Source organism: Kogia breviceps, chromosome 1, assembly GCF_026419965.1.
Source record: "Kogia breviceps isolate mKogBre1 chromosome 1, mKogBre1 haplotype 1, whole genome shotgun sequence".
Classification (NCBI taxonomy): Eukaryota; Metazoa; Chordata; class Mammalia; order Artiodactyla; family Physeteridae; genus Kogia; species Kogia breviceps.
The window spans coordinates 171,648,053-172,217,551 of record NC_081310.1 but is presented as its reverse complement, the minus strand read 5'-3'; the positions used below and the strand labels follow the sequence as shown (position 1 = coordinate 172,217,551).

The 569,499-nt window shown below is 48.6% G+C and overlaps 12 protein-coding genes, 1 long non-coding RNA gene and 1 other non-coding gene across 28 annotated transcripts; 5 read left to right on the top strand and 9 right to left on the bottom strand.

Annotated features, from left to right (window-relative positions):
- Positions 1-39,185: 39,185 nt before the first annotated feature.
- Positions 39,186-48,155, bottom strand: AIRIM (AFG2 interacting ribosome maturation factor). Of its 3 annotated transcripts, XR_010836151.1 has the most exons (6): positions 47,848-48,155; positions 47,396-47,670; positions 45,314-45,493; positions 42,899-43,017; positions 42,230-42,725; positions 39,186-39,832 (listed from the first exon to the last, which is right to left on the bottom strand). XR_010836151.1 is itself a non-coding variant. In XM_059081644.2 (5 exons), exons 2-5 carry the CDS (start codon positions 47,668-47,670, stop codon positions 42,688-42,690), a joined length of 612 nt encoding a protein of 203 aa, XP_058937627.1. In that variant the 5' UTR covers positions 47,848-48,155; the 3' UTR covers positions 39,186-42,687. The 3 variants fall into 3 exon arrangements, 2 of the variants coding, with proteins under 2 accessions (XP_058937627.1, XP_066867314.1); XM_059081644.2 differs by having other exon boundaries at positions 39,186-42,725; XM_067011213.1 differs by lacking the exon at positions 42,230-42,725 and having other exon boundaries at positions 39,186-39,449.
- A 142-nt stretch (positions 48,156-48,297) lies between these two features.
- Positions 48,298-63,660, top strand: CDCA8 (cell division cycle associated 8). The gene is made up of 11 exons (XM_059081486.2): positions 48,298-48,394; positions 48,555-48,667; positions 48,810-48,938; positions 50,789-50,829; positions 53,179-53,251; positions 55,269-55,351; positions 57,989-58,053; positions 58,925-59,020; positions 60,141-60,267; positions 61,017-61,103; positions 62,327-63,660. The coding sequence occupies exons 2-11, from the start codon at positions 48,571-48,573 to the stop codon at positions 62,369-62,371; spliced, it is 843 nt and encodes a 280-aa protein (XP_058937469.1). The 5' UTR covers positions 48,298-48,394; positions 48,555-48,570; the 3' UTR covers positions 62,372-63,660.
- Positions 63,661-65,639: 1,979 nt separating this feature from the next.
- Positions 65,640-107,756, bottom strand: EPHA10 (EPH receptor A10). 2 transcript variants are annotated; one of them, XM_059081203.2, is made up of 17 exons: positions 107,579-107,756; positions 105,273-105,337; positions 103,902-104,580; positions 98,970-99,125; positions 98,101-98,451; positions 82,572-82,705; positions 80,003-80,174; positions 75,915-76,023; positions 72,344-72,405; positions 72,071-72,196; positions 70,810-70,995; positions 70,287-70,348; positions 69,845-70,048; positions 69,435-69,584; positions 69,025-69,218; positions 68,225-68,380; positions 65,640-68,077 (listed from the first exon to the last, which is right to left on the bottom strand). In XM_059081203.2, the coding sequence occupies exons 1-17, from the start codon at positions 107,682-107,684 to the stop codon at positions 67,963-67,965; spliced, it is 3,027 nt and encodes a 1,008-aa protein (XP_058937186.1). In that variant the 5' UTR covers positions 107,685-107,756; the 3' UTR covers positions 65,640-67,962. The 2 variants fall into 2 exon arrangements, with proteins under 2 accessions (XP_058937186.1, XP_066867311.1); XM_067011210.1 differs by having other exon boundaries at positions 80,003-80,081.
- Positions 107,757-131,123: 23,367 nt separating this feature from the next.
- MANEAL (mannosidase endo-alpha like) lies at positions 131,124-136,937 on the top strand. Of its 2 annotated transcripts, none has more exons than XM_059081433.2 (4): positions 131,124-131,713; positions 132,910-133,019; positions 134,164-134,240; positions 135,354-136,937. In XM_059081433.2, the coding sequence occupies exons 1-4, from the start codon at positions 131,164-131,166 to the stop codon at positions 135,988-135,990; spliced, it is 1,374 nt and encodes a 457-aa protein (XP_058937416.1). In that variant the 5' UTR covers positions 131,124-131,163; the 3' UTR covers positions 135,991-136,937. The 2 variants fall into 2 exon arrangements, with proteins under 2 accessions (XP_058937416.1, XP_066867297.1); XM_067011196.1 differs by having other exon boundaries at positions 135,631-135,731.
- Positions 133,183-141,559, bottom strand: YRDC (yrdC N6-threonylcarbamoyltransferase domain containing). 4 transcript variants are annotated; one of them, XR_010836145.1, is made up of 5 exons: positions 141,159-141,559; positions 140,498-140,612; positions 140,257-140,376; positions 138,914-139,130; positions 133,183-135,722 (listed from the first exon to the last, which is right to left on the bottom strand). XR_010836145.1 is itself a non-coding variant. In XM_067011202.1 (5 exons), the coding sequence occupies exons 1-5, from the start codon at positions 141,548-141,550 to the stop codon at positions 135,677-135,679; spliced, it is 816 nt and encodes a 271-aa protein (XP_066867303.1). In that variant the 5' UTR covers positions 141,551-141,559; the 3' UTR covers positions 133,183-135,676. The 4 variants fall into 4 exon arrangements, 2 of the variants coding, with proteins under 2 accessions (XP_066867303.1, XP_058937481.1); XM_067011202.1 differs by having other exon boundaries at positions 138,914-139,056; XM_059081498.2 differs by lacking the exon at positions 133,183-135,722 and adding an exon at positions 138,214-138,609 and having other exon boundaries at positions 138,914-139,056.
- On the top strand, positions 141,391-142,828 carry C1H1orf122 (chromosome 1 C1orf122 homolog). Of its 3 annotated transcripts, none has more exons than XM_059081687.2 (3): positions 141,391-141,599; positions 141,902-142,103; positions 142,352-142,828. In XM_059081687.2, the coding sequence occupies exons 2-3, from the start codon at positions 142,056-142,058 to the stop codon at positions 142,445-142,447; spliced, it is 144 nt and encodes a 47-aa protein (XP_058937670.1). In that variant the 5' UTR covers positions 141,391-141,599; positions 141,902-142,055; the 3' UTR covers positions 142,448-142,828. The 3 variants fall into 3 exon arrangements, with proteins under 3 accessions (XP_058937670.1, XP_058937661.1, XP_058937652.1); XM_059081678.2 differs by lacking the exon at positions 141,391-141,599 and adding an exon at positions 141,606-141,676; XM_059081669.2 differs by lacking the exon at positions 141,391-141,599 and adding an exon at positions 141,669-141,810.
- Positions 142,829-147,149: 4,321 nt separating this feature from the next.
- On the bottom strand, positions 147,150-185,508 carry MTF1 (metal regulatory transcription factor 1). Of its 3 annotated transcripts, none has more exons than XM_059081372.2 (11): positions 185,393-185,508; positions 183,177-183,635; positions 168,378-168,616; positions 167,437-167,568; positions 164,573-164,646; positions 163,986-164,122; positions 160,815-160,892; positions 155,097-155,196; positions 153,772-154,367; positions 150,034-150,097; positions 147,150-148,718 (listed from the first exon to the last, which is right to left on the bottom strand). In XM_059081372.2, exons 2-11 carry the CDS (start codon positions 183,582-183,584, stop codon positions 148,288-148,290), a joined length of 2,259 nt encoding a protein of 752 aa, XP_058937355.1. In that variant the 5' UTR covers positions 183,585-183,635; positions 185,393-185,508; the 3' UTR covers positions 147,150-148,287. The 3 variants fall into 3 exon arrangements, with proteins under 3 accessions (XP_058937355.1, XP_058937364.1, XP_066867294.1); XM_059081381.2 differs by having other exon boundaries at positions 148,102-148,718; positions 150,034-150,094; XM_067011193.1 differs by lacking the exon at positions 147,150-148,718 and adding an exon at positions 149,460-149,571.
- Positions 185,509-186,835: 1,327 nt separating this feature from the next.
- Positions 186,836-232,015, bottom strand: INPP5B (inositol polyphosphate-5-phosphatase B). Its single transcript, XM_067011176.1, is given in 25 exon segments — positions 186,836-187,688; positions 187,934-188,045; positions 189,299-189,426; positions 189,799-189,883; positions 191,654-191,767; positions 193,500-193,735; positions 194,805-194,967; positions 195,872-195,982; positions 197,794-197,929; positions 198,740-198,849; positions 201,384-201,495; positions 203,019-203,206; positions 204,102-204,218; positions 204,552-204,666; positions 205,475-205,576; positions 207,421-207,588; positions 208,984-209,080; positions 223,422-223,602; positions 223,605-223,810; positions 228,199-228,309; positions 229,613-229,642; positions 229,762-229,859; positions 230,718-230,812; positions 231,200-231,267; positions 231,977-232,015. Coding segments are annotated over 24 exon segments (2,988 nt in total). The 5' UTR covers positions 231,257-231,267; positions 231,977-232,015; the 3' UTR covers positions 186,836-187,572.
- TRNAE-UUC (transfer RNA glutamic acid (anticodon UUC)) lies at positions 192,477-192,549 on the bottom strand. The gene has a single exon. It is a non-coding gene; the product is annotated as a tRNA-Glu (tRNA).
- A 9,314-nt stretch (positions 232,016-241,329) lies between the features above and the next one.
- SF3A3 (splicing factor 3a subunit 3) lies at positions 241,330-264,075 on the bottom strand. Its single transcript, XM_059081424.2, has 17 exons — positions 263,830-264,075; positions 263,501-263,548; positions 262,148-262,200; positions 261,937-262,042; positions 258,048-258,120; positions 257,580-257,671; positions 256,442-256,524; positions 255,057-255,195; positions 253,711-253,779; positions 252,826-252,893; positions 252,561-252,668; positions 251,116-251,185; positions 248,909-249,073; positions 248,704-248,814; positions 247,469-247,559; positions 242,578-242,633; positions 241,330-241,639 (listed from the first exon to the last, which is right to left on the bottom strand). Exons 1-17 carry the CDS (start codon positions 263,923-263,925, stop codon positions 241,562-241,564), a joined length of 1,506 nt encoding a protein of 501 aa, XP_058937407.1. The 5' UTR covers positions 263,926-264,075; the 3' UTR covers positions 241,330-241,561.
- Positions 264,076-267,800: 3,725 nt separating this feature from the next.
- On the bottom strand, positions 267,801-281,408 carry FHL3 (four and a half LIM domains 3). 4 transcript variants are annotated; one of them, XM_067011154.1, is made up of 7 exons: positions 275,327-275,409; positions 272,662-272,749; positions 270,317-270,490; positions 270,054-270,228; positions 269,014-269,183; positions 268,706-268,892; positions 267,801-268,579 (listed from the first exon to the last, which is right to left on the bottom strand). In XM_067011154.1, the coding sequence occupies exons 3-7, from the start codon at positions 270,470-270,472 to the stop codon at positions 268,425-268,427; spliced, it is 843 nt and encodes a 280-aa protein (XP_066867255.1). In that variant the 5' UTR covers positions 270,473-270,490; positions 272,662-272,749; positions 275,327-275,409; the 3' UTR covers positions 267,801-268,424. The 4 variants fall into 4 exon arrangements, with proteins under 4 accessions (XP_066867255.1, XP_066867250.1, XP_058937446.1 ...); XM_067011149.1 differs by lacking the exons at positions 272,662-272,749; positions 275,327-275,409 and adding an exon at positions 280,951-281,408; XM_059081463.2 differs by lacking the exon at positions 272,662-272,749 and having other exon boundaries at positions 275,327-275,485.
- On the top strand, positions 281,065-292,719 carry UTP11 (UTP11 small subunit processome component). Its single transcript, XM_059081548.2, has 8 exons — positions 281,065-281,281; positions 285,756-285,817; positions 287,046-287,148; positions 287,654-287,767; positions 288,268-288,361; positions 288,458-288,588; positions 290,547-290,657; positions 291,389-292,719. The coding sequence occupies exons 1-8, from the start codon at positions 281,219-281,221 to the stop codon at positions 291,470-291,472; spliced, it is 762 nt and encodes a 253-aa protein (XP_058937531.1). The 5' UTR covers positions 281,065-281,218; the 3' UTR covers positions 291,473-292,719.
- Positions 292,720-309,548: 16,829 nt separating this feature from the next.
- POU3F1 (POU class 3 homeobox 1) lies at positions 309,549-312,345 on the bottom strand. Its single transcript, XM_059081444.2, has one exon. It carries the CDS (start codon positions 312,343-312,345, stop codon positions 311,002-311,004), a length of 1,344 nt encoding a protein of 447 aa, XP_058937427.1. The 3' UTR covers positions 309,549-311,001.
- Positions 312,346-312,890: 545 nt separating this feature from the next.
- LOC131766908 (uncharacterized) lies at positions 312,891-474,637 on the top strand. The gene is made up of 3 exons (XR_010836457.1): positions 312,891-313,228; positions 362,601-362,826; positions 474,482-474,637. It is a non-coding gene; the product is annotated as an uncharacterized lncRNA (long non-coding RNA).
- The last annotated feature ends 94,862 nt before the right edge of the window (positions 474,638-569,499 follow it).

Here is a 569,499-nt window from a genome sequence, read left to right as displayed (position 1 = left end):
CTGACAGCACTGAAGAAGGGGAGATGGGCTTTGGGGTAAGCAACAAACAGTGCTTGTGATCACACTGTGACTCAAAGAAAAGATGACTTTGTTATTGTCAATTTATTGCAGACTCCCCTGCAAACCTTAGACTCTGTGACCCCATTGTCCTCTGAGATCTGTCCTCTGCCTCTCTTTCATGGAGGCAATATAGGATAGTGGTCAAGTGCACCGACACTGGAATTAGGCTTGTCTGAGTTAGAAGTCCATCTCTACCACCAACTAGTTCAATGTCCTTGGACCAGTCACTTCACCTCCCTGAGCCTCAGTGTCCTCATCTGTAAAATCAGTATAGCAACACTACCTGCTCCACCACAGTTCTTATGGGTCTAACATAAGGAAATGCATTTAAAGAGCTCACCACAGTGCTAGGAATCTTAGTGAGTATTTAGTACATGCTGGTTTTTTATAATTAGCTATAATTTTGTCCTGTCATTCATAAATATTAACTGCTGTTGTATCCCAGGCATTGGGCTGGGAATGGAGGATAGAGAAATGGATATAAGGGAATTCCCTGGTGGCTCAGTGACTAGGACTCAGCGCTTTCACCGCAATCCTGTAAGCCACATGGTACAGAAAAAAAAAAGAGAGAGAGAGAGAGAGAAATGGATATCATACTGTCCTCCTAAGGCACTCCTGGTCTAGTTGGGGAGATAGATTTATGAAACAAGGTAGATGAGGAAGAGTGAGGGCACAAAGAAAGGGGCAATCGTGGCTCCTTGAGGGCGTCAGAGAAGATTCTCCGAAGAGGAGATGTTTGCTTGAAAGACTTGGCATTTTCTAGGCACGTGAGATGAAAAAAGCATTCCAGGCAGAGGGAATGGTGTGTGCAAAGGCCCAGAGGCCTGATGCATCTTGGTGCCCTTAGAGGTATAAGTTCATCCTGCTTTGTGGGGATTTAGGATGAGAGAAGTGGGAAGGAGGGCAGAAGGTGAGATCCTTCCAGAAGGGCCTCGAGGACCAGGCTAAAGAACAGGGACTTTACCCTGAGGGGAGTGGGGTTTATGAAGTGGATAAGAGGCAGGATGGAGTTGCGCTTTAGAAGGAGTACCTGGCAGCTCCTGTGAAGTCTGGCTTTGAAGGGGAGAGTCTGGAGGGGGTGAGGAGCCCCAGGGAGGGAGGATAAGGGGGAAATTTCCTGCTCTTTCCCTTTCCTCTCTCATTCTCCCTTCCCGAGGGCTGGTGTGTCCTCTGGAAGCCTGCTCCCACCATAAACCCACCGTCCCAGAGTCTCTGCCTCGTAGGGAGCTTGGGCTCCCCTAACACACCTCTGGGATGCCGCAGCCCTCACCCCATCAGACTTCCGCTCGCCCACCCTTCGTGGCCCTCCCTGCACTATCCTGGGAAATTCCTGCTCTTTTCCATTCCTGTTGTTCTGCATCACCCCTCTCCTCACCGGGGTTACCTGCCCTCCAGCGACTCCTTTGGTTACCCAGGACGCTGATGTCTGTCTCAAGGTCCTCTTCTCCATCGCAGGCACAAGCATCATCTCGGGGACCTCACGCTCCATGTCAATGCCATGTGCAACACCTCCCGGACCTCCCAGACAGTGTCAATGGTCCACTTCAGCCTCCTGCTCACATGGCCACTCCCTCCTCTTAGCCTCACCCAAACTGCTCCATCCCTCAGATCCCAGACTCCCCTCACAGGCCCCCACCATACCCTCCTCCTCCCTCCCCTCCTAATTCAGATTCTTGACGTTTTGACTACTGGATAATGATTTCTGCCCTGGCCTCACCTCAACATCTCAACTGCCCTGCAAACCCTCAGCCCCTTCCCACTGAGCTCTGCAGAAGACTCCCCCAGCTACCTGCCAGCCTCCACTGGGCACTCTGCCACTAGAGTCCCCCACCCCCTCTCAAGCCACCCAGGCCCACCCTCATCAAGACAGCTAAGACAGCCAAGAGTGACCCCTTCAGTGTCCTGCCCCTAAAACTAAACTCCGTGACCCAGAACCTCTTTCTCTGCAGATTTCCCCCTTCTTGGTAAACAGCAGTGAACCTGACAAACAGGAAACTGGGAGTTGTGTTTCATTCTTCTCCATCTCTCATCTCCCACATGCACTCCATTGGCATATTCTGTTGGTTCTACCTCCAGACCATTTCCCAAACCCACCTACTGCTTACCTCACAGCTACCCCTCTATGCCATCTATGCGGCTTACCTGGTCCATTGTAAGCGTCCCTGACGGCTTCCCCTCTATCCCCGCTCCCTCCCCAGCACAGGCTTCACAAGTAGCCACAATAAACTTTAAAAATTATAAAGCAGATCCCATCACTTACTTCCCTGCTTAAACCTTCTAGTGATTTTCCATCACACTTAGAATAAAATCCAAACACCATCCCTTATAAGGCCACATCCCTCCGGCTTCATCTATTGTCCCTCTCTCGGCTTCAGCCTTACCGAGCTTCTTTCAGCTTGTTGATCACTCCAAACTCTTTCTCATCTCAGGGCCTTTGCACCGGTCCCCTGCCGGCTCATCCTTCCCACAGACCTTCACGTGGGCAGCTTCTTTTCTTCCTTCCAATCTCGGCTTAAACATCATTTTGTTTGAAAGGCCTTTCCTGACCTCTCCATCCAAGTAGTTCCAGTAACATTCTCTATCACAGCATCCTTTCTGTTCCATTGGATGTTGCATTTTTAAAAATTTATTTTTTAAATTAATTAATTCATTTTTAAACTACAAATTTAAAACAATTTTTATTGGAGTATAGTTGGTTTAAAATGTCGTGTTAGTTTCTGCTGTACAGCAAAGTGAATCAGTTCTACATATACGTATATCCAGTCTCTTTTAGATTCATCACAGGGTATTGAGAAGAGCTCCCTGTGCTATACAGTAAGTCTTTATTGGTTATCTATTTTAAATATAAAAGTGTGTTTATGTCAATCCCAATCTCCCAAGTTACTTCTCCCCCCCTACCCCCCAGCAACCATAAGTTTGTTTTCTTCTTCTGCGACTCTATTTCTGTTTTGTAAATAAGTTCACTTGTACCACTATTTTAGATTCCACATATAAGTGATATCATACGATATTTGTCTTTCTCTGTCTGACTTACTTCACTATGACAATCTCTAGTGGGCATTGCATTTTGTAATCATTCACTTGCTGGCTTCCCTGTGGGACTCGAGTTCCCATTGCTTGCATGTGAAGAGCGCGTCTTCCTTTCATAGTCCTCACTCTCCCTGCGTGGTCCGTTGCTAAGGTCACCAGCAACCTCCTAATTGCCACATTCTGTAACTCCTTTGTCTTCCTTTTCTATCTCTCTGCAACTTTTTTATTTCTTTTGGCCACACCCCGTGGCGTGAGGGATCTTAGTTCCCGGGGATCGAACCTACGCCCCCTGCAGTGGGATCTCAGAGTCCCAAGCACTGAACCGTCAGGGAAGACCCTCTCTGCAACTCTTGATACCCCTCCTTCTTGGGAGGCTTCTCTCCACAGTCGTGGCTCCTGTTCTCTGTCCTTTGCCAACCTCTTCTCCCAGCCCTTAAGGGTTTTTCTTGGCCCTCTGTGCTATCTTTGACCAGGAACTAACATAGATAAAAAACACAATATCTGATAGTAAGAAAAGTAAGTGTGATAGTTAATTTTGTGTGTCTACTTGGGCAAGCCATGGTGCAAACCTTATTCTAGATGTTTCTGTGAAGGTATTTGTAAGATGAGATGAACATTTAAGACTTTGAGGAAAGCAGATTACCCTCCATAATGTGGGTGGGTCTTGTCCGATCAGTTGAAGGCCTTAATAGAATAAAAACTGACATCCACTGAGCAAGAAGGAATTCTGTCAGCAGATGGCCTTTGGACTTGAACTGCAACACCAGCTCTTCCTTGGGTTTCCACCTTCAGCCTATCCTGCAGATTTTGGACTTGCTAAGCATCCACAATTGTGTGAGCCAATTCCTTATACTACACACACACACACACACACACACACACACACACACACACACACACACACATTGGTTCTCCTTCTTTGGAGAACTCCATTTTCCGAGTCCCTTGACACTTCTAAACCTGTTTCTCCCACAGTCTTTCCCATACCAGTAAATCCAACTGCTGAAGGTAAAACCCAGAGGCATTCTGGATTGCCGTCTCCTTACTCCCCACCTCTGATCCATCAGCAAGCTGTTGCACTTCCGCCTCCAGAGGGTGTCTGAACCCATTTACTGGGTTCCACCTCCTCTCCCATCACCCTGGTCCAGGCACTGTCATTGTCTGCCTGGTGATGCTGGTCTCCTGGCTTCCCTTTTGTCCCCACAACCCACAGCAGCCAGGGTGATCTTTTTTTTTTTTTTTTTTTTTTTTTTTTTTTTTTTTTTTTTTTGCGGTATGCGGGCCTCTCACTGTTGTGGCCTCTCCCGTTGTGGAGCACAGGCTCCGGACGCGCAGGTTCAGAGGCCATGGCTCACGGGCCCAGCCGCTCTGCGGCATGTGGGATCTTCCCGGACCGGGGCACGAACCCGCGTCCCCTGCATCGGCAGGCGGGCTCTCAGCCACTGCGCCACCAGGGAAGCCCCAGGGTGATCTTTTTAAAAATGTAAATCAAATCATAGCACTTGTATGAGTTTCCTATTGCTGCTGTAACAAATTACCACAACCTCCGTGGCTTAAAATAACACAAATTTATTATCTTACTCTTCGAGAGGTCAGAAGCCCAATTTAGGGCTGCATTACCCCTGGAGGCTCTGGGGAAGACTCTGTTTCCTTGCCTTTTCCACCTTCTAAAGGCCACCCACATTCCGTGGCTCGTGGCCCCTTCCTTGCATCACTTTGACTTCTGGCACTGTCATCACGTTTTGTTCTCTGACTCTGAGCCTCCTGCCTCCCTTTTATAAGGATCCCTGTGATTATACCGGGCCCACCTGGATGATTTAAGATAATCTCTCCATCTCGAGAGCCTTAACTTAGTCAAGCTGTGAAATCCCTTTTTCCAGGTCAGGTAACACATTCACAGGTTTTGGGGATGCGTGTAGGAATCTCTGGGGGGGCTGTCTACCATGGCACTCTCAAATCTTCCCACTGCACTTAGAATTAAGGCCAAACATTTCCCCTGATTCACAAAACCCTTGGTGGCCTGCCCCTGCTCTCCGACTCTGCCCATGGTGACCTCTTGCTGTCCCCTGAGAGCCCCAAACTCAGTCCTGCTGGAGAGTCTTTTTCTTGCTTTTCCCTCTGCGTTGAATGTTCTTTTCCCAGGTCCTTACATGGCCTGCCCTTATTGTCATTTACATCTCAGCTCAAGTGTCACCTCCTCAGAGAGGATTTTTCCAGCCTAAAGTAGCTCTAACAGGCCGTTCTGTATTATTTTCTTCATAGCACTTTATTTCTGCCTGGTGTTTTCTTGTTTATTATTTGTTTGTTTGGTGTCTGTCTCTGCCATGGGAATACGGGTATCTTCAAAGCCAGGCTCTTTTCTCTCCGGTATCCCCAGCACTGGAACTCAACTAGTATTTGTGGAATGCATCAGTGAGCCTCAATTTCCTCATCTTTCCAATGGGTATGAGAATACCTTCTGTCTTATCAGGTTACTTTGAGGAGTAAATGAGATAATAATAGCTACCATTTTTGTTGTTGCCAGTAATGAGCCACGCACTACACTAGGCCCTTTACACTTAAGACAGAATGTTCATGTGTCAATTCAATGTCATTTGGTGGCAAAGAACAGAAACCCTCTTAAGCCAACTTAAGGAAAATGAGGTTTACCAGAATGCTGCAACTGATAATCTGGTGAGTGTCCAAGGAGAGGAATCAAAATGCAGGAGAGACGGGCTGCCCCCTGGGAACTGCAAAGGTGACAGTCATCGCTCTCCATCTGTCCCTCTATGGGGTCACATGGTCCCTTATCACCACTTCTGTCTGGGCAGCTGTGCCTTCTCTCTGAAGACCAGCTTCTACAAGGCCACTTCTGTCCCAACCCGGCCTCAGCTCTCTGTGACCTAACAGCGTGGCTGCCCAGGGTCTACTTCTGTCTCCCAGGGTCCCAGCCCATTCCAGGGAGAGAGCGTTCACATGGCTGCCTGGGCACGTGCCTTCAGGAGGGATTGTGGGGAATTCCCTGGCGGTCCAGTGGTTAGGACCCGGCACTTTCACTGCCGGGACCCGGGTGCAATCCCTGTTCAGGGAACTAAGATCCCGTAAGCAGCGAGGCATGGCCAAAAAAAAATTTCCTGCCAGGAGGGATTGTGGATAGAGGACAATTCCAAAGAAAGGGGTGTGACTGGGCAGACACTCCAAAACACAGCTGCCATAAAACAGAGTACTTAGCACATTCTGGCACGTAGTACATCCTCAACAACCCCTCTCCCTTCTCCAACTGCCCTGCCATCCTCCTAGTCCAGAGCCCTCTGTCTCCTTCATATATCCATCTCCAGCTTGGTCCTCCTATCTTCACACCTGTCAATACTTCAAGCTGCCGGCTGTCTCTCCAAATTCAACCTAGAAAAAGTCAGATTACTCCTTCCCTAGAAACGAGCCCAGCTCCCTAGTCCTCCTATCTCTGACCCAGCTGACCTCTTCCGGGCAGCCCAGCCCCAAATCCCCTCGCCTCCGGTCACCCGTCTCAGGGCTTCGGAAGAAGTCCGTGCCTTCCTAGCCTCTCCCCAGGCCCCGCGGTTAGTCACCTCTCCATCTCTCGTCTCCAGCGCCAGAGAGTTAGTGAGTGTTTGTTCTCCCACAGCGTGGCAGGGCAAAGTGGCTGAGCGCAGTGCTTTGGAGTCAGGCTCAACCTGGGTTCAAATCTCAGCTCCGCCTGTTAATTTTGTGACCTTGGCAAGTCTCTCGAACTTGACAAGTTCTGTTCCCTCATGTGTAAAATGACGGTAATTATAGCTCCCCGCTTACAGGGTTGTTGGGGGAACTGATGAGATGCAGGTAAAGCAGGCATATAGGTATTTTCTCAATGACGGATTGATTGATTAAGATCAGCAATGTGCTAGGAAAACACAGATAAGTAGGAAATGATCCCTGGCTTTAAGAAACCTGAGGTTTCTTGACCGGTCTGCATTACTCACTCTAATAGCTTCTGGACTCCCTGCGTGACAAGGTCCTTCTGGCAATATGTCAGCTGTGAATTATATTATATAACATTAATTATGTATAACTAGTTCCCAGTTATAGGAGCCATCATGATTATTTAGAAAGCAGAGGCGTAGACTCATCCTTAATCCCCTCACTGTGGTAGAACTCATTCCTTCCAGGGATGCTGTTTTGCAGCAATTATGTCACTTGTCACATACCATCAATTGTCATTTTGAAAATATTGGGCTATGTCACTAAAGATCCTTCGAAGTACCATTTTGAGTGGCTTCTATACGTGATGTGGTCACTATAACAACATATATTTGCCACTCTTCCATTGTTAGACACTTGGGTGGGGAAATTCCGCATGATAAACAATGCGCAACGGATGTCACGTGTCCATAGGCTCTGCTACTGACGGGGCAGTCGTTTGAGGCCTGGCGTCATATACCTGTTGGCTTGCTTAGCGCTCAACAATGCTGTGGGCTGGATATGATCATCCTCATTGCACAGACAAGGAAACAGGGCGTGGCCACTCAGGCAGCTCCCCTCAGGTGCCACTAATGACACACCCAGGTTTGCATCCACGTCTCTGTGAACCGTCACCTGGCTCAACCATGTCAATCAGCGCCGCGGACACGACTTCTAACTGCACCGCTGGTACGCGTGCTTGGAAGGCTCCTTGTCCACACCTCCAACCCACTTCCCAGCACACAGAACGGTGCCTGGTGCGTCATATGTGTCTGAGAAATATTGAATGATGGGCTTCCCTGGTGGCACAGTGGTTAAGAATCCTCCTGCCAATGCAGGGGACACGGGTTCGAGCCCTGGTCCGGGAAGATCCCACATGCCGCGAAGCAACTAAGCCCGTGAGCCACAACTACTGAGCCCGTGTGCCACAACTACTGAAGCCCACGCGCCTAGAGCCCGTGCTCCACAACAAGAGAAGCCATGCACCGCAATGAAGAGTAGCCCCCGCTTGCAGCAACTAGAGAAAGCCCTTGCGCAGCAACGAAGACCCGACACAGCCAAAAATAAATAAGTAAAACAAATAAATTTTAAAAAAATAATAGTAATAAAAAATATAGAATGATGAATCGAAAAGGTGGCTGTGTCTGAGGTTGTTCTCATTAGGATTTTACCTCCACTGGGTATTCTCTTTAAAGAAAAAAAAATACTTTGCTAATTTGATAGGCAGAAGTGTTATCATTGCTTTAATTTGCCTTTCTTTGATGACTGATAAGATGGAATATATTTTACATACGTCTGCCACTAAACATTAATTTCTCTCTTGTGAATTAAAAAAAATTTTTTATTGAGATATAGTTGAGGGCTTCCCTGGTGGCGCAGTGGTTGAGAATCCGCCTGCCGATGCAGGGGACGCGGGTTCATGCCCCGGTCCGGGAAGATCCCACATGCCGCGGAGCGGCTGGGCCCGTGAGCCATGGCCGCTGAGCCTGCGCGTCCGGAGCCTGCGCTTCCGGAGCCTGCGCTCCGCAATGGGAGAGGCCACAGCAGTGAGAGGCCCGCGTACCACAAAAAAAAAAAAAAAAAAAAAAAAGCACTTAGAGATATAATTGATCTGCATTATTACATTCTCTCCTGTGAATTTTGTATCCATATCATGTGCCCATTAATCTATGGAAGTCTTTGTGGGGTCTTTTCCCCTTAAGTTGTATACGATTGTTAGATGGCAAGAATATTCATTATTTGCTTGTCAGATTCATTGCAGCTATTTTCCCCAGCCTGTCCTTTGCCCCTTACCTCAGATGACATTTTTTTTCCCACGGGGCTCCTGGGTTTGCATCGATTCTCTTGGTTAGATCATGAGTCCCCAAGAGTAGGCAGCGACTTTCCCAAATCTCTCAGCTCCTTGTCAGGGCCCTGAGCACAAAGCAGGTTTCTAATGAATCATTCTTCAGGGTCGCACAACATTCAGTGTGCTTTGCAGACACTCGCTTCCTTTGATCAAAGGCGTCCCCACAGGGAAGGTATTCCTATTTACATATTTCTGATGAGGACATTGAGGCACAGAGAGGCTAAGTGCCCTACATGAGTGTGTGTGTGTGTGTGTGTGTGTTGCATGGGGTGAGGGGAGGGAATGAAATAAAGAAGCAGTTGGGGCTGAGACTGGATGGTGGAAGGCCTTGAATGCCAAACCAGGGTCAGACTTTATTTTGTAGAGTAAAGGATACTCAGATTCTCCACTCATGTCCCTGCCCATCCCTGAAAACAAGGGCCAGCACTGCCCAGGCTGCAGGGCCCACGATTGGTGGCAGAGCTGGAAGGACGTCAGGAAGCACCTGGCCACCAGCTCTCCTGTACCTCACGGAGGAGGGGACAAGGCCCAGCGAGGGGAGCTGAATTGCCCAAGGTCAGTCTGCCACTTAGAGATTAGAAGCCAGGTGTCCAGATTCCCAGCTGAAGAGCCCATCTTCTACCACCCGGCCCCTCCAGGCAAAACCAGAGTGTCTAGAAGGAGATTGGGCTGAAGCTCTCATTCATTCATTCACTCATGTCATGTATTCAGTTAGTATTTGTGAGGTGCTTACTATATGTCAAGTTCTAAACTAAAACAAAACAAAACTAGTAAGCAATGAGAGATAAGACAGACTTGGCCCGTCTCCTTGAGGGCAGACCAGAGGAGGAGAGGAACAAGTCATGCAGCAATTACATTTCAGAGGAAAGGTGCACCCTTTGGGATGAATTAGAGGCAGTGTGACTCCCAAGCAGAGGTGGACAAGCCATAACAATTCCTGGAGAGGGCTTCCCTGGTGGCACAGTGGTTGAGAATCCGCCTGCTCATGCAGGGGACACGGGTTCGTGCCCCGGTCCGGGAGGATCCCACATGCCGTGGAGCGGCTGGGCCTGTGAGCCATGGCCGCTGAGCCTGCGCGTCCGGAGCCTGTGCTCCGCAACGGGAGGGGCCACGACAGTGAAAGGCAAAAGGCCCATGTACCACAAAAAAAAAAAAAAAAAAATTCCTGGAGAAAGTGACTCTCAGCTGGGACCAGAGAACACAAGTTGGTTAGGCCAAGAGCAGGAGGGAAAATTTCGTATTGAGAGCAAGAGCTCGTGGGAAGTGGCAGAGGCTGAAGGTAAGTCATCGTCAGAGACCCAGAGGAAGTAGGACGTGGACGAGTGTGCACTGTGAGGTTGGCGTAGTGAGAGATGATGCTCCATAAGTCCCTGCAGGACTTACACAGAGCAAGCTGGACAGCCAGCGAGGTTCAGGTGCTCCGGTCCCTGGTCTCTGTGGGGAGGGGATGGGCAATGGAGAGCCCTCACTCAGCCTGCAGAGTAAACCTTCAGTTCAGTCTGGCCCAAGCAAGCTCAGGGGAAAGGAGGGTATTGGTGGAAGGAGAGGGTGGATGGGGCAGGTAGAGGGGTCAGGCAGGGGCTCATATGATGAGATTGGATCTGTTCATTGTGATGTGTGTGTCTGTGGATCTGCGTGCTCATCGGGTGTGTGTGTGTGTGTGTGTGCGCGTGTGCGTGTTTCTGTGTGCATAGGAGTCCATGTCAGTGCATGTGTCCAGGCACTTTTGCACACATGAACCCATCTGTGTTTGTCTTTGTGGGAATCCGTGGTTAGGGGTGTGTACTCGCATCAGTGTATGTGTGTGTGTGTCTCTGTACATATGTGTGTGTGGTCTCACTTGACCCTGGCTCCGATATACCCCTCCTTTTCGGGGCTGGAAGGAGGAGGGTGGGGATTTGCTAACCCCCAGCCCAAGCATTACTCCCTGCCCCCTGGCTCCCTGAGATTGTGTCCATATCCCACCACCCGCTCCACGATGCACTCCCACCCAGGCGGCACCTGGCCAAGTGCTGACTTCCTCCAGCTTCTCTGTCAGCCTTCCCAGGACCCCATTTTGTCTGTGAAGAGTTGGACCCTGAGGTAGGGCAGGCCAGGGTCTCTGAGGCAGAAGCAGTTCAGGTTCACATGCATACACATGCACACCCAACACACACATGCACGGAAGTGTGTGCACACATGTGCACACCATGCACAACTGAAAATATGCACACGCAATCACATCCTCTGGGCACTGGTCCAAGAGAGAAAGGAGAAGCCAGGTAGATCCAGTGTGCCCCAGAGAGGCCTGGGTGCCCTGTCCTGTGTCTTGCATCTTGCATCCTGTGTCCAGTCCATATTCAGTGGGTGTCCAGGTACACTGATGCTGAGGCTGGTGGAGGGGCAGGTTTCTGAGTGCAGAGCAAACATGGGAGTCCTCACAGGTACCCTGAGGCACCAGAACACACAAGAACGTCTATGTATGTTTATGAGACTGTAGGGGCAATGCGCCCCATGCCGGGGCACCTAGGCATACGGAGTAACTGTGGTCATCTGGGCCTGCTCATGAGTGAAGTGGACAGAGCAAGGGCTTTGACAGCCCAACAGGCCAGTTCTTCTATTTACCTGGCTGTGTGACCTTGGGCAAGTCACTTACCCTCTCTGAGCCTCCAGTAAAGACAATGTAACATGGAGATAATGACTGCACCTCCCTCATAGAGTTATGAGAGAATGAGAGGCACAAACTCGTTCATTCAGTGTATATTTATTGAGTGCCTACCACTTACCAGACACTGTGCTAGACACCAGGGTTATAACACTGAACAAAACAGAAAAATCTCTGCCCTCATGGAATTACATTCTGGTACATGCAGACTAACATGCGCATTGCTCTGGGGCAAGGCCTGGCACACAGTAGGTACTCAATAAATATTTATTTCTTACGCTCTCCTCCCACCTGATGTTATTTCCCGGGTGAGGAGCATGGCAGGAGCCCCTCTACTGGCCCACTCTCCTCCCTCTGCAGTTTTTGACTCCAGCTCAAGTACCTGCAGAAGCCTTCTTCAAGGGTAGGAACAGGGTGGACGCACAGATGCAAACCCTGCAGATGTGCAATAGTTAAAAGCATAGCAGTAGCATGTGCTGCCCTTGGCCTTGGGATGGGGAGGGGAAGGAGGGCTATGTCCTGGCTGCCCACCTTGTGGCTGGGAGGAGAGATCCATTTCAGAGGGCACTGGGCAGCTCCAAGCACCACCAGCACCACCTGCCACCCGGCAGCACCCCTCCTTCCCCGAGGGCCTATGGTCCTTCAGATTCGGGGGACTGACAAGAAAACTGGGAGGGCCAGGGAAGGCTCTTTGGGAGAGATGCTTCCCTTCCTCATCCAGGCAGACCCCCTCCTACTGAAGTGGAGGCCCAAATGGGAGTGTCTGCTGAAAGAAGTTCCCAAGGGTCTTGGGAACCAGTCTGCGGGACAGGTCACCTGGCTTCAGGATGGAGTCTGTAAGCTCTCACTGAGCACCTACTGAGGGCCAGGCCCTTTGGTGGCCATGATCTCAATGGGTCCTCACCACAAAGCCTATCATTTGCCCATTTTGCAGGGGAGCAAAGCAAAGCTTGGGGAAGTTAAATGCTTTGTCCCCAATCGCAGAGCAAGTCAGTGGCTGAGAGGATCTGAACTCGGGTCTGTTCTGATCCCAAGAACAGAGGAGAGAAGAAGGAGGTGGCCCTAAAGCTTGGGCAGGGAAGGGAGGGGAGCTGGGGGGCCCCTGGCAGCTGGGCTGTGACTCAGACCCCCCAACACACACATGTGCTGAGCTGGCTGCTCTGAGCTCATCGGGGTCTAACAAGGAAAACCCCTCCTCCCACCTGCTTTGGGGTCTGTGTTGAAGGAGCAAAAGGGCTGTGACTCACAGACAGCTGGAGGGCCAGCTTGGGGGAAGTGGAGCGAGGCAGGGTGGGCCTTGGAGACCCCCTCTGCTTGCTCTCTGGCGGTCAGAGCTCCTCTGCCCCCACAGCAGTCCACCGCCAGGCCCACCCTACCTGGGGCTCAGGGGAGCTGATGGAGGGATGGGCTAAGCCTGCCTGGAGCACCCCAGGCCGGAGCGGCCCTGGGCTGGTCAGGCTGAGCTGTGATGGAAGCCACCTGTGGTTGGCGGGAACAGGGGTAGATGGGAGGGCAGAGAGAGAGAGGGGCTCTTGTTTCCAAGTTCATGGCCCAGGCCTGGGGGCTGGGGTTGGTGAACAGGAGGTGCCAATCAGCGGACCATCTGGACAGAGAAGTCATCACTCTGACCTTTCATCTTACTGATCTGTGCCCCCCTCCCAGCCTCCCTTTTCCCTGGAGCTGCTTGAGAGTTACTCCAGAGGTGGGGTGACCAGGTGAGCACTGCCAGGCATTAGAGAGGCGTGTATCACCGCCCTGCCCTCCCCGCTCCGGGCCCCCAGAGTTGGGTGGGGCCGTCCTCCCTTCCCCCCCTTCAATAGTGCTCCCAGCCTGCCTAGGAGCGGGAGAGGTGACTTCCTCCTTCAGCCCCAAGCCGGATGTCCAGCCCTAGGCCCTAGGAACCCAGACCACCCCTCCCCGGCTGATCCCCAGCCCCTCCCCCAGGCATTCCGTGTGTAGCTGGGTGTGAGTGTGTGAATCAGCTGAGAAGGGAGTGCAAGTGTGCGCCGCGGTGGTGGCGGGGGTGCGTGTGAATGTGTCGGGAAGTGTGGGTGTGTTAAGGATCGTGTATGGGAAGGTTTTGCTTCTGAGTGCACATGCCTTTGTTTACGCCTGCACGTGTGTGTGTGTGTGTGTGTGTGTGTGTGTGTGTGTGTGTGTGTGTGTTGGCCTGGGTTGCTGAGCACGCAGCCATGTCCGGCTGTATACATTTGGGGGGGCAGGTGTCAAGAATTGCAGGACCTCGAGGTTCTCAGGGACCCTAGAGATCTTTCAGTCCCACCCCGTGCCCGTGTATTCAGCATAGGAGCAAATGTGTGTGGGGGGGTGCACGTGTGCGTAGGGGAAGGTGGAAGCAGCAGCGACAACGATGATCTGCGTTCTAGCCCCGGGGACACCAGCTCGCTGCCAGGCATCAGGCCAGGTGCTCACGTGCAAGATCTGAACCAGCAATGATAGCCCCCTGAGGTAAGGAAGGAGACGACATCCTTCTGTAAACAAGGGAACTGAGGCTCAGAGGACGGGCACGGTCCCTGGGCTCAGAGGGTCAGCGTCTAGACCGGAAGCCAAGACTTGATCCGGGCCACCCCTCCACCCCATCGGGGGGGTGTGAGGCTCACCCACAACCTGTCAGGTGTTCAGATAGTGGAGGACCTGAGGGGGGGAGCTACGAGGGGACAGGTGCAGGGGGCGCGTGGGCATGAGCGTGCATGCTGGGGTGTGTGTGTCAACCGGGTGTGCTGGGTGTGAGCACATCTGGGGAAGCTGAGCAAGCAGGAGCATGTGGAGTGAAAGTAAGTGGGATGTGAGTGTGGCGAGGGTGCGGGGGTGGATGGTGAGTGTCTCCGGGAGGGAGGGGGGTGTGTACCAGTCCATGTGCATTTGAGTGAGGGTGTGTGAAACACATAGAGTTTTCCTTTTTGCTTTTTAGTCTCTGACTTCAACCAGGAACAGATGTGTGAGCAGGCTAACGAATTGGAAACATCTGAAACAACTGTCCAAGCTGAAGTATAATAAATAGGGCTTTCATCACATTCCCTGGAAGGGGGTCGCTGGGGACCAGCTCCAGGGAGCATTTGGGGGGGGGTTGGGGGTTGAGAGTGGCTTGAAGATGGGTGGGTGGAAGAACAGACAGACCAGCCTCCCTTACCCTGCCCCGGGAAGACGGAAAGAGAGAACTGCGCCTGGCCCCTCCTAGCAGCCACAGGCCTCAGTTTTCCTATCTGTGTAGTGGGCTTGGTGTTTGTTCTGGGGTCGGAGACCTGGCACCCTAAGGAATAAGCATTTTTAATTTGGAAACAGGCGGACAGTTGGCCAGACGTGGGGCTGAGGGCCATCAGCCAGGCATGAGCAACCGTCAGACATGCTGGTACCCTGGCCCCCTGGCCTTGAGCTCCTTGGGCTTGGACTCTGTGTTCCCCCACAATGCACACAAGGCCTCCTCCTGGACTTCAGCTTTCCAAAGGGAGACACACTGTCGTTCCTGTGCCCAGATGTGTCACTTTGAAGCATCTGATAAGAAAATTACAGCTGGGCCGGAGGAGGCAGACAGGGGCTTGGAGAGGGGTACTGGCCATGGGGTGTCCTGGCAGGCCTCCCCCTCCCCCCTCATGATGGCTTCATCCCAGGCCCACATCTGCCACAGCTGCAGACACACGGTCCTGAGCACTGCCCAGGGAATAGAGGCCCAGAGGCCTCATTCTGACAGGAGCCAGATGCAGCCCCCAGGAATTCCAGGAAAGGAGAGGTGGGAAGGGGTGGACCGTCTGAGCTGGGGTCTCCAGCCTAGGCCATCGAGAGGCTGAGTATGGGACCAGGCTCAGGATGGACGATGGTGGCCCAGAAATTTGGGCTCCAGGCATTTTGATCTCAGATCCCAGGGGCTGCAGCTCAAAGGAAAGGGCCTTGGGGGCCTGTCCCCAGCCTGCCAGGTCATGCCTGGGTCTTTGTTCAGGGCTCCTCTGCAGTAGCAGCAAAGAAACATTCCCATGACCCTCCAAAGCCAGCTGAGAGATAGACTATCCTGAGTCTACCACTGAGTCACCGCTAGCTGTGTGCGCTTGCCAACAATGCAAGGGCCTCAGTGTCTCTCTGTGAAATGGGATACGTTAGCCCCCATCTCACAGGTTGCTACAGAGATTCCGTGGGATGAAGTGTGAGTGTCCACTGCAGGAGCTAGAAAAAGATCAGTGCCCGGTCAACAAATAACGACTGAAGACTTATCCTGGGCCAGGCTCTGGCTAAACCCTGGAGCCCATAACAGTGATCTAGACATCCTGCCTCCAGGCCTTTGCACACGCTGTTCCCTCTGCCTGGAACACTCTGCTTCTGGCTCTTTACCTGACTATTCCGACTCACTCTCCAGGTCCTACCTTGAACATCCCTGCCTTAGGAGGCCCCTCTCCAGCCCTCTGCCCAGGTTGGAACCCCATGACTCGTGCTCCCCTAAAATCCCGCCTTCACCCATTACAACAGCCATCACGCATTACTGTGACTACTGGATCAAGGATGACACCCCATCCCATACTCCGGCCCCCAAGGCTTTGAGCTTTGTGTCCACCTTACTCACTCCTGTGTCCCCAGCCTTCCGTGTCTGGTGTGCATCTGTACATTTTTTTTTTTTTTTTTTTTTTTTTTTTTTGTGGTACGTGGGCCTCTCACCGCTGCGGCCTCTCCCGCTGCGGAGCGCAGGCCCCGGACGCACAGGCCCAGCGGCCACGGCTCACGAGCCCAGCCGCTCAGCGGCACGTGGGATCCTCCCGGACCGGGGCACGAACCCGCATCCCCCGCATCGGCAGGCGGACTCCCAACCACTGCGCCACCAGGGAAGCCCTGTACATTTTTTAAGCTAGCATTTACACGGCACTTACTTACTCTGTGTCAGGTGATGTTCTGTGAGCTTTACGTATATAATAACTCATTTGATCTTAACAATCCTGAGGAGGGTGCTATTATTATCCATCTTTTAGAGAAGAGAATGAATGGCCCCAGGTTACACAGCTAGTAACAAATGACTGACTGACCGAATGAATGAATGAATGAATGAACGACATAAAATAAGATCACCCTCTAGTGAGGGAGGCAGGTAATTGTTTACAATACAGAGAGATACTTTGCAGTCCGGGAGCCGTGGGAGCCCAGAGGGAGGCTCTAACCCAGGAACGAATCGAGGTGGGGGAGTAATTAAAGGAGTCCTGCCAGGACACCCCATGGCCGGTATCCCTCTCCAATTAAAGGAGCCCGGGTGACTTGGAGCTCAGGTCTTGGGCCCCAGTAGAAGCGAGTCTTATTCAAGACCACTTTCAAGGTGCTCGCTCTGGACCCTCTGGCCCCGGACAAGTGTGGCCTCTCTTCCTTTACACAACCCTGGTCCCTTGCCTCCCTGCTCCCTCAGGGCCCAGGACCCTGCCTCTCCCCTTCAAGCCATGCTGCCCAGACTGGGGGGCCTACACCAGCCATCCTGCTGAGGCTTGCTGATCTGCCCTTGCGTTGGTCCCCACCCCACCTTTTCCCTGTCTGCTGACAACATCACGGGAACAGGGGCCTGGGCCACTTGCTCCTCCTCCTTTTGTCTAAGTAACCAAATAAGCCCAATATTCTCAGCTTGGATGGGACAAGGTGTCCTCCCTAATCCAAACCAGTGCTTCTCTTTGACAAGGCCCCCTGTGAATCCTCCTCCCCACCCACCTCCCCCCAGAGCCCCTTCCTTTTGAGAGCCAGCCCCGCACTCTAGCACCTGAGGTTTTCAGTCACCGGAGGTGATTTCCAAAGGACCAGAATAACAGGGTCCATCTGACAAAATTCAGATGTCGTGAGAACTCCTTGACCTTGGAGCCTGGACTGAGGGCTGGGTCTCTCTGTGGGTGCCACTGCAGCCGCTGGGCAGAGCTGGCGAGGGCCTGCCAGCAGGGGGCTGGGCAAGTGCATTTTCAAAGTCCCTCCCTGCGCGCTGGAACCCTGGGGCTCCTCGCATGTGATCCTGCCCTGAGAAGGAGGACACTCCTGCGTGCGTCAGCAGCGGATGTCAGTGTGTGTATCTGCCGGTGTGCCTATTGACGTGCGTGTGCCTAAGCGTACGTTCCAGAAGTGTGCTTGAGTGTGTAAGTGACTCTCAGCGCCTACATGGAGTGGCTGCGTGTGTGTCCGTGTGTGTTAGCACACGGCATTGTTTGCGTGTCGGGAAGTGCAGACATCTGTGCGTCTGGGGGGGGAGTGCATCTGTGAGGGCAGGTGTGCGCGTGCACATGTCAGGAACTGGGAGCGAGGGTCTCGTGTGGGTCTCCGTGTGCCTCTGTGGCTGTGACAGGTATGTGTGTGCCCTGGGAAGTGACGGGAGCTCCGGCACCTTAACAGTCACACCCTGCCCCATTCGGGTCACAGAGAAGATTTCAGAACGTTCCAGAAGGAGGCATCCGGGCCGCCTCGCAGTCACCCCAACAGACCCGCTGGGTGGGGAGGAAACCGGAGCCTTCGGAGCCTTCGTTACACAGCTTCTCCACTGTGAACCCAGCACTTCGGAAGGGCGCGGGGTGCGTGTCCTCCTGCTGGGTGTGGGGAAAGGTTGAGGAGGGGGCCCGGATCCTGGAAGACTGTCCTGAGGGGCCCAGCCCTGCCCTCGGGGAGCCCTAATCAGAGGTGAGGTAACTAGAGGAGCCTAGAGCTGATGCCTCTTCCAGCCCCCGATGGGTGCAGGGGAAGGCAGTGTGGCCTAGTTCGAAAGGACTTCTCTCGGGAAGCCCGTCCCCTGCCCCTCTGGGCTGGCGCTAGGTGAGGGCACGGGCACAGCTGTGTCCACCGTGCTGAGAGTCCCCTCCCATCCCCCGGGAGGTGGGAGAGGTCTGACTGCTCTTATCACACGAGATGCACCCTTACTCCCCCAACCCTTCGCAATTAGACGGTGAGGTTTGCAAACCCAGCACCAGCCTGATGAGAAGCACATTGCCTCCCAGAAGAAGCTGGGAAGACAGGCGAGGGCAGCTCAGCACGCTGCCGCCCTAGGGAGGGCCTCGGAGCTGAGCTGGAGGGAAGAAGGCCAGGCAGCCCTTCAGCCCACCCCCTCCAGCCCTCCCCTCCCCCTGCAGTATGGTCCCCAGGTCTTTGCCTTCCCTCCTGGGGGGTCATTTGGGAGCCAGATGTAGAGCTCCAGCCTCTGCAAGGGAGGGGAGCAGGGGGAGAGAGAGACCGGGCTTCGGAATCAAACAGATGTAGACACTGGCATTTGGGCTTCACCACTTGCACTCAAACTGTGTGATCCTGGGCAAGTTTCCAAACCTCTCTGGGCCTTTGCACCAACACTCAGGGGTTGCTGAAGACTAAAGTAGATTGTGAATGCCACACCTGTGAAGCAGTGCCCGACACAGTAGCCGGACGGTGCTCTATGCTTGGAGACTCTGCAGAGACGGAGAGGAGAGAGGAGACGTGGGGTGGGGGTGGGGTGGATTTGTAGCTAAGTGCAGCAGGCCCTGTGGGTGGAGGTAAGTGCTGGGTGCTGAGAACGAGGGGCTGGTGGGAATTCCAGCTCTGCCCCTGATGCTCTCTTGGGGACCGAGTGCAGGTCCTGGACAGCGAAGTAGCTGCTGCAGGGCTGGGGCCAACTGCACAGGCTCACACGGTACCAGCTCCACACTTACTGCGTGTGATCACAGACAAGCCAGTCTCTCCTCCAAGCTGTGGTTTTCTTCTCCCTAAAGCAGACAGGATAGTAGAATGACCTACCCCGGGGTGGTGATGTGAGAAGCAAATTACTACAAAGGGCTCCCAACTCTGACTGCCTTGGTAAGCCTGCAAGGAAATTTCTCTCTCTCTCTCCTTAATCTATTTAAAATTATCTGATATTGACTGATCTAATCACTTTACACACAGTATCATATTTAACTCTTTTTCTAAGAAATTTTATCTATCTATTTATTTATTTTGGGCTGCGTTGGGTCTGCATTGCTGCACGCAGGCTTTCTCTAGTTGCGGTTAGTGGGGTATACTCTCTGTCGCGATGGCGAGCTTCTCATTGCGGTGGCTTCTCTTGTTGCGGAGCACGGGCTCTAGGCACACGGGCTTCAGTAGTTGTGGCACGTGGGCTCAGCAGTGGTGGCACACGGGCTGTGTGGGATCTTCCTGGACCAGGGCTCAAACCCGTGTCCCCTACATTGGTAGGCAGATTCTTAACAACTGCGTCACCAGGGAAGTCCCATATTTAACTCTTAAAATACCCTTTGAACAACCCGTGTCCATCAAATGGTGAATGGATGGACAACATGGGGTACACCCATAAACGGAAGACTACACAGCAGTAAAAGGGGGTAAAGGCGTGCTACCTGCTACAACACAGATGCATCTCAAAACACGATACTAAGTGAGAGAAGTCAGACGCCCAAACCACACACTATATGATTCCATTTATAGGAAATGTCCAGAAAAGGCAAATCAGTAGAAATAGAAAATAGATTAGTAGGTGCTTGGAGTTCAGAGTGACTTACACGGGCATGAGGGATATTTTGGGGGTGACAGAAATGCTCTAACACTGGACTGTTGCACAACTCCATACATTTACTAAAGATCATTGAACTGTACACTTGAAGTGCTGGGTTTTACAAGGGGGATTTTATAACAAGATTTTTTTTAAACCTATGAGATAGACATTACTAGCCCTTTGCCCTTAAAAAAATTCATAGTAAATTTCTGGAATTCAGTGCCAGGGCTGTTTGCTCCCAAAGCCTTTCATTTGGGAGAGAAAAGAAAAAACAAACAACCTGAGATGGATGATCTCTGACTCCAGTTTCCTTTCCACTCAGGAACCAAGAACTGGCTCAGAGAAGTGAGGAGAGGAACAAGGAAGGGGAATTGGACCTGAGAACAGTTAAGCCGTGGGTGAGGCGTTCTGACACTCCCAGTCCTGTCCCGTGGGCCGTGCCTGGGCACTTCCCCAGGCACCACTGAGTTCTCTCTGCCATTGTTCCCCCGGCCCATACATACACACAGAACATATAATATATACAAGGCCATGTTTTGAGCAACCAGTAAGCTCCAGGCTTTGCACTCAGTATTGTACAGATATTATTTCTATGTGACAAGGTGATGCTACAAAATAAGAATTATTATTTCCATTTTGCAGATGAGGTAAGTGAGGCCCAAGGAGCTGTGACTTGAAATGCCGCCAAAAGTTCCCAAACCTCCTTTCTCCCTCCTACACCAAGTGGCCTCGGATCTCTCCATCTATTTCTTGCGGGCTCTAGAAGTCTCTATGTGAACCTCCTTCTGTCTCTGTCTTCCCAGCTCCCTCTTCGATCAGTCTGTCTTTTCTTTGTCTCTCTTTGCTTGCCTCTGTCTCTCAGTCTCTCTGTCTCTGTGTGTGTGTGTCTCTGTCCCTGGCTCATTTATTTTTTAATAACCACAATAATGAGAAAAGCTCCTTTCCGACCCTCCTGGGGAGGGAGACAAAAGGAGGGGAGCCTGGGGAAGAGGGGGAGGGATAACCTCCCCTCTTGCTCCTGAGAAATTTAATAAAGGGCCTGAGAAAGTGCTGGGCTCCAGGGCCGGCCAGTACCCTGGGAAAGGGGGCAGCCCCTCCCCCACCACAGACAGGGCTCTGCACAGGCCTGGGGTCAGGGGAGGGAATGTCTCCATGCTGGGCCCCCCTTCTCCAGCTCCCAGGCTTTATCTCTCCCCTCCCTGCTGGTGGGAGCAGTTCCCCCAGCTAATCCGCCCCTGAATATGGTCCATACCAGACTCCCTCCCCTTGACCCAGACCTGCCAGCTTTCCCAGGAGAGCTGCTCAGAGGGGAGAATCACTCAGGAATTGCAGCCTCTGGGCTCGCGGGAGGTCAGGCGGTCCAGCCTCCTGCCTTCTGCCGTGTCCAGGCCAGCTCCTCACGAGGCCATGCCCAGCCCCCCACCAATGTCTGGCAAGAGGGGGCTGGGCCTGCTCACCCCCATCCTGGCCTGCATGGAACCTGATGCCAAAGTATTCAGCTGGCCCTGAGACCCTCCCCAAAGGCCCCAGCCCCTGGCCAGAGAGCCCAGGATCCCGGGAGGGAGAAGACTCAGCCCTTCCCCCTCTCCCTTGAGGACCAGTGTCAGCCTAGACAAGAGACAGCGGGTCATAGGCGTCCCTCAGCCGGTGTCCCCAGCCTCACCTCGCCCTCCAAGGCTGACTTGGAGAGGGGATTAGCAGCTCAGAGGTGGAAGAGTGCCCTCGTCTGATCTCCTGCAACTTTGGGGGGAACCAAGGTGGGGAGAGTGGCTGGTTGATGGGTGAGAAGGGACTTCTCACTTCTGATAGTCAGGGAAAGGAAGGCCAGGTCCTGCTGCGCAGCTGACACAGACCCACAGCGAGGGGCGGAGCAGCGGCTTGGTAAGATGTCCCAACTCATCAGATAATGTTGAGTCCAAGTTCAGTAGTGCAGCTCCCCACCCACGAATGTGCTCCAGGGCCCTGTCTGCCCAGGGAGGCTGTGGGCCCTCAGGCTGCAGGGTGTAGTCATCTCGCTGCTCCCAGGTGTCTGCACAGCCCTTCCCAGGCCCGGAAGCCACACTCTGGCAGAGCTGACAGCATCTCTCACCTGGTCAGGAGCCGGAAGGAGGGGCTGGGGAGCTGGGGCCTGGGGCCTGGGGCCTGGGGTCTGGGACTGAATCTGGGACTGGATATTCACCAGGCCTGGTGCTGTGTTGCAGGGCTAGGGGGAAAGTAACAATAGCAGCTTATTCCTCTGAGGGCTTGCAAAGTGCAAAGTGTTGATGCATTATCTCACTAGAGCTTCATAGCAATGTGCTATTTGCACTTTAAAGATGAGTGAATTAGAGGTACAGAGAAGTTGGGGCCCTTGTCTAAGGCTACATAGCCCATTAAGAAGAGAGTCACAGGGCTTCCCTGGTGGCGCAGTGGTTAAGAATCTGGCTGCCAGGGCTTCCCTGGTGGTGCAGTGCTTGAGAATCCGCCTGCCGATGCAGGGGACACGGGTTCGTACCCCGGTCTGGGAAGATCCCACATGCCGCGGAGCGGCTGGGCCCGTGAGCCATGGCTGCTGAGTCTGTGCATCCGGAGCCTGTGCTCCGCAATGGGAGAGGCCACAACAGTGAGAGGCCCGCGTACCACCAAAAAAAAAAAAAAAAAAAAGAATCTGCCTGCCAATGAAGAGGACACGGGTTTGAGCCCTGGTGCGGGAAGATCCCACACAGCCCGTGCGCCACAACTACTGAGCTCACACGCCACAACTACTGAAGCCCGTGCTCCTAGAGCCCATGCTCTGCAGCAAGAGAAGCCACCACAATGAGAAGCCCGTGCACCACAACGAAGAGTAGCCCTCGCTCGCTGCAACTAGAGAAAGCCCGCGCACAGCAACGAAGACCCAATGCAGCCAAAAATAAATAAATTTATTTTAAAAAAGAAAAAGAAGAGAGTCACAATTCAGGCTTGACACTGAATGGCACTGGATGGAGCATGGCTGACTCCAGGGCCTGGGCAACACTGCTTACCCAGGGGTCACGAGATACCCTTTCTGTCTCAAGAAGCTCACAGACAAGAGAGAAGTAAAGTGGGGCTGGGGTGCTGGGAGGGGTAAGGAGGGGCACTAGGGTGGGAGCCAAGGGACAATGGATTTCAGAGATGGCTTGAGCCGGGACTTAGTCCTATTTCATTAGAAACTGGAAGGCAGAGCAGTGACCTCACAGGCACTGCCGACAGATGCCAGCTGCCGACAGGCTCTGCCCAGACTAACAGAGCTGCCTGGTGCCCGGGGGCAGCCAGAAAGAGCCCACACTCCTGCGCACCTGGGCCGAAGGGCTGGCCTTGCCTTTCCTGGGCCCACTTGCCTGGGGCCACAGGCAGAGGAAGGGAAAAAGGGGCCAAGAGATAGAATGAAGAGACAAACACATCCCCAGCGCCCAGCCTGACTCTGCTCTGTGCCAGGGCCTGCCCGGAGCATTGTGCGGGTGTTAGATGAGGCCACTGGGCAGCTCCCTGCCTGACCTCGAGAAGCTGACGATCTGGCATCCTAGCATCTTCTCAGAGAGCTATGGCTATGGGAAGTAGAGTGTGGTAGGCATAGAAGGGAAGGCCGATGAGCCAATGCCAGAGAGGCTGAGCGGCCAAAGTCCCCTTTTCGGCTATAGGGAAGGCCTGGCTGCTTCCCTTTCTAAATCTTTCGGAGCAAAGGTCAGAAAAGTAAAATATTTCCCAAATATCCTACCCCACTGGCAAAGCACTTTGTGCCTTTTAAGACCTTCCCTGGTTCTCTCAGATTATTTTGGTCCTCCAATCCTTCAAGCCAGGGATTATAAACTCCATTAAAAAAAAAAAAAGAATCTGAGGCCCAGAGAGGTAAAGAGCTTTGCCTGAAGATGCACAGCCTGTGAGGAGAAGTGTGCAAAAGCTACATCTCCCAGATCCTTGTCTGGTGTGTTTGGGGTGGGGGGCTGGTATATGCTGAGCTTGGCAAAACTCCAGGGGGAGCTGAGCTGGTTCTGAACCCACCTCTCCCCAGGGGCTGGCTGCAGGTGGATGGGCACAGCTCCCACCTGGAGTTTAGCACCAGGCCCATAGAGGCTGATGGGCAAGCGAGGCTCTTCAGGACACGTGTTTCCACTTTCACTGGAGTTGGGAACTAATAGCAGAAAAACCTGTGAAGCTGCTAATGGGATAATAGAGAAAGTATTTATTTATTTTTCGAAGGAGGCCTGAGAGGATCTGGAGCGGGCTCAGTGTGAGGCCATGGAGGCGGGAGGTCAGCCTGCTGTGAACAGGGATTAAGCAGACACTGTGGAATGAGGGGGTTTCCGGAAAGGAGGCTGGAGACAGGGTCTGGTCGGGTGTCTCAAAGTCACTCCCCCTGGAGGGGGCAAGGCTGGTCTGAGGACTGAAGTCTCTTCTTGGTAGGGGTGTTCGTGCTCCGAGCTTTCCTCCACACCTGCCATCCCCACCCAACGTGTCGGCCCCGGGAGGCCATCAAATCGATCTCCTGCCTCTAGGCAGTGTGTCCTCAGCCCCTCGAGGGCAAAGCCCGGGGACCCGTCTCCCTCCGTGGCTGGTTCAGGAGGGTGGCAGTTCTTATTACTCCTTCAGCTGGAGCTGGGACCATCTGCAGGAAGCTAGTTCTATTTCATGATCAAGGTACAACGAGCCTGGCCTCCCCCATCCTGCTGCTGAACTCCTTGTCAACAATTTTCCAGCTGATAGCACTGCCCTTGGACCTCCCAGTCCTAACCCACTTAGGACCCCCATTGAAGTTGAGGGCAACAAGTCTCTTAGAGGTCATGAGGTCCTGTGACTTTCGGCCGTGGGTTTGGGGGAGGCTGAGCAGGTGGCGGGGGGGGGGGGTCCCAGACCCTTCCCCGACTCCAACCAGAGCAGCTCTGCTTTTCTTTGTTTTAAACATCGACATTCCAACTCAGATTTTTCGCCAAAATACTGAAGTGTCTGTTACTGCAAAAAACAAAAAGCATGTAAATATCCTTGTCCTCGCCCACTCTGTGCAGGGAAATAACTCAGGGCTCAGAGAGAAGAGACTTGTCCAAGGTCACAAAAAGCAAGCCACCCACCTCCTGGCCCTGAGCTGTCCCTCCATCCTCTGCCGGAGTAACCCCCGTGACTTTGGGAAAACCAGAGACAGATGGAAAACAGCTCTTTAGGGCTCGAGAAGGCAGGAAGGAGTGTGTGGGCTGGTGTTTCCCAGGCGCTTCTGAGTACTTTGCCTCATCCCTCCAGGCCGCAGGAGGCCTGCGCGGCAGAGGAAACAGTGAACACCGGGGTGAGGGCAGAGAGGACGCAGTGGCCCATCTGTAGTCTAGCTGGGGGGCTTTGGGGTTGACCCAGACTGAGGATGGGGCCCTGCCTTCTTGTAGTCAGAGGCGCCTGCTGGGTGGCAAGATGTCCTGGTCCGGGCCAGGCTGAGTTTCTCCTTTCAACCTCAGCCCAGTCTGGGAAGGCTGAGTTTCTGGAGGCTCCCACTCAGACTCTGCCTGGTAGGCATTCCAGGATTCCTGACGCCCCACACCGGGCACCCAGCTGGTGAGAGCTCACCCCTCTGGGTGGCCAGTGCCTCTCCACCAGGAAAGCTCTTAAGACTCTGGTCAGAGGCAGGCCTGAGTCGCCAAGCCCCACTCACCACAGCTACATTCTGTTTCCTCGGGGACACGTGCTTGACGTTTGTCAGCCCCATTGCCAACCCACCCCCACCCCTAGTCACTTTCCTGTTCTGGTCCCTCCGGCAGTCTTTTCCTTGGGGGAGCAGGGAGAGACATTCAGGGAGGATGCCCGTCTGCCTCTGTGCTACCTGGCTCTGGGACAGCAGGCTTAAGTTATTCCTGGAGATCTAGGCAGACATTGGGAAGAACATCCTGACCAACAGGGGCTTAGCAGCTGGAATGGGAGCCAGAGGAAGACAGTGAAATCGTTGGCCCTGGACACATTCCACAGGGGCTGGGCATGGGGTGAGGTCCGAGGGGCTGTCCAAGGTGGAGGTAGGTTACCTCTTAGAGGCCCCAGTCCTACACCTGACCACAGGCCCAAAGTCCATGCCTCACCCCTTTCTTTGACAAATATCTGTCGAGTATCTATTCCATGCCAGGCCTCCACTAGGTTCTGCAGAAGAGCAGAAAACAAGAGACAAGGTGCCTGCTCATCCAAGTCATGGATAAAGTATTGGCAACTTCAAGATACGCATTGTTAGTGACAGACAAAGAATCAGGAGCTAAGGACAGGCCACCTGACCTTAGCTGAGGATTCTCAGCTAAGACTAGAAAAAGAGGGAAGGCATAAACAGAGGAAGATCCTAGAAAGATGTCACCCAGGACCTGAGCCCCATGGAGATACCCCAGAAGCTCGGCTGCGGTGGTGTCAAGGAACCTCTTTCCTTTCACTGGTGATTTTTTTTTTTTTTTTTGCGGTACGTGGGCCTCTCACCGTTGTGGCCTCTCCCGTTGTGGAGCACAGGCTCCGGACGCACAGGCTCCGTGGCCATGGCTCACGGGCCCAGCCGCTCCGCGGCATGTGGGTTCTTCCCGGACCGGGGCACGAACCCGTGTCCCCTGCATTGGCAGGCGGACTCTCAACCACTGCGCCACCAGGGAAGCCCTGACTGGTGATTTTTTTAAAAATGGATAGCCCAGAGAAGAGAAAAATAAAATCACCAGCTCACACGAATGACAGTAATCCGGATAGGCGTTCCTATCAACGCTACATTTTTAGCCCAGTGCTTGGCACACAGTAGTACCTCAATAAACATTCGTGAAATGAACATTTGGTCTGTCTGGAACTCAGCCCTCCCACTTGTCCTCTTTCTCCTCCCAAACTGCAACTTGTCTCAACTCGGAACCCCACCAAGGAGAGGATTAACCTCCAAAGCTTCCCAAGTAATACATTGACTAAGCCTTTCTCCTATAACTGTGACCTACAAAGGAGTAAAAACAATGACGACTAATGTGTATCAAGTGCTTATCACGTGCCAGGCACCCTTCTAATCACTTTGCACGTGTTACCTCATTCAGTCCTCACAACTGTCTCATGAGATGGGCTCTCTCATGGTCTCATTTTACACATGAGGAAATCGAATCCCAGAGAAGTTATGTAGGCCACCCAAGGTCACACAGCTAGTACATAGGTGGAAAGAAACACTTTCTGTGTATCTACAGGGTGTCAGGCATAGTGGGGCCTTTATTCTTAGGATAGTTAAGAGAAGTAGGTATCATCCTGTTTCGACAAATGAGAAAACCAAAGCTCAGAGAGTTAACTAACTCACCCAACCTGGACTCTACTCCTCTGGAATTTGACTCCCAATGCAGTGCTCTCTCTCCCCTGCACCCCATCAGTTTCCTGAGGTCTTTCCTGAACTGGGCAGCAAACAGCTGCCTCTGGCGAGCTACGGGGAAGAAGCGGCTCCAGGAGGAGAGCTGGCCCAGTGACTCGCCAATAGGATTTATGTCCTGTCCAGGGTGGACATTTTGGCTGCTGAATGAAAGACTGAGCAGAGCTCAAAGATGGAACTTATTCCCATTAAACGATTGCAAATGTCAGGCAGCACGGCCTCGGAGCTCCTTGCGCACGCACCCAGGCGGCTGGAGGCCAGGCTGCCCATAACAAGCATGCCCGCTGACCTCACGGTTACTCCTGATGCAACTGGAGCCCACTAGGAGACAGCGGGTTCCGACAAGACCCTGAGCAACGTGCTGTCCGGGGGACACTGGGGCCCCTCCTGCCTGAGAGATGGCACTGGGACAGAGGGTGTTGTTCTAATTGATTGAATGAGATCTGCTCCAGTGCAGATGGATGCAGAAATTACCTGCAGATGTGACTGTGCACAACCATTTTAACTGTCTGGGCTGTCACGCAGGCTCAGGGAGCCAGGGCCTCTTAGAGCAGGATTCATTTCATGCAGCCCCCTGCCTCTGGGCAGGGCAGACTGGTGCCAGCCTGAGCTGATGAGTGATGGCTACCTCTTTAGGGCTTCCCAGCCGTCAGTGCTTCTCAGTCCTGGGTTGTCCAGAGGCCCAGCTGGCAGGATGGGACTCCCAGGGGTCCTGGCCAATGGCCTCATGGAAAGCTTCTGCAGGGGCACAGGGAAGCCAGGTGCCAATTGTCCTCTGTGCAGGCTCCTGAGATTCCTCTTCCATGGGCTCTGCAGAGCCCACCTCCCTGGGTCTTTGAATCCCTATGCATTTCTGGGTTGTATAATACTGGGTAACGCATTTTTTAAAAAAATCTATATTACTATAGCAGTGGTTCCCACACTGATGACACAAGATCCAGGAGAATACTGACTCATTCATTCACTTCAGCAACCACGAGCCTCCAAACTCTGTTCCTTGCTGGGACGTAGCAGAGGATCAGCCCTGGCCCCTGTCCTGGAGAAGCAACCAATCCAGGGAAAGGAGATGTATGTAGAAATAGCCGGTTATCACAAAGTGGGATGGGCTATTCTACTGGAGTACAGGGGACTATGGGGACTTAGATGAGGGAGGTGACTCAGCGTGGGTGGTCAAGGCCAACTTTACAAAGGAGGTGACATTTCAACTGAGCCCTGAAAGGTGAATAGAATTCCCCCAGCCCCGAAGATGGATAAAGGGAGTAGGGTTTCCCTGGCAGGAGAACCCCCATGGGGTTCCTCTGCATGGGGGCAGAGGAGACCTGAGGAGTGCTGGGAGATGAAGTGGGGTTGGTGGGCCAACGAGGGGCCTTGAACACCACGCTGAAGAGTTTGGGTCTTGGGACTTCCCTGACGGTCCAGTGGTTAAGACTCTGTGCTTCCAATGCAGGGGATGTAGGTTCGATCCCTGCTCGGGGAACTAAGATCCCACATGCCACGTGGCGTGGCCAAAAGAAAAATTAAATTTAAAAAAAAAAGAGTTTGGGGGACTTCCCTGGTGGCGCAGTGGTTAAGAATCCGCCTGCCAATGCAGGGGACACGGGTTCAAGCCCTGGTCCGGGAAGATGCCGCGGAACAACAAAGCCCATGCAACACAACTACTGAGCCTGTGCTCTAGAGCCCGTGAGCCACAACGACTGAGCCCGCGTGCCACCACTACTGAAGCCCACGCGCCTAGAGCCCATGCTCTGCAACAAATGAAGCCACCACAATGAGAAGCCCACGCACCGCAATGAAGAGTAGCCCCTGCTCGCCGCAACTAGAGAAAGCCCACGTGCATCAACGAAGATCCGACGCAGCAAAAAAATTAATTAATTAATTTTTTTAAAAAAAGAGTTTGGGTCTCTACCTAGACACCCTGGGAATCTTTGAAAGACTTCAGGAGTAAGAGGATACATGGTTAGATTTACGTATAGTCTAGAACAATCCTCTTGGCAGGGGGTGGACTGGAAGGACAGACTGGAGGCTGAGGCCAGCAGTAGTCCTGACACTGAGACAGGAGGGGAAAGGACAGACTCCTGAGAGGCGTGGACAGTGCCACCATCTTGGGGACTGATATGCTGGAGCTGGGGCAGGGGTACGGGGACCAAAAGGCAGAAGAGAGGGAGGTATCAAGGCTGACGAGCCTGGAGGGATGGTGGGAGGAAGGTGGCCATGGAGCGGAGGAAGAGGACCAGCAAAGCACTGCTGCCCAGTGGGGTCCGGTTCAGGGAACCAGGATTTCCACCTTGTGATCCTGACTGCTTTCAGAAGGGTTCTGAGAGCTTCTCTGCTCTTTCCTCACATTAAGTCAGCATGTTAATCCCCACTCCTCTTCTATGCATTTCCTCTCAATATGGTGAAAATAATTGGGAAACATCTGGGGAAAAGTACGAGGAGCTCTTTGAGGGGAATCACTGCTTAAAGGCAGTCTGTCTGGTGTTTTCTGAGCCCTCTGGATCCACTCTGGGTGAGGGGCAGAGAAGTCTCAAGCCCAGCCTTGCTGCTGAGCCCAGAAGCTTCCTCACCCAGCATCCTTAGTGGTGGTCCAAACCTTCCCCTCCCTCTCCAAGCCTCCATCTGCCTGATGGCCGCTTCTACAGACCACCTTGCCTGCTACCTGCCACTCAGATGACCCTCCCTCCACTATCTACCTTCCACCCAAACTCACTGTAGCTGTTTCTGTTCTCCCATCCCCCGGCCCTGAGCCAGCCTCTCCCCCAGTTCCGGGACTTTGCGCCATCAACCATCCCCTCAGCTTACATAAAATTTCCTATCTCCTCCATCCTAAAAGAGCCCCTCTGCACCTCCTTCAAGCTATTTTCTTCCTCTCCCTCCTGGGAGTCTTTCCGCACACATCACTTCCAGGTCCTCATCTCTTTTCACCCCTCAACCCACTGCAAACTAGGATTCCTGCAACCCAAGAAACTCTTCTTACAGAGGTCACAGCCATCCTCATCCAACATGACCCCTCTGCACTCTTACCAGTACAGACCTTCCTTCATTCTTGAAACGGTCTCCTTCTTTGGCTTCTGGCCTCCAGGACCTTCTGGTCCTCCCCCCGACCCGCTCTGACATCAACCTGTGCCACGCCCTGCAGGTTGGGGTTCCCCAGCAAAGTTCCTCCTTTCTGCACACAGTCTTCCAAAGCTTGATCACTGCAGCCCTGACTCCTCCAGTGACATCCAAACCCACCTCTCCAGAAGCCAGCTGGACATCCCCCACCCCTGACACCTCTCACATTCTGTCCTCCACCACTCACCCTAAAACTTGTCCAGTTCCTGTGTCCCCTGCCTTGACGAATGGCCAGCAAGCTGGAGCCATCCTCCTCCATTCTACATTTGATTTATCACCAGGTCCCGGTGACTCCATCTTCCAGTTATCTCTGGAATCGACTTCTCTCCATCTGCACGGCTGTCATCCTGGTTCAATCTTTTATTTCACACCTGGACAGCCTCCCAGTCCTCCTCCGCCTGTAGCAGTCCTCCCTCGAGTCCTGCAGGCCTGGTCTCTACCTTCCCCTCTGACCTCATCTGCCACCAACCCCTTTCTCTCTTCACTCTAGGCTCCTTGCCTTCCTACTCTTTCCTGGACACACCAAGCTGGTTCCCATACCTCAGGACCCTCTGGAAGCCTTTTCCCCTGGATTAGCAGTCTTCAAACTTTTTGGTCTCATGACTCTTACATTCCTAAATATTGAGGACCCCAGAGAGCTTCTGCTGGTGTTCATATGGCTTGTATCTATCAACATTTGCCAAAATAGACATTAAATCTGAGAATGCTTTAAAGCACTGGAACACACAAGCACACGCCTCGTTAGCTGTCAGAGCGAGGATGTCATTACACACCACAGGGCACCTGAAAAATTCCCTGTACACTTGTAAGAGAAAGAGAATAGAAGAGGCAAACAGTGTCTTAGTACAGTTAGCTCTCCATATCCACGGTTCTGCATCTGCAAACTCAACCAACCAAGGATCAAAAATATCTGGGAAAAAAATGCCAGAAGTCCCAAAAAGCAAAACTTGAATTTGCCATGCTGGCAACTATTTACATAGCATTTACGTTGTATTAGGTATTATAAGTAATCTAGAGATGATTTAAAGTGTACATACGTGAGGATGTGCGTAGGTTATATGCAAATACTATGCCGTTTTATATAAGGGACTTGAGGACCTGTGGATTCTGGTATCCTCAAGGGTTCCGGAAACAATCCTCCACGGATACCAAGGGACCACTATGTTATAAAACGTTTCCACCTTGAAGATCCCCTGAAAGGGCCTCGGAGTCCCCAGACGACACTTTGTGAACTGCAGCCGCAGCTAATACCCATCTCTTTCACTGCATTACTGCTCCATGTCCCTTATAGCATTTATTACCATCTGCAATTACCCACTTTCGTGCTTGCTTATTTTGTCTCCCCACTAGAATACAGGCCCCGTGAGGGTAGAGGCCCAGACTCTTGCTCACCTTGGAGCCTAGCAGAGTGTGTGACACATGGTGACATTCAAAAGCAAGGTTCTTCAGTGAATGAGTGGTATCAATGCAGTTGTTCTCTACCTTTGCTGCAAATTAAAGTCACAGGGAGGCGGTGCTTTTGTAAAAAAATTAATTAATTTATTTATTTTTGGCTGTGTTGGGTCTTTGTTTCTGTGCGAGGGCTCTCTCCAGTTGCGGCGAGCGGGGGCCACTCTTCATCGCGCTGGCCCCTCACTGTCGCGGTCTCTCCCATTGCGGAGCACGGGCTCTAGAGCGCAGGCTCGGTAGTTGTGGCGCACGGGCTTAGTTGCTCCGCGGCATGTGGGATCTTCCCAGACCTGAGCACAAACCCGTGTCCCCTGCATTGGCAGGTGGACTCTTAACCACTGCGCCACCAGGGGAGCCCCGGGGGTGCTTTTAAAATGCCTGCATCCCAGCCAATCAAACCAGAATCTGGGGGTGGACACAGGCATTGGTGCTTTACAAAGCTCCCCCAGTGACTCCCATTGCAGCCAAGAATAAGAACCACTGGTCTCAATCCTTCAGTCCTCACCAAGGGAGAGACTGTTTATTCCTTGCTTGTTCAGAGTTACACAGGGTCTAAATGATGGCCGCTCCACATCTTGCCTGTCTCCTGCTGGGCCAGGCAGCCAGAGCGTGGGGGACTGAATAGAGGATGCTACTAGGCTGGGGCCCTCAGCCAGAAAGTAGTGCCCTCCTCAGACCCCGGGCCTTGGATCAGCGTGCTGGGGTCCGTGGCTCGCACAGGTGGTGCTGGTTATTCTCACAAACTGGTCTATGAGGCTGGATCACTGGGTGCACTTTCCGCCACGCAGTGGTGTGGAATTTTGGTGCTTGGGCGACCCGTGGAGCATGATGGAGATTTCAGTGGATGGAGACAGACATGAGGCAGGTCCCAGATTTCCCTGGGGAGCGGGGTGCCTCACATCTGCCAGCCTTGCCTCTGAAGAGTTGCCAAGCGGAGCCAGGAAATGACACACCTTATGCTCCTAGCTGAGCCAGGCTTCCCTCGCTGAGTGGTCCCCAGAAGCTCTGCCTGTGATGGGGGGTGGGTCGCAGGCCTTGCTGGGAACCACTGCTGCGGGTAGAGTCAGCCACCATCCCACCCGCCCTGCACTATGCAGCCACACTCCTCTCCTGGGCTCACTTCCTCTCCTCCACTGCACAGGGGAGGGAACCAAGGCACAGAGAAGTCTTGCTGACTGGCTAAGGACACTGGCCAGGGCTGTCTTAGATGGCTATGTAGTAGATAGGAACGCTGGAGTTCCTCAAGGATTAAATCCCAGATCAGCTATGTGATCTTGGAGAGTCAAGTCACCTGAGCCTCCTAAATCAGACTCATCTGTAAAACCGGGGGAATAAATCTACCTCACAGGACGGTTGTAATGGATCTAAAAGCACTAGACATAAGCCTGAAGCAGAGAAACTGCTCAGTAAATAGTGACTTTGGTATAATTCTTTTTTTTTTTTTTTTTTTTTTTTTTTTTTTCCGGTACGCGGGCCTCTCACTGTTGTGGCCTCTCCCGTTGCGGAGCATAGGCTCCGGACGCGCAGGCTCAGCGGCCATGGCTCACGGGCCCAGCCGCTCCGCGGCATGTGGGATCTTCCTGGACCAGGGCACGAACCCGTGTCCCCTGCATCGGCAGGAGGACTCTCAACCCCTGCGCCACCAGGGAAGCCCACTTTGGTATAATTCTTATCGGACTCCCAAATCCCTCTTCTTCCATCACACCCTGCTGCTTCTCAGAGGAACATTACTTCTATTTGTATATGATTTGAAGCTCTTTTACATTTATTAGTCCATTTAATTCTTGCCGCAGGATTCTTGTGAAGTTGAAACTTTTGTTTACTATCCCCCTTTGTTTTTGCTCTTTTGATGGAGACACTGGGGTCCAGAGAGGTCGGGTCACCTGCTCAGGTCCCACAGGGGCGAGTGGCGGATGTCCTGATTCCCTGTCCAGAACCTTCTCCACCGCACGGCAGCAGCTGCCACAGGGGCCTGTGGCCGACCCCGGCCCCAGGGAGAGATTCCACACTGGGTTCCCTGGGGAGGAAAGAGGCGGGGAAGCCTGAGGTGGGAGGGGGTGCAGGGAAGAGGGCGGAGCTCTGTCCTTGATGTGGTAGCCAGGCCCAGTCAGGGCTGTTGCCAGAGTCCCGGGGTTTGGCTGGGACAGCAACCATCATAAGGCAACCACCATTTCCGCTGGTGTGGCAATGCCGGGTGGATCTGGGAACCCAAGCCAGGCAGGGTTGGGGAAGGGAGGAAGTTTTGCCTTGCCTGGCCTGTGGCTCTTTGTCATTGGGGTGGGGGGTCCGCTCCTGCCTTGTTTCACTTCTGTCACCAGCCCAGCTCTCAGACACAGGTAGCCAGGGACCATACCCTCAGCCCAGCTGATACCTGACAAAGGAGGAAAGGCCTCAGCTTTAAGTCCTCCAGAGGGTGGAGGAGGGGAGCGTAATACAGTTACTAAGAACCTACTGTGCGCTGGGCCTTATCCTCTGTGCTTTGAATAAATGAGCTCACTTAATTTTCCTAACAGTCCGGTGAGTCAGGTATTATCCTCATTTCACAGGAAGAGAGGTAAAGCCAAGGCCCCACAGTCCTAGGTGGTACAGCCAGGATTCTGCCAAAGTTCGTGATCTTTCCAGGACGCCATGGCTTTAGAGGAGGCCACGGCCACCGGTGGCAGGTCAGCCCTGCCTGGGACCAGCCGCCCGACCCCGCACAACCCCACCAGGTGGGGCAAGTCCACCTTCTGCGAGCCGGGCAGCTGCAAAATCTCTGCAGCATTTCTGCCACTCGGTTCAGTCCCCAGAGGTGCTGAGCACCTTGCTGGGCCAGGAGGGGTGTAAAAGGATGGACACAAAACATGAAGTGATAGAGATACGAGGAACATGCTGGAAAAGGAAGGGTTGCTGTGAGTAGGGGAATAAGAGAAGACATCATGGAGTAGATGGTGTCCCAGCTGGGCTTGGAGAAAGGTGGGTTCCCCCTCCCGTGCAGGGAACTGTGTCTTGCCTTTGGGGCGGGGATGGGGATTAGCAGCTGTTTTTTTCTTTTTTTTCTTTTTCTTTTTTTTTTTTTTAACGGTACTCGGGCCTCTCACTGTTGTGGCCTCTCCCGTTGTGGAGCACAGGCTCCGGACGTGCAGGCGCAGCGGCCACGGCTCACGGGCCCAGCCGCTCAGCGGCACGTGGGATCCTCCCGGACCGGGGCACGAACCCGTGTCCCCTGCATCGGCAGGCGGATTCTCAAGCACTGCGCCACCAGGGAAGCCCTGGCAGCCAGATTCTTAACCACTGAGCCACCAGGGAAGCTCAGCGGGTGTTTTTTTTCTAGCAGAGGCTTCAGTCCCTCCATCAGAGCAGGCAGCTTCCTCCTAGCAGAGTGCATTAACCCGACGTCTTTTCTGGAAGGTGAAGGTGATGAAGGGCCAGGAGCAGGTGACGACACTCAATGAGTTAGGATTGGAAGAGGCCTCTTCAAGGGCTTTTCGAGATGCTGTCGCGTGATAGGAAGTGGCTGAAACCGGAAGACTGGATAACGGGAGCCCTGGGGAGGGGGGCAAGGCCAGATTCCTCACGGACAGGCAAGGAACCTGCTCTCCACAGTCTCGGACTTGGACTTGGGAGGAGGGAGAGCATCTGTCCATAGACCTGGGGCAGCTCCTTGCAGCAGGACCAGGGGCAAGTGGGGCAGGGCTGGCAACGTACTTCGCAGGGCCCCCCCCGTGCAAAATGAAAATCCAGGCTTTTGTTCAAAAACTATGAAGAATTTCAAGAGGGTGACAGCAGAGCCTTAGGCCGAGCTGGGGGACCCTTATAAGCATGGGTCACATGCCCAGGAAGCTGCCCTGAAGTGGGGTCTAGGGAAAGTGAGCAAGAGATGAGGCCACATGAAGGGCAGCCCCAGGGGTCTTCTTCGGGCCTAGTGGTCGCCTGACCAAAACCAAGAGACCCTGTAAACAGAGAGGTGAATGATTCTCACAGCACAGCCTTGGGCCACATGGCATTTCCTAGACAGACAACCTGCTCTGCTGAGGCGTTTGTCGCTTTCCCGAGGAACCAGTCCGCCTCTGCCGGTGGGCATCCTCAGAGAGGCCAGGTCTTGCCTTATTTGGAGGAGGGAGGGCATTTAAATTTCCTCCCTGTGTTAGGGGAGCTCTCGAAATGCTGGGAAAAGATGTCATGCTTGGAGACCATCTGGGGAAAAGGCCTCTGGAGCTGCTCCTTTAATTTACAGAACTGACAACTGAGGATTAGGGTCTTTGGCAAGTACAAAGGGTGATGGCCCAGAAAAGAAGCGAAGTATTAACGGCGGACTCAGTTGGCACTGTCCTTCAGTCCCTGGCCCTGGGGTCCGTGTGGCTGGGAAGCCTGATCTCTGTTTCCAGCAGTGGGACCAAAACTAGCTTTCAGGGCAACATAAGCCAGACGTAATTTTTAGCACAGACATAACTTTCTAGTTCCTTTTTCCTACCCCTCATTTTTCAGTTGTCTTTAAAGAGGCCGCAGAGAGCTGAAAAACAAATCCAAGTTTAAAGAGACAAGTGCAGAAATGCAAACTGGGCAAGGGGACAGAGCCGCCAGCTGGACAAAATGTGCCTGGAAACCAGCATCCTCTGCTTGGCAGGTGCCGGGGATTTATGGTTGAGTTTTGCAGACGTTTCATCGCGTTATGAGCCAGCTCAGGAGACCCTCATAAAACTCTGCTTATGTGAAAGAACAAACGAGCTGATAAAAGTCAGCTGCTGCCTATAAACGCACTGAGGGGATTGCAACTGAGTAGTGGATTTATTAGTCTGGGCTTTCTGTGCAAATTAAGAACTACTGCGCACGTCTGAACCGGGAAGATGATGCTCCCTGCTCACATGATGGCAAACGGGCCGGGCTGACCCCCCGCCCCCATCTCTCAGTCCGTTAGAGACCGGAGGGAAGATTCTGGCTGAATTTAAGTTGCTGGAGACCTACTCTTACATTCCCTTTTCTTGCCTCTCACAAACGACCAAAGAAAGGATCCACCTCTCTCCATCCACTGCATCACCAGCACATCTTTATGACAGCACATCTCACAATGGGCTCACATATCTGCCGGACCTAGTAACTGTGTACTTCCCCGTATTTATCTCTGTATCACCGGCAATTCGTTCTGTGCCGGGCACACAGGGAGGCCTCTCCGAATGAATGAATATGGAGGTGACAGACTGTCAGGTGCCGTGTACATAAGTTACTACTACCCCGCTCCAAACAGCACAGAGGGGTTGGGGGAACACAGCTGAGGCATCCGTTGGAATTGAGGACCAGCTAGGTGCTGGGAAGCCACAAAAAGGGAAGAAGAGGTGCAATGAGAAAGTTATTAAGTCTGGTTTCTTCCCCAGAGAAGCACAATCTTTGTGGCTATCCTACCCAGCTCTCTCTCTCTCTCTCTCTCTGCTGCTTTTTCTCAGGATTAAGGCTATTTCTTCAAGAATGACCCTGCAAGAGAATGGGGGGGGGTACTTGATAAGGATACAGCTACCTCGCCCCTGCCCACACATACTGGATCAGAATCTCTGGGGCTGGGACCCTCATATGCTGTACCAGGTACCAGTCTCAGAAAAAGTGACTTTCCTTTGCACTCGGTAGAAACCAAGAAGGAGCCTTCCAGGAATGATGGGGAGGGAGAGTGCCTGGAAGGACTGGCTTTCTCCTCCCAGTCCCTGGCATAAAGGGCACAGTGTAAGACTCTGGCAGACGGCCCCAGGACGCACTCCAACCCTCCTGGCTATGGGATCAGAAAGGAGGGTAACTGGCAAGGTTGTAGCGCCCTGAGCCTTGGACGCCTCATGTGCCCCTGCCAAGCCAGACGGGGGCAGCGCTGCAATCACCGCTGCATTTGGAGGACTCACGTCCCAGGCACGGCTGGATATGCGGGAAACCAACTCGCCACAGCTGAGGAGGTGTGAGGGAGCTTCTGCCTTCTGTGGCAGAGAGGAAACAGTGGTGTAAGGAGAAGACCCCTTTCACCAGAACCAAGAAAACTCTGGTACGAATCCCAGCAATGCCACTGATAAGCTGTGGCCATGTAGAAAACTGTTTCTCAAAGCATACTTATTTCACGGCTTAAGGGTTGAGGAACTGTTAAAGGGCACAGCCCAGAGCTATGCACTCAGTAGGTGGCTAGTCAATCTCAAGTGAATTTCAGCCCCTTCAATGTTTATAAATTTACCAAAAGCCCTCACATATCTCCTCCCACTTCAGCCTTACAACTCTGTAAGGACAAACGTCATTATTTCATGGCACAGATGAAGAAGCTGAAACTTAGAGGAGGGAAAATGACTCGCCCAAGATCACCTGTCTAGTAAGGGGCTGACCTGAGACTTGGACCCAGGTCTGGGTCACTTGAATTCAGCAAGGTTTCCCCAGAGTTGGTTATCAACACACTAGCTCCTTCCCCATATCCCTGAACCTGCTCCTCCAAATGTGCGCTCTCCCCACCTTCTCACAGGGAGAAAGAATTACAAACAACCCAATGCCTGAACAAGCTGGAGATGGTCCCCGGCCCCCATCATCCTGATTAACGTCAGAGAGACCACACAGCCTGGACTCTCCCTAGGCAGGGAGAACTCCTTTTCTTCAGAGCCTAGGATCCCACTGGCTTTGAAAACCCCCTACTCTGCCTGAGAGAAGAATCCTGAGGTCCACTCTAAATGTGGATGGGGTAGAGACAGGAAAGAAACACAAATTCTTCATCCCGTCCCGAGAGATTGTCTCACGGACAGGGAAGAGGGTTCTGAGCACCAAGAGTCTATTTCCCCACCCGAGGGAAACAGAGGAAAGAACTCACATTTAATATCTCAACCCATGAGCCAGTGGCATGCTTAAAGGAGAGCCAGAAGGATTCCCACTATGATGATTCTCCCTAAATTAGTTTATAAATTTAATGCGATTCCAGTAAAAATACCAACAGAATTCTTTTTTTTTATTGGGGGTGAGTGGGTGGGGTGGTATTAACTAACGGAAAATTCCAAGGTAAAAACATGAGCAGGGGTAGGAGTGAGAGGGAGGGCTACCAAAACCTAGCAAGCGTCAAGACTTTGGAAACAACCTAAATGGCCATCAGTAAGGGGCCAAATAAATTATGTTATACCCACACAACAGAAAACTATGCAACTGTTTTTAGAAAAAATTAAGGAAGCTCTTTACATATTCATATAGAATGATCTCTAAGATACAGTAGGTGGAAAAAATGAGGTGCAAAACTGGATATACAACATGCTACTATTTGTATGAAGTTATGGAGAATACAAAGATATTTGCTTGTTGCATTAGTCATCTATCATTGTGTAACAAATTACCCCAAAACTTAATGACTTAAGACAAACATTTATTATCTGTTTCCATGGGTCAGGAATCCAGGCCCAGCTGAGCTGGGTTGCCTTTGGCTTAGGTCCTCATGAGGTTGTAGTCAAGCTGTTAGCTGGGGCTGTGGTGTCATCTGAAGGCTCAGCTCGGGGAGAGGGTCTGCTCCCAAGTTCACTCGGGGTTGCTGGCAGGCATCAGGCTCTCGCATGAGCTCTCCACAGGGCTGCCTCACAGATGACTTCCCCAGGAGAGCAAGGGACAGCACCTGCCATGGAAGCCAGTCTTTCCTCATAACCTAGTTCCAGAAATGACCACCACTACCACTGTCTTCTATTCATCAGAAGCGAATCTGTAAGGTCAGCCCACACTGAAGGGGAGGGGAGTACACAAGGACATGGATCATTGGGATCTATGGGGCTATCTTGGAGGGTACGCACCCCTGCACTCATAGAGACAGAGTATTTTTGGAAGGACACACTGGAAACATTTAACATTGGCTGCCTCCAGGGAGGGGGCCTGAGTAACGGGGAACTTTTCACTGAATATGCACTTGCACTTGCACCCTATGAATTCTGTACAACGTGAAGGTATTACTTACTCAAAAAATAAACCAAATTATTGTAAATTTTAAAAGGACAATTAGAGGGACTCCCCTGGTGGTCCAGTGGTAAAGAATCCGCCTTCCACTGCAGGGGACGCAGGTTCAATCCCTGGTTGGGGAACCTACATGCCGTGGGGCACCTAAGCCTGCATGCTGCAACTACTGAGCTCGTGCACCTCAACGAGAGCCCGTGAGCCACAAACTACGGAGCCCACGTGCTCTGGAACCCAGGCACAACTAGACAGAGAAGCCCGTGCCCTGCAACGAAGAGCCCAAGCCACAACGAAAAGATCCCGCACACCTCAACGAAGACCCCCAGTGCTGCAACTAAGACCCAACGCAACCAAAACAATAAGAAAATAAATAAATAAAAGGGACAATTAGGCTAGCAATTTAACAGCAGAAGAAAAAACCTAAGAAGGAAAAATTATACTTAAATAATACAGAGTTATTACTCAGCACCTTAAACATATTTGTGTCTATTCAGTCATGATTACTTGCTTCAATGAGAGAGGTTTTAAAAACTCATTATTACACACACACCCCCACACACAAACGAGCAACTCCATTTGCAAAATACATACTCTTGATCATGGCATTCACAAATTCATTCCAGTTCACCTTTACAGACCCATTTCCTGCCACTCTTCCGTCCCCCTGTGAACTCCAGTGACTTGCTATAGTCAACTGTTAATGCTTCCAGTTCTAAGCGGTACAAGCCACAAGCACGAAGCCCGCACACTTCCAGGAGGTATCAGCTTCCATTCTTTCTCAAATACTGCCTTTGCTTACACTGTCCCTGTGCGTGGAGCACCCTGCGCTCCTTCCTGAGCCTCAAGGCCTGACTCAGATGTCACAGTCACCACGAAGTAGTCCCACAAGCAGCTGGCTGTCACCTCTGTTCTCTCATGGAATTCTGTTTTGATCTCAAATACAGCATTATTATATTACAGTTTAAATTTCTTCACTTAAAAAGTCTGGTCCTTAGATCATCAGCATCACCTGGGACCTCATTAGAAATGCAGAGTCCAGGGCCCCACTCCAGGACCTACAGAATGTAAATCTAAATTTTAACAAGATACCAGTGATTTATATACATTTTCAAGCTTGAGAAACACTGGTTTAAACCTTTCCCTGGTTGAACTATAAATCTGTTTAGGGCTCTCCTTCACCTCTGTACCCACAGCACATCATAAGACCTGATACCCAAATGTCTTAAGTGTTATTTACAATTATTATATATGTGATAGAATAGATTTTTTTAAAGCCCTGGAAGAAAAAAAAATTCCTGGAAGAATATACGACACATTATTAAAAACGATTATGTATCTGGTAGGTGGACAGTGTGCATTTTTCACTTTCTGTCATACTTCAATTTCTCACAGCCAGAATGTATTATCCTTACAGGTAGAAAAACATGATGACTTAAAAAAATACATGTAAGATATAACATTATGATACATTCATAAAATGGTATATAATTGTGTCGAGCTATATTCACGGATATGAAAAACTGGCCAAACTACATTAAGATTTTTTTTAAAGATAATTTAAACAAGTGTTTATCAATGACACCGTAATTGTTTTGTTAAAAACCTGGTGAATATGGACACTAAAAAGATACTCAACAAAATATCTCTGGTGGAGCTTGTTTTATACTTTTCTGCATTTTAAATGTTTTCTACAATTTTTCTACTGTTTTTTAAAAAGCATGTATCACTTTTGTAATACGAAAAAAGTCATTTTCACTTTGAAAAATATCTATACTCTTTATTAAGCCTCTTTACGCCTCTTTACATCCAATGACCCAGATTTTTACACCAGCCCAGGAATTTGACAGGTCTGGAAGTACCACGACCATTTCACTGATGAAGGCACTGGGCCTCAGAAACCCAACCCTGAACACCTGACTGTGAGCTGGTGTTCTCCCATCCATGCACCTACCCCCAGATCAGAGAACTGTAGCAAGTCAGTCACCAGCTTTGGTTTAAAAAAACCAAAAACCAAAAAACTGTTATTTTAGGAGTCCCACTATCCCCAGTTACTTACTCTCAGATAGTAAGAGCAACAAGGGAACCCTTCCAAACACAAAGCATTCAGAATAATTCATGCTGCACCACCTCCCCCTGGTGGTAGGCGCTGGAAACTGAAATTGTTTTGATGATAAGGAGCTATTGCAATTCGAAAACAGTAACTGTTTTCCACCAACATCACCTCTACTTCTTTATTTTTAAAAAATATCTATTTATTTATTTGGCTGTGTCAGGTCTTAGTGCGGCACATGGGATCTTTCGCTGCAGCACGCAGGCTCCTCTCTAGTTGTGGCACGCAGGCTTAGCTGCCCCTCGGCATGCGGGATCTGAGTTCCCCGACCAGGGTTCAAACCTGTGCCCCCTGCATTGGAAGGTGGATTCGTAAGCACTGGACCACCAGGGAAGTCCCACCCCTTACTTCTTTAAATCATCAAAGCCACGTTCTTTCATCAAGGAGTTGGGTACTGACACAAATACACGAAACCAGGACCTGGTGTCAACAAGGCTCAGAGGTTTGGAGGACACTGGGGGCAGCGGCACTCTCCACCCCTGTCCTTTCCTTCCTCACCACTCTGTGACTGTTGCTTCTGCCCCCAGTGTTCTTCTGCACAGCCTTTCCTGCATCCTCTCTGTCTCTGTCCACTCCCCTGAGCCTTAGAAAAGGGCAAGGTGTGACCATGTGCCCTCATCCGTGACCTGGCATGAAGAAGAGCCAACAGCAGAAACATCCAGCACAATCCTCAGGCTCTAGGCACTGACATTTCCAATAAGTCCAGTTGCCACGCTGACATTTCTTTAGAAATATCAGAGCGCAGCAATGTCGGTCTTCAACTGCGTCCCCCTAGTCTCCCGATAAACACACGGCTTCTTCACTCTTCCAGGAAGAAGGAAACATTCAACAGGATATCTGGAACAGGAGGAGAGAGAACACATGGCATACCACCTCTCCAGAAAACACAAAACATCAGATTTGTAAAAGCTACAAAGGCACCGTGAGGGAATCTCTACATGCTTTCAAAGGGGTGAGCCACAGAAAGAAAGGAGGGGAGGAGACACGAAGGACTAAATGAAAACCAGTACCTCGTACAAGGTCTGGGTGCTCCTCTTCCGAAATTCGGTCCCAGGCTTTGGGCAAAGCTTGGATGTTTCCCAAGTCTCCCCACTGGATTGAGGACAGAAGGTACTTCCTCTTCAGGTACCTTCCTGGGAGTTAAGGAAGGTGCTCAAAAAGAAAATGAAATATGCTGAAGAAGAAAAATACCCTGGAGAGAGCTCCTGGGAGCTAGAGAAGTGAAAGCGCGGCTACTGCTACATTTACCAGGTGGGCAGGACTCGCCTCTGCTACGCATCTTACCGAGCCCTTCTTTACACACATGGCTCTGGGCTACAGGGAAAAGGACAGAAACACTGTCCCTGTAATCTGGGATCTCACCGTGGTGAGAAAAAAACAGAAACTGAAAAGACTCTAAATGACAGGAAAGATAAAACTCAGTGGAAGCTAAGAGGATGACTTCATCCCCTTTAGAGGAACAGGAGGAAGATTCCAGCTGGTAGGAAGAGCTTAAGCCAAGGCACAGAAGTGGGGAATAAACAGATATAATAGATATTTTTTATTTTAAAATATTTTTTATTTTTATTTTTATTTTTTTTATTTATTTTTTTTATTTTTTTATTTTTTTTTTTTTTTTGCGGTATGCGGGCCTCTCACTGTTGTGGCCTCTCCCGTTGCGGAGCACAGGCTCCGGACGCGCAGGCCTAGCGGCCATGGCTCACGGGCTCCGCGGAACGTGGGATCTTCCCGGACCAGGGCACGAACCCGTGTCTCCTGCATCGGCAGGCGGATTCTCAACCACTGCGCCACCAGGGAAGCCCAATATTTTTTATTTTTAAATAGATATTTTTTAAAAATAAAGAAGTAGAGGTGATGTTGGTGGAATGGAATGGATTCAGGGACAGGACATTTCCTGTGCAGTGCAGCAGGCATGGAACGATGTGCAGAGTAGCAGGAAAGGTGCCTGAGAGGGCAGGTGGAGCCAGAACACAAAGACCAGCATGGGGGTTCTCATCCTCAGAGCACCAGAAGCTACTGAAAACTCCTACACAAGCAACAGGATCAGAACGAGACTTCCGGGAGATAGGTCTGCGGAGTGTGGCCACTACCCGGGGGTGGCTTAGAGGGAAAGAAGCCAGGGTCAGAGAAACCTGTCTAGAGACTGCATGTGACTAAGGGTCCAAGTGAGAAACAATGGTAGAGGCGGTGGGGATAGAGAAGGAAACTACAAGAAGCACCAAGGAAACAGAATGGAAGGACGTAACAGCTGAGTGCAAACATTCTTACAACGGCACTTGGCACACCATAAGCGCTCAGTGAGGGTGGCCCCAGCTAATGCTCACGCTGCTGTTGCCACCACTGTGGCCGATGCTGCTACGCTGCAAGCATAAAACAGCAGGAAGGGGGGGGGAAATGCTGCTTAAGTTTCCAGACTAAGTGATCAGACAGGTTTGATGCTACAACTTAAGGAAACAGGAGCTGAACGGGAGGGCTGGACGGAGGATTTCAATTCTCCATTTCAGCTTGCAGTTCCATGAGATCCCAGTGGGAGGCATCTGCAGGAAACTGAAAATCAAAACTAGAGGCAAGAATAAAGGTTGGCTTGGGAGTGATTCAGATGAAGGTAGAAACTCCAGCCAGAGGGCAGATGTGACTATCAGGCAAGAATTGAGAGGAAAAAGGTGAGAGAACTCCAACTAACAGGTCTTTTTGCTTCCACCCAAGTCCTTCCTCAGAACATAGCTGGGTGATACTGCTGAAAACATAGGTCTGACCAGGTTACTCCTCTACTCAAAACCTTCTATAGCTTTCCATCTCACTCAGAGTAAAAGCCAAAATCCTTTCAAAGACCTTGGAGGCCCTACCAGGCCTAGCCCTGCCTCTCTGACCACATCTCCTGTTAGACCACCCCCCTTTCACTCGGCTCAAGCCCCACTGGCCGCCTTGCTACTTCCTGAATATACCAGGCTTGCTGTCACCTCAGGGCCTTTACACTTGCTGTTTCTTCTACCTGGAACACTCTTCCCCCAAATACCCCCATGGTTCTCTCCCTCACTCTCTTCAGGTCTTTTCTCAAATACCATTTTCTCAGTGAGGCCTGCCCAGACCACCCTATTTAAAAACCACAAGCCCACCCTCACCCCTCGCTTTCCTCATTCCCTGCTCTATTTTTCCCCAAGGCACTTATCACCATCTGACATTCTATATATTTTCCTTTTTTTTAATGCCTATCTTCTAGCACCTAGAGCAACGCCTGGCAGGGAGCAGTTACTCAATAAGTGATTTAAGGAATGACTGTACAAAGGAATGCAGAAAGAATCCAAGTTCAAGAACCAAAGAGAACTGACCCATACTATATATTCTGGAGCAATCTTGTGAAAACTGAAATTAAAAAGACTTCCTGGAACAGCTCTGGAGCCACCTGAAATGTGTGCAAAGGATACAAACTTCGATAATGTCTCTCGATATCCTGTAACCACTCCAACATTTCAGCCACAGAGGGGCTCGCAGCTGAAGCCTGCAGGACAGCATCGAGGCTGATCATGTCTGCATGCTGCTCGTAGATCTGAAGCACGTGTTCCACGTGGCTGCTGACTACATCACGCACCTTGAGGAGGGCTGCTCTGGGGGAAGAGTCTGGTGTTAGGCAGTATCATGAGAAAGGCCTAAGGCCAGGTTCCTTAACCTCAGCACTAAGGACATTTTGGACCAGATGATTCTTCGTGGTGGAGGGCTGCCCTGTGCACTGCAGGATGTTCAGAAGCGTCCCTGACCTCTACCTATTAGACGACAAGAACAAACCACGCCTCCACCGTTGCCAAGTTGTGACAATCAATAACGTCTCCAGATATTTACTGCCACACATCCCAGTGGGAAAAACTGCCTCCAAATGAGATCCACTGGTCTACGGAGACTGATGATGGTGCCTTGGAGGCAGGGGTGGCTCAAGAATTAAGAACTGACTTAAAGATGGAGAGGCTGAAGTTACATGGCTCTCAAAGCTGTGTGATGATATTATTCCCAGCTGCCAAAGAAAATGAAGACCAAGCGGCCCTTCTGGGGCTGCCATACAGGAGAGCAAATGCTCACACACAGTCCAATGCAATGTACGTGAAAGGAATAAGCAAGAAGAAACTGAGGCAACAAACCAGTAGTGTTTTCATTCTACCTCGTGCCCCATTCTAGTGAATTCTTGAACAGGTAAGATTTGGGCTCTTGACACACCCAGACTACTGTGCATCTTAGGAAAGTTACTTATTCTCAATCACGAATAAAAACAGTCTCTTTTGTTCACTGTGCATCCTAAGTACCTAAAACATCGAGACCGGCAGACAGAACAACAAACAATTGTCCAATGAATGAAAAGGATTGTTGTGAAGAGTAAATGCAACAATGCATACTAAGTGCTTCGCAAAGTGCCGAGCTTTGGTAAATTTTGTTATTATTCCATTGGTGACTCCAAGGGGCCCAGCCACCAAGATGAAGGCTACAACTTCCCAAAGGGCAAGGCAGTCCCTAGCCTAGAATTGCAGCTTTCAAAAATGTTTGACTGTGACTCACAATGTAAAAATAGACTTAAAATTAACAGCCCGATACTCACACACAAACATGTAATCAATTGAAATAAAAGTTCACTATCTTAGAATGTACTGTGACCTAATTTAATTGATTGTCTTGTCTCTCCCTTTTACTCAGCTTAGGAACTAAGTCTACTTCATTGTTGTATTCCTAGCACTTGTGTTTGGCATCCCATAGGTGCTTAATAAATGTTTTTTGTATAAATGAATGCAAAGAAGGCCCCATCTTTAACAGTTTCCTATTAGTCTATAGCACAGACTCAACACACTAGAACCTTCTTTTATCCTGGTCAAGGAAAGGCCATACATGCCCTGTCTCTTCTCTATCCTCAATTACCTGTAGCTCTAAGGTAGAGGGTCTAACATTAGGCATAGTAAGAGCTTAGAGACGTGCTACTCCTGGCACGCAGACACCAATGAACAGCAGAACAAGTGGCCCTGGTGTCAGGCATACTTGGGTTAGAATCCCAGTTTTACTATTTACTAACTGCACAACCATAGGCAATCTGCTTGAGCCTCAGTTTCCTCACCTGAAAAATTAATTAAGTGAGGTTAAGTCAAAGAGGTGTTGAAAAGCTTTTATGAGATAACGTATGTAAAACCCTTAGCTGTGGCACCTAATAAGTTTACAGTATAGCTCCTCACTGCTTTTTACCTAAGAAAGACTACAGAGGAGGGCCAATAAGCGTTCCCCATTGCTCTTCTGTTCTGCTTTGATAACTTTTACTAAGTCCACCACTGTCACGCCTAGTCTGACAAGGGAAGTGCCAGAAAATGGCTTCTTGACAGAGATCCCATTGCAACAAACGGAAAGGAGGTAAAGTTGACATATCCCTAAATACCACGCTCTCAAGTAAGAAGAAAAACACCCTTCCGACTGATCCTAGCTTATTAAACACCCAGTTTTAAAATCTTTCCGCCAAGGACGAGCGCCACTGAGCCTCTTACAGCCTCTCCCCTAGCCTGTCCAGGAGAGTGTCACCAGCCGCCAGCTGCTTGCGCCTCAGCCGCTCCTGTAAGTCTGGGAAGGCCCGAAGTGACGGCACATCCTCAAATCGCAGGTTCTGTGCGGCCTGCAGCTGCTCTGCCAGGTTGCTGAGGGAGGCCAGGAGGGGCGGGCAGTCCCTGAGAGCGCTTTGCCACAGGCCCTGCTGCTCCTCCACCACGGGAAAGCACTTCCTCAGGGCCTCCTGCACCGCGAGCAAAGGTTGGTCTTGAGACATCTTCCGTTGGGGGAAGGAAAAAAAAACCACAAAAAAAGCATTAGGGTTCCAAGTCGATAGGGGAAGGACCGGGTCATGGGTGGGAGTTATTTCCGTTCGCAGGTGAGAACAGGGTTTCCTCAGGTAGGGCCGTCTATCCCTCCCAACAGGAGTTTCTAGCGCGAGGCGTTGCCTTACCTTTAGAGGGGCTCTCGGAAGGCAGGACCCTTGTTTCCCACCTCGGCAAGCGTTTCCTGACTATCCCTCGGAGGAGTTTCGTCCGGGTTCGGGCAGTTTCCTGTTTCAGACTGCGGGTTCCTCGGGCCTATCCGTGCGTCCGGAGCCAGAAGCTTGTCTGCTCTCCTTGAGGCTGCGGGTCGCTTTCCCTAAACCAGCGGGAAAACTTAAAGCTAAAGCAATCAAAGTTTAAGGACCTTCCAAGGGCCCCAGCCTGCCTCCGAGTCTCCCTACGCATGCCCCCAACGCGGCTACCGAGTCGCGAAAATATGCCGTCAGACCGCAATGCCTTCTGGGTACTGTAGTCCTACATGTGGGCTGGCTGTCCGATCGCGAAGCTTCCCTTGTGATTGGTTATTGTGGGACCTTCCTAAGACGGCGGCTTCTCACTGGTCAGCCTGTGGCAGTTTGAATTTGGTGGCGGCGGTCGCACGTCCGGTTAGACCCGGAGCCGCTCCCTCTCAGCTGAAGCAGCCAGGTTTTTCTCAGCCCGTTTCGGGACCCACAGGTGGGTGCCTCGCAAGTCTTTTATGCCCAGGCCCCGAAGGGCAGGGGTCCCTCTCCAAAGCCGCTGGGGTTCCCTTCGCCCTCTCCCTCACCCTTGCGTCCCCTTGTCCCTCCCCGTCTCCGCCGCTGACGCCTTGTGGCTCGGCCCCCTCTCCCCGCAGCCTCCATCGAAGCGCTATGGCTCCGGCTAGGAAGGGCGGCAGTCGGGTGGCCAAGACCAACTCGGTACGGAGCCGAAAGCTCGCCTCTTTTCTTAAGGACTTCGACCGTGAAGGTAAGGGGCGGAGCCCGGGTGGTCGCTAGCACCTGGGGCAGTCGCGGGGTGCTGCTGGCGGATTAGGGCGCTGGCAACACGGATTCCAGGCCGCACTCGCCCGCCGGGTGACCCGTGTCCCGTCCGCTCTTCTCTCTCGCAGTGCAAATACGATCCAAGCAAATTCAGTCAGACAAGAAGAACCTCCTCAAGGAGATGGATAACTTGTACAACATCGAGATCCTGCGACTCCCCAAGGCGCTGCGCGAGATGAACTGGCTCGACTACTTCGGTAAGCGCTGCTAGTCTTTCCCCACGCCTCGGCCTGGAGCCCTTCTGTGGTTACCTTGGCAACCTTGGTCTTCTTAGTGAGGTCTTCCAAGATCACTGTAGGAAACTGCAGCCCTACTCCTTCCTCCCATTCCCTGTCTCACCTCCCGGCTTTATTTTTCTCCTTAGCTCTTACCCTCATCTACCTCTGCAGGCAGGCAAACGTTTTCTCTAAAGGACCAGATAATAAATATTTTAGGCTTTGTAGACCAGAGGGTTCTCCGTCGAAACTACTCAACTTTGCTATTATAGTTCCAAAACAGCTGTAATGAATGGACATAGCTGTTTTACAATAAAAACTTACTTATGGACACACTGAAATGTACTTGACATAGATTTCATGTGTCATGAAATACTCTTTGGGGAGGGGGGCGGGGGGTATATTTTATCCAACCGTTTGAAAATGAATGAGTGAATAGCTTGGTTTGTTACCAGACCTCATTTGGAAGGATAATCCCAAGCAGCTCTTCCTGCAGCTGAGGGAAAATGCCAATTTAAAAATGGGCATATCAAATTGTGAAGTGCCAGGACTCAAGAGTTTTTCTGGCCAGAGAAAAATCCCAGCCTGTTCCCCACCCCCGTGTTAAATGTCCAAGGAAATACAAGAGGCTGTCCTTTTGCTGGGTTACACTTACTTTTACTATTTTCCTTATTATTAATTACCCAGTATGTAGCCTCCTTCCTGGATAGAAATGCATGTTCTGCTCACATAGTAGACTTCAGTGATGCTTTTGACTTCCCCTTTTATTTATTAACCTACTTGTGCATTTCTGCAAATATTCATTGAGCATGTGTTAGGCACAGTGCTAGGTGCTGAAGATGCATTGGGAAATAAAACAGGCATTGTCCTTGCCTCCAGGAACTTACACGTTAGTAGAGAAGGATCATTTTTAAAATTTGGACATGATTATGTATTTAAAATTATGAGTACTACAAAAGAGAATAGAGTAGTGGTGAGTGAGCACATTTATATAGTGCTTTCTATGGCAGACAGGCACTGTACCAAGTGTTTTCCATATATTAACTAATTTCATCCTCATCACAACCATATTAATTGTTACTATTATCCCTGTTTTATAGACAACAAGATTAAAGCACAGAGATTGTTTACTTTGCTTAGTCTCATAAGCTAGTTAGTGACAGAGTCTACTTGAACCTAGGCATTCTGGTTCCAAAGCCTGAGTTCTTAACTATTATAGGGGACACTACCAGTTTTTCTAGCCAGAGAACCTAACCTATGTTTTTGTTCTACATCTAAATCTGCAAAGACCTCTTCATTCAGTACACATTTACTCCATACCTACTGTGTGACATATTTTTGCCAGAAGCTATGGGTATTATCTCTGTCCTCAAAGAGTTCAGTTCAAGGCAGGGGTGGGCACTTCTACAGCTTTGAGTAGTTGTTGGATATGATGATAGTGAGCAGCTAACTCAGCACATTGCGGTGATCTGAGAGGGGAAAAGAAGCAGAGTTTGGGTTTGAGCTGAGTTTTGAAGTATGAATTAGAAATTTGTTGGGTGCAGAGGATTGTTTCGGGCAGAGGAAATAAGTACCAGGGCACTGAGTCATGAGAGACAGTGGCACATTTGGGAAATAACAGGCACTTTGGTGTGGTGGAACCTAGAATAAGCCATGAGGGGAACTGTCAAGCTTGGAGAAAGATTAAACTAGGTTGTAAAGGCTCCTGAGTGTTGGATCAAGGGCTTAATCTGGTCCAGTGTAAGAAAAGTAAGTGGTCATATTAGGGAGAATGGTTTGTTATTTAAATTATTAAAATTTGATAGTAACTAAACAAAACGTTCTTTTCAAAGCCTTTGGAGGAAACAAGCGGGCTTTGGAGGAAGCAGCAACAGTAAGTGACTTCTCCTATTTTTGAACTGTTGGTTAGTTTTAAGTTTAGTCTGTTCACAAAATTCAACCAGTGGGTGCTGACTGTGGAAGAGGTTCCAGAGGGGACATTATCTGTGTCGACAAAACAATTATAGTTGTCAAGTGCTGAGTACATGAAGCCCAGATAATTTCAAGGTTTATAAAGAGAGGTAGTTCTTTTTTTGACAGGTTCATTGCAGCTCTTTGCCCGGACCTTTGCAGGGCAAGTAGAAAGCCTAAAGTCCAAGTTCCTTTTTTTTTTTTTTTTTTTTTTGCTGTATGCGGGCCTCTCACTATTGTGGCCTCTCCCGTTGCGGAGCACAGGCTCCGGACGCGCAGGCCCAGCGGCCATGGCTCACGGGCTTAGTTGCTCCGCGGCATGTGGGATCTTCCCGGACCAGGGCACGAACCCGTGTCTCCTGCATCGGCAGGCGGATTCTCAACCACTGCGCCACCAGGGAAGCCCAAGTCCAAGTTCCTTTAAGCCCCTGCATCATTACACGGTGACCTGGCCTGCTAGATGAGGCAGAAGAATAAAGAGTTTAGATCTGCACTGTCTGTTACAGTAGCCACCAGCTACGTGTAGCTCTTTAAATTAATTAAAATTAATAAAATATTCAGTTCCTCAGACACACTAGCCACATTTCAAATGTTTAGTAGCCACTTTCCATTCCATCATCCGTTTCAGACAGCACTCATCTGTTTAGCAGAGCACTGTGTCTTGCTAAGCCCTGACAGCTTCAGAATCCTTGTCTGAGTACTCCGTGTAGTCTGCTGACCCAGAGATGAAACCTGTGTCATTCCTAGTCTGCAACGACTATTCTGATATTTACACATGCCCTGCAAGAAAAGGCCTGTGAATCGGGCCTGCTTTTGCCTATTCCCATACATATAGTTACCACTGGGAACAAATTTAATTAGAATGGCGACTGGAAGCCTTTTTGAAGGCCGCAGGGGCATAGTAAAAAAACTTTTGGCCCTCTAGACTTTAAAAAATAAAAAAAAAATTTTAAGGTAACTATGTGAGGTGCTGAATGTGTTAATTAACTTGATTGTGGTAATCATTTCACAATGTGTATGTATCACAAATCCTCATGTTGTACACTTTAAATATGTTAGAATTTTATTTGTCAATTATACCTCAATAAAGCTGGAGGGAAAAAATGAGAAGGCTGACATAGCATCAAGTGTGGTAGAGAATATGGGTCATTAGGAACTTGTTTGCTCCTGGCATGTAAACAAGTACAATCACTTTGGAAAACAATTTTGCATAATATTAAGGCTGAACACTTGTGTACCCTACAAGCGTGTAATGCCCCATCCCTAAGTATATAGCCAAGAGAAAACTTGGACAGGTGTGCATCAGACACATGTATAAGACAGTTCAAAGTAAGTGTTTGTAATAGCAAAATATTGTTGAGAGGAGATTGGACAAATCCATCGTGATAGATATTATATAGCAATGAAAACAAATTAACTACAACCACAAATAGTGATCAAAAACAAAAGCAAACAAAATATTGTTTAAGCACATACACATTTGTGGAGAAACACACACACACACTTTATTTCAAGCAAATGGAATGACGATAGTGGTTATCTCTAAGGAATGACAGAATTAGGAGACTGGTCACCTTTTGAGGAGAGGCAAGGAAATAGAACAGGGAAAAATACATAGCTAGAAGCAAGTAATGGGCAATATTTTAGGCCTTCGGTTGTATGGTGGGTTTATGGAAGTTCGATATTTTGTATTATAACTAACAACAATCTTTTGTATGTATCAAAGAATATGGGGCTTCCCTGGTGGCACAGTGGTTGAGAATCCGCCTGCCGATGCAGGGGACACGGGTTTGTGCCCCGGTCTGGGAAGATCCCACATGCCGCGGAGCGGCTGGGCCCGTGAGCCATGACCACTGAGCCTGCGCGTCCAGAGCCTGTGCTCCGCAACAGGAGAGGCCACAGCAGTGAGAGGCCCGCGTACCGCAAAAAAATAAACAAAAAACAACAAAGAATATGTTTTGGGGTTTTTTGTTTTTAATATTTGTTTATTTGATTGCGTGGGGTCTTAGTTGCGGCAGGCATCTCCTTAGTTGCAGCTCGTGGGCTTCTTAGTTGTGGCATGCGAACTCTTAGTTGTGGCATGTATGTGGAATCTAGTTCCCTGACCAGGGATTGAACGTGGGCCCCCTGCATCGGGAGCACGGAGTCCTATCCACTGCGCCACCAGGGAAGCCCCAAGAATATGTTTTTTAATTAATGTTTTTAATCTTAAAATATTGTTCCTCATATTTGATGGAATATACCTGTTGTTTTCTGGCTGTGTTCATCACAGGCTGACCTGGATATCACAGAAATAAACAAACTAACAGCAGAAGCTGTTCAGACACCCCTGAAATCTGCCAAAAGTGAGTACTTTTCAACACCCCTTGTTGAACTGAGAGAATGAAGGCCTAGTGTGGTTGGCGGGCTGCTTGGGGAGACCTCATTGGAGGAAACTCTTCCCTCTAATGCCTGGTCCTCAGTCTTGCAAATCCAAAAATTTGATTCTGGCCTCTGCATTCAGTTAATGATATGCAGGACTGATAACTAGCCGAACTCTTTAGACCAATGTGTGAGCTAAAGTGAAAGTGGAAGAAGAAAAACAAAAGCTGTGCTGGAAACCAAACAGTGTTGCCTGCTTGCTTCCCTGAGTTAGAGAGGTGAGCAAGGTTTGGAGAGATGCTACAAGACACGGTAGTGCCAGCCAAGACTCTCCTTGATGTGATCAGAAGGGTTCAAAGAGAATTGTGAAAGGACCAACTGTCTCAGCGTGTCATTCCATGTTACTCAGTTCACTGACCCATCCGTGGAAAATTCTCTCACATACACCTCCAACACTGAGAAACACTATCTAAAAGGGTAAGATTGGAGGAAGCTGGGTTGTAATTCGTGAGCATAGACTCAGGCCAGGGTGAGTTCTGTTATGGACGTGATGTCACTGTCATTAAGCTCCAGTAGCTCAATGCATCCAACTCCAGTGAGGATGGACCTGACCCAAGACCTGGAGTTTGGGGCTGCCCACCAAACAGGCACCTTCTCCACTGGGCCAGGCCAGAAACACCGTCCAGTTCTTGTTCCAGCTTGCCTTCCATCAGAGTTGTCCTGTAGCATGAAGACAGCATGATGGGATTTTCACTTTCCTAGTGTCATATTACAGGCCTGCCCTCCCCAACCCCGCCCCCCGAGGTTGTGACGTAATTGGACTTGGGTGTTGCTAGAGTTAGTTCCTTAGCTGCAAATCTGCAATCTGTTAGGTCGCTTTGGGTTATTTCTACATTTAGGTAATGTCCAATTTCTCTTCTGAATTCCACATTTTTTTTTTTCTTATTTGGTGTGTGGGGTGTGGGGGGCTGGTCTTCGGATTTCACCACTGGGAACTGAACACACTGGGACCCATGTCAGACAATAGTAGAAATTGGTTTTGTGTCCTCTCGACCACTGAACTTCAACTACATTGTAAGCTATTTTTTTTTAAAGGTAAATGTACTTAGATTCTTACTTGTGTCAGGGAGAAAAAAAAGCTTAAAAGTCATTAAGTCTGATCTCTCCTCCCATAATTAAATTTCTCTATGGAATCCCTGCTTGGGATTTTCTAGCCCATGGTGGTACGTATTTAACAATGATACTACCTTTCATCGATAGACAGCTGTAATGGTTAGAACGTTTTTTTCTAATTTTGAACCTGACTTTCCTGTGGTATCTACATATTGATACTGGTTCTGCTCTTTGAGGTCCCATAGAGCTGTCCTCCATATGACAACCCCTTAAATATTAAAAATTGGTATTATTTCCTCTGTTATCATCCATCTTAAACATCCCTCATATCCCTTTTCCTTCTAATAATTTATTATTTATAAATAGTATTTTATCATAATAAATAGTAATACTTATAATGTGTTCAGTACCGTCCAAGGGACTTTACATTCATTCGTCCCACAAATATTTAATAAGCACTTATAGAGTAGGCACAATTCTAGGGTTTGGGATGAATAACAAAGACTGTGTTTTTGTGGAGCACACATTCCAGGTCTCATCACTTCCCGGTGAAGTGGCTCCTCCCTTTTACAGATGATCACCATGAAAGCCATGTGACCTAGTCAGAGGCAAGGCCAGGCCTCAAGCTCTAGGCTCTCTGACTCCAAGGTCTGCACTCTTATTCAGAATGCTGGGCTGCCATACAAAGCATTATATGGAGTTTCTTAACCACTCTTGAGACCCTCTTTTTTGCCTAAACCCTCTTTTTTTTTTTTAAAGTCATCTTTATATTGGATCTATTTCTTGATTACAGCCTAAGATTGCATAAGTTTTATTTCCTATAAGAAATGTGAATGCATAAAAGTTTGTTCCCATGAGAAATATCACTCTGTTAAAACTTTCTTATAGCACGAAAGGTAATACAATTGGATGACATGATAATGGAAGAAGAAGAGGAAGAAAATAAAAATAAGAATCCTCACACTGCAAGAGTAAGTAGGCACTCAGATTCAGGGCTGGATCCTGTCAGGAGAAAAAGGAAATACTTAAAATACAGTATGCTCCCCCAGCACCCTTAGGCACAGCCTTTAAAATGAGTGAGTTTTCACTAGCTGGAGAAGAAAGGGAAGGGAATTCGAGGAAGAGGTATGAAAGTGTGCCCTTTAAGGAACAGGAAGCAGTTTGGTATGGCTGGGGTGTAAACTGTGAGGGTGATCTGGGGAGAGCAGGGACCAGTAAATGAATGGCCTTGTGCGCCAAACTTGGAAGTTGCAGTTTCATGCGGTAGGTCTTGGTAAATGACATGACCAGATAGGTATTTCAGAATAGGATTTGGGATAAATGGGAGAGAGGAAAAACTAGAGACAAGGGAACCAGTCAGGAGACTACTGTAATTCTTTTTTTTTTTTTTTAATTTTTTTTAAAATTGAAGTTTAGTTGATTTACAATGTAGTGCCAATCTCTGCTGTACAGCAAAGTGACTCAGTTATACACAGAGACATTCTTTTTAATATATTTTCCATTACAGTTTATCACAGGATATTAAGTATAGTTCCCTGTGCTGTACAGTAGGACCTTGTTGTTTATCCATCCTGTATGTAATAGTTTACATATACTAATCCCAAACTCCCAGTCCTTCCCTCCCTCATCCCCCTCCCTGTTGGCAACCACAAGTCTGATCTCTATGTTGAGTCTGTTTCTGTTTTGTAGATAGTTTCATTTGTGCCATATTTTAGATTACACATATAAGTGATATCATATGGTATTTGTCTTTCTCTTTCTGACTCTTACTTCACTAAGTATGATAATCTCTAGTTGCATCCATGTTGCTGCAAATGGCATTATTTTATTCTTTTTTATGGCTGAGTAGTATTCCATTGTATATATGTACTGCATCTTCTTTATCCATTTCTCTGTTGACGGACATTTAGTTTGCTTCCATTTCTTGGCTATTGTGAATAGTGCTGCTATGACCATAGGGGTACATGTATCTTTTTGAATTACAGTTTTGTCCGGGTATATGCCCAGGAGTGGGATTGCTGGATCATATGGTAATTTTATCTTTAGTTTTCTGAGGAACCTCCACACTCTTTTCCATAGTTGCTGTACCAGCTTACATTCCCACCAATGGTGCAAGAGGGTTCCCTTTTCTCCGTACTCTCTCCAGCATTTGTTATTTGTAGACTTTTTAATGATGGCCGTTCTGACCGGTGTGAGGTGGATTTCATTTGCATTTCTCTAATAATTAATGATGTTGAGCGTCTTTTCATGTGCCTACTGGCCCATCTGTATGTTGTCCTTCGAGAGATGTCTATTAAGGTCTTTTGCCCGTTTTTCGATTGGGTTGTTTTTTTGTTGTTGAGTTGTATGAGCTGTTTATATATTTTGGAGATTAAGTCCTTGTCTGTCGCATCATTTGCAAATATAGTCTCCCATTCCGTAGGTTTTTTTCCTTTTTTTTTTAATGGTTTCCTTTGCTGTGCAAAAGCTTGTAAGTTTGATTAGGTCCCATTTGTTTATTTTTGTTTTTACTTCTATTGCCTTGGGAGACTGACCTAAGAAAACATTGGTACAATTTATATCAGAGAATGTTTTGCCTTTGCTCTCTTCTAGGACTTTTATGGTGCCATGTCTTATGTTTAAGTCTTTAAGCCACTTTGAGTTTATTTTTGGGCATGGTGTGAGGGTGTGTTCTAACCTCATTGATTTACATGCAGAGGCTGCTGTAATTCTTGAACTGAGGCACCGACCCTGTAAAAAGAGAAGGGATGGTACTGAGATAAGTTTTATAATGGAGAGTAGGCAAGATTGGTGGAGGGAAAGAGGGACCAGAGACGACTAGGTGGTTTCTAGTTTAGGGAACCGCCACCTGGTAGAATGTGGGGCACGGGAGGAGGAGGAGTGCTGGGTTAGGACCAAGGGGAGCAGTTCCTGTGTCAGTTGTTTGGCCTGCTGAGTGGTTAATACTTCTCCAGGACATCTAGCCCTGACAGAAATCTCAGCCTAGAGCTCAGGCAGAAGGAAGAGATTGAGAGACACTGACTCCCAGATCTTTAGGTGGTTGTCCCAGCGAGGGAGTCGATGAGGTTGTACAGGGAGAACGTGGAGGGGAGGCTGAGGATGGACCCTAGGAGGGAAGGTAGAAAGAGGAGCTCGTGAGGCAGCCTGCAGAGGGCCAGCCAGAGAAGTGGGGAGGTGGGTAGATCTTAGAAACAAGGGAGGATTGTCAGCAGGTAAAGAGTGATTCCTGTCAGGTACCTCCGAGGACTCAGCAAGGGTGAGGACTGCTGAGGGTTCCTTGGATTGGGCACCTGGGTGCCCTTAGTGACCGTCACAGCAGCACTTTGTGAGGGGGTGGGAGTGGGGTGGGGAGACCAACCAGGCTGCACTCAGTCCAGAAGACACTTACCTTTACTCTAGGTCAAAGGCCTCTATTTTGAAGACTCGGGCAGTATAGATTCCTAGTTGATCAATTATGTTCAGAATTATTTAAGTCACTGTGAATTCTGTGAGATAGACCTTCTGATGTTCGGCATTAGTTTTCTTTTCCAGAGCTGGTACCCCTCTCCCTTACCTTTCCCCTTTGCGGGGCTTTTTGTAACCTCAGTTTCATTTGCCTGTGACTTCAGGTTAAAAGGTGTCCTCCATCCAAGAAGAGAACCCAATCCATACAAGGAAAAGGCAAAAGTAAAAGGTAACAGGTTTTCCAGATTTAGATGTGTTTTGGTTTTATTGGAGAACCACATTCATCATGGCAGAAGTAGGTGGTAAAAGGGCTTTTGTGACTTGTGTTCAAGTTGAGCTTCACATCATCGAATCCTCCAGTATCCGAGCTGGAGGGGCCTCTAGAAACCATCTGACCCAACACCTTCTCTGGTTCTTCTGCCCACGTTCTCTATCTTCCCCCACTTTTTTTTTTTTAATGCAAACAAGGAGATTAAGACCCAGAAAACAGAGTAAGCACTGCATATTTTGTTCAGTTGCCTGACAGTCCATGTGTACAGCTACCCACAGTCGGTCACAAAGTGGCTGTCACCTACCTGTAGTTAGTTTCTTGAAAGATTCCTCCTGTTCCTGCTAAGTAATGAGTCACCGTAGACTTGAAGTGTTTATGCTGGGAGTGGGGGGCGGGAGCTGCCTCTTAACAGGCTCAGGAAAGTAGTCACCGGGGCGTGTGTCTGTGAAGCGGTGGCGAGCTGTCTGGCAGGAGGACAGGAGCTCCAGCAAGGGGCCTGCAGGGTGCTGAGGGCTGTGTCTCCTTCCCCTCATTCGTTAGCTTGATTGAGAAGTCAGATTTTGGAGGCAGCCTGCCTGGGTTCGGAGTTCTGGCTCTGCCCTAATTGGCTGTATGATCTTGGGCAAGTTATTTAACTCAATATGCCTGAGTTTCTGCATCCGGAAATGAGGATCATGGTGCTTCTTGGAGGGTGGTTAAGAAGGCTGCACAAGCTAACGTGTGTAACGTGCCCAGGATAGGCTCTGACATGATCAGTGTTACCTGCCTCTGTGGCTGCCGTCCCTGGACCTAAGAGTTGGCGCTCCTCATGGTCATGTCTCACCTGTAGGTCAAGCCATTGTGCCACTGTTACCCCAGCTATGGGCCGACTGGAGTTGTCTATGGTGAAACCAACTCCGGGCCCGACACCCAGGTTTGACTCAAGGTGAGTATTGACAGCAGCACTTGGATTTTTGTGGGAGCCCAACATTTGATGTTTGCCAGAAAAGAGGGTGTTTAAGAAAATACTGGGAAGCCCTCATAGAGGAGGGTAACTGCCTGGGTTTCCTAATGTTTGCCTCTCCCCTGAGTGCAGGTTTGTGTGTTTTTAGTGACAAAATGATTCTTTATCTGTCCCTGATGACTAGAAGGCCTCTAGTGACTGTTTTGGTCTTTTCTGATTCTGATCAAGTTTATTTTAAGTTGGTAGGTACTCTCCCATACTCTTGGTAGGAGTGAAAATAGACACCACCTTTTGGGAGACCAGTATTAACAAGGATGTTCTTACAGCATAAATTAATCCCTTCCATAGTGCTGGTCAACTAGATAGGACATGGTGTATAGCCATTGAAAAATAAGTACATCTGCATGTGCTGATGGGGAAGAGCTTCATGATCACAAGCATCTCCAAAGCAGGTGGCAGAGCAGCGTGTCCTAGATGACCCCATTTGATAGAAAGTTTCTGGAAGGATGCATAAGGAACTGAGAGTGGTTATCTGGAGTGGGGAGAGTGAGGAAGACGTACCTTCTACTTCTAATTCTCACTCTTCCTTAACTGCTTATTGTTTTTTGGTTTTTTTTTTTACATGAGTATATAGCAAAAGACATTTAGGGAAAAATAGATGGCAGCATTTTAAAGGTCTTGAGAAAGTCACTTTGGGAATTAATATAATGATGTAATCTCTGAATCATCCAACTTTGACCCTGGAAAAGTCCTCCTGATGGAAGCACTTAGCCACTCTTGGAAATATATTAACCGCAGTTTATTTCTGACTTTGTGGATGGATGGATGGATGGATGACTGGTATCCATATGGAGCTTTGGACCTAAAATTCACATGGATAAGAATTGACTTTCGCTAGATGTATGTTTGATAATTACAACCTCCTTCCTCCAGCTGTGTTTAGTCAATACTGCTTTTTAACCCTAAATTTAGAATGCGCCTTCTTAGAAATGTGTGATTTGAAAACTGCAGCTTGAGGCCAGATGGGGTTTGGAAGGACTTGTAGCGCCTGGTGTCATGCAGTCCGCCAAGCCATCTTTACAGAGATTTTCCCACTTTTTAGGGTCTTCAAGACCCCAGGCCTGCGTACTCCAGCAGCCAGAGAGCGGATTTACAATGTCTCTGTAAATGGCAGTCCTCTTGCTGACAGCAAAGAGATATTCCTCACTGTGCCAGTGGGAGGCGGAGAGGTAAGTGCTCCCCAGGGCAATCAGGCCATGGCGTGCTGCTTACTCAGCATTTCTTTCTCTTGTCCATCACCCACGTCTCTCCCAAAAGCCAAAGTCCCTTTGGTTGCATGGCTTCTGATATCCACATTTCTGTAGGACTCAGAACCATTTCCTCTCCCAGGTTAGAGCTCCAGACTGGGAAGATCCTTGCCCAGCTCTGGGTTTCATTTGTTCATCCACTAACATTTGCCCATCTGTCTTGTAGCAGGTTCAAGATGCAGAAGGCATTCCTGCCCTTTAGAAGCAGTTCAGTAGTCAGGCTAGGCTCCCAATTAACTATAACATGATGTGTGCAGTAAGGGAGATAGTAAAGGGCGTGCAGAGGAGGGCACTATCGGGGTGCGTGCGTGCTTAGTCTGGAAAGGGGAGCTTGAGCTGTGTCTTCCACTTTGCGTAGCTTCGTGGGGTCTGAGCCAGGCAGAGCAAGTTGCTGACCTCGGCTCCTGGGACGGAGGGGAAGGTTTATCTCAGATGAGGTCTGCACGGCGTTCCTAAGCTAACGTGCACCCCTTATACTCAGCTGATCCAGCTATTGGCCCAGTGATAAACACCGACGTCACTGTCTCTTTCGGATTAACTCCCCTCCTGCCTGCCTTGCCATCCCCCTCCACAAGTGCGGGACATCAAGGGACCCCGGAGCACACTGGGCTGCTGGGTGGAGGTTCCTGCCCTGAGGGACTTGCCACTTTAACCCTCTCCCCTCCACACAGAGCATGCGGTTATTGGCCAGTGACTTGCAGAGGATTGATATCGCACAGCTGGATCCAGAGGCCTTGGGAAACATTAAGAAGCTCTCTGTAAGTCTCGGGTTCCTCTCCACACACAGGAGGCCTCCAGTAGCCTTCTGGGTTTAGCTGTACTTAGGATTGCCTTTTGGGTCTGGCCTGCTGCTTTACACTTACAACTGTGTGGCCTCTTTTTCCCCAAGGGATTTTGACTGTTATCCTGCTTACTGAGCAGCAATTCTGTCCCTAAATTGATGCTGAGTTTTGGCCCAACCAGAGTGCCTGCCACAGAAGTTCCACAAGAGAATCAAATCCTGCCTCATTCAGGCAGTTGGTGCCTGTATGTTAGGGCACAATTGACCCCCCAGGAACTGAAACTTCCTCACAACAGTTCGGGAACAGGGTGAGGAGCTTGCTACCAGGAATCCCGCAGAATCAAAGAAAGCGCTGAACAGGCAGGCCCTCTGAGTGGTGGGACCAGCAGTGCCAGGAGTTGATGGGGCTCCGCTCTGGTGCACCAGCTCCTTTAGCAACTCTTTGGGGCCCGTGCCCTCACCTCTCTTGCACCTCGTCCTCCCCCCGTTCAGCGGGGAACCTCCCCCATGAGGCTCTTGGTTCTGCTCTCCCTTACCTGAGTCTATGTGTGGCTCTGGGTAGCCACACTCCCAGCTCTGACTCTATTGCCCCATTGCCCAACGCGGACAGTCCAGTCCTCATTTAAATTTTCAAGAGGAAGAATTGACTTAGCTCAGCTTTGGTCAGACGGGCCTCCCTGGTCCCGTCAGCTTTGATTTTTGGCTGGTGGTTGGGAACACCTAGTGCAAATGTGGCTGCTGTAGGTCCCCCCTTCTGGGGGGAGGTCTGTGAAGGGTACATCCAAGTAAGGGGATGGGGCGGAGCTGCTTTCCCAAACATGTCGTACAGAGCGGAGGCCAGTGTTGAGATCAGGCACATACCCAGCCCCCCGGATCTGGTGACATCCATCATCTAGCTGGACCTACAGCATTGCTGTTCCCAAATTATACTTTCACTGTCTCATTTGAGATGGTATTTTGCTCCTTTGTTCAGATGAGAAATGGAGATTCAGAAAGGTTAGTTTGGTCTGCGTTGGTGGTATAGAGGTGAGCATAGCTGCCTTTCAGAAAGGTTAGTTTGTTCATGTTACCAACAGAGGATGGAGGGCTGATATTCACTCAGACCAGCCCGGCCCCAAAGCCAGTGCTTCCTGAGTAGACTATGTGCTAAGCCTGCCCAGCTTCATCCTCTCTAAGTGGCCTCTTTCCTTTTCCTTTCAGAGCCGTCTTGCTCAAATCTGCAGCAGCATACGGACTCACAAATGAGGCTGCTTATTCCAAGAAGCCAGATTTGACAGGATGGACCTTCAGTGGGTACTTCTGGGACCCTGAAGACACCTCTTCCCTTCGGCTTATTGTCTGAGTGTGAAGTTCCAGAGCAGGGAGAAGCGTTCCTCTTGGAGAATTCAGGAAACATTGCTATTGGCACCTCCCAGCCCAGATGACAGACACCGCCTCTGTGTCCATACAGTCCAAACCTCCTGCCATTCTCCCAGCTGAATTCTCCTACCTGCTCTCAGAGATGCCGCCTCTGCCTGCTGTAGCTCCACGTCCTCTTCTCCCCGCCCTAACTCCAGCCGAGGCTGCACAGGGGAGCCTCATGTTCTCGGGAAGACTGCCAACTCACCCTCACCGGAGAGCCCGCTCCAGCTGGCGTTTCCGCCTGTGCGTGCTTGAAGCTGGGAGCGAGGCTCGGAGACGTGAGCTCTGTGAGAGGGCGGCTCCAGGAATCTGGGAGGGACTGTGCAGATGGGGCCAGGACCTGTCATGGCAGTGACCACAGGAGGAAACATCTCCCCTTCTGCACCCTTCCCCTCCCTCCTGTGGTGGGTACTGACAGGGCTCTGCAGTCTTAACACCTGCCATGCCCAGTAGTTTTGTTTCAAGCTGACTTGTAGACTAGTATTTTGTATTATCCCTGTTTACCAAAGACCAAAACTTGGTTTGTGGGCAATTTCCATGTCTTGCTCCTCTACCTCTCTGGTTAGTCCAGTTAGTGGGTATCTGGATAAGGGAACTGTAGGGTTTAGGTTAATCTGGGGTTTTTACATGACTGGCCGCAGAGGAACTCTAAGCTCTCCGTGGGCCTGTGGTCCCCAGCAGGTCTGTAGACTTTGCAGAGAGCACTTCTGTCTTCTGAGGTTCATGGGGGAGTGGGCGTAGCTTGCCTGGTGGCCTCATTCCTCACGTTTGGCCTCTGCCCTGGCGTGGGCTGTCACGTGGGCACTGAGATCCCTGCACTCCAGCCAGCACCTCTGCCCCAAAGAATCATTAGATGTGGTCTGAGAACGTGGGAGCTGAGAGTCCTCACCCCAAGCCTGAGAGCACAGTGTTCTGGGTGTGGCTCTTTGTTGTACTTTGTATTATTTTCCTACATGACCATTCTAGTAATCCAGTCCTGTTCAAGATGCGTTCAAGTTGTTTTATTCTCCCTTTCCTGAGACTTTTGTACATACTGTTTTCCTGAGTCATGGTATCTGTAAGCTGATACATTCTAATCAGAGCTACTGAAAGGTACCTGTTTTCAATAAATTGTGGATTTGTTTTTAATTGATATTCTGCCTGCCTGTCATCTCCAAGCTGTGCTACCTGGACCAGAGACAGTTTTGGAGCCGAAGCTATTGGAGTGGGGGTCTGCAAGCAGCTACTTTCCTCAGAAGATGTGAAAACCTTTACTTCGGGCAGAACCTCTCTGATACCTGAAGAGGGGGCCCTCTCCCCAAGATCCAGGTCACGGGTAACCTAGCCCAAGAAGCTTTCCCCCAACACCTTCCTTCCATGAGCTAGAAATTTACATCATGGGGTCACAGTATCTAGGGTATCTATAGTTCACTTGTGTAGCAAGTCTCGTTGGCCAGGGACAAAGCAGGGGCCCAGGTGATTCAGTGATTGTGCTTCTCACTTCCCAAGCTCCAGGCTCTGGCAGATCTGCCTTCCTGGAATTCTCTCTTCGCCGAAATGATCGACGTGGGGCTCATGGCAGAAGAGAAGACAGACTGGGGTCACGGTTCAGCAGGTCATCAGTGTTGACAGTTTAGGGGGAAGGCCCTTCAGTCAGTGACAGCATTTAGAGTAGAGGTTACTCATTTCAAGCGATTAAGTCACCAAAGCTGAGGCTTCTACCTTTTCCTTCATCATCTGGTACACTGTTGTTAAGTAGAGCCTGACATCAAGAAAACACTTAGGATCCAACATTCTTTACTCAAAGCCACCCTCACGGGCTTCTCCGGTGGCGCAGTGGTTGGGAGTCTGCCTGCCGATGCAGGGGACACAGGTTCGTGCCCCGGTCCGGGAAAATCCCACATGCCGCGGAGCGGCTGGGCCCGTGAGCCATGGCCACTGAGCCTGCGCGTCCGGAGCCTGTGCTCCGCAGCGGGAGAGGCCACAACAGTGAGAGGCCCACGTACCGTAAAAAAAAAAAAAAGCCACCCTCACCCTAGTTTGGCTCTAACTGCACTACTGCCTAGACCCAATTGCAGGGAATGTGTAGTATGTAACAGGTCCCTAATGCCAGCCATATGACAAAGACGGAGCAGTCCTTCATTCCATATAAGAGTTGGCCTGGAGATGGTAATGAGCTCCCCATCCCAGGATTTAAGGCATGGGCTGAACTATCACAGGGCTGGGGTGCAGCAAAGAAAATTCAAACCTTACCACCAGCCCACAGACCAAAAAGGGCCGCAAACGCTTTTCACTGTTTGGATTTTGTCTTTTCAAATTAATTGCTAACAATTTAAACATTGTGAGATTTCACAAAAATAGTCACTAGCCACCAAAAAGTATCTAGCAACACGGGCCACGGTCAACAGGAGCTGTGTAGCACTTTTCCTTGGCCCTCAGAGACCTCTTCCCATTCAAAGGAATTCTTAACCTCATCCCTGTGGGCACTTTGTAGCCTCTGCTGTGTGTATAAAGTGAATAAAAGCAGAGCTGCTCTGAGTTGAAGGGAGGATGAGGCCTGGAGTCTTCCCCCTCACCAGGGGAGTTTCAATCAAAGAACCCTAGAGTTCCAATGAACAGTAGTTTCATTCTTTGCCCTACAGCCCCCCCGATCGTTCCAATAGCCCTACTTGGGACGTCCTGTTGAAAGAAGTCCAAATGTGTTGCCTTATGAACAGTTAGGTTCAATTAGTCATGTGAAGAGCTAGTTCTTGTGGAGGCTGTGCTAGGACATCACCTAAGCATCATTTATTCACAGTGTCAGACACACATTGCAGCCTGGTCCAAAACCGAGCTCGTCATTTCCCACATCGCTGCTCAACCTGCTTGCCCCCTCCCCTTACGTGGTCCACGTGGTCCATCTCCGGGAACGGCACCACCACGGAGTGTTGCCCCCTCGGGGAAGCCACCCAGTGCTCGCCCCTAGGGTAAACCCTGATCACACTGTCCTGTCATCTATTTCGTGAAGGTGTCTCTTGCCCAGAGATCTCAGACACACACTTTGGAGACCCCTGTGGTGGGGCAGGGGGCCGTGAAACCCTCCCACACAAGTTACTTAACAGTTAAGCAACTGTCACGGACAGAGGCACCATATACCACAGACAAGTTTTTAATTACTTTGTCCTGCATATAGAACCCAAGAACTATAAAAACACCTCCAGAATTAGTCAAAGGAACCACTTCCCCCCCACCAACCAGCCCCTTCCCTCCCTGGATGGGCTCAGATATGGGTGCTGGGGGGTTGCAGGCCACCTCTCTCTATCCAGTGAATAAGGTCCATATAAAAATAGATCTGTAGAGGGCTCCCAGGGAGCCATCAGCCTGCATCTTGCCGGCACCTGTGCAGGGCTGAGGCCTGGGACCCATCAGGATGCTGGGACCTCACTCCGCAGTGGAAGGGAGGTCTACCCTGGACACCGAAGTCCTGCCAACACAGCCAGGGGACTCTGCAGAACAGCGGGGGGAGGGGGAGGGGACTCTGACCTTCAGGGCATGACTGATGTAGCTGGAGATGGGAATGAGGCTCCCTCCACAGGATGCTGGTATGTCCTTTCCAGACTTCCCTCGGGGCAGAGCCTGGAAGGCACCGGCAAGGGACCCTCCAGCTCTGTCAAAGGTAGAAGCAATATCTCCGCCTCCTCTAGCACCCCCGCAGGACACTGAGCTGAGGCAGGTGTTCAGGAGATGCACAGCGGGGGTGGGGGCGGAATGAGGCCAAAGGCACTGCTGAGAGGCACCGTCCCCCACCACGGAGCACTCCCCAAAGACGTGCTGCATCTCCCACCCTCCAGGCTCCTTCTCATGCTGGCCCCTCTGCTTGGACTCCTCCTGTCCTAGGCCCTCCATCTTGGCCTGCGGAAAACTCCACCAACCCTAAGGAAAGAGTCCTCCCCCCGCGGCTCCAAGGCCCTGTTCAATGGATGCATCAGACTCTCAGCCAAGGAACCTTTCCAGACACCCCTCCATATACACACATCAGGAGTGTCCGGTCCACAGGCCCCAAGGTCTCCCGTGGGGGATGTGTAGTAGTAGTTCTTGGAGCCTGAGTTCACCTCCCCGCCTTGTCTGGGCCCTCCAAGGGCCGGCTGTGTCTCCTTCACCCCTTCCTGTAGCCCTCGTCTCCTTCCCACCCCATCCCACACGACCCACACGCAGTCAAACCCACAGCAGGCATAGGTCAGGGGTGACCCTATCCAGACCCAGTTGCCTTCCTTCTGTGCCACGAAGGCTCTGGCCTCACGATCACCCCCGCCTCTGGGAAGCCTTCCTGCATAAGGAACTCTGGACTCGGCTCAGTGCAACTACTTCTGCCAAGGCCCCACAGAAGAGGGGCCAGAGGGAGGAGGTACTCCACGGGAGGCTGGGTGCAGGGGCTGGAGCCTGCAAGAGGGGGTCACCTCAGAGTACCCCTGGGCTGCCTCAGGAAAGAGTGTTGGTGACACAGGGCGGGACCAAGGACTCTCTCCAGAGCCAACCTCGGCTCTGGATCAGGAGTTGGGCACATGGGTTCCACCCCAGCTCCGGCCCCGACTCCTCACTAGGTCTTGTTTTCCCCACCTGTACGGTAAGGGTTGGACCAGCCTGTTAGAGAGAGGAGCTCCGTCTCTGAGAGTCACGTCTTCATCACCCCCCAAGGCTGGGGAGCAAAGCTCTTGGGGCCCTGGGGAGAAAACTTCTCTCCTCATGCTCTTCCCAGACGTCCTGGCCGGTGAGTTTTATAAAAGGAAAGCAAAGGGGGTGGGGGGCACCTAGTGGGGCTTCAGGGGAACACCGGGACCCTCACCCTCACTCTGAATGGTCAGCCCAAGGGTGGGGGAAGCAGAAATCAGCTCCTAAGTCCGGGGCCCTCGGGGTCCAGCCCCTGAGCTCAGCACCACCTTTGCCTGCCTGGGCCTCAGGACCAGTGTCCAGACAGGGCCCAGCTGGAATACAGGGAGCTGAGGCCCCATGGCCCATCAGGACTGGCGGCCAGGCAGCTGTGGTCACTAACAGGAGCCCGTCCATCAGGGACCTGTACTGCCTGCTGACCAATGGTCTGTGGGAAAGTGGGGTACCCTTTGGGGTGGGCCCCAGACCCCAGAGGGTATGGAAGACAGAAGGGCATGAATCGGGCCATTTAAAGCTATGTCTTCCTCCCTGCCCCATGCCCGCCTTGGTCTCTGAGACCCTGCATTTCCTCCCACTGTTATCTCAGGGATCCTCCCCAGGATTTGAATCTTTTTTCCAGGGGGACTGAGTCAGCCAAGGTGCTCAGACTGGGGGAAATGGGGGAAGAAGGCAGGAAAATGGGGGAAACCGGGGCTCCACACAAGCTCTGGGAGCTCACTTCCGCACGGGTGGAGTGCAGCTGGCGGGGGTCCTGGGCAAGGCTGGGGGCTGGAGCCCCCCGTGGTCCTGGCCTGGAAGAGTGGGGCCGCTCACACCTGCACCCCCCGGCCCTGCAGCTGGAGCACCCGGGCCCGTAGGGCACTGATCCCACCGAGGAGGTCCTCCTGGTGTTCCACCGATGAGATGCCCAGGCTCACCAGGTCCCTACGAAGAAGGGCGGGTCAGACCCAGCTGGCTCTCCCCCACCTTCTGCTGTCTCTCCCCCCGCCCGCCCGGCCAGGGAACCGGAATCAGGACCGGCTGGGCCTCCCATGTTGGCAGGGGCAGGGCCCCCAGGCCCCTTAGACTCACTGGGCAGTCATGGCGGCCACAGCCTCCAGGCTCCCATAGCCGGCGGCAGCGAAGCTGTCCTTGTAGCGGCCCAGGTCCAGGGCCTCCAGCCACGCGCCCACGGAGCCAAAGGAGGGGAAGGTGGAGAAGGCACGGTCCGCCAGGGGCGTGGGAGGCCTGGGGAGCAGAGGAACAGGGGTCAGTCGACAGCAGGGACCTGGGGCCCAGGCCCGGTCACTCTCCTGAGGAGAGGCCGTCTGAGAACGGACGGGAGAAGGGGAAGATGGCCGAGCCCTACGACAGGCCTGGCTCACACAGGGTTCTAGGTATTCTCAGAGCAGGCGAGGGTTCACGATGCTCAGGCTGGAGGAGACTGAGCTGCACAGGAGCCAGGTAAAGGCACCGGGAGTATCTGGAACAGTCTTGGGTAGGATGCACCTCGCAGAGTTTGGGAAGTGACTGGTATTGGGGACAACTAACACTAATTTCACTTATTTATTGGAACTACAGATATGTCAGGACCATTACCACATTTATGTATGTGGTCACTGTACCTGGGATACGTGGGGCAAAACCCAGGACAAGCAGAAGTGACTAAGATGAAACGTTATAGATCCACCTGAGGCAGGTGGGAGCATTAGATCTATCCGGGGTGCCTGCGTGAGTAGTCGTACCTGGACTGGTGGGGGAGGACAGGTGGGGCAGCTGTGCTTGTACATGGTGGCGGGGGGGCATTCGTGGACAGGTGAGAGTTCTGCTACGTCTGGTATGGTTGGAGATACACGGGAATGCACCGGGGACAAGCGAGGTGACAGCGGTACCTGGCACAGGTAGCGTCGGCACACTTCGGGGGTTCCGGATCCTGCACCATCTTGCTCAGGAGGCCATGGAGCTGGCAGAACCTGGGCCGCTCACCTGGGTCCTTTTGCCAGCAGTCAAGCATCAGTCGGTGCAGGGGGGCGGGGCAGTGCCTGGGGGGTGGCAGCCGGAAGCCATCCTCCACGGCTTTGATCACCTAGGCCATGGGGGCGGCGGGCAGACAGGAGGTTTTAGGTCCCCCAATCCACACACTCACCCCATCCCGAGCAAGGCTCAAGTGGTGACCAGGCAGGACTGGAAGCAAGCAGACAGTGAAGAGGGGCCTGGGGCTAACAGGTCAAGGGTCAATGGGCAGAGGTCAGGGGGCAACAGGGTCAGAAGGCAAGGAGCAGAAGCCACGGGTGTCACTCACGTCGTGGCCAGACATGTCCCAGTAGGGCCGCTCCCCAAAGGCCATCACCTCCCACATGACGACGCCGAAGCTCCAAACATCGCTGGCGGAGCTGAAGTGGCCAAACTGAAGCGTCTCGGGGGCGGCCCACAGTGCTGGGCTCCGGCCGCTCTGCAGGCAGGCGGGCAGGTCAGGGGCAGAAGGGGACCAGGTCACAGCCAGCGTTCCCCACCTGCAGAGCCACAGATCCAGCCCCACCTGCCGTCTCCCCGGCTGCTCATCTAGGGAAGGCCCACAGGCTGGCCGCAGGCGAGGCCCACGCTGGCACGGACAACTGGATGGAGGGTCAGGAGTGACCCTGACACAGCCCGAAAGGGGGATGTGGGGAGATGGGGGCTCCGGGGCAGTTTGCCGAGGGAAGGGCTCCTCACCATGGTGGTGTAGACAGCCTCTGCTCGGTCCCGAGGTCCCCGCCCAAAGCCGGAGATCTTGCAGATGAGGTCGCTGCTGACCAGCACCCGGCGGGCCGCCAGGCCCCGGTGGACGTAGCCCATTTCCGACAGATACTTCATGGCCGACGCCAGGCCGGGCAGCAGCCCCATCAGTTGTACAGCCACCAGCTGGCCCTCATGCCGCTGTGAGAGAGGAGGAGAGCGAGGCCAGGCTGCACTCTCGCTTCCCCTGTTGCTGGGTGACCCCAGGGAAGTCAACTGGCCCTCTCTGGCCTTCAGTTTGCCATGTGACCTGCCAGGTCTGCCTGGCCAGTTGGCATCTTTATAGGGAACGAGGCCAACCCCAAGTCCCACCAAAGGGAAAAGTGAGGGACCAAGAATATCATGGTCATCAGTACCCCTCAGGGCCCGGGCCACTCACCCTGAGGAAGCCGTCCAGGGCCCCATGGCTCATGTACTCAGTGACGATCATCAAGGTGCTTCCTGTACCCAGGGAGGGGAACACACGCTAGGGTGCCTGCTGCCCTCTGGGAGCACATGTGCTCCCCCACCTGGGCCCCAGACCCCGCCAAGATGGCCAGAACCAAGGCCAAGCTCCCTGAGTCTTGCCACCCTCCTGCCCAGCCCAGGACCCTCTGTGCGGAAGAACAAAAGAAGTGTCATCTGAGGGGAACAAAGGCCAAGGTGAGGATCTGCACCAAGTTAGCTGAGGGCGATCACTGAAGGTCCAAGTGATCCAACCCCACCGAGTGTCACCACACGCCCAAAGATCACGCAGGGTCCGAGAGGCCACCCAGAGTCAGCGAAGGAGAGCTGAGCCCTTCCCTCCATGGTGGGCAGCATCAGGGCTCCCTCTCATGACTGAGCAGAGGGCCTGGGGGCACGGCACACCTCCCCCTCCCAGCCCACCATCTCCTCCCACACTGGTGGAGCGCGGGCCCTACCTCGGGTGACGACGCCCTCCAGCCGCACCACATGGCTGTGGTCGAACTGGCCCAAGGTGAGGGCCTCGGCCAGGAAGCTGAGCCTCTGCAAGTCGGAGCAGCCCTCCCTCAGCGTGTGCACGGCCACGGGGAGCTCCTGGCGGCCCGGAAGCTGCAGGCAGCCAAAGCACAGCTCCCCAAACCGCCCTGGGGGGAAAGAGCACCTCAGACTCCCCCACCAAGGCCGCCCCCTCGGCCAACCTGGGCAGGGCGAGCCGAGGAGAAAGCAGCTTCTGGATCCTGGGCCGTTTCCGGCCTGGGACTCGGGTCTCCTGATTTCAAATCCTGGTAAACTGAGTACCAGCCGTGTGACGTGGGCTTCTGCTCTTTCCCTCTTTTGGCCCCAGTGTTCTCCTCTGTGAAATGGGGAGTCCTCCCTGCCTGCTTCGGCGGGAAATTCCAAAGCCTCAAAGAGAGGACACCGCACATGCCAGCACGTCAGAGGCCCAGGGTGACCCAGGAAGGGTAACGATGACATCTACTCCGCCACGCTGCCCCTTTCTGGTCTCTACCCAGCGAGTCTGCTGACAGTGCCAGGAAGAGTGTCAGGCTCCTGGTGAAAGCACTGCCTTAGTGCAGGGGCTGAGGGTTTGCAGACAGGAAAAATGGAAGCGAGGGGACTGACCGTTAGAGAGCACGCACCCACTGGGAACCCGGCCCTGGGCTGAGTGCTGGAAAGCCCCCACATCAGCTCTGTCTGAGGCAAATATCGTGCCCATTTAACAGATGAGAAACTGAGGCTCAAAGCAGAAGAGGGATGTACCCCTGGTCACACAGCTGGTCAGTGGTAGAAGCAGGACTAGAACTCAGGTATGCCTGGTCCCCAAGCTTGCAGAGGCCCCTCCCCATCGTCCCTTGAAGGCCTGGGACCAAACTTCTGCCAGTGGCAGTCTGCAGAGCCAGCTCTGAAAGGGCCTGAATGGAGAGAATTCTGACCTTGGGGACAGGCAAAGGGTAGGAAGGCATGGTCACAGACTCCTCTGCCACCTCCTTCCCTGGATCCTGGTGGACGGAGGTCCAGCTTGCTGTGGAGGGGGCGCTTCCTGGACAGGGTGGGGACTGGGTAGAGGCGGGGCCTCCAGAAATGAGGGCGGGACTTGGGTGTGGAGGCGGGCTTACAGGATAGAGGCAGGTGGGGTGAAGGAGGGGCTTCTAGAGAGGGCTGGGAGGGGGTGGAGGCGGGGCTTCCCAACGAACAAGTCTTCCGGGGTGCCTAGCTTGCCTGTTCCAAGGCTCCTCTCCAGCGTGACGCTTTTCGCATCCAGCTCCTTGGCAAACAGATGAACAGCCAGCAGCAGGTCCCCACAGCTCTGGGGATCCACGAATGTGCGGCGCGTTGGGACTTTGACTGGGAACGCAGGGAAAGAGAGGGAGGTGAGACAAGGGGCTTCCACGACTGGAGGAGTGGGGGTTATGCAATGGCAGCAAGGAAGAGGGTTGAGGGGTAAGGTAGGGTGGTGCCCGCCCCGCCCCGCATCAGGCCCAGAAAACTCACAGTGGAAATACAGCTCCTCCTCATCATGGGCGTCCCGACCTCCTTTGCCGTAGCTGCAGGTCCTGGGGCAGGGGGTTGTGGGTCGGGGGGTCCGTAGTCATTCTTTGAGCCAGGCTGTCCCAGCCCTTCCCATCTCACCAGTACCCAGGGCGGTACCTCTCTGTCCCTCCAAAAGGATAAGGTCTGTGCCCCAGGGGAGGTGCCTTCTTGTCCTGCTGGTCTGAAAGCTTCTCCCCACATCACACATAGAACCCTAGCCCCAGACCTAACCCCTCACCCGCCTCTGCACTCCTAGTTATTTTCACTTTGAGACACAGTGTATTCTTGCAACTCCAGAGGCACCCAAATCCATGCCCTGACTTCAAGCCCAAGCTGCTCCCCTGCCTACAGCTGAACAAAACAGGCAGACCTCGTGTCCAGGGGCAGCTTTCAGTCTAGTCAAGAAAACAAACATTGAGAAGGAACCACAAGCCCACTCACAGGTCCAAGCAGAGAAGGGTGGTGCGCCGTGAGGAACACCTAACAGATGGATCTGACGTGGCCGGGGCCGTCAAGGATGTCTTCCTGAGACAGAGGCAGCCATGGACCAAAGGGCTGCATCGTGATGAACAAAGCCACAGGCTGGCATCTGGGGCCCCCTGAGGCAGGGCCTTGCAGGCCCAGATAAAGACTTTGGTTTTACTCTGGGGGCAGAGGAGAGGCCCCAGAACCCCCTGGGGGGTTTTGAGCCAAGGTTCAACTTGCATTTTAGGAAGATCATCCCCAGCTGCTGCTGTGTCCCCACAGGAGATGGCAGTGGCTCAGGCTATGTGGTGACCATGGACTCGGAGAAAAGAGGACTCAAGTCACATTTAGGTGACAGGGCCACAGGGCTTGGAGACGGCTGGAAGGCAGAAAGGGAGAGGGGGAAGGTTGGAACAACTCGGGTTCCAGCTTGCCCAGCAGGGTGTGGGGTGAACCAGTTACTGAGATGGGGAGTTCTCACTTAGACATTTGAGTTTGCAGGGCCTCTGGTAAAAGCAGGGACGATCAATGAGCAGGAAGTTAGCTATGCGTGTGTCTGGAGTCTGGCAGAGAAGTGTGCTCTGGAGGTACAAGTTCTGGAGCTGGGGGCGTTGCCCAGGGAGAGGAGGGAGCCTGAGAAATGGGAAGGGAATAAGTCTGAGGACCCCCACCATTTAAAAACTGGGTAGAGGAGAAGGATGCCATGGAGGAGATCATGAAAGAACCACCAGAGAAACTGGAGGGAAACAGAAGGGAGATCGGGGGCGGGGGTGGGGGGAGGTGGCGGGCGATATCACAGGAAGCAAGGAAAGAAAAAGTGGGGCAGAGGAGTGAGGTCACGTGAAGGCTCGAGGAGGAGGGGTTAGGGGAGACTGGAGAGAGATGACCACGTTTCGCTACCAGTGGGAAAGAGGAGGCTGTCCTGTAGTACGGAGTGGTCACGATGGCGGTGGCCAGCATGGGCTCTGGAATCTGACGCGGGGCTCCCTAGGTGGTCCACTCTCTCTCTGTGGGACCGGGTGGCTGGGTTTTCTCTTTAATAAAATCAGGATAAAGACATCCATGCCTGATCACACTGGTGCCAAGAGCTTACTATGCACTAAATAAATGTTAGGATTCCTGAGATGGTAGGAAGTGTAGTCACAGGTAGAAGATCCTGGCCGGGAGAATGGCACCTCCTCTGGAGCAAAAGGAGTGGGAGGATGGATGCAGAGATAGGCAGGTGTGTAGGCTTGGGGGCGAGAAGTTGAGGGGTTAAGGATGCTGTGAAAGAGCAGGTGCAGCAGACACAGCCAAGGCAGCGAGCTGCAAGGACGGGGAGTCTGCAGGGCAAAAGCGGAACTGGTGTCAGTATTTGGGGTGATGGCCAGGTCCACGTCAGGAGATGGGAGAGGGCAGCTGAGATGGAACAGGAGAGAAGGTCCGCAGAAACAAGGGAGTCAAAGAACCCAGAGGCCAAGGGGTGGGGCAGGTCCTCCAATGGCTACTGAAGTCATCCAGCACGGGCACAGGACTTCCATGAATGAGGGGAACACCTGGGAGAGGTAACGAGGGATGAAGGGGGGGCAAGGTTGAGTGGCTGGAGGAGTGGCGGCAGAGAACATGAGAAGCTCCCCCTGGGTGACGCAAGAGGGACTGGGGAGGGAAAGCGGAGGTAAGGAGCCCACTGCGCAGAGTGGATAACGCAGAGACTCTGAGAGGAGGAGACGGCTGAGGGAGGTGATACTGTCTGCAAAGCTGGGACACACGTGCTGGAGATGTGTGCCTCTCTGCCCATCAGCCCTAGACCAGGCAGATTCTCATTTTGGTGCCGTTTGATTCTGAGCAGGTTTTGAAATCCACCCCTGGCTTACTCTGCCTGCTCTAGTGCATCTGTCGCCGAGGAGCTGCTGGGCAGCTGGCCCTGTCCTGTAGAGTATGCCTGAAGAGGCCCTCCTTGCTCACCTCTCTCCCCTTTCCTCCTTCAGCCTCCCAGAGACCCTGAGCTCACAGCCAGGACAAGATGCTCTCAGCTCCTGTCCATTCCCGCTTTTCCAACAGGTCTCATATAAGGACCTTTAAGCTCTGTGAGGAAGGGGATTCTACTCTTGTCCTGCCTTCCTGACTCACCTGGTCCGGGCAGAGCTGGCTCCCAGACTCTCTCCTCCTCAGTCACTTTCTGCACCTTATTCAAGACCAAGCAAACAGTCCCCTCGGGGCCAAGTGAAAGCTCACGGTCCCTCCAGCCCCCAGGCAGTTCCAGGATGCTGACGTGTGGCCCCCCGGGCCAGCCCATTTCTCTCCTTTGCTCCCCCCACTCCAGCCTGTCACATGCAGACTTTCCAGCCCCTCCAGTCTGCTGACCTCAGCCCCAGCCTGGAACCGACCCGGGGTGCCTCTGCATGTGGCAGATTGTGGCCCTGGGGAGAAGGGCAATATATATGCCATGAGATTTCTACTGCATGCCAAAGGGCCGAAATCTTCCCTAAGCCAGACCCAAGCTCCACACCTTTGCCCCTCCTCCCGTCCCCTTTCTCTGCCCACTCTCCCAGCTTCCTTCTGCTGGGGGTTGGGGGTTTCTGGCTTATGAGTTCCCCTCCCTGTTCTCCCTGCGTGTGTGTGTGTGTGTGTGTGTGTGTGTGCGCGCGCGCACACACACAGAGTTTCTGACTTTCTTCCTTTTGCCTGTGTTGAAGGGCCTCCAGATCCCTTGGGGGCAGGGGCTGGGGGCCTCTGAGAACCTCAGGAGGATCCTAATCACACCGGAGCAGCTGGAGCTTGATCCCATCCTCAGCGATGCCTTCTGACATTTAATGAGTTAAGGAGCTAAATCCCCTTCATCCCAGAGCAGCTGAGCTAGCTGCCGTGCTGGCTGCCACGCTGTCGACTGCAGGAGCAGGGGGTCGGGACGGTGGAGGGAGTGCCAGGACCACACCAGCCACGCCTGTATCTACACAGCGGTGTGCTCGCCCGTGCACATCCGCACAGGTGCAAATGCAGATACAGACACTGGTGCCTGTGAGCACATGTGAATGTGCACAGGGACATGGCCCATCAGGCACCATCCAGGCTGGGACCAGCCACCTACCTCCTCCAAATGGCCAGCACGCTCATCACAGAGCCCAGGACGAGGAGGGCTGAGATGGTCACAATGGTGACGACGACTGCGGGGCTCTGGTCCTTGGACCCCGAGGCAGCTGGGAGGGAAACCACGAGGTTGAGAGAGGCAGAGGACCAGGCTCCCGGGGAAGCTCCAGGACAGACTCCTGTCCTCACCCCACAGCACCTCCGCACTCGGCCCGGCCTCCCGGCGGCAAGGGACCAAGGCAGCCCCACCAGCCACAGTGGCACCTGGAGCTTCCTCCTTTCCCAGCGCAAGGCACTTCCACTGCAGCCCAGCTCTGAGAGAGAGGAGCAGGCATCCAGACAGGCAGGCCCTGGACTCCCGTTTTGCCTTTCTGAGGCACAATGAAGGTAGCACTGCAGGGGGATGGCCTCTCATCCACGCTCCCCAGCCCCAATCCAGAACTGTCACCAGCAATAATGATGAGTTAACATTTAACGCGCACTTGCTCCATTCAAGACTAAGTGATCCAAGCCAGTAGCGTGTTCCTGTTTCCTTCCATTTTATAGCTGAGGAAACTGACACTGAGAAAAGTTGTGTAATTTGCCCAAGGTCACACAGCTAACAAACAGTGAACCTAAGATTCGAACCTGATTCCTAAAGCCTTTGCTTTGAACTGTTTCCCCAGGGGAAGAGCCAGGCTCTCAGCCCCATCCATCCATCCATCCAACCATCCATCCATCCGACATGTGTGCCAGGCTGGCACTAGTTCTGGGGAGATAGCAAAGGATGAGCCCAAATCCCTGCTCTGGAGGGGTGTACCGACCAGTGCGGGAGACAGAAATGAAAAATCTTAACTGTAGAACGAAAAAAAGAAAGAGAGACATGAGCAGAGCTGAGCAGAGGCATAATAATTTCTTCCTAAAGCCAGTGAGGAAGGTTTGCAGAAAAGGCGTCATCTGCACCGGACCTGGAAGACTGAAAGGGTTGTTGATGATGCTTCGATGCACCTGCTGGGTCTGGAAAAAAGCAAGTCATCCCATGTGGCTGGGAAACAGACTGCCTGGAGGCAGAGAAGCAGATGCAAGATATGAAGGTATGAAGCTGGAGTGTGGGAGGGTGAAGGCGACTGGGGGAGGAGACAGAACCGGAAGGTCCCTGAACGCTAGGCCAGGAGTATGAGCCAGGATATCCTGAGGGTGATGGGACGGGACGGGAGCAATAGACAGAGTTCCTGCCCGCAGGGAGAGGAATGAGGGGACCTGCTGGGCCGGGAGCGGGGAGAGAGGGGAGGTGCTTGAGAGAGGTGACAGTTTGGGGTAACTGTCGAGAACGGGGAAAATGCTGCGCAGCCCTGAAGACTAAACTGAGATTAAAAAATGCAACTCTGCAGGCAGCCTCGGCGAGGGACAGAGGAAGACAGCCAAGCCTGGGGACTAGCGGGGCAGGTGCAGCACGATGTCCGGGGAATGAGGGCCGGCAGAGGTGGGGGGCGTTTCTGCCGGGAGAATCTGCGCTCACTGGGGAGAGATGATTGTGGGGACAGGAGGGGCTGAGAGCCTGGGAGATGAGGTCAGATCCCAAGAGCTGCTATTAGGATGTCACAGAGCAAGTGAGGAAGAGGGATAGAAGAGGAAGGGAGAGTTAGAGGCCAACAAGGTCAGGGTCAAAGAGAAGATTTCAGAGCCCACATTTTCAGAGATGGGGAACTGGGTCCAGGGTCCAGCTGGTGGCAGCAGCCGGTGGAGTTGCCAAGGACTATTTGAAATGAAGTATCCATGTGGACGCGGAAACTGAGGATGGAGATAAAAGTGGCTGTGGTCCGCAGCCTCTGAGACGGCCCTCCTGGATTCTCCACCTCCTGGTGTTCCTTCTCCTTGAGTGTGGGCTGAACATAGTCACTTGCTTCTCATGAACAGAATACGACAAAAGTGATGGGATGTCACCTCCATGATTAGGTTACAAGAGACTGGCTTCTGTCTCAGGTGCTCTCTCTCTCTCTCTCTCTCTCTCTCTCTCTCTCTCTCTCTCTCTCTCTCTCTCTCTCTCTCTCTCTCTCTCTCTCGCAGTCTCTGGAAGAATCTAGTTGCTGGTTTATAAATAGCCCTTGGAGAAGCCCAGGAGGCATGCGCCTGCCTCCTGCAAACAGCTAGCAAGAGCCCGAGCAGGGGGGCAGACACCCCCTCCCCACTCCACCCCAGGTAAGCCTGGCTGGCGATGACCGCAGCCCCAGAGGACACCTTGATTGCAGCCTGTGGGAGACCTGAGACAGGTGGCACCCGGCTAAGCCTTGCCCATATTCCTGACCCAAGGAAACCATGAGGTAATTAATGCCTGTTGTTTTTGGCCGCTGAGTTTTGGGGTAATTTGCTACACAGCAACGGATAACTAATACAGCGGTGAAGCATGGTCCTTCCTCGTGATCCTGATTTGGGGTCACAGCTCACTGGAAAAAGTACTCCGCAGATTGGGGAACCACTCCCCATAGCCAGGGCCACAGCAGAGGAGGCTGGCCGGAAGCTGCGCAGTGTATCTACCAACTGAGAAGCACCAAACTAAGGGAAGTCATCAGCCCTCTTCAGCTACTGGCTCCCAGCTCCTGCCCTCCGCCACACCCACTCCAGCCAAGCCCGCGAGCCTTTGTTCTGATGGCTTCCTCTATCCAAAATGCCTTCCCTGCCCACTTCCACACACTCAGACGTTCCCCAGCCTTCAAGACACAGCTCTAATCTCTTGCCAGCACCTGGCCGAGGTCTGGCAGAGACAGGCATTCGAGCAAGAAGTGCTGTTTCCTTTCCCAGAACTCAAACTCCCTCAACATTTTATCTCCACCTCCCTTTGGGCTCAGAACTCTTTCTATCTTGGATTAGACTCATGTAGCAGGTTGGAAAGAATTATTATCTTGACAGCTGGTGCCAGGATGCCTCTTAGGGGGAACTGCCTTTGTCCGGGAAAATACTTTCGTGAGCTGCTCGGGGTAGATAGAGGTGAGATCCTGCGGGCTGGGTTAGCAGCAGGAGAACAACAAAAGAGAGCGCTAAATGCTCTGCACGCATCAGGAGCGGGAACTGGGGGTGGGTGGGGAGAAGAGGAACCAGGGGAGGGAAGCCAAGGGAGGAGGGGCTAGCGCCATACCATGCCGAAGAGCTGGAGCTGCTTCAGGATTGGGAATATCTGATGTTCAACTTTTGTTGTGCTTTGTTTTGATAAGAGCTTTATTGAGAAATTATTCTCATACCATACAATTCACCCATTGAGAGTGTACAATTCTCCTGGTGCTTTTTTGTTTGTTTTTGGCCGCACTACGCAGCTCATGAGGTCTTAGTTCCCTGACCAGGGATTGAACCCGGGCCCTGGCAATGAAAGTGCCGAATCCTAACCACTTCTCCTGGTGCTTTGTTTTGTTTACCGCTGCAGGTGCCAATCGCTTCACGTGCCCCAACCCTCAGGGAAGGTTGGATGCTAGGATGATAGATGTCAGGGCCTGGCAGTCCAGAGGGTGAGCTGGGCCTCACCCCCTCTGCTTTCACACTGTGAGGCCTAGTGGGAAGACAGACGGGGCCCACGTTGGAGTCTGTATCATGGCAGAGACAAAGCAGCAGGATGGGAACAAGAATTTAGCGGTCCAGGGCAAGAAGTGACCAGGAGACAAAAATTTCTCCCAAGAAAAGAGAAGAATCTTGGAGAGGGCACAGGATGTTTCCACAAGACATGGGAGGTCCCGACAGGCAGGGAGACACCAGCTGAGACCTGGCTTATAGCTGTTCATGGGCCCCTCCCCTGTGAGTTCCTCCAGGACAGGTACCCAATCTAAGCCACTAGTTGCTGGATTCCAAATTCATGCTTTTCTTTTTTTGGCCACACTGAGCAGCACATGGGATCTTAGTTCCCCGACCAGTTCCACCGTGCCCCCTGCAGTAGAATCGCAAAGTCTTAACCACTGAACCGCCAGGGAAGTGCAACCAAATTCGTCCATTAATTAGGTTGTGACTGAACTGTTCTGCAGGTTCCCTTAATTGCACAGATAACCCCCCCCCACACACACACACCCCCGTTTGCCTCCCTGCTGCAGCCCCGGGCTGGGTTTTCTCTTCACTTGACACATCACTTACCCTCCCCCGGGGTCTGCACTTCAATGCTGGGGTTGAAGCTCTGGGTCTCCCAGGAGGGCCCCGGGGAAGCCGCCCGGATCTGAAAGACGTAGCGGGTAGCTGGCTTGAGGTTGGTGACGGTGACCGCAGGCTCCCCTGTCTTCACCGTGGAGTACGTCTGCTCACTCTGACCCTGGGGAGGGACCGAGAAGTGAGGCCCAGACCCAGGGCTGGCCCCACGCTCCTGGGGGAGTGTCAGGGGAGAGAAGTAGGAGCAGCCTGGCCTGGTGGAATAACTCCACTTGTCTTGAGGAGATCCCACAGCTTTCTTCCACAGGATCACCAGCCCCTTTCTCCACCGCGAGCTCCCACCCATACTCGGTGGTACTTGTAGCTGAGAACAGCCCCACCTCCAAGTAAGAGAAACATTAGAGAAGATGCCGGCCTTCATAGGGATGCTAGGGTGAAGGGCATCAGGGCCTGGCAGTCCAGAGGGTGAGCTGCACCTGACCCCTCAGAGGAAAGAAGACGACAATGAGGCCTGACGCCTGCTCGGCCCTTGTCGGATCACACAGCTTTTCCTGCCCCTTGGCATCGAACTTTCACCATGTCCTGCAAGGCATGGATTCACAGATAAGGAATCGGGCTCAGAGGGGTAGAGAGGCTCTCCCACAGCCCCTGGCAATGGTCCACTCACTGCCGCTGCTGGGCTAGACCCTATAGGAGCCAACTTCCTGCAGTCCTCACAGCAGCATTCCTGTCTCCTTTAACAGGTGAGGCTCACATCAAAGAAGGGTTGGGGTGACACCTTCTCGATTCCTTCAGGTCCCGTGCTCTGTGCTCTACATCATCCTGCCCCCAAGACATCTGATAATGGTACCTGCTGGACATGCTACCATTATTTTGTCTCTGCCCACGCCCCCTTATTAGAGCCCCTGCCACACTCACAGCCCCCAGAGGTACACTTCCCCTATACCTGTGGCCCCAGTTCTAGGGCCATGGTATTCAGGAATCAGGGAGGACTCTGACCCGAGCTGGGCCAATCAGAATCTCCCTTCTGGGCATTTGAACCAACCACTGAAAGACAGTGCAGTGACTGCATGACCTATGAGACAGGACAGGCTCAGGGCGGGGAGGGGGAAAGGGGCGAGGCTGCCAGCCTCGGCAGCTGCCAGGTGCCAGCAGCAAGGCCCCTGCAGAGGAGGTGGAGCTGGTGCACAGAGAGGAGTCGGCATGAGGAGCTCGTGACACCAGCCACACTTCTGGTCATTGGGCTCCATGAGACGTTCCTTTCAAACACAGCCCCTTTTGTACTGGCTCCTCTTTTCAAGGGTTTTTGTTCCCAGCAACTTCAGACTCCTAAGGGCCTGGAAGCATCTACGCAGCTCAGTGCTGGGACTGTATCTATGCTGTGACCCCCAAGTGTCAGTTCAATGAGCCCTTTGTAAACAACCGCTGCGTGCCTAGCTCCTTCCCAGTGACCTGCGCTGTGGTCTCCTAGACATTAGGGATCCCCAGAGCTCCTCCCTGACTTCTCTTCTCACTCAGGCCCCCCTCCCTCGGTCATCCCTTCTGGTCCCTTGGCTTCAGCTACTATCTCTATGCTGAAAGCCCCCAACTTTCTCTTTCTCTCTCTGTCTTTCTCCCTCTCTCTCAACTCACAGCTCTCCAGACTTCTCCTATTCAAAAACTTTGACCGATTCAGCAAAGAACTCCCTGGAGTCACTGAGGAGGGAGTGAAGTCCTGACACACGTAGTGCTAAGTTGAAAGCAAGGTTTCGCTTTAATGAAAACAATTGGCACCAAGGTGAGAAACAGTTTAACTGCAGATTACATGTCAAATGCAAACAGTTTGAATTTAAATTCATAAGTTTATTAACTTATGCGGAAAAGAGACAGTGGATCTGGATGTAACTCCACTTGTCAAGCCATGGTTGAGATACAACCATAGATGACAACAGATACAAGAGGTCAGCAAAAATCAGCAAGAAGTATCCTGTGGGAACCAACTGGCGATACGGAGTTTACAATAAGGAGTGCTGTATATTTTCTATTCTTATTTGTAAATGATGGTTACACACTCCTCACATCAGCAAAATTATACTAATAATGCGTACATTCATTGTTCTGCAGAGCTGGCTGCTAAACGTTTACCAACGCGGGGGGTCCCCGTGACCTAGCGATGTGCTCCCACCGTGGGACCTTTCTGTAAAATTTGAAACAATGTATTTCTGCATTCTTTTTCTTAAAAGGATTGCAAATTGTATCTACATGATTCGCCACACAAAATCTGGATCAGCCCCCAGAGAAGGCTTTTTGTCAACTCTAAACACTAGGCAGAAGTGGTGAAAATGGACATGATGACCAGTGATGAACGGAGATGTGGGGAAAGAGGGAGAGCAGTGGGGTCCATGGTGAGGACAGGACAGGAAGAAACCCCGGCTGGGGGGGGCCTGTGGAAATGTTTAGAAAGAAAGTAAGAAGGACTTCTGCTGGGAGGTGCTTATGAAGAAAAAAGGAAGCCAGCGGGTGAGGGGGGCAGATCACAGCCAGGAATGCAGCCCCAGGTCCCTCCCAGACCCCGACTCACCTTCTCATAGTATCTAATCTCATACTCCGTGCCGTTGGCCCCAGGAGCTCCAGCGGGGATGGGCTCCCGCCATGACAGGGACACGCTCTGGGGCTCCACTCGGTCCCTGCGGATCTCATCCTCCTCCCATGGTGCTGAAAGTAAGTAATGCAAGGGTCTGGACCCAGATCTGACTGTGGAGCAGGGACAGGGGCTGGAAAGTCTGGACAAGCGGGGATTAGGGGCGGGGATACTGGAGCCACAGAAGCATATGACCAAAGGGGCTGTAGGGCACAGGATGCTCCTGAGGCGCGGGGCTTGAGGGATAGCGTCTTTGAGGGACTAGAGGGAAGGGAGGCCCCTCTCACCCCACAGCTCTCTGCTTCCCTGGCTCCTAGGCGGAAAGCATCAAGCCACGTGCTGCTTGCCCACACCCTCTACTCCAGCATCCCTCATGGTGGCTGGTTCTAATCCCCCAGGCTCTTTCTACACTCTCTGCGGTTTGGAGACATTAGAGAGCACAGAAGGCAGGAAGACAAGCTACTTAACTTCTAATAGTCTGGCCAAGAGGTAATATACTCAACAAACTAGGAATAGAAGGAAACTACCTCAACATAATAAAGGCCATATATGAAAAGCCCACAACTAACATCATACTCAATGGTGAAAAACTGAAAGTTTTCCCTTGAAGATCAGGAATAAGACAAGGATGCCCACGCTTGCCACTTCTATTCAACACAGTACTGAGAGTGCTAGACAGATCAATCAGGCAAGAAAAAGAAATAAAAGGCATCCAGATTGGAAAGGAGGAAGTAAAATGATCTCTCTCCCCAGATGACATAATCTTCTATGTAGAAAACCCCAGGGCTTCCCTGGTGGCACAGTGGTTAAGAATCCACCTGCCAATGCAGGGGACATGGGTTCGGGCCCTGGTCTGGGAAGACCCCACATGCTGTGGAGCAGCTGGGCCCGTGCACCACAGCTGCTGAGCCTGCGCTCTGGGACCCATGAACCACAACGACTGAGCCCGCGTGCCACAACTACTGAAGCCTGTGCACCTAGAGCCCGTGCTCCACAGCAGGAGAGGCCACCACAATGAGAAGCCTGTGCACCGCAACGAAGAGTGGCCCCCGCTCGCCGCAACTAGAGAGAGCCTGTGCGCAGCAACGAAGACCCAACGCAGCCAAAAATAAATTTAAAAAATAAATAAAAGATAAATTTAAAAAATTTTTTTTAATTAAAAAAAAAGAAAACCCCAAAGATTCCACAGAAAACACTGTTAGAACAAATAAACAAATACATCAAAGTTGCTGGATACAAAATCAAATCACAAAATCATTTGCATTTCTACATACTAACAATGAGCAATATGAAATGAAATTAAGTAAACAATCCCACTTACAATAGCATCAAAAAAGATAAAATATTTAGGAATAAACTTAACCAGAAAAGCAAAAGACTTGCACACTGAAAACTACAAGACACTGCTGAAAGAAACTGAAGAAGACACAAATAAACAGAAAGACATCCATATTTATTGGCACTTCCCTGGTGGTCCAGTGGTTAAGAATCTTCCTTCCAATGCAGGGGACGTGGGTTTGATCCCTGTTCGGGGAAGTAAGATCACAAATGCCATGGGGCAACTAAGCCTGCACGCCACAACTACTGAGCCCACACGCCACAACTACAGAGCTCACGTGCTCTGAAGTGCACGTGCCACAACTACAGAGCCTGCACGTCACAACTAGAAAGAAGCCCATGTGCCACAACTAGAGAGGAGCCGGCACACCACAATGAAGAGCCCACGTACTGCAACAAAAGATCCCACGTGCCACAGCTAAGACCCAACACAGCCATAAATAAATAAATAAATAAAATCTGTGTTTAAAAAAAAAAAGACATCCATATTTATGGAGTGTAGACTTAATACTGTCAAAATGTCCATACTGCTGAAAGTGACCTAAAAAAATTCAGTACAATTCCTATCAAAATCCCAATAGCATTTTTTGCAAAAATAAAAAAAAATCTAAAATTCATATGGAATCTCAAAGGACCATGAACAGTCAAAATAATCTTGAGAAAGAGAAGCAAACCTGGAAGCCTCATACTTTTTTACTTCAAAATGTTACAAACTGGGCTTCCCTGGTGGTGCAGTGGTTGAGAGTCTGCCTGCCAATGCAGGGAACATGGGTTCGTGCCCCGGTCTGGGAGGATCCCACATGCCACGGAACGGCTGGGCCCGTGAGCCATGGCTGCTGAGCCTGCGTGTCCAGAGCCTGTGCTCCACAACAGGAGAGGCCACAACAGTGAGAGGCCCATGTACCGCAAAATAAAATAAAATAAAGTAAAATTTATAAACCTACAGTAAACAAAACAGTATGGTACTTGGCATAAAAACAGAACTATAGACCAATGGAACAGAACAGACAGCCCAAAAGTAAACCCTCACATATATGGTCAAATGCTCCTCTACAAGGATGTCAGGGCCACACAATGGGAAAAGGAAAGTATCTTCAACAAATGATGCTGGAGAATTTGATTTTTGTTTTGTTTTGTTTTTTGGCCATACTGTGCAGCATGTGGATCTTAGTTCCCCAACCAGGGATTGAACCCACACCCCCTGCATTGGAAGCACAGAGTCTTAACCACTGGACCACCAGGGAAGTCCCCAGTGCTGGGGAATTTGAATATCCACAGGCAAAAGGATGAATTTGGGCCCTTACCTTCACCACATACAAAAATTAACTCAAAATGAATTAAAGGCCTAAATGTAAGACCTGAAACTATAAAACTCCTAGAAGAAAATATAGAGGAAAATCTTCATGATATTGGATTTGGCAATGATTTCTTGAATATGACACCAAAAGCACAGGCAACAAAAGTGAAAACAGACAAATGGCACTACATCAAACTAAAAACATCTGTACAGTAAAGGAAACAATCAACCGAGTGAAAAAGCAATCTATGGAATGGGGGAATATATTTACTGACCACATATCTGATAAGGGGTTAATATCCAGGATATAAAAAGAACTCCTACAACTCAACAAAACCCCACAAATAACCCAATGGGCAGAGGACTTGAATAAACACTTCTCCAAAGAAGATGTGCAAATGGGCAATAAGCACATGAAAAGATACTCAATATCATTAATCATCAGGGAAATGGAAGTCAAAACCACAATGAGATATCACCTCATACCTGTTAGGATCAAAAACAAACAAACAACAACAGCAGCAAACAAAACAAAACAAACAAACAGAAAATAACAAGTGTTGATGAGGCTATGGAGAAATTGGAATCCTGTGCACTGTTGGTGGGAATGTAAATTGGTGCAGCCACTATGGAAAACAGTATGGAGGTTCCTTAAAAAAATAAAAATAGGATGCAACTAGAGATTATCATACTAAGTGAAGTCAGAAAGAGAAAGACAAATACCATATGATATCATTTAATATGTGGAATCTAAAATATAACACAAATGAATCTATCTATGAAAAATAAACAGAATCAAGGACATAGAGAACAGACTGGTGGTTGCCAAGGGGGAGGGGGCTGGAGGAGGGGTGGCATGGGAGATTGGGTTTAGCGGATGTAAGCTTTTATACATAGAATGGATAAAAAACAAGGTCCTACTGAATAGCACAGAGAACTATATTCAGTATTCTATGATAAACTATAATGGAAAAAATATTTTTAAATGTATATACGCATATAAATGAATCACTTTGTACAGCAGAAATTAACACAACATTGTAAATCAACTATACGTCAATAAAAAAATGACAAAAAATACAATAAAATAAAAATAGAACTACCATGTGATGTAGCAATCCCTCTTCTGAGTATATAGCCAAGGAAATGAAATCACAATTTTGAAGAAATTTCTGCACTTCCATGTTCACTGCAGCATTATTCACAATAGCCAAGATATGGAAACAACATAAGTGTCTGTTGACAGATGAATGGATAAAGACAAGAAAATTATACATGTATATATTTAATGATATGCTATTCAGCGATTTAAAAAAAGATATCCTGCCATTAGCAAAAACACAGATGAACCTTGAGGGCATTATGCTAAGTGAAATAAGTCAGAGAGAGACAAATACTGGATGATCTCACTTATATGTAGAATCTAAAAATGCCAAACTCGGGACTTCCCTGGTGGCGCAGTGGTTAAGAATCCGCCTGCCAATGCAGGGGACGCGGGTTCGAGCCCTGGTCCAGGAAGATCCCACATGCCACAGAGCAACTAAGCCCGTGCGCCACAACTACTGAGCCTGTACTCTACAGCCCATGAGCCACAACTACTGAAGCCCACGTGCCACAACTACTGAAGCCCGCGCACCTAAAGACCATGCTCCACAACAAGAGAAGCCACCACAATGAGAAGCCCATGCACCACAACGAAGAGTAGCCCCCACTCGCCGCAACTAGAGAAAGCCCGCGTGCAGCAACGAAGACCCAATGCAGACATAAATAAATACATAATTTTTTAAAAAAATGCCAAACTCATAGAAACAGAGAGTAGATTGGTTTTTGACAAGAGCTAGGGGGTGGGAGAAATGGGGAGATGTTGGTCAAAGGTACGAACTTCCAATTATAAGATGAATTACATCGGGGGATCTAATGTATGGCATGGTGTAGTGAAAACTGCTAAGAGAGATCTTGAATGTTTTCACCAGACTCATAAAACATACTTATGTGAGGTGATGGATGTGTTAACTAACCTTCCCATGGCAATCATTTCACAATACACACACACACCAAATCATCACATTGTACACCTTAGACTTACACAAATGTGTAATTCAATTATATCTCAATAAAGCTGGGGGAAAGAATAATGTGATGCAGACATACAATGGAATACTATTCAGCCTAAAAAAAGGAAATCCCATCACATGCAACAACATGGATGAACTTTGAGGACATTATGCTGAGTGAAATAAGCCAGTCACGAAAAGACAGATTCTGCATGATTCCACTTCTATGAAGTATCTAAAGTAATCAAACTCTTAGAAAGTAGAATGGTGGTTGCCAGGGTCTGGGGGGAGGGGGAAAGAGGAGTTGTTGCTCAAGGGGTATAGAGTTTGCATTTTGCAAGATGAAAAAGTTCTAGAGGTCTGTTGTACAATAATTGCATATAGTTAACACTACTGTACTGTACACTGAAAAAATGGTTAATTTGGTAAATTTCATGTTATATGGTTTTTACCACACAAAAAGTATTGATGCCCAGGTCATAAACTCAAAGCAATTAAATCATAATTTCCGTGGGGTGGGACTCAGGCATTAGCATCTTTTTTAAAAGCTTCTCAATGATTCCAGTGTGCAGAAAGATTTGAGAACCTTGTCTAGATAATGTTGGGGGGACAGACAGTAGCAAACAAAAAGAAACAAACAAAAGTGTAATCATGCCAGAATAAGGTACCACCAGGTTACTGGGAGGAAAGATCATGACTTCACTTTAAGTGTGTTGAGCAGAGGGGTTCCCAAGAGAAGATGCCAGAAAGGCAGCTGGATAAGTGGTTCCAAGGCTCCCAAAAGATATCTGGGAGGGTGATAGAGATCCGAGAGCCATCAGGAGGTGATTCGATGACACTGCCCAGGGCAATGCACAGAGAGAGAGAAGGCAAAGCTTTCAGGAAACAAGCCCAAGAAAAGGCAGGCAAAGGAAGAGGAGCTTGGAAAGGAGAAGCCAGAGAGGTAGGAGGAAAAACCAGGAGCAAAGGAGGCTACAGAAGCCCAGGGAAGAGAACATTTAGGAAGATTCCTTCCTGACTCTTCCAGTTATTAGCTATTGGGCCACAAGCAAGAGCCTCAGTTTCCTTATATGTAGATTGGAAACAATAATGACCTCCTTAGGCCTGCTGTGAGAATTTTATGAATTAATGCATATGAGAGCTTAGCACAAGAACAAGGCACAGAACAAGCATTCAATACCAAGTTTACCAGCAAGAGGAGCCGCTGGTTGGCAGTGCCATATGCTGAGCAGAGACGGGGCAAGATGATTCAAAGTGCTCACCGGCTTTAACAATGTGGAGGTTCCTGGTGACTTCGGGGGATAGAGGGGAAGTGGACAGCAGGTGGCAATGGGCCGAGGAAGTGGAGAGAAGGGCATATGGAGCTCAGTCTTAGAAAAGTGTATAAACATGGCTTCCAGTTTTAAATGGTAACCATCTTAGCAGGCTCCACCTCCAGTCTCTCCCAAATTCTAATTAAAACCCAAAGATACAGAAAGAGTTGAAAACACAGAATGTCACTGTAAACTAATCTTGACATCTGATTGCCAGAATGGGGTGATGGGGCGTAGAGTGGCATATTTCCACCTACGATAAAGCCAGTGGTACTGGACTGAAAAATACAATTGTAGTGCACCCCAGGCTAGGCTGCTCACAGAGTGACATTGCCTCCCATCCTAAAAATAACTTGGAAGATCCTTTATCCTTCCTCCCACTGTCTGACCCTTAAAAAAAAAAAAAGAAAAAAAAAGCAAGGTCTTTGTCAACTGGACAACAAACGCACAGCCATCACTCTACTGCGTAGTTGCTTTGGAGGAAGTGTTCTTCCCTATCCCCAGAGAGTGCCTCTCAGCCTAGATACACTTGGAGATGGCAGCTCCCAGAAAAGACGTGGGCACAAAAGGAAGAAGAGTGATGAAACATCCTGGGAAGGGGCACAATCCCTTGTAGATACAGATGGAGGGCAGAGATAGGAAAGAGCCAGGAATGTCATTTTTTAAAACTACATTTGTTGAAAGTTATCAGATGGCCAGGATATAGAGGTAGGGGAAGGTTGCATTTCAGCCCCGCAGAGCTATGTTAGATGAAAGCCTGATAAATCCTGACAATGGAGCTAAAAACTGAGCCCAAGCGCCTGCCCCTCCCACTGTAGATTGGTAATGAGATCAGTCAGCACCAAAGTGGGGCTGAGAGTACAGCAGACGACACTACTGGAAACCTATTCAACGGCCACGTCCCCCTTCCCTGCTGACTGAGCCCAGTTTTTGATTCAGGGTCTACTGTCTGCCCTGAGATGACTCAGGTTAATTCCGATTGCTCTAAAACGTCTGTGTGCACTCATTCCCTTTGCCAATAAGTGGGTTAGGGTTGGGTTCATAATCCAGTTCTGGCCAACAAAAGGAGAAATCACCTAAGGCGAGGAGGGATTATGGGAAAGGTTCCTGGCTTTTAGAAAGATACCGACATTTTCTCTGTCTACATCTTTATTCCTGCCCTACAACTGAGGACAGGGGGTGGGAGGGCAAAGCTGGAGCAAAGTGAGAATAGCATCGACATATATACACTACCGAATGTAAAATAGCTGGTTGGTGGGAAGCAGCGACATAGCACAAGGAGATGGACTCAGTGCTTTGCAATGACCTAGAGGGGTGGGATAGGGAGGATGGGAGGGAGGCTCAAGAGGGAGGGGATATGGGGACATGTACATGCATATGGCTGATTTGCTTTGTTGTGCAACAGACATTAACACAGTATTGTGAAGCAATTATACTCCAATAAAGATCTATTAAGAAAAAAGAAATAAAGGAATAGAGTCACAACTAAAAAAAAAAATAAATAAAGATACCAACAAGGAAGAAACAGTTCTTTTTCTGCCCCGGATGGTAAGGATATGATGATGTCTGGAGCAGCTGCATCCAACTTGCCACCATAAGGGAGCCAGCCTATGTTATAAGGATGGCAGAGTGGAGAGAAAGAAAGAACCTGGGTCCTTGAGGGCACTGTTGAGCTGCTGAATTAACCAAGCACTAATTCCCCTCTTCTTAGGTAAGCTAATAAGTCATTTGAGTCAAATGTCATTTGCACTGAGATGTATTGTTACTTGCAGCTGAAAGCCTCACAAACCGGTAAAAAGGACAATTCATATATCTTGTTTTGGTTTTTGTTTTTTTCTGGCCAACATCAGCTATTTCCTTGTTCGAGAACAAGTAAACAGAAAACACTAAGAAATTGGGCATATGAAAAAATATTTCTGAATAAGCAAAAAAAAGTATTACTCTAAAGACTCAGGAGGGGACTTCCCTGGTGGTGCAGTGGTTAAGAATCTGCCTGCCAATGCAGGGGACACAGGTTCAAGCCCTGGTCTGGGAAGATCCCACATGCTACAGAGCAACTAAGCTCATGCACCACAACTACTGAGCCTGTGCTCTAGAGCCCAAGAGCCACAACTACTGAGCTTGCACGCCACAACTGCTGAAGCCCGCACTCCTAGATCCTATACTCTGCAGCAAAGAGAAGCCACCACAATGAGAAGCCCACGCACCGCAATGAAGTGTAGCCCCCGCTCGCCATATCTGGAGAAAGCCCACACACAGCAACGAAGACCCAAAGCAGCCAAAAATAAATAAATAATTTTTTTAAAAAAATGAAGACTCAGGAGGAGCAGATCTTTAAGAGCGATTAATATGACAGTTAGAAGAACAAGTAAGGAGACTGTTTGGCATCTTGAAGAAGATGAAAGAAAACACAGCCTCCTGAAATAGGAGCAGAAGGCCACGAAGAGAAAACAGATGGAGAAGAAAAAGAAACAGGATGAGATGAGATAAAAGTGGAGAAAGTGAGAAAGTTGTGTAGGGAAACTAAAAATGCATTAGCAAAATCAAAATATTTAAAAGTCATTACAAATATAAGGAATTTAACAAAATTACAAGCAGAATGGGAAAGTTAAACCTCTTAGTCCTTGGAACATCGAGTAGACAATAAGAAGGAAATAGAAGAATTGAATAATATAGTACTGAATAAATATGGAGATGGAGGCGGAGAGAGAGAACACTGCAGTATAAAAATAATACGCATTGCTTCAAGGTAGCCATAGAATAGTTAAAATGTTTACCATACCTTAGCCCTCAAAGAAAACCACAATAGTTACTTTAAAAAGTAAACATTGGGGACTTCCCTGGTGGCGCAATGGTTAAGAATTCGCCTGCCAATGCAGGGGACACGGGTTCGAGTCCTGGTCCGGGAAGATCCCACACGCCATGGAGCAACTAAGCCCGTGCACCACAACTAATAAGCCTGCGCTCTAGAGCCCACGAGCCACAACTACTGAGCCCGTGAGCCACAACTACTGAGCCTGTGTGCCACAGCTATTGAAGCCTGCAGGCCTAGAGCCCGTGCTCCGCAACAGGAGAATCCACTGCAATGAGAAGGCCGCGCACTGCAACAAAGAGTAGCCCCTGCTCGCCGCAACTAGAGAAAGCCCATGCACAGTAACAAAGACCCAACGCAGCCAAAAATAAATTTAAAAATAAATAAATAAAATAAAATAATTTTAGTCGAAACTACAATACTAGAAGAAAACACAGGCGTAAGTCTTCATGACCTTGATTTAGGCAATGGTTTCTTAGATATGAAACCAAAAGCACAAGCAACTAAAGAAAAATAGATAAACTGGACTTGATCAAAATTTAAAACTCTGAGTTTCAAAGGACACTACTGAGAAAGTGAAAGACAGGTGGCTGCCAGAGGTGGAGGGTGAGAGGTGGACAAAATGGGTGAAGGTTAATCTTTAGAGAAATGCAACTCAAAACTACAATGAGGTATCACCTCACACCAGTCAGAATGGCCATCATCAAAAAATCTACAAACAATAAGTGCTGGAGAGGGTGTGGCAAAAAGGGAACCCTCTTGCACTGTTGGTGGGAATGTAAATTGATACAGCCACTATGGAGAACAATATGGAGGTTCCTTAAAAACCTAGAAATAGAACTACCATATGACCCAGCAATCCCACTATGGGGCATATACCCTGAGAAAACCATAATTCAAAAAGAGTCATGTACCACAATGTTCATTGCAGCTCTATTTACAATAACCAGGACAAGGAAGCAACCTAAGTGTCCATCCACAGATGAATGGATAAAGAAGATGTGGCACATATATACAATGGAATATTACTCAGCCATAAAAAGAAACAAAATTGAGTTATTTGTAGTGATGTGGATGGACCTAGAGACTGTCATACAGAGTGAAGTAAGTCAGAAAGAGAAAAACAAATACCGTATGCTAACACATACATATGGAATCTAAAAAAAAAAATGGTCTGAAGAACCTAGGGGCAGGACAGGAATAAAGATGCAGATGTAGAGAAAGGACTTGAGGACACGGGGAGGGGGAAGGGTAAGCTGGGACGAAGTGAGAGAGCGGCATGGACATATATACGCTACCAAATGTAAAATAGATAGCTAGTGGGAAGCAGCCGCAAGGCACAGAGATCAGCTCGGTGTTTTGTGTCCACCTAGAGGGGTGGGATAAGGAGGGTGGGAGGGAGATGCAAGAGGGAGGAGATATGGGGAATGTATGTATATGTATAGCTGATTCACTTTGTTATACAGCAGCAACTAACACAACATTGTAAAGCAATTATACTTCAATAAAGAAGCTAAAAAAATTTTTTTAATGGGTGAAGGTGGTCAAAAGGTATAAACTTCCTGTTATAAAATAAATAAGTCCTGGAGATGTAATGTACAGCGTGGTGACTATAGTTAATAATACTATATTGTATATTTGAAAATTGCTGGGACTTCCCTGATGGTCCAGTGGTTAGGACTCCACATATTTACTGCCAAAGTCCCGGGTTCAATCCCTGGTCAGGTAACTAAGATCCTGCAAACTGTGCAGTGTAGCCAAAAAAAAAAAAAAAAATTGCTAAGAGAGTAGATCTTAAGAGTTCTTCTAACTATGTGTGGCTGTGGATGATCTAGACTTATCGTGTGATCATTTTACAATGTATACAAATATCATATCATTAAGTTGTATACCTGAAATTAATATCATGTTATATGTCAATTACATCTCCGTTGGGAAAAAAAGTGAGTAGCAACCCACAGAGAAGAAAATATTAGCAAACCATGTATCATAATGGTCATTATGTGTTGAACTGTGTCCCCCAAAAAAGATATTTTGAGGTCCTAACCCCCATACCTCTAGAATGTGACTTTATTTGGAAATATGGTCTTCACAGAGATAATCAAGTCAACATGAAATCATTTGGGTGGGCCCTAATCCAATGTGACTGGTGTTCTTCTCAATGGGGGGAAATTTAGACACAGAGAGGGACTCTCACAGAGAGAAGATGATGTGGAGACACACAGGGAAAAGAGGGCCATGTGACTGGAGTGATGCATCTACAAACCACGGAAGGCCAAAGACTGCCAGCAAACACCAGAGGCTAGAAGGAAGGAAGGATTCTCCCTTAGAGCAGAGAAAGCACGGCCCAGCTGACACCTTGCTTTCAAACTTCTAGCTTCCAGAAGTGTGAGACAAGAAATTTCTTTTGTTTTAAGCCATTCAATTTTTGGTACATTGTTATAGCAGCCCTAGGAAAGTAATACAAAGGTATACAGAACATATAGATTGGACAAAAAACCTCTTATAACTCAATGACAAAAAGAAAACCCAGCACATGAAAAGAGGTTCAAAATCATTAGTTGTTACGGAAATGTAAACTGAAACTGCAATGAGATACCAATTCATATCCACTAGGATGGCCAAAATCAGCAAGACAAACAAGTGTTGGTGAGGAGGTGGAGAAACTGGAAGCTTTGTACATTTGCTGGTGGAAATGTAAAAACGTACAGTTGCTTTGGAAGACAGTCTGGCAATTCCCCAAAAAGTTCAGCAGCTCCTCAAAAAGATAAAAAAGTTTCCATATGTATTGGTCAGCTCAGGCTGCCATAACAAGATACTGTAGACTGGGTGGCTTAAACAACAAAAATGTATTTTCTCACAGTTCTAAAGGCTAGAAATCCCAGACGATGCTTGCAGATTCATATTTGTATTCTAGTGAGGGCTCTCTTCCTGACTTGCAGACAGCCACCTTCTTGCTGTGTCCTCACCTGTCTTTCCCTCTGTGTATGTACAAAGAGAGCAAATGAGCTCTGGTGTCTGTTCCTCTTCTCATAAGGACACTAGTCCTTGGGATTAGGGCCTTGCCCTTATGATCTCATTAACCTTAATTATTTCCTTAAAGGCCCTGTCTCCAAATACAGTCACACTGGGGGTTAAGGCTTCAACATATGAATCTGGGAGAGACAGTTCAGTCTATGACATCATATGACCGATTCCACTCCTAAGTATATACCCAAGAGGACTGAAAACCGATGTTTCCACAAAAACTTGTACATGAATGTTCATAGCAGCATTACTCTAATAGCCAAAAAGCAGAAACAGTCCAAAGTCCATAAACTGATGAATGAATACACAAAACTGTGGTATATCCATACAATGGAACGTCAGTCAGCCATAAAAAGGAATGGCATACTGATACATACTACAACATGGACAAACCTTGAAAACATTATGCTAAGTGGAAAAGCCAGACATAAAAGTCCACATACTGTATAATTCCATGTATATAAAATGCCCAGAATAGGCAAATCCATAGAAACAGAAAGTAGATTAGTAGTTAATAGGAGCTGGAGGGGGTGGGAGGAATGGGGAGTGACTGTTGATGGGTTTCTTTTGGGGACAATGAAAATGTTCCAGAATTAGAGAGTTTGTGATAGCTGCTAGGAAAAATGACTGAATTGTACACTTTAAAAGGTAAGTGAAATTTTATGGTATGTGAATTATATCTACAAAGAAAATGACAATATGAACAATATGATATATTATGTATAAAAACATACTGGATGTGACCAAAGCTCTTCTCAGAGGAAATTGCATAGGCTTAAAATATTAAAACTATAATATAAAAACTAAGCACTGGGACTTCGCTGGTGGTCCAGCGGTTAAGACTCCATGCTCCCAATGCAGGGTCCGATCCCTGGTCAGGAAACTAGATCCCACATGCATGCCACAACTAAAGATCCCGCATGCTGCAAGTAAAAGCCCATATGCTGCAGTGAAGATCCTGCCTGCAGCAACAAAGATCCCACGTGCTGCAACTAAGACCTGACACAGGCAAATAAATAAAGAAATATTTTTTAAAAAACAAAAATCTAAGCACTGAACTCACCTAGAAAAAGACTTCAGGAAATCAGGAGGATGGTATTAATAAAGATAAAATCATAAAATAAGTGACAAAAGTAAAGAGCAGTGGAATTGATAAATTCAAGAGCTGGTTATTTGTCATAACCAATAAAATAAACTTCTGACCAGAATAATTTTAAAAAAGAAATCACAGGACACAACATGAAGAAAGAGAAAGTAGAGTTAACTCCAGATACTATGGAAAGTTTTTAAATAAGCGTTTCTGGGCTAATAAATTAGAAAAAGATCATCAAAAGATTTTCTATGAAAGTACAGATTAACAAAACTGATTCAAGAAGAAGTTATAGAAAATATTGGGAACATCAGCAAGATACAGTTTCCCAGGCAGTTCTGCATGCCTTCAGAGAATGATAATTATGCTATTTAAACTGTTCCAGAACAGAGAAAAAGAAGAGATTATTCCTGATGCCTTTTTCAAAGCCAGCCCAAAATGTTAAAACTTGACAAGAACACAATAATTTTTTAAAAACTACTCTCTCTTATAAATGTAGATGGAAAAAACATTAAAATATAAGCAAATTAATTCAGCAAATATTAAAAGAATAATACACTCATCTGCAGTAGAGTATAATCTAGGAAGGCAAAAAGAACTCACATTGAAAAAAATCCATTAATAGAATTCATCGTATCGAAAGGTCGAAGACAAAAAAACGTGGTCATCATGAAAGATGCTCAAGAAGCATTTTGTAAAATTAACATCCATTGCTGATTTTTCTAAAAAGTTCCGTAAAAAGTGAAAGCGTTATATGGCCAAGGGGCTAAAAGCAGGGCTTTGGTATTAGACAGACCTGAGTTCAAAGATGGGTCTCGACTATTAGCTGGCTGACTTTGGATAATTCACTTGGCCTCTCAGACTTCAGTTTCATCGTCTGAAAGATGATTATCATTCGATTTAAATGAATTAAGGTAGAAAATCATATTGCACAGTGCCAAACACAGAGCAGCACTCAATCAGTGAAAGCTTAGTATTTTTATTAACAAAATGAAAACAGAAGAGTATTTCCTTAACATGATTTTAAAATCTATCTATATCAAAACAGGATGGTTATCAGGAAATACCAGATAAAAATTTGTGCTACGTGTATTATACAAAAGGGGCTTTATAGTAGATAGTTCTAGGTATGGATATAGAAATAGAAAAAAAATGTGGAAGGATATACTCCAAGATATTAGTAGTTGTATATCTCTGGATAATATGATTGTGGGTGCTCTTTTTCTTTTTCTATTCTGAATTTTTAAAAATGTAAATGCAATAGCAAATGTTAAATCATTATAGAGACAGTAAAAACAAAAACAAAAACAAAAAACCCTGTTGTTCCAGAAAATCAGGCAAGTTGGGAAATCTCTCCCAAAAGGCAGAGGAAATGGATTAAGAGCTGAAAATGATAAAGGAAGTGACAAGATTTGAGAATCAGAAAATGGACGTACAACTCAAGGTTTAGAAGGAGTCTTAAGAGAGAGATCAGAGTTATCAGAAGTTCTAGTCAAAGTAATAACTGGAAATAAAAACTGAAAAAAAAATTTTCCAGGAATAAAAAAAGGTATGCAGATCCAAAGTTTTACTATGTTCTAGCCAAACTCAATGAAAAGAGGTCAATGTTGGTTAAATTTTACTTTCACCAGTAGGCTAAAGAATTATACAAACATCCACGTGTGTACACATTCCTATTCAAGTCACCTACAAAACAATGAAGATTACCCTGGCCTCAGACTATTCTGCAATACAACTGCCATCAGACGGGGAAGCAGAGTCACAAACGATCATATCTTCTCAGATACGAAAAGACCATACCACTCACTCACTTATCTTTCTTGCAAAGGATACTTGAAGGATTCCTTGAAGCTGTACCCCAGCTGAGTGAGACAAATCAAAAGTAAATGTCAAGAATGAGGAAGGTGTAGTACAAAAGGATTGTAGGTCTTCATTTATTCACCACAATTCCAGACTCCGAAATGTGACTGTTTTGTGCTGACCAGTGAATTCTATCGCCCCTTACAGTCTGACTCTCCGTGCTTCCTTGCTCTTTTCCAGGACCAGAAAAGAGGGTGAAATGCAGCAAAACCCTTGCAGAGGCCGAGGGACGAAGTCAGAGGGATACACACAAGGGTCCCTCTTATTAAGACAGGAAAGAAGGAGGTATGATTCTGGTTCCCACTGAAATTTTTGAGAAGGGAGGGCAAAAGACTGAGGAACCTTCCACCTCTTTTGCCGGGAAACAAGAGGCAAGGCAACTGCAGAGCTGGATGTGGGACACAGGCTTTCCGCGAGGTCAGGAGAAGGAGGAGCACGCACTGGCTCCCGCAGAATCACTAACACTCATAACCTCTCTGGCCCAGGGGCACAGAGTCACCTGCATCCTCAATCTCTCCTCCGTGGACTTCGGGAAGGGGCCTGACCTCGATGGGGGTCGCCAGGGTCGGGGATTTTTGTTTAAGACCAGCGATCGCAGTTTATCCGGGGTGGCTGCGGGCTGTGGGGATGCTCGCGGTGGGCTGGACGGGCGGGCGCGCGAGGTGCGGAAGGCCTTACCCCCGGGGCCGGTGGAGACGGTGACCTGCGCGTAGGTGGCTCCCGCGGCGGCCTCCGGGCCCGACACTCCGTTGAGCGCGGCTACGCGCACGGTGTAGCGCGCGCCGGGCCGCAGGTGCAGCAGTGTGGCGGCGCGCTCCCGCAGCCCCGCCTGGCGCGGCACGAAGGCCACGCGCGGCCCGCACGGCTCGCACGCGCCCGCCGGGCCCTCGCGGCCGCAGCGCAGGCACAGCAGCGAGTAGGTGACGTCCGAGCGCCCGCCAGAGTCGGCCGGAGGCAGCCAGCGCAGCCGCAGCGCCAGCGGCGAGCGGCTCAAGCTGTACTGCAAGTCCCGCGGCGCCGACGGCGGCCCTGGGGGCACAGAGGCGGGCGCCGTCAGGGGCGGGGGGAGGAAGGGCGGCATGGGGGCGGGGCCAGTGAGGGGGAGGGACGGGGGCGTGGAGCAGTGAGGGGTGGGATGTGGGAGTGGGGCGCAGTCAGTGATAGGGTGGGAGGACGTCAGTGAGGGGATGAGGTTGGGGATCTGGAGACCCAGCAGAGTGTGAGGGGCGGGAGTCCCCCGCCTGGCTGGAGAGTTGGGAGAGGTGAGGGCGGGGATGATTGTAGGCGGCGCACACGGTGGTCCCCCAACAAGCCTAACCTCATCCCTCCGTCTGGACTGTCTCGGTTGTCCTGCTTCTTCCAACCCCGGGCCCCAGCCCCCATCACCGCCCCAGGCTCCCCTCCCTCCACTCTGCCATCTGGGTCGCTGGCCCCCACGTGCGCCCTGGCGCCCCCGAGTGTGGAACCCCTGCCCTCACAACGCCTCGATTACGCCCTTATGGACCGCCCCACCCACCATCCGGAAGGCATTCAGGAGTGGGACTCACGAGTGCAGGACGCCGAGGGCGGGTCGCTGGGCGAGCGCGCGTAGCTGTCCTGGCACACGCAGAACGTGGACGCGTTTTCCAAGGCCCGGCTGTGCTCCGGGCACGGCGAGCAGAGGGGCCGCCGCGGGGACACCTTGTAAAACCCTGGGGGACAGGCTGCGGGGAGGAACTGCGTGAGGAGGGGGCTCCGCCACAGCTTCTGGCTCCCCCCGCTTTCCTGACTGCCCCCACTGTGGTGGACCTTATCTCCTCGAACTGTGATGGGGAAGTGGGGGGCGGGGGTCTCAGCTACTCCAGCACCGCCCCGGGGGTGGCAGCTCGTGACTGAATAACGCAGTACTACTTAACCCTTAGTAAGCGCTTAACGTGCAAACACTGCAGTGTTTCTCTTTTAGTAATTCATACCTGTGAGGTATGTGCTTTATCCTCGTTTTTTAAATGAGGGAGCTAAGGCTCAGAGAGGTTAAGTAGCTTGCCCAATGTCCCACAACTAGTAAATGGAGGGATTCCAGCCAAAGCCGACCGGTTTGAGAGATCACACCACACTGCCCTAACGCCCACTGGAAGAAAAGGAGCCAAACTTTCCGGTTTTGATGTGAGGACAGAAGGGAGAGGCCTCGAAGGGGTGTTCCACAGTTACCCAAGGACAGACACCCACACACTCCCAGTTACAGAGACAAAAACTCTGACGCACACAAACACACACACACTTGTCAGAGCTTCCTCCCACCTCCACTATTTGGGGGTTAATGCATCATAAATACTCTACTGACGCACTTGGTTCCCGTTTGAAAGTGGAGCCAGCCAGGTGGAGAGAGGAGAGGGACAGTGAAAGTTCCCTGGTTCTAGCCTTGGCACCTCCTCAGTTAACTTTGCTTCTCTCACCTCCCCCAGAAGTCAATGGTTAAGAGCAAAGGCTTTTATATCTAAACAACCTGGGTTTGCAGCTGAGAAGCACCACTTATTTGCGGTGTGGCCTTGGGCAAGTTGGTGACCTCTCTGAGCCTTGTATAGAATACCTACCTCAAAAAGGTGCTTGGAAGATTGAGGTAAAACATGCAAACTGCTTAGCCCAGTACAGACAACAGTTACACAATAATGGTAGTAATCACTCTTCCTCCAACTCAGGCCTGAAGTGGAAACAGCTAAACACCCACTTTAAAAAACTCTCCACCAGCTGGGCCAGGGAGGGAAGCAATGGCTCCTGGAACCCCTCTCAGAGCTTGGGGGGTCCTCACCTGGTTCCCTGCCCCCGCCAGGACTTCTCTATCCCTCTCCTCCGGTTTAGCTGCTGGTGGAAGGCTGGCTGCTCTCCAGCCCCAAGAAGACATAATACAGCAGAAGGGATGCAGACTAGCACTTGGGAAGAACTTTCAGCCTGTCTGGGAGGAGAGGGCAGAGGGCTGAGCGTTCCCATTATCTGAAAGGCTTAGGTTTGAGGGGGTGGGCGTCCATGTTGCCTAGAGTCCTGGGCTTTGGGCAGCTTTGGGCAGGGTCTCCAAAGCCCAGGAGGCTTTGGAAGTCTGCCTTCAGAATGAAGCATAGGGCTAGCTAACATCGTGGTCTAGTGGGCAACAGCCACCCGGGCTGGGACTCAGGAGACCTGGGTTCCAGTGTTAGCTCTGCCACTTCCTGTGCCTCTCTGGCCTTGAGAAACCATCAGTCAAATGAGAATAATAAGCATGGCCTGCCCACCTCCATTGTGAAATAAGAGAGGGATCTGTTTGTGGGGGCGGGGTGGTGGTGGTGGTGGTGGTCCTCACCACAGGAAGGAAAGAATGTGGGAGGCTCCTTTTCTCTGTGTGTATGTGTGTGTCTGGGGTCCCAGAGATGGGTGATCCCATGAGAGACAGCATTGCTTATTCTACTTGGAGAGGCTCTGCTTAAAAGAGGTTGTATTGAGGGGCAGACTCAGGAAGTGACTCCTGACTCCAGGCCCCTGCCTCCTTCGGAGTCAGAATTTCAGGAGTCGTCTAGTTCAACTCCCACTGGCTCACCCTCCAGCAGCTTTCCTAGCAGTAGCCACAGTCTTTGCTCAGATACTTGGTAATGGTGAGCCCACCTCCTTCTGAGCCCGCCTCTGCTGAACAATGCTGGCAGTTAGAAAGTGCTTCCTTTATGTTGAGTCCAAAGCAGCCTCCCTGCCTGTAACCCCCCTCATGCCACCTCATTGCAGGGGCTTGATGTGCCCTGTAGAGCTTAGCATGTCTGCTTGGGTCCCTATGCTCCAGGGCAGTCCTACAGAGATTTGAAGACATGAGTCATACACTCTGATTTTTCCCCCAAGGGAAACCCCACGTCATTCAGTAATTCCTGAATTACTGGTGGCTGGGAGAGAAGGAACAAGAGTCATGGTCACTAAAAAGAGAAGCCTCCACATCCATCTGCCTTTAGAGAGGGCTCTATAATAGCTGCAGAGGGCACTTGTAGGGTCTTTCCTTTCTAAATACAAATCTGATCGTTTCCTTCCCTTCTTGAAACCCTCCCACAGCTCCCCAATGCCAGCCACCCCACCCATCCATATTGAACTCTTCCTTTCACACCTCTGGATCTTGTCCTGTAATCTTACACCCTTTCTCTTCTGGTGAGCTCCTATGTTCCTCCAAATCCTCGTTCAAAATAACACCTCCGTGGTGAAGCTTTCCCTGGCATCCTCCCCACCTCCATATACTCCCCCAAGGCAGAGTTGATGCCATTACAAATGGCCATTGTCTGGTCTCAGCCAAAGTCAGAAGTGGGATTGGGTTCCTGGGTGTGTGTGTGTCTGTCTGTCTGTCTGTCTGTCTCCCTCTCATTGCCCAGAGTGTGTATCCAAACCCCCTCCTCCAACACCTGATCCAGTCATTCAACAATATTTTAGCATCGAATATGAGCCAGGTGCTGTTCTAGGCTCTGAAGCTACAGCAGTGAATAAGGCAGACCAGGATTCTACTGTACACTGGTACAGATGCCCTTCTCCTACCTCACAGCAGGAAGAGAGGCCATCAGTTGGTAATTCCCTTCTCTACTAGCTCTTCCCGGGGACGGTACAGGGAGTGGAGCCATAAAAGCAGTCCATTTAGGGTGCGGGCAGTAGGGCACTGTCTGTAGAGTATTTAAGAACAATGAAACTGACTGCAGCGTGGTCTGCTTTTTGTTAGCAGCATGTGTCAGCAATTCTGATCCACATCGGTAATAAAATACTCCTTCCCTCGAGGCCTACTGCTCCCACCACCCCCAACTTGGTACCCCACTGGCTCCTCCCTCATGTGTAAACAAGGCTCACATCTACAGTAAAAATTCTCTCTCCACCGTATGTCCTCCTCAAGACACCATGGCCTCTCCTCCCTTTCAAACCCAGCCTCCAGAGAGTGTCTACGATCCCTGACTCTAGCTCCTCAGCTACCTTCGTCCTTCAAGCCACTGCAGCGGGTTGCTCTCTCCATCACTCAGCTGACACCTGCTCTCACCAGGGCCACCAGGCAGACACTGGCCAATCCTCACCTTATCTGACTGCTCACCAACACTGCAGGCCATTCGTTCCTGGGTACCTCCATCGCCCTTGGCTGCCATGAGATCACACTCTCCTCCAGCCTCTGATCACTGCCTTGCAGTCGTTTTTATGGCCTCCATTTCTTCCACTTCACCTCATATAGTGCTGTTCTGTGAGAGTTCATCATTGGCTTCATACCCCACACATTCTCCCTGGTCTGTCTCAACCACACCTGTAGCTTCAAGTAGCATCTATCTCTCTGTTGCTGAGCTCCAGACCCACTTTCTAGCTACCTCCACTTGAATGCACCATGGACACCGTCAATTTGATATGTCCATCCACGCCCTGTGTTCTCTACCCCAGTCCGTTCAGTCCTCCAGATGCAGATAGGAGAGGGAAGGAGAGATCTGTTCTTGGTGCCCCACAGACCAGAGAGTCCAAAAGAACCCCCAACATGGAGGCTCTGCCCCAGGGGGTGCAGTGATTCTAGTTCAGAGAGTTGGGTGGGATCTTAGTAGTCATCTAGTGCAACCTCCCAATCTCTCTCTCCACCTCAAGAATCCCCCTGCCTGGGCTTCCCTGGTGGCGCAGTGGTTACGAGTCTGTCTGCCAGTGCTGAGGACACGAGTTTGAGCCCTGGTCTGGGAAGATCCCACATGCCGCGGAGCAACTAGGCCCGTGCACCACGATTGCTGGGCCTACGCTCTGGAGCCCATGAGCCACAACTACTGAAGCCCGCGAGCCTGGAGCCCGTGCTCCGCAGCGGGAGAGGCCACCGCAGTGAGAGGCCCGCGCACCACAACGAAGAGTAGCCCCTGCTCACTGCAACTAAAGAAAGCCCGAGCGCAGCAACAAAGACCAAATGCAGCCAAAAATAAATTAATTAATTAATTCATTAATTTAAAGAAAAAAAAAGAATCCCCCTGCCAGCCTCTGACTTGCATATTGTCGGTGACAGGGAGCTCACTCCCTATAATGCAACCAACTCCACTAGCCCCTAGCTAATAGAGCTGGCTTACTGTAACACAGGGGAGGCACCATGGTGTAGTAGAAAGAACTTGAGAGTTGGGCAAATCTGGATTCAAATCCCAGTTTCCCACTTTCTAACTGCAAGTGAGGTGTTAATCTCTCTGAGCCTCTGTTTCCTCATCTGCAAAATAGGGACAATGATGACTTTATTGCTGTGAATAAATGAGAAGGCCTGTGTGAGGTGCTTATCATGGTGCCTCAAATACAGGTCCCTGATGCCCCGTTACATGGAGTCAAATTCACCTCCCATTAACTTCACTCACCGATTCTGGCTGGACCCACTGGAAGCACCGCAAAATGTCTGGACTCCCGGCTCCGCATCCCGTGGCTTCCGCACTCCCCACCCTGCCTCTTTCATCTAGGACACTCTCTCTCCCAACTGCCACCTGCGCGCTACACTCCCACACCACACCCCCCAGTGCGCTGGATACCTTCACAGATGTCACCACGTTCCTGGAATCCCGCACTGCAGCTGCAGCGGCCCACGGGCACCAGCCACTCGCCATCGGCGCCGCAGTGCATGCGCGGGGGGCTGCCGGGCTCCCCTTCTGAGTGCGCCACGCACGTTCCGGTCACCTCCACCAGCGTGGAGAAGGCGCTCTCGGCTGCGGTGGCTGGGAACGCCGCCAGACCCCGCACTGTAGCGCGGCACTGCTTGTAGTAGACGCGCACAGAGACCAGCGCCACGCATGCGCCCACGTCCTGGAAGGCCAGGTGGAAACCCCGCCGGCTGAGCGGACCGATCTCTCGCACCTCTGTGTTCAGCTTCATCTTGCGCTCGCCCAGGTCGCCCTGCGTGAAGCTCTCGTCCGCCGCGATCGTGTCGATCTTGCGGGGCCGGCTGCCGCCTGGGTGGGGATGCCCACGGCCCAGATCGGCCTCGGTTTCCAGATAGTAGACGTTGAAAGTCTCCTTGCAGGTGCCGGCGGCTCCAGGGATGCTGCTGCAGTCGCGCAGTGTGAACTGCAGCTCCACGAAGATGCGCTGCCCGCGCCCGCGGCTGATCCAGCCAGTCTGTAACCAGTTGTCCTGGTTGGGCTCCAGCACGTTGCACACCTGGTAGGTGCGGATGGGACGGTCATGCTCGTCCACGCCGCTGATCTCCTCCCACTGGGGAGGAGAACAAAGATGTGGGCAGCTCAGAGCCAAGGCGCCCCCAAGAGGTCGAGCCCTGGCGGTGACTCGGGCTGAAACCCCCTTTCCCCATCATTTTGCATTCTCTTCTCCCCTCCTTCTCTATACACAACCCTGAAATTATAAGACGCAGAGCTGGCAGAAACGTTGGAGACAACTGAGTCCAACTAACGGGGACACTGAGGCTCCAGAGAACGGTGACTTGAGTGGATATACACATCAGGTTAGTAGCAGAACTAGGAAAGGAGTCTCCTGGCTCTCCACCAGTGCCTTTCCGCAACACCAAACTGCTGTCACACTGCCACATCTCCCCACCACTACCGCAAGTTTCCAAGCCTCTTTTAGGATTCCAAATCTTGCTTGTTTTGTCAATCTATCAATCAACAGCACTGTTTGCTGGATCTATTGGGTGCAAGGCACCGTCCAGCATTGGCTCCATCCAGATGCCACGTTTCTGTTCCTAGACACAGTCAGTTCTCTTCTTGCTTTTTTTGTCTGACTGAAGACTCAACGTTTTCTAATAGGCCACTCTGGCTTGAAGCCAGGGCTGCTGGAGACCACATGCTCTGAGGACCATTTTGATCTGATGTAACCATGGGGAGATAAAGGGACTGAATCCTGGACCACCAGAGGCTCCTTGGGACAGGGAAGGAAAGGTTTACACTTACCCCATTACTTGGCAGTGCAGTCCAGCCCAGCTCAGCCTGGGAGGCTTTGGAATCCAGGAGGATAACTAGAAAGAGGGGAGAACAGAAGTGTCAGAAAGCCAGAAGTTCAGGAGTATGAGATTCTTTGGTGAGTTCACTTTAAATTTGCTAACGGAGGGAATTTCCTGGCTGTCCAGTGGTTAGGACTCTGTGTTTTCACTGCCAAGAAGGGCCCACGTTCAACTTCTGGTCGGGCAACTAAGCCTCGCAGCGCGGCCGAAAAAAAAAAAAAAAAGCTAACTGAGGAAACAGAGAATGTGATGAAGGACACAGACAAGGTTTTTCCACTCAATACCTCCCCAAGAGGAGGAGTGAGTAGCTCTAGTCTAAATAAAGGTAGCCACGATGATTAGGGAGGGAGCCTGCTTTAGTTTCCTGTGGCTGCTGTGACAAATTACCACAAACTTAGTGGCTTAAAGCAACAAAATTTTATTCTCTTATGGATGTCAGAAGTTGATAATCGGTTTCACTGGTCTAAAGTGAGGGTGTCGACAAGACTGGAGGCTCAACGGGGAGAATCCATTTCCTTGCCTTCTTCAGCTTCTAGTGGCCACCTGGATTCCTTGGCTTGTGGCCCCTTCCTCCCTCTTCAAAACACACCATTCCAATCTCTGCTTCTGTCATCACATTGCCTTCTCCTCTGATTCTGACGGCTCCTGTGTCCCTCTTATAAAGACCATTGTGGTTACAACTGGGCCGCCCATATAATCCAGGGTAATCTCTCCAACTCCAGATCCTTAACCACATCTGCAAAGTCTATTGCCATTTATGATAACATACACAGATTATGGGGATTAGGATATGGAAATATTTGGGGAGTCATTATTCAGCCTGGCACAGAATCCATGACAAGTACCATAAGACTGACTTTTAAATGTGGGATCAATGATTCTCCCGCCTTCCCAGGTTCCCTAAATTATAACTGAGTGTCAAGAAGAGGGAGAAAGTGAGCATATCAAAGGATTCCTGTATTCCCTGAATTCACTCATACTTGGGGGTTCTTTTGAGGTCTGGGGTCACCAGGGATAGAGAAGACTTGAACCTTTTTAGTTTGACTCCCAAGGCCTCTGGGAAAAACGAAGTAGAGAGACCCTGCCGGCAGTAACAGAGATAAAAACCTCTCATCTCCTCAGCCAGCCCCTTTCCCAGGGGCTGTCACCTCTTCTGCCTTTTGGAAGATTGTCACGGTTCCTTTAATATATAAAGCCATGGCCCCTCCTACACCAGAGAGGCTTGAAGTCACTTTCTTCTCCCAGGAGGCATCTGACCAGCAGTCTGAATTCCCTCTCAGCATCGGTCCCAAGAAGCACTGGTTCGGACAGCACAACAGCAACTCAGAGACAGGAGCCCAGGCCATCCCCAAATCTTGGAAGATTCCTCATCTGGAGCTTAAGCAAGGGGGTGGGGCTCCAAGGTGAGGCCTTTAAGAGTGTTGGTCCCAGAGGCGTCAGCGACAATGGGCAGGACCGCTGACAGCTTCCCGATTTCAGTATAATTTACAGCACATCAGAATTGCATATTGGAAAGCATCAGAGATCCAGCGCCCCGACCAACCCCGAGGCCAACGCCTCAGATTCCAGCTCCTCCGGATTCTGCACCTGGATATTATGCCTCTGGATTCAACTGAGGGTACAGCTCCCCCAAATCTAGGCAAGACGCAGGCTCTGGTCCAGTGGGCAGCCCCAAACCCGGCAACTCGATAGCACTGGTTAGTCTACGCTTCAAAATCAGCACTGCGGACAGCTTCCTGGTCAGCACGTCGGGCAGCTCCCGGACCCAGACACACCCCGGCCCCCACCCGCGCCCCGCCACCCTCGCCTCCAGACCCCGCGCCCCCGCCGCGGCACCAGCGCTCTACCTCCTGTTCGCCACGCAGTGGTCCCCTGCCGGGCGGGCTCCATCCCGTCTCCCCGTACTCTGATCTCACCTCCGCATCTCCCTGCCCCCACACCTCCCACATCCAATTGCTCAGCCTGTCCGTCTCACCGGCCCCTGAACCGCCGCCTCTGGCTCCCACGGTTCCTGGTCTCTTTCTTCCCCAGCCTCTCAGGTCTCAAGCCCCCGAGCTCCTCAATTCTCCTCTCTTCTCCGTTGTTTAGCCACCTTTCCCTCCGTGTCTCCAGTTCTTTGCTGCCCGCTGCCCGCTTGCTTCAAACCCCGATACCGACTCCAGTCTCTCCATACGACTCCTTCTCCCAGCACCCCAGTTCTCCAGCCTCCTGTATTTTGGCATCCCAGGCTCCAAGAACAGCCACCAGTCTCCTCACCTTCCTCGGCGGTCCCGGGCCTCCCTGGTCCCAAAAGCAAGGCGAGACAGAGCGGCATCAGGCAGATGAACAGGCGCAGCGGATGTGGGCCGACGCCGGTCTCCATGGTCCGCAGACCGAGCTGTCAGTGCGGCGGCGGCTCGAGCCGCGCCAGCCCCAGCACCGCTGAGCAGTGCCCCCAGACCCCAGCGCCGGCGGGGGGCGGGATCTCGCCGGTGACCATCATCCATGGGGACCAAGCATTATGCACCGCCGCGGGAAGTCCACCAATCCCCGCCAGCAGAAGGTGGAGGGGTGGAGTTTCATAGGCCAGGGGCGGACCAGCGAATTGGAGGCGGGGGAAGGAAGGGGTCCCGCCAGTCTCCAAACCGTGGGGGTGGGGCAGAGCTGAGAGCCATTTGGGCTCATGGGTAGGGGGATGAGCTGACGTTGGTGGCCCAGAGCGCTGAACCTTAGCCTCTCATTCCTGAGAAGTAGTCGATGTGGGCGTGGCTTAAGGAGGAGCGAACCTCTGGGAGGCAACGGCACTTGAAGCCTCTCAGCTAACCTGGAAGACCCCTTGTACCCAGGACTTGCAGGAGGTTTTGAAGCCTGGTATACTGACCCCAAGCTCTGGGAAGCTACTCTATCTCCCAGCCCTCGGTTTCTCCCAGTGTCTGAGGCTTCTCGTATCTCGTGGCTCCACCCCGCCCCCTTTCTCCCCGCCCTCTTCACACACACACACACACACACACACACACACACACACACACACACACACACACAGAGCGGCTGGAGGAAGAGGCCAAGCGCGACCTCGAGAGCTACTCGAGAAAGGAGAGTAAAGTGGAAGACAGAGTCCCACCCTACCAGCAGCTCTTCCGAGGCTGGGAAACCGTGTGGACGCCAGGACAGGCGGTGATAGATTTTGCATGAACGACCGGTTCCTCAGGTTCCTGCTCCTGCTGCCAGGACACAGGCAGCGCTCTCCACAACCACCCCTTTCCCCAGCCTGCTCAGAGCCTGGAGTGCCCCCCCTATAATCCCCCTCCGCCCGCCCCAGGGGACTGGCGAGGAGCGCAGAGGCCGGGCTCCCAGCCCCCAGCGAGAGAGGAGGAGCAATCCTCGCAGAGTTCACCCAGCGCTGAAGAAGCCTAAAGGAAACGTGGAGCACGACCTCTATCTAGTGAAGGTCATTTACGTGCTAGCTGAGGGTTTAAGGCATTGATGCTGGGAAGGGCTGGGGCCCTCCAGGTTGAGGGAGGTGGCTGTCGAGCGCCACCATCTGGACTGAACTTGAGCGGAGAAAGCTCCACCCACCCTGTGGCTTTTCAGAGCTCTTTTCTTGGGGGACGCTACTCCTTTGGAGGCTATAGTAGCCGCAGAAACCTTGAGAATGAATGTGAGTCCTGCATGGCCTGGATGTCTGTGCATCTTGTATATATGTATTCCACACCTCTTCAGCCAACAGTTACTGGGTGCCATGCTCTGTGCTGAGGATACCTGGGTGAATCACACTGTCTCTACCACAATCCATACCTCTCTGAGCACCAAATAGAATGAAAATTTCTGGCATCATGGAGCACTGGTCGTTTACAAGGCACTTTTATGTGTCACTTCTGTGTGTGTGTGTGTGTGTGTGGTATGTGTACAAGCACACTTGCTCGCTCACAGACATAATCGCTGGACAGTAGCAATAGGAATACTGACTGGGAGGAATTGAGCTCCTTTGCCCGTAGAAAGAAAGGTCATCAGGAGGGACTGAGGCTCGGACACCGCAGAAGACTGAAGCTCGCTGAGGAAGCAGAAGGAGATGTGGCATCCTGCTGGCCCTTGAATGCAGGCGGAGGCTCTGAAATCAGATCTACTTGAAGAAGGGCTCTTACACTCCCACCTCCTTCCCATCTTTATTCTCCGCACGCTCGATTTTCCCCTCCCCCTTCCCCCAGCGCTGGGAGACGGTATTTTTAGAAGCTGCTTGGAGACCCAGGACTCCTTTCATTTCAGAATGAGTCCTCACTCAACCACCCCTCATCCTTCTCTTCAAAACGGGGTCCCTTCCTCTTTGGAGTCTCTAAGGCTCCAGCCATGGCTTCTTCAGTCCCTGAGCTCCAGGGACTTCAGCCCAGAGGTTCTGACCACATGGTAAAACAAAATGCAGACTCCCTATAATCCTCACAAGGATCATTCAGAAGGCAAACAGATGAGGGAAATTATCTGGAGAAAACCACATAGGATGGTCTGGTTCCCACCCTCTCCTACAACACACACCTGCAGGTACCTCGGGGAAATCACCAGATTGAGACCCTAGGAATAAGGGAAAGAAGAGGAAAGGAAGGAGTGAAATAAACCTTCTCTTTCTTCGTTTGAACAATTCATTTATAATAAAAGCAGAACGGAGAAGCCCCAGTGGATGCGGATATATGCAAATCAGCCGGATCTTAATAAGAGTTGCTCCAAGGCAACTCTACTCTCACCAGGAAGCTGCGGAATAGGAAGCTCAGTGTAGAAATTCAGGAGGGCTTTAGATGGAAACTAAACTGTGGTTTATTGCGAACTTTAAGTGCTAGGGGCCAATCAACCAGGGACCAGGTTAGATTCCTCCCTGGAAGAGCAAGCGCGGGGCTGGGGGCGGTGGTGGTAGGGCTGCAGGGGGTTCTGACCTTGGTGCTTAATAATGAGCCCGAGGTCCAGCGCAGCCTTGTTTCTGTCCGTGGTGCTGAACCTACCAGGATCTGGAGCCTCCATTTTCAACTGGACCCGGGACTTCTCTGCTGTGCGCTCTGATTCTCAGCCCAGGTCTCTCTGCCTGCCCCTCCAGCCTATAACCAAGATCCAAATATTCGAGTCTCCAGGAGACAATCAGCCTTACTCCCTGGAATAGGTGCCTGGAACCCAGTTTTTGTTCTCTCTCATTTGCACTTTCTTTTTGAATGGTTGTTAATTATCTAGAGACGCTTAAAAGATAATTATTATAGACAAAATGCAATATAATATCTTTTTTTTTTTTTTTTGCGATACGCGGGCCTCTCACTGTTGTGGCCTCTCCCGTTGCGGAGCACAGACTCCGGACGCGCAGGCTCAGCGGCCATGGCTCACGGGCCCAGCCGCTCCGCGGCATGTGGGGATCTTCCCGGACCGGGGCACGAACCCGCGTCCCCTGCATCGGCAGGCGGACTCTCAACCACTGCGCCACCAGGGAAGCCCCTAATATCTTTTCAAATGCACTGCCTAGTATACCGGGAAATGCCTCAGAAACAGAATTTCAACTTACAGTTGATTTATCAGAAACTTGACTATGGGGCTAATATTGTATGTGAGAAGCAACCATAGTAGTGTAACATTTTAATTAGGAAAATGGTAGTTCTGTGGGATATTTGTTTGGAAATTTCATTGTTTCACAATTGAAATGTGATAATAAAACTATATTACAAGTACCTGACCAGAATGAGACTAAGGTGGAAGAAAAGATTGAGGATCCTCTAAAATTAGGCCACGTAAGTTGTCATAGGTAATTTTGGTTAATCACAGAGAGTAGTGGTGTGCTTTATTAGGATATAATGTTGAAGTGATGTTTTTGGATAATACACAATTTCTTGAAATAGTTCTAAAGCTGATAATGAAAGAAAATAAACTGAATTCAGTTCTGAGCATTAAAAAAAAAAAACCTCCAGTTTTCTCTTCTACTCCTCTCAAACCCTATATGAGGTAATGATGGCAGGGATGCTTCTCTCTACTTTTACCTCACTACCTCCAGGACGCTGAGGAAACACCTGCTGGAGCTGAGAAGTTTAGTTCAACATCCAAATATAGAGAAGTGGTCTTCCAGGTAGCAGATCCAACTTTACTGCAACCGCCATCTCCAAGTTATTGAAAGTTACATATCTAGGGGCTGAAAATTTGATCTATTCCTTTTGCACAGATACAGGAAGTACATTTGTCCTGGCTGAACAGAGAAGGTCATCTCCTTCATGAAGAAGACTAAGATTGCTCCAGAGAAATCAGGGCCAAGCACTGCTCTCAAGAAAGAGGAGAGGCAGGGTGCAAAAAGCAGTGGGGAGCCCTACTCTCAAAGAAACATCTCCAATTTGTCTCTTTCCTCTTCCACTCCATCTCCCACTCTCCAGCCTAAGAAAGAAATAAACAGAGCTAAGGTGATTTTTTTTTCTAGGACAATAGACTCACAGGCAAAACTAATGTTCAAATTTTATTGCCCAAGATAAAGCAAATATAAACATTAAATTTATTGACTTTGAAAATTGAACAGTAATACTTTAAATTATCAAACACATCTGCTTAGCTTTTATGAGCCTCTACTTTTCCCTTTGTAAAATAGAGATAAGAACACTTTTCAAAGTTATTGTGAGGTCAAAATATATTTATATGGGGGCTTCCCTGGTGGCGCAGTGGTTGAGAATCCACCTGCCGATGCAGGGGATACGGGTTCGTGCCCCGGTCCGGGAAGATCCCACATGCCGCGGAGCGGCTGGGCCCGTGAGCCATGGCCGCTGAGCCTGCGCATCCGGAGCCTGTGCCCCGCAACGGGAGAGGCCACAACAGTGAGAGGCCCGCATACCACAAAAAAAAAAAAAAAAAAAATTTATATGTATGGCCCAGCGCAGTTCCTGGCACATATTTCTGGCATATTTTATTATTCAAGTCCATGGTTAATTAAGGTAAAAAACAGAAAGAAAAAAAGGAAAGGATAAAAGAAGGTTAGGTGGTGAGGTAGGAAGAGAGAGCAATAGAATTAGAGAGACAGTCATAGAGGAAAAGACAGAATGAAGGATAAAGAAAGAGACAGCTGGCTGACATGAATGTGGCTAGAAAGCACAGGAACCTGAAGGAAATGTGCTTGAAGAGACAGGAGTGTCATCAGGGCAAGCTGCCTAGCCAGCTGCCAAGTGGCCTCAGAGGTAACAATTACCTTTGTGAATTCATCATGGTCCAAGCTCATAAACTTCACTTTAACAGCATTAAGAGAGAGCCTACATACTGGGAGTGGGGAGGGGTTGGGAAGTAGATCATAGTAACTCAGCTCTTAGCTTGCTATCTGAGCCAAAGAACCAGTGTATTAATATACGATGAGAAATGCAACTGCCAAAGGGACCAGATTGCTCACATTGCCATGTCCAGCAAATTCTTCCCCTGTTGGAAAATGTGCACAGAAAGCCAATTTATGATGTGAAGTCTGCTTTAAGAGTGTGAGAGAAGGAAGTTGGATGGTTTAAATATTTGATGGCATCAGGTTCCGAGAGCCTTGTGCCTCCAAATCCCCAGTAAGGATAAACCTGTTACTGGCACGTGAGTGACCATACTAGGGGTCAGACCCGGGAATGGGATCCATCAACATATGCTTCTGACTGTTTTTTTGTTTAAATCCTAGCTCCATTTCTGAGCAGCCCATTTAAAAACTGAAGCAGTCCTTTTAAATTTAGTTATTTATTTTAACTGCACCACATAGCTTATAGGATCTTAGTTCCCTGACCAGGGACTAAATCAGGGCCTCTGGCAGTGAAAGCACCAAGTCCTAACCACTGGACTGCCAGGGAATTTTCATCCTTTTAAATTTAAGTGACCAAAGTGACATAAACTAATAAAAATATTTTAAGTAAAAAGTGAAAATATCCATTCATTCCATCCCATATAGTCCCATTTCAAAATTTAAACCATGTTAACACACTGATACGTACCCTCCCTGATATTTTCTATGGACGCACACACACACACGTGTGCACACACACACATCTTTTTACAGAAAATAAATGTGTATCTGTTAGTGAGGTAAGCAGCATTGATTATCTACCCAAGACCTTGCTCCTCTCATATTTTTAATTGCTGAGGGAGCCCCAATTTTGTCTGGATGTTCATCTAATGTAGTCTTTTGCTCAGAGAAGATGGCCCTCTCACAAAATTCAAGGATAAGCAAAGATTGTTACTGGCTAATCATTTTCATCCCATTCCAATATGTCAGAGTCACCTTAGGCGTGGACATGTGATACAACCCAGGTCTTCTGATTGGGGATTCTAGAAAGCGTTTTCCCTCCTAATAAAAAGAGATGCATGAGGCAACATCCCACTTCTTCTCTAAATCTTGTCTGCATTTGACATCTGGAGCTGCTGCAACCATCTTGGCACCATGAAGAGAGATATCACAACACTTTCAGTTAAGAATTTTCAGTTGTATGTAACTGGAAACCCAACTAAAACTGGCTTGAACAAAACTGAGATTTTTGTTGTTGTTGTTCATTTAACTTAATGAAGTAGATCTGTGTAGAACAGCAAGATTTTGTATTGGGATTGTGGTAGAGTGCTAGGTAATCTCCAAACCTAGATATTCTACAAAGGAATGCAATTGCAATCCTAGGACTGAAAAATACAATAATGTATTTAACACAATAAATGGACCTAACATCAGATTAGACACAGCTCATTTTAGGATTAAGGAGCTGGAAGATAGATCAGTATATAATAGCCATACTGAAGTATTCAGAGAAAGAAAAGAATGAAAAATATAAAGAAGAGAGGGATAGACATATGGGACATGATGAAAATGCCTAAATACAAAAAATTAGAGTCCTGAAAAGACAGGAGAGAGAAAATGGGAAAGAAGCAATATTTGACAATAGAGTAGTTAAAAATTGTCTAAGATTGGGCTTCCCTGGTGGCGCAGTGGTTGAGAATCCGCCTGCTGATGCAGGGAACACGGGTTCGTGCCCCGGTCCGGGAAGATCCCACATGCCGCGGAGCGGCTGGGCCCGTGAGCCATGGCCGCTGAGCCTGTGCGTCCGGAGCCTGTGCTCCTCAACGGGAGAGGCCACAACAGTGAGAGGCCCGCGTATCGCAAAAAAAAAAAAAAAAATTGTCAAAGATTGATGAAAGACATATACTTAATCCCAAGCAGGATAAATGCAAAGAAAATCACAACTAAGCACTTCATGGGAAAACTGCTGAAAATGAAAAACAAAGAAAAAGTGTTAAAAGCAATTAGGAAAAAAAGATATATTACCTCCAAAAGAGTAACATTAAGACTAACAACAGACTCATCAATATAAATGCTAAAATCCAGAAGATGATGGAATGTTATCTTTAAAGTCTGGAAAGAAAATAACAGTTAATCGAAAATTCTATACCCAGTGAAAATATCATTCAAAAATGAAAGAAAAATACATAAGTTTTCAGACAATCAAAATCTGAAAAAAGTTATTCATCCACAGACCCACACTAAAAGAAATATTAGAGGGAATTTTTCAAGCAGAATGAAAATAAGCTCAGAAGGAAGTATGAATATGAGGAAGGAATGAAGAACAATGGAAAGGGTAACTATATAGGTAAAAATAAGTGAACAATGACTATATAAAGCAACAATGTCTAGTGGAGCTTTAAACATATGGAGAATTAAAACACACCACAAAAATGGCACACAGTGTGGGAGTAGATAAATGGAATTAAAATATTTTAAGATACTTGTATTGTTCAGGAAGTGGTAAAAGAATTAATTTATATTAAAATTTAACAAGTCAAGGATGCATGCTGTAATCACCATGGCAGTCATGGAAAAATAGTTTTAAGAGTATATATATATGGGCTTCAGTGGTGGCGCAATGGTTGAGAATCTGCCTGCTGATGCAGGGAACACAGGTTTGTGCCCCGTTCTGGGAAGATCCCACATGCCGCGGAGCAGCTGGGCCTGTGAGCCATGGCCACTGAGCCGGCGCGTCCAGAGCCTGTGCTCCGCAACAGGAGAGGCCACAACAGTGAGAGGCCCGCGAACCACCAAAAAAAAAAAAATATATATATATATATATATATATAATTTAAAACTATTTTTTGTTTATATATATGTAGAATAAGTGAATGCAGAGAAATATGGAATAATAAAAACAATCCAAAAAAGGTTTATAAGAAGAGAGAAGGACTTCCCTGGTGGCACAGTGGTTGTGAGTTCACCTGCCAATGCAGGGGACAGGGGTTCGAGCCCTGGTCTGGGAGGATCCCACATGCTGAGGAGCAACTGGGCCCGTGCTCCACAACTACTGAGCCTCCGCTCTAGAGCCCAGGAGCCACAACTACTGAGCCCGCATGCTGCAACTACTTAAGCCCACGCTCCTAGAGCCTGTGCTCCACAACAAAAGAAGCCACCACAATGAGAAGCCCGTGCACCGCAACAAAGAGTAGCCCCCGCTCAATGCAACCAGAGAAAACCCGCTGGCAGCAACAAAGACCCAACAGTCAAAAATAAATAAATAAATAAATTAAAAAATAATAATAATTAAATAAATAAATAAAGAGAGAGAGAGAGAGAGAGAGAGAGAGAGAGAAAAGGAACATAGAACCTGTGGGAGAAATAGAAAACAAATACTAGCATGATATTTTGAAACTCAAAAGTATAAGTGCCTCTTTTAAATATAAGTGGACTAAATACCTCTATTAAAAAACAGGGGGCTTCCCTGGTGGCGCAGTGGTTGAGAGTCCGCCTGCCGATGCAGGAGACACGGGTTCGTGCCCTGGTCCGGGAAGATCCCACGTGCCGTGGAGCGGCTGGGCCCGTGAGCCATGGCCGCTGGGCCTGCGCGTCCGGAGCCTGTGCTCCGCAATGGGAGAGGCCACAGCGGTGAGAGGCCCGCATACCGCAAAAAAAAAAAAAAAAAAAAAAAAAAAAAACAGGGCTTCCCTGGTGGCGCAGTGGTTGAGAGTCCATCTGCCAATGCAAGGGACATGGGTTCGTGCCCTGGTCCGGGAAGATCCCACATGCTGCAGAGCGGCTGGGCCTGTGAGCCATGGCCGCTAAGCCTGCACGTCTGGAGCCTGTGCTCCGCAACGAGAAAGGCCACAACAGTGAGAGGCCTGCGTACCACAAAAAAAAAAAAAAAAAAAAAAAAAAAAATTGTTAGATTGTTTATTTTTTTTAATTTATTTAAAAAATAAATTTATTTATTTATTTTTCACTGCATTGGGTCTTCATTGCTGCGCGTGGGCTTTCTCTAGTTGTGGCAAGTGGGGGCTACTCTTTGTTGCAGTGCAGGCTTCTCATTGCGGTGGCTGCTCTTGTTGCAGAGCACGGGCTCTAGGTGCACAGGTTTCTGTAGTTGTGGTTCTCAGGCTCTAGAGCACAGGCTCAGCAGTTGTGGCTCACAGGCTTAGTTGCTCCACAGAATGTGGGATCTTCCCAGACCAGGGCTCGAACCCGTGTCCCCTGCATTGGCAGGCAGATTCTTAACCACTGTGCCACCAGGGAAACCCCCCAGTTTGGTTTTAAAAAGCAACTCATTACTGTTTTAAAAAATCTGAAATATAAGGATACAGGTATGTTAAAGGTTATAAAAGACATACTATACAAACTAAAAGAAAATCAGTGAAGCTAAACGAATATAATACAAATTAGACTTTAAGGCAAGAAGCATCACTACATACTGCATAATGAATAAAATGCCAATAAACTAGGAAGAAAAAAATACTAAATTTGTATGTAAGTAATAACATAGCCTCAAAGTATGTAAAAGCACATCATACACACCACACCTCCAGGTCTGCAGTATAAAGGGTGCGAACCAAGAGTCCTGGGAATCAGGGAAAAGAGAATTTGTGCAGAGGAATGAATGTGGAAGACAGAGTACATCCAGGGATATGAACACAGCCTAAGAGTATCCATGTAATTAACTGCCAGCTGCTGCAACAAACAAACCTCCAAATTTCAGTGATTTAATTCAACAAATTTATTTCTAGCTTTCATTACATGTCTGGTAAGGTAGGGACCCTACCTGTTCACAGTCCTCAAGGAAAGAGGCTGACAGAGGCTTTGACACCTTGACCCGGCACCATCATGAACACGTGACAGAGAAAGAGGGGGATGGATGAGACACACAAACTCTTAACTACCACAGCTCTGAAGTAACACAAGTCATGTCTGCTCACAGATCATTGGCTAGATCCAGTCACACAGCCCCATTCTAACTGCAGGTGTTACCAAGTCCAAGCTCCTACTGCTCGCCACACAAAAGGCCAAGACATTGTTGGGGCAAGGAATAGCAACTTTATTCGGAAAGCCAGCAGATTGAGAAGATGAGGGACGAGTGCCCCCAAAGAACCATCTTCCCCGAGTTAGAATTCAGGCTTCTTTTCCACTAAAAGGGTAGGGTGTAAAGTCCTGGTTCTGGCCAGACTCCAGAGCGGATGTGTTAATTTCTTCCTGCCTGCAGCCATTCACAGGTGGGCCTGGTCAGGATGTTTCCTGTGAGCTAAACAAAGGTATTTTAGCTTAACACTCATCACCTGGGAGGCAGGGATCCCAGAGATGGGCCATTATGTATAATTTAAGCTTATAGACAACATCCCTTTAGTGATTAAGTTGTAGTACTCATTTATCTTATATTTATAAGTTTGTACTTTTGACTGCCTTCATCCAATTCCCCCTCCCCTGACTTCTGCCTCTGGTAACCACGAATCTGATCTCTTTTTCCATAAGTTTGTCTGGTTTTGTTTGTTTGCGGTACGCGGGCCTCTCACTGTTGTGGCCTCTCCCATTGCGGAGCACGGGCTCCTGGCGTGCAGGCTCAGCGGTCATGGCTCACGGGCCCAGCCGCTCCAAGGCATGTGGGATGTGGGATCTTCCCGGACCGGGTCACGAACCCGGGTCCCCAGCCTCGGCAGGCGGACTTTTAACCACTGCGCCACCAGGGAAGCCCTGTTGGTTTCTGAAGTATAATTGACCTATAACATTCCATTAGTTCCCATTATACAACATAGTGATTTGATATTTTTGTACATTTCAAAATGATCACCACAGTGATAAGTCTAGTTATGACATGTCACCATCCAAAGATATTACATAATTATTGACTATTCCTCGCACTGTATGTTTCATACCCATGACTCATTTACTTTGTAAATGGAAGTTTGTACCTCTTAATCTCCCTCACCTATTTCTCTCCTCCCACTGCTGTCTCCTTTAAAAATAAAAAACAGGGCTTCCCTGGTGGCGCAGTGGTTGAGAGTCCGCCTGCCGATGCAGGAGACACGGGTTCGTGCCCTGGTCCGGGAGGATCCCACGTGCCGCGGAGCGGCTGAGCCCGTGAGCCATTGCCGCTGGGCCTGCGCGTCCGGAGCCTGTGCTCCGCAGCGGGAGAGGCCACAACAGTGAGAGGCCCGCATACCGCAAAAAAAATAAAATAAAAATAAATAAAAATAAAAAACACATCTTTTGCTTGCTCTCTTTTCCTCTTTCCTCCTGGGGTCAAATGGTCTTTGTTCCTTCTTATTATACCATAGTTGCTGCATTTTCCTCTTTGTAGACAGAAGGCTCGCCTCAGTCTACTCATAGTATCTGCCCCTTACAATTCTGGTCTGCCATGACATTGGCTTGCCATAGTGTCTACTGGCTTCTGCTGTGGCCCTGACTCTGCATTGACCTTTCAACTTACCTTCCCAGAGCTAATTTTGGCAAATTCTTGGGGGAAGAATCTAATTTCCCGGCTTCCCTTGTGGCACAGTGGTTGAGAATCCGCCTGCCAATGCAGGGGACAAGGGTTCGAGCCCTGGTCCGGGAAGATCCCACATGCTGTGGAGGAACTAAGGCCGTGCACCACAACTACTGAGCCTGCACTCTAGAGCCCACGAGCCACAACTACTGAGGCCATGCGCCACAATTAATGAAGCTCGCATGCCTAGAGCCCATGCTCCGCAACAGGAGAAGCCACAGCAATGAGAAGCCTGCGCACCTCAACGAAGAGTAGCCCCCACTCACCGCCAACTAGAGAAAGCCCGCTTGCAGCAATGAAGACCCAACACAGCCAAAAAATAATAATAAATAAAATAAATAAATTTTTTATAAAATAGAATCTAATTGCCTAGCTTAGGTCAAATGTCTGTTACTGGTCCAAAAAGCTGTGGTCAGAGGAACACAGAGGTCAGGGTCATATGGTATAAAGGTGGCCACTTAAGCAGGAGGGTGTGAGTGAGAAGACACCCCAATTCATGTCTTTTAGTTCATTGCATTGCATCAAACTGGACAGCAGCAAATGGAGGTGACTATCCTTGCCAGAAGCCTCCACTTGCCCTGGTAGCTGCTCCGGTCATTGCGGCATTATACAGAAACCCCATGAAGGCACGCAGCTTATTTGCCTTGTTCATTGTTGTATCTTCAGTAGCTAGAGCTATGCCTGGCACATAGCCAACAAATATGTATTGAATGAATGAATGGGACTTTAATAACATGATTCAGTATTGCCTCCAAACTCCCTTTCCTAGAAATTAAATACTGCAGGGAAGTCAATTACTTTCCCTCTGAACTACAAAATCTGATTGTAGATTTCACTGCTCCCTTTTCTCAGGGTTAAGGGTTGGGCTGAAGTGAAAGCATGATGGGAAGAGGTATGTAGGAGTGTGTGTGTGGAGAGGTTGGTGAGGATAATTACTCTATTGGGTGGATTGGGTTGAAATAAAAATCTGCAGGAAGGGGTGAGAAGTAGAGCAGAAAGGCCAGGGGAGAATGTACCATTTTTCTGTCTTGGTAGAAACCAGAGTGGTCTCTGATTATCATAGCTTGTTCTTATGACATCTCTCAGGTAAAATGAACCCATCCTGAACCTTGAGCCCATGTCCTGCTTTATGTTATAATAATAATGCTTGCTGCTGGTTCTTTGCCAAACATGTATTAAATGCCTTGTTCTGTTTAATCCTTACTACAAATGTATTAGGTGGCTCTTGCCTCATATTTCCTTCTTCCCTTCCCATCCAAGATTATTAAAAGGTTATTTACATCTACTTATCCATTTAATTTGTTTAAATTCACTTTCATTTTCAACCCATGTGATATTGTATGTAGTATTAAACATCAAATAGTACTATAAGGCTGATTATAAAAATAGAAAGTCCTTGCCTTTCCCCTCGCCCCATCCCTGAGTTTCCTCCCCCGGAGCCAACTGCTTTCAACACTTTTGGTTGTATTTACTGGTATTACCTCACATTCACTGAAGATGGTACTGAGTCTGGTACAAGGTGGGCCCTTTGTAAGCGGGGTTCTTTCTTGCTCTCACTCTGCTCTACAAGCCTAGGGGTATGGTCAGTTGGGGCGTGACGAGGTCGCTAATATATACAAAGCAGTTCATAAACAACTCAGCTAACATTTACTAGCTCAGGAGACAGTATTGCACAATGATTAAGAGCACAGGCAGACATAGGCTCAAATTCTAGCCCACTCTCTTTCTACCTCTCTGAGCCTTTGTTTCTTTACCTGTAAAATGGGGAAAGACAATACTCATGGCACAAGATTGATACAAAGATAAGGGTGTGGGTGTGGGAAATCAAGCACCCTAAAACATGGCTTCTGGTCCATTCCATCAGACAGAGAAACCATGTCTGGAAAAGGTCTTGAAAAATAGGTGGATTTGAACAAGAAGGAAAAAGAAAGGCTATTACAGAAAAGAGAAGAATTGAAGTGCAGACTTAAAGGCAGAGATGAAGATAGGGTGTTTGAGGAATAGTGAAAGTCGACTGATGTAACTTGAACGTTGGGTTCTTTTTAGGTGTAAGAGGTCATGTCAGATAGGCAGCTGAGGAAAGCCCTGCCAGGGTAGACCCACAGAGTATTACTGTAGGGTGGGTAGGCAGGAATAAGCCAGTGTGCAAGGAGCACTTGTTGGTTAGAAGCAGGCAAAATGGAGTGGATTCAGGCAAAGGGCAGACTCAGGTATGACATAACCAAGCTTTGCCTGGTACTCCAGAGACCCGATAGAGAGTTCTCAGAGAAGTAGCTTAATTTGAGCCTTATAAGATAGTTATACTAGATGGTCTTTAAGAGCTCTTTCAGTCCTAATGTTCTATAATTTCTATCTTATAGTATTTATATAGTGACAGTGGAAATATAGAAAAAAAGAAAGAATTTAAGTGTTTTGCAAATAGTATCGATATGACTTAGTCACCATTTGGACACTGAGAATAAAAAAGTGTACCAAGAGTGACTAAAGTTTGAATATGGGTGCTTGAGAGGTTGGAGTGCCCTTCAGTGGGGAAGTGGGTAGTGGAAGTGACTGTAAAACATGCAAAGGAAAATTCTAGTAGATGTATGAAGAAGAGACCAGGTATGTTCCTGTCTCTAGGACTTTGAACTTGATATTAGCTCTGCCTGGAACTCTCTTCCTCCAAATGTCTGCATGGTTTCCTTTATGTCTCCCTTCAGGTCACCCTCGCAGTGAGGTCTTCCCTGACCAACCGACTAAAAATTACAAACCTTCCCCACCCTGGCACTCCCTCTCCCCTACTCCTGCTTTGCTTTTCTCTATAGCATTGATCCTCACCTGGCCACTCCATTTTATTCATTGACTGATAGACATCCTAATATGGAAACTCTGTAGAAACAGTATTCAAAGGATATCATTGTGTTGGAGAGTTTAGGGAAAACAAACAATAAAGATACAGAAAACAAATAAAATGGTGAAAAAAGGGGGGGAATTATTAACTCCTGGAGAAACGAAAATTGAACAAAAAAGGAAGTGTGATCATGGTTCACACTTGGCCCAATAGTGAAAAATATTATAGAAAATATTGTATCCACTAGGGATTTAACCTAAAATAATAATACTGCCACATGGGGGCATTGAAAGAGGAAACTTTTGAGAGGGGTGTAAATCAGGATATCTGTCAATTTCAGTCATTCCTAGAGATACCTGTCCTGGGTGTCTTCCTGCTCCTATCGGGGGCAGACTGCCTTTTGGACTTCCACAGCTGTCATCCTGGGGCTCCCTGGAGCTTTTCTTCTGTTGGATTTCCTTTTTACCAGATCCCAAGTTTCCCCTCACTTTTTTTAGTTACCCCCTCATTATATCCTTTGGTGGCTTCCTCTCTTCTTTCTGATTTTGTTCGCCCTTCTCTGAACGCCCTTGGCAAGGGATTGGCTTAGGCGTGAGCCTATGACACAATTCTGGTCAATGAGAAATGATGGGACATTGACTGGGAGCTTCTCAAAGAGTTTCTCTTACTCTTTAAAAGGGTTATAAGACAGCCATTTCCTCCTCTGCATCTGAATATTGTTACGTGGGCATGTGGTGCTTGGAACCGCTTCCATCCTTTTTCAACCACGAGGAGAAAGCCAAAGAAAACACAGACAGATGATCTGATGCCCCAATGTCTTTGAACCACTAGATTAACCATCCCTAAATCTTGCCTACCTAAAGACTCCTCAAGGGATTTCCTGGAAGCCCAGTGGTTAACTGCAGGGGGCTTCCACTGCAGGGCTCACAGGTTCAGTCCCTGGTTGGGGAACCAAGATCCTGCATGCTGTGTGGCAAAAAAAAAAAAAAAGAAAGAAAAAAGTGGAGTAATAAGCATACTATATTTTAAATCCCCAAATGTGGTCTGAGACTATCAGAATCAGCACCACCTGAGATCTTATTAGAAACGCAGAATCTCGGGCCTCACCCTTGACCTACTGAATCACCATCTGCATTTTAAGCCTACTGAATCCAGAATCCAGAATCTGGATTGATATGGTCGTTAAAGTTTGTGAAGCACTGCTTTAAGCCATCTTTAGCTAGTTCCCTTCTTATTTGCAGCCAAACACATTCTAACTGATAGAGTGAATGAAGCAGACATCTTTCAAGCCATGTGTCACACCTCCTTGGCCCACTCTGATTTTAGCAGGAGCTTCTGTGGTAGGCAGAATTCTAAACATGTCCCCATCCCCACAATCCCTGGCCTCTGGCTGTTCTAACACCCATCTAGTTAGTGCTGTGAAGGGATTTTGAAGATGGGATTAAGGTTACTAATCAGCTAACCTTAAAATAGGGAAATCATCCTGGAATAGCCAACTGGGCCTAATGTGTCACTTGAGATCTTAAATTTTATTTTATTTTATTTATTTATTTTGGCTGCATTGGGTCTTCGTTGCTGTGCGCGGGCTTTCTCTAGTTGTGGCGAGTAGGGGCTACTCTTCATTGGGGTGCATGGGCTTCTCCTTGCAGTGGCTTCTCTTGTTGCCGAGCATGGGCTCTAGGTGCACGGGCTTCAGTAGTTGTGGTGCACGGGCTTAGTTGTTCCGCAGCACGTGGGAGCTTCCCGGACCAGGGATCGGACCCGTGTCCCCTGCATTGGCAGGCAGATTCTTAGCCACTACGCCACCATGGAAGTCCCTTGAGATCTTAAAAGTAGAAGAGGGAGGTGGCAGATGAGCCAGAAGAGGAGGTCTGAGAGATTCTAAGTGTGAGAAGGGCTGGACCTGATATTGCTGGCTCTGAAGCTGGAGGAAGGGGGCCACAAGCCAAGACATGCAGGCAGTCTGTAGGTGAGAAAGATCCCCGACTGATGGTCAACAAGAAAGCAGGGACTTCAGTCCTACGGTTGCATAGAACTTGGATTCTGCCAATGATCTGGGACATGGATTCATTCCCAACGCTTCCACAAAGGAGCATAGTCCTGCCAATGCTTTTGTTTTGGTCTTGTGTGACTCTAAGCAGAGAACGAGCTGAGTCACACTTGTGCCCAGAATTTTGACTTCCAGCAACTGTGTGATAATATATTTCTGTGCTGTTTTAAGCTGCTAAATTTGTGGAACTTTTTTATAACAGCACAGTCAGGGTAGACAGTTCTGTGCAAGCCTAAACTTACTTCTCACTGGCAGCATCCCACTTCAAACATACAATGTGTCTTTCTGTCTTAACGCCTGCCTCAGGACCTCCTTTGATATCAGGGAGCCTACTTGGCATAAAGGAGACCAGAAGTATGAGGAAGTTAATAGCCCTAGAGAAAACACTCACCCAGCAGATCAGGGACCAGTGGATAATTGCTTTAGTCTTGAACCTCTTAATTCTAAATGGTATTTTATTTTGTTTTCTTTTTTTCTTTTGGCTGCACTGCACAGCACATGTGGGATCTTAGTTCCCCAACCAGGGATCGAACCCACACCCCCTGCAGTGGAAGCACAGTGTTAACCACTGAACCGCCAGGGAAGTTCCTTGAACCTCTTAATTCTGGAAGGCATTCGTACACTTCTCAGAAGTCCTGGTGGAACAAAGGTCCCATTATCTACAGCAGTGATGCCGAAACCTGGTCTCTGTGCACCAGCACTGAATTGAATCTGGGAGGCAGAGTTTTGGCTGAAACAGAAAAAAAAAAAAATAACTTTATTAGCAAAGCTTTATTGCTTTGCCAGGCAAAGGGGGTCCCAGCGGGCTAATGCCCTCAAAATTGTGTGTCCCGACCTGGAGGAGGTAGTGAGGAGTTTTATTGTAAATGGTTCAAAGAGGAGGGCATGATCAGCTCATGGACGTTCTTCTGATTGGCTGGTGGTGAGGTAATTGGGAGTCAGCATCATCAGCCTTCTGGTTCCAACAGATTTGGGGTCTATGTGCTTGTGGGCAGCATACAGTTAACTTCTCCCACCTGATGGGGGTGTTCAGTTTCTGCAAAACAGCTCAAAGATATTGTTATGTGAATCCCTTGAGGGGGAGCCAAGACCCTGCCCCAAGGTTGCACTCTTGTTTTTTAAAAATATTTATTTATTTATTTGGCTGCACTGGGTCTTTGCTGGGGCATGTGGGATCTTCGTTGGGGCATGTGGGATCTAGTTCCCTGACCAAGGATCGAACCCTGGTCCCCTGCATTGGGAGGGCGGAGTCTTAGCTACTGGGCCACGGGAAGTCCTGCACTATTGTTTCCTGACTGTTCCTTCCTTGTCTCCGCATCCCCTCCTTTCCCTGATTAGGACCTGTTTGAACCTGCCCTTTGGAACTCAGGGGAGGTCGTGGGGGCTGAATGAAGCCTATTTCCTGCAAACAAGAAATGGGGGACACAGAAAGGCTTCCATGCCCAGGAGCCCCACAGGGTCCTGCTCGGTTTCAGCAGTAACCTCCATCATGCATCATTAGTTTGGCTTTTCTTTCTTTCTTGTCTCATTCTTTTCAGATCCTCACTCTTGCTTCCTAGAATTACCTCTTAAATGACCTCCCTGCTCCCAAGTCGTTTTCTCAATCTCTGCTTGAGATTGACAGGTGTACAAGTTAATAAAGGGAAACCTAAGTAAAATGGAGTCAGAAGACCAGAAGGTGGAGCTCTCCTGCATGTACCACTTTGCATCAATACAGATCCCAACAGGAAGGGAGGGTACCTTGCTTCTCCAATAGGAAGTGACACTACTTAGTTATATTGCCGTCTGGAAGAATACAGATTTTTCTCCTTGCCTGGCTACAACTCAGCCAATAAGAGTCTGGCACAACTCAGCCAATGAAAATACACTATACTTCAAACTCCCAGTATCCTCCAATAGATTTTTTTGCCCCTCCCAACTTTCCCCTCTCTATAAAGTTTCCTCTCCTTTGTTTTACCAAGACTTGCGTGTGGTTCCCCAAATAGTTGTTTGCCCCAAATTGCAATTCTTTGCTGCTCCTGAATAAACCTGTTTTGCTGGTAAAACAACTGGCTGTTTCAGTGTTTTAGGTTAACATGGGCAACCAATAAAGTCTCCTCCACGAGCTCATCTTGCTTAGAATAAAATTGTAACTTACTCCATACCACTAAGTTCTTCACTTTTTCCTTCTCTTTTAATGGCATTGCCTTTTGAGAGAAAGATTGAATCTATCCTCAGCACCAGAGAGAAAAATCCCAAAGAATGATTGTAATCGAGGACTCTTGGGTCAGTGTCCATGATTGGTACAATGGGAAACAGAGGGCTATTGTCAGTTCACCTTGGGTCAGAGTTCTAGCCCCAGGTCAAACCATTAGGGATGGGTGGTAGTGTCAAGGACTCCAGGCATGGCCCGTGGGGACCACCACTGTGTTGCAGAGCAGTCCCAGAAATAATGGAATAATTGAGAGCTGGGGAACCTTCCCGCTAGTTATCTAGGACCACATTACCCACTCCCAGTTCTCTAACTTCCTCTTTAATGATTCTTTCTCAGTTTACTTCACGCGTTCTTCCTCTGCTCAACCCATAAATGCTGGTGTTCCTGAAAGTTCCATCCTTATTCTTTGTCTCTTATTCATTCCCAGAGTCACCTGATTCTATGGTAGACATTATGGTCTTCTCCCCAACATTTAACTCAATGCAAAAATTTAATCTAATCCAGTCATGGTCATTCCATTCCCCCCTGGCAAAAATCTGTTTGTGTTGAACAGGCCTAAATCACATTAGACCAATGTGATTCAAGGAAATGCTTGCTTAGGACTTCTGTAAGGCAGCTATGCTCACCACTAAACCACCAATGCCTCTTAGGGCTTCTGGGAAAGAGAAATCAGTTTTACCGTTGTCTGTTGGATGGCAAAAGGGAGCATGCAGCCTCAGCTACCTGTGGCAGCCATTTTGCGTTTTGAGTGGAGCCACTTTTGGTGTGAAGTCAATAATGGGGACAGCAGAGCAGTGAGACGGAAGCATCCCAGGTCCCTAATGACATTGCTGAACCAGGGCATCTACCCACTCTGCCCTCCCACTGGATTTCCTGCACTGTGAGATATGTTTCCACATTGTGCAAGCCAGTTTGAATCAGGTGTTTGCTATTGGAGCTGAAAGCATTCTATTTAATTCACACTTTTTTTTTCCTTTTTAATTTAAATTTTTTTTTTATTGAAGTATGGTTGAATTACAATGTTGTGTTAATTACTGCTGTATGGCAAAGTGATTCAGTTATACATATATATACATTCTTTTTCATGTTCTTTTCCATTATGGTTTATCACAGGATATTGAATAGAGTTCCCTGTGCTATACAGTAGGGCCTTGTTTATTCATTCTATATATACCAGTTTGTTTCTGCTAATCCCAAACTCCTAATCCAACCCTCTCCCACGCCCCTCCCCCTTGGCAGCCACCAGTCTATTCTCTGTGTCCCTGATTATGTTTCTGTTTCATAGACAGGTTCCTTTGTAACATATTTTAGATTCCACATATAAGTGATATCATATGGTATTTGTCTTTCTCTTTCTGACTTACTTCACTTAGTATGATAATCTCTAGTTGTATCCATGTGGCTGAAAATGGCATTCTTTTGTTCTTATTTATAGCTGAGTAGTATTCCATTGTATATATGCAGCACATCTTCTTTATGCATTCATCTGTCGGTGGACATTTAGGTTGTATCCATGTCTTGGCTATTGTAAATAGTGCTGCTATGAACATAGGGGTACATGTATCTTCTTTTCTTAAAAAAAAATTTATTTATTTATTTGGTTTGCGCTGGGTCTTAGTTGCAGCAGGAAGGCTCCTTAGTTACAGCATGCAGGCTCCTTAGTTGTGGCCTGCAAACTCTTAGTTGTGGCATGCCTGTGGGATCTAGTTCCCTAGGCAGGGATGGAACCTGGGCCCCCTGCATTGGGAGCACGGAGTCATAATAACCACTGTGCCACCAGGGAAGTCCCAGAGGGTACATGTATCTTCTTGAATTACAGTTTTGTCTGGATATATGCCCAGGAATGGGATTGCTGGATCATATGATAATTCTATTTTTAGTTTTCTGAGGAACCGCCATACTGTTTTCCACAGTGGCTGCACCAACTTAAATTCCCACTAACAGTGTACGAGGGTTCCCTTTTCTCCACACTCTCTTCAGAATCTGGTATTTGTAGACTTTTTTAATGACAGCCATTCCGACTGGCGTGAGATGATATCTCATTGTACTTTTTTTTATAGGTTATTTTATTTTATTTATTTAAATTAATTTATTTATTCATTCATTTATTTATTTTTGGGTCTTTGTTGCTGCACTTGGGCTTCCTCTAGTTGCTGTGAGCGGGGGCTACTCTTCGTTGTGGTGCGCAGGCTTCTCATTGCGGTGGCTTCTCTTGTTGCAGAGCACGGGCTCTAGGCGCAGGAGCTCAGTAGTTGTGGCTCTCGGGCTCTAGAGCGCAGGCTCAGTAGTCGTGGTGCATGGGCTTAGTTGCTCCGCGGCATGTGGGATCTTCCCAGACCAGGGCTCAAACCCGTGTCTCCTGCATTGGCAGGCGGATTCTTAACCACTGCGCCACCAGGGAAGCCCCTCTCACTGTAGTTTCGATTTGCATTTCTCTAATATTAATTCACACTTAATGCTGTGAAATAAAATTCATATTTTTTGGCAGGACCAGAAAAATTTAAACATAAAAAATTTTATGTGCCCTTTGGCCTCCTCTCTCCCCACACTGTGCATTGTATAACTGCTTCATGCATCAACCAAACCTTCCCCATCAGCAGAAATACCTGCTCAACTATAAAGAGCAACTTTCTCCTAGCATCAATAAGACAACTCCGGGCTTCCCTGGTGGCGCAGTGGTTGAGAATCCGCCTGCCAATGCAGGGGACACGGGTTCGTGCCCCGGTCCAGGAGGATCCCACATGCCGCAGAGCGGCTGGGCCCGTGAGCCATGGCCGCTGAGCCTGCGCGTCTGGAGCGGCTGGGCCCGTGAGCCATGGCCGCTGAGCCTGTGCGTCCGGAGCCTGTGCTCTGAAACGGGAGAGGCCACAACAGTGTGAGGCTCGCATACCAAAAAAAAAAAAAAATAAGACAACTCCTTAAAGATAACATTCTTATTTTTTTAAATTCTTTTCCACTATGGTTTATTACAGGGTATTGAACATAGTTCCCTGAGCTATACACTAGGACCTGTTGTTTATCTATTTTATATATAGTAGTTTGTACCTGCTAATCCCATACTCCTAATTTATCTCCCCCTTCCCCTGCTACCCCCTTTGGTAACTGTGAGCTTGTTTTCTAAGTCTGTGAGTCTGTTTCTGTTTTGTAAATAAGTTCATTTGTATCATATTTTAGATTCCACATATAAGTGATATCATATGGTATTTGTCTTTCTCTGTCTGACTTACTTCACTTAGTAGGATAATCTCTAGGTCCAACCACGTGGCTGCAAATGGCATTTTCCAATCTTTTTTATGGCTGGCTAGTATTCTGCTGTCTATATACACCACATCTTCTTTATCCATTCATCTGTCGATGGACATTTAGGTTGCTTCCATGTCTTGACTATTGTAAATAGCGCTGCTGTGAACATAGGGGTGCACGTGTCTTTTCGAATTAGAGTTTTCTCCAGATATATGCCCAGGAGTGGGATTGCAGGATAATATGGTAGTTCTATTTTCCGTTTTTTTAAGGAACCTCCATACTACTTTCCATAGTGGCTGCACCAATTTACATTCCCACCAACAGTGCTAGTAGGGTTCTCCCCACTTTCTCCAGCATTTGGATAACATTCCTTCTTGCTAAGGGATCACATGGGGCTTTGATCTGGATTATGTAAACTGTCAATAATACGTCATTTGATGTACAGCCCTCTGTCTCAAAAAACTTATATAACTGTGCCTTGACTTTTAATGGGCGGAACAGCTCTCAGAGCTTTCTGAGATGCTCTTCCCAGGTTATAATCCTCAAATATGGCTCGAATAATATTTTCCATTTCTGGCTTAGATCGACTGGTTAATTTTTCGTCGACACTCCCATGAATTCTCTTGAATGTACTCTCCTGGGCTCCAAACCTACCCACATTTCCCAACCTTGCTCCTCCTCTTCCTGGGTTTCCAACAATTCATTTACTTAAGAAATGAGAATCTGGCGCCTACCAGTGTGCCAAGCCCTGTTTTAGACACTGCAGATATAGTGGCTGATGAAACAGAATTGTTGTCTTCATGGACCAGAGGAGGCAGACGATAAACAAAACTTTTTCTTAATGAGTCAAATAATGAGTAACGCAGAGTAGGAACAATCAGTGTTGAGTGAAAAACTTAACATTGTCTATAGAATATCACATCAGAGTCTGTTATTCACTCCACAAGCAACCCTGGGCACTGAGTGTCACATCCTGTTTTCCAAGCCCTTGGAATCTAAAAAGGTAAAGGTGACCCAGCGCCTGCTCTCTGGAGCTGAGAGTCCAGAAGGAACTTCGAGCAAGTGTTGAGTGCTAATTTTGTTAGGCCCTGGGAAAACTGCTTCATGGTAGCCATCTTATTTAGTCCTCACTGACTATAGGAGGTTGTCCAAGGACAGAGAGCTTGGGACGACTGGCCCGAGAGCAGGCAGGCTGGACAGTGACAAGAGCTCTGGCGAGGAGACAGTCCTGATCCTTGGACTTAGGCCCAGTCCATGTGACCTTGCGCAAGTCACGGTCTCCCTCGTCCTCCCACTCTAGCCAGTGTCTGTAGTGTCTGACTCCTAGCGGGGAAGGAGGTCGTCGGAGAGAGGGGCAGCCACAGACACTGCTTTCTTCCCCACCCTGCCCTATGCTCCCACGCCCTCCAGCGCCACCGCCCGGACCTTCTCCTGGGTTGCGGGAGGAGGGCATTCCCTTTCCCCCAGCGGGCTCCTTCACCGCTGCCCCAGGCTGAAAGGCGACAGATCCTCCGCGAGCCACGCGCCTTGACTTTGGCCCCTGCTCCTTTGGCCCGGGATCTCGTAGCTCTCCCCGTCCACTCCCCCCGCGGCTCGCGACCACTTGGTCTGCGCCGCCTGCACTCTCTGTGTGCCGGGCCCGCCCGCACTGCGGGGGAGAGGCCGGGAGCCGCCCACGCCGCGCTCGGCGCTTGGAGTCGCCGTCTCCCTGGGACGCGCGAGGGCTGAGCGACGCGCGGGAGCCGGGCGGGCAGCCATGGCGCGGCGCGCCGGGAGGTAGCCGGGCGGGACGCGGAGAGCGCGGGGGCCGCCATGGCCCGGCGGCGGCGCCGCGCCTGCATCGCGCTGTTCTTGGTGCTGCTCTTCGCCTTCGGCACTCTCATGGGCCTGCGCACGCTCAAGGCTCCGGACGGACTCCCGGCGCTGGGCCCCGGCCTGGAGCTGGCTCCCTTTGAGCGACGCCCCGAGGGGGGCCCCGCGCCGGCCGCCCGGGCCCCGGCCGCCCCCGCCGCGCCGCCGCCGCCGCCGCCGCCGCCCCGCACCGCGGGCCCGGGCAGCTCCCTGGGGCCGGCCCCAGCGGAGGCCGAGCCCGCCCCCGGGCAGAGTCTGCGCGTCTACTCGGACCTGCACGCCTTCTACTACTCGTGGTACGGGAGCCCGCGGCGCGAGGGCCACTACATTCACTGGGACCACGTCATGGTGCCGCACTGGGACCCCAAGATCTCGGCCAGCTACCCCCGCGGCCGCCACAGCCCCCCCGAAGACTTGGGCTCCAGCTTCTACCCGGAGCTGGGGCCCTACAGCTCCCGGGACCCCGACGTGCTGCGGGAGCACATGACCCAGCTGAAGGAAGCCGCCATCGGTGAGCTCCCTCCTCCCCCGTCGCTGGGCCCCCAGCCTCCCCTTTCTTTGTTCCCACACCCCAACTTCCACTGCTCCTATCACGGGGCCTTTGGTCCCACTCAGCCTGGCTTCTGCCTCTTCTCCTCTAGAACTCTCATCCCCTGCTCACCAGGAGATCCCGCCCCCATCTTCTAGTTTTCAGACTCCTCCACCTCTGCCTTCTGACCCCCTACCATTCCAGGGCCCTTTCCTAGAGCAGAGCTGCTGGGAGGGCCAGTGGAAGGCGTTTGCACCAGGGCTGTCCCAGGTAGGGAGAGCGAGGAAAGGAGGGCAGCCTATTGGGCTTCTTGGTTTGGGGAAGTGAGGCCTGGATGCCCTGGCCCCGCAGGAGTCTGGGGTTCAGAGCAGTAGTGCCTGGGATGGCCTCTGCTTTCACACTAGGCACAGGGTAGGGCAGCAGCCTTTCCTGAGTTTGCTGGTTGCAGAAAAGGAAAGTTTGCCCACGTTGTATGATGGATCCTGCTCTATTTGCAGTAAGGGGCCTGGGAGCTTTTCAAGTACTCTGCTTGAAAAGAAGCCCCTCTGTAGGTAGGCTGGGGTGGGGAGGATGACTTATTTCAAATTTTGTCACTGAATTTTGCTGGATTTTACACTACATTTCAGTTTCTCTGGAAATCGTTTAATGAGTGGGGGGAAAATCGAATGCCAGAGACAGTGGTGGGAAGTATTCACAGATAAATAGCACAGAGGCCATCCCTCAAGATTCTGCTATCTAGAGGGGCAGACAGTTGAGACAAATGTTATTAACCACGGGAAGGGTAAAATGACCTCTGCTCAGGGCTCCTCTCCCTGAGGAACCTCAGAGGAGCTCCTCTCCTCCAGAGACAGGACTGTGCCTTCCAGGTGGGTGTGTCATTGTCCACCCGTTTCCCTTTAACTACTTGCTAACGCAGGCCAGAGGCTGCTGAGGCTCTCCGGCTCCTTCCTGACCTGGCACGTTAGGGTTCCTGCAGTCACTGAGCTTCAGCACTGCGGGCGTGGACAGCTCCAGGACTCGCAGCTCAGGGATCTGATCTACAAGAAGAGAACCTGGCGGGAGTCTCCCTCAAGGTTTCATTCAGAAACCATTCTGCAGTTGGAGATGGTTTGTGAGGAAGGAATTCTCTGTTGTGGGGTACTGTGTGTCTCTGAAGTAGCCTCTGTGTTGTGTCTCAGGCGTCCTGGTCCTGTCCTGGTACCCACCTGGCATGGCTGATGATAATGGGGAACCCTCAGATGACCTGGTGCCCGCCATTCTGGACACTGCCCACCAGTACAACATCCAGGTGAGTCTCCAAGATGTCAAATGCTCTCTGGCCGATTCTGGAGATGTCCCCTCCTCCGCCCACAGGGATAGTGCCTCTACCAAAGTTCTTGGGGTTAGCCCAGGTGTGCAAATACGAAGCAAGTGTGGTGTTGGGGGTAGGGGTCTAATAAATAGTGCCTATGTCACTTTTTAAAAAATTTTTATTTTAATTTTTATAGAGCAGGTTCTTATCTTTTTTATACATATTAGTGTATATATGTTAGTTATCTATTTTATACATATTAGTGTGTATACGTCAACCCCAATCTCCCAGTTCATCCCACCACCACCACCCCACCACTTTCCCCCCTTGGTGTCCATACGTTTGTTCTCTACATCTGTGTCTCTATTTCTGCCCTGCAAACCAGTTCATCTGTACCATTTCTCTAGGTGCCTATGTCACTCTTATTTTTTGAGCTCTGAAAAGAATTTTTGGGAAAAAGAAATACAGGATAAATGGTAGACTAAATAAATATCACGGTGATAGAGGTTAGGTTGGAGACCCTGATCCTGGAGAGAGGGCAGGCAAGGGCCAAATGGGCCCACAAACTGAACTCCAGCCTCAACTCCCTAGTGGGAGGCAGTGCTGGGCCTCAAGGAGTAAAAGCACAACACGTGCTCTCATCAGGCAGGCTCTCTTTCAAGAGGAATGATGGAGCCGGCCAGTTATTTTCCCCACATGTACCAATCAAGTAAGTCACTGCCCTTACCTGTGTGTGGCAAAAGAAGAAAAACGATGAAAAGGAGCCCCACTCCTGTTCCTGAGCCCGTCACTGGTACATTAAATAGATCATGGCACATTTTCCTATGGACACTTCTTCCCATAGTTTCAGGCAGCTAGTGCCGATCACTGGGAGCTGGCACATAAGTTGAAACCTATCGGCCAGCCTGCAACAGCCCATCAGAATGATTCCCAGAGGCCCTGCTGTGGGAGGTGGGAAAACTCACCCCTGTTTTGGGGGCCCTGAGGGCAGTGGTTGCTTTTATTTACACTGTGCCCATGACTACCAGGTCTCTCCTGAACTCAGCCTCTTCTCCAGGCCATAGTTGAAGCACGAGCCTTATAGGTTGTGGCCCCTGGACAGATACTCACTCACCCGACCAATATCTCCTGTTTGTGGCAGGTGGCCTTCCACATCCAACCCTACAAGGGCCGAGATGACATCACTCTGCATGACAACATCAAGTACATCATTGACACGTAAGGCTGCTCTGGGACCTGGATTTTGGTGGGGATCAAAATGGGGGTAGGGCTAGAAGGCTTGGAGGCGCAGGTCAAGAGACAAAAGGGCAGAATGCCCGTGTCCCCAGCATCTAAAGAGAGTAAAAGAGTACTGGGCTTGGAGACAGCAACCTGGGTTTGAATTCTGGTTCTGCGGCCTCCATTCTGTGATCAGAGGCAGTCCTCTTAACCTTTGAGACTTGTGAGAGTTACGTGAGCTAATATATGTGGAAAGTGGCTTGCAAATGGCTTGCATATATCATTCACTCAAAACATATTTACTGAGTGACTTCAGGTGTCCAGGCACTGTCCTAAGTCCCAGTTGTACAGCAGTGGGTAGGGCTAGCAAAGTTTACATCCTAGGGTGGATGTGCAGTGAGCAGATAGTGGTTATAGATGACAAATCAAATAAATAGCAATCCATACTATGAAGAAGTAAATAACAGAATAAAGCAGGGTGTTTAAGAGTGTGCCCAAGAAACAACTTTAGAATGGTTGGTCCAGTGAGCTTCTCTGAGATGACATGTAAGCCAGCACCTAAAGGAAGAGTCAGCTCTGCAGAGATCTGGGGCAGGCAGAAAACTCCAGGCAGAGGGCTGTCAGATCCAAAGGCCGTCTGATGGGACAAGCTTGACAGCAGCCAGTGTAGCCAGAGTGAAGCGACAGATGGGGTAATAGCAGGAATGGAGGTGGGCAGGGCCAGATCAAGTAGGTGGGGCCTTGCTGGTCTCGGTGAGGAGCAGTCAGATCTGATTTACACTCTTTTAAAAAGAGACTGGGTTATAGGGAGGTGGAAGTGGGAGCCTGGAGACCAGTTAGGTGGCTGTCAGTACAGTCCAGATAGAAGATGGTGGTGGCTCGGCCTCAGGCAGGGAAGTGAGGCTTAAATTGAGGAATGACAAGGCTTGGGGGAGGGTGGGAGGGAACTGGGTTCTTGCTTAGAGGCATGATGAGTCCAACTGTGGAGTCCAACTGGATTCAAAATTGTGCTTGGACATCAGGAAAGATCTCATTCATGGCCAGCCCTCCGGCTGTGCTGGCTTCTTTTCTCTTAGGCTGCTGGCTCAGCCTTTTCTTCCTCCTGCTCCTCAGGTATGGCTCCCATGGTGCATTTTACCGCTATAAGAACAGCATGGGTAAGAGCCTCCCACTCTTTTATATCTATGACTCCTACCTGACATCCCCTGAGGCCTGGGCCCACCTCCTGACACCGAATGGGCCCCACTCAATCCGCAACACCCCCTACGATGGGGTCTTCATAGCACTGCTGGTGGAGGAGGGCCACACCCATGACATCCTGGCCGCCGGATTTGATGGCATGTACACCTACTTTGCCTCCAATGGTTTCTCCTTCGGCTCCTCCCATCAGAACTGGAAAGCTGTGAAGAACTTTTGCGATGCCAACAACCTCATGTTCATTCCCAGCGTGGGGCCTGGCTACATTGACACCAGCATCCGGCCCTGGAACAACCACAATACGCGGAACAGGGTCAACGGCAAGTACTATGAGACGGCCCTGCAGGCAGCCCTGACTGTGAGGCCCGAGATCGTCTCCATCACCTCCTTCAATGAGTGGCACGAGGGCACCCAGATTGAGAAGGCCATTCCCAAGAAGACGCCGACTCGGCTGTATTTGGACTACCTGCCTCATCAGCCCAGCCTGTACCTAGAGCTGACGCGCCGCTGGGCGGAGCACTTCAGCAAAGAGAAGGAGCAGTGGCTGATGTGAGGGGCCTGCAGGCAGGGGCGGGAGGTGCTGGCGTCCCAGCCTCGCTGGAAGATGTCACCACGTGGGGCTCGGCTGAGGTTGTGGGCACTCGCTCCCAAGTCAGCGGCTGAGTACTTCTGGGCCCATCAAGTCAGGGCCCGTGGAGAACAGAGCTAGTTTCTGAGGCAGGTGGGTGCCAGGGTGCCCTGCAGGGACAGGAAACTAGGCAGTGTTCCAGAGAGGGAACGCCAGGGGCTGGCAGGTGGCTGGGCTTAGCCCAAGGCAGCTCCACATCCTCAGTCAGAACACTTTAAAACAATCCCTCCTAGCTTGGAACTCAGTTGGTTGGTGTTCTGGAGTCACCAAGTCACTGGTCTTAGAAGGGTGTCAGGGCTCTGGGCTAGCATGCACCCTGCTCTCTGCCAACCTGCACCCTCTCCAGGCCTCCTTCCCACATCACCTGTCTTCCCCAAGTTAGGGAACCACATTTAAGACTTTCTAAAAGGGAAAATTCTCAGTTTAAGCTCTTCCCAGTAGATTCCCGAACCCAATTATCAGGAAATAATCCTGAACATTCACACATTCATTCAACACATACTCAGCGAGCACCTTACCGCGTGCCAGGTGCTGGGGGAAAACTTGACCAGGAATGGCTCCTGTCTTCCTAAACTTACAGGAGCCAGCTCTCCTAATTTGGTGTGGCCTTGTAGCTAGTGCCTAAGCACAGCTATAAGTTTTCCCTTTTTGCTGTTTTGCCCAGTGCTGGGAGTTCAGTTCTTTTTCCTCGAAGAAAATACCTCTGCGCTCCAGAGCCTCCGTTTTCCTAGATGAACATTTAGCTCCAGGGGGAGGACTAGGACACCCCCATCCCTTTAGCTGCCTGAATTGAACGAGGCCCACTCATTAGAGCCGTTTTCAGTGCTACTGTGATTTGTATTAAAAATGACGTTTTTGTTCCTATTCTCAAATCAGCTTTCCTTTTGATCCCTTCAGGACCACAAACTCTCGACTCCTTAGAATCTGTGACAAATTGACACGGGATGGGCTGGCTACAGTGTTAGCACGACAAACAGTCGAGTTTGCTTAAGAAATTTGTTTCAACAAGATTTCTAGAGGGAATATTTAACAAACCAGTGCTTATTTACAAATAAACTAACATGCTAACTGCAGGGACCCTCAAACAGGCCCTGGGACACCCTCTTGGCAAAATTCTTAGGAACTACTTGAAAATACGTGCATTGGAAACGACAGTATTGAGAAGTTTATGGGCTCAAGACTGAATCCCAGTTCTGAGAACTGGGGTGTGAGGGGAAAGGGGAGAAGTGAGCCCTACTGGTCACCACAAGGACTCCCAGCTCCAGGTACTAAACAGGTACTAAACCCCACCCATGGATGGGGCAGCCCTGGTCCGCTTGCTGTGACTCATTTGGGGAAACCAAGACAGGCAGGGACAGGTGAAAAGGGCTAGATGGTGACCTGGAATAATTTACAAGGGAGTGACACTGAGGCTTCAGTTCACATATGCATATTTTTATAAACACTAAAAGTATGGCCAGACCTGGGGGGCAGGGGCAGTAATTCTCACACACTGCTGATGGCATGGCAACTTGATTCAGTTCTTTTGAAGGCTAACCTCTATCAAGAGCCAAAAAAAATGGCCGTACACTTGGACCCAGTAATCCTAGCCCAAGGAAATAATTCAAAAGAAGAAAAATAAAACATTTACAAAGATGTTTAACAGCATTTTTTTCTATTAAAGAAAAAACAAAGTTCAAATGCCCAACAGTAAGTATGTTTTTAACACCTGTATACACATGAATAAAGATAAAGGCTGCTAAGTAGACACTGGATTTAAATAAAGGTGTTGCAGGTATAATTCATTATAATTTACATTATGAATAAATAAAAAAGTGGCTGGACAGGACAGTAGAGATTTATTTTCCAATATTCCTTAATTTGGACTCCCCCCCACCCCTGTGCCAGTTGAGCTTACTTCCCACCATTAGACCAAAATGATGATTCTCCACCAGGCAATTACAGCAAAGAACCAGCCCCCTGGTTCAGAGGAAGCAGTGTTTGGTCGATCGCTCTATAGTTTTAATTTTTATACTAAACTGGTTCCAGCTTCAGAAGCACAAAACTCATGCATTTGGTCACTTGAGACTTTTGAAAAGCACCAACCAATGTGTTAGCTGATTTGGACCTTAAGTGCCACTACCCACCAGAGAAGAAGCTCTCACTAGATTCCAAATCTGTTATTTATTTTTCAAAGATCAAAAAAAAAAAACTTATCAGAACAAGGCCATCCTTAAAATGCTCTTAAAACCTCTATTCAGCTTTTGGCTCATATATGAAATTATAAATAAATATAACCTCCCCAACAAGGTGTGAGGCTTAACTAGCAGCTTCTGAGGCCTGGTCTATAGTGTTCAGAAAGAAACTTTGTCTTAAAAGGTCAGACTAGTAACATTGTAGCCCCAGCGGCCTCTGCCAATGAGGCCTTGCCAGCCACCAGCAGTCAGACACATAGTGTCCAGCACCAGTCCTTAGGCCCTCCCTCCTCCGGAGTTTCACAAGCAGGATCCACGTAAGGGGAGCAGCCCATACTTCTGCAGGATGGCCGAAGTACTTTCTAGGGCACTGGGGAGGAAATGGAGGACAGTTAGGGTTTGACTTCTCAAAGCCCCGAGCCCACCAGATTCTGGAGACCAGGGACCTAGTCTAAACTCTTCGATCATACTATGCTCTGTTCATCAAACCCTTGATGAATCCTTTTGAATCCTGAAAAAGCCAGCAAACACTAGCAAACTTAGTTCCACTCCACCTACCACATCTCCAAACCTGCCCGCTCCCCTCAGGGCAAGATAGGAGTGACAACCTTTTTTTTTTTGCATCTCCCAACCTCCCTCAAATCCTATCCCTGTGCCACAGCAAAGAGACTCACCAACCCGGACGAATGATGCCAAACTCTCCAGGCACAGACAAGTCAACCACAGTTGAGCCTAGTCGACACTCAGGGCTCTGGCCATCCCCAATTGGTCCCCCATCAATGACCAAGGACAAGCGAGGCCAGAGGTCCTGAAATTCCTGAGAAGAGGGAGAGGAAGAGCATGGACACCACCTCTGGCATCTGCAATGATGTCATACCGCACACAAGGCACCTAAGACAGAGATCACACAGCTCTAAAACAGCAGGCAGCTTCCTCTAAGCAGGGGAAGGAACCTCATTTAAACTCTGGATCAAGGCAGGAGAAACGGGAGGGACTCTGCAACTGCACGCCATTGGCGCTCAATCCCTGGGCTATGGAAAGGAGTTCCCCTTCAGAACTGTGGACTGAACTGTTAACTGAGCCAGAGCACCACTCTCCACCCTCACCCCGCATGAAGGCACTGCAGTGGCAGTTAGGCCTGGGAATTTGGAATGGGGGATCATAAATACCAGTTACTGTGCTGGATAGGTAAGCTGCTTGCCGAAAAGGTAAGAATCCCCATCCCCAATGCCTAGGATATAGCCACCAGGATCAGGTAAAGCCTGAGAATAAGAAGGGGTGCTGGACTCTCATGTTCCAAAGCCCCTGAACCCACTCTCTAGGTCTGGGCATGGAATCACTTTACTATGAAAGTAAAATCATTTTGCTATGCTCTGCATTTAAGACCAGTAAGAAAAAAAGAAGTATGCTCAGTCAAATTTCTTTGTGTCCTCATTCATTCTAAGCTACTCAGCCAAGACAGGATTAGAACGATCCTTTCTTTATTTTTGACCACACTGTGCGGTCCCTGACTAGGGATTGAACCTGGGCCCTCGGCAATGAAAGCGTGGAATCCTAACCACTGGATGGCCAGGGAATTCCCGTGGGTGATCCCTTCTTTGACCTAGCTTGTGGCAGAGATAAGAGAACAGTACCAGGAGGTCCCTGGGATACATGATTTAACTTTTCATAGTCTTAACTTGCTTTATAGCAAGCTGTGAAGACTTATCACCCAACTGTATTCTCCAACGACTGCTATCCCAACAGAATGAGAAAAACACGTACTTACGATGTCTCTTATTGTTAAAAAGACAGTAGGAAAACACCACCAATTCTCCCCCTCGCCTCTCAAACTTTAAAATAAACCTTTTCCAAGATCATTCTGTATTCCCCCACCCCAGCCACCTGGGCAGTCTTCCCACCATCAGACCAAAAGCGCGGCTCCCCTGCCAGGCAATTCCAGTGAACCATCAGCCCCTCTGGTTCAGAGGAAACTGTGGCCTGGTGACATTTCTGGGCAGAGAACTGGGTAACTCACCTCAACATTCAGAGAGCTGGCCTGGGAGCTGAGGTTGGCACTGGTGAGAGCAAGAGGTCCCCCAAACACCTGGGCCAAGTCCTGCATGAAGGCGTGGTCAGGAATCCGGATGCCTACAAGCTATGAGGCAAAGAGAAAGGGGATCTCAGAAAGGTTGAAGGGGTGGGGGATGGCTCTGGCCTGGACCCTAGCAAAAGCCAAACTGCGGGAGTCTGGGGACAGAAGAGAAAATCTGACTCACAGGAGTGAAGGGGTTCAGGTCCTTGTTGAGCTCCTCCGAGCGTTCCATCACCAGGGTCACTGGTCCTGGCAGCAGGTCGTTCAGGAGCCCCTCAGGTACTCTCACACGGCAGTACCTGAGAAACAGAGGAACACAATTCCAACCAAATGAAAGGCACTGCTGGTCCTATTCCAGACCCTAGGCAGATCTAGGAAAAGTGACCCGAGGGACTACAACGGGATCCGCCTGTCTTCCCTCTTCATCCCCAAGAGCTTGAGCAGAAAGCAGGGCTCCAGAGGACCGCCCCAGGCTTGGACCCGCAGGCTACAACAGCTGCACCGCTTTCACGCTCCATGTTTTACTTTCTTCAAGGCACTCCCTACTAAATTAAGCTACCGTGTTCCCCCTCTTTTATCTTAAACCGTGGGCGTGCCCCCCCCCCGCCCATTATCACAAAAACGCCAGAAGAATAGGGACCCCGCCTGCCTCGTTCATAGCTGCGCCCCTGATCTCGTTCAAGGCCTGGCAGACGCTAAGCACTCCATACATGTTTCCAGTTCCGGATTCCCGGGTGAGCCTGGACAAGCCCCTCCCGCTCTCCGCGCCTCAGTCTCCCAAGCCTGTCACCGGAAACCCCTCCCGCGGTGCCGCCCCCAACAGGACCGGGTCGGGGCGTCCTCACCTGTAGACGTCGGCCACGCGGCCCAGGCACACAGCCAGCGGCTTGGTCTCGCTGCGGCCCTTGACGCGGTACACGACGCCCAGTGCCTCCGAGCAGCTCGCCGAGCAGGCCAGGCCGTACAGCGTATCGGTGGGGACGGCCACCACGGCGCCGGCGCGCAGCTCGGCCACGGCGGCCCGCAGCGCCTCGGTCCAGCCGGCGCGCTCCGGGTTTGCGGCCCGCACGGCCCCGCTCCCCGGGAGCCGGAACAGCCGGGCCCCCGGCGCCGCCGGAGCGGGGCTCGGCGGACGGAGAAGGCGCCCGCTCCGGGCAGAGCCCGCCGGCCCCTCGCTCAACCCCATACTGGCAGCCACCGCGGCCCTCAGCCCCGTGCACGGACGCGCTGGAGACATCCGCCCAGGCCTGCTTCCGGGAGGAAGTGACGCGCCCAGTCATCTTCCGGTCTGGGAGGCTCCGCCCCACCACCGCGCTGGGCAACTTAAAGGGACCGCGACCCCCAGGAGGATTGAAGGAGACCGGTGGGGACGGGGCGGGGCGCAGCTTTGCGGAGCCTTAGCGCAGCGCTGGGGAGGGGGGGCGGCCGAAAGGGGGGCGGTGGTCGGGCCGCGCAGGCGGAGATGGAATGGGGCCCGGGCTCAGACTGGTCACGGGGGTGAGAGGGGGCCCGTTGGGGCGGGGGGAAAGGGGCTCTGACCCCGCGCAAGCGCCGGCCCTGACCGTCTGTCTCGCTCTCTCCCGGGCAGGGAGGCTGCCGGCGTGGACCGTGGGAAGGCGGGGCTGGGGCTCGGCGGGAGGCCACCCCCGCAGCCGCCCTGGGATGAGCGCGCCCAGCAGCTGCTGGATGCGGTGGAGCAGCGGCAGCGGCAGCTCCTGGACACCATCGCCGCCTGCGAGGAGATGCTGCGGCAGCTGGGCCGCCGGCGCCCGGAGCCGGCTGGTGGCGGGGTCAGTGCCCACCCCGGGCTGGGCCTGGGAGGTGGGGACTGCCCACTGGCCGCACTTGCTAAGTTCTGGCTTCCCCTGGAGGGTGGAAGAGTGTCCCCACCGGTTTGTCCCCCACTGCCTTTCAGTTGGGCGAGAGGCTTTGAAAAAGTTAAGTGCTATCCAGATGCCAAGTGGCCATCTCTTGCAGGGTCTAATCCAAGGCCTTTGCTCCCAGCCTCACTTTTTTTTCTTTCTTCTGTTCCAATCAGAACGTCTCAGCCAAACCTGGAGCACCCTCCCAGACAGCTGTCTCTGCCAGAGGTGGCTTTCCAAAGGATGCTGGCGATGGAGCTACAGAGCCCTGACCATCCCCGAGCCGGGCGCCCTGACTTCTCTCCCTCCCCAGGGCTGGTGGCTGGACTGTGAACAACTCCCTTTCAATAAAGGGGCCAGTCTTCACTGGCAGTGGCTGGTACTTGGCTCTCAGCCTGGGTGGCAGCTCTGCTAGCAGCTGGGTTCACTCCCACTTCATCCTGGCTGAAGGCAGTGCTGAGCTCTGAAATGTAGCCAACGAATACCCAGTCTGATTACCCAGATTTGGGCAGACCAACAGTGCTCGCCAGAGTGGTTTGGCCTGCTTTGGGGGATCCAGGTCGTGTTACATGTCCATTTCATGCTTTGGGGGCTCCTAGCCCCACAAAACACTTTTAGCAGAGCCTTGATTAAAAGGAAACCTGCAGACTCTCCTGGTGACCGACCTTTCCTTTCTGTCCCCTCTCTAAGACTCTGATGGCTGGGGAGGGGTGAAGTGGTTGAAAATTGTCAACCATGGGTAGGGTTGGGAAGAAATGCCACAGATACTACCAGATTTAAATAAGCATTTAATTAGGATTTCATTAGTATTTAATATTGCTTTTTCAATTCCAAAAAGTTAAATTTTCACTTCTTAGCAGATATTTTAAAGTACAATATTAAGTTTATACAAAATGAGCAATTAAGCAAACACCATTATTTCACATTCTTCAAAAATACAAATTCATATTTATTCTTTTTTGGGTTTGGAGGTTTCTTCCTTTGGAAGTACTGAACCTGTAACGTTTTCATATCGCTCAGTAGAAGTCTGTTGTTCCCATGTTTCACACTTAAATAAATTTGATAGGCTTTTACATAATCCAAATAAAACTATTTGGGATTTAACCAAGACCTCTGGCCAATGACTAGTGTGTGTCAAAAAAAAAGAAGGCTCTCGTGGGTCTTGCTTCTCCTGGCCAGAAGATCTGAGCCAGAGAGTCAGCAAAAACCTGTTTCCAGCCACCTTCTCCAAACAGGGACTAGGAGTTTACCGGGAAAGAGAACAGCTACCTTGAACTCTGACCTCCCCACACCCGCACATTCTCCAAAACACAACAAAGGATGTAGACTGTTGAGTCAAAGAGTGCCCTGGGGAGGCCTGAGGACACGGGGGAAAGGGCAAGAGAGGCCTCTCTGACTTGGCACCAGTATAAGGATAATAAGAATATTGCAGAAAACACCCTTGGGTTTTGGTGGAAAAAAAAAAAAGGTTTTATGAAAAATTTCCCCGTAAGAAAAAGTAGAACCTGCATTGAGCTGAGAAAGTGACACGACATCATCACTCAATTTGGGGCCCAGCAGGCACACCACCAAAAGGGCAGTGTGTGGTTTTAAACTTTGCTTCCAGTAAAAAAGCTCGTACTATGTACACATTGACATAAAGATCCAGTTTAATTTGCATTTCTCAGTGCAGACTGAGAAGCCCTCTCTTGAACAGGAGTAACAATGAGGAATGCCCAAACAGTGATCATCAGCTTCCCCAAAGGGTGTGAGAAGAGACAGGGGACTCTTTCTCTTGCCCTGCCCCCAACATATACCAGAGGAAACGGGCTAAACTGACTACCAATCAGAAATATGCATGATTCAGTTTTGTTGCCTCTCCCCTCCCCAATATTTAGGAATGGTCAATTTCGGATCTATGTCACAGCAGAACCATTTGCGTATTGGATCTATGGAAATCTTTCTGCTTTGGCTGACGTATATTCTAAAACTTCTCTATTCTTCAGTAGCCTGAGAATTGAAGATAAAATGGGGGGGGAGGGAAGTGGGGGGAAAGGAAGAAAGTTGATAAAGCAGATTATTAACAGCTTTGTTTACTGGATTCAATGAGGACTAGAGGCTTTTGCTTAAAGAGCCAACAGGGGCGGTAGGGGGAGCAGTATGGAAATGGCTCATGTTGTCCCCCCCTGCCCCCCCACAACTGCCACAACCTTCCCCAAACATATTTCTGATTGGTGGTATAGGAAAATTGTAAACTCATTAGCAATACTGTTGCAGTTCCACAAATCAATGGTTTCAGTGACTCTGGAGAAGTCTTTAGGATTAAGGACAATGGACGTGATTACAAATATAAAAGTCTAGAAGGTGCCAGGTGTCTACCTAGGAACAACCAGTTTCTTCTTTTCAGGCATCACTTTGTAATGGTGAAGAAGGGGGAAAAGATGGCAAGGGACCAAGAAGAAGTGATGAAAAAGGGCCTCAACAGCAGAAAACAGGACCCGCAGCAGTTCTTCAGAGAGCCTGAGGGGGCGCCCTTGGGCACACAGGGAAGGCTTGCATAGATTGAGCAGTTGCTGAGAATGCATAATAGTGTTTCCCTATGGACAGCCTCATGGCACAGGGCTGATGGAGTGGAAAAACGCAGCCAGGCCAGGGCTACATGGGACAACAACCATCAAGCTACACATATTGCACCAAGGTAAGTGCTTTTCTTTTCACACCTCAATTTAACTTTTTTTCTGAGCAAAAAATAAAACTTTGTGGAAAGTATATATGTGTGTGTGTGTGTGTGTGTATACACACACACACGAAAAAAATTGCAGCAATTGGGTTAAAGATAAAATAACGTAAAGTGCTTTTTTATTATTTCTTTAATATACCAATATGAGGTTCTGCAAACTTGTCCCTTTGGACACATTCAGCACATTATACAAAGTCTCTCAGGAAAACCCACCCACCCATTATCCCCATCAGTCCGCTGCCTTGATCCTGAAAGTAAACTCTCCAATCTACTGACTCTCCCAGAGGTGGTGAAGAGAAGTCCCTTGCTTCTGCCCAGAGAGGCCTTCACACCTTAAGGCCCCTCCTGGACTTTGTACCATGACCTCCTTCTGCGAGGGCGGAGGGGCAGGGGTGGAATTCAATGAATGACACCAATTCCTGTCATCAAACTAGTGATACCCCCATGAGGTTGGCCAAACTGCCAGGAAAGGCAGGGCCACTTTCCCTCAATGCCTCACCCACCTGCCTGGGAAGGACCAAATGCACTAAGGCAGTTTGGCGGTGCCAGCCAAAGTTTCCTGCCACCTGCCAAGCCCGTGAACTCCACAATTCCCCAGGCTGACTAGCATTCTGTAAAGGGGCAGTATAACTGGAGATGCTAGTGGGAGCTGGAAGTCTCAGTCTACAGGGTGAAAATGATTAAGGTTACCATGGGGAGAAAAAAGGCGTGATTTTACCTGAAGTCTGCACACCTTCCCTAGCCTCACCCTAGGTTCATTCCTGGGTTTGAAAACCACTCTCCATGAAGGCTCTTTGTGGCTCCACTTTAGCCAGTGCCCTCTCTTCTCCAAGATCCTTGACACTAGGGGCCAGGCTGATAGAAGGGACAGGGGCGGGGAAGAGTGCCAGAAGAAGGAGGAAAGGAGAGACTGCCAGCCCTGTGGAGTAAACGTACTCTTCACAACCACTCACTAGCATTTTAAGCACATGCTTGATGTTTTCAAAAGCTGATTGGATCTGATGGTCCCCCTTGTAATCCCTAGTACCCTCAAAAGGCAGACACTTCAACTAGGAAAATCTGTCAGCCTCAACACAGTTTCTTCATCACCCCTGATCTTTGGAGCAGAAAAGCCACGGGCCTGGGCAGACCCCAACACAAGCACAGCCCGGGCTGGCCGGAGGGAAGCAATATTTCAACCATGGCACTTCTGATGGCCTTCCCTAGGCTCCTGCTTTCCAGCTCAGCTCCCAGGGCATTGAATCTCAGGTGAGCCTAGGATGGGCACGTGGGGAGGTCATTTGGGACCCACATGCTGCTCTCTCTCTCTCGGAAGGTGTGGAGAAAACAGCCAGGGTCCTACCGCAAACCTTCCTATGGGTGCAAGGCCCAGAGATGGCCAAGAACAACCCATGCTCAGCAGCTGGTTTTCCAGGAAGGTGAACCACTGCGGTAATAGAAGGTTCCTCCTGCCTTATCAACTTCTGCTGAGGTCAGTGGCCGCCAGAACCCACCAGCCTTTTGGACAAGAGAGTGCAGAGGGTCAAAAAAACCCTGATTCTCGCGACTAGACTCCTTCAATGAGAAACCACCAGCTGCTTGTAGGTAAGCCCATGTCTCCTCATGGCAGTAACATTTACCACCACTGCCCTCTTGTCCAAATCGGCCCCTGAACATCCTGTTAAAGGCAGGGCCTCTGGCTCCCAGGTAAATGATCTCCTCTAGATACTGTCTTGGCTGGCCCTGAGTAATGGCGCAGAGAACAGGAGAGTGACAGATCTCTCCACCTTAGGGACTGGAAAAGGAAGGCAAATTACGGCTGCTTTCTGCCCGACCTCGTTGACTCAGAAGGGCAGCCCTATTTGTGGCACCCTGCCCCCTCGCTCAAGGCAGGGAAGGGGCCCTTGGGAGGCAGAGGCCTAGTCTAGACATTGGGCCATGCCTAGTTTCTGAGCTCAGTGAGTGGGGGGAGCACTCATGACTATATTGATATAGCCAGTTAAGAGAAACTTTCCATTTTAGTGTGGATTGTATTTTATGTTTTATTTTAAGAGGCAATGACTGACTCAGAGCCAAAGGCAGAGAGATGGATATAATTCTATACACAAATCAAAACAAATTTTTTTCCTATAATACAACTTAATGAAACATTCCAAATGAGATAACTTATTGCAACATTTCAGGCTTTTTGGTGGAAGGGGAATTTTTTTGTTTTACCCTGAGTAGAAGATCATCGCTTTGTGGTTTTTTTTTTTTTCTTTTTTTGTTTTTTGTTTAGAAATCATATGACTAAGCTGAGCAAGTCACATCCTTCTTTGCACTGTACTAGGCTGTATGCAAAATCCAGAGGGGTGAGAGGCGGAGATGAGAGGGGCAACCAAAAGCCTGGCTGGAACCCGGAACCAGGACACGTGGCCTGCCGATGACACGCCGCCTGAACAGAACTCCTGTAAAGCTGCACCTTCTCCTGATCAGCAAAATGCAGGTCTTCTGCTCTGAGGAAGAAGATACCCTTCAAGGAAGGCAGACCACCAGCCAGCGACTGACTGGCCATAAACCACATGTCCACTCTAGGACAACGCAGGGATGTTCCCCGAGAAAAATTCACTGTGATCTGCAAGCCCTGGCAACCAACGGAGAAAGAGAGAACCCGAAGGCAAAGACTGTGATCACATCACTAGAGCCTGTTCTGCACATGTGTCATGGGCAGAGAGCAGTCAACAACTTGCCTGGGGTCCCTGCGGAAGCGGACCGTCCCCGCGGCCTTGGGCCAGGCTTTTAGCTGCCCTTTGGGCTGCAGGATGACACCTGCCATAGTCACCCTGAGCTCCACCAACACCAAGCGCAGACAACGAAACCATCTCACGTGATCCCTGTCCAGCTCACGGCTGTCTGACCTGCCTTTGCCACTTCCCTCTCTGATGGAGTGAGGGTCTGGCCTTCCAAGCAAGCTTCAGCCTCAGACTCAAAAGACACAGAAGGAGCAGCAACACCCGACACACTGAACTCTACTGCCCAGACTACAAAGACCCCAGTGCAAGTGATGGGCAGCATCAGATTGATGGAAACCACACCCTTTCATTTAGAATTTTTATGCATACGAGTAACCTTATTTTCCAAGTTCACATGACAGTAAGCAAAAGTGACATACAGTGCAGCCAAACAGTTCATTTATAACTTAGCTTTTTTTTTTTTGTTTTGTTCCGTTTTTGCTTTTTTTGTTTTTTTCTCCAAAGATCAGTTCCTTAAAAATGGATGCTCCTGGGATATGAATAAAGAAAATATGTCTGAAAGGTGAGGATTTCAAACAGTAGATTTCTTCCTCCTTCAAACTGCTGACCCCACGGTGGTAGGCATCGCACCTTCTGCCTCCTGCTCAGCCTCTGTTCCTGGAGGTGAGCACATCCGGGCCTTTCACTTGGAGAAGCTGCTGGTCAGGCCCATCTCCTCCTCCTCCTGCAGTAGTGCTTCGATGGGAATCAGATTGGACGGCGTGTCCAGGTTCTGGAGCGACAGAAACTCTGACATATCCATGGCACGTAACGTTTCTGTCTGAGGGTCTGAAGGAGTCACTACTTGTCTGCTTTGCTCACAGGAAGAGGATGCGGCGGAGGAGGACGACAGGGGGATCGGGGGCGGGGAAAAAGTCTGCGGTGGTAGCTTCAGGCTGGGCTCACCAGGAGGCTGGGTGCTCAGCGCTGGAGCGGGAGGGGAAGGACAGCCCTTCCTCCTGCTGGCCGCCCGCTCCTTGGCAGAGTCCCGGCACGCACACTGACACTGACAGGCCTCCTCTTGTTTGATGATGATCACAGGGACGCTGAGGCCAATCTGCTGTACAGCGCTCCCTGCGAGAGGGCGAGAGAGACTGCTCTTCAAGTAGCTGCAGGGCAAGGGCAAGAGGGACAGGAGGGTGTAGGCCTAGCTCAGCGCCACGGAGGCAGGCGGAACAATGGAAAGGGTAGATGCCGTGCCATGCTCCAGGCTTGGTTCTGCTTTAAACTGGACCACATTCCTCCTCAAGTAAGAAGCCTCTGACACTCCCCATCCCCTCCAAGACAGAAAAGCCACACACCATCTAGATGCACCCTGTATTTCCAGCTTCATTTCCGGCCCCTCTCGCAGGCACCCTCCATGCCAGCCACGGTGGATGCCTCCCTTTTCCTGCACGTTCTTCATAGCTCTGGGCTCAGGGGCTCTTCTTTCTACCTAAACTCTTCTGGAGAACTGACTCTTACCTCTGAGCACCCAGCTCACTGCCCTCCTCTCCCAGTGCCTCCAGGCAGTGTTTTCAGCAGGCTTATACCTCAGGGATGGCCCAAGGGCAGCTGCCGTGTGCAGAGCTATTCCACACTGTACCAGGCCATTTCTCTGACCTCCTGTAGGACATCCCGCTCACCTTTGCAGCCCCGTCTTGGACACACAGCCAGCCTTGTGTGCGCGCACATTCCTTCACTCTGAATTCACACAGGCTTTGTGTGTCTCAAAAGAGCTAGAGACCAAGGGGCTAAGAACAGAACGGGAGGGAGTCAGGAGGCCCAAGAACTAGTACTTTGGCTTTGCCACAAACTAACTTATAAATTTGGGGGACTCATTTAATCTTTCAGGGCTTCAGTTTCTTAATCTATAAAATAAAGAGTTTGAGAGAAAGGACCCTTTAGCTCTGTAAGAGTCTCTGACCCAGATGCTGTTTCTTCATTACTGTAATTAGAAAAGAGTCCAGTGAATTAACAGCTGCTCTCTTTAACATTAACTGTGATCTGGCTACATTAAAGCCTCTATCTGTTTTTTTATTTATTTTATTTTATTTTTTTGGCCGTGCAGTGTGGCTTGCAGGATCTTAGATCCCCGACCAGGGATCGATCCCAGGCCCCCTGCAGTGGAAGCACAAAGTCCTAACCACTGGACCACCAGAGAATTCCCTAAAGGCTATATCTGAAAGGGAAAGAACCGTTACTAATTAAAGAATGTTAAATGTGGTATTTATGCTATAAGTCCAGTAACTTTCAATAGTTGTAAGAATATTAAATACTCTAATAATACAAATGTGATAAATTTAATTTTAAAAATGTTTAAATCCCGGGCAAAGCAACAATCAACTAACTGTGCCTCAAGGGACCCAGAGAGTTGACTTCCTTTTAAAGCTAACACAGAATTTCATACCTGTGCTACTGGCTACTGGTACTGCAGTGGTAAAAAACACCTTCTCAACTTTAGATGCTTGCTGCTGGAAAAAAAAAAAAAAAAAAATCACATTTATGGCTACTCAAATATGGCAGATCTCCAAGGGCCTAAAGCCTCCCCAGTTGTAATGGTCATCCAAGAGGACAGAAACCCCTCAGTGTTCAGGGATTTTTGTACTGAGTGATGTTTTTGTTTGTGCTCTGACATGAGGTCACCGCACTGTTTGACATTCAGTGCTGACAATGTAGCCGGCTTTGTCCCCTCCCTACTCCTTGGCTGTCTCCCAGCTGCCTAATCCAGTAGGTTCTATGCACCCAAAGGCTCCTCCAAGGTTGCTTTTCTCACGTGGATGGTCTTCTCAGAGAGAGCCCCAGGGCTAGCTTCCCCTCTAAGCTCTCCACTCCCTGCCAACCCCCAATACTTGCATGAGACTGGAAAGTTCTTTTTTCCCCTCAAGGACTAAGCTGCATGCTAAGAACAGGCTAAGACTCCCTCTCACAGGCAGGAGACCTCCTGTGAAGGCCCTGGGCAGTGTGCTGTAAGCTGCATGGGGCACATGCTCAAGGGTAGGCCCTGGACTCAGTCACACATGGATTCAAGTCCAAGCTCAGCCACTTAGTTGTTGAGGTCAGGCAAGTAATTTAACCTCTTAAAGTCGCAGTTTCCTCATCTGTAAAAACAGGGACGCCAACCAAAGGCCCCCAAAAGGATGAAATGAGATGATGCGTGTGGAGACCGGGACATACTGTGAGCATTCAGCAAACACTAGCTATTCATATGATTACCAAGTAGGACTATCGGGTCATGCCCAGAAATCACCCCTCACTTTAGTACACTTCCGATTCAACTGGCTGTAGGGTTTCTGCTTTCTTCAAGTCTTATATTAAAAAGGGCTTTATCTGTCATCCTTTTAAGGAAAAAACAGTGCCTCTACTAAGATGAGTCTAGGAGGAACTTGAAAGCTTCTGGCTAAGTTATAGGAGAGGACACTATAAAATAATGATGGAGAAATGAGACCCATACTTCAATACATGAAAATGAATTGGGTGGAAAAGGAATGAGCTGTTCCATGTTCCATGCAGTTCCCCAGGGCAGATCCAGGAAAAGAAGATTAAAAACTACATGGAGGCATGTGGTTGCCAGAGGGGAGGAGAGAAATAGGTGAAGGAGAGTAAGAAGTACAAAAATCCAGTTGCAAAATAAATGAATCATGGGTAGGAAATGTACAGTGCAGGGAATACAGTCAATGAGTATGTAAATCTTTGGATGGTGACATATAGTAACTAGACTTAACATGGTGATCATTTTGAAATGTACAGAAATATCACTATGTTGTGCAACAGGAACTAACAGAGGTAGGTCAATCATACTTCAAAACAAACAAACAAATTCATTGAAAAAGAGATCAGATATGTGGTTAGCAGAGGCAGGGGTAGGGTGGGGATAGGGGGAATTGGAGGAGGGCAGTCGAAAGATCCAAATTTCCAGTTATAAGATAAAGAAGCACTAGTGATGTAATGAGCAATGTGATAAACATGATTAATTAACACTGCTGTAGGTTCATATGAAAGTTGTTAGAAGAGTAAATCCTAACAGTTCTCATCATATGCACACATTTTTTTCTATTTCTTTAATTCTGTATCTGTATGAAATGATGGATGCTCACGAAACTTGTGTCATTGTGCTGTACACCTTAAACTTATACACTGCTGTATGTCAATTATATCTCAATAAAACTGGAAGAAAAAAATGCCACTATCATAAATGAGAAAGTACGATCACTTTCTGTACATAGCCATCAGCAAATATATGAACAATAAAAATAATGAAAATAATTTTCTTTTTTTTTTTTTTTTTTTGGCCTCACCGCACAGCATGCGGGATCTTAGTGGGATCTTAGCTCCCCGAACAGTGACTGAACCCGCGCCCCCTGCAGCGGAAGCACGGAGTCTTCACCACTGGACCACCGGGGAAGTCCCTGAAAATAATTTTGAATACTGAAAACAACACTACCAACCAGAAAACCCAACTACATGGAGGCAGATTGATTGGGTCATAATGCCGAGAAGACCCTTCCAGTGACTCTGGCCACCCGAGACTGGAACTAGGTTGCCTCCAGAGGTGGTTGGCACCCACCCCATTTATGGAATTTTGAGTATTCACTACTTAGCTCTAACCTACCATTCCAGTTTGTTTGATTGCATCATACATCCACCCAGACTTTCTCCCACTTAGTATATCCTTTTCTCCATCTAAATCCTACTCATACTTCAAGGCTCACCTGACCTGTATGCCCACCCAACAAGCCTTTAGTCTCTAAACCCCTCATCTGGCAGCACGATATAGCAGTCAAGAGCATGAGCTCTGGGATTGGTCTGTCTGTGCTTCACCACTTGTAAGCTATGTGACCTTGGGCTAGTCAATTAACTTCTCTGGGCCTCAGCTCTGCACTGGTAAAATCATATCTACCTCCTAGGCCTGTTGTGATTAAACCATTAAAAAGTACTTAGCATGGTGAGTGACATCTAGAGATACAGACATATAGAGACAGTAAAAAGATCAGTGGTTGCTTAGGGAGAGGGGGAGAGGGAGATGGGATGAAGAAGTGAAGCAGAGGAGATTTTTTAGGGTGGTGAAACTATTCTGGATACTGTAATGGAAGATATATGACATCATGCATTTGTCAAAACCCACAGAACCCTACTATACCATAACAACTTTCATATTAACCTACAGAGTGAACCCTAAGGTAAACTATGAACTTTAATTAATAGTAATGCATCGATATTAATTCACCAATTATAAAAAATGTACCACACTGATGCAAGATGTTAACAAAAGGGAAAACTAGGCTGTTGGGGGCGAGCAGCAGGAAGTGTATGGAAATTATCTGTTCTATCTGTTCAATAAAACCTAAAAAAAATTTAATCTAAAAATAAGGTACCTAAGGTAATGACTGGCACGTTAGACCCTCGATTTTAAAAAGTGCTTAGTTAGCACAGTAAGCCTATACATGTGAGTAAGGGCTCGATAAATTACAGCTATTGTTATTTTTTATTACCATTATTTTTATTTGACACTTTACCTACTGGTAGTGTTAACTTTCTTTTAGGCATTTTAGCCTTTTTAACTAGAATATAGGTTTTTATGAAAAAGAGATGGTGGTTTTTTCACTTTTCCATATCCCCAAGAGTATCCTGTGTGGTATCTGATAAATAGCAGGCCCTCAAAATACATTCAATTGAACGACCAAGTCATTTCCTTAGTCATCAAGACCACACACTTTGGTAGACAATGGCTCTACGGTTTGCTCTGGGAGCATAGATCACTTCTCTGACTTGGCTACTGCTGTCTGCTTCCATCTGATGGGGTCACATCAGTCCCTCATACCAGTCTGGACTCTGCCTTGGACAAGAACCCGCTTTTCTGAAATGTTCTCAGGCTCTCCTGTCCTAGCTGACAGCATTAGACCACCGCTGAAATATAAAGGTAAACTTGAAGGCTGTTTCTCTGCCCTGACCCCTCCACTGCAGGTACTGACGGCAGCATTCCTGGGTTTATACTTGCTTGATTATGGGGAAATGACTAAGTGTTAGAATGACATGTTTCAGGGTGAATATGACAGCCATTTTCCTTTTTGAAGTAAAAAGCCTCTGAACGTGTCACCCTTCGGAAATACACTTCACCCCACTGGATCCATTTCCACATAATACTTACAATTTGTTCTTGGGTGTGTGGTGAGCTGGTGGCACCATTCAGTATCCACTGTAAGTTCTGTTCTCCCATGACGAGGCTGGGCTGCAGGAGAGCCGTGCTGGGAGTCGGGGTGATGGTTATAGTGGGATTACTAGTTAGGACGGAGTTGGCATCCAGGGGCAGAGTCTGGACCATGGCCGGCAGGGGCTCAGTAGTACTCTGTGGTTGAGGCGGTGCTGCCATGGCTGACGCCACTGCCGCTGCTGACGCCAAAGCCCCAGCGACAACAGAAAGTCCCGGCACGATGGGCTGCGGTGCCTGGGGGTGCGGAAGAAACTCTTGATGATTAGCAGCAAACTGTGTGCTGTGGGGAACAGGCACTTCTGGAGGTTGTAAGAGAGCAGGGGGGTTGCCAAATGCAGCTTGCTGGGAACCAGTTCCTAGGGAGGGAGCAGGCAGAGGAGCAGACGGTGCTGAGGCTGGTAGTAGAGGCTGGGGTGGCTCGGAGATGCCAGGCTGCAGTATAAGTGGAAGAGATAAAGATGCTGAATGTCTTGTGGATGGTGGAACATCACTGACTGACTCTGCATCACCATTAAAATTTTCAATCAAGGCAGCTGGCAAGAAAAAGAAATAGAAATATATATACATATTCCAAGCCTTATATAAGCCACAAAAACACAGTCATTAATGGGCTACACCAAAGACAGCTTAAGTCTGTTACAGGTGATTCCCTTCAATGCTGGCAGGCTGGCTTTCTGCTTTTCATTTAATGACCCCTCTGGTCAAACCACCAGGCTTCACAATCAACCTTACTTTCTAAACGTGAAGACCTAGTATGGGTCTAACCATAAAAAAATGTGTCCTACAGCTTTTCTGGAAAAGAGCTTAGACATCCTTTTCTTGGCATATGATCAGTGAACACACTTTCTGACTACTGTGAAGCTTCACGGACAGATTTTCAATCAAACACAATCTGATCTACGCATCTAAAGTTTGGTTTGTGGATCCTGCCCACTCATGAACGGAGGTGTCACATCGGGAGAAAGAGCTCACAACTCCTCTCACTTTTTAAAGCCAACAAGAGCTTTTGAAAAAGGGGACCCTCTTCTTCTGAGGGTCCAGGGAAAGTAGATTCTCAAGTAAACCCTTGATGAGGGAAGTAGGGGAAAAAAAAGATGGAATTGAACTGAAAAGCCCATCCTTTTCTGACCCCTCACTGAAAGAACACTTCATTAAAGGAACTGAAATATTTCACTGTGCTTGAAATCTACACTGTGTCAACAAGTGTGAATTCCCATTCCCAGTGCAGAGATTTGGGCAGGAAGAGAGTCTGTATAACAAACCTGTCTGTTGAGGATCTTCCTGAATTGCTGGATCATCTGACTTCTGGAACATTGGTTCAAAAATGATTGCTGGTGAAAGTGTGCTGAAAGTGTTCTGGCCCTGTGTCAGAGACAGAGACAAAGGTGTAAGGCTCGCCATCTGAAAGCAGGTCTTCACCATGAGAGCACACAGAGCAGCAGAACTAGAATAATCTCTGGGGCTTCGCTGGTGGCGCAGTGGTTGAGAATCCGCCTGCCAATGCCGGGGATATGGATTCGAGCCCTGGTCCAGGAAGATCCCACATGCCATGGAGCAACTAAGCCCGTGCGCCACAACTACTGAGCCTGCACTCTAGAACCCGTGCGCCACAACTACTGAGACTGTATGCCACAACTACTGAAGCTCACGTGCCTAGAGTCCGTGCTCCGCAAGAAGAGAAGCCACCGCAGTGAGAAGCCCATGCACCGCAACGAAGAGTAGCCCCCGCTTGCCGCAACTAGAGAAAGCCTGCGCGTAGCAACAAAGACCCAACACAGCCAAAAATAAATAAATAAATATATTTTTAAAAAAACAACTAAATTACTAGAATGATCTCTGGATATGCTTCTTGTTTCTAACTTCTCCTTTCCCAAGGTGACATTTCTTTCCCTAAGCCTCAGATGCTGAAGATCTGGGTCCTCAAACACTCTAAAGCAGGAGTGGGCAAACTGACTTGCTGGCTGAATGCCTGTTTCTGTAAATAAAGTTGTACTGGAACAGGTACTCCTGTTCATTTCTGGATTGTCCAGGTTGCTTCTACATGCAGTGGCAGATTTTAGGAGTTCTGACAGGGGATGTACGGGCCACAAAGCCGAAAATATCTATCTGGCACTTTACAAAAATTTTGTTGATCCCTGCTCTAAAAGACCAAACTCTACATAAAAATGGGGTTGTATAACATTTATTACTTGGAACTTGCTTTTCTCATGTAACAACATAATAATAACACAATAATAACATAGTGTGAATATCTTCCAAGGATATTACACAATGTCTATGCTATTCTAATATGTACACATGGTAGTGAATCAAACAATATAAGGACACTTATAATGACAGACACCAGTGATGGCCTTAGACTCACTACTGTTTGTCACTGCGAGTTTCTTTGTAACTTACAACTAAGAAAAGGTCAGAGGCATTTATGAAAAACTAAGATATGAGAAAACAAAAGAGATCGCCTAGTGACCCGAGGGCCTGACTGCTGACAGGCACCACCTCCAGCCTTCCCTTCAGCTAAGGGAAGGGGAAAAACAGCAATTGTTTTCTCTGCAACCCACCTCCACTTCGCATTGTGTGCAGCGAGGGTGGCAAAGGCAACCTCGTGCGAGAGCCCGGGGAGCAACAGAAAGAAGTGAAGCAGAGGGCAGGGGCTGTGGCAAAGCCTCAGCCACACTTGCGGGCTCAGCTGAGGGCGGCCACGGGCCACACACAGGGGGTCACCAGAGCTCAGGGCCGGTTCAAAACCTGGATTTTTACATGAAACCTACTGATTTATAATTGAAAACAAGCAACTGAAAACAATTTAAAAGCACGGTATAGACCGCACAAAACCTATCTTCAGGCTAGACTCTTGACCTGGTGCCAGCTTGAGCTTTAAGGGCATTTTGCATCAACTTTGCTTCTGGGAGGGGGAAGGATCTCTTTGGGGCTGGGCGGAAGCACAACGAGTGGAGCTGTCCACCAATCTAGAGGGCCTCTGAGATGAACTGGCCACTTGAGCCAAGAGGGTCCAATTATTCTACCATGACTCCACAACTGGCAGAATGAGAGGGGAAGTTCAGTGAAGCTGATGGCCAGCATGGCAGAAGCTGAAGGCAGAAACCTATGTAAGGTTTCCAGCTTCTAGTCCAGAGGGAGTTAAGAATCACAGGCCAAAACGGTGCCTTCAAACTTTTCATCATGACACAAAGTAGGAAATATATTATATATATATATATTTCATGTTACATACATATCTGTAGGTACAACTGAAACAAAAGTCTATGAAACAGATCCTATCCTTACTATGTGCAATGTCTTCTGATATTTTCTATTCTACTGATGTCCTTCAGGTGTTGATTATAAGCCACTATTTTATAACCCAATAAAGATGTGCCACCCACTTTGAAAAATGGTGAGCTAACAACTACCACTAAGCTATAATTACAGCTTTTCAACTCCTTCATGGCTGTTTTTTTTGTTCTACCTGTTTATGAATCACTATCAGGAACAACACTGTTAAAAAAAGGAAGGAGTCTGTGTGACTTCAAAAGATTATGCACAAGAATGGTTACAGCGGCACTATCCTAATGGCTCCAAACTAGAAACTATCCAAATGCCCAAGGGCAGTCGACCGAACGAACTCTATTATATTCATGTAGTGTAATACTGTTCAACAATGAGAATGAATAATCTATTACTAAATGCAACAACATGGATTAATTTCTCAAACAAAACGTCGCAAGAAAGAAGCCAGCACAAACGAGTATATACCACATGATTCCAATTATACAAAACACAAAAACAGGGAAAACTCATCTTAGGTTGTGACAGTGGTTATCCTTAGGGAGAGGTAATGGCTGTTAGGGGGACTGAGGGGGTCTTCTGGGGTGCTGGGAATGTTCAGTTTCTTGATTTGGGTGCTGGTTACCTGGATATGATGAATTGTGAAGATTCATCAAGGTGTACGTGATAGGTGTACTTTTCTGCATGTATATTATACCTCAATAAAAAGTTTTTCTTAATTAAAAGAAAAAAAGAAAGAAAAAAGGGAGGTGCTGAGGGGACTGTGACTCAGCCACTACCAGGCTTTAGGGCAACAACCCTGGGGGCAGAGTGAGTGAGAACTGCCCCCCCAAAGCAGAGGAGACAGAACAGGCTAAGCCTCTGGGGCCTGGAGCAAAGAGACACAAGAACACTGAGCCGTCTGGGAACAGGATGGATCCTGAAGCTCAGGAGCCAAAAGGCCCGGCGGGCCACTCCCCAGCACTTCAGCCCAAGTTCACTCCTAGGACACACAAGCATGTGGCTGCCCAGGAACCTGTAAAATGATGATCTCATAAAAATGTATCATTTGATTTTAACAATTCATCATCATTTTTTTTTTAAAGCAAGCAGAGCAAAATTAATCCTATTACTTCAAGGAACTGTTGGGGTCTTAGTTGAAAGACTAAAAACGAGCCTACTTCCAATACTGGGATAAATGCTGGGTGACAAGGAGACACATGTAATTTGATTTCAAGGGAGAAGAGCAGGCCTCTCTCTTGCTGCTGTAAATTATGTCAGAAAAAGCTTCCCCCCCCCTTTTTTTTTTTTTTTTACAAGTACTCAGTGTCCCCTCATATGATTCCTCACCTGGTGACCCCAGGGCTTCAGAAAGCTCCTCAGTCATATGTCACAGCTCCAGCCAGGGAGTGGATGCCTAAACCATTTCATGTGATCTCTTGAGATTAAGGAGATATTATACCCAGAAATTTCAGGTTGTGTGGCTTAGAGGGCAATCTTGGCCACGCAGTGCATTAGCTTCATTTAAAGCATTAGCTCTGAAATGTGAATATGCCAAACAATCATATGAAGTGCTTCGTTAATGTTTTTCTTTGTTCTTCAGATTGGTTAATTTCTACTGATCTCTCTTCAATTTAACTGATTCTTTCTTCTGTCATTTCCAACCTGCTGTTGAGCCCATCCGGTGAATTTTAAAATTTCAATATATTTTCAGTTCCAGAATTTCCATTTGGAACATTTTTTTTATAGTTTCTATTTCTCTGCTGAGATTTCCTATTTATTAAATCATTACAAGCATATTCCTTTATGTGCTTGGGCATTTAAGAGCTACTTAGAAATGTCTGCCCACTAATTCTAATTTCTAGCTCATCTTGGGGTCAGTCTCCGTAGATTACCTTTTCTCTTGAGTAGGGGTAATGTTTTCCCATGTCTTCTTCTTCTTTTTTAAAAAAATATTTATTTATTTGGCTGCACCAGGTCTTAGTTGCAGCACGTGGGATCTTCGTTGTGGCATGTGGGATTTAGTTCCCTGACCAGGGATCGAACCTGGGCCCCCTGCATTGGGAGGGTGGAGTCTTAGCCACTGGACCACCAGGGAAGTCCCTTCCTGTGTCTTCTTATGTTTACAAATTTTGGATAACCCTGGACATTGCAAATGATATGTTGTAGATACTAAGGATTCTGTTACACTTCTTGGAAGAGTATTTGGTGTTTGCTTTAACATTCCAGTGACTTGACTATGCTCCAACTCCAAGCTCTGTCTTCCCTGCAGTGGATGGCAGCTGTAATCTTTGTCCAGCTCTTTAGCCTCAGCTGGGCTGCTTAAGTGTCTGCCCCACACACTCACAGTTCAGGGGTCAACTAGAGATTTGGACACAGCTTATACACAGAACTCAGGACGCCCCCCGTTGTGGCTCTCTCCTTTCCAGGCCAACCCCCTGACTTTCCAGGTGCTGTGGTAGCCCTGAACTCTGTCCTCTGGTTAGTCAAGCCAGTAAGACGGAGTGTTTACTGAGCCTGGGCCATCTTATTTGGTATCAACCAGGACCTGCCCTGAGATGGATAAACCATAAAGCCTGAAGACCCATCCAGTGCCTTTGCTATTTCCCAGTGGCCCCTTCTTCCGAGCGTTACCTCTGCCTGTTTGGGTTGCTCTCTGGTGCCTTCAAGTAGTTGTTTTTATATTTTGTCCAGCACATACAGTTGTTTTCTGTGGGAGGGCTGGTCTGATAAGAGCAGTTCTGCCATGACCAGGAGAACCCAGGCCTTGGTGTGCTAATATAAAATTGCAGTGTCAGGTGCCCCTTCCGGAGGATACTAACTCAGTTGGTTTGGGAGAGGCCCAAGAACCTACGTTGCAGAAGAGCTGCAGATGACTCCACCATTCACACTTTGAGAAACACTTTTTCACAGCATTCCTGAGTCGCTCAGTCTCTGTTCAAATCCTTCCTATCACATTGATTCTTCCTTATTTATTATGCATATACTCACAGAAAATCTGACCTAAGCTGTATTTATTTACCAGAGGAAAACAACAAAAAATGCACACTTAACCACCAGTGTCGGTGACTCAGTAAAGCTCACAGATCCTCTTGAAGGAGCATAAGCTCAGGATTGATGCGGCAGTTTGCAAGATACATCATGGAGCCATGACAATGGCAGAGGGAACCAAAGCAAGCAGATCAAGAGACACTGGCATGGTCCCTTAGCAGAGGGCCTGCAGAGGAGGTCCTCCTCAGAACCCCCATGGAGTGAGCTCAAAGAAAGGAAAAAACTGACTTTGGTCAGACTGGCAGGGCTTGAGAAAAGTCTGGAAACTGAATCCTGGCTCCCCCTTACAGTGGATGAATTTTAAGCCCCTCAAGGACAGACCACAGATACTTCACCACCGCCACCAGCTCAGCACCAGCACTCTGCCCGACGGAGTGGCCACTCAAGAAATATTTGCTACATGAATAAAGACAGACATTTTCTGGGGCAGGAGGTTATCAAGTGAGTCATCTAGGTCAAAAGGCACTACACGTCAGAGAGAACAACCTCTCCAATGAGAGCTCTTATCAGGAAACAAGAGCAAAACACCCTAAATGGTTAGTAACAGAACACAACTTAATCTGAAAGACTTCAAAGACTGGCCTCCCTCAATTTTCCCACCAAAGGAAGGGCTCAATTCTTGCACTTATTTTAATGGCACCCATAATCACAGGTACACTTACTGTATTGGAATTTTCTTGAAATTCGGAATCTGTGGACAGAAGGCTTAAATTCCTCAGACAAAGTGAGTGATTTGTATCCTGTGAAAGAAAAAAAAAAAGTCTAATTCAGTAACAAAAAAAAAAAAATCAGGATTTATAGTAGCCTATCAAATAATAAAACACTTGATTACAATGTCCCTAAGGTTCCAAATGTCTAGAGAGTAAAAAAACATTCAAAGCAAGGACTATGTGAATTATTTCAATTTTTAAAATCCTGATATTCTTAAGAAGAAATCTCTTACATTCTTAAAGCTAGTTAATAGAGTTTAAGAAGTATCTCATGATTCAGGCTCCAGAGTAACAAAAGCTATAATAATATGAAATGGATAATATTTGTATAACTGGTCTTACCACTGATAAAGCAATTTCACATGACCTCATTTACTATTCATATAAACCTTTGAAGTATTATTTCACATTCCCATTTTAAGTATGAGAAAATTAATGCTAAGACTAGCAGTGAACTGTCCAAAATCACACAGCTAATTAGCGTAACACAAACCCAGTGCTTCTGACTGAAAGTCCATCTTCCTTCCATTACATCACTGTGTCCCCAACATGGGCATCTCAGGGACCCTTACTCAGAGTGGTACTGAGGGGTTATTATTCATATATGCCTGTCTGGGCTAACTCTGAATTCTGTATTCCTAGAATGCCAGCTGGAATTCACATACTTCATGTGGTAACCCTGCTTTACCTCATGCATCAGTTGTTCCCATTCACGCATGCATTCAACAAATACTCACTGAGCATCTACTATGTATTAGGTACTGTTCCAGGCCCAGGGATACAATAATAAAGGAAACAAAGTCCCCGCCACCAGAGAGCTTACATTCTAGTGTGGGGAGAGGGTGCGGACAAAAAACCAAATAAATATACAGTACACAAGATGATGATACGTGCTACGGAGGGTAAGCGGAGTAGGGAGGGCCAGGGTAAGAGCTGCCCTTTTATTAGATTAGGGAAGGCCTCTTAGATAAGGTGGCCTTTGAGCAGATACTGAAGGAAAGAGGGTATGGGCCATGCACATACGTGGAGAAGTGTTCCACACAGAGTCATAGCAAGTACAAAGGCCTGGAGGCAAGAGTGGGCTTCCCTTGTTCAAGGAACCACAAGGTGGACGGTACGGCTAAAGTGAAAGGAAGTGATGTAAATAAATGAGGTGAGAGAAGTGACCAGGACAGAGTGTCTAGGGCCTTCTGGACCACTGTAAAGATTCTTTTACTTTAAGTGATACAAGAAGCTACTGAAGGGTTATGAGCAGAGGACAGACATGGACAGAGTAGCAGTGCGGAGAAGAGTGGGAAAGGTGCTAAGAAAACAACTTAGCAGGTGACTGCAGTAATCCAGGCCAAAAAATGACAGTGGCTTGAATGAAGTAATCAGATCAGATTCTAGATATATTCTCAAGGTAGGGTGACAGACTTTGCTGGTGGGTGGGGGGTATGAGGGAGGAAAAGGAGTCAAGAATGACTCTAAGATTTTTGGCCTGCTCCCAGAAAAACAGAGGTGCCATTTACTAAGATGGGATAGATTGCACCATTTACTAAGATGGGGTAGACTGCAGGAGGAACAGGTTGGGACATGTCAAGACTGGGAAACCTAGGTGACAGCTGGGTGGAGACATCAAGCTGAAGGTTAATCTGGGCTGGAGATATAAATTTAGGACTCAAAGGCAATCTCGATGGCATTGAAAGCCTGAGACTAGGAGATTCCCTCCCCTGGGGAGTGAACAGCCATCCAGAGGAGGTGAGGTCTGGGCACTGTGCACTAGGGCCCTCCAATGCATAGAGACTGTGGCAACAAACTGTCCTCAGATTGTTACGCAAACAAGAAAATTGATCATGACTTCATAAATGCAGCCTTGTACACAAAAGACTCTCAAATCTTAGTATTTTCACCTGGTTTTACAGAGAAAGAGACTGGGGCGCAATGAAGTCATTTGCCTAAGGTCATGTGACTAGTCGTGGAGCCTGGATGTGAATTCACACTCTTCTCAACCAGTGCTGCTTTGCCTCTTACGACACAGGGGTCAAGAACCAGGCTCTGGAATCAGCCTGCCTGCCTAAAGGGGACTAATTACAAGCTTTGGATATTTAGGCAAGTTATTTAATTTCTCCTTGCCTCAGGTTTCTTTATCAGTGATATGGGAATAATAACAATACTGACCTCTTGTGAGTGAGATAATTCACAGAAAAACAGCACAGTACTTGGCATATAGTAAAAATTCAGTAAATATTAGTTATTGTTACTAATAAAACACAGGGGGAGTTATTACTAATAAAACACATTCAAATCACAGTCCTTTTAAAGGGATCCTTTGTTCTTTAAAAATTAGAAACCACAGAATTAAATTATGCTACCTCTCCCCAAATCAAAACTGTATTACATACTTTAAGAACCGCATTATTCAAGAGGGGGTCAGTGTGCTTCAGTTTCTTTATGAAATAGCAAAATAATAACAATTCTCAGTTCCTGGGTTCAAAAGACATAAGGTAAGTTACCCAATACCATATCAGAAGTAATAACAGTAAATTTATCCCAGGACCTCTCTGGAAAGAAGCTGTAGAGGAGAGGAAAATGTGGTGGAAGGGCTTGGTAAAGAACGGACAAAACCACCTAAAACTCTGCAGTCTTGCTCTGTGGTTCAGTGCCTTAAGGCGGTGGCTCTCAAACCTTTTGGTCGGCAGACAATTCAAAAGCGCAGGGGACGCCCCAGACTCCGCCTGGTTCTCCAATGATGGACTAATGAATGTGTGAAGCAAATCATTAACTCATGTCCCAAACTCAAGTGCAGACGTACCATTTTACAGACATGAATGGGAAAATAACACCCTTTGAGAGCACATGGCTGACACTTTGGAAGCTATTCTGAGACCTCTGGTTCCAAGACATCTCTTCCACCATACCTGATGGAGGGGAGGTGGAGCCGAATCAGAGGCTGAAGCACAGGGAGCCTGGTGAAATTTCTGGCTTCCACCACCTCATCACAAAGACATAGATCTTGACACTGATTTCTTCTCTCTCACTAACAGATTTAGAGAGAAGGCATTTTAATCTTTTATTTTGATATACAAACAACTGTTGCTGTTCTGTGGTGCCCAGATCAAAACGAGACAAAACACTGCACACCTCTGATCCATTGTGATTTAGAAGTGCACTGTATGAATTTCCTTTGTTATCGTGACCTTTCATGTGACTTTTGAGACTGTATTGAGTGCTGAATGTTTTCTCACAGCCATTACTGGGGCAGAAAAAGGGTCTTTCACCTGCAAGAATGACAAGAGGTATTAATTTTACCATAAAATCATTTCACTGGATTAAGACACGTACTTTCCCCTAACAGAGGGAAGTAAATATTCTAATAAGGGTTCAAGTAATAAGTTAGATAAATTACAAGTAAATCATTCCAGTCCTAAAATTTAATGTAGAGCAAAGCACTGAGAATGGCCTGCTCCTGGGAAGTTAAAAGAGAAGATTAGTTTTTTCCTCCCAGATTCTTTTCTGAGAATCTCTCTCTGCATTGGTTTTATTTCTTAACGTTGGACTCCTGAGTCCAATCTTTAGATCCTTTTTACCTCTGAAAGAAACTTAAACATTATAGGTGAAGGCCAAATGATTAGGCTTGCTCTCTCCACAAAGCTCTACAGGTCTCAATGGAAGTACAGATATTTACTGACTCAGTGAAGGTTAAAAGATAAAAATTAGCCTAAACTCACCAGTATGTGTACGGACGTGAGTTTTAAGGTGGTGGCTTGCTGCAAATGCTTTTCCACAGCCATCATGATCACACCTAAGTAAGTTGTTTAAGCAGAGAGGATAGCAGTCATTAGCTAATAGACGTTTATCTTCAATATCTCTTGTAAATACAAACTTAAATTAAAACAACTGCTCAGAAGACTATGATCAGCTCAGTGAAACTGGTTTTACAGATGGGAATGATGACAGGTCCCTGGAAAAGTAAGGTGACAAATCTGGGATCAGAGGGAGAGGTTGGCCCAGGATAAGTATTTCTTGTCCTACAAGTAAGGCACCTGTTGAGAGCCCGAACAATACAAGCCTTCTGATGAATTACACAACAGAATTCTATTGACAATGAGAACACATATGGAAAATCTACTGCACATGGAATATAAGGAATATCAGTGGTGGGCACAGAGGCTCTGACATAGGCATGGGGCCTGAAATACAACACTAAAACAAAATAAGTCAGAACATACTGGCTGTAATGTAATTATCTATAATCTTCAGAGAGCTTTTCTCTTTTACTTTCTTTTTTTTAAAAATTAATTTATTTATTTTTGGCTGAGTTGGGTCTTTGTTGCTGCGTGCGGGCTTTCTCTAGCTGCGGTGAACAGGGCCTACTCTTCGTTGTAGTGCGCGGGCTTCTTGTTGCGGTGGCTTCTCTTGTTGCAGAGCACAGGCTCTAGGCGTGCGGGCTTCAGTAGTTGTGGCTTGTGGGCTCTAGAGCACAGGCTCAGTACTTATGGTGCACGGGCTTAGTTGCTCGGCGGCATGTGGAATGCTCCCAGACCAGGGCTCAAACCCGTGTCCCCTGCACTGGCAGGCAGATTCTTAACCACTGCGCCACCAGAGAAGCCCTCTTTTACTTTCTTGATAACCAAAGCTAGAGGTAATATTGCCCTCCTTAGAACTCCTAGGGCATTTATCTACATGCTGCTTTTATGGCACCTGTCATTCCCAATCTTATTTTATCTCTATGTGTATACATTTGTTATCTGTTCTCCTAGATTATAATTCCTTTGAGGGCAGGGTCCATGTAGTTCTTTACATCTGCTGTAGTCTTGCACATAGCAGGCATTCAGTAACTATTTACATGAAAATGAATGCATTTTCTTATAAGTCAACATATTTTATTTCTTTAAATAGAAAGCTTCTCTAAAGCATTTTACTCTTTAAGTACATAAAATCATTGTGTCTAAAGCCCCATCTAACGTTCAAGAAAAACTAGCAGTTTTAATCATGACAAAAATGTGTGTGATTGAATAGAAATCACAGTCCCCTTGACAGCCCTATGGGGAAGAAAGTAACCCAAGCTTCACAGCAGCTGGAGAGTAACCAACTAGAATCTAAATACTCTCGCTTTTAGAGGGGCCATGACTCAGGAATGCATCTGTAATTTTTGAAACACATTTCCATTTAATTGGTGTTTAAGAGTTGACTGTCCCTGAAGACTTTTCAATTTCTAGGTATCCTAATGAGATGAGTGATTTGAGAACAGAAAGGTAGCATACTTAATGCCATGAACAAAAGAGCAATCCCTCCTGTCAAATTCAAAGACATTGTTTATGGGCAATTTTCAGTAATATATCTATATTACATTTAGGGGGAATCCTTACAAACTGATTACCTTATTAAAAATGTCATATCATATAATCATCCCAAAGTTGTCCTTCAATCCCTGCTGAATGCCCAGAACCACGCTAAATGCTATGAGCAGAGGAGAAAGTAGATGATACAACTCCTTCCTTCAACCTTATATTTATACATGCATCAATTAAATATATATGTGTGTGTCCATATATGTATATATATATAAATTGAAATCTACAGATTAAAATGGATGTTCCTATATGTTTGTATGCACATACGACATATTACAAAGCAACAACCGAACAAGTGATAAAAGAAAACAATACCTGCACCAGTAGCCTAAGCAGCCCTACGCCTCATTTCCCCTCATTTCCTCCTTCCCTCCTCACCTCTCCTTAGGTACGTATCCCTGCCTCTGTGCTCAAAGCTCTTTCAGCATCTCAGTCTCAGATACTGTCTGGTTACTTGTGGTTCTTTTCCACCAGACTGAGGTTCTCAAAAGGAGAGCCGCTATCTTAGTATTTCTCTAGCACTGATAAAAGTACCCACCACGTAACAAACGTTTCTTGAAAATAAAGGGGGTGGGGAGGCTTCCCTGGTGGCACAGTGGTTAAGAATCCACCTGCCAATGCAGGGGACATGGGTTCGAGCCCTGGTCTGGGAAGATCCCACATCCCGCGGAGCAACTAAGCCCGTGTGCCAAAACTACTGAGCCTGTGCTCTAGGGCCGGTGAGCCACAACTACTGAGCCCGCCTGCCACAATTATTGAAGGCCACGTGCTCTGCAACGAGAAGCCACCACAATGAGAAGCCCACGTAGCACAACTGGAGAAAGCCCGTGTGCAGTAACAAAGACCCAATGCAGCCAAAAATTAAAAAATAATAAATAAAATAAATAAATTTATTTTTTAAAAAAAAGAAAGAAAGAAAGAAAGGGGAAGAATGAGGCAGAGAGGCCACCATCTGCAGAGTAGGTAGGGATGCTCTAGGAATGCATCGCCACTCCTCCAATCTGCAGTAGTTGGTTACAACTATCCTGGGGAAAGCAAACACTGCCCAAAGAACCAGCGAAGGGAATTTCCTTTCCACTTTGAAAAATTTTAGAGTACATCAAAACACTCAGCTGAAACCTGCTCAGGGCCTAACTCCCCGCAGGGCTTGGCTCTCAGGAGATGCAGATGAGACACACAGGTTTTTAATCATCAACACAGAAAACACCCTCTAACAAATAGAAAACAGCAAGACGCACCGAAATGGCTTTTCTCCTGTATGGGTTCGAATGTGCTTCCTCAGATCACTGAGCGTGGTAAAGTACTTGCTGCAGCCTTCAGATTCACAGTTAAACGTCTTCCCTGTGTGAAGCCTCTGATGTGCTTTCAGCCTGCAAGATATCCCAGAGAAATCCCCTTTGTCATAATGTACTACAGAGCCTTCCCACGTCAGCTTAATGTGCGTCAGGGTCAAGTGCATAAGAATTCTATAGTCATAATACATTAGTATCCAACATTTTGTGCTCAAAGAGAAATTCAGAGAAGTATGTGGCATAGTGGTGTGAGTGTAACCCTGGAGCCAGGCTGCCTGGGACTCAAAATTCTGTTCTCCTCTACCAGAAGGGGGACCTTGAGCCAGTTACAAAACCTCTCCGTGCTTCCATTTCCTGAGCAGTGGCTGTGAGGATCAGCACTCAGGACACTTCCTAGCACACAGTGAGTGCTTTTCAAGTGTTAGCTAGTATTTATTATGTGTGCTATTTTATACGCAATGTTGAACACTAATATAAGTCTCTGACACAAACGGTGGAAAAGGGAAATGGCTGAGTGGACCACTCCCCATATCTTGGGGGTAGAAAAAAGTTAATCTTTAAGGTGAGGCAGGGAAGGAAGTGAAAAAAACCTTGGTTCCAAGCTCCTGAACCAACAGGAGATATTATTCTATTCTAAATACTAAAATCCTGAGGCCAGGATGTCATTCCAGGAGATATAAATCCGGACACAAATGGACTCTGATTTTTAACCAACCCAGTATGTGTCAATCTTTAAGTTACAAGTTCCTCTAATGAACTGTCAACAGTTGAGTATTACTGTCCTCTTTAAAGCCCTGAAAGTGACCGTCTGTACTGTGCAGGGAGAGCTCTGCAGTCAGGACAGAACTGGGGTCAGAGGCTGGTGGTGCAGGGAGGAATGGGCTGACCTGTACAGCGTGTTGAACGCCTTCTCACAGCCCTGCACGTCGCACTCAAACGGCTTCTCCTTCGTGTGCACCCGCACGTGGATCCTGAGGCTGTAGGAGGTGAGGAAGGCCTTGCCGCAGCCCTCCTGATTACAGACAAAGGTGTACTCTCCCCGGTGGGTCTTCTGGTGGGTGCGCAGGTTGCCTGCTGTGCTGTAGGTGCGGGGACAGCCCTCAAAGGTGCACTGGTACCGCTTTACCTGGCAGACAGAAGACACCTTGTCAGTGGGACAAAAGAGCTGCTCAGGGCCTAACTCCCCGCAGGGCTTGGCTCTCAGGAGATGCAGATGAGACACACAGGTTTTTATCATCAACACAGAAAACACCCTCTAACAAAAGTGGGGAAAATCTTCCCGTTGACCAAATTACACCTGGACGACAAATGATGAGAGTAATGCCCAAGAGACAAGCTTGTAGGTAGGTAAACACTCTAAATGAATATAAGAACAGTGTTTTGGGACTAGTAAACATCTACGCCCATAGGTGGGCACATACTACTACACTTACCCATATTCAAATACAACTTGACTTTAAGGCTTGATTGAACATCCTGCCCTCTGGCACTATATCTTTTGTGTGTGTGTGTGTGTGTGATACACGGGCCTCTCACCGTTGTGGTCTCTCCCGTTGCAGAGCACAGGCTCCAGATGCACAGGCTCCGTGGCCATGGCTCAGGGGCCCAGCCGCTCGGCGGCATGTGGGATCTTCCCGGACCGGGGCACGAACCCACGTCCCCTGCATCGGCAGGTGGACTCTCAACCACTGCGCCACCAGGGAAGCCCTGGCACTATATCTTGATTGGAACTGACCAATATTAAATTGAGTTTAAAACATTCTGAAATTTATATACTCAGTCATAGGTATACTAGCACAGTTACGTACTAGCATAATTTCCACTGCATTATTTTCAGGTCTACAGAATGAAAAAAATGTACCATGAATTTCTGGGAATATTTGGTAGTATGACGTTTCTCAAACTGCCAGCCTACTGGTCTCCTTCCCACCATCACCCTTCTGGAAAGGGGGCTATCCACAGGTGCCTCCACCTCCCTCAATGCCTGTGGAACCACTCGGCCAGGTGGGCTTCATCGGACGAAACCATTCTCTTGAGCTTTCTGGTGGTAAAACTCTTTCCTCCTTCCCAATTTTCCTTTAGTATTTGAAAAAAAAATCTCATCAACAATGCCTTCTCCTTCTGAAAACTTGTCTTCCACCACCCAGTAATTCTCTGGGGCTCTTTATCGTCTTCCCTGAGCCACTCACTCCTTTTCTTTAACCTCTAAATGTAGGTTTAGCCCATAACTTCTCTCTCATCTCCCAAACCTTCCCCATCTCTCCACTGGTTCAGGGGAAGCATCATAGCCTTGGCTGGAGAAGACTGAATTCTGGCACTTAGGTTCAGGACTTTGGGTAGGTCTTTTCACGTCTCTGAACTAAAGATTCTTCATTTCTAAAAGGCAAAACTGAATGCCTGCCCTGCCTGTCTGACGGCGCTTCTGAGCAGAACAAAATGAGCTACAGCATCTGTGGAAAGACTTTGTCATTGATCTGATGCTATACATATCAGGGTGCTAGTTCTGCCTATTCTTCAGCTTTAGCAAACGTCTTCATCCTTGAATCCTCATCTTTCTCCAAAGCTTCAGTCCATAGCTCTCACCACACTATTGGTATTCATTCAACAGTTAATGAACTACTATGTTCCAGGCAACAAGTTAGAGACATCCACAGATAAAAAGGCGACCAAGACATAAAGCTCTGTCTTTAAAGAGCACCATTTTAATGAGGCAGATGCGCACAAATTATTATACACTGTGCTGAGTCGGACAACAGATAACACACCCGCGGGGCTTGGGAAGCATAAAAAAGGGAAGCCTAACCCCTCTAAGAAAGACTGGACACAGTGAAGGCTCAGAAACTGAGGCACTCTCTCTGAACTGAGGGTGTGGTTTGCCTGTTTGTCCATTTCTTAGGGATTAAACTGAAAAAATGTTCCTCAGACAAACTGGAAGAGATGGGCGTTCCAGAAAGAAGTAACACCTTGAAAACTACACTGGAGAGATAAATGAGTACGCTGGTACAGGGGACCACAAACACACCTGCGTAGGTAAGAGACTGGAAAAAGAATCTAGAAAAATGAGGTGAAGCCTCCTTAGTTAAGCTATGGAGTACAGGAATAGGACAATGGGAGCCACCAGTAGATTTTAACCAAGATAGCAACACAATAAGATGCGGGGTTTAGAAAAGATCATTCTGGAAGCTATGGAAGACAGACTGGAAGGCTAAGAGAATAAAAGAAGGGGTAGAGATTAAGAGAAGGGAGACAACAGTCCAAGACAGAGATGAGAAGAATCTGAACTAGGGAAGTGATAGTGGACTTCATGAGAGATTAATTGCAGAGAAATTAAAAGGGGAGAAATGAGTGACTGTAGTGACAGCTGGGTGCTGAGGCATGGCAGCGGTCGGGGAGAGGCAAAGTCAAGATCAACTCCTGTGATTGGGGCCTGGATGACCAAAGAGATGGTCACATACCAATTTTGGACTGGATGGTGGTTGGGGAGAGACGATAAGTTGGGTTTGAGGTGCTTCCAGGTAGAAATGTCTAGTAGACAGACATATAGGCTGGAAGCTAAAAAGAAAGTCTACAGCAGGAGTCTCTGGTACACAGATAATAGCTGACTTTACTATACACTAAAGCAGGCTGGTTCAAGCCCCAGCTCTGCCACTTACTGTGTAACCTTGGGAAAATTACTTAAGCTGAGTCTCAATTTCCTGTTTATAACAAGGAAACAAAATCGATCTTTTGGGGGTTGTTGTAATAATTAGGAATAATCTGCATAAAGTAGTTCAATACAGGGAATGGCATATAGTAGATGCTCAGTAAAATCTTGGCTGCGAGGACAAAGGATGGGCTCCTGAATGTCACCAGTGTTTAAGGAACTGGTCAAAGAAGAGAAGCCATTGATGGATGAGTGGGAGACAGGGCTGGGGAATTAGGAAGAGAAGCAAAGGTGACGGATGTCACAGAAGCCAAAAGATAAAGAGTCTCAAGGAAAAGAGAATGATCAAAATGTTAAATGTCAGAGAAAACAAGGAAGAAAGGACTGGGAAAACTACTGGATCCAGCAGCTAGGAATTCACCAATGACTCAGCAAGACTAGTTTTAATGGACTGATGGGGTCCGAAGTCTGGATGAAGGTGAATAATGAAAGGCGGGGACAGACTGGAGATGGAGAGCAGCAGCACAGCAGACTTTTAAGTTGATGAAGTGTTGTTTGTTTGTTTGAAGTAAGATAGGTCTTGAGCATATCTGGAAGGAGAAAGGTCCTGGAAAAAAGAAGCTGAGGATCTGGGAGGAACATAAAGACCACAAGGATATTTAAAAGCCTGAGTGGAGGGAAAAGCCTCAGGTAGGGGGAAGGACATTCAGTTTCAGAGAAGGAGGATCTGAGGTGAGGATGCGTATGACTCAAGGACCTGGTGGGCCACGCGGTCTCTCTCACAGCCACTCAACTTCGCTGCTGCATGTGACAGTAACCATAGATAATATATAAATGGACAAGCAAGGCTGTGCTCCAAAAAAACTTTATTTATGAACAATGAAATCTGAATTTCATATCATTTTCATATATCATGAAATAATGTTCTTTTGATTTTAAAAATAATTTTAAAATGTGAAAACTATTCTACAAAAACCGGCGTCTGTATGGATTTGGCCTGTGGACCATAGTTTGCCAAACCCCAAAAACCTGTGGGCGTGGGGAAGGGAGGGGCCCATCTCCCCTCTGGCTCCTTGTCCTCCTCTCAAAAGCCCATCTCCCGGGTGTGGAGAAAAGGGAACCCTCTTGCACGGTTGGTGGGAATGTAAACTGATACAGCCACTATGGAGAACAGTATGGAGGTTCCTTAAAAAACTAAAAATAGAACTGCCATACGACCTAGCAATCCCACTACTGGGCATATACCCTGAGAAAACCGTAATTCAAAAAGAGTCATGTACCACAATGTCCACTGCAGCTCTATTTACAATAGCCAGGACATGGAAGCAACCTAAGTGTCCATCGACAGATGCATGGATAAAGAAGATGTGGCACATATATACAATGGAATATTACTCAGCCATAAAAAGAAACGAAATTGAGCTATTTGTAGAGAGGTGGATGCACCTAGAATCTGTCATACAGAGTGTAGCAAGTCAGAAAGAGAAAAACAAATACCGTATGCTAACACATATATATGGAATCTTAAAAAAAATGGTTATGAAGAACCCAGGGGCAGGACAGGAATAAAGACGCAGATGTAGAGAATGGACTTGAGGACACAGGGAGTGGGAAGGGTAAGTGGGACAAAGTGAGAGAGTGGCATGGACATATATACACTACCAAATGTAAAACAGATAGCTAGTGGGAAGCAGCCGCATAGCACAGGGAGATCAGCTCAGTGCTTTATGACCACCTAGAGGGGTGGGATAGGGAGGGTGGGAGGGAGATGCAAGAGGGAGGAGATATGGGGAATGTATGTATATGTATAGCTGATTCACTTTGTTATAAAGCAGAAACTAACACACCATTGTAAAGCAATTATACTTCAATAAAGATGTTAAAAAAAAAAAAAAGCCCATCTCCCCTCTGGCTCCTTGTCCTTCTCTCAAAAGCCCCACCACCGATAGGATCTTGCACAGGTCTTTAGGTTCCCCAGGCAAGCGCACTCTCACTCATTCATCCCTTTCCCTTCCCCAAGCCACACAGGACATGCTCCATAAACATCTGCTGAATTGAACTACTGACCAGGCATTCTCATGTCTCAGTGCCTAGCTTTGAAGCCAATCACTGCCAGATTTATTCTAAAACAGTGTCCCACATGTGCCACCTCTCTGCTCAAATGATTAAGTCCCAATTCCCTAGCCTTGTATTCAAAGTCCTTCCAGGTCCTCTTCTGTCCCCAGGCCAAAAGCAGGCTCCGTTGAGGCCTGCAGGGGACAGTAACCCCTTCCCTAACTGCAACACTGAATTCCCACTCGCCTGCCTTTGTCCTCTCTCTTTTCTCTCTACTGAAAATGCCTGGTTCCTTTCTTCTCTGCTTTTCTGAGTCCCTCTCTTCCATTCAAGCCTCACTACCTCCGATGCCCACCACTAACACTCCATATCTATGGGACAGTGCCCTTCTCTGAATTCTAATAATATTTAACCATGCCACTCAGCATACATGGTTAATTATCCTCTCACACACATGTCCTGATTTTTCATCAAGACTAAAAACAAACCTCTTTGGTGCTGCAAGATAGAGATTTCAAAATGATCACTGACCAGAAAGGAGAACCAGGACCCCATGAATGCTATAATAAAGGAGTCTGCATGTCTCCGTCATAGAGCTTACGACAGTGGTGAATGACAAGAGCAGAATTTCATTCTTAAGACGCTACAGCAACTTTGTAAGTAACAGGTGCAACTAACTATCCCTCCCTGTCTCCCAGCCCTACCAACCCCTGCTCCCATCTAGGTTTTCTTACTTGGCCAATTCAAGCTTCCATTAAGTGTTCGTTCCTCAAGGACCTCTTCCCTGACCGATCCCTACCCCCTCCCCAAACTACAAGAGTTACCCTTATTACACGTTCTCATAGCATCCTGTATTTCTTTAAAGCACGTAGATAATTTACATGATTATCTATTTGGAATCTGGGCACAGCAGTAGCTGGAAAGCAGGAGGCAGTAAGCAGATATTTGTGGAGTTAAATGAATAAACGGCTACTCTCCAGCTGGACTGTAGGCTCCACGAGAGCAAGGACCACATCCGTCTTGTTCACTGCCAACAGCCTCAGGAACTAGCCTGGTGGAGAAGTAACTCAGATTTGTTGAGTGAAGGAATGGATGACTAAACGAACAAACAAGACCAAACCAACAGGACTTAGTGTTGAGGAAAGTAGTGGCAAGGACTATAAGTGACAAAGCAACAGAGTGTCAAGGAGGATGGTCAACCAGGTCAAATGTAGCAGAGGTGACTGAGGAAGCATTTCTTGGACTCAGCCAATTCACAAGGTCAGAACTGCCCCAGCAAGACTAGCTTCCCTGGAGGGGTAGGAGCAGAAGCCGGGATGTAACAGGCTGGGAAGTCAGGGAAAAGCGAGGAGCTAGAGACAATGAATATAACTACTCTTTCACAGAAGGGGTGAGGAGAGAGAGGGGAAAGTTAGGAGAGAGGACAAAGAGTGGGGAAGGTGTCTGTATTCAACCGGGGGACAGGTGACTGTCAAAGCAAATGCTCCCCAATAGTATGCTGAATAAACGCGCAACCTCACCCCGTCTGGAGGAAGGCAGTAAATGGAAGTCTCTATACTGTGTCTTTCAGAATCGTTTCTAAACAGCACCAAATTTCACAAAAAGGGAAAACGAAACCTCCTCAAACTGGATCAGAGGAGGAAGTTGCAAAAAACACATTACACAGTGGAGGTGTTGCAACATTTGCTACATTTAAATACAATTAATTTTTTTTGAATGCATACATGCATGATAAACCTGATGTTCCAGGGATTTTATTCTCCCAGGTGCTAGGGATAGAGAAAAAATGGCCTCTGCTCTCAAGGAGCTCAAAGTCAAGAGGCAATTCAAACAGACAAGAACAATATGGTATGAGAAGTTGTACGGATACTAGAATATAGAGAAAAACTTAGGAAAAAAAACCTACAAAAAACTTAAACTCGGGGATGACTAAGAAAAGCTTCTCAAAGGAGGTGATAACCAAGCTAAATTTAAAGAACTTGAGGGAGAGGTGACACATAATAAATTGGCCCATCGAAATTAACTCAAGTGTCTGTAATATGAACATAATGTCACCAAAGAGTCCATTGGAAAACACGTTTCTCCAAAAGAGTTTGAGCACTGCATCACTTAAATGGCCGTTGATTACGAAGTTAAGGAGCTCAGAGACAGCACAGTTTGGGCTCACTGAGGACGCACCAGGTCTAATGCTAGGAATGGGCAGGAGGCATGAGCTTTCTGAGAACTGATGTTGATTCATAAAGTGTTCTGAGTAGTTCTAGAATAGAGAAGTATTTGACAAGGATGACTGCCCTGTTAAGTCAACAGGATCAGAGGAGGAAAGGTGAATGAGATAGGCAAAAATGAGAAAAACACTGGAACTCTAGGAGACAAAAGCTTAAAAAAATTCAGAAGAGAAAAAAAAAGCTGGGTTTCTGCTGGAGGAAAAAGAAATGAGTCCGAGAGAACTAGATCCTACACACACTAACAGTGCCATTCTCAATAAGGAAAGGGAGCCTCTGATTGTGAGCACCCAGCATCTGAACATTCTTATAAATAAATGATTGGCTTGGCTGTTACAGCTGTAGGAGCTGCCCTTTCCTTCCCATCACCAGGGACTTCCCATCCCTCTCCCCAGTACCAGCTCTGTTTCCACACTGGCAGTGATCTCCTTTCTCCCACTCCATAATGTGCAACCAAAGAGCTCGAAGTAGAAATGGAAGAGCCCTGCAGTGACCTCCACTGCCCATCTCAGAGCTGAATTCACAGAGCTGCTCCCACACCTAAATCCTTTACCCTTACAGAACTAATGCCATCCTGTTGCCCCTCATTTCTCAGCCCTTTTCATAGCTAATGGGTTTCAGTGCCTGATTCTCTCTGTCTTCGCAAAGGTGATGTGTATGACAGAAAAGCACAAAGTCCTCAGTTCAAATCTCAGCTCTACCACTTGCCAGTTGTATGTTTCTTTCTTTTTTTTTTTTTTTCTGTACGCGGGCCTCTCACTGTTGTGGCCTTTCCCGTTGCGGAGCACAGGCTCCGGACGCGGAGGCTCAGCGGCCATGGCTCACGGGCCCAGCCGCTCCGCGGCACGTGGTATCTTCCCGGACCGGGGCACGAACCCGCGTCCCCTGCATCGGCAGGCGGACTCTCAAGCACTGCGCCACCAGGGAAGCCCAGCCAGTTGTATGTTTCTAAGCCTCTGTTTTCTCATCTGTAAAATGAGAGCTAATAGTACCTATTTTATAAGATTGCTATGAAAATACAAAACTATCAGAGTCCCTAACACAGTACCTACTACACAGCAGGCACTCAACAGGATGCTAACCATCTAACCCTCTTGCCATTGTCACTGCCAGCATAACAGGAGTCCTCATTCTTTAGCTGTAAGAGTTCTCAGCTTATGAAGTCAGTCAGTCATGGGAATGTAATGTACAGCATGGTAACTATAGTTAATAATACTGTATTGTATATTTGGAAGTTGCTGAGAGTAGATCTTAAAAGTTCTCATCACGAGAAAAAAAGATTGTAACTATGCGTGGGGATGGATGGTAACTAGACTTACGGTGGTGATCATTTGGCAATATATACAATTACTGAATCATTATGTTATATAATGTTATATGTCAATTTTATCTCAATTGTAAAAAATTAAGAATAATATTTAAAAAGAGCCCCCAGCTTTGCCTCGTGCCCCAACTGCCCACCCTGAAGGTCACTTTCGGGGGTCTGCTGCCACGGAAAGTCGAGAAGTCCAGAGGAGCAGAGCATGAGCATGGAAGGTTACCTGTGGCAACCCACCTAGAACCCACCTAGAACCCCTCCAGCGGGACTACCAACATGCTCCCCTTGTAAAACACGGTTCTAAATGGTGGGTCACATTCCATAGCTGTATTTATATGACAGTTCAGCAAATTAGGGGTCACTGGGTTCCAGGGAACCCAAACACAATTTATAACCCTGTTTTAGGAGAAAATGCTTCCCAGAGAGTTCCTAACAAAGACAATTTTAACCTTTTCTTTAACAGAACACCTCCTTCCATACCTCCTTCAAGAACTATGTGGGCCTACGAGGAAGAGAAAGTAAATGAACATTCACCAAACAACCACCATGCACCAGACACTATGCTAAATGTTTTATTTCACCCGTTATATATTTATAAATGAATAAATCTCATTTCACCATCACGAAATGCAATGGGATATTTTCATTTCAATTTTACAAGAGGAAACAGAGCGACTTACCCAAGGCCACACAGTATACACCAGAACAAAGACGGAACCTAGGTCTAAATTATCCCTGCGCACATCACAGAAGAAACAATTTTAAGAATAAGCTTGGGGCTTCCCTGGTGGAGCAGTGGTTGGGAATCCGCCTGCCAATGCAGAGGACACGGGTTCGAGCCCTGGTCCAGGAGGATCCCACATGCTGCGGAGCAACTAAGCCCGTGTGCCACAGCTGCTGAGCCTGCGCTCTGGAGCCCATGAGCCACAACTACTGAAGCCTGTGTGCCTAGAGCCCGTGCTCTGCCACAAGAGAGGCCACTGCAGTGAGAAGCCTGCACACTGCAACAGAGGGTAGCCCCCTTTCGCTGCAACTAGAGAAAGCCTGAGCGCAGCAACGAAGACCCAACGCAGCCAAAAATAAATTAATTAAATAAATAAATTTAAATAAATAAAATAAAGGGCCTGTTTTCAAAAAAAAAAAAAAGAATAAACTAGATTTAAATAAGAGAAAAACATTAACATTCAGATTCTTTCTCCAATGTCCTACCACAGCGAAATTTTAGCAATACTCAACAGGTACAGCCTATGTAAAATGTAAATCCTTGAACTGTTATTCCTGCAGCATTATGCTGCAAAACTAGTATGAACATATAACCACCGTTGTCCCTTTTCCAAGCCAGTGGGCCTCAGTGATGGAAATGCTGAATGCTGCACAGAGGTATGTGACACACATGCAGGCATGCAGGTGACAGGGCTCAAATGGCTTCGTCTGCTGGTAAACAGAAAACGTTTCCAGCCCTGGTTTCCTACCAAACCTCACACATACAGCCTCTAGCTGTCTCCCTTCTAGACTCCCCTAGAGTCCCTCAGGGCAGGGATTATTTGTTCTTCCTGGTATATGACAAATGTAGATACTCAATATGCAAAAGCTTGTGGAAAGAATGAATGGATCCTTAACACTAGCATTTCAAGCAGAAACAGTCTCTGTCCTAGTTCTGAAGGGCAATTCTGTGGGTATTCAGAAGGGAACCTGTAAAGGAATGTAATCACTGTGTGCAAAGACTAAAAGTGGGTGGGTCCCCTCTGCAGAGTCAGCAACAACCTGGTTTGTCTGAGTGGATCCTTCCACTGCCTGAGGGATTGATAATGAGGAATGAGATTGGAACTGGGACTCCCAAGGTAAAGGGCACATTGCAAAAAGGCTCTGAAATACTGGAGTCAAAATTTCCCCCTTATTTTTATGCTTAAAATTTGTCACACTAAAAAAAACAGACCCCTTGGAATGTCATTGACCAACGTAGCAAAGCAAGCAGCCTAATTCATAAAGCATCACTGTAACTGTGCTTCTTGGTAGAAAAAGCTATTCTCTCCCCATCAGTACACTGGAATACTCTGATGCCTCATGAAGAGCATATTTGGTATGTGATTCCTGGGCTTCTTCACGCTTCTTGGCCAACCATGCAGCAGAAAAGTGCAAGATCAGTTGGTGGGGCGGGGGCGGGGGGGAACGTTATGCTCACCGATGTGGTTCAGACAGAGGTAGATGAACAGATAACCCAACAGTCCTAGAAAGGTATCAGGAAGGGCACAGACGCAAGAAAGTTTGGGAAACCATCGACTGCATGAACTGACGAAAGGAAATACAGCTCCTTAGAAATACAGCTGAGTAGAAAGGTTTTAAAAGAGCAACGCTTAAGAATGCCGATACTGGACTTCCCTGGTGGCGCAGTGGTTAAGAATCCTCCTGCCAAGGTAGAGGACATGTGTTCGAGCCCTGGTCCGGGAAAATCCCACATGCCACGGAGCAACTAGCCCACAAGCCACAACTACTGAAGCCTGAGTGCCACAACTACTGAAGCCCACAAACCTAGAGCCCGCGCTGCACAACAAGAAGCTACCACAATGAGAAGCCCGCGCACTGCAATCAAGAGTAGCCCCCACTCGCCGCAACTAGAGAAAGCCCACACACAGCAACGAAGACCCAACGCAGCCAAAAATAAAGTAATTTTTTAAAAAAAGAATGCTGATCCTCAGCAAAATGACAATGTTTTGATTTGAGAGTTTTCAAAGTTACCAAATCAACAGGCAGACAGTAGTAAAGTAGCAAGTTCGAGAATAAGACATGTGCAATTTGAAAGGGAATGACCAGTGGCCCTGCAGAAGGAGAAGACAGCACCTGTAGCAAGGTTCTGGTTGGTTTATTTTTGCACAAGACAAGCACGAGGGAAAAAAATGAAGTAATAGGTAAGCCAACCACACACTACAGGAAACAATGGAACAATCAAAGGTAAACAGGAAAATCAAGCTAAAATCTGACTCTGAAAATAAGCTGCTTTGGAAGCCAAGAAGACTAACTAGTTATCAAATGATCTGATTTCTCAAGAGTAACACCTGGGTGTAGAGATGGAGAAAAGACCAAGTTTTTTGTTTTTTGTTTTTTGTTTTTTAATCTGGGGGTGGGGGAATGTAAAGAAATCATGAAGAGTGTTATCAAATAGTCATAAACACTGGCCTCTCAGGCCAATTAAATGGATTTAAATGCCAAAAAATAAAATAAAATAACACCTCTGTTAAAACAAAAGCTACGCTTAAGATGTTGCTTCAGGAAGGCAAGTCTCCTGAATGCCTGGTCATTTAGCAAAATTTTCAAAGGCTGAAGGCCACTGCTGCTTCTCCCTCAATCCCCAACCAACCCTGCAACTAATGATTTCAAAAATAGTTTCTAGATTCTTCCGTGTAGGTCTCATGGATAGAACGGGAAAATGTGGTGAGAGGAAAGTAGAGTGAGCAAAATCCATGGTAGACTGAACAAGGTGCTTACAGTGCCCTTGACCTTGTCCTATTACATGATTATCAAGGATCAGAAGACATGAGTGGTAAACCAGGCTTCATCCAAGTAGGACGAAGTGGGAAAAGTGACAGCTCATATCACTGACTGCATTATCATTCCTTCTCTACCCTCTCCTCTTTTTCTGCCTAGATCAGCATTTCCCAAAATGTGTTCCACAAAACACTGACCATGGAAATAAGGCCCAAAAAATGGTTTCCCAAGATCAAAATATTTGGAGAATTCTGCATGTCCTTCCTTCTTAGTTCTTATCAAAAGCTCTGGAGAAATCCCATACGAATAAGCAAATCTCTGTCTTGATTTAACTTTATGTTTCCCAAACATCTGCTCTTGAAACACTCTCACATAGTAATCATTAACTGAGGATGGCCCAAAGTTTAGGCCCTAAGCCATGTTCAAATTTCCTCTGCTAAAAAAATGATCCAGTCCCCTTGACTTACTACCGCCTCATCACTCTTCTTCCTCCAACTACCCTATTAGAAAAAGAAAAAAAGTTGATGCTTCTTGCCTCCTGTTTCCTCACCGCCCACTCACTTCTCCATCGCTTGACATCTGGCTTCAGCCTCCAGCGCTTAGCGCAAGTCTTCCCATGAGGTGATCAACTGCACAAGCAGCAGAACTAATGGCTCCTCTGCAGCCCCTCAATCCCTCTGCAGGGTCACAAAGGAATATTCACACTTCTTAAATCTCTCTTCCCTCAGCTTCCACAGCACTGTGTTCCACCCATCCCTGGGACTATGGGAACTCTGGTTCCTCTTTCTCTTTCTAACCCTTAAATTCTCAGAACAATTCTTACTTCTCCCTTGGGTTATTTGCCCACAGTTTGAACTACTGCTCCTTCATGGATCTGCAATTCTAATCCCCAGCCACTTCCTCGACTTCAGGTCCACATTTCCAAAGGGCTTCTCAACTTGTTCACTTTTTCCTTTTCTCCAAGGACTCTACATCCATTATACTCCAACCATCTCATCAATTTCCCCACCAGGAAGAGGAGAATTCCTCTTCCTGTCTTCTTGATTCCTGTTATGGAATCACCATTCATGGAGGGCAAGGGGGACAGCAGAGTCGGCCGCTTTCTCCTCAGCATGCACAGAGCACTCTGAATGAGCCTCAAAGTACCTACCACAGCGGACTCGAACTACTTAACTCACTACTGAGATATGAAGCTCCATCAGTCACCCATGTGGCCCCTGTGCTAAGAGACAGAAGAAATTCAACACCCTTGGAAAACGGATGAATCCTTTGAGTCAGACCCAATTCATGGCTCATTCTTCAAACTCCAATAATATACCAAGTTCTCTTATACTTCAACAAAAGTTCTGGATTCTTTCCACACCATCCTTCATCAGACTCAAAGGAAACCCCAAACCTAAACTGCAACCTCTCCTAACCAGGCAATCAAGCTGCCACAGCTACCAGAGCAACCTTTCTAAAATACCACTCCAACCGCGACACTCCTTGGCTCAGACCCCTTCAGTGTTTTTCCAGAAAACAGTCTGGATCCCTCCGCATGCTATCACTGTCTTCCATGTCTGAATCTCTGCTGTACTTCCATCCTTCTCTGCTACAACTTCCTATGTTCTAGACTAAGGGTAGTCAGTAGCCCACTGCCTGTTTTGTAAGGAAAATTTTATTGGAATACAGCTAACTGACATTTGGGGCCAGACAATTATTTATGTGTTGTAGGGAGCTGTCCCGTGCACTGTAGATGTTTTACAGACCTTTGGGCTCTACCCACTAGATTCCAGTAGCACTTCCCCAGTGCGACAACTAAAAATGTCTTCAGATACTGCCAAATGTGTCTCCTGGGGGACAAAACTACCCCCAGCTAAGAAACACCATTCTAGAGATTTCCAAGTGCCAGCTAACAGTAGGATGTTGTTGCTAATAAAATACAGACCATATCACAATTGTAGTACAGTGTCCAGATGAAGAGATAAAGATTCACACAGTATTCAGTACCAGTTGACTCACACTTGTGAGACTGTGCTCAATTACACATTTTAAGGACTTTGGAAAACTGGAACTCAGGCAATCAAAGGTGACCAGGCTGATGAGAAACTAGAGGAAAATGTCGTTAAGAGGAACATTTAAGTAAATGGAGATTTTGAGACTGCACAGGAAAAGATGTAGAGAAACCCATGATCTTCAATTACCTGAGGGGTTGTTGGGTGCGAAGAAGACTTAGCTTGCTGTTCAGAAAGGAAGCACTGGGGGCTTCCCTGGTGGCATGGTGGTTAAGAATCTGCCTGCTAATGCAGGGGACAAAGGTTCAAGCCCTGCTCCGGGAAGGTTCCACATGCCGCGGAGCAGCTAAGCCTGTGCGCCACAACTACTGAGCCCACGTGCCACAACTACTGAAGCCTGCGTGCCTAGAGCCCGTGCTCCACAACAAGAGAAGCCACCACAATGAGAAGCCCACACACTACAACGAAGAGTAGCCCCTGCTCACTGCAACTAGAGAAAGCCTGCGTGCAACATACACGCAGCAACGAAGACCCAACTCAGCCAGAAATAAAAATAAATTAATTAATTTTTAAAAAGAAAGCTAGCCTTTATTATCCATTAAACTTTCGCTAATATAGTCCAGCAAATACGTATCTCTCCAAAACAAGTCATTTTTACACAACTCAGAGATAAGCCAAATCCAGTTATTTCCGCATCAGAGACATGGATTTACCTCAGTGAAATGGCTATTTTATTTACGATCTGGGGAAGAAATTTGCAATTTAGTTTTCCCAGATTTCAATGCGGCCATAGACACCAAAAGTTCCAGAAAGCAGTCACAACAAAACACATGAAGCATATACAGTAAGGAAAGCCATTGTAGGTCCTAATTCCAGGGGCTCCTATACTCCCTGGCTGAAACTGCTGATAAAGAGTTGTATTAGGATTTTCCCCAAAGCCAAACTGGGCCCTCACCCACTGCTTTACTTACTTCTTTACGTTTCGTTTCTGGACATTCCGACTGCAGTGTGAGGGTTGCACCTTCGATATTTCTTGGCATGGGCGTGGAACCAGGGTTTATTGTTAAATGAATCTGATCTGGTGAGATAATGTGTTGCACATAACCCTGGGACATTGCTTCATGATCTATTAGATGAAAGCCCTCTTCACCCCCTACTAGAAAAGGCAAGTGTTCTCCGCACTGTCCGTCGTCATCGTCATCTTCCAAAGTGCCAGGATCCTGCTCAATAAGAACAGTTGTCCTATCATAAACAGTTCCAGATGAGGAAGGCACCAGTCCGTTCTTATCCACAAACCTGAGCATCTTGTCATCGGGGGTCAGCTCATCTTCCTCTACCTCAAAGTAGCTGATGCTGTCGTCTGGACTGTGTTCCCCCATGGTTCAGTCGTGCTCAGCCCAATTGTGAGAAATGGAAAGGTAGTGACCTGTCTGCAACAGAACAAAGCCAGAGTCAGAGCCATACCATAGGACCCAGGGACCTCCTCAGCAATCACAGGGCTCTTTTTTCTTCTTCTTTCAAGAGCAGGACAAAGTAAATGAAAAACATCTTCCTTGGGACTTTTTAAAGTTTAAAACCATCAAGTCATTTTGAAGGAAAAACAATGTCTTTTTAAATAAATTGAAGTAATGGGAATTCCCTGGCGGTCCAGTGGTTAGGACTCCGCGCTTTCACTGTTGAGGGCCCAGGATCAATCCCTGGTCAGGGAACTAAGATCCCGAAAGCCGCTTAGCGCGGCCAAAAAATTTTTTTAATAAAAATGAAAATAAAAAATGGAAGTAATAAGTAGCAGCTTATAAGACCTTCCAAATGTGCCTTACTGCCAAACACTGTGAAGGTTGGTCAAAACACTTAAGGGGAAATAGGGGCAAACTGTTTCAAAGCTGAGTTGCTATAAATCTTAAAGTAAGGGAACTCCACCTAAATATCCCCCAAATCAGACCATGAGGCAGTAAGTCTATGCTGGAAGGAGTAGGGCTTTGGAGGCAGGGTCACCTACCCACAAATCCCAGCTTTACTACATACTACTTGGGTAACTTTCTGTGCCTCACTTTTCTCATATGTAAGGTGGAACTGGTAATTCCTGTTCTCAGGAAATTGTTATGCAGAGTAAAAGACATAATGTATGTTAAAGCACAATGTCTGACAACAGTAGAGGAATCAAGTGTGAATTTGTTCCCTCCTTCCCGGAACAGATGTTTCAGCTTCTGGGTGGTGGGGCTAATCCCTAATCAGGCATATCTAATGAAGATCACTTTATCTATTTATCTCCTAAAACAATCTGGTGTCCACTAGAAGCTATGCTTTATAGTGTGCTCTCCGCAATGAGGGAATGATGCGTCTTATTTTTGTTTCTACTGCCCCTAGCACAGTACACTGACACGAGGAGTTCAGGATATGTCAGTTAAATGAATGAAAGACCTGAAGATATACTCTCTTGGGAAAAATACCAAATCTGAAGTTTTCCTGTTCTGGAATAGTGATTCTTCTTCTACCTGTAAACACACAGCTTCTACAAACGCGGGTTTGGCAGACATAACAGAGAATTTAAAAATAATCACTTTTAGTTTTCAGTCTGGCTTTGCACTTTCTCTTTCTCTTCTGCTCCGGATTAGAAAGTGAACCTTTACTCGGTAGGGCGGCTAGACAGAGTGGTAGTTACCAGAGACAGGCCAAGGGATTTGAGCCGGGAGGAACCGGCCCGACCCCTTGCTCTGGCTTACGCAACCCGGTAGATGCACATTTCGCTGCATCTGAGAGGAGAGATAAGAGCACCGGGGGCCCCACTGGGCTGCCCCAGCACCACAGGCGGCAACGCGGAGACCAACTGTCCGGAACAAACAAGACTAGGAGGTTTGAGGGTGGCAAACGAGAAATACAAACGGAGCACCCCTGAGAGGAGGCTGGGAAAAGGAACCTGTCTAGGATAGTCCCCAGTCCAGGGCTACACGGAAAAACCCGAAGTCAGGCTGGGGGGCTCCAAGCCGGGCGAAGAGGGGCAGGGTCCGGATCTCCATGGAAACAGGGGAGGGGGGCTGGATACCCATCCCCATGGAAACGGAGGAGGGGTGGGGTCCCTATGGTGACCGGTCTGGGGTCCCTACTGGAAAATGCTTCATGAGGGAGCCTAAGTCCCGCGCCCCCCGGGAAGTCCCCAGCCCAGGCCGCGTCTGGTTTCGCCTTTTACCTCCGCGGCTCCCGGCAACGGCGGCGGCGGCGGCGGCGGCGGCAGCAGCTTCTCCCCTCCCCAGCGGCACCATGATTGCCCCCACCTTCCCCGAACGTCACTTCCGCTTCCGCTTTCCGGAGGAAGGAGGAGATGGTGGCTCCGCCTCTCCCTGACGCTTCTGGTTGGTTTAGTCGGTGTGGGGGCTGAGCTCGAGCCTCCAATTGGCGAGCGGAAAGGGCGGGGCGGGGTGGGCGCCGCGGAGACCTTGCAGGGCCACGAGTTCGTCCCGCGCGGGGCAGTGCCCGCCTCGTCCTCCGCCTCGGGGGAGTTTCCTGCGGGGGGTCGGGGCTCGGTTCTAGAGGCACCAGACGCAAGGAAGAGTGATCAGACCCCCGGCCACTAATCCAAAGTAACCCTAGCCCGTCTTGCGCTCCTCTCACCTTAGCAGCCACAACCGCAGCGGGAAGGACCCCAGTTAGCCGCCGAATTCGTACCCGGACCTCAAGGGGGAAGCCTGGAAGGCTGTGACATTCCGGGTTTCTCCTTGTGGCCCCAGCTTCCCCTCCTCACCTAACAAAGTTAATATGGGCAGGAGGGTCCCAGAAAGGAAGATTGGACCCAAATGTCAGAAATGGGGAGTACTCCAAGCCTGGTCAGAGGACGCCACCACCTCTTGCCCCCTTCACAGCCTCGCTTAAGACGCCCAACTCCCTTCTTCCTCACACCCCTGCCCAGGCTGTCTCTCCCGGCTTTTTCCCCTGCAGAGGACTATCGGCTTCCATGGAACGCGTGCCCGGGCCAGGCAACGCCACCTACTGGTCATTCTTTCTTTAACCGTTCACATTGTCATCCTACCGGCCGGTATCTAAATCACTTACACTGCCAAGGAGTAGTGGTGATCCAAGAAGCGATTTTGCATGTGCCTTTACTCTGCTCCTGACCTGTAAATATCTAGCTGTCAGAACCTCTTGGCAGCCGCTGCCATTTTCCCCATAAACTACTTCTCTAGAATATTCAAAGTGGGACAACCCTCAGAAACTAGATCAGGGGTCAAGGGGTTGGGGCCATGCCTGTACTATCTCTTGCTTGAAAAAGGTAAATAGTGGCTGTTATCACCAGACTGCCAGGCAAATATCTCTCTGGCCCCTGACCAGATGCCCCAGTGCTTTTTCTTTTTAAATTTAATTTATTTTATTTATTTATTTGGCTGCGTCAGGCCTTAGTTGCAGCGCATGGGATCTTTGTTGTGAAGAGCGGGCTCTTCGTTGCAGCACACGGGCTTCTCTCTAGTTGCGGCATGTGGGACTTTAGTTCCCCGACTAGGGATTGAACCCACGTTCCCTGCGTTGGAAGGCGGATTCTTAACCACTGGACCACCAGGGACCACCCTGCCCCAGTGCTTGAGCCACAAATGTCCAGCTGCTGAGAGCTGCCATTTCTTAAAAGATAAAAGCAACCAACCACTGTTAAAAATACATTTATCATTAAAATATATTACACATATAAGAGAGGGGATGCATTATATACAGTTTGGAGGATTTGTTGGCCCAGAAAATTCCACTTGTTTCACCAGAACACCAATTTCTTCAATATTTTCATTTTCAAGCCACTGCATTGCCCTCGGAGGCTGAGTGGCCAGCTCCAGAGTTGTTGAGCCATATCTGAGTGGGAAGGGGGGTAGGGTTTGCAATATGTGTACACACATGTCCTCAGACAGAGAGCTGGAAGCATCTGGAGTAGCTGTGGGCTCTTTATCCAGCAGCTTCCATTTGCATTCTTGCCGTCCAACTCATTCATCCTTCAGGACTCCAAAGTCTGTTCAAATATCTGATCATGGGGAGCCCGGCCCAAGCTACAGGGAAGGCACTATATGCCCTGGAGGCAGGCTGAGTGAGCACAAGAAGTACAGTCGTTTAAACATTAAAAAAAAAAAAAAAAAATAGATCTAGCTGTTAAATAACTAAATTTGAACGCTGAATGTCAGTTTTATTGTGGTGGATTTCCCCTCCTGTCTTCACAACTCACAGCAGCACTGAGTGTGCCCGTCATGGTGGGGAGGGCAGTCTGGGCTCAGGAAACAGGCAGCTGCCACTCTGGCATCCCAGTGGGCTCACGTGCTCTTAGGGAATCTCTGGAGCTGAAAAGGTGGGGCTGGTAATTGGCTGCCTCAGGCAGAAAAGGAGAGGAGATAGACAGGCTCAGGGTGAGTTGCAGAGGAACTGGTGAATAAATTCTTGAGCCTTCTTCTTCTCTGCCACTTCAAGCTTTTGGTGACCAGCTGGGTTTCGAAGCAGTAAGCTACCAAATATGCTAGCTGTATGAAAAACCCAGAAAACATATGATTCAGCAAAAGAAGTACTACTTATTCTCGTGTTCTTAGGAGTGGGGAGGGGTGGCCCAAAGCAGTATTTTCTGATTTAAAATAACTATTCGAGGGTAAACTTTGCCCAGAGCTTGAGATTTTAGTTCTACTGCAGTGGACCTGGGACCTTCCTCAACCACATTTCTCTTAATGGGTCAGTTTGCAGAGATGCTTTCCACACACACTTGGCGGCTTACCTAGAATATTACCATCCAAATGATTTTTTGCTGAATTTTTCAGCAGTTCTTGCAAAAACGCCATCAAGTAGATGAAGACATTTCTGTGGCACGCGGGAAGGGTAGCAATGACCTGAAAGAGGGAGAACTGGGATTTGTCTTTTCGTTCATTCAATCGTTTCTCAAGTGCCTGCTATATTCCAGGAACTGAGTACATGATCCGGGTACATGAGTAGTTAAGACTGTACACTGAAAACCTTGATCACTTGCCACAGGTGCCAAAACAGAAGCATAGATCAAGCGTTACATGAATTTAGAGGTCAAACTTCTAACTGCACGTTCTCAAAAGACTTAAGAGAACCGAAAACATTTTAGTTGCGTCTTGAATATAAGAGAAGATTGCACTTGCAGAGGTAAGGACTAGGGCATTAAGGGCAAAAGAAAGTGTAGAAAAAGGCAAGGTAAGGAAAACAGTGAGATAAGAAGGGAGAACACATCGTTAGAAGTCAATTTTGGCAGGAGCACTACTGTTTGAACAGGCCCGAAGCTTGGAAGGGCTGATCGGGCTAGAATTCAATGAGTACTCTGGCTATCTGCATTGGGAATGCAGATATGCAGAATGTTGGGAAGCCTGTACAAAATATATCCCAAAAGACATTTTGAGGGACCTCCCTGGCAGTCCAGTGGTTAAGACTCCGCGCTTCCACTGCAGGGGGCACGGGTTCGATCCCTGGTCAGGGGAGGAAGATCTCGCATGCCAAGTGGTGCAGCCAAAAAAAAAAAAAAAAAGAAGAAAAGAGAGATTTTGACTTTTTGATTCAGTGGCGTGGCGGTGGGGGGTAAGGCTCTGGATCATGTATTGTTAGCATGTTTTCTAGATTATTCTGCTATGGCAGGTTACATATGTGAATGACTAGACTACATCATAAAAAATCCCGAACATTTGTTTAAGAAAATCCTTAACTGGCAACGGGGAGCATTTCTGACCAACAGCAACATGAAAAGAGCTTTAGAACACAAAACCTAATGGCAGTAGGCAAAACAAATCAGCAGAGGGACAGCATGAATGCAGGGTCCTGAACCAAGGAAAGTGGAACGAGAATGGAAGAAATTAGACAAGTGACAGAGCAAGGGGACTGAGCGTGTGGGAGGTGAGGAGAGGGGGAGTCAGAAATGACTCAGGTTTCTGGGTTGAGTCACTGGAATTAAGGTGATGCCATTAAAAGGAAAAGGGACATGAGGGGAAGAACGGGTTTAGGAAGGAAAGACTTGGAGTCGAGTTTCTAAGACACTGAATTTGGGGGATGGTGCCCACTTTGTTCCCTTGGGCCCCGTGAGACCCGGGGCTGCAACATGAACACGCTGATGCTCCACGCTTCCCCTCACCTGTTTACTTGCTGTGAGGTTGCCGGAACACTCCAAGCAGTTGTGGTAGACGCTGTAACAGATGACGGGCTCTGGCAGGCTCTCCAGGAAAAGCAGCAGGGCTTCGGCTATGGAGTGATTGCTAGCAGCTTTGGGCCCATCGTTAAGGAACAGGGGATGCCGCTGCCATGGTCATGGTTAGGAAGAGCCCCAGGAGCCAGCACGTGCCAGAGTGCTGCCTACCCAGCCAGGCTCTCTGCTTGGAGCTAGGATGCTGGGCTGACATCTTGAAGGGGCCAAGCTGCCTGTCAGCTTCGCCGGGCCCTCCTGAATTCCTGCTATATTGGTTGCTTAAAGTTGTAAAGTCTTCTCTATACAAACTTTAAGTAAGAAAAACGTAACAGCTGAGGACACAATATCTGATTTTGAGCCTTAAAATATCATCCTTTCCTTTTGCTCACCTCTCTTTCTCATATTCACACACACTTACACACGTGCGCGCATGAACAGCTGAAGGATACAGAGGGTATCGATCATTCCAGTATCCAAACAGTCCCTGATATGCTCAAACTCCAACCTCAGGCCTGGCTGCTGAAACAGATCTTCCTGAAAAAGGGAAGAAAGTCACAAAATAATTCTATTTTCAGAAAAGCAGCAATATAATCACCAGCAGGGTACAAAAGGGGGCAGCATGGTGAGGCCTTTGAATCACCCCAGTAGACAAGGTGACGTAGGCTGATGTGGCTAATTCATCTTGCAGGCCTTCCCAGCCCTGCTCCCACAATAGGTCCTCAGCACAAGACATCTATCATAAGAGAATTCCCCGGCGGTCCAGTGGTTAGGACGCCGCGTTTCCACTGCAGGGAGTGTGGGTTTGATCCCTGGTGATTCAACCAAAGGGAAAACTTTAAAGTAGCTACGTTTCCTGCAGTGTTATGGAGGTATTGACCAGAAAGAGAAAAAACTGAAGAATATATATCATGTATAAGATGTAGAAGGTTAACAAGGTACCTCAGTGCTTTGAGAAAACGAGATTATGGCAATAAAGGTATTTCTATGAGTCCTAGGATCCCTTATATTTGTTTGTTTTATAAAATAACTTAATGTCCTATAACCGTGAACAATAACAATATTATATGTATTGCTCAAAAGTTACATCTGAAAGGAGCTCTGTAGAGAAGGTAGACTAGCATAGTCCTTAAGAATGTGACTTTGGGCTTCCCCAGGTGGCGCAACAGTGGTTAAGAATCCGCCTACCAATGCAGGGGACACGGGTTACAGCCCTGGTCCAGGAAGATCCCACATGCAGCGGAGCAACTAAGCCCGTGGACCACAACTACTGAGCCTGCGCTCTACAGCCCACGAGCCACAACTACTGAAGGCTGTGCACCACAACTACTGAAGCCTATGCACCTAGAGCCCGTGCTTCACAACAAGAGAAGCCACTATCATGAGAAGCCCGCACACCGCAACAAAGAGTAGCCCCCGCTCGCCGCAACTAGAAAAAGCCCAAGCGCAGCAACGAAGACCCAACGCAGCCAAAAATAAATAAATAAGTAAATAAATGAAAAATAAAAATAAAAAAGAATGTGACTTCTATAGACTCCCTGGGTTCAAATCCCAATCCTGCCCATCTGTTAGCTTTGGGACCCTGATCAAGTTACTTAACAGTTCTGGGAATCTGTTTCCTCATCTTAGTACTACTGTGAGAACTAAACGAGATAATGCTGTAAAACACTTAGAACAGTGTTTGGGACATTGTAACGCTCAATACCTCTGAGGGGAAAAGTGGAGAGAGAGTATCCTAAGAATGTATGTTGCTCCAAAGTGGCAGAGGTGTGGTAGATCAGAGTTTCTATTTATCTCCCTGGGACCCAGATAAATGAGTCACTGAAACTGACCAATCTGATGTCAGAAAGCTTGCCCAACCCACTCTAGAAATCAGGCTTCCTGAGTCATGGCCCCGGGGGGTTCCACTGGTCCCCTGCCTGTCTGGCTTGTCAACAAGTTAGCTGCCCCTCCCATTCCTAGAAGCTGGCAAGAGTTTCCACAAAGGAGAGCAGTCGGACATCCTGAGAAGGCTCCAGAGGGCTTTCCACCTTGGGGGACCCCAGAGGACCGGGGAGGAAACGTGCTGCGCTGGTAAGGCCCTGCTGTGTGAGGCTGCCTCCCCTGGGAGGAATCAAGTGCTGTATGTAATAGCGGGGCCTCACAGCGGTGTGGAAAGTGAATCTACCGACCTTCACTTCCCGGGGTAAGAACAGCTTTCCACAGGTTCTGCAGGGGAAAAGCTTTTCATGCCCCAAATTCTCAGGGCTGATGCTTTTTCTCAAGGCAGCATGGCCTCTGCCAGGTGTGCCTGCTTCATCCACCTACCTGCTGGATGGCATTTCGGTACAGGTAATCAACCATCATCCAGAGCTCTTTGGGGATGTCCATGGGTCTTTCCAACTGGCTCCCATCATCTTCAGTCTGAAGTTGCATCAGAGTCTGAAAAGAAATAAAAAGCATGATCAGAAGGGCCACCAATAGAGCTTCTGCCAGGCTGGCTTCAGGAGAACGCAGGACATGGGGACAGCAAACCCATGGAAGAAGGGAAGTGTTTTGATGTCCCTAAGCAAACATTCAGCAGGCAAAAATGAAATCAGGTGACATGATCAAGGTACAAAGGGTGACTTTTGAGAATTAGGAGTGGCTTACGGCAAGCAGTTTCAATCCGGTGAGCTATGCATCATCTTAGAAAAACATCCTGCCTATAGTACTTCACTGTCTGAACCAGAGAAATGGTGTGGTCTGGTGAAAAAAGAACACAGACGTGGGAATACAAAAATCCAAAAGCAAGGTCCAGGTCCAGGGTTAACTCGCCAGGGACCCATGACAAATCACTCCCCTCAGTGGGCCTCTGTTTTCATCTATATAATGGAGAGGACAGAGTTCAAGAGTCCCTGAATTTAAAAAATGCAATGGAGGAAAAAGGAAAGCATACCTGCCAAAAATCTGCTCCAAACTAGCTCCCTTGTATTAGAATTGTCTCCAGAGGAGCCCTTTATTTATTTATTTTTAAAATTTTAATGGAGTATAGTTGATTTACAATGTTGTGTTAGTTTCTGGTGTACAGCAAAGTAGTTCAGTTATACATATACACATATCCATTTTTTTTTTTTTTTTTGGCCACACCATGCAGCCTGTGGGATCTCAGTTCCCCCACCAGGGATCGAACCTGGGCCCTCAGCAGTGAAAGTGCTGAGTCCTAACCACTGGACCACCAGGGAATTCCCAATATGTTCATTCTTTTTCAGATTCTTTTCTCATATAGGTTACCAGAGAATATTAAGCAGAGTTCCCTATGTTATACAGTAGGTCTTTGTTGGTTATCTATCTTATATATAGTAGTGTGTGCATGTTAATCTCAAGCTCCTGATTTATCCCGCCCCGCCACGTTTCCCCTTTGGTAACCATAGGTTTGTGTTCAATATCTGTAAGTCTGCATAGGAGCCTTTTGATCTCAGAAAATTTAGTTTAGGATGATAAACCAAGTGATGATTAAAACAGACAAAGGAATAATATCATGGGCCAGGGACATTCCATCATCTTAGTATCTATGGCTGAGTTTCTCTAATATGTTATTATGAAAGACCGAAAAACATGGCAATAACATTTTGCAGCTTTTCCCATCGAGAGGTACGGTCTTTCCCCATCCGGAATCTGGGCTGACCTCACAACTTGTTCCAACAAATAAAACATGGCAGAAGTGGTACCATGCGAGCTTTGGAGCCTGAGCCACAAGGAGCCTTACACCTTCTGTTCTCAAACCCTTGCTACCACTTAGGGAAGCCCGGGCCAACCTACTGAATGACAAGAGCCCATGTTGAGGGAGAGGCCCAGTGAGCAGCCAACACCAAGAAAGTGAGGGAGGCCTCCTTGAACCCTCTGGCCACCACCGCTGCCGTCTGACTGCAACCACACAAATGCGCCTGGGCGAGACCAGTTGAAGAGCCACACCGGAAACTCACAGTCATGAGAAGCAATAACTTGCTGCTGTTTTCAACCACTAGCGATGTCAGGGTGTCTGTTAAATAGCTATACACAACCGATAGAGTAAACAAACTCTATGGAGGCTAAAGAATCCTCAGGTCCCTGGGAAGGTAGGCACGGGAGTATCCTGTCTGATTGGCTGGGCTGCTACACAGTTCTGGATGTTTCCTTGTGGCAGGTAACTCACCAGCTCTCTAATACTTTCCAGCGGCAGGTCCAAGATTGGCTCCTTCATGTAGCACAACGTGTGAATGGGCGATCCAAAACAGCTGGGCAGGTAGTTCCCAGACACAGACAAAAAGTAATCCTTTCCCCTGTCCAAGTGTAAAACCAGAATGTCCTCGATATTGTCTTCACCGGAGTTGAGCTTTGTAGCTGTGGTCTTATTTACAAAGAGCTCCAATTCAATCTCAATGGCAGAATCTGAAAGAAAACATAAACGGTAACGCTGGTTGGCAGAAGGCAAGAGGAAAGGGGAAGAGAAGACGAGCGTGAAGAGGGTGAGGAGGCATATACAGGGTTAGGGGAGAAAATACGAGGCATCAGCCAACCAACAAGAATTTACGTGCTCGGCACTCAAAAGACACGTGAACAAGGAGTTTAAGGTCCAAAGGGGAATATGAAAACAGTAAACAAGAACATGAACAGGCAACTGCTATAAAACTCGTGTTCTAAGTAGTACAGCTCAAGCTAGAAATGATTAATACAATAAGAAGGCGTGGCTCAAAGACCTTGCCCTGAGCCAGCTCAGATAAAGACACCCTATCCAGTAGAAAATACAGCACGTTATCCGACTGAGAACTGTCCACAAGGCAGGCTTAACCCCTCTGCCTCACGGCACTACAGAGAGTGCCAAGGAGAAGTTGGGGGCAAGACGCGGGTGGTACGTTCTAGGGCCAGACATAATTTTTCTGGAAGACCACCCTATTACCTTTGCCCACAAGAGCAGACAGTTGGGAGTTGATTATAGTAAGACAGAGGGTGAAAACGGCTCCTTTAACAGCAACGTCTGCTTTACAGTACTCCTGTGTCTTCTCTCCCTGCGAAACTGTGGCACATCCACATGACTGAGAATGCTTTTGGTTTTTTGTGATTTTGTTTTGTTTTGTTTTGTGGTACGTGGGCCTCTCACTGTTGTGGCCTCTCCCATTGAGGAGCACAGGCTCCTCAGCGGCCATGGCTCACGGGCCCAGCCGCTCCGTGGCACGTGGGATCTTCCCGGACCGGGGCACGAACCCGTGTCCCCTGCATCAGCAGGCGGACTCTCAACCACTGCGCCACCAGGGAAGCCCAAGAATGCTTTTGAAACTGAACTCATGCTCCTTACTATTTTATATTTTATTTATGGATGGTTCATCCACAGGGCTTTGAAAAATGTTCAAGCAGACAACAAAACACTCAGACACAAAAAGCTTATTCCAGGAGAATGAGCAAAGATAGGGTAGGGTGTTCCCCAAACTAGCAACCAGTAACCTGGGAACGGAGGCCTTACCTGGCAGGAGGAACCCTCGGCTGGGGTTGGCGCTCAGCCACTGCTTACAGTAAGACTCTTCCTCAGGCTTGTTTATGAATTCAAACTGACATGGTACTTGTCCATTCCGAATGGTAAAGGACTCTACCTGCAGCTGCATGTACTTCACATTCTGAAAACAGAACTGCAAACAAGCCCAGGATCAGTCAGACCAGTGCCCTCTCCTTGGCAACCTGTCTAGCCACCCCAAATGGGCAATCCTTGCCCTTTATGGAAAGAAAACGAAGGACCATCTCTTTCAAATCATGTTTCTGCTTTTAAGTATTTACCTGGGAGGTCACAGCTACCATGAAAGGCCAGTTGTCTGTGTTTAACTCAGAAATCCTAAACTCAAAAAACTCATGTTGTTTTATAAATAAATTTCCTAACAGAATCCAAGTTTAAATCTTCTATACGCAAAGACCATATCCAAAACACCTTCACACATTCCACTCCCAAAATCAAGCTCCTCCTTCCAAGTAGCTGGACATCTAGGGCATTAAAAATACCCTCACCATAAGTCCTCATTTAACTGACTTTTTGGTACAGTCAATTCTGAACGATCTATGCTATGGCACATCTATGAAACATCTTTAGCCCTAACTTGACTTCTCCCAACGCCCATTACCTTTCTATACTGCCTTCCTTCCCATCAATTCATACGTACCCAAAATTTGGGACTCAATTTAATCTCAAAGCAAAGCATCAGTAGGAAGACAAACCCAGTGCAAGAATACACACCAGCTATACTAAGATCAAATGAAACACATTTTGGATCCTCTGTGCCTTATTTAACTCATGGATGGCCCAAGTATGGGTAAAATATATGAGCCACAAAAGGTTACAGGCTTCTGGTTTAGAAGATCAGGAGGTGAACCAACAACCCCTCTCTTGTCAGCTGGCATCATCAGCCTCACTTTATCTAGAAGCAGCCATTCAAGACTGGAGTCCAGTAGTCTGACAGGTGCCTCTTGGAATTCTGAGCCCCAGCAGGTGAGATTTACGTTCTGTGAAGAGAAGAGCCTGATGCCTTAGCACGTCCTTCCTACCTCTCGCTTGGAGAGGGACACAGAAGGAATGCTGTCATTTTCCATCTTATCCAGGGAGCGAACAATCTCCTCCAGAGTCTTCCGATAAAGCTCTTCATTTACGACCCTCACCTGGAAGGGAAACAGCAGAGACTGAGTGCTTTGGCTTCTGCCCACGTCTTCTTTTTCAGTTTAGAGAACATTCACGGCCTTGGGAAACAGCAGTTGATAGCAAGGCAGAAAGTGAATACTAAATAGATTTAATTTAACAAACAAAGAACCCAATTAACAATAGATGTAGAAGGGTGCCCCAGAGGCAAAGCTTCTGGTAAAATCAACTGCTTCCTGATTAGCAGAAAACAGATGCGGGAGTGAAAGCTTGGTTGGCAGTTCTGCTGGGTCTTACACCCAGGGCAGAAAGACGCCCGGTGCCTGGCTCTGCTATGCTTGCTGCTGCCGACAGGTCTGCAGTGAGGAGCTTCTCCAGGGCTTTGATTTATAGCAGCATTTCTCAGGCTTTTTAAAACCTGTACTCCATCAGCCAAGAAGATTCTATCAGGGCTTCCCTTCCTTATTATTATTATTATTATTTTTTGCAGTACACGGGTCTCTCACTGTTGTGGCCTCTCCCGTTGCGGAGCACAGGCTCCGGACGCCCAGGCTCAGCAGCCATGGCTCACGGGCCCAGCCACTCCGTGGCACATGGGATACTCCCAGACTGGGGCACGAACCCGCGTTCCCTGCATCGGCAGGCGGACTCTCAACCACTGCGCCACCAGGGAAGCCCGGCCTTCCTTATTTTGAATTACAATTTTTATCATTCTCCAGTAATAAAACCTTACCTATAACATTCATTAGGCTTTTTGCAAACCACCCACACCCTCGTAGATTCTGATGTGCCTCAGCCGGCACCCTTGAGAATTGGTAAATATAAAGAAACACAGAAGTCACTGAAGAAGAGATACAAATGGAGAATACATAAATAAAAAGGTGTTTACTGTAAATCAACTATAATTTGATTTAAAAAAAGAAAAAATAGATAACAGAAACAGAAAAAAAAAAAAAAGATGTACGACTTCACTAGTAATTAGGGAAGTGTAATCTAAAATAATGGAGTATCTTTCTCTTTTGGCTCACTGGGTTGGCAGAAATTTAAAAGATTGATAAAACCCAATATTCGCCAGGCTGTGGGAACACTAGCTCATCCAGAGTCGGCAGAAGTGTCAAATAGTAAGGACTGTCGGGAGGATAATGTAGCAGACTCTAATCAATTTAGAATACATTTTTCTCTGAACCGCTAATTTCACCTCTAGGAATTTCATTCTACAGAAATATTCACTACGGTACGCAGAGATATACGTGAAGGGTGATCACTACAGCAATGAATACAATGGCAACATTTTGGAAACAACTTAAATGATCAATATATATTGGGGTTGGCCAGAAAGTTCCCTCGGATTTTTCCATAATATCTTCTGGAAAAACCCGAAGGAACTTTTTGGCCAACTCCAATATATTGCGGTTCATCCATACTATGAAATATTTTGCAGCCCTTAAAAATAATGAGAAGGGAGCTCTCCCTTTACTGACATGGAAAGACCTCTTAAAACATAGCCAGTGGGGGAAAAAGATGTTCTCAGAACAATATGCATGATATATTTCTTTTACAAAAAGGGAAAACACTTCCTCTATGCTATATATAGAATACTGACACACATTTGCATAGAAAAAGGTCTGGAAAGATACAGTCCAAAGAGCAAAGGGGAACCTCCACGTATGTAGAAACACATAGTAGAAGTCTACAAAACAATTATGGATTAAATTTAAACAGCTTCCTCACACTCGAGGTAGGAGGAGGAGACCAGAAAGACAAAAGTGGTCTCAGATGTAGGAACCAATTCTCTAGAGGACGACGAACACAGAAGCACCAGCTGCCCACCTACCCCGATGTCAAACACTGAGCTGACGGGCTTGTGGTCGCTGGTCTTCAGGGCCATGTGGCTCTGGTAGCTCAGCTGAGTGATGTTCTTCCCTTTCCAGAGGACCCGGTCACACCAGGCGGGAGCACGACACTTGTCGCTGAAACGCAAAGTCCACACTGGAAGCCCTCCCAGGAACAGCAGCGCCCTCACCTGGTGAGCTCCCTGGCTCAGCTAGGGGTGACGGGGCAGTCTTCCAGTCCATGCAGCCGGAGATCTGAGAGGGCAGGGGCGATTTGGGTCCACTGGGGGGTAATGTGTATTCTAAGGGTATCACCCCAAACAACTGCGAAAGCTCAGAGCCAAAACACCGTTCAGAATGATTCTCTGCACTCCGCTGTCCTATGGGGACCAGGCAAGAGTCACAGCCATCTGAGGGTGAAGGACTCTGTGGTCCTCAAAAGATGGTGGTTAAAACAGGTCGTGAATTCCTACTGCCTGGGTTCAAATCCTGCTTCTATGCTTGCCTTCTTGGGAGCCTCTTGAATTTTGGGGGTTTCAGTTCCCCGATCTATAAAATGAGGATAGGAAATCATACCTACTTCAACGGGTTGCAAGTAAAGTGTATTGAACAGTGCGTGGCATCCCACAGGCACTAATAAAAATATGAACTACTAGGTAAAGGCCAAGTACAAGCTCGGTTTGCTGCAATCATCACCCTAAGCGTAGCTGGAAGGTAAACGAGTCTCAAGAATTCTTATGAAGCAAAGGCTAGGGCAGTCAACAAGATGACGTGCTCGGGAAGGCAGGCTGCTTAATGAACAGATACTAAGAATGTTTGACCTGAGTACAAAACATGGGGAAGAAGTGACAGGAAACCCATCCTTTTCTTTAGGTCAATGAGGGCAAGTGCTTCCATAACTTTCTGAGTTTCCATCTGCTCAGCCCCCTGAAGCAACCTCTGACCTACCTGGTATCCCAATCGTCAGAGCCAGTGTCATACTTGTAGGTGGGCTGGAATGTGAGCTCACCCTCGCTGAAGCCTTTGAAGACAGCCTTTGCAGCCACCTGGGCTCTTAGCTACACGAAAGGACAGATGGGAAAAAAAAAAAAAATCTCAGGATAACTGCTATTTGATGCATTTTCCCCTCTAACCTGCCTTCCTACGTGATAAAAGTGCATTCCCAGGACTTTGATAACAGTAAAAAAAAAATCTCAGGATAAAAAGGTCAAACCTTGAATTAGCAGAGGAAAGGAAATCAATCTGGAATCCAATCTAAAATCCAAACTCTAACTCCAAAGGAAAGGCCCATGAGAAAGCTATTCCGTAAGATCTTGAGTTAATTAACTCCTAGGAAGAGGAGCACGCTAACCATTCCTCCACCTGTTATACAGTTTTTAAGGCTCTTTTATAAAAGTGTACCCACATCCGAGGGGCCTGAGTACCACCTTACTGAGATGTCCCTAGGAGGATTAGGTACCAAAGGACATAGAGATTTTTCTCTTCCAGGTATCAACTGTGCTTCATCTGTGTAGCACAGTTGTTCCAATTATACAGAGGGATAGAACTGCATAGAACAAGGTCTGGAAAGAAACAATCCAAAAAGCAAAGGGGAACTTCCATGTATGTAGAAATATATAGTAGAGGTATACCCAAACCATTATGAATTAAGTGTAAATTTAAATAATGTTTTAAAGGAGTCTGTCAACTCAGTTATATGAACTGGGGGAAGCTCTATGCTTTGGTTTCCCTATCTGTAAAATTGGGATTTATAATAGAATCTGCCTCACAGGATTGTTGCAGAGATAAGCTGTCAGCTTAGAACACTGCCTGACACGTTACGATAGTAACTAGCACCCTTGTCACTGCAGTGATTCTAAGAGCTCCTTCTCGGCAAGACAGAAAACACAGGTGTTCCTGCCTCCTCCCTGGAGCGCTGAGCTCGGCACTGTGTGGACTGGTGAAGAGCTGTCAGCTCCAACTTTGAGATACAGTCAGCTATCCAGGGGACAGCAGCTGACAAATCCCAAAACGTGAATTCCTAAAAAAAACTATTAAGAAAAAAAACCAGGAAACTTAAAAAATTTAGGTATTAGTGCAAGATGATTCTTAAATGGGTAAATATAGACCGTAAAACCATCTGGAAAGCAGAGAAACACACAGACTGGGTACTATTACTTAAGGAAAGACCAGAAAAGAAGGCAAGAGGAGGGACTTCCCTGGTGGTGCCGTGGTTAAGAATCTGCCTGCCAATGCAGGGGATACGGGTTTGAGCCCTGGTCTGGGAAGATCCCACATGCCGCAGAGCAACTAAGCCCGTGAGCCACAACTACTGAGCCTGAGCTCTAGAGCCCGCGAGCCACAACTACTGAAGCCCATGCGCCTAGAGCCCATGCTCTGCAACAAGAGAAGCCACCACAATGAGAAGCCCACACACTGCAACGAGGAGTAGCCCCCGCTCGCCGCAACTAGAGAAAGCCTGCCCACAGCAACGAAGACCCGACGCAGCCATAAATAAATAAATTAATTTTTTTTAAAAAAAGGCAAGAGGAGATGGTATTGAACTACCAGGGAAATGAGAATGCCGCAGTCCAGAAAACAGAGGCAAGAAATAGATAGTTACAGAACAGACTGGGTTAAGGCTGAAATGGGAATTAAAGAGAATAATTTACTAAGGGAAAGAGTGGGAGAGAAAAATGGATCGATAAAGAGATTATTCCATAAAGAAAGACATAACAGACTTGAGATTTTTTTTTTCCCCCCTTCAACTGATCTGCATTGGTGGAAAAATAAAGGAAACAGAAAGATGTAGACTAATGACAATACGAAGACGATTGAAAGGGAGATACAGGCTAAAAAGAAGAAGGGCTGTAACATTCTGAACAACTCTGACCAGTTTGAACAGTTTCGAAATCTATTGAGAGCAGTAGCCTGAAGAAGGTCAGAGAGAAACAGATTTCTCTTGTCCTGGCAAACGGCTAGTGCTTTGAGAAAGGAACGCTAACCCAAACGATGGTGGAGGAGAGCACGAGACAGAACTGCTTCCTGTCAGCCATTCAGAAAAAGAATGGTCATGCACACTGGACAGATCTGGTGAGGGGCAGGGCCAGGGAGAGCGGGAGGCCCATCCAAAACATCAGTAAATCATCTTAAAAATACCAAGTATCTTCATTATGAGAGGCTTGGCTCCCTTTGGGCCCCACCTTGAATGACTGAATGAATGGGCACGCCAGCAAGAGAAAGAGAGCAGCTCTTGCCCCCGGGGGAAATAAGCCTCAAGGGAACAGCCAGGGGGCAGACAACTGTGGCAGAGGGGAACGCAGATGGAAGGGAGGGAGGAAGGGAGGGAGGAAGGGAGGGAGGAAGGAAGGAAGGAAGGAAGGAAGGGAGGGAGGGAGGGAGGGAGGGAGGGAAGAAGGAAGGAAGGAAGGAAGGAAGGAAGGAAGGAAGGAAGGAAGGAAGGAAGGAAGGAAGGAAGAAATGATGGGACACCAGCTCCTCAGGGAAACCTCCCAAGATGAGCAAGAAGAGGCTACAGTTGGGCAGCCAGGCTTTTCTGTGCCCTCCCATGGAGGGACAGCTGCCTGAAGAGGGCCCAGGTGGCCATCGGTACCTGGTCATTCGCATACAGGGTTTGAAAGGCCTTCTCTTCGATGAGCTTTTTCACTTTTTCCACATCCAGCTCTTCTATTCTGTAGTTGAGGTCCCCCAGCCACAAGATCACACTGCGAGGACAGAGCACAAAGGTCACAGGGTTTAAGAGGGACTTCACCGGCTCTATCCGGTGTGCTCCTGACAGAAGGCCCCCAAGGCTCAGCCTCTGGGGAGCTGGGCGGGGAAGGGACTCAGCTACTCAGGGTCTCTTTTCCTCTCACCATCCCATTTAACACCGTATCTGGCATGCTGCTTACTCAATTACCTTGGTCCAAGTTCACTGTAAACAGTCTTGAGTTCTCCTTGACTATTTTATTCTTGTACGGCTGGAAAGATAGTCTAATAAGGTCTAAAAGCAAGACAATAATTTACCTCTCTCCCGGGAAGAGGCAAAAAAGGTCAAGTATTGGGAGTCCTGTCAATCACTCAGGGACCCCGGACCAGATGATGCTATGATGCTGCCTCTTGCCTCCACCCACCCTCCAGTCCACAAAACGCACTCGCAGCCTTTGTTTCTGGAGCTGAGTTCCTCTGAAACAAAGCTCAACCCTTCCAGTGGAGTCTGGCTTTAGCCACCACCGTATCATTGGTTGGCTCTTTCTGCAGAGTGTGACAGGTATTCTATTACACCTGCTGCTTTAGGAAAATGATGACTGGATGCTCCCAGGTGACATCGCACATCCCATGAAGACCAATACCGCTTTATTTGAAGCCAAGAACGAGGCCATGAGAGAAGCCACGCGGCAGCATACACACACCAAAATGAATGCATCCACGAGCTAAAAGCAGACAAACTGACATGCAAGGTGCAACCTCACAAACTAGGATGCTTCAGGGTCAGCGGAACGGGAGACACAGTCCCTGCTGGGTTTCCTGGAGAAGGGAAGCCATCCTGGCAGCTTCCAGAACACCAGTCAAGACAGTTCTACCACCATAGCAGGCGGACGAGAGGCTGGGCTCTGTGTACTCCCTGGCAGACACCACAGCCCCAGTGGCTTCTTGTCATAAAAGAAGGGGCACATGCTCCAAGTGTTACTGTAAAGTCTGAAATTCCAGTACGCCTTGAATTTAGACAGAGAGCAAGTATTGGAGATAAAGGAAATACAGAGAATAGACAAAAATCAGCGCCAGAGGCTCCAAGCAGCTGCAACCACGGCTCTGTAAAGTTGAATCAAGAGGCAAAAAAGACTAAGTGAAGACAGAGAAATGCAGGCCAATTCTCAATTACACATGCTTCTGGAGAGAACAGGCAGACAGAATCCTGAAACATACTTCTAAACCTGCGCTTGAGATGCTCCCTCTGGGGTGGCTTTCCTCATGACACTGCATCAAGGTAGACCCATGTTAAAAATAAATCTTACACATTTTCCAGGAACAGACGGTGTCTGAGAAAGATTCTAGAGGTCTGCCAGATGTCAGGCTGGGAAACGAAAAATCTCCAAGAGAGGTAATCCCTGTGTAACTGAGGGTTGGCTGGAGCTCCCACTCAGGCAGTGGGAAGCCTCCCCCGGCCCCCTGCCTAATGAAATAGAGGGCCCGCAACTTGGTCCATGGGGTCCCAGTGCACCTTGTCGGGGTGGAAGGCCAGACTCACTCGTGCTTGCTGATGGTGAGAGGGGGGAGGCTTGGGTCAACCTGACGAAACTGCATTCGAGAACAAATGTCTTTGTAGTCTTGGTTCCTCCTCTCATACTCCTCCGTGTGGGCTGCCAGGTGGGCATTGACGACGCAGATGCTGGTGTTGTGAAACTGGAACCGGATTGCCACACCTCCTTTGTTACCCTGTGAAAGGGAGTCCAAAAACAGACCGGTAGTCGTTTCAACCCGAGAGGCTGTGGAATGTTTTCTCTTAATTAGCCTGCATCATAATCCTGGGAGGTAAGTAAAGCAGTGTTATGGTCCACATTTTACAGGTAGGAAAACACATCCAAGAAGGCAGAATGACTAGCTGGCCAGTGGCAAAGGTGAGTCCACTTTTCAGTAAATTCACAGGCAAACCACATGCTCTCCCTTCCCCATGGGAAGCTAAGCTCTCGCAGTAGAACCTAAGAGCAGGATTTAACAGCTTCTAGAAGAAGAGAAAATTGCAAACCTATTATTAGCGTTCTTTCTTTCTTTTTTTTTTTTTTTTTTTTTTTTTTTTTGCGGGCCTCTCACTGTTGCGGCCTCTCCCGCTGCGGAGCGCAGGCTCCGGACGGACGCACAAGCTCAGCAGCCATGGCTCATGGGCCTAGCCGCTCCGCAGCATGTGGGATCTTCCCGGACCAGGGCACGAACCTGTGTCCCCTGCATCGGCAGGCGGACTCTCAACCACAGCGCCACCAGGGAAGCCCTCTTTCTTTCTTTTTTCTTTCTAAGCATTCTTTCTTTTCCTTGGTGACCCAGCATAGTTTCTGCAACGTATGTCATGCATTAAATGGGAGGACCCACTGGAGGCTCTGGTGTGAAGTGAACACGAGGATTGGGCTAGTTGGGCAAATCAGCTGGCAGGTCACTAAAATACAATTTCTGAATGGTCTGCTCCATCTAGCCCTGCTCGATCACGAGGGTACAGTTCACCTCGTAACGCCAGCACCCTCAAACTGGGACATGTGCAGTCACAGTATCATGAGAAGTGGGGTCGAAATCTTAGGGACCAAGGCCCTCCAGGTGCCAGACGTACCAACCAGGAACTCACCATCCTCCCCATGATCCCTGTCCCCACCGTCTCAGCTTCCACCTCTGAGATGTACGCTGCATGCTCTTGTTTGACAAATAACAGCAGCATAATCCCAACCAGTCGGATGAGCTTTACCTGGAAGAGAGACAAGCACTCAAGTCATGGCATTAACTAGGAGTCAAAAGGAAAAGTAGTCCGGAAGCTGGCTGAGAGTATTACTGTATCTCCTCCTCCACACCAGGACACAGGGTAATCACCCGAGTGACTCCGTGATAACCTCAACAGCCTACAAGTGCCAAGACCTGCCTCTTTCACACCCAGAGATGCCTCTTCCAGAGGGCCTGGAACTGAAAACCTCAGGATCATTAGGGCTGGCTTTTGATGAAAGTCGCAGAAGAAGTGAAAAGTTATCTTAGCATTTCCCTGCATAGCGACAAAAAGTTAGAAGGTCCCTGACTCCTCTCTTACCTTCGCATATTTGGCATCTGGATGAAGACCCTCTGATACAGCTTTAAACCACTCTTCCTCCTTTGGGGTATCATGGAAGAAAAAGGCTTCTTTACTCAAATCAAGCTCCTGGAACCTATCAGGAGAAGCAACCAGTCAGAGAGTAGAGGAGGGTAACATGCGAGATGGCACGTTCACAGGTTGGTTTGGGTGTGTAAGGCCTAGCTTTCTAGCTAAACCGCAGGACCCTCAAGAGGGAAGAAAAATATACACTTAGCGACAAGGGACTAAGCTCCTTAGTCAAGGAACTTACCAGGTGCTTTCACAAGCAGCAGCCCATTTCTTCTTCATAATGAACCCGAAGTAGTTAGAAGAGTCTCCATTTTATACCCGAGATCGCTAGCTCGCCCAAGCACCAAGTCGCAAATGGGTTCAAACCTAGGTCTACATAAATTCCAAATTCTAGGCCCTTTCCACTCCCATACAGGCTCCTTTGCTGTCCCCTCCCCACCAATAGTACCCAGTGCAGTGGTGACAAGATAGTAGGTGTGAAAAAAAAAAAAAAAAGACTGATGGATGGGGCCTTTTTTTTTCTTATAAGCTAACCTTCCTTCCCTGGCAAAAGATATTTTTGCTTTGTGACCAACAAAGTGTTGAATGTCTAAGTAATTAAATTCAGTTCAAGGTGCACCGATCTTAACAGAGGGCTGCACTCAAAATTAAATATTATCATTCAAATGCCAAGCATGTCACTTGAATAGTGCCAGAAATTTGTTTACTGTGAGCAAGCACACTAACAGGGGAACAGCTGTTATTAAGTGTACGCTCATTGTTCAATCCCTTCACCTGCGGTGAATTCTCAGTTATAGATCCATGCCCCCATCCCTTCAACCACAGCTACACGTTCTGGAAAATGCAGAGGCAACTAGAAGAGAAGCACTCACCCCACACAGTATACATCTGGGGCCTGGATACCATGGCTGAGCCAGGGCCGGAGGCACTCCTTAGGGGACTGTCCATTCACATTGTATGTTCCCACAAAAAACCTGGTGCCAAAGACAATCAATCAGTCACTTGGGAGGACTATGGACATGACGGGGGAAAAAGCACTGGATGCTGATTCTGCTCGGTTTCTGTCTCTTTGGACTGGAATTTGAAGCCTTAAGAAATGTCACATCTATCCTAGACCAGTGCATGTGGCACCAAGGGGTGACGTGCAGTCTGCTGTGGTATTTGTTGCTTTTTTTGTGATAACTTCAAACAGTAGAGGCCCACTCCGAACATTCCTACTTAGCTTTAACAGCCATCAGAGAGCCGTAATCCACGAAATGACTGTTGACTGGGTGTACCAGTGAAATGAAAAAAACAAAAGTACCCTGGTAACTACTTTCCGAAAGAAAGGAACACCAGTGTTCAGGCAATTCACTGTTTATATTCCTGGAAGCAACGTTACTTTGTGTTATAGTCCCAATGCAATGATTTTTAAAAGATCTGGCAGTCATAAAAAGGAACAAAATTGGGTCATTTGTAGAGAAGTGGATGGATCTAGAGACTGTCATACAGAGTGAAGTAAGTCAGAAAGAGAAAAACAAATATCGTATATTAACGCATATATGTGGAACCTAGAAGAATAGTACAGAAGAACCGGTTTGCAGGGCAGAAATAAAGACACAGACGTAGAGAACAAACTTATGGACACCAAGGGGGGAAAGTGGGGGTGGTGGGATGAATTGGGAGATTGGGATTGACATATATACACTAATATGTATAAAACAAATAACCAGGGCTTCCCTGGTGGCGCAGTGGTTGAGAATCTGCCTGCCGATGCAGGGGGCACAGGTTCATGCCCTTGTCAGGGAAGATCCCACATGCCGCGGAGCGGCTGGGCCCGTGAGCCATGGCCGCTGAGCCTGTGTGTCCGGAGCCTGTGCTCCGCAACGGGAGAGGCCACAGTGAGAGGCTTGCGTACCACAAAAAAAAAAAATAAATAAATAACCAATAAGAACCTGCTGTATAAGAAAATAAATAACATTCAAAAATTCAAAACTAAATAAATAATAAAAAGATCTGGCAGAATCCTGCACCCTTTATTCATGTAACTTTCGCTCATCTTGCCTAAAAAGATTACCAAACACTAACTTCCTCTGACTAATTTCAATTCAAATGACTTTCTTCAAAGGCCCCACCCAAATGACCAAGGGATACACAGAGGGATAAGCAAAAATCAGGATCTCTCTCCTTCTTCAGCACACGTGTATCTCTTTAAATATTTCTGCAACCATTTGCAAGTTGTGTCACTCCCACTACACCACACCTCCCACAGTGCCTGGCCAGAAAAGGCATAGAATAAATGCCTGCTAAGGAAGAGTGAAAGGAATCACTCATTTAGAAAATGATGGGAGGGACTTCCCTGGTGGCACAGTGGTTAAGAATCCGCCTGCCAATTCAGGGGACAGAAATTCAATCCCTGGTCTGGGGAGATCCCACATGCCGTGGAGCAACTAAGCCTGTGAGCCAGAATTACTGAGCCTGCACTCTAGAGCACACGAGCCACAACTACCGAGCCTGCGCTCGCTGCAGCTACTGAGCCCACATGCCACAACTACTGAAGCCCGCGGCTAGAGCCCGTGCTCCTCAACAAGAGAAGCCACCTCAATGAGAAGCATGCGCACCGCAATGAAGAGTAGCCCCCGCTTACCACAACTAGAGAAAGCCTATGCGCAGCAATGAAGACCCAACAAAGCCAAAAAAAGAAAAGGAAAAAAGAAAATGATGGGAGGGATCCTGTATAGGATTTGCTTCCAAATCCAGGGTATGGGGGAAGTGCTTAAATTTCAGAGAGCTGAGTGATCATTTTGCTGTGGAAACAGTCTAAGACCCAGTGAGCTACCTGAAGTTCTGGATATAGGTATAATCCTCTTCTTTCTGCATTAGATGTGATTTCACGATTGTATCTCTCAGTCCAAACTTCTGCATGGATAAAATATGAGCCTTGTCTGATACTGTGATAGTGGAGGAGCGAACCATGTCAGTTATTTCAGATTTGGACTTATTCTGTCTAGAAAAACAACAAAAAATATTTTTATTAAAAAAAGTTTTTATCATATTTTGATGAGTCCTCCTTAACAAAGTACATGAATATAAAGCTAGAAGTTTCCACACATCAGCATCTGAATTTCAGAAGACTACAAAGGCTAAAGTAAAACTTATTTGCTAAAACAACACTATTTCTATGTAGAACAAAGTAAACTTATATGTTGTTGATTGTATAGTACATTGGTCCAGAGATAATAAATTTGTAGAATCTCAGACCGGAAGGAGACCTGGAAGATAATCTAATCTGATCCCTTCATTTTTCAAATGAGAAAAATGAGACCCAGCATCGTCAATGATTCATGCGGCTGGATGGCAGCAGAGTGTCAATCAGAACTCGGTTTAGACAGTGCTCTTTCTGGACCCTGGGCCTCACGTAAGAAGACTATAGAACTATCTAGATCTTTTGACTTGATAATTCCCCTGAATCTCTATTCCACAGGAATACCTGAAATAAAAAGAAAGGCAATGAAAATTTATATATTATTATTATTTGTGTAGTTTTCATAGTCATACTAAAAATTATTCAAATGCCAACATTTAAAGTTAAGCAAAATTTGGCATAGGTACATAACAGAATCCTAACAAATGCTCAGAAAACTTTTGTTGAAGATTACTTAATGAATTAAGATACATAAAACACTTGAAACAATTTCTGACATCGAATAAATGCCACTAAAGTGCTTAATTTTAGATTGTCATGTACATATTAATTAAAACTATGTAAAATGCATCTATGTATATCAGGAAGGCTCAAAAGTGAATTGAGAATGATAGATTTAGCTACGTTTAAAGTCCAGGGATTGTTCACTACTGTTTAAGTGTGTAATTTAAATATTGACACAAATAAGTTTTTATCTTGACCAGATGATTCCAGCTATGACCAGTAGGGGGCACTGGTGCACACACTAAATATAACAGCATCAGAAAAAAAGAAAGGAGTAAATAAAAATGGGGAAAAAGAAGTATCTTCAGAGTCAGGAAACTCCTAAAAGAATGGGAGGGAGAAATCAAATGTTTCTAATCTACATTTCCGTGGTAGGGTTAGATTGCCAGTTTCAAATCCTAGATCTGCCACTTGCTAGCTCTGGATTTTGGGTGAGTAATATAACATCTCTTCTTCACCTGTTGCCTTAGCTGTGAAACAGAGAAAATAATGGTATCTACCTCTTAGGTTAAAGGAAGATAATCCATGTAAGTGTATGATGCCTGGCACACATAGTAAATGCTCAATAAAAGCCTAACATTTCCTAGGCCAGCGACTGTGGGACAATGGACATCGTGCACAGCAATGTCCTCAGTTCTACAGTGAGGAAAACCTCAGCCTTAAGAGGCACAAGTGAAGGGAGAGCTGCATTACCTTGGGAGCAAGTTTTCTGGTTTATCCTGACCCCAGGAGCTTTGGTCCACAAGCAGACCCTTCCCATCTGGTCTCGACTCATCAAAGGAAGAACCACCTAAGGGGAGGAGGAAGGAATTAAAACATATATACATATGCTTTACCATACAGACCACAGCTTCTCAAACTGTAGTCTGGGAATGACTGGTGGTTTACATATTGCTTGAAATCATAGGAAAGGCCTAGGCTGGTGTCTGGATGAAGCTCCCAGAGAGCAGGATAGAGAGGGGGGTAAAAAGTATTTCATCCAGATGTCTTTACTACCGAAAACATAACTGTCCCAGCTAGTTTGACCCCCTTTTCTTGGAGACGGAGTGCATTATAGAAGGAACAAAGCTAAGAAATCTGAAGACCTAAGTTCTATCACCAGCTCTGCTATTTATTAACCTTTTGACTTTGCGCAAACCATCTAACCTCTCCTGATCTCAGTAACTTGACCTGTCCTGCCTTCCTCTCAGGCTTATCGTAGGGATTGAATAGTTGACACAAGTAAGCATTTTGAAAGCCACGCAACATATTACAAAATATAACGTAGCGATATTATTACCGTTTACTGCAAGTGAGACTTAAATTCCAAGGAGGAAAAAGGCCAGGGTCAGAGAAGTAAAATTGGGAAGGCCCTAACTGCTTGCCATTGTCAACGTAGCGCCTTGAAAACCAAGGAGCCCAAGAACCTGCAACAAAGAAATATTTGGGGAAAGTTGTTAAATCAAGACAAACTGGAAAAGGAAAATCAATCTGCCAATTTACTGGTTCTTTGCTCCTTAAAAGCCAGATCCCTTGTCAACAGGGAACAGCGTGAAGAGGCCACAGAAAGATGCTGCTTCGATCCACAAGGTACAAGGAGCACCAGAGGCATGAAACATCACTAAGGAATTCTGCTCTGAAGACAATTACTAAACATGGATTTGTCAACCATGCATTCACAAGAACGAGAAAAAACAAACAAAACATTGGAGTTGAAAAAGAAAACACAATCATCTGAAACATGAAAATAGTTACGTTTCAATGCCTACAATCAATCAACAAGGGCGCTTCCTAAATTTGCCTCTCAAACCAATATACTCCTATCCCCAATATCATTTTACTAGCCTAGGTTACCAACCATTCCCTAGAACTAGTTGAGGGAGTCCTCAACTAGTCTCCCTGCTTCCTCTTTCACCCTACCCTCTCTAATCCAATCTCTACACTGTGGCCAGAGGATTTTTTGAGAAAATGACGACATGGCTTAAAACCTTTTAAAAGCTCCCCACTGGATAAATCCAAGCCCCTTAATACGGCTGCCAAGCCTCTTCCCAGTCTGGATCCTGCCCACCTCTCCAGCCACATCACTCACCACAGCCTCCGACCTCCTTGAATGCCGTACTCCAAGTATACTAAAGTTACTGCAGTTATACAAAGATCCCATCAGAAACCAACTTCCTTCTTCCTCACTCTGCTTTACATGGCTAACTCCTACCCATCCTGTGGCCAGGAGTCAGCAAACTTTTTCTATAAAGGGCCAGAGGGTAAATGTCCTAAGCTTTGCAGGCCACATAGTCTCTGCGACTATTCAACTCTGCCATTATAGTGTAAAAGCAGCTATAAGCATCAGTATGCCAATAAAACTGTATGGTCACAGATGTTTACATATTATATGATTTCCACATCACGAAATGTTATTCTCTTTTAATTCTTTTCAAACATTTAAGAATGTAGAAACTATTCTTAGCTCATGGGCTGTACCAAAGCAGGCAGCAGGCTGGATCTGGCCCAGGGGACTGCATTTAGCCAACCCCTGGTATAGGTACATCTTAGAGGCCATTTCTTCTAAGAAGCCTTCTCTGATTCCTCCCAAACTGGTCAGATGCCCTGACACAGATGTTCCCACAGCTCCCTGCACTTCTCCCACAATAGGCCCGATTGCTGTGTGCTGTAACTGTCTCCCCAGTTAGCCAGTAAGCCTACTGAGGACAAGACTATGCCTTAGTACTAAACCATCTGATATTAAATCTTATATATATTCAACGGTTTATTGCACGCTATTTCTGCTAAAGTGTAAGCCCCATGAGGTGGGGACTTGGTCATCTTTAGGCTATTTCCCAGGTACCTGGAGCAGCACAGGTGCATAGCAGGTACTCAAGGCGTCAAATGCGAGTATCAGGAAACAAGCTGAAGTCTAGCTCTACCATCATCTTCCTGTGTGACAAGTTACTTCCTTTCTTCGGGTCTTACTTTCTTCATCTATAAAGTAGGTACTTAAAAAATATCTCATAGGGCTTTACAACATGCAAAGGCAAACTTAGGAATAATGCTTCGGTGTTGTTTCTGCATGTCAGTGCTTTGTGAGGACTCCGTCAGGCCACCTCCTGGGGACAAGTGGTTTGTCCCTGTGGACTCGGCTTCCGTCCAGTGTACTGACTGGAAAACCACCTTGCTGACCTGCGTCTCGTTGATGCCCCGACCCCGTATCTTCTCTCTGGACTCTGTCCAGCAAGAACTAGAACATCTTCATTCATGACTTCATGTAAGGAAATGTTAAGGCATGGCTGGGGGCATTTCCAGCCACAGGGCAGTTTTCTCGGAATCTCTTCCTCCTGAATCTGGTACGGAAGCTGGCTGTCAGCAGCTCTTTACCAAGTTTACCATCGCACAGCCCCACGGTCCCCTCTCCGGCCACAGCTTCCTGCCTTATCTCCTCTTCTGCTTCCCTACTCGAACGCTGTCCTTTTTCCAACCTCAGAGCTGCAGTCCCTTGTCACCCAATTGAAGAGGTGACATCAGGGATTTTTTTTTTTCCTTTCTTCCCATGTTCGGTCACCAAGTCCTACAAATCATCTCTCTTAAACAGGCTCTGGACGCGCAGGCTCAGCGGCCATGGCTCACGGGCCCAGGTGCTCCACGGCACGTGGGATCTTCCCAGACCGGGGCACGAACCCGTGTCCCCTGCATAGGCAGGCGGACTCTCAACCACTGCGCCACCAGGGAAGCCCTTCTCTTAAATATTTTTATACCTGAACTTCTCTCCTATCCCAACTGCCAAGCCTTAGTTTGGGCCCTTAATATTTCTGGAGAGCACACTCAGTGATTTCCCTGCCGCCATTCTCACCCCCTCCAGTGCATACTGACAACCTCTAGAAGAAAACACAAATCTGAGCAGGTCTTTCCTGTGTGTAAAATCCCTTAATAACTTCTAACACGTTTGTAGTAAAACCCAAACCTCTAAGTGTTACACACAAGGACCTTTATAATCAGCCCCAAACTACCTCTCCAGGCCCATCTTCCACCCCCAACTCAAACGACTCCTCTCACCCCCAATCTAGTCACATCAAAACCATTTATCTTTTTAAGGGAATTCCCTGGCAGTCCAGTGGTTAGGACTCTGGTTAGGTGCTTTCACTTTCACTGCTGAGGGCACGGTTTCAATCCCCGGTTGGGGAACTAAGATCCCACAAGCCGCTCAGCGACCGGGGCGGAGGGCAACCATTTATCTTTTTAAATGTCGCCTCTTCACCCCTGCCCCCCCGCCCGATGCTAGGCATAGTCTAACCACCCTCAAACCCACCTGCATGTATCGAACTTCAAACTCACCCTTCAAGACTCAGCTCAGGAGTCATCTCCTTCGAAAAGTCCTCTCTGGCCCTCTCCTTCTACTCTTACATACCCAGTGCTTACTTCTATCAAGGCATTTATCATAATTGTAACCATGCTTATTTAATTTTATTTGGCCGAGCTGCGCAGCACGTGGGATCTTAGTTCCCCCAACCAGGGATCAGACCCGACCCCGGCAGTGAGAGCGCCAAGTCCTAACCACTGGACTGCCAGGGAATTCCCTGTAACCGTGTTTAACTCTTTTTATCAATCTTTCCTCTTGAGCTAGACCACAGGCTTCTGGGAGCAGGGGCTAATGTTCTTCTTCTGTGGCCCCCGGCTTACAGCAACATGAAATATAGCAGGCAGTCCGTAAACACACACTGAGCAAACAACCTCAGGACCGGGGTTAAGCTCACAGTCATTTTTGGGTGCTTCCTGATGACCACCTTTCACACCTACAATTGAAACCATTTCTGAGTAAGAGCCTACCTAATAGGTCAACCAGAGTGACAACTGCAGCTTGATCTGGACGTACAGAAGCAGAGAGTGTTGCATTTCTCTTGTGAATTCTGCGCATTGCACTGCACATCTTACAGAACCCAAACCCCTCTCACATACCTGGCTAAATAGATAACACTGACCCTGGAGGCTCCCTCCTTCGCCCAGGCAGCACTATAACCTAATACAGACCCACAATCCTTTATCTGAAACCCTTGAAGCCAAGTGTGTTTTGGAATTCAAAATTTGGGACATTTTAGAAAGATAATACATAACCTGTACCGTGTTATACAGTACCCCAGCAGCCAGAGGCAACGTCCAGAAACCAATAACGTTAGTAGTTCCTCAGTGCAACTTATGAGTAGTAACACTTAGTGGGATAAATAAAGCCTATAAATAGTCTCCTGTCAGTTCAAGCAAATCTTACTGCCAAATTGAGCTTGGGCCAAATTTACCAAAAAAATTTATTTTCCACCTTCAGAGCTTTTAGGACTTCAGAAATGCTGATAAGTAATTAAAGGTGGTAGTTAAGAGTGTGGCCTATATGCATCAGAAAGGATTGAAATATATGTCTATGTACATATATACCACATGTTTATAAATATACATGTGTAAATTTAGACAAATACATATACAGATGGGGAAGTCTGGAAAGTATACACTGAACGTCAACAGTAGTCATTTCTCGGTGATAGGGTTGCTTTTTCTTTTTGCTTATAGGTACTTTCAAAGTTAGCTAGGGGCTTCCCTGGTGGCGCAGTGGTTGAAAGTCCGCCTGCCGATGCAGGGGACACGGGTTCACGCCCCGGTCCGGGAAGATCCCACATGCTGCGGAGCGGCTGGGCCCGTAAGCCATGGCCGCTGAGCCTGCGCGCCCAGAGCCTGTGCTCCGCAACGGGAGAGGCCACAACAGTGAGAGGCCCGCGTACCACAAAAAAAAAAAAGTTAGCTAAGATAAGATGTATTTATATATATGTATATATAAATGCACTATAATTATATAAAGATATATATGATAAAGATATATATATATGTGTATATATATATATATATACATACAGGCTTTGGAGTCAGACTTAGATTCCATTTCTGGCCCCGCTACTTACTAGATGTATGACCCCAAGCAAGTTATCTCACTTCTCTAAGCTTCTGCCTCCTGAACTGAACAAAGATAACAGTGTCCACCTCCTATGGTTGCTGTCTTTTTTTCTATGGTTAATCGAGGCCACCCCTCACTGCATGGCCAAAAGGTCCTCTAGAAGCCAAACCAGACCTGCTGAAGGCCCAGATCTACAAAACAAAGACAGGAGGCAAGACCTCCATTTCAATGTTTTATAGCCAGGCCTGCCACTGACTTGGGGCCTGGGCTTTTCCAAAAACATGACATCACACAAGGAGAAAAAGCAAATTCAAACCAAAATCCAAGTACTCTATTTCTTTCGAGAATTGCCCAAGAGGCAGCAACATTATTTCTTAATTCAATGGCTCCTTCTGTCTCCTCCTCCTACTCTGCTTCCCCGCTGCAGGTCCCCCAGTTATTTATAGGTACTCCCCAAGATCCATACCAGTGCTACCCAATCGACGATGGAAACGTTCTACCAACTGCACTGCCCAAAACAGTAGCCAGTAGCTACAATTGAACAGTTAAAATGTGGCAAAAGTGAATGAGAAACTGAATTTTTTATTTTATTTACCTAGAGTAAATTTAAATAGCCACATGTGGCTAGAGGCTACAATACTGGCCAGTGCAGCTCTAGATCTTGTTCTTCTCGTCTACAAGAACCATCAGCCATCACAGTCAATTCTAAACAGAGCTATCCAGCTGTGCCTGAGTTCAGGCCCTGCACTGTCCACTGGGTACTTCTACAAGATGCTCTGTGCACGGGTGGGTCCCAGGTAAAGCTGTGCTTTGACTTCTGGGCCTGCCCCTGAGCTCCCCCTGCTGTCACCAGCACCATCATCACCCTGTCGGCCCGGTTTGCCATCCTGCCCTTCACTCACCCCTCTCCTTAGGCCCCCAGCACCAGTCAGCCATCCATCTCTTCGTTCTCACAGCTGCCTTCCTCCAGGCCATCCTCTCCTCACCTGTTACCTCAAGGGCCTCCCAACTAAGAGACCTTCCCGCTTCTCCCTACCTGATTTACCAATTTTGTCTTTGGACTTGGCCAGATTAGACCCTGATTTCATCTCTCCCTGCTCTAACACTTTCAGTACTACACCACTACTTGCAGGTGAAGGTCCAAACTGGTTGGACTGACACAAGAGGCCCTTTGCAAACTGGTCCTGCTCTCTCTCACCATCCACCACCCAAAGACAGCCGATTCTAAACAGACAGGTTCCCCATGCACGCCGCCCTCACTCTGACTTTCTGGCCCCTCTGCTTCAAAGTCCAGCCTCAATTCCTCCACCCTCCATCACCAAGCCCTCCTCAACCGCACTAAAGCTCAGCAGTCATGTCTCCTAATTCTGAACGCCTTCCTGTCTATATGACTTGTCTGGAACTTTAAGGGAAATTAGAGTGTTTTTGGAAAAGCCCTGTGGCTTTGGAATAAAATGACCTAGACATGACACTGGCTCCATCCATAACCTCATAGGAAACGTCAAGCAAATTACTTAATTTGTTTCCTTATTTGTAAAATGAGGATAACACCACTGAACTTACGTAGAAGCGAAAGGATAAACAAATGAAATTCTTAATGGGTCCAGAGCCTCGCACAATGCCTGGTACACAGCACATAAGCAGGAACGTTAGTTCTCTTCCCTCTGCTCCACTGTTCCTCACCCCGCACTGCTTTGATAATAATGACTGCCATTTATCAAGTCCCCTCGAATAGCCAGGCATGTGCTAAGTGCTTCACGTGTTATTTCTGATTATTGGCCTCCTTTTACAAATAAGGCTATTGAGGCCCAGAGCAGGTAGCAGACATGCCCAAGGACACAGAGCCAGGCCAGTACATGATGCAGCTGACATTAAAGGCCAGATCTGCTAGACTCCACAGCCTCCCCTTTTGCCAAAATGAGCACAACATCTTCAATAAAACTATAAACTCTGTCTGGGCTTCTCTGGTGGCGCAGTGGTTGCGAGTCCGCCTGCCGATGCAGGGCCAGTGCAGGACACGGGTTTGTGCCCCGGTCCGGGAGGATCCCACGTGCCGCGGAGCGGCTGGGCCCGTGAGCCATGGCCGCTGAGCCTGCACGTCCGGAGCCCGTGCTCCGCAACGGGAGAGCCCACAACAGTGAGAGGCCCACGTACCGCAAAAAAAAACACCAAAAACTATAAACTCTTAGGGGTAAGTACTATATGGAGAGAAGGATTAAGTCCGTTTGGATAGTAAAGCCAAAGTACCACCATGGTCTCCATGGGTTGTGTAAGTGTGTGGCTCTCACTACTGGGTGAAGATCATGTCCTGCCCTTCCTGAGCATCTACTACACGGGTCTCGGAGGCAGTGTCCCTGCTTATCTCCTCAGTCACTGGCCTTGGCATCCCATTTCCAGCACACTAGAAGAACTTGCAAGACCATGTGAGCAAATTACCTGGCAGTTCAAACAAGCAGGATTAACTCTTCTCAATGCTGTGTACACACACCAGGGGCCATCCCACGGCCTCTCCAAGACAGGGCAACACATACCAGTAAGAGATTCGTTCACTTTACAAGGAGATAAACAGATCCCAATTCAGCTACCCAGAATCCAAGTCAGACTGCGTTAATGATAACAATGACAGTAATATTACCATGAATAATATTAATAGCAAATACTTAAGGCTTACTGCATGCCGGGCATGGTTTTAACTGCTGTATGTATGTTTAATTTTCACAATTCCTCCATGAGGTATGTGGCATTATTATCACCACTTTACAGACTGAGATAAACACAGAGAGGTTAAGTAACCTGCCCAAGAACACACAGCTAATAAATGGTACAGGCAGGATTCCAACCCAGGGAATCTGGGTGAAGTGTCTGTGCTCTTAATCAAAAACTATATTAACTATCAGAAAAATGTGGGGTTCAGAAAGCATTTCTGGCAGAGGAAATAAGTTCAGCACAAAGAGACGGCATTATGATGTGCTCAGAAATAAGTAACAGAAAGCAGTATAAATAAGTAGAAATGAAAAGTTTTGTTTGAGGAGCATCAGGGGATACAAAAGAAGGGTGCTGGGGTTAGGTCTCAAGCATTAGGTTCAAACAGACGACCTGAGTTATGTTCTGTCACTGACCTGGTGAGTGATCACAAGCATGTCCCCTACACTCACCAAGCCTCAGTCTCTCCATCTAAAAAATGGACATCCTCTTACAGAACTTTTGTGCTCAGGGTGAGGCCCACAGACCCACAGTAAGTGCCTAATAAATGTTAACTGCTAATGATAATAGTCATAATAGTAATCAATTTTTATTTATAAATACAAATATTTTTAATATTTAAATATTTTTAATTTATTAGGAATAGATTTTTATTATATGTAAGGCCAAACTGTAAGACTTTGAATGCCACGTGGAGTTTGGATTTGACTCCAAATGAGAGCTAAGTACATAGCACACACAGGGTAGGGATCTCTTGAGAGAAGCCCATAGCACGGGGCACCCAGCATTAAAAAGAATAGAAAGAGGGCTTCCCTGGTGGCTCAGTGGTTGAGAATCCGCCTGCCAATGCAGCGGACATGGCTTCGATCCCTGGTCCAGGAAGACCCCACATGCCGCAGAGCAACTAAGCCCATGTGCCACAACTGCTGAGCCTGCACTCTGGAGCCCGTGAGCCACAACAGCTGAGCCCGTGTGCCACAACTACTGAAGCCCGCATGCCGCAACTACTGAAGCCCACGTGCCTAGAGCCCGTGCTCCGTAACAAGAGAAGCCACCGCAATGAGAAGCCCCTGCTCGCCGCAACTAGAGAAAGCCCGCATGCAGCAATGAAGACCCAATGCAGCCAAAAATAAATAAATTTATTTTTTAAAAAAAGAATGGAAAGAGCCAATGATTCCTGTTTCAGCCTGGCTACCACCCCAAATAGCTCTGTTACTTTCGTAAAACTCAAATAACCGGGGGCTCCCCTGGTGCCGCAGTGGTTAAGAATCCGCCTGCCAATGCAGGGGACACAGGTTTGAGCCCTGGTCCGGGAAGATCCCACATGCTGCTGAGCAACTAAGTCTGTGAGCCACAACTACTGAGCCTGTGATCTAGAGCCCGTGAGCCACAACTACTGAGCCCATGCGCCACAACTACTGAAGCCCACGCACCTAGAGCCCGTGTTTCACAAAAGAAGCCACCGCAATGAGAAGCCCGCACACCGAAACGAAGAGTAGCCCCCACTCGCCACAACTAAAAATGAAAGCCCACGTGCAGCAGCAAAGACCCAACACAGCCATAAATAAATAAATAAATTTTAAAAATCAAATAACCATGCTCCTTAGTCCCTTTCTTCCTTTCCTCCTTCCCTCCCTCCCTCCCTTTTCTTTCTCTCTTCCTCACTTTCTTTTCATTTTAGACATTTCCCATAATCTCGTGGCTTTAAAAAGAGTTCAACAGATTTTAACAATTAACATGGGCAGAGACATCTCTAAAAACACATCCCATGCCCTGCAAACCTGTTAAGCCCTGGACTCAGAATCCAAGTTGTCCCCTGTGCATATCCAATTTAGGTTAGCAAGGACTAAATATCACTAGTTTAGCTCAAGGAGAAAGACGACGACTGTGCAATTACTTTTCAGCCACAGGCTGCAGTGGTCACAGGCTACTGGAGAGATGACTTTTTCCTCCAGGCTCTCTCTTCACTGGGCCTTCTGTGAACCGTCTGTGGTCTGGTGATAAAGCTGAAAGAGAAGTGGCAAGAGCAAAGCAGGAAGGGTTTGGGGTAGAAAGAAGTACAGAGCCCGCTTAAAGAGGAAGGGGGCAGCCGTCCTTCAGGCGACAAAGCACTCGGGGCTAGGAAATGTATGGGTCTAGAGGGTTCGAAAGACAACAGATTTGTTTTGAGCACCTACTGATGTAGGAGGCATTAGGCTGGCATTTGGGGAGGACAGAGGATACAAAATACTACTTACAAGTTCGAGCCTGTAAAAATGTAGCTGAATGAACAGCCAACAAAGAGATAAAAAAAGCAGAGGGTTTTACCCAGAAATAGTAAGCAGTCGGGTTTGAAGTAAGAGGAAATGAAGGTGAGCTGGGGAAGATAAGACTCGAGAAGGGGGGCTGAGGCCAGGCCACGCAGGACTTGAACGCCACGCTGAAGAATCTGAACTTTATTCCTCAGGCTACAAGGAGTGGCTCAGCATTCAAGTTCACAAACGAAATAGTAGGGCATGCTAAAAGTTACTTTCTAAGGTGAGCCCCAAGGGAGGAGGAGACAGGGGAGGAAGACTTGTAAGGGCACCACTGCACTAGATCAAGTAAGAGGATACCAACATGAACTACGGGGATTTAATTTTTTTTTTTTAATTTTCAAAATTTTTTAAATTGCAGAAAAAGAATGGACAGAATTTGGTTATTAGACATAGGAGAGGGAAGAGTCAAGGATGACTGAGGGTTTTAGTGATTGTATTGACAGAAAAGAAACTGGAGGGAGGGAAGGAGTGAGGAAGAGAATGAACGTAGTAATTGGGAAGAAACCAGCCTAGGAAAGGCCCTGAAGAGGGCAGCCAGTTTCTAAGCTCTTAGAGGTGGGCATTTGCAATTCCTAAATGTGCTTCCCAGAGGAAACCACCCCTAAATTAGCATTCCTTCGGTCCTGTGAGACCTTCTAGGAGGCAAACATTCACTCGCATTTTACAGACGGAAGAGAGGAAAGTCAGGAGGCATGTCCACTATGATACCAAGGTGCAGTAACAGAAATAAATATTAAAGTATCCAGCCACGTAGACATACACTTTGTTCAAATCCTCATTATTCACATCTGGGGCTTTAGTTCACATACGCACCACTTGTAAAATCTACAAGTTTGTTACAGTAGATTTTAAGCAGCAAAGAAAACAAGCGAGCCAGTGAGCTTCTATGTCCCAAAACTATCTTTCTGCTAATCAATATGGATGTCTCCCGCTCCCTGAACCTTCTGTCCCCGAGGACTTTGCTGTGCAAAGTGCCCCTTCTAAGTGAACGTTTGTGGGTCACCTCGCTTGCTCTAGGCTCCCACTGTAGAATTCCACAACACACTGTTTTCTGAAGGAAAGAAAAGTCTTCAGGGGGTTCTCCTGTTCTAGAAACAAACACAAGGTTAGATGCAACGAAGAGGGAAACGGAGAAGGGAACAACAGAAGGAGGAAGAAAAAGGAACACAGCTCGCTTTTGTTTAAAGGAACAAAGTGGGCCAAATTAATTTGCTTAGGAGCCTGCAGAGCTTCCCACAAAGGTGGAGATGATGGGCAAGATTTCCACACGTAGGATAAACATCTAGGAAAATTCATTTTCTCTGTGCTAAAAGGGTACATCGGTCACACAGATTTTACTTATTAAGAGACGGGGGAGCAAGGACACTGACTAACCCAGGGGCTGTTTTTCCGACATTGTCACTGGCTTCTGCCCTGGTAATTTAGGTTACCCTTTATGCTACCCTGAGTTATAAATAGCATTCATTTCCTTTCTCAGGCCAGACAGACTTTAATGCTTTATTGCTTGGGTCCAAGGGAAAAAATACTCATAGCACATCTCATTCTGAATGTGAGTTACTACCAAGCTACCTCGCTCTGAATCAACCATGGAATAAGAAAACCACTTCAAAACATCAAAATTTGTTTGTTGTTGCCATGTTGTTAAATTAGCCCAGAAAAGCCCAATGGGACTTCTGAGTAGCTGTTTCCTTTCTAGTACATAGCTCAGAATCCTCCAGAACACAGCTCCAGGTCTTTGCATGTGTCTGGGATGAGGCAGGTGAATATTTTACACAATGACATGGGTGAGTACTGAGCCCCATGAAGGATTCCCCAAGGGATAAGAGCACCTTCAGTTGTTAGATAGAAACAGGAAGGCATTTCTCCTTATTTCCTTTTAAGGAAAGAAAAAGCTACACCAAGAAGAGCAGTTAAATAAGTGAAGAAGCAGAAAAGCCCCTACTTACAACAGCTACTTGTCTGAGACCCATGCAAGGTCTAGAAGTCTATAGAGGCCAAGAGAATCCGATGGAACAGCCTGCCACTCGACCAGAAGCTTTACATCTCACTTCAACATCACAACTTAGCTCAAAGATCCCGGTCTGAACCTGAAATGACACCAACCCCAATCTAAAACTTCTGTATTTCTCTTTTCTGCAATTCCTACCAAGCTTGGCTTGACACTCCTGAATGCAGGAAAGACAAATCAAGGAAAAGAATGGACATTTTTGGAGAGATGCATCCAAGTGAGATCTTTCCTTTCTCTACCAAGACAAAGGCAAGGACTGAAAACCAGCTTCACTTTGCCCCCCCAAATACCTAGGCCTTTGAGAGGCTCTTACCCTTGGCTCGCCTCACAAGGTCCCCCATCCTGCTGAGCCGATACCACACTCTCTTACCTCTATGAATCATCAGATCCCTCTCTGTCAGACTGTCAGCTCCTTGGGGAAGCCCTGTTTCTCCTGATGTGCATCACAAACAGCATTTTTAAGCAGTCTTTGGGTTGGTTCCCTGGGCTATCAGGAAGTGGGAATTTTGATCATATGCATATAGGAAGCATCAAATTCGCTGTTTGCCTCGGGGTTCAGGGACATCCAGAGGAGGCCCAAAGGGTTCCCCCAACCTGTTGTAGATGATGTGACTCTCCTCTGAGGCCATAGCAACTCTGGAAACAGAGCTGACCGAAACAGAACTGGGGGCTTGGTGCCACTTCTTACCAATTTTAACATGAGCAACTTAGCATTTAGTAGTGTATCCCCACTTATTGTAGGTATTACGATGGGGACAAATCATTTCAAATTAAAAATGAAACCAAAACCTTGACAGTAACTCCTCACCAGCAAGTGGCTAGTTTCGGATTTTCAAAAGGTCACAGAAGATTCTGAGATCACTTTGCATTTATCACCCAGCAGCAGAAAACTGCTTCAGAGCTGTCCCGACTTCTCACAGAAGACCTCCCTCTACTTAGGAGATGAAGCGCTCCAACAGGCTCTGGCGTGCTAGCTGAGAAAACAGAACCCACCTCTTTCTGCTGCCATCGGGCCTGTCCTCTGCCAACTGTCTGGATGCTCCCCTTTCGAAGGGGCAAGGAGAAGATATGTACTTAACTTTAAGGTCTCACCTGCCCCAGTACCAGAGCCCAGAATGTCATGGAAACTGATGCAACAGCTCTCTCAAGATCAGCCCTTCAAGTGAGCTAAGCCCATGAGAGATGCAAACTATCAGCACCATCAGTGTGCTGCGGCTGCATCTTGCAGAGGCTGCAATGAAGGAAAAGCACAAGCACGGAGGAAGTCCTTTGCTCGCTTAGCTTCCTCCCATTTTACAAACTTGTGCAACGTGCTATTCCCCCAGCCCCTCATAGTTTCCAAGCCTTTTAAGAGCAAGTGGAGCTCCGGCCCACACTTACACGGCTACATGACAGTTCCCTAGCAAATGGCTGAGAAAAGGGACACAAGTGGGTACTAGTGGTCATGCCAAAGCTCAGATGTAACAGGAACTGCACGGGCACACCCAGGAGAAAAAAATACCAGGGAGCCCCGGGCAGAAAACCTAGGAGCTAGACAGAAAACAGAGGTCTGCCAGGTCCTCCCAAAGCACCAGCCTGACCCAAATTTCAGCCCTGGGCCTCTCACTCTCCAGAAGACAACCTCCTGCTCAACAATTGGCCTTTTGTGCTGCACAACGTTATCCATCAAGGGCTGGGTGGAAAAAAACCTAATCCCCTTCACCTGTAACCTCACCGTGGCCTCCAGGCCCAGGGTGGGCAGGGCTCTCCTGGACTCCGGGTCTGCGCACAGCCCAGTCTCTCAGAGGGGCTGAGGACCGACAGGAGAGCCAGGCAGCCCCAGTACACACACCAGTCCTCACTCAAAGGAAGGCTCTGTCATGGGGAGTGCACCTCCACACAAGTCAAACTCAGTTTCACGATGGAGAAACTGAGGCTCAGAGAGGGGCAGCCACCCGCCCCAGGTCACACAGCGAAGTCAGGAACGGAGCTTTACTACTACCACAACCCCGGCCTCGGGATTCCTGAGTACCCCACTGGCCCCCGCCTGCCCTCATCACGCCCGGCTAAGAATAACTAACATCCCCACAGCACTTCATCCCCAGTGTCTCCGCCTCCGTAGGGCCAGGACCTTGGTCTTTGCCGCGAGCGTCCGCCAGCCAACACACAGACCCTGCCCGCCAGAGGGTCTGGCCCGCCACCGCCCCAGAGCCCCAGCCCAGCGTCCCACCGCCCGCCGGACCTGCAGATTCGCGCTCCCGAGAGCCGGCGGCGGCGGACATTTCCCTGCCTGCTTCTTCAAGCTCTTCATCACGCCGCCCGGAGCCCCGTTCCCCAGTTCCACCCCCCAGAGGGGCCCGCCCCCTCGTGTCACCCTCGCCAATCGAAGGCCGGTCTGCTCCATAGTCCCGCCCCCAAAAGAGAACGGGGCCCGCCCCTGAAGCCTGGCCTCCTCCAATCCCCTTCGCGCCTTCCGAGATCGATACCTGCCTCCGCCAATTCCAGCGCGCCCGGGCCGGGTGCCCGGGGCTGAGTTCCAGCCGCGCGGCGTGGGCGGCTCGGGCTCCAGCTCCTTGCGCCTGTATCGAGACAGCCACAGAAACTTAGGATCTAGGGCTGTGGGGTTGAAGCCTGTGGAAGGAAAAAGGAGGGAATACTGAGCCACGCACTTGAAGAGCCGGTTCCACCTCCGCAAGGTTGTCTGTCCGTGAGCAAATCGCTCAGCTTCTCCGGGGACGCTCCAAGCCTGTTTCCCTGGCGCACAGTGTGGGCCTGAGATTCAAGTACAGTAATAAATATGAAAACGAAAGTGCTGTACCAAGATAGACAAGCACCACTCCTGCGACCTGGTGGTAACTATGTGCCGAGGTCTATGCTTCACTTGTATATTACGTCCTTAATTCTAACAACTAACTTTAGGAGCAAGGGAACGATAATCCGGTGGCAACCATTATCCCGTGGCAACTGAGCTCAGAGAGGTGAAGTCTGAGGTCGCAGAGTGAGTGGCAGAGTGGGAACTCAACTACATGTTAGTACTAGGGAGCGGGTTGGGGGCTTTAACTACCCATAATATCCATCAGCAACTCGCAAACCTCCCAAAAAAACACACTAAGCAGTGTGCCTGCTGTGAAATATGCCTTCAAGACGAGTCCTCTGGTTCCCTCCGAACCAGATTGCCACTCCTTCCTAGAAATTCTTGGGTCTTCTCTGCCTCTCACTCAAACCCAGGTCTGCCTGACTCCTAAACACTTGCTATTTCCTATGCTATCCTGCCTGTTCTCCTTGTAGAACAGCATGAACCTGACCGAACTGAATTGGATTTGCAAGGGCATCATAAATGAAGAGACTTGGGTCGTAGGACTATGGCACTGCCAGACACAGCTTTTAAATTATTTTCAGCAGTTACATGCTATTAAACCATCTGATCCTCATAAAACTCTTGGAGTAGTAGGGCAAGTTCATATTTCCACTGTACAAGTAATAAAGCCAAGGCTCATAAAAATAAAATATATTGTTCACATTCACAACTAGGAGGTGGCAGAGCTGGGATCTGAACTGAAATCTCTGGACTCCATGGGCTTTGGAGTTTAGAACCTGGGGTTCTAAACCTGGTCCTATTACTTCAATTAATGAATGACCTCGGGTAAGTTACTAAAATGTCAGTTTACTCTATTGTCAGTTTACTCATCTGTAAAACAGGATACTCTTTAGTATTGCTCAAAAGACTAAACAGAAAAACATGGTTGTTGTGTGTTGTCTAGCTGTCTAGAAAAACATATGGCACACAGTAGCTACTCAATTAATGTTGGCTAATTCTTTCCTCTAACTGTGATCTTTTGACCAAGTCACTTCCACTCCCTGACCTTTTGTGCTGCACATTACCCACCAAGGACTGGGTGGGGAAAAACTAGCTCCTTTCACCTGTAACCTCATCCTGGACTCTGGTCCTTTTATCTGTAAAATGCAAGGGTTGGGCAGGTGGATTTCCAAGAGTCTGTCAGCTCTGAGAGTCCTCTCTCACCCAGACCCCTCCCAGAGGAAGTCCGCATCATGATAGCTGCTCAAAGAAGCTGAGTTAGTGCAGTTTCCCTGCTGGTTACCCCAGGTGTGGACCCCAGAAGGAAGATCAGGGAAGGGAACCGACAGACAGATACCTAAGCCTAAAAGAGGGGAATCATCCTCGACTACTCCCTTTCCTTCATTCTCACAGCCGGGCACCAAGCTCTGTTCATCCATTCAACAAAAATGTGTTAAGTGCCTACTACGTGCCAGCCACTGTTGTAACCACAGAGAGTAAAGTTGTGAACACAACCCAAACTCAGTGTTCCCATGGTGCCTTCATTCTCGTCGGTTTGATCTCTCCAGTCCATCCTCTCCTCCCCATCTCCATGACTGGGCCCTGGTCCAAGCCTCATTTTTTATGCCTGAACCACTGCAATACATTCCCATTGATCTCCCTGCTCTAGGTTCTCCCCTTCTGCACCAGTTGCCAGAGGAACTTTCCTAACGTGCAAATCCTGCCTCGTTATTCCTCAGTTTAAAGCTCCATCAGCTCCCCACAAGCTACAGCGCAAAATCCAAGCTCTTTGTTGGTTATTTAAGACCCTTCATGCACTGTCTCTGTTGGCCTGTCCTAGTTCAGCTCATTCCACAGCCTCCTGCCACCCCAACTTCAATCGCACCCAGTGCTCTGCTCTTAACTCCGACTGTCTTTGTTCCCATGTTGGCTGCCTGGGAAAAAACCTCACTCATCCTTCAAGTCTCAGCTTAAACATCACCTCCTACACGAAGTCTTCCCTGAGCAGTGTAGATGGGATGGGTTGGCATGAGCTTAGGATGCATGAGAGCAAAACTCAAGAGTTCAGGCTCTGAAGGAGACTCTAATTCTGTCTAATCCTGGCTCTATTATTTACCAGCTATGTACTCAGGTAAGGCATTTAACCTCCCTGAGCCTCAGTCCCCTCACCTGTAAAATGGACACACTGATAATACCTACCTTGAACGGCTGTGGTAAGGAAAATGAGATAATGTGCTGAAAAGTTCTCAGAACAGTGTCTAACACACAATAAGTCCACAGTGAATGTTAGCTAAGGAAATATTTTCTGAGCTCCTACTATGTGCTGGGCACTTTCACATGTATTACCTCATTTAATTCTCACAATTCCATGAGGAAGATATTCTTTATGTATAGAAGTCTACAAACAAGCAAACTCATAGAAAAAGAGATCAGATTTGTGGTTACCAGAGGGAGGGATGAAGTGGGGGAAAAGCGGACTGGGTGAAGGCAGTCATAGGTCCAAACTTCCATGTATAAGATAAATAGGGAGTTCTCTGGTGGCATAGTGGTTAGGATCCCAGGCTTTCACTGCCGTGGCCCGGGTTCAATCCTTGGTTGGGGAATTGAGATCCCGCAAACCACATGGTACACCCCACACACACACAAAAAAAGAAAGATAAATAAGTACTAGGGGTGCAACAACATGATACATATATTTAATACTGCTGTGTTATAAGAAAGAAAGTGTTGTGTTTTTTTTGGGTTTTTTTGTTTTTTTTTGTTTTTCTGTACACGGGCCTCTCACTGTTGTGGCCTCTTCCGTTGCAGAGCACAGGCTCCAGACGCGCAGGCTCAGCAGCCATGGCTCACGGGCGCAGCCGCTCCGCGGCATGTGGGATCTTCCCGGACGGGGGCACGAACCCGTGTCCCCTGCATCGGCAGGCGGACTCCCAACCACTGCGCCACCAGGGAAGCCCAGAAAGAAAGTTTTTAAGAGTGTAAATCATGAGTTCTCACCACAAGGAAAAAATATTTTTTTCTGTCTTTAATTGTATATATCTGTATGAGATGATGGATGTTCACTAAACTTACTGTGGAAATCACTTCGTGATGTATGTAAGTAAAATCATTATGCTGTACACCTTAAACTTACACAATGCTGTATGTCAATTAGAGCTCAGTAAAACTGGGAGGAAAAAAAAAAGTCTACAAAACGAAGGTTCAGAGAGGTGAGGTGGTTTGCCCAAAGTCACACAGCTAAAGACCAGCAGAGATAGGCTTCAAATGCAAGAGGTTGTATAGCTTCAAAGTCCACGCTCTTTGCTGTTACTACTATTATTACTTCTCCTACAACTACCAATAATAATCATAAAACAGGTTATCCTTATTAGTTGAAGGTTTGGAGATAAATTTCCCCTGCTTATAGGATCAACCCTTTCACTCGGCATTCAAGGCTCTATAATCTTGTTTCCTTTTCCCACATTGCCCAGTTTGCATCAATAGTCAGTACCCTTCCTGCACACCAGGCAAACTAAGTTGGAGCCCCCAGACATTCAGGCTCCATGATGAGACCACGATAGAAGGGGAGCCCACCCCCGATTCCTGCAGAGCCAAGATGTTAGCTAGAAAGGAAATAATTGACAGTGTTGGGTAAACAGCTAAGCCCCAGCACCTGGTAGCTAGAATTTGCATGTTCTCTGGCTGATTCTCTGCTCTGAACAAACTCTCCTTTACCTGCCTGGCTGATCGCCCCGGTCTAAACAAATTCTGCCCTAGAGGCCACTAACTTCTCACTGGTAGGTTAAAGCTAGACCATTTTCTCAGCTGTGGTGGGGGACAGAGCAGGGTACAAGGGCAGGAGAGCTCTTATGACAGACTTCCCTTGGTTCTAGCTGTGGTTGTCAGGGAGAGGGAAGGTGGGCCTCTAGAAGCTGCTGGCCCTGCTAACTTGTAAAAGATTCTGCGTGAGAATCACAACTCACCCCGTGCAGCCCCGCCCAGAGCAAGGAGGGCAAAGGGGCCCTGCTGGAGTTAAAACTCGGGTCCAGAAACGGGAAAACAGAAATGCAAACACCATGGCTGGCTGGTGGCCTGGGGGCACTGTGGCCTCATGCCAGCAGCTTTGAGAGGGCACAGGAACTGTGGTGTGTAAGTCCAAAGGGTGCAAAGAAAGTCAACTGGTGGTGGGGAGGTCAGTGCCCAGCCCCCCCCCATCCCCCCGGGAGCCCGCAGTCTTACCTACCTGGACAGGCCCTGGCAACTTCCTGGAGAAACGTTCTGGTTTGTGAACCAAAGGGGAGCTGGAATACAAGGCTGAGCTCCGCTGTGTCCAGCTGGATGGTGATATCTGAGCCTGCACAGGGGAGGCAGGAAATGAGCCCTTGGCCTCCAGGATGCTTAGGTGCATCTTTAGGCTGGAGCCCCCAGCATGGAACGTCAGCAGCCCAAGCTCCCAAAGCCCCTTTGACCCTTAAGCTGGGGCTATAAGGGAGCCCTCTGTACCCCCAGCTCCAAATTAACAACACCCTCAGTCGACAAAGGGGGTGGACCTCAGCTCTGAAAATTCAGTGAGCCTCACCGTAGCCTTCTGGACGGAGCCAGAAGAGACCAAGTTCTCAACCTGTAGTCCACCCCCGCCCCACCAGTGGAATGAAAAGCACACAGAGGCGGACAGGGCGGCCGTCCGTCAGTCAGTCTCCCTGACTGTGACAGGCACACGCTAGTCACAGGGAACACCATGCTGAAGACATCCGACATGGCCTTGTCTTCAGGGAGCTAGACTGTGGATGGTGTCTGGCTCATAGCATAACCTCAGCACCCAGCAGGCACATGGCGAGCACCCAAAACATGTGCTGAACTAATGAATCAGTAGAGGCAATGCAGCAGACCGATCAAGAGCGTGGGCTCCAGAGTCTGGGTTCCGAGTCTCAATCCTTGTCCCACCACTTGCTAAATTACTTCATTTCTCTGGGTTTCCATTACCTCGTCCATAAAATGGGGATGAAAGCAGTGATGACCTCACAGAATTGTGAGGAAAGCACCACGTGATGTGTGTAAAGCTCGTGCCTGGCGCGAGATCATCATTGATTAAATATTCATTTCTATTATTATTACTACCTCTGCTATCACGACTACAGTCTAGCAAAGAACACAGACATTAGATAGGTCACTATAAATAATTAAATCACTGTAGGCGAGAGAGAAAGAGAGAGAGACAGAGAGAGAGAGAGAGAGAGAGAGAGAGATGGTAAGGATGAGACAAAGGAATGTGTATGAGTGAAATACAAACACTTTCGGGATACAAACACTCTCAGGAGTTCAACAAAGGCTTCCTGAGGAAAGTCAGTGTGAACTGAAGCCCTGGAGGATGACTGGCTCTGCGAAAAGAGGAGTGAGGGCTTTCAAGAGGAGGAGGTAGCGTGTGCAGGGCCTCCGTGGTGAAAACGTGTCACGTTTGAGGTGCTTGGAATGCAGAGGATTCCAAGTGCAGCAAACAGGGAAGAGAGCGACTGGAGAGACGCCTGGGGCCTGATCCTGCAGGGTCCTGCGTGCCACAGTAAGGCAATCAGAAAGTGCTCTTACTTCACACCACTCTTCTCCCTGCAGATATTGCTCCCCCCGCCCCAACTGGGACTCAGACTGAAAGGACCACTCACCGAGAAAGTAGACTCCACCATCCAGGGACACTGTGGGCAGGGAAACGAAAGGGCCCTTAGCAACTGAGCAACGCCCCACCCCCAACAAGGGCAGAAATGACCTGGGAGCCCAGAGGAGAGGGATCATCCTGTCCAGCCCCCTGTGGCACCTTCTTCCAGAGCGAAATCCCGAGAGATCGGCACGATCTGGTCCAAGGAGACATCGTCCCCGGTAATGGCCATCCTCCGGTGTGTGTACAGGAAGAGACTGAGGGCAGGAAGCAGAGTGAGGACAGGGGGCCTGTAGTCGCCCCTCAGGCCCATCGGGGAAGCCTCGGGGGTGCTCGCACTCTCTCCTTGGTTCCTGGGGCTGTGCTCGTGCCTCTCCGCTCCTGGTGCCCACCAGAGACTGTTGGGTCATCAAAGCTGAACTTGCCACATTTCGGGGAGCCCCTGCCTTGTTAGTAAAACCCATGTTTGATCTCCCCCTTGTGCGTTCTAGTACTGCAAGTGACAAGAACAGGGCAATCTTAGCCTCCCCACTCCCTCCCTGAACCTCAGCTTTTCCATCTGTAAGGTGAGGGTGGTGGGTTCGAAAATGTCTAAGGCTCCTCCTTCCCAGCTCTGAGACCCTGAGGTTCACTTTCTGGCTGTGAGACCTTTGATAAATATTAATTATTCTCTCTCTGCTTCTGTGTAATATGTGGGTATTACTAGCAACATTTATGGAGCCCTTTCTATGTGCTTCACAGCACTTTAAACACTTCACGTGTAGTAACTCATTTTAATCTTCAGTCCGGACACACTGAGGTTTGCTCAGGATGACATGGCTCGGAAGTAACAAAGCCTGAATTTGAACCCAAGACAGTCAGGCCACAGGGCTCAAGATCTGGAGCAGTATGTTCAACCATCTTCTTGAGAAGTTTTCTCATCAAAGTTTGAGGATTATATGAGCTAAGAATACAGAGGGCTTGGCCTATAGTGGTCAAAAACTATTAATTATCATTATTACAATTATTCTAGAAGACTCAGACTCTGCCGTAGAGGGCATGAAGTCCAGCTGGAGGGACAGTGGAGAATAATAAAACCCAGGGCCAGAGAGGCAAGGACTGAACCCGGCACTGACGCATGTTCCTGGCCACCATGTTCCGGGCGGTAGCGCACGAGTCCCAGGAGGCGGCTCTGCCTGCTCTCTCCCTCACACAGCGTTCCTTGCACCGCCTGCTGCTCTGGGTCAAGGCAAACCAAAAGGGAGCCGGGCCCCAGGCCTCGCCCAACCCAGCCCTCCCCACCTGCCCTGCCCTGCCCCGCCCCGCCCTCATCCACACAGATTCACTCTGTGGTTTCACCTCTCCGACCCTTCCTCATCTGTGAAATGGGGAGAGTAACCCCCAGTGTCACAGGGGATGGGAGGATAACTGAGTATTTAAAGCACCCGGCAGAGAGTCCAGGACTAACTGCTTAGTATGTACTGGTTTCCATATCCCCCTGAAGGCACAGAGAGAGGGAGGCAAGCAGACAGACACGTAGACACCTGCCATTCCACTTCCCAAGGCCAGGCAGGGCAGGCCCTGGGGCTGGGAGCTCGGCACTCGCAGGGAAGGATATGATGATGCAGTACTCCCCCTCAGACAGGGTCTCCTGGATCGCCACAGACTGGTCCATGCTGGCCCCTGCTGAGCAGACACGCCCCGGGGGAGGGCAGATGGGAGCCCCTTAGGTCAACAAGTCACTCAGGAGGTTACAGAGCTGCCTGAGGGAGGGCTGGGGGCAGGGAGGAGGGGCTCTGTGCTGGGAGAAGGTGGAGGAGGCCTGATCCGCTCCCTCCTTCTCCCCCTCCCCCTTCCCCTGAGAATGGGCCTTTTAGTTTCTAGGGAGAGGAGCCATCCCTTTGCCTCTGGTGAGAGGTACAATTTGCTGTACCGCCCTTTGTCTTGAAGGGCATCTGGTTGCTTCTAAGTGGGGTCCAGTCTGTTTGTTGGACGTGGGGTGCCTTGTCCCATTACTGGAGAGGAGGACAAGTCCTATTGCTCCTGGGATGGGGCTCTGCCTTCCTTTTTGGGGAGCAGTATTAGTCCTGCTGGCACCTCTCTGGGCAGTAGTGTCAGGGGTGTATCTGCACATATCTCAGGAAGGGAGCTCTCATCCTAAACAAGGACCCCAGTTCTGTCCCTTTTTCCCTGGAGATGGGAAAGTGTCCCGTTACTCCTTGGCCCTCCCCCAGCCCAGTAGGCCCCATTGCATCAGCCGAAAGCCGAGGGTGTCCGGCTCTGACAGCATCAGGACAGGGGTCCCAGCCCTTAGCTTGCCCAGCCCCTCCTGCCCAGCCCCGCCCTGGTTCCCCTGCTCCACACCTGCTCCCACACCCCTGCCATCGCCGCCTACCTCCTGAGCTGTCACCGCTGCTGGGTGTGCGGAACACCGCGGCCCCGGGGCCCAGCCAGAGACTACATTTCCCAGAAGCCCCCACGCCACACGACGGTCAGCCAGCCTTCAAGTCCCAGCCTGCCCACGCCAGTGCGCGGGTGGGGTACTCCCTGCCCCCGTTAACTCCTTAGGTCTTGGGCTACCCTGGGCTCTCTATTCCAGAAAGCTTTTCCTAAGTACTTGCCCTCGGCTCACCCTCAGTCCTGGAAGTCATGGGGCCAGAGCTCCCCGCCCAGGGCCTGGAAGGAAGATGGTCACTTTAAGGAAAAACACTTCTCAGTTTCATCCTCAACTTCTCTCACTGCGGGCAGGCCAACACTGGCCTCTACTGGAACGCTTCCTCCCCAGCTAACTACCCAATCCTAGCTTAAAGGAGAACAACACTGTGAAGAACCACTACCCCATTTTCCAGGTGTAGAAACTGAGGCTCAGAGACGTTAAGCAATTTGACCAAGGTCTTGCAGCTAGCAAAATTGGACCTCAACTGAAAGTGTGACTCCAACTTCTGTGCCATGGACACTGCCACATGCCTCCCTTTGCCCCCCTAAGCCTCAGTGCTGTGTGTGTGACAGGAGCACCTGGTCCCGTCTGCCTCATGGGGCTGTTTGGGGATAAAGGATGAAAATGCACATTGTAAAGGGTGTAATCCTGTTCATATGCAGTACTGTGCTGAGGCTCTATCCTCTCAGCTTCTCCGGAAAGAGTTCAGGGGAGGGGGCCACTCAGCTCTCAGGACAGCCTGAGGCTGTACTTTGTTGTTCTCTGGCCCCTTTCCCCGATTCAGATTCACTGGCCACAGGCACCTGGGCAAGGTCTTCCTCCTTTGGGGCCTTGGTTTCCCACCTAAGATAAGCAGGCTGCTCCAGATGGACAAAAAGGGCCAGCTCAGATCAGGGAGTCCAGGACGGGTCTCTCCCAGCCTATTAGCCATTTCACTAAGCTGTAAGCTCCCTGAGGACAGGCTGTATCTTTTCCTCATCACCCCAGGGTAGTTTCTGGCACACAGTTGACCCTTAGAAGATGTTTACTGAATTAGTGAATTATCTTAATGAATACTCTTTCTGTCAAGCTTTGACCCAAACTAAAGGGTAAGTGCAGGGAAAGGAGTGAGCATGTGACTTCTAACCTATTCTCACTCCTTTTTTCCCTAAGCTTAGAGTTGCTGCCTTAGTGACCAGTTCAAGTTTGTATACGCAAACCTCTTCCAGAAACAGACATCACCTTCTTCCCAATCTTCTTCTTTTCCTGGAAATATCCACAGCAGAAATGGAGCTCAAGTTTATTTGAATTTGGTTGCAAAGCTGTGTGGGGGATGAGGAGAAAGGGGATTGATTTAGACCCTTAAAGATAAAGGGGGTGGTGGTCACTGCAGGAAAGCAGGGGTACCCCAATTCCAGACCCCCTCTTTGTGTCAAAGTCTGGGGAGGATCTGGGAAAAGTAGATGGGACCGGGCATTTTTATAGATGAAGAAACTGTCCCTGCAGGACTTTGGGGTCCTCCTACTTGATGGTGTCAGACAGGAGACTGTTCTGTTTTTCCAGGCAAATCCCAGCCTCTCCTTGGGAATGGGGCTAAGGCCCTGCCCCCTTGGAGAGCATCATGTTCAGGACTAGGCCCTGGGAGCCTCTAGCACAGAGTTGTGAACTTGATAAATCCCTTTCACTATAGATGCAGCTACGAGGACTTCCCTGGTGGCGCAATGGTTAAGAATCCACCTGCCAATGCAGGGGACATGGGTTCGAGTCCCGGTCCGGGAAGATCCCACATGCCGCGGAGCAACTAAGCCCGTGCGCCACAACTACTGAGTCTGCACTGTAGAGCCCGTGAGCCACAACCACCGAAGCCCGCACGCCTAGAGCCCGTGCTCCGCAACAAGAGAAGCCACTGCAATGAGAAGCCCGCAACGAAGAGTAGGCCCTGCTCGCCGCAACTAGAGAAAGCCCGCGCACAGCAACGAAGACCCAATGCAGCCAAAAATAAATAAATTAATGTTTTTAAAAATTAAAAAAAAAGATACAGCTACAGGAATCAGAGCTGGGGGTGGGCCTGGGGACTTGCAGGGCCTATGGGACCTTCCTGCCTGCAGCTCCCTGGCTCTGCTGAGCCAAGGAGCAGCAACACAGCGCCAGCCAGAGTCCAGGGCAGGGGGCTCCTGGTGGCCCCTGGTGCGGCCCCATTGACGTGGAGGTTCTCATCCAGCTGGTGGCAGCTGCCTGAGGCCAAGACTTGGCAGCACTCCTGGTAGCAGGGCTGAGCCACAGTCCTGTGACACCTGGGCGTCCCTACCACGCAGGCCTGGCTGCGCCCTGCAGTGTAGCCTGAGCTGGACTGTTTCAGCTGCAAGAAGAGATGAGACCGTTCACCCTCCCCTTGCCTTCGTCCCCCATTCACAGAGACAAAATATGTTAAGTTGGGTTGTGGGCTGAGCTGAACTCCCTTGGACCCCTCTCTCCACCCCCATGAGGCCAGCCAGCCAGTCCCCAGAGAACATACGGGGTGATCAGAAACAAGGGGGCATGTCACAGAGACTTGGAAGATTCCAGCCGCTGCCCTGGATTTCAGCATAATGTGGAACTAAGAGGGTTGAGCAGCCTGGCCCCCAGCAGGTCTAGCTCCAGCCCGATTGGGCTGCTGACCCATTAGTCGAGTGGGGGAGAAGAGAGGCCTGCAGTTCTGAGGGAGGGCAGCACCCAACCTTGGAGCACTGCAGGGGCCCACCTCACAGAAGTCCAAGCCCTCGGGGCACTCGGCCACAGCTTTCTGCCTCAGCGGGAGATTTTCCCCTTGAAGAGAGAGCGAAGGGAAGGGTAAGGGGTGCGGAGCCCTGTGAGCTCCAGACAGAGGCGGGGCTGGAGCCCCATCCTGCCTGTCCCACTGGCCCCAGCCACCCCTCGCTGTCCATTCCTGCTTCCACTTCCCAGAGCAGGCAGGTGTGGACAGACACTCATGTTTCTCTCGGGGGCTGGCAGAGTGGTGGTCCTCAGTGGTGGAGTGGGAAGTGTCTTGTCCTCTGGGACGGTCAGGTGGCCTAGGCCTGGGAGCAGAGCAGGGCTGTCTGGGGAAGGGCTATGACACGTCTGCTGGGGGACGATTCCTCTGCAAAGCCCCAGGTCGCCCCCCGGGGGGTCATCTTGTGTGTGGACTTCACAGCCTGAAACTCTCCCGTCTCTGCCACCTGGAGACGCACAGGAACTTGCTGTGGCTTCTTTGGAGCTTGTGGGGAGGGGAGCACTGGCCCAGCTGGGTGGGGAAAGGTGGGGAGTCAGAAGGGGCAATCCAGAGGGGTGGGGCGCTGAGGAGGAGGGTAGACCTCAAAGCTAAGGGTCAGCCTGACAAGGGTTAGAGTTTGGGGTGTTGATAGAGGCTGGGGAGGTTGGGGAAAACAGCTCAGGTGTTGGGGGCCTGTCAGAGGGTGGGCTTAGAGCTGGGCGCTAGTGGGTGGGCAAGGCTCAGGGCTGGGGACAGGTGGGGCGGGGCTCAGAACTTATGGGGCCAATGGGAGGAAGAGTCAGAGTGGAGGGTAATGGAGGAGGGGCTTGGAGTTGGAGGACCACGGAGGAGGGGCTCAGAGCTGCAGGCTAGGGGGACTGGCTCACCGGAGGCGGCCGACTGGTTGAGCTCCAGGCACAGTGGGCCGCCACTGCAGCACTGCAGAGAGCAGGGTCCGGGGCTAGAGGCCTGCAGCTAAGGGCTGGGGCTGGTTTCATTTCTCCCCTCACAACTGAGGCTGCACCAGGCCATGTAGTGGGAAGCGTTGAGTTGGATCGGCTGGGTAAAGAGAGTGCCTGCGAGTCAGGGGGATGGAGGGTGGCCAGCCAGTCCTGGGCCATATCTCAACTCTCAGGGCAACCCAAACACCGACTCCTCTCTCTCCCGCTTCAGCACCTCCCTCCCAGCACCTTACTGGAGGTACCTGAATGTCACACCCCTTCCAACCCTGCAGCAGCCCCTCCTGGCAGCACTCTGCCTGGTCCCCAACAGCAGCCCTACCCCTGCACTCACAGAAGCTCTCCCCTGCGCTGCACTCTGCTGTTTGGTTGAAAGGCACTGCTTCCCGGTTAGCACGCCTCTCCGTAGCAGTGGAAGCTGTGGTACATCTGTGGGGGGGTTTGAACGCTGTGGCCCTCTTCCCACAGGTGAAGGCATCCAGGAGGTTCTCTCCTCCTTCACAGACTGCTTTGCTGCTTACCTGGACAGGAGCGGGGGTCAGCTGGCTTCTCACCCGGTTCTGGGCTGCCAGTAGGACCTGCAGGAGGACTGGGAGGAGGAAAAGGAGAGAGCAGACCACTGCAGGAAGCAAACAGCTCAAGAGTCAAGGTTAAGGAAAGGTCATGCAGTGGTTAAGTAGAAGGGGCCATGACACAGGTGAAAAGAAGGGATAGCCTCAGGGCCCAGGAGTAGTCAGAGGTTAGGGTTGGTCACAGGGACCAGGAAAGGTTGGGGTCCCTGGGCTTAGGACAGCTACCTCTGAGCAAAGCAGCCTGATGGCTACTATTGGTCACAGACATCTTCTGAGAGGTACGCCAGGAGCCCAAGAGAGTGACGGACTGGTCCTGGGCAGCCCCGGGGAGGGCTGCAAACAGAGATTCCCATTATTACACTATGCAAAGGAGTAAACTAAGGCTGGGAGCAGGGGGGTCAACTTGTATGGAATAAGGGGTCCCAGGGGCTGGGCTTTTGCTTCCCGCAGGTCATACTTTCAGAGAGACATTGAGGCCGGTACAAAGGGGCCTGTAGCCTGGTAACGGCCCCTCTGAGAGTAAATGTTGTTGGCATGGCAACAGCAGCATCCCAGGCCCGAGGGGAGACAGAGCTGGAGCAGGTGCAGTGACAGGAAATAGACATCCGGTGCCTCTGATGTGGCCTCATTTGCCTCTGACATCAGAAGGTGCTGGGGGGGTGGGGAATGGCAGGTGATGGGCTTCCTCAGAACCCAGGGCAGGGAAATGCTGGGTCACAGAGAGGGTCAGAAGTCAGGGCTCCCCTTGTCCAGATTCTTCAGGGTTCAGACCCAACCCTGTTTCTAAATCAGAGCTGAGCTAAGGGCAGGAGGTACCTCTCAGACCCTGGATAGCTGGATGCCAGCTCTGGTTCCCCCAGTACGAAGGGATCAGATCTGTAAGGGTCTGCTAAGCCCAGGTTCAAGTTTTTCCATGTGAGGCAGAAAACTGCTGGCGATAGGAGAGGGGGGCCTTATTCCCATCTTCCCGCCCAACCCTGAGAGGCTGAGCACATCCCAGCCCCCAGATTTCCCAGGGCTAACAGGGCATGTTTCCTTGTCGTCAAGGGTTGGTCCTCCATCAGCACTTGGATCTCACAGGTGATGGCTGCCAGGGTGATGGGATACAGAGGAGAGCCTGGACCCTGTCTGGGCTGGGCCCCTTCTGGCCATGGTCTTTAATGCACGAGTGGGGCTGTGCTCAGAATCCTGGGTGCAGAGGTGAGGCAGGGTAGGACCCCTTGGCAACAGGGGCCACTTCTCTCTCCACCCTCACCGGTCCTTACCACCAGGAGCCTCAGCCCTTCCCTTGCTCCCTCCCCTCCAACGTTACACTCAAGAAGTGTTCTCATCCAGTTAATACCTCTCAAGGGGACTTCAGTCTCCAAAGGCAAATAGGTCAAGAGGGGGCCCCAAAGGTTCTCCCCAGCCCCTGTGTCCTTGTGAAAGGAAGGACCCAAGCCTCCCACACAGCCCCTTTCCCGCTTCCTGGTTGGGACAGCTGAGGCTGGAGGAATAGCTCAGGAGTGTGAGGGAAGCAGACAACCAGCCAAATCAGAAAGCCGGGCGAAGCTTAGATGGTTACTTGGTAGTCTGTGTTAGTTCTGGCTCCTTGCCCGCCTACTTTAGTCTGTGCATGTCTCCATAAATAGAACATTCCCAGTATTCCCTGAGCCCCACCCCATCCCAGCTGTAGATCTACCTGCGCACCTGAAGGTGTGGAGGGCAACCAGCGTGTGTGCCTGAGTCAGGGAGGCTGCAAGCGCGGGCCCTGGAAGCTGGCGGCTGCCCCTCCTCCCCTCCAGTCATCTGTTAGCTCTGGCAGTTCCCTCTGACGCTGCTACCAACTGGGGACACAGGCAAAAGAAGGAAGCACAGCTGATGTCCAGACTGAAGCCAGAGGGAGAAAATAAAGTCAGCTGGCAGACAGAAGGAACCCACTGGAACGTCGTGTCTTATCTAGGTAGATGAGAAACCCGGAAGGTGGAGCAGGCTCTCAGAAGAGATGAGAGGGATGGGAGGCCAGGGTCCTCCCAGGGCCCACCTGCAACGGGAGAACTCTGTCTGTCTGAGAGTGGAAAGGGGAGTGGGCGGGGACAGGTCACAGGCCCATTCTTACCAAGACAACTTAGAGGTGAGGCTGCCAGCAGGCAGGATGGAAGGATGAAGGGAGAGGTAGTTATCCCAAGGATAAAAAAATGGAAAAACAATGCAGAGGGAAGACAAAAACCTCACCTTTGTCTGACCCTCACTTCCCAACACATGGGTTACTTTTAGGGTGCTCCCTTTGTAGAGCCTTCCAGCACAAGCTGACCCAACGAGGGGTTCCCCTCAACGAGGGGAACAGAAGGGAAGTGGAGGAAAGGGATATGACAGTTGAGGCTGGACACAGATTTACTGGCTTTCCTCTCAGAGGTAGGGAGTGAGGAGACTCCCGCTTCCGGGAGGTTCATCCCAAGATCAGCCTCTGGGTTCAGCAGGGCCAATCTGGGGCACAAGCCCAGATTCCTGCCTGGGCTGGGAGGGGCAGGCAGAGTCCTGCAATTGCTCTGATGGAGCAGCTTTCCTCCTTGATAAGTGAGCTGAATCATCTGTTCCTGGCAGCCAGTGCCCTGGCAGAGGTTCAGACTTCAGGTCTAAAGGAGAGATTCTCATAAGACTCAGGAACCAAGGATGCACTTCTGGGGATTCATGAGCCCCTGAAATTGTGTGCAAGAATGTATACGCAGGGACTTCCCTGGCAGTCCAGTGGTTAACACTCCCCGCTTCCACTGTAGTGGGCGCAAGTTTGATCCCTGGTGGGGAAACTAAGATCCCGCATGTCATGCAGCGCTGCCAAAAAAATATATATATATATATAGGCATGCATACCTTTCTAAGGAGAAAGTCCACAGTTATCTTTGTATTTCCAAAGGAATCTATGATCCTTAAAAAAGATTAAGAACTACTGATCTAAACCCAGGAAGAGCACCACTCCGCTCTCCATAGCCTAGTCAGGGGGCTCAGCTGTAATCCTGTTTTTCTTATAGCAGACCCCTGAAGACCAGACTTCAGGGAGTCACCTCTGGGGAGAACCACTGCTTATTTATTTATTTATAAATATTTATTTACTTATATAAATTATTTTGGCTGTGCCAGGTCTTAGTCGCGGCACGCGGACTTCTTAGTCGCGGCATGCGGACTTCTCAGTTGTGGCATGTGGGATCTAGTTCCCCGACCAGGGATCAAACCCGAGCCCCCTGCCTTGGGAACGGGGAGTCTTACCCACTGGACCACCAGGGAAGTCTTGAGAACCACTTCTGACTGATGCAAGTTTGCCGGCATCTCCCGAGTAGCTCTGTGCCGCAGGGCTGGGTGGAGCTAGCCACACAACTCTTCCAGCTGGCCCAGGTGTAACTGTACCTCCTTACCTCTGGGTCTGCTCCCACCTTCTCACATCCACTTAATTCTCAAGATTTGCAAACCTAGCTGTGCCTGGCAGTAGAAGGCACTAAAAAATATTTGGACGAATGTAACAAATGAATGAACGGAGTCTCTGCCCCCCCCATGGGGCTTGTTTCCCCCCAGGCACCTCTGGCTCAGTTCACAGGACGGCTAGTTATCTGGGCAAGGATGATGGCAGGACTCCGCAGAACCTGGTCCCACCACCCCTCCACACTGTAAAGAAAAAAAAAAAAAACGGGCTCTTGGAATGCTCCACTGATTGACCTTGGCGTCCTAGGTACCCACTCCTGAAGAGGGAGCTCCGAGGAATGTGATGGTGGGAAAGCATCAGGGGTGTCCCTGGGGAGGCCTGATGCTGCTACTGCCCCGGCTGGAAGGCTGGCGAGACATCCCCTCCCATGTTTACCATTTCCCAGGCTTTAACTCGCTTCTCAAATGGCAATGTCTCCTTGCACTTTGGGCCTATTTTCAGTTATCAACGTTTTTAGTTGGCTCAATTAGGTTTTATTATCCACTCGCTCTGCTTTAGAAACTCAGGCTCTGGAGAGGTTGTCCAACTGGGGTTTTAAGCAACTGGAGGAGCCAAAGTACAAACAAACATGTGAGGAGTTGCCCGAGGGATGGGTTGAATCAGTAAGGAAAATCCCAACCTGGTGGTGAAACCCCACTCATGGAGATAACTAGGGCAATGAGTGTGAGGGAGACGCCAGCTCTGGAGCTGGGATCTTTCCAAGCAGACATATAAGTAGATATATTACAAACGGAACTGAAGGTCTGGGTGCTGAGGGGCAAAGGGGGCCTCTGGGGAATCCTGTTCTGGACCCGGCCCTGGCCTTCAGATGACTGTGGTGTGGGCAGATCAGGGCCCCCTGGCTCCCCTAGTTCTCTTTCCCTTTGGGATACCAGATCCAGATCCTGAGGCAGCTGCTGAACTCCACCCAAATCTTGGCTATCTGGGCTTGGAGAACACAAGAATATTAGCCACTTCTCAAAGTCGAGTAAGGATCTCATAGAAGACAAAGGTAGACCAAAGACTCTTGTTCTGAAGTAGCAAGCAGGTGAAGTCACTGCTGGTCTTAGTTTCACTTTGTGCCAGGCTGCTGAGGCTTAGAGAAGGGGCAGGGCTGCGGGCCCATTCCAAAATAGCCCAAGTCCTTCCTTTATGCAAATAAAAAGGCAACCTTGGTGTCACAACTCTGTCCTTAGCAGAGGTCCTGGCTCACCCTCCCCATCTTTCCCTAGTACGGTATGTGCACGAATGGCTGACTCAACTAAGGACAGGGCTTATCCTGGGGTGATGCTCATTTGGGGAAGTGGCAGCAAATGGGGGTGGGGAATGAGGCTAAGTCAGAATTACCCGGCATAATATATGTAACATAATAGGTGCTCATTAAACTTCAGTTGCTACTGAAGTTCGTGAGAAAGAGGTAGGGAGGTGTTAAGAACTAGAGGACTGGGTGGGAGGGAGGGTGACACAAGAGGGAAGAGTTATGGAAACATATGTATATGTATCACTGATTCACTTTGTTGTAAAGGAGAAACTAACACACTATTGTAAAACAGTTATACTCAAATAAAGATGTTAAAAAAAAAAAAGAACTAGAGGACTGAATTAGTACATAATCCCGGGCTTCAGAACAAGACACATTCAGAACAAGGGCTGGTTTTATTTTCCAACAGAATCTTTTTTAATATAAAACAAAGATAAAACACACCTCAACCCTGAAATATGCCAGCATGCCTTGCTTCTACAAGATGCATGCTAGTCCGTAAGACTAAGTAGCAAAGAGTCTTTAGGAGCATTCGGCTGGGAGAGATAGAAAAAGCAGATCTTAGGGAAGACTGGGCTAGCCCCACAGCTGAGATACATCCCTGAACACTAGAGCAGTCCTTGTCTTTTCAGATCCTCGTATGTCTTCTTATTCACAACATTCCCACTGGAGTCTTCATACTCTTCCTAAAAGGGAAGAGGAACACCATTAGCTACACCTCCTGGGAGAAATGTTTGGAGGCAACCTCTGGATACCTGAGCTCGCCCTGGCCTGATTCCATGCCATTCATCTAAGACAGCCTTTCTCAACTGGGGTTCTGCTCTATTGCTCACGGCATCTATTAGACTTCTAGGATGGTACCAATTATGACCGATCCTTGTGGATATCTGAGAAAATAGTTCATTCAAATCACTGTGTTTAAGACGAGGAACCCTGGTTGAGAAAGGCTCACTGAAGACATGGTTTTCAAATGGTTCCCAAGAATCCTAGGTTTCTGCCTAAGAGACCACTACAGGGGATGAAAGGCCAAGAAGGCTGAGCTTCTCCACATTCAGAGCAGTTCTGCTTTCTTCTATTTTATTTATTGGAGTTCTACATTACTGTCTGAAAAAGGTTTTGCTGCTAAAAAAAAAAAAAAAAAAAAGGAACACTGAAAACCACTGACCTGAAAGAAAGAGAAGCAGCAGCTACCATAACTCACATACACATCATTCCTCATCCCTGAAATCTGCTGTTCAGGATGACTATCTCAAGACCACCAAGGACACCTCCCCACCACATGAGAAGATCATCTCTCATCAGATGCTCTCCTCAATGGAGATCTAACGTATGACATGGAGTCTCAACTTCTTAGCTTATGAATCCTCACGGCAGGACAAGACAAAGCTTGCCACTTCAAAATTTCAGTGGGAGAATATAACCTGTCTTAAGATACAGATTTAAAGTCTGACACATTGAATTTACTATCACAAATGAATTAGGCTTACAAGTCAAGAGCCAATTATAGATACTGTCACATTACACTTGCTACTGCAGTGAACCGGGGACCATCTCTTACTTCCCTTCTACATGGTGAGGGAGCTCTGTCTCTTGATGCTATCCCCGGTGCTACGTTAGCACTCACCTCAGTGTCAGGCTGCCATCGTTCCGATGCCTTCTGCAGTTTCAGCTTGGCCCACACTGCAGGACGAGAAATGATCGGCGATCAGATTCCACTGAGTATCTACTGGGTACAAGGTGTTACAACACATCCCTCATTAGGGACCCCCCGAGTGCCTGCCCTTGAGACTTCTACCTGCCCCAAACTGGAATTTTGGTTCTGGATCACCTGTGGACAAACCCCTTTCATTGCAAAATTTACCACAATGTTTCTTTGCTGTAAAATAAAAGTTGGATCAAATCTAACCAAAGACCTCTTAGAATTGAGAACTGATATTCTCAAAGGAAAAAGCTAATGTGGTACAACATACAGGAATTATTGGAAAAAGTGACCTTACTGTAATAAAGTTCATAATAGAAGAGACTGAGAATACTAGACATTGTCAAATATGTCTATTTAAAGTCTGGTGCATATATTTCAAAAACTTCACAGAGGAAAAAAAAAAAAAGTGAAATATCATGGCCAAAGAGTCTGAAAGATAAGATGGCTCAACAAACACTGAAGACATTAAAATGAGAAGTCTGACAGTTCAATAACTAATTATTCCAATGATCACAAAAAAGGGAAGACATCTACAGACACCGCCATAGCTTCAGAGGGAGGGGATCCAACACGTACAAAGACAGGACAGATAACAAAACTAGGGAAAGAACAACTTAAACCTGTAAGAATGGTGTCAGGAAGGTGCACCCTTAGAACTAAGGGCTATGTGGAGCAGATGGGACAGGTCTGCTGCTACAGAGCTAAGATGACAAAATATTAACAGATTACAGTGAAAAGGAACAATCACTTGATTCTTATATGCTTTCACATTTCCCATCAAGTAGAACAATATCTAAACTTGACAAGATTACCACACTTAAAAAAAAAAATTTTGGCCATTACCGCACGGTATGCGGGATCTTAGTTCCCGGGATCGAACCCATACCCTCTGTGTTAGAAGGCGGAGTCTTAACCACTGGACCACTAGGGAATTAATAAACTTGACAAGATTAGAACGTATATCCTATAGAGGAAGTTGAAGTCTAAGATGGGTGAATAAATAGTAAATGAGACAACATATAAGAAAGTGCTTAGCTCTGTGCCTGGTGTACAGGCCCTCAACTAATCATCTTTTCCTTCCTTGCTAATTGCCTTTAATTAGCTGAAGTCTTCAGGCCCAGATAATACGCACATTACAAAGGAATGGAGAATTTACCATGTGCCAGGGCAGGGCAGGGCCTTATCATATTCTTTGTCCAGGCCATTCAGGAATCCAACCCAGAGTGGTTCTAAAATACCAGAGATCAGAAAGGCTGTCATGATTTTCTTTTTTTTTTTTTAAGACAGAGTATGGGCCATCTCAGAAGGTGAGAGGCCCCGAAATATGGGGTGGTTAGTTTTTTTTTTAATAAATTTATTTATTTTATTTATTTTGGCTGTGTTGGGCCTTCATTGCTGTGTGCAGGCTTTCTCTAGCTGTGGCAAGTAGGGGCTACTCTTCGTTGCAGTGCACGGGCTTCTTGTTGCGGTGGCTTCTCTCATTGTGGAGCACGGGCTCTAGGCACGCAGGCTCAGTAGTTGTGGCTCATGGGCTCTAGAGCACAGGCTCAGTAGTTGTGGCACACGGGCTTAGTTGCTCCGCAGCATGTGGGATCTTCCCGGACCAGGGATCGAACCTGTGTTCCCTGCATTGGCAGGCGGATTCGCAACCACTATGCCACCAGGGAAGCCCCTGTCATGACTTTCTTAAAGAAAAAAGTCGATGTAGGAAACTGGAGCAGTGAGGGAGATGTTACTCTTCAGAGGAATCTGAAAACAATTAGAAAAAAAATGGAACCACCTCTGGGTGCCAGCGTGGGTTCACTAAGAGTAAGTGAGGCAAATTAATTTGAATTTCCTATTTTTGATGGGATAGTGCCGACCTGATAACAGGTATAGACACAGGATATCATGATTTTAGCAAAGCGATTGCTCTCATAGGCAATGTCCCTAGAGTTCATGAAAACACTGTAACTCTCATGATACTGCCATAAACAAGATGGTGATATTTGAACCTGATGCTATTAGTTTATTAGTTTAGTAGACTTATACCTAGTGAATATTGGTCAATTGTGACCAACCACCTAAATGGGAAATCTCTAGTGGCAATTCCATAGGGCTCTCTCTTAGCTGTCTTTTGTTTAGCTTAAAAAAAATCCTAAGTGTGGAACAATGGAATGATTAAATAAATAAATTTAGAAGTGAAATCCTTCATTTAAGTAAAAAAAAAAACCAAAAAAACCCCCACAAAAACAAAAACCTACTGTAACTTAAATGACAGTACTGAATCTCTCCCTCCTGGCTAAAAGCGCCAAAAGGAAAACTTCAACAGAATGATCTAAAACAAAGACAAGTAAATCCAGTGTGACAGCTGTGTCAACGGTTACTTCCTTGCCCACTCCCATTAGGGAACACATCTTCCCAAGGTGTTCTGGAAGGAGCAGTCCTGTTCTAACAAGTAGCTCTTTTTGCTGCCAGCTACTGAAAAGACAGCTGACTGGACTACAGACGTCACCTGACCCAGCTGCGCCTACCTATTGTCTTTCCCAGATATTAGAAATCGGGACACTGAGAGACTGAGCTGGATGATGGCAGGCTCTGAAAACTGAAAAAGGTCATACAGGGCAAGGGCTAGAGTTGTCTTCATTGTGAGCTAAGGCTTAAAGAGAAGACACAAGGAAGTGGAGAAGGCAGACACATAGAGGGAAGCACAGCTGGATAAGCATATCCTTGCTAACAGGATGGAGGCCATGGAGTTAGGTTTTAATGGGTTCTCTTCCTCATAACCAAAAATCCTTAAGATGTCTAGTTTTGATGCTTTTAGAAAACCCCAAACCAGGGGCGCTTCCCTGGTGGTGCAGTGGTTGAGAATCTGCCTGCTAATGCAGGGGACACGGGTTTGAGCCCTGGTCCGGGAAGATCCCACATGCCGCGGAGCAACTAAACCTGTGTGCCACAACTACTGAGCCTGCGCTCTAGAGCCCGCAAGCCACACCTACTGAGCCCGCGTGCTGCAACTACTGAAGCCCGCGCACCTAGAGCCCGTGCTCCGCAGCAAGAGAAGCCACCACGATGAGAAGCCTGCACATCACAACAAAGAGTAGCCCCCACTCACCGCAACTAGAGAAAGCCTGCACGCAGCAACGAAGACCCAATGCAGCCAAAAATAAATAAAATAAATACATTAAAAAAAAGAGAAAATACACACAAAAATGAACAGTGATTTACTAGTTATATGCAGCTAGAAAATACATATAAAAATGAGACTGCATTCAAAATGCAGCATTATGATTCTATGACATTTCATTATTATTTTAATTTCCTCCCAACAGAGTGAAGGGCAAAAAATGAAGAGGCTAGTTGGATAATCTGATAACAAGATACATTTAAATTCTGACTAGAGGAACTGTATATCCCAACTTGTAAATGAATAAAGACAGACAAAACAGCAAGGAGGGCTTCCCTGGTGGCACGGTGGTTAGGAATCTGCCTACCAATGGAGGGGACATGGGTTCAAGCCCTGGTCCGGGAAGATCCCACACGCCACGGAGCAACTAAGCCCGTGCGCCGCAAGTACTGAGCCTGTGCTCTAGAGCCCGTGAGCCACAGCTACTGAGCCCGCGTGCCACAACTACTGAAGCCCGTGTGCCACAACTACTGAAGCCCGCGCGCCTAGAGCCCGTGCTCCATAACAAGAGAAGCCACCGCAATGAGAAGTGTGTGCACGGCAACGAAGAGTAGCCCCCACTCACTGCAACTAGAGAAAGCTGCGTACAGCAACGACGACCCAATGCAGCCAAAAATCAATAAATAAAATAAATAAATTTAAATTTTAAAAAAAGTATTAAAACAAACAAACAAAAAACAGCAAGGAGGAGTCCCCAAAGCTGATTCACACAAAAAACTCAATGAAAGAGTCCCCAGAGTCCACAGGTTAAATCAGGGATCAGGGAGCTCTTTAGAAGGTCATTTCTACTTGGCTCTGCCACGGAGGATTTGAACAACCCCAGAGCTGGGAGCCAAAGGAGTTAGCTGAACAGGCAGTGGAGTAGTGTGATATGCACACCTGAGAGGGAGTGCCTGAAATTTAACAAAGTGGAGTGGTAAAATTACTTTCTTCCCAGTCTAACCCACTAACAGTGAAAACATGACAGAGAAGAGATTAACTAGAAAGAAAATAAGCAGCCTGTGAGAAAGATGGCAAAAGCTACCATTGCCAGGCAAACAGGAAGCCTGACTGAGGTCCCCGGGCGCTTCAACAACACACTCCTGGACACACGTTGCACTCGGCTTTTTCTCCAAGAGGTATTTTGCTGCCATGTTGCTGCGTATCTGCCCTGTCACCTCAGAAATAAGTTTACTGCGACCGTTTCTACTTTTTCCTTCATATCTGCAGCTAACATAGTAAAATCAATTCAAAAAATATACATAATCCCATTCACTCAAAATATTGCATACAAGGGAGTTCACAGACCCCAGTTAAAAGCCGTTTTAGGGACTTGCCTGGCAGTCCAGTGGTTAGGACTCCAAGCTCTCACTGCTGAGGGCCCAGGTTCAATCCCTGGTAGGGGAACTAAAATACCACAAGCCACACGGCACGGCTGAGGGGGGGGAAAAAAAACCAAAAAGCTGTTTTATAGTCAGCACGGAGCTCTTCTCAAGGGAGAAAGAATCAGTATTGCTGGTTAACGCATCCCCTCAAAAAGCAGTGAATGTATGTAGGACTGTAGTAGTTTGCACATATCCACAACCTGCTGCCCTTAGGCCTGGACACACCAGGGTATCGGGAGAGTGAACTGCAGGTCTGACCTCGGGAATAATAAAGCTTACTTACAGGAGACGGCGTCTTCAATCTGTGTCACGTTAGCAAAGTGGGCAGTGTTTGGGATGCCCAAACACCTCATGCCATGAGCATGACGCCATTCCTGGGAGAAGCGAGAGGACAATGTGAAACGGGATGGCTGAACACTGACCACTAACTCCATTCTACTCAGAAGCCCTACCCTGACCCTTTGCAAAAGGCTCCACTTAAAGGCAGCATTCCTTTTGTGGCTCTTGTTTGTAGACAGCTGGCTGTCACTGACAAGAGGCCGTTACTTCAAAGCAGCACTGCACCGTTTGCCTCACTGGGCTGGTTTATTAAAAACTTAGATTCCAGATCCAGACAAAACCTGTGTCAAGACCACAACTCACCAGTCACCTCCCAAGCAACCCCCCCCCCCCACCAGCATGAGTAAGCGTTACTGATGGCTGGTCAGCGTCATCTCTGGAAGTAAAGGAGAAGACTGTTTATCAGATATAGGCAAGGATACGAAAGAGACCAGTAAGAGATGCTGATGCATGACAGTTCTGGCTCAGGGACAGCAAATGGTATGGGCCCTGGATGCCAATTCTAATTCGTTGGAGGTGGTGTTGAGAAAGATTCAGAGAGTACTCAGGAGCCTGGCGGAAAAGACCCCAGGATCAATTAGTAATATGTACATCTGAGGGAGACAGAGAGGAGTTCATATAAATTCGCCATCCTTGGCTACATCTAGCAAGTCTTCCATTCTGTAAAATTTTCTTCCAAGTACTAAGAATTGAAGGCAGAAACAAAACAAGGGTGAGTTCACTTACTGGAGTACCACCCAGATAATGCTTTCTCTCAAGAATAGCTTGATAAATGTCATCCTCTTCGTTTCTTTTTTTTTCAAGAGGCAAAGGCCCATTTAAGACCCAAAGAAGGAGGCGGTCAGCCTTTTCTTTGGTCCTGAGTACTAGCAACAGGATAGAGAAATGACCAAGGAGTCAGAAAGGCAAAAAGAAAAATAAAGAGCAAGCAAGAGGAAATAGAAATGAGGTTCAAACAGCAGAGTGGTGGGATGCCTCCAGAAACCATCTCAGGTACTACCCAAGGCTGGCACTGGTGCTAGAGGCCAAATGCCACATGCTGGACTTTAGATCCACTCCTTCTCTGATTCTCTTAGGCTCTGGACACTAGTGGTCCTCTCAGGCTGCTCCTATCCTCTTCTCTAAAAGACTCATGTTTCATGCTTCAACGTCCAGGAGAAATGGCTCTGAATTCCTTACAGCAAAATGCCGCTGGAAGGCCTTGGGACCTCGGTAGGTGTAGTTTCCACAGATCTCACAGTTATAGTTGATATTCAGGCCATGAAGCTTATACAACCAGTAAGGAATGGGCTAAAAGAAATCAGATAAAAAACAGTATTAGACTAGTGTCTGCATCTGCTTCCAAAATGCGATATGAGGGAAAGACGGTAGTGTTGGGACTGACTTTGCCATCCCAGCCAAGGGGCAGGTTCTTGGGGTTGTAAATGATTTCATTCTCTTCGTCTTCACTTTCACTCTCGCTGATCTGCTCTTCCTCCTCCTCTTCTCGCTCTTCTCCGGTTCTTGCCTGCTTGCGCTGTACATTTTCATGAGTGAGATGTCGCTGTTCCTAAGTCAAGCCCATAAATGAAAAGGGAAGTCAAAGAATAGTGCAGAACAAGAAGGGAAATTTCCTATTCTGCTATAACCCTTGCTGACCCCTCACTTCCAAGGATTAGGTTTTCTCTCTTGTCGAACAAAGAGGAAGTCTTGTCTTCAAATCAGAATTCCTCATCAGCAGAGGAATAATTCTTCCCTGATCTTAAAGGAAAAAGTCAAAGATTTTATAAAGCACTTGCCTAAGTTACTCGTCTGAGGCCACGAACTATCGCAGAACAAGAGAACAGTCTCTTCTCTTCTGTCTCTAAAATATCTCCTGAACCCGTCCTTCCTTCTCCTTCCCACTGTTATTGTCCTCACCAAGATGACAACCTTCTAACTTGCCCTGAGTCTCTCCTCATTCCAGTCCAGCTTCCACGTTGTTCCCAGATTTTTCTGCTCAAAAAAACCAATCTAATGGTACACTTTGCTTAAAGAACTTTTATTGGCTTTCTGCTGCTAAAAGGACAAGGTTCCAATTTCCAACATAACTTTCCAAATGTCTCTGACCACTCCCTCCCTTACAAGGCACACCCATATACACTGGTTTCCTCATTATTTCCTTTCGTCGTATTTTACCTTCTTGCTTGCTGTTTCCTCTACCTGGAACATTTTTATCTCCCTCTTTCTACTTAGAACACTCAATCTCAATGTATTACAGCATGTGTCACATTATACTGCAGTTATTTGTAGCCCTCAGCCCCAAAGTGGGCTTTTCGAGGGCAAGAGGCTGTGTCATATTCACTACTGTATTCAAAGATCTAGCATAATGTCTGGAAACCAACAGGTACCAATAAATGGTGAAATAATGGTAAAAATAATATCAGTACATAACAAGAGCAACTTCTAGAAACCATTTTGGCTGGAACTGGCTGGAATTCCAAAGACAAGAGTGCCACCTCCTGGCAGGGAAAGCAAAATGCTCTCAAAGGAGGGAGAAGTAGTGGGCACACCTGTCAGGGGCACAGATTTGCCTCTCAGTCTTCTTCAGAGGACTGGCAACACAGACTGCTGCCCACCCTAGCACAGTGCAGGTTTACTGCGGAGAATATAAGTATTCCCAGTATCCAATGTCTGGCTAGCCTCCTCTTATCAAAAGCAGTTGTAATAGGGGCTTCCCTGGTGGCGCACTGGTTGAGAGTCCGCCTGCCGATGCAGGGGACACGGGTTCATGCCCCGGTCTGGGAGGATCCCGCATGTCACGGAGCGGCTGGGCCCGTGAGCCATGGCCGCTGAGGCTGCGCGTCTGGAGCCTGTGCTCCGCAACGGGAGAGGCCACAACAGTGAGAGGCCTGCGTACCGCAAACAAACAAACAAACAAACAAACAAAAAAAACTACACAAAGCAGACAACCAGAAAGTCCCGTCCTCCGCAGGACTCCCAGAGACCCTGACCACCTTCTCTGGATGAGTGGTGCCCTTTCGTCCACCTTCTCTTCCCTGAAAGAGTCATTTCCTCCCACTCGTCCCTTCTTTCTCTCCGAGATAAGCATCCTGGTCAGGTTAGGCCTTTTTTCTACCCGCAAACCCCACTTCAGCTTCCTCTTGAAAGAATATTCAGAAAGGAGCAGCTCACAGCCAGCTCTGTACCATTAACCTCCTGGCCCTAAGAAGTTTTGCACAATCTTGTGAACAGGTACGGAATGCCTTTTCAGAATAAGTCACATCTGAAAAGCTATTCTTATCTGCCTTTTGAGTGTCTGCTTCTTGGGTCACCCCTGGGTATACTCCAGAGCTCAGGCAAAGAATCTGGGTACTAAGGGGAGTCTATTCTCTCTGCCTAGCCTCAAGGGACTGCGCAACCTTGGGAATATCACCTAACAACAGACACCTAAGAACAGAACAGCACCTCAGTGAAGGGCCAAGTACCCTGGGAGAACACAATTTTCTGCTGAAGTATTTTGATATGTATCTTTCCTCTTGCAATCCTAAAAAAAAAAATCCTACAAATTCATATTTCTTTTACTTCCCCATCTTGTAGCATTTACAGCCCTCAGCAGAGTCAGTTACTCACCCCAAGAATCTCTACATATTCATAGATCTGGGCTTCTAGGAAAGCAATGTCTTTGTTCCTCTCAGTGTCTCTGAAAATAAGAAATAAACTGTATCACTCAAGGGTTCTTTTACCCAATGCCCTGTTCTGTATATCTGGGAACATTTATTCCATGGGTGCATTAAAAATTACAAGCATGTGAGAAATACCACGTTGTGAAAGCAAATGCTCTGTTCAGCTCAGGACTCGCTGATAGAAGTACTGAGGTTATTTCTTAGAATGTATAGAAGCTTCCTCTTTGACCTCATTCTAGAAAGTGAAAGACATATCCAGGTATTTAAATTTCCATGATTATAACATACAAAGGAAATGTGGTACAGAAGAGCAAGCTCTGGAACCAGGAGACTTGGGCCCAAATCCTGACCTTGCTCCTTAGTAACTGTGAGATAACAGACACACTCCATAACTTTTCTCAGTCCTTATCTGCAAAAAATCAGGATAACTTTTGGGGATTGTTTTGAGAATTAGGAAAACCACATATAAGAAACACCCTGTACAGGGCTTCCCTCGTGGCGCAGTGGTTAAGAATCCACCTGCCAACACCGGGACAAGGGTTCGAGCCCTGGTCCGGGAAGATTTCACATGCCACGGAGCAGTTAAGCCCGTGCGCCACAACTACTGAGTCTGCACTTTAGAGCCATCGAGCCACAACTACTGAGCCCGCGCTCTGCAACAAGAGAAGCCACAGCAATGAGAAGCCTGCACACTGCAATGAAGAGTAGCCTCTGCTTGCTGCAACTAGAGAAAGCCTGCGCGCAGCAACAAAGGCCCAATGCAGCCAAAAATAAATAAAAATAAAACAGATTTATTTTTAAAAAATGGGCTTCCCTGGTGGCGCAGTGGTTGAGAATCTGCCTGCCGATGCAGGGGACATGGGTTCGACATCTTCCCTGGTCCAGGAAGATCCCACATGCCGTGGAACGGCTGGGCCCGTGAGCCATGGCCGCTGAGCCTGCGCATCCAGAGCCTGTGCTCCGCAATGGGAGAGGCCACAACAGTGAGAGGCCCGCGTACCGCAAAAACAAAAACAAAACATAACAAAAAAAACAACCCTGTACAAGCATGTGGCTCAAGAATAGATTCAACTGTCATTAGTAAAAATGTACTTAGAAAAATATTTTTGAACCTACTTAGTTTCTATAACCTACAGAGGTAACAAAAGGTACCCAGGGCACAGTTTCAACTTTACAGACATCACCCACTCTCAGTCAGCTGAGTACAGACTGTCTTTGGTTTATAATAACAATGAGAGCTTGCTCTGCCATTAGCAGAGAGAAAGAGCTGACTGGCTCTCGATGGATCAATAGTGGTGATAAAACAGGCTTTAAAATTTCTGTTGTGGTAAGAATTCTGCATGGGAATAAAAACTTTAAAGTGTCAGCAGAGGTGCGGCCCCAGCCACTCACCGTTTAGTGCCCTTTGACTTGGGATTTTTGGCAAACAGGGAGGTGTCGAGTGACTCCAGGGACTTTCCTTTGGTGCTGAATAGCCTCTGGGCTCTCTCTTCTAGGGTCCTAAGGAGACACAAGGGGCAAAGGATTTCAGGATTACTTTATAGGCTTGCTTATCTTTGCAGTGGGGGGTGACAGAAAGAAGGGCATCAGAGCCACTTAGAAGATCGTGAAGCATACAGCAAATGACACAGTTCTGATAGAAAAACCAGCCTCTTACCCGCCGCACTTCAGGCCTAAAGCTAACAGTGCAGATTTCAATCTGTCCAGACCCAGGGAGGCCAACTCCTGTATGAAAGAGACAAGTTACAATTTTATATAAATAGACTTGGGGAAACAATAAATGCTGAAACTTCGTCTTTGAAGGCTAGGGTGTGGGTGTTCCTAAAGCTGTGGCAAGACCACACATTCCACAGCCAATTTCCTAGCAGTGTGCCCCAACTCTCCAAAGAGGCCTTGGGGGTTAAGTTCATACATAACCATACTGGTAGTGTTCCATTACCTCCACTACAGCTTAAGATGGTTAGAATTTTTAGTTTACAGTTTTCAAAGAAGTTGGATACATTTTTATTGTTTTTATTTTTCTACATTCTTTGTAGATGCTTGGCCCCAAGAACTGATGTCTTATCATAAGTTTATCACATTAAAAACAGGAGACCGGGCTTCCCTGGTGGCGCAGTGGTTAAGAACCTGCCTGCCAATGCAGGGGACACAGGTTCGAGCCCTGGTCTGGGAAGATCCCACATGGTGCGGAGCAACTAAGCCCGTGCGCCACACTATTGAGCTCGCTCTCTAGAGCCTGTGAGCCACAACTACTGAGCCCATGCGCCATAACTACTGAAGCCCACAAGCCTAGAGCCCATGCTCCACAACAAGAGAAACCACCGCAATGAGAAGCCCACGCACTGCAACCAAAAGTAGCCCCCACTCACCGCAACTACAGAAAGCCCACGCCCGCGCGCAGCAACAAAGACCCAATGCAGCCAAAAATAAATAAATAAAATAAATAAATTTATTAAAAAACAAAAAACACGAAACAGGAGACCGAGCAATCCCTCTGAGAAGTGAACAGGCAAGACCAGCACAGTGGATAAAGAAAACATACCTCCCAGGAGGAGAATGCAGAGAGGTCAAGATGGGCTCCGGCATGCGTCAGGGCACTGCTTGTCTCTTTCTGGAAAGAACAATATGATGTTTATTAATATCCAGGCTTAGAATGAAGGCAAGGGAGTCATCTAAAGGCACACCTCAGAGACATTGCAGGTTCAGTTCTAGACCATCACAGTAAAACGAGTATCACAATAAAGCAAGTTACATGACTTTTTTGGCTTCCCAGTGCATATAAAGGCTATGTTTACACTATACTGTAGTCTATTAAGTACACAATAGCATTATGTCTAAAAAAAAAAATGTGCATGCCTTAGTTAAAAAATACTTTATTTTCAGGGCTTCCCTGGTGGCGCAGTGGCTGAGAGCCCACCTGCCAATGCAGGGGACGTGGGTTCGAGCCCTGGTCCAGGAAGATCCCACATGCCGTGGAGCAGCTGGGCCCGTGTGCCACAGCTGCTGAGCCTGAGCTCTGGAGCCTGTGAGCCACAGTGCTGAGCCCACGTGCCACAACTGTGGAAGCCCGCGTGCCTGGAGCCCGTGCTCCACAAGAGAGGCCTCCTCAACGAGAAGCCCACGCACCACAACGAAGAGTAGCCCCCGCTAGCTGCAACTAAAGAAAGCCCGCGAGGAGCAATGAAGACCCAGTGCAGCCAAAAATAAAATAAATAAAACAAATTTATTTTTGAAAAAAAAACTTTATTGCTAAAAAATGCTAACCGCCACCTGAGGCTTCAGTGAGTCTTGGTAGTAACAAAAATCATGGATCACAGACCACCATAACAAAATGAAAAATGGCACTAATAGATTTGCTTGACACAGGGTTGCTGCAAACCCTCCATCTGTAAAAAATGCACCATCTGAGAAGTGCAAGAAAGCAAAGTGCAGTAAGATGAGGTGTTCGTGTATCAGGTGCTGGTTGGCCCCTTATACACACGTATGAATAACAACCAAATGCCTACAAGAGCAGAGCAAAAAAAAAAAAAAACAGATTGAAAAACTCACCCAGAGAGATTTCAGGAAAACTCAAGTTTGTCCCCAGGAATGAAAACATAAAGATTTCTAGCATATAATTATATCAGTTTTTGGTCAGTAGGAACCACAGAGCAGTAATGACATGGTTGGTGAAACTCCTAGGCCCAGCCAATGGCAAGTGGGCCCTGACAAAATCTCTTTCAAAGTACACAGAGAAAACCCAGCATACTTGGCAGACAACATCTCACGGCCATAACTGATCTCAAGGGATCAGCACCTCCTGCCCTAAAGCAGAGGCTCAAGATTAAAGTAAAATAATTAGTTTATGTCCCTGGCATGTCCTCCACCCACACCCCCACTGAAGCTCACCGGCCATCCAGGAAAAGTACCATTCTCCCACTTCTTCTCAAACTCATTCTGAATTTTCCCAAAAAGTTCATTCTGATCTTGGAGAGGTTTCACTCTATCTGTGTAATCCTGAAGGTACTCAAGCAGCATCTCCAGATATCTACAGAGGAGTAAATAACACAGAGACAGCAAGGTTCCTATTTTTGATATACTATTATGCCCTGTAAAACATACTTATAATTCCAGTGAAACTAGTTTTTTCAAGTAATAATACTACTTTAAAAAATGAGTTTACAATTGGCTTTCTCCTAATATGTCACCTGTTTTTTTTTTAAACATTTATTTATTTGGTTGTGTCAGGTCTTAGTTGTGGCAGGCAGTCTCCTTAGTTGTGGCTCACCAGATCCTTAGTTGCAGCTGGCAGGCTCCTTAGTTGCAGCATGCGTGTGGGATCTAGTTCCTGGATCAGGAATCGAACCCGGGCCTCCTGCTTTGGGAGCATGGAGTCTTAACCACTGTGCCACCAGGGAAATCCCTCTAGTAATATGTCATCTTGATTCTGACCTTTCCTATCTTCTTTCATCCTCATGATACAATTCCAAATACTAAAGTCTTAACTCATATAAAAGATTTTAGGTAAAAAGAAAATAAGAAAAAGAGAGGAAGGTAGAGTACAGATTACTAACCAGGAGCATAACAACACAAACAAAACTTAAATCTACACATCAGACCCAGGCACTTAACTTCAATCACAATCTGAGAAAGTCTAATTTTTTCCCATTCAACTCCAAAGACACAGAGCCAGCTGGATGGGAGACTTCCTTCTACAATGAGACAACATTAAGAACAGTATGGATCTAAGATTGTGGATGTGCCCATAGACACATTCTTCCAGAGCCAGAGTATTATGGTTTTGAAACCATGTCATTCAAAATTCCTATCCTCAGGCTTCCCTGGTGGCGCAGTTGTTGAGAATCTGCCTGCTAATGCAGGGGACACGGGTTCGAGCTCTGGTCTGGGAGGATCCCACATGCCACAGAGCAACTAGGCCCATGAGCCACAACTACTGAGCCTGCGCATCTGGAGCCTGTGCTCCGCAACAAGAGAGGTTGTGACAGAGAGAGACCCGTGCACCACGATGAAGAGTGGCCCCTGCTTGCCACAACTAGAGAAAGCCCTCGCACAGAAACGAAGACCCAACACAGCAAAAATAAATAAAATTAATTAATAAACTCCTACCCCCAACACCTTCTTTAAAAAAAAAAAAAATTCCTATCCTCCAATAAACCTGGAAGTCATTCATATAATGCCTTTCATGCAACAAAATTCAAAACTGCCCTCAAACCTTCTCATTAAACAATCTTCTAGTTAAATCCAGTAGAGCCCTAGAAACTAGTAATGGCTACCTCTTATACTCTGCATTCTTCCTTTCTTTCGGAATGTCAAACAACTGGTCGAAGATTGACAGGTAAGTGATATAATCCAGCTTCTGGAGAAAGAAAAGAAATGACAAGAGATTCAGTTAGGTGTTTGCACCAAGTTGCAACATAATCTCCAATAAATGAGATTAAAATTGAGTGTTGCCTAACAAAGTAACAAGGCCCAGCTCACTTTAGTCTCCCCCCCACAACATTAATTCCTGTACTGAGTGTTAATTCCACTGGACTGAGCAAAATATCAGATACACAATTAACTCTGTGAAATAAAGATCAAGTCAATAAACCATAAGGTAAAAGAAACATCTGTTGAACATTACTATTGGGTTGACCAAAAAGTTCATTCAGTTAGTGAATATGTTTTTCAATAAAGTTCTTCGTGAAAATGAAAAATGTCTTTTATATTTACTTAAAACCAAATGAACTTTTTGGCCTACCCAATATATACAGGGCACTTGTTTAAAGACGGACACCCACTGCATCCTAGCAGAAGGTGCCATTTGTTCACTCATTCAAGCACTTACTTAATATCTTTGGACCAAGTACATGGATACAGATGAGAACAAGACAGATGCAGGACTGTACTCATGAAGCTTAAAGTTTAGTCACAACTTTTGAGACATGTGCTCACAACCCCAAGAGAAATTTCATCATGTATTTCCTTGTGACCCTGGGACTGTCACATTAAACCTCACCTCTTATGGTAAGTTATTTTCTAATACCTTTTTAAAGATATTAAATAGCCCTCCTAGCAGAGATTATGTTTTTGTATCTTTCATGTACCTACTACTCTGTGTGCCTAACACAGAAGCTTGATGTGTACTTGTGAGTTTAAAAATTTTTTTTATTTTTACAAAAGCAAAATAAGCTTGTTGTATTAATAAAATAAAATTTATTGATAAGTAAAATATGCTTATTGTATTGACTGTAGAAACCCGACTTTCACTTTGAAAAGTGTTCCATTCCAAGAAAGCACATCACCTCTTTAATATTGACATAACAGTTCCAGAACACAAGGAAGACACTCTGTTTTAGGTCTAGTAGCCCCAGCCCAGTGTCCTGACTCACCCCTAGAATCAGAACCACTCTCGCCTCTCCTGGGTCTTACCTCAGAGGCCTTCAGGTTAATGTATTTGAGGTAACAGTCATGGAGATCAAGGTAACGACCATATCCCTCTTCATCTGTGAACTCCACCAAATCTGAAGGAATCAGATATCAAGATTCAGATACTAAAGACCACTTTCTTGGACTTGGCTTTTCAAGTGGACTGCATTGTTTCATAATGCAGCCCTTCACCCAACTATCCTCCCTCTAGTCACAAAGTGAACAGACCTCGCTTTTCCAGGCGAGTGAATTTGAGCTGGGCTAGCACAAAATGACTATTTTGTCCAAGGCCGATTCAGGATGACAATCTAGTCCAGACTTTTCTCTAATCTAGCAAAGAGGAAATCAGTAAGGGAACCTGGCTATAAATTTCTCTGGGGCCATTTTCTAGGGCTCTGAGGGCAAATCTGAGCTCTGGTCATTAACCTGTACTTCTGCTAGTGCTGGACAGAAACATTAAACGCTACTTACTTTGTGCCTCTTCACTTGGATTCTCTCGAGCCTTCAGGAGCTCCTCAAATTCCACTGACATTGGCACACAGATCTGATGGGAAAAAGAGAAAAGCTCAGGTGGCTTTTTCAACATAAAAGTTGCAATATCACAGAATGGACTATATAGAAAGTTGGGTTTCTATCACTTTATTTGGCCTTGATTTTTCATTAGGAGCTTTCTTCTGTTTTCTAATTACCTTGCTTTTTCCTTTTCCTTTTTGCATTGTTTAACTAAAAATTGCTAAAATAACACATGCTCACAAAAACTCAAACAACACAAAAAGACAAAATGAAAAAAAAAAAATCAAGGTTCGGGGCTTCCCTGGTGGCACAGTGGTTAGGAATCCACCTGCCAATGCAAGAGACATGGGTTCGAGCCCTGGTCCGGGAAGATCCCACATGCTGCGGAACAACTAAGCCTGTGCACTACAACTTACTGAAGCCTGCGCGCCTAGAGCCCGTGCTCCCAACAAGAGAAGCCACCACAATGAGAAGCCTGCACACCACAATGAAGAGTAGCCCCCGCTCACCACAACCAGAGAAAAGCCCACGTGCAGCAACGAAGACCCAACGCAGCCAAAAATAAAATAAATAAAACAAGTAAATATATATATATATATATATATATATATATATATAAATCAAGGTTCCCTTGGACTTCCCTGGTGGCACAGTGGATAAGACTCCGTGCTCCCAATGCAGGGGGCCTGGGTTCAATCCCTGGTCGGGGAACTAGATCCCACATGCATGCCGCAACTAAGAGTCCGCATGCCTCAACTAAGGAGTCTGTGTGTCGCAACTAAGGAGGCTGCATGACGCAAACTAAGACACCTGGTGCAACCAAATTAATAAATAAATATTTTTTAAAAAGTCAAGGTTTCCCTTTAATAATTCTCCTGGGAATAGCTAACCACTGTCAACAGACCTTTATTTTTATTATTTATTTATTTTTTAATAAATGTATTTATTTACTCATTTATTTTACTTTTGGCTGCATTGGGTCTTCGCTGCTGCATGTGGGTTTTCTCTAGCTGCTGAGAGCAGGGGCTACTCTGTTGCAGTGCACGGGCTTCTCATTGCGGTGGCTTCTCTTGTTGCAGAGCACGGGCTCTAGGCAGACGGGCTTCAGTAGTTGTGGCACACGGGCTTCAGTAGTTGTGGCTCACAGGCTTCAGCAGCTGTGGCTCACGGGCTCTAGAGCACAGGCTCAGTAGTTGTGGTGCCGGGGCTTAGTTGCTCCGCGGTATGTGGGATCTCCCCGGTATGTGGGATCTCCCCGGACCAGGGCTCAAACCCATGTCCCTTGCATTGGCAGGTGGTTCTTAACCACTGCAGCACCAGGGAAACCCAACGGACTTTTAAATGTCAGCCATTCCCAAACTCTGCTGCACATTAGAATCACCTGGGAGAGCGCTAAAAAATCCTAACGCACTTGATACCAATTTAATCAGAAGTGGTGGGGAGGTATCAGTACTTTTTAAACACTCCCAGATTCAAATGTACAGCAAAACTTGGAAACCACTGCTTTATGTATTTAAATATATGTATTTGTGCAAGCACTACAGGCAAGTGCAAGATTATTATTTTGTTTCTCACATAATTAGACTTATTTTTTTTTTCCCTTAGTATATCTTAGGCATTCTTCCAATCATTTATTTAACCATTTATTCCTCATCACCTTTCTATCTGGGCTGGGATAAGGTTAACACACCAGAATGGTACTTGTGCCTTCTCTCTTGGTTACCAAAAGACTTAATACTCTATCTTCCAAAGGGGATGAGGACACATAGGTAGGTGTGTGAGAGTACATTTATGTACCTCCACTTAACTTCAATAAGCAGTCTCTCCTGTCTGGTATTTTCAGTCTCTTCACTTATCCATCTGGTTCTCTAAATATGTATGCCTTCCCTATTTTCCTTATGATCCGCCTGCTTCTCCTCTCCTTTTTTCAGCCAGTCTTTCAAATGCATGCTAAACACTCCACACTACTGTATCCTCATTATCCACTTGCGCCTCTGTGACCAGATTTCCACTCCCACTTCTTCAACAGAGTAGCAACCTTGGCAGTTACCAATCAACAACAGCTGAGGGGCTTCCCTGGTGGTGCAGTGGTTAAGAATCCGCCTGCCAATGCAGGGGACAAGGGTTCAAGCCCTGGTCCGGGAAGATCCCACACGCCGCGGAGCGGCTAAGCCCGTGTGCCACAACTACCGTCTAGAGCCCACGTGCTGCAACTACTGAGGCCTGTGCACCTAGAGCCCGTGCTCCGCAGCAAAAGAGGCCACCCCAATGAGAGGCCGGCACACTGCAACGAGGAGTAGCCCCCACTCGCCACAGCTAGAGAGACCCCGTGCACAGCAAAAAAGACCCAACACAGCCAAAAATAAATAAATAAAAATAAATTTTCGGGCTTTCGTGGTGGCACAGTGGTGGAGAGTTCGCCTGCCGATGCAGGGGACACGGGTTCTCGTGCCCCGGTCCGGGAACATCCCACATGCCGTGGAGCGGCTGGGCCCGTGAGCCATGGCTGCTGAGCCTGCACGTCCGGAGCCTGTGCTCTGCAACGGGAGAGGCCACAACAGTGAGAGGTCTGCATACCACACAAAAAAAAACAAAATTAAAAATTAAAAAAAAAAAGCGACCTATGCAGTAAGAAACCAAATAAACAAACAAAAACAACAGCTGATACCAGTGACTTCCTTTGTGAAACTCATTGGCTGAGCTTCAGTAAGACATTACCTGGAGTTGCCATTTGACCTGTGATGGATGGCTTCCCAGGCTCCTTTTCAGTTAAGTACCTTATTAAGAGAGTGCCCCAAGGCACACAGAAGCTGACAGTCCCCCTTCACACTGTCTCTCCCTCCCAGAACTCTATGATCCATGGCTTCAACCATCAAGTACATGTGGTAATTCTCAAGCCCCAGTCACCTAATTTCAACTGCTCATGGGACACTTCTACCTAGATATAATATCACCTGAAAATCTACATACATAAAAATTCATTTCCACTACAAATGGGTTACCTCTTTCTTCCTTATTTCTATCAAGGGAACAACTTTTTAGTTACACAGTCATAAAAGCTCAGAGTAATCACTGACCTTATCTCTCTCCACTTCTCCTACAACCATGCCTCGCTCCCCCTTCCCCCGGAATTCCTTTGGTCAGCTGTGTAAGATGCTTAATGGATTCTTCAATAACTGAGATGTAATCCCTGCTCCTCATCATTTACAATATAGTGGGGCAGACATTCATTGTCATAAAATACGACAGAATCATAAAGATAGGAAAGGTTAATTGGGGGAGTAAGGTAGACTAGGAAGGAATTTTCATGAAAGAGTAGGCCTCTGGGCTGAATCATGAAGGTGTAATGATCACTGGAAGTGAGTAAAGCCTTTTTGTGTTAGTTGGATCCTCTAGGTAGCAGATTTTAAGACAGAGTTGGGAGCGCAAGTGGTTTATTGGGTGGGTATTATCCATTAAAGATAAAAAGGAGAGAGGAGGATCGGGCAGGGAGAGCCCAGACCATGATGAAGATTGGACAAAATCTTGACCAACCCAATGAGGAACTCTGGAGCAAAGATTACTCACTAGAAGAGTCTCACAATGGGCAGAAATAACCAGGCCATGGTACCCCCACTGTGCTCAGTCACTGATTGGGGGCTGCCCAGGAAGAGAATGGCCTTAGCTTAAAGCTGAGGGAGATCCTGAAAGCACTGGAGTTGCAGGATGTCACCTAACTTCGCTGCTTGCAGCTAACTGGCGAGTTCTTTTTTGAAGGGACACCTTAGTGGCAATCTCCACTTTCCTTACACCTTTCCTTTGTATGCTCTTTGGACAGGTTTGGAGAAAATACTTTCTGAGGTCATACCTCATTTGGGTGCTTCCGGTGGAATTCCTTTATTTGTTTGAGTCTATTATAGAATTCAGCAAATTCATTGGGTCCTGAAATGGCATTGAGTTCCTCCTTTCGTAACCTGCAATTTCAGAAAAAATCCAGAGAACACAGAACACAAACTCAGTCCTTTAACCATGGCTCCTCAAAAGCAATAATTCCTGGATTGGCTGTGACTGTCACTTACCCATCCTTATCATCATACAAATCCCTCAGGTTCCCACTGACTTCCATATACCTCTGAAAGGCAAACACAAACCCATCAGGATGAAGCAGTCTGTACAACTTAGACCCAAGCAACCAACAAAGGCTCTCTTGTCAAAGCCCAGGGAAACCTCAAGAGATATGGTGTTAAAAGTTCCTGTTCTTTCTGGTACCTTTAACAGACAGCACTGGTTCCTAGTTACTTTTTAAAACAGGTCATTTTGAAGAGTAACTGATGTGATTTGAGGGGTGGCAGAAAGTTCCTATATTTAACTTTCCCTAGAAGAGTCATAAAAGAGAGCCATTGTCACCCTTTGGTAAACAGCAGTTCCCACCTAAGACACTCAAAGATAAAAGGACGGTCCAAGATGATTTTCACTACTTCAAAAGGCTTGACTGCGGAGTGCACAGACTAAATAAAACATCACACAGTTTCTTTTGGATTCGAACTCAGGATGGTACGGGTACGTAGTCCCTTCTCCAAAACGTTTGGGACCAGATTTGTTTCAGAATTTGGAATTTTTAAGTTCAGGAAGGTACTGCATGCAATATCCCTAGTGGAATCTGAAACACATGTTAATAGTTCTGCAGTGAAACATGCATTACTTATTAAATGTGATAAAGACCATAAAAAGCCTCCCATCTGTTCAGATCAAGTCAGATTTTTGCCACCAAAAAATTACCAGAACAAACAAATAAAAAACCTTTCGTTTTCAGAATATTTCAGATTTGGGAATTTAGATAAGGGATTAGGGGCTTGTAATGTTAATTATCTTCCCCAAATTAGAAACTCTGTGATTAGGTCTTTTATTCTTTTCTAAACAGATTTCAAACATGCAAGAGTAGTGAGCATGGTATAACAAACCTCCATTTATCTACCACTTAGCTATAACATAAAAACGTATCAGTATTTTGATTTTAATTACTTTTCTAAAAGTAAGAAATTGAACTATTACTAGGAAAATGCAGTGTGGTAGGAAAAAAATACTTCAAACGCTTCAATACAGTATTCTGGGAGGAAAACAGTAATACACAGCATTCTCTTTGGGGGGGAAGGGAGAGTACCTTCTAAGCCTGAATGGCTGACTCCTGGTAACTACTCATTGCACATCCATGGGATACAGAATGCTCTAAGGGGCATCTTTCCAAGTAATTAAGAATGAATAAGAGTTCCCCTTTCACAGAAGCGAGCAAGGGTGGTTAAGCACCCTTTGGCAGGCATACAAACCCGTGACTGGCCAACCCGGTTACCTTTGTCCAGGGCTCCAGGTGACCCCCCCGCCCCCTTCCTCCAGCCCATCGCGATCCAAAGAGAAGTGGACAGCGGGGCACTCACATCTTGCATGGCCCGTGTGCGGTGGTCAGAATTGATCTGGTCCCGGAGCTGAAGAAAGGCAAACGGTGACACAAGACACCGTTAGTCGGAGTTCTGGAGTTGGGAAGGCCGCCCAAGGGCGGAGCTTATCCGCTCAGGTCTTAGCGGCCCAAGCAGAGAGGCCTCTGGGCGCTGGGCCCGGGGGAAGGTTACCTAGGCCGGAGATCCGGTAGGGAGCCCCGGGAAGGGGCGGGCTCGGGGCAGGTCTGAGGACCTAAGAAAACTCTCGGAGGTTGAAGCCGGGCATGGGGCCCAGCCGCAGGGGTAGCCCCTGCCCAGGCCCCACTCACCGTGGACTTCTTAGTGAGCATCTCTTTAGCCATGACGTCCATGAGCCGTTCCTTCTCCTCGTGATAGCGCCGCTGCTGCTCCAGAATTGTCTCCATCTTCCTTCCTCCGCCGCCGCCGCCGCCTCAAATCAAGCTAGAACACAGACACTGCCGGAAACAACTCCTGCTGCCTTGCGCGCCCGCGTCCCTAAGAGGCGCGTCCGGCGTCACCTAAGTTCCGCGGCTGCCGGAAGTTCTTCGGGGACTCGAGGAAAAGTGAGCACCGCAGGAGACCCAGTCAATGCTATGGAGACGGCTGCAGTGCCCCTGCTGGCCGGGGGTATGTGGCGCGATGCCTAATGATTGGCAGGTGCCTCTAGGGGGCATACAGAAATCCACCAGCCTGGCAGTAAGGAATCTGACCTGGCTTCCAGGGCTTCCTCGGCCGCGTGGCCGGGCGGGTAGGGACCTGGACTGAGTAGTTGAAGAGCATGGGTGGGAGCTGGGCAACCGGAACTTGTGTCTCCGGCTCTCAGTGTGACCACGTTTTTTCCTTCTCGGGACATCGGTGTCTTCGTCAGTAAAATGGGGATGATAGCGGGTTTCTTTTCTTTTCTTCTTCCCTCCTTCCCTCCCTCCCTCTCTCTTTTTCTTTTTTGATACATGGAAACAACCTAATTGTCTATCAGCCGGGGACTGGTTAAATAAAATATGGTACATTCAAGCAGTAAAATGCTATACAGCTATAAAAAAAAATGAAGCAAGTCTATATGTCCACTTACAGGTGGAGAAATGAAAACGTATGTCCATGTGTTCGGACGTTCATAGCAGCGTTATTCATTATCAAGAAAAACAGGACGTAACCCCCAAAAGCCATTAACTGGTAAATGTACAAACCAAATGTGGTGTATCCAAACGATGGAATGTTATTCAGCAATAAAGGAATGTTACAGTATGAATGAACCATGGAAACATCATGCTAAGTGGAAGAAGCCAGACGCAAAAAACGACATTAGTGTATGTCGGGATGGCAAATCTATAGAGACAGAAAGTAGATGAGCGGTTGCCTGCTGCGGAAGGTGAGACCGGAAGTAACTGCAAAAGATGCGAGAAATCTTTTTTTTTTTTTTTTTTTTGTGGTACGCGGGCCTCTCACCGTTGTGGCCTCTCCCGTTGCGGAGCACAGGCTCCGGACGCGCAGGCTCAGCGGCCATGGCTCACGGGCCCAGCCGCTCGACGGGACGCGGGATCCTCCCGGACCGGGACACGAACCCGCGTCCCCTGAATCGGCAGCCGGACTCCCAACCACTGCGCCACCAGGGAAGCCCCGCGAGAAATCTTTTGAAGGTGATAGATATGTTCTAAAATTGGATTGTGGTGATAGTGACACAAATCTATTAAATTTGCTGAAATTAATTGAACCGTACACTCAAATTGGGTGAATTTTATGGTATGTAACTTATACCTCTATAAAACTGTTTAAAAAATCTGTATGAACTCAGATGGAAATATGGCCACACAGAGTGAAAAAAGCTAGAGGCACAACGGTGTATATGAAAATAAATACACAAAGAGATTATTTCTGGAAGGATATCCAAGTAACAGTAAACCATTGTTGTTTATGAGGAGACAGACTGGAAGATCTGGTATGGTAGGGACATTTTTCTTTGTATATGTCCAAAGTACAGCATGAAAATTTTTTCATAACATATACATGTATTACTTTTTCAATTTAAAAACTTTTTCATTTAAAACTAAAACCGAAAATACATATATGCACATGCCTGCTTAACAAAAAAGAACTAGGAGGTTATAATATAACAAGGAGTTATTAGTGATTTACCTTCTCTTTTTGGAATTCTCCAATTTTTCTACAATAAGCATGAATTACTTTTTGTTTTTCAAAGTTTGAAAAATAACAGAGATAATGACTTTTGTCCTGCCTGCTCATGGGGTGTTGTGAGGGTCATATTTATGTCTAAAAATTTAAGCAAGACCTCAACCTCAGGGAGAGAACCCCCGGACACAACTCCTCCCTGGAAGTTTTTCCTGCACCTCTAGGAAAGAGGTAAGAAATTTCTTTTCTGGATTGCGGAGACAGCACGCGTATCTTTTGGAGCGTAGGGTGGGTGGTGGGTAAAGGTTTGGGATCTACCGTATTTCATCGAATATGAGACGCTATTAAATGTTAACGCCACCATTATTTTACGGTCGACTAAGAAAGAAAGAACAAAAATTGTCAACTAAACTATGTCACACTTGATTAGACGCTGCGTCTGGGTTTCTGAGATGTTAAATCTGAAAACTGTTTATCCTGAAATCAATGACACATTGTTGTACTTGCACATCCCTTTCCTCTTTGGTGGGTAGACGACCTAAGCACCGTTCACCTGATGCCTTCCTTCCCCGAAAACCTTCTCCTTCCCCATTCTTTCAAACCAGTCACCAAGTCCTGTCTTTTCCATTCCTGATGCCACCTGTCTCATTATCTCTCACCTGAACCACTGCACTAGCCTCCTAGTCAGTCTGCTCATCTTACCCCTCCAATCCATTATTCACGCTTCAGCGGAGTGATCATCTCACACCCCTGCTTAAACATTTCCACTGGCTGCTTTACCCGCAGGGTGAGGTCTGTTTGACTTGGCATTCGGCGTTTCATGACCTGGCCGCTGCCTGACGTTTTAGTCTCTTGGCACTTCCTCCGAATGAAATTACTTGCTGCTTCCCCAAAGCACACCATATGTTTTTTCAGGCCTCCAGGCCTTTGCACTAGCTGTTTTCTATGCTTGGACTACTCTTCCTCAGCAGGTATTTATTGAACATGTAGTAAGTGCCTGAAGCTGAGAGTGGAGGGGTGAGCAAGGCAGGCGTGAGCCCAATCCTCAGAGGCTGGTGGAAGAAAGAGCCAAAAAATGTCAACATACAATCATTAATTATAAGCACACATGGTGGGCATTCGTAAAGGTTTGTAGAAAATGTCAGCCACGGCTTCAGAAAGTTTAGGATTCGAATTGGGCCGGGGAGGCAGTGTGGATCTACCTATGTGACTTTGGGGAACTACCAAGTGGAGTCTCCACCTCCGTGAAATGGAAAAACGCCCGCCCCATAGGATTTCTGGGAGGATTTCTTTTGAGATACATATAATCACGCGGTTCTCCCGGACCGGAGGGCCCCTCCCCCACAGGGCGCCGAGGGTCCGCCCGCCCCGCGCACGGGCCCCCACCGGGGAAGGCTGCTGGCGGTACGTGAGCGCCTGAGCCTGCGCCACAGCCAGTGCGCACGAGTCGGGCTCCGACGGTCTGTACCGCGGAGCCCAGACCGCAGGCCGCCGAGAGCGCAGGGGCAGGGGCGTCGGACGCCGGGAGAGGGGAGCAGCGCTCCGCCCCATCTCCCCATTTTGGGGGATAGCCCCCCTCGCACATTCCCGCCCCCGCCCTTGAATCATGGGGAGGCGGGGCCATGACCCATTCATGCCGGGAATCGGATCCAGATGTTCCCGCGGCGCGTGCAGCTGCATCCTTGCCTTTTTTGGCAAAAAACGTGCGGCCGCGAGCGGATCCCGGGCCGCCTCCGCTAATCCTCGGGAAGAGGGGGAAGGGGGCTGAGGGTCTGGGCCCAGATTGGGTATCCGCACCCGGTGCTCGGCGGGGTTTGGGGAGGGATGGTAAGGGAGGGGGGCAATTTGTACCCGACGGAGAACCCAACGCCGTCGGCCCGCCCAGCTCGCGTCCGGAACCTCCCCCAAACCCCTCCCTTCCCCACTCGGAGGAAAAAGCCCTTTGCCAGCAGGGGGGAAGCCAGCTAAGCCTGAGAGGGACAGTAGCGGCCGCGGGGATCCCCTTTCTCGGGAGAGATTTCCCACCCCGCCTGGCAGCTTCCTCCTCTGCCCTGCATGGAGGAGGTCGAGGTCGGGAAGAGCCTCCGAGTCCCGTGGTGTGCGAAGGAATCCTCCCTGCCCCTCCACCCCCAGATAAACACACAGAGGCCTTCGCTTCCTCATACTGCTTTATTGCAGAATCTGAAAGGGGGGTGAGCCAAACCCACCCCTAGGCCCATCTCTGGGCAAAATGGAGCTGAAATGAAATGAAACGAGAAAACACTTGACAACAAGGGCTGGGCAAAAACCCTGTACCCTAGGACCCCCTAATCAGTGAACCCCTGATGCACTGCCCAGACAGCCCCATCCCTGGGAATAGCGGTGGGATGGGGGTGGGGAGTGTCAAGCCTGAGTATAGTCCACTTCTGAGGACTTCTCAGGCACCCACAGGAGACCTAAAGTCTTCAGGGGAGAAGTCTAGATTGAAGGGGGCTGGGGTCCTGGAGCCCTGATTTAGGGAGAGGGCTTTGTCTGGGAAGCCGGACCATAGGGGAGAGGACTGAGTTCTGGAGTTCAAGCTTGGGGAGGGGATTTGAATGATGGAGGCTCCGTAAGAGCCCAAGTTTAGGGGCCCTGGGTCAAGAAGTACCAAATTGGGGATGTCGGAGTGGGGAGGCTGAATCCTGGAGCCCAGGGGTAGCCCCAATTTGGGGAGGGGCTGGGTCCCAGAGGTGGTTTGGAAAAGGAGCCTTAGTCCTGGAGCCCTGGTTTGGGAGGGCCTGGGCCCAGGAGCCCTGGCTCAGGGCCCTGCCTGGCTGCAGCCCTGGCACACCACTTGGTCTCCGTCCGGCACGAAGCCCTGGCCCACCAGGGAGGTGGAGCATCGGGCGCAGGAGAAGCAGCTGTGGTGCCAGTGGCGGTCTTCGAAGGACACATACTTGCCTTCACCGAGTCCTGGAGGGAGGCTGGAGGTTAGCTCTGCGACCTGGAGGGTGGTCCTGTCCCTCGGCCTCACCCAGTACCAGGTCCCATTCCCTTGCCTACACTCTACCCACTCTGTTCTTTGACCCTTTATCCCACCTGTGATGGGGCGCTTGCAGCTGCTGCACTTGGGTGCAAAGAGTTCTCCAAAACAGGCCACACAGTAGGGATCGTCATCTCGGGAGGTGAACTGCTGTCCTGCCAGGGGTGTCTGGCAGCCAGTGCAGACCAGGCATTCCCGATGCCAGGGCTGGTCACGGTATGTCACGCCACCCTGCGTCAGTGTCTGTGGGGTGGCGTCTGTCAGCGGGGGAAGTGGGGATTCCTACCCCACGACAGAGCCTTGCTCACCCCACCCCTGTGTTCAGTGAAGCTCGGTACCCCCGCCCCGCCGGCCCAGCCCCCACCTTGCTGCAGCGGGCACAGCGAGGAGCAAACTTGTTCTCATAGCAGGGCACGCAGTAGTGGGCACCCTTGTCGGGCACAAAGGAGCGGGAGCCCAGCGGCTGCTCACAGCTGCTGCACAGGAAGCAGTGCTCATGCCATGTCTGGCCTCCGTACTCCAGCTTCCGGGATCCTGTGGGGAACAGGGGTCCCACTCAGAGGCTGAGTCCCGAGCTCCTGAGCGCCACCCTCTGCCAACACCCCCCCCCCGAGGAGGGTCCCCGCTGCTCCCACAGCCTACAGGGTGGTGTCCATGCATTTGCAGCTGGATCCCCACCACATCTATTGCACATGCTAACCACCTCCCCCCAACACTGGATATGCTGGCTAAGCACGTGCTAGGCCCCCATAAACTAGACCTGAGGGTTTGGCATAGGTGAAGTCCCCACATGTACCAGAATTATGACGATCTCAGCATACGCCAGGCCTCCAGGTCACAGACACGATGACTCAGTATATGCTAAGCGCTTATATACCAGATGTGATAGTGTGAGCACACACACAAAGACCCCATATACGAGGCAAGCAAGTCCCTGCCCACACAGAGTTCTGCCCCAGACGTGATAGATTCAGAACATAATAATCCCTGGCATACCCTAATCATGCCAATCTCCACGTGTTCTAAATCCTCACGTTCTATTAGCCATGCAGGTTGCCATACATGTTAAGCCCTTTATTTATATGTCTTGGCACACACACACCAAGCCCCAACGCAACAAACACTGACAGTCTCAGCACACTCGTAGCTCCTATGTGTGCCAAACATGCTAAGCCCCCAGGTGTGTATCAAGCGTGTCAGTCCCTGTGCGTGCTAAGCTCCCAAGAGCAAATGAGCACGACAGATCCTGCACACAGGAAATTTCCAGGAACGTGCTGCGTGTGCAGGTCTTTACCAAGCCTCCATGTTGTATCAGGCATGCCAGTCCCTTACAAGAACCCTACACAGATGTCAGGCATGCCAGTCCCACACACAACGAGGCCCTGGGAGCCCCCGGGAACACACCGGGCATGACAGTCTCCCCGCAGGCGGAGCACTGTGAGGAGAAGGCACTGCAGTAGCAGCCGTTACAGAGCAGCTCGCTGTCCTGGCAGGTGAAGGGCTCGTCGGCCAGGGAGCGCTGGCAGCGGCAGCAGCGGAAGCAACCCTCGTGGAAGTGGCGGTCTTCGTAGAACAGCTCCTGTGTGGGGCACAGCGGGGGCACTGGCACCTTCGCCCCCTCCTGCCAGCCTCTACCCACTCCCTTCCCAGTGTGGTCCAGTCCTTACCCTCGAGTCGTGCCCAATAAGCTGCTGGCACTCAGCGCACGTGTTGGCGAAGGTGTTGTCATAGCAGGGCACACAGTAGGGTCCGTTTTCTGTCTGGATGTATTTGCGCCCGTACAGGGACTCGCTGCATTTTGCACAGTCAAAGGCCTCGCTCATGGTGGCTGTGCGTGAGCCCTGTTAGGGAGACAAGGTGGGGCAGGGGTCACCCAGAGGGGCTGTGGCTTAGCCCATTGCATTTAAAAAAGAGCAAGAACTAGGCATAGGAAATGCCAGGTCAGAGCAGGTGGTGGTGGGGAATGGGTGTTTCTGGGAACACAAAGAGTCCTGCATGTTTATTTCTGTATTTAACGTTGGGGATGAGAGGGGGTCAGGAAAAAACCAGGAAGCAGAAGTTCTTTTCTTATCTTGGCCCTGGCAGAACTGGGGGGAGGGGGCTTTTCCTGGGTCAGTGACTCATTTCCTGCCCCTGCATTTAGCCTGAGTTTAGCCTCCACTGTCCCTACTGTCCCCAAGGGGGTAAGAGCAAGGACACGGAGCCACCCCACCCTGTCCCATATGAACAGCACTCTCACCCTCTCCTGACTCCCAGGAAGGGACCCTAGGTGTATACCCAGAGCTCTGGAGTGGGGAGCTTAGGGATGAGAATGGCGCTGTTCGCACCCCACCCCCCAAACCCCAACCAGGAAACAGCGGAATGTAAGAAGGATGCTGGGCCAGTGAATGGTGGAGGTGGAGGAGGCTGATGGGAGAAATCACATTGGGCCTCCCCTCCCAGGAGAATCCAGCAACAAGGACTTCAGAGACTCAGCCTAGGTTTAAGCAGGAAGGAAATCCTGCAAGCTGGACACAGCCAAGCTTCCCCAGCTGGACCCTCTGCCCTCACCCCCTCCACCTCCCGCTGGGTCTCTGGTCATACCAGCCTGGGCAGCCTGGGCCTGCAACATCTGCAGCAGCTGTGGCAGCACAGATGGCCAGATGTCAGGTTTTGCCAGCCACAGGGGAGGAAAAAAGGGAAATGAGATGCTTGGGGACGGAGAGGGGAACTGGAGATTATGCAGTGTGCCTCCTGCTGTCTCCTGCGGGTCATCACTCCTGGCAGTGTCTGGCAAAGCCCCAGAATCTTTCCATCTCCTGGGTCATTATTTCCCTCTCCCTGCCTCTGGGAGAGACAGCCTCTCCCCAGCATTTTTAAGGGTTTGGGGCCGGGGAAGTGAAGGGCGAGAGAGTGGGAGCCACTGAAGACATTTCCTCTCCAATCAGGCCCCCCTACGGTGGGGAGTCAGGCAAGGGGGAGCCCTGAGTGCTGTTGCTGCAGACACCCAGCCCCCCACCAAACCTCAGACACTTTCCATTTTCTCAGGAACAAAGCATGTTTGTGGGATGAGGTCATCCACACAGCTGCCTCTGCAGCAGGAGCTTGGGGAGTAGGGAGGGTTAGGAAGTGGGGTTCCCAGTCCCTTCTGCTGCCCCTGATTCCAGTCTCTAGCCCCAAATCCAGAGCTCCCCACCCTCAGTCTCCTCCATCATGAAGCCTGCTCTCTGAGGACTGGGATCGCGGGGTGGGTGGAGAGGAACCACTTGGACCCTAGGAAGGGGATGTTCTCACAGCTGCAGATGAGCCCCAGGAGTACAGAGGAACCCACCAACACACTCCTCCACATTAGACCCCAGTAACAGGCAGTCCCCAGAGCCTGGCCTGGCTCAAGCTGAAGGAAAAGCCCTCCTTTTCTCAGCCACCCCCCCGCAGGAAATTCTAGCCAACAAGCGTGGCTCTGGTTTGAAGTTCAGACTCCAGGCGCCAGCAGACGCCCCAAGCCTAGGGGGCCTGGCTCTTCTGAAGGGGTGGCTCATGAACCCACAGCTGCCCTTCTGTACGATGGGAGGACACTCAGTTCATACCCCAGGCCAGGGCATGAGGCCACCAGGAGCTGGGGTCTTCAGAGCCGGGACTTCTGGGCTGTGGGCTATGCTGGAGGGTGGAAGGTATCCCTCCACCTCAGTCCGCTCCCTGCCATTCAGGCCTGGGTTTCCTCTGGCCCAACATCTGAGGGTTGCCTGGGTTGTGAACCACTGGGCAGCGGGGGCCACACAGGTAGAGTGTGGCCATGCATCTGTCCACACGTGCCCTGGGCCCTTCCTTCCTTCCTGGCTTGGCCCCCAACAGCTCTGTCACCTTCCCAGGTCCAAACTAGCCCTAGGTCTGCCCACTGGGAGGCAGTCACCACTCTGAGACAGGGGCACCCCAAATAGGGTATGGGCGTGGCTTCTGTTTCTTTCCCAGAATCCCCTAGTCTGTCCAGCTGGGTTCTGGTGAGGACAGAGTGAAGGGCACTATCAAGACCCACCTGGGGGCTTCCCTGGTGGCGCAGTGGTTGGGAGTCCGCCTGCCGATGCAGGGGACGCGGGTTCGCGCCCCGGTCTGGGAGGATCCCACTTAAAAAAAAAAAAAAAAAAAAAAAAAAAAAGACCCACCTGTCTCTGCCCTTTGTCTGCCCCCCCCCACCCACCGCAGGACTGGGGGACTAAAAGGAGCCAGTCCTGTATTCCTTCATGGCTGGTAGGGGGGTTGGGGGGAGAGTGCTCAGTCAGCCGCTGCCCCCAACACACACACCCGCCTACACCTGACCCAGACACACACATCTGACCCCTCCCCATGAACCTCCTGCAGCTCAAAATGGCTGGATAAATGGCCGTGGCACGTGATGTATAGAGGCTTGAGCTGTGAAATATAAACCTGGGTGATCTTGGGCAAGTCACTTAAGCTCCCGGAGCCTGCTTCCCCATCTAATACTACCTCCTACCTCCTAGGGTTGTTGCCAGGCTTAAATGTGATGATACTTGGAAAGCACCTGGGAGATACTAAGTAGTCAGTAAATGGTAGCTCTTAGTGTTTTATTATTAGCCCCTCACTCATACGGGGGTCGGTCAACAGTTTCTCAGCCAGGCCTGGGTCAGGGGGCTAGCCTGGGACTTGACCTTGACATTCTCAGCGGGGGCCCAGGGAGAGAACAAAAAGGGAACCCCCTAGTTCTGCTGAGGGAGCTGAAGAGGCCCAGGCCGTGGGGCTCACTGAGACCAGTGGGGCCAGTCTGACTCCACTGAGCATAACTCTGAAACCCCCAACACAGGTACACAGGTGTACACACCTGCATGCTGCTTTGCCTCTCACAAAGCGCATTCCCACCCACCCACCATCTATCAGATCGCACAAAGGGCAGGCAGGATAGGGTATCATCCTCATTTTACAGCTAAGCACAGAGGCCAGGGACAGGGCAGGGGCATGCCCAAAGTCACTCAGGTATTAGAGAGCCCGGGTCCCCTGCCTCCTAGCCTGGAGCCCTTTGCCGTTTCCCTAGAAATGGTGGTGGACAGGGTGGTCAGCGTTTAAGAGCAGGGGGACAGGAGATGCTGGATGATATCACTAGTACAAGAGCCTGGCTCTTCTCCCCAGCCACCAGCCCTGTGACTGGAAGACACCCAGAAGTCTTTCCAAGTACCCATGCCAACCGCTCAACCCCTTCGCCCCCCTCCACCCCCCACTGTCCAGGAGGACCCTGGCCAGGTCCCACAGCTGTGACTCAGGATCAGAACAGACCCCTCCCCCAGCTTCCAAGAGTTGACAGGGACTTGAGGGGAGAAAGCAAACTCCCCATACCTTCACCCCTGCTACCAGGCATCCACCCCAAACTCTCCACTCTTGTCCCCGCCCCCACCATGGGTCCTGGGAGTCAGAGCGGTGTGGGAGAAGGGAGTTGGAAGCAGGATCCAGCAGCTGCTCTGGGGACAGAAGACGAACAGTTCACTCACCCCGGGTCCCCCAGGGCTGAAGCAGCGTGTCCGAGATTTGAGTTTAAAAATAAGTTGGGGCTGTCTCGGAGAGTGTGTAGGGCTCCTTCAAGTCTTACTGTCTCATGTCTCAGGTCCTCTGCCTCACGGGGGCTCAGCTGGCCCAGTGTTTCTGTTTCCCCACATCCTCCCTTCCCAATCTTTCAGGCCCGAGTCCCGCGGGGTCTGTCTTGAAAACTGTCACTGCCCCTCCGTGACATCTGTCTCTTGGCGTCTAGCTCTTCTCCACTCAGCACGTCTGTGTTTGTACACTTCAGCAGCTGTCTGTATGTTTCCGTGTCTCTGTGTCTCTATCTCCCCACGGTAGCCTCTGTGGATTTCTACCACTGTCTGCCCAAGTCTTGGCATCTCAAGGGTCTCTAAAGGGTGGGATGTCTTGGTCCCTACCCACAGCCCTTCTCTATCTCTTAGCGTCTCTGTATGCCTGAGTGTGTCCGTCTCCAGTCTCTGGATGTCTTTCTAGGCCTCTCAGAGGCTGGTTTACCACAAGGCTAATGAAGCTTAAGCTTCGGGGCCCCTCATTTGCCCAGAACCCTCCAAGGCCCTGGAAAAGGCTGACAACACGTCTGGGGTCACTGCATGCTTTTTCCTAAAATGCTCCACTCCACAAAACCTGGGTCGGACCCTATGCCTCGGGTCTGCCTCCCGGTGACTCTACGCCCAAGTCTCTGTCCCTGTTTCGGGTATCTCCGCAGCCTCCTTCTCTAAGCTCGCCGCTCCTGTCTTGTCTCGGTCTCCTGCTCCACCGGGCGTTCTGGAAGCCGGTTTCTCGAACCCTCCCGGTCTCTCTCGACTCTCGTCTTTCCATTTCAAAATTGGCCCCCTGCCCCACCTCACTGGCGTTGCAGCGCCCGGAGTGGTACGGTTCCGGGGGCGCCCCCCGGGGCTCGGCGCCCACGCGCCACCGGCTCCAAGCGTGTTCCCTGCGCCCGCGACCGGACCCAGGCGGGGGCAGGCGGCGGGGGCCGCGGCTGCCCTTAACCCCCGGCTGGCCGCCTCTCGTTTCCCGCCAGAGGGCGGGGGCCGGGAGCCGGGATGGGGAGCCGGGCTCGGCGGGGAGCTCACCTCGAGGCAGGCTGCGGGAGCGGGGCGCGGCGCTCGCGTGGGGCGGGGAGGGGTGGGGGGTGGCGGGCAGCCGGGGCCGCGTCCCTCGGCGCCTCCTACCTGCGGGCCGGGCCGAGCGGGACCAAGCTAGCTGCCGGCGAGGCTGCCGGCGGCGCACGGACTGTGTGGGCGAGTGGGAGCGCGGCCCCAAGCCCTCCCCGAGGAAGTGAGCGCGGGGGCCCGCCCCGCCCGGACCCCGCCCCCGGCCTCCCCTGCTCGCGGGGTGCGGATCCCGCCCCCGGCCCTTGTCCCGGAGGCTGGGGGCCAGACCCCGCCCCCACCTCCCTTTTAGGCTGGAGCCTGCCCCAGCCCCCCTGGGCCCGCCGGGCCTAACCTGGCTCTACCAACCTTCGTGGGCGGCCAGGACCCCGCCCCTGTCCCCTCCCTGCAGCTTTTGCTGTCCTCCCTCTCTTTCCCCACTCTCCTTACTTCCCCCCACCCCAGTCCCCAGCGGCCAGCTGTATTCAGTCTCAGGCAAGGGATACAGAAGGCAGCCGACCAAGGTCCATTTGGGGACCCAGAGAGTCCTCATGCCCTTTTCGTGTCCCCGCCCCCTCGCAGTTTACCCCCAGGGATCACACTCAGCCCTAATTTGTAAAAGAGGACTTATTCCAGCCTGGAGGAGGGGGTGGTTTTGACCCTGCTGTTGCGGCCCTGTCAGTGGGAACGAAGGTGTTCTCTGGAAACAAGGAGTGAAGTTTAAGGACCCCCTCTATAGGGCCTTGACCTTCAAAGGGCTTTATTTCACAGCTTTGAGGAGTGAAAACGGAAGTAACCACCTCCTCACTTCCAGCTGCCTCGTGGGACAGAGAAATCCTCCCTTGGTCTCCACAGTGCCCAGGAACAGTTTTGACCTTTGAGGCCTAGGGGAGACCCTAATCCTTGGCCCCATGATTTTTGAGCTTCTCAGGAATGGTTGTGAGGAGTGTGCAAGGATGGGGCGCTGCCGGGGCGGTGGAGGGAAGTCCTCCTCCCCGACCTCTACAGTTTCCAACCTTCTGGCTTCCTCCCTGGGCCCTTCCCCGGGCGGGAGGACTGGCGTCTGCCAGGGACACAGGGCCCCTCCGGGTCCTTGAGGCCCACCCCCCCGCCCCCTGGGGATCCTCAGGCTTGTCACTAGGAATAAATAGCCTCGATCTGGAAGGGTGGGGGAGGGAGGAGGAGGCTCTGCTGTGCTGGTAGCAAAACAAGAGACGGCAAACCAACCCTGGAAATAACCTCCTCAGAGTCTAGAGTAGAGACTCAGGTGCCCACAGAGGCTCGGCCATTCCGCAGGCTGGGTCCAGCCAAGCTCTCAGAGCAGAGACTCATTCCCTCCCAGGCTGGGGCTGCTGAGTACACTCCTCTCCCACTTCTGAATCACACGCCTACCTTCCTGGGTCCCACGTCACACTTGAGGCCAGGTTTCCTTTCAAAATCAACTAATTCCTTATTATTGTTGTTCCTGATGCCTAAACTGTAAGTGCCATGAGGGCAGGGACTGCGTACTTCTGGTTCACCACTGCATTCTCAGTACCTACTCCAATGTCTGGCACGTAATAAATATCTGATGAATGAATGAATGATGGACACTGCTTCCATTTGGACTCCCACACCCCAGATTGGACCACAGGCACATGCTATCTGGAGCCCAGGGAGGGCACAGCCAGCCCATGGGTGGGTCTTGCTCTGGAATTTGCCTTGCAGGTGTAGGAGACTCCTAGCCCAGGGGAGTGCAGGGAAGACTGCCTGGTTGGAGGAGATGGCAAGAAGGGGTTTGCTCTGGGGTGAGGAGAGGGCAAAGGTGAGCATCTTTCAGAAAGGGAGGAGTTATGAGTGAGTAAGGAAGGTGCTGGATCAAACGTAGGATTGGGGGGGGGGGTCTCTTTTTTTTTCTAACTGAAGTACAGTTGATTTACAATGTTGTGTTAATTCTGCTGTACAGCAAAGTGATTGGGGGTCTCTGGTTTTACTCACGGCTTGAATCTCCGATGAGCAGCCTGAATAAGAGCCAATATTTCCTGAGTTCTTACTTTGCACCAGTCCCTGCCTAAGCACTTTACATATATTAATGCACTTGATTTCCAACAGCTTTGTGAAATATGTATTTTTATCCTTGATTTAAGGATGAGAACATGGAGGCACAGAGAGAGTAAGTAACCTGCCAAGGGTGACACAGCTAACAATAGAAAAGCCTGGATTCAAATCCAGACAGTCAAATGTCAAAGCTCCTTATGCCAAAAAAAGGGCTTAATCATTAGGCTCTGTTGCCTCTGTAGTCATTTAACCTCTTGAAGCCTCAGTCTGTCATCTGTTCAGAGTGGGGGACTCCCTGTGTCACAGCACTCTTGTGAGGATTGGATGAAAGCACACAGTAGGTTTTCAACATGGGGGACACTCCTTCCACTCCAATACTCTCTTTCCTGGTCAAGTGTTAAGATTCTGCTTCTTGGACTTGGAGCCTGGAGGCCCAGAAAAGTTAGGAGACTTTTGACTTGGCCCAGCCTGAGAGAGGGAGACTGGTGTAGGGCAGGGGCTGTATCCTTTCCCCTCCCCATTTCCAGCTCCCTAGTAGGCTCACATTTCCCTGCGTGCTCTAATTTCCGTTGACCCAGGTGGACGTGCCCCAGGGAGGTCTAGGGATCAGCCTCATGGACTCCCTGTTCCTGTTCCCCATCAGTCCTCCCCCCTCTCAGGGAACAGGTGTGTCTGACCAGGGCTAGAAGCAGAGCCTGAGCACTGGCTGACTGGCCTTGGGTGAGTGGGATCTGGTTGTTCCTTCCCTCACCCTGGAGGCCCCCCCACCCCACCCCTTCCTTCCTTATCTTGTTCAGGGTCTCCCAGCTGTTCTCTCACCTTGGAAGGGTTTACAAAAGGAGGCCCTGGGTGACTGACGACTGACAAGACTCTCATGGTTTCCTCTGGGTGCTGAATCACCCTCTGATGCTTGTAACCACAAGCTCTCCTCCCCCCAGTGAGAAAACTCCCTTCCTTCTCTGCTGTATTGCTCACTCTTACTCGTTGCGCTGCCTACAGCCCGTGCAGGCCTCCTAGCTGAGCAGACACCCTCTTTCAGATTGCCCAGAAACACTTGCCTAGTGACCCCAAGCCTGGCAGTCGGTCTGTGGGTGCAGAGCGTAAAATGAGTGACTGCTACAGAGCATGGGGGAGGAAGAGTAGAGGGAGAACTAACCTATGCTTAAATGCCAACTACACGCAGGGCACCGTGCTAAGGGGCAGTCATTACTTCCTTCAGTTCTTAGAAAAGCCACATGAGGTGGTTATTATTACTATCACTATTTTACAGAGTAGTACACGGGGCTCAGAGAGTTTGACAAGGTGGCCCTAAATCACAAGCTGATAGGTGGTGGACGTGCAATTCAAATCTGGGGCTGACTTGAAGGCCCACCCCCACTTCCAGTGTGCAGAGCTGCCTTCTCCTGGGTATCCCTGCCACTCAATGCCTTCTTCAGGGGAAGTGGCAGGAGCTACTAGGGCTGCTACCTGGTCACTCTGCCTGATGTCTGGGCTTCTTAATTGAGATGAGGCTGGAAAGGTGGGCATGGGCCAGATCATGAAGGGCCTTGTCTTTCAGTGGTTAAGTAACAAATAAGATGGAATTTTGCTAATGCATGTGGCCTTAGCTGGGCAAGGCTCAGACTCAGAGGCAGGAAAAAACTTTTCACATAGCAGATCTCAGCTACTTTCAGCTTTTACACGCTCACTGGCCGACTGGATTCACACCTCCAGGGACTGAGGAGAGGATTTCTCCAGAGCTCCTCAGCTGGAGAGATGAGCACTGTCATGAGAAATGGGTGCAGTTACAGAACTTGCTGAAGTTTAGCTTCACGTGGTGGAAAAGAAGCCAAATGCCTCTGGAATGTTCTGCTGTGCTCAACCCTTTCTCAATCCTTACAGGTAGGTTTAGTAATACTAATAATAACAATAATAGCTCTAATTGATCATGAACTTGCAGATGCGTGAACACAGTATTAAGGACTTTAAACATATTATTTCATTTAATCCTCACAACAATCCTGTAGGTATAGTATTATTACCTCCATTTTACACATGGGAGACTAAGGTTTAGTGAAGCTAACTTTGTCTTGGCTGGTAACAGTTAGGATCAGAACACACCTCCATGGTTTATGGTCCTAATCATTACATTGTACTGCCTCTGACACGCATTCTGTCAGCCACACTTTGACGGTGTGAGGGACTTAGCACTTTACAACTAATGCCATGATGTAACTCCTCCATTCAACTATGAGCCCCTTGACGGCTCTATGAGGAGAGCAGTGCATGCTGTTATTATCCTTGTTTTATGGATGAGAGAAATGATGCTCATTAAAGCCAAGTAACTGCAAGCATGTGCGACTGGGGCAAATTCTGGACCAAAAGATACAAAAAGACCAAAAAAAACCCCCCCAACTGCCACTTCTGAAGAGTCAGGAGCAAAAAACGGGTGTCGGGGGCTTCCCTGGCGGCACAGTGGTTGAGAGTCCGCCTGTCGATGCAGGGGACACGGGTTCGTGCCCCGGTCTGGGAAGGTCCCACATGCTGCGGAGCGGCTAGGCCCGTGAGCCATGGCCGCTGAGCCTGTGCGTCCGGAGCCTGTGCTCCGCAACGGGAGAGGCCACAACAGTGAGAGGCCTTCATACAGAGAAAAACAAAACAAAACAAAAAAAACGGGTGTCGGGAGCAAAAGCAGGGTACTGAGCATGCCCCCTGCACTCAACACCACAAAGGCGTGGGCAGAACACACCTAAGCCAACCCTCTGGCCTGACCCCGCTGGACACACCCCTACCCTCACGCCATATAAGGAACCAGCTTGCCACGCCCACCGTTCCGGGAGCAAGCAAGGGAACCTGTTACTTGTTTTTGCTCCCTCCTGCAGCTGCAGGGGCCCCAATAAAGCCTTGCCTGAATTTCTTATCTGGCCTCTAGTCAATTTCTATTGATTGGGGAAGGCCAGGAACCCTGGTCGGTATCAAAGCGACCTGTCAAAAGTCACACAGCCACTACATGGCAGAGCCAGACATGGTTTTAAGGATGCTTGTCTCTCTATAGAGTGCTCTTTCCGGTACACCAGAAAATTCACAGGGCCCCTAGCTTCTTCTTCTTCTTTTTTTTTTTTTTTTTTTTTTGGTACTCAGGCCTCTCACTGTTGTGGCCTCTCCCGTTGCGAAGCACAGGCTCCGGACGCGCAGGCTCAGCGGCCATGGCTCACGGGCCTAGCCACTCTGCGGCATGTGGGATCTTCCCGGACCGAGGCACGAACCCGTGTCCCCCGCATCGACAGACGGACTCTCCACCACTGTGCCACCAGGGAAGCCCTATTTTTAAAACAATTATTATTATTTTTAATTGGAGTACAGTTGCTTTACAATATTGTGTTAGTTTCTTCTATACAGCAAGGTGAATTAGCTATACATATACATATATCCCCTATTTTTTGAATTTCCTTCCCATTTAGGTCACCACAGAGCATTGAGTAGAGTTTCCTGTGCTATACAGTCAGTTCTAAAATAGTTACCTATCTTATACCTAGCAGTGTATACAAATACACCGCATAAACACGGCAAACGGAGCAGAGCTGTAGTTGACTGCACATGCGCACACTCCAGGCCCAGCTCAGCCCAAGGGCAGTGCCAGCCATGGTGCTCCCAGGTGCCAACGGAGCGGATCAAGAAGGCGTACTCACAGTACACGTGGACAGGTTCTGGCGAATAAAAACTGTCTGTTGTAGAGTCACGAGGCTAGACCTAGAGAACTACACTTCCCAGAAGCACCCTGGGGTGGGCGCATTTTGCTCGATGACGTATTTCCGGAAAAGCAGGCGCTGGATAGGCTGTAGAAAGGAAGGGGGCGGTTCTAAACCTCTGGCGGCTTGGCCTATATCCGGTAGGGTCAGTGGACAAGGCGGTGTGGAACTGGCGTTGTCTACTGAGCTTTTCCAGGACTGAGCAGACATGGCGGCGGCTTTTCGGAAAGCGGCTAAGTCGCGGCAGCGGGAACACCGAGAGCGAAGCCAGGTAGGACCGCACAGGCCCCACGAACGCTGGCCGGTGGCCCCATGTGCTATTTTCGCCCCGGCCCTACCCCCCCCCCCCCACCCACCCAGCTGCGGGTTCTGGCCTTTTCTGTGCGGAGGTGTTGCTTGTAAATACATGCAAATATATGCTGACAACGCAGGCGTGGCTGGGGCGGACCCTCGCGGTCCGGGGAGGAGGGGATGGTCCTTCTAGCTAGGAGAGCACAACTGTCCCTATTCCTGGGAGATAATCAAAGCTATCTTGCAAGGTTTCATTAAAGTAGTTAAATGAGATACTGTGTGTAAAGTGCTTGATCTTCTCTGGGGAAGTTGAGGTCAAAATTCACACAGCCAATACGTGTCTCCGCTGGAACTGGAATCCACATCTAAAGATGCTCAGCTCTGTCCGTTGTGTATGCGGGCTGATCCCGAAGAGATTGGTGTTAATTAATGTGCTATCATCATCATGCCTGGGCTTTGAGGTCCATGAAGATCTGCCACGTACGCTTTTTGTTTACGTCTCACCATATAATATTGGTATTTTCCAATCCCATTATACAGATGAGGAAACTGAGGTCCAAAGAACAGAATTGACTTGCCCAGTCACAAACACCAAATTCAGACCGAATAAACAATTGCAGGACTTCTGTGGAGGGTGTGTCTGTGTGGAGAGGTTGAGTGGAAATTCATTTAATATATGCAGAATCAATTTATTCTTCTGTTCTCAGGAGTCACACAATATCTGATCCAGAAAGGCCCTTAGGGATGTCTGGTGCAATTTCATTTTACAGATGGGGAAGAGAAAGAGAAGGATGTGTCTAAAGCTGTGTCACTGATGGATGGGATGGAACTAAGGCCTCCCAACCACAGTTCAGTCTTCCTGCTTAATAGCATTTATCAGACATTTATTGTGCACTTGCTGTATGCTCAGTGGTGTGCTGGGAGTAGTGTATCGATAATTTGCCACCTTGTTTGGACCCCTGTGTGGATCTATCTAAAAATAATAACAGCTAGAAGTGCTTGCTGTGTGCCAGAGCCAGACAAAGTGCAAAATGCTTTACCCTTATCTCATTTATCTCTCAAGAGTGTGTGGAAGTAGGTACTATTATTTTCTTACATTTGCAGATGGGGGAGCTGAGGCTCAGATAGGTTAAATAATTTGCCCAAAGACATACAGCTATAGGTGGCAATCAGCAAAGCCAGGGATCAGACCAAGTGTTTTGAATCCAGAGGCTACTAAAAGTTGAATAAAGAAGCAACTTTATAAGAGATGCATAAAAAAATGCCCAATGAGGGGAAAAAAAACCCCCAAATTAAAAAACAAACAAAAATGCTCAATAAGGAACATGAGTGGAAAGAGGAGAGATGATGAGAGAAAGCATCACAGTGAAACTTGTTGGACTTGGAAGGCAATGATAATAACTGTCACTTTTTTAAAAAAATTTATTTTATTTATTTTTGGCTGTGTTGGGTCTTCGTTGCTGAGCGCGGGCTTTCTCTAGTTGCGGCGAGCAGGGGCTACTCTTCATTGTGTTGCGCGGGCTTCTCTTTATGGTGGCATCTCTTGTTTCGGAGCACGGGCTCTAGGCGCACAGGCTTCAATAGTTGTGGCTCGTGGGCTCTAGAGCGCAGGCTCAGTAGTTGTGGCCCACGGGCTTAGTTGCTCCGCGGCACGTGGGATCTTCCTGAACCAAGGCTTGAACCCATGTCCCTTGCATTGGCAGGCGGATTCTTAACCACTGTGCCACGAGGGAAGTCCCATAACTCACTTTTTGAGTACTGACTGTATGCTAGGTACAGCCCAACATGCTGTACAAGGATTATCTTGTATAATCCTGCAGCATTCCTGTGAGGCAGATGTTATCCTCATTTGTATCAATACAAATAAGGAATCTGATGCTTAAAAGAGGTTGAATAGTGTGTTCAAAGGCACAGTTGTGGGTAGTTGATTTGGATTCATAGAGAAGACAGAGGCAAAGAGCATGACATGGCCATGTCTGAGTGGAAGTAGAGGGTCTTTGTGGGAGAGGTGAGGAGGAGGCCATGCTGGAAAGGTTGGTAAACACATTGATGAGAGCACTCCCTAATTGGGTAAAGTTTGGACTTTATCTTATAGGTCCTCACTGAGGCATTGGGGGAACTCTGGAAGATACTTGTTATGGAGGGGGTAATTACGTGAACTATTTCAGATTCAATGCCAGGCTTCCTCCTGGCAGGTGTACATTCAAGTGGACATGACAGATTTCAAGATTTCTGCCTCACTTTGTTGCTCTTTTGACCCTTGAGTTTTCTTTCTCTATTCTTTGTTAACTTCTCTTTGTCTGCTATAATTAAAATAATGATCAAGAGAGGGCTTGGGTATTATTTTAAATATTGAGTTATTTCTTGCATCACTTCAGGGATAGAGGATGAGAGAGGAGACTATTAAAAATCCCACCCAAGGACTTCCCTGGTGGTGCAGTGGTTAAGAATCCGCCTGCCAAGGCAGGGGACATGGGTTCGAGCCCTGGTCCGGGAAGATCCCACATGCCAATGGAGCAACTAAGCCCGTGTGCCACAACTACTGAGCCTGCACTCTAGAGCCTACGAGCCACAACTACTGAGCCTGTGTGCCACAACTACCGAAGCCCGCGCACCTAGAGCCCATGCATCACAATAAGAGAAGCCACTGCAATGAGAAGCCCACGCGCCACAACGAAGAGTAGCCCCCACTCGCCGCAACTAGAGAAAGCCCACGTGCAGCGACGAAGACCCAGTGCATCCAACAAGTAAATAAATAAAGAAATAAAAATTCCACTCAAGTTATTATACAAGTTTAAACAGTAGAGAAGTTTATGTACTGCCTCAAACATCGAGAATATTCAAAGTGGAAGAGGGTGCAGTGTAGGAGGGTGGGGAAGAGCAGACTGTGGCCTCAGATAGAATAGGTCTAGTTCTAGCTTTGCCACTTACTAGTTCTGTCTGTGTTCTTGGGCAAGTTGTTCTCTAAACCTCATTCCCTTTTTGGAAAATTGGGATAACAGTAGTGCCTGCTTTATCCACTTTCCATGATTGTCTGGGGATAAATGACATGTGTAATGAGCATAGAAGATTGCTTTGTAACAGTATTTCTTTCTTTTTTCACCTTGATAAAAATTTTATTTACTCATGTTACATACTCATCCTAACAAGAGAACAGTAATTTTTTTTTTTAACCTTCTGGGAATGTCAAAATGCCTAGATTTTACAAAGCAATGTAAAAGTACATACAAATTCTTTTATTTTAATTAAAAAAAATTTTTGGAAGTGTAGGGTCTTCATTGCTGCACGTAGGCTTTCTCTAGTTGCAGTGAGTGAGGGCTACTCTTTGTTGCGATGCGGGGGGCTTCTCATTGTGGTGGATTCTCTTGTTGCGGAGCACGGGCTCTAGGCACGTGGGCTCAATAGTTGTTGCTCGCGGGCTCTAGAGCGCAGGCTTAGTAGTTGTGGTGCATGGGCTTAGTTGCCCTGAGGCATGTGGGATCTTCCCGGACCAGGGATCAAACGCGTGTCCCCTGCATTGGCAGGTGGATTCTCAACCACTGTGCCACCAGGAAGTCCCCATACAAATTCTTTATAGTGATTTTCTTTTCTTTCTTAATTTTATATTTTCAAATTTGCCCAAAATGTAACGGTAATTCTTAATAAATGTGGCCTATTATGATGATGTAGGCAAAAGCATCTAGCACTGACTTTGCCGTAGGTTAAGTGCTCAAGTAGTGATAGCTTGTAGAAAGATAATACCAAGATTTAATCCTTGTACCTTCATGCTATCCAAGTTCTATATCAGAGGAAGTATTTTCTGTCATACTTGGTTTTCTCTCATGCTTAGTACTGAAATTAGAATAATAACAGTACACATATGCTGGGCACCTGCTATGTGCCAGGCTGTGTGCGGGCAGATACCACTTACAGAGGCTCATTAAATCCTCAGGATAGTTGTGAGAAGTAGGTCTTATTGTTCTTATTTTATAGCTAGGAAACAGGAGCTCAGAGCTGTTAAGTGAAGTGCCCAGAGTCACAGATTGTTAAGAGGTAAAGCTTGGATTTGAACCCAGTTCTTCAGACTCTAAATTTAGCTCTCTTAACCACAGTTGCTTTCCTGTTACTATGTTTTCCCTTCATAGTATTTTATAAACCCTTGGATTAAGTCTGTAGTAATTTTAGTACAACTGGCAACTGCTTTCTTAGTGCCGAGTCATTGTTGCCTTTCTCTGTCCTTAATAGGCCAAGAAGCCTACTATGGCAGTACTTGTGACCTCTCTGGCACCTGCATGGCCTCTCATCCTTGGGCAGTGCCCGGTTGGGGGAGGGGAGGGAATAGGATAGCACATTGGCTGCCAGGACACGGATTTACTGAACGCTCCAGAGATTCTTGTTCCTGTCAGGTGTCCTGTTGATTCGGGTATGTGTTTGCTGAGGAAACTAAGCACTTTTTTTTTCCTTTTGTCTTCTAGCCCAGCTTTCGAAAACATCTGGGCCTGCTGGAGAAAAAGAAAGATTACAAACTTCGTGCAGAGTGAGTACATTCTTTCTGGGAGCAGTGCTGCCAGAACAGCTTACAGCCTCCCTGTACTACAGCTGAATTGCTTGAGTGTCCAGCAGGGGATGATTTCCTGCCATTGATGAAATGGCCAAAGCTCTGGCAGCCTGTCAGATACTGTTCTGCGACCCTAAACTTCTCTCTTTGTTTAGGCAGAGCGTTATTTATTTAACTGTAATTGCATTGAGAATTTTTTGCATTATGTTGTTCCAGATCGTTTTCTCAGAGTGGCTTTGGTTTGCTTCTGCCTTGGTGTTTGAGCTAAAAGCTGAATCTTTTTTCTCTCTCTTTTCTTGAAGTTCAAGATAGAATCTAACATTCCAGTTGTTGAGTCTCTTACATCACCATGTGTGGTGTGGAATGAAGACATGTGAAAGATGGATTCGTGGGACTGAGTGTGGGTGATAATGAACTTGGAAAACATTTTATAAAACAATTATCCCTATTCTTCTGCTTTAGCACTTTATTTACAAAACATTTTATAATTATTTGTTAGCCATGAATGTCAGCTGAGGTCCTTTTTATGCCCCCGGAGCAGCTGGTGATGGATTAAGTGGGTTGCTGTGGGTCCCAGAGTTTTTCAGGCAAATAATAATAACTGAGTGCTGTTATTAGGCCAGGCAGTGTTCTAAGAGAGTTACCATTTTTACATGCATTTATTCCAGCAATCTTTGGGGATACTATTATTATCACACCCATTTCACAGATTAAATTGGGATGCAGAGTGGTTAACTAACTTATCCAAGATTACTCAGCCAGAAGTGGTGGAGCCAAGATTTGAACCCAGACAGTCTGGCTCCAGAGTCCACGATTCTAGTCACTATGCTGTATTACAATGTGTAGTTTCTGAATCTTATTTGGTCACTTGGTGCCCAAGCTTGCATCAGAGCCCCATCTGAGGAGTTGTAATCTGTGCTGTGTTGGGTCTCTCCCTGTAATGATGTAGATGGCAGTAAAACTTAAGTGAAATGGGGACTGTTAATTTCAGGTAGAACAGGGATAGGAGAGGACCCACAAAGAGATGAGCTCAACATCTGACATTGGAGTGTGACATTGGAGTGTGGGTCGAATGTAGTCACTCCTTTGGTGTTTTTGAGTTTCATTTTGTATGTATCATTAGATGCTTGTAAAGTTTGCTTGTTGTGGGTTTTTTTTTTTTTTTTTTTTCTTTTTTACCATGAACCTTGTTTAACCTGCTTTTCAGTGACTACCGGAAAAAGCAAAAATACCTTAGAGCTCTCCGGAAGAAGGCTCTTGAAAAAAATCCAGATGAATTCTACTATAAAATGACTCGGGTTAAACTCCAGGTGGGTGCCTAATGGATCAGTTGGTTTTTTTTTTTTCCCTGCAATGCTGTATGGCATGTGGGATCTTAGTACCGTAACCAGGGATTGAACCCATGCCCCCTGCAGTAGAAGCACAGAGTCTTAACCACTGGACTGCCCAGGCAGTCCCTCAGTTGGTGTTTTGAGCTCCAACTCAACAAGGAAAATAAGGATGAGGGAGGAGATGGATAGCTAGGATACTGGGCTTTTATTTAGCTCTTCTCCAGTTGGTCAGGTGCTCCTGGTCATTATGCAAGGCAAAGCTGCCCCTTCATGAGCAGCATGCGTTTGGAGTTGTCTGATGCCTGGAGCTATTCTGAGAGGGTGATTGGAGGTGCTGAGTTGAATGTGTGTCTTGGGGGCCTGGTGCATTGTGTTGCTGTTGTATGTAGCCTTTGGTTGTCTTTGTTCCAGTCAGGAACTGTGCCAACAACTTATTAATGATTTTAATCTAATAGGAAACGTATCTTTTACATTTGGATTTTAGGATGGAGTTCATGTTATTAAGGAGACTAAGGAAGAAGTAACTCCAGAACAGCTGAAACTGATGAGAACTCAGGACGTCAAATATATAGAAATGAAAAGGGTTGCAGAAGCTAAGGTAACAACTAAAACTCTTCATTCTGATATGTTTTTGTTGGTTAAGAAGAGAAATAGAAATCCATTGATCTCGAGTTGTAAGTTGATTTCTTCTGGCATTTCCAATCTTAAAGTACACTTAATTATGATAATGGCTTAAAAGTAGTCAGCATGGTGGAATGGAAAGAGGTCAAGTTTGAGACAGACTTAGGTTTAAACTCTGGCTCTGCCATTCATTAGCCCCATGATTATGGACAAATTAACTTCCCTGGGGCTGTTTCCACATTTCTATCTCATAGGATTGTTGTAAGGATTAAATGAGTTTTGTGTAGTGCCTAGCTAGCCCCCTACCTGACATGTGGTTGGTGCTTGATAAATGTTAGTGGTCCTTTCTTTTAAAAGAATGAAGCAAATTCTTTACTGGCTGGTGATAATGATGTGGAATGGTCTAAACTTGTGCAGATTCATTTCTGATACCCTAGAAGAACCCAATATAAAATGAGACCATATTCTGTATCCTAGAAAATTGAAAGACTGAAATCAGAGCTCCATCTGCTGGATTTCCAGGGGAAGCAACAGAAGAAGCATGTGTTTTTTTTTGACACCAAAAAGGAAGGTATGAAATGTTTGAAAGTTTCTGGGACAGTGTAGCATATTGGTCTGTGTTGTTTGGTGTTAGAGACAGCGCCTTAAGGATTGTCTTGACTTTTAGTCGAACAGTTTGATATTGCAACTCATCTGCGAACAGCCCCAGAACTAGTCGACAGAGTCTTTAACAGACCTACGATAGAGACCTTGCAGAAGGAGAAAGTGAAAGGAGTTAACAATCAGACTCGACTTAAGGTAATTTTCTCCATTTTTCTTCAGGTCTGAGTTTATGGGAATCTAGGTTCTTTTTTTTCTTTTCCCTACTGCATTTAAGATGATTATTTTTCGAAAACTTACTAAGTTCTCTTAGAGAAGTGGAAGGAGGATTTAGTGATGGGAATGGAGGTGGAGGAGGGTTCCTTAGTTTCTAAGATTAGAGGACGTGTAGCATAGTGGTCAGGAGCTTACATTCTGGCCTTTAGGTCTGCATTTGTTTTGGGGTTTTTTTTGGGGAGGGGCATGCTGCGAGGCTTGCGGGATCTTAGTTTCCTGACCGCGGATTGAACCTGGGCCCCAGCAAAGTACCGAGTCTTACCCACTGGACTGCCAGGGAATTGCCTAGGTCTGCATTTGAATCCTATCTCTGACCCTGGGCTTTGTGCTTTCAATGCTTGTAACAGGTGCCAATAGTTTTAGAAGGCAGAGAAAGGAGGAGACACTGAAGATGAAGGGATTTGGTATACTTGATATACATATTCACTTTAACAGTGAATATGTATATCAAAAGGTCTTTCATGTTTTGCATTTGTACCCCAAATTTTGTATTGACTTGTCCTTATGGTGCTTTCCGTCACTGTAACTGGGTTTGTGCAGAAGACATGCTTTTTCTCCAAGTCTTCTGGAGTTGAACTCTCACTTCTGACTGATTCATTTAAAAAAATGCTGTCAGTGTGTTTCAAGCAGACAGCTGTTTTGTTTTGATTTGAATCATTTACACCGCATCAGCTTTGTTTAATTTCACAGCAGCTTCTCTAGCTCAGAGGCAGCTAAACTTGCTTTAGTAATATAAATACCCCTAATTAGTTTGATTATATTGGGTAATCCCATAAATCAACAGTCTGTGCAATAAAGTGAAAACAAAAGCTGTCTGAAACCACTGCTGTGAGACTATGCTAGAATTGGTGAATTGTTTAAATCTGAGGCCCAGTAGTATTCCCCTCTGTAGATAACACTTCCAGCCGAGGAGCCGACTGACTGGTGTTCTAGTGATAATCCTCTTTGTCATGTAGTTGTATTTTCAATTAGCTGTGTCGCTGACACTTCTCAAGTATTGTAGTAGTCTCTAAGGAGATTGGTGTTCCAAAGTCCTGTGTAGAATCGTTCACCATCTTACCTTTTGAAAAGTTGGGAAGGTTTGGATTGCCCGTTTTGTCTAGTGGTGTTGTTTCTTTTGACTGTCTTGTTTAAAGCAAAATTATTTTTATTAAGAGACTCCTGGTGGGTGGCTTGCAAGGGAATTTTTAGTCTGTAACTTGGAGGGGGTGGGCAATCCATGAATGGGCTTTAGGAAGTCTATGAACACCTTCTTCCCACCTTGAAATTTTGTGTGACTGGGTATATACGTTGGTATGAATTTGTACAAATACATGTATACATTTATGTCAAGAAAGAATCCAAAGCTTGCATCAGTATCTCAGAGGTCTGTGATCCCCCCACATTGAAGGACCATTGGTCTTTGAGGGGTCATCAGCAGTGAGAATTTTCAGGTCAGCTTCCACTGACAGAGTCCTTTGCTCTCTGAGTTCCGCAGTTCTGACACCAGCACACTGCCCGGTGGCCCTTCTCTGCTTCTCTACTCATTGTGTAGGGTTTTCCGGCACTGGTTCATTCCTGCACATTAGGTAACCGGGACGCTCAGACAGCTCAGTGTAGTAGTGGTAAGATTCCTGGGATCTGTGAGGCTCGAGGCGCAGTCCTGATTCTGCTCCAGGTGAACCTTGTGTCCGTGGGCAGGTCTCCAAGGTTCCATGGAGCTCTGGAATGTGGTGTTCCTAAAATGGCCAACTTCAGAGTCTCTTGTTAGGTTGATTCTGGGGTAAGGAGGGAATTGATGAAACCATTTATGCGTTTGGGCCCAAGTGGATTAAGAAACAGTTTCTTACTCATTTTTATCCTGTTAATTGTTTTACTGAAAATGTGTGTTTCTTCTGCAGCAAATAGCCAAAGAGAGGCAAAAGCAGTATAACTGCCTGACACAGCGGATTGAGCGCGAGAAGAAATTGTTTGTTATTGCACAGAAAATTCAGACTCGCAAAGATCTTCTGGTGAGGAGAGAGAGCCTTAGGCCTTCATTTTATTTTATTTTATTTTTTCCTTTGTAAAGTTCTAAACTGAGACTGGATTTCAGCTGTGTGTAAACCAACCCCAGTGAAAATGTCTGCTCCTCAGGGGCAGTGGTTTGAGCCAGTGTCTGTTCCTCTGACAGTGTTGAAATGTTCCTTGATTAAGAAGGTAATAAGGGGCTTGCTTATTAGTCAGTGCTTTGGAACAGCAAAGGGTAGGATCGGGTGGCATATGAACTTTATAGCTTATGAGCAGCTATCTGTAACATTTAAACAGGTTAATAAAACAGTGCGTGTCACTCACTGATGTTTAAAAATAGACAACATTGTGTAGTTAAATAGCAGAGCTAAGGAATATAAGATGCCCCTTTCATATTATCATTCCTCTAAATGTCAAATTTTTCAGCTTTGCAGATCATTTTGGTCTGCCTTTCTCAACTGGGGTTCCGTAAGAGAAGAAGCCCTACAAAATAATAATTTGAGTACCTTTCTTCTCAATTTTCACAAGAACTTCTGCACGGCCAGCCTCATTATAGATGCCCAGGGGAGAACTTGACTCATCGCGTCCGGGATGCCTTAGGACAAAGGGCTTTTGTCTCTCTTGAACATTGAGACGGGCTGAATTAGGGGCTTTCTAATAGGTAGTTTATTAAACTTTCTGTTTGACACAGACCTCTCCTACTATTTACTGGTAAATTTTTACTCTTTTGTAGGATAAAACTCGGAAGGTGAAGGTGAAAAAAGAAACAGTCAACTCCCCAGCTATTTACAAATTTGAGAGTCGTCGAAAACGTTGAAGTGTTTTAGATAAGCCTGTCATTCCACGTGGAAGAGTTTATGGTTTTTTTTCCAGTAACTTCAGATTCCACTGGTCTAAGTGACTTGGTTTTCCTGTTTATAACCGTAATTTATTATAGATCTGACATTTGATGTGAACAGTGTTAAAACCCCTTCCCCCATCTAAATTGTTTGTGGGTTGTTGAATTGTTGAAATCAGTCTTTTTTTTGGCCGCTGCACGAAGCCTGCAGGATCCCAGGTCCCCCATCCAGGGATCAAACCCAGGCCCAAGGCAGTGAAAGCGCCAAGTCCCAGTCACTGGACCACCAAGGAATTCCCTGAAATCAGTCTTATTTTTATGTACTTTCATTTTTCTTCATTATAAAAGTTACATGATCTTTTATATAGCAAATTTGGAGAACAAGTGAGTTCATCTCTAGTCCCAGTACTTATTCAAGAACGACAGATAACTCTTGCATACTTAACTATGCTAGGAGGTTAGGGAAATGGAGGTGAACGACTATTGAGCATTCTGGTTGATTTCCTCCATTTTGTAGAGGTTGGCACTGGTTTTCGTGTTTTGTAGTTGTAATTAAACACCTTTATGGCCTACTTTTTTCACTTACTATTAAATCATTAGCTCTTTTCCATTCTGTTACATCATTAAATTTTTAAAAGTAATATATGCTCATAGTAAAAATCAAAGTAAATGTTTCTAATGTTTGCATAATGTTTTAACCAGTGGATAGACTGATTTTACCCTCATTCATTCTTAATTTATTGGATATTCAGGTGGCTGCATAAGTTAGCCAGGAAGGACTTTTTTTCTTTTACACTTTACAGCTGCAGATAGAAACCCTTGGAATTAGGAACTCACGGGGGCACCTCTTCTTTATTGATGAAGCTCAGCTCAGAACAGCCCTGGCTCTCTGTTCCTTCCCGCCTGGCCAGCTCTTGATTCCAAGGCTATAAATGGCTTGGTACAGGCCTTCACCCTGGAAATAGATACCCCAGCGTGTGTGCGGCAGACACATAGACCTCCCAGAGTCTCACCTTTCCCTTCCCTGCCCACATAGGGATGGTAGGCCGAGGCCAGTCAGGACAGGGCTGAGCATGCTTAGACCAAATGTGGGAGGAGCAGGATTCTGGGAGGCTTGCTTACACCTCACCCCCTGGAGGGGGAAGAGCAACACCCTTCTGCGGATATTTGAAAAGAAAAATTATTAAACTTAATAAATTCCTATGACTATTATGTTTTTATACAAAGCCTGAAATGAAAGCCTGTTTCCTAAGGGTGTACTCAGTGGGGTTCAGATCTGGGAGCCCTGGAAAGCAGGAAGAAGGGCCAGGGGACTAGAAGCTAGCAGCTTTTGCCTTCAGGAAGGAAGTGCTTCCCAGTCTGGGAAGGTGCTGAGCTAAGTAAATGTTGATAGTCTTATGACAGAGGCGTCTGCAGACTTGAGACCTGAGTCAGGAAAGGGACTCATCACATGGGTGTTGGACAGAGGAGCAAACATATCGAGCAGCAGTCTGTTCCTGGGACAGAACAGCTTGCTTGATACTGCTGCTGTGGCTCCCTTGCCCCCGCTGGGAAGGAAGGTGGGAGGAGGGTGGAGGTATACCTAAATGCCTTCTGGTGAAGCACACGCCCACACAAAGGTGCACACACTTTATCACACACTTTATAGGCTGTCAGGGTAGTAGATGCACAAGGCTTCATAAACACAGGTGTGTGCACGAACACACCACTAGGGTTTCATGTACGCAGATTACACACTCACGAGTCCTCAGATGCTGTGTAGGTGCACAGGCCAAGTGGAGCAGGAAGGTCCATCTTCTCTGAGTATGAAGTTCCAGGGTAGAAGTGATCAGAGCACTCACTGTAAGGGAATAAAGCTAGGGGTCCTGAGCTGCTCTTAAACTGAAGGCTGTCTCCGAGGCCCAAGGATTCTAAGGGAAGAGACTGGTTGCCCCTGTGTTTAACCTAAGAGGCTCCAGCCTCATGGGTCCTGAAAATAAAAGCCAAGGGCTTTGACGTTTTAGTGCCCATTGGAACCTCAGACTTCTGGCTCCTTGCTTGGGAAAGAGACTGTTGTTTCTCTTGGATCCACCCCTCCAGGTCCAGGGGTGCTTTGGACTCTTGGTGGCACCCTGCTGTGGCTGTGCCAGGGGGAATGTGGCAGCTTGCAGAGGTGGAGAACATTTTTCTTGGCAGAACACGTGTCGTTCAGGTTTGTACAATCCAAGTCTCCAAAGCAGCAGCTACACAGTTGGCATGGAAGCCCCAGGTCTCTCCAGCAGAGAACCAACCAGTCTGGCTTAGTCATAGTCCACTGCCATCTCTTAGGGCCCTTCTGATTGAAGCAGGAGAGTGTTAGGCCTTACTGTATTTTTTTTAAATTAATTTATTTAATTTATTTAGTTTTGGCTGCGTCGGGTCTTTGTTGCCGAGCATGGGCTTTCTCTAGTTGCAGTGAGTGGGGGCTGCTCTTCGTTGCGGTGCACGGGCTTCTCATTGTGGTGGCTTCTCTTGTTGTGGAGCACGGCCCTAGGCGTGGGGGCTCAGTAGTTGTGGCTTGCTGGCTCTAGAACGCAGGCTCAGTAGTTGGCAGCGTGTGGGCTTAACTGCTTGGCGGCGTGTGGGATCTTCCCGGACCATGGCTTGAACGTTGTGTCCCCTGCATTGGCAGGCAGATTCTTAGCCACTGTGCCACCAGGGAAGCCCTGTATTTTTGATTAAAATCTTTTACTGAACTGATTCCTGGCAACAGGGTGGGAAAGGGCCCAGTAGGTGGAGCTGCTGCCCCTTTGCTGGGGTTAGCTCTCAGGGTGCTGCTGTCGAAAGTGCCCAGTACTCCATAGGTGCTTAGTATGCATTTGTTTATTGGATTTAATGCCACATGGTAGAGCTCTTGTGAAAAAAGATTTTCTCCATCCCTGCTCCCCTAGCATGAGATAAGTGTGGCCCCCAAAGGACTGGGCAGGAAAGGGCTTTCCCTTCACGTTTCTAGGGAGGACCATGGAGGAAGCCTGTGTTGGAGTCCCAGGTCGTTCAGAGGGTGGTTCCACTGAGACGTGGTGGGGTCTCCCCACGGGCAGTTCTGAGTGTCTGTTTACGGCTTGCTGTCTCCCCATGCTGCTGGCTGTGGGGCAGCAAACAGTTAAGAGCTGCACGGCCTCCAGCAGGGGAGGCAGCCAGCAGATGCAGACTCGCCCTGCCTCCCTGTGGAGGGCCGATGAGGCTGGGGCCTGTTGGGACTTGAGACAGAGAGGCGAGTGGGTGAATGGTGCTGGCCTCCCTTCCTCCTCAAGCTCTCCCAGCGTCGGTTCACAGAGCCGCCTCATGCACGGGGTGTTGGGGAAGGGTGGGCCAAGGCCCCAGGTGAGGAGAGGAGATGGGGCACCTGAGATACCGTCCTGGGGCTGTGGCAGCAGGTTTCTTGTGCAGCTGCTTCCTGGAGTCAGAGGGTGTGCTCTCTTTTGCCAGCCAGGTCTTGGGGCCTCCCTGCTGGCAGGGCTCCCGCCTAGCTCCCTTGGGTCTGTCTCAGCAGAAAGTGTAGGGAAGGAGCCCAGAGCAGCTACGCAATGCTGAGAGGCAGAGCCTCCTTTCCCAAGTCCAGCGAGTGGAGTTAGGAGGTTCAGGAGGCTGCCCAGTTCATGCTTCTGCTTGCCCTCCTTTCCTAACTTCTCCAGTCGGGGAAAAAAAAATCTCTCCTGCTTCTTCAGACTCCCTATAAGGAATCTCCCTGTTCCTTGTTCCTGAATCCATCATTACTTTGGGGAAGTGCTGTCTAATCTGTATCTCTCCTTACTGGAGTTGGTATCTAGTTCTCCCTACCCAGTCTTGGCTGCATCCCTCGATGGACCTGGTAATGGCCATGGCCATTTCCTTTCTTGTGCGAGGGGAGCAGACTGGCTGGTGTCTGGGCAGTGGTGCTGCAAGGGTGGTAGTAGAGGCTGGTGCAAGGCAGAGCCAAGGACCTAGCTGTTTCTCGACAAGAGGAGTTTATCTGGGGACTGCTGTGTTTGGGGTTGAGGGTGGGAAGGAAGTCCTTTCCTCTCCTCCTGTCGTCTGTCACCTGACGGTCAAGCCCAGACCATAAGTGTTAATGAATCTCTGGTGCCCCGGAGGCAGCTGGGCAGCCCCCACTGTCCTGAATCAGCCTGACTCATTTACAGCTCTCTCCTAGTTCCCCCAAAGTCTTCTCTCTGCGGTGGCAAATGTCGGGGGGGTTGGTTTCAGGTTTCATGTTTTCACATTACTGGGTGGAAAAAAAAAAACCTTTCCAAGCCAAAAACCAGCTTCTACAGCAGAAACAACATGTCCCGAGAGCACTGAAAATTTCCCCATCTTCTCTCCTCAGCTGCTCAGCGACACTGAGGCCAGTGACAGAGGGGTTAAGAGGAGGGGGTTGGAGCCAGGCTGAGCAGAGCGTTGGGGACAGTCCCTTTGGAGGTGGCAGCACTTGCCTTCCTGCGTAAAGATGGGAGGACCTTTGCAGGGCCCTCTCTAGCTCTGGAGCCTGTGGCCCCCTGTGGCCAGCCGTGGATTGCCAGGGGACTGGGACAGCCATCTCGGGATGGGCAAGGGCTAGGGAATGAGGGACCCTCTCGCATCTCTAGCTAATTTGATCCCAGGGGGTGGGGGGGCAAGTGTCCCTCCCTCAGAGAGGGCTCTTGAGGTGCAGTGGTAAGTGGGGAGATGCAGGGTCCATCTGGCACATGGAGACTAAGGGGTGCCACCACCTCCTGCTACTGCCTGGTAGCATTATAGACCACGCCCACCCCGACAGAGGCAGATGGCCTCCAAGAGAGGCAGTGGCAGGGTGTGAGTGTGTGGGGGGGATGGGGTCCTGGCCTGGTCGGGCCATGCTGGGGGAGAGGGAAAGTGGAAACCCCAGATGGAGCCAGTGAAGCTTGGGGGCATGCCTAAGTTTGCTGTGTAAGGGTGTCAGGTGCTCAGAGCCCCGACCCTGCCCACCTGCCTGGGCTCCAGAAGCTGCCCCTGTTAGTTCTATAGTGAAGGCAAAGGTCTCCCGGGGGCGGGAGTCTCTGCTGCAGCTGGAGCCTGGTGGGCTGGAGGGAGACCCCCTCCCTGCCAGGTCCCCAGAGCTCAGGGCCTGGGCAGCAGCTCCTCCCACAGGGTGCGCCTGTTTATTATGCGCTCGGGCTCCCTCGCCACGCTGGCAGGCAGCGGCCTTCATTAGCAGAGGAGCTGGGGTCTGTTTTGGCTGCCTCATCAGCATCAGTGAACTGCGTCCCTGCGAGATTTGATACAATTTAATTAACCTAATTAAAAGCTCTGATTGCAGAGATGATTGGGGTAGCGCCAGCAGCGACTGCATATTTATAATGAGCTGCAAGGTGTGGGACCGCAGCCAAACGCCACGCATCCTAATGAGCGGGAGCCGGGAGCCAGGGAGCGGGAGAGCGAACGTTTATTTTTGGCAACAATGCCCAGTTCCTCCCTGCCAGGGAGTCAGAGACCTAGGGAGCAGAGACGGACCTGCCCGCCAGAGCTCTTCGACACAAGGTGGGAGCAGGAACTGTGCCCCACGTGTCCTGGTGCCTTCGGACGCCCACACGAGCGCACAGTGACTGTGTTTTCTGCGGCAGAGTGGGGGGATGGGACCCCAGCAGTGCACTTTTCCTGCCTCTCTCCATCTTTGGACCACGAGCCCTGGTATGAGGAAACGGCCCAGCAGAACCACCTTGATGTCAAGACTTCTGGATCCCTGGGTTATTCTCTTCCAACTTGTTGAGGAAGATCAGAGGCTGAAATCCTGGGTGGGGATCAGAAAAGGGGCCTGAACGTCCAAGAGACCCAGGTGAGGATCCTCGGCCTGGACCAAACAGGGGAAACAGGAGAGATGACCCTCCAGCTCATCCCGGACCCCTCACATCTCCTCACGTTCTTCTGAGAACCCTGCCTCAAGAGGGCCACCTCCCCTGGACTCTCCTCTCCCACTGCCTCTGCCTGGGGAGTCTTGGTTTGTCTGACTCAGCGTTTCCGCTGTAAATCACATCTAATAATAACGAGAGTGAGAGCTGTGGCAGAGATGCCGTGGGTGAAGGGGGCACCTGTGAGAAGGGACACGCTGCCTGAGTACAGGGGGGTGTGGAGTGGGGGCTGAGCTCCGGGCCGGCGGGAGTGAGGGCTGGGCTCTGGAAGTCACCATCAGAGGCCTGGGGAGGGGGGAAGAAGGTGGGAGCAGCCCTCCCCCACCCCAACCTCTGCCGGGTGAGCATGTGTAGGTCACGAGCTCAGCCAGGCTGGCCCAGCCCCCCTAGAGTGCCGCCAGGGCAAGATGAGATTTGTCCCCAGCCCACCTTGCAGAGCTGCAGCTGTTTAGCTCTCTTATCAATCTTCTCTGTGGGTTTAATCATCTCTCTGTCATCCTGCTGGGGCGGCCCTCCCCTTACAGGAGCCTAGCTTTCCTCTGATACCCCTCCCGCAGACACGACCATCCTTCTCCACCTGACTTCCCTTGTAGGAGACAGAGGGTGGGCCAGGGTGGATTTGCCCTAGGTTTAGTCTCAGTGTTGGGGCAGAGGTCCCTGTTTTTTTGCAAGAAGTCAGCAGGGATTAGGGGTGGGTAGAGGAGGCACTGGGGATCTTTGACTCCACTCGGGGCTGGGTAGGGCGGGGCCTAGGGGTTGGCCATGAGGGCCATTAGCCTGGATTGAGGAGATTCTGGGTAGGTGCGGTGTCCATCCCTTCCATCTCCCTCTCTCCTGCCAGCCCCTTGGCAGCTGCCTCCACCCACACCGTCCAGCCAGCCAGCTCTGGCCTCTTTTCCTGGGTGAGTCCTGTGGGGCTAGGCCCCATGGAGCCTTGTGGGACTCAGGGGCCCGTGGGCCGGAACCACGAGCCCACAGCTTTGCGTGCATCTTGGGAAAGAGGGTGCCCAGGAGTCAATGGAGCCTGTGTTGTGGTCCAGGCTAGGAGCCAGGGCGCAAGGGGCTCTGGGACCCATCCCTGTGCTGACGTGCAAAATGACCTTCAGGGCAACTCTTGGGCCTTCTCTGCTTTACTCTCTCTCCCCTCCACAGTATGTGGGGAATGGGCGGGGAGGGGGGTGGCATGGGGTGGTATATGCACCCCTCGGAGGGCACATGAGAAAGAGGGCCTTTCCTCCCCCTGCTCACTCACTACTCCCACCCCAGGCACTCTCAGTGCAAGTGGAAAGCTGCCGATTCCTTCCCATTTCTCAGAAGGGGATGGAAGGCCCCAAAGAGGATAGCATTAGCCTGAGCATCAGGCAGCTGTCCTTAAGGTGGGGGCTGAGAGGTCCCCTCAGGAGGGGACCACAGGTTCTGGAGGGGCACTGACTGCTCTTGGCCTGGAGGGGGCTTGCTCCCTCCAGCACAAGGCTGGGCTCTGGAGGACAATGGCGTGTTGATGAGGCTTTGGTCCTGGTCTCACATGACCCGATGGGGGTGGGTGGACCGCACGTGGCTGAGCCGCCTGGGCTGACCTTTGGTCGCTGGCTGGGGAAGAGAGGAAGCCACGAAGCTTCCCTCCCACTCAGTGCACCCCGGGCACCCTGCCGCCCCCATCCCAGGAGCTGCCCTCTGGGCACATGCACTGTCTTCACCTACCTTCTTCTTTTGGCCTTTCTCTTCCCTTCCTCTTCGCACTGCTCTGTGTGTGCGTATATGGCGTGTGGGCATGTATGTCTACGTGAGTGTGAGCAAGGAGGTTCCCAGAGGACGAAGGACAGTGAGACAAGAAACCCCCTTCATGGCTTCTTTCTAATAATGGATGAAGTTTCTTCCATTGCGGGGATAACACCAGGGTAGGGCCAAAGTGTATGCATGTGTGTGTGTGTGTGTGTGTGTGTGTGTGTGTGTGTGTGTGTGTATTTACCCACATGTGTTCATGGGCACAGATGTTGCATGAGTGTGCACACAGAAGGCAACGCCTCCTACCCTGCCTCGTCTTATGACATATGCCCTCCTCTGGTGGGAGCTGGGGATGTCGAGGTCAGCATCTTCCAGTTGGGGCAGGAACCCCCCCACACCCCACTCCCCAGCACAGGGCCAGAGTGTTACTTTCAAAAGGAAAAAGGAAGAATTTGGGGGGCGTTGTGTAATTATTGTAATTGATTGAATTAACTAAAATATACCATTCAGTGAGGAGGCACACACAAAATGAGAGTTATATGCAGTCATGTGAACACAGATGGAAAGTCAAGATACAGAGAGATGGGGGATAGGGTTATATTTGCACTTATGACTGTTTTTTTTTTTGTTTTTGTTTTTTTTGAGGAGCTAGGAAAGGTCCTAAAGCATTTTCTTTTCTAAAAAAATTTTAAATTTTATTTTGGAGTATTGTTGATTTACAATGTTGTGTTAGTTTCAGGTGTGCAACAAAGTGATTTAGTTATACATATATTCATATATCTATTCTTTTTCAGATTCTTTTCCCATATAGGTTATTACAGATTATTGAGTATAGTTCCCTGTGCTATACAGTAAGTAGGTCCTTGTTGATTATCTATTTTATGTACAGTAATGTGTATATGTTAATTCCAACCTCCTAATTTATCCTTCCCTTGCTCCTGTGATTCTTGGAAGGGGTTATCTCTCCTGCCTCTTCTCATCAAGGTGGATATAGCCAAGCAGGTTATCTCAAGAGACTCTTTTCCCAAAGTCCCCAGAGGGTTGAGCATGGCTGGTGGGGGGGGGGGCTCTGAGATGGGGAAAGCAGTACAAATAACTTGATATAGCACTTTGAAAGGGATCTCATGGTCTGACTTTGTCACAATATTACAAATATCACATGAAAATATTTTAGCATGGTCTCCTTTGTTGGGAGCCTCATTCAAGTTTCACTCTAGGGCTAGTCCACCCTAATACCCCAGCTGTGGCCCTGGGAGTATATAGAAGGAAGTTAAATTCCCAGATCTGGGATAAGATGGGGGTGGGGTGCCCCGATGCTGGCTTGGGGAGGCCTGTGGGTGAGAAGGGGACAGCATGGGTGCCCTCAGCCTTTTTCTCCAGGCTTCTCTCAAATTAACATTTTTGATGGTTTGGTTGATGGGTATTTCTGGGTGCTCCTCCCTCCCTCCCTCCTTCTTTGCCCCTCCTCTACCCTCATATAGTCCTACTGACCCCACTGGATGCTGGGGAGCTAGTATGGGAATGGTCCTCAGCACTGAAGCAGAAAGGAGAGAGCCTGGAGGGGCTGGGATGGAGGCTGGGGCTGAGGTTGGCGTGGGGCACAGAGGCTGAGACAGAGGCTGAGGCAGAGGCTGGAGTTGGGATCTGAAGTTGAAGCTGAGTTGAGCGTGGACCCCAGTGGGGTTGTTGGAGATTGGATTGGCAGGGCATCTCTCTCCGTTTTGACAGGATTCCGAGAAGCCTGTTTTTGGAGTCCAAGGCAGATGTTCTCCCCCAATGAAGAGCATGTTTGGTGTCTGCTTTCCCCTCGGAGGGGCGGGAATGTCCCCTCCCCCTGCTCCCCTCAGCTGAGCAGAGTCATACATCACCAAGGGGCCGGGCTCCCTAGATGTATTGCCCTAATACGTCGCTATAGCAACCCCACTCTAATCCTGCATTATTCTAATGTGGTCCCCCTCCCCACTGTGATGTATAGCTTGGGTCTTGGAGCTGCGAGGCCCCTTCTCTGAGTCTGCTCCAAGTACCCTAGGGATGGGTGGGTCCGAGGACGGCTTGGCTTCCTTGGGTCCTGTCTCTCTTCTCCTCACCCTGTGCATGGGATCCTTTGTGAGCTGGGGTGTGGAGGTGGGCTCTGGCCCAGCGGCCCACCAGCTCGCCTGCCCAAAGAGGGGAAGCAGCACACGAGTGCCTGATGCACCGACCCACGCCAGCCTGCCCGGCCTGGGGACCTGAGGCCTTGGGGTTGGGGGCCAGGGCAGGACAATGGCTGCATTCCGGCTACCAGCCACAGGCCTCCATTGTTCCTGTGGACACTGCCTGCTTGAGGGCCGCAATTCTGGCCCTCACCCCGCATGGGGCGTAGGATGCTCCCTGGACCACTCCCCCGGGGACCATAGAGGGGTGATTCATGGGGTGACCAGGGCATAGCAAGCCCCAGCTATGCCCAGATTCTGGGGGGTGGGAGGGGGAGGTGACTGAGGGTTGTTTGTGTCAGGAGAGGGCGGGGTTGAATAGCCAGAGGACTCAGGGCTGTGGACACCAGCCACGTCATCTTGTACTCCTCCTCATGTGTGGGCTGGTCAGAGAGGCCCCATTGTCAGAGGGGCAGGCCCACCCAGGCTGGAAGGGAAGTGAGGATGGAGAGGGACCACCTCAGAGCTGGGAGGACCCGTAGACCACCCCCCATACCCCACTGGTGAGGAAATTGAAGTCCAGAGAATAGCAGGGACTTACTCAATGTCACACAGCTAGGTGGGGACAGGCCTGGGTCCAGAACATTTCCCCATATCTCTCTGGTGCTGAGATACTGCTGCCATTTCTGGTAGAAAAACTGAGCTCCAGTGGTGATCTTCAGCCTTGGCAAAAGTTATATCCACAAGCTCCTTTCTCTCCCTCACTTGCTTTGAAATTTCTCTAGTTTAGGTCAATACCTGGCATCCCTGGAATGAGAATTTAGAGCTAAGGGGAGTCCTTGGGCCATGCAAAGGCTATACTGACTACATCTTCTGTAGGGCCCTGAAGAAATGAGTGGGGCATGGAGGTTCCCAGTGCTCTGACACAAAAGATTCATAGATGTAACAGTAGATTTCATTGTTTCCTCCCAAACAATGATCTCCCTTGGGCTCTCACATGCCTACTCTATATGACTGAGAGGTAGGAAAGGGAAGAGGCTAACCCAGGAGCGTTTTAAAGACAGGGGGACTGGTCTGTTCCTGCTTCTCAGCATAGGGTCTGTTAAATTATATGATTGGATGAGTGGATGGATTGTGAGTGGTTGGGTAAATGGATGGGTGGGTGGTTGAAGAGGTACATGGATGAATGGATGAGAGGATGGGTGGGTAGATGGGTGAATGGATGGTTGCATGGGTGGTTGGTGAATGGACGAATGGATGGACGTAGGATGGATGTAGGTAAACGAGGGAACGCCCATTTCATATATTGCGGTCCAGAGATGACAAATGACCCAACTTGGGTCATACTAAAGATAAACAGTAGAGTGAGGCCTGGAGCCAGGTACCTGGCCCCTGCCTTTTAAGCTGGGATGCCCTGTGGCATGGTTTGGTGGTCAACCTCTGGGCAGGGTTGCAGTAGAAGCAGGAGTTGGGACGTGAAGGAATCTACAGTTAGATTAGTGTCATGGTGGGTGGCTGCGCGGGGTCGAGGGGCCTTGACCCTGAGTTGGATCTTCTGTGTTGGGATCAAAGTGGGTGTGTGGAAGGGTCCTGAGCAGGGCAGGAAGAGGCATGAAGGCTCAGGAAGGGGGAACTAGTGGGGTCTGAGGGCATTGGGGCTGAGTGGTTTTATCTCCTTGGGATCAGGCCCTGAGCTAGGAGGCCCAGAGGCAACCCCTCACGCATTCTTCATGACCTAGCTTAATGGTACCATTGTCTGTGGGGACTTCCCTGACCCTCTGGGTGCTGTCTTCCCAGAACCCAGCACAGAGCCTTAGTACTTAGAAGAGGCTCAGAGCACATTACTGGGGGCATGGGGTTGCCACAAAGAGTCAGATGGGGGGAACAGGCTAGAAGATTGCACCTGCCTAATTTTCTGGGTCATTTTGGGCAAGTCCCTCAAAATCCTTGGGCCTCCGTTTCCTCATCTGTGACCTGGGAATGGAGAGCTTGAACTTTTCTTCCCAGAATGGTTTTGAGAATGAAGAAAAATAATTCTGGGGGTAGAAAAAGCATTAGCATTATTTTTCTGCACTGCTTCAGCCCCAGCAATTATACAATAATATATATTGTACATATAAAGTTGATTTTATAGCTAATATTTAATGTGCACTTACATTATGCCAGGCTCTCTTCTAAGTGTTTATGTATATCATCTCTCATCTAATCCTCACAGCAATCCTACCAGGCAGGTACTGTCACTGTCTTCTTTTGACAGATGAGGAAAGAAGCTTGCCCAAGGTCCCATGGGTAGGAGGTGGCGAGGCCAGGATGCAAGCCTGGGCAGATGCCAGGGTCCGCATTCTTAGCTTCTCAGTGCGCAGTGCTCTGAATCGACACATCAGGAAGGCTTCCTGACCTTGGTGATTCATCCAACTTCCCTGAGTCTCATGGGATTAACCTGATCGCACGGTGGTGGAGAAGGGGGCAGATCTAATTAGCTCTAATACCCTTGGTCCCTACTTCTCTCCCTGGCCCAGTCCTGAGTTCTAGAACCCCCTCCGCTTTGGGCACATGCCCCAAGCACTGGACACTGCTGTTCACCCCAGCAGGGAGTATAAAAATAACATGGACCTGTGTGTCAGATAAAATGGGTTTTATTCCAGGTTTTATAATTAACTAGTCTCGCTGCCTTGGATAGGTCACTCAAACTCTCTGGGCAGCAGTTTCCCCAACTGCAAAATAGGAATAGTTAATGTGAGAGAAAGAAAATAAAGTACAAAGTCAGAGCACGGATAAGTATTATGTCAGAGTGCCTTGGGCGGAGTGGGATCTATGTAAAAGTTCATTACATTTTGGTTTTCTTCCCTGTTCCCTTGCTTTTGTACAATGCCCTACCCAGGCCCCATAGTAAAACAGTTTTCATTCATCCATCACCTACTTATACTGAGCACTCTGTGTACCTCATGTCCCTTAATCCTCAAAATAGCGCTATGATGTAGGGACTGCCATTGTCACCGTACCAGAAAACTGAGGCACAGAAAGGGTAAGGAGCTGGCCTAAAGACACACAGCTGATTAGAGGTGGAGCCAGGATTTGTATCCAGATCTTTCTGGTCCCACAGCCTCTGTGCTTCACTATTCTGCTCTCTGCCTCTCCTGAGACATAGAGAGCATCCCCAGGGATTTTGATGACAATGGGAAAAGGCAGGTAACCCACAGTGGCAGGAAGGAGCTTTGCCAGAGGGCCAGGTCTGTCCATGAGCTGCTGAGGTCAACTCTAGCAGCTTCTGCATGGAGGGAGCACTTCCTCCTCTCCAGGCTGGCCAGCCCTGGGGAAAGGCAAGGATGGTGTCAATTTCCAACCGTAAGCAGGGAGGGCAGTAGCAGTGCAGGGTCACAGTCTGCTCCTGCTAAGAGCTGAATAATCTGGAGCCTTTGAAGAAGGATTTCTGAAAAGCCATCAGGAGTGAATCATTGACTTAGGGAGGCAATGAATCAAAGGGGAGTTCATAAAACGGCAAATGAATCGGGTGTGCGGACGACAAGCCACTGCTATTCCCCAGAACCCTCCGGGGACAAGAGAGCCGAGAGAAGAGAAATAAAAATAACACGAGGCCTCACGCCTGCTCCAAACCCGAGTCAGCCCCTCCTTCCACGTGGACAGACAGAGGGACAGAGGGATGAGACCCACTCGTGGGGCCAGAGGGAGGCTCCCAGGGCATGGTTCGGCTCCCTGGTCCAGGCTGCGGGTGCAATTAGCAAACGCCCTTTCCCCTTCCTTTCAGGAGCCCTCACAAGAAAGAACACTGATTTTGACGAACACCCAAAATAATGTGAGATCAGGCACCATGCATTATGCATGAGGTCTGATTTAACATGAACATTATTTCTTGTGTACGAGACCATATGCCTCCGTGCTGTCTCTGCAGCCTAATAATACCCAGACCCACCCTGGTCAGGCTCAGCCAGAGACATGTCCACTGGGGGTGTGTGTGCGTGGGGGGCCGTTGAGGCAGAGCCCTCCTGGTACTTGGCTCTTCTGAGGGCCCATTCAGATGCCCTGGAGGTGGGTGGGAGGTCATGCCCCTGGAGAAACACCAGGGAGGGAGCTGGGGGTGTGTGTGTGAAAGTGTCAGTGTGTGTGTGTGTGTGTGTGTGTGTGAGAGAGAGAGAGAGAGAGAGAGAGAGAGAGAAAGAGAGAAAGAGAGAGAGAGAGAGAGATCAGGAGCCCGTGGCTACATGATGCTGGGTTCATGGTGTGGCGACGTGGGGACACGTTTTTAGCACAGGAGAGACGATGGCAGGAATGGATAGTTCTAATTGCTGTGTGTGTTTGTATATATACACGCATATGTATGTGTGGGGGTGTGTGTTTAAAAAATAAGATCACACATACATACAAACACACAGCCTAACTTTAATTATCTGAAGGGAGCAGGCGAGATCTGGGGGGAGCTGGGAACAATGATGGTCGGGGATGTGTTTGGAAAGTGGGGTGAGTGCTTGGAAATCCTGAGAGGAAGGGACCCTGCCAAGGGATGGAAAGGATGCTGCGTGTGGCAAATCAAATAGCACAGGTGCAGGTACCCAGAGACTCTGGAAAACTCGGTGTCAAAGGCCGCGAAGCTGGCCAGACGGTGGCACGGGTGTGCCCGAGAGTGTCAGCACGTGTGAGCGAGCGAGCTGGTAGAGTGTGCATCGGGGTTCGTTGGCTGAGAGGAGGAGTGGTAACGACAGGTGTGAGTGGGGCAGAGACAGAGGAGGTAGCTGTGATGGAGACTTTCCGAGAATGGCTGTGGAAACAGGCGGGGTAGTAGATGGGGAAGGAAGGGTCACGGGCAAGCCTGTGCTTGTGAAACAGGACCGCTTCCACTGGAGGCGAAAGTTGCCTCTGCTCTACCCTCTGTAGAGTAGCCAGCTTGATGCTGATTTTGGGGGTAGGCTCAGCTGTGAGGTGGCCCTGGTGACTGCTGCCATGTCCCAGCTCAGGGACCAATAGAGGGCAGTCCTCCCACACGGAGGCCTCCCAAGCAGCAAGGGGAGCCCAGAATGGAGGGCCAAACACTAACTCCAAGGCCTTCACATATGTGGAGCAGGGACAGGATTGACAGCTCCTCAGGCTCTGGTCACTAAGCCAGAGGCCCCGGGTGAATCCCCCTCCCTAAGCTTGGGGGTAGCCACCAGACCAAGTAACCAGCCTCCTCTTGCTCCTCCCCCTGCTCAGGTAGGTCTCTTTTCTGGAGCTCCAGCCCTGCTGGGGAAAGCCTGGGCCTGGGTGTGTCACTAGGGGCTTGACCTTCCCCGATGATGGCCCAGAGCCTCTCCAGAGGAGGCTCAATTCTAAAGAGCCCTAAGTGGGCAGTTGTGGTGGGGGTCAGCTAGTCCTGTGGACACCCAGTTGAGTCTTGGGGTGAAGGGATGATTGCACAGGTCCTAAGCTATGCAACATTGATGCCAGTGCAACTTCCTGGGGCACGTGGTGGTGGGGAATACAGGCGTCCTTCAAGTTCAGGGCCAGGCACCATCCAGGTGTGCCTTGATGATCACAGGCGACCACAGTGGCCGCCTTCCTTCTTCCCATTTTAGCCACCCCCCACCCTGCAAATGTCCCAGCTCAAAGCATCGGCAATGTAGCATGGACTTTCCTTCCCCCCTCCTATGTCTGGGAGCAGCTATGGATTTGCAGGCACAGTGGCACATGCACACGTTTGTACACCAACACAGAGAGGCTCACATGGGGAGAGGGATGCTCTCTCCAGCTACCAGAATCTGTGGTTGCATGATCTTAGAAAATAATTTTGTTCCAATGAGAAGGGGAGGGAGATGGGATGAGAAAATCCCACATCTGTTAGGGAAAGCTTGGGCTTCGTGGGAGGTCAATGCTAGGGACAGCTGGCTCTCTTGGACGAAAGGCAGTTTCAAGCTCTCAGGAGTGATCAGGTAGATCAACATACACATAGGATGGAAAAATCCACAGTCAAGCTCACAGCCGACTGCCATTCCTAAACTCTATTTTATCCAGGGAGTAAGACTCCAGGGAAAGATATTTCTCCATATTTCCTATGGCTTCTTTCTTATACAGTAAGATGTGCTGTGTTTCCTACCATCATCCCAGGCTGGCGACTAGGGGAAGGAGCCCCCTGGGGCCTTCTGTGACCAAGGGTTGGGTTACTGGGTAGCTGTCCCAGGCTGGTGTCTCATTAAGCAAAATACTCGCCAAGTGGAAGAGATTTTCTTCCGTCCTCTTTCTCACTTTTTTTTCATCTTTTTGTTCTACTCCTCAGCTGCTGCTAGATCTTGGGGGCCACATTGTTTTGCTGTTTTTGAGTTGACTTGCTTAAATAATAAATCCACCCTCTTGGACAGGGTTAAGCAGACAATTAGGAAATCAATCAATCAATGGGTGTCAGCTGCAGGCAGAGGGCAGGGAAGGGCCCCCGTCTGCCTGGCCGCCCTTTCCAACCTCCAGTCCTGCTGCGGCTCAGGCGGCAGGGAGCTCTGAGCTACATTCGCTTCCATTTCAGGGCCCTGAGGCTGGGACAAATCCAGGAAGGACGAAACAAGGAGGGAGTGTGGGGAAGTGTGGGGCTACTTCGAAGTTCCGTAGTTAGTGGAGCAGGAAATGAGAGGCCTAGGTGGGGTGACCAGCAGCTCCCGATCACAGTGTCACCCAACTGGCAGGTAAAGTTTCCAGCCTCCTTTGTAAGAAGCCTGGAGAGGCTCCCTGGCCTGCCGGTTTGGGGAATATGGAATGGCTGGGACACGGGTGCCAACTGCAGGGCTAATCACTTACTAGGCTGGACTTAAGGAGGGAGAAAAAAAAAAAAAAAAGGCAGCAAGAGGCTGAGCCTTTGAAATGAAAACCATGGTGGCCTCTGGTTGGTGGCCTCTGCACAGACAACTCTCTCAACTCTCTCCTGACATTGAGGGGCAGAGCCCAGGGTGTCACCTGGAACCCTCAGCATCGAACAAGTCATCCTGAGGCCCCAGCCCGCCTGAGACAGCCAACTTGGGCGTCTGGGAGCACCTCTCTGGGCGCCCAAGATATTGCCGGCTGGAGCCAAGGCCTCTCACAGGCCTGGGCTTGGACAACTTCCCTGGTGGGAGGGGGCCACACACATACCCTCACTAGGGACACAACTTTCTCCCCAGCTTGTGCCTTCAAGCTTTGTCTCCACGAAGAGTGACAGAAACCTCACGTGGTTTCTCCTGAGAAGGGAGAAACTGCATCTACGGAGGAAACAGGAAGAGCCGTTCGATTAGTATTTTTAAGAGGAGTTGTTCTAAAGGAGAAAGAGCTTGACTGGGACACAGTCTGTGGCTTTGGCCCTGAAACCCAGAGCTGCCTCCACCATCCTGACTCTGGGGAGGAGGGCAGGCTGTGTTTAAGGCTTGACAGGGGGATGTCTGAGAATGTCTGCTTCCCTCCCCAGGTCATGACTGCACAGCCCGGGAGGCCTCCTATAGGCAGAAGCATCACTCCCTGGGGAGTGGGGGTTCCCTTGGGGACCCATCCCTGGAAAGGTGATGCCAGGGCTTTCTGGTGGCACAGCTCTTCTTGCCCCCACTCCTCCCCAAGAGAAGTTGCGGCAGGTCATTTGTTTGCATAGAAGTAGGACCAGCTTTGCCCACGCAAACTGGCGGGGGTCCCTCCCCAGGCCACTCAACTTCCCCAGGACCCCTGTCTAAGCTGTTAGAACTCCCAGTGGATCCAGGCAGGTTTGGGTACCGTTTGTTTGTAGGTGGAAAGCCAGCTGGGGTGGGCTGGTGGGGACTGACTTGGCTTCCAACTGCCCCAAGACCCAGAATGATGAAGTTGGCCTGGATCCCACCCGGGGAGTGCAAAGTCAGGGGTGGGGAATACAAAGATGCCCGGCTGGTGGTCCAGGTCGAGAGAGGCAGGCTTCTTCCTTGGCCCAGAAAAGCAGAGTTGTGCCTGAGGAATGACCGATCCAAATTCAGTGTGGTGTCTGCAGTGTCTTAGGCCCTGGTCTGGTCCCAGGATAGTCTGTTTATGGGCGGGGGGCGGGGGGGTGGTGACATGAGGTAGCTTCATCTTCCCTAACCTCACTCATCTGAGGCAGGGGCCCAACCGCTGCCCAAGTAACAAGCAGCACCGATACTGGCCTGGAAGGTCTGTGTGGTCACCTTCCTCCAAGAGAGTGAGGCCCGAACTTTGGGGGAGGTGAGTCGGGGTATCCCATCCCATCACCCACAAACCAACCCAGCCCTAGTAGTAAAGAGGACAGGACACAGCCCTGGGGTACATGTTTATGTGAGTAATAAAATATTTACTATAACATAAATATAAAGGGAACTTCCCAGTCTACATTATTATTATTTTTTTTGCAATAAAGATACAAAGAGAATGCACCAAAACATTGTTCCAAAAAATAATAAAAATAAAATAACAAAATTTAAATTCAAACGGTAACAAACAGAACAAGAAATGGAGAAGGGGGAAGCTCCAAACACATCCAGAAAATAAATAGAGATGGATCAGAAATCTGGAAATCATATTAAAATATCTTTTTCGGATTAGTGGGTGTACAAAATCCTTTAGTATGGGGAGGGAGGGCAACCCGGAAAACCAAAAATAAAAACCAAGCACAAAATGTTTCTTTCTCCCCACCAGTGTGTACATATCTCACATATTTACATGGTTCCCACCTCACCCCAAATTTGGGGAATTTCTCTGCAGGCCTCCTCCAGCATCCCGCATCCCAGGGGGCTGAAAGGGAGCGGACAGAAGCTGCAGGGACTCAGGCAGAAGGTTCTCAGGGAACGGCTTATTTCTACAGCTGGTTAAAAAATATCTCCAACTTTTCCAAGTTTCGTTTGTTTGTGGCCGGGAGGTCAGGGCCCCGCGGGGAGTGGGGGCCCTGCTGTGCGGTGGTCGGTCTACAGCCGGGCAGAAGCCCCTTCCCATCTGCGTGTGCGTGGGAGCGCAGACCCCTCCAGCGTGGCCGGGAACCGAGCCGGAGCTCGGATAAAACGAAACGAAAAATGAACACTCGAATTTTTTTTGTTGTTAGTTTTTCTTTTTTGTTTGTTTTTTGTTTTATTTTGCTTTTTGGGGGTAGGGTAGGGGAAGGTAAGGGGAAAAAATAAATTAGGCTAGATTAAAGCTTTGGCTATTTCCTGCTTTTATACACAGACGCGGCTCTCGCGGCCTCCCCTCCGGGGCCCCGATAAATACAGTATACAGCGATTTAAATTAAGGGCGCGGGCGGAGTTAGAAGGACCCCAGGAGCCGAGAGGCTCCGTGAATAAATAAAAACTGTAAAAAACCAAGCCCGGAGAAAAGGTAAGGGGGATGGGGCGCATCCTTATGGGAGAGAAGAGGCGTGGAGCGAATAAAGTGACAGTCCCCCACCCTCGACCCTCAGGCTCGAGAATCCGCGCCGGGGAGAGGGATGGGGAACTCTCCTCTCTCCGTCCTCTCTCCCGGGTAATCCCTAACCCCGTACCGCGTTACCTGTCGCTGTGGGGAGGCCGCTGCCGGGATCCGGCCCCGAACAGCCCGGGGGGGCAGGGGCGGGGGTCGTCGAGGGGTTGGGGGCAGGGAGCAGGCGGCGGGCAGGATGCCCGGGGTGAGTTGGCGCGTTCCGGATCTTCGCTCCTCTCTCTCGGGGCTCGGGCGACGCAGCCTATCGGCCGTCTTCGCCGCTCGCAGGAGAGGGTCGTCCGGATGTTTGGTTTTATTCGAAAGTTTCTGGGCTTTTTGTAAAATCCAAAGCAACCGAACAAAAAGAGTTCAGGCCGCGCGGCGCCTCGCCGCGCACCGGCGGGGGGCCCGGCCCGCGGGGTCACTGCACTGAGCCGGGCAGTGTGTGGTGGTGGTGGTGCAGCGCGGCCGGCGGGGGCGCCGAGGGCGGCGATGCACCGCCCCCGCCCGGCCCCAGCTCGCCGGGTGCGTACACGTCGTCCATGGGCGGGTGGCCGGCGCCAGCCGCCGGGGTCATGCGCTTCTCCTTCTGCCGCCGGTTGCAGAACCAGACGCGCACCACCTCCTTCTCCAGCTGCAGGCTGTCGGCCAAGCCTGTGATCTCGTGCGCCGAGGGCTTGGGGCACTTGAGAAAGTGGCTCTCGAGCGCGCCTTTGACCCCCACCTCGATGGACGTGCGCTTCTTGCGCTTGCGGCCCTGCGCCGCGATCTTGTCCATGTTGGTGGGGCTGCCGCTGGACGAGTCGGTCTCCTCCAGCCACTTGTTGAGCAGCGGCTTGAGCTTGCACATGTTCTTGAAGCTCAGCTGCAGGGCCTCGAAGCGGCAGATGGTGGTCTGCGAGAACACGTTACCGTACAGCGTGCCCAGCGCCAGCCCCACGTCGGCCTGCGTGAAGCCCAGCTTGATGCGCCGCTGCTTGAACTGCTTGGCGAACTGCTCCAGGTCGTCCGAGCTGGGCGCGTCCTCGTCCGAGTGCTCGCCCACCGACGAGCCACCGCCGCCCGCGCCCGGGTGCAGGTGCGCCGCTGCCGCGTGCAGGCCGCCGGCGTGTGCATGTCCGTGTGCGTGTCCGTGGGCGCCCAGGTGCGGCGGAGGCGACGGCTCCAGCTGAGCCTCGTGGCCGTCCTCGTGCAGCGCGTGGTGCAGGCCCGGCCCCGCGCCGCCGCCGCCCGCCGCCAGCATTCCGGCCAGGCCGCTGCCGCCGCCCCCCGGGTAGGCCGCCTGCGCGTACAGCCCGAGCGGTTGGGGCTGGTGGCCCCCGCCGGCCCCCGGCGACGGCGACATGGCCGGGCCCAAGTGGTGTGCCGTGCCGCCCTGCGCCCATGCCGCGCCCGCGTGGGCCGCCCCTTGGTGCACCAGGCGCGCGTGGAAACCGCCGCCGCCGCCACCGTCGTCGGCTCGGCCGGCGCTACCGCCGCCCGCCTTGCCGTGTTCCAGGTGCGGGCCGCCGGCCCAGTCGCCGCCGCCGCCTCCTCCCGTGGGTAGCCACTGCGGGTGCGCTAGGCCCACGGGGTGGCCCGCGCCCGCGCCCAGCCACTCGTGGTGCATCAGCTTCTGCACTTCGCGGTACGCGGCCCCCGCGTGCAGCCGCTCGGCTGCCGCCGCCGCTGCCGCTGCCGCCGCGGCATCCGGATGCATAAGCGGTCCCGTGCCCCCGGCTCCGCCGCCGGGGCCCCGCGGCAAGTACTGCGCGGTGGTGGCCATGCCGCCCCGCGCCCCGCGCCGCGCCGCCGCCGCCGCTCCGCTCCGTCTGCGGGCCCCGCCGCCGTGCTCCGCCGGCTTAAAGCCCGACCAGCTCAGCGCTCCGGAGCCCCACCCCACCCGCCGCCCATTGGCTGCCAGCGGAGCCGCCTCCCGCCCCCCGGCCCCGGCCCCCGCCCCCCCTGCCCGCCTGCCGCCCGGCCCAGCCGCCCAGAGCTCGCCATTGGGCCTCACTCCTGGGGTCCCGCGCGCCGACCATGCTGATTGGCCGCTGGGGCTTCATTCACAGCCCCCCTACCTTCCGCGTAAACGCTCACGCCCCGGGGGCGCGGCCGCCACGTGGGGAGTGGCGCGGGGGTGGCACTGGGACCGCACCCCCCTCTCGTCCTGGCTGCGTGGGCCCCACTTTCCCCCGGCGCTGGAGACTCCGAGCCCGGCGGGTCCCACGCTCCAAGCGAGCAAAATTCCCGCCGGTCACCCGCCCGGGTGGCCAGAGGCGGTGGCGGGGATGGCGGGCTCCGGGAGGCGCTCGGGTTCCGAGAAGCAGCTCAGCCCCGCGCTCCTCCTTCCGCCGTGCCGCTGCCGGCGGGCCGGGATTCCCGTGGGTCTCGGCGGCTGCGAGCGGCAGGCGGCGCGGGTCCCCGGCTCGGTTGCGGCGCGGCTGCTCACCTCGCCCGCCTCGCCTCCCGCGACTTCCAGCGGGCACGGAGCTCTCCTCTGCGCTCCTCCCCGGCCCGTCTCGTTTTCCCTCTTCACCCTCTAGACCACCCAGCGCAACTCCGTCGACCTCCGCCGCCCTGAGAGAGCGTCGGGCGCGGGCAGAGTCGGACCGGCCCCGACTTCACGCCTCTCACGGGCTCTCCTTCTCCCGGGCGCCGCGGCCCAGGTGAGTACCTCGCGGGTGGCTCGGGGCCGGAACGGCCGGCGTCGGCGATGCTGCGGGGAGACGGGAGCTCCTGTACAGGCCGATTCCGAGGTTCCTGAGTGAGAGGATCTCGAGGTGGAGACCGTGGCTCCGGGAAAGCACCGCCGACAGGAATGGTGGACACACTGGGCCCACGGGTATCTGACCCACGCCACCCCCTCGCTCCTTCTCCTTCCTGCCTGCCCGGCTCATTGGCCTGGGTCATGGCGGGGTCACGCCCCGGGGAAACTTGCTCTAGGTGAGGAGTGGCGTGGATATGGGGAAGGGCGCTGGTGCCTCAGAAATCCGGCGTGCAGGCTGGGAGCTGTCCAGCCTTGCAGGGAGCCCTGGGCTGGAGTTTAACCCACTTGCCTGGGGCTGCTGAAAAGGGAACTGGGACTGAAGAGGTCTTGTTGGAAAGGTGCGGCATGCGGTTGGCTTACGTACTCATCCCCCAGGTCTATGAGGACTCCCTGAAGGATCCTGAGTGGAGTTGGACCCCAGCATCAGCTCTTCTGTGCCATGCTGGCTGGAAGATGAGTGGAATGAGCTGTAGCCTCCATGTCTTCCCCACCCTGAGGCTTGGCTCTTGGGGAGTCTTCCAGCTGCCAGTTCACTTCTTTTCTATCCTCGATCTTGCCTCCAATGGATTCATAGATTCCAGGGCCCCGGGGGCCCAGATTGGAGGACCGAGCTGGGGGCCCAGCTAAGGCCCTACTGGCAAGTCAGGACTGTGGAATAAAGCCTCAGTGTGTGAAGAAGGGTGATGGGGGGGCTCAGGGGGCAGCCGCAGTGGGGGTGACTGGGGCAGAGTCAACAGTGACAAGGGTCATCCTTGGGCACAGACTGTGCTCATCCAGGCCCTAAACGCCCTAGGACCAGCCTCTGGCTAGCCCCCAAGGGATGGGGTGGCCACTGGCCACTGTCCTGAGCAGAGTCTTTAGGTACCACTCCCACTGCAAGAGCTGTGATGGAGCCCTGTGTCTGAACCTAGCTAGGGATGCTGGGCTTTCCTGGACTCTGGCCCAGGAAGTGGTCACCTTGAGGCAGCCCAGGACTTCCTGGTCCACTCGCCTTCCTGGCCTCTCTCCCAGGCTCAGGAGGTCGGACCAAGGCTGGGAATCTTGTAGTGAAGTCCCCTCTCACACCAGCCCTAACCAGACCTGTGTGACATTGAAGCTTGGGTTTCCAACCTGGACCTGCCACTGTTTTCCTGGGCAAGAATAACTCTGGCCCAGTCTTCTAGGGCTTGGTTCTTCTACCTGTAAATTGTGAATAACAGTACCATAAGCAGCACAGCACACACCTGTCTCACTAAGGTAAGTCAGAGGGTCGTACAAGACAACGTGAGTGAAAAGGGCTCAGAAAGGACTTTCACTCTCGTTGTTTCTATTGTTAGTGTCCCATGAATGAACAGGTTACTCCCCCTCTCTAACTAAATCTCAGCTTGCTCATCTGTAGAGTGGGGTTCTGGAGGTTTGGACCAGGTGACCTCTCTGGTAAACTCCCTTCCAGTTCTGATGGTCTGTGAGTCTATGAACCTGTCTCAGTTTCTGTCAGAGGAAGGGAAACGTCTGGACAGTGGACAGGTGTTGTTTGGAACGGTCATCATGAGCAATGGGTGCTTTACCAAATGCTTTTTATTCATCACGTTACCTGCCGCTCTCAGGCCCGAGAGTGAGTGCTGGGATTGTTCTCCCATTGCACAGCTGAAGGAACTGAGGCTTGTCCGAAGGCAAAGAATGCATGGAGGTCCCACACTCCCCATCATTCTCCCTGTGGCTGTGGGATGGGAAGAGTGTGGAGGCAGCGGCTTTGGCCGTCACAGCAGAGAGCGCTCACAGGGAGAGCTCTCTGGTCAGCTGGCACTCTTGAAGCTGAGTTCCCCAGGTCTGTGCTGAATTGAGGGGTGGCTGCAGCAAAGACAGGCTCCTAGGTTGCCAGCCTTTCAACTAGCAAATCTCAGTCCTAATATCCCATTACCTCCCTTCAGCACCCCGGCCTTTGCTTTGCCTGTTGGAGCCTCAGTTTCTTTATCTTAAAATGAGGACAGTAAGGCCTGCTTCTCAGGTTTGCTCTGCAGCTGCAAGGATGAAACAAAACATGTAATTTAGATGCCCCCTCTTAATATGAGATGCTGCTCTGGGGTGAACAACAATGTGAACTAGGAAAGGATAACATTCCTTTCTCTGCTTTGGAAGTTTTAGATCCCCTACAATGATATGGGTTTGGTCTTGAGTCACAATTTTCTTATATTTGAGAGTTAAGTGTTCCCTAGGAAGTCTCGACATCCCCTTTACTTTTGCCCCTAGAGATTCTGGGTGGGACACTGGGGGCTATGACATGGCCATTGGCAGAGACACCTGTTACAGAACATCTCCTCTCTCCAGGAGCCCTACCCTCATAGACCACAGAGAAAACCCAGAACACGGGAGTCAGACAGCCAGCTGACCAATGCAGACACAGAATGGTTTAGGCAAATGAACAGATGTGCATTCACACACACACACACACACACACACACACACACACACACACACACACAAATGCATAAACCTGCAGATACACACGTGAAATTTAGCCTGGAGACGAACATTCGGATTCATAATAGGAACACATGGACTCCCATCATTAGGTTGGATATTCAGAGTCACACAAATCAACACCCAATGATAAATACAGGCATGTGTCTCAACAGGAACATTCGCAGAACCCATGCAGAGGCTGAAGTCAGCTCAAGTAGGCATTCCTTTAGCAACATAGACATAGAGGGGACCTTCAGGCCCTTCGGGTGACAAGCATGGAGGCTCTCAGTTGGCACGCCAATTCACACAGATGGGCACACCCTTGTGTGTTCACAAACATGAGCACACACTCTCCCACCCAGTGCACAAAGAGGCCCACCCCACACATCCCACAGACACCTAGATCCTGTAGGAACTAACGCATCTGCACAGCGGATCAGAAAGCAGATGAAGGGGCTGTACCCAGCCCTGAGTTTAGTCCATGCGAGTCAGTGGCCCCACTCATTCGAAGGAAGCAGGAAAGCCCTTTCTTTTCATATATATTTTTTTCACTCTCCTTGTCTGCGGAGGGCAGCTCCCAGCCAGGCCGCCGCCAGTCTCAGAGGCTCCCCGGCCTCCATCCCCAGCAGGGGCCCCTGCCCAGCCTGCCCCCAGGCCAGGAGCTGGCCGGGCTTTCCCAGAGTGGCGAGACCTCCTCCAGGCTCTGGAGTGTGACCGAGCGCCTGCTCATTTGACACAGGTCACCGAGCCTCCGGCAGATGGGGCCCTCGCTGTGGGGGATCTCTGAGCTGGAGGGGCTGCAGGGGGAGGCTCGGTGGGGCTGAACTGCAGCTACACAAGCCTCACATTCTCTGTGCAAAGTCTCAAGTCACAGACACAAACCCCCGCCATCTACATTCACACTCCCCCCTGAGAAGTTCAGACGCGGCCTCTAGAGTCTGACCACACTTGCTATCAGCTGCACTGCAGCCACACATGCACTGTAATATTCCAGATGCACACCCCAGACAGGCAAGCCTATATAGTGGCGCACTGAATGAGATTTGGGAGGAAGAGGAGGCACCTGGTTCCGGCTGCTTTCGCGCTTTGGACTCTGGGCCCCTGCTGCTGTCTTGTGCGTGGGGCAGTGGGTCCTCGGAGTCCAGGGCAGCACTGAGAGGAGATGCAGCCGCAAACCCAAGGCTTTTTCAGTGTTGCGGGAAGACCGGCTCCAAGACACTCCACCTGGATTCCTCACAAGTCAGGAGTGCTGAGCGGAGCTAAAGAGAGGAGAGATCGGGCCCGTGGGGAGGGCTGCTAGAGGAGCTCGTGTCCTAGGATGCCCTCCAGTGTGCGTGGGCTTGAAGTCTTTGTCTGAGGCAGGCTGGGCTGGAAGGGGGGCGGGATGCGGGCAGCACTCAGCCCACTTCTTTTCCCTTCTGCCAGTCTTCTTATGCCCCAGATCCTGTGTTTTCAGGGTGTCAAGGGTCCTGGGTTCCATCTTGACTCAGACTCAGGCCTGCTGGATGACACTGGACCAGTCTCAGCCTCCCGATCTCTGTGAACCTCAGTGTCCTCATCTGTAAGCTGGGCAGGATGGTCTCTGCTGGGTTCTTGTGAAGGCGGGGTGAGATCACTGCCCCGATGGAAACTCGGAGAGGGGAAGCATGGCTTGGTTTTCCTCCCTGGCTGCTAGGGGTGAGTAAGAGGCTGTGTGAGCAGGAACAGAACCTGCCTGTTCCCCCAACCAGTTCTTGCTGAGCGGTGTCAGGAGTGACCACGCCCATAACCTGCTTGTTCTGGGCTGGAACGTGTTTTTGACTGGAAGAGTCTGTCAGGGTCCTGGCTGCTGCAGATTCCAGCCTGGGTAGGCGCATCCACTCCCTCTGTGCAGGCTGGTGCCAGCTAGACAGATTCATAGCGCTCACCACCACCCAGAGAGCTCTCCCACAAGGGATGTGATCACTATTCTGAGCTCTCAATCCCCCACCTCTCTCCCTCTAAACTCAGCCGTTCTAGGTGTCCTACCTCTTTTGTCCTTCCAGTGCTCAAAAGAGCCTAGCATAGAAGAGCAGAGAGGTAGGAGAGGCATGGCTGTCTTTGGCTGAGGAGAAAGAAGCAGTCTCATTTGATTTAAGGTTCCCTATCTCTCAGACTTGGGGAAGGGAAGGAAGGATGAAAGGTGGAATATCTCTTAGGAATGAACCTTTCCTTGTATTTTTGCGCCTGCCTCGGCCCCCTAGGTCTATGTGTGGTGTGGGGATCCTCCCAGTGCATCAGTAGAATACTCAGATGAGGGGTGGTCAGTTGCTCTTAAAATTTACTCTCATTTTTAGCAGAATGGCAGCCTCTGAGCTGGTGCTAATGCCCACAATCCGGTTATGCAGAACACGCTCCCTGCAAATCGGTAAATCATTAGCGAGGATTAATCACTCTGAAAGGCTGGGGCTGGGTTTGAGTTTCTCTCTCTCTCTTTTTTTTTTTAAAAACACACTTTTTATCTGGATGGCTGCAAAATTCAACACCACAGGGTGGGATGGGAGCAGCGAGTGATGATTTAAGTTCTTGTCACCATTGTTAGACAGGGGAGGTGCCTTCCTGGGCCTGGTGCTGACTCTGGCCCAACCAAGGGTTGGAGGGTGGATAGCTCAGGTAGGGGGGAAGGGAGAGAGGGGAGTTCCCTTGTGTTTGTGTGCATCAGTGTTTACAGTAGTGTGTTGGGGGCTTGGTGTGCTTGTATCGGTGGGTGACTGTAGGTTAGCTTGCTTGCGTGAATTCCTGTTCTTACTTTACAGATGCCCGTAAGAGTTTCAGTGCTTGTGTTTGGGTGCTTGTGCTTGGTTTGTATTAATATGTGTGCATTAGTGTTTGTAATCGTATCAGACAGTGCTTCACTTTAAGAGTGGTTTTAAAGACCACACCTCACCTTCCTCAGCCTCCAGGAAGCTCTTGAGGGAGAGTAGGTAGAACTGGAGGGAGGTCTCAACTTCACCTGTGGGAGGGGGCATGGCTGATGGACTATTTACATATTCATGAGCTGCTGTCTCTTGGAACTCCCGGCTGGAAGAGACTAGCATGAGGCCCCTTATGGCAGATGGGGAGATGGGGAGGCCAGGCTCTCACCGTAACGCCTCTCACCCTGCCACCCCAGGTCTAGTGGCTATGCCTCGTCCACCCATGGACCGGGAAAACCCAGGATTCTGAACCCCCAGCTTCTGCAAAGCTACAGTACACACAACTCTAGTTCTTGATGGGAGCTGTTTGGAGGTGATGGGAAAGCTCTTTTTCCTTCCTGGTCCATGACGCCTCTATGGCGGCTGTTGGGGAGAGAAGGTCATTCTTCCAGCCAGGACCAAGCTGATGAATGGGATTCACTCCCACTTAATGTCCACACCAGGCCAGCCTCCTAATCCCTGTCTTTCTCCCTAGTTTAGTGCAGCCCAGCTTTGGAGCAATCATTATTTTCAAATGACCCAGTAATGACATTCCTAGGGTATTGGTCAAGGTACGTGAGTATGCGGATGTGGTCACAGGACTTCTCCCCTCCAGTTCCAGAGTGTGGGGTTTGAGGTAAGACTAACTGGGCCTGATCTTTGCATCAGCTCTGACCCCCCCCCCCAGTCCCCTGTCTCCATACAGAGTCAGCTTGGGTAGCCTGGGCACCACTATCTACCACGCCACAGATGGCGCAGATGCCCTGTACTTCTGTTCATGTGCCTCCCCCTCCCCTCCATGCAGCAGGCTAGCCTGGAGTCGAGGGAAAGACAGAATGATATAGCTCTTTGGCTGTTACAAGTTGGGAGGGTCTGGAGAGAGTTGGCTGGGCTCAGTGCTGTCCTTCCTCGGCTTTCTTGAGAGTAGCAGGTGGAGGGCGGAAGTGGCAAAGGAGGATTTAGGAATTATATTTTCCCAGGGACCTCTTAGCATCTTTATATATCTCTGGTGTCAGACATCTGTCTGAGCTTAGGGTAGCATCTGTCTGGGCTGGAGACAACATCTGTTTGAGGCTGGGACACCTGGCTGAGCCCAGAACATTATCTGGCCCCAGGACAGCTTTTGTCTGGGCCCAGGACATGTGTCTGAACCTGGCATGGCATCTGTCTGGGCCTGGTGCAACATCTTCCTGGCCTGGGGGCAATGTCTGTTTGAGCTCTGGACATCTGTCTGACTTGGAGATGTCTGCTGAGCCCAGAACAATACCTGTCTGAGCATGGGGGTGGACTTGTCATGGCAGATAAAAATCACCCTCGAGTCTCAACTTTGGTTTGTGGCTGAGAACAGAGTATATGCCAGACTCATGTCCCTGCTCTCATTTCTACCAGGGAAGGGCTCTTCTGTAGAGTGCCTCAGTTTACCTCCTTCTGTAGGCCCATTGGCCTGCTTGCTCTGGATACCTCAAGGGACAACCAAAGCCTGCACCCCAGGGACTCCAGGAAAGCGAAATTAAAAGAATAAGGGAGTGGATAGGTTATAAAATCTAAGACTGGTCTAGGACCGTTCTTCCCCTCCTCCAGTCCCTTCGTTGAATCAAATCAGAGTGCTCCCCCAGGACACAACTCAGACATGTCACTTGCCTCCTGAGAAGCCTTCCCTTGCTCCCGATCGTATATATTATCAGGCCCAGAGCCCCTCTGGCCCTGTTCCTGCCTCTGCCCTGAGCCAGCAGCGCAGAGCTTCTTTCCCACAAACACACCAGGACCTAATGATTCCCTACCTTTGTGCACTCAGCTCCCTCTCCTTGGAATGTCTTTCTCGCCCTCCCCCTCCCCCCACCAATCCTCCCATCACATCCTTCAAGTCCTAGTTCAAGGGTCACCCGCTCTGGGAATTTTTTTCACTCCTTCTCTAGACTAAGCCACGACCTCTGCCCTGCTTCCACAATGTATTGTGAAGACCACCTCTGTGTTAGCATTTGTGGGCCTGCACTGTCATTGCCCTTTGTATATCTGTCTCTCCCATGGGACTGTCAGCTCCCGGGGGTAGCTGACTCTGGTTCATCTTTGTCTCCCCAGCACCCAGCCCAATTCCTGGCCTGTGGTGGTACCAGTAAGAAAGGGCTGTTGGATGATCACATGGTTGTACCTCTGTCATCTCATTTCCATCTCATTTCATTCTCTATCTGCAACCAGGATGAAGACATATAGAATCTAAAGATTTGGTACATATGCTCCTGACAGGAGCAGGAAAGAGAAGTGATGCTCGGGGAGCAGTAATGAATCCAGACCTAATGGCCTCTCTGTGGGCTCTGGGGATGGGACCATACCTAAGAAAGAAGACCTTTACCCGGGTCCAGGCCCATTCCCTGAGGGCAGGTGGGAGAATGGAGACCTGGCCTAGCTTGTTGGAGAAGTTTCAGAGTTCCTGGGCTTACTGGTCCTGCCAGAGAGGAAAAGTCACATAAGGTGTTGTTAATATAAACACCGTGCCCAGAGCAAACTGCTCTCCCTGGCCAGGTTCTGAGGAGAGCATCTGGGGACAGAGGCTGAGTAGGGAGGCGTGCAGAACGGTGAGGAGGTGGCTGAGAAGTGGATGCTCCCAGGACGTGGTCTCTGCCTTGGTGGCTTTTATTCCACCAAATAGAAATAGCTTTCTTGTTCTTGCTGCTGGTGAAAGCCATACAAGCTCATTTGTCAAATTCTTTGCCTCAAATATCTGAAACAGAAAGTGGAAGTCCTCTGTTCATCTCTCTTCGTCCTCTCTCTTAACTATTCCTATTGGCTATATCTTTCCAGAACTTGTTTGCATGGGCACACACTATTTAATAAAATTGCTAAGAGTTATTGAGTGCTTACTATGTGCAGGAATTGTGCTATGTGCTTCTACCTGGGTTTCCACATTGCATCCTCACCAAAACACTATGAATTAGGTGCAACTCTTATTCTCATTTTACAAATGAAGAAACTGAGAGATATTAATGATAATAGCCCATGTATATTGGGTGCTTGCTAGGTAGGTGCCAGGTACCATTCTAAGTACTTTGCATGTTATCTCATTGAATGCCTGTAGTATGTATAATGCCTGGCATGTACTAGACAATCAATAAACAGGGGTTGATGCTTCCAGCTTGAAAGTTCAAGAATCTCAGATGAGACATCTAGGATCATTCAGTGGACCCCTAGAGGGGAGGGCTCTTGTCCCAAACCTCTTGAGCTGCAGGCAGCATCCCTGGTGCTCGGAGATGCTTACTCAGCAGTGAAAGATGTAAATTCCTACCTTGGTTTGCATATGATTTACACATATTTATTTATGAATGTCTTTGATTAATGTCAAAGTGCCTCGGTGATTTTTCTGCCAGGCTTCAGGGCCCTGCAGAGGGCATGGTTAGTGTGGACCGGCTGCAGGCTCTGAGTGTGCATGCGTTGGGGGCTGCTGGATGGGGTGAAAGTGACAGCTGTGGAGAGGTGGATGGCAGCTGGGGGGTTGAGTGGGCAGACTGGAGCTTGGGATTCTGGAATGGGTGATTTGGGCAGCTGGTATGAGTGGAGGCTGTTTGTCCGCATAAGGCAGGGTCCAGCAAAGGGGCTGGGGCAGGGTCAGAGCGCCAGGCACTGGGGTGCGTGACTCGTGGGTCTCTAGGTGGCCATGGTCCTAGACAAGCCAGGGTGCCAGTCAGGCTTTCTAGGTAGGAACTCAGACCCTAGGAGCCCAAGGACAGGATCTGGGGTTCATATTAGGACACCTGGTCTAGCCTGGTGAGGGCTTCTAAAACAAGGAGGAAGCTTGGAGGCAGGAAGCGTCCTCCTTCCAGAGGTGTTCCCCCTGGTGCTGCCCAGGGCGGGGATCCCCTGCTTGGATGATCTGGGACAGGGAGTGCTCTCTGCAATCAAGGCCTTGGGAGAATCTGCTAATTAGTAGCAATAGTCTGTGTGTGCCAGCTGTGCCCAGCCCTGTGCCTCGCACCATGGGGAAGACCAGTCCCAGCCTGCAAACCTTGGCAGGGAAGCCGGTGAGATAAGGCAGGAAGGGCAGGCCCCCCCCCAACCTTGATTGAAGGCTGCAGGCACTTTTATCCATTATCTCCTTTGATTGTCAGCAGGATCAAAGGCAGTGGCTGTCTTATCTTCTCATTACAGAGGAGGAAGCAGAGACTCAGAGAGCTGCAGTGACTTGCCCAAGGTCACACTGTGAGTGGAGGAGCTCGGATTTGAACCCAGCTCTGTTTCATTCTACAGCCTGAGCACTTAGCCAATTTATTCTGCTTCAGCCAAGTATAAAATAAGGATCACACCTATCTTGCTTAATTGTTGTGAGGATTAGATGAGCTCAAGTGTGTCGGGAGGGTAGCATAGGGGCTGGCACACAGTAAGTGCTCAATACAATTTTTTTTTTTTTTTCCTTAAGTGATAGAGCTAGGATCTTAAATCACGGTCCAGTAGACTCTACTGTTTGCATGGTACCGTGGTTCTTGCCAAGGTTGGTTGGGAGGGGGGTGGTTGGGGACAGAGCATGACCTTCTCTGTGGGTTGGGTGAGCCCTTGTCATGCATGGGCACTAATGGCCAGCAGCATATGGGAGGGGCCACCTGTCAGGCCAGAGCCCCTGTATACTCTAGGCCTAACCCTGGGTAGGGTGGGGACACTGAAGTTGTCTAGTTAGAATTGCCTGGATTTGTGTGTGTGTGTCTGTACGTACTTTGTGAAGGTCCTTGACTGGGAAAGGAGAGACAACTTTGGGAGCTCCAATAGCAGGCAGTGGTCAGGGCCCTTTCTCATTTTCAGTGGCAGAGATGAATCAAGTGAGGGAGAGAACCCTCATGTGAGGTTATGAGGGAAATCACTCCTGGCAGGGGGAATAGCAAGTGCAAAGGCCCTCGGGTTAGAATGGACTTAATGTGTACATCTTCCTCAGTAGCTATGGAGACAGAATTAACTTGTATCTTCTGGTGTTTGAGGTAGAGGAGCTAAGTGGGGGCAGGATGCATTCATTCATTCGTACATTAATTCAACAACTATTTAGTGCCCACTTTGTGCAAGGTGCTATCCTAAGTGCTAATGGCTAACACTTATTGAGCACCTACTATATTTCTAAGTCTTTAATATATTATTTCATTTAATTTTTATAACAACACAAGGAATCCTGGGGAGACAGTTGGGCTTCCTCTTATTCCTTCAGCTTCTTCCCATCTCCCAGTCACCATAGTCACGAGTGTCTGCCACTCAGAAAGGGCAGGATCCCCACAATGGGTGAGGCAGGGTGGTCCTGAGAAAATCATGGCTCTGGAGTCTTAGATGTCCTGCCTGGGCCCTGCCCAGGATCAGGCCCTGAGCCTCCTGGAAGCCACCCAGTAGAGGGTGGGGTGCCCACGTTAATCCCATTCAACCAGGCCTGCCTCAGAATTTTCTTTCCCTGGGGCTCCCAGTCACATCTTCTCTGTATCCCCTCTACCGCTTAGCTCCTGGCCTCCCAGCAGCTCCCTGCATAGCTAAGCCATGTCTTCTGGGCTCTGCTCAGGGAGCCAGGGTGCGGCTTGGAGCCGAAGCTCTTGGCAGGGAGAAAAGAAAGTTCCGTACTTGTTTTCTTTTTTCTCCCTAAAGATATATCTTTATTTATTTATTGAAATATAGTTGATTTACAATGCTGTATTAATTTCTGGTGTCAGCAAAGTGATTCAGTTATACACATATATATACATTCTTTTTTCTATTCTTTTCCATTATGGTTTCCCAGGATATTGAATATAGTTCCCTGTGCTATACAGTAGGACCTTGTTGTTTATCCATTCTGTATGTAATAGTTGGCATCTACTAATCCCAAACTCCCAGTTCATCTCTCCTCCACCCCCTTGCCCCCTTGGTAAACACAAGTGTGTTCTCTATGTCTGTGAGTTTGTCTCTGTTTCGTAGATAGGTTCATTTGTACCATGTTTTAGATTCCACATCTAAGTGATATCATATGGTATTTGTCTTTCTCTTTTTTTTTCTTTACTACAAACTTTTACTATGCTAATATATGTTGTGAATGATCATAAGGTACATTTAACATATAGCATTTCCCATACTTAGTTTTCCCCAGGGCTCTTCCTTTGGGAAGCATCTCCTGGAAGTATGGTTGCTCACAACACACTTTTGGAAAAGCGAAATTAATCTCGTTGTCAGGGCAGGTGGTTTTTTTTTTTGTTGTTTGTTTGTTTGTTTTTGCGGTACACAGGCCTCTCACTGTTGTGGCCTCTCCCGTTGTGGAGCACAGGCTCTGGACACGCAGGCTCAGCGGCCACGGCTCACGGGCCCAGCTGCTCCGCGGCATGTGGGATCTTCCCGGACTGGGGCACGAACCCGTGTCCCCTGCATCGACAGGCGGACTCTCAACCAATGCGCCACCAGGGAAGCCCAGGACAGGTGTTTCAATTGATTGTTTTTCCCCAAATGAAAGCTGTCGATTTTCCCCTTCCATACTTGTTTTCTGATGGGACTGTTCTGAAACACTGCCTGTGCTTAACTAACTCTGATGGAGGGTGGTGCTCACCTGGCCTGGCCTGGTTCCCTCTGTCCTGTCCTTAAGATGGTGAGCACACAGGCCTCAGCCAGGGTGGGTTTCTCAGTTCCTGACCACCCACCTGTGCCTGTGACCTGGGCTCCTCAACTTCTCCTGCAGGAAAAGGTACAGAGAAGAGGAAATAGAAAAGTTGCTTAAAATGCAGAGGCCAAGGGAGGAGTCTGGTGCTTCAGTCTTTGGTGAATAAAGAAACCTGGTAAAGAAGGTTTTCTGGATGGGACAAAGGAAAAGGAAGATCTTGTTCTGATGGGCTATGCTAACCTGGAAATCATGACTCCGTCTGTTTTCCCATCCACCCATCCATCCATCCATCCATCCACCTATCCATCCATCCACCTCCACCCCATCCATCCATCCATCCATCACCCATCCATTCAGCCACCCACTTTATCCATCCATCCATCCATCCATCCACTGACTGAATGCCTAACACAGCCACTAGTTCAATTATGCTTACAGAGTGCATATGTTGGAGAGCTGGTCAGTGTTTATACTTTTGTGACCCTTCTGTTTATGTATTTCCTCTCCCTACCTGGTTCTTAGAGAAGTTCTTTGAGTACTCGGGGCCCGAGTCCCCCTATAGAGACAAGAGGAAGGGCTCTGTCTTGGCTGTGGGGTTGTCAGCAGCTGCCTGGCTTGGGCACCCTGGGGGACCAGGGTCGTGGGGAATCTTGCATGCTGCTCCCACCCCTGCTGGGCTGAGCCTGTGACCCTCACTGTGACCCAGCCTGGAGGATGCCATGCTGCTGCAGGGGAAAGGACTCACCGCCTGGCAGCCTGCCTGTGCTGCTGCAGGGGCTGATGGCCCCTTGCCAGCGTCAAGCTTTTGGAGCGATAGAGTTGTGTGGCTACGGAGCCTCTCCACGCTGCTGTAATAAACAAGCAGGCTGGGACCCGAGGCGGGAACCCGGTCAGGGGCTGGCTGCCATGCTGGCAAGTGGAGGAGCCTCGTGAGGGCTCAGAGGAGTGGGTGGGCGATCACTGAACTGAGCTGCTGCTTTGGGTCCTGAGAGTTCAGGCCACTCTCCCTGCCCTCCCATCCTGCCCTCCTCCCTGCCCAGGCCAGACCTGTGGGGCAGCTCTGAGCTGCCCTGGTAGGAGGTGAAACTGCAGGAGGAGGGGCCATAGACAAAGACCCAAATCAAGACAAAGACACGGAGAGGCAGAGGGTTATAGAGATGGGGCTTCAGAGAGAGAGAGAGGGAGAGAGAGACTGAGACTCAGAAAGACAGAATCGGGTGAGGGAAGAAAGATTCAAAGGCCCTGGAGAAGAGGGTGGGGGGAGGGAGTCCAGGGCAAGAGGAGAAAGCGGTGGGCCCAGGGGGATTAGCTCTTCTTGAGTCAGGAAGTGTGGAGCTTAATAACAACCCCCTCCTATGTGGCTAGCACCCCACAGTGAACAAAACTTTTCCACTTGCTTAAGCTCATTCAAGCCTCACAATAGCCTGGCTGAGATGGGCTTGGAGTCCTCCGAAGGATGGGGGCAGGGATGTGCCCTGTTGAGGGGAGCAGCAGGGGGAGGGGGAGCCGCACAGCGGGAACTGGAACCTGAGGACTGGCTGCGAGGTGGGTCCCACAGAGTGAGGGGCTTGGAGACAGAGCCCCCAGCTGGGCCTGAGTCCCTCCAGTGACTGAGGCTTCCCCGGCTCTGCTCAGAAGCTCTTGATGGACGAGGCTGGCCTGTGCTGGACCCTTCTGCTACCGTGCATTATTGGTCCTCTTCCTGCGGGGGGAAGAAGTGGTGCCAGGAGGCCTCCCTCTTGGTCCCCTTTCTCCTGTCCCCCGGCTGCCTGGCTGTGGTGTAGGAGGAGTGTGGGCTGTTGATGGCTTCCAGATGAATCCACTTCCGGGAACCGCCTTTGGTGGAAGGGGGGCACCTTGCCCAAAGTTAGCCCCCTCCCTGGGGGCAGCCTGCCTCCGATGGCTGATCATTTGGTGGGGGTGGGCAAAGGCCAGGTCCCCTTGCTGCAACTTGGGACACTTGGAAGGGCCGTTCCAGCTCCCGAGCTCCGTGTGAGACTGACTGTGACTGCATTGCACATCAGTTTCTCCCTTTGCCCAGTGCTACTTCCTTCTCTTGCTGTTGTCCTAAGAGTCTTCTCCCGTAAACCTCCTTTATGCAGATCTCATAGTCTCAGAGCATTTCCAGGGAATCTGACCTATGACGCTAACTCCAACCATTGGGCACCACCTGGGCTCAGCTCAGCTCCTCTCCCCCACATCCGTGTTTTTTTCCTCTTCCTCATCTCCACCCAACTCTCTCGGTCCTGCTTTTCGGCACCTGGCAGTGCCTCTTACCTGCTTGCTGTTTTCACTCCTGCCCGGCTACAGCGGGGCTGCCCAATGCCGTAACCACACGCAGCTAGTGGGCGCTTAAAATGCGACTTGTCCGCATTGAGGTGAGCTGCAAGTGTAAAATACACACTGTATTTTGAAGACTTGGTATGAAAAAGGGAATGTAAAACATCTCTAATAAATTTTCAACATAGATGTCATATTGATAATATATTGGATGAAATAAAAGGTGTTATTAAAATTAATTTCACCTGTTTCTTTACTTTTTACGTGGCCATTAGAGACGTTAAAATTTTATATGTGCCTTCCATCATATTTCCATTGGACAATGCTGCTATGCAGTCCATTCTTCCACAGCAGCCAGAGGGATCTTATTTATTTATTTATTTATTTTGCGGTACGCGGGCCTCTCACTGTTGTGGCCTCTCCCGCTGCGGAGCACAGGCTCCGGACGCTCAGGCTCGGCGGCCACGGCTCACGGGCCCAGCTGCTCCGCAGCATGTGGGGTCCTCCCAGACCGGGGCACGAACCCGTGTCCCCTGAATCGGCAGGCGGACTCTCAACCACTGTGCCACCAGGGAAGCCCCCAGAGGGATCTTTTAAAATCTTCATTGGATCGTGTCCCTCCTCTGCTCACAACCCTTTAAATACTCCTGTCTCACACAGGCTAAAAGCCTGATGATGGCTTTCAGGGCCCTGCATGACCTACCCTCTTGCTTTCTTGCAGATCTTCCCTCCTGCCATCCTCTCCCTTGTTCCCTTATTCCACCCACACTGGCCATACCAGCTACCCTGTAATTCCTTTAAACTTGTTAAGCTCATTCCTGCCTCAGGACCTTTGCACTTGCTGTTCCCTCTGCTAGGAGTGATTTCCCCACCTCTTCACATGCTCACTCCCTCATTTGATTTAGATTTCTTCTCAAACTTCTCCTCCCAGAGTGGCCTTTTCTGTCTACCCTGGCTAAAACAGCTGCCTCCCAGTTCTTCTCTAATGTCTTGGGCAGAGCATTTATCCTTGTGCAGTGTTATAGTACCTATTTGATTGTTTACATTTTGATTGTTTGTTTCTCCAATTTGAATGTAAGCTTCGTAAAGCTTGGTCTGACTTGGTCTGACAGACTTGGTCTGTCTTACTTACCAAAACATTCCCGTGCTTAGAACTGGGCCTGGACTAGACTAGATGGTTGATGAATATTGGTCGAGTGATTGAAATTTACAGCTGACAAAACTGAGATCCAGAAAGATGAAATTGTGCTCAAGGCCACACAGCTAGGCAGGGACAGAGCAGGGAATAGCTCAGGGCTGAGGCCCACGCTCTGCCCACTGCAGGTACTGTCTGCAGCCTCTTTCATTCCTGTTGGTCCCATCACAAGGGAAACACAGGCGTCACCTTGGGGAGAGGGAATCTGGCTGTGGAGAGGCAGCAGACTTTGTTTTTCTGGCATCTCTGATTTTCTGAGTCCTGGAGACTTCCATGCACAGGCACTCAGCTGCCAATTGGTCCTTCCTTCCCCCGTGCACCCAGACTCCCCAGTCCAAGGAAGGCCCTCGGATGGAGGTGGAGGGGAACAGGGTAACTATAGGGTAGTAGAAGTGTGGTCTTCCCAGGGCTCGTGCAGAGACACTCTCTGCCTAACACGGCCTCATAGAACTTACATTTGAGAAGACAGCAGAAGGGAGAGAGAAGAACCCTGGAAACTGGAGGGCTCAGAGGAGGTGGAAGTGGAACAGTCAGAGGGACCAGATCAGGGAGGGCCTGGGCTGGTGTTGAGTTGGACTTGGGCCTGGTTGAGTTTGAGGTGCCTGTGAGGCTTCAACATGGAGATGCCCTGGGGGCAGTTGGATCCATGGCTCTGGAGCTCAAGGGCCATTCACTCCAGGGAAGGAGGTTTGGGGTTATTGGCATAGAGACAGATAAATCTGTGGGAATGGGAGAAGGCCCAGGGGAGTGTGTGGCATGAGAGGGGGAAAGTATCAAGAACAGAACTGGGGACGCTTCATTTAGAGGGCTGGTTGGGGAAAAGGAGCTGGCAAAGGAACCTCAGAGGGAGAAACAGGAGGCAGAAGGGGAACGAGAGTGCTGCTACCAAAATCTCGAGGGGGCTTCACATAAGTATTTGTAGAATGAATGAATGAATGCATAAGTGAGGTAGAAAGGATTAGAGAGCCCCTGGGCTCCGGGCCTGTCATGATTCTCTGTTGATGACCCAGAGTTAAGGCTCCTTCTCCCTCCCTGGGACACTCTTGCTCTTTCCTCTCTCCTCCTGGACCTGTGCTCTGCTGACCCCTTCCTCAGGGAGCCAACATGGGATTATGTCCCTACATCAAAACTAGGGGAACTGAGGCAGAAAGGACCAAACCACACAGGCACCCTGCATCTTAGTGCATGTGCATTCTGGGGGCAGGACAGCATTTCCAGGCAGGGCACTCCCAGTGGGGTATGGTGTCTTGGGGGCTTCTGAGAGCCCGTCTCTAGTCTGGGATTTCTCACCCTGTAGTCACGGAGATCCCACTGGCACTTAGAAGGCTCTTCAAGATCACCTGGTTCAACACTCTTATTTCATAGATGGCAAGACTGAGGCCCAGGGAAGGAAGAAGCTTGCCCAAGTTCAGACTCATAGAAATGATAATACCCAACTACCATTTATTGAACAACTGCTGTATGCCAGGGGTTTCACATCCATTCTTTTGTTATTCCCTCTCTTTCCTTTGCAGTCTCTGATTTTGCAGATGAAGAATCTGAGGTTTCAGAGAGGTAAAGTGATTTGTCAGAAGTCACACAGTAGGTGGGCCTGGGCTGGGATTCAGACCCACATCTCTTTGATCACCAAAGATTGGGTTGTTCCTTGGCCCTCTATGGCCAGGTCTCCTGCATCCCAGGCTAGAAGATTTTCTGTGTTGGTTGCTGCTTCTGCCAGACCCAGGCAGCAGCTAAGGAGGGAAATGACATTCAGCAAAATAGAGGGAGCACCAGCACCTGGCCTTGAGTGTTGGCCATGCACAAAACAAACGGGAGAAGGAAGAGAGGGCCCCCTCCACTCCAGCCCGCCACTCAGCCAGGTAGGCCCCCAGCAGCCTGGCTTTCTCCCTCCCTGGGGCTGGAGCTGCCTCTGTGCTTCTGCCTGCCTGATCAGGGCAGAGCAGCTTCATGTATTATTAATAGCACTGCCAGCCTTCCTGTTTTCATGCTGATAACCTGCTGGGGAGGGCGGGTGGGAGGGAGGGAGCAAGGTGGCAAACCCTGGAGCTTTGAGGGCCCCTCCCCACCAGTAGAGCCGATCTGCGGGGGCTGGCCCAGCCCCAAGTCTCTGAAGTTGGTTTCTAGAACTTCCCCCATCTGAACCTGCAGGAGGGGACCAGGGCCTCTGAAGGGAATTCATGTGGGAGGTTGGAACATGTGCCTCTGGGAAGGGCCCCGTCCTTCATTTCACCTAGGATACCAAGGGCTCAAATCACCTTGGCCTCCCTAGAGGCAGAGGTACCCATACCCAAGTGGCCCCAGGTCTCAGGGCTGAGAATTCAGTGGTGTGTAAATGTGTGCATGCGTGTGTGTGTGTGTGTGTGTGTGTGTATGTATGGGTGTGTGTGAGACATTGGCTCCCAAGATTCCCAGGGACAAGGATCTCTGAGGTCTGGCCACACATGGACCTCAGGCCACGTCTTAGCAGGTCTCTCCCTGCCCCCCACCCCAGGCCTAACCTTTTCCCTTCTAGAGCCCAACGTGAGGGCCAAGGACAGGGGACAGACAGAACCAGCCCTGTCAAGGATCGGGGTGGGTAGAAGCCATATCCTCTGAGCCAACCTGCAGGCTGGAGAACATGCATATGGGCCTGCAGGTGCCAACTGTGCTTCTCTTTCAACTTCTCATTCAGTGACGTCACATAGGTAGTTTGAAATGAGGTGGGAGTATTTACCCCACAGAAATCGGCAAATGCTGCAAATCAGGGTTCCCCACCCCCAGAGCCAGTTGTTAGACATTTACTAAGCACAGCTCTGAGATGGGTATGGAAGGCTCTGCTCTAACCTTGAACATGCCTGTACTTCTGCCTTTAACCACTGTCCAGCCTGCTCCTTGGAATTCTTTTCACTTCCCCTTTGCCTGTTAATTTTCAATAACAATAAATAAAAGCCGTAATAATAATGGCTAACATTTACTGTGTGCTTATTAATTATGTTCTCCGTCTGTGTGAAGAGCTTTGCAAATTCAATTCATTTCATCTTCACAGCTATCCAGTGAGTAGGCACTATATATATTTTTTCTTTTTTTAATTTATTGAAGTATAGTTGATGTATAATATTATATAAGTTGTAGGTGTACAATATAGTGATTCACAATTTTTAAAAGTTATGCTCCTTTTATAGTTATTATAAAATATTGGCTATATTCCCTGTGTTGTACAATATATCCTTGTAGCTTATTTTATATATAATAGTTTGTACCTCTTAATCCCCTACCCCTATATTGCCCTGTCCCCCTTCCCTCTCCCCACAGGTAACCACTAGTTTGTTTTCTATATCTGTGAGTCTGCTTCTTTTTTGTCATATTCACGAGTTTGTTGTATTTTTTAGGTTCCACATATAAGTGATATCATACAGTATTTGTCTTTCTCTGTCTGACTTATTTCACTCAGCATAATACCCTCCAAGTCCATCCATGTTGCTGAAAATGGCAAAATTTCATTCATTTTTTATGGCTGAGTAGGGAGGATGGGTATTCTGTATTTATATTCTGTAAATATAAATTTTGATGGTGCTTTTTATTTTATTTATTTTTAAAAATTTATTTAAAAATTTATTTATTTTTTAATTTTTGGCTGTGTTGGGTCTTTGTTGCTGTGTGCGGGTTTTCTCTAGTTGGCGGCAAGTAGGGGCTACTCTTTGTTGCAGTGCGCAGGCTTCTCATTGTGGCTTCTCTTGTTGTGGAGCGTGGGCTCTAGGCGCACGGGCTTCAGTAGTTGTGGCATGCAGGCCCAGTAGCTGTGGCCCACGGGCTCCAGAGTGCAGGCTCAGTAGTTGTGGTGCACGGGCTTAGTTGCTCCGCGGTGTGTGGGATCTTCTTGGGCCAGGGCTCGAACCTGTGTCCCCTGCATTGGCAGGCAGATTCTTAATCACTGTGCCACCAGGGAAGCCCTATTTATTTTTTTAAAATAAATAAATTTGTTTATTTATTTTTGGCTGCATTGGGTCTTCGTTGCTACGTGCACGCTTTCTCTAGTTGAGGCGAGTGGGGGCTACTCCTTGTTGTGGTGCGAGGGCTTCTCACTGTGATGGCTTCTCTTGTTGCGGAGCATGGGCTCCAGGTGTGCGGGCTGCAGTAGATATGGCGTGTGGGCTCAGTAGTTGTGGCTCGTGGGCTCTAGAGCGCAGGTTCAGTAGTTGTGGCGCACGGGCTTAGTTGTTCCACCGCATGTGGGATCTTCCCGGATCAGGGCTCGGACCCGTGTCCCTTGCATTGGCAGGCGGATTCTTAACCACTGCACCACCAGGGAAGCCCTGATGGTGCTGTTTAAATTGAGAGTAGGCACTATGTTATTTCCATTTTACGGATGAGGTAAATAACTGAGGCACAGAGAGGCTGAGGAACATCTGAGGTGGGTACATGACAAAGCTGGAACCCACACCTGGCCCCGTGGCCTGTGCTGCTGGTTCCTCTGTTACCTCTGTGTGGCTGTGAGGACCGCTCGTGGGGTGCCCCCTGCTGGAGTCTTTCTGGCTGCCCTGGCACTCCAGGCTTCCCTGGCTGACTTCCTTTTCATCCATCTCCCAGGGCCTGTGCATTGAACACACAAAACTGCTCTTCCCGAGTCTGGGTCTTTCCTGCCCCCCAGACTGGGAGCTACTGGAGTGCAGAGCCTGGGTCTGATTCATCTGGTGGCCCAGTACCTGGCACAGAAGCAAGTACTGAGGTCATTTGCTGAATGAGCCCCTCACGGAGGTGATCACGGGAGCCTTTGGCACAGTGCCTGGCACATGGTACATACTGCTATGTATGCTGCTCCCTAAGGGGCAGTGTGGTTATTTGAGACCAGGCTCAATCAGCCAGCAGTTTGTTCTAGTGCCTTCCCTCTGCCAGACCCTGTGCACGGAGCTGTGGATTACAGTGGAGAGCAAAACAGAAAAACAAAACAAAACAAAACAAAACCTTTGTTCTCTTGGAGCTTATGTTCTAGTGGGGGAGACATACAATAAACAAGATAAGGAAATAAAATATAAAGTATTTAGTGATACGTGCTAAGGAGAAAAAATAAAGCAGAGAAGGGGGATAGGAAGAGTCCAGGGGGAGGTTGACATTTTGATGGGTCAGGAACCTGTCCGACTTTTCTGAGAAGGTGACATTTAAGGAAGTGAGGGAGCAAGCCGTGCTGTTCACTGGGGGAAGAGCATTCCAGGCAGTGCAAAGGTCCTGAGGCAGGAACTTGCTGGGCAATGTTTGAGCAACAACAAAGAAGTCAGTGTGCTTGGAATGAAATGACTGAAGGAAAAAATAGGTCAAAGAGTTATTGGAGCCAAAAGAAGTAGGTAGAAGAAAGAAGGGGCAAGTGAGAGTGATGGGGGAGGAGGCATGCAGAGCGCAATGAGGGTCAGTAGCCGATCCCTATGTCCTGGGAGAGGGACAGCTATGCGGGGAGGGAGCAGGAGGGGCCTCCACTTTCTGTAGCTAAAAACAGTCTTGCAGCCCTTGCCTAGGTCCTTGGCTTCTTGTAGACCCTGGTGCAGCACAGAATTGCCTGGATTTCCCTTCCAGGCTCCTACCAGCAGCTCCCTTGTTCTGACCACAAGAAGGTCCTGCCTTAAGGGCATTGCTGTTCTGGAATGGCACCATCCTTCTCTTTGGATTTCTGCTGCCTTTTCTGCCTCAGGGAACACTTATTCCAAGGTCAGGTTCATTAGATGCTAACCACTGGACTGGCCATTGCTGGCGCTCCTGCTTTCCAGCCACTGCCCTCTATGTTCCTGAGGTCCAGCCTCCAGGCAAAGCCTGCCCACGGGCGATACAGCTGTCTTCCCAAAGATAGTGAGAAATGCAGGGTCTGGAGAGGCTGGCAATACAGGGATGAGGTGGCGAAGAAGGCAAAGCCTGGAGGGGGCGGGTGTTGTGAGTTCAGTGGGCACAGGAGAGGCTGCAGGGGTCTCCTACCTATCCAGAGTCTAGGATGACTGAGTGCAGGTAGTGCCAGTGCAGGTGATATCTGGGTTGGGAGTGTGTGGACTGAATTTATTTGTCCAATGCCACACCCCACCCCATAGCCCTAAGTGCTCAGCATCATAAATAAAACCCACCTAATAAATCTCCCCTGTAAATTTTCTGCGTAGAATTTCATTACTCGTCTCGTTTCCAGTCATTAGGTTTTAGTCCAATTTGGAGTTGTCCTGATGGCTGTGTAAATCATGCCTCCATTCTGGGGAGTGTGAACTCCAGGGAAAAATCATGCCTGGGTCTGCAGGGGTGACAGCTTGATCCTGAAGATCTGGACCCCAAGTGGTCGCCAGAGGGGAGTCAGCTACTTGCGGCAAGCTCCTGCTCTTCCCCTCGCCCTGGAAAAGGGAAAGGCTCTAACATGAATTGAGCACTTCATGTATGCCAGGATCTTTACACACCTCATCTTGAATCCTCACACAAGCCCCACAAAGTAGGAATTACTATCTCCATCTTAAAGAATGGGATGGAGGCTCAGAGAGGGTAAGTAACTTGTGCAAGGTACACAGCTCAGCTGGTTTGTATCTTGATAGTCTGGTTAGGGCCCAGTCAGATTTATCTGACTCCAAATCCATTGCACCCACTGCCTCCCAGCTTCATGGGTGGAGGAGACTACGGAGAACTTAGCACAGTGCCACCACTTCTAGGAAGCGTTTCTTGGTTTCTAGCTGGAGTCAATCCCTCTGTTATCTGTTTCCCCCATATGAACTTTGAACCACTTTGGGAGCTTTCATCACATCCAGTGGCCTTCCATGACCCTTCATCTGCTGTGCTATCACATGGCTCCCTGGGCCTTTCATTCACAGCCCTTTGCACTCCTGTAACTAGGCTTTCAGTTCTGTGACTGCTGGGTTATTGTCTTTCCTGCCTTTTAAAACATAAGCTCGATGGAGGTAGCCACATCTGCTTGGCTTACAGTGCATTTCCAGCATCGGGTACAGTATTCAACATATATAATAGGTGAGCAATAAATTTGTTACTGAATGGACGAATGAAATAATAAATGAACGGATAAAGTAGTCACCCCAGGGAGGCAAAGGAGGAGATGTCGCTATGTCAACACCTCCACTGGGCAGGTTAGTTAGATTCCCAAAGCCCAGTGGGGTCTGCACGGTCAGGGAGGATTCCAGAACCTCACACCCAAACCCCAACTCAGGGCAGACTCAGCTTCCACCTGACTTCCGCCTTCAGTCCCAGACCCAAATCAGAGTCCAACCCCGGCCTCAACCTCTAACCCATCTCCAGCGCCAACCTCAACCCCAAGCTCAACCCCCTCCGCAGCTCTAAACTCAGCCTCCACTCCAGCCCATCGTAGCCTCAACCGCATGATGTAGTCTTAACCTCAGCCTTCCATCTATCTTGAAATCAGCTTCAATCTCAGCCCCAGCTCAAACACAGATCCAACCTGACCTCAGCCTCAATACCAGACCTCAACCCCAACTTTACCACCCACCCCAGCCTGAGCCCCCATCCTAAATCTAACCCCAGCCCGAATTTCAATCACTGCCTCATTCCCATTTTCAGCCCAGTTCCTGCTCCAACCTCAATGTCAGTATCACTTGGGATATTGACGTCCTTGGGAAAGAAGTGGCTCCTCCTTGTCCGTGGGGCAGGGAGCAGCCCTGGGCACCAGATGTTGGCCATCCTAGGCCTGCCATCCTTTCCCCGATGTGCCTTGCAGCTTGGAGGGGGCAGGAGCCCTGGAGGCTCCTGTGGGAACTCAGTAATAATTTCTCACCCCTATGTCATGGTTACAGTTTACAGACCACATCCACATCCCTCAACCCACCAGATCCTCTAATAGCTTGGGAAGAAGTGTGCGTTTCTTTATGTTATATGGGAGGAAATAGAGGTTATCAAATTCTTTAGTTTGTTTGTGGCAAAAGGGTGCTATAACCCGGCTCTTCTGATGCTGAGTTCCAACCTGTCCTGAGTTCTCTCCGACCTGTGAGGAAGATGAGAGGGGCTGTTGGTTCTGTATGTGTGTGTGTGTGTGTGTGTGTGTGTGTGTGTGTGTGTGTGTAAAACAGCAGGTACCCCTCCCCCACCCCCAGCACCCTGGGGTGGTCTCCACTAAGGAAAGTGACAGAAGCAATCTCAGTGTTTCCCCCGCTGTGTTCAGGAGAACTTGTAGGAGAGAGAAGGTGAGAGATATCAAGAATGCCAAAGAGCATCCTCTTTGTTTGCGTGGGTTGAGGAGTGTTTGGTTAGGGTCCTGGCAGGACACAGAATTCGCCTCAGGTGCTTTACATGCAGACTGCAACGGAAGGGCTGCTTGCAAGGCATGGCTGGGGTTTAGGAAGCTACAGGAGATGCTGAGGCCGTAGAGGCTGGCAGTAGTCTGAAGCCCTTACCTCCTCTAGGGCTGACGAGGCAAGGGGAGGAGGTGGTGATGTTGCAGGGCAGCAAGGACTGGTGCCGTGGAGGACCGGATGCCTGGTGCACTCTGTAGGCACGGAGAAACACTGCCTCTGCGAAAGATGCTGTCCAGGAGAGAGAGGCAGTGGGGAGGGAATCCCTTACCGCCCGCCCCTTCCTCCTGGCAATCTCTCCCCGTGCCTCCCTCCCGCTGGCTGAACCCAACCACGGGGCCAGCCTCCCGGGGCACAGATCAGGGCTAAGAAGGGCAGTGAATGAATCTGAGGCAGGGGATCAGGTGGAGAAGCAACAACCCAAGGAGAAAAAGAGGCCGAGGAGCAGCCCATCGTGGAGAAACAGACAGACAAAGAGAAACCAAGCGAGGTGCAGAGTGTATAAGTAAGGGACTGAGAAAGGGCTCAGCCTGCTTGCCTGGGTGGTTGAGCTGAACCCAAATCCTGCTCAACTGCGTCTCCTCAAATAAACTGGGCAGTGAATGCCTGAAGGCGGCAAAGCACAGCAGAGTCAGCGAATATGTGAGTGGTGAACCCCATGCCTTCTGTTCCCAGCTCCTGGGAAGAGCAGCAGGGCCTGCATGTCCTCCTCCTCTGCACCCCATCCCCTGGCTTGCTGCTCCCATCCTGGTGAATGGCCTCCACCATGGGCGTATGGACACAAGGAGAGAACCCTCTCACCCAGTAGGCCTGAGTCCAGAGCAATGCAAGTCACACCGCTGGTCTCTGAGGTTGACACCAGCCTTCACACGCACGATTTCATGGTGCCCTCCCAACACCTCCAAGAGGCATGCTGGCTGTGATAACTGTTCCATTTTACAGGCGAGCAAACTGAGGCTCATAGAGAAGGGACTTTCACACAAGGCCATGTTATGAGTCGGCAGGAGAGCGTTGATTAGGCTCAGACTGAGCCTGAACTCTGACCTCCCAGGGAGCCCCAGCCCAGGCCCAGATGGTCCAATACTAACCCCTGAACAGGGCCTCAGACTGAGCCTCACACTGTCTGGAGTGGGAGATCTGAGGGGCCCAGGATACCCTTGAGCATTTTCAAACTAATTCTGCTGTGGACAGACTTCTGGGATGCCCTTGAGGCTTGGATTTTTCCAAAAGAAACTTTTACTGAAGGAAGATCACTGCTATTTATGAAACACTTATTCTGTACTGGGCACCGTGTGAAGCACTTGCATGAGTTGTCTCATTTAATCCCCTCAACTATTTATAAGTGTGGTACTATCATTATGCTCATTTTATAAATGAAGAAACTGGGGCTCTTGAGAGGTTAAATAGCTTTTTCAGTGTCTCATGGCTAGGACGTGGTGGAGCTGGGATTCAAACCCACGTGTCTGTGATTGTAGGTTTTCACTGTCAAGCTCCACTGCCTAACAGAGACCAGAAATTGTAGTTCGTCACTCTTCTTTTAGAAGCAAACACTGTACAGATCTCTAATGAGGAGGGCTCACAAGTCAGCTTGCTGGGCGCAGCGTCAGTCTTCAGCCCAAGAGTGGCCTGTGAGAGAGGAGACTGGAGAGAATTGCCTTCCTCAACTCCCAGGGGAAGGGGAGGGGACCAGTGGGTCATGGAAGGAACATCCTCAGTCTTGCACAAGACAAAATATCTGTAGTCATTGCATTACCTGGGCACAGTCCACAAGGTATGGGTGTGTTTATTGGTCGGGGTTCTCCAGAAAAACAGGACAATAGGATAGATACAGATATATCTATATCTATGTCTATGTCTATATCTATATCTATATCTGTATATACACAGAGAGAGAGAGGGAGAGAGAGAAAGAGGTTTATTATGAGAGATCGGCCCACATGACTATGGAGGTTGAGAAGTTCCACCATCTGCCGTCTGCAAGCTGGAGGCCCAGGAAAGCCAGTGGTGTAGTTCTAGTTCAAACCTGGAGGCCTGAGAACTGGAGGAGCCATTGGTGTAAGTCCCAGGCCAAGTCTGAAGGCCTGGGAAGCAGAAGCACTGATGTCTGAGGGCAAGAGAAGATGGATGTCTCAGCTTAAGCGGGGAGAGAATTCACCCTTCCTCTGCCTTTCTGTTCTATTCAGGATTGGGAGTTGCCTACCCACATTGGTGAGGGTGATCCTCTTTAGTTTGTCTACCGATTCAGATGCTAATCTCTTCTGGAAACGCCGTCGGAGACACACCTAGAAATAATGTTTTTCCAGCTATCTGGGCACCCCTTAGCCCAGTCAAGTTGACACAGAAAATGAGCCATCACATCATGCTACACACTTGTGAGAGATATATATGTCTGCCTGCCAAGAGAAGGTGCTGGATGTGTGTAGGGAGCCTCTCCCCACCCTCCTAGTGCTGTGCACTGTGCTAGGCATGTGAATGATTGATTCAAGCCCCAGCTCAGAACTGTGGGGAGGAGAGATAGCAAAGGACACTTTCCAGGAACTCTGGACTAGGGCTGAACCCCCAGGGAGAGCCCAGGTCTCCTGCAGCCATCTATTCCTCCAGGCAGCCTCTTCCTGAGGTCTCCCTGTACACCAGTAACTCTCCTCTTGTGTCTTGAACACCCTAGGGGTTCCCAGGAAGGAGAAGGGGACCCAGAATCCCGATCTCTCCTCCTGTGGGACAGCATGAGATACGGAGATGATGAGCTTGGAGACCCAGCATCTTTGTGATTCTGGTGAAGTCCTTTGCCCTCTCTGGCCTGTTTCCTCCTATGCAAAGGGAAGCAGTGGGCTTCATTGATCCTCAGGATCCCTTCACACTGATTTCCACACTTAACCCCCAACTCTGAGCCCAGCAGCATCTCCTCTTCCCAGTCCTCTTCTCCCATCTTCAACCTCTGGGCAGAGACTCTGGCCATGGTGCTGAAGGAGGCGTGGCCTCTACAGGGGCTTGAAGGCAAGCAAAGCAGCCATCTAAGGATTTGCAAGGGCAGAAGAAACTACACAAGTTGAGCACCTACTATATACTAGTCTCTGCCGTTCACTTTACACACTTTGTCACATTGACTGATCACAGTATCCCTTGGAGGAAGAGACCATCAGGGGGAAACTGAGTTTCAGGAGCTGTGGGTCCTATACCTTCCAGGAAAAAGCTGCTCTCGTGACTTTGGATTTCAAGTAGCCATGGTTCTCAGAGATAGTCCTGGGACAGTTAAGGGCAGCTGAGAAAACAGTGACATGCAGAAATAGTTGATAAAGCTGTGAAGGAATGTCTGTTGGCACTGGTTCTGAGCCTGCGGCCAGAGATGAATGATTGAAACACCAGACTTGTTAAAGCGAGAGCACGTTTGATTTCTCTCCCCTGCACTGCATGCGATTTCGCTGGAGGGAAGTTAGCAATCAGCTAATTGACATTGAATTAACCATGAAACTCAGCCCGTGCCTTCTCTCTGAAGCGCTCTCCAGCAAGACTTTATCAAGGCTTTGAATTATTGATTATTACTTATAGCTCTGATGCAGTGATTTCCTTTTATTTGTTTTCGCGTTGGGTGTCCTTCATAAGTGTCCCTGAGAGTGGGAGGCACCCAGACAGCAGAGCAGTGGGGAGAAGGAGCCCAGGGAGGACAGGTCGGGACAGTCGATCTTGCCCCAGAGAAATAAACCTGTATTTGTTAAACCATGAAACTTTTGCTTTTTGTTGTTGTTGCTGTTACTGTGGTGAAGCCTAGCCTAACCTGACTAATAGGGGCTCTCAGGGCTGGCGTCCTTCCTGATGCCTCATGACACCTCAAGCTCAGAGTCTGAATGAGCTGTGTTCTCTACCTCTGCTGTCTGAACTCTATCTGTAAGGACTCCGATTATATGTTTATTTCAACTCCTTCCAATACCTGAATTCTTCCACAGCATCCAAACCAAATGGCTTTCTGGACTCTGCTTGCATATTTCTGCAACAGGGAATTCACTCTCTCCTGTGGCAGTCTTTTCAAAAGTGCTCTGCTCTGACTGTCTCCCTTGGTATTGTCTATGTAACTGCCATTGGTCTGGGCTTTGCATCCAGGAGCTCCATGGAGTAGTTTCATTCTTTTCGTCCCATGACAGTTCTTTTATTTTACATCTTTATTGGAGTATAACTGTTTTACAATAGTGCGTTAGTTTTTCCTTTACAACAAAGTGAATCAGTTATACATATACATATGTTCCCATATGTCTTCCCTCTTGCGTCACCCTCCCTCCCACCCTCCCTATCCCGCCCCTCTAGGTGGTCACAGCACAGAGGTGAACTCCCTGTGCTATGCGGCAGCTTCCCACTAGCGATCTAATTTACATTTGGTAGTGTGTATATGTCCACGCCACTCTCTCACTTCGTCACAGCTTACCCTTCCCCCTCCCCATATCCTCAAGTCCATGCTCTAGTAGGTCCCCATGACAGTTCTTAAGGAATCTGAAATTAGAAATCAGAGGCCTAACCTCTTCCAGGCCAAACATCTTTTTAACTCTTACTCACAGAGTGGACTTCAAATCCCCTTTTCAACTTGGTCTCTTCTCTTATTGGGAATCCCACGTGTCCGGGAGGCTCGGAAAATACAACGCCTAAAATTGGAGAATGGCACTCTAGTTACGGTTCCAGAGTGGTATTGCTGAATAGAACCATCAGCTTCTTCAGGTTGGATATTAGACCTTGAATGATACAGCGCAGCTGGATGAATGACTTCGTTCTATGGCAGAGACATTTACTTCTTACGGAATTCATGTGCTCCCCATATTTCCCAACTTCCTTGTGTCCGTGCAGGGCCATGTGACCAATCTGGTCAGTGGTCTGTGAGTTGAAGTCACGTGTGACGCTCTGGAATGAAACATTTAAGAGCCAGTGAGTGACATTTCTTTTTCCCGGCCATGGTGACTTGGAAGCCATGTGTTCCAGATGGTATTGGACACAGGAAGCCTGGATCCTTGAGTCACCACTGGAGAGGGAGCGGACATGAAGAGATGCTGGGCCCACAGTAGACTTTGCGTGAGCAGAAATAAACTTGCATGTGTTAAGTCACTGACATTTCTGCTGTAGTGGTTGCTGTTACTGTAGCACAGCCTAGCAAACCCCACTAACAGGCCTACCGTGCTGCATACTCACATTGGGCTCCAAGCCCATTCCGTTACCGGTGTAGTGAATAATACCCCATGGGAAGCCCATCCCTCCTCAATCAGACCTTGCAGTGATTCTTATTTATTAACTTTGAGCTCCTTCAGATTACTGAGCATGTTTTATTCTTTATATCTTGCCCAGGGCCCAGTCTACCACACAGAGGGCATTAACCTTTGCAAAAGGAAGGGAGTAAGAAAAGGAACTTCTGAGTCCATCAAGATGGAGGTGGAAAATATCCTCTTTGGAATGACGCAATGTGGACTCAAATCTCTAGCTCCCTTGCTGACCAGCTCTGTCCCCTTGGTTGGTTACTTAACCTCTATGGATTTTAGTCAAATGGAGGTAGAGGTCCCAGTCTCTCAGAATGGGGCTTGTAATAATTGAGGATATAATAATATATCTTATAAAGTCTGGCACATTGTATTTTAAATGGATGCCGCATGTCACCATCATCATCATTACTGCCGTCATCCTCATCAGCAGGATCAGGAGATATTGTTGTCCCATCTGTCCAGGTGGGGAGCAGAGAGGAGGATCATCCAGGAAGGGGCTCAGCCCAAGGTGGACACGGGGGGAGGATTTCGTAGATGCGGGATCAAGTATGCCCTCCTGGGTTCAGGGCCAGGCATCCTGGACCCAGCCGTATGGTAGCATCCCTCCAAGGATGCCCATACCCCCAGGCATCCACCCCCTTCCTCACTGGTATTCACTCAACAGTTATGTTTGGTCTGAGGTGCAGCTTGTCACACCTATCTGGGTGGTTCCTCCAGTACAACTCTGCTTGATTCCAGCAGAAACCTGGGCAAGGAGATGGGAGAGTGAGGAACTATGTCACTCTGCTGGCAGGTGTTCAGTGTGCAGGGGAGGGAGTGTGGCCTCTGCACTGATGCCACATTAGAGATGGACAGTACATGTAGGCAGACGTCTTCCAAAGATCACCCCAGACAAATGTCACTGTGCAGATGAACACCACTTTGTGTTTTAATTTTTCTTTTTCTTTTTTATTGAAGTATAGTTGATCTACAAGGTTATGTTAATTTCTGCTGTACAGCAAAGAGACTCAGTTATACACATATATACATTCTTTTTTATATTCTTTTCCATTGTGGCTTATCCCAGGATACTGAATATGTTTCTCTGTGCTGTACAGTTGGACCTTGTTGTTTATCCATTCTATATGTAGTAGTTTGCACCTACTAACTCCAAACCCCCAGTCCATCCCTCCTCTCGCCCCCTTGGCAACCACAGGTCAGTTCTCAATGTCAGTGAGTCTGTTTCTGTTTTGTAGATAAGTTCATTTGTGTCGTGTTTTAGATTCCACGTATAAGTGATATCATATGGTATTTGTCTTTCTCTTTCTGACTTATTTCACTTAGTATGATAATCTCTGGTTGCATTCATGTTGTTGCAAATGGCATTATTTAGTTCTTTTTTGTGGCTGAGTAGTATTCCATTGTATATATGTACCACATCTTCTTTATCCATTCCTCTGTTAATGGACATTTAGGTTGTTTCCATGTCTTGGCTATTGTGAATAGTAGATGCACACCACTTTGAATGCCTAAGGTCTTTGGGAGGAAGAAAAGAGAGGAAGCTTACATTTTTTTGAGCACCTACTATGTCCAAGCTATAATTGCTATCTCATTTAATCCTCAGAATCCCATGAGATAAGGATTGTTATTCCCATTTGACAGATGAGGAAACTGAGGCCTAGGGAGTGTTTGAGCTGGGGACTTGAGTCCAGGTTTGCTTGACTTCAAAGCCCAACCTCTTTTTAATCACTGCCTGCCTCCTAAGACTTGTCCTCTGCTCACTGCCCTCCACCTTGACAAACGTACAATTTCCTTTCCTCCCTAAAATATTTCAGAATCACCAGGCACTGTAGTGTGTTCTGAGCCTCAGTTTCTTCTCCTGAAAATGGGGATAATAATAGCACCTACCTCTCAGGGTTGTCATGAGATTAATTGAGCTCATATACATAAAACATTTAGCACAGAGTTAACATTATTTTAAGTGTTAGTCATTAATATAATCATAGCTAACATGTATGGAATGCTGTTTACCATGTCCCAGGCATGGTGCTAAGTCTTTACGTGGTTCATTTTATTTAATCCTCAAAACAACCCTTGGGGCAGGCATCAGTACCCTCATTTTCAGCTGGGAAAATTGAGGCATAAAAGAAGTTAAGTGAATTATTCAGGTTCACACATTAAGGAAGAGGTAGTGCAGGAGTCTGAGTCCTGGTCATCTGAGGCTGTGTTATATGAGGTGAGAGCCAAGGAATAATAATAGTATAGGAATAAAATGTATTAAGTGGTTATTATGTGCCAGGCATAGTGCTAATATATATACATAGTCTCAATTTTTAAAACTGTCCTCTGTGAGGCAAGTCCTATAATGAGATGATTATTTTTACAGATACGAGTAAGCAAGATTAGGTAACTTACTCAAGATCTTCCAGCTAGGTGTGGGGACCTGAACCCAGGTAGTTGACAGCTCTTGCACTTACCCATGTAATCACCTTAGCAACAGGGATGACGTAGGTGTTACGTATCCTTCGAATGTGATGTGATGTGGACTAAAAAATTGTTTACAAAATACATACTGAAAACAAAAGGATCCAGAAAGTTTTAAGAGGAAGGGATAAATAAAGATATACCCAGCAAAGGCCAACACGGAGGACAGGTGTTGAATTGCTGGCCTTCCGATGGCTCCAGTGGGTTGAGCAGGTCACAACAAGTTTGATTCCGCTTCATCCAGTCTTGGCCAGCTCCACACATTCTGAGCTGGCCCCAACAAGTCTGGTTTGATTCTAGCCAGCTTGAATCAGTTAGATCGACTTGCAGCCAGTTGGGACCAGCCTGAACTGGATTGAGCTAGTTTAAGTCTGTCTCTTTAGGCTGACTTCCCTTTCAGCCTTAGAGTTCTGACTCCCTGTGGACGCTCTTCTCTTGGACTCCCTGGTTGGATGGCTTTGGTTGGGACACCAGTGGTAAAGAGAACGTAAGTAGGGCTTCCCTGGTGGTGCAGTGGTTGAGAATCCGCCTGCCGATGCAGGAGACACGGGTTCGTGCCCTGGTCCGGGAAGATCCCACATGCCGCGGAGCAACTAAGCCCGTGAGCCATGGCCGCTAGGCCTGCGCGTCCGGAGCCTGTGCTCCGCAACGGGAGAGGCCACAACAGTGAGAGGCCCGCATACCGCAAAAAAAAAAAAAAAAAAAAAAAAAAAAAAAGAGAACGTAAGTAAATTATTAACCTTGCAGGGGCTGCCCTTGGAGCCCAGGGGGTCTACGGCTGGAAGATGTCAGCTGGCAAGCCCTGCCTTGGTCAGCGCTGCCAGAGGGCCCCTCCCCATGTTCCCTTCACGCTCTGTCCCCGTGGAATCCCCTGGCCACATGCTCTCCTCCCGCCCTTTTCTGTCCTACAAGTAGACTTCTCCTTCAATCTCTTTTTAAATGTGCAAACCTGGGGGATCCGAATGTGCCGATCTAGAGCCGTGCCTGGGTAGCAGGGCTTGTCTGGGGTGGCAAGGCTCCTGTGTGGGTGGTGCCCGCTGTCATGGGAGACTGGCGGGCCTTGCTCACTTCATCCCCAGACCCTGAAACAGATGTGACTGGCACAAGACATTGGCAATTCAGTTAAACATTGATGTGCGTGAGGGCTGTGGGAGGAAGGTGGGCGGGGAGGCAGGTGCTGGCTAATGGGATGCCACACTGCATTACCATCCTGCAGAAGCCGTGCCCCCTTCAGAGAGTAACGCAGGCTGAAGGGGGTGAGCACCAAACAGGCCTGGGGTACAGGGCCTCTGTGCAGTCTGGACCCCTACTCTGGGCTTGCTGCTCTGTTCCCAGCTGCACCGGGTGGGGATGGACCCGCGGGACTGATCAGACCCAGGAAGTGTCGGAAATCCAGCATCAGCCGTGTCCTGGAGCTGAGGGTCCCCCAAGACTGGCCACCTCCCCGTTCCCTGTTAGAGCCACGCCTAAGGCTATGAGTATGTTGGTTCGATTACAGGACTTCCACCTGGTTGGGAATTTATCTTCTTAGAACTAGAAGAAACTTGGCAAACTCACTTACCCGCTGTGCGCGGAGGTTCGGTAGCAGGCCAGCGTGCTCCTTCCGCAGACCTGTGATCCATTCTGTACGTGGTAAGGGGGCAAAGTAACGAGAAGGAGGGGCTCCTGCCTCCAGGCCAGGCCCTTTCTACCATGTGCACTGAAGCCAAACTCTGCTCCAGAGAGCTGGTTCCCTTGTTCTCCAGGCGTAGCTCTCTTCACTGTTCTCCGACTGCCGAGAAGCAGGCCATGCCGGGGCTCTGGGGACCCCACAGGGTACTTCCAGTTCCCTCTGTGGGTCCCAGTTCTCCAGGTCCTCTGTGGAGGGACTGGGGCCACAGAAGAGGGGGATGAGGGGTCTATGCATGTTAATCAAGGATTCGGGTCTCAATGGACTGTGTCAGGGGTCTGCTTTGTCCTAAGACTGACTGTGCCCAGGGGACCGACTGCAGCACCGGCCGGCTGCTGACCGTGCCTAGGGACAGACAGTGCCACAGTCAGCCGACCATGCCCAGGAACCAGCTCTGTCCAGGGACCGGTCGTGCCCATGGAAAGGCTGTGCCCAGGGATCCATGGTGCCCGAAGCCTGACTGAGCCTGGGAACGACTGTTCTCAGAGACCCTTTGAGGACCCCCTGCGTCCGGGGCTCATCTGTGCCCAGGGACTGACTCTGCCTACTGTGGCTGCCTGAGGGCTGAGTGGACCTGGGGGCTACCCTGTCCAGGGGCTGATTATGCCAGACACTGACTGCAGGGAGCCTGACTGTGCCCAGAGACTGTTTCCAGGGATCAGCTGTGTCCAGAGACTAGCATGGCCCAGCGGCCAACTATGCTCAGGACAGCTCTACCCGGCAAAGCAGCTGAGCCCAGCTCTACCCTGCCCAGGGCTGGACGAGGCCCAAGGATGGGCTGTACCTGGACATCGAAGACCCACTGTGCACAGCTACCAGCTGGGGCGGGAGCCCAGCTCTGCCCAGGGACTGGGTGGGGGGCAGAGACTTGTGTACCTGGAAATGGAGTCGTGTGCCCGGCACACAGGCCACCCAGCGGCGTGGCACCATGCCTGGTGTGAGGGCCTCTGGCAGCAGTTTTTCCTCTGGGATAGGGCGAGGAGGAGGCCTCTACCCTCAGTGCAGGCAGCCTCAGCGTCCTTGTTTTGGAACCTGGTGAACAGAGAAGGAGAACTCAGAGTTACTGAGCACCTACTATGTGTCAGCACATGCTTGGTCCTTCCTTCCCATTGTGACATTTCATCCCTAGGACAACCCCAGGAGGCAGCAGATATCATCCCCATTTACAGTTGGAAAAACTGAGGTTCATGGAGGTGAACATTCTTTCTGGTCTTTCTGCTCTTCTGCCCGTAAGGCTGTGAGCTTCCCATACTCCTCACTGGAGGGAGAGGTCAGGGGCCTCTCCCCATCTTACAGAAGAGGAAGCTGAGGAAGGGTCAGAACCCAGACGTCCAGTCTGCAGTTGGCAGGTTGCACCTGCTCGTGTCGGCGGCCCGACTCCTCAGGCGGGAGCAGGGCACTTGGCAGGCCTGGTAGGAAGGGCTTCCTGCGGGCTACATTCCTGGTTGCTGTCCTGGAGGCGGGCAGGCCCGGGTGCGGAGGCCGTCTGCCTCCTCACAAGCCCCCTTTCATGATGCTCAACAAGGCTCCCTCAGAGCCTGGACTCGGCTGTGCAAACACGCACATCTGGGCCGCTGGCTGCAGTGGGGCAGCGGAACTCCTCCCCCACAGCTGGCGAGCTGCTCCTGACCTTCTGGACAAAAGGAGCTTTGGCCCTGTGGGAGCTCCTGGGGAACTTGGGGCTCTGGAGGGTACAGTCCCCACCCGGCCCTCCGCGGGGAGCAGTCCTCTCTGGCTGCCGCCTGTCATTTTCATCAGGCCCGGAACGCTGAGGCTGACAGCATTTCCTGCCGAGGGCATGCCCTCCTCCTCTGTCTCGGGCCAACACCCAGCCAGAACAGGGGAAAGGAGAACAAAGGCCGCAGGCAGAGAGGGCGCAAGCTGTGGGCAGAGAAGCATCCGAGCGGCCATCCCAGTCCAGCACCGCACCCCCCCCCCACGCCCCTTCACGGAATTTATAATTTCATGAAAGAAAAAGACACAAATCAAATAATCACAGGCCCAAAGTTGTAAAGAACAGCACACGCTTACCTAGTGTTTTTCAGATTCCAGGCGCTGTTTTCGGTGCTTTGCATATTTTAACTCATTTCCTCCTTACAATGACCCTAGGAGGGGGATACTATTATTATTCCCACTTTACAGATTAGGTGATTGAAGCACAGAGAGGTTATGTGACTTGCCCAAGGCCACACAGCTAGGCAGAGTCAGGATTTGAACTTAGGTAGTGCGGGTTCTTAACAATGATGCACCTTTACAAACACTATGAGGGCAGTGCAGGGGGGGTTGGGGGAGGGAGTGGGGAGGTCATTGGGAAGGGAGAAAGGATTCGAACTTAGAGAAGATCACTTTGGTTGCTGGGTGGAGGGCAGATCTGAGCATCCAGTTTGGAGGCTGTCACAAGAGTATACGTGAGCGATGATGGTGATGCAGCCTGGATTAGGGCAGGGCAGTGGGCCTGGGGAGAAGAGGGTGGGTTGGGGAGAGATGTAGCATCTAGAGTGGTGGGAGCTGGCAGCTGAGTGGGAGTGAGTGTGAGGGTGAGGGTGGATTGAGGACTCCACCCTGTGTTTGGAGAGTGAGCCAGCTGGGTGTCAGGTTCCCTCTTCACCTGCCTGGCAGGACCTCTTTGGCTCTCCTGACTCCTGGGAGGATGGGGCCTATCGCTGCTGTGCTCCAGCTTCCAGGGTCATCCCCGAGGGCTTGGAGGGGAGAGAAGTTTCATGGTCCAGCTGAGGAAGCCCTGGATTTGGTAGCAAACATGGATTTAAATCCTGACTCCTTCTCTGACAACCTGAGAGAACTTGGGTGCATCACTGACTTCTCGGAACCTTAATTTCTTCTGAAATTGTGGATATGATGCCTCCCTTGCAGGGCCCGTGTAAGACAATGGCTGTGAAAGTGAGGGGCAAAGGTAAAGGGCTGAGTTGCTATTCCTTGCTGCTGTTTAAATAGCGTCCTTTGAGGCTTCTTCTGCCTGATGGCTGGAGAACTCAGGAGGCCTGGATACTTGTCTCTAAGATGCCGTGTGATGCTGGACATGACTTCTGCCCTGGGCTTCGGTGTCCTGCTCTGGACCATGAGCCCCCCGTGGGAGGTAGAGGAGCCAGGGCTGTCCTGCCAGGCAGGTGGAGAGGGCACTGTTGCCTGAGTTTAGCACCTGGAATGGAGCTGGCCACAAAGGACATCTCTTGTTCATCCCAGCTCATGCTCTCATTTAAGAGACTTTTAGCTGAGCATCTACTAAGTGCCAGACCCTGTCTAAGGTGGGGGAGATATTGTGATGAAACTAGGTCTGCAGAGTCCTGGCTTTCCCAAGCTCGCTTTACAGTGGGGGAGGCGAATAGTATCGAGTGAAAAAAAATCAGCAAAGAGGGTTGCAATAATGAGATGTGCTACAAAGAGGGGATAGGGGAGAGGGGCCCCTTTAGATGGGGTGGTCAGGGGAAGTCAAGGGAGAGGCCCCTAAGAGGTGCGGGGTGATCGGAGGCCTGGCTGATGAGGAACAGGTAGCCTGGAGAGGCTGAGGGAGAGCTGGCTACGTGACTTGCAGAGACATCGGAGGTAAGAGAGAAGCCAGCCCACGTCCGGCTTTACAGGCTCTTTTAAGGAGTGTGAACTTTCCTCCAAGAGCGATGGGAAGCCTTTGAAAAGATTAAAGCTAGGGCATGACATAATCTGATGCACTGGTTTAAAAGGTTATTCAGGTTCCCGTGCAGAGAATGGATTGCACGGAGCAAAAAATCCTTCTGGCTGTCCATCTCGGCTCCAAATCCTGCCCCAGCGCCGCCCCACTCCCCGCAAGAAGACCTCCCCTCTGTCGCTCAGGGGTTACTTGCCTCCATACTCTCCTTACCCCTCTTCCAGACCATGGCTCCAGATGTGCCATGGTCCCCAGGGAGCCCCCGGACCCCTGAGGCAGAGGACTGGCTGGCTGACCCCGGGCAGCCTGGGCTGGAGGCCCACAGGCCGGGACCCACGTGCAGGGACAGTAGGCGCGGAACGGCCCTGCCTGCTTCCACCCACTGCGCAGGGCAGGCCCCCTACCCCCACCCCACATGGGGCTTCTGAATTAAAAAGTCTTAACTTTTTCTTTTAAATGGCAGCTCTGTGTACTGTACATGGTAATTAATACATTAGCATTTATGCAAAATATCATCACAGCCGGGCTGGTATGTCAGCTGCCTTCCTGAGCTGCAAAAATGTGAGCGCCCCTAGGTACCTCAGACAGGCCCCCCGCCCCTAGCAGACATCTCAGTTTGACCTGCCCGTTCACTAAGTGCGTCTGCATGTGTGTGTTTCCGTGGATGCTGGCCCGTGCGTGGGATGCTTCTTGTGAGGATCTGTGAGTATGCATGTATCCTTGTGTATGGGCACAGGAGTGGTATATGAGGGCATCCCCGTGTCTATGTGTGTCTGCATGTTCGTCCGGGCATGAGTGCATACGAGTGTGGTTTTATATGTGCACATCTCTGAATGTGTGTGTGTACATCTTTGTGTGCCCGGGTGCATGTCTGCGGGTCTGTGTATTTGTGACTTGTGTCTGTGCAAGTCTCTATACACTTATGTATGTGCACCTGGGTACATGTTAGTATGTGTCTGCGTGTATCTCTGTGGGCTACGCATACGTGTACATATGTGCACAAATATGTATGTTCGTGTTCATATGTGTATATTAGTGGGTGCTCATGTATGAATGCTCATGTGTATCAGGCATGCCTATGGGGTCTGCTATTTGTGTCGGTGCATCTGTGTGTTAGTAGGGCTGTGTGTGTCTCTGTAAGTGTTTGGGTATACCCAAGTGCATTCCTATACATGTTAAAATGTAAGTGTGTGTGTGTGTGTGTGTGTGTGTGTGTGTGATGCTTGCTACAGTGGTTCTGAAATGAAGTTGTGATGCAGTGGAAAGAATAGCCCACTGGGAACAGTGACATCTGGGTTCAAGACCTGGCTGCACCACTTGCTAGCTCTGTGACCTTGGGACAGTCGCTCCCCCTCTCCGTGCCTCAGTTTCCTCATCTGTAAACCGGGACTGATGATCCAACCCTGCTCATAATGACAATAATAAATACTCACTGGGCGCTGGATGCCTTGCCTCAAGGAGCTCATGGTGGAGCGGGGAGACGAACCCATACATAGGCAGTGACTCTGAGGCCATGAGGGTGATGGCACAGGGTGCTGGGACGAACGTCATTTTGCCCTGAGCAGGAGATGGAGTGGGATGGGGTCAGGAAAGGCTTCTTGGAGGAGGTGATTGTTGAGCAGGGTCTTGGAGGATGAGTAGGAGTGAGTCAGATGAAGAAGCCGAGAAGAGCAAGCCAGGCTGAGGGAGCACAGGCATGGAGTTGTCTGGCTCATTCGGGGTGGCTGGAGACGGGGAGCGACTTGTAGGACTTGAGGAGGTGTAGCTGGAGGAGATCACCCAGTGCACCGGGGAGCCAATGAAGGCCTTTAAGAAGGAGAGTCGGGGTCAGAGTAGAAACATCACTCTAGCTTCTGCAGGGGGGTGGGGACTGGAGGTGAGGGGTAACCCGGAGACAGTGAACCTGAGCTAGGCAATGGGGAGGAAGGGGAGAGGAGGGGGCCAGAGGGTGTTGCTGAGTCAAAATCGATACCAGGCAGAAATTGGTTAGATAAGACAGAAGACTGTGGTAGGTAGAGCTAAAAATCAGGTGCAAAAGTGGAGTCTGGGAAGACTTATAAAAGGCTTAGGGAGGTGGGAGAATGCAGGGGAGAGAGAGAGAGCTAGAGGCCTGACCTTGCAGGGGCCTGTAGGTGGGTAAGTAGGTGGAATGTTTGGGATAGACAGTGGGGGTAAAGGCAGTGACAGCGGGGGATTGCCAGGCCAGTTTTGTATTTTTGGAAACCTTTTCTTTCCTCTTCTTGCCGGTGTCTAAAGCCTGCCCAGGGATCCTTGGTTTTCTGATGTATAGATCAGATGGGGCTGATGATCTGGGCCATTGCCATACAGTTTTGAAGTAGATGAAAGCTGGGCCCTGGTAATAATTTCCTGCCCTCAAGGAACTTCCAGAAACAGACATTATTGTGTAGTCAATGCCATGATGGGGGTGGGGGGGGGCAGTACATAATAGGTGCTCAATGAAGATTTGTTGAATACATTGTCTGTAGGGAGAATTCGCCAAGACTTCCCAAATACGGTGAGCCCTGAGCTGGGTCCTCAAGCAGGAGTGGACATTAGCCATGTGAGAGGGGAGGGAGCTGCATAGACAGTGGAGGGAAGTGTGACAGCACGGAGGACTGGGAGAATTGTAAATTCAGTGAAGACTGGAGACTAGTGTGGTTGCGGTGGGGGGCTAGAGGCCGTATCATAAAAGACCTTGAATAGCAGGCTAAGGAGCATAGATTCCGCCATCCCCCGCTGCATCCCCCCACGCCCCCTCCCTGGGGCAATGTGAAGCCATAGAAGGCTTTTAACAGAGGAATACCTGGTGAGTTTTGTAAATTTTATAAATATTGCTCTGGGTACTGGGTATTGGATCGCGACTGAGGGAAGGCAGAGCTAAGGACGCAGAGGCCAGCGAAGGGGTCTTTTGTGGCTTAGCTTGGGGTAATGACCATGCTGCTAGACCTCTCGGATTTCTTTTAAGGAATGGGGCACCAAGCCTTTCTTTTTCTGGCTGTGCCACTCGGCTCTCCGGATCTTAGTTCCCTGAACAAAGGTAGGATTGAACCCGGGGCCATGGCAGTGTGAGTGCGGGGTCCTAACCACTGGACCACCAGGGAAGTCCCTACGAAGGCTTTTTATTTTTTTTTTTTTGCGGTATGCGGGCCTCTCACTGTTGTGGCCTCTCCCGTTGCGGAGCACAGGCTCCGGACGCGCAGGCCTAGCAGCCATGGCTCACGGGCTTAGTTGCTCCGCGGCATGTGGGATCTTCCCCGACCAGGGCACGAACCCGTGTCTCCTGCATCGGCAGGCGGATTCTCAACCACTGCGCCACCAGGGAAGCCCCGAAGGCTTTTTAAATGAAGGCAGGCACAGGGCAAGCAGCAGGAGTCCTGGTCCCCACCCCGTGCCCTGCCACTATCCAGCCCTGTGACCTTGGCTTGGCCAAGTCAAGTAGCTTCTCAGGGTTTTAGGTGGTTCTTGGGTAAGGAGACCCGAAGGAGGTGATGCAGGTGGAAAGGGAGGGATGTAGGGAAAGGCTTTGTTTCCCTCACCTCCTGGGGGGAGAGTCGCCTCAGGGCACAGGAGGGCTGGGAGAGGGCCTCCTGCCTTCCTCCTTCCCCCTGCTCGACTGGACTGGAAGAGGGTGAGGATAAGGACAAGTCGAGCTCATGTATTTTCATGCCGTGGCCTTGACACCCAGCCCCACAGTCCCAGCTCACAGGGGCTGGGAGGCTGCTCTGGGGTGGGCCAACCCCACCCGCAAGCAAGCAGACACTCCGCTATTGTTCAAAATGGAATTGGTCCCAGGAAGCTTGGAGCCTGCGAAAACCGCTATGAATTTTGCAAAACAGCTCTGAGGCGGTAAAGCATGTCAGAAGAATCAAATGCGGAAATCCCTATTTAGAAACTCCACTCTGGACAGGCAGGATGTGCCCCGAAAAAGATGGGGCGCAGGGGCCTCTGGCTCTAAATGCCCCTCCCTCATAGCCTCGGAGGGTGCCCAGACCACGCCAGAGGGGAGACAGCCCCATAGCACCCTGTCCCCCCTTCTGCTGGGTTTGCCTGGCCTGGGGTTGAGCCCTTCATAAGGCACCTCCACCATTCTTTCTTAATGTACCTATCCTTTTTTTTTTTTTCTTTTGAAAGCAGCTTTATCATTTTGTAAAAAAGGATACATATGCTCATTGCAAAAAATTCAGACAATATGGAAAAGTTCAAAGAAAAATGTAAAAATCACCTCAGATTTCACTATCCAGAGATAACCACATAACATTTTGGTGAACGTCCTTCCAGACTTCTCTCCGTGCATAAATATACACAAATAGATTCCACGTATGCAATTCTACCCTGAGTGAGATCAGACGACACATGCTGTTCTGTCACCTGTTTTTTTTTCCCCCCACTCAGCAATATGTCATGGACATCCTTCATGTCAATACATATAGATCCACCTAAAAGTTTTAATGCCTGTATTATATGTGTGGATATACCTCACTTACCCAGTCCCCAGCTGATGGCGATATGTGTGCTTCCAGTTGTTTTGCTCTTATAAACATCCCTGCAATGAAATTCTATGTGCATATATCTTTGTGCATTCATTCATTCATTCATGCCACAGATGTTTATCAAGGGTATTCTACATAAGGGGCCAGTACTGGGCTGGGGATAGAAATGGGGAATAAAACTACATGGTTGGTCCTTGCTTTTGCAGAGTTTATGATGTAGTGAGGAGAGAGGACACCCAGCCCCTGCCAGCAGGGAAGGCGGCAGTTTTTTTGCGATGAGCTTATGTCTTAAGAACTTACAGAAATAACTATCCAATTAGCACATGATATGCAGTACAAAGGAAAAGTATACATAGTATGAAGGAAAAGTGCAGAGAGAGACAAGAGAAGGTAACTTAGACTTGGGAGTCAGGGAGGGCTTCTCTGAGGAGGTGACATTCAGGTTGAAAGATGAGTGGGCAAGAGTTAGGGTGGGGGGATGGAAGGGGAAAGGATGGGTGGGTGTGGAGGGGAACAGCAAGAGGATTTCACTTAAAAGGAGCAGTATTTTCGATGATTAACATATGGAAAATTCCTAAAAATGGGATTGCTGGGTCAAAGGGTAAGCAGAGTTTGCATTTCGTCACATATTGTAAATTGCTTTCCACAAATGTGTTACGCATTTACCGTCTCAGAAACGGTAGTGGCTGGGTTGTCGTGAAGAGTTGGTAGAAGATTCGGTGTGAGCAGGCACCGAGGGTTAAGCGTAGTGGTTGTGTACAAGAAGGGAGCTGGTCGCTGCTGTTGCCATTATTATTATAATTATCTTTGCCAATCTAATCGGTGAAAAATGATATCTCAGCTTTGTTTTTTTTTGTTTTTTTTTTTACACTTTATGTTTTTTATTTTTTTAACATCTTTATTGGAGTATAATTGCTTTACAATGGTGTGTTAGTTTCTGCTTTATAACAACTCAGCTTTGTTTTTAACCGTGTCTTTTTTCGATTCTGCAGGAAATGGAGCCCTTTGGGGGAAATGAACTATCTTTCTTTCTTAAGCCACCTTTGTCAGAACATTCCTGTGCCCCTGGGAGAGGCAGGAAATGTTCAGGGTCCCTGGCCTGTGGTCCCATCCTCCCAGCAAAGCCCCTGGGACTTAGAAATGATTCCAAATCCCGTGTGGCTCTGAGTTTCCCAAGGCAGGTGCCAATCAGAGAGGAGGGCGGTTTGGAACCTGTGTAAGATGGGTGTTATGCCCTTGGGGAGGGACAGGCAGAGAGGTGAGGGCGCTGCAGGCAGAATCCACATGCCATTAGGAGTGCTTGGAGATCCCAGGTGTTCCTGGATGACATTAATGCAGTTAGATGAATATTAACAGAGTGGCTATTAATATTAATGACAATAATAAACAAGTGTGAGGATTATTTTTAAAGAGGGCTGCTGCTCCAGCTGTTGCCTCCCTTCATTAAGAAGCTTCTGAGGTTCTCAGCCTTCCTCTTCCCAGACCTCACGCAAGAGTCAATGGCATCCTCGTGACCCCTGCCTGGGCTGGGACTGAGCCAGAAGGGCCTTTCCAACACTTCGGATTGAACAAGAATCAATGCAGGAAACCCCGAGTTTCCATCTAAGGCTCTCTGGGCCATGTGAGCGGATGGGGGCCAGGGAAGGGATGAATTGGCTTGTGTGTGGGCAGCCAGCTGCAAGACGCTGCTTCTGACCCTCTCGGGCATAAGGCCCTGCCGTCCCCATCCCCAGAGGAGCGTGGGCAGGGGGCTTGCGAGGGGCCAATCTCTTGCAAAGGTGGCTGGAGGAATTACCCTGCTAAAGTGGTCATGAATTATAGAAGAGCGGGGAGGAAGGCCCAGAATATCATATGTGTAAATAAACTGGAGTGGCGGCCAGACATAAAAGCCAGCCACCAAGCTCTTGGACCCACTGCGCCCCTTCTCCTGTGACCCACTCGTGCCAAGTACCACAGTGAGTCACTTACAACCTCCTTCTTCAAAGGATTTGTTAATAAGTCAATGACGGAACATCTAAAGGGGAAAAATATTTCTCTTTATAGTTGGAGATAATTGTCCCAGGGAAAAAAAAACAACAAACCTTTAATTACAGCTCACATGGAGAAAGCTTGATTTGTGGGCAGAGCCCAAATGCTGAGGAGCTGGATGTAAAATATTTGTAATATTTAGGGAACCTAGAGTTTTACATAAAAGTAAACAGCATTGCCTGAAGGCACAATTTCCAGCAACACAATAAAATGTGCAGTGAATTTATGGCGGCCATCCATTAGCTCTTACCAAGGCAACGTCGCCCCTATCTGTCGTCCATCATTATAATAGAGGGTTAATGCACCGAATTTACATAAAAAAGTCATATTGTCTGCATGAATTATTTACACTCGAAGCTGTTTTTACAGCTTGGTTTCAAGCTGGATTCTGGGAGAGATTCTGCCAGTAAATTACTCTGTGGAGACCTGGTTCTATAACTACCCGCGTAGCCGGCAATGAAAAGAAAGGAAAATGGGCCGGCCCTGGCGGGTCGTTGGCGCTGACACCTCGTGGGTGGGGGCTTGGGAGTCTGTGGGACTTTGCTGCTGCAGATGGGGCTCCGTTTCTGGGCCCGTGGCTTGGTGGTTGCTGCCCAGATGCCCGTGCGGTTAAAGCCAGTTTGGGTTGGAACACAGCGATCCTCCAGAGGTGTCTGAGGGCTCTTGGTGGCGGAAGTTAGAGGTCTTTTAGGGATCGGGGTCTTGGAAAAGGGAGAGGAGCTGCTGTGTTGCTTGCAGCAGGAGTCTAGCTCAGCAGTGCAAGGGAGACCCGTCGTCCCCATTGTACAGATGGGAAGACTGAGACACCAAGAGACACCTACTCAAGAAGCAGGAAGCCCGTTCATCCCAGGTGGGCCTGGGGGATGTGGGATGTGCAGACACTTCAGACGTGGGGGGAGAGTGGGTCTGGGATGAGGCATCCTTGGGGTGCCAGTTCCCAAGGCTCCCATCTCAGCCCTTATGCTTTCTGGGATGTTTAGTGACTCGAAGGCAGTTTTTGTGGTTGGGCTGGGGATGAGCTGTTGTGTGGCACTGGGTCCTTAATTTTCTTCACTTTAGGATTTGGGGGCTGGCGGGGAGCTGCTCATGCTTCCAGGTGATGTGGAGTTAGGGGGGGCTAGTCACGCAATGGAAACACACCTGGATTTTAAATTCCATGCCAGCGGCGTGGCCTTGGGCAAGGCTTTTACCTTCTGGGGGCTCAGTTTCCTCATCTGTAAAATGGGATTTTTAATCCTGACTCTACCAGACTGCCCCACCCTCCCGAATGACCAGAGGCTCAGATGGAATAATGTGCCCTGGGAGGTGTGTGATGTGTTACCAGCAAGGTCACAGGAGACAGGTCAGCAGAGGGAAGCCCTGAGGTTAGGGCTGATAGAGGGACTCAAAGAGTACAAGATAGACAGATAGATGGAGGGAGAAGGCCAGACAGTCAGACACAAAGAGATAAAAAAGAAATCCCAGAGACGGAGAGATGGGGAGAGACAAAGAACAAACACAGAAACAAAGAGAAAGGGATAGAGATGGAGCAGCGGGACAGAGTCGAAGGTCACAGGGAGAAAGAATCAGGCAAACGCAGGCTGCCAAAGCCTCAGACATCCTGGAGCCCTGAGGATGTTTTCCTGGCCAGGGAAGAGGTTGGCAGGGCGGGGTCTGCACTGGAGCCACCTCTTGCCTGGACCTCCTTTCTCCCTCCAGGCCAAGTGGCTGGGCTTCTCTCGTGCCTGCAGGCTCCTGCCTCCTCTCCCTCTGCTTTACTTTAGCGCCAGGAAGCCCAAGCCGGATGCTGGGCCCCTTCCTCCCCCATCCCCCAGCACCTGGGACGGGCATTTGCTTGTCGCTGCTGCTCTCCAGGTCTCCCACCCTCCTGGAGCGGCCACCGTGGGTCCCAGGGGCCTGGAAACCACAAATGACTCCCTGCTGACGGGTTGCTGGCCGCCTACTGCCTGCCAGCCCGTCCCGCTGCACACGGCAGATAATCACGTAAGGCAAGGGAACCCCTCCTGCCCGTGGTCGTGTGATTTAAATCTGAACTTTGTTTTGCTTTCATTCTCCGGAGAAGCAAGATTTAGATTATAAATTTCTCTGTCTTCCTGGGAGCGTGCACACACACACACACACACACACACACACACTGCAGACTCCCCATGCGTGAATACTTACACACAAACGTGTCCTCCCTCATTGCAAACCACGTGTGTAGACATTCACATATGATGCGTCTGTATGCACACACGTGCCGTCAAGGGAACTCACGGCCACAGGTCAGGGCAGGAGGAAGATGCTGTGATGGCTGGAACCGCTGGGATGGGTGGGGTGGGCGGGGGAGGGTGAAGTGGACAAGCAACATGGAAATTGCCAGAAGCTCTCCAAACCTTACCCCACCCGGTTGCCTGGAAGGGGGTAAAGAGGTTTATGTTTTTGTGTGAATATATGTGTGCAAGTCTGTGTGCTTATGTGTGGGTGTTCCCAAGCGTAGGTGCCTTTGTGGACGCCGCTGGCCTCAGGCAAGCTGGTGCCTCTCTCTCGGCTTCAGTTCCCTCTGGCCACTGAGGGTCCCGCCAGTGCTGACTTTTGTCTTTCTGGGTGAGCACAAGGGTATGTTACTCTGAGGTCTGAATAAACTGGGCTTGTGTGTGTGTGTGTGTGTGTGTGTGTGTGTGAGAGAGAGAGAGAGAGAGAGAGAGAGAGAGACAGTTTGTGTGAGAAAAGATCTGTGGGTGTGTTTTGTTTAATGGAAGAATTAGTGAGGGTGAGGACATGAGGCCATCCTGGCTTAAAACTGCACCCTCCCTCTTTTTACTCCTTCTCTGCTTTAAAATTCTCCGTTGCATCCATCGCTATTGAACACACTATATTTACTTAGTTGCTGGTTTCTGTCTCCCCAGCCAGAATGTAAACTCCATGAAGGCAGGAATTCTAGCTGTTTTGTTCATGTCTGCATCCCCACTATTAGAACCAACTCTGGCACATGGTAGCTTGTGTGTTCAATAAATATTTATCGAATGAATGAATGAATGAATAACTTTATCATCTCTTTCAAGAGTTCCCATAAATGTCTTTTTTTTTTTTTTTTCCCTGAAAATGCTGTTAATTGTAAAGTATCACCTGTGGACCAGTAGGAGTTGACATCACCAAGGTGCAGATGAAGGATGGAAAGCAAGGAGAAAGGAGAAGTTCCTTTTGAAGAAAGAGAAATTTGCTTATCTTTCCAGGAGCAGTTTTGATGGAGTTCTGAGAATGAAAAACAGATTTCAGGGTATCAGGAAGGGAGGTGGAGAAGACCAGGTAAAGACAGTTGGTTTGTCCTATTTTTTTTTTTTTTTTTTTTTTTTACAGTATGCGGGCCTCTCGCTGTCGTGGCCTCTCCCGTCGCGGAGCACAGGCTCCGGACGCGCAGGCTCAGCGGCCATGGCTCACGGGCCCAGCCGCTCCGCGGCACGTGGGATCTTCCCGGACCGGGGCACGAACCCGCGTCCCCTGCATCGGCAGGCGGACTCCCAACCACTGCGCCACCAGGGAAGCCCAAGACAGTTGGTTTGGAAAAGAGTTGGAGGAAGATGGAAAAAACATATTAGCTGGAAGAGGCAGTGGGGTCCCCTGATCATTCTCACTAACCTGGAGACATTTATCAGCCTTCCTGTCAAATGACCTAGGTCCATGGTATGTGGTAGCTTAAGTAGGTTTTCAGTATTTGTGATAGGGAGTATCTCACTGAATGTGGGAAGTAATGGAAAAATGTCTAGGATTGGGCTTTCCAACACAGGAGCTGCTGGCCAAGCATACGTGGCTACTGAGAATGTAAGTGTCACTTAAAAATATTTTTTTTATTGAAGTGTAGTTGATTTACAATGTTGTGTTGATTTTTGCTATATAGCAAAGTGATTCAGTTATACCTATATAAATTCTTTTCCATTCTGGTTTATCACAGGATATTGAATATAGTTCCCTGTGGTACACAGTAGGACCTTGTTTATCCATTCTCTATATAATAGTTTGCATCTCCTAATCCCAATCTCCCAATCCATCCCCCCGCCTTGGCAACCACAAGTCTGTTCTCTGTGTCTGTGAGTCTGCTTCTGTTTTGTAGATAAGTTCATTTGTGTTGTATTTTAGATTCCACATATAAGTGATATCATATGATATTTGTCTTTCTCTTTCTGACTTACTTTGCTTAGTATGATAATCTCTATGTCCATCCATGTTGCTGCAAATGGCATTATTTCATTATTTTTGATGGCTGAGTAATATTTCTGTGTGTGTGTGTGTGTGTGTACACCACATCTTGTGTCACTTTCTTAATGGGGTCCTGACCACCCACTTAAAATTGCTACCTGCCCCCTCCCAAGCACTCCAATTCCCCTTGTCTTGTTCTGATTTTTCTTTTTTCCATATCACCTTCCAATATACTGAATGATTTACTAATCTAAATTGATTTTTCACTGTTGATATCCCTGTTAGAATGAAAGCCCTCACAGGGAGCAGGGCCTTGATCCTGTTTGGCTACTGATGTATCCCGTGTGCCTGGAAGAGGGCCTGGCAGGTAGCAGGTGCATAATCAATATTTAGTGAATGAATGGGTGGGCTTCTGTCTGTGTGGGGAGGGTGTGGTAGACTTCAGAAGGGTTTGTGTGGATGGGCTTGTAAAGAGAGTGCGATTGTTGAGGGGCTGTGTTTCTGACCACGGGGATGTCTGTGTTTGGGAGGATGGGGGCCTCGCTGCAAAGCTCTGTCCTCTGAGGTCCGAGGCCAGTTCTCTGATAGAGGTTTCAGGTCCTGGGCATCCTGCTTGGACGTTGTCAAGAGTTTACAGCAGATGCAGCAGACTTCTGTGGGTGGCTTCCCCCAGAATCTCAGGAATCCTTTCCTGGGCTGGCTGTCCCTTGGGTGTGGACTTGAGCCCCAGCCCTGGCAGCTTCCTGAGCTCACTCCCTCATTCCCCCATGGGTAGACCTGGGCCCCAGGCTTAGTGAATTCCCTCAACCTGCACCTTGGTCTGAGCCCTGGGCTGGGTGGAGTCAGGAGATGGGTGAAGGCTGGCGGTCAGTGCTGGAGGACATTCATGCTGTGGGAATGGACTCAGCATCTGGATATTCTGGGCATGTGGCTTCTGGGAGGGACCTTGAGCAGGTGGGGATCCTGGCCATTGGGGGTTCAGGAGGCAGAGGTCAGGTCACAGGCTTCAGTGTTTGACAGCAGGTGGCTGGACCCTGATGAAAGGCTGGGAAGAAAGTCCAGGTTGGCCTTGTGCTTAAGCTGAGTCAAGGGCCTGGGGGTCAAGGAGCCTAGGATGCGCGTACTGAGATCAGCCTCTGGGGCCAAGGCCAGGAACCCACTGAGCACAGCCTTCAGGGGGCAGTCCCTCAGCCCAGTCCCTTTCTATGTGAAGGTGGTGGGAGCAGAGCTGCTGGAAGGTGGGGGTGAGGAGCAGCCACCCCTGTGGACAACAGTGTCAGGACCCAAAAGGCGCTCAACCATGTGAACTTTGGACAAAGGCCCAAAAGACAAGTGCAGCCGGGCCAGAGACAGTCGCCCCTTGAGGTCAGCACTTAGGAACCATTGCCTAATGTTCAGGGTCACACAGAGCTCTGCTTAGGTTTCACACTTTCCTGCTGTGTGATCTTGGAAAGATTACTTAACCTCTCTGAACTTCAGTTTCCTCATAGGCAAAAATAGAGATACGTTTAATTTCATACCAGAATTGACATGATTAGGCTGCTATTATCACTGTTATTACTTTACTAGAAAACTACACAGATCCAGGAAGGGAAGACTGTCTTGACAGAAATTCACATGAAAAAGAGCCAGGGTTTTGGCTGATCTCAAATTAGTGTGAGGGCCTAGCACAGGTACTGAAATCTGTGACACTCAGAAAAGAGGGCAGTGACCCCTGGAGCCAACATGGGTTCACCAGGACCAGGCATATCTTTCAGATTCTTGACAGCTTAATGACTGGTGGATAAAGGAAATGGGCTAGCATGTGGTGGAGTGGAATCGATTTACTGAGCACCTACTGTGTGCTGGATACTTTGCATACATCGTCTTGATCTTCAGAAGCTTGTGCGCTAGATGTGACAGTCTTTATTTTGCAGATGAGAAACAGAGTCTCCAGGAAGTTAAGTGACTTGCCCAAGACCCGTGGAGCGGTGATTCAAGCCTGGATCTGCCTGACCCTTTCTGCCATATCACGCTGTTCTGCAAGACACTGGACAGGATCTCTCATGACTCTTGAGGACATGATGGATGGTTGTGAGGGCACAGAAGGGGCTCCCATCTGGCTGAATGACAACCATGGAATGTTCTTATAAGTGGAACCAGGTCAGTCTGTGAAGGTCTTTAGAGGCTGCTGTGGGGCTCTGACTTCTATCCTGTTCTGACCAATATATGCCAAGGACCCAGAAGAAGATGTAGAGGGTGCAGACCTGTTATTACCATTGTAGAACAGAGAAAAAGGACAGAGGAAGCCTCAGATAGCAGGATCAGGATCCAGAAAGATCTCAATAGGCTGGAGTGACAAGGTGAACTTAGCATGATGTAATGTCACAGGGATAAATGCTGGAGCCATCTTGACTACAGGAAACCATCGTAGAGAGGAACAGCAGCTCATGAGAAAGGGATTTAGGAGTTCAAGGGCCAATAAATTCAGTATGAGTCTGTAGGCTCCATTAATAGAGGTATGGGGTTTGAGTCAAGGGAGGGGGACCACCATCCTGGTCCAGCCTGCTCTCTGCCCGGAGGCAGTCGCTGTTGTACGTATTTGAAGGTCATGTGTTATCTTCTGCTTTTTCAGCCCTTCTTCTTTTTTCCTGTGTGGGGGGGTGGGGGGGCATTCTTAGAGGGACAGAGCCCTTCTGGAGTTTGACCCTTAGATTCTTTCCAGAGCAGCCCTCCAGAATGACACATTTGAAGGTGGAAAAGAAGCTGCAGGTTTTTTGAACTTTCGTTTGAGCAGCAAGTGCTGGATCTGATCTATATGCCAAACCGCTCTCAATTGGGGAGTGGAAAGTGCTAGTCGCTGAATGTCGTGGAAAAGGGAGGGGTCCTGGTCCCCTTGGTTGCTGGTCAGGTGTTTCCACCGCTTTTGCAGCTGTCTCCCTCTGCTCTTGGAGCCCTTAGTCCGGTGGTCATTGGTTTGCCAGAGCCTGGCAGGGCTGTTTCCCCCATGCTGGAGGCAGGCAGGAACAGAGAGCTTTGCAGTTGCTCATGTCAGGGCTGGATCCCTGCTCGAGCTGGGGTGTCACCTGCCAAGCTGAATTCGGCACAGGAAGCGCCTGGCGGGGAGACGTACAGTTGAATTTGGAGGTTCTGTTCCACTCTGAAATGCATTTCTTCTGGCAGCTGCAGTGAAGTGAAGCTGTTGCACTTCCCTCTCTCGTGCCAGAATCACAGCCACTTTTTCCTGAGAAAGAAACAGGGCTGCAGACAGTTTTACTCATTAAATACTTCTTTTCCTCTTAAATCTGGTTTTGTAATTTTTTTTTTTTTTTTTTTTTGCATGACCGGAAAAGTAAAATGGATGATATTGAAACGAACAAGGCATTTGTGATAGGAAGGTTAAAGCAGATTGTTGGGGGTGGGGAAGGGGGGTGGAGATGCCCCACATTTCTGCACACAGGCTGCTCATAGCCTGTTGAGGATGGTAGTGAGAGAGAGTCTGCCCACCTCCCAGCCCAGGGGAGCCTTTTTTTCCCAAGTGTCTTGGGGATTCACTGAGAAAGGCTGTGGGGAAGGGAACTATCATTTATCAAGAGCCCACTAAGTGCTAGGCCTGTAATGTGGGTGAGGTCATTCCATCCTCATAGCAACCTTGGGGGACAGGATCCATTCTGTAGATAAGGAGAGTTGAGGCTCAGAGGGATTAAGGTGAACCAGTCAGGGATATACTGAAGTGGGATTTGAACCTCCCTCTGTCTGACCTCAAATGCCATGCTCTTTTTGCTGCTCGTTGTTACTCTGAGCAGTTGTATATCGAGCTGGGGGGATGTAAAAGGAGGAGATGGAGGAGAAGGAGAAGAAAGAAGATGAGGAGACAGAGGCCAGCTCTGAGGAGTGGGCATCCTACCTGGCAAGATAGAACAAGACCCTGACCGCTGTGAGTGAGCCAAGCCCTAGTTGCTGAGTTCTGACAAATATGGGTGGTTTGGGGGGAAGGGTGCGGAGTGTGGATGGATTTGGCTTGATAACCAGGATGGGCTTCCTGGAGGTGGAGGTCCCTGGAAGTTGCATGTAGGTGAGGGAATGGCCTTGCTGCATGAGCAAAGGCAGGAAAGGTCCGAGTCTGGCTTGGGTGTGGGGAGGTAAGTCCGGGGTGGGTAGTGATGATTGCGGTAAGAATGTATACATTAGAGTCAGGGCAGTGGGGGTGATCAGGTTGCAGAGTGTATTGCAAAGAAAGAGCCCTGGGCTGAGAGGCAGTTGCCTAGTTCTTGTCCTGGCTCTGCCACTGGCTTGCTATGTGATCTTCAGCAAAGCCCTTCCCCTCTCTGGGCCTTAGAATTTCTGTCCAAAAAATGGTGGAATTGGACTAGAGGATCCCTAAGGACCTTTGTAGGGTCCCATAAAGAAAGAAGGTGATGGGCTTCCCTGGTGGTACAGTGGTTAAGAGTCCACCTGCCAATGCAGGGGACACGGGTTCGAGCCCTGGTCTGGGAAGATTCCACATCCTGCGGAGCAACTAAGCCCGTGTGCCACAACTACTGAGCCTGCGCTCTAGAGCCCGAGAGCCACAACTACTGAAGCCCATGCGCCTAGAGCCCATGCTCCGCAACAGGAGAAGCCACTGCAATGAGAGAAGCCTGTGCACCGCAACGAAGAGTAGCCCCTGCTCGCCACAACTAGAGAAAGTCCACGCGCAGCAACAAAGACCCAACGCGGCCAAAAATAATGATAAATAAATTTATTTTTTTTTTAAAAAAGAAAGAGGGTGACAATAGAATCCAGAAGGCCTTGAATATCAAGATGTGGCATTAGAATCATGAAATGTTAGTGCTAAAAGGACCCCCAGGAATCGTTGACTAAACCATGTTACTTTATGTCTTAAAGGATGAGTAGTTTTCAAGGTGAGGGGAAGGTAGATGGGAGAGGAAAAAGAGGGCATTCCAGGCAGTGGGGTATAGCATGAGCAAAGGCATGGATGGAAGCAAGAGGCAGGTGTGCAGGGGACACCAAGCTATTTGGTGTTGTTGGAGAATATAGGCCAACACGAGGTGGAGGCAGAGGTCAGGGATCAATCAGGAGAGGGAGATGCGGCCAGACCTTGGAGAACCAAGGGGCTTTGACTCCATCCTCTGGGCAATGGGGAGCCATTGAACGGATGGGAGGGACATGCTCACAGTGGCAATTTTGAAAGACCAATTTGGCAGCTGTGTCTGTGATGGATTTGGCCAGGGCTGGGAGTGGGTCCAGGCCAGGGATGAGTGCAGAAAGACCAGTTAGAATGTTGCTCTCTCAGCTCAGGTGACAGTCTGAGCCAGGAGAGCAGAGTGGATATGATGGGGACAGCGTCTGTTCCAGAGGAACTAGGGAGTGGAGTAGAGAGGACTTGCTGATTGATTGGTTATGGGGAGTGAGGAAGAGGGAGAGTCAGGGACTCCAGGTTTCCACCTTAGTGATATTCACCAAGACAGGACATACTGGAGGAGGGATAGCCTTTTGGGAAAGGTGATGAATTCAGTTTTGGATTTGGTGAGTTTGAGGCATCAATGGAACAAGCATGGAGTGGCTTTTTCATTCATTCGCTCACTCATTCATTCAGTCATTCATTATTGGGCATTTCCTATGTGCCAGGCACAGCTGGATGCTGCCTTCCTGGAGCTGTCAGTCTAGAGGGGCATTCAGAAAGTTCTTCCTTATGCCGAACCTCGATCTGCTGAACTTTCTCCCACTGGTCTAATTCTGTCCTTTAGGACCTCGCAGGAGTCTACCCTCCTTCAGAGAGGAGAGATCAGTGACTGTGGTTCCCTGCATTGCCTCTGGTTCAGGGAATATGGAGCTGTGCAGAGAATGTGGACTTTAGAAAATTGTAAAGAAATGGATTTCAGCCTGAGCGCCTTTTTGTATCACCTCATCTGTTAAGTGGGTTTTGTAAAACCTCTCTTCCAGGCAGTGGTGTGCTGGAGTGGGTTCCTACTGGCTTATATAGAACCAATTAAGGACATTTCTTCCCAATTCTGTGTTCAGTGACATCCCATTGGGAGCTGGAAGTTGGCCATGGCGGGAATATTTACACCACAGAAATTAGCAAATACTACAAATCAGGGCTCTTTTTTTCTTCCATATTGCTAGATGGTAGATAACCAGCATACCACTGCTTACAGAGTTATGCTTGGGATGACGAATGCTGAACCCCTGGCACACGGTCCCCACATGTGCACACATGCTTGGCACACAGTAGGTGTCATAAGTGTGACTACCTTCTCCTTTGACATTTCTCTTGTTTGAGAAAGACTACTGTTTCCTTTGCTCAGAATAATAACTCCCCTTCAGCCAGGGCTTTCTCCATGTTTCAGACAAGGTGGTTCTGATGGAAGCTGCCATTCTTCTTACTCCCCCTGGACCTCACAGAGAGATGGAGTCAAAGGATGAGGATTTTGGAGCCTTATGAATCTAGGTTTGGATCTTGGCTTTGCCTCCTGCTAGCTATATAATAACCCTGAGCAAGTTATTTAATTGCTCTGAGCCTCAATTAAGTCACCTGTGTAAACTGAGGGTGGACAAGCCCCCTTCATTAAGTTGTTGTGAAGATGGAATGAGGTAATGGGTGTGTGGGTGTGCAAGGACCTGGCACCGAGGCAGCAGTTTCAGTGAAAGCTTGACCAATGCTGGTCTCCTTCCCCAAAGAGTCCAGCATGCACGTGGGTGCCAGCTCTGACAATGGGAGGTGGGGGAAGGGAGGGATCGGGGTCGCATCCTTGGGAAAGGTGTTTTCCGGTGGAACGTGTAGGCCGGGAGAGGCTGTGGGCTGTAGGACCTTCCAAATGTATTCCGAGTGCAGTGGAGGGGAACTCCCCGGGGCCGCAGTTCACGCTTCCAGGGCCCTCACCTGCAGATCTGCAGATCAACTCCTATCATCAGCTTGGCTGGTGGGTCTCTGGGGTGCCTGTGGCAGCCTGGGCTGCACTGATTTACCACCCTGGCCCCAAGCAGATTAAGTCACACAGAGTCTTTTGAATTTTACCTGGCCTCGTCACACAAATCTTAGAAACTGTTGTCTGGCAAGACAGTTTCTCTGTACTTTTTGAAGGAAGTCTAAGAGCTCTAGAAATTGAGGTGAATAGGAAGAAGGCGGTGGTGTCAGGAGGTTTCTGCATCTCCAGGTCAGATTTGAATTGGGGGGTGGAGCAGGGAGTGTGGGCTGTGTGTATGTGCAAGAGAGTGAGAATGAGAGCAAGAGCAAGAGAGAACTTTCTGTAGATGCCATTGGGGCAATGTCACCTCTGGCTGTGTGACATAGGGCAAGTCACTTAACCTGTCTGAGTCTCAGAGGATTGTTGTGAAGGTCAAAAGAGCTAGCTTGAATCAAGTGTTTTGTAGGCTTTAATGAGTTCTGTCATTACTAATTGGGAAAAATGGACAAATGACTATATAAATAAATTATATATGGCTGTGGTTACCAGGTATTGAGCAGAGTAAGGGCCCTGGAAGCTAAAAGGGAGGGGGCACATTATTGGAGTTCTGGGGCTTGACTTGGGTCTTAAAGGAAGCCTAAGTCCCAGGAAAATGAAATGGAAGGGGTTGTAGTGCAATTAAGATTATCAGCACCCCATCCACCTCCAACAGTTTGTGTGGCTCTGGAGATGGGTCCTGGTTGGTTTAGCCAGTCAAGATAATCCACTCCCTCACCAACCTTGGCACATCGGTTGGTTGTAAACCAATCAATACACACATCGCTCTGGTCATAGGGATTGGTCTAGGTTGGCCCAATCAGACAGAAGCTCAGAACTTTTGTTAGATGGCTGGGAAAAGACACCTAATCTCTCTCTACCTGGATTCAAATGAGGAAGTATGTGGTCCTAGTTCCTAGCAGGCATCTGGTGACTAGGAACATGATGTGAGACTCCTGTCAACATATGGAGGTGGGAAGAGCCTGGAAAATCACAGAAAAATGGCATCCCAGCCTTGATCAAACCATGCCTGAAGGTTGAAGCATCTGGACTGTTCAGTTAAGTTGCTAAATAAATCCACTTTTTAAGCCAGTTGGGATTTCACTTTTGTATTTCTTGCAAATAAAAGCTGATACAGAGGCTGATGGGGGGATCTGAGCTGGGAGTGAGAACCTGCTTGGTGTTAGGCAGTCATTAATGAAGAGAACATTTCAGCTAGAGTAAAGGGTGGGTTAGTGATGTGTGATGGGCAGGGGTGGTAGGGGCTATAGGAAATAAGGGTGGAAGGAATTTTGGGGTTGCTTAATGGAAGGACTTAGATGCAACTTTAAGAATTTGGACTTGCTTCTGTTGGCAGTGGGGAATAATTGAAGATTTGCGAGCAGTGGAGGGGGAGTGGTAGAGTGATGCAAACACAGTGGTATTTTAGGAAGATCAACATAAGATTGGGATATAGGTTGGATTGGAAGGAGAATTTGGGGTCTGAGACTTGAAAAAATATTATTATTTACTGATATTGCACATACTGTATGGATTATCTCACTTATCCTTAAAACAGCAGCCCCTCTTTTGTTAAAAAAAATGCATTTCGAAGAACTTGAGGAGTAACATGAATAGGTCATATAGCTAGTAAATGGCAGTCAGGACTTGAACACAGGTCATCTGACTTCAAACCCTCTACCCTTATTCCTCCCACTTGTGATAGCACAGATGACAAATTAATATGGATCAGACCAGGATAAGGGTCACAGAGCTGGAAAGGATGGAACAAGAGATACTAGGCTGGTGAAACCCTAGGTATAATCTTGTTAGAGACAGAAACTAAACCAGGATAGCTGTTGTTATCAATATTTTAAAAAACACTTTTCCTAAAGTGCTAGACATTGTAATTAGACAAGAAAATGAAAGTATAAATATTGAGGGTGGTGAGAAAATAGTCATAGTTTGCAGATAAGATGATTTTTTATCTGGAAAATCTAAGACAATTTCCTGAAAGCAATTAGAAAAAATAAAGAATTTAGTAAAAGGACCTGTAACAAAACAATATATACAGAAACTAATGGTTTTTCTGTTTATAAAATGACCATCTAGAAGGTAAAATAAAAGGCCTCATCCACAGTGTTGAGAAGAAAACAATAACACAAAATAGCTGGAAATAAACTTTAGAAGAAACACATAGAGTTTACATGAAGAAAACCAGAAAACTTCTGAGGGCTCTAAAAAGGGCTTGAATAGATATTACATACACCTAGTTCTTGGGTAAAAAGATTTAATACTATAAGGATGCCAATTCTCCTTAAGTCAATGTATAAACTTAAGATAATCCAATCAAGACCCCAAAAGGATTTTTTAAAAAATAAATAAATAAATTTATTTATTTATTTATGGCTGTGTTGGGTCTTCATTGCTGCGCACGGGCTTTCTCTAGTTGTGGTGAGTGGGAGCTACTCTTCGTTGGGGTGTGCGATCTTCTCATTGTGGTGGCTCCTCTTCGGAGCACAGGCTCTAGGCGTGCAGGCTTCAGTAGTTGTGGCGCACGGGCCTAGTTGCTCCGTGGCATGTGGGATCTTCCCTGACCAGGGCTTGAACCCGTGTACCCTGAATTGGCAGGCGGATTCTTAACCACTGCGCCACCAGGGAAGCCCCAGGATTCTTTTTTTTTGACAAAAATAATTATAAAGCTAATCTGGAAGAATAAAAAATGAGAGTAGTCAGGAAAATTCTGAAAAAGAAAAATGATGAATATTTAGTCTATCAGATATTAAAATATTTTATAAAGGACAATAATGAAAATTCTTATGTAAGAACAAACAGATCACTGGGACAGAACAGACATCCAGTAAAATCCAGATATGGATACAAGTATTTAAGGGAATGTTATATCTGCTAAAATGACATTTAAACTGAGTTGGGAAAATATGGGCTATTTTATAAATGGTGTTGGGATAACGGGCCAGCAATGAAACAAAAGCTGATTTTCTTCTTATTCCAATAAGATCAAGCTATGAAGACCATGAAGATATAAATATGAATGAATATTTTGGTCATCTTAAGGTGGAGAAGGTCCTTCTAAGCATGCTTTCATATCCAGAAATCAGAAAAGATTGATAAATTAGGATATATGAAAATTTAAAGCAAATACCTGAAAGACCATTAAAAGGAAAGTTAAAAAAAAAAGCGGGGTGGAAGCATATATATTAGACAAAAGTTGAATCTGATCTCAAATGTACAAAGAACTCTTACAACTCACTACGAGATGAATATCTCATTAGAAAAATGGGCAAAGGACAGGAACAGGCAATTCACAAAGAAAATAATTACAAATGACCAAAAAACATAAAAAGATATTTATTTACTCCAACTAGTAAACTAAGCAATGCCAGTAAAAATGAGTGTCATTTGCCTTCTGATTTGGCCAAACATTGAAACCCAGGGCTGGCAAGGGTGTGGGCAGACAGATGTTTGAGTACTGTTGTTGGGCTTCCTGAAGGGCAGAGTAGCACAATTAGAAATAGCCTACCCTTACTGCAGCAATCTCATTTGCAGGATTTTATTCTAAGGAGATAACTGCAAAAAGGAGCAAAGAGATATGCACATAACTTTGTTTATGAGAGTAAAATCTTGACAACATTCTAAACCATCAATAGAGACCCAGCTAAAGAAAGTATGATACATACATGCAATGGAATACTTATGAAGTAATTAAAATAATTTTGCAGATCTCTATTTATCGACATAGAAAGATGTCTATGACATATTGTTGAGAGAGAAAAGCAGGTGTCAGCGAGAACAGTATGTATAATACAATCCCTCGTCTATAAAATTATATACATAGATCTCTGTGTGTATATATGCAGAGATATGTCTGAAAGCCTGTTCACCAAAATGCTAGGGGTAGTTATATGTGGGAGGTAGGATTTTGAGTGATTTTTCACTTTCTTTTTCATACTTTAAAGTATTGGTTTGATTTTTTTAAAAAAATAATGAGGCTATAACGTGCTTTTCAATCAGAACAAATAATCGAGCTATTTTCATTTTGGAAATTAGATAAGTATTAAACAGGAAGAATCAGCACGTGGTGGTTTCATGGATGTGGTTAAGGAGTCAAGACACAAGCCAAGGGCTTCCCTGGTGGCACAGTGGTTAAGAATCCGCCTGCCAATGCAGGGGACACGGGTTCGAGCTCTGGTCTGGGAAGATCCCACATGCCACAGAGCAACTAAGCCCGTGCACCACAACTACTGAGCCTGCGCCCTAGAGCCCGCAAGCCATAGCCCGCATGCCTAGAGCCCATGCCCCGCAACAAGAGAAGCCACCGCAGTGAGAAGCTCTCGCACCGCAACAGAGTAGCCCTCTCTCTCTGTGGGGCTACTAGAGAAAGCCCACGCGCAGCAGCAAAGACCCAATGCAGCCAAAATAAATTAAAAAAAAGAAAAAAAGACACAAGCCAAAATTTGGGGGAGAATTAGGTGGGGTGGAAAGCCCAGGGCATTAGCTGATTCTGGAGGAAGGAGGAGGTGCTGGGTTTTCAGAGATTTGGCTTGTGGCAGTGGCCAGCGGGCAGCAGGGCTGCCTCTTAGGAGACTGGTCATAGAGGCACAAACAAGGGGTGGGGAGCCGCTTCCCCAAGGACAAAGCCAGCCATGGATGAGATCTCGGGGTGGGGCGGAGCGGGGAGGGTGTGCATCAGCAGGAGAGGGCTGAAAACCAGGCCCTGGAACCTGGCCATGTTGATGAGGTGGGAGAAGAATCAGGATGAGTGGTCAGGAAGGTGAGGAGCTACCAGGGGCATAGAGTGCCTCGGAATTCCACGGGGGCAGGGGTGAATTTCCAGAGAAAGGTCAACCATATCTAATACTGCAAAAGCACTGACATCAAAGAGAGGGCACAGGGCTTGACAGATAGGAGTTTGTTGATGACCTTGGAGAGAGCCGTTTGATGGGGGAATGAGGCTGTACATGGTATGTGTGGGAGTGGGGGAGAGTTTGGGATGGGAGAGAGGAGGGTGATAGCCTGGGAGAGCAGATTTGAAGGAAAGGGAACGAGCCTTGATCAGAGATGGCAATAACCAGCACGTGTGCTACCCTGCCGGCTCCCCAGCACTGGCAGGCATCAGTAATCAGTCTGCCGAGCCCAGATGAAGCCTCAGCATCTTTCTCCCAACAGCCAGGCCAGGGAGATGCTAGTAATCAATTGGACTTGGCTGGTGGGCTTGAACACATACTTGAAGGATGATGAGAAGGAAGGCATGGAGGGGGGTGATTAAAGGTGCTGGAGAGAGGAGGCCTGGGGGAGCCAGGGCCTCCAGTGCAGGTGTGGACTGTGGCCTCAGCCTGGGAATGCATCCGGGTCTGGAGCCCAGGATGGTGGAAGCGCTCTGTCTGTGAGGCTGAGGTGAGTAGATGCTAGAACAAATTCATGGTTTGCGTGATGCTGTGAAAAAGCCTGGCTCTGTGTGAATCGCTGATTGGTGTGCAGAAATTTGGGAGCCCACCATGGCCCACCACCTGGCTGTCCAGGGAAGGCGTAGCAGGGACCACATTGTCTGGAACATCTGGCATAGAGGGGGTCTGCCTGTGGGTCCCAGCTGTGGGACCCGAGAGCATGAGGAGTTGAGGTTCCTTTGTGGCTTGCTGGGAGGACTTTTAGGGAAGACAGTGTGAGTCAGCTTCCACTGACTCCACTGGTGTTTTGATTGCATCGGTGGGAGCCCGTGGACCTGGATACAGGAGGTAAAGGCCCTCCTGGACTCTCAGTGGCCGGAGCTTGTCTGGAGCAGTGGAGCAATGCAGGCGCATGGGCAGAGCTCGCCTACAGGAAATGAGAAGGATGCGGGGAGGCCCAGGCATTATGCCCAATCTAGGAGAAACGCAATGCTTGAAGAAACTCAGGCCATAGACTTTTGCTGTTAACCTGCAGAAGCACTGTTTCCTAAAATGTGCTTGGGCCCCGAATTTCTTGAGGTTATTCCACGGAAAAGAGTTTGGTGAACAAATACGTTCGTGAAATGCAGCACCTGCAGCGTAGCGCATGGGAGCATAGTAAAGGCTCTGAGAAATCCTGCAGTGAAGAAACTTTGATGTAGAGTTTTCCCAAGTTTATTCAACCACAGAAACATCTTCAACTTAACACCAGTCTATCTCCTGCAGGACTAGCGGCTGCCTTGGAGCAGAGGGAGTGACCTGTCCTGTGTGGTCCCTGGGACAGTGTTTGGGCCAGTGCGAGGACATTGCAAAGAGGCTGATTTTGGCTCAGTTCAAGGAAGAAGTTTGCAACCATTGCAGATGCTTTAACCATGAAAGAGGCAGTAAGGGCATTCCAGTCTCTAGAGGCCTCAAGCAGCGTGTGTACCTAGCAGGGACGCTGCAGAAGGGAGCCAGGCTGCAGTGGGTGTCATCATTGATTTCTGGGGTTCCATGAGCCCTCAGAGACGGGGTACCGCTCCCTTGGAGCCTGTTGCCTGGCTTGTACTGCCGCGTATTTCAGCTCGAGAATACTTGGGACCCTTGAAATGAGCAGTCTGTGAAGGTAAGATGCGAACACATAAATATCCTCATTAAGTCCCAAATACACATCGCAAACTTTACGTAACAGGGGCAGCAGCTGGAGACGCCCACAGCCCTAATCGCTTTTCTGTAGTAAGAGAACGTCCTCTCGCCAGCATCGCTTCTTCCATTCATTTTGGTAATTGCTGGAGGGAGCCAGCTGCGGCAGACCAGACGGGCGACTGGCGGTCAGGCAGGCGGGTTTGTAACAACCCCTAGTGGGTGCCTCTGCGAGGATGGGATGCTGCGGGGAGTGGAGCGGGGCCTGAGGTTGGGAGGTCATCTGCTCAGCATCCGTCCTGATCCCCATGGGCCCAGACTGAGCTGCCGGGGACCAGATGCGTCACCTCCCAGGGACTTGACAAACAAGATTCAGCGCAGCAGGAAGGACTCTGGGCCAGGTACAGGCGTGGGTATGGGAACGGCTGGCAGAAAATTACTCCATTCAACAAATTGCGCCAGTGCCTTCTCTGACTCTTGTGCTGGGCTGGGACACTGAGGAGGATGGATCGGCTTCCGCCCTTGTCCTCAGCGCTCGCAGCCCTGGGGAGGAAACAGCCATGGACAGGAAAGGGCTGGCATCAAGGCAAGCTTTCAGGACTGGGGGTACCGAGGATGGAGAGACGGCCTCCGTCTTGGGGAAAAAGGTCAGAGAAGACTTCTTGGAATAAGAGACGATAGTTTGGGGCCTTAGAAGTAAGTGTGACCCAGGGAGGGAAGTGTCACCTGCAATTGGGGTGTTCCCATCTGCAAAATGGGGCCAAGGTTACTGTGGACTTCTAGTCCCAAAGCGACATCTAGTTTGTCCCCTTGCCTCCTGGTCTCTAGTAACCATCCAGGATTCGTGAGGACTGTCTTGAGATTTCTTTAAGGGAGTCCCAAGCATGGAGCTCTCAGCGGGGAGCAGTCCTGGATGCTGCCATTGGGCCCTGGGCCCTGGGTGGTCGGCCAGAGTGGATGCCCTGGATCAGTTGGGTTCGAGTCTCTCCTCGGAGGGGTCCTGGGGAGGGCTGTGGCCCAGGCGCTCTACCCTCCAGGCTTCCTGTGGGTGGCAAGTGAAACTTTTCTTCCTGGTTCTCTCCCAGCAGCGAGCTCCATCCCCCCAGCCCCAAGTGGCGGCTCCTTGGGCCGGAAACAATGTGCTTTCTCCACGCCTGGGAGTGGAAGTCAGCAGTTTGGCACCGTCTGGCTGGCAGCCTCCACCGGCTTCCTTTGGCACTTTATTGGCAAAGGCGGTGACATTTCTTTCAGTTGGGTGGGTGGAGCTGTTATGCAAACTCCCGCTCTCCTCATTCGCCAGATGAATATTCATGACTCAGGCAATCTGTACCAGCCAGACTTCCCTGAGGGCGGCAGCTTTTCTTCTCTTCCCCTGTCTCTTTTTCTTTCTCCTTCTCTCCTTCCCAGCTCTTCGGAAAGCTGGAGTGCAGCTATATTTAATTTACAAATACGGAGCTCTTTAGCTTGCCTTTTGCGGTGCAGGCTTTGGGGAGGAGGCGCTGGCAATGGGCACAGTAGCTGAGGCATTGGGTCCCTGACCTTGGGCCTTCAGGGCCCAGCACCTGGGACCCCAGCTCCTGGGAAGCTCCTGGGTCTGGGGCTCCCTTTGGGATTGGCATTTGGTGCCTGCACACCTGAAGGGGCAGCAGCCTGTGTCGCCCCGTTCCACACTGGCCCCCAAGTTGAACATGGACATTCTGAGGCATTGTTTTTCTGCTCAGTGCATGGGCCAGGCCCCACAAGTATGTCTTTGCTCGCTGGTCCCCTGCCTCCTGTGCTCTCCTGTTTGTCAAGGCACACCCAGACCCTGCTCCAAGCCCCAGACCAAAGCCCAGAAAGCAGTGGGGCATCTGCCCTTCACTGCTTTCCTAGAGAAGGCACAGATGCCTACTAGGGTCCAGTTCCCTGGGGACACACCTGCTCCCTTTCTGAGAAGGATGGCTACCTGCTTTCCTTTGTCTCTTCCCAAAGAAGCATCAGAAACTCTGACAGAGGGGTCAGAATTTCCAGAATTTGCCAGGGAATTTGGTCTCAGCAAGGATGTGCTCATGTATGGCTTGTGTGTGTGTGTGTGTGTATGTAAATATTTACGCACAGCTTAAGTGAGTCTGTATGCCTACATCTATGATCGAGTGGTTGAGTGTGTGTCTGTATGTGTAAGGGCGTGAATGTGTGTGTGGCGGGAAGTCTGGGAATGTCTACATGTGTGAATGTGCCTCTCCAGTTAGAGTTGTGTGTGTATCTCTGTGGGTCTGGGAGGGTTATGGATGACGGTGCTCCTGGGGGGGCTGAGGCTTGTGTGTGTGTGCACGTGTGTACGTGTAAGTGAATCGTAGGTGTGCGTGAGTGTGTATGTGCGCTTCTGAGAGCCTGGGGGAGAGAGAGAGTGTGTGTGTGTGTGTTAGCGGGCAATTCCCCCGCCCCGCCCCCCCCAAACCTTTTCCTCTCCAGCGAGGTAGAGGGGGACGTCCCCCTCTTTCCCCCACTTTGCAAGTGTTACAGATTCTATCCAAGGATGGGAACAGAAGGCTTCCCAGCACAGAGCGTCCTGAAATTACTTTATATTCCCCCCTCCTTGTTTCATCTAGTCAAAATAGCAGCATTAGGCTCACCCATTCTCCCTGCCCACCACTCAGCCCTGGGGTAGGGAGCGAGGTGGGCCGTCCTGTCTGACCCCCTTTGAGAGCACCTTGGAGCCCCGAGCCAAGGAGCTGTCTTCCAAATCTCCTCATTCGGCGGCCCATGCTTCGGTGGCAAGAGCCAGATGCCTCCCTGCCTGCCAGCAACTGCCAAGCTCTTCCAGACCTACATCCAGGCCCGGCCTCATTTACAAATATGCAAATTTGCATCTTTTCTGGTATGCAAATGGAGACATGACAAATAGCTAATTAGGGTCAAAAGAAGCACTCTGAACCAAGTAGTTGCAGGGTCGATTCCTTTCTGCTGAGGGGAGACTGGGCCCTCCTGCTGCCCTCCCAGCCCAGGCCCTCACACTCTGGCAAGGCCTGTGTGGCCGGGGCTGTGGATGTTCAAGGAGAACCGAAACAGGAGAAGATGCTTGAATGACAGTCCCACCTCTGACTCGTAGCTGTGTGCCCCTGGACTCACTTGCCCAAGCCTCAGTCTCTTCCTTTGTGAAATGGAGCAAAATGATAGTGACCATCTTGTCTCCAGTCCTCCACCCCAGAGTGGTGAGACTCGGAATAATTTGGATGTAAATAGCCTTTGGAAACTATACTAAACTTTCTCTGATAGGCATGTCGCTTGTGCTCCTCCAAAGTACTTTCTGCCCTTGATTTTGTTTAATCTTACATCTATCCTCTGAATTAGAAGAATTAGGTATAGTGATGATGGCAGTAGGTTTCATCGTGGTTGCCACCTCTGGCCACTTACGAATGACTGCCTGGAGTGGTGTGTTAAGAAGGATTCTGAGTCCACGTCTGGAGTCACCAAGAGGGAGACTATGATCAGTGAGTGATGTCTGCTGTGGGCAAGTCATTGTATGCTGGCAGCTCATGTGCTGCATATTTACCGACCATGAAAGAAGTGAGTTTGGAGCAGGAACCTGGGTTCCAGTGCTGTCTGCTCCCTTGAGTGACTTACCCTTTCGGAGCTCAGCTTCCTGGTATAAAACAGGGAAAAGAACACCTATGTCTTAGGGGTTGTTGTAAAGATGAAACAAAAGAAAGTTAGGCAAAATCTCTTGGTCATCTGGGGGGTGATGTGTCCATTTAATGGACGTGTCAGAGGGACAGGTATATTGTCCCATTTCAGAGGTGAGGAGCCTGAGGCCTGCAGAGGGTGGATGACTTGGAGAAGAGGAAACTGGCAGCCTTGCCAGACAGACCTGCATGGCTGGGGCTTTTCCTTTCTCTGCCACTGCAGGATCCTGGCTCCCTCCTGCCACTCCCACGCTGATGCCCCTAGCGGGCTGTAACACGCCCCGCTGGTCTGGCTCCACTTTGGGGTGTGAAATTTGGTTGAGTCGGCACCTGGGAGAATGGGGCAATTGCCATCCTGGAGCCTGCGGCCTGGGCTGGGGCCAGTGGGCAGATGAAGGGATGGTGGGAGAGCCTGAGTCCCAGGAGCTAGCCAAAGCTGGGCAGCTGGCAGGAGCGGGGCAGGAGAGGACCTGACTTGAGGACACCCCCGAGCTGAGAGCCCGGCCGTGCCTGTGTGTGTCTGCCTGGCTGCTGGCAGTGCTTGAGCACGTTGGCTAGTGTCTGAGTGTGCCTTTGTGCATGTATGTGTGTCTGAGGATGCGTCTGGGAGTATGTGTCCTTATGTGTGTGTATATGCATCACCTCTCAGTACAAGAGTTAAGTACATGTGTGCACATCTATGTGTCAACATGTGTCTGGGTGTCAGTGTGTAACAGTGGACATGTGCCTGCACGTGTATATAAGTGAACTTCTTGTACAAACGCACCTGTCGGTATTTGAATATGTGTGTCTGTACATTTCTGCCTGTATCTGTGAATGTCCATATGTATATAATTTTCTATATCAGTATCATGGGTGTGTCCACATTGGTACACGTCTGGCCACCTCTGCCAGTAAATGCGGACGTGGGTCCGCACCTTTCTGTTGGCATCCACCCAAGTGTCCCGGTTACAGCATGTGTGTTCTTCCCAGTGTCCTGTGCCTCTCTGTATGTCGTACACATCTGTAAATCTGCCCATGTACATGTATCAGTGAGTGTCTCTATGGCTGTGCCCATATTGTTGGTGCATTTCTGGGTGTGCACATCTACCTGTGAGGGTGTTGGTATTTACCTGAGGATGCAGGCACAGCTGTATCAGGGTGAGCAGGGTGGAACCTTCTGTGTGGTTTCAGCAGCTCCAGGTCATCACTTCGGTCTGTGTCTTGTGGCTGGAGCCTCCTGGACATTTGTGTGCCTTTGCTATGTTTGAAGGGAAGATTTTCTCTGGTTCCCAGGGTGCCACCCCGACTAGATCAGGGCTTGGTACTTCTGGAGAAGGACCCACCTGCCCTTTGGCACTTGTTTATTTCTCCCTTCTCCTTTTCCTTATCTCATCTCCTTTTCTTTATCTATCCTTCCTTCCCATTCCCCTTCCTTTCTCCCCTTTTCTCTCTCCCTTTCCTTCTCTTTTTGCAACTCACTTGAAGAGACCTGGCCTGGGGCTGCTCTGGAGGTGACAGATGAGCCTTAGAAGCCCCACTTTAGCCTCTAGAGCGGGGCTTCCCTTTCCCATCCCCAATGAGGACTCAGCCCCAGAGCCATACATGCTCCTGGGGCTCTTTAGATGAAAGTCATTGCACCCTCACTGCATTTTAATAATTGCCCCAACAGTAGCGAGAACCCATGCCTTTTCTCCTTCCGTTTGGAAGGGACACCTCCCAGCCTTCCTAAAGTGCTCGTAAAGGGTGGCCCCACTACCTGCTGGAAGGCCTGCTGGCTCGGACTTCGGAGCACCTCTGCCCCAGCTCAACTGTGTGACGACGGTCCCTTCTGCCACCGCTGGACCTTTTCTGGAATTGAGCTTGGGGCTGCTCTTCCTCCTGTCTGTGTCCAGATTCCAGCCTGCCCTGGCTGGCCCTTCCTGTTCAGTTACTTGGGTCACTCCCAGGCAGCCTCACCCTGATATAGTTCCTCTCATGTGCTGGCTGTCGATGTCTCTTCTATTCTGTTGCGCAGGGACTGGGTCAGAGTCATCCGCTGTCTGCCTCAGGTGCCCTGGCCCACAGCAGTGCTCGGAACATAAGTGGTGATGGATGATTCTGGTAAGAAACAAGGTGTTCCAGCTCATACCTTGTAATTACCAAATGCCTTCCCTCTTTTTACGGTCTTCTCCCTTCACTGATGATTTTGGATGGAGTTTACAATAAAATGATTGATTAAAAATTGGAAATTCTATAAATGAAAATAAAAGTGCTTAACACCAGTAACTCTAATGTAAAGAGAAAGCATGTTAAGATGACATTTTATGGACAATTCCAAATTAGCATGAAGTTCTCAAGTGTCTTGATTATGATCCCATCTCTTGGGGTCCTGGCTAGATGTTTCTCCTTGATGGAATCCTGACCAGGCAGGCACTGAGGTGGGGTGTGAAGAACTTGGGTTCAGGTTGAATAAGCCTGGGTTGAAATCTCTCATTCACTGGCTGTGTGACCTTTCTGAACCTCAGTTTTCTTATCTGTACAATGGGGATAAAAGACCTACTCCATAGGGCAGTTGTGAGGATGAGAGAGGATGGTGCACCGGACCGGGGCAAAGCTTGGTGTCTCATTCCGCCTTCAGAATACACCCAGAATCCAACTACTTCCCTTCACCTCCACTACAATGGCAGCGGGCTGAGCACCATCCTCTGCCCCCAACTCCCCAGTGGTCTATTCTCTACACTGCAGCCACCGTGATCCTATTAATTAAGTCACGTCACATCACTTGTCTGCTCAAAACCTCCAATGGCTTCCATCTCACCTGGAGTAAAAGCCAAGGTCATCACAGCAGCCTCAAGGTCCCACAGGATCAACCTCTCCATCTGTCACTGTCTCTGCTATTCTCCCCCATCTTACCTCCTTCTAACCACACTCCTCTCCTGGCAGTTCCCCAACCATGTCAGCTACAGTCCTGCCTCAGGACCTTTGCATGTGCTGTGTCAGTTGCTGGAATGCTTTTCCCCTGAATATCCTCATGGCTCCCCTGTTGTGCCCTTCAGGTCTTTTCCCAAATGTCCACTTCTCTGTGAGGAATACCCTGCCCTTCTTTCTGATTTATTTTTTTCTATGGCACTTATCACCCTTCAGTATACCATACCATACTTTTTTACTTATTTCCTATGTTGCTTGTCTCTCCCCAAGAGAATGTAAGCTCCTTGAGAGCAGGGATTTTTATCTTTGTTTCCACCACCTGGAATGGTGCTCAATAAATTTTTGTTGAATGAATGAACTGCTTGTCATTTTGGAGAGCCCCAAAGCAGAGGAATGGCTGTCCACCAACTCGAGCAATCAAAGGTTACTATGCTCCTGTAGCTCTGGACAGGGGACTTCAGCATTATTTCATTAGTGAGGCAGTGGGGACACTCAGGAGGAAACCTGCCCCCTGGGCTTCCTACTAAGGGCAGCCAGCCCAGGAGGAAGCACCCGTGTGCTGATTCCTGACCCAGCCTGTGAATCAGCAGTGTGTCCTCATGCGCCAGCCAGAGGCCGGGGCTGCTGGCTCTCTGGCATTCTCCATCTTTTATCTCCATGTACCATGGCTGCAAGTGAATTCAAGGCCAATGTGGTCTTTCTTGGAGGCTCCCTGTCACCTGGGACTCTCCACGGGAGAAAGAGCATTCAGACTAACAGAGGGAGTCCCGTGGGGCGCTGGGAGGGTCAGCTATGAGAAGGGCATGGGACAGGCATCAGGCCAAGTGAGCTGCATGGGCAGAGCCAAGCATGTAAGAATTCCTTGGTGTGCTGGGGAAGGGCGGGCTGCAGGATGTGGCTGGAGTGTGTCTACCGTACCTAATGAGAGCTTCCACAAGCCTGGATTGGGTCCTAGCCATCTTTGCCTGTCCCTCTGAAACAGTGCTCAGCCCTCAGTAGTGCTGTCAATATCTGCTGGGTGGCCTCGTTGCCTCAAGGCACAGAAGAAACAGGATTGTGAAGGTCACACTTGGGAGTCGGTCTTGGTCTTACCCACCTTTACTCTAAAGTAATTCCTTCACCTTGTACACTGATGGTGGGAATGTAAATTGGTGCAGCCACTGTGGAAAACAGTATGGAGTTTCCTCAAAAAGCTAAAAATAGAACCACCATAAGACCCAGCAATCTCACTCCTTGGTATATATCCCCCCAAAACAAAAACACTAATTAGAAAAGATACATGCATCGCAATGTTCACAGCAGCATTATTTACAATAGCCAAGATATGGAAGCAACCTAAGTGTCCATCAACAGATGAATGGATAAAGAAGCTGTGGTACATATATACAGTGGAATACTACTCAGCCATAAAAAAGAACAAAGTGTTGCCATTTGCAACAACCTGTGTGGACTTGGAGGGCATTATGCTAAGTGAAATAAGTCAGACAGAGAAAGACAAATACTGTATGATATCACTTATATGTGGAATCTGAAAAATACAACTGGTGAATATAACAAAAAGAAGCAGACTCACAGATATAGAGAGTGAACTAGTGGTTACCAGTGTTTGTGGGGGGGGATGGGGAATATAGGGCTGGGGAGTGGGAGGTAGAAGCGATTGGGTGTAAGATGGGCTCAAGGATGTGTGGTACAATGTGGGGAATATGACCAATATTTTGTAATAACTGTAAATGGAAAGTAACCTTTAAAATTGTGTAAAAAATTAAAAATTAAAAAAAATAAAGTAGTTCCTTCAAAGATGGGGAGGAGAGGTTCTCCAGAGCTGGGAGATATGCCCAGGCCAGAATGACCTCCCCAAACCTGCCACATTCAAGGCTAAAAGAAGCCTATGGACCCATCTCAAATAGTGTTTTTAAATGCATAAAATAAGATACATAGGATTACAAAGGAAACTCATTCTGTAGTTCTAACCATGGACCCCAGGTTCAAATGGCCAGTTACGCTCTTGGAAGACAAATATTGCGCCCTCTGAAAACGGAGCACCGCCCTGGCTTCTCCCCCTTCACACTTGGAGGGCTGGGCCGGGGAAAGAGTTTGTGCCTATCTTTGCAAGGCTGTCCTGGGCTGGAGGGAGCCTGACTATCCCGCCCCGCCCAGGAGGCAGAGTTTGGAACCCCTGGAGGAAGCCACGCGGATGGCCAGGCTTTCCCGGGGGTGGGTGGGCAGGACTGAGTTCCCCGCTTCTGGAGGTGGTGAGCTGGAGGCCCATCTGTCAGGTGTTCTGGGGTCCGGGTGGGGTGAGTGATTGCTGCTTGGGTGAGAGAGGATTCTGATTGATTTAAAATCAGTCTCTTGGAGGTGGATCTAGGAGGTACCCATGACAGTCGGAGCTTTCTCCTTCACCGAGCCCCGAGCCAGCCCAGCTAGGCTGTGAAGGAGAGAATGGTCACTTTCTGGCCGCTTCTTCTTGCCAACCCCCTGCCAGGAATTTGCACCAGTACCACCTTGGTGTTGCCTTGCAACCAGCCACTGATTTTGGTCTTTTGAAGATACTGGGCTTCAGGCTTGGAAAACCTTTTCCTAGTTGGAGTCTGGCCCCCGAAACCATTTCTGGCCACGCGGAAAGTAAACTGTACCACCCAGCATTCCCCAGTCACCCAGAGTTTCAGTTCCGAGCCTAGGAGGGGGTCCCTCCTTTTTACCTCTGTGGCATTGTCACCCTCCCCTGCACCTTCAAGGCCCTCAACAGTCTTTGAAATTGTCTGGGCCAAGCCCCCTGTGCCATGGATGGGGTAACTGAGGCCCAGGTCACATAGCTTCTGGCTGGCAGAGCTGGTCCTAGAAGCTAAGCACCAGAGGCAGCCCAGGGTGGGAGAGAGCGCCCTGGGGGGTCAGCCCTGGGTCCCTTTGACAAACACATCACGCTTCTCACCTGCACCACCTCCGTGGGTGGGGAGCCGGGGACTGGTCTGTTAGCTTTCTCCCGCTGTCCCCTGAGGATGCATTTGTCTGTTTTGCATTTTTTGCAGGCTGTAGTTAGACTACTCATGGTCCTGGGGGGAGTGCCGCAAAGCGAAAATGTCAGGGCGATACGCCACCAAGATAACATTAGCGAAATATCAAGTCCTTTATGATGTCAGGAGGGATTCCTTCCCGCTGCTGAAGCTGCCTAATGACATCATAAAATAGGCCTGCGGCAGCCGCAACCCCCCTGAGCCATCAATCAGGCCTGTCTGCACGCGGGGTACGGGGGTGGGGTGCGGGATTTTCAACCTGAAGGAGGTCCCGGTGCAGCCAATCTGTGGTGGGCTGAGGGTTCGAGGACACCCACATCCCCCTGGAAAGGGTCAGCCCCCTGGGGCGGTGCCCCTTCACAGCTGGTCTGGGCACCAGGGCTCCCGAGGCCCCTCAGAGATCCCGAGGCTGAGTTGGCTGCCACCCGTCTGAATGGCTCCCAAGGAATCCTGCATCCTGCCCAGAGCACCTCAGTGGTGCTGAGCAAGAGGAGGGGCCTAAGCCCAGCCATCCTCTTTGCTGATATTGTCAGGGACAGACTCGAGCCTGACGTCTGGGGCGTCAGGACCAAGAGTCACATCACGGGATTCAGATCCAGGAGGCCTTTGACTCCTTTGTGGCTGGTGTGTGCTCTCACAGATCCTGGGTTTGCTCATGTGTCCATCTATCTATACGCCTGGGGTGTTTGCAGCACGTGGACTAATGGGTCGTCCACGTCTGGTTTGTCTGGGTGTGTACACTCACGGCTGCAGCCTCCGCCTGTCTGCCTGCCTGCCTGCCTCTGTGTGCTTCTGAGTCTCTGCCTGCCCTGTACCTCTTCATGTCCTGTACTTGTGCTGATGTGTGTCAGATGTCTGCAGATGGGACGAGCAGATGTGGAAAGAGATAAGGAGGACCAAGGAGAGAAGGGGGATGCCGGGGGAGGTGGTGGGGACCCGGGGTGTATATATAATCAAGCGTTTCTTACCACCATCGGCTGAGAACTTTGCATGTGTGTTAGAATCACCAGGGAGATTTAAAAACCTACCTACCTATGCCTTAGTCTTCACCTCGGATCAATTACATCAATTACCCTCTGGAGCCAGATCAATTACATCAATTACCCTCTGGAGCCAGGGCCCAGATATTGGTATTTTTAAAGGCTCCCACGGTGATCCAAAGGGCAGCCAGGGTTGAGAAACAGGGTGTCCAGAGCCTTGCGACTCCAAGTGTCAACTAGCACCGTCGGCCTTACCTGGGAGCTTCTAAGAAATGAGGAGTATCAGGCCCCTCCCAGACCCCCTGAATCATAGTCCGCATTCCCCCTCCCCTAGTCTGTATTTTAATAAGATCCCCAGGTGACCTGTACACCCATTAAAGTCTGAGGAGTAAAGCGGGGCTCTCAATGGCTTCAGATCTGAGAGTTTCTGAATCAGTAGATACGGGGTGGGGCCTGAGAAGCTGCTTTCCTAATGAGTTCCCAGGTGAGGCTGATGCTGCAGATCTGGGGTCCACACTCTGAGGACCCCTGGCTTAGCTGCAGTGTGTGAGGGAGGAAGACAGAAGGAGAGGAGGTGGAGGGGGGGCGGTGTTGGGTGTCGGAAGGTGGAAGGAAGCAGGGAGGCTGTCTCAATCCCCCAGGAAGGTCACGTTCCCACAAAAAGGGCGGCCTGTCCTCCTCTTAGGGCCTGGATTTCCCCGACTCAGGGACCAGTCCAGGGATGAGGGTTGTAAAGAGAACAGGAAATATAAGCAAGTTTCCTGAGAGGTGCTGGCATATGTGCCCCCTTCCTAATTCCCGCCACCCCCCGCCCCCACCAATCTGTCAAGAAGAAGAATCCAGGGCTGGACACTTCCCTGGTCCCCGAGAACCTGTGGCTGAAGAATCAGGTTTTCTCGGAGCCTGAGCTCACCAAGATGCTCACGTGCACACAGTTGGAGCACACAGTGAGGGCAGCCGTATATCTGGTTTGCCTGGGACAGTCTTGGTATATCGTTCTCATCTTTTCATTCGCAAAAGTTGCCTGATAAGTCGCACGGTTCCCCTACTGATAATGGTGGCTGGAATCATGACTCCAGAGTGGGGGTGGGTGGGAGATGACTAAGGGTGTTCCCAAGGGGAAAACCCTCTGGGAACCCGCCCCCAGTCTCTCTTCTCCTGGCCTGGCTTCCTGGGGGAGGAGGGGAGGAGGGTCCTTTGCAGGACACCCAGCAGGGAGCAGACCTCCTTCCCAGGGGGCAGCCAGCCCTGTCTGTCCCTGTGGTGGGGTGAGGGGGAGCTGTAGGCAGACAGGCCAGGCCCGCAGCAGCCCCGTCTTGCCTTGGGCCTGATCTGCGGTACCAGCACCTCTTCGAGGAGTTACCTGTGGGCTGGGGGAGGAGATAGCGATCAGCCAGAATACCAGAGGCGTGAGGCATGCATGACCTCACCCAGGGTGTGCAGGCTCTCTGAGCCCTGTCAGGCCACCCTCCCTGCTGCTCCCAGGCACCTCCAGGCCAGTTTAGACAACAAGCTTCAGCCAGCAGTGCCAAGGGGTGTCCCTACGTGCTTGGCTGGGTCTCGGGCAGGGCTCAGGCCACCTCTTCTGGGAACAGCCTATAGGTGTCTAAGGGGACTCCAGTCCCCTCCAGCTCCCTGGGGGCTGGGGTGTTTAGGGGAGGGGCAGGGAGGGAGGGCTGGGGCTGGAGAAAGCCGTTCACAACTGACATTGAGAGCTAGACCAGTGGTCCAGGAAGAAGGGAAGTTGATACTCTCCAGGGACCCAGGGAGCTTAGAGACCCGTCCCAGCTTGGGATGGAGGTGAGGACCAGGAAGAGGTCCAGCAGGAACACCCACTGTGTGCCAGGCAGTATGCTAGCAGGAGCTGATTTGAAAACCAGAGCCAGAAGAGCCTGGAAGAGACCATGGGAAGTGTTCACCGTAACGAACATATTAAAACACCTCTTGGTAACTTCAGATGGAGCCCAGAGATTCACACCATGGTAAGATAGGCTGTCAATGTCAATTGGTTGACTGGGGGCTGGGGGCGGGGGGGTGGTCCCCCGGGGAGCTGTGGGGTTCCTGGAAACCTGTGGGCAAGGTCTCTGGGGGAAAAATGCCCCTTTCTCCCAACCCCTGAGTGACTAGAGCAGAAACTGAGCACAGCGGCAGAGGGAACTGGGTCTGAGCCTTCTGGCTGGGCGCTGCTCTTGGATCCTCCCGCCCCACCGTCCTGCCTCTGTTCTGTCCCTCGGCGGCTCCCACCTGGGCCTGTGAGCTGGCTCCGGCTCACTCCTGCTCATCCTGCCCCGACCCCTGACCATCTGCCCACCCTTTGTCCATCGCCTCTGTGCACATCCCACACCCACACCTGCAGGGAGGCAAGCGGGCCTCACCCAGGAGTGTCACACAAACAGCCACCCGAGACACCTTTGCATAACGAATGAACGACCCACCTGTGAGCCACTGGCCTCTGCTGGCCATGCTCCGTGTCTGTGGGCTCAGTCTCAAACCCAGCATTGGCCCCGGCGCCAAGGGCCACAACCCCACTCTCCAGAGCATCCCCTGGTGACTGCCTTCCCAGGCCTCGTGTATCAGAGCAGCAGTTCAGAGACTCTTTCCTCTACGTGCTTTCGAGGGACATGGCTGCATCTTAGTGTATGTTGTTGTCTGAGTTATTTATTCAGTTCAGTAACTGCTCCCTGAGCTTTCCATGTGCCTGGCCCTCTCCTGAGCTCTGGGGCCCAGAGGCAAGGAGAATAACAGTGCTTCCAAAGCACATCTGGGGCTATAGCAAGACCCTCAGGCTGGCTCCCACTCTGTCCTGGGTTTCCACCCTCTCTAGGCCTGTCTCCTCCAGTTCACTCCCCACTGCGCCCTCACGTACACTTTTCTCTGCCACATGACAGCCACCCTCCTCCTCTGCATTATTCTCTTCCATCCCCTCATTTCCTCCTGCATCCTGGCTTTGGATGGATGACATTGCCTGGTTGTGTCCTCTGATTCTGGGGCGGCGTCAGGAGTGTTGTGGAGACGCTCGGATTTCTTCCTGCATCTCCCACTCCCTCCCTTTCTGGCTTCGGCTCTGGGGAATACAGGACCACGTGGAACCTAGGGGTGGGTGGAGGTTGTCCCCACTGGGTTCTGGGTGAGGCTCTTGGCTTCTTGAAGGCCTGAAGCAGGGCCAGAAGTGGACACAGGAAAGATAGAGGGGTGGATGGAGGGAGGGAGGGAAGGCTGGAGGGAGGGCCGGGGAGGGGGTGAGGAGAAGAGAAGGGAAGAGAGAGAGGGAGAGAGAGAAAAAGAGAGAGAGTGGGAGAGAGACAAGAGTTAAAGTCAGAGTCTGAGAAAAGTAATAGGGACAAACAGACCAACAGAAAGAGATTCTGACCTGATCACCAGGCACTTCGACAAAAATCACCCTCTTTTTTTTTAAAGAAAGTTATCTTTTTAAAAAATTAATTAATTAATTATATTTATTTTTGGCTGCGTTGGGTCTTCGTTGCTGTGTGTGGGCTTCCTCTAGTTGCGGCGAGCGGGGGCTACTCTTCGTTGCGGTGCGCGGGCTTCTCATTATGGTGGCTTCTCTCGTTGTGGAGCACGGACTCTAGGCGCACGGGTTTCAGTAGTTGTGGCATGTGGGCTCAGTAGTTGTGGCTTGTGGGCTTACTTGCTCCGTGGCATGTGGGATCTTCCCAGACCAGGGCTCGAACTTGTGTTCCCTGCATTGGCAGGCGGATTCTTAACCACTGCGCCACCAGGGAAGTCCCCACACTCTTTTCTTAAGGGTGGACTTGGGTCTCTCAGTACATGACTGAGCCTTCGAACAGGCCTCAGAAAGGGGCCTGAGTCCTCCCCTGGCCTTGGCTCTCACCCTGCTGTTCCGGATGGGAGAGCACCCTGGAGGAGACCATGACTGTGGGCAGCGGTAGTGAGCTTCCTTGGTGGCTGCTTCAGCCCAGGGATTCACCCGTCTCTCTCCCTGTGGTCTTGACACCCTCAGCTCTAGCCTTGAGGGAGCTTCGTCAGCTTTGCGGGCAAATTTTGTAAATTCCCAGCAGCCTCTGGCCCCCCACCTTGCGTGGGCGGTCTTCAGCCTTTTCTCGGACGTCGGATTCCTGGGCCTCCATTCTTTTGCCCCCTGGTGCCCACCAGGACCCTATGAGCCCCCTTCCTCTTGTCCTTGTGAGGCTGCCTGGGATGGGAATGGGAGCGGGGGCTTGGGATGAAGAGCCTGATCTCTCCTCTTTCCCAACCCAACTGCCAGAGAAGCTCCCGGACAGGTTTTGACCTGCTCTGTAGGCCTTCCTGGGCACCTCCCCTTTGCCCTTGGCCTGGGGGAGCCCTCCCCAGCCCCGGCCCTGACCGAGGAGCCCTGCTGAGAGCCAGGCCTAAGAGTAGCCACAGCTTCCTCTCCCTATTACTAATGTCCAGATGCTTCACCATCCCTTTCTGTTTCTCTTGTACCTGCCTCTCCCTCTCAAATCAAGCAAATCCTCAGTACAGCCTTTTGGGGTGTCTGCCAACTTGCCTAAGCTGGTCCCGGTGCAGATCCTAACCGGACCTCCCAGCATCTTCCACGCTCACCCTGCTGCTCTGTGTCTTCAAAATGCCCTGGGAGCCCAGCTCTGCCACCCCCACTCGCTGAGTCTCAGTGGCTTGGGGTCACTGGGAACTCGCAGGATGATGCTGGAAGAGACAGGAAAGGACTGGAATGATTCTACGATGACTGCCCCCTTGGTCCCTGCAGCGGAAGGAGCCTCATCCCGTGCCCTCTTGCTGCCAGCACACCCTCCAGGCAGAGCCAGCAGCATGTCTGGGTGGAGACCTGCCCAGACCTGTAGCTCAAGGGCAGCCCCTGCAAGATTAGGCCAGGAGTGGCCTTTGTCCCCCCCCACCTGGCGCTCAGCACCTGCTGATGCCTGCGTGGTGGAAGCTCTGGTTTAATTAAGGATCTTAGGAGAGAATTCTCTCTTGTTATTTTCTGAATAAATTAAGGAAGTAACTTCGACGCAATATGATTTTCATCTAATCAGGAACATTCTGAAATTACCATATTGTTTTCCACTAGAAACCCCATCAGCCCCCAAATCAGATAACCAGGCTGGAGACTACCAAGACCCCTCTGTCCTGGGGTGGGTGCATGCTGTGGGGACAAAGAGGGACTCGCTGCTCCTGCCACAACCCTTCCTTGAGTTCCTGAGGCAGGCTTAAGAGAAACAGCCAAGGATGGTGAAGCATCTGGACATTAGCAATAAGGAGAGGAAGCTGTGGCTACTCTTAGGCCTGAAGAGGCAAGAGAAGGAGGGACAGAGACAGGGGCCACTGACAGAGCTGTGGCCGTGGACTATCATAGCAGGTACTGAGATGCAGTGAATCCAGGCAGAAACGGGATGCCTTCCCAACCTCTCTCTTTCCCTCCCCTCCATCTCCTGCTGGTGCTGCTGGAATGGACTGGAAGCCAGTGAGGGGAGCCTGGATGACATCCTTCATATTGGTGAGGCTCCTGGGGCACAGAGCAGGGCAGAAAATGGATCTGGGGGAGAGCAAATGGAGAATGGCCAGCACAGCCCCAGGGGTGACGCTAACCTTTCAATGTCTGATGCTTCAGAATTTCTCTAGCACGTTCTTATTCATTTTCCTGGTCACTCCCCACAGCAGCCCTAAGTAATGATTCTTATCTGCATGAGAAAACAGGCTCAGAGAGGTCAAGTGATGTCCCGGAAATCACACAGTAAGGAGGTTATAGATTTGCATTCAGTTTTGCCTCACTCCAAATCCCCCTTTTCCCCCCTGAAATAGAGGCTTGGATGCATTAAAGTGATAGCCTGAGCTGGGTGTTTGTTACAGAAGGTTCCTGGTGTGAAAGGGCCCTGTCTAGAAGCTTCTGTGAGGTCATGAGGGCAGTCCTGCCTGCCACTCATGAATGAAGATCTGGAGGGCCCTCGGCACTTTGCAGAGCAGACTGCAGCAAACTACCTGCGAAACAAACATTTTAAATTCTGGTGGGAACTCCTGCCCCCCCGGGGATGGTGTGGAGGGCTGGCTGGGATCTGCTGGAGCAGGAGCTGAAAAGGAGACCTCATTGCTGAGTTGCGATCATTTTGGAAGGAACTCCCATCCTCCCAGGGACCATCCTCGTTTGCCCACATGCCTGCTGGTTACACCGCATCAGCTTTATTCCCCTTTCTACCAGGTGCCAGCACTCCAGTCACTGAGTGTGTAGGGGGCCAGGTTCTGGCTGGGGATACAGTGGGGAGCTCCTGACTTTGGATTCGGATGTGGCAAAGGGGTAGGGAGGCAGAGACCAGGCTCTGACACTGCGGCTGTGGAGGACCTCAGGGTGCAAGAAGGGTTCGGAGGATGAGGAGGCTGGTGTGTGAGCATGTGGGCACTTGTATGCATGTGTGTATGTGTGTGTAGGTGGCTGTGTGTGCCCACGTGCCTCTGAATATATGAAGCCGGGCATATATGTGTGTGTGGATATGGGAGAAAGGGAAGAAGAGGAAGAGAGAGAAGGAGAAGGAGAAGAGGAAGAGGAAAAAGAAGGACGGGGAGGAGGAGGAGGAGGAAGAAGAGGAAGGAGAAGAAGGGGGAGGGGGAGAGAAAGGAGGAGGAGAGGAGGGAGGGAGAATTTGTTGGGGTCATCAGAGATTGAAGGGGTCAAAGTCAAAGGAAGTGGGGCTTGGATGGGCCATGTGAGATAATGAGGGTGGTAATAGTAACAATGATAATAATGATAATAATAATAATAACAGCTAACATTTATATAACACTATATGCCAAGCCTGTTCCAAGCCCTTTATTTATATATATATTATATATAAAACATTTTAATCTTTGAAACCATGTACTCTACTAGGTACTATGATAACCTCATTTTACAGATGGGGAAACTGAGGCACAGATATATATATAATTTTTTTTTTTTTTTTTTTTTTTTTTTTTTTTAAATGATATCCCCAAATACTAGAGCCAGAAATTGAGCCCAGGCCCAAATCTTAACTACCGAGAGATACTGCCTGTCAGACTTGCAGGTGTGGCCCAGGACTCTGCCTTATGCATGGGGCTCTGGACCACTGCTTTGGTGCTCTATCTCTGTGTCATGCTCTTTATTCTCAGCAGGACTTTTTCTGGGGGGGGGTGGAATATGAAGTTGATCATACAAAGCTTGAGTATCAGGCAGGTGGCCTAACTGAGCCAAAGCAGGGAGGTGTCAAAAGAGCTTGGGTTTGGGAGGGCCATTCACTTTGAGTGGTTGGTGTATGGGGTACACAGGGGTGGCTTGTGAAGGGTCTTTGCAAGCCATGCAGGTGGGAGACCTCCCTCCTGCAGCATTGGTGGTGGAAGCCCCCGAGAAGGTTTTACACAGGAGAGTGGCAGGGTCACTGTAGAAGGCTCACTCTGGCTCCAGCATGGATTAGGGAGACTGGAGGCAGGGAGGCCAATGAGCTGAGTGACACAACAGTCCAGGTGAAAGGGTGATAAGGCCTGGGCTGGCGTAGGGTGATGGGGAGAGGGGAGGGGATGCAATTGAGGAGGTAGAAGCCTCAATATTTGAGGGTGGACTGGATGTGGAGGGGTGTGAGGGAGTTGTTGAGGATGGCTCCTTGGTTTCTGGGCACCTGGGTGGATGCAGATTACAGGAGGAGAGTAGCTTCTGCCATACCCATGGGTCCCTCAGTGGGGCAGGGAAGCCCGCGGCCCTGGTGGCTGAGACAAGATGCCCATGAGAAATGGCCAGGGCATTGCGTGGCCCTGGAGAGATTTGGATTGGCCCTGGATTCTCTCCTGATGGACACCATAGGTTGGGAAGGCAGGAGGTCAGAGGCATGGCCAATGGACACTTCGGGAAATGGGGGAGGGGCATTGATTTCCCCTCAAACATTTTTCATTTTCTTTAGGTGTCTCCAATTCTAAAAAGCTCACATGGGGGATTGTAAGAGAAATGGAGCTGTACATCATTCTTAAATCTCAAATCCGAGCGAGGCTCTGTGGTACAATGGTTAGAACTCTCATTCGATGGTCATTTTGGGTTCAGGTTCCAACGTCACCACTCTAGCTGTGTGTTCTTGGGCAAATCACTCCACGTCTCTGAGCCTTAGTTTCCTCACCTGACTAATAGAGAAATAGAGGTCATTACAGCATGGGCCTCATAAGTCTAGTTTTGAAGGTGACATGAGATTCGTCACCACATGGCAGCTCTAGTTACGGTTATTCAGATCTAGGCAGGATGACGTAGAACGGGGCAGCTTGGGCATTTTTTCTTGCTCGGGTCTCATAGGCACCCTTTCCCCCTTGTCTCCACCTTCCCCACACATGGGAGACACCCCCGTTCTTTTGGGACCGGGAGCAGGACCTTTTGCCAGATAAGAAGGAAGAGGACTTTCTGGCCAGGATGGGGCGCTGAAGAGCCCTTCCTCTGTCAGGCCCCTTCCTTTCCCAATTCCCCAGTCCTGGAAGGAGGTGGCAAACCCAGACAGAAGCCGAAACTCAGATGCCTATCACCCCTGCCTAGACACAGCCTCCCCAGATAGGATCTGGACAAGCCATTTCTCAGCCTTCCTCTGGCTGCAGGCAGTGTCCACCTTCTCCCAGCCTCAGGGCAGAGCCTCAGGCCGGAGTGACCCCTAAACCTAGAGGGCCCCATCCCTGAGCTCTCCCAGACATCCCAGAAGTGGATCTGGGGTCAGGGAGGGACCCAGTGTGGCTGCAGACCCCTCAGCCTTGTTCCCCAGGGAGGCATCTGGAGAGGATGGCTGCCTGCTTTCTCCTCCCCCTCTTCCCCTGCTTGCCCTAGGGTCTGGGGTCCTGAGCCCCGGGCTGAGCTCAGCTCTTACCCGAACCCCAACTCAGAGAGTTTGCTGGCAGCAGCGTAGATGACTTTGGTGTAGTTTCTGTGGTTTAATAAGCTACAAAAACGACATTATTTTAAGCCAATCTGGATATAGCACAAAAACTCTCACCCCGTCTGTTCTGTGAAACTCAGATACCCTGACGAGAACACAGCTCACAACCAACTAATACAATATTCTACTGGGCTCGCTGTCAGCGGGCCCCACGCGGGCGCCGGCTCCCCGGAGGACTGCCCAGGCGCGCTTGCCGCGGGCCGGGGAGGGAGGCGGGCGGCCTGGGGACCGGTGAGGAGGCGGACGAGGATGCGGCTGGGGATGGGACCGGGGTGAGGGCCTCGCTGGGGGTGGCTGCCTCTCCTCTCCCTGAGGAGCTGGGGCCTTCCGCGGCCTCTCTGGGCTCCCCGCCCCCTTCCACGGGGACTGGGGAGGAGAGGAGTGTTTCTGGCCTGCTGACAGCAGTTTCACTCCCACAACTTGCATATGTCTGAATCCGAAGCAGGGAAGTGTGTCCAACACACCCAATGCAAAGACAGGTTGTTGAATATTTTTTCTCTCATCACTAAAAAGGATTCCCTGCTGGGTGCAATCAAGATCCATAAACTCACGGCTCTGAGTCGGTGTGAAAGCAGCGCTCCAGCCCAGACTCCCTCGCTGGCGCTAAATGCAGTCTCCGGGCGGAGATGCACAGACATCCGCTAGCAGTCTGGCCTTGCGACCGGCAGTTCCCGGCACATTAGGCAGTGCGCTTATTTTGGGCTATGCTTCAGTGGATTAACTTTCAGTGTAAAGTTTCCGAGCTCGGGCCTCGTCCCTGCGGCTCCGCCCCCCCTCCTCTTTCGGTGGGTACCATGCTTTACAGAGCCAGAGGCAAGGGAAACTGGCTGACAAGCGTTTTCAGCAGCCGCAGGGTTCAGCCCTGGAAGAGGAAGGCTGGGCAGGCAGAGGCCCTTCTGGGACCCCTGGCAGCCTGGACAGCCCAGCCTGTGACTGGCTTGCCTCAGGGTCGACCAGATGCCCAATGCCTAACTCCCGCAGACACTGACCTTGCAAGCTTGGGAGATCTTGCAAAGTTCCCTTGGGGGGGCTGGTCCTGGGTGAGATCCTCCCCTCTTCTGCTGGTGGTGGCGGGTCTGGCATCCACCCACCCCTTCCCCACTGGGCTCCGGGCTCCCCCTTCTCTTCAATATCCCAGGACACTTGCTGGAGGTTGGAATCTGCTGTGTATGAAAAGGCAAGGGTGTCTTCTTTTTCTTCTGAGTAACCCCTCTCCATCCCTCAAGTAAGGAGGCTGAAGCAGAAAGGGAAGTGGCAGGGGTCTTAAATGAGCCATAGGAGAGCCCTTGGGGACTTGAGGAGGGTGGAGAGAGGACATGACGGAGAGGAGGAAAGGGAACATGATCAGCCCCCAGACTCCATTCTGATGGCTTGGGAAGGAAGAGCTTGGGTTCTTGCAGAAATGGAGGGACCCTTGCCTCCTATCCCCCATATCGATCCACTGGGAGGTGCTTTCAGATCCAATAATTTAAAACGCTACTTCTCATGAATTCTTTAGAAGCAACTAAAAAAGTAGTCTCCAAAAAGCCTCCTCTCTTCCCTGGCATCCTGTTTTTTTGGGGGGCATGGGAAGTTCCATTAAAAAAACAGAATGAGCTTCAGAAATAGCGTGCAGAGTAAAGGGCAGTCTAGCTAGAGTGCTGAAGCCCTGTAGGGTGTGGAATCTATTATTCACTCACTCATTTATCCAAAATACAAAATCGGTGCTGACTTTGTACAAGTTGTTGGACTGGGGCTGTGGGAGGCACAAGGGGTCTCCTCATGGGGTGCAAGAACGATGCATACCCATCTTCCGTTCATTTATTTTAGGCCGCGTTGGGTCTTCATTGCTGTGCGCGGTTTTCTCTAGTTGCGGCAAGCGAGGGCTACCCTTCCTTGCAGTGCAGGGGTTTCTCGTTGCGGTGACCTCTCTTGTTGCAGAGCACAGGCTCTAGGGCGTCCGGGCTTCTGTAGTTGTGGCTCGCAGGCTCTAGAGCGCAGGCTCAGTAGTTGTGGTGCACGGACTTAGTTGCCCCGCGGCATGTGGTATCTTCCTGGACCAGGGCTCGAACCTGTGTCCCCTGCATTGGCAGGCGGATTCTTAACCACTGCGCCACCAGGGAAGTCCTGTTTGTTCATTTATTACCACGACTACGGGGCAGGCACTGTGTTTGGGTGCCAAGCACAAGCAGATGCAGTTTGAATACAAAGCAGAATGTGAGAAGGGCTGTGAAGGAGGGAAGGGGGCTTTGGAAGAGGCAGCACCACTCAGCATTGCTCCCCCAGCTCTGAGCAGATGCTCAGGTCCACATCCTTCTAAGTTTTCCATGGGCTTGCGGGGGCCCATAGGGATGGGATCATTTGGCTTCAAAGTTACCCCAAGGCAAGAATAAATGATGAGGGACTTCCCTGGTGGCACAGTGGCTGAGAATCCGCCTGCCATTTCAGGGAACACGGGTTCAAGCCCTGGTCCAGGAAGATCCCACATGCTGCGGAGCAATGAAGTCCATGCGCCACAACTACTGAGCCTGCGCTCTAGAGCCCGCAAGCCACAACTACTGAGCCCGCGCGCCTAGAGCCCCTGCTCTGCAACAAGAGAAGCCACTGCAATGAGAAGCCCACGTACCACAACGAAGAGTGGCCCCCACTCGCCACAACTAGAGAAAGCCTGCGCGCAGCAACAAAGAGCCAACACAGCCAAACATAGGAAAAAAAGAGAGAGAGAGGAAATGTTGAGGTAGTTTTGGGGAGCCCAGGATTTAAAAAAAAAACCCATCTCCTCTCTCACATATTGTAAGTCACTCTTTCTTTCTCTCAAACCCCTCCCCCACTCCCTCCAGCTCTCCCTTCTCTCCAAGAGATCAGCACATTGCAAAGACAGGTTGTTGAATATTTTCTCTCTCATCACTAAGAAGGCCTCCCTGCTGGGTGTAATCAAGAACCATAAACTCGCCTCAAGGCTGAGTGGTGTGAATCCAGCCCCGCTCCACTCGCCACGATTCAGACACGCTCAGGCCGGCTGACAGCGGCAGTCAGGCCAGGCTGTTCTCCCAGAGGGCCTGCAGCCAGGGGGGCTGGTTTCCTAGAGTCTCTGGGCTCTGTAATGATGGGGCATGGAATTCAGGGCATCTCTCCTGAAAGGTCAGGAAGGAGAGGAATCGATGCCTGCAGACAAGGAGTCAGGGCATTGACAAGTGCGGCAGGCACTCCTCGACCTTCACCCCAGGTCCCCAGGTCCCCGGGGAGAGGATACAGGGGGCAGGATGGCCTCTCAGTCCTGGCAGTGATTTCCAGTGGGCCGCCCGACCGGATGGAGTGGCTTCTGTCTGGTTTTCAGAACCACCCCTTTAATGGTGGAAGAGAGTGCAGACCTAGTGTTGCTCCAGAGGGCTTCGACCAAGTAGGGGGCTGGGGAGGCTGGAACTAGGGGAGAAAGTGAAGGAGAAATACCAGGGAAGCCGGGCTGCAGACTGCTCAGCTGCTAAGTGTGCCATCCTGCTCTTTGTCTGAAAATCCATTAGCTGGATTGGGAATAGTCTGCAGATGTAAAGCTGGGGAGGAGCCCTTCCCACCTTCTCTTGATTTTCTACCTTCGATATGACCTCTCCAATGCTACTGCCACGGCCTGAATCCCTGGGCTGGTCACCCTTCCTCCCTGATCTCTGTATGTCCACCATGAGCTTTCATCTGACTGGAATTTCCCCTTCTTAAAGTGCTTGCAAACTGCCCCATTGCCTGAAGAAAATGAACCATGGTGAATATTCAAGATTTGCACCCAGTATTCCTTTCTGACTCCCTCCTGCCCCCCACCTCCAGGCCCCCAGCCGGCAGTCCTTCTGGATACCCTGCAGTTTTCCAAACATTTTTTTTTTTAACCTCTGGGCTGTTGCATTCCCCATCCTCATCCTCCCTGCCAGGCATGCCCCTTCTTCCTCATCTTTAATGAACATCTCCCTGTCCTTCCAGTCTCAGCAGAAATGTCCCCGCTTCTGAGAAGCCTTCCCTGATCCCCTAGGCAAAGGTAATCCATGCTCCCTGGGCAATTTGCACATTCAGCCCTTAACATCTGTACTATGATTGTCTGTGTCCCTCTCCCCACTGAGCATGAACTTCTCCTCGAGGGCTGGGACTGAGTCTGATTTAGCTCTGTGTGCCCAGGGCCCAACACCAAGTGTGTTCGGATGAATAAAATCAGTAGTTTCATCACCAAGTTTCAACATGGCTCTCTGTCTGTACGTGCATACCTGTGTACCTGCGCAGGCATGTACACACATCCTATCCACACTTCCCCTCTCCCTACTCCCAACCAGACAGGGAGCTCCTTGAGGGCAGGATGGAGTCTTGTTAATCTCCCTGAAGCCACACATGCAAAGTGGTCATTGGTAAAGATTTGGGGAACTGGATTTGGATTTTGCTAGAATGGATGAGCTCAGGCCCTGCTTGGGAGATGCAGGGGCTCTCTCTGCAGGGTTGTCATTGGTGGTGATGATGTGCCTCCCAGGAAGGGTCTGGGGGAGTCACTGCGCAGGGCTTGGATGCTCAGCCTTCACTGGGGAGGGGTTTCCATCCAAGCTTGGAGGGGCTGCTGACCCAGAATCTGCGGGCTCAATCCCTGTAGGGTTTTGCAGACCCACACTAGCTAGTGGGTGGCCAGCCCCGGGGCTTTTCTCCCAAGGCTGCCAAACACTGTCACTCTCCAGGAGAGAAAAGGTAGCATCGGCCCTGGGGCAGCCTCCTTCGTGCCTCTCTTGGGAGGCCAGGGCCAGGAACTCAGATAAAGCAACAGTTTTCTCCTAGGCAGATGGCATGCCCACTCTCCCCCCTTCACAGAGGCCACAGAGATATTGCCCACCAGCTTCAGGGCTCTCATAACTCTTTCAAGACAATCACTTTATTTATACGAGTTTGTTTTAAAAAACCCACAGACGATCCACTGTGGGGACCTCTCCTACTGCCTCAGCTTGATTCTCTCCTATCCTCCAAGTCCATAACTCTTAGTCTTTTGATTCTCCCAGTCCACAAACTATAAAAATCTTATTTCTATAAGGTCTTTTATGGTTACCGAGATAGTCAATAGTGTCATTTTCATTCATATCATTCTGCAGGGAAGTTAGAGGAAACGAACCAGACAGAGGAGAGCTATAAATAAGGATCAGCTACACAGGGCCCTGAGCAGATTCTGCTGCGTTCTTTTAAAACGATGCATGCACAAAACACACACACACACACACACACACACACACACACACACACAATATACACATATGCACACAAGTATGTGCTTGTGTGCCCACTTGTGCAGAGACAGGAGGACACGAGCTCCCCCATGCACACAGCTGTATGCACCATGCTTGTGCACACATACATACCCATGTGCGCACACACGCACTTACACAATTTGTCAGGCTTAGAAAAAAAGCCGTTTGTGGAATTTGCCCAGCTTTGGAGGGCCGGGAGCAGGCAGCCGCACTTGCTCTGGAGAGATGGAGGGGGACTGATGCAGGCCAGCCTGGAGAATATATTCCAAAGCCATGAACCGTGGGATTGGGCACCCAGCCACGCATGAACTCCTGGGAGGGAGCTTTGGGTTTCCCGCCAACATAGGAGTCTGTGGGGTAGCCGCTCAGCCAGCACTAGGAATGGCCAGGCAGCCCACAGGGCTCCGTCTGACTGTTTGTGTCATCTGAGAGACCAAACCCTCATTCCTGGAGGACAGCCAGCCAGCTTCATGATTCTGATTTGCACCTAGCTGCCACCTGTCCACAGCCTGCTGCCAGCGGTTTTGCCCTTAGGGCAGGACCCCAGAGGGAGAGCCCCGGGCATGACACTGGAGCAGAAAGCTGGAAGTCTCCGGTAGAGGGAGAGCTGGCACGTCTGTGTGCTGGGGTGAAGGCAGGCAGCCCACACCCGGACAAGCACAGATGGAGGAAGCAGACCCAGGCATGGGGGCGGACTGCCAGCCTTCCTCAGGTAGGCATGGTCAGGCCTCAGTCCTCACCCCAGGGAGCAGGCTGGGAAGGACAGGGCTGTGTGGCTGGTGCCAGAGAACCGTGCTCTCCTCGGAGAGCTCTGGGCTTATTGGCCAGGGGTGCAAAGGAAGGAATGGCCACTGGTGTTACGAGGTGGGGGTTCTGAGGCTAACTCCACACTGTTGCCGTGTTTGATAGCCTCCAAACGCCTTCCCATCTTTGAATGTCTGTGGCCCCAGTGAGCCATAAGGAGGGATGCTCTCGCAGACCCCTTCTCATTTCGGAGATGCAGATGGATTAGCTGCACTCCAGAGCCTTTAGGGCAGGTGTATCGCCTTCATTTCCTGTCTGCAAAATGGGCACAATAATTGTTGCCATTAGCAACATTCCAGGGAGGGCATGAGGCTGGGCAAAGGTCCAGGAGTTCGACTGAACTTGTTTGGGAACTGGTGCATTTGGAACTTGTAAGGGCTGCAACCCAGCAGGGGGCCTGAGATGCTGAAAAGCCTCTCCTCCCACCCCCAGCTTTCTCCTCCCTCCTTACATCCCACCCCCAGCACCCCCTAAACAGCTGGGAATAGAGCCCAGGGCTCTGAGCTCAGGCCTTAGAATTCCTCTATCGCCCCTCCTGCCTTCTTCAAGGGAACTATTAATTGTAATTGAAGCCTCCTAAGTTAAAAGCGGCACACGGATTTAAGGATTCTTTCATCCCAATTACACATCATTTCGGGCTGCACTTTAGTGCCAGGCTTTTATCTGTTGTTCTAGCGAATCACTTATCGGCCAGAGCAGCGGGCTCCACATAGATTTCTTCCTGATTATGTTTAATGGCAAATGGAGAGTTAACCAGCCTCCCTCCCATGAGCTGGGTCTGCAGTTTCCCCAGCCCAGCCTGAGAGCAGCCCAGGGGAGCAGGAGGGCATGGGCCAGGAAAGCCATGGGGACCTCCATGTCCTGGACTGGTCAGTGTAGGGTTTGGAGGGGATCCATGTGGCTCAGGGTGGCGGAGGGTGAATTCTATCCCCACTCTCCAGGTGACCCAAGTGCTCCTTTCCAAAGGCTGATGGCAGCTATTTGTTTATTCCATGTATTTTGCAACTATAGACACCTGCGGTGTGTCAGGTCCTGAGCTGGCATCACCTCTTCACTCACATCTGTGTGTGCCCAGCTGCCAGAGGCACTGTGACACCCACATACACACATTCCCAGGAGCATGCACACACACAGAATCAAAGAAGCCTACACACACACAAACAAGAGGAGTGAGCACATACATACAGTATTCATAGACGTATGCACACACATTCACACACTTACAAAAGCACGCACAGGCAAGCACTCATGCATACCCACAACAACACCTCCATACACAAGGACATACTTACTCTATTTGCACTGACCCCTCTACTCTTAGCTCCAAATACACTCTCAGCTCAGCCCCACACAGGCACCCAGTTTGACTCTTTATTGTCACATGGAGACTTCTCTGTCTGTCATTCACAGATCAGGCTGTCATAGGAGCTTGGAATGGATCTTGGAATGTCAGGTGACAGGATTCTAGAGTCAGGCCCTTGTGCCACAGAGCCCCCTGTGTCACCCACTTCCATTGTGTCCCTGAGCCCCATCTCATACCCAATTGGATTGTATTGTGTTACGGAGCTCAGCTGGCTACTCCGTCCCAAGGTTGTTACTCTGTAAATTTCAAACTCAGCATGTCCAAAGTGGAACTCCTGGTCTCCCCCAAACTTGCCTCAACTGCAGTCTTAACCACCTCAGCTCTTGACAAGTCCTTCCTTCCACTGCTCAGGACGAAACACTTTGATTCTGACACCAATTATAATGTGTAGGTTTTTTTTTTTCCCACACCACCAAGCAATTCTCTGATACCAGCTGGGTGTCCTACAGTTCAACCCACTTCTGAGGCTACCTGCTGGGAGACAGCATCAGATCCACAGGTTAAGGGCTCAGTCCCATAAGACTGCCTCCACTTCAGATGTCAATCGCTAGTCCAGGTGGTTACCTGTGCTTCTGACCCATCAGTTCTAAATCAGAAGTTCCCACAACCTCCTCCTTGTGTTCGAAGAATTTGCTAGGGCGGCTTACAGAACTCAGGAAACCAGTTTACTTACTAGGTTACCAGTTTACTGTGAAGGGATATAACTCAGGAAGAGCCAGATGGAAGAGATGCACGGGGCAAGGTATGGGGAAAGGGCTTTCATGCTATCTCTGAGCGCCACTCTCCTAGTACCTCCAAGTGTTCACTAACTGGGAAGCTCTCTGGACCCCATCCTTTTGGGTTTGACATAAGCATGATTGATTAAATCACTGGCCGTTGGTGATTGAAGTCAATCTCCAGCCCCTCTCCCCTCCCTGTAGGTGAAGGGGGGACTGGAATTGAAAGTTCCAGCACTTTAAATCACGTGGTTGGTAGCCTCCATCCTACCTAAGGGTTTTCCAAAAGTCACCTCATTGACATAACAAAGGACACCTTCATTGCTCTCAGCACTTAGGAAGTGCCAAGGGTTTTAGGAACTCTGTGCCAGGAATGGGTACAATTATTATAATAAATACCAACTAGGTATTTATTATAAATCACAAACACCTTGGCATCATCCTGGACTCCTCTCTTTCTTTCATTTCCTACATGCAGTCCATTAGCAGATTCAGCTGGCTGGATTTTAGAAATACATTCCTAATCTGACCACCTAATCACCACCTTCACTGCCTCCGCTAAGACCTCTACTTGTGTAACCGAGAAGAACAAACCTGACTGCATATTGGATCTATTCCTTTAACTTTACCCTTTGCGCTCTGTTGCCTGTGCTGAGTCATGCTGGCTCTGCACCTTTTGTAAAAGAAGGTTGTCTAGAGCCTGAAATATACATGACAGCCCATTCTCAAGGCTATGACCTTTAAAGGTACAATACTTCTCCATTCACATAGAGATAAAAAGTTGCAGAACAGAGAATAACATTTGTCTTGTTGGAAGTTTACAGGAAGTTTGTGGCCAGACCACCTGTGAACAGCTGTAAGAACAAAGGATTCCTGAGCCAAGAAGTTTGCAACGACCAGACACACCCCCTTTCCTTTTAGCAGGAGAGAAGCCTGAATTCTAACTCAGGGAAGGAAGATGGTTCTTTGGGATGCTAGTCCACCATCTTCTTGGTCTGTTGGCTTTCTGAATAAAGTCGCTATTTCTTGCCCCAACTCCTGGTCTCTCAATTTAGTGGCCTGTCATGGGGTGAGCTTGGACTCGGTAACACTTGGTTTACTGCAAAGACCTCCAAATAGGCTGGCTTGCGTCTGCCCTTCCACAGCAACCAGAGGAAGTTCCTTTCCTTTTGTTTTTTTTAAAGATTTTTTTGACGTGGAGGGTTTTTAAAGTCTTTATCGAATTTGTTACAATATTGCTTCTGGTTTTTATGTTTTGGTTCTTTTGGCTTTGAGGCACGTGGGATCTTAGCTCCCCAACCAGGGATCGAACCCGCACCCCCTGCATCAGAAGGTGAAGTCTTAACCACTGGATCAGCAGGGAAGTCCCTCAGAGGAAGTTTCCAGTCAGAAGTTTCATGCAGTTCTCTACTCCTTTCAGGGAAATGGTTGAGGACCTTGCAGTAGCTGCAAGTCTCCCTGTGACCTCTCCCCTTCCCCACCCTGTCCTGTCTTCTCCTACTTTCCCTCTTTCCCTTCACTCCAGCCACGCTGGCCTCCTGGCTGTGCTCTTGCCTTTGGGTCTCTGCTGTTCCCTCTCCTCCTAGAATGCTTTCCTTCCACATCTCTGCTTGGATGACCCCCTTTCCTTCTTCAAGTCTTTGCTCAGTTATCACTTCTTCACGAGATCACCTTGACTATTTTATTTAATGCTCCTATCTGCTGCCCCATCAGCCCCTACCCTCCCAAAGGCCCTTATTCCACTCTGGTTTTCCTTTTTTTCCCCGCACAGAATGTAGACTTTCTGTTGCAGGTTGGGTGCACCAGGAAACAGACTCTCGTATAATTTTGCTTGCCGGATGTTTCTTGGAGGAGTTCTCAGATCAAGACCTCTGGGGAGGAAGGAAGCAGAACTGGGTGGAGGGAAAAGCTGGATTGTCACAAAGACCCCAAATGATCGCATGTGGAGCTGGGATGACACTCAGAGTTGCTCGGCATTGAGGCAAGGGCATAGGGGCCTTTATGACCACTTATGGACCAGATGTTGGATGTGGGGAGTCACCTTGATGGGAACAGAGCTGTCTTCTCTAAGGGCCGATCTGGAGGAGAGGGACTCAGCTGACTGCCATGGGCTACCAGTACTCCTGGCAGCTGGGGAAGTGACTGCCTCAGTTCAGATGTGGGAGAGCTGGGAGCCATACTGCAGCGTGCACCTCACCTTTCAACATACCCAAACGAGTAAGTGTAATTGTACTATAGTTATTGTCTATATCTATCTCTCCTGCTAGAAAATGAGGACCAGGAGGGAAGGGCTCTCTGTGGGCATAGCTCCCTGAAGTTTCCTAAGTGCTTTTAACAGTTTTGGCCCACAGCAGGCTCTACCTAAATATTTGCTGAATGAGTGAATGAGCCTGCCTATTCTCCATGTTCTGCTTGTCTCAAGGACAGTGAGTTTCCAACCTTATTGGAATCACAGTCGCAGTTCTGCTGTCAACGAGGTGTGCAACCATGGGCAAGTTATCTAAGTTCTTGGAGCCTCTGATTCTCCATCCGTGAAATGGGATAATAGAAATGCCCGCCTCACAGGGTTTGGAGAGGATGAAATGAGCTAATGCTTGTAAGGCACTTAGCAGGTACCTGGAACAAAGTTGGCAATCAATAAATGCTGTTGATGACGCTGTTCATGCCTTGGACTCTTCTTGGTTTGGGTTGATGCCAGGATTCAGATAAGACTTAAAGACAGAGCTGAAACCCCAGTGGGGGTACCTTGACCTTCCAGGTATACAAGGAGAGGTGGGTTCTGTTTCTGCAAGTCTTGATATTCAGAGCTCAATTTTCGGCAAATGAGTGTAGAGATCTGCTCATAAGCTGATGGCTGGAATCCCCACCTCTGGAAATCTCAGTGTGTAACTGAGTGTGCATATGTGTCTGGATATTGTTTGTATGGAGATAATGCAGGCCGTGCTCAAAGACGTACATTCATAAAGGATCATTCGTCCCAGTTATTAGGCCCACATAGGAAGCCAGGCATTAGTGGCATCTGGAGAGGTCAAAACAATGATCTCCCCTTCCCCACCTTCTGCTCACTCTTTGCCTCCTGCATGGGCTCCTCCCTCTTTGCTCTCCTGAATGATCTTGCTCCCCAGTCTCCAGTGACCTTGAGGTCAAATCCAGTGGACCTCCTTGATCTCAGCAACAACTGATACTGATCACCACTCTCCATCATGTGTTGCTTAAGATCACTCTCTGGGTGTTGTGGGTACTGGGGGACGGCCCCAGGCACCGCCCCCTTGGGATTGAGGTACTCACCCTCCCAGTCAATGGGAGCGTTGGTGGCCAAGAGCATTCCACTGAGTCTCTCCCCAAGAATTGTCTTTGGTCCAAGGGAATGGTCTCTCCCAAGGTTATGCCCCTCCCTGGAGGCAGTTCGAATTCAATAACCAAATGATGGTTTTTGCCTCATTTGGGGACGTCTCTATAGAGTTATACCTGCTCTAGAGATTTCCATGGATTTGACTGAGGCCTCTGTTGCGAATGCATCAGAGTTCATCTCTCTCTGCCCAGTCCTGCTGCCCTTTCTCTTTCACAGATGTAGATGTAGGTGCTGAGATCACTGCCCAAGAAGTCCCCTGCCCCCCGCCAACCCCCGCATGCACATCTCCATCTTCTATCTGTTTCTAGGGAACCTGACCTCCTACTACAGTTGGTGCTAGGAGTGGTTCCTAGGAAACAGACTCTCAAGTGGGAGTTTGGAGTTGTATCACCCACTGGCCAGTTGGTAACGAGAACCCCATCACTGGTGGTAGGCAGAAGTCCTAATAGCCCCTGACATGCTCCAGCAGTGCAATTGTTCAAACTTTTCCCAGTGGTGAACTGGGATGAGCACTGTTGGAAGGGAACACACTGGTAGGAGTAGTATCATGGACACTGGAGAGGCTCAGAGGAAATCGTAATGATAAAGAATACAGAATTAGACGATTGTTGCTGGGGGCTATCAGTGCATTGGAAAAAGACAATGAAGGCTGAGGGTGTTTCATCACCAATTGGAGGTAAAGTGTAAAAGCCAGAGGGCCTGCTTGCCATCGATAAACAGACTTTCTTCTGCAGCTGGAGGGCAGAAACAACTGAAGTTTGGCCCAGGATTTAATTACGAGAGTAGCAGATAATCCAGGGAAAATTGAATCCTCAACATAGCAAGTTGGCTATGCCTTGATCGGTCAGGGCTTTGACTGGGAAGGAGTAGGGCTCTAACAGTTGGGACAGGGACACCTGGGCTGATGAACCCGAATGCCTCCAAATGCCAGGTCACGCTGAGCCCTCTGAGGCAGCCGAGTGTCCTTTGCTTTCCCCCTTGAGGCTAGAAATCCCCATGCTTGAAGAGGATGCAGAGGCTTCTACCTTGCAAGAAGCCAAGCGTCATGTAACATCCTGCCCCTTACCCTCAAGTTCTACTCCCCCTCCCCTTCTGGCAACCCAACAGAACCCACCTGCTAAGGGAAGGAGTCACTTCAGGACTTGGCCAGGCTACACTAACAGGAGCCAGGTGTTAAACTTCATTTCTCTCCTGCATCACTGGCAGTCCGTCTACCTCTAATCTCTACTCTGCTGGTCCACCTTCCATGTTGCCAACAGAGGAATCTTCCTAAAACATATCTCATCACGTCTCTGCCATGCTTAGAACTCTTCAGCAGCTCTTCATTGCCTCTGGATGAAGTCCACATTTTGGGGCTCAGTGTTGCTTCATCTCTTACCTCCTCTTTTATGTATTTTTCTTTTTGTACCTGCCATGAAGGCTACCACCTCTGAGCCTTTGGCTTTGCTGTTTCCTTTGCCTAGAAACTCTCTCCCTTTCCTCACTTCACCAGGCACTTTCCTGTCCCCTTTCAAGTGCCACTGGATCACCTCCTTTGGAAGACACTGTGTCTGCCTCCCAGTTCCCCTCTTTAGGGCTGGCACCTCTGTCCTCAGCTACTGAGAACACTGGCTCTGAGAGCTTACAGCTGTTTCCTTCCATGGGAACTCTTCTCAGCTACAGAAGGCACCTTGGCTAAGGTTATGCCCCCTGCCGAGGCCAGCCCCCAGCCAATGCTGACTGAGGAGGGGGGTAAAAAGATGCAACCACATTGCTGGTCAATTGCTAGCTTCTGTACTTATTTATAGGTTTATCTCTCCAGAGCACTCCTCTGCTTCTTCCACCCCCCATAGACCCCCTTGCAATATTATTTCAAAGTCTGTTGCAAAGAACCCAATCTAAAATACCTCTTAGGGTAATCTTAGATCCTCTTTCTCTGGGCTCCTTTAGGACCATGCATATACATCTGATACTGTGTGTTTTTCACTTACCCATTGTTGTGTAACGAACCAACCCAGGACTTAGCGGCTACAAATAATAATTGACTTTTTTCCTCATGACTGGCCTCGACTGGGCAGTTCAGCTCCACCTGGTGAAGTTTAGGTCACTTGTGTGGCTGCACTCAGCTGGGAGCCCCACTGTGACTAGACTGTCCAAGATGACCACTTATCCTCCAGGGCCTCTCTCCTTGTGGCCTCTAATCATTTAGTAGTCTAGCTTTGGCTTCCTTATAATATGGCAGCTGGACTTCAAGGGGGAAGACCTGGAAGTGACCATTCCTCTTAAGACTTGGGTTTAGAAGGCTGAGAACCTCATTTCTGCTGCATTCTGCTGGTCAAAGCAAGACACCACCAGGCTGGCCTGATTCAAGGGGAAGGGAAATAGTTTCCACCTGTTGATGGGAAGAGCCTCATTTGTGTCTAGGGATAAAAGGGAATAGTCAATGACCATATTTGGAAACTATCAACCACAGCATATAACAGTCATTATGCTGGGTGCTCCTTGAGGGCAGGGATTTAGCTGTATATTCACTATTCCTAGCCGGGGCACTTCCAGGAGATGTCAGAGATTTTTGGTGACAGAGTGAGCTCAGTATTCGTCAGGCTGTGTTTGGTCCCCATAGAGCCTGGGGAAGGGATAGAGAGGTAGCCGAGCCAAACCTTTAGGCTGTCAGCTGCCTCTATTGGAACATCTCTAATTTCCGAGAGAGCAGATCCAAATGTGTCTGGGAGTCTATTTCTGGGCACAGACTCTGCCCCCTGGGGCGTGAGTGGGGCACATTTTATTCATCCACACGGTTGCACAGGGCCCAGGATCCACACACAGACTTAATAATTAAGGCTCGTCTCTCCTCTTTCTTGTCATTGTACATTTAGAGCATGTGGAAGTCATTAGCGTTGTTTGTCAAATATTCCGGCTACGCACCTGCTGAACACATGGAAGGATTGTACTTCTTGGCCCTCTTGTGGTTGGGTGCAGCCTGGTGATTAATTTTGGCCAATGGGTTGTGAGTGGAAGTGACTCATGCCATGTCTGGGCATTTAATTCCAACTGGCAATGTTGGAATTGATGTCTGCTCCCTTCAGTTGGGTGAGGAGCCATGAGCAGAGCCCCAGCTGACCCATGATGTGCAAGAGTAAGAAATCGTCTTTGTCGTGTGAAGCCACTACCATGAAGGGGTTGTTTGTCACGGTAGCATGACCTTGTAGCCTGACTGATACAGGGTCCTGGCTTGACCCAAGCTAGCTGAGCTCATCTTAGATCTACCTTATTTCAGGTAGATCTGGAGTGGGATGGGGGCAGGGCTCTTTGGAAAGAACTCACCGTCAGGGAAAGAGGAATAGTTGTTGGAGTGGAGATCCTAAACACACGCCACCTAACATAAGAAACGAATTCTAATGAATTCTAAGGAATGTGTTAGAGTTATAAAGGCTTCATATAAAATTGAATGGAATAAATATTCAGGAAAGTGGGAGCATTTTAAAGATTCCTATCCCTTTCTCCTCTCCATATATATATTCTCCCTCTCCCCCCACCCCCATCCCATCACCTCATTCACTGCTAAGTCTTTGAATAGTTGTCTTAAAGACAGAGTGATTTGAATGCCCAGACATTTGCATATGGCTTTCCTTCTGTGGCTTTCTTTATTCTAGTGCAATGTATCTCTGACTTTGGTGTGCCTAAAAATTCATGTTCATCGTTCTGTAAACAAATCCATAGACACTGGACTTTATGAGTGGTTTAAGAGTTTTTCAAAGGGACTTTTGACTCTATGCAATTCTTATCTTTTTTTTATATAAGTTTTAAAAATTAATTAATTAATTTTTTGCTGTGTTGGGTCTTCGTTTCTGTGTGAGGGCTTTCTCTAGTTGCGGTGAGCGGGGGCCACTCTGCATTGCGGTGCGCGGGCCTTTCTCTCTTGCTGCGGAGCACAAGCTCCAGACGCGCAGGCTCAGCGGCCATGGCTCACGGGCCCAGTTGCTCCGCGGCATGTGGGATCCTCCCACACCAGGGCTCGAACCCGTGTCCCCTGCATTGGCAGGCAGACTCTCAACCACTGCGCCACCAGGGAAGCCCTACGCAATTCTTATCTTATGCACAGACTTCAAAATCTAACCCCTATGTAAAATGAGATTCCGTTGTTCAAAACCAAAAGAACCCTGCAAATTTCATGAGAGGCTGAGAGCACAAGATGTCAGCAACAGCTGCTCTCAGCCCATTATCCTCCCATCACCCAAATCCTGTTGATTTTACACCCATGGTCTAAGCCTCCATCGGCTTGTGCCTGGGAAGGGTTCCTCGCTTGTCTTTTTGCTTCTCCTCTTGCTGCTTCCAGTCCATTATCTACAGGGCAGCCAAAGTGATCTCTTCCAAACACCAAATTCCTCCTTCACTGACCTCCTGTAAGTCTTCTCCAAATCTTGAATGAGGTCTTAAGGCCCACAGGACCTGGCCCTTGCCTGCCTCTCCAGCCTCATTTCATGGCAGCCTCCCCCTTGGCCTCTGTGATCCCTCCATGCTGGCCTTTCACTTCCACCAACATTTTCATCTCTCTCTTCCCCCATCACAGAACCTTGGCACCTGCTCTACCATCTGCTTGGAATGTTCTTCCTCCTCCCTCTCTTTTCTGTATGGTTCACTCCTGCTCGTGTTTCAGATGTTAGTTCAAGTGTTATGTCTTCAGAGAAGCATTTTTTAAATTGAAGTATAGTTAATTTACAATGTTGTGTTAGTGTCTGGTATACAGTAAAGTGATTCAGTTATACATATATATATTTTTTCTTATTCTTTTCCATTAAGATTTATTACAGGATACTGAATACGGTTCCCTGTGCTATACGGTAGGACCTTGTTGTTTATCCATTCTATATATAATAGTTTGCATCTGCTAATCCCAAACTCCCAATCCAACGCTCCCCCATCCCCACCTCCCCCCTGGCAACCACAAATCTGTTTTTTATGTCTGTGAGTCTGTTTCTTTTTTGTAAATAAGTTCATTTGTGTCATATAATAGATTCCACATATAAGTGATATCATATGGTATTTGTCTTTCTCTTTCTGACTTACTTCGCTTAGCATGATAATCTCTAGATCCATGTAGCTGCAAATAGCATTATTTCATTCTTTTTTATGGCTGAGTAGTATTCCATTGTATATATGTATACCACATCTTTTTTTTTTTTAACATCTTTATTGGAGTATAATTGCTTTACAATGGTGTGTTAGTTTCTGCTTTATAACAAAGTGAATCAGTTATACATATACATATGTTCCCATATCTCCTCCCTCTTGCGTCTCCCTCCCACCCTCCTTATCCTACCCCTCTAAGTGGTCACAAAGCACCGAGCTGATCTCCCTGTGCTATGCGGCTACTTCTCACTAGCTATCTATTTTACATTTGGTAGTGTATATATGTCCATGCCACTCTCTCACTTTGTCCCAGCTTACCCTTCCCCCTCCCCATATCCTCAAGTCCATGCCCTAGTAGGTCTGTGTCTTTATTCCCATCTTACCCCTAGGTTCTTCATGACCTCTTTTTTTCCCCTTAGGTTCCATATATATGTGTTAGCATGCGGTATTTGTTTTTCTCTTTCTGACTTACTTCACTCTGTATGACAGACTCTAGGTCCATCCACCTCACTACAAATATCTCAATTTCATTTCATTTTATGGCTGAGTAATATTCCATTGTGTATATGTGCCACATCTTCTTTATCCATTCATCTGTTGATGGACACTTAGGTTGCTTCCATGTCCTGGCTATTGTAAATAGAGCTGCAATGAACATTGTGGTACATGACTCTTTTTGAATTATGGTTTTCTCAGGGTATATGCCCAGTAGTGGGATTTCTGGGTCATATGGTAGTTCTATTTTTAGTTTTTTAAGGAGCCTCCACACTGTTCTCCATAGTGGCTGTATCAATTTACATTCCCCCCAGCAGAGCAAGAGGGTTCCCTTTTCTCCACACTCTCTCCAGCATTTATTGTTTGTAGATATTTTGATGATGGCCATTCTGACGGGTGTGAGGTGACACCTCATTGTAGTTTTGATTTGCATTTCTCATAGAAGCAGTTAAGCCAACTCATTCTTTATTTGCTCTCATACAGTGGTTTGCTTTCCCTCAGAATATTTATGTCAGTTTATCATTATACACAAATTTATTTGATTATGTGATGCAAAATGGCTTCTTCCACTAGAATGTAAGCTCTAGGAGAGCAGGGGCTCTGACTTCCTTGTTACCCTTTTATCCCAGACCATGCAATAGATATTTGGTGCATGAATGATTGAATGGTGCTGGTAGTGGTGCAGTGATAGCAGTAGTGGCAGTGACATTGATGCCAGTGATGGCACATCCATTTCTTGCTCTTTTGGGCTATTGTTTGCTCTCATTCTTGTGTGGCCTGAGAAATAGGAGTTAACCTCCAGGTGCCAAAACCAAGACCCAGCAAGTAGACAAGACTAAGGGTCAATGGGTGGCCAAGTCAAGGCCAGAATCAATCTTCGAGACTCCAGATATTGAATACTTTCTCAGACAGGCTACTACTTCTTGGCCCTGACTCTGACAAAACAGAAGATGTCTTCTGAAGTCTCCAGGGTGGATAATTTGTGGGAAACAGATAGCACAGTAGCATCTTTTACAAACGTTCCTCTTCTCTCTCCTCCTCTTTCTTCCTTTTCCATTTTCTCTTCTTACTTCTCTTCATTTTCCTTTGATTCAAAAATCTTATTATATTTTTTGGAAAAAGATGAGCATGGGTAAGAGTTTTTGAAATGTTGGTGGGAGAATAAAAGAAACTGGGCTGAGCACAGCCTTGCCCAAACTGCCGGGCTGTTGAGGACCCAGGTGTGGTATGAAGGTTGAAAGTTAAAACTTTGGGAAATATACTAATGTTGGATAATTGTTTAATGGTCTTTGGGGGGCTTTAGGGCCTGATCATATCTTTGTGGGTGGGGGCTGAGATTTCTCTGGGAAGGGACTGGCAGTCCCAATTTCAATCATCCTGGGAGAAGGTTAATCCTGAAGAATGAGGAGGTATGAGGTAGAATTTAGATTTAAGGGAAATTTTTCCTCCTATTTCTGGAAATTTGGGTCAGTTTGTCCTGGATTCTAAGGCATGGAGGTAACTAGAGCATTGTATTAGTTAAGGTAAAGCCAACTGCTGTAAGAGGAAACCCTTAACATCTCAATATTTTAACAGAGTAAAAATTATTTCTTGATTCCAAAATAGATGTTCCCAATCACTGCTGACTTTCTTCCAAGTGGCAATTAGAGACCCCCTTAATTCTGTTTTGTGACTCCCATATCTTTAACATTTGACTCCCACGGTTATCATAGAAATATTAACAGAAAAACTAACTGGGGTCTGATTTCAGCATAGCTTGAGCAGGGGAATTCAGATCCTGCTCCTGATGGAAATAGCTTATTTACCCGAAGAGCAGCATGAACTGTCAGTATGTACCAGTAGGAACCAGGGTTATACACATAGAGGTGGATCCTGAGGTTTTGGGCTGGGGTGGCGGTGGGTGGGAATAATAAGTCTAGACTGGGGAATGTTTACTGATACAGGAACACTTTCCTGGGAGTTAGGATTTAACGTCTGGAAAGGACACTTCGAACCAGTGCTAACATACTTCAGGGAATATCTCCATGAAGCTTGGACATAATGGTGGCCTGCAGTAAACTAGGTGGAGATGGTGGAATTGCCTTGGAAGCATATTGAGGAAATGGTCAGAGGATTTAGAGATGTGGCACAAGACTATGAGGCCAGCTGACTATGTCCTCTGGAAGGGTCCAGAGGATATTCCCTTCACTAAAGTAAGAAGGAATGAGCTAGTCAGGGGTATAGAGCATCATTGAGCATCTCAAGGGTGGTTATCTTCTGGAGGTGAAGGTTAATGGTAAGACATACTGCCATGGAACTAGGCTCCCTGATGACAATGGAGACGATAGTATTTTGGAACAGCAGGGGCCACATGCCAGCAGATAACTGGTAGAGGAAAGGTGGACTTGTTTACCACAAGTAGCAAAGTTGCTAGAGGTCTTGACCCAAAAGGATCTGTGCTGATAGCTAGTAGACTGTGTTCCTAGGGGTTAGATAGATGGGCAGCCAACAAGGGTATTGCTTGACTTATGTAACCAAAAAAAAAAAAAAAAGATCAAGAGCAGGTGAACAAAAGACTTATGACAGCTCTTGCAGTAGACAACAATGAATCTTTTCCCATTTTTCAGATCTGAGCCTCTTGTTCAGAATCTACTGATTGAAGGGGGGGACCAGTGGCCATTGAGGAAAGACCCTGCAATATCATTTCGAGTATATACAATAAATATTTTCCCACTCTTCCTCTAAAGAGACCTACAGCTACTTTTCAGGGTAACGTTGGGAGAAAGGAAGAACATAAGCTCTTTTGAAGATCATTCGATTTAGGGTCTGACCTGAGAACCTAAATGCCACAATGACCCCCATATTAGAATTAGGGCATAGCTTACCTCTGGCTCTTTGTTCATTTTCCTGGTTTCTGAATGTAAAATTCGTGTAAAATAAGTATATAATATAGTGTATAAGTTCTGAACATTATGGTCAGAAGCCCAAGTGGAGGCCTTTAAAAGTGCTCTCCAACTCCTTGGCTGAGATGCTAACTTTGAAGCAATTCCAAATCTTAGGTGGCATTGTCGAAATTAGTGCTGCCATCCATGACGTAAAGGATTCAGGGTTGATTTTCCGCATCAGATTCTTATTCAATTCATCGATATGGCCCCTGAAAAATCCAGACTGGTCACGATGGTGACAGTGAGAGCCCCAGTTGTAGCTGCTGCGCTGGAAATGGTATCTTTACTAGAACAGATCAACATAGCCTTTAGCGTTTAATATGCAGCATTTGATCTTTTAAATTCACATCAGGAAAAAGGATTAGGAGCAGTTTGTATTCACATGGGAAGGACAGCAAAATATATTCACTGTCTTACTCCAAGGCTATGTTAATTTTCTCACTTTCTGTCACAATATCATCAAAAAGGACCTCGATTTTCTTGACATTTCAAAAAACGTCAGGCTGATCTACTGTATTGGTGGCATCATTTTCATCAAAACCAATGAATGGGAGGTGGCAAGTACTCTGGATGCCCTAAAAGGAGAAAAGCATGTCAGGAGGGGGAGATAAGCCTTGCAAAGATTCAGGGCTGGATACACTGGTAAAGCTTTTAGAGGTATTGCTCCTTGAATATCCTTCCACTGAGAAAGAGGTACAGTGCTTGGTGGGCCTCTTTGGGGTTTTGAGGCAATGTCTACCACAGTTGGAAGTAGTGTTCTAACCCATTTATTGAAGGGCTTAGGAGGTTGCCAGTTTTGAATGGGTCCTAGATCAAAAGAGTGTTGTTCAGCAGCAAGTCTGGGCTACAGTGTATTCTGTCCCACTGCTTGGGCCATGTGACATGATAATTATGATATTGTTAGAGGCATTCATGTTAGAGTCTGGCAAGCGCTATTAGGAGAATTATGGAGCAAGGCCAGGTCTTCTGTAGCAGAAACTACTTGAAGCTTGGAAGCCAGGTCCTGGAATGTTACTGGGCCCTAGCAGAGATCGACTACCTGACCATGGACCACTAGGGGACTATATGGCCAGAGCTGCCCATCATGAGCTAGATATTATAAGACCTGTGTCACAAGGTTGGGTAGATTCCTCAGCAGTCCATTGTATAGGGGAAATGGTACATATGAGTCAGATTTGAACAGGTCAAGGGGGCACCAGTAAGTACACTCACAGGTGCATTGTCCTCCCATGTCATCTGTCTTTCTTGAGCCAACACCTTCCCCTTGGCTTTGGTCTACCACCTTGTGAAGAGAACTCATGACCAGCTGATGATGGAGAAGGAAAAATCCTGGATTGGTTCACAGATGGGTGAGCTCAATATGTTGGTGGCCCTAAAGGACAGGGTTGAGAGAAAGTCTTTCACTAGGTAGAGCTTCAAGCAGTACAGTTTGGTTGTCAGCTTTTTATGGAGGTCTGAGGTGAGTGTATACATATTCTATTGGGCAGTGGTGAATTGCTTGACTAATTGGTTGAGGGCCTAGAAGAAGCTACATAGAATGATCAGAGATAAGAAGTCTGGAGATAAGGGGTGTGGATGGCCCTATGGGAATGGACACAGAATTTTCAGATTTTTTTGTCTCACATGAATACTCACCAGAGAGTATCCAGTGTACAAAAAGCGTCAAACAAATAGGGGACAAGAAGAAACCTAAAGGGAATTATACTTCCTTATAGTGTTGTTTGCAGGATGAGCTCTTGGCTCTGGTCAGTGGTCAGTGGTCAGTGGTGTAGAGGCAGCTGCTCTGGCAGGCAGGTGAATGGGTGTAAACCCAGAGGGTAGCAGAGAGATGCTTCTCCCTAAACTGCCACTCTCAGGACCCCATGCTCACTCTACTTAGAGCACACTGGTGTACTTATAGCAGGCTTCTCATTGGTGTTTCTCTCCTGTGTGCTATTTTCCAAATACCACCTTTTGGCCCTAAGGCTCTGTAAATGAAAGAAAATGTAATTTACTATTTGAAAAAAACCCTAAATGTTGGATGTTTCTGACATCCAGCCTCTGTCCTCAGCCATGCCACCTGTGCACAAAAGGCCCATGTAAAGAGTAGCACTGGGCTTCCCTGGTGGCGCAGTGGTTGAGAGTCCACCTGTTGATGCAGGGGACACAGGTTCGTGCCCCGGTCTGGGAAGATCCCACATGCCGCGGAGCGGCTGGGCCCGTGAGCCATGGCCGCTGAGCCTGCGCATCCGAAGCCTGTGCTCCGCAACAGGAGAGGCCACAACAGTGAGAAGCCCGTGTATCACAAAAAAAAAAAAAAAAAAAAAAAAAAAAAAGAGTAGCATGGTGGTGGGTATGGAGGCTATGCATAGGCCTAACAACATGGGCTACCTCTCACTAAGGCTGATCTAGCTAATGTAGCTGCTAAATGTATGACCTGTCAGCAGAAGAAAACAACAACCTCAGAACACTCAGTATGATACTGATCCTTGTAGCAAATGACCGGCTACTTGATGACAAGTTCCCCTGCAAGAGGCAGCAATTTGTACTTACTGAGAATGAAAAATACTCTGGATATGGATTTGTCTTCCTTGCCTGCAGTTCCTATTCCAGTACTACTGTCCAAAGGCTTACAGAGTCCTTGATTTACTGGCCTGGGATTCCACATAACATCATCTCAGACCAAGGGACCCACTTTATAGCAAAGGAGGTATGACAATGGACACCTGACATTGAGATTCATTGGTCCTATGGTATATCGTATCACCTGGAAGATTCTGGCTGATAGAATATTGTAATAGCCCCTTAAAAACTGAGCAAAGTGGTGGCTTGAAAAATAGTACCCTGCAAGGTTAAGATTCTGTTTTTCCAGGATGCAGTATATATATTACACTAATGGCCATTAAGTGATGTTGTGTTGCAATAGCTAGAATATATGGATTTGAGAACCAAGGGGTGAAAGTGGGATTGGGCTCTCTCACCAACCCTTCCAGGGGCCACCTTGAGGGAACTTATGCTTCCTGTCCTAGAATCTTAAGGCTCTGTGGGACTAGAATTCCCCTAGTCCAAAAGGGGAAAGAGTAAGGATTCCATTGAACCTAAAACAAAGACTTCCAGCTAGTCATTTTGGATTCCTCATGCTAGTTGACCAGCATACAAAGAAAGGAGCTAGGGTTGCTGTTACATCATGGGGGCAACAGGGAATAAGTCTGGAACTTTTCTACTTCCTGTGAACTTACCCCATTCTCTACTCTTCTTATGCTCCTTGGGACTAGTTCCTGCACTCAGGTCCATGTCTCAGGGTGTGTTTTGTGGGGAACAGAATAAGACAGTAGGATTTTAAATTTTGTCCTAAGGGCAATGAAACCCCCTGAAGCATTTTATGGGAAGGTAGTGCATGATCAGATTTGCATTTTATTTTATTTTATTTTTATTTTTATTTTATTTTTTGTTTTTGTTTTTGTGGTACGCAGGCCTCACTGTTGTGGCCTCTCGCGTTGTGGAGCACAGGCTCCGGACACGCAGGCTCAGCGGCCATGGCTCACGGGCCCAGCCGCTCCACGGCATGTGGGATCCTCCCAGACTGGGGCACGAAGCCATGTCCCCTGCATCGGCAGGCGGACTCTCAACCACTGCGCCACCAGGGAAGCCCCAGATTTGCATTTTAGAGAGTTGACTCTCGTGGCTGTGAGGAGAACGGATTGGAGGGGAAAGAGTGGAGAAGATAGTCTGGTTTGGAGGCAATTCCAATAGTCCAGACAAGAGGTGGTGGTGGTCTGGACTCATATGATGGTGGTGGTAGAGATGGAGAGAAGAGTAAATGGATATTTAAGGAACAGAATCAATAAGACAAGAGTTCTGTTGATCGGTTTCAAATCAATTTGTTCAGTGCTTACCCTTAGTGCATGCACACATATTTGTCTGTGCACTCATTGTTCTCTCTAAGGCCAGTCAGTGGCTCTAAGACATGCCCAGCTTGTATTTCTTGTTAGTAGCTATCTTCTGGGAGGAAAAGGCTGTAAATGTGAATCAAAGACCTTTATCATTGAATATTGAAGCAATGTGATGCTCAAGAGCACTGTGGCAGGACCTTCCTAGTTTAGCCTAACAGAGAGAGACTGTTCTCTTCAGCAGAGCAAAGACTCTGGCTCCAGCTCTGTTTGAGCTACTCTTAAGGGCACCCCTGCAAAGCTCTTGAGTCCCAAGGCTCTGGTGTATAGCTGATAATCGCTGCAAAGAGCAGGAGTCAGGACTGATTTACGGAACATGGGGGCAGCCCTTAAGTTTCCCGGAAAGTACTTGGTAGAGGAGATACAAGGAAGTAGAGCAGAAGATAACTCTTTGAAAGATTGGATTTCTTGCTATCTGTCAGATGGGGGGCTTCAAATGGTCAAAGTAATGTGACTGTATATGGACTCAGGGGCAGTCAGGGTATGCTGGGCCAGGGGAGAGGTGGAGCAGGGTCTGATGATTCCTAGGTTTCTGGCCTGGGTAACTGGTTGGTGAGGTATTGAATTCAGTTTTAGATATGCTGTGGAACACCAAAATAGTAATGTTCAGCAGTCTGTTGAATATATTTGTATTTCTAGTGTCTAAAATGATGCCTGACATGTTAGGAACTCAATAAATATTTGTTCACACACATAGTTAAATTTTTCTCCCCAAATTCCCCCAGCAACACCCAACCTCAGTGATAGGCCAGTTGTTGTTACTTTCAGTTTGGGATAATTTAGTCTAAGTGAGGGACTAGTTAGCTAAAGTCCAAGACCTGTTAGATGGAGCACGGCTTTGGACAGTCTCCACTAAGCACTTGACTCACTGAGGCTTTATTTGGATATTCAAGGCCATGAAGACCTAGGGATGGGAAATGAAGACCCACATGCATCCTAGGACCTAGCTTTTCTGAATGAGGTGGTGATTGTGGGATGAAGGTGGGGTAAAGAAGGCAACTTTCTCCTTCTGGATCAGAATCTACTGTATCCTGATTATAGAAGTTATAAGTTAGGCTTTGGAGTTGGAAAACTTGAGTTCAAGTCTTCACCCCACCATTTCCTAGCTTTGTGACTTTGGGCAAGTTATTTAACTTCCAAGCCTTATTTTCCATACTTGTAACATGGAGATATTCATGTCATCTTCCTTATAGTGTTGTGAAAATTAAATGTGATAAAACATATATCAGTTCAATGTGTGGCATACAAAAAGCATTCAATAAATTCTATTGGGCTTCCCTGGTGGCACAGTGGTTGAGAATCCGCCTGCCGATTCAGGGGACACGGGTTCGTGCGCCGGTCCGGGAAGATCCCACATGCCACGGAACGGCTGGGCCCGTGAGCCATGGCCGCTGAGCCTGCGTGTCCAGAGCCTGAGCTCCACAATGGGTGAGGCCACAACAGTGAGAGGCCCGCGTACCACAAAAAATATATATATAAAATTAAAAAAAAAAAATAAATGCTATTAATAATAATTCAACAATCAATAATACTACTAATCATTTTTATCTGTATTGCAATAACACGCATTCCTTATATTCTTACTTATGAGTAAGTTGTCATTATTATTCCCATTTTATACTTGGGAAAGAGGAGATTGGAGAGGTGAAATGACTTTGCTCAGCCAAGAGTATGGTGAAGCTGAGTCAACGTGTCAATCTTCTGACCCCAGAATCCATGTCTCCTGTGACTCATTTCATGGAAGACTTAGGTATAGTTGAGTGAGTCCATCCAGCCCATTCCAGCAGCAATGCCAAAAGGTGAGACTCAAGTTCTAGGAGACAGGACGTACCGTTCAGCTCAGCCAGGGATGCATATGTGTGTGTGCATGTGTGTGTGTTAGAGGGTGAGGGTAAAATGGTGAGACATCTCCCCTAAATCTCCAAGTCCCTAGGAATCCCTAATTCATAGATGGCATATTTCTTTCTGTTCTTTCAATACCCTTCTGAGACCCCCCTACCTTCATCTGTCTTTTGAAAAGCTCTGTTCAATGAAGCTGAGTTCAAATGAAAGAAAAAAATCCTTCTTTCTCCATGGGTCTCTGTATACCACTGTCCAACCTGAGTCAACTGAACAACTCAGGACCTGGGAGAAATCTGAGATCAGCATAGCTAGATTTTAGTTTGAATTCTGGTACTCTAGGACTCTGAATAATTCCTTTTCTCTCTCTGGGTCTCCATTTCTCTATCAGCACCAGATGGGGACACTCCGTAATTCAATGTTGCACCCACATCTCTTACTTCTGGGGGAAGGAGGGAAGGATGGGGCAGTGGCATCAATCTTCTTCCTGGGATGGCTCCTCTGAGCTCTATATTTCTTCCCTGTAGTGACCAGGGAATTTTCCCCTATTGATTGCTTTCTGTAATCGAGCTTAACAAATAGAACTTCCCTCAAATGATTCTTCCAACTAAACTGATAGAAAGCTAACCTTGTTATATTTATTGACAGAACATTGAAATAAATATTATAGGTCTAGAGGGAATGTTTCAGCCCATTGATTTTTTTAAGGAAATAATAAATGGAGCCTATTCCCTTTGGCATATTATGCTGGGAATAATCTGAAAAAATGCTTAGCTTGTTCAACACAGAGCTTAGAAACCCTCCTTTCACTCCCTATGGAGCCAGGGCCCTTAGCATAAATCTGCTCTGGCCCAGACAATCAATTTTTAATTTTAATTATTTTCAAAACTCGTTTATTATTTGCTTGTTCTATGAGTTGGAAGCTGTACTTTCTGGTGAGTTTATAGCCACGAGTGGTCAGACCTCTGGTCTGGGTCTGGAGGCATGACATTTCTTAGTTCTACCCACCAAGAGGAAAACTCACCATCCCTTTCCCCAGGGTTCCTTGTTTGAGAATAGGGGTCTGCGAATGGGGCCCGCTACCTATTTTTGTAAATAAAGTTTTATCGGAAAACATTCACTCTCATTGGTTTGCGTGTTGTCTGAGGCTGTTTTCCATCACAATTGTAGAGTTGAGTAGTTGTAACAGAGACCAGATCGCCCACAAAACCTGAATTATTTACTGTCTGGTCCTTTACAGAAAAAGGTGGCCTATGCCTGTTCTAGATTCCCCTCTTTCCTGCCCTTCTAGATGAGACCAGCATGCTTCACCCACTCACTTGGCGGTCTCTCCTCAACCAAGTGGCTACCATAGCGATGACGTTAGCCAGTGCAATACAGTGCTTTCTATGTCCCCAGCACTATCCTAAGGACTTTATATATATTATTCTTCACTTCATCCTCACAACAACCCTAGGACATAGGACAATTATTAACCCTCTTTTAAAAATGAGGGGACTTCCCTGGTGGTGCAATGGTTAAGAATCTGCCTGCCAACGCAGGGGACATGGATTCGAGCCCTGGTCTGGGAAGATCCCACATGCCGCAGAGCAACTAAGCCTGTGCACCACAACTACTGGGCCTGTGCTCTAGAGCCCGCGAGCCACAACGACTGAGCCCTCATGCCACAACTACTGAAGCCCGTGCTCCTAGAGCTCGTGCTCTGCAATAAGAGAAACCACTGCAATGAGAAGCTCGCGCACCACAGCAAAGAGTAGCCCCTGCTTGCCGCAACTACAGAAAGCCCGTGCGCGGCAACAAAGACCCAACACAGCCAAAAATAAATAAATAAAAAATAAAAAATTTATATTAAAAAAAAACAAAACGAGGAAACAGGACACAGAAAAGTACAGTAACTTACCCAAGGTCACACAGGTAGAAAATAGCAGAGCTGGAATTTAAATCCAGGCAGATTGGCTTGAGAGAGTGTCAGAGGTGGTGGGTTCTCAGAGAAGGTCTAGGTTAATGTCCCTAAAGTACAGATGGGGAACTGAGCCCTGAAGAGAGGTCACATAGTCTATAATAAAGCTAGAGGTAAAATCCGGATAACAGTTCCAGTGTCCTTTTGTAGTTATTATTGCATTGTTCTGCTCAGCTTCTGTTTATCAAAGCCAGGCAGGGGAATTCAGAGGCCCTTAAAGCAGACTTCACCCCCTTACCCCTCCAAGACTTTTAGGGTTATATTATCCATGACACCACTCATTACTTCTTTCTCACTGTCATCTGTTCCTTTTACTCTCCCATGTTGGAGGAGGAATTTGGTACCTGGCTCAAGGGTTTCTTTTCTTGGGCAGTTTCAACATTCATTCATACCACAGATATTGCTGAGTACCTAGAACACACACTGCCTTCAGTGATTTGCATGGTCATTAGCAGCCCTGTGGGAGAGAAGTTAAACCACGTTATAGACTCACTTATAATTACAGGTTTGGGCTACGTATAGGCCTGTCTTTTCCAATGAAAAATCATTCTTTGACCCTTTGTCCTCCCAGGCTATTACCACATCTTTGACTTTCCATTCAAAGCCAGATTGATTGGAGGAATTTCTACTCCATCACTGTCTCCATGAACTTCCCTCTCATTCACTCCTCAACCCACTCCAATCTGGTGTTCATCCAGAGCCCGCCACTGAAACTGCTCTAAGGAGGCCTCTAATGATCCCCAAATTGCAAGGGCAATACCTTGTCTGTATCTTCAGGATCCTTCTTGCCTTTGAAACTATTGACTGCTCTCTTCTCCTTGAAATATTTCTCCCTAACAACACTCTCCTGGCTCTTCTCCTATCTCTCCAGACACTCCTTAGGATCCTTTTCTGCTTCTGTTTTTTCTGCCCTGTTACATTTTGTTTTTAATTTTTAAATTTTATTTTATTTATTTTTTTATACTGCAGGTCCTTATTAGTCATCAATTTTATGCACATCAGTGGATACATGTCAATCCCAATTGCCCACTTCATCACACCACCACCCCCATCCCCTCACCGCTTTCCCCCCTTGGTGTCCATACGTTTGTTCTCTACATTTGTGTCTCAATCTCTGCCCTGCAAACCGGCTCATCTGTACCATTTTTCTAGGTTCCACATATATGTGTTAATATACCATATTTGTTTTTCTCATTCTGACTTACTTCACTCTGTAGGACAGTCTCTAGTTCCATCCACATCTCTACAAATGACCCAATTTCATTCCTTTTTATGGCTGAGTAATATTCCATTGTATATATGTACCACATCTTCTTTATCCATTCGTATGTCGATGGGCATTTAGGTTGCTTCCATGACCTGGCTATTGTAAATAGTGCTGCAATGAACATTGGGGCGCATGTGTCTTTTTGAATTATGGTTTTCTCTGGGTATATGCCCAGTAGTGGGATTGTTGGATCATATGGTAATTCTAGATTTAGTTTTTTAAGGAACCTCCATACTGTTCTCCATTCTCCACATCCTCTCCAGCATTTGTTGTTTGTCGATTTTCTGATGATGCCCATTCTAACTGGTGTGAGGTGAAAACCTCATTGTAGTTTTGATTTGCATTTCTCTAATAATTAGTGATGTTGAGCAGCTTTTCATGTGCTTTTTGGCCATCTGTATGTCTTCTTTAGAGAAATGTCTATTTAGGTCTTCTGCCCATTTTTGGATTGGGTTGTTTGTTTTTTTAATATTGAGCTTCATGAGCTGTTTATATATTTTGGAGATTAATCCTTTGTCCATTGATTCATTTGCAAATATCTTCTCCCATTCTGAGGGTTGTCTTTTCATCTTGTTTATGGTTTACTTTGCTGTGCAAAAGGTTTGAAGTTTCATTAGGTCCCATTTGTTTATTTTTGTTTTTATTTCCATTACTGTAGGAGGTGGATCAAAAAAGATCTTGCTGTGATTTATGTCAAAGAGCGTTCTTCCTATGTTTTCCTCTAAAAGTTTTATAGTGTCCGGTCTTACATTTAGGTCTCTATTCCATTTTGAGTTTATTTTTGTGTATGGTGTTAAGGAGTGTTCTAATTTCATTCTTTTACATGTAGCTGTCCAGTTTTCCCAGCACCACTTATTGAAGAGACTGTCTTTTCTCCATTGTATATCCTTGCCTCCTTTGTCATAGATTAGTTGACCATAGGTGCGTGGGTTTATCTCTGGGCTTTCTATCTTGTTCCATTGATCTATGTTTCTGTTTTTGTGCCAGTACCATACTGTGTTGATTACTGTAGCTTTGTAGTATAATCTGAAGTCAGGGAGTCTGATTTCTCCAGCTCCTTTTTTTCCTCTCAAGACTGCTTTGACTATTTGGGGTCTTTTGTGTCTCCATACAAATTTTAAGATTTTTTGTTCTAGTTCTGTAAAAAATGCCATTGGTCATTTGATAGGGATTGCATTGAATCTGTAGATTGCTTTGGGTAGTAGAGTCATTTTCACAATATTGATTCTTCCAATCCAAGAACATGGTATATCTCTCCATCTGTTGGTATCATCTTTTTTTTTTTTTTTTTTTTTTTTTTGGTGGTATGCGGGCCTCTCACTGTTGTGGCCTTTCCTGTTGTGGAGCACAGGCTCCAGACGCGCAGGCTCAGTGGCCATGGTGCACGGGCCCAGCTGCTCCATGGCATGTGGGATCTTCCCGGACTGGGGCACAAACCCGTGTCCCCTGCATTGGCAGGCGGACTCTCAACAACTGCGCCATCAGGGAAGCCCTGTTGGTATCATCTTTAATTTCTTTCATCAGTGTCTTATAGTTTCTGCATACAGGTCTTTTGTCTCCCTAGGTAGATTTATTCCTAGGTATTTTATTCTTTTTGTTGCAATGGTAAATGGGAGTGTTTCCTTAATGTCTCTTTCAAATTTTTCATCATTAGTGTATAGGAATGCAAGAGATTTCTGTGCATTAATTTTGTATCCTGCAACTTTACCAAGTTCATTGATTAGCTCTAGTAGTTTTCTGGTGGTATCTTTAGGATTCTCTATGTATAGTATCATGTCATCTGCAAACAGTGACAGTTTTACATCTTCTTTTCCAATTTGTATTCCTTTTATTTCTTTTTCTTCTGTGTTTTCCATGGCTAGGACTTCCAAAACTATGTTGAATAATAGTGGTGAGAGTGGACATCCTTGTCTTTTTCCTGATCTTAGAGGAAATGTTTTCAGTTTTTCACCATTGAGAATGATGTTTGCTGTGAGTTTGTTATATATGGCCTTTATTATGTTGAGGTAGGTTCCCTCTATGCCCACTTTCTGGAGAGTTTTTATCATAAATTGCCCTGTTACATTTTGAATTGCCTGGGGTTGCATCCTCGGTCCTCCTCTTATTGAACTCAGGGTTGGACCACAGCTCCGATGACCTACCACTTACCTACCAACTATGTCTTCCCCAAATCTCAACCAGCTGCCCAAATCTCCTTTCATTTCTCCAAAATGTGTGTACAACGGGCCATCAACTGGAAGTCCCGCAGGTACCTCAGAATCAGCTTCCCAATGTTGAACTCATTATGGTCTCCTCCAAACCTGCTCCTCCCCATAAATTACCAATATTGATGAAGTATTTCACCACCTACTAAGCTGTTGGAACCCGAGGCTTCTGTCGTCTCATCTCTTATTTAGAATTGGCCTTGTTGATTCTGGTTCTTAAATACCTCTCACATTTATTCTCTCCATTTCACTCTCAATGCCCTTAGTTTATGCCCCTCTCATCTCTCCTCTGGATAATTAACTAGTTAATTAATTCAACAGCAATTATTGCATATTACTGTGTGCTGCTCACTGGGGGAAAGGGATCAAATAAGGCAGACAGTTAGTTCTCATGGACAAAGATTCTTAGCAGTGGGAGACCCTAAGTATATAGACAAGAAAGCACATACTTAAAAGAGATAAATTTCAAATAATGTTAGTCCTGCCAGGAAAATAAAACTGTGTGTTGTGCATGAAAGTGACCACGGGTGAACTCCTTTAGATGGGGGATTCAGGAAGGGCTCCCCTAGGAGGTGACTTTTTAGCTGAGACCTGGGTGAATGTTCCAAGCAGAGGGAGTCCCTGGGATGGGGCTAAGCCTGGCTGGGTTCAAGGAACAAAAAAAGGCTGGAGGGTGATGAATTTGGGGAAGACTAATAGGAAATGCATTTCAAAAGGTAGGTGAAGGCCACAGCATACTGGGCCTTACAGGTCATGGCAGAGAATTTATTCTAAGGGTTATGAGAAGTCTTGGGGGAGGGTTTTAAGCAAGTGAGATCTGATTTACAGTTTAGAAAGCTCACTCTGGCTGCTGTGTTGAGAATGGGTGGCGTGAGGTCAAATGTGGAGACTGGGGGATGGTTAGGAGGTCATTGCAATAGTGTGTCCGGGATGAGGGTGGTAGAAATGGACCGGAAGAGGTGTAGTCCATACTTGTTTTGGAGGCAGAGCCATCGGACTTGCTGATGGATTGCATGTGGGGGGGTGAGAGAGAGAGGAATCGAGCATATCTCCTCAAGACCTCCCCCATGACCTCCCTGTGCCTCTATCACAGAGGAAAGAGAGGCCCATGGACAAGAATTCGAATCGTTATGCTCTGACAAGGCTGGCTCAGAGAAGGGCAGACAGTCAAACTTGTCTTGAGTGGAGGCAGCCTGACTTGGGGTTGAGCCAACTGGGTGAGCCCTGATCAAGAGCTGAGCCACGAGGAGGGGGCTGAACCCAGGCAGGCTTAGTCTCCCACCCCCAACTCTGTTTTGTCCTGAGAGCAATCAGGCCAGAGAGCCATTGGCCCTCATCCCTGTTGCCCTGTCTTATCCAGGCAGGTCATGGGAAATGTTCTTCACATGGCCTTGAAGGCTGAGGAGGCCTGTGGTACCCAATGGACTGTGGTTTACATCTCAATGTGGCAGAATGGGAGGCCTGGCCTGAAATGGCTACTTTTTGAACTTTGGAGACTCTGGGTATCAGAATTCCCCTCTTTGGCCTGTGGGGAGGACAGACTTGTGCCTCTGGAGGTTAAAGGAGAAAAGAGGAGCTTGGGATTAGTTTCACAGAAGCAGGCAAGTCCTCCATGGGGGAAAGTGGGGATGGAAAGGAGGACAGTTTTCTAGAATCTTCTAAAGATGACTTTTCCGGACTATGACTGATATGATAACACTGAAACTGACTCAACAGGAGGACATCACCTTTTAGTAATCCCCCTATCCAGCCATCTTTCCACCTCTAATGACCGACCTTGTGAACAGAGACTGAGAATAGTGATGTCTTCAGGGACCAGGCAGGTAATAAGTGAAGTGGGCTTTGTGGGGACTCTGGGGAGTTTATATTCTATACAAAGTGTGAGAGTAGGGGGCAGGCAGGTGGGGTGGCCACTGCTTGGAACCAGCAGATTGTTGACATGTAGGAAGTGGAAACTGGTGTTGCTGGATCTTCTGAGTTTTCAAGAAAAGTCAAAAGTCTGAAACTTTATGTGTAATCTCCTGAATTTTATTTTCTTTTAAAAATTTTATTTATTTTTGGCTGCTTTGGGCCTTTGTTGCTGTGTGCGGGCTTGCTCTAGCTGTGGTGAGCATGGCTACTCCCCCTGCAGTGTGTGGGCTTCTCATTGCAGTGGCTTCTCTTGTTGCGGAGCACGGGCTCTAGGCATGTGGGCTTCAGTAGTTGCAGCATGTGGCCTCAGTAGTTGCAGCATGCAGGCCCTAGAGTGTGCGGGCTTCAGTAGCAACAGCGCATGGGCTTAGTTGCTCCATGGCATGTGGGATCTTCCCAGACCAGGGATCGAACCTGCGTCCCCTGAATTGGCAGGCAGATTCCCAACCACTGCACCACCAGGGAAGTCCCCTGAATTTTAAATGTTGGCAGCTAATCAATTGAAAAAAAAATATTACCAGTGTGAGCCAAACAAGGCTGCAGGAGGAGGTTGGTCTGCAGGCAGTCAGTTTGTGATGCCTGATACAGAATCACAGAAGGACTGGAGGCATACTTGGGTCTAACAGTAGCCAAGTGCTAATACTGAATGCAAGTGAAAAGCACTAGGAAACACCTACAGTTTAATATCCATGTGTCTCCAGCTGACCAGGACTATTTCACTATTTATACTGCAAAAGATGGAAATGCTCATGAATTTTCATTTGAACTAAATACTGAACAATACCCAGTGTCTCTGTTAACATTGGTTCATCCATTGCTTGTTGAACACAAATTGTGTTATTTCTATTCTCATAGATAGAAATGTTTGTTGTTCATTCATTCATTCATTCAACAAGTTCCTATGATTATGGTGTAAGACACAACCTAGACTTTGTGTCATGTTAAAAATTGCCTGTCGGGCTTCCCTGGTGGCTCAGTGGTTGAGGGTCTGCCTGTCGATGCAGGGGACACGGGTTCGTGTCCCGGTCCGGGAAGATCCCACGTGCTGCGGAGCGGCTGGGCCCATGAGCCATGGCCGCTGAGCCTGTGCATCCGGAGCCTGTGCTCCGCAACGGGAGAGGACACAACAGTGAGAGGCCCGCATATTGCAAAAAAATAAAATAAAAAAATAAAAAATTGCCTTTCATACCAGGCAGGATAAAATAAGTGCCATAAAAGTTACGAGCAAAGGGCTGTAGAAGAGAAGCAGAAAGATAATAGTGATTACCTTTAGAGCACCTGGGGAAGGCTTCAGCAAGGAGGTGACATTTGACCTGAGCCTTGAAAGACGAGTGAGTGGAGTTGGGGATGAAGTCGATTTCAGTTTGCATTCTTGTGCGTGAGCATCAGAATTCACTCGGCATAACTAATCAACAGGAGGCTGGGAGACCAGCCCTGGGAAAGGCAGGAATTGAGGAGGCTCTGGAAGCCTGGGATTCAGAAAGTAGGAAGCTGAGAAACGGGTCCTCAGCAGGAGCATATGGGAGAGGATACAGCTGCCAGTGCCATGGCTGTTTCTGCCGCTGTTGAAATTAACCTCCAATGGCCCTGTGATCCTTGAGGCACTTGCTCAAGATTCGGGGTCCTGGGAGACAGTGACCGGTCGACTTTAGATCATGTTCTCCTCCCAGTCCGTCAAACAGATGAGGGAGATGACTCTCCTTAGGTACATCGTTGGTGATAAGCAGCGGGCGGTGGACATGGGGAATTAGTTCCTGCCATGACTCTGCAATGATGATTATTTCTAACCCATGCTCACCGGGAGAGGACACCTCCCAATTCTCCAGACTGAGCAGTTCTGTGTGATGGGGCAGTGCAGGGTCACAGGAGGACCCCAGGTTCTGCCAGGTGAGGAGATGTGTGGCAGACTGATGGGGCGCCTTACTGGCCTGCGTGTCCACTGGGACCAGTCACTGCCTGTCCCTGCCCCTGCTCCGCACTGCAAGCAGGAGCTCAGTGACTTCCCGTGTTCCCGTCTCAGGCTTCGTTCCTCATAGTTAACTGGAGAAATAAAGGCTCATTTCTTCGAGATAAACACCTTTTAGTTCTACTTATAAAATGAATGAACAAAACTGAAAAGTAATTGAATTAGTAGTGGAAACAATCTAAATATATAGCAAGAAGGGATTGAGTAAATAAATTTTAATACATACAATAGAATGTAATCTGTCCAGATTGCAAAACAGCCTGGCTATTCCAAGCCTATTAAAAATTTACATGCACGCACACACGCACACAGAGAAATGACTGGAAGGGTAGGTGCCAAAATGCCAGCAGTGATTATCTCTGGAGGGTAGGATTCTGGGTGGATTTTATTTTCTTCTTTTTGCTTATCTTGCCTTTTCTGTTGTTTCTGTAATAAACATGAAATACCTTTAAATCAGAAACAAAGTTTGCTTTAGAAAAATACACTCGGTGAGTACAATTGTCATCATTGTGAATATGCTAAACTTTTACCACCAGTCATGAGAATCAGCTGAGTGTATACCGAGTGACACATAACAAGGTCTGAATAAAGTCAAGAATGTGGCTGAGAAATGGGTTGGAGGACATCGCCATTATCCCCACCTTGCCTTTCCCTTGCTGCTATCAAGGGCACCCATCTGCCTGACAGTGCCTTTTAGGGGGTAGGGAAATGGGGTCACAGATCCATCAATCCAAAGCCCATGTCTCTGTCTTGCTCAGTGATTTTGCCCATGAGATTTAGGACACTTTTACCATAATATTTATTCAGTTTTATGGCTTTAAATATAACACTAACTCCTAATAATCAATATTGATTTAACTATAATATCTTATTTATAGACACAGCCCTCGGGTTTGCATATGGACTCAAACTGTAATGCAACAGAAATAAGCCACTCACTCCCCTGGCCCTGGGCCAGCAATGAAGAAAATGTCAGCCTCTGATGAATGGCTCTGAGGCCAATGCAGAGTGTGGGGCTTTTCTGATGCCACTTCTCCCCACTCCCTCCAAAATGGCTGCTAAGGATGCCTGTTTGTTTCATGTAGCATAATTGTCAGTCTTAAGGAGGCAAACATTCCAACTGACTTCACTGGAGGGCAGTTAATAACCAGCTCCAGGTGGAAATGCAAGTAAAAATGGAACCTTGGGGGAAAGACAAATAGCCAGAAGTATAAAGGATAAGATAGGGCCTGGGAAAGTAAGGGCCTGCCTCTCCCCACCCCCTCACCCCACCCCAAGGGATCTTGATGGGACAGTGTGGATTTCTGGAGAGGTTATTATAGTGGCTATAATTAGTGTTGAAGAGGTGTCCAAGCACCACAGCTGGCAGCTGCCACTTGTAGGGGCAGAACACAGGCCTGGCAAACATGACTCAGTGTGACAAATGTCCATGAGGAAGGGTAGAAGCATCCAGAACTTAGAGTCTGGAGAAGAGAAGACTCAGACTGGTGAAGTTCGTCTAAGTCTAAGAGGTGAAGGAGGTGACCAACTCTTGTTTACAAAGTAGCTGTGCCTTCCAGTGACCAGAACACAGGTTTATTGTTCAGAACACCCCCTTCTCCCTCTTGAGGTTCCTGGGTAGCTCCATTGATATTTGATATATATGGTGGAGATTTATTATTTAACCCGTTCAACCTCCAAACACACACACACACACACACACACACACACACACACACACACACACCACACACACACACACCAACATCCATTCACCCTTCCTTTGGGAGCCGGTCTAGAATCCACAGGTGGAGTCCATGATCCAGGCCTGTACAGTCAAAGCATCTCTTGCCCTTGATTGCAAATTGATTCAGGACTTTTGGAGGAGTTACCAGAAGGGTCTGGTTCTCTTTCACTGTAATTGAACCCAAGAAGATGTAATGGCTGGAGCTGCTGCAGCCATCTTGCCATCATGTGGAGCTTGAGAAAAAAGCCAGCATAGAAGAGGTACCCACTATTTTCTCCGTAACAGTACCTTCCTTAGGGAATTCTGTCCCTGACCCCCATGCAGTACTAGGCAGTATGTGACCTTCGTTCTTGATCATTAGTGATCTTATGGGGTGAACACATAACTCAACCTGAACAATCAGGTTTTTTCTCATAGTCATTTGGAACAGAGACACAGGGATTAAATCAGTAAGATGGTCCTACTTGGGTATTAGAGCTGAAAAGTCATGTAAAGTTGGGGGCAAAAGTGGATGCCCTAGCTTGCCCACTTGCTTCTGGGACATACTCCATTCACACACAAGTAGGAGTTACAGGGAATCACAGAAAAGCAGATATAATAATTATATTAATAATGTTTTGGTTACCCATTGCTGTGTAACAGACTAGTCTAAAACTTAATGGTTTAAAATAATTTATTATTATTATTATTTTTTGAAATCACAGAAATCTTTCTCTTTTTTACAGTTATACATGTTTTTTATGGTGTGTTAGTTTCTGCTTTATAACAAAGTAAATCAGTTATACATATATCCCCATATCTCTTCCCTCTTGCGTCTCCCTCCCTCCCACCCTCCCTATCCTACCCCTCTAGGTGGTCACAAACCACCGAGCTGATCTCCCTGTGCTATGCAGCTGCTTCCCACTAGCTATCTATTTTATGTTTGGTAGAGTATATATGTCCATGCCACTCTCTCACTTTGTCCCAGCTTACCCTTCCCCCTCCCCATATCCTCAAGTCCATGCTCTAGTAGGTCTGTGTCTTTATTCCCATCTTACCCCTAGGTTCTTCATGACATTTTTTTTTCTTAGATTCCATATATATGTGTTAGCATACGATATTTGTTTTTCTCTTTCTGACTTACTTCACTCTGTATGACAGACTCTGGGTCCATCCACCTCACCACAAAAAACTCAATTTCATTTCTTTTTATGGCTGAGTAATTTTCCATTGTATATATGTGCCACATCTTCTTTATCCATTCATCTGTCAATGGACACTTAGGTTGCTTCCATGTCCTGGCTATTGTAAATAGAGCTGCAATGAACATTGTGGTACATGACTCTTTTTGAATTATGGTTTTCTCAGGGTATATGCCCAGTAGTGGGATTGCTGGGTCCTATGGTAGTTCTATTTTTAGTTTTTTAAGGAACCTCCATACTGTTCTCCATAGTGGCTGTATCAATTTACATTCCCACCAACAGTGCAAGAGGGTTCCCTTTTCTCCACACCCTTTCCAGCATTTATTGTTTGTAGATTTTTTGCTGATGGCCATTCTGACCGGTGTGAGATGATATCTCATTGTAGTTTTGATTTGCATTTCTCTAATGATTAATGATGTTGAGCATTCTTTCATGTGTTTGTTGGCAAGCTGTATATCTTCTTTGGAGAATTGTCTATTTAGGTCTTCTGCCCATTTTTGGATTGGTTTGTTTGTTTTTTTTTGATATTGTGCTGCAAGAGCTGCTTGTAAATTTTGGAGCTTAATCCTTTGTCAGTTGCTTTGTTTGCAAATATTTTCTCCCATTCTGAGGATTGTCTTTTCATCTTGTTTATGGTTTCCTTTGCTATGCAGAAGGTTTAAGTTTCATTAGGTCCCATTTATTTATTTTTGTTTTTATTTCCTTTTCTCTAGGAGGTGTGTCAAAAAGGATCTTGCTGTGATTTATGTCATAGAGTGTTCTCCCTATGTTTTCCTCTAAGAGCTTGATGGTGTCTGGCCTTACATTTATGTCTCTAATCCATTTTGAGTTTATTTTTGTATATGGTGTTATAGAGTGTTCTAATTTCATTCTTTTACCTGTAGCTGGCCAGTTTTCCCAGCACTACTTATTGAAGAGACTGTCTTTTCTCCATTGTATATTCCTGCCTCCTTTATCAAAGATAAGGTGGCCATATGTGCGTGGGTTTACCTCTGGGCTTTCTATCCTGTTCCATTGATCTATGTTTCTGTTTGTGTGCCAGTACCATACTGTGTTGATTACTGTAGCTTTGTAGTATAGTCTGAAATCAGGGAGTCTGATTCCTCCAGCTCCGTTTTTCTTTCTCAAGATTGCTTTGGCTATTTGGGGTCTTTTGTGTTTCCATACAAATTGTGAAATTTTTTGTTCTAGTTCTGTGAAAAATGCCAGTGGTAATTTGATAGGGATTGCATTGAATCTGTAGATTGCTTTGGGTAGTATAGTATAGTCATTTTCACAATATTGATTCTTCCAATCCAAGAACATGGTATATCCCTCCATCTATTTGTAACGTCTTGAATTTCTTTCATCAGTGTCTTATAGTTTTCTGCATACAGGTCTTCTGTCTCCTTAGGTAGGTTTATTGCTAGGTATTTTATTCTTTTTGTTGCAATGGTAAATGGGAGTGTTTTCTTAATTTCGCTTTCAGATTTTTCATCATTAGTGTATAGGAATGCAAGAGATTTCTCTGTGTTAATTTTGTATCCTGATACTTTACCAAATTCATTGATTAGCTCTAGTAGTTTTCTGGTAACATTTTAAAGATTCTCTATGTATAGTATCATGTCATCTGCAAACAGTGCAGCTTTACTTCTTCTTTTCCGATTTGGATTCCTTTTATTTCTTTTTCTTCTCTGATTGCTGTGGCTAAAACTTCCAAAACTATGTTGAATAATAGTGGTGAGAGTGGGCAACCTTGTCTTTTTCCTGATCTTAGAGGAAATGGTTTCAGTTTTTCACCATTGAGAATGATGTGGGCTGTGGGTTTGTTATATATGGTCTTCATTATGTTGAGGTAGGTTCCGTTTATGCCTACTTTCTGGTGAGTTTTTATCATAAATGGGTGTTGAAATTTGTCGAAAGCTTTTTCTGCATCTATTGAGATGATCATATGGTTTTTATCCTTCAGTTTGTCAATATGGTTTATCACATTGATTGATTTGTGTATATTGAGGAATCCTTGGATTCCCGGGATAAACCCCACTTGATCATGGTGTATCATCCTTTTAATGTGCTGTTGGATTCTGTTTGCTAATATTTTGTTGAGGATTTTTGCATCTATGTTCATCAGTGATATTAGCCTGTAGTTTTCTTTTTTTGTGACATCTTTGTCTGGTTTTAGTATCAGGGTGATGGTGGCCTTATAGAATGAGTTTGGGAGTGTTCCTCCCTCTGCTGTATTTTGGAAGAGTTTGAGAAGGTTGACTGGACTTAGCTAGATGGTTCTTGTTGGGGTCTCTCATGTTGTTTCTTGTGTGTGTGTGTGTGTGTGTGTGTGTGTGTATGTGTGGTACACGGGCCTCTCACTGTTATGGCCTCTCCCGTTGCAGAGCACAGGCTCTGGACGCGCAGGCTCAGTGGCCATGGCTCACAGGCCCAGCCGCTCCATGGCATGTGGGATCTTCCCGGACCGGGGCACAAACCCGTGCCCCCTGCATCGGCAGGCGGATTCTCAATCACTGTGCCACCAGGGAAGCCCTCTTTTTTTTTTTTTATTAAAAAAATTAGTTTATTTTTGTCAGTGTTTGGCCTTTGTTGCTGTGTGCGGGCTTTCTCTAGTTGTGGCAAGCAGGGGCTTCTCTTCATTGCGGTGTGCGGGCTTCTCCTTGCGGAGGCTTCTCTTGTTGTGGACCATCGTCTCTAGGTGTGTGAGCTTCAGCAGTTCTGGCACACAGGCTCAGTAGTTGTGGATCGCGGGCTCTAGAGAACAGGCTCAGTAATTGTGGCACAGGGGCTTAGTTTCTCTGCAGCATGTGGGATCTTCCCAGACCAGGGCTCGAACCCATGTCCCGTGCACTGGCAGGCAGATTTTTAGCTGCTGCGCCACCAGGGAAGCCCTCTTATGTTGTTTTAATCAGAGTGTGGCTGGGAATGGTGTCATCTCAAAGCTCAGTTCGGCTAGATGTCCAAGATGGTACACACACTGGCTAGCAATTGTTGCTGATTGTAGGCTAGGAGCTCTGCTGAGGATATTGCTTGGAGTACCTACAGATGAACCTTCAATGTAGCTTGGGCTTCTCACTGCATGTGGTAGCTGGGTTCCAAGTAGGATGTCCTAAAAGCAAGTGTCTGAAGAGAAGGGAAGCAAAGATTTCCAGTCTTCTTAAAGGCTATGCTTCAAACTGGCACAGAATCATTCCTACCCTATTCTATCACTCCAAGCAGTCACAGGCCAGCCTAGATTCAAGGGGTGGGAGGAATGGACTCTATCTCTAGATGGGGAAATGTCAGTGGTAAAGGGAAGGAAGGACTTCATGGTGGCCATCTTGGAAAGAAGCTAGCACAAATAGTAATGATTTTTAAGAGTAACAATTGCTAACAAGTGTGCAAGGCACTGTTCTAAGTGTTTTACAGTCATTATGTCCTTTAATCCTTAAAACAATCCTATTATTATTCACAACTTACAGATGAGGACATTGAGGTGTGGAGCAAATGAAATAAATTATGATGGATGTTTTAGTGTCAAGAAGCAGAACACCCAACTAAAAAACGTTTAAACAACATGCCCATTTATTATCTCACTTAACAAGGACACAAGGAAGTAGAGCAAAAGAGGGAAGGCATAGCTGGTGACTCAAGAATCTCAAGTTTCTTCCCAGCTCTCCACTCTGTTACCCTCAGAGTGTAGGTGATTACTCCTTTTGTCTTGGCAAGATGGCTGCAGCAGCTGATCCACATCTGCTCACAGATGATTGGACCAGGGATAAACACCTGGTCAATCTGGATCAATTACATGGCAACAACCTCACATGGCCGCATCTAAGGCAGGGAGGAAGGGATAAGCTTCTCTCTGTGTTTTTTTCTTTCATTGAGCCCCCTGCAAACTTCCTTCTGTGTCATTTCTCAGAACTGGGATAAATCAACAACTGGCAAAGGGGAATAGGATTATCAAGACTGGTTTAGAACAGTCACGATGCATCTCTTGGGCTGGACACAATACTGCCTGATTTCTGAACAAACTCTGTGTCCCATTGGTGCAGAAGAAGGTGGGGAATCACTGTTGTACAGGCAGCCAATAGTTTCTGCCACATGTGTCTTTAAGAGGCAAAGAGCATGGTCTCTATCCCTGAGGTTACATTCTCACTTCTTGGTCTTGTGGGCTGAATGCACTCTTTCCTATCTATGAGATTGCCTGTCATATCCTGACAACCAATTCTCCTTTACTTAAGCTAACATGAGTGAGTTTCTAGTCTTGGCAACCAAATGTATTATGCCTAAGACAACTCTGAGACACTCTGAGGTATCCTTGTTTCACAATTTTCTACAACAGAATTTTCTAGAATGTTTCATAATTAACTAGAATGCTTGTGCCTTCTGGGCATTGGACTTGCATCAGGACACCTGAAACTGAATCATGGCTCTAACACAGGATTGGTGTCACCTGACATGTTTGCTACCATTACATTTTCCCGAAGCCATGGTGGTCACTGCCAGTTAACTATGCATTCCTTCCCACTGAAACCAGATATGGCTCCAGAAGTTTTCTCAACACAATACTCAAAGCCAGCCAACTGGCAAGAGTTGGTATATGAGATGAAATCCATTGCCACTGCTGCTATAAGTAGCTCTTTCCTTCTCTAGGTCTGGGTTTCTCCCTGTATGATGAGAGGGTTGGATCAGGTGATTTCTAGGGGTCTTCCATCAATGACCTTCTTCTCATTTTACTATCCAAATTCTGTTTTCAGGCTTGATGTAGCCCATGGTCTCTGGTCATACCAGAGGGATCCCAGCAAGTCAAATGATATGACCCTGTGTGTAGGTAACAGGTGTAGACCAGTCATGTTCCAGTAAGTAGGGATGCATCATCTCTTTTCACGATTCTGGAGAAACTCTGATCTCCATGTGGAGACTTTGAAGGTTCCATCTCCATAGTATCACTGGAGGGGGGAGGTCCCATAGGCAGCTGGACTCTGTTGCTTCATGAAGATTCTATGGGCAGTATAGAGCTGTGGTCAAGAGAAAGACCTGGATTCAAGCTGTGGGACCTTAGGATGGTTATCCTTTGGGTCTCAGTTTCCTTATCTGCAAAATAATAATGCTATCTTTACTATAGTAGAGATAAATAAGATCATGCCTGTAAAGCAATCTGCTGAATACCTGGTTCACAGGAAGTATGAAACAAATCATAGCTATTATTGTTGTGCAACTTGGGGGTCACTTTTCATGTTGTTGGGGTGGTGCAATCCCGTCCCATATAAAGAATCCAAGGTCTCTTTGGCAGGATAGGCAGGAGGGAGGACGGACTGTCTCCATGGTTGGGGCAGCCCATGACCTGCTTTCTGGCTAGACACTGAGAATATCCCACTGTGTCTTGTATTTCAGGTGACAGTGGCACAGGGGCTCCCTTGGAGGATGCTGGGGTCAGTGGGAGAACTGGGAATATTGTCCTGTGAGTCAGGACTGAGGCAGCTCAGCCTGGAGAAGATCCATGCAGGCGATTCTTTTTTTTAGATCACTGAAAAGCTGTCATGGGCAGAGAGAGCCGATACTTTGCTGTAACCTGGAGAGGAGGGAGGGGATCAGAGAAGGCACTGTGCCCCAGTGCGGGTTCTGAGGCTCACAGTCCCGTCCAAAACTTGACGGGCAGGGCTCTGACCTCTGTTCTCTTCTCACTTCATTGCCAGGGGCTCTCAACTCTGGCTGAACACCAGAATCACGTGGCAACTTTCTAAAAATACCACTTCCTGAATCCCACCCTGGAAAACACTGCTGAGTCAGTAGATCCTGGGGTTGAGCACTGAATCCTCACATGCCTCCCTCAAATCCCCTCTTTTCCTTGAGTTACTGGAGTAGGTTTTGCTCTCTTAACACTGAATGACCCACAAATGAGAGGGACCTGGACCTCCTCTCCCTGGACATGGGAGCTTTTGTTGCTTCTGGGTGGTTACACCATGCCCACTGAGGGTTGGCACACATGAGCCTTGACTCTGAGGCCCTGACTGTGCTGGTTGGGCAGAGTTGGTGAGGAAGGAGCCCCTTGTCCTCTGTGTGGGGTGTCGCTGGATGGCTCAGACTCTCAGCACATAGGGGACCTTCATGCTCTTCCTCCCCACCTAAGGGGGCATGAAGAATCTCATGGGGGTGCCCTGGTGCCTGTGGCCACCTCATGGACCGGGTGACAAGGGACATCCCTGGGAAGCAAACAACTTGCAAAGACCCTAGACTCTCACTCTGGCACTCCTGGTACCCAGGAGTTTTCTGGAGGCACTGACAGTTGTTCGTGGGGTTTGTGGGGCAGGTAGAGGGAGAGGGAAATACATTTTTAAAGATAACCTGGAGGCGAATATAATATTTATACTTATTTATCCTCAGAGCTCACTCACAAGGCCCCAGACATGTCTAATGAGCAGGAATTGCAAAATGGCCACGAATCCTACTTGTTTGCCTTTGCAGAGTCTCTGAGCAGTCACAGGGACCCAGATTTTTCAACTGTGTGACCGCTGCAGGCAAAAAGGCTGTAAGGAACACCAGGGCGTGCAGTGAGCGCTCAGCTCCCAGAGGCGCTGAGCCACAAAACTGCCGACCCAGGAAAATGAGGTGCTCCCCTCCACCCCCCGCCTTGGTAGAACGCAGAGCATCCACACAACCACATATCCGCACATGGGCCCATGTGACACACAGATTCACATGTGTACACACACACATACACACACACACACACACACACACACGGTGAGGCTCACAGGGTCTCCCTCACTGGCCTGCAGGCATATCCCCATCCAAATCCCCAAACCATCCACATCCCCTACACACTCTCCAAAGCAGGTGCGTCGGGACAGGATGCTCCCCGGCTAAGTTTCCGTTCTGGATGAGGGCTCTGACCTGCTCGGTTCACTCTGGACACAAGTGATTGTCAACAATATCTGAAGGGGCTCAACTAAGTCAACAACAGCATTAGAGAAAGACGAATATCATCTCATATCACTTATATGTGGAATCTACAAGAATGATCCGCATGAACAGAAATAGACTCACAGACATAGAAAACAAATTTATTTATAGGGGAAAGGGGGGCAGGGATAAATTTGGGGGATTAGCAGATATACACTGCTATATATAAAATAGATAAACAGCAAGGACCTACTGTATAGCACGGGGAACCATATTCAGTATCTTGTAATAACCTATAATGGAAAAGAATCTGAAAAAGAATATATATATATATATAAAACTGAATCACTTTGCTGTATATCTGAAACGAACACATTGTAAACCAATTATACTTCAGTTAAAAACAAAGTCAACAACAGGATTAACTGAGACCAGAACAATCTGCTTTGGAATGAGAATGATATACAGGTTACTCCATGGCTAACTCAAGCATCTATGCTTAGTGTGTGTATGTATATTTATATAAATACACATGCAAACATATACGATGCAGACAAATAGAGAAATATGTGGGGCAGCCCTTAGCTAACGGGAGTAAGTCTGTCCTGGTCTCCGACTCCCCAGGCTGGGTCAGGTTTCCAGCTATAAGATCTCACAGTCACTAGTGTTGCTTTTTGTAGCGTTTACCCCCTCTATTTGCAATGCTAGTTTTTCCAATCTTTGTTGCACTGGCTCTGAGCTCTTTGAGGAAAGGCCCCTGTGTCTTTGCTCACCGCTGTATTCCAAGTGCCTGGCTCGCGGAAGGTACTTAGTAAACAGACGGTTGAACGAAGCATGGTCCTTTCCTCCTGTTGTGTCTCTTCTCTGTGCGTGTTGCTTGACAATCAAGTCTCACACCTTGGCACGAGGAGGATCATTTCTTTTAATGCTAACAGCAGAAAATTCCCAGACTTGGTCTGAAAAGTTCAAGTTTCAAATACAGCACCGATGTCAACTGTATTTCTAATGAGGTGATTTTACTTCTCTGTGCTGCTGGTGGACTGTGTAACAGGGAGATGGCATCTCTCTGCTTACTTCCTTTCTCATGGTCAGACTGTGGCCAGCCTGACGGGGCTGTAGGGGCAGGGGATGTGGTTTGGAGAGTCATAACCGACGTAGGTTTTCATAGGACAGTGTCATTTCCAGATATTTTCTGGCCTGAAAAATAGCTTAATGAAAAGAGCTATTTGTTCTTAAGGCTGTGGTCTGGAATCTTTATGTACAACCATCACTCTGGGTCAAGGCTGACGAGTGTTTGCTACAAGTCAAAGGGAAAGTTGGCAGGACCAGTCTCTTGACTGATCAGGGCTAGAACAGGTATAAGTTCTGACCCATTCATTCTGCTAATTTCTCTCAAAATGCTTGCTCCAGCTTCTACGTGGCTGGATGCCTGTCCCCTTGTCTCCAAAGAAAAAGAAAGAACAGCAGTTTCCTAGATGCCACTGACATGATTTTATTTGAACAAATCAGGAGTGTCTGATAAACAGCTGGTTTTGCTGGCTAACTGCTGTTTAAAAGAAGGGTTTCTGGCTAGCAGCTCCAAAACCCACATCAGCCTTTTTTTTTTTTTCAGAGTTCATTTTACTCCACATTTATTTGAACTTGTAAAATGGTACTATCAGTTTATTTGCAATATTAACTGTTTATATTACTTTAAAAAATTAAAGTGTAATTGATTTACAATATCTTGTTAATTTTAGTAGTCATGTAATATATACAGTGTATATTCTTTTCAGAATCTTTTCCTTATAGGTTATTACACAATGTTGAGTATAGTTCCCTTTGCTATACAGTAGGTCCTTGTTGGTTACCTATTTTATATGTAGTAGTGTGTATATGTTAATCCCAACCTCCTAATTTAATCCCTCCCCTCCAAACTTTCTCCTTTGATAATCATAAATTTGTTTTCAAAGTCTGTGAGTCTGTTTCTGTTTTTTAAATAAGTTCATTTGTATCATTTTTTTAGATTCCACATATAAGCAATATCACATGATATTTGTCTTTCTGACTTAGTATGATAATCTCTAGGTCCATCCATGTTGCTGCAAATGACATTATTTCATTCTTTTTCATGGCCGAGTAGTATTCCATTGTGTATTTTATATATATATATATATATATATATATATATATATATATATATATATATATATATAAAACTTCTTTATCCATTCACCTGTTGATGGACATTTAGGTTGTTTCCACGTCTTGGCTATTGTAAATAGTGCTGCAGTGAACATTGGGGCACATAACCCTTTCTTATCAGAACCCTTCCAATTCATAACCTGTGTATTAGGATGCCTGTTTCTTTACATAACAAGATGAATTTCCAGGTATCACCAATGTCATGGATGGATGGGAAAATCCTTGACTCAGATACTCATGTAGTATCCCTCACTCTCTTGTTTCAATATATACGGGCTGTATAAATAAAACAAAAACAACAAAAACATAAAGCAAAGTTGGCTCCCAAAAGGCCACCCTCAGCCTTGGGCCTCTTTTGCCTGGAAAATTCTTTTGGTTTTGGGCAACTGTAGTGGATACTGTGGTGTGGTGTCCAGATCCTTCTTCAGGATGGAGGCACTCATTCCCCTAGATTCTGGAGTGGTGACTGCTTCCTGCCGAGTCCCTTTCTGGGAACTGCCCTTGGTTGCAGATACCTGCCTTGCTCAAGGTGATACTTCCTCCCCCGGGGGAGCCCACATCAAAAGACCAGCTGTGCGAGGGTGAGTGTGAGGGTGAAAGTCCTCAATTCAAGCCTTCTCTGCAGTCCCATTCAAGTCCCAGAGCTCCCCATTGGTTGGCCGAGGCCTTTGCTGATATTGCATCACCATTCAAATTCTCCCTCTGCTCAGTTCTGCAGCCCTCACTCCCTGGAAGGTGTTGGATTCCTTAGACTCCCTACACGCAAACCCCCATCTCAGAGTATGTTTTCTGGGGAATCCAACCTATGTTAACCACCTTGACCCTTTTCAGCCTTTTGCTGCTCAAATTATTTTGAACATTTGAGATTATGTTTTTTATGGATGAAATTTGCCACTGCCTTGGCTAGTGCTGGGTAGCTAGGATTCAGGGGTCAAGTGTGGTCATATTTCAGGTGCCCTCTGCCTGGACTTTGCTGGGTTTTAAGTCCAACCCATGACTTCCACTGAGCTCAAAGCTCTGGTCTCTGCCCCTGGGCTCCAGTGACACTGCCTCCTCCTCCCTTTGTCTCTAATCTAGAGGTGGCAGTGGCTTCCTGCTAACCTCTTGGCACCTCACTGCCACCTGGTTGGGTTTCAGCTTTACTATCACCTAAGTAACCAATTGTCTGCATTAAATTCCTTCTGTTATACATTCTTAAGTTGGTTTTTGTTTTCCTGGTTAGACTCTGACTCATACAATCATTTTTATTGTTCCCATTGAGTTGGGGTCTGATTTAAAAAGGGAAGGATCTGTTGAGAACAGCTGGTCTCATGACTGAATTATTCCTCAGAATTGCCAGCAAGCACCCTAGACCACCCCACGCTTCTCCCATCCCCAGCTCAGAGTTCCATCTCAGAGGGGTTCTTTTCTCCATGTTTGCCCTTTCCAGGGACTTGGGGTGACTTCATGTCTGCACCTTATTGAATTTTAGTTTGGCCAATGTATTGGGAAGAATTTGAACGAGTGAGATGGAACAAGAGCTAGATTTATCCCACAGGCTAGAATGACGACCATGGCAGAATTTCCTAAAGGTGTTCGAGTATATTATGGCTGAAGCTTTAATAAGTGTTATGAAGGGCAAATGGTTTTGGGAGGCATTGGGTTAAACACAATTGGGAGACTTCTTTTCTCCAGGACTTTTCAGAGCCATCAAGGTGCTGGGGTCCTTTGTGAGTGTCCAAGAGAGGAATGTATTCTGGAGTTTCTTAAGCTCATTTAACCTCAGAATCCCCTTTTTATGGAAACACAACCAATTAGACCCACTCTGGAAAACCTTGTCTATGACCCACACTTGAGTTTTTGATGGTCCATTTGTCCATGGGTTGGGTTGGAGCTAGCGCTGTTTTCAGAGGAGGAATATTGTCCTCTGGGTGGACAGGAGTGACCATCCATTTGGGTGCAAGTCCTGGTTTACCTGGTTCATGAGCTAGACAACATTTCTTAATTCTTTAGTCTTTCATCCATACCCAGACACAAGAGAAAGATGGTCCACATCTTCCAGTTATAATTAGGGAGCTGAAGCAGGACTTCTAGTAGGACCGAAAGGGGTAATGCATGGACTGCGCTTAGCGCAGTGCTTGGCGCTTGGGAAGGGCTCTGTGAATACTAAGCTGTTGTGAGCTCTCAGCTGCATGGGTCCTGTCTCTTTATGTGTCCTCACTGAGGTCAATGAGGCTGCTAGAACTTACTGCCAGACTTAGTGGGTCCCACAGCTCCTTCCCATGGATTCTGAGATCTGGTCATTGCCTCAGGAATCCAGGATGCGTGGGAGACTCCAGAAGCCTCTTGGATGGTTTGATTAAAGCCCACAATTCCTGCCACCCTCAGACCTTATCCAGGCCTCACCTGCCCTCTCTCTGGGGATCTGAGCTGCTCTCCAGTCCTGTCTTCTGGAGGGCCCCTCTTTATGTATCCCCAAGTTGTTAGTTCTCTTCTGCCTGGCCCAACCCATTCAGTCTGGAATCCCCTGGAAACATTCCCCCAAATCTCACAAACATCCCCTGCCCAGGCAGCTGGTGCCCTATCATCCAGCAGAAGCAAGAAGGTGGGAAGAAGTTGCTACAGGAGCATCTGGAAATGGGAACCAACAGCAGCTCTTGCACCGGGGACCAAAAGCTCAGACTGATGAAAACAAAAGCATGTTTGTACCAAGGGGCTGGTGACCATGGTCACCTCCTGGTCAGGGAGCAGTGAGCTTCACAGAATGCTCCTTGCTCCAGCCTCCCCAGGGACAGGGCCCTCCTTGATGCCTGAGGAACTGACCTTTCCAAGAAGGGGGTAAGGGGGATGTGGGGCTGCAGCTGGGCCCCCAACCCCTTGCCCTCCTGCCCTCCCCAGCTTGAACCAGAGCCAGAAGGACTGCTTCCAACAGTGACTCAGCCCTTGTCCCCCGATGGCCCGGCCAGACTGCCAGGCAGGGCCTCTGCAGCTGGCTGAGTTTGCTTCCGCAGCTCTGGATCCACTGTCTGTTTTTTTGCCCCCACTTCCAGCATTTTATTTTGGGGGTTTTCAAACTTACAGACAAGTTGAAAGACTAGTCCAGTTATTACCCATAAATCTTCCATCTAGATCCAGCATTTGTTAACCTTTTGCCTTATTTGCTACATCTCTCTCTCTCTTTGGTTTAGTATTTGAAAATAAGTTGTAGACATCATGACACCTCACCCCTAAACACTTCTCATGCTTCTCCTGAGAATAAAGACATTCTTCTTCATATCTGCTGTACCATTATCACACATGAGAAGATCAACAGTAATTCCATAACATCAGTCAATTTCTAGTGCATACTCATATTTCCAATGATCCTAAAATGCTTTTTATGGCTGTTAAAAAATTTTTTTTGAAATAGAATACAATCAAGGTATATGTTTTGCATTTGGTCTTTAAATATCTACAATAGTCCTCTTAGTTTTTTTTTTTTTTTCTTATTACTACATTAACTTTTTGAAGAGTGGAGGCCAGTTTTCTTGGAGAAGATTCTAGATGCTAAATTTATCTGATTGTCTCCTCCTGGTGTCATTTAACTTGTTCCTCCTTCCGATATTTATCCTGTAAACTGGAAGTCAGTCCAAGACGCTTAATTAGATTCAAATTAGATTCACAAGAATATGCCCCAGCTACACTTCATATCACAACACATCAAAAATGCATCCTGGTGTCTTTGAATTTTTCTTGAAGTTTACTTTAAAAGAATGAAATAAGGTTTAGTGGTTGTGTATTATATGCAAAATACTTTGCAGAGTCATCTTACCTAGACTCACAAAACAATTTTGAGGAGAGGAGATGGACATCCCTGTTTTACTCCAGAGGTGGTGGGGTGAAGAAAGAAGTGAACATTTGCTAAGCAACTATTGAGGGCCAGGCACGGAGCTGGGTATTTTCCATCTATTCTCTGTCACCCACTTCATACAGGGGGCAGTTCTGAGAAGTTAAGTCCCTTGCCTAAGGTCACAAAAAACAATTAAATAGCAGAGTTAACTTAAATTTCTTATTCCCCGTAAGTCCTGGGTTCTTTGTGCCCAAGGATGCTGCCCCCTCTCCCTGGATCCTCCATCTTCAGGATTCTGCTCATCCAGTGGATGAACTGCCTGGATTTAGCTGTGCTGGGCAAGTCCGGTGAGCCCATGTCACCGGACTGGCTGGGATGGGCCTGTGAGGAAGATGCATCTGGTCATTGGCCGTCTCTTTCAGTCTCCCTATGACGTCACCAGGGCCAGGGAAGGTGCTGAGTCGGTGAGTGGGCACATCTTCTGCCTCTCCCAAGATTCCAAGCACAGACGGAGCAAGGTGGGCAGTGAGGCCTGCGGAGGCTTCCTCATCCTGGGAATCCAAAGTACCAGGTCACAAACCCAGTTTAAGCAGAAGGCATTGGGGGAAACTGAGGCCCAAAGAGGGGCAGAGGCTTGCCTCAGGTCCCATAGCCAGTCGGAGGCACAGCTGGGAGTGGAGCAGAGGGGAGAGGCTGGACTCTTTGTCTAGTGCTCTTTTCAGTTTCCACTCTGTTACCTCCTTTTTTTTTTTTTTTTTTTTTTTTTTTTTTTGCGGTACGCAGGCCTCTCACTGCCACGGCCTCTCCCTCCACGGAGCACAGGCTCCGGACGCGCAGGCCCAGTGGCCATGGCCCACGGGCCCAGCCGTTTCGTGGCATACGGGATCCTCCCGGACCAGGGCACGAACCTGCGTCCCCTGCATCGGCAGGCGGACTCCCAACCACTGCTCCACCAGGGAAGCCCGCCTCTACTATTTTTGTATTTCCTTCTTGGAGTAGAGAAGGAGCTGGAGAAGGGGTGCTAAGTGGAGAGGTGACGGGGTGAAATGATGGAGGGAGAGAGACCAAGGTAACCAAGGGTGTTGGGTGCGTGTGTGCATGTGTATAGGGAGCAGCCTCAAAAACATGTTTCCCTGACGTCATTGTGTCTCCCTCAGAGACCCTGGGACAACTCTTTCTATCCATCCGCATTGTCTTGATTATATCTTCATCTTCTCACCTGGACTCTGACACCAGTCTCCTTAAGGGTCTCCAGCTCTCATTTTACCACTCTTAACCTATCCCCTGCATCGTAGCCAGATTATCTTCTTTTTTTTTTTTCTCCATGCCGCCCGGCTTCCAGGATCTCAGTTCCCCGACCTTGAACCTGGACCATGGCAGTGAAAGCCTGGAATCCTAACCACTAGGCCACCAGGGAACTTTTTTTTTTTTACATCTTTATTGGAGTATAATTGCTTTACAATGGTGTGTTAGTTTCTGCTTTATAACAAAGTGAATCAGTTATACATATGTTCCCATATCTCGTCCCTCTTGCATCTCCCTCCCTATCCCACCCCTCTAGGTGGTCACAAACCACTGAGCTGATCTCCCTGTGCTATGCGGCTGCTTCCCACTAGCTATCTATTTTATGTTTGGTAGAGTATATATGTCCATGCCACTCTCTCACTTTGTCCCAGCTTACCCTTCCCCCTCCCCATATCCTCAAGTCCATGCTCTAGTAGGTCTGTGTCTTTATTCCCATCTTACCCCTAGGTTCTTCATGACATTTTTTTTCCTTAGATTCCATATATATGTGTTAGCATACGATATTTGTTTTTCTCTTTCTGACTTACTTCACTCTGTATGACAGACTCTAGGTCCATCCAGCTCACTACAAATAACTCAATTTAATTTCTTTTTGGGCTTCCCTGGTGGCGCAGTGGTTGAGAATCCGCCTGCCGATGCAGGAGACACGGGTTCGTGCACTGGTCCGGGAAGATCCCACATGCCGCGGAGCAACTAAACCTGTGAGCCATGGCCACTAGGCCTGCGCGTCCGGAGCCTGTGCTCCGCAACGGGAGAGGCCACGACAGTGAGAGGCCCGCGTACCGCAAAAAAAAAAAAAAAAAAAAAAAATTAATTTAATTTCTTTTTATGGCTGAGTAATATTCCATTGTATATATGTGCCACATCTTCTTTATCCATTCATCCGATGATGGACACTTAGGTTGCTTCCATGTCCTGGCTATTGTAAATAGAGCTGCAATGAACATTGTGGTACATGACTCTTTTTGAATTATGGTTTTCTCAGGGTATATGCCCAGTAGTGGGATTTCTGGGTCCTATGGTAGTTCTATTTTTAGTTTTTTAAGGAACCTCCATACTGTTGTCCATAGGGGCTGTATCAATTTACATTCCCACCAACAGTGCAAGAGGGTTCCCTTTTCTCCACATCCTTTCCAGCATTTATTCTTTGTAGATTTTTTGATCATGGCCATTCTGACTGGTGTGAGGTGATACCTCATTGTAGGTTTTTTTTTTTTTTTTTTTTTTTTTTAAATATATGGCCTTTCTTATGTTGAGGTAGTTTCCCTCTATGCCCACTTTCTGGAGAGTTTTTATCATAAATGGGTGTTGAATTTTGTCAAAAGCTTTTTCTGCATCTATTGAGATGATCATATGGTTTTTATTCTTCAATTTGTTAATATGGTGTATCACATTGATTGATTTGTGTATATTGAAGAATCCTTGCATCCCTGGGATAAATCCCACTTGATCATGGTGTATGATCCTTTTAATGTGTTGTTGGATTCTGTTACCTAGTATTTTGTTGAGGATTTTTGCATCTATATTGATCAGTGATATTTGTCTGTAATTTTCTTTTTTGTAGTATCTTTGTCTGGTTTTGGTGTCAGGGTGATGATGGCCTCATAGGATGAATTTGGGAGTGTTCCTTCCTCTGTAATGTTTTGGAAGAGTTTGAGAAGGATGGGTGTTAGCTCTTCTCTAAATGTTTGATAGAATTCACCTGTGAAGCCATCTGGTCCTGGACTTTTGTTTGTTGGAAGATTTTTAATCACAGTTTCAATTTCATTACTTGTGATTGGTCTGTTCATATTTTCTGTTTCTTCCTGGTTCAGTCTTGGAAGGGTATACCTTGCTAAGAATTTGTCCATTTCTTCCAGGTTGTCCATTTTATTGGCATAGAGTTGCTTTTAGTAGTCTCTCATGATGCTTTGTATTTGTGCAGTGTCTGTTGTAACTTCTCCTTTTTCATTTCTAATTCTGTTGATTTGAGTGTTCTCCCTTTTTTTCTTGATGAGTCTGGCTAATGGTTTATCAGTTTTGTTTATCTTCTCAAAGCACCAGCTTTTAGTATTATTGATCTTTGCTATTGTTTCCTTCATTTCTTTTTCATTTATTTCTGCTCTGATCTTTATGATTTCTTCTGCTACCTTTGGGGTTTTTTTGTTGTTGTTGTTTTTTCTTTTTCTAATTGCTTTAGGTGTAAGGTTAGGTTGTTTATTTGAGATGTTTCTTGAGGTAGGATTGTATTGCTATAAACTTCCCTCTTAGAACTGCTTTTGCTGCATCCCATAGGTTTTGGGTTGTCGTGTTTTCATTGTCATTTGTTTCCAGGTATTTTTTGATTTCCTCTTTGATCTTTTCACTAATCTCCTGGTTATTTAGTAGCTTATTGTTTAGCCTCCACGTGTTTGTATTTTTTACATTTTTTTCCTGTAATTGATATCTAGCCTCATAGCTTTGTGGTCAGAAAAGACACTTGATACGATTTCAATTTTCTTAAATTTACCAAGGCTTGATTTGTGACCCAAGGTATAATCTATCCTGAAGAATGTTCCATGAGCACTTGAGAAGAAAGTGTATTCTGTTGTTTTTGGATGCAATGTCCTGTAAATATCAGTTAAGTCCATCTTGTTTAATGTGTCATTTAAAAATTGTGTTTCCTTATGTATTTTCATTATGGATGATCTGTCCATTGGTGAAAGTGGGGTGTTAAAATCCATCCCCTACTATTATTTTGTCCCTGTGGATTTCCCCTTTTATGGCTGTTAGCATTTTCCTTATGTATTGAGGTGCTCCTATGTTGAGTGCATAAATATTTACAATTGTTATATCTTCTTCTTAGATTGATCCCTTGATCATTATGTAGTGTCCTTCTTTGTCTCTTGAAGTAGGCTTTATTTAAAGTCTATTTTGTCTGATATGAGAATTGCTACTACAGCTTTCTTTTGATTCCCATTTGCATGGAGTATCTTTTTCCATCCCCTCACTTTCAGTCTGTTTGTGTCCCTAGGTCTGAAGTGGGTCTCTTGTAGACAGCATATATATGGATCTTGTTTGCATCCATTCAGCCAGGCTATGTCTTTTGATTGGAGCATTTAATCCATTTACATTTAAGGTAATTATCGATATGTATGTTCCTATTACCATTTTCTTAATTGTTTTGGGTTTGTTTTGGTAGGTCTTTTCCTTCTCTTGTGTTTCCTGCCTAGAGAAATTCCTTTAGCATTTGTTGTAGAGCTGGTTTGGTGGTGTTGAATTCTCTTAACTTTTGCTTGTCTGTAAAGGTTTTAATTTCTCCCTCAAATCTTAATGAGATCCTTGCTGGGTAGAGTAATCCTGGTTTTAGGTATTGTCTTTTCATCACTTTAAATATGTCCTGGCACTCCCTTCTAGCTCTCAGAGTTTCTCCTGAAAGATCAGCTGTTAACATTATGGGGATTCCCTTGTATGTTGCTTTTCCTTTTCTGCTTTTAATATTTTTTCTTTGTGTTTAATTTTTGATAGTTTGAATAATATGTGTCTTTGTGTGTTTCTCCTTGGATTTATCCTGTATGGGACTCTCTGCACTTCCTGGACTTGACTGACTGTTTCCTTTCCCATGTTAAGGAAGTTTTCAACTATAATCTCTTCAAATATTTTCTCAGTCCCTTTCTTTTTCTCTTCTTCTGGGACCCCTATAATTGAATGTTGCTGTGTTTAATGTTGTCCCAGAGGTCTCTGAGACTGTCCTCAATTCTTTTCATTCTTTTTTCTTTATTCTGGTCTGCAGTAGTTTTTTTCCACTATTTTATCTTCCTGGTCACTTATCCGTTCTTCTGCCTCAGTTATTCTGCTATTGATTCCATCTAGAGAATTTTAAATTTCATTTATTGTATTGTCCATCACTGTTTGTTTGCTCTGTAGTTCTCCCAGGTCCTCTTAAACATGTCTTGTGTTTTCTCCATTCGATTTCCAAGAATTTGGATCATGTTTACTATCATTACTCTGAATTCTTTTTCAGGTAGACTGCCTATTTCCTCTTCATTTGTTTGGTCTAGTAGGTTTTTACCTTACTCCTTCATCTGCTGCATATTTCTCTGTCTTCTCATTTTGTTTAACTTACTGTGCTTGGGGTCTCCTTTTCACAGGCTGCAGGTTCACAGTTCCCATTGTTATTGGTGTCTGCCCCCAGTGGGTGAGGTTGGTTCAGTGACTTGTGTAGTCTTTCTTCCTGTGTTCTGGTGGGTGTGGCTGGATCTTGTCTTTCTGGTGGGCAGGGCTGCATCTGGTGGTGTGTTTTGAGGTACCTGTGGACTTAGTATGATTTTAGGCAGCCTCTCTGCTAATGTGTGGGGTTGTGTTCCTGTCTTGCTAGTTGATTGGAATGGGGTGTCCAGCACTGGAGCTTGCTGGTCGTTGAGTGGAGCTGGGTCTTAGCATTGGGACAGAGATCTCTGGGAGAGCTCTCACTGATTGATATTACTTGGGGCTGGCAGGTCTCTGGTGGTCCAATGTCCTGAACTTGGCTCTCCCACCTCAGAGGCTCAGGCCTGACAGCCGGCCAGAGCACCAAGGTCCTGTCAGCCACATAGCAGTGAATGTGGTGGTCTCCATTAAAGTCAGATTATGAGGGTCTACAATAGCTGCTCAGCTAGAACAGGCTGACTTGGGAGCAATTTGTCTACTAGGCTGTCTCCAGCAGCCGGTGGCTAAAAGAGTAGGTCTCTGCATGTGCTGCCAGAATCTTAAACGTTTATGTAGAGGTCTTCACTGGGTTCAGTCATGGATTCGGTTCAGATGGTCTCAAGAACACCTTACTCTCTCAAGGCTGTGTTCTTGAAACAGCTCCTAAGCCTGAGGGTCTACAAGCTGCAGGAAGACGAGACTGCCCGGGGCAGCTTGCAAGCCGTGATTCTTATCACAAACCCTGCTGCTGCCCCCAATATTCAAGCACTTTACCAACGTCTTGCATATGCTTTACACGTCTGCTTGCATCACCTTTGCTCGTGTCCCACTCACCAAAGCAAGTCATTTGACCACACCCAGATGCAATGGGGAGATTGGGGTAAAGAAAGAGACTCCACCTCTTTATGGGAAGGGGCAAAGCAGTCTACCACAACCTCACATGATTCCCAGTGTCCTCAGGATAAAACCCAAACCCTTTAGCTCACTCCCTATATGCCCTCTGTGATCTGTTCCCAAATTGCCTTCCCAATTATGTACCCCACACAAATCTTGTGTTGTAGTTATTCCAGAGTCTCACTATTTTCAGAGCACCTTTTCTCTGCTAAGCTTTTGCCTGTGCTGTTCCCTCTGTCAGGATGCCTTCTCTATTACCCACCCCTTACCTGACCCAGCCTCATGTCCAATCATTCTTCAAGGTCCAGCTCCAATGCTACCTTTTTCTAGAAGCCTTTTCTGCCTCATCTCCTTTGGTCCTCTCTTGCAGATCTCAGATCCCTTGCTTGCATCTCTGTGGCATCACATCCTTCCTGTTGTCTGGGACCTTAAGCTGTGCTCACGGCTGGTAGAGTGAGGGGCTCAGGGTTAGGCTGTCTAGGTTGAAATCCCAGGTCCCAGCCCCTTCACTTACTGTGTCACCTTGTGCATGCCACTTTGCTGCTCTAAGCTTTAGTTTCCTCATTTATAAGGAAAGGGGATAATAGTGGTCCTGACTTCATAAGGCTGTTTTATGGATCCGGTGAAGCTCACATGAAGTGCTTGGCAGGGTGAACATATAAGCACATGTGAACAGAGACTATGTTGGTTAAACCTCCTCCCTACATCCAACACATGACTTGACACAGAGCAGGCGGGGGAGATTCTGGCAATCATTTTTGTGAATTGACATCTCCCCCAAATAACAAAGGGCTCCTGCAGATGCAGCAGACATGGAGTTTGCCTGCATTTGGTCTTTTCTGTAGCACCCTTTTGTGTGGGATAGGCTTAGCTGGGCCCACAGCCAGCCCTGAAGTGGATGCTAATAATATCATTATATGCTGAATAATTAACTGTCATTTAAATATTCATATGTTGTTGGGGGCAAGGCCTTTTATCAGCATCTGGGGATGTGTCGGTAGAGAAAGGAGATGGATGTCAGCAAGTCTGACTTTGCCTGTGAAGGGCGACCCGGGGTCCAGAGAGAGCTGTTGGAGTGGCCACCAGATAGTCAGCTAATATATAACTGTAATATCCCCACGTGATAAACTGCAATATCATAAACGCTTGATGCATATGAGCAAGCCTAAAACAATATTGGAAGCATTAATTTCATTTGATGAATGCTTATCTATATTTTATTCTGTTCTATCTTTAAAGAAGTCCCTCTTCCTTTCCTGCTAAGGGAGTGGGGCCAGAGACCTGCAGATGGGCTGGAGTAGAGGGGGCAGAGGTTCTTACCTGTTTTCTGCACCTGGAGCTGTAGGTATGGGTGTGGGGCATGTGTGGTGGGCTGTCCCTGAGCCTTGGAGCCGTACCTCAGGGGTTCTGCTTCTGGCTTTTTGGAAAAAGAACTCAGGCTGTCTCTTGGGGTCAGGAGAGAGGGGTATGGGCATCTAGGTCCTGGCCAGGTGGGCTGAAGCTGCTGTAGATTCCCCATTTGTTTCTTCTAGGGATGGTCCTAGAGGGCTCCCTGCAGGGAGAGATTTGGGAAGGCAGGGACTGTGACAAGGCAACTATCCCACAGTGGGGAAAGGTAGGAAAAGAGGAGAAAGGAATTTGAGGGAGAAGGACAAAGGGTTGGAGGAGGATGGAGAGGAGAAGGGAGAAGAGGAAAGGTAAGAAGCAGCTGAGGGAGCCTGAAGTGCTGGTGACAGGATGAACTCTGGCTACCCTGGAAGGAGGGAGACAGCCTGGAGTAGTGATTAAGAGCAAGGGTTCTGGAATTAGACAGTCCTAGGCTTGAATTCTGGCTGTGACTCTAATTAGATATGTGACCATGGGGAAGGTACTCACTACCTACAAATTGTAGTTTCTCGTTTGTAAAATGGGAAAAATACTAGTACTCAACTGATATACCACTTGTCTATTTCTTGTCAAATTCAAACAAATTACCACAAACGTAGTGTCTTTAAACAACATACGTTTCTCAGTTTCTGTGGGTTAGGGGTTCAGGCATGGCTTAGTTGGAATATCTTCTGAGGGTCTCACAGGCTACAATCAAGGTGTCAGCGGAATGTGTTCTCATCTGGAGGCTTACACAGATTGTTGGCACAATTTACTTTCTTGCTGCTGTAGGACTGGAGGACCTGACTACTCACTTGTTGTCTGCTAGAGGTGGCCCTCAGTTCCTAGATATGGCCCCAGCTCCTTGTCATGTGGGCTTCTCCCACATGGTCATCTACTTCATCAAACCTGCAAGGAGAGCCTCTATCTCCAGCCTGCAAAGGTGGAGTCTTATACAGATCTTCCTCAACTTATGGTGGGGTTATGTCCTGATAAACCCATCATAAGTTGAAAATATCTGAAGTTGAAAATGCATTTAATACACCTAACTTATCAAACATCATTGCTTAGCCTAGCCTACCTTAAACATGCTCAGAACGCTTCCATTAGCCTACAGTTGGGCAAAATCATCTAACACAAAGCCTATTTTACAACAAAGTCTTAAGTGTCTCGTAATTTATTGAATACTGTACTGAAAGGGAAAAAGAGAATGGTTGTCTGGGTACAGAATGGTTGTAAGTGTATCAGTTGTTTACCCTTCTGATTGTGTGGCTGACCAGGAGATGCAGCTCACTGCCACTGCCCAGCATCAGGAGAAAGTAATGTACCATGTATTGCCAGCCTGGGGAAAGATCAAAATTCAAAATTCGAAGTAAGGTTTCTACTGAATGTGTATTGCTTTCACACCATCGTAAAGTCAAAAAATCATGAGTTGAATCATCGTAAGTTGAGGAATGTCTGTATAATATAACGTATAAGGTATATGTATAATGTAAGGTATTATATGGGAGTGACAGTGCATCATCTTTGCCATATTCTATTGGTTAGGAGCAAGTCCCAGTTCTACCCACACTGGTGGGAGGGGATTGAATGAGGGCATGAACCAGGAGGTGGGGATCACCTTCGAGTCTGTCCAACATACCTGACAATGACAGCCTGCATCTACTCTGTTCTAAGTCCTTTTCATGAACTCTGTCTTTTGATCTTCTGAACAACACCATGATGTGCTATAATTATCACCACTGTACTAATGAAGGAATGGCAGCACAAGAGGCAAAGGTACAGCTATATAGTTTAGTAGCAGGTGGAGTTTGCTTGAGAACCATGTACTCTGGATCCAGGCACCAGACTCTTAGCTGCTATGAGATCTAGCTTCACAGGGCTGCTCGTGAAGATGCTGAGTACAGGTCCTGGTACAAAGCCTAATAAACATGACCTCAAAATAACTCACTGGTGGCTCGGCCTCCTTTGGCAGTCTCTGCTTGCACTCTGCACCCACGTGGAGGCCAGATCCACAAACACTTCACATCCCCAGGATAACCCAACCCAAGTCCCAGAGCACAGGACACAAAATGGGGAGACAGAGGGATGACATTGGGTGTGTTTCCTTTGCCTGAATCACTCCCATCCCAAAGCTATTGATCTCTCGAGCCTCAGCTTAAAAGTCACTTATTTCCTATTGCTGCTGTAATAAATTACTACAAATTTAGTAGCTTAAACAACACAAATTTATTATCTTACAGTTCTGGGGGTCAGAAGTCCGAGATGGGTCTTACTGTTCCATAATCAAGGTGTTGGCAGGGCTATGTTTCCTTCTAGAGGATCTAGGGAGAATCATTTTTTTTGTTGTTGTCTTTTCTAGTTTCTAGAGGCCACCTGCATTCCTTGGCTTGTGGCCCCTTCCTCCATCTTCAAAGTCAGTCCAGTCTTTCTCACATCCCATCACTGTGACATTGACTCTTCTTCTGCCTCTTGATTCCACTATTAAGGACCCTTGTGATTATACTGAGCCTTCCCAGATAACCCAGAATAATCTCCCTACTTTAAAGTCAGCTGATTTGCAAACTTAATTCCATCTGCAACCTAAGTTCCCCATTTGCCATATAACATGTTCACAGTTTAGGGGATTAGTTATGGACTAAATGTTTGTATCCCCCCCACCCCCCAAATTCATATGTTGACATCTACTTCCCTGTCCCTCTGTGCGATGGTATTCAGAAGTGGATTCAGAGGTGGGGGCTTTGTGAGGTAATTAGGATTAGAAGAGGTCATGAGGGTGGAGCCCTCATGAATGGGATTAGTGCCCTTATAAAAAAAGACCCCAGAGAGCGCCCTCAGCCCTTCTGCCAAGTGAGGACACAATGACATGATGGCTGTCTACAAACCTGGAAAGGGGCCCTCACCAGACAGTGACTATGCCAGCACCTTGATCTTGGATTTCCTAGCCTCCAGAACTGAGAAATATGTTTCTGTAGTTTAAGCCACTCAGTTTATGATAATTTGTTATAGGAGTCCTCCTCTGCCCACCACACTTCCATGGGGGTTCGGGTTGGGTGCTGTGCCTGGTGCTCCTGTGACATCCTTTACTTCTCCATCACCACTCTTCGCCCACCCTCTTCCAGGGGTCTCAAACACTCGTGCCCTTAGGGGCCAGGAGCTAAAGTAAAGGAATTCTCTGAGTGGAAGATAATAAGGTGTGATGGCAAAGGGAAACCTGTTTCCAGTTGAGAAATTTTAGAACACTGTGCTGACCACATAAAACCTCCAGCCTGCAGATTGCCAGTGTGCTCTTTGGGGTCCTGTTAGACTGTGAGAATCCCATGATCAGAGCCGGGCTGCAGGGAGGCTAGCACCGCAGTGAGAGGAGAAGGATGGTCCTGGGCAGCCCGGTCAGGAAAGGCTCTCCTTCCTCTGGGCTGAAGCAGCCTGTGCTGTGGCATATGGCAGCTCCCGCCCTTCCCTCGGGGCTCTCCTAGCCAGGTGCATGCGCAGGGAACAACCTGCACGCTGTCCATGGTCCTGTCCCCGGAACCTCATACAGCGTGTGACCCATAGCACAAATGTGGACTAGATATTTGTGAATGTGTAATTGAATGAAATCTACTGCCTTCTCACTCACTCTCTACCCTGTTCAGGGATATGTGATCTCTTTCCAAAGAGCTCAGCTTCTCTTGACAGGCACCAGCCGTGGCCAAAGCACGTGCATCAATCACGGGCTTCCGCGACTTGGAACCCAAGGTCTTTGCACCTTTGTGGGAAATCACCATGGCCTGTGACTGAAAGCCTGGGGCCAGGGGCTGGCACACGGAGGGGGGTCCAGTCTGCCTTTGCTGCTGCCCCACCTGCCTCCTTCCTGCTCTCTCCCCTCTTCACATTCGAGATTCCCTGGAGGTCGGGCCTGGTGTAATTACAGGGTATCTGCTGCCTCCCTATAAATCTAATAGACTTTTTGGCCTTGTCAGATTAAAACTTACCTATCAACCCGCCACAGTCCTCTACATCTCCCTAAATCTGTACTTGGGAGAGAATTTATGGCCAGGAATTGCATTTTGCAAAATGATTAAAGTTGCCAAACAGCCATAAAAAGTTGCAGGAGGAGATATGGTTTTTTTTTTAAGTCTGCTTAATTTATAAGGGGTGGAAGGTTTATTGTCATTTAGAGTCCACAGCGAGGCAGTGATGGAGCGTTCCGCAGCAGCTGTGCACAGCTGCTCCCGCTTTATACCTTTTACATGTTTTTAAATTGCCCTGCTTGAATCCGGCCTTCTGCAGTAGCAGAAACGCCCCGGTGGCTCAGTTTGCAGGAGGGAGGCTGGCCCCCCGCCTTCTTATGCTCAGCCCCACTCATCCCTGCTCCCCATCACCCCATCCAGGCTCGCCTTCCAGAAGCATTTCTAGCTGCTCTTGCTTCATCCCATCCCACAGTCCTCCGCTGCCCCCCTGAAACATTAACACTTACTCACATGTGTGAAGGCGTTTAAGTTTATAGGCGATTTCACGTGTAGTATTTTAGTACTTATCACCCCAGATTAAATGATTAAATGAGATAAGGCACTTAAAGCTCTAAACACAAGGCTGCTACCTAGTGAGCTAATAAATAGAATCAGGGCTTCCATTTACTGACCACTTACGAGGTGCCAGGACCTCTGCTCTGAGCTTCACATGCATTAATTCACATAATCTTCACTGCCACTCCATGAGGTAGCTGTGAGTTGCATCTATGTTTAGGAAACTTAAAAGAACTGAAGCCCAAGGTCATGCAGTGAGTGCTCAATGAATATTCACTATTACTTTTTAATACTATTCAGGCAGGAGCCTTACCTGTTTTTGCTCCCAGCTTGGCACATAGTAGGTGCTGAATAAACACAGCAGAATGCAAGCACGCATGTGCTAGAGTGTCCTCGTGGCTAGTCTGATGCCCCAGCCCGCCATGAACACAAAGATCAGAGTCCGTTCACAGTATGTCGGACCCTAGTACCGAGCCCAGTGCTAGGCACATAGAGGTGTTCTTCACATACTTGAAAAATGATGGAATAAATGTAAACCTACCACAACCCCGTGAGGAAGGTATTTGGAGTTCCAACTGTGCAGAGGAAGATTTGAAGCTGAAAAGGAGTTTGACACCTACTCACACTGATAGTGGCAGAGCCAGGGCTTCAGATTCCATGTCCAAGTCTGGCAGGTTTTTGTTTTGTTTTGTTTTTTTAACCACAGCCCAGCTGCCCACCTATTAGGTATCTGGGGTAGATTCAGAAAATTTTCTTCTTCCTCATTATCATATCTAGTATTTATTAAAAGCCTGTGACTCACCAGCTACAGACACCATGCCAAATAATCCTCCCAACACACTTGCAAGATATACCTTATTTCTCAAGTTTTATAGATGTGGAAACTGAGGCTCAAAGAGCCTGAGCTGAAACTTCAGCCCTGGTGTGTGTGTGATTCCAGAGGCAGGCAATCAAGATACACGATGAGAATAGCTCTACTGAGAGAAGCTCTTCAAGTCCAGCCTGGCAGGGGGCAGGGGAGTGGCAGGGAGGCTCCCTGGAGGAGGGGATTTCTAAGCTGACATTTGGAGAATGAGAAGGGATTTGCCAGGTAAACCATGGGGAATCATGTCCCAGAGAGAGGGAACAGCATGGCAGCAAGAAAGGGCCAGGCTGGTTAGAGGATGTGAACGTTTTGGTCTGGCTGGTCCTGAATTTTCTCGGGCCTCAGACACAGTTCAGACCTCACTCCCCTCACTGGGTTGCAGAGATGTTCACGGTGGGGGAGGGGCCAGTAGGCTGTGTGCCAGGTGATTCCCAAGGTCTCCTTCAGCTTCACCCACATTCCCTCCTCTCTGTCTCAGGGTCAAGCCCACTCCCCTCCTTCGAGCTCCAGGGAAGTGGGGATCTGCTTGTTGGCCTGTGATGGATGAATCAGGTCCCACTTGGATTTTATCCAGTTGCTCTCAAACTTGCCTCTGTCCCACCATCCACCTTCTAGGGCTTCCTCCCTTGCTCCCCACAGCTTGGGCACGGGGGTGAAAGAGCCTCCTCTTCTGCTTTCCTTGCGTCTCAAATGTCCCCAGATTTGGAGCCCAAAGACTTCTCCAGGCTCTTTGCTCACTCATTCAACAAATATTTTTTGAGTACCTGGTATGTTTTGGGTACTGCTCCAGGGGCTGGGAATACAGCAGTGAACACAGCAGACCAGGCCATTATCCTCCTGGAGGGGACCATGAACCAGTGGATAAACAAGAGGATTTTAGGGGGTGACATGTACCTTGATATCAGTAAAGCAAGTTGGTGTGACAGGAAGTGACTGAGGGCATGGGGTGTGTGTGTGTGTGTGTGTGTGTGTACTGCTTGGTTAGCATATAAGGGACTTTTGAACCAAGACTTGAATGAGAAGCCTACTGAAGGAAGATCTGGAGAAGAACACCTCTTACCAAGGGAGAAGGAAGTACCAAGGCTCAGCGGTAGGAATGAACTGTACCAACTCAAGGAACAGAAGTGAGGCTGGAGCTTGGGGAGTGAGGGGCAGAGTCGTGGGTGACCAGAGGGAGAGGTAGGCAAGGGTCAGATCATGCAGAGGCTTGTAGGCCACGGTCAGACTTTAGATTTTACCCTACGTGCAATGGGAAGTTCTTGGGGGGTTGGATCAGGGGAGAAACATGGTCCCATTGACATTTGTAGAGGTTCACTCTCCCTTTCGTGTTGAGAACAGGAAGTAGATTCCCAAGACAGCCACAAATCCTAACCCACACCAAACTCTTCTCCAGTACAGATATGCTGTACACTGTTGTGCCTCTAGGTCTTTGCACCTGCAAATTCTTCTGCCAAGAATGCTTTCCCTTTACTTCTAGAGAGCATTCCGATTCACTCTTCTGGACTCAGCTCCTAGACACACTCCCTGGGGTTCCCTCCCACTTCCCTGCAGGCAGGGTGAGTTCACGTTCTCATTGCCTTTCCCTACTTCCAGCTGTGAGCAGAACCCCTAATGCCTGTTTCCGGGTCCCTCTCCCGGCTGGACAAGGAGAGGACCTGTGGCTCAAGCACAGGACCTGTGGCTGCCTTAGCTCTGAGAGCCAGGGCCCTGCACCAGGCCGGCCCAGGTTGCGTGGCTGACAGATGTTTTCTGGTTGATAAGAACTCCCTGAGCATATCCCCATCATTGGCAAAAGCACTAGGTGGGCAAGCACCCCTTGTTTAAACAGATAATAAAGATGAGAAGTATGGCAACATACCCTTTACCGTAACATTCACATTAAATCTATACTTACTAGGAATTTTGACATCTGAAGGTTAAGTTTCTAAGTATTTACTAAAGGCAGCAATAGTCTGTGATCATCAACATGTGAATAGCTCTCTCTCTCTCAAGGACTGTTCTCTTGTTACCTTGAGACCATGAATGTTTGTTAAAGAAGAATACATTTTAAAAAATACTTCTTGTAAATACTTGAGTTAGAAAGAAGACATTTGTTAGAATACTTCCAGTAAATACTTGGTTGTAAACCTTTATTTTTCACTGAACACCATATAGGCTGCCTGATTTGGTTCTAATTAACCTATGGGTATAGAAGAACCGTGAGTTTCCTTATTAAGCTAGGAATGTATTTAAAAGCTGTCTCCCTCTAACTCCCTCCACCAAACTCAGCTGCTTCTCTTTCCACCACGTGGAGCAGGTGGACTGGGCTGAGGCCTGTGGGTTTCCCTGCAGGGGGCCTCTGGCTCCCCTCCCCTTCCCCCTAACCCACCCTGGGCACTGAGCTGCCTGCACACCCACAGTCTCCAGGAAGTGCCCGTGGGCATGGCGCAAATTGGACTAAGTGCACAAGACCTGGCACCCTCCTGGTAAAGGCTAAAAATCATGTTCCAAATCTGCATACTTTTTTTTTTTTTTGCGGTACGCGGACCTCGCACTGTTGTGGCCTCTCCCTTTGCGGAGCACAGGCTCCGGACACGCAGGCCCAGCGGCCATGGCTCACGGGCACAGCCTCTCCGCGGCATGTGGGATCTTCCCGGACCGGGGCATGAACCCGTGTCCCCTGCATCGGCAGGCGGATTCTCAACCACTGCGCCACCAGGGAAGCCCCAAATCTGTATACTTGATCACTGTGATGCCCAGTTATGAGATGTGGGGAAACAATTGGTTAACTGAAATGTGCAGTTGGCACTGATGATTGGGTGAAGATGCTAAGTCCCTGGACAAGTATATTTAGTTGCTTTGAGTCTCAGTTTTCTCATCTATGAAATGGGGATCATAATATACGTAAGACAGCTCGCCAAAGCCCGGTGGCCCCATTTCAATGCTGATTGCCTTCATCCTACCTTGGCCTTGTTCCTTGTTTCACTCCTTCAGGTTGAAGGCATTCTGGCAGGTGGTTCCGTGGGATGGGATGCCAGGTGGTGACCTGTCTTAGAGAATGATGTTAAATTTTACTGCCTCTCTTGTAATAGTCATTCAGTCCACAAATAGTCACTAGGTACCTACTGTGTGCAAATACTGTGCCAGGCACTGGGGATACAGTGGAAAAAGACAGACAAGTCCCCACACTGATGGAGCCTGTATTCTAGCAGGAGAAGCGTGGAAGTTTTCCAGCAGCTGGTGTTTGTGAGGCTGAGGGCGTCCACTTCTAGGCCCATTGGTTTTAGATGCCCATTCCTGAAAGTTGCTGCTCATTTTCAAGGCTGAATCTTTCAAGTCTCTGGGAGAATTAATGGAGATAATGTCTGCATAGCGTCTGGTGTACACTGGGTGCATCCAGGGTGCTCTGTAAGTTGGAGACCCCTTTCTTTCTCCAGACACAGATCTATCTGTGTCCCCCTTCCTGTATCTCCCTCCTTGCCCTGATTTTCAGGCAAAGCAAGATATGAGAGGTCATTTTTGTGCTCAGGGATGAAGGTGAGCCATTAAAAAAAATTTCTTTTTTAGAGCAGTTTTAGGTTCACAGCAAAATTAAGAGGATGGTGCAGAGATTTCCCATACACCCCACCCCTACACAAGCATAGCTGCCCTCATTATCAACATCCTCCCCCTCGCCCTGGAGTGGGACTTTTGTTACAATTGATGAACCTGCATTGACACATCATAATCACGGACGGTCCATAGTTCCCATTAGGGTTTATTCTTGGTGTTGCACATGGGTTTGGGCAAATGTATGATGACATGTATCCATCATTACAGGATCATACGGAGCATTTTCCTGCCCTGAAACTCTCCTGTAGGTGAGCTATTTCTTTAGGTTCAAGGAGGTGGTGTAGGAGGAGGACAGGAAATACGTGGAGCCCTTGGGGTCAGGGGACAGCGTGCCTGTGCCTCCGTCCTGGCTGTCAACGCTGAAGTGGAGGATGGCAGAGCCAGCCTGGAGTCTCCTTAAAAGCAAGCTCCAGGAGGAAGACATGCAAAGACCAGAGTGAGAGAACACAGCCAGGCAGAGCAAGAAACAGCGAGAACATTTATATCCATTTTGCAAAATCCCACCAAAGAGCCATGGCATCTCAGTGTACTCCAGCCAAGGGACTGTCCTGGAACCCACAAGACCCGAGCTTGAAACCCCCAACCAACCAAGTGGAGGATGGCATTGTTGTCCATTGTAAAAAATCAATGGTTCCTTTGCTAAGTGGTCAATATTTATTTGGCTTTAGCATCGTTTAATTCAATGCATCAATTAAAGATAGTGTAATGTCTGCTCTGGTCTGCAGCCCCGGCTTCTGTGTGTCGTTACCTCATCTGTTTGAGATCACTCACGTCCTTACGTCTCTGCTCCTTTGTCCTCTTGCATAACTCAAGGACAGGAGTAATTGACGTGAAACTTTTAAAAATTAATTTCGCTGCATATGCCACTGAGGGGGAGCGCAAGTCCTCCCAGCCATTTATAACGTCACGGTGATTGGTCCTGACAAAACAATACCTTAAAAACTCACCAAAGTAAATTATGGCCTGAGCAAATGGCTGCTCCGCGGCAGGGCCGGAGGCTTGGAGGGGAGCCAGGCAAAAACAAAGTAATGTGCTTTTGATATTAATAACAGAGATGATATTGATCTGCAAGCTAGTGTCACTTTTCCACTCTGGGAGGAGATTGCTCCCGGCATTTAGTCCACTGAAAGCCACTTTCCATGCAGGCCATTTAATTTTGTGAGTCTTTAATTATGTGAAATGTAGTCTAGTTAAAGGGCCAGGTCCCAGTTTTGCCGGGTGGAGACGTGGGCTGTGATTCAGGAAGCTGTCAGAAATGAATATAACTCAATTCTTAGATCTGCAAATGCAGTTGTCTTTCTAAATGTTTATTTCATCCCTGCACTTCTCTGGCCTGCTGCCACCGTGCATAAGGACAGACACAGCCTCTGATTACAGGACCACATTTTTCAAGGGACCTGAAGTTAATGTGCCTGTTTTCTACATAATAAAAGTCATAACTCACAGGGGCCGCCGACGCCTCTCTCCTGAAAGGGGGCCTGGACAAACTGCAGAAGGACTGTGTAGCCCAGCCCAGCAAGCTGCCTGTCCTGTGCCTGGCCCGATTTTGGACAGTCGGTCTCTGGGTGGAGCTGTGATGGACCGCATTGGAGCGCAAGTCAGACCACAGGCCTGTGTGTGGGTCAGATTACGTATCAGATCATGCATAGATTTGCGAGACAGATCGAGGAGAAACCCACATATCAGACCAGAGAAGTCCATGACGCCTGCTTTCGGATTTCGGAAATATGTCACGATAGCTCTATGCCTTGTGTTTATCTGCATACCCTTCCTCTGGTTAAGATGGGTCAAGTCTCTTTCTGCCTTTCTCTGATACACGCATAGCCATCCCTTTATATGTCTGTCTTCTCCTCCAAAGGCACCCTTTCATATATGCATATACATGCAGGTATGCTTACATACACACACACACACACCCAGAGCTCCAGAATCTCTCTCTCTCTTTTTTTTTTTTTTTTTTTTTTTTGCGGTACACGGGCCTCTCACTGTTGTGGCCTCTCCCGTTGTGGAGCACGGGCTCTGAACATGCAGGCTCCAGAATCCCTCTTGAACTCTGCTTTACACTTGAGAGGGGTCAGTGGAGAAGAGCAGTCTCGTATCCAGAACTCAGCTCTCTGACAACTCCATCTTTCCGGAACACAGTCAAGGATCAGGAGCTCAGAGAATGAGACCCACAAAGACAAAATACCACAGAACCTACATACTTGACTCACAGGAGGATGCATCAGAATCTCACTCACAGCTCCTTTCTCTTACTTTACAAATAGTTTTGATGGTCCCTATTCTTGTTTGTCCGGCCTACAGAAGATTTAGAAGTAGAAAGAGGAGGGAGAGAGAGGCTTCTAGAAGCAAAAGCACCCAGAGCAGCAGGAAATCACAGCTGAAAGTGAGGGAAGAGAGACTAACCCAAAAAGCAGACAAAAAAATAACTCAACACAGTGAGATTTTTCAAAATTAATTCTATAGCATAAAATGGGGAAAGAGGTGGACACTCAAATATATTTAGGAAATGCTGGGTTAAATAAAGCCAGACAGGTTTTGTGTCTGTAAGAGATTTCAGTGCCCTTAATATGCTAATATGTACCGTGCATCCCTAAGGGCAGCAGGGCTAGATTCAATTTTTCCCAAACTTATTTACCCACGAATATCTTTTTCTCCCCTAACCCGTATCCCAGAGAATTTTGAGAGGTTAATATTCAACTGAACACACTCTGGGATATGCTGATGCACCACGATTAATTGTACTAGCGACTGTAGTGATGGCCATCTGTGTTTTTGGTGTTTAGTAGCCATTGATTCTCCTTGCAGAAACAGCCATTTGGAAATCCATCCCTCCCCGTTTTTTAGTCCACGTGATTTAGTTGGAGTCTATTCCTCAACTCCAGGGGTGGGTCCATAACCCATGCTAAGCCACTCATAACATTGCATCTCCCTGGCCACCACGACTGGTTTGAGGATAGGCACATAGTCTGATCAGAGCTACTGAGACACTATGGGACTTTGCAGGGAATTCTGAACAAGAGACATTGGACTCAAAGGCAGAGAATGTGAGGCTCGGAGCTGTGGCAACCATTTTGCCACCACCACCACCTGGAGCCCAGGAAGAAGTCAACATGGAAGAGATCAGGGCCAAGAGGCAGATAAAAACAAGGTTTGTCTTTTGAAAAGATCAGTCTGGGTGTCCTGTGGAAATTGGATTAGAAGAGGAGTCCAGCCTGGAGACCAGTGAGTAAGCAAGTCATTGGAAAGAGATGAGAGTTGCTTGGGTTAGAGAGAAGGCAGTAAGGAGGATGAAGGCTATTTCTGAGGTAATGTTCACATGGAGAGTGATTGGAGGGGAGGAAGAAGAGAGAGGGAGAAAGGACGGCTCCCAGATTTCTGGCTGGCAAAACGGGATGGATGGTGGTGATCTCTGAAAGAGGACCAGCTTGTTTTGGTGGAATGGGGTGGGAAGAAGATCATGAGTTCATTTTGGTTATATTAGATCTCATGGGTGGTGGAGAAATCTGAGTGGAAATGTTGAGTAGGATACTGCCTATAAGGTCAGAGGACAGCCTTGGGTTGGAGATATATACTGGGGAGACATTGGCTCATGGAGGGTAATGAGTGACAAGTGGCCATATCACTCAAACCCATGTGTGGGACAGGAGGATAAAAAGTTCAGTGGAAGCTGGAAAAGCAGCCTCAGAGAGGTTGAAGGAAAAGAATGTTTAAGGAAAGAAGGAATGGTCAACTTACTAAGAGGTTAAGTAAGAAGACAAGAAGATGCCCTTCAGGTTGAGGGAGAAGGAGATCTTTAATATCTTTAGCCAGGGCTGTTTGGGTGGAGTAAAGGGGCAGAGGTCAGACTAGTGGGTGGAGGAATGACTGGAGGTGAGGAAAAGGTCAGAGCAACAAGAACAGTAACAAACAATGGCAAACAGGAAGTAAACACCTACCGTGGGCAGGCCCTTTCTAAGCACTCTACATTTAATCCTCACAATAACTCTTTGAAGTACAGACATTTATTTCCATTTCCTAGATGAGGAAACTGAGGCTTAGAGAGATTAGGTAAATTGCCTGAGGTCACACAGCTGGTGGAGCCAGAATTCAAACCCAAGTAGTCTGGCTCCAGAGCCCACATTCTTAACCATTAACCTATACTGAGAAAATACAGAAAGACAACTCTATCAAGCAGTTTGGCTTTGAAGGCAAGGAGAGGTGTCGACCTGTAACTAGAGGAAGATGCGTAGCCAATGGAGGGTTTACCCGAACAGGGAGGCTTAACACTTCACATGTAATAGGAGACGTCCTCTAAAGAGGAAGTACGGGGATACGAAGAGAGAGGAGGAACAATGAATAAAGTGGGAGTCCTGAGAAGGTGAGAGAGGATGGGCTCCAAAACACAGGGGGAGCTAGGAGGGAGGACCCCTCCTCCAGCACGGGACTGGAAGAGAATGGGTACCATGTAGGTAGGTTTGTAGGCGAAGTTCCTTTTGACGACTTCCCTTTTCTCTGTGAAAGGGGAGATGAGGTCATCTGATGGGGGCGGGGAGGAGGAAAGTATCTCAGAGCTTTGAGGAGATTGGGGAAAGTTTGAATAGTCGTGAAGAGCAGAAGGGGAAGTTGATGGAGAAAAGTCGGAGTCCTGGAAAGTGTGTGATAATGAAATTGTAGGTTTGTGGGCAGCACAGAGAGAGCAGAGGGTTGGTTTCATCTGAGACTGGGTTTTTTTGGTTTTTGTTTTTCTTTTTGCGGTACGAGGGCCTCTCACTGTTGTGGCCTCTCCCGTTGCGGAGCGCAGGCTCCGGACGCGCAGGCTCAGCGGCCATGGCTCACGGGCCCAGCCGCTCCGCGGCACGTGGGATCTTCCCGGACCGGGGCACGAACCCGTGTCCCCTGCATCGGCAGGCGGACTCTCAACCACTGCGCCACCAGGGAAGCCCTGAGACTGGGGTTTTGATAAACAAGTACGAAAAAGACATTGGGGAGGAGAGTTTGGGGTATTGCCAGAACGTTAGTAAAGTGATGAAATCTATGGACTCCATGCTGGATAAAGGGGGAAGTGAAGAAAGAGAGGGCTGATGGATGGGGAGAAAGCTAAAGAAGTGGGTGGACTTGAGGTCTTGGTGAAGCTAAAGAAGGACCCTAATGAAAACTGGCAAAGAAGGAGAGGAGATTATAATCAGAGAACAGTGCTTGAATTAGTGATGCTGAAGGGGGAACAGTTTGGGGTAACAACTCTGTGAAGTGGGGCCATTATTCTATCAGTCCCATTTTACAGATGAGGAAACTAAGGCACAGAGAGGTGAAGTACTTTGTTCAAGGTGGAATCAACCATTAAGCAGTATGACTGAGGTCAAACTGGGCAGTCTGGGCTCTCACCCTTAACCATCGCCCTATGCTGCAAATATTAGCCATCAGTAACTAATATCACCCCAGAATCATATCGCAAAGTTTAACGAGCCAAAAATTGAGACTTGTGCCCATACTATTTTGGAAATGGCAAGCAGACTCTGACACTTCCTGGACACCCTCAGCCTTCCAGAACCATCCCTAATCTCATTCACTGGGCTGAGCCCATCCTCCTCCTGGGTGGCTTAGGCTGGGATGTCTGGCTCTCCAGGAAGTCACTGGCTGGCTGACTCAGGTCTCCTGTCCATCCAGCTGAGAGGCAAGACACCCTCTCTTGACACAGCCTGGGGTAGAGGTGGTTAATTACACACACTCAAGATTCTTAGTGTCCCTCTTTCCTCTTGCTGTTTCTGTCTTGACCCCAAAGTCCCTTTCTGTCCTTGGGGTCCTCCTGAGATTCTTCTACCACTCATCCTTGCAGCCCATACCCTCCTTCTCCTAGATTCTGCATTACCTTCTGGACATGTTTGAAGACACATGTTCTCCAGGGTCCCAAGTGACAGCTGGGGATGTCAGGTTTGGGGAGGATGAGTTCTCAGAGCTCCTGGTCAGCAGAACCTTGGAGGCTCCAGTTGCTCAGAGAGAATTTTCCAGCATCAGATGATTCCTTGGACCCAAGTCCTGGCTGATCACTCTGACAGGCGTCCTGGAAGGGTGGTTCATTGTGCAGTGGGTGCTGAGTGGGTACCGTGGGGGCAGCTTCATCTGGGTGGTCCTGGAGCAGCAGCCCCTTGGCCACCCACCCTCACTGGAAGTGAGCCCCTGGAGGACAGAGCCCACATCAGCCTTATCCACCAGCGTATCAGCATAGAGCATGTAGTAGGGACTCAATCAATATTTGCTGGGTGTTTGATTCTGTCCTCCAGATTGGAGCAGAGAGGGGCTGAGCAGGGAATTAAATAATAACACACCAGCAAATACTTATATAGTATTTACTATGTGCCGGGAATTGTTCTAAGTGTGGTAAGCAAATTCATTCATTGAACCCTCACAGCAATCCTGGGAGGTGGGTACCAGTATCACTCCCATTTTACAGATGCGGAAATTGACCACCAAGAAGTTGGGTAACTTACCTAATGTGACACTGCTAACGAGTGGCACAGCTGAGATCTGAACCCCAGTACTCTGGGGTTCAGGTCAAGGCTGTTGACCATGACACATGCTTACATTCTGTTTCTGAACCTTGTTGCCAGGGACAGAAAGCCAAGTCCAACAGCTTCTGCTAAAAGGAATTTATTGGCTCAGTGGCCGAGTGGTTCAGTGTGGGGTCTGGTCAGATTCCAGAGGTTCTGAGTGATGTCAGTAAGATGCAGTTCATTCATTCTCTCGCCCCTTCTCTGTTCTGCTCCCACCTGTGAGTCAACTTGTGTCCACTCTCTGGCCAAGGGAACCAGGTCTCAGGATCGGCTGCCCCATCAGACCCACGTGTTGTGGAGAAGGGCCAGTTCAGCATAGGAAGGGGGTGATGTGACTAGAAGAAGAGTTGCTGAGCAGACAAATAGGACACATGTCACCATAAGCTCTTTCCTCTGCCAGGGGCTTTACACTTTTTAATTTATTTATCTCTCACTACAACCTGTAAGCTGGGGATGACTGTGCCCGTTTGTAAACGAGGAAATTGAGGCATAGTGTGATTTATCTAAGTTCACACAACTTGAAGGTTTGCCTAATATCGAAACTCCATGCTGCCTGGAGCTTCTCCGGCAGACGCCCTGGAGGCACACACTGACCCTGGCTCACCTTGGGTCTCCCAAGTGCTTTGGGCAGTTCTGTGGTCAGAGGACAGGAGCTGATGGGCACCTGGTGGGAGAAAAGCCAGGCCTCACCAGGACCAGGGTCAAGGCTGGAGGGAGTCACTGCTTAGACGATGCTCAGGGTCCTGGGGTTAGTGATGGCAGCTTCCCCATCCTTGCGCAGCCCTGCCTGGCCCCCTGGGCTGTGAGCCTGGGGAGTGGGCACCTCCCCTGGGCCCCTGGCAGGGAGAGAGCAGTGCCGAGGCAGGAGGCAGGCAGGCATGGTGCGGTCCCTGCCCATCTGGGGAGTGCTTGGTGGCTGGCTGGAACTGAGCAGTGGACGGCTTTTGGACTCAGCAGCGCGAGCCCAGCTCGGAGGCTGCGAGGCAGAGCCGTGAACGCCAACAGTCTGGAGGCAGGCTCCGGAGGGAGAGAGGCTCGGGCCCATTCGCTGAGCTCGGTTCCCACAACAGCTCAGTAGACAGATGGACCTGGGGATCCTCACCGCCTGGCCAGGAGGGTGTACACATGCACGGGAATGCAGGCGTCCCGGCAGGGAGGGACGGGCTGGAGGCTCCTGGAGACGGTCAGGGTGGTGAGCCAAGGGGTGGGTGCTGTGGCCTGGGCTGGACTGTCAGATAGACGAGATGGGCGTGTTGGGCTCTGTGGTTAAGACTGACCCCTGGATCGTGGCCCTGCACAGCCCTGACAGCCTTTTCCTTGACTCCAGCCTCAGACTGAACAGGAACCCAGACTGAATGCCGACTCTGGCTGCCACCCTGCTTGGCCCTGAAGCTGGTCTTAGACTGAGCAGACTGAACCCTGACCCTGATCTCAGACTGAGCCCTGATGGCAGCCCCCACTGAGCCCCGATCATTCTGACTGCCTTCTGCCCAAACTCAGCTGCTTATGTTCTTCTCAGGAAGGAGCCCAGAGCTGAGTGCCCAAAATACTCCCCAGGAAGGATGAGGTCCAGCCGGAACTGACAGCCTGTGGAAGGCATAGAAGAGGAACGGCTGCAAGGACCACGAGCCTGGAGGGGGGGGTGGTCTAGGGGTGGCAAGAACTGACCAGCTGAGAAAGGAGGAGTTGCTGGGATGGAGACCAGACAGCAGTACCCCCCAGCCCCCCAGGGCTGACCCAAAGCTCAGGCCTGAGGACAGAGCCCAAGAGCATGGCTTACAAGGTCTGGAGAGGCAGAAGTGCAGGTGGTCTTGGGAGACAAGCAAGAAAGGCAGGGTTCCTGAAGGGTCAATGCTGGTGCAGTTTTCTTTTTTAAAGATTTTTTTTTTTTTTTTTTTCTGTGGACCATTTTTAAAGTCTTTACTGAATTTGTTACAATACTGCTTCTGTTTTATGTTTTGGGTTTTTGGTCGTGAGGCATGTGGGATCCTAGCTCCCCAAACCCGCAGCCCCTGCATTGGAAGGTGAAGTCTCAACCACTGGACCGCCAGTGCAGTCCCGCTGGTGGCGTTTTGACCAGACAGATAGAACTGGGCCTGGAGAAGTGCTCTCCACCCAGGACCAGAGTGACCTGGGGCTCAGAAATGAGTGGTGCCTGTGGCGGGCAGGGAGAGGCCGAGCGAGGAGGTAAGGGCAACTCACTGTGCCATGAGCCAGGAATGATGGTCTAGGGGCTGATAGTGATGATCAAGGTTGCCTAATGTTGGGGAGCATTCCCTGTTCTTAGTACTTGAAATGCGATCTCATCTAGTCCTCACCATGGCTCGGTGAAGTGCTGGGGCAGATGTCCTGGATTCCTGGCCCCCCATCTCCCCTCCATCCTTGACTCTGCCTGAGGGGTCCCCCCTGGCTGCAGAGTGTTTCACCCCAGAACTGGGTATGTGTGTGGTGGAGTAGTTGTTAGGGCCCCTGGGAGTATCCAACCATAGCCTTGAGTTGCTGGATAAATAGCCCAGCTTCTCCTTCTTCGGGGCAGACAGCTCTGAGGTGAGTTCTTCACTCCGTCCTGGACCAGGGGCCGCCGAACTTTTTCTGCAAAGGGCCAGGTAGTTTTAGGGCATGCGACCTCTGTTGCAACTATTCAATTCTGTCGCTGTGGCAAAAAAGCAGTCACAGATGACACATAAATGAATGGGCCTGGCTATGCGGATGCCACTAAAACTTTATTTATAAATCAGGAGCCTGAAGAGGCGCATGAAAAGCTGCTCAACATCATTAATCATTAGAGAAATGCAAATCAAAACCACAATGAGGTATCACCTCACACTGGTCAGAATGGCCATCATCAGAAAATCTACAAACGGTAAATGCTGGAGAGGGTGTGGAGAAAAGGGAGCCCTCTTGCCCTGTTGGTGGGAATGTAAATTGATACAGCCACTATGGAGAACAGTATGGAGGTTCCTTAAAAAACTAAAAATAGAACTACCATACGACCCAGCAATCCCACTACTGGGCATATACCCAGAGAGAACCATAATTCAAAAAGACACATGCACCCCAATGTTCATTACAGCACTATTTACAATAGCCAGGACATGGAAACAACCTAAATGCCCATGGACAGATGAAAGGATAAAGAAGATGTGGTACATATATGCAACGGAATATTACTCAGCCATAAAAAGGAACGAAACTGGGTCATTTGTAGAGATGTGGATGGACTTAGAGACTGTCATACAGAGTGAAGTCAGAAAGAGAAAAGCAAATATCATATATTAACGCATATATGTAGAATCTAGAAAAATGGTACAGATGAACTGGTTTTCAAGGCAGAAATAGAGACATAGATATAGAAAACAAATGTATGGACACCAAGGGGGGAAAGTGGGGCTGGGGGTGGTGGTGGTGGGATGAATTGGGATATTGGGATTGACAAATATACACTAATACGTATAAAACATATAACTACTAAGGACCTGCTGTATAAAAAAATAAAATAAAATTCAAAAATTTAAGTTAGGGCTTCTCAGGTGGCGCAGTGGTTGAGAGTCCGCCTGCTGATGCAGGAGACACGGGTTCATGCCCCGGTCCGAGAAGATCCCACGTGCCGCGGAGCGGCTGGGCCCGTGAGCCATGGCCGCTGAGCCTGCGCATCTGGAGCCTGTGCTCTGCAACGGGAGAGGCCACAACAGTGAGAGGCCCGCGTACTGCAAAAAAAAAAAAAAAAAAAAAAAAATTAAGTTTAAAAAAAAAAAATCAGGAGGCCAGAGGTCTATAGTTTACCGACCCCTAAGATGTCCCCAGCAGGACTGAGCCCTGGTGGCCCACAATGGTCACCAGATCATTGACCCACCCTTTGCTGGCCTCCACCCCTTCCCGGTCTCGCTTCTCCGCTCCCTACTGGAGTGCCTGGATCTTGTCCCAAAGAATCGACTTGCTCTCAGATTCTTGTCTCAGGGTCTCCTTCTGGGGCCTCCAACCTCAGACAGGTCTCCTACTTGACAGATGAGGCCCCTGGAGGCCAAGCACAGCCCAACAAGGTGAGGCAGAGCTTCCTTCTTGGACTGCTGTGGTCTTTCCCAGAGCCACCAGAATCAGCTGTCCCCTGGGGGAGGATGTGTCTGCCTGCACAGGTCACACGAGCTCCAGACAAGTCCCTGGAATCGGCAGCACAGGTAGTTTGTTCATTCCCTACTGGGGAGGTATCAGGCCCCAGAGGAGGGACAGCCTTGACTACCCACAGGACCAGCAGTCTGGACAGGTAGTGGCAGTTAAATCCAGGGCAGAGTGGGGTCAATGTCTCCAAGGTTGACCCTTGTCCCTCCCTGGCTTAGATCTTCTCTGGGAAGCCTGCAGGGTGTGAATGATCCCTCCCGCTCTTCAGATGGGTAAACTCGGAGAGGAGAAGTGACTTGCTTCCAGTCACACAGCTCAGGTTTGGCAGAACTAAGTCTTGTTCCCAGGGCTCTTTGAGCAGCCGCAGGATGCAGAGGAGGCCACAGAAGGCTTCATGGCCTCGTGGGCCCTCCAGCTCATTCTCTCAACGGCTACTACATTTGCTGCCTCATTGGATCATGGCATCTTGAACGAAAGGGCCCTCAGGGACCAGCTAGTCTAACTCCTATTTTACAGATGGGAGAATTAAGACCCAGAGAGAAGAAACTTCCCAGAAGATTAGCCGGTGAGTCAGACCAGAGAGGAGCAGGAGCCTCAGATTCCTAGGAAAGCGATGTGGGTCCCTGAGCCCCTCCCAAAGCCATGTGACATCTCTGACACCCTGATTCCCAGAGGCCAGCCCTGGAGTGGACAATGGGCTCTGAGCCAGCCCATCCCTTTCCCCTCAGCCGAAGCTCAGCTCTCGGGGCTCTGGCACCGTCTGAAAACTCCTCTGCCAGCCTGCTCTCGGCAGAGCACAGATTATCGCTCTTGTGCTAATTATTTTTATGATTAAAAGATGATAAATTATTAAACAAAGTCTGAAAAATGTGCCAAGATCTGCTCTGAGGCTGGGCCTGAGAAGTTGCCCCCTTGGCGTCCACGTTAATTAATAAATGAGGCTCTCCATGGAGAGGAGCCACAGCTGGCACATCTGGCAGCCAGGCAGGAGCTGGTGGAGGGCAGATGATGGGTGGGCAGGGAGGAAGGGGACTCCCTGGGAGCACTCAGCCTGGGCTTTGGTAATGGAGACCCCTCCCCCTCTGCTCCCAGCCTAGGGCTCAGCGGAGGGCCCTGTGGCAGCAGCCTGACATCTGGTCCCCAGAAGAGGCCTAGGACTTCAAGCTGAGAAGCCACTGTTAATCCCTCAACCCTGTTTCCTTCTCCAAATGCAGCCTTGGGAGAACCCCAAGTGTCCAAGGAAAACAGGAGACCAGCATTCAAATCTCTGCCAGCCATTTCCTCCTTGGATAATTTTGAGTAGATCACTCAATGAGACTCTAAGCCTCAGTTTCCACATCTGTAAAATGGGTGGAAATGACCTCCACTTTGCAACATCAGGGCATGGAGAGGATTAAATAAAATAATGCCTGTAAAGAGCACCCAGTTCTTAGGAGTTAAAAAGAAATGTTAGTTGAGCTGAGCTGAAGGCTGGGTTTATTGCTGCTCTGTAATTATCAGCCATGAAATCTTGGTCAGCTTAACGTTTCTGAGCCTCAGTTTCCTTATCTGTAAAATGGGGGTGAGAATTCCTAAATCTCAGGATCAAGGGAGAAACTATATGTGATGTGTCCAACAGAGTAAGCGTTCAATTAACGGCAGCTACTTGATTATAATCTTTGGTTGCAATTCCAATGCACTGACATTTCAACAAATGAATTTTCCTCCTACCCCACAGGCCGCTTCTTCTGTGCCTCCTTTGCTGGTTCTCCTTTCTTCCCTACCTCTACTCACAGCAGTGCCCTGGGTTCAGGCCTTGGTGTCTCTTTTTTTCTTTACACTCTCTCCCTTGTGACCTCATCCATCTGTAAGCTCTTTGACTCTCATATTTATAAGTCTAGCTTGGGCCTATCACTTAAAATGCAGACTCCTGGGTCCATTTGCCCATTCTAGGCCTTCCCTGAGATGTCTCATAGACATCCCAAATCTAGTATGTCTAATGACACAACCCAAACAGAATTCCTGACCTTCCTCTCACAAGCTTGCCCCGCCCACCGCCTCCCATCCTTCCAGTCAGTGATGACGCCTTGGAGTCATCCTTGATTCTGCTCTTTCTTTCACACCAAGTGTCCAAACATTTGATCAGCTCCACCTTTCACCTCTGTTCGAACCCAACCACCTGGCCGTCTCTCACCACCTCCCCTGCTCCCATCCTAGGACCGGGCACCGCCTTGTCTTGCTTGAAATTTTACAATCTCTTAATGGGTGTCCAGGTTCTGGCACTTGTCCCCCTCTCCTCTATGCTCCCCATGATCCCCTTGAAACAAAGTCATATCCCATCATTCCTCGGCTCAGAATCCTCCAGCAGCTCCCCGTCCCCCTATAGCAAGAGGAGAAGTCTTTACCAAGGTCACCAGGCCCTACACAATGTGAACCTCCTCCTTGCCAAGCCCTTCCTCTCTCTGTGCCAGCCATACCCACCTGGTTGCTTCCTTGAACTCCTGCACCCTCCCACGTCAGGGTCTTTGTCCTGGCTGTTCCGTCTTCTCCCGCATATCCTCAGACCTGTGCTCAGGGAGGCTGACTCTGACCGTCCTACTTAAAAATATGCCCCCGTCCAGTAGTCCTTATTGCTCTGTTCCTCCTCCATTGTGCTTATACCGTCTTCTTGCACACTAGAATTTCCTGTCTCTTGTGTTATTGTCTGTGTCTTCCCTCAAGTGCACAGACTATCACCTTTTGTGCACAGCTGCCTTCCTATAGCGCCCGGCCTGGGGCCCCGTGTGGCAGAGGTGGTGACTGCAGGACAGGTGGGTCACAGCCCTGCCTCCCGGGACCTTGAACCTGCAACTCTGCTGAGTGGGCAGAAGAACCGGCAACTGCAGTTTTAAGATGAGCTCGGTGAAGAGGCAGGGAAGGCTTCGTGGAGGAGGTGAGACTGAACCACAGACTGAAAACAAGGGAATTCAGGTAGAGGAGACAGCATGTGTTGAAGCCTTGGCAGCTCAAGGAAGTGCGCTTGGAGAATGGCAGGTTGTCAATGGCAACCTGGGAGGGGATTTGGGGGAGGTGAGCCCCAAAGGGGCTGATGTGCAGGGCCAGGGTGCTGGCGGTAGGGGTGGGGAGGGAGGTCTCCTCTACCCTCTGGATTAGCAGGTGGACACATGCTCACTCCCGTGACTCCCTAGAGGGGAGAAAGTGGTCTGATTGCCAGAAACACAATATTAGTAAAATAACGGCTGTATTTCCACGTGTCTGAGATGCACAACTATTTTCCATACTACTAAGAAACACTGCCAATTAACGTACACCATGGCATTTATTTTAAGACCCATGCGAAAATATGTGCCTCTTAAGATCTCTGCTATATGATCACAGGGTAGTACTGAGCCCTTCCCGTGCTCTGGGCACCGTACAAGCCACTTCAGATACTTGATCTCATTGGCTTCTTACAGCAACCGGTGAGGACCTATGAGCTAAGTACGTTACTTCCACATTTTGCAGATGTGACATCTGGTACGTGGAGAGATGAAGGAACTCTCCATCCGGCTGGTAGCAGAGGAGCCCAGACTGCAACCCAGGCAAGTCTCTTAAACATGGTCTTCTAACAGGAAATGGAGTGTGAAATGCAGAAGCCGTGTGAGAGAACAGGAAATCAACCATGGAAAATGGGAAGCAATGGTCCTGTTCATTCAGCGGGGCGACCCTCCACTGCCTCGCTCCAGTAATCTGAGCCTGCACCCCTCCTCCCCACACCCCTGCAACATTTTTGTGGGCTCTATGCTGGCCACCGGTCTTCTTGACCCCAGGTGGGTCTTCCCATGGTGAGGCAGACTTACCCTTCTCTCTCAGTTTTTGGAAAGCCATGAACTTTGAGGCCACACACTTCTTCTGACCAAATGCACATCTTGGGAACTTTCTGGCCTTTCCAAAGGGACGTGACTCATCATCACCTCCCGCTGGGGGGGGGGGTCCCTGCAGTCACCCTCACAGCTTTTACTTCCAACATTCTGGAAATGGCTGAAACCAATGGGTTAACTTGCTTTCCCTATTAAATATTTACATAAATACGCTCAGGAAGGTGTGTGTAAGTTATCAATAATGCAAGGCCAGCTTAGGCTCGGTGAGAGCTAAGAGACCCAAATTGTATCATCATAATCCATTATTCACATATAATGCGTCTATTCTCCTCCATTAGCACAGGCAGGAAATGCCCCTGAGTGCCAGGCAGGGCTTTGGAAAACGCAATAAATGACGGGGAGACACATGGCAGGAGGGCGGCAGCTGTAGTTAAACAAGTGTAAATTAGCGCCCAGCCTCGCTCCCTGCCTGCATCCGGAGCAGCAGAGAGCACGGGCCTGGCAGGGAGGGATTGCAGGATGGGGCGAACTCACCATCAATCCAGACACCCCGCGTGGTCTCCCTCACCTGAGAAGGACCATCCCTCTGGCCACGTGGGAGACCATGCGTTACCACAGCCCGGTTTCTGCTCTGGCCAGATGGGGCTGGAATCTCAACTTTGCCACTGAATGGGCACAGGAGGTTGTGTGCAAGCTGCCCCACATCAAGCCTCAGGCCCCATCTGTAAAATGAGGTCAAGAGTTAGCAACTCAGGACTTCCCTGGTGGTCCGCCTGCCAATGCAGGGGACACGGGTTCGAGCCCTAGTCTGGGAAGATCCCACATGCCGCGGAGCGACTAAGCCTGTGAGCCACAACTACTGAGCCTGTATGCTGCAACTACTGAAGCCCACGTTCCTAGAGCCCGTGCTCTGCAACAAGAGAAGCCACCGCAATGAGAAGCCCGCTCACTGCACTGAAGAGTAACCCCCGCTCGCCGCAACTAGAGAAAGCCCACGCGCAGCAATGAAGACCCAACTCAGCCAAAAAATAAATAAATAAATTTATTTTAAAAAAAAAAGAGTTAGCAATTCATAGTGTGGTGGTGTGGAGGAAGTGAAATGAGGTAGGAGAAGGGCCCTTAGAAATGAAGACCATCCCTCACAGGCCTGCCCGTGCCCCCTGCCCCACGCCCCACCCCCCATGCCCACAGTTCCAGAGCTAGGCGTAGAATGTGGGCTGCATGCGGGGCAAAGGCAAGACCCTATAGGGAAAGATGCAGTGGGCTTATGTGGTCCCCCTTTTGGCTTTGCTGTCACTGCAGGAAGCTTTGCCCCTTGGGGCCCCACCTGTGCTGTGATCGGTTTCTTGGGCTCAGCAGGCACACCTGACCATCCTGCCCCCTCTCTCCAGTGTGTCTTCAGGCCCTAGGCTGTCCTCATCCCCTTCTGCATCATCACCCTGTTCCCCTGGGGAGCCAGGTCCCACAGAGCCCTATGCATCTGCTGGGTAGAGGACCCCAAACCAAATACACCTGTGGATGTCCCATGAACTGGAAGGCAGTGTTTTGAAGCGTGAAGGACACCCGACTGGGAGTGAGATCTGAGTTCTAACTTCTTTCACTGATGATTCTTTGTGGTTTGGGAAGAGTCCTGTGGCCTCTGGGCCTCAGTTTCCCTCCTTGTAGAAGAAGGGAAGTAATCAAGCGAGGTGATGAATACTATCACTCAGTGAGGTTAACTGTTGGGTAAGTTTGAGGATCTTTCCTGGTTCTAGGTCCCCAAGAAACAGAAGTATCGTGAAATTCTAGAATCAACTATTCTGGTTCAAGTCATCGCTAAGTTTTTTTTTTTTTTTAATTGAAGTATAGTTGAAGTACAATATTGTGTTAATTTCTGCTGTACAGCAAAGTGATTCAGTTATACATATATACATACCTTCTTTTTCATACTCTTTTCCATTATGGTTTATCACAGGATGTTGAATAAACTTCCTTATGCTATACCGTAGGACCTTGTTGTTTATCCATTCTATGTATACCAGTTTGCATCTGCTAATCCCAAACTCCCAATCTATCCCTCCCCAGCCCCCTTTCCCCTTGGCAACTACCAGTCTCTTCTCTATGTCCATGATTCTGTTTCTGTTTCATAGATAGGTTCATTTTTGTCATATTTTATTTATTTATGTATTTATCTATTTATTTAAATTTTGGGGGGCCATGCTGCATGGCTTGTGGGATCTCAGTTCCCCAGCCAGGGACTGAACCTGGGCCCACAGCAGTGAAAGCACCAAGAACTGCTGGACAGCCAGGGAATTCCCCATTTGTGTCATATTTTAGATTCCACATATAAATGATATCATATGGTAGTTTTCTTTCTCTTTCTGACTTACTTCACTGAGTATGATCATTTGCAGCAACATGGATGCAGCTAGAGATCATCGCTAAATTTTAGCTCCACAGCTAAAGGCAGACTTTTTCTAGCATAGGAGCTCTGTTGTGGCACACAGATATCCTGGGTCCTGGAGTCAGGAGGACTGGGGTCATCTGTACAGACAAGTCACATTCAGCTTCAAGTCGACCTTAGTGGCCCCCCTGTACCCCTCCCCGCACGTGGTGAGGAATCACCCAATGCCTAAGGGCCTGATAGTGATTTCTGGTCGGTGGAGGCCACAAAGTACAATGCTCAGTTGGAAAGGCAGGCAGCAAGTGACTGGGTTTTGTACTTGACCAGGAAAGGTCTGGGTGCATGGGCTGGTTTGCCCAGGCCAAACCAGTTCTTAGCTCAAATGTCACCTCCTCAGAGAGGACTTCCCTTCCCTATCAAAAAATTGCCCCCCCCATTCTCCCATCTGCTTTAATTTTTCTTCCCATCACTGAGTACCACCTGACATCTTATTATATACCTATGGGTTTACGTGCTTACTATGTGTCTCCTCGGCCAGAATGTCAGCCCCACAAGGCCAGGGATCTTGTCTGTCTGCTTCCTAGTGGTTCCCTGATGCCTAATGCAGTGCCTAGCACCTGGTAGAAATGGGACTCATGCTTATTGAATGAATTAATTATTTTAGATTCAAATCTAAAACATGTACTGAGTACCTACTCAATGCCAGCCCCTGTGAAGGTGCTTTTATATATGTTATTCACTGAATAGTTGCACAATGAGGTCTATTCACATATATTAAGACCAAAGGGCACTAGCATTAAATTGCAATTGAGTGAATCTGGCAGGAACGCTCAGATTCCTCTCCCCTGCCTCATTTGGACCAGGTGCCTAACAATTATCTAACTGGCTAAACCGTTTAATGATTTGATGTCCTGACATCTTCACACACAGACTTTCCTTGTGGTCCTTCCTTCAGCCCAGCTCATTAGTTCTCAAACTTGAGCATGTTTGTGTAAAACTTACAGTACTGGGCTATATAAAAAGAAAACTATGTCGACCATTTAGGGGATGTCAAGAGCAATTTGGAGTCTGCAACTTTTTCCTATGCATCTATTTACATAAGATGTAAGTTCACTGGGCTAGCTGTGGGGTTTTGGTCAGGTTACTAACCCTCCCTGAGCCTTATTTGTATGTGAAGATATTCATAGCTACCTTACAGAGTATACGAGATCTGTATGTAATCTGTATCTGGGAGGCAATAGGTAAGTTTGAATCCTACTTTCAGCTCTTTCTAGCCATATGACTTTGGGCAAGTTACTTAACTTCTGTGCCTCAGTTTTCTCATCTGTTAAATGGAGGATATTAATAGGGTCTGCCTTTTACTTGGACTGGACCCTGTTTGCATTCTGATGTGAAGGAGAGCTGTGCTCTGGGTCAGAGCTGCCTATTTGGGGGTGCAACGCCAGGAGGTGTGGCTGGGGTCTGCACCCCTGGCAGGTGCGGGGTTTCCTACCCTGTCGGGGAATTCCAATGCAGTCTGAGCCAGTGGGTTGGGAGTCAGCAGGTGGTCAAAGAAAAAACTCAAAGCAGACACAGATGGTTAGACTTGACACAAGCGGCTCTAACAGAACCTTACCTACTGAAATCTCTAAAAATTCTTCAGTCCTAGGTGCTTTATCCATGACATCCACTGGGCCTAGTCAATAAACATCTATTTATTCACTCATTCAACACTGCCCTTCTAGGCACTGGTGAGAACAAGTCAGACACAGTTCCCATCTTTGTGGCGCATACAGTTTAGTGGTTATGATGATAAAAACAATTGCAATAATAGTGACAATAATGGCTTCCATTTACAGAGTACGTCATGTGCCAGAGCCTGGGTTTTGTGCTCCATCCATGCAGTACCTTATTTACTCCTCACAACATTCCTATTAGGTGAATATTAATATTCCAATGTTATGGACAAGGCATCTAAGTCTCAGAGAGGTTATATGACTTCTCCAAGGTCACACAGCTAGTAAGTGCCTGTGGAGAAGCTTGAATCCAGATCCATTTGTGTCCCTAGCTTCACTAATGCTCTTTCTCCACAGAAGCAGCTTCTAAAAAAGGAGAGTCCCCTGGGCTATCAGAGACCTTCCCGAGGAAGGAGGGACTGATGAGGAAAGGGAAGAACGGCTGACCTGAAATCTCTCGCTCAGTGCCACGGCGTGGAGAAATCCTGTCTGTCCACAGGTGGTGGGAATCCTGGATGTGGGGGGCAGTAATAAGTCCCAGCTCAGCATGCAGGAGGCAGAGACTCTGAGGAAGGGCCAGCCCAGGGCTTGCTGGGCAATGGCCCAAGCTGGTAGTGTGACATCTTTATTGTCTGATTAATAGAGCCCTGGGGACAGCAGGCACCCGAGGCAGCTCCGAGGTTATGGACCTAGGGACCGGGAGAAATAAATAGCCTTCCAAGGCCCTGACCGGGCTGGGGGGGAGGATGTGAAGCCAAGGCAAGGCGTCTCTCCCCAAGTCTGCTGAGGGCTATACGAAGAGAGTACCGGGTCTGGTCATCCCTGGAGCCTGGCAGGGACAAGGCAGATGGTCTGGGGCACTGGCCAGACCTAAGTCTCTCCCTCAGCCACTGGCCTAGGGAAACAGCTCTGAGAGACTCCACTGTGTAGATGGAGGCAGTGATCTTGACGAGCAGGGCCTGGGGGAACTTTCCAGATCTTGAGAGGAGCCAGGAGCCAAGAGCAGGGGCAGGAACCCGGGCTCTTGACTGCAGTGTGTGTTAGGGGTCTGTCAGAGAAGAAGGTACACTATGAGTGATCTGGGAATGAGGCCTTTTGTGATCATGGCAGGTGGGGGGCAGTGATGTTAGTCTGTACCCAGGTGTCTGGAGGTCAGTAGAGCTGGCAGTCAGGAAGGGAAGATGACATGAAGAAGAAGTGAGCAAGGACACTGTAGAACCTGAAAGGAGGACTTAGAACCCACCAGGCAGAACACTGGGACCCACATCTGTCTGTCCCTGGAACCGGGTAGGTCTCTCACTGCCTGCAGACTTCTGATGGATGATATGGGTGATCTGCAGAAGAACTGGCCGGCTTCCTCATGATGTTGCACCCAAACCTGGCCCAGAGTCCAGGGAAGCTAAAGGAGGAGATCCAGTGGGGTCTGGGGTTGCGTAGGTCTGGCTGGTAGCCCAAGGTAACAGGGTGAGCCAGCAGGTGGGTGGCAACTGTGTGACTGTGACATCGCCTGATCCCACATGGGCCCGAGTTGCAAAAGTGGCTGCTCCTCAACTTCCACCCTCCAGATCTCATGAAAATTTCTCTGTGGCTACCCCTAACCCAGAACCATGTGGGGAAAGGTATTCTGGGAAATGCAGTTCCAGCTTTGCTAGGTTGAGGAGGTGCAAAGCTCCCACACTCACTGTGTGACTTTGGCCAGGTCCTTGTTCCTCTCTGAGTTTCAGTTTTTTGTTTTTTTAAAATATATTTTAAATATATTTAAATATATATATATATATAAATATATATTTAAATATATAAATAAATATATATATTATATAAAATTATATATAATATATATATAATATATAATATATATAATATTATATATTATATATATTATATATAATATAATATATAATATATATTATAAAATTTATATAAATATATAAATAAATATATATTTAAATATATTTTAAATATATATTTAAATATATTTTTAAAAATATATATTTTAAAAATATATTTATTTGGCTGTGCTGGGTCTTAGTTGCAGCACGCGGGATCTTTAGTTGTGGCATGTGAGCTCTTAGTTGCAGCATGCGGGATCTAGTTCCCTGACCAGGGATCAAACCCGGGCCCCCTGCATTGGGAGCGTGGAGTCTTAGCCACTGGACCACCAGGGGAGTCCCAGAGTTTCAGTCTCTTCATCTGTGAAGCGAGGGGATGGAGTCCTCAGTGGTTCCTCTTTTAATGCAAACAACTCCCCCCCAAAACCCAAAATAAAAAAGCAAACAGAAAAGAGGCATGGATTTCCTCCTTTCCCCTTTGTGTGCAAATGGACATGAGGTCTCCTTGAAATCAACTTGAAGATCCCCAGCACTCCAAGGCCCCAGGTAGGAGTACCTGGGCTAGATTGTCTTGCCGATTCCTCCTCCCTCTGAAAGCAGAAGTGAGTAGAAATGAGGTGGGGCTTACAGTCAGAAGACCTGGGCCCTAGCTTTGTCCATGGGAGACCGAGCGAGGTGCCAAGTCTCTCTGAGCCTCGGTTTCTCCACCTGTATAATAAGGACAATTCTTTTTTACCTTTCAGGTGACCATCACATGGAGGCTGGGGCAAGACTCAGAGCGTATGAGAGGCTTCTTAGATGGTGCCAGCTCTGTGGGAACTACGTGTCATGCTGAGGACAGGGAGTGTGTTTACGTCCTGGTCTCCTCCAGGAAGCTCTGTGGGGCTTGTCTATGGAAGCCACTTACACAAAAAGTTGTGGGGCTTTGGGGGAGAAGGAGACACATTCCACCTGCAAAAGCTTGTAGAGAAGGGAGCGTGTGAATGTGGCCTTGAGGAGTGGATATGGCTGTGACAGCCTAGGTGGAGGGGGAATAGCCTCTGGAAGAGGGCTGGGCTGGGCAAAGGGGTGGAGTGGGAGGGTTGCAGCAATCGATTGGGGACTGAGAAGGAGTGTGGTGCAATGGAGCAGGGGGTGGGTGTGTTGACAGGGAGAGGAAGGGGTGTGGTGGAAAAGGGGTGAGGATTAGCTTGCACTTCTTGCTAAAGATGCTCACTCAGGATTAGCTGACACAGCAAGGAGTGAGAAGTAACCCAAAGTGAGGCACCAGGGGTCCCCATGTCCTTCAGCCTTCTGGGATCATTCTTTCACATCTAAAAAAGATAATTCAAACCCCTTCCCCGTCACGAAGCCCCCCTAAGCATCCTCATGTATTCCCAAGGGGAGCTTTTAATCCCTTCCTTCAGTTTACACTGCAGCTGACTTCCAAACCCAGCTCTGGACCCTGCAGCACCCATCCTCACTTGATTGTTTCACTCCAAGGTGGACCGGGTCTGATTGCCTCTGCTCCCGGAAGGTCCCACTGGCCCAAGGCTGTTGGGTGGAGCAGACTTTTAGCCATGGTTTACAGGACAATCTGGGACACTTATTGGTGCCCTGGAGCCAGCCTGCACCTTGGAAGGAGTATTTACACCGGGGAAACCAGCAAACAAATCAGTCGGTGTTGACACTCTGCCAGCACCTCACTGACGACAGCTCAGTGCATACCACGCTCTGTAAGGGATAGGACCCCAAGTTTTCGGCCATGTTGCTGGCATTCTTCTTTCCATAAACACCCGGTACATTCCCATCTCCCCCAGATCTTCTGGGAAACCCTAAATTCCATGCACAATTCAACTCTCTCAGCTTTACTTTCTTTTTCCCAGACCATGCCCTGGTGGGGGAGGGGTTTCATATTTTACACCCTAACAGGTTCACCACACTATTTTCCTTGTACTCCATGGAGGCACTTGCAGATCGGATAACTTTAAATAGATTTATTTTTTCCCGCCTGCTATGTGAGTTGGCTAAGTTGGATTCAAAAGGTGGTTCTGCAGATATTAAAAGTGATAATTGGGATGCGTGAAACAATATTGAGAAAGCTTGTAGGTCACATGCTAAGATCTTGCGTTCTCCTTTCTGGGACTCAGCTCTACAGAAACATTTGCACATATGTATGAATATATATGTACGGTGACACCGTAGCACTACTTGTCATAAACATTGGAAATACCCTAATTGCCTGGCAATGCAGGGATAAGTAAAATAAGCAATGGGATGTACATAGTAGATGAAAAGAGAAGCGGGTCTCTCTCTGTACTGACTTTGAAATATCCACAACATCATTCCATGAAAACGTTGCAAAACAGAATTTATACATCTTTTCCTGTAAAGAAGTTCTAAAGTATACATATATATGTGTATGTGTGTGTGTTTATAGATATAGAAAACTATCTGGAAGGACAAGCCTTAAACTTTTTTTCCTCTTATTTATTTAACTGACATATAGTTGATTTACAATGTTGTGTTAATTTCAGGTATGCAGCATAGTGATTCAGATATATATATATATATTCTTTTTTAGATTCTTTTCCATTATAGGCTATTACGAGATATTGAATAGAGTTCCCTGTGCTATACAGTAGGTCCTTGTTTTCTATTTAATATATAGTAGTGTGTATCTGTTAATCCAAACTTCTAATTTATCCCTCCCCCGCCCAAGCCTTAAACTGTTAATAGTGTCAATCTTGGAGGATAGTTGTCTCTGTGTGGGGGAAATGTTCCCTTTCTATTTCTATAATTTATATAAAATAAATTTATAATTTATTTCCATTTTTATAGTGTATTTCTGTGTTGTTTTGATTTCTTACCACGAGCATATGTGGCTTATATAATATTTTAAAAACCCAGTAATTTTTACAAGGAGAAAATGCTTACAACACAATGTCAAATACAAATGGTAGGATGTAAAATTGTTTACATACAGTGGTTATAACTCTATAGAAACCTGCATCTGGGCGGACAGGAATAGAAGTTTCCCACAAGAAGTGGTTGGTGATTAGGGTGGGGTCCAGGGAGAGTTCTTTTTCCTCTTCCAGAAGTCTGGGCAGGGCGGAGATCTGGGGCTTCTTTTTTTTTTTTTTTTTTTCCTCCCGGTACGCGGGCCTCTCACTGTTGTGGCCTCTCCCCTTGCGGAGCACAGGCTCCCGACGCTCAGGCTCAGCGGCCATGGCTCACGGGCCCAGCATGTGGGATCTTCCCAGACCGGGGCACGAACCCGTGTTCCCTGCATCGGAAGGCGGACTCTCAACCACTGCGCCACCAGGGAAGCCCCTGGGGCTTCTTAAAATTTCTCCCAGCATTTCCCTTCATTATACCCCCAGCCCGTGTTCCCGTCACTTACAAGTGGCAGTGGCTATCAACTATTCAATTATTTTCAAATAGTTGAGCTTGGGTCTGGATTGAATAAATCACATTGACGCCAATTTCCAGGGAAGTCCTTTCATATTTTATGATATGTCCCCCCACCTTTCCCCCTCTTCTTTCCTTGTGCTCCTGTTAATGAACCTGCAGACTGAGTCCTGCTTGGACGTCCCCACTGCTCAGCCCTGGATGGAAACGCTGCTGCTCAAAGCATCGGGGTTCTGGGCTTTTTCCTTTTCCTTCTCAGTCCTGGGGAAATTGATATGCAGGCAGGATTATGCTTTGTTTAACGCTCAGCCCTGGCTTCTGAAAGAATACATTATCCAAATTGGTGCATGTGGTTGAAATTCTGCAAAACTCAGTTGTAGTACACGTGGCTTGCCAATGGAATGTCCAGCCAGGTCTCCTGCAGCATAAATGCCCAGGATCAGAGCGTATAACTGTGGAAAACCATTCACTAGGGAATATCCTGGTGTCAATAATTCATCCTGCTGGTGGTGGAAGGTCGGCCTCCCACGTCTCTCTGCCACCACCATGGCCACCCAATATGCCATCCAACTCCTGGTTCTGGGGCCAGGTGCTGCTTCCTCCCTTCTTTCCAGATCCTTAAGAATCAAGATTTGTTCAAAGAACTGATTGAACATGAACACAGAGACCAAAGGGGGGTTTTTTTGTTTCGTTCTGTTTTGTTTGTTTGTTTGTTTGCTTCTATTCTTATTTTGTAAACAGGTTTTGAAGGAACCAAGTCTGATTTGGAATTTGGAATTCTGGAGTGGCAAGAGGAAGAAGTGGACTTGGCTTTGTGTGTTTCATTGTCTCTCCTGGTCTCGCAATTCCTCCGTGAGCAGGGCACAGAGGGAACGGCTCATTGGCAATAATTTGGGAGCCACCCTGGTCCCACTTGCTCTTTAAATGTTAAGAGTTTTAATGATTTAGGAACCAAAAGAATAACTAAGGAGCCCAGCAGTCATTATCTCAAATAATGAGACTTTTTAATGCAAAATCAATGTTTGTTGTAATGAAAATAGATTCCTCAGCTCCTGCAGGGCCAACTGTACAAATCTTTTCTGCTGTTAAATAAAATGTGACGGCTCATTTTCAGGAGGATGGTGAGCATTTTTATTCAAGAGTAAAAATAAAATGTCAGAACTTATTTACTTTTATTAAGTACTCATTCTCAATCAGATACTCTAATCAATATCTAATTGGAGGCGAGGACACGAAAAATAATTCTTATGCCAACTCAGGGAAGGGAAGAAAGGTAGAAAGAAAGAAGGTGAGAGAAAGCCATAGAGTACGTTTTCAGTTGTAATAGTAGACATATTTATTGAGCAGATGCATAGCACCAGGACCGTGCTAAATGCTTTGCCTGTGTTATACGGTCATACACTCACAATAATCCTTTGAGATCAGCACTCTTGGGCTTCCCTGGTGGCGCAGTTGTTGAGAGTCCGCCTGCCGATGCAGGGGACACGGCTTCGTGCCCCGGTCCGGGAAGATCCCACATGCCGCGGAGCGGCTGGGCCCGTGAGCCATGGCCGCTGCGCCTGCGCGTCCGGAGCCTGTGCTCCGCAACGGGAGAGACCACAACAGCAAGAGGCCCGCGTACCGAAAAAAAAATAAAAAAAGAGATCAGCACTCCTGTGGTCCCTATTTACAGACGATAAAACTGAGGCTTGGAGAAGATAATTACCCACAGTCTCATGTTTACTGTGTGATTGAAAGCCAGGTCTGTATGACCCCTTAGCTCTAGCTCTTAATTACTATATCTATCTGTCCTCTCTAGCTACCTTTTTAGAAAATGTCTTTTATTTTATTTTTGTAAATGAGTCATTCTTGAGAGATGAGCTTTACCAATAGCAGAAGTTTTACTCCAATAGCATTAAAACTGTAAGCTTAAAATCCTTTTGGAGAGTAAAAGTTTTCCCTAAGTATATTAATTATACTCTCTGCCTTGAGAAACAGAGTGCATTGAACATATTTTAATTTTTTTTAGTGACTCAGAACTGGTTTCCAGGCTCAACTCTGATGGGAGGAAGCTATAGTCTAACAGGTGAGATAAAACAGGAGAAGTAAGTTGGGCTCCTGGCTACAATGCCTCTGGGACTGTGTGCTCTGGGCAAGCATCTTGCTCTCTCCCTGAGCGGTTGGCCTTGGAAGCGTCTCTGGTTTTAGTTACAGGGAGATGGATTACATCAATTTAAGGAAGAACCTTCTAAAGATTAGAGTTATCTGCAAAATGGCTAGGTTGCCCTGGAGGGAGAGAAAGTCCCTTTCCTGGGGGTGTTTAATCAAGACCGATTGTGGAGATGATTTAGATGGTAAGGAATTATCCTCATTCTCTTTAGGTGGGTCGGCAAACTTTTTCTCTAAAGGACCCAAAGTAACTCTTTTAGGCTCCCAACTACTCAACTCTACTGCTGTAGAGCAGATGCAGCTTACGACACCATGTAAGCGAATAAGTGTGTCTGTGTTCCAAGAAAACTTTATTCACAAAAACAGGCAGAGGGCCAGCATGGGTCATGATTGGCCAGCCCCTGTTCTAGGCTCTTCCAATTAGAAACTTTCTGCTTCTCTTCTTATCCCTTTAGTCACTGCACTGGCACAGGGCCCGCCATAAGGAACAATAATGAGTTAACTCTTGCTTTGTGCCAGGCACCTTTCCAAGCTCTTTGTATATTGACTCCTTTCATCCTCATGAAACAATCTTAGAAAGTGGCTACCAGCGTTATTATTATTCCCATTTTACACATGAGGCTACTGAGGCCCAGAGAGATTACGTAGCTCACACAGATTCGTGCAGCTGCTAAGAGATGGAGCCGGGCTGCAAATCAGGCAGTGTGGCTTGAGGGTCTGTTCTCCCAATCACTGTAACACCTGCCATTTACTTCATTACATTGGGTAAGTTACTACTCCTTAGAGCCTACCAGCTGTGTGATCTCAGGAAAGTCACCTACCCTCTCTGAGCTGTGGCTTCCTTGCCAGATAAAGAGAATGATGATATTTCTCATGTGGGGCTTTTGAGGCCGCAAGGTTTGGGCAAGCACCTTATTTAGGGCCTGGAACACAGCAGAGAATGCTAACTGCTGCCTCTCCCTTAGCCATTTCTGGAGAATCGAGGGATTGCTGAGAAACAAAGAGAGGGTCTTTTCCAAGCAATCATAGTGACAAGTTCCCACCATCTCTTATAAGGTTTTTTTGTTTTTAACCTTTAAGAGTTTGTTGTAAAATTGTATTTTTCCTACAAGGAATTGCTTTGACCCTCATTGCTGGAGGGCTCATCTGAATTATGCCCTTGACAAGGGGTCTGAATCTCTCTGGAGATGCCCTCGTGGGGTCTGAGCTGGGAACCCAGGTTGTGGGCAGTGAAGCCACCAGCTCTGGTCACTCCAGCCTGGGGCCAGAAAAACTTGGGGACCAGCCCTTCAGCCATCATGCCATGAGATAAGGACTGTAAAGAAATGATATATTACCTGGCTTGTGTACACTCAGTCCAGAGGTGGTTACTGTCTCCATTGCAATGTATCAAGTACTCATTTTATGCCAGACCCTGTGCCTGGTATTTTTCATATATTATCTCATTTAAACCTCCCTAAACCCTGTGAAGATGTTTTTATTATCATTCCCATTTTGCAGAGGAGGAAACTAAGGCTCAGAGATATTAAATTACTTGTCCAAGATCACAATTAAGTGGTAGAGCCACGATTCAGCCCCAAGAAGCCCGAATCTAAGGCCTGTGTCTTAACTTCCTTTGCTGTATCTGTTAGGTCAGCAAATCCTGTTTGTTTCTGCCTGAAAACCACACCACAAACCCAACTTCTTGCCACCTCCACAGTTTCCTCCTGGGCTAAGATTATTGCAGTAGCCTGACAACCAGTGTCCCTGTTTTTATGCTTGTACCTCCCTGCCATATTTTATTCTCAAAATAGTAGTCTATATGATCCTTTTCTTAAAAAATCAGCTCTATTGAGGTTTAATTTGCATGTAATAAAATGTATTCACTTTAAACGTACAATGAGTTTGGACAAATGTAAACAGTCAAGTTCACCATCACCACAATGAAGATATGGAACATTTCTGTGAGTGTTTAAAAAAAATTTTTTTTTAAGTTAAATCATGTCACTGTTCTGCTCAACATTTTCTAAGGGTCCTCATCTCCTTTAAGTAAAAGCCAAAAAAATTTTTTTAATATTAAAAAAATTTTTGAAGTATAATTTACAATGTTTATTAGTTTCAAGTGTACAGCAAAGTGATTCAGTTATATATCTATACATCTATAGTCTTTTTCAGATTCTTTTCCATTATAGGTTATTATAAGATATCGAGTAGAATTCCCTGTGCAGTAGGTCCTTGTTGTTTACCTATTTTACATGTAGTGTGTGTATATGTTAATCCCAAACTCCTAGTTTATCTCTCCCCATCCCCCTGACTATCTCCCGTTTTCTATGTCTGTGAGTCTGTTTCTGTTTTGTAAATAAGGTCATTTGTATCATTTTTTTAGATTCCACATATAAGTGATATCATATGATATCTGTCTTTCTCTGTGTAACTTACTTCACTTAGTATGATAATCTCTAGGTCCATTCATGTTGCTGCAAACGTCATTTTTCATTCATTTTTATTGCTGAGTAATATTCCATTGTATATATATATATATATATATATATATATATATACACCATATCTTCTTTATCCATTCTTCTGTCAATGGACACTTAGGTTGCTTCTGTGTCTTGGCTATTGTAAAAAGTCAAAATTCTTTTTTGACTTTGCAGATGTGACTAAGTTAAGTCACAATGGCTTTGCTGTGGCAAATGAAAAGCTACATGTTTACCAAACAATTTCATTTTCCTCCTGTACAAATGAAGTCCAAGTTTCTTCTCATCCTTACATCTAGGTGGGGCTGAGTGACTAGCTCTGACTACTAGAGAGTGAACAGAAGTGATGTCCACTTCTTCCAGGCCTGGGAGCTAAAATGTCTAGAAAGATTCACACTGGTTCTTTCCTTCCATTGCCAGCTGGATGTGGAGGACCCCAACCAGCACTCTGATGTCTATAGGATCCAGAAGTCATTAGGAAGATGAGTGGAGCCCATGTCAGGCGGGGATGTCAGCAGAGACACACCTTTACCCTGTTATGCCTCTGAAATTTCAGAGGAGTTAGTAACACAGCAGGGAGTGTTGACCCCATCTGATATGAAGGCTTTTTTTATTCTGGCCTCTGCCACACCTCTCACCTCATCTCTCACTGCCCTCTCCTGAATTCTCTCCACTCTAGCCACACTTGTCCCCAGGTATGCTCCTGCCTCAGGGCCTTTACACTTGCTGTTTGTGGTAGGCTGAATAATTACCCCTCACCCCAAGATATCCATGTCCTAATTCTTAGATCCTGTGAATGTCACCTTATATGGCAGAAGGGACTTTGCAGATGTGATGAAGTTAAGGCTGTTGACATTGAGAGGCTACCCTGGATTATCTGGGTGGGCCCAATGTAGTCACATGTGTTCTTATAAGAGGGAGCCAGAGAAAGATTTGACTACAGAAGAGGAGAAGGCAACGTGGTGATGGAAGCAGAAATTGCAGTGATGAGACCAGGAGCCAAGGAATGCCAAGAATGCTGGCACCACCAGCAGCTGGAAGAGAAAGGGGGTGAATTTTCCCCTGGAGTCTCCAGAAGAAAGCAGCTGTTGACACCTTGATTTTAGTTCCAGAAGACTCATTTCAGACTTATGGTCTCCAGAACTATAAGAAATTAATTTCTGTTGTTTTAAGCCACTAAATTTGTGTGTGGTTTTTTTTTAACAGTAGCAATGGGAAACGAAGACATTGGTCCTTCTGTCTGAAACACTCCTCCCTCAGGTGGCCGAATGGTTGCCTCCCTTACCTCCTTTAGGACTTTGCTCAAATATTTGTCACCTTCTCAATGAGGCTTTCCCTAACAACCCTGTTTAGGAGGGAACCCTGGGACTCCCTCTCCCCCTTCTCCATTTTCCTGTCTCCAGAGAACATGATAGCTGGCTGACGTACCATATTCTATTGATTTAGAATAGATTTAGAATAGAATTGATTTCCTCCCCTCATTAGGATATGAGTTCCAATAACAGCAGGAGGTTATGCTGTATTCCCAAGAACAATTCCTGGCACCCACTAAGCATGCAGTAATCATTTGTTGAATGAATAAGTGGGTAGAGGGCCAAAAGGCCCATTGGATGGGCAGGGCCAGCCAGGTGCCCAGTGTTTTAGGGCCCTTTGGAGAGGTCTCAGGCTTAACGGTCCCTTCGGTCACTCTTTCCTGAGTAGCTCCTCACTATGTGAGAGGCTGCTGGGAGAGATCGAGGTACTCTTGGGCCCTGCTCCCAAAGGGTGTTCACTTGAGCTGGGACGTTAAGGCTTGGTTGTAGACGAGGATAATGCCGAGTGGGATCAGGACCATGGAGAGGTACAGCTGGGGAGCTCCCAGCTGAGGGCAGGGTGTTTCCTGGAAAAGTGTCATCTGGATGGGCTGAGAAGGTCGTGGATTGGGGAGGCCAGAGGGTACTCAGGCTGAGAGACCAATAGGAGTAAAGGCCCAGAGGGGGTCATAGTGAGGGTGTGTTGAGACATCCTACCAATTTCCTTTCCCAGAAGTACTGAGTGTGTGCTGGGGAAAATTGTGAGTGGGCTGGAGAGGTAGACAGGGGCTAGATCAAAAAGGGCCTTAAACTTCAGTCTAAGAGAACAGACTTCATTCTGTACAGGATGGGGTGAGGGGCATTAAGGATTATTGGAAAAGTATTCCAAAAGGAGGAAAACATACTTGTAATCCTAACATCAGACCTTATCAACTATCTCTATTTCTCCATGAGCCCTTCCGGTGTCCACTTATGTAAGTGTCCTGTGTCAGCCCCTGGGAGCACCTTTTGGAGCTGGCTAGTCCCTTCCCTTGCTACTCTTCATGTAGCCCCATCGCTAGTCCCTTCCCTTGCTACTCTTCATGTAGCCCCATCGCTAGTCCCTTCCCTTGCTACTCTTCATGTAGCCCCATTGCTAGTCCCTTCCCTTGCTACTCTTCATGTAGCCCCATCGCTAGTCCCTTCCCTTGCTACTCTTCATGTAGCCCCATCGCTAGGCCCTTCCCTTGCTACTCTTCATGTAGCCCCATCGCTAGTCCCTTCCCTTGCTACTCTTCATGTAGCCCCATCGCTAGTCCCTTCCCTTGCTACTCTTCATGTAGCCCCATCGCTAGTCCCTTCCCTTGCTACTCTTCATGTAGCCCCATCGCTAGGCCCTTCCTTTGCTACTCTTCATATAGCCCCATCGCTAGTCCCTTCCCTTGCTACTCTTCATGTAGCCCCATCGCTAGTCCCTTCCCTTGCTACTCTTCATGTAGCCCCATCGCTAGTCCCTTCCCTTGCTACTGTTTATATAACCCCATCGCTAGTCCCTTCCCTTGCTACTCTTCATATAGCCCCATCGCTAGGCCCTTCCCTTGCTACTCTTCATATAGCCCCATCGCTAGTCCCTTCCCTTGCTACTCTTCATGTAGCCCCATCGCTAGGCCCTTCCTTTGCTACTCTTCATATAGCCCCATCGCTAGTCCCTTCCCTTGCTACTCTTCATGTAGCCCCATCGCTAGTCCCTTCCCTTGCTACTCTTCATGTAGCCCCATCGCTAGGCCCTTCCTTTGCTACTCTTCATGTAGCCCCATCGCTAGTCCCTTCCCTTGCTACTCTTCATGTAGCCCCATCGCTAGTCCCTTCCCTTGCTACTCTTCATGTAGCCCCATCGCTAGTCCCTTCCCTTGCTACTCTTCATGTAGCCCCATCGCTAGTCCCTTCCTTTGCTACTCTTCATATAGTCCCATAGCTAGTCCCTTCCCTTGCTACTCTTCATGTAGCCCCATCGCTAGTCCCTTCCCTTGCTACTCTTCATATAGCCCCATCGCTAGTCCCTTCCCTTGCTACTCTTCATGTAGCCCCATAGCTAGTCCCTTCCCTTGCTACTCTTCATATAGCCCCATCGCTAGTCCCTTCCCTTGCTACTCTTCATGTAGCCCCATTGCTAGTCCCTTCCCTTGCTACTCTTCATGTAGCCCCATCGCTAGTCCCTTCCCTTGCTACTGTTTATATAGCCCCATCCATTGACCAGTGTGTTGCTGAGGAACCCTCCTCCCTCGGGACAGGCTTTTCCCTTCTGCTCTGTCTCTGGCCATGGAGGCTGGGTCCTTGTCCAGCCTTCAGAATTCAGAATTAGAAAGTCATCTTTCTGACTCATAAAGTAGCTGAGAAACCCTCACTCAGAGAGGTGGTGACACTTGTCTGCCTGGAACCTAGTTTGCAGCACGGACTGCCTCAATATTACTCATTTCTGTGTTAATATAACAGCTGCCCATTGAGCATATACTAGGTTCCAGGCACTGTGCTAAGGGGTCTACAGACAGTACTTCTTTAATCCGCAGGACTACTGAGGAGTTTTGGGTTATCTTCCCATTTTCCAGGCGAGGAGACTGTCACGAAAGGTTAGAAAGGTCATGAAACAGGTGCCAGAGCCTTAGATTGGAAGCCAGCCTGTCTGAGTCCAAAGTTTAGGTTTTTGACGGTTAGTTGTATAATATTCCATTCCATCTACAGGGCTCATTAAACTGGAGTCCATAGATAAATCCATGGGGTTTGTAAATGGGCATGGGAAAAACAATTAAATCTTTATTTTCACCAACCTCTAACTGAAATGCAGCATCTCCTTTTATGATGAATGCAGACAACAAACCACAGTAGAATTAGTAGTGCCAGAACTTGGTCACCAATGGAAATTACAGACATTGCAGTTGTAACAAATATCTTGAAATATCATTTAAACTACCTAGAAATTATAGTTGCTTTAAGAACACCACTAGATCTTACTATTTAATATATTAATAAAGAAGCTTTTATATTTCTATTTCACAGATACAATTTTTAATATTTTGATGTTTATATTTCAAAATAATTGGTTCTCTGGGAATTCCTGGTGGTCCAGTGGTTAAAACTCAGCGCTCTCAGTGCTGGGACCCTGGATACGATCCCTGGTTGGGGAAATAAAATCCTGCAAGCTGTGTGGCATGGCAAAAAAGAGAAATCGGTTCTCCTTCTAATCATATGGATTTTACTTTCTGCATTTTGAAACATCATTATGAGAAGGATCCATAGGCTTTCCTGGGGGACCCATGGCATAAAAAAATAAGTTAAGAAATCTTGCATGGGGTCTTTGCTGATCCTTCATAAAGTTTTCTCTCACTCTCCATTCCTATTGGTTCAGTTGGTTTTTTCTTGTGCTTCATTCTACCTATGATACAGTCATTGATGGACCTATCCAACTTCTCCTGGGAAACTCGGAACTCCCTGGAGGCAGGACTGTGTCTTATTCATTAGTGTATCTCCCCGCTCAGTATTGTTTAGTGCATAATAGGTGTACAATAAGTGCTTGTAAACTTAATGAATGAATGGGGCATGGATGACTCAAGGACTGAGGGAATGAACACTGAGCAGTGTGGGGATAACCGTCAAGAAGGAATAATGTTTGAGTCCACTATATGTCAGCCACTGGGAGTTCTCATATCTATAATCACATCAAATCCCACAGCTCTATCAGAAAGAGATCTTGGGGCCACTTTATAGAGGTAAAGTCACTGGGGATCAGAGAGGTTAACTGACATGCCCAGTAAATCTTGGAGGCAAGATTTCTCAGCCCCTTTCCTCTACACTGCATGACCTCAATTCTAGGAGACATATGATGGTTAAAAGGTAGGCAGGGAGGGGATAGTGTGACATGGGAAGTAACATAGTCAGTGACTTATGCATGATAGGGGAGACTCTTTTCAATTGCCCTTGACTTGGGAGTCATTCTCCACCACAGTCTGGGTAGTCCAGAGTGTCTCTGTTCTGCTGCATGAAAAAGCAAAGGCAGAGAGAGGAGGAGCCACTCATAGATCACAGACGCCTGCTGCCAATGACTTGCCAAAGGGCCCAGTGTCAGTCAGCATCCAGCCAGGAAGACAGAAACCACTCTAGGTCTTTCGAACAGAGGGAATTGAATGCAGGGAATTGGTGACAGAAGAGCTGAGGAGCTAGACAGGGGACTGTGGGGAAGATGCTAGAGACTGTCAAGAGCTAGAAACTGCTACTACCCTCAGGGATGTAGGGACAGTGGGAGGAGGTGGTGTAACCAAAGCCCAGAAGTTGAGGCCAGCCATGGGGTGCTGGAGTTTCAGTGGGGGCTGTCAGGTGGGGGCTACCTTGCAGGAGTTGGAGTTGGGGGGGGCAGCACAACCACTGCCACTGCCAGAATGAAAGCTGGGGGGGGGATACCCTACCTCCACCCACCCTCCGATCTTCTACATGTGCCTTTCATTGGCAGAACATACCAGAGAGCTAGAGGGTGAGGGCGCTTGGGAAATGTAGTTTCCTGAGATACTGAGCAGATCAGAGAAGGGTAGGGATGGATCGAGAGCAAACCAGTAGTTGACTGGCAGAGTTCTACTCCTGGAAGAGTAGGAACCCTAGGGCTTGTTCAGTCTTTCACAGGGCTGTGAGCTAATATAAGGAAGAGCAGATGGGGCTCTGGCTTTAGGTATGAATTTGGAGCAATTCAGTTAAAGAGACTGAGAATACTCTGCCATTGATATAAGTTTTGAGGCTCAGTCCTCCACCTCTTATCTCTTCTGTCAATTTTCACTCCTTGGGTGATTTCATCCTGTCTTGTGGTTTTAAACGTCACCTGTTGGCTGATGACTCCTAAATGTCTGTCCTTGGCTCTGAATTATCTCTTGAATTCCACACCTGTATGTTCACTTTTCTACCCCACATCTCCACTTACATATGTAAAACTGAACATGTCAGGACCAGACATTTTATTTCCGTCTACCCTCCATTGCCTCTTACCCACAGTTCCCCACCTCAGTAAGTGGTGCCACCAGTCATCTGGTTACTCAGGTCAAAAATCTTGGCGTCGGGCTTCCCTGGTGGCGCAGTGGTTGAGAGTCCGCCTGCCGATGCAGGGGACATGGGTTCGTGTCCCGGTCCGGGAAGATCCCGCATGCCTCGGAGCGGCTGGGCCCGTGAGCCATGGCCGCTGAGCCTGCACGTCCGGAGCCTGTGCTCCGCAACGGGAGAGGCCACAACAGTGAGAGGCCCGAGTACCGCAAAAAAAAAAAAAATCTTGGGGTCAACCTTGACTCCCACAGAACAGCCAGAGTGGCACTGTTACAACATAACTCACATCATATCACTCTTTTGCTCAAATGTCATCATATCATGGTTTGAGAAAAACACTTACCATGGCTTACAAGGTTCTGTGCCATCCAGCCCCGGGACCCTCAATTTCTCTGCTCTGCTCACAATGGTCGTGCTGTTTCTTGAACAAGTTAAACTTCCCCCTGACTCAGTGCTTTTGCACCTGATGTCCCCTCTACATGGAACATTATGCCCCTGGATATCCACATGGCTTCCTCACTTAATTCAAGTTTCTTACCACCCTAACTAAAAGAACATCCCAGTTAATCTCTCTCCTTTAACCTAGCTGTGTCTTCACTACGTTAACTAATGACATTATGTATACTAAATTTATTTTAACACCTGCCTTCCCCACTAGAATATAAGCTCCATGAAGGCAGGAACTTTGTTTTCTAGCATAGCACAAAGAATAGAGCTATGCCGGATTGTCAGTGGCAGCTCAGCACCATTTTCCCCTCTTTGTACACTCTTGTATCATAAAGGCTAGAAGTTTGAGTACTACATTTTCCAGAACCCCTACTATCAGGATTCCAGGTTTGATTCTGCCAATGTCACATCTACAAGATTTGGAAGACAGAAGAGAGGCAGAATCAATATCATTGTTTCTCCAGCAGCAATGGGCTGATGCATGGGCTTTGGTAAATGTGAGATGTTTGTGGTGGCCTCTGCATGTTTTTTTGCAAAGCATACACCTTGGTGCTGGGGTGGCTGCAACTGTTTTGGCAATTTCCTTGTTTCATGTGACTTATTATGATAGAGCAACAGGTTTCATCATTAATGTGTGTCCTTCCAGCTCTTCCAAGATTTTGAAAGCAGCCCCCTCCTTGGAGTCCCTACAGTGGTTTCTGTTTTCCTGACTGAACTGTCTGATACAAGTCCTGGAACACTAGGTAGTGAATAAATATTTACTGACTGAATGAACAAATCTTGATATAAGGAAGTGACTGGTCCAGAATGAATTCATACTGAATATTAGGGAGCAACCTTAGATTCTAGTGACCCCAGTCACGTCTATCTTGGGGGTATACTAAGACCTCAGTGAGCCAGGTATAGACTTCAGACCCATTCTATAGAGCATTTGGAGTGTACCATGTCTGTATGTGGAAATTAACATTTTAGAAAATGGTATGTAGTTCATTCCATAATGTGGGTTTTATCTATTCTCAGCTTATCCATTTTTAAAATAAATATTTGAGGCCCAAAGCACTCCATCAGACATTACAGAGGAAAGAGGGGTTGGAACTGGGGGACCTTTTGAGATTTGTAGTCGAGGTTCTGGACCAGTCTGGATTCTTCGAGTGTGCAGCCCATTTCACTAAACAGCTCAGGGCTTGGCATGAGCTGAGCTCTGTGCTTCCTTCTCATCATGTCTCATCTCACAGAATCCTCGTAAATCCTAGAATCCCATGAGGTAGGTAGGTACTAACTCTCCATTTTATAGGTGAATAAATAGGCTCAGAGAGGTTCAGGGACTTGTCCCAAATCACCCAGACAAGGCAGAGTGAGAATTTGAACCCAGGTCCCACCAGACCCTAACTACTTGCTCTTTCTCTAGGATCTGCCCCGTCTTCACCCTGATCCTCCAGTTGGGCCCCAGTAGCCAGATTTGTGTGTATTTGGCAAGAGTCAAGAAGGGATCCCAGAGCCCCATTTCCTGAAGGCCCCCTTCCCTTCCTTTCCCAACACTCACAGCCTCACCACATCAATCTCATTGGAGCCTATCCAGGCGAATCTCATCATGCCCTTTATCCTTTTTTATATTAATCACCACAAAAATCCCCAACTCCCAGTTTACCCCTCAGCCCCTGGCCTCTAATCTTCATTTGGCTCTGAATGGCCATCAGTATGACTCTGACTCTCTCCTTCCCTACTCAAGAAAAACTTCTGCTGTGCTTTCTGTGGTTAGTCATTAGCAAAACATCCTGCATCCTCACCCTGTACCTGGACGACCCCTTTCACCTTCTCACTCTAGTGGAAACCATGCTCCCTGCTGGGGATGCTGCTTTCCCTGAAACCCTCCCAAGGAGTGGCTTTCTTGACACCACAGCCCTTGAACCCTCAGTCTGGTAGGGTTCACCCTACTCTTCATTGCTACTCTCAGATCCTTCCTTCTCGTGTGTCCCCCCAAAACTGCTGCCTTGAAGCCATGCCATCAAAACATATGCCTCTGATACTCCTCCTGTTGCACCATCTATAGACCTCTAGTCACGCCCACTCCCATTCCCTGAAGATTTAATAATTCTTGTCCACTGTTTCTCCAACAGTGCCCATCGCAATTCTTGGTGATTTCAATGTACATAGAGATGATCCTTCCAACAGGCTTGCTTCTCACATCCCTGGCCTCCTTTCTTCCATTGTATCTCTACCTTTCATTCCCAGGTCCTACATTAGTACTCACCCTTAACAGTGACGGTCTCCCTTCCAAAATCTCGAACATCCTACTTTCTGAACACCGTCTTTGCAGCTCACTCTGCTTCGGGGAGTGTGTGGTCTCCAGGTGAAAGGAGGCTGCTTTCCACTGGCAAGAGGTGGGGGCAGAGGCTGCTTCCTCTGGCACAGAAGGCTCAGAAGGGAATTTGAGGCTCAAGATTTTCAAGCTTGTCTCCCTAAATGTCCTCATGCCATATGTCAAGGTCCCACTCTTTACCTGTCACAGACGTTAAGGACAACTGTAAGACTGTGCATTCTTCTCCTTTGCAGACCTCCCCCTCAATGATCAAATTATTCAATCAAATCTTGGGTCCAGTTTTTTCAGCCCTGTGGCAGCAGGAGATGAATCTCCTTTAAAGACGTCACGGGAGCCCTGGTTTTCAAAGCATGCCTTAAGTTGTCAGTTGGCCTTCCTGTGCCCACCATTTTATTTTTACAAGGCTTTCAAGGCTGTCAAAAGCAGCTAGCTCTTACCACAATCCTTATAATTTCCTCCAGACTGACCAAGCCCCCCCCACACTCCATATCCCTCCCCAGCCCTCACCTTCCTCCTGTACCTCGTCTCGTTAACCACAGGTTCAAGTTTATTGCTACTCGTGAAGCCCTGCGTACCAGAGGTTATCACCACTGCACCCTCCACCAGCAATGGGGTCCCTACTATCTTCAGAAGACGCAATCCAACTAAATCCCATCTTGAAGGTCTGCTCCCTAGGACCAAGCGCCATAGCCCGGGGTCCTGGAAAACAGGGCCTGAGACAAACCTCATATGATAACACAAATGGAGAGTGCAATCCCAGGGCCGCAAGAGTGAGGGAGGTGGAGAGGGAGACAGGGAGAGGGGAGAGTGGAACAGACATCAGGAAGTGCAATGCCGAGCTTCACAAAGCACAGTTTTGTAATGAGGGCAGCTGATGGCTGGTCTCAGGTGAATCTTCCTGGGGACAGGACCCTGCGTGCCAACCGACCAGACCAGTGAATATCTAGTGATGGGGGAGGTTAGACAGGGAATTTATCCTCAGGCTTCCTCTCACCTCCACCTCAAGTTTGCCCCAGGGATGTCAATTCTCCTGCACTTCTGGGTTGTGTCAACCACCCCTTTGGTGACCCTGAAAAAGTCAGAAGCCATGCCTTCCGGTGTGCTGTTTTTCTCTGGGTGCAGAGGTGGAGGGAGGCTCCAGAGGATTCCTGGCCCCCTACCATTTACGGAGCATCACTGTACATATTGGGAGCTGCACCCAGTCTTGTCACTCTCCGTGGGACCAAGGCCCTGGAGGAGGTCTCGGGCTGCAGAATTGCCAGGTTCCTGAAGCTGTGCTGGAGCCTGGCCCACCTGCAGAGTCGGTCAGTGTGACAGCTGGGGCAAAACAAGAAGTCAAGGACACTAGAGCCGGAGAGGCCAAGACGATTTGAGGTCACACAGGAGGTTCTGTGACAACCTGGGAAACAGAAAGATGCCATTCCTAAGCTCAGATCCCCATGTGGCTCCGCACCCCTCAGTGGGCCACAGACGCTCCCCTGTGGGACCCCCGCTCCTTCGACTCCCCTCATGGCTTATTTGCTCCAGCAGCACCCGAGCTCCCTGCCTTTCCTCAAACCCACCACGCCCTCCCTCCTTGGGACCTGCCGGTCTCTGCTTGAAATGCTCTCTCACATACCTGTCTGCCTGTCTCCTTAATTCCATTTAGGTCTCCAGTCAGAGGCCATGAGGCCTTCCCTGGCCATCTTGTAAAAGGACATTTTAGTCCCTGCCCCCTCCCCGGCACTCTCTTTCCTTCTACTCTGCCGTGTTGTCTTGGCATCTTACACATTTAATGGGCTCTTTCTCCTCTGTCTTCCCTGAGCTAGAATGTAAGCTCCATGAGGGCAGCCCTTTTTCTGTTACCCCCGGCACCTATCACAGAGCCTGGCACATAGTAGGTTCTCTATGAATTTTCTGTTGAGTGAATGAATGATTAAGTAAATGAATGACTATTACATGATGTCCATTCCCCCAGCTGTGCCTGATAAACGAGGAAGAACCCCAGATCTAGGCTAGACCAATCAGATTTTCTCTCCAGATAATTTGGAACTCGGCTTGAGAGCTCGCGAGGCTCTGCAAGGGGGCAGAAACACAGCCCTGTGAATTCAGGGTCTGTGGGGTGCATCTTCCACCAAGTGCCAAAGAAGCGGGAGGAGCAGGTCTGCAGAGAGAGGAGACTTAGGGGGCCCTGCAGAGAATGGAGAGGCCTGGCTCTAGTCCCCCTTTGGGGTCCAGGAGATACCCCAGGGCCTTATAATAAATTCCTCCTTTCTGCTTCACTGGAGTCGTTTGAATTTTATTTCCAATGAAAGTCTTAAATATCAGCCCTACCATTTATGAGCATTTCTAGATGTATCAGGAGCTGGGCTGAACCTTATCCTGCTTTGTGGGACCTGGGCAGGCCCCTCCCTGCTGGCATGGGCCACGCCGGGATACTGGGTCTCACACGATGCCACGGTGAGCACACGCGCCCGCCCTTGATGCAGAAGAGTCTTCCCTGCCTGTTTCCAATGCAGCTGCGCTGAGGCTGCCCCCAGGCCTGTTCCTGGCACCCAGGGGGGGCCCCAGCTTCCCCAGAGCGCCAGGCCGCTCCTCCTCACCCTGGCACATGGCACTCCCCCGACCCCAGCTGTCACCACTGGCTCCCTGCTCCTTGTCACCTCTGTGCCCCAGGCTGCAGGTCTCAGCGAGCCTCTGGCTTGGGCCCTAGCACCTCCTCTCTGGGACCCAGCCCAGGCTAACCCAGCACCCGACTCCTTCTCCCTCCACCTCCTGCGCACCCCAGCCCCCTCCCCCCAGGCCTGACCCCAGAGCATGAAATCATTTGTCCTCCTCCATCCCAGCCAATCCCCAGCCCGACCTGACAGCTCTCCCATTATGGATGCACATTTCCAAACAGCTCATTTACATAGAATGCCAGGGAGCAGCTTCTGTCTTCAGAAAGGAGACTCCCGGTCACCTCGACGGGGTGGATCCTGAGATTAGGGAGCCTCCTGCCCTTCCTCTCTCTTTCTAGGTGACTCTAAACGGGCCCCCTGGCCAGGAGTGTGGGTGGGGGAGGATGAAATCAGGTTGAACAAAAAGAAGCCAGGTGTCGGGCAGGCAGATGCTAGTTCGTTGTCTGCATTTATTTATTTGTTCGTTTTTTAGAACAATTTTATTTCTTGTCTACATATGCCCCTGTGAAATTTTTAGGGCTGTTTTCCCACTCCGCGCAAACCCCCACTGTTAGTTACCCTGGCCCCGCCCCCAGCCTCAACACCACCCGGCTTCTATTTCAAAGACTAGCGATCTTGGTGAATGCAGAAAGGCAGAGTGTGCTGTGGGGAAGATGAGGGGCTTTGGAGTCAAGAACCCCATATTTGAATCCCAGGGCCATGTTTGACAAAAGACTCCTTCAGGTCCTCAGTTTCCCTGCTGGTAAAATACTCACTCAACTCCATTGAGTGAGTATGTGCATGTGAGGTGCTCTGTGCTGGGCTGGGTAGAGGATATAGGATCCCTAAGTGATCGTTATATGACTGAGGTTTAGGAAACTGGAAAACTCAAGCGCTTGCCCCATCCTGGCCAACTCTTCCATCCTTCCAAGAGAGCCCTTCTCTTGTTCTGACCCAGAAACCCGTAGATTGCTGGCCCTGGCTGCTGGCAGAGGATATAGGCCATTGTTCCCCTGCTTTATTAGTTCATATTCTTCTCCAGAAATGGCCCTTTCTTAATTGTTCTGTTCTTTTCTGTTGGGTCCTTCTTTCTCACCCATGCTAAGAAAGTGACAGAAGTGGACCATGGTGGGGTTAGGGCAGGCAGGGTTGGGATATGAGAATGCAACAGTGCTGAATGTGCTGCCATGAGCCAGGTCTTATGCTAAGCTCTGCACAGGCACTGTCTCATTTAATCACCACTGTGTGCACTCAGGGCAGGCATTTCCCCCTGAGCCACGAAAAGTTCTCAGAAAGTACTGTGATCCATTAGTGATGTCTGCCATGGGTGAAGCCATAGGAATGTCAAGATTCCATTTTTCTTCTCATCTGAGTGCAGTTGGGAACTTGTAGGAGGAACTCTGGTCTCCGGCTGGGGCTCAGGTGAGCCTCCTGGGGAGGTAACCCTGAGCAGACATCTGTAGAATGAGTAGAGGGTGGTCAGCTGAAGAAAGATGGGCAAGGCATTCTGAGCAGGGAAGCAGCATGAGTGTGAAATATGAAACAGTGAGGTAGGAAGATAGGTATTACTGGAGCTTAAAACAGGAGGTAGGGTGGGCTTCCCTGGTGGCGCAGTGGTTGAGGATCCGCCTGCCGATGCAGGGGACAAGGGTTCGTGCCCCCATCCAGGAAGATCCCACATGCCGCGGAGCGGTTGGGCCCGTGAGCCATGGCCGCTGAGCCTGGGCGTCCGGAGCCTGTGCTCCGCAACAGGAGAGGCCACAACAGTGATCTGCAACAGGAGAGGCCACAACAGTGCGAGGCCTGCATACCACAAAAAAAACCTCAAAAAAACCAGGAGGCAGGGCAAGATGGGAGATGGAGCAGGCAAGAAAGGCAATGAATTAAACATGTAAAGCATTTAGAATACATAGTAAGTGCTCAGTAAATAGCAGCTACCATTATTATTGTTGTTATTATTATTACTGGATAGTTGCAATAAATGTTTCTTGGCTAACTGGCCCATTAAGCACCTAGTGGATATTGCTCAGTAAATCCCTAGTTGCTTATTGGCAACTTGATCAATAATCAATTGACTCTGGGAGAGTCCAGCCATGGCAGGTGACAATGTGTCAGGATAAAGACCTAAGTAACAGTGTGAACACCTTACCCCAAGTCCAAGTTCAGGTAAACTTTGCTTTTTACATAACCTCTCCTCTGAGGAAGTCCTCCTGGCTCCTTCCAAGCCCACCTGCAGCCTGACCCTGGGAACCTCGGAATCCTGTGGCTTCTTTTCATGGCATAGCCGTGTCCTCCCCTTGTCCACTTCCTGGAGAGGGGGTGTCACCAAGAGAAACAAGTGTTGCTGTGGGGAGAGAAGGCTTCTGCTCATCTCTTTCTGTGGGAGTTCTGGGGACTCCCTAGGGGTGAGATACTCGGGTGGGATGGCCTGAGGAGTTGGGACCGATGTCCTGGGTGCCTAGACAGGCAGTTATGAACTTCGTGAGGACAGGGGCTCCTCCTGCAGGTCTGTGAGCCGAGGGAAGAAGGACAGAGGGGAAGGGGAAAGTGAAAATGCCACTGAGCCCCGTTGCTGTCATCCATCGCCTCTCCATCTGGACCCCGGTAGCCTAGGGTACCCCCCTCTGCCGCCAGGCAGCCGGGTACCCCCTTCAGCTGAGAGACTCTGAGCTGTTCCCTGCTCCTAGCCCTGCTGCTGAGCAGACTGGGGCTCTTCCCTGGGGCTAGAGACATCTCGGAGGGGGGAGGACTGGGCCAGTGGTTTCCTAAGGCAGAACCCTCTCCATCCCATCAGTTTCCTGTGGGGGGGGGGGAAGGAACCCAAATAAACTCTGGGTGTTTTGAAGCCAATTTCCCCCACTGTTACCATTTCCTGTCTCCTCCGCTCACTCTCCCAGGCGCTGCTCTGAAACTCAGACCCTGTGTCTCCTCCACCACCTCATTTTCCACACTGTGCTTATTGTACAGGATGGAGGCGGTGTCCTCCTAATACCCAGGCTCTCCTGCACAGGAGGAATTTCCATCTCCTTCCTTCCCTTCCCTCCACCCCTCGGGAGGCTGTCCCTGCTTCCACCCTCCCCTTCATCCCGCAGCGTCTAATTGAAGAGGCTCTGCCTGGTAGAGAAGATGAAAGCTTTATCTTCCCAGTCCATCCCGAAGCCCGTTAGGATGATGGATGAGTTTCCGGACCTGCATGCCCCTCCCAGTAGCATCAACAAAATTGCCTTTCAGGAGCCCAACTCCCACGTCAAGATGGGCTGCGGTGGAGACGGGAGACCCCGGCTCTGGCGCTCGATGGTGAGCATTAAAATCATTTTACTGGGGCTTCCCTGGTGGCGCAGTGGTTGAGAGTCCGCCTGCCGATGCAGGGGACGCGGGTTCGTGCCCCGGTCCGGGAGGATCCCACATGCCGCTGAGCGGCTGGGCCCGTGAGCCATGGCCGCTGAGCCTGCGCGTCCGGAGCCTGTGCTCCGCAATGGGAGAGGCCACAACAGTGAGAGGCCCGCAAAAAAAAAAAAAAAAAAAAAAAAAATCATTTTACTGCTGCATTCAGGGTTTGTGTGCCCTGTGTGTGAGCCGGTCCCATCGCTGGCATCAGAATAAGATGAATGATGTTTGTTAAAAAGCTCTTTGGGGCAGCCTGATTGACCATTTTGAACACTCAGCTTGGAGCTGGGATGCGTGGGCCCAGCTTCTGGGCCTGGATGGGACCCATCAGAGATGTTGTCGCAGTCAGCCCTATGGGGTCATGGCCAAATCTATTCCTTTAGGCCTCTCAAACCTCCCCCGGGCCGGTGCTGTCAAGAGGTCAGACATAAAACACACATATGAGAGTCTGGAACCAGGTAGTTGACTGCACTTGGCAAACCCTTCCCCCCTTGTCCGTCAGCATCCTCATCTATGAAATAAGAGGGATGGCGAGCTGTTGTGGGTTGAACTGTGTTGCCCCCAAATTTGTATGTTGAAGTCCTACACCCCAAAATATCTCAGAATGTGACCTTATTTGGAAATAGGACTTTTACAGACGTAATCCAGTTAAAATGAGGCCATCAGAGTGGGTCCTCATCCATTATGATTGGTGCCTTATAAAAAGGGGGAGTTGGGACACAGACATGCATACAGGGAGGACACTATGTAAAGATGAAGGCAGAGATGGGGCTGCTGCATCTACAGGTCAAGGAGCACCAGATATTTCCAGCAATCTACCAGAAGCTAGGAGAGAGGCCTGGGACACATCCTTCCTCAACAGCCCTCAAAAGGAACCAACCTTGGTGGCACCTTGATCTTGGACTTCCAGCCTCTATAACTGTGACAACAAATTTCTGTTGTTTAAGCAAACACTTAGTCTGTGGTACCTTGTTACAGCATCTCTAGGAATCTAACCCACCAGCTAAAGCTTCTCCCACTCTGTGATTCTAGGATGCAGCCTTGGGTACCAGCTGGGACAGGGGCACCTGCAGTGGGGGGGAGGGATAAAATCTGCTCTTTGCTGCTTCAGGATCTTGGAGCCGAAGCCACAGGCTGTCTTTGTTCCTGAAACTAAAATGGTCAAAAAGGCCCAGGAGCCCAGAGGGAACTGCTGGTCCTTTGGGAATAGTTGGGTGGAGGAGGGGCTGCTTTTCAAGCCCAGGCAGGTGCTGAGTTTAGGGACATCTGTGTCTTGGGATGAGGGGCCTGGAAACATGCACCTGGAAACCTGAAGCAGGGAGCAGGGGTGTCTGCTTCTGGACAGATGAGACAAAGCTGATGAGTTGGGTCAACCTCCACCTCTTGGCTCTTCCAGGTCAATGCGTTTTCCTCCAAAGGAGGATTTTAAAAAATTACATGGGAACTGAGCCACTTGAGGTAGATATTAGTGTGCATTATAGAAAAATAGAGTTAAAATTTTTGCACACCTGAATATGTGGCCTTAAATAAGACCCATGAATATTTACTGAGTGCCCAGCAGAGTCATTTTGTTAACTGCATGTATTAATCCTATTGACAATTCTGTACGTAGTATTACCGTCCCCATTTTACAGATGAGGAAAACTGAGACACGGAGAAGTGAAGTGACTTAGCCAAAGTCACACAGAGAGCAAGTGGTACTGCTTGGGTTTGAACTTGGAGAGACCGATTCCAGATCCTACAGCACCCAAGGCCTGGTACCTCAGCGGTCTGGCATGTAGTGACAGTGAGTCTTCTCACGAGAGGTCAGGAGCTGGGGACCACAGAGCAACCCAGAAAGAATGAAGGACAGTCATGATGTTATTGAGGGTTTGAAAAACTTGTGCTGGCTGTAAGATTTGGTGAGAGGTGCCCCTGGGGATCTGGGGGCTGTTTGTCCACGCTGTTTACCCAACACAAGTTTTGGTGGCTGAGCAGGGAGCGTATAATCTTTGGCTCCTGGGAGGTGGCCAGGGGTAGGGGGTGAGGGGTGGGGGCAGCCATTTCTCCTGGTCCCTGCTGCCCTCCCCCCATGCGGCAGGTAGTACCAGGTGTGTCTGGCAAAGCCGATGGGGAAGGCCAATCAGCGAGTGAGGGGAGCCCGGCCACGCTGGGGCTGGGATTGCTGGGGATTGCACTTGCAATCAGGGCATTTCACATAGCAAATTGTGGTCATTTAGGCTTCTCTACGGCGAGCTTAATTTCAGGCCCAAGCACGGAGGATATTCAGAGACACAATGAGGTAATTTCACATTTTAAAGCAGAGAATGCAGGGTAAATTAGTAGAAAAATCATGACACTTATAAACCCGTTCTAAAGATGTATTGTTCCCTTTTCTTCTGGGAGAAAAAAAAAAAATCAGCTTCTATTAAGATCGAATTAACCACTGGAGAAGAATTCCTCAGACGGCCAATTCATAAGGAGAAAGCTGTTTTAAACATGGTCAAAAGGCTTTTGCAGAAAGTGGTGGGAAGAGAGTTCCCCAGGAAATGCAGGTGCTCTGACAGCCTTCCCTGCACCTGGGCCTGGGGGGCGGGCCTGCTCCTGCCCACCCTGAGTTGACCCACTGTGGGTACATCCTTCAGTGATCTAACTGCTGAGGTCAGATACCCCCAGACAACGGGGCCCACCCCCTTCAAGCGTGTGGACCCTACATTTACTGTCTCATGTGACGATTAGGTGCACAGGTTTTGGGGACCTGCTGCTTGGATTAGAATCCCAGCCCTGCCCCCAAACAGCTCTGTGACCCTGAACAAGAACTTGACTTTCCATCCTCAGTCTTGTCATCTGCAAACAGAGTAATTACTAGCACCTGTTTCACGGATCATTTGAGAGGAGATGCATATAAAGGTCCTGGCATGCAGGAAGCCCTCATTAGGGTAACTGTCTTAGTTTGGGATCCCCCAGAAGAGGACCCTGAGACAAGGACTTGAATACAAGGTGAAGGTAGAGGAGGGGGGAACGTGAGATGCCGAAGGAAATGCATCATCTAAGGCACAACCGCAAGGCAGCTACCTCTGGGGGCAGCTCTGGGAGCAGAGTAGAAAATGCACCAGAGTTAGCCTACACGAAGGGTGAGGGAGCTGGGGTATGTACACACCAAATCCCCAAAGCCATCCCTCCAAGTCTGCTCAAGGTGATTTTAATCTCTTGGTGTTTCTGGCCTCTACCTTGAAAGTATCAAAGTGAGCTCCAGGGACCAGAGAGAGCCCCTGGGCAAGGAAAGTTCAGTGGGTCATGGAGAGTCAAGGTAAAGGGGCACAGGTCTCTGCTGCCCTGCTACTGGCATTGTTATTCCAAGCCCACCCCAGGGCTCTTCCTTGGGTTCTAGCATTTATTTTATTCCAGAAAAACAGATGCCATGCCGGCTATCTATGTGATCCCAGGGTCACACCAAGGAGATAAACTCTGTGTTTTTGTCTCAGCTCTTTCCCTAGCAAACTGTAAACTTGAGCTCCTTCTGTCCCTATCTCTGGGTCACAATGTTCCCCTGTGTTTTAGAATACTCTTTCGGAGTCCTTCCTCGCTCTGAAATAATGGCTTAGATGGCTGGGGTGGGGCAGGGGTGTGGAGAGGCGATGGGCACCCATTTCCTCACCTCTCCCAGCACCCAGCTCTGGTGCTGGACTGTGCTACATGGGGCTGAAAGTAGAGCTCTGGCCAGATGGGCAGGCTTCCGGTTTCCTGAACCAGAGAGAAGCCTAACTCTCCTCCCTGGTACCAGGGCCCATGGAATAGTCCTGTCACTTCTGTGAGTGCTCAGCGTGGGCACTAGAAAGTGCCGGGAGAGAGAGCTCCAGGCCATGGGCCTAATCTTGGGAATCAGGACACAAGGGTCCCTTTTTATTTTAAAAATTCCATCCATTTAAGGCAAATCCATCAGAGACCTGATGGATTCGTTTCTGTGTGACAAACACTGGAGCGTGACCTTGCACCGGGCGTTTCCCTACTTCTCTGAGTATTCTCTGCCTCCATCATATCATTTAGATTCAAAGAAGACTCTGCCTTTAGGCTCTACAAGACTTTGTAATCCACTGAACTTTTCACAGAGAAACCCCAAGTGCCAGAATAATGCTTCCCTAACCCCCTCCGTACCTTTTACGATAACTTTCCAGCTCATTTTTTTTCAGAGAAATCAATTTTAATGTTGATCAGGAGGCTTTTTCAGAGACCTGGGTGACAGAGCCCAAGAATTCAGTTCTCAAGGAAATGCAGAGCACCAGAGCTGGTCCCTAGACCTGCAAGTAGGGAGCAGAGGCCGCTGGCTGTCCACGGTGTGGGTTCCTCCTCAGTGCCACCTGAGCCATCCAACCCCCAGGCCGGCAGCCTTGCGGGGCCTTGTCCAGCCCCAGTCTGAGGCCTCCCCGGCCCCGCTGACAGCTGATGGCAGGGGAAACGGCTGCTCTGAGAGTCAGCTTTCTACAAAGACAGAAATAATCAGGTTGACCAAAGGGGAAAAAAGGGAAAATTGAGCATTATGAGGGTGATAATTCAGAAAGTGTCAGCCTCAGAATAATTGAATCGGATGACATTTCGTGCTACGGGAAACAATAGCAGCTAGCCCGCTGCCCGTCTGATTCATGTCTGGTTCATGTTTAACAAAACAAGGGCAAGGGTCATGCAGCCACGAGCCCCATAAATAACCCGTTAATGGGATTTCCAAACAAGCTGTCCTCAAAAGTGGCTTTCCGTCTCACTGAGAGAATATTAAAATGCAAATGGATTCGGGCTGTGTCTTCATAAACGACCGTGTTCATTTAACCTCCGACCTCTCCGCTTAACTGCCCATTCCAGCAATTTGTACGGGCTCCTCGGCCGCCGGCTCCTCGCGGTAATTCAGGGAAAGTGCATTAAAGGAAAGGGTTACAATTTGCGATGCTCAGTTAATCACGCTATTGAGATGTTTATGGACAGAATCCCGAGCTCCTCCTCACACTTGTCTCAGGCCTCGCGCCCCCACCCCACCAGCCCAGACGTGGCCGGTGGGTTCCTTTTGTTGTCCAGAATCTGGTGAGGTGGGTGCGGCACTGGGAGAGTAGGCTGCCCTCCCAGCTGAGCGAGGGCCCCTCCTCGGGCCTCCAATCGCCACCCTGGTCTCCTTCCTTGGCTGCTGTTCCTCTTCGGGTCTTTCCAGAGGCCCTCAGTTAAATGCTACTCCTAGCAGATGGTCTCAAGGCTTGTTCTCTTTTGTGCAATGGTTCAGGCTCTCCCCAGGCAGGTGTCTGTCACTTGGTTTCTTCCAGGGAGTCTCCTGTCTGTTCCCTCCAAGACTGCCCAGACCCCAGCCCTGGCACTGGCCCAGCAGAAGACCCCCTGAGTTCTGAGATGCCTTGAGATGCTCTTTGAGAGGCAGCTTGAATGTACGTTTCCTCCCCAGCCTCTGAGCTTTCTCCCTGAGCCTTGACCCTCCATCTATCTAGCTGTGCAGAAAGACAAGACATGGACACAGGAACAAGTGGAGTTGAGAGCCAGGGGCCAGGGTGAGGTCCGATATCCGCTGCTGGAGGAGGGGCCCTGTTTTGGCCTCAGTTGCCCGGACAGATCACACGTGGCCTGCACCTTTCAGTTACAGAGGGCTTTTCCGCAAAGTGATATCAGCAGAGGCGTTTGGTATGTGGTACCTCCAGGGCCAGTCATGAGGTTTCGCCTTTCTCTTAACTCAGGGGGACCGAGGGACTTGGCCGCGGTCACACAGTGACTGGGAAGCACAGCGAGCTTGCAGACCTGGCCTGGAGGAGGGCCTGGCATCTGTGATGTCTCTGAGGAGCAGAGAGTCTGTGACAGCCCGGACCGTGGTCTTCCTCCTCTCGCGGGTGGGAGGCGAGGCCATGCTGGGGAGGGCGTGTGGGAGTGGAGGGAGGGGGCCTTGTCATTGGTCCCAGATGGACTGATGGCCTCCTCTCTAGAACTGGGCAGCCTGGTTCCAGCTGAATTTTTGTGCTGTTCTTCGAGGCGAGCGTCTCTCTCCTTCAGGTTTTTCTCCCACCCCTCTACCAGGAAAGGAGCAGAAATAAATCCCCGATAATTTTTCCACTTCACTAATGGAGACTCGGGTCTCTGGGGACCACCCAAATGAGAAATCTCCAACTCTGCCTTGCTCCCCTGCTGGATAAACTCAAATATGCCCCTAGTTCTAAATCTGTCTCCCAACATGTAACGGCTGGAAGGCTGGAAGGGCAGGTGCGAGCCGGTGAAGGAGCTGAGCTGAGGCTGTAGCCGCTGGGCTTCCTGGCCCTCTGGCCCTCCCTCCCCCCTCCCTCCCCCACCCCTCCCTCGCCTCCACTCCTCTATTCTCCATCCCCTGCCTGTCTCCATCCCTTAGGCTCAGCACCTGAGCTCTGGCACCGAGGGGGGTGGGAAGGTCCCAGGAGGGGAGCCAAGAGTCCTGCAGCCCTGCCCCCGACATTTCCTGTCCGGTTTCTCCCATGGATGGATCACTATCTTTCTCTTCCTCTCTCCATTTGTCTGTTTTCGCTTTTCCCTCTGTTCTCTTTGTCTCCCATGGACTCTCTCTGGTTTTCTGTGCCTTTGCCTCTCTCCTTTCTGTCCCTTCTTATGTATCTTGCCCCTGTCTCTCCATCTCTGTTCTCTCTCTCCTCCCCAATATCTCCCCAATCCATCTACTCTCTCCGCCCACCTGCCCCACTCTCCTTCAGCTCCAGCACCTCTTGCTGGGATCCGTGTAAGGGCCTCAGGCTTGTTCCTTTGTCTCCAGTCTTGCCCCATTCTCTACTCTGCTCTCACAGCGATTTCTCTAAAATGCAAATTGGACTGTGTCCTTTCTGGGCTTAAAATCCTTCAAGGCTCCCACAGCCCCTGAGGATTAATCCCAGATTCCTTGTTGAGACATGCTAGGTCCTGATCGGCTCCTTGTCCACCCTTCCAGACTCATCTCTCTTCACACCCCTGGGCTCCACTTGACAGTGTGTGTGTGTGTGTGTGTGTGTGTGTGTGTGTGTGTGTGTGTGTGTAGAGAGAGAGAAGGAGAAACACGCACATATACAAACCACACACACACACACACACACACACACACACAGAGAATGAGAACCTGAGGAACAGACATATTAACCTAGAGAAACAGAGACGGAGAGAGAGGGAAAGACAGAAGGAAATGCTCTGTTGGAAGAGGAATTGCCCTTCAGCTCAGTCCTTCCGACCACTTGTCTGTTGCTGGGCCAGGTCATGTATGCAGGGGACTTTCTACCCACCCACATCCTCTGACAGTGGAATCTGTGCTCCACACACTTGACACCTGTCACACTGACTGTCCTGGAGTGATGTCAGGTACGAAGGAGGGCTTTCTGATTGTGCAAAGTCAGAGGAACACAGGCACGGGAGGCAGGCAAGTTTACAGGCGTGGGCAGGATGCTGGTGGCCCCATTTCTTGGTGGAGTAGCTGAGGTCACTGGCTGTGGAGTAAGTGGGACATTAAGGAGAGAGGGAAGGGTAAAGGCATGGACAGATCTCAGAGGGTCATATGAGAGGAAGCCAACCAGGTAAACACTGGTCACTGTGTTACCCACTGGGCAACAGTGGGGCCTCCGGTGATAACCATGAACTGGTGGGAGGGCTGCCCGTGAGGCTGGACAATTTCCTGCAGCAGTGTTTGACAGCAGAGGTGTTGAAGCCTGGAAGGTGGATAGTTGGATTGACTCAGAAAGGGGATTTCTCTGAGAGTGTGATGGAAGGACAAGGGTCGAAGGAATTGTAGGCTTTGGCAAAAGAGTGGAGGATGTAATAGATCATGGGATCTCTGTGGGATTGGGAAGGAAAGGAAGTCAGGAAGGGCAGATGGGGAAAAATTAGAGGGGAAGAAATTGTCGGTGGTTTTGATGAAACTGAAGAACAGGTGTGGTGGCAGCAAGAGGGTGAGGGGGCTCAGGCCAGAGAGTGGGTGGACAGAGGCTCCCCGCTGCAGAGGCGTGTGGTCCTGGGTAGTTGCACAGAGCAAGGGCTCTGGAGTGGGGGCTGAGGTGCAGTGCAGGGGTCACTGAAGTATAAGGAACCACTCACAGACCTGGTGGCTTAAAACATCAACCGTCTAGAGTCAGCTGGAGGTTCTGCTGATATTGGCCAGACTTGGCTGGTCTTGGTTGGGCTCCCTCATGTGTCTGACGTCAGCGGCATGCTGGTGGGTGCTGGTGGGTGCTGGCTGGTCCGACATGGCTTCACTCACAGGTCTGGGGTTTGGCTGACTGTTGGCCAAGTTATTGGGGTGGCCAGATATTGTATCTCTCATCCCCCAGCTCAGGCCCAGATTGAGAACAAGTGCAGCATCCTCTCTTCTGCATCCTAGTGGCCAGAGTGAGTCATAAGGTTTGCCCCCAAATCAAGGAGTAGAGAAATGGGCTCCTCCTCTTGATGGGAGGAGCTAGAAGGAAGTGTGACCATTTTCCAACCTATCACAGTTAATGCCCTGAGAGTCCTAGGGTTGGACAGATCATTAGTTCCCACACTGAGTTCCTTTGGGATGTACACCGAGATCCAGGTGCTAAGGTCTTCAGAGAGTGAGGAGGAGTGACACAGAGCCCGTAGATGATGGTGTCAGGAAGGACAGAAGCGGTTCAGGCCCTCAGAGGAGTGGCTGTGCGCACGCGTGTGTGTGATGTGTGTGTGTGTGTGTGTGTGTGCTCGTGTGGTGAGGATGGGGGATTGAGAAGATGCCAACCTCTGATAGGGTGGGGACCAGCAGCGACAACACTGGCAAACAGTTCCTGGTACTTTGCAGTCATAGCATTAGCAATTCAGCCCCTTTCTTTCCTCTGCCCCAACCCCACTGCTGGTAACTGACAGAAGGTCACTGCCCATCAAGACGCTGCCCAGGGGAAGGTTGCTACATCAGCTCTTTCTTATTGACTGACTGTCTTCACTTTCTTTCACTCAACAAGTAATTATTGAGCGTCAGTCATGTGCCAGCCTCTGTGCAGGGGACAAGAAAGAAGACACGGTCCCTGCCCTTCCTTGGGGAACTAAAAATCTGGGCATTACGGCCAAGGTGTGTCGTGCCAACGCATGTGTACACACCCACATTACTCCTCTGGCGCCCACACAGGCTTTGTGAATTAAAATATATACATTTGCTAATTAAAACCCCAAACTTCAAAATCATCCTGATCGTTTATCTTTCTCCTTTAATCTCTGGCAAGTCTGAGATTTTTCTAGAATAAAAACTAATACTTTAAAAAGTAATCAGAGGGCTTCCCTGGTTGAGAGTCCGCCTGCCGATGCAGGGAACACGGGTTCGTGTCCCGGTCCGGGAAGATCCCACATGCCGCGGAGTGACTGGGCCCGTGAGCCATGGCCGCTGAGCCTGCGCGTCCGGAGCCTGTGCTCCGCAACGGGAGAGGCCACAGCAGTGAGAGGCCCGCGTACCGCAAAAAAATAAACAAAAACCTTTCAAAAAAAAAAAAAAGTAATCAGAGATTCTATTCAATGGCTTGTTTGAAATCTCCATGTTCAGGCTGACTCTTGAATCTATTTCTGTGAACAAAGGGAATGCCAGGAACCCTCCTTAAAAATAAAAAACACATAAGAATAACAATAGCAATAATGATAATAACTTCCATATTTGTGACACTCTGCAGTTTGAAAAGCCCAGTCATGCATGTTACATCAGTTATCTTATGAAAAACATCTCAAGGTTGGTCTTAGGGCTCCTGGGAGGTTTATGGGATCAAGTATGGCTCTTAAGCCAGGCTTCAGCAAACCTGCCCAGGTCTCCGGGAGCAAACCAGTTTTGGAGGGTCAGGGTGAGCCCTACTAAAGGGAAGAGATGTCTCCTTTGTCCCCCAGTTCTGTTGCCTCTTCTTGGACAGGACTTGGGCCCCCAGCAGAAGACTCCAGAGCCAGGGCCAGCACTGAGATCATGGTCTCCACGGCCAGAGTCATGGATGGTCTCCATGTATCATGTCCAGGAAGAGTCATTAAATCAAGGAATGTTGGAGCTGGAAGGAACTTAGGAGACCTCTGGGCCTCATTCACCACCTGTAAAGTAGGGCTGCCATTCACACTGGCTTCAGGCTTGCTGTGAAGTAGAAATACCACCAGTCATGATGATGCTGGGGCAGGTGTCCTATGGATACCATGGATGTGAGGTGGGTGTCAAGACCGTTGGTCCCCACCTCCCCCAAGTGGGGTCTACATGGAAACGTGTTGCTCTGACCACCCAGGCCATGGTACCTTTTCCCATCTTCATCTCTGGAGACTTCGGCCAGGCCCCTAACTCTGTGTTTTCCAGAGCTACCAGAATGCTGTAGGCTTTCAACCCACATCCCAGGGAGCTGAAGATCATACCCACAGGCATGCCCTGAGCTGGCTCAGATGCAGAGACATGTCTTTCACCTCCTCAGCCAATAGGGTCTGAGCTTCTGCTCTGGGTTAGGTCAAGTGCTGTGCTGGGGATAGAGATGAATGTGCGTGGAGCTCACAGTCTGCTCAGGACACGGACAAGACAACAGATGATCCCAGTGCAAAGGGGTCCCAACAATATCAGAGGAGGAAAGGAAATCTCCTGGAGGAATCTGGGGTGGGAGCATGGCTTGAGTTGAATAGGAATTCCCTGGCAGCAGAGGTGGGGAAGGGCGTCCCAGGAAGGCGCTGCCCCATGTGTAGGCAGGAGGATATGAATGCTGGCGGGGGATGTTGGAGGCGGGGGCCAGAGCAGAAGATATATGAGGGAAGCATGGCAGGAAATATGGCTTGGAAAAGTAGGCAAGGGTCAGCTGAGGGAGGCCCACGATGGGACTTGCTAAGAACTCCAGGCTTTATCCTGGGGGCAACTAGGAGCCATTGACTTTTAGGGAGCACGCAGCAAATGCCAGGCTGAAGCACAGGTGTATTTGATATGCCTGTTTTGCCACCGAAGTGGTTGCATGGAAGTGTGAAAGGTGCTCTTTTGATTCATGTGGCTAGCAGTCATTATGCACTAGACCCCTTCTCCTCCCTTATCCCTACATTATCTCTGGTCTCTCCCTTCTCTTCTCAAGTGTCTTCCCATCTCTTATCCCCAAGCCCCCCCCACCCCCCGCCCATCCTTCAGCATCAGGGATGGAATGAAACTCTGGCATGTTTGTCTTATCCATTATTTGGTAATAACACAGAGTGGAATGTTCAGTGATCTATTGTGTAAGGCACATCAAAAATCCCTGCTTGAAATGGCTACGTACAAACCTCTGAGCCTAAGTATCAGGGGGCCATTGCAGGCACCAAACCCAGTGCTGTACAGACAGAGATGAGTACGTGTGGTCCTTTTCAAGCAGCTTCCACTTAGTGGGGGACGGACAAAGACACATGATTTCATCCCACGTCATAGGAGCTTTGGCAGAGTGGAGCAGAGGGGCTTTGGGGGCTCCAAGAGAGGGAATGTAACCCAGCCTAGGGTACAGGGACATTCTGGGAGGTGGCTTAGGTCCAGGTCTGTGGGGACGGACTCTGGGCTGGAGGTTTGCATGGGGCAAGTTTCCAGAGGAGTGGTCTTGGGAGCCGTACATGTGAGGAAGGGAGGGAAGCAGAGCTGGCAGTGGGAGAGGCCTCAGCTGATCCCACAGGGAGCCCTGGGGCTGGGAAGGCCAGAGTTGCCCAGAGTTAGGCAAGGGAGCTGGGCCTTTACAGCTCAGCCGCTGGCCGCGGGCTCCCCAGGGAGGGGCGTAACCAGAGGGTGCAGCCAGTGTTCCCACTGTAGGTAGCTGGGGAGCGGGCACCTTGGACCTGAGAGGGGCTCTGGGTGGCTCATCCCAGCATCCCCCACAGGAGGTCTCCCAGAGGGTTGATGCCTCCGCCCAGACTTGAAAGATGAGCAGCAGATGCGGTGGGCGGGGTAGTGGGAGTGGCGAGGCCTTCATGGGTTACAAAAGCTCATCAGGTGGGAAGCATTATCATCCCCATTTTGCAGCTGAGGAAGCTGAGGCTCAGAGAAGTTAAGTAATTTGCTAAAGTCACACAGCTGGTGAGTGGTAGAGCCTAGATCTAAAGCCAGACTTTCCGACATCCCGATTTTTGACTTGGCCCACTGGATGGCTGATGGTACCGTTCAGTGTGATGGAAGACACAGGAAGAGAGCTGGCTGGGGAGGATGATGGTGACATTTGCTTCAGACATGCCGACCCCGTGTTCCCTGTAAGTCCTCCAAACAGAGATGTTCAAAGGGTAGTTGGCTCATCTAGGTCAGAGGAGCACAGGCTGGAGTGAGACATTATAGGACCAGTAGCCTGCAGGTGACACAGGAAACCGTGGGGATAGAGGAACTTACCCAAGGAGGAGGCGTGGAGTGAGAAGACAACCCAGGATGGAAGTGAGAGGAACGTGGAAAGTAAGAATAAGGCAGAGGAAAAAAAATCTCAGTCTGGGAAACCAAGAGAGATTGGTTAGAGATCTTGGAGGAAACTCAGAAGAGTTGTCACAGAAGTGGAAGAAGAGGACGTTTTACGGTGAAAAGGGTCAGACGCTGCAGAGGTCCACTAAGATAAGGACTCAAAACTGTCCTCCGTTCACCGAGGCAGAGAATGGAGCCTCCGTCCTGGAGCAAATGGAAGACAAGCACGGATCTCAACATGGCACTGGCTTCCTCGCTGTCTCTTGGCAGTAGTCGAAGTGAAGGGCTTTCTGAACGAACTATCTCTTTGGAGATGGGTTGGAACAAACACCCTGTTTATCATTTCCTCCTGGGATTTTTCTAGCACCTCTCTACTGAGATAGAAATCTGAGGTTTGTCATCAGAAGTGGGGAGACAGATCATGACAGCCTGTCCTCTGAAACCTGCCCGCTGCCTCTGCACCTGCAGAACCCCTGGAGGCTCTGGGCTCCGGTGGGCGGGCCGTGGCCCCCGTGGTGTCTGCTTCCCTCGGCTCCTGCAGGCAAACACCTGGAGCCCTCTCGGCAGCCCGGGGCTGTCCTGGGACAAAGCCCCACGTCCGACAGCCATACGGTGTGTGGCTGCACCCTGCCACCTGCAAACACACACACTTGCACACACGTGCACGCACGCATGCACACCGATGCATGCCCCTGCCTGCCGCATACCACTGCCCCCACGCTGGGGAGGCAACGGAGGGTAGAAGAAACTGAGCTGATTTGGGATCTGATCTGTCACACATCATCCTAGCGAAGAGTGCCAGTTGTTTCACCTTTTGGCATTTTTGTTTGATCTGTTTTTTTTAAGATGCCTGATATGCCAGGACAATAGCAATAACAGGACTAATTAAGTACCAGGGACTATGCAAAACGCTTTACACACCTTTTCTCATTGAATCCTCACCACAGCCCCATAAGGTGGGCTCAGTTATTACTCCCATCTTAATGGGAAGAAGCAGAGGCTATAGACAGTAAGTAACTTTTGCTGGAAATCTCACAGCTTGGATGTGCCAGGGCTGGGATTTGAACCTGGCAGCTGGGTTCTGAGCTCTTGGCCACTTTCGTTCACTGTGATTTTTTTCTTTCCAACGCACCCCTCAAACGCTGTCAGAGGCGTTTTCTTATATTACTTGTCTGCCTGTCATGCCCCAGCTTATAAAGACACACGTTGGCTTTCCTTCAGCTGCTTACTAAAAGCCAAATGCCTTCACTGGCCTCCAGGGCCTCACCTCTCCTCCTCCCTCACACAGACCTTGCATCCTAGCACCCAGCATAATGTGCAGTTTAACAAACATGCTATGTGTGTTCATATCCAGCAGAAAGTGGCAAGTCCTGGAGGTCAGGGCCCACGTCGTCTCACTCTTCCCACGTTGGAAGAGTGCCTCTTCCAACTCTGGCATCTTCTCTCCTTTTCCCATTCTTCCTCCAATCCTAATTTCCAATGAATGTTTTTACAATGAAAGATAACCGTGGGAATAGCCGTAGCCATGGGAATATCAGGAAAAGTCAAATAGAGAAGCTAACAAGCCCTGACTGAGGGTCATCTATATACACAACTTTGTGGCTGGCCCTTTGGGGCAAGAAAGAATAAAGACACTCTGTCTCTATTCTTAAGGAGATGAGTGTCTATGTGACATGTAGGAAACAAGGAGATGCTAACAAGTGCAACCTTGATGCTAGCTGAGGGTTGTAGGTTGACAAGAAATCAAGGAAAAATCAGGGCAGACTTCCTGGAGGAGGTGGCATTGGCACTGAGCCTTTTAAGGACCAGGAAAGGAGAGGGCATTCTGAGACTGGGGAGAGACCTGCACATTAAAATGCTTCCATCCCTCTGGCCCACTCCCAGAGCCCACACTCCATGTTCCCCATCCCTCCCTCTCTGGGCCTCTGACAACACGTGCTGTTTTAACTCCCTCCACTCCAGAAGGTGGGGCTTCCTATAGTTTTCTCATCATGAATTTTCCTCCTGAGGGGTTGTTTCCTCTGATGGCAGGACGCTCCCCCTCCTTGCCTGGCTAACTCCTAATGATCCTTCAGCCTTACCTTAAACATTGCCCCCTGGCACCCTGTTCTCACTGCATCCTCTCCCGCATCCCCCCACCCGCCCCCAACACTTACCAGCCTCACTGGTTATGGCTTAGTTCATTGTCTACCAGCCTCACCAGCTGGTAAACTCAGGGAGGCCAGGGTCTGCTAAGTCTGCTACCTTACCCCTGTATCCCCCAGCACCTGTACACAGAAGGTGCTCAACAGATGCGTACAGAATTGATAAGTGTGTGATACATGGTAGCTAGCCTTCTAGTTATCACTGCCTTGAACATTCTTTCTAGGCAATACCTCCTCCTCTGCCCTGGTCCCAACCCCAACCCAGGAGTGAAGCGTAGTGTCTGGGCCCTGGGGTTGCTGGTGGTGTCTTGAGAAGAGGACTGTGAAAGCCACAAAGTGGGCCTGATCTGGAGCGCTTGTCCCTGCTAATTGTTACGGACAAGCCTCCTTATTGAACCTCGTCCTCTTATTGACATTCGGATGCATGAGCCGAGGCTGTTGTTTTAAACGCACTCATTAGCCACACAAATCAGTCCTGTTGACAGAGCGCCTTTGAATTAAGTATCTCGCCGTAGTCATTGGACAAGGAGCAATTTATAATGCCATTAGCAACGCTTTCGAAGGTTACAGGCATCAAAAATTGTTCAGCCGTAATTATTCTTAATGGATACAAGGAATAAACTGACGCAGGACAGCTTTTTCATTAGCCTTCAATCAAGGCTGATGGCTTTGAGAAATGTACAGTAAGTGCGTTTTGGGGAGAAATAATGATGTTACAGCACCTTTCCCAGGAAAATGCTCTCGGTACACAGCTTAACTTTTAATGGCCTTAATTTGACATAATTAAAAAAAATTTGAATTTGTTTTTGAAGATCTTGAAATAAATTATTTGGTTCCCATTTTTAACCCTTGGGGAAACTGGTACTAAATAGCAGTGAGGGAGTGAGAGAGCCAGTGTCTGGAATGGAGGCACTATATGGAGAGCTGGGGCTTGTAGGGCAGAGGCTTCCAGAAATCCCACCTAACTTGTGAATGTGAGGGCTGCACCCCCATCCCAGGGTTTCTGAGTGACTTTGGAAGAAGGGGTGGGTTTTCTAAGTAACCAAGTCCAAAGGGATTCAAAGGCAAGTCTATACCTGCAGAGCCCATTTGGATTACCCAGGAAGTGGGACCTCTATATGGAGGGAGAAAGGAATGCACCCCCTCCTGGGGCAGGGCAGGTTAAGAAAATGGCAGGACTGGGAATAAACCCAGGTCCCGAGCTGTGAGACCTCAGGCAAGTGACAACATCTCTCTGAGCCTTTGTTTCTTCATCTGTGAAATGAGGGTGACCATACCTGTATCTTGGGGCCATTGTGAGAGTTTGGAGAGAGAACTGATGTGAAAGCTACTGGTCGGTGCCTGGCAGATAGAAGGTGTTCAATAAATTGTTCATTCCTGAGGTCAGGGCCAATCCACCTTGCTATGGTAGTTCCTATTGGCCAAGGCTGGGCCACCAGAAACTCTGGAGATGTAATAAGATGGAGACAATTATGTTTGCCAGAACTTGTCTCAGGGAAGGACACTGGGTGTGGCTGAACAGAAGCTGCTTGGGGTGGGGATGTCTCCTTGCACACATCCCCACTTGCACCCCCAGACCAAAGGAAAAATAGATGACTTCTAAACTTCCTTCTAAGGAGAGTGGTTCAGTTGATTGCAGGGCTGTTGCTTTGTTAGGTGGAGGTATGCAAGTTTGGGGTAGAGTGGAATTTCTGGGACTGTGAAGGAGACGGCACAAAGTAGAAGAGGCCAAGCATCTGCCTTGTTTATCCTCAATTTCTCCCCCAAATAACTGCTAAAAAATCCTTCAAGTCTATCACATTGAAGGTGGGTCAAATCTTAACTTCCCAGAGTGCTCATATGTCTGGTTCAGGCCTGATTTGTATCAAGTATGTGCTCACACAAAGGTTCTCCAGAGTCATGCTGAGCAACAAGGGTAAGACATACTCACTGTCATGACCACTAGCACTCAGTAGGCGTCTTCAGTGCTTCCCAGGGCTTGGGAAAGGCAGATACATTGGGGAAGCCTGGGGTCAGGCTCACAGACCTGGCATCTAGCCTTGGTTCTGCACTGCCCTCCAAGGGACCTTGGATAGGATGTCTCTTCCCTCTGGGTCTCAGATTCCTCATTTGAAAATGACAGAGTAGCTGGAAGTTACTATGGCAGACACCTGGAAAACTTAGCCTGCCATCTCCATCAGGCCTGCCTGAGAGCAGAGGCATGCCCAGACAAAGGTGTAAGAGACTTCCACAGCAGAAATATTGTAAATGCGAATCATTTTGTCCATTGATTTATTGCTTTCTGAGACTTGGGAGAGGTGGTCATTGTTGCATCCTAGCAGGTTGTGGGACATCCATGGTCAGCAGAAGTTTATCTTAGGCTCCACTCATGCACAGGTTCAAGACCAATGCTGAAACAGTAACAGGGGACTTCCCTGGTGGCTCAGTGGTTAAGAATCCACCTGCCAATGCAGGGGACAGGGGTTCGATCCCTGGTCTGGGAGGATCCCATGTGCCGCGGAGCAACTAAGCCCGTGCACTGTAACTACTGAGCCTGTGCTCTAGAGCCCGTGAGCCACAACTACTGAGCCTGCATGCCACAATTAGTGAAGCTCCCATGCCCTAGAGCCCGGGCACTGCAACTACTGAGCCCACATGCTGCAACTACTGAAGCCCACGTGCCTAGAGCCCATGCTCTGCAATAAGAGAAGCCAGCAGAATGAGAAGCCCGCTCACCGCAACGAAGAGTAGCTCCTGCTACCCGCAACTAGAGAAACCCCTCACACAGTAACAAAGACCCAATGCAGACAAAAAATGAAATGAAATGAAATGAAATAAAATAACCTAAAAGAAAAAAAAAGAAAGGATGCAGGCAGATCTGGGTTCTACTCCCAACTTGGCCTTGAATTCCCTGTGTGACTCTGTTTGGGTCAATTAACCTCTTAGGGCCTCCGATTCCTCATATTTACATCTTATGGAACTCTAACTTAACACTGTTTATCTTTGCCTTCTACCCTCCCCCTTCCATCCCTTCCTTCCTTCCTTTCTTTTTAGCTGCCAAATCCTGTTTTCAAGTACACTCTTACACAGATGCCCAATAAATGAAATAAAGAAAGATGGAGCTCATCTGGTTGAAGTGTGGTTGGGATCCCAGGAACCTACCCCGTCTAAGCCTCCTCTGCAGCCCGTAAGACTTCTCAGAGTATGGATGACCCCTCATGAGATGGCCCTAGCCTCCCCTTGAAGCTTCATCTCCTGCTGTCTCCTCACCCACACCCCCTCTCTCCCTAACACTGGCCAACTAGCCAGTCCTCCAATTGTCCCACACACTGTCACTCTTCCCTGCCTTTCTTCAAGCTGTTCCCTCTTCCTGGAATGCTCTGGCCTTGTTGTCTGTCCGGCAAACTCCAACTCATCCTTCAAGGCCCACATCAAAGATGTGCTTCTCAGGAAGCCTTCCCTGAGGGTCTCATGCAGAACGAATCTCTCATCCTGCTAGGTCTCTACAGGACTTTGTAAGCCAATGGGTGAAATATGGTTCAGAGAGCAGTTTAGCTACTGGGTCATGTGCCTTTCTTCCCAGACAAAGTACAAATGCCTTATGGGCAGGGACTATTCCTCATTGGGTTTTGTTTGTTTGTTTTTTCTTTTTCTTTCTTTTTTTTTTTTTGCGGTACGTGGGCCTCTCACTGTTGTGCCCTCTCGCGTTGTGGAGCACAGGCTCCGGACGCGCAGGCTCAGCGGCCATGGCTCACGGGCTCAGCCGCTCTGCGGCATGTGGGATCTTCCCGGACCGGGACACGAACCCGCGTACCCTGCATCGGCAGGCGGACTCTCAACCACTGCGCCACCAGGGGAGCCCCCTCATTGGGTTTTATGTCCTAGCAACCGGCACTAGCAGCACTTGCTAGAGGTGCCCACACAACACGGGACCCGGGATTACATGGAAGCCCAGCCATTCTGGGGTCTGGCACACAGTAGGCGCCTACCTAGCATAGGTCCCGGTGTATGTGCAATCGCTTGTCCTAAGGCAATGGCGTCAAGGAGGCATTCATGGGATCCGGCACACCGCGGGAGCTCACCCAGCACAGGGCCTGGCTCTCGGGGTGCTCAGTCAATGCTTGCTACATGGTATTTCAATGGGATGGAAGCCCAGTTCTGGGAAAGCTGCTAGCTTCTCCCCAAAGACACCAATATTTTCCCTCCCTTCACCACTGGTCAGAAGAGCAAATGGAATCACCTCCTACAGCCGGGGGCAGACAGGGCTGCAGATTTGAGGTGGTGGGAGAGGTCTCTGGGGTAATGAGCAGATACTGTTTCCTTATCGCCGTTGGCATGTTCTCAAGCTATTACTCCCCGTCACCCTCCCGGCTCAGCTTCCATTTGGACTTCTTCTGATAAACACCAATATCTGTGCAAATTCTTGAGGCTGGGCTGCTCTGCTGGAACTCCAGATGTGTGATAAGGCAGGGAAATACATTTTCAGTCCACTAAGTCATCACATTTTCTGACAAGGATTCCCAGGCGCCGCAGATCTCTGATGACTAATATTACCTTCACTCAGCAGAAGGCTCAGAAACAATCCAAACCATCCCCAGGCTGTCAGGTGTCAGCTCATCTCCTGGCTTTGCATTTTGAGTGGCCCTTCGGGGAGCTCGAGTCCTAATACAGGAGAGCAGCAGGCTGTGTGTGGATGAAGAGGGTCGGGGGCAGACAGTGGTCTTGTGCTCTCTGTGGGTGACTTTGGTGCATCTATTAACCTCTCCAGGCCTCAACCTTCCCACCTGTCCAATGGGGGAGGAATGATTCCACAATCTCTAAGGGACTTTCCAGCTCCAAGGCTCTGTGATTCTCTTACTTCTCTGCTATTAGGAGCATGGGAGAGCAGAATCTCATTTCTGTGAAGTGTAAGGGAGGGCTCAGAATCCTGGGAAAAAAGTAATAGAAGTAGCTGTATTCTTCTTCTTCTTCTTCTTCCTCTTCTTCTTCTTCTTCTTCTTCTTCTTCTTCTTCTTCTTCTTCTTCTTCTTCTTCTTCTTCTTCTTCTTCTTCATCATAGTAACTACCACTTTCCATGAGTTATCTCACTTATTTTTATCTCTGGAATCCGGTAGACCTGCATTCAAAGACCTGTTGTGTCACCGACTAGCTGTGTGACCTTGAGCAAGTTACTTAACCTCCCTGAGCCTCCGTTTTCTCCCATGAAATAAGGAAGTAATAAGAATTTAATGAGATGATATAAAGTACTTATAGCAAGGGCTTAGAACACTGGAAGCACCAATAAGTGTTGCCTTACAAAAATCAGTGTTAACAATGATCCTTATAATACTCTTTATGAAGTCATGATCACGCTCTTGATTTTACTGATGAGGGAGGTGAAATACAGAGAGGTGAAATAACTTACCAGAAGGTCAGAGCCTGGGTTGTCCCCAGGTCTATCTGGCCCCAGGTTCATGCACTTAACCCTTGCACTGTGCTCCATTGCAAGAACCCTCAGCCCACATTCTCTACACCCTTTTCTCAAAGCTGGTTCAGCTGCCAGTGCTGGCATCTATGGAAATGAAAGTGACTGGCTGAGGGCTGGTAAGTTGGACAGGACTGTGGGGAAGCAGCCTGGTTTTGGGGGCTCCAGGCCCCTGAGGAGGTGGGCTGCAAGTGAGGCATGGAAGTCATCTGGCCACTTCAATTTGGGCTTTTCTTTGCGAAAAAAAATTGAGAAGAAAATAGATTGCAGTCTGTTACAGACCCAGTGGCTGCAAATCATCCTGAAAATTAGCTTTCTATGGAAAAATCTATATACTAATTAACTCCATGGCCTCTCTAACGAGTTTAAGCACAATAAGGCCTCTGAAAATATCGAGGCATTTTGCAGCTGCCTTAAATTCTACCTGGGGAGACATGCGCACAGCTCATAAGGCTGTTTGAGAGGGTCCGGAATGAAAGAGGAATCTTCAATGATTCATTGCCAAGGGCAGAAGCTGGGCAGCTGTGACTTTGGTTTATTGCAGAGGGAAGCACAGAGCTCCAGGCTTGTCGGGAAAGATGGAGTCCCAGCCTTGGTGGCCTTGGTTGGCACTGGGGTGTGGCCCAGTATCACCCACTCCTCTGAACTCTGTGTCCTCAGTGTGAAGACTGTGAGGCCGTCATCAGGTATGGACAGAGAAAGGTTTCCTGGGACTTGGCCACGGAAACCAAGGTGGGAACCTTTCGTTGACTCTGCTGTCCTGGTGGGTCAGTGATGCTCAGGCCAGGGGAGATGGCAGGCACCTTGCTGTGTGTGATGTGCCCCCCTCTGCTGCCCCGCCAGCAGAGTCCCTGGGGACTTTACTTCTCCCAGGAGATCCAGACTGCTTGGGCTGGGGCACTGCCATCAGACTGCTGGCCTTTGCCCATCACTTCTTTTAGATACCAGCTTGTTCAAGGAATAGCCACTATAGTGCACACAGCACACACAGGGGCTCACTTGAAGGCACGCGCACACGCATGAGTGCCCGTGAAAAGTCACAGGGACGTGCAGCCACTCTGTGTATACCCCACACTTGCGTATATGTAAAAATGCACACTCATGAACACACACTCACACATCCATCTTCACCCACGCTGACATACAGCACTCAGGCTGGAAATAAGCTTGCTATTGTTTCCTGGAAGCACAGACCACCCCCCCACAGCCCAAGATAATCCTGGGGGTCAACCTCAGCATACCATGCTTTGAGGAGGCCGGGGGCAGGGGCCCAAACTCTCTCTACCTCTGTCCCTTCCAGGAAATGCACACACTAATGTCTCTCATTGCCACCTTCATAAAGCCATAGTCCAGGCCTGGTTTGAACAGAAATCTCTGCAGGGCCTGTGCACGGTCCAGACTTCACTCCACACGTCCTCTGCGCCGGGCCTGCCGCTGCCCCCAGGCCCCAGCGGCGTATGCCTTGCTCGGAACAGGCCCTCAGGAAATACCTCATGGCCAACACGCGCTCCACGAGGGGCTCGTGCTGTCACCGCGAAGTAAGAGGGCTACTGGTTCCACAAAGGGAGGGCGGGAGGGGGAGGGGTGACCAGCCGGGCCTACGATAACGGGGGATGCCCATGCGCCCGCCAGCGTTCTCGATTTACCTTGTGCCTGGGCGCCGTGCTCTCCTGCTCCCGAAAGGTGGGTATGACCATCCCTGTGTCCCGAAGAAGACACCAAGGCTCAGAGAGGTGAAGTGACCTGCCTGTGGTCCCATCACAGTGAGTAGTAGGACCCTGAACAGAGCACGTCTGATCCCAAAGTCTGCTCTTTAGATTAAACTGCCGCCCGGGTGTCTGGCTGAAATGTCAAGACCCCTATCCAGCTATAAGTGAGAGCATCTTAGTAAGTGAAAAGGAAGTGTTCTCCAAAAGGTTCTCTTCTGGAAAGCCCTGCAGCCTGACTGTGGGCGAGACCTGGCTTTGAATTCCAGCTCCGTCCCTCACTGGCTGGGTGGCCCGCAGTCCCTGGTTCAAGTCTACAGTCATGTCCTAGTTCAATCTCAGGGGGTCGTACTCCCAGCGCTGGACAGAGTTGACTACTTCCTCCTCTTCCTTGAAACCCTTTCTTCCTCTTGGCTTCCTGGATGTCACAGTTTCCTGGCTTTTCTCCTATACCTCACTGGCCACCCTTCCCGGGTCTTCTTGGCTGATTCATCCTCTTCTCTGCAGCCTCTGAACCGTGGAGCTCCACAGCCCTGGCTCCTCCCGTGTCTCTGTTTGCCCCCACAGTTCCCTGGGATCTCATCCAGTCTCATGGTTTTAAGTACCATCTCGGCTCATGACTTCCAGATGTATACCTCCACCTGGGAACTCTTCCCTAACCCCAGACTCATGTACCTAACTGTCCCCCAGATCTCCTCTTGGGTGTCTAAGAGCATCTCAAACGAACATGTGCTACCAGCTGCTCAGGCTGAAGAGGTTTGGAGACTCCCTGACACGCCTCTTTCTCTCACCTGCCACCAACTGATCAATCGGGAAAACTAGCTGCCTCTTCCTTTGCAAATACATCCAGGATCTGACCACTTCTCACCACAGCTATTGCCTGGAACACTACTCTTTTCCACCCCGGAGATACCCATGGGTGCACTCGGTCCAAGCCGCCGTCCTGTCTCACCTGAACTTTTGCAACAGCCTTCTTAACTGATTGTGCTTCTTCTACCCTAGCCCTTTAAGGTGTAAATCAACCCAGCAACCAGAGAGAGCCTTTTAAATACAACTCACATCATAATTCTCCCGTGCTCAAAACCTTGCAGTGGCTCCCCTGTTTCACTGAGAGCAAAAGCCAAAGTTTACAATGGCCTTGAAGACCCCCATGATCGGTATCCACCTGACCTCCCTGACCACCTCTCTAGAGACTGTCCCCCTCACCCATCACTCCAGCCACAGGCCTTTGCACCTAATGCCCCATTGCTTAGAACACGCTTCCCCAGGTATCCACAGGGCTCACACGCTTATCTCTGTCAGGTCACCTTTTTGCTGAGGTCTCTCCTGACCATCCTATTTTAAGTCCCCCACCCCCATCTCATGACAGGTATTCCCTACCCCCTTATCCTGTGCGTGTGTGCAGGCTCTCAGCACTGATCCCCTTCTAGCTGACTCTCCCTTTCATGTATTGATTATATTTATTGTTTTATCGCCCCTCCCCTCCAGCTAGAACGTCTGCTCTGTGGGAACAGTGCCGTGGACATCAAAATGTATTCATTGAATGATTAGCATTTCTTTTCGTGTGTGTGTGGAAAGCAAATTACCTTTATTAGCAAGTATTTACAGAGCAATATTACAGACTAGCCTCTCTGCTGGGATACAAGAGGTATTCAGAACAGCTCCTACCTCAAGGCATTTACAATCTGGATGGAGAGCTAAGCTCTCTGGAAAGAGAACCACACAGGGAATCTCGAAAGTAAGTATGCCTGCCTAAATGGCCAGGAAAATTCTTTTTTAAAGAAACTTTTAATTTTATATTGGAGTATAGTTGATTAACAATGTTGTGTTAGTTTCAGGTGTACAGCAAAATGATTCAGTTAAACATATACATAAATCTATTCTTTTTCAAATTCTTTTCCCATTTAGGTTGTTACATAATGTTGAGCAGAGTTCCCTGTGCTGTACAGTAGGTCCTTGTTGGGTATCCATTTTAAATATAGTGGTGTGTATATGTTAATCCCAACCTCCCGAACTATCCCTCCCCCGGCCCTTCCCCTCTGGTAATCATAAATTCGTCCTCTAAGTCTGTGAGTCTGTTTCTGTTTTGTAAATAAGTTCATTTGTATCATCTTTTTTTTTTTTTTGGATTCCACATATCAGTGATAGGATGATTAGCATTTCTTAACCTCCATGAGACTTGGCTTCTTCATCTATAGAAGTGGGTTATTTGGGGGATTAATTAATGTAATTAAACACCCCACACTAGTGTTGGCACCATATCCACTCTTTTTCTCTAGTGAACATTCTGGCTTCTTCCCGAAGCCTCTGTCTCATTTCAGATGCTGCCTTTGGCTCCCTGGGGAGAAAGAGGGTGCTGTTGGGAGGGAAAACAGTGTCTGGGACCTCCAAGCCCCTCCTCTGGGACCTGGCCCTAGCCCATCAGAGGTCCAGTGAGAAGATTCCCCCAGGAGCACTTGTTTTCTGGGTCCCTCTGGCCATAAACATAGCATTAGTCTGGGGTGTGGGGAAGCACAGGTCCATGCCTGCCCTGCAGATTCCTGGAGGAAAAACCCTGCCATTGTGGGAAAGCCATAGAATGAAAGAAGACATTTGCTTCATAAATAGTGAAACAGATGATTTTAACAGTTAGTAAGGAAGACTTAGGAAAGAGCAATAAGATGTAGATGAGAACAATGTACTCTTATCAGAAAGCTTGCAACTGCAGTGCCGATGTCTTCCTAATGAAGGTATGCATAATGAAGGTGCTGTTTTTTGCTTTGAGGGTGCACTGTTGGTGTAATGTGGCAAGTTTCAATACACTTTTCCCCTCTAAACTGCAACACACACAAAAACCCAGTGAAACAGAAGTCATAGTTCTATTTGTTCAGTGACACTATAAATGTTATTCTTTTTCCATCAAGGTAGAAAGTAAAAGCAAAGAAAAACTATGCAAAATCGTGAGTGGCTGAACAGGAGTCACCATGAACTAGAACTGGAGCCATGGAGACTGAGAAGTGTGCCTGGCTCTTCCTTCCATCTCCAGAAAAAAGAGAATGTAATCAGGTTATTACTATATCCCGAGCTAATGGCATGTAGCTGTGCATAGCAGGAGACGGCTACAATTGGCTCCTTACGTTTCCTTGTCTTGCCTCCCATCCCATCCCATCTAGCCCATCCTTACTCTCCCCTCCTCTCCCTCCCCCCCTTCCATCCATCCTCCCTCCCTCTCCTTCCAATATGTTTGAACACTTGGGATGCCCTCCTGTCTGCTTGATGCTTGGGATACAAAGATGAACAAGATAAGAGCTTGGATCTCAAAGAGCTTCAGTCTTGTAGGAGGGGCCTGCTTGGGAAACAACAGTCACATATTATGATAGATGTTTGTGCAAAGTTTTGTGAAAACCCAGAGGAGGGAGGGGTGGGAAGCCTTCACAGAAGAGGTGACACTGAGCTGTGGCTGGAGGAATGAGTGGCTGGGAGGGCGTGGCAAAGATTTCTAGTGAGGAAGCAAAGCAGGTACAAAGGTGTGGAGGTTAAGCTTGTGCATTTGGTCTTGTGGGGGGTGTGTGTGTGTGTGTGTGTGTGTGTTGGGGAAGTAGACCTAAAAATGTAGGAATATTGATGGGGACAGCCTTCTCCTTTGCTTTAGGAAGCTCTGCTCTGTCTCGGTTTCCAATGGTTGTTTTCCCGTTGCTGAAATGAGCCCATCAGCGGAGGGGACACTCCTCCTTGGAGGCCTTGGTATTGGAAACAAAGGGCCCTGGCCATGGCCGTAGGACCTTTTCTGTCCTTGTACCAGATGAGGTGGTGGCTGGACTCTCCCCACTTCTGGATTTCCCTCCCTTGGGGCTGCTGTGCACCCATGCTAGGTGCTTAGGGCTTTCAGGCCTCATGAAGACACCACCCATGACTCTTGTCACAGAAAGTTTCATTTAGTGGTGTCTCCTGAGACCTGGCAGAATTCTACTGGATTAATCAAGAACGGGCTGGACCATCCCTGGGCTGGCAGCTCCCACAATGGCGGAGCTGGCCCAGCCTGGGGATCCTGACCCCCAGTGAGTGAGGACTTGCCCACCTCCTGGGTCTCCCTCCTCCTGGAACAGCTCAGGGCAGAGGAGAAGTGTACCCAGAGGCCTTTGGAACCCGGTCCCAGCCTTGATGCTCTTGGAGGCTTCTCTGTAGTGGCAACGAAAGTGAAAGAGGGCCCTGAGTGGGAGACCTCCCTTCTCCCCCGGCCTGGCCCTGAGCTGTGGGAAGTTGCTGCCGTAGTAAAGGAATGGTGACTTCTTGCTTTTCTGGGTAGTGAGGGGACCTAAGACCAGCGAAATCCATGGCTGTTGCAACAAGATCTGAGGCCTCTGACAGGCTCAGGATAAAGGGTCGGGAGAAGGCTGTGCTGGAGTTTGGCACTTACTAAGCACTGGTTGATGGCATCTGGGGCCTCCAGGTGTGCAGGGATCTCTGTCTTTCTACCATTGCCCAATACAGAACCACATGCTTCGTAGGTGCTTGGGTGAATATTTGTTAAAGACATGCATGCATACATACATGCATATATACATACATGGATGATTTGATGAAACTTTCCTCCAGTCTCTTCAATGAGCCTCAGTTTCTATTCAGGGCTTCAATCTCAACCCAGTCTGTCGTGTCTCTGAAATTGAGCCTCCCATGTCCTTTCCAAGGAGCCAGACTTAGGATCCATTCGTCTCTCCCACCTCCTTGTCCAAGGCTAAAGTCACTCACGCCAGAATATACCTCTGACCTATTTCCTACTGCAGCAGCTGCACATTTGCTAAAATTTCTTATGTGATTCCCCAGGTTTTGTTTTTGTTTTTTGGGTTTTTTTAGAGCAAAGAGGCTTGAGGGACCTCAGACCGCTCTTCCATAAGGAGGGTCTGGTGTTCCTGGAGGCCCAAAACCCAGACAACGAGGAGGACCAGCCTGTGATATAATCACTGTCTCAATATGTAGACAATCAAAGTGGGTTGCCTAGAGCCATTCAACCAGGAAGCAGTGACTGGACAGAAATGGCCTTAATGTGCTGTCTGAGAACTTGGGAGTCAGTGGCCTGTTTGGATTCTGACTCCGATACTCCAGCTCTTGGAGCCTCAGTCTCCTCAGTTGTAAAATGGACATCATAGTTCTTACCTGTGAGGGTTGTTGGGTGGATTCGATGACTTTGGGAATTAGACAGTGCTCGCTCAATGTGAAACCGATTAGGACCCTGTGGGGTCTAATCAGGGAGGGGAGGGGATGTGCAGATGAGGAAGAGTCAAGAAACAAGAGTGCAGCCTTGGGGCAGGGTCATGGCTCCCCCTCAAGGACTACACACAACAATATCTTTGAGCTGTTTTGCAGAAACTGAACACCCCCACCAGGTGGGAGAAGTTAACTGTATGCTGCCCACAAGCATGGAGACCCCAGACCCATTGGAACCCGAAGGCTGATGATGCTGACTCCCGCTTACCTCACCCCCAAGCAATCAGAAGAACGTCCACAAGCTGATCACCCCCTCGTCTTTGAATCATTAGGATAAAACTCCTCACTACCCCCTCCAGAGCTGGACACACAGTTTTGATGGCATTAGCCTGTTGTGGCTTCCTTTGCCTGGCAAGGCAATAAAGCCATTCTTTTCTATTACACCCAAAACTCTGTCTCCGAGATTTAATTCGGTGTTGGGGTACAGAGGCTGGATTCAGCATCAAATGCTGGCCATTCCTATCATTTGCTACTTACGATGGCCCAGGTCTAGAGCTAAGCATGTGACTAGGGCATCTAACTGAATCCTTACCAGAACTCTATAGAGTCATACAGGTGAGTCCACTGAGTTCTCGAGAGAAGGAAACTTACCACAAAGCCTGGAGACAGCTCTTGCATGGCGGGGAAAAGCGTGGACTCAGCTTCTTTTCACTCCAAGCACATCTTCTTACGGCACGCTTAAAAGGAACCCTATCTTCCAATTCCTCTGCTTGGCAGCCCCCAGAGGAACAACTCCCACTGCAGACAATGGACAGAAAAAAGGGGGCCCTTGAGAAAGGAAGCTGTAAGCACCCTTGGCTGCGTGGAAGGCGGGTCCACCAGAGCCCTGCAGGTAAGCAAACCTGGCTGGAATCTGGAGACAGGCCTATGGTAGAACCCCCGCCCCCGGCCCCTCCCAGCAGCAGCAACACTTCTTTTTTAAGTCAGATGTTGCCTGGAAGTCATTGCTTCAGCAATTACCTCTGAAACCCATTGTTTCCTCAGCCCCATTAACATGTCAGATCGTGGCAGCCGCTGACGGGGCAAACACCCCTCGGAGGGCTGCAATTCAATTTAAGATCACCTCCCCTACACAGACAGCCTTGGAGCCGGCCCATCTCCAGATTTCACCAAATCGAGGAGAGTCTCAGGGAGCAGTTTGATCATGCTGCTTCCTAAATTAAAAACAAAATTGTAAGTGTTAAACATCTTTAACAAGTCATTAAGCCCCAGCCATAATCCAGAAAAAGTCCCTTAATGAGTAATGACATATGTTGTGAGCACAGCTATCTCCTAATGTTGGATGCTGAGACAGTGTGATGAAATGGCACAGTGCTCAGAAGGGATGGATCACCACTAATGGCAGGATAATTTGAGGCTGTTGGGCCGAGGACCCCAGAGGGCCGAGGAGGCAGCCCTAGCCAGGCGGCCAGGAAGTCTCGTTTGTGTCTGGACAGGGTGGCCCTCAATCTCCCTGCCTGATCTGGAGTCCACCCTCTGCCCCAGAGGCTGCTCTGCCCCCCACTCACAGACTCAGCTCTGCTCTGGGCTCTGCCCCAGGACAGGGTCTGTAGTTGTACAGAGGTCCAGAGGTTGGGCACTGGCCCTCACACATTGGGTCCTCCCAAGCTCTCCCTGTGTCCCAGCCTGAGTCCCTGGGCTCTTGAACAAGGCAGGCATTTTTTCCCAGTTCTATCATGGAGATTCTGCCTTGTTGCTAGTCCCCACTGGCCTCCCTCTATGCTGCCCATTTCTCCTTCCCAGTCTCAGGATCCTGCCCTTGATCCGCTGTCCACATGTCAAGGCCCTGACCTGCATCCATTTTGTGCTGCTGTGTCCAGAACCCCTGCTGACCACCCTGCTGGATCCCTGTCTGATGCACATTTACCCACCGGACAGCTCCTGATATGCGAAGAACCTAACTAGCTGGCCCTCGCTCCCAGGTCCCAGCTCTCAGGAGAGAGAGAACAGGTTGGCCACGCTTGGGTCACGTGATCGTCCCTAGGGTCATCGGGTATGACCCACTCACAGGGCGATGAGAAAAGGATTTCCTTTTTCCTACTTGGACTTCTGTGACCCCACACATCCTGCCCACCCACCCGCACATGTCCTCCTCCTGCTGAGTCTTCTGTGCCTCCTTCCTGCCTCCGTGCAAGGCTCTGGGATTGCAGCTGGAGGACGCCCCTTGAGCCAAGAGTCTTGGGTCAGATAATCCAGAAGCCGGCCTGAGTACTTCAGTAAGGGAAGGGAGAAGTGGGGCAAGGAAGGGGAGGGAGCCACCCGGGGGTGTGACTTCAGGCAGAATCCGATGAGGGTGGCTTCAGTCTGACCCCGCAGGGGAGCTCTGGAGTGTAAGTCCGCCCCCAGAGTCATACCTACCTGAGCCAAGCTGCAGGTGCTGGGCGCTAGAAACAAAGGCCCCGCCCCCCGCCGTTTCCTCATCCGCTCGCATATTTATTCAACATGTGCTAATTTAGTGAGTGCTTACTATCTGCCAGACCTTGTGCTGAGAACTTTATATACTCTACTACATTGAAAACACAATCACCCAGCGATAGAGGTACTGTTATTAGGAAACTGAAGTCCAGAGAAGTCAGAAAGTGATTTGCCCAAGGTCATGCATCCAGAGAGCATTGGGGTCAGGATCTGAACTCAGACCTCAGAGACAGTGGGCTGTTGAGTCTGAGAGAAGAGGTGTGTGTGTGTGTGTGTGTGTGTGTGTGTGTGTGCGTGTGTGTGCATTTTTCCTTTCCTAAAGCCCAGGCCTATGCAAATATTTGAGACAGCCTAGCTAAATACTAACACACTGGTCCCCAAACAAACCCAAAACATTTAAATTTAAAAAGAAAATTTATTGTATTGAAGTATAGTTGATGTACAATATTGTGTTAATTTCTGCTGTACAGCAAAGTGATTCAGTTATACATGTATACATTCTTTTTCATATCTTTTTCTATTATGGTTTATCACAGGATATTAAACACAGTTCCCTGTGCTATACAGTAGGACCTTGTTTTTTATCCATTCTATATAACATAGCTTACAACTGCTAATCCCAAACTCCCACTCCATTTCTCCCCAACCCCTCTTCCCTCTTGGCAACCACAAATCTGTTCTCTAACCCAAATCATTAAAAAATTTTTTAAAATATATTTATTTATTTTACTTTTGGCTGTGTTGGGTCTTTGTTCGTTGCTGCATGCGGGCTTTCTCTAGTTGCAGCGAGCGGGGGCTACTCTTCGTTGTGGTGTGCAGGCTCCTCATTGCGGTGGCTTCTCTTGCTGTGGAGCATGGGCTTTAGGCACGCGGGCTTCAGTAGTTGTGGCGCACAGGCTCAGCAGTTGTGGCTTGTGAGCTCTAGAGCGTAGGCTCAGTAGTTTGGCTCACGGGCTTCGTTGCTCCGCGGCCTGTGGGATCTTCCCGGACCAGGGCTCGAACCCGTGTCCCCTGCATTGGCAGGCGGATTCTTAACCACTTCCCCACCAGGGAAGCCCCAAATCATTTAAGTTTTAACAGCAAATAAACCAATTGGAATCTTGGCCCCATAGATCTTCCGAGTTGGGACAGAGTTGAGAGGGAGCTAAGAGACCTCCTGGCTTAACACTTGCATTTAACAGATGAGGAGAATGAGGCCCAGGGAAGAATTGGCTTGTTCACGGCCACTAAGGAAGTGAGTGGAAGAGCTGCCAGGACTGAAGGGGACACAGGACGCTGTGGGCCCCACGCTCTCCTGTCTCACAGCAGTCTGCTATTTACATGAGAGCTCAGGAAAACTTCTCACTGTGCCGTTTACTTAGAAACAACAGAAAAACATCACAGAAGAGGATCAATTCCTGACCATGCATTCAAAATTAGATACTTACAGGGCTTCCCTGCAGAGTTTTCTCCATTGGTGCCAAAAGGAAGCAAGATTGCCCTTCAGCAGCTCAGGGGTGGCAAGTACAACCAGGTAAGGTCTGGAGGAAACAACAGGTGCCTCAGACCCAGATGCTCTCACTCAAGCTGGTGTCTGCCAGGCCTGACCTTGTCCTCCATTTCTGGATCTTGTCCCTCCATCGGTCTTCAGTTTTAAGTGTCATTCGTCTCTTTGATCCTTTGGCCTCAGTGGCTCTTTCATACCCAAGGACTTCTTGGCTTAGGGATCACTGCTGCCTGTCATTGATGACCTTCCAAAGCTGGGCCTGTGCTGGATGTTCGGAGGTCATTATTTGGCTACAGATCTAGCACCGTGAGCCTCTCAGGGATCTTAGGTGTAAGGATGAGTGCCCAGAAGCCACCTTGTTGCTGTGACAATGAAAGGAAGGACACTGAGGCTGACTCACAGACCTCAGTGCCTGGTGGGATATTTGGGCTGAGAACCGGACTGAGAGTTAGCAGAAATGGTGGCCAGTTCAAGCCTGATAAAAGTTGGCTGTGTGGCCTCAGGAGAATTCTTACCCCTCTCTGAATGTCAAGTGGGATGGATTTGGATACTTTCAAGGGCACACATCTTTGATTCTCTGGACTAGAGAAAGGGGCTGCATTCTATAGTCTCTGCATTCTCTTTCACACATCTGTCTTAAGAAGAAGAGGCACCCCTAGGCCCTGGATGGAAAATGCTGCTCAGAGGTCTGCCATGGGAGACAGCAGAGGGCTGGCGATTTGTGGTTCCCAGCTTCTGAGGGTCCAAAGTGGCTGGCATGGAATGAGCTTTTCTTAGCTGTTTGGTCCTCACAGTGTGCTGGGCTAAGGGGGATGGAACATCCTCCCAGCCTCTGCCCTAAAGCAGCAGCTCTCCCACCCTGGGACTCAAAGAGGGACAAGAAAACCCTCTTTGTTCTGGGCAGACGGTACAAAGCCTTGTTGCCATAGCAGCAGCAGCTATTTCCTCCAGCTCTGAGCTGGGGCAGCAGCTCAGCTGGGCCTGGGCTCAGGCCCTGTGAAGGAAGGAGCAGAGGTCAGCCTCATGTGTGGGACGTCTGTGTCCCCACACTGAGACCCCAGCAATGCACCAGCAGTGGAACAAGAAGTTGGCAGTCATTGAGGGTCCCTTCCCGTCATCAGCCAAAGCTGGGCTGGTGGCAGCCAGGGCCTGGGGCTGGGGCCAGGGCTCGAGGACCCAGCTGTTGAAACCGGGCTGCCTGGATGCTGAAACCTTTCATAACCAGGCTGGCATAGGAGACTGGCCTTGCAGGGACTACTTGCAGGGACTACAGTCCCTTGCAGGGACTTCCCTGGAGGAAGTGGTGGAGAGGCCTGTAGGGAAGGGGATGGGGGGGGAGGGGAGGCAGCTGTCCTGGACCTATCAGGCCCTGAGATATGGACGGGGCGAAAGAATTCAGAAACTCCTAAACTTCTAAAAAAATTAAGCCCAACAGCTTCTCCCTGCTGGCCTTTCCTTCATCTGTTGAGCCTTGTGGGGAGTGGACACAGTGGGGGGAGTTTGGAACGACTAAGGGTAGATTCAAGGACTTCCAGGAACTGAAATGGGCTGAATGGGAGATGACAGACTCAGCACCTGGCTTTTCCCAGCAGCAAACAGAGGTGCTCTATGCTCTGAGGTCACAGACAGAGCTCAATCTTGCTTCTGTCAGTTTGAATATGTACAAGATGCTTGCCTCTCTAAGCCTCAGTTTCCTCATATGTAAGATGGGAACACTCACACCTAAGAGTGTTTTTTGACAGCCTTAAATGAGATAATGCATGCAAAAGGCTAGGGGCACAGCTGGCCCCTGGGACGCACTCAATAAACAGTGTTGAACCAGATAAAAATGACATTTTTATCAGAATGTAAGTCAGAAGCGGCTAAATATCAGCAATTTCATCTGGTTTAACCTAATATCAATGAGTGTGATGACCCTCATGTTAGGATGGGTCTGTGGGATACTGCTGAGGCTTCCACCACTCGCTTCCTGGGTAATCTTGGGCAAGTCGCTCAGCTTATCCGTACCCCCATTCCTTCTCTGTGAAACAGGAATATACAAGCGTTGTGTGGACATAGAAAGCAAACTTATGGTTACCAAAGGGGAAAGGGGGTGTGGGGAAGGATAAATTAGGAGTTTGGGATTAGCAGATACAAATTGCTATATACAAAATACGTAAACAACAAGATCCTACTGTATAGCACAGGGAACTCTTTTCAATATCTTTTTTGGAAAAAAAATTCATTTATTTTATTTATTTTTGTGGTATACGGGCCTCTCACTATTGTGGCCTCTCCCATTGCGGAGCACAGGCTCGGGACGCGCAGGCTCAGCGGCCATGGCTCACGGGCCCAGCCGCTCCGCGGCACGTGGGATCTTCCCGGACCGGGGCACGAACCCGTGTCCTCTGCGTCGGCAGGCGGACTCTCAACCACTGCACCACCAGGGAAGCCCTATTTTATTTATTTATTTTTGGCTGTGTTGGGTCTTCCTTGCTGCACGCGGGCTTTCTCTAGTTGCGGTGAGCGGGGGCTACTCTTCGTTGCGGTGTGCGGGCTTCTCATTGCGGTGGCTTCTCTCGTCGCAGAGCACGGGCTCTAGGCGCGTGGGCTCAGTAGTTGTGGCTTGCGGGCTCTAGAGTGCAGGCTCTGTAGTTGTGGTGCACAGGCTTAGTTGCTCTGCGGCATGTGGGATCTTCCCGGACCAGGGCTCGAACCTGTGTTCCCTGCATTGGCAGGTGGATTCTTAACCACTGTACCACCAGGGAAGCCCTCAATATCTTTATAATAAAGTATAATCAAAAAGAATCTGAAAAAGAATATATAGATAGATATATGCACACATATGTATGTAACTGAATTACTTTGCTGTACAACAGATCCTAACACGAAATTATAAATCAACTATACTTGAAATAAAAAAAAAAAAAGAAAGTGTTGTGTGAATGATGTGAACTAATATAGGGGAAGTACTTAGAGGAATGCCTGGCCCAGAGCTGGTATTAAATAAATGCTTGTTAAGTGAATAACTATGGTTAACTGGGATGGGATGATTATTATTCCCAATTACATGATAGGAAATAGGGATTTGCCCAGGTCACACAGCTGGGGCTAGAACCCAAGTGGTCTGAGTCCAGTTAGTGTTCTTGCCATTGCCCCAGTTGCTTGTCCTCTGCAGCCTCCTGTCCTGTCCAGCCCAATCCATCTCTCCACTCTGATGATGGTCCATCTGTCTGTCCAGGAGGCTGGTCAGCTAGTCGGCCAGCCACCATTCATCAATAAATCAATCCTTCCATGTATTTACCCATCTACTTCCTTACCTTTCTCCCATCTTCATGAAACCAACTTCTGTTGGATGCTAGAATTTGGTTGAAATGATCTCAAATCCTAGAAATCATTTTTTAAAAGTCAAATTTATTAAGGTATAATCTACACGCAGTAAAATACACCCTAGTAAGGATGTAGTTTGATGAGTTGTGACAATTGTATATAATTGTGTAGCCATTGCTATAATCAAGATATAGAACACTGCCATCATCTTATCTGCCCCAAAGCTTTCAAGTTCCTTTGTAGTCAGCCATTCCCCTTATCCACAGCCCCTTGATAGCTACTAATCTATTTTCTTTCCTTATAGTGTTGCCTATTCTAGAATGTGATATAAATGGAATCAAATAGTACGTAACCTTTTGAGTCTGGCTTCTTTAACTCAGGTGATTCTTCCTTGTGGGTAGATGTATCAGTAGTATGTTTATTTTTATTACAGAGTAGTATTCCTTTGTATGGATATACCACAATTTGCTTATCTGTTCACTCTTTGAAGGACATCTGAATGGTTTCCAATTTTTAGCAATTATGTATAAAGCTGCTGTAAACATTTGCATACAGATTTTTGTGCAAACATAAGTTTTCATTTCTCAAGGGTAAATACTTAGGAGTGAGACTGCTGGTTCATATGGCAAGTTATATTTAATTCTATAAGAAAGTGTCAAAATGTTTTCCATTTTGTGTTCCCATCAGCAATGTATGAGAACTCCAGTTGTTTGGCTTTCTTTTTTCTTTTTTTTTTTTTTTTTTTTTTTTGTGGTATGTGGGCCTCTCATTGTTGTGGCCTCTCGTGTTGCAGAGCACAGGCTCCAGACGCACAGGCTCAACGGCCTTGGCTCACAGGTCCAGCCGCTCCATGGCATGTGGGATATTCCCGGACCGGGGCACGAACCCATGTCCCTTGCATTGGCAGGAGGATTCTCAACCACTGCGCCACCAGGGAAGCCCACTTTGCATTCTTGTCAGCACTTGGTATTGACTGATTTAAAATAATTTTTAGCCATTCCAATAGGTGTGTGATGGTATCTCATTAGGAAATGAGATATGTAAATGTATCTCATTTACATTTTCCTAATGATTAATAATGGTGGTGGTGGTGGTGGTGGTGGTGGTGGTGGTGGTGGTGTGTGTGTGTGTGTGTGTGTGTGTGTGTGTGTGTTTCCATCCATATATCTTCTTTGGTGAAGTGTCTATTTAAAACTTTTGTCCATTTTAAAATTGGGTTGCTTTCTTATTTCTGAGTTTTAAGAAGTCTTTCTTTACTTCTTTTTATGTTCTTTATCAGACATGTACTTTGTAAATATTTTTCTCCCAGTCTATGTCTTACTTTTCCATTTCTTAACAGTGTCTTTCAAAAAGCAGAAGGTTTACATTTTGTTAAAGTACAATTAATTATTTTTTCTTTTATGGATCATGATTTTGGTGTCACATCTGTGAAATCTTTTCCTAACCCCAAGATCTCCTCCTTTGTTTTTTTCTAGAAATTTTATGAGGGCTATAATCCATTTTGTGTTCATTTTTATATATAATACAAGATATAGATAAATTTTCTTCCCTTCCTCCCTTCCTTCCTGCCTTCCTTCCTTCCATATGGATGTGCAAATTGTTCTAACACTATTTGTTGTGTTATTCTTTTTCCATTGAATTACCATTGTACCTTTGTCAAAAATCAAATATATATAGAAGTCTATTGCTCAACACTGTTCTGTTCTGTTGATCTCTGTGTCTATCCTTTCACCAGTACCAAATGTCTTGATTACTCTAGCATTAGAGTAAGACCTGATCAGATGGTGTGATTTCTCCAACTTTGTCCTTTTTCAAAATTGTTTTGGCTATTCTAGTTCCTTTGTTTTTCCATGTGATATTTAGAATCAGGCTTTGATTTCTACCAGAAAAAAATTCTGGGATTTCTATAAGGATTTTGCTGAATCTACAGACAAATTTGGGGAGAATTTGTATCTTAATATTCTTCCAATCCCTGAACACAGTATATCTCTCCATTTATTTAGGTTATGTTTGAATTCATTCCTCAGTTTTTGTAGTTTTTAGCATACAGATACTGCACATATTGTGCTATGTTTATAACAGTATTTTAAGTATTTGGTGCTATTATAAAGGGTTCCTTTAAATTTTTAATTTTCAATTGTTCATGTTGGTATATGGTTTATATACAACTGATTTTTTGTATATTGACTTTGTATATTTTGAACTTGCTAAACTCATGTATATGTTCTAGTAACTTTTGTGTAGATTCTTCGGAATTTTCTATGTAGACAAGCAAGCAGACACAGGCTTATTTCTTCTTTTCTATCTATATGCTTTTTATTTTTTATTTTTCTTACTTTACTGCACTGGCTATGATCTCCAGTACAATGTTGAATAATAGAAATCATTTTTGATTCCTCTTTTTCCTTTGTCCATAACTGCATCTAATCTATCAATCTTTGTGATTAAACTTCAAAAATATATCCAGAATCTGTGCACTTCTTACCATGTCTTCTGTAAGTTCTCTTGCCTGGATACAGTCACTATCTCCTCACTGATATCTCTGCCTCTACTCTTGTCCCCCGTGATCCCCCCTCCACAGAACAGCTGAAGTCATACTTCTATTCCAGTTAGAAAAAACTCAGACATCTAACCTATAGGGCTGCCCTCTTCTCTGACTTCATTCCCTTCACTTACTGCGTAGTAGTCTTCTTGCCGTTTCTCAAATATGCTGAACATATTCCCATCTTGGGGCCTTTACACCTACTTTCTGCTCCCTTTGAATTGTTCAATTTTTACCTCAAATGCCAACTCCATCATGGAGGACTTCTCCAACCCTCTGAGCTCATACAGGTCTGCCGGTCATCCTCTAGCTCATTCTTTCTGTCTTATCTTCTTCATAGAACTTATCAGTGCCTAAAATGATCGTTTTCCTTATGTAAGTGTTTATTTTCTATTTCTTCCCGCTAAGGACAGGGATTCTGTCTATGTCATGCACCCTAGACTAGATCAGTGTCTACTATATAGTAGTTGCTCATTAAATGTTTGCTGGCCAACTTTGTCTAGCTCTATGACACTGTGAGTCTGAGTAAGATCTTCTCTCCAACTTATCTCTCAACAAACTGGACAAGCTTCTTAAGAGAGCTGTTGTTTCACACCTATTGAGTACACTTCCTGAGCACCCTTGCACTCCCCACCTGACAACACTTTAATGGCCATTATTTTTCTCTGGTAAATGCAATCAATGTTCTTCTTAAGACAAGTCCAGCTTCAGTCCTTACATCACTGGAGACAGAGCAGTTGCCTTTGCTGCAGTTGATTACACCTTCTCTCATGAACTGTTTCTCTTCTTGTCTTCTGAGACAACGCATATGACTGGTTCTCCCCTTGTCTGTCTGATTGTTTCTTTTCCCTGTCATTGGTAGACTATTATTTCTTTCTCCTTATCCCTAAATATTAGTGCTCTCTAGGATTATGGCATGGACACACGACCTGCTCTTCTGACCTCTTGGTTTTAACTACCTCTTTACCATGTGATCCAGCAACTGTTTACAGGGTTCCCAGTAGGTGTCAGGCACTGGGAAACATAGGTGAGAAAGACAAGCATGGTCCTTGCCCTCTTGGAGCTCATAGATTAGAATGTAAGCTTCATGATCATTGTTGCCTCTCCAGCATCTAACACAATGTCAGATACTCAACACATATTTGGTGAATGAGTGCATAAATGGGATAAAGAGATAATAAGCAAAAAGACACAAATATTTATATAATTATAACAATGATAACTGCTATAATGGGGAAATATAGGGTGCTATAAGCATGGAAATTCCGGAAATATAATCTATTTTGGATTGGGAGTCCTCAGAAGCCCTCAGAAAAGAGAAATTTAGGCTTAGCCATGAAGGAGCTACAACAAAATGTTGATAAGTCAAGGGCAAGTACCTGCAGATTAGAAGATCTGGAGGTGGGAAGTTGAGGAAATTTCCAATATGATGGTTTCTGCCTCTCTATAAACTATAAGGAAAGTTTATCCACTGAGAATGAGGGAGTGAAGGGGAGATTTAAGGGTTTCAAGGGAGAGACAAAGATATAGAGTGTGGGGGAATGTAGGGGTGAGCTTAAAAGTAGTAAGATTTCCAGGCATTACTTTTTGAGATAGGTGGTCATTGATTCATGGTGACTCTAGTCTGTCTAGCTGTGTGATTTATTCAATGCATTCAGCCTGTTGGCTCAAGTGTAAAGAATAGGGATAGTTGGGTTAATTCAAGGTTGGGCTCTTAACATGTGAATGTAATGGCTGGAAGGATGGGCAAGGGAGTTGAGGACATTTGAAAAGAAGGACTATAATGACAAACTGTGGAATCTAAGAAGCCTAGGAGAGCAATTCGAAATGCACAAAGTCTCCTAAGGCCTAGGCTTAGAACTGGCACAGAGTAACTTTCTGCTTCATCTTGTTGGCCAAAACATGGAACCCAAAGCCAAGAGGTGGGGACATATTTCTCTCCTTCAGTGGGAAGAATTGCAAAGTCACATGACAAAGGGCATGACTACAGAGGGGGGCAAAGGATTGGGGTCAATAATGCAATCCACTACAATGGAGTTGAAAGCTACCCTCAAAATATGGTAGACCAGAAAGCCAAAAGGAGTTGATGACTTCCTGAAGGAGCCAGATCTTGCTAGGAAAGGAAAAATAGATTCCTATTTGGTTCAGCCACTTCAGTTGGATTTCCATTACATGCAGCTAAAGACAATTTCTAAGTTACATAGGGAGCTTAAGGATAGGAAGAAAGTGGAAGGACCAATGGCTTGAGGTCTCATAAGCTCAATGAAGGATACTTGTGGAAAGAAACTAGAATGATAATACATTTTGGTTGGGAGTATTTTTAACTAGTGATTTTTAGAGGTGGTGCAGTTCCTGGTGGTGACAAGGCATAAAGAGTGTCAAGTACGGAGGAGAAGAAAGTGGAGATGAGGAAATCAAGAACTATCAGGGCAGCGTGCAGGAGGGATTCCCCATCTGGACAGTCAAGAATGAGTTGGGTAGAAAAAAGACTGGGATCTGGGGTCTGAAGTCTGCCTTGAATGAGGAAGAGGAGTCAGGAGAGAATTGGAACAGGAGAGAGGGCAGTATGGCCCAATGGCATGGGTCTCAAAGGAGTGAAGAGTTTATAAGAAGATGAGAGAGGAATAAGGATGCCCAACTTCATATTTCTAGTGCAGGCTGCCCTGTGAGATTTAGATTTGTGTAACAGCCCTGAAGACTTTTGCGTTTCCTGATACCTTGGCATTTCCTGCTCAACATATCTGAGGCCAGGCTCCCCATCTTTCCCTGCAAACCCACCTCCCCTCCTGTTGCCTCTCTTGGTGAATGACCTGTCACCCACTCACCCAGACCAGAAACCTGAGGATCCTAGGTTTCTCTTGGAGTCCTCCCTCTCCCTTATCCTATCATGACATCCAAGTAATTTTATGTCACATATATGTTGCAACCCATCCCCTCTTGTCTTTAGTACCTTATTTTCAGGCCTCCCTCATCTCCCATCCGTGCCTCTGCCTCATTCCCCTAACCATGTTCCCTGCCTCCAGTCTCTCCCCATGAAATCCATTATCGAACACCTCAGGGAACCACTCTGATGTTGGCTGAATCTGAAATCACTCTGCAAGAGAAACCGATCATGAGATTCCTGCTTTGTCTCTCTGATTCATAAATATGAAAATGGATTCCTGAGCTAGCAGGGTGGGAGAGTTGGCACAGGGAATAAGGGCCAGGCTGCCCTGAGAGGGGGTTCACCCAGGAAGCCCAGGCTCGTCCCATCTTGGGGCAGGCTGAGAGGTGGAGTCCTCCTACATACATCCCCTGGAGGGTCCCGGTTGTTGTGAGGACCAAAGCATCCTCGCGTTACTGGCTGCCTTGGAGGTCCTGTGGTCGTTTGAGTGTGGGACCATGAGCTTATGTCAAGCGAAGAGGCCTGGGGGAGGGGAGGCCAGATGGCAAGATGCGGGGAGTGGTGAGAACAGTGGGGAGGGCTTGGCAGCAGCTGGGAAGGATCAATGCCTTTTCCCTTTCCGTGTTTGCCTGTGTTGCGATCCCTGCTCAGATGAAAGAAATTCAAATGGTTATTGATTCGAGCTGAGGGGAGAGTGTCGGGCTTTGGTCTGGCTCCGTTCCAGCTGCACTCAGCCCCGGCCCAGCCTGCTCCCAGCCCCAGCCTTGGCCCCTTGGGCCCTGCTCTGGCTCCTGCCCCGCCCTATTCCCAGCCCCTGCCCTGGTACCTACCCTAGTCTTTGGCTCAGGGCAGCCACGTGCTCAGTTAAAAATACTTCCCTACACACCCTTTCATTTAGAGCAGCCATGTGAAACCGTTCAGGACAAGGAGATAGAAGCAGAAATTGCTGCGACAGAAGCCCAGACCCCTGCCTCAGCCCCAGAGATGGGGACAGGTTAGACTAGGGCTTGTAAACTCTGGGGCTTGAGGGCCCATTCCAACCTTTTCCCGGCCCAGGATCTAGGAACAGCTTTTACCTTTTTAAAGAGTTATAAAGAAAAACAAAGAGTATGTGACAGAGACTATATGCGGCCCACAAAGCCTAAAATATTTACTATCCAACAAAAGTTTTACTGTACAGCAAAATTTTCCTGACCCCTGGTTTATACTATTCTTCTGCTTGTGATCTTTCTGGGTGAATTTTCCCCAAGTGTAAGCATTCTGAGCTAAAAGCCTGGCGCTGCCTCCACATAGGTCTCCGTAGGGTCTATATCTCAACCCCCCAAAGGGCAGGAAGGCAGTCAACCCCCTCAGAGAGAGTCTATGGCTGCTTTGCAAAAGCTCTTTGGCTCCAGTTGCCTCCTCTCGTTCCCTGGGCAGGGACACCTAGGGATGTCTCATCACGGTGGCTCCTTCCAGGGAGTTGTTCTGGGGACCAGTGACCCCAGGGTGCACACAGCTCACAGCCTGGGCTGTCCCGACTTCTCCACAGCCTTCAGCATTGGTAGCCTGATTGCAGAACCCTTGGGGGCCCGGGCAGTAGGGAACAGTCCAAGGGCTACAGTTCTGATGCTGTCATCTTCCTAGGTGACCTTGGGCAAACTCCCAAACTCCTCTGAGCCTCAGCTTCCTCAGGTTTAAAATGGGGATAACCATTACTACCTGTGAGGGTCAAGTGTATAACATAAAAAAATTCTGGTTGTGTATTAGCATTTAGTAGAGATAAATGCCAAAAAAAAAAAAAAAAAATTGCACGAGAGCTGAATTTCTGGTCTGCTTTCCACTGGCTGCAAAGTGCAAACATCCCAGTGTAGAAACAAACCCGGACTGGGAATCAGAAGATCCACGTTCTCATTCCTGCCCCTGGAGCTGAGTCACCTCAGGCAGGGCCCCGGCTCAGGGTTGGAGAGTGGACTCGAAGCTGCTGTCATTGGTCAGGACGAGGAAAGATTTCATGCGGACTGCTACACCTGAGGCTGGATGTTGGGAATGGCCCCCTTCTCAGGGCCAGGTGCTGCGAGGGAAAAGGCCAGAGCTCGGGCAAGGTGCTGAGCTTGCTGCCCACCCAGCCTCGAGGGATGTGCAGGAATCAGCAGGAAGGTGCATTGATCCCATCGGCAGCTGGGCCACGTGGGCTGCCCACTGATTAGAGGCCTGCCTCTCCCCACCCCTTCCTCAGCCCTCCCCCTCCAGGCAGCTTGAATCCCTCTTGCCTTCTGCCTCAGGGGAGGGGAGGGGAGGGGAGGGGAGGGGAGGGGAACGGAGGGGAGGGGAGGGGAACGGAGGGGAGGGGAGGGGAGGGGGAAACCAAGAAATCTCCCTGATCCCTCCGGACAAAGAGATCTGGCAGCTGCATGTAATTCGGGATTCCACTAATCCTTAATCCCTAATCCGACTCCATTTGCACATAAATGCAGAGCCTAGCTTCTGACCCCAGGGGTCCTGGGAACCCTTTGGGGGGTTTGCCCCCCTTTATTTACTCTGTGAGTTTTCATTGGCTGAAAGCCCCTCTCTTCTCCTGGCCAGTGAAAGGAAGAGGATTTCCCAAAGAAGCCCCTTTCTTGGGATGGAAGAGAATTTCTGTAAATGGGACTCCTTATATCCAGGGCTCCTGGCAGGACCCCCGAAGGGCTGGGGAGGTGCCCACGGGGCTGGCACGCCTGGCTGTGCTGTAGCTGTGGGAGCTCTGCTTGCTGGAATGAGTTGGTGTGTGTAGGGGACAAGGTGCTGGCTGGGGAGGCTGGATGGAGATGTAAAGACAGAGCATCTCAGGATTCTGAGCTCGAGAATTCACAGCTGTGGAAAGAAAAGCCCTTGACGGTCTTACTTGGGACAGAGAGAGATGTGTGTGTCTCTCTCTCTGACATTTATTGAGAATTTACTATGTGCCCGGTACCGTACTCCGTGTTTTACAAACATTATGTCATTTTCTGCCACAACAACTCTTCAAAATCGAGTAGCTGAGATTATCCCCACTTTATAAATGAGGAAGCGGATGCTCAAATGGTTGAAGTGAGTTGCTCAATACCTGGGTGTTTGTCAGCTTGAGCACTCCTGTGTCTGACTTCAAAGGCAGAGTGCTCGGTGCTGCAGGCTGCCCTGACTCCTCCCACCGCCGGCCCAACCCTGAGACAAGAGAGGAGCCCCAGGTGCAGGCAGGGCCATCTTTCAGGGCCTTCGAGTGTAGCTGCTAAGCACCTAGGCTCTAGAGTCAGATTGCCTGGATTCAGATCCCAGCTCAACCACTTAGCACGCACGGGTGGTGTGGCAGGGCTGAAGGGCCGTGCTGTGCCCCCGCTCCCCAGACTTGAGAAAAAGATGCTGTTACCCAGAGCCCCATGCCTTTAAGGATACTGCTCTGGCCCTCCTCTGGGGTGAGGAATCCATGGGGAAGTGCCCACCTGGACCCCTCCTCCTCTTTTAGAAGATCATGTTCCAGGTATCTGGGACCCCAGAGCTGCCTTGCACAGGGCGCCACACCCACTCCCAGGGCCTGTGTGACCCCCTTCCCTGGGTCCATCACCCCAGGGCAGGCCACACTGCGAGGTGTGGTTGAAAGGCAGCGGCTCGGGGCTGTTGGATGCTGTGTCTTGACAGTGAAGGCAGCCGGGCTGCGACATGCGTAGCACTCTGCTGAGTCCGAGAATCTAAATGCAAATCTGGCCTTCCAGGTCCTTGTGAATGTTCATTTGTCAGGGTATGTCATTCAACATAGTTATACGTTTTAAATATTGGGGCACATGGTATGTGAGCCTCCTTTTGTGTTCTTGCTGGGGGCCCTGAGAATGTTAGAGGTGGCCTGGCTCCGTGTCTAAGAGCCAGCCAGCCTGCCTGGGTTCAGATTCTGGGTTCAGCTCTTACTAGCTATGTGACCTTGAGTAAGTTACTATATCCCTCTGTGCCACCTGTTTTTTCCATCTGTAAAATAACAGCACTTACCTCAGAGTGTTATTGCAAGAAGTAAGAAAGATTGTACATGTGAAGTGCTTAGAAATACTGCCTGGAACAGAACAAATGCTAACTTGCCTTTGGCTCTTACTTCTGATTCAGAAGCACTGTGTTTAGCGGGATTCAGTGACCTTAGGTGGCGGGGCAAGGGGTGGAGGGAGGGAAGATCGGGAGGGTCCCGGTAATTATAGTTGAGCTGCGGGCTCTGCCACTCTCTTGCTGTGTAACCTTTTGCAAATTCCTTAGCCTCTCTGTGTCTCTTCCCTCATCTCTAAAATGGGGATGATTTAAACTCCCTCAAGCTGGACGGTGGCTACAAATTAAAGGAGAAAATAACTGACAGTGCCTGACGCAATACCTAGCACCTGGTAGAGAGCTGACAGCTTTCCAGGTTTTCTTCGGAAACATCCCCGTCGCTTTCAATTGTCGCCCCTTCCTTCTCTCTTTACTCCTCACTCATCTGTGCAACCAAGTGAGGTAGCCTTTCCAGATTGGGAAACCGAGGCTTGTGGAGGGAAGTCGTCTCCCCAGGGTCACACAATAAGCTTGGCGGAAGAGCTAGGGCTGAGCCAGGAGTTGTGAAGACCGGAACAGAGCGTCGCTGCCATCCACTGTACACTAACTCTGTGCTCGGGGCTCATATATTGGCCATCAGGGCTCACAGACACCTGGGGGTAGAGAGCCTTGCAGACCCCAGACCCCCATTTTACAGTAGACAAAATAGACCCTCAAGAGCATGAAGGAACCTTTCTAGGGTAGGCCAAAACTGCTACCAGTTTTCTGCTTCCGGAAAGCATGGGAAGGAAGCACCCCTCAAACTGGTTCCAGCTCCGAGCAGGCTCATCTTTGCAACCAGATTTCTGTGTCCCAAAGGATGGCGCATAACCACTACGATATGATTGGTACTTTCCTTCTCTGAATTGGACACTGGTTTCTAGAATTCCCCTAGGGGCTAACCTCTAATTTCAATATGTTAATGTGTGGAATCTAATGGCATATTTATTGCTTATGTAGATGTTAGTTATTTACATGGGAAACTGATTTATCTATTAGATAATTAGTAAACTTCAATAATTGCAAAAACCTTTTAGCAATCAGTTGACATTTAATTAACATACAATAACTGTCTTATTAAATCTACATTAAATGCCTATTGGAGTTAATTAAAACTCATACCTATGACTCCACATTCTTTGGGAATCCGCATTATAAAGCTCACCAGTAAGAATGCAGATGGAAAATTCCCCAGAAAGGGAAAGCGGTTTGTAATGGAATTGCAGGAAGGACCCAAACATTGATTCAGTGTCTACTATGTACTTAAAACCATGTCACGCAAGACAGAAATAGGCCTTGCCTTTAAGGAACATACAGTCTGGGCGGCGGGTGATGTGGAGATGAATCAAATAGTCACCCTAACAGAAGTTACTCTGCAATTCTGACAGGTGCCATGAAGGGCAGGTGGGTGTGCTGGGAAGACCCCAGAGTAGGTGAATTCAACTTGGTCGTGGGGGTCAAAGTGGCTGCTTGAGCTGAGTTCTGAAGTTTAAGTAGGAACTCTCCAGGGAAAGAGGGATGAGAAGGTGCTTTGAGGAGAGGGAACAGCACCTGCAAAGTCTCTGGTGAAGGAGGGAGCATGCCGAGTAGGACGGACTAAAGGCCAGTATCGTAGGACACGGAGCAAAAAGGAGCGTTGAGATAAGGAATCTGGTCCTTTTCCTATAAACAGTGGGAAATGAGAATGTGTGTGTGTGTGTGCAGCATTATTGGGTCTGTGTTTAGAGAAGGTCATTCTGGCTGCAGCTAGAATGAGTTGGAGGGGGACCAAAATGGGTATGTATAAACTGTATAACTGTATATGTATAAACTGTATGTATAAACTGTAGGAAGCTATTGAAGTGGTCCAGGTGAGAGATGCTGAGAGCTTGGACTGGATGATAGATAGTGGTGAGGACAAGACATGTTGAAACATTCAACCCTCAGCATGAGCTGGCGATTGGAAGAGAGGGATCAAGCTGGACTCTTATGAGTCTCGCTTTTGGAACTGGCTGGCTCGCACCATCGTTGGGAGCAGGAACGCTGGAAGGGGTCCAGGTTTGGAGTGAAGCCCAGGATAGCCTTCGATATGTTGAGGATAAGCTATCCAAGGGAGATGCGAAACAGACAGGTATATAGGCCTTGAACTCAAGGAGAAAAGTTAGGGCTGAAGATTTTAAAAATCCTCATGTTTGCTTGGGTTCCACTCCAGAGATTCTGATTTCATTGATGTGAGCTGCAGGTGATTCTAATATGTAGTCTAGTTTGAGAATGACCAGCCTAGGTAGAAAGCACAAAATTGTAACAGGGGTTTCATTACCATTGCCTTGATCCAGGCACTTCCAGCTGGTTTGGTTCACCTCCACCAGCCCCCATTCTCATCCACCCATATATATGCACTGGGGATGCTATAAGCAATAATCACATCATCCTTGTTACCAACTGCTTACTGTGTTCCAGACACTGTGCCAAATGCTCTGCTTCTGTTCTCTCATTTGATCTTCTTAACAAAATTATGCGCTAAGTATTATCCTTGTTTTACAGACAAGGAAATGAAAGGTCTCGGAGGTATGGTGTCTACCCACTGTCACACAGGTGGTATTAAGTGGATTTGAAACACAGTCCACTGGACTCCAAAGTTGTCAGGATCCATCACTGATATATTGCCAGGCTCACTGTAAAATCAGGTAGAGTAAATTCATTTGTATCTTTTTTTTAGATTCTGCATATGTGAGATCATATGATATTTATCTTTGTCTGGCTTACTTCACTTAATATGATAATGTCTAGGTCCTCCCATGTTGCTGCAAATGGCACTATTTCATTCCTTTTTATGGCGAGTAGTATTCCATCATATATATACCACATCTTCTTTAGCCAGTCATCTGTTAATGGACATCTAGGTTGCTTCCATGTCTTGGCTATTGTAATCATAGACATAGAAAACAAACTTATGGTTACCAAAGGGGAAGGGGTGGAGAGGGATCAATTAGGAGGTTGAGATTAACATATACACACTACTATATACAAAGTAGATAATCAACAAGGACCTACCATATAGAACAGGGAACTATACTCAACATTTTATAATAATCTATAAGGGAAAAGAATCTGAAAAAGAATATATATATATATATATATATATATATATATATGTATTACTGAATCACTGTGCTGTATACCTGAAACTAACATGATACTGTAAATCAACTATACTATGCATTCCAATACACTGGGAGCACACAAATATTGTTTGATTCCACTTACACGAGGTACCTAGAATAGTCAACTTCATAGAGTCAGAAAGTACATTGGGAGATGCCAGGGGCTGGCGGGTAGGGGGGTGGAAGTGGGAAAGGGGGTTAGTGTTTAATGGGGACAGAGTTTCAGTTTAGGAAGGTGAAAAATTCGGGAAATGGATGATGGTGAGAGTTGCACAGCAGTGTGAATGTACTTAGTGCCACTGAACTGTACAGTTAAATACGGTTAAAATAGTATGCTTATATTATGTGACTTTTACCACAATAAAAAAACATTAAAAAAAATCACTACTTGGGAGATGCGAGATAACTAAAGACAAATACACTACATCAATCTCTGTTAAACAACAAAAAACAAAACAACAAAAACCAAACAAACATACAAAAACAATGAGAGAGAAACTTTTTAATGTGCCTGCCTCACAGGGTATCAGTCTGATGAGGGATATGGAAGGATCGTGAATGCCGTATATGTCTAAGGAAGGGCCCTGATCCTCTTGCTGGAGATACAAAAGAGGCGTGTTGGCCAGTGGCCTTCTCCCTTCCCCATGAACTGTCTTGGCTTGGAGCCATAAACAAAAGCTAACAGTGAAGATAGAATTAACATGTATTGATTAGACCAAGGAATTATTGCAAAGGACTCCAAATTCACATGTATATCATCAAACCTTGTTAATAAGCCAGCACTTCTCAAAGCGTATTCCAGAACAAAATGGTGTTACTTGGGAGAAAAAGACTTCTGTGGTCAGGTAAGTTTAGAAACTGCAGGACTCCTCAATTCTCTTTTGTTGTGCCGCCGTGATGCTCCACGAGGGGTAGAGAGGATGCAGGGATGCAGTTGTCTACTCGTATTTAACCAAAGAATGCTTCTTTTTTAAAAAATCATCTAAGTTCAGATTTTCTCAAAGTGCGGCTTCCCAAACCACCTGCATCAGAACCACCTGAAGACCTGCTTAAAAATGCAGGCTTTGGCCTCCACCCCAACCCTCCGATCCTGTGTCAGCAGCTCCCCAATGGGGCGCTTGAGAACTGCCAGTTTCTCCAGCAGCAGATGATTCTAGAGCCCACTAAGCTTTTATTTTTTATTTTTTTCCCACTAAGCTTTTAGATCCACTCCCCTAGCAGGACTAATGTTCTGAGAAACACACTTTGGGAAGTGCTGTGGTGGACTGAATACATCTTTAGCTTCCATGAACTGCTATTTAAACATTCATAATAAACAAAATATAAATTTACTTGAATTGTTGCCAAAAAACCCACAGGCGTTTTTGTTCAACATTAGTGTTCTTGATGGGGAGAGGGGCTGGTAAAAGTACAATTACCCCTCTTGGTGGGGTCAGTGGCACGTTTTGAAATGAACAAGGGGTTCTCACCTCTCCCGAAGTCGGCCTGGGGCATACAGAAGCCACTTAATGCAGGAGTTCTCTCTCTGAGCTCTGTGAAGCCTGGGGATTCTGTAGGGGCCTCAGAAACCATGCAGAGGTGAGGGGGAGGGTAACTCCGCTGGCCCTCTGTTTCAATCAGGGTAGTGTTACTACGATTTGTTTGAATTGTGGCTGAAATCAGGGTCTGGCTGCTCAGAAAAAAAAAACAAACCTCCCGACAGCTGATGCAATTCCTCCAATTGTCAGAGGAAGGATCTGTGACCCAGAGAGGGAAAGAGACTTCTCTATAGTCACCCAGCAGGCCAGGGGCAGAGCTGAATGAGTCTTCCTGGTTAGCACCAGGCCCAAGTCACTGTGCAGAGTGTCAGGGCTGTTAAGATGCAGCCCACGGCCGGTGTGACCCAAATCAGCTGTAAGTCAGAGCCGGACGCAGCCCGAGGAGAGCCCCAGCCGTCCTCCTTGGGGTTGACCTCCCTCCCTGGCCTCCCAGCTTCTCTCCTTGCTGCCTTTTCTGAGCACCTAAGCATATGTATGAAGCGGAAATCAAACGGCTGCCTTGGACTTGACAGAAGTGCTGAACTAAGAGCCATATAATGTCCTCTGCCGAAGGACATCACCTTGTCAAGATAAAGCTTGGTAAACGCGCTGTGGGAAACCGGGCTTCCAGGGCGGGATCATGTATATTCATAGGGGCTCCAGCCTGCCCACCGCCCCACCCCTGGCTCCCCGCCAGGCCGCTGACCGGCCTGGGCAGCCCTGGAGGAGGTTTGGCGGCTAGGGGACATGGTTCTTCCACTGCCCACCTCTTACTGGGAACAGGTGCTGGTGGAGGCTCATCTCCCGCCTTCATAGATTTCAAGGCCTAGTTTCCATTCACAACCCTCCCGTTAGCTTTCTCTGCGCCCTTCAGCTCTGGGGACCTGGCAAACATAGCTGGAAAACTCCTGGGCACAGCATTCAAGGCCCTTTGTGAGTTCCCTGGGCTCCACCCTTAGCGTCTCCATGGACTCTTCCCAGGAACCACATGGAGCTTCTTTCCTTTGTCCTCAACTCCAGACCCTCTCACACAACTGTGCTTTTGCTCAGCGTGGTTCCCCGACCTGGGATTTCCTTTCCCCTCTCTCTGCTTGGTGAACCTCCGTGTTCCTTTAGGGCCCAGCTCAAACATCCCCTCTTCCTGAAGCATTCCCTTCCCCTCCAGACTGATTTGCCATTCCCTTCTCTTGGCAACTAGACAAGACCTGGCATTCTGGCTCTCCCCGCACCTCATGCACTTGAAATGCTTATATGTCTCTTTCCCCCTTGCCACTGAGAGCTCCTTCAGGTGAGGGAAGCACCCCCAGAATCCAGTCTAGGGCTTGGCCGGGAGTAGGGACCAGTTAAGTGTGAACTGATGTTCTGCTTACTATGCCCGTGTGTATTCATCTGTCATAACAAAGCACCACGGACTGGGAGCCTTCAGTAACAGCAATTTCTTGTCTTGCAGTTCGGGAGGCTGGAAGTCTGAGTCCAGATGTCTGAGGCTTCTCTCTCTGACTCATAGACAGCTGCCTTCTCCCCATGTCTTCACATGGTCTTCCCTCGGTTCAAGACTGTGTCCTAATCTCCTCTTCTTATAGGACACAGGTCATATTGGATTAGGACACAGGCTAATGATCTACTTCTACCTTCATCTCCTCTTTAAAGACCCTATCTCCAAATATAGTCACATTCTGAGGTACTGGGGGGTTAGGACTTCAACATATGAATTTCTGGGGACATAACTCAGCCTATAACACTGTGTGACAAAATTACGTCCGAACTTAACAGCTTAAAACAGCAATTTTGCTATTCTCATGGATTCTGTGGGTTAAGATGTTGGGCAGGACATTGCAGGTCTGACTTGTCTCTGCTGCATGATATCTGGGGCCTCAGCTAGGACAACACCCAGAATCCTCTGAAGCCTCATTCAATCACCGGTCTAGCCTGGGGGCTGGGATGCCACGGACTGGGATTGGGACTGGAATATGACTTTTCCATGTACCTGGGCTTCCTGCCAGCATGGTGGCCTCTGGGGAGTTGGGCTTCTTACCTGGCAGCTCATGGCCCTGAGAGCAAAGGTTCTCTCAGTGAAAAGTGAAAAGGTGGAAATGCATCACGTTTTAGGACCCAGCCTTAGGGTCCTACAGCATCACTTCCCTTTTATTCTGTTGCTCGATGAAGTCACAAGCCCACCTGGATGCAAGGGGAGGGGAATTAGTCTCCACGCACTTGTGATGGGGAAGTGACAAGGCCACGCTGGAGAAGAACATGTGGGAGGTGGAACACTTTTGTGGCCATCCTTTTGGAAAATGCAGCTGGCCATGACTGAGCTAAGTAGAATTCAAAGGGACACTTGGCAGTCACTATTACAGGGCATGTCAAAGTGGGTTGCAGTCAGGGGAAAACAGTGTTTTTTCTCTTGTTTTCCTTGGAACATTATTTTGCACATTTACATGTTTTGGGGATCAGTGCCTTTAATCTTCATGTTTATCTGTCATAATGACCACATGTATCAGCCACTAGCTGTGTGGCTTTGGAGGTCCATGAAGTATTCGTCATAGAGCACTCAACACAGGGCCTGAAGCCTGGGAAATACCCATTATTTTGAGTTCCCTGTGGGTTGAGCGTTTAGAATCATCTGTTTGTTTAATCAGCCTGCATTTCTCCAGGGCCTTCAGGGGGCCCATACTTTGTTTAGAAACAGATCTATCACTTACACAGTAAACAGTACTTGTGGATTTTGTCATTCAGCAAACACTGTCATTGTGCAGTCATTCAACAAATGCTCTTATGGGATCCACCCTGGGGAAAGCAGGGGCTCTTGGCAGAGAGGGCTGCTCTCCAGCTAACGCCGTGCTCAAGCTGCATCGGGCAGAATTCTAAGAGCCTCCACGTGTTTCATTTTGCCCATTACGACACCATTATATTTTAAAGCTTGTCTGTCTAACTCTCCTATTTTTCTTCCAGACTGCGCTCCTGCTATATGGCTCCAGTTTCTTCTACCCATTAGGAAGGTATTATGGTTACTGGAGATTCATCTATCATTTTATGAGTCTCTTTCAAGAGAGGAAATAACAGGTTGTTTCGAGTGCGAAGTGACGGCTCACAAAGCCCCATGGAACAGGCGTCCTGCTCCCGGGGGATCAGCCAAGCGGTGTTTATCTTTGACACAATAAGCAAAAGATCAGAAATGATTACAACAAATGGCAGAGTCAACAATCCATTCGCAGCAAAGGGCACCTGCCCAAATGCCGGAAATTGGATCCACACACAGCTGCCAATTCCAGACTGTGGCCCTGATTGCTCCATCACGCCTCTGCGGGATGCAGCAGGCGGCAGGATGCAAGCTCATCCCATCTCTGCACCAAAGGCCTTGGCAGGAGGGCCCCAAATCTGCATCCCTTCAGGGGATCTCCTTGCCCTTAGGCCCAAGTCCAGCCTCCCTTCCCTGACTCAAAAAGCCCTCATGACCTTGGTCCACTGCTTTGTCCCCGTTGCCTAGAACTATGTCTGGCATAGACCAGACACTCAGTAAATATTTGCTGGTAGAGGGAGTGAATGGTCTGGCCCCTGCCTACCTCTCCAGCTCCATCTCTTGTTTCCTTCTCCCTATACTCTTCTCTGAATTTCTTTTAGTTCCTGAAATACAGCATCTTTGTTTTCTCCGACCTTTGTACATCCCGCCTCCTCTGCTGGGAACCCTCTCCTCTACCTCTTCCTGGTTGATTCCACACCCCCTTTAGGTCTCGGCTCAGGTGCCCCTTCTTCCAAAAAGCCTTCCCTGAGTGCACTGCTCCCAGACCCACCCACCCTAATGGCAGTTTATCTAGCACCTTCTTTCTTGTAACCCCTTGTCTATGTTCCCCACTGGGACGTAAACTCTTGGAGGGCGGCAATGGTGTCTGTTCACTGCCAAATGCCAGACTCCTGTGCTCCTTCCACAGCGCAGAGCTTCTTTGGGGAAGCAGCTGCCCAGATAGGGGCTGCACATCCCAGCCTTCCATCCGTGCAACTACCTTTGGCAGTGGGACATGAGTGGAAGTGATATGTGTCCCTTCTGAACAAAGGTGGGTAAGCAGGGGGCATCCAATCGGTTACAGCCTCTCTCTTCCCTCATTTTTCCACCAGCTGCAAAGGATCTAGTGAAGGGCTCTGAGGAGGCACTAGACAGACGCACCCTGAATTCCTGAGCCCCCCAGGAGAGATGACCAAAGGGAATGTTTGCACTGGACTTCGCATGAATGTGACATAAGCTCTTTCTGGGTTAAGACACTGATATGTTGGGTATGCTTATTTTAGCAGCTGGCATTAGTTGACTAACTTACTGCTTTGCCTCAACATGTATTATTTTTTTAATTTAATTTAAATTTAATCTCTAATTTAATTTTTTAATTGAAGTATAGTTGATTTACAATGTTTTGTTAGTTTCAGGTCTACAGCAAAGTGATTCAGTTATACATATATGTATATACGTCTATTCTTTTTCAGATTATTTTCCTTTATAAGTTATTACAAAATATTGACAAGAGTTCCCTGTGCTATACAGTAGGTCCTTGTTGGTTATCTACTTTATACATAGTAGTGTGTATATGTTAACCCCAAACTCCTAATTTATCTCTTCCCCCCCTCTCCCCTTTAGTAACCATAAGTTCGTTTTCTATGTCGGTGGGCCTATTTGTTTTGTATATAAGTTCATTTGCATCATTTTTTTTTAGATTACACATGTAAGTGATATCATATAATATTTGTCTTTCTCTTTCTGACTGACTTACTTAGTATGATAATCTCTAGGTCCATCCATGTTGCTGCAAATGGCATTATTTCATTCTTTTTTATGGCTGAGTAATATTCCATTGTATATATACCACATCTTCTTTATCCAGTCACCTGTCGATGGACATTTAGGTTGCTTCCATGTCTTGGCAACATGTATTTGTTAAAACTAGAGTTTCCTGGCCACACAGCCTCACACCATGTCTGCACAGCCCCCCACCCCACCCCCAGGCCCAACAGTTCCCGGGAATCTACAGTCTGGCTGTGGAGAGGAGTTTGGGAATCAGTTCACATCATCATGAAAAGCATCAATTTGTTAGACTAAATGGACTGAAATGTGTACCATTGGACAACATAAAGAACCTTTGCTCATGGACAGAAATGGCATTATTCAATACAAGGCATCTTAATTAAAGAAAACCAATAGTAGCCTTTGATATAGCACATTAGATAGGGTAAGCATTACTCTCTCCCTCCACCCATGTCCCATCAAGTCCTGTAGATTCCACCTCTGGCTTTCCCATTTGTCCTCTCTCTCCACTGCCCAGCCATGGGTTAGCCCCTCTCATCTCTCAACAGAACCACCCAAAAGCCTCTGGACTGGTCTTCTCCTCTCCACATTCAGAGGAGAGGAGTTTACCATCCCCTACATCAGGGGTCCCCAACTGTCGGTACCGGTCCATGGACTGTTAGGAACCAGCTCGCACAGCAGGAGGTGAGCGGCGGGCGAGTGAGCGAAGCTTCATCTGCCTCTCCCCATTGCTCGTGCATCGCATTACCACCTGAACCATCCCCCCACCCCCCCGTCCATGGAGAAAATTGTCTTCCATGAAACCGGTCCCTGGTGCCAAAAAGGTTGGGGACCACTGCCCTACATCACAGCCATATGGTTCTTCTAAGAGCCAGAACTGACCCCTTGGCCACCCATTGCCTTCAGTGGAAACCACACTCCATACCTAACATTCAAGGCCCTTGAAGGTATGACTTCTGCTTCTCTCTCCCACCTTATCTCCCCTGAGTCTCTAGCCACACAATGTTTCAGAGAATCTAAGCTCCTCTTCTCCCATTTGTGCCCTGGGCATTGTTGCATCCATGGTTTTCCTTCCATCAATGCATGGCCAATCTTCAAATTTCCACCCAAATGCCATCTTTTCCAGGGAGCCTACCTGGATTGTTCTCTGAAATCCCACAGCCACTTAGGACCTCTCTTAGCCTGGGTGTCCCTGAAAGCAGAGCCTGAAGAACAGTCTTGGGTGTGTTTATTTGGAAAGTGGTGCCCCAGCGAGCAGGTGCGAGGGTTCAGGGGAGTGAAATGGGGAAGTGAGGAGAACCAACACAGGGACGGTTGCTGCATTGGCCACTATTCCAGGCCTTAAGGAGTTAGTCTTAGGGTTGTCTGGGGGAACGAAAGGAAGCCCCCCAGGTATAAACTACTTCCTCTGCCGGGAGGCACACGTGTGTCCCGAGGGGGTTCCCTCCGTTACATCTCCCTGTGACATCAGAGAAGGCCCGGGCAGGAAGTGAGAGGCAAGTGTCATGGCCTCACACCTGGCTCTGTCAAATTACACCTGCGGGAAGCTGGTCAAAGCCTGTGCACCCTGATCACTCAGAGCTGTCTGGCCTGACAGGACTGCCGAGACATTTTGAAGTGGCACTTGAGAAGTGTCCAGTACACGACCCTTCTTTCAGCCTACCTGCTAGGACAGTTTGTTTTGTTTTGTTTTGTTTTGTTTTTGCGGTACGCGGGCCTCTCACTGCCGTGGCCTCTCCCGTTGCGGAGCACAGGCTCCGGACGCGCAGGCTCAGCGGCCATGGCTCGCGGGCCCAGCCTCTCCGCGGCATGTGGGATCCTCCCGGACCGGGGCACGAACCCGTGTCCCCTGCATCGGCAGGTGGACTCTCAACCACTGCGCCACCAGGGAAGCCCAGGACAGTTTTTATGTACATATCGTTTTGTGTAATCTGGGGAGTCTTTGAAGACAAGAATGTATTTTATCCCCAATATCCAGCATGGGTCTTGATCCATATTTGGGCTCAAACACACTGAGTAAATTGAATGAGAAGGTCCACATGATTGTTTTTCTCTAGAGAGGAAAAACCTATAACACCCAAAGAAAATCCTCCTCCAACGTGAATTTCAAAAGAGTGGGGAGCAAGGTAGCTATATCCAGAGAAAACCCTGAACAAAATAACAATAACTATAATAATAATAAACAATAGTAATAATAATAATAGCTGATATTTACTTGGTCCTTATTACATGTCAAGTGGCTTAAGGACCTCTTAAGCCACTTGGCATGTAATAAGGACCAAGTGTGTGTTTCCTTGAACCTTACAACAGCCAAATAAAGTATTATTATTATGATTCTCATTCTAAAGATGGAGAAATAGAGGCAGACAGCGGTTAAATAACTTGCTCAAGGGCCCATGGTCATGAGTAGTAGGGATTTGGATCTGGGTAGTAGTTTGATGCCCCTATCTGGGCGCACACCCACCACAGGGTAGGATGGCTGCCTGGAACGTCCTTACAACCCAGACCCTGGAAATTTGGAGGGGCAGGGATTTGTTAGTGTTTATTTTTGCTAAAACTCCTGATAAAAGCGTGCAAATGTATGTCACATTTTTATTAGGTCCAGTGTCTGCTCACAGGGTAGGGACAAAGTGTGGGATTTTATCTTCTAAATGTTTGCCTTTCTCTCTCTCTTTGTCTTTCTCTCTTTTCTTGCAAACCAGTAAGGAAAAGAGCAAAATGATTTAAATAATAGGCAAAGGATGTTAACAGAGATGAAATACAAACTATCAATAAGGAAATAAAAGTTTTACTTTACTTATAAACAAAGAAATATAAGTTAAAACAATAATATGCCTTTTTCCCCTGTAACAAAAGCAGACTGCTTATTTTCCTAGTGTGTGATTGTAGCCTGGGTTGGTGACGCCCCAAAGAACAGTTTCTCTCATTCACCGCTGCTGAGTCTTTCCAGGGGTAATTTGGCAATATGAATCAGAAGCCTGAAAAATTTGCAGGTGCTTTGATCCAGTGGTCCCTTCTGGAACAGATCCTAAAGAAACAGTCAAAGATGTACACAGAGATTTAATTGGAAGTGTGTTTACCAAAACATTGTTGATGGCACTGAAAAAGTGAAAGCTATTTGTATCTAACTCTCAGGCTGGTTACACATCACAATGGATTGCTAGGTAGTCATTAAAAATGATACAGGCAGGGCTTCCCTGGTGGCGCAGTGGTTGCGAGTCCACCTGCCGATGCAGGGGACACGGGTTGCTGCCCCGGTCGGGGAAGATCCCACATGCCGCGGAGCGGCTGGGCACGTGAGCCTTGGCAGCTGAGCCTGCGCTCTGGAGCCTGTGCTCCGCAACGGGAGAGGCCACAACAGTGAGAGGCCCGCGTACAGCAAAAAAAAAAAAAAAAAAAAAGAGGTAGGCAGACCTTGGTTCCATTCCAGACCAACGCAGTAAAGTGAATATAGCAATAAAGCAAGTCACATGACCTTTTTTCCCATCTCTCAGTGCACATAAAAGTTATATTTATCTATAATATAGTCTAATAAGTGTGCAATAGCATTACATCCAAAAAACAATGTACATACCTTAATTTAAAAACACTTTATTGCTAAAAAATTCTATCTGAGCCTTCAGTGCATTGTAATCTTTTTGCAATAGTAACGTCAAAGATCACTGATCACAGATCACCATAACAAATATAATAATAATGAAAAAGTTTGAAATATTGGGAGAATTAGCAAAATATGATACAGAGACACAAAGGGAGCAAATGCTGTTGGAAAAATGGTGTCAATAGTCTTGCTCAACACAGGGTTGACACACAACTTCAGTTTGTAAAGAAACGCAATATCTGCGAAGTGCAATAAAGCAAAGTACAATAAAATGAGGTATATGCCTGTAATATTTAATAGCATGGAAAGATGTATGTGATAAAGTGTTACATGAGAAAAAGTAGGCACAAAACAGATGAAGTACTGGAGGCAGTAAGCCATGTACATAAAGTCAAACATGAGGGCTCAGAAAGACTCCAATCAGCCTAGTACCATAGGAGAAAGAAAGCAGACTCCAGAACCAGGTTGGCTGGATTCAAACCCCAGCTCTGCTAAAAACTAGCTATGTGAGCTTGGATAAGTGCCTCCACCTCTCTGTGCCTCAGTTTTCTCATCCGTAAAATGGGGATTCATAATAGCACCCACTGAAATAAGTCAGCATATGTAAAGTGCTTAGAAGTGTGCCTGGCATCTAGTAAGCAAGATGTGAGAGTTTGTTAAGCAAAAATGTGCAGTGTAATATCAGAAATATAAGGTCTGTGGAGAGAGAAGTTCATTGTCTCGCAGAACATGGGGGCAAGCCTCAGAGAGGTGGGGGCACCTGTTTGGGTCTTGAGTGACATGAGGGACTTCCAGAGGTGGAGAAGGAGCAGGTTGAAGGTGTTCCTTCCACAGCTTTCCCTAGGAGGCCAGCTTTGAGGCTTCCCTGAGGAAGGCTGGGAAGGGCCTCTCCATGGAGCCGCAGTGGGCCCTGGGATGCACATGACTGTTGGGAAACCATGAGCCTTACCACAGGGAAGTTGGCTTTTGGTCTGGAGTGACTCCATTCTGCTGCCTGGGCCAGGGTTTCTCTTTGCCTGTTTGTGCACTGCGTTTCCAGTTTTGCTGAATGGAGCAGTCTTGCAAGGCAAGTTCTAGGATAGAAGGTTAAACCTTGTTTTAAGAAAATATGCATGCTTCTTAAAGATGTGAATTTTATTAAATACAATAGTTATGTTTTACCAGAGTTTCTGCTGAGCCAAAGTTTTGGAATTACATTTATCTTACAGAATTCTTAGATTTCAGAGCCTAGAGTGACCATTCAAATCATACAATTGATAGATGGAGAGATGATAGCAAGAGCCTGGAAAGCCCTACCCAGGAGGTCATGACAGAACTAGGCCAGGGTGCAAGGGTTGAGTATGTGAGGGCAAAGCTATTATTCAGGTGCTGGAGTCAGGGGAAGTGAAAGGAGGCAGATTTTAACTTGACATGGAGAATACAATTTAATAGGCAAACCTGTCCAGAACTGAAGTGGGCTCCCTGGAGGTAGTGAGCTCCCCATCAGCAGGGGCATGTAAATCAAGACTGGAGGACTCTTGGGAAATGGTGCAGCTAGATTAATTTACTTCTGAGTTTGCTTTTGATTCTGAGATTCTGTTGTGCCATGATATTTCATCTTTCTAAAAAAATTAATCATTTTAACAAAATATTTCAAACATTCAGACTTGAAGATGAAAATAATTTGTGACACTCATAGCTCACCATTCAGAATTAAGAGGTTAATATTTTGCTGTATTTGTTGTAGTCCTCTCTTCTTTTCCTAAGGAAGAAAAATCACAGATGCATCTAGTCTCCACCTTCTCTTTCCTCCACAGAGGTAACCATTAGCCTAAAGGTGATTTTTTGAAAAAAATTACTCCATACCAGTTTTCATACATTTAATGCATATATAGGTAACCATAAACAACATGTAGCATTGTTTTTTGTGGTCTTACAATTAACCCCAATTGTATCATACTGACTGTGCTCTTTTGCAAGTGATGTTTTTCATTGAATGTTATGTTTTTGAGACTTAACCATGTTGATGCATGAAAATTCAGTGCATTTATTTCAGCAGCTATATAACAGTTCACTGTATGAATGAACTGCACTTGATTTATTTATTCTCTCTTCATGGACATTTATGTTGCTTCCTAATTTTTCTCTATCAAAATATCTAAAGGTGGAATTGCTGGATCATATTATGTGTACATCTTCAACTTTATCAGATATGAACAATTTCCTCTTCAATGTGATCTGCCCATTTAGAGCCTCACCAAAAGTGAGAGTTCCTTTTTCCTGCATCCTCCAAAATATGTGGTTTTATCAACCATTTTGATTTCTGCCAATCTGCTAAGCATGAAAAGTTATCTCAGTGTTACATTTACTTTTCTTTCTCTCTCCCTCCCCGATTTCCCACATGACACTTACTAGGCCCTGCAGACATCTTTGTCTGTTCTTGACTTTAATCTTTTAATACTTCCAACATTTCACCGTGATGTATGATATTTGTTATTGGTTTTGGTAGATAACTCTTATCAGCTTAAGGTTTCCTTCCTAACTTAAGAGGTTTTTAAAAAATCATGAATTAGCATTGTTGAATTTTATCAAAAGCTTTTTCTAAATCTATTGACATGATCATGTGGTTTTTCTACTTTAATTTGTTAATCTGGTGAATTAAAATGATAGACTTTCTTTTTGCTTCGGTTCTCTTTAAAACGAGTAAAATATTTCAGGTATAATTGAAGCTCTGTGTGTCCTGCATGGATCTCATTTTTTTGCCTTCCTCCCCTGAGGCAAATACCACCCTAAATACAGTGTTTATCATTCTCATGCATATTTTCATATGATTGCTACATATGTATGTATCATAAACAATATGTGGTGCTGTTTTGCATGTTTTCAAAGTTTATATAAAATGTGTCTTACTATGAATATCTTACAATTGGCTTTTCCATTTTGATACTTGAAGCTCTAGTTCATCAAGTTGCTATGTGATATTGCCTTGTGTTACTATACTACAATTTATTCCTTCTTTTGTTTCAGAACACTAAATTTGTTTCTAATTTTTAACTATTGCAAACAATGGCACAGATAGATATTCTTAAAAAGGACTTGTTCTGCATAATGCAAAGCTGCCTTGTTGGGCCATAGGATGTGACTTTCTTCAGTGTTGGACAAATTGCTTCCCCAAAGACACTTTCAGAAGTATAAGTGGCTCTGTTTTCCCATATACTCTCAAATACTTGGTGTTGTCAGGTTTTTAATGTTTGCTGGTCTAATGGCTGTGAAATGACATTTCATCATTGTTTTAATTAATTTGAGTTTCCCCAATTTATTACTGATGTTGAGAATCATATATGCATATATAATATATATGTGTATATATAGACTATCGAACATCTATCGAATGTCTATTATCTATCTATCTCTATCTATCCATCTGTCTAATCTATCTTTATCTCTCTGCCTCTCTCTGTCTACCACCACAAGCTGTTCATATATTCATATCTTTTGCCCTTTTTCTTATTGATTTAAAAGTTTAAAAATACATGTGTTTCTAATATGTATAAAATAGATCACTAATAAGAACCTGCTGTATAAAAAATAAATTAATTAATTTAATTAAATTTCAAAAAATATGTGTGTGTTTATTCCAAATGTTAATCATTTATTGGTCACATGGCATTACAAAGATATTCTCCTCGTTTGTGGCTTGAGCTTAAGACATTAATAGCCCCTATAATCATAAAGTGAACACTCATGGAAATTACCACTCGATTTAAGAAGTAGAAAGTTTTGGGCTTCCCTGGTGGCGCAGTGGTTGAGAGTCCGCCTGCCGATGAAGGGGATACGGGTTCATGCCCCGGTCCGGGAGGATCCCACATGCTGCGGGGCGGCTGGGCCCGTGAGCCATGGCTGCTGGGCCTGCGCCTCCAGAGCCTGTGCTCCACAGCGGGAGAGGCCACAGCAGTGAGAGGCCTGTGTACAACACACACACAAAAGTAGAAAGTTTGCCAACTCCAGAAATCCCTCTCATCCCTTCCTAATAACGTTTACTATCCCTCTCCTGGATGTAACCACTGTCGATTTTTTATTTATCACATTCTTCCTTCTTTATATAGTTTAGCTACTTATATAGGCATCCCCAAACACTATAAATTACTGTTGTTTGCTTTGAACTTTATGTAAGCGAAATCATTTTGTAGTTTTTCTTTTATGTCTTGTTTCTTTGACTCAACACGTGTTTGTAAGATTAATCCTCGTAATGTATAGTTGGCTATAGTTCCTCCTTTTCTCTGCTGATGGTATTTTATCAAATGAACATTCCACAATTTATCCATCTTACAGTTGGTTTTTTCCCTCCAGTTTTTGAATATTTCAAACAATATCACTATGAATGTTCTTGTCCACATCTTTTGGTGCATACGTATAAGAGTTTCTCCAGAGACCATATCTAAGAGAGGAATTTCTCAGTCATCAGATGTGCATATCTTCAGCTTTATTAGAGTGCCAAACTATTTTCCAAAGTGGCTGTTGGAGCTTGTCTTTCATTTTGCTTATGGTAGCTATTGTTGAACAAAGTTTTTAATTACAAAACAGTCAAATTTATCAATATTTATCTTTTCTTACAGTGCTTTAAGAAATCTTTTTCTACCCTGAAGACATTTCTCTATTTTTTTCCCCCCTGGTTGTTTTAAAGGCTTGCCTTTTCTGTTTAGGCTTTTAATCTACCTGGAAATAATTTCTGTGTATGATGAAAATGTAGGCATCTAAGGATAGCTAGTTGCCTCAGTGCCATTTATTGAAGAATTCATCATTTTCCTATTGACTTGTGACATCACCTTTGTCATATAACAAGTTTCCATTTAAGAGTGGATCTTTTTATTGAGAAGAGTTTACTTTTGTTGATTATTTTACTCTTTTAGTGGCTTCATTTATTCAGGTTTCCTATCTTCTTGAGCTAATTTTGGTAACTTTTACTTTCTAGAAATAGGAAATTTCTTTAGGCTTTCAAATTTAAAAATATAAAGCTGATCACATTCTACTCTGATATTTAAGTCTCTAATTTGATTATATCCTCTATTCCTAATTTTGGATATTTATGCCTTTTCTCTGTTTCCTTGTTCAGTTTTGTTGGAAGTCTATTTTATTAGTTTAAAAAATTTTTTTAAGAGCAATAGCTTTTGTTCTTGTTGCTCTTTTTTTTTTAAAAAAAATTATTTACTTATGTATTTTTGGCTGCATTGGGTCTTTGCTGCTGCACGCAGGCTTTCTCTAGTTGTGGCGAGCGGGGGGCTACTCTTTGTTGCGGTGCGCGGGCTTCTCTTTGCAGTGGCTTCTCTTGTTGCGGAGCACAGGCTCTAGGCGCGCAGGCTTCAGTAGTTGTGGCTAGCGGGCTCTAGAGCGCAGGCTCAGTACTTGTGGCACACGAGCTTCGCTGCTCCGCGGCGTGTGGGATCCTCCCGGACCAGGGCTCAAACCCATGTCGCCTGTATTGGCAGGCGGATTCTTAACAACTGCGCCACCAAGGAAGTCCAGATCTTTTTAAAAAATTGTTTTCTATCTTTTATTTTGTTAATTTCTACTCAATTTTAATATTTCCTTTTTTGTATCTTGTTTCTGTTTCTGAACTTTTTATTGGTTCTTGAGTGGAGCAATGCTCATTTATTTTCTTTCTCTTATTTAAGTAGTACATCTGTGGTTACAAAGTCTCTTCCAAGTACCCTTCTAGCTACGTATTTTAATATGCAACCTTTAGATGCATATTATAAATATTCTGTAATTTCTATTACTTTCTCTTCACAATGAGTTATTTAGAAATGTATTTTAAAGTTTCCAACAAGTTTGTTTTGTTACGAATTAACTTTTATGGTTGCTTTCTAATTTAGTTTTATTGTCACAAAAGAAAATGGTCTATATGATATTGATTCTTTGGTATTTGTCGAGATTTCCTACTGTTATATGTGGTCACTTTTTGTAAATGATTTATATGTACTAGGAAAGAATGCATTTTCTCTATTTACTGGTTGAAGGCTCTGTCTACATTTATTAGAAAACGTGTTGATTTAGTTGTTCAAAAACTTTCATATGTTAATAATATTTTGTCTGCTTGATATACAGTTTTTAATTGAAGCTTGTTAAAATCTCTCACTATGTTTCTATATTACTCATTTTCTTCTTTGTAATTCATTTTCTATGTTGTATATTTTGAGGTAATTTTGTTAGGTACATATAAATTCATAATTGCTTTGTTTTCTTGGTGGGTTGTTTTGTTTAAACAATAGGTAATATATAATTATATATTAGTTTCTTTAAATAATATAATATACAATTATGATTATATATTAAAATATATTTCTATTTAATGTATAAAATGTATATTATTGTTTTCTATATTTTATTTCCTTGGTGGATTTTCTCTAAATGATATATAATCATAGTTATATATATATAATATATATGAAATATAAATTATACAATACATTGTACCTTAACTTTTATTTTGATATGAGTTTTGCTGCACCATTTTTTTGTTGTTGCTGTTGGTAATTACATGGTGTACCTTTCCTATGCCTTCATTTTGATATTTCTAACTAATTTCATTTCTGGTGTGTCTCTTGTAGGCATTTTGCTGGATTTAAATGTACTCTTATAACCTATTTTATTAAGTAGACTTTGTTTTTTTTTTTCATGTTTGTTTTAATAACAGTGCCTAAAGCAATTCTGAGTCATTAAGGGAGAGAGAAAAGGGAAACAGGGCAGGGAGAATGGAAAGCAGATGTAAGGACTTCACAACAAGTCATGAAGTAATGCTAATCCTTGACAGGTACACTTGCTTGGCCTCTTGGTACATTTTCACACATGATAGATAGACATACTCATGCCTTGGGAAAGTAAACTGAGGAGAAGAAAGTAGAAGGAATTTATTTGCTGGTTCCTTCCTATCTCCTGTCTCTAATTCATCAAAGTTTACTCCTTAGGGATTTAGCTCACCTGAACTTCCAGTTGAGTTACGTAGTCCGTGCACTGCGGCATAAAATGTCAACTGTGTGGGGGAAGGCAGACAATGGGCAGTAGCTTCTGGCCACAGGGCCACACAGAGCTGACTGTCACTTGGCAGTAGTTGCAGCAAAGCAAGAAGCTGAGTGTCTGGGAGACAACTGAGGCCAAGAAAAGTTGGGGGTGTGCACAAGCTGCATCTCATACAAGGTTCATTTTGGCCACTTATACATTTGTGCTTATTTTTTTTATCACCTTATTTAGTGTTTTCTGTTTTCTGTTTTTTGTTTCATTTTTTCCCTCCTTTTCCTGCCTTCTGTTGCACAGAAAAAGTTTTCTTTATTTCTCCCCACCTCCATACCCTTTCCTCCTGTTTGGCAGTTTGGAAAATAGACTGTATTTTTACAATGGTTACCCCTGAATTTGTACATAATTATATGAATATACTAAGTACACATTTTTCTAACAGATTTAAAAGTCATTCAATATCTCTACCCTCTTCCAAAACATGGCACAGACTTTAACCCTCTTTAACTGCTAACTGAACACCCCTTTCATTTGGTTATTTTTTCTAATTATAGTTTTACCCATTATTAACAAAATAATTGTCTCTTTTTCAGTTAATAGTGAATTAAATTTACTGACATAGTTTATTTCCTAGCTCATTAGCTTCCCTCTAAACTCACTTGTCTTCTTGCTGAAGTATATCCTTTAACTGTTCTTTTTTTGTTTGTTTATTTGTTTAACAGATCTTATTATTATTTTTTATTTATTTTTTTATTTTTTGCCGTACACAGGCCTCTCACTGCTGTGGCCTCTCCCGTTGCAGAGCACAGGCTCTGGATGCGCAGGCTCAGAGGCCATGGCTCACGGGCCCAGCCGCTCCGTGGCATGTGGGATCTTCCTGGACCGGGACACGAACCCGTGTCCCCTGCATCGGCAGGCGGACTCTCAACCACTGCGCCACCAGGGAAGTCCCAGATCTTATCTTTTTAGGAGTTTAGTTTTACAGAAAAAATTGAAAAGCTAGTTTAGAGATTTCTCGTATACCTTGTAAGTTTCCCCTAGTATCAACATTTCACATTGGTATGATACATTTGTCACAACTGATGAACCAGTATTAATACATTGCTACTAACTAAACACCTTACTTGATAAATTTGTGCTTTATTCAGATTTCCTTGGTTTTTACCTAATGTGCTTTTTTCTGGACTTTCTATCCATCTGTGATACCATGTTACATTTAGTCATTTAGTCATCA

Excerpts from the sequence above, each read along its gene's own strand:
- MANEAL (XM_059081433.2), top strand. The coding sequence starts at position 131,164 with ATGGCCCGGCGGCGGCGCCGCGCCTGCATCGCGCTGTTCTTGGTGCTG. Across the intron at positions 133,020-134,163 it reads CCCACCAGTACAACATCCAG|GTGGCCTTCCACATCCAACC; the intron begins GTGAGTCTCCAA and ends TGTTTGTGGCAG. Across the intron at positions 134,241-135,353 it reads ATCAAGTACATCATTGACAC|GTATGGCTCCCATGGTGCAT; the intron begins GTAAGGCTGCTC and ends CCTGCTCCTCAG.
- AIRIM (XM_067011213.1), bottom strand. The coding sequence starts at position 47,670 with ATGTCTCAAGACCAACCTTTGCTCGCGGTGCAGGAGGCCCTGAGGAAG. Across the intron at positions 43,018-45,313 it reads GAGAGACATTATCGAAGTTT|GTACCTGAAGAGGAAGTACC; the intron begins GTATCCTTTGCA and ends ACTCCCAGGAAG. Across the intron at positions 39,450-42,898 it reads GCACCCAGACCTTGTACGAG|GTGCTGTCCCTTGCTCTCCT; the intron begins GTACTGGTTTTC and ends CTTCCATGGCAG.
- YRDC (XM_059081498.2), bottom strand. The coding sequence starts at position 141,550 with ATGTCTCCAGCGCGTCCGTGCACGGGGCTGAGGGCCGCGGTGGCTGCC. Across the intron at positions 140,377-140,497 it reads ACCTGAACCCCTTCACTCCT|CTTGTAGGCATCCGGATTCC; the intron begins GTGAGTCAGATT and ends TTTGCCTCATAG. Across the intron at positions 139,057-140,256 it reads CCAGCTCTCTGAATGTTGAG|GAATTTCAGGACCTCTGGCC; the intron begins GTGAGTTACCCA and ends CCCTCTTCTCAG.
- C1H1orf122 (XM_059081669.2), top strand. The coding sequence starts at position 141,776 with ATGGAATGGGGCCCGGGCTCAGACTGGTCACGGGG. Across the intron at positions 141,811-141,901 it reads GGCTCAGACTGGTCACGGGG|GGAGGCTGCCGGCGTGGACC; the intron begins GTGAGAGGGGGC and ends TCTCCCGGGCAG. Across the intron at positions 142,104-142,351 it reads CGGAGCCGGCTGGTGGCGGG|AACGTCTCAGCCAAACCTGG; the intron begins GTCAGTGCCCAC and ends TGTTCCAATCAG.
- EPHA10 (XM_059081203.2), bottom strand. The coding sequence starts at position 107,684 with ATGGAGACCGGCGTCGGCCCACATCCGCTGCGCCTGTTCATCTGCCTG. Across the intron at positions 99,126-103,901 it reads ACGTGGTGACATCTGTGAAG|CCTGTCCCCCAGGGTTTTAC; the intron begins GTATCCAGCGCA and ends TCCTCCCCGCAG. Across the intron at positions 70,049-70,286 it reads CCCTGGACGGCTTCCTCAGG|CGGCATGAGGGCCAGCTGGT; the intron begins GTGAGTGGCCCG and ends CCTCTCTCACAG.
- FHL3 (XM_067011149.1), bottom strand. The coding sequence starts at position 270,472 with ATGAGCGAGGCCTTTGACTGTGCAAAATGCAGCGAGTCCCTGTACGGG. Across the intron at positions 268,893-269,013 it reads GCTGTGCCCGCTGCAGCAAG|ACACTGACGCAGGGTGGCGT; the intron begins GTGGGGGCTGGG and ends GCCACCCCACAG. Across the intron at positions 268,580-268,705 it reads CTGCAAGCGCCCCATCACAG|GACTCGGTGAAGGCAAGTAT; the intron begins GTGGGATAAAGG and ends GCCTCCCTCCAG.
- POU3F1 (XM_059081444.2), bottom strand. The coding sequence starts at position 312,345 with ATGGCCACCACCGCGCAGTACTTGCCGCGGGGCCCCGGCGGCGGAGCC.
- SF3A3 (XM_059081424.2), bottom strand. The coding sequence starts at position 263,925 with ATGGAGACAATTCTGGAGCAGCAGCGGCGCTATCACGAGGAGAAGGAA. Across the intron at positions 256,525-257,579 it reads TTAACCTGAAGGCCTCTGAG|AAGCTGGATTATATCACTTA; the intron begins GTAAGACCCAGG and ends TTCTTTCTCCAG. Across the intron at positions 248,815-248,908 it reads CCCTTGGCTGGGATGGCAAA|CCCATTCCTTACTGGTTGTA; the intron begins GTCAGTCCCAAC and ends GATTTCTTTTAG.
- MTF1 (XM_059081372.2), bottom strand. The coding sequence starts at position 183,584 with ATGGGGGAACACAGTCCAGACGACAGCATCAGCTACTTTGAGGTAGAG. Across the intron at positions 167,569-168,377 it reads GCGTTCAACACGCTGTACAG|GCTGAAAGCACATCAGAGGC; the intron begins GTCAGCCCATTC and ends GATATCTTGCAG. Across the intron at positions 164,647-167,436 it reads ACAGGAGAAAAGCCATTTCG|GTGTGATCATGATGGCTGTG; the intron begins GTGCGTCTTGCT and ends CAACTTACTTAG.
- UTP11 (XM_059081548.2), top strand. The coding sequence starts at position 281,219 with ATGGCGGCGGCTTTTCGGAAAGCGGCTAAGTCGCGGCAGCGGGAACAC. Across the intron at positions 281,282-285,755 it reads AACACCGAGAGCGAAGCCAG|CCCAGCTTTCGAAAACATCT; the intron begins GTAGGACCGCAC and ends TTTGTCTTCTAG. Across the intron at positions 290,658-291,388 it reads AGACTCGCAAAGATCTTCTG|GATAAAACTCGGAAGGTGAA; the intron begins GTGAGGAGAGAG and ends ACTCTTTTGTAG.
- CDCA8 (XM_059081486.2), top strand. The coding sequence starts at position 48,571 with ATGGCTCCGGCTAGGAAGGGCGGCAGTCGGGTGGCCAAGACCAACTCG. Across the intron at positions 48,668-48,809 it reads TAAGGACTTCGACCGTGAAG|TGCAAATACGATCCAAGCAA; the intron begins GTAAGGGGCGGA and ends TCTCTCTCGCAG. Across the intron at positions 60,268-61,016 it reads TGCCAGTGGGAGGCGGAGAG|AGCATGCGGTTATTGGCCAG; the intron begins GTAAGTGCTCCC and ends CCCTCCACACAG.